Raw genomic sequence first — 512,142 nt, forward strand, 5'->3', positions numbered from 1 at the left:
TACATTCAGACTAAAAGACAGACTAATCTGTCTATGAGTAGGAAGTCCTAAAAGAAGGCAATCAGTTTCAGAAACAGCAGAACTTGACAATATCTATTGTTTGCGGGGGGGGGGGGGGGGGGGGGGAGGAGGAGGAGGAAGCACATTATTCATTATGACAGCAACTGAAAATGCAAAGGAAAGCTCTGGCAAAGAGGTTACCGTGAATGACACATTGCTTGTTAATAGCTCATTCTTAAAATATTGGATTGAATCCATGCTACTTGCCTTCAGAACCCAACAGCAGATACCCTCAAGAATTTTAAAAGTACTAAGACATTAAGAAAACATTAAGAAAATATCTTAATATTCACAAGCACTACATATGCTGGTTTTCATGTTTCTGTAGGCTGCAATAATGATGGCACTGCCTTTCATACTCTAAATTCTTGGAACACACTTGACAATAATTATGCCTTAACTTTTTTCCTCCTCATGGAAAATATAGAGATTTTCATGTTTTGAAAGTTTCATTTCATTTATGTACTTCACCTATTTTCAGATGCTAGAACAGTTAAACATCTGAAATAAAGATATAACAACACAGTTTATACATCTGTGAAATTAATAACAAACGTTGCTTTTCACACAAAGGGTGAGATTTTTGGAGAGTCATCACAGTCATTTTGTACCCCAAATAGAATAGTTGGGATCCATATAATTACATAGCCCTAAGATATAGTTCAGGTAGATCACTAGTTGATTTTTAGGTGCAAGTAAGTTTTATCATTTATGCCTCCAATTGGTAGAAGTTGTAAATGATGCTTATGATGAAAAATTATATCAAATGGGAGAGAGGTTGATCATTACAGATCTCATACAAGATATTTTAGGCTTTTTTCAAGGAGTTCATAAACTGAGGAAAGTGCTTTACAGTCCAAAATGTTCTTCCAATATTTTATCCTTTAGTATAGACGTGTTGCATAGTACATTTTAATTATTCAGAAGGTTAAAGTTAGTATTGCCAAGACATGCAGACTAACTGTGTCTTCAAGATAAATCAGAAGAATGAAATGAAATGAAATGAAATGAAATGAAATGAAATGAAATGAAATGTAAAATAGATCTCAATCCTGATTTAGAGATGGCAGTATGAAAAAGAAAAAGACATGGGCACGTTATACTCAATGAATCTTTATGGCAAACGCAACACGATATATGGAGCCAATAATTTATTTAAAACTTAATAAAGATATTAACAGTCTAATTAAAATACAACCAACTGATTATTGTAACTGCAGTAATATTAACACATAGTCCAAATCATACTGAAAAGACTCACCAGTGATGTCAATCAATTATATACAAGAAAATACAAGGTTAACGGTGTTAAAATCCATCAAGCAGAGAGGTGGGGTGAGTATGGGGGTAACAGAGTTGCAACAGGTCATCATCATCCTGAGCTTTTTTTCTACCAGGACTTTCAGCTTAGGTTTGTGTGGGAAGTCCCTTCTGCCTCGATACTGGCATTCATTTGGGACTATTTTTACATGTTTTCTTATCAACCTGCTTCTTCCCCTTGTTGTCAAATGAAGCATGAAAGCTGCACCGTTAACTTCCTCAGCTTAATTGCTGTAAAAGGCTATCGTTCCTCAGAGAATGAAAGAATCCCCAGGTCTGTCAGACTTTTACTGTAAAGGTTATTCACAGTACCTGAACTAAAACAAGTTAGGCAATAGTCATTACAGCACCAGAGAATTATTAAAATCAGCTCAGGCCAAGGCAATATAAAACTTACGGCTTTTTACTGGTAATGGCAATGGTCATAATTGCAGAGCTACAGGTATGGAAAATATTCAATAATGGTCAAGTGGAGCAACATGCACTTGAAGATTATGTATTTACAGATTTTTGACTGCTCAGTCATTACAGCTTGAAAAGAGAAAATGAACTGAACAGAGCCTAAAATTCAATGAAAAATGGAAGGATCTGAAAAAAGAGTAAAACTGTGAGGTCAAAGATGTAGATAAAAATATATTACAGCATTTTAAAACACTTTTTAGGTGGAAGCAGATGAAGCACTGTCAATAAAGAAATTAATAAAAAGCTACTCAAAATGGATAACATTACCAAAAATTTCCATGAACTGAACGTCAAGTTTTAATGCCTTAAGTGTATTGTAATGGAACAAGAACTTTCTTTTTTCTCTTGAGTATGTGGGTCACTGTAGACTTCGATAGATGTGGGATTTGCTTTCATAATGGTCAATTCCAAGTTCCTAATCCAAGAGATTTATCTTCTTGTGTGTTTAAATCATGCCCAGCCATAAACAAACAAACAAACAAACAAACAAAAGTCAGGTTTCAGGGTTACAGCTAGCTTCACCACTAGATGGCCGTGTTGTTTATTAGAGCATATCCTCTTCGACATCTGCTGTGAAAACAGCTTCTTGAGAAATAAATGTCTTACTCAGCAATAATGTATCTCTGTGTTCATGACTAAATGGAAATAATGCACGTCTAGAAAAAAAAAAAAAAAAATAAAGGACTTGCTATGATAAAGCAGGAGTTTCTATACAATATTAGACTAGATACAAAAATGGAAGCTAGGGTGCTGTTGAATGTATTTCATATTTAGTATGTTCAATAAAAAAGCGAGTTATGCTAGAAATTCACATACTGATCACATGCAGCCTTGTATGCAAAGTGTTCAAAAAAAGTGTGTTCAAAAAAAATTCTACATGCACATCTAAATAAATTGCATTTCTGCTTTTGTGCTTGGGTACCTCAGCTTTGATATTGATGAAAAGCTTTTTATGTTTCAATCATGACAGTGCAATCTAGATCCAGAAAACAGCAGTTCCCTCATGCAGCTTTCCTGGAAAGCTCAATCCATTAGAATTCTCCATTAAAGGTTTGTACACGAAATACATGGATAGTACAATGACAGCAGAAACAGTATGAAGAGGAACAGCATACAATTTATGTATGGTGCTTAGAAACCCAGCAGCTGGGGCAGCAGGGGCCCTTTGGACATATTTGAACAGAGGATGGGAACTAAACCTGTCTGTCCCACTTAACAGGTGATTGCCTCCTTGGTGAGAGGGAAGCATATCCACTGTAAGACTCTTTTTCATTTGGTGCCACTTTCAAAGCAGAATGTAATGTCTCTCTCTGGGCCTGTAACAGAAGTGTCCAGGCATAATTATAATTTAGTCTCTGCGCTCCCCAGGGTAGCTGGCAATTGGTCCCAGACAGCAAGCTCCAGCTTTGAAGTTACATATATAAGATCAGTGTTTTAGATTCATGGAAGAAATTGTATGAAGCATAATTAAAGGAGTAAATGTCCATGCAACTTTTTTTTTTTTTTTTTTTTTTTTTTTTCAGCAATAGATGAGCTTTTAGACATCACTGATTAATAGAAGATATTTTAATCCTCATGAAAATACATACAGAATCCTGCTTTCTCAGATGTGGATGAGCAAAATAAGAAAATGGGGATGGGGATATTCCAAATTCTGCAAAAGCTGAGAGCAGATGTCTCTATGGAAGCAAGCTACGTTTGGCAGAGTCTGTGCAGGCAGAACTCCTGTTTCATGACAAATTCTGCAGATACAGGGTCAGCCCCCTGTACAAGTGTCAGTTTTCATTTCCAGTTAGGTAATACCTCCTGCGTGGGGAGTTGAAGGGGGCAAATAAATAAAAAATATAGCAGGAGCCACCAGAGAGATCCTGCTGATGGGATCCTGACACCTTACCTATGGGTAGTCTCTTGCCTAAGACAAAAGTGCTGCCAAATTCAGACACAATTTGGCATCCTGTGCTGAGTGAGCCTGTGGACACCAAAGTCCTTGTAGGGTTCCAGGATAAAGGTGCTTTCTTCAAAATATCACACTATGTTTCTGCTCAGCATAAAAACATGACCCTACGGCACACAGTATTGGGATTAGAGATTATTGTGGAGGAAAAACTTTATCTTTCATATGTTATGAAACAAAGAAATGCTAACAGTGAGCATGTTGCTACTATTGTGACTGATTAGATTAAGCTGATTAGAGACATTTTTGTTCTAGTCATATCAATTTTTTTAACTGGAGTCTAAAAGTATGAATATATCAAACTGAGGAAGCCCTATTTTTCCTACCTGCAGGCCTTGTTTACATATTTTTCCAGAGATAAGAGGCAAGCCACAATAATTTGTGCAGTGGAGGAGCAATTCTCAACAACTCTAGCACTTGGTAATCATCTGCACAAGTGTGGAAACTGTGTGGCTGCTATTGCAATGGATTAGTACAGAGATCTTTCAGCTTTTTTCATATTGTTACTTGTTTATATTCCTTAACAAAATGAAAACAAAAAGTGAGCTAGTTTCCTGGTACATGGCCATTTCTCCCCATACTTCTTTTTCATTTGGTGTTTTAAACCCGATGGATCTTAAGGGGTCAGGATTTGCTTGAACTGCCTTTAGACAAACCCCAAACCCTGCAATCCTGCAAGGACTGGCTAAGAATAACTGTGATTCCAAAACAGTTCCCTCCCTGTACGTAGGTATCCCACAGACAAGAAAACATTTGCTTAGATGGTGCTTGTACTAGCAATGTCTGGCTATATTAGCTAGACATTGTACACATTTTATTTGGAAAAAAAGTTTACATGTGACTGCATCTTGGATTAGTGAAACACAAGAGATATCAGTGCTTAAACCACTTGTGGTTTCTCACAAAACTTTCATCTGTGTGTTGTCAGTTCCACAGGCTGTCTTATATGCTAGATGTACGAAACATACAAGTCCTGAGTACAAAATTTGGATACATAAAACCTGTACTTATCTAATTCCAGAACTTGGGCCCCTAAATTATCCTATGCACATCAGTTTGCTGCAATACATCTTCCAGAAGACAAAGTGTCTCATTCAAGGCACGTCAAGATCTCACTATATTTTAACTACGCAATTTGGGGATTTCTTTCAGACCTAAACATCAGCAGTGAATAGGGTCCTATTGTGCAGTGCCCTCAACCTGGCTTGCCACCATCCTAATGTAAGTAACCGAAAGTTTTTCAGTCCAGTGCACAGATCAATTGAAAAAATACGTGTCCACAACATCCAGTGCACACATATCTAAAAGTACCTCCTTACAATCCAAGAAACTGCCACCTAATTCGTTTCTGTTGGGAGAGACAACATGAGGAAAGCCATCCAGCCTGATGGCTTCTACAAATCTTCTTCCTTCACATCAACTCTCCCTTGCTGTGTCTCTCTTTTGCTGTGTCAGAGGAATGAGGATTTCAGCTGGGGGCTGTGAATGCCACTTCTTCCCCAGATTTAGTATTGCAACAGTTAGTTCTGTTTCAGTCCAGCCCTCTAGCACCTTTGCTTCTTTACAGAAACATTCAAACTATATTAAGCACATCTAAATACTGAAATGACAGTTAAGTCTGGTAACAAATTTTACCCTTCAGCAAGACGGAACATATATTTGCCCAATTCAATTTATTTGGAGAGAACTCTCCATATTAAAAGAATGAACAACCTCTAGTCATACCTACTTTTGATGAAACCATTGTGTTTCTTCTTTGTAATGGCTCTGTAATGTGTGGCTTTGCTCCACTCAGTTATGTTTTCTCATTTTCACTTTCAAGCTTTCAATTAAAAGTCTGTCTTGGATTGCACGAAGTTGAGAAACAGAAAAAGTAAACTAAGTCTCCAGCTCTCTTCTGTGATTCAAATGCCCAGGCTTCTTTACAGGTACAGCACTATATACCAACACTCTTCTGACAGTGTGCTCTTCCGAACAGCAATAAGGAAAGGAAAATGTTATGAGGATTCTGTTCATCCCAAACGCAGCCAATAGAATATTAGTTTGCACTTCTTTTATATCCACTGATATATCTTTTAAAAAGCCAGAGGAAAACAAACCATATTCTGCAATGTACTTATCCATGATATACTTTGCTGCAAGTATTTTATATATGATTCCAAAGCCATTCTTCCACCCTTAGACCATCACCACTTTATTGTGTCTTGTGCATAATTACTTATGTCCATAAACAGAGTGCTTGCTGGCAGGAGGAACAGGGACACGCAATCATTTCTTCTATTGGTATATAGCCAACAACATAAAAGTAGCAGCATTTCTGTTACAAAACAATAGGCTATAAATGCTAAAAACAGTATTAATTATAAAAGTGATAAATAAAAACATAATGATAATAAAAAAGTAAAGCAAATGTAAGGATTTTTAGATTCTTTGAGAAAATTTCCTCAGCCCAAACAGCAGTGCCCTAACACTAACTGGAATTCTGTCAGACCCCATGCTTTGAAGGGCTGTGTACAAAGTCTGGTTTGCAATCTGGAACCAACATTTGCTTTCACCACTTAACTGAGTCCAAAAACACTGTAGTTTCCAGTGCTGAAATCAAGTTAGTATTCCACCTGCTTGCTCCTAGCCACAGTCAAGATGTTCACAAACAAGAGCAACATCCATTACTCTATCTCAGTGTAATTCTCAGCATCCCCAGCATGTGAAATAGAAGGAAGCAAACAAGGGATGAAAGTATTGTAGCACTGCTACACAGGTCTTGACTGATGTGCCAATGCCTCTCTTTCACATCTTTCCTCCTCAGTGCTCACTGCAAGTACTGCTGAAAGAGGGCATGAAGGACTAGCACTACAAGATACCCATTCTTATTCAAAGTAAATAAAAACATGCAAAAAAAAATAAAAATGGAGCATGATACCTCATTTTAGTGAACTTAAGGAAAGATGCTTTCTTTGGGTGAAACAAAGAGATTGAAAAATGTCTCTTCAATAGAAGACTGAAGTTAGTCAAAGTAAATACAGTTTAACAAGGCAAGAAGAGTAAAAGCTGTACATTGTGGAAGTACTATTAAGAAAGTAAGGGTTTCACAGTTTAACATCATTTGAGAGAAAATGACTAATCGTTTCAGCCATATGTACTCTGGGCATAAGATACAACTGGAATGGTCATGCTGATCTGGTGGGAAATATGTTCACTGCTACCACAGCAGTGCTGGATTTTGTCTCTAAGTTTACAGGTGAAAAGAGGGCGAGACAGCAGGAATGCCAACCCAGCAACCCACTTAACTGGAAATACAAAGGAGCCAGAAGCCACCAAATAGTGGAGGAGAACATATGAAGGTCTAACAGTCCAGACTGAACAGATTAAACAGTGTAGTTCTGCTTTCAAAGAAGTATCAGAAGAAAACTATTTGGAAAGAGCATCTAAGTACAGTGTGCAAGCATATCCTGTTAGCTAATATTTGCATAATTACAGAGAAAATGATTATTTATTTAAAATGTTTATTTTAAGACACCTCAAAACTAAATCTGTACTAATTTGGAGACTTAGTTCCTCTTCTTTCCTTATTTATGCAATAATTTCTCCTTATGCAATCCCCAACATAAATATAAAGTTGCTTCTACTTCTTCACTGTTTATGGCTGCATCATTAACAATAGTTTGGCATAGGTCTACTGAAGCAATAATAATAACGATGATTATTCTTTTTGTTCTCTATAATTACATTTGCAGCTTGTATTACCTCTCAAAGGGAGTGTTCACATTAATAATTTGCATTGCACACCTTGCACAAGAAGCTAGGGAAAAATCTTTTTTTTTTTTTTTTTTTTTTTTTTTAAAAAAAAGGTGACATTTCATAGAAATAAAAGAATATCTTTAATTATAACACAATGAAAACTGTGAAAAATTTTATGCATAATTTGTTTGCCATTAACATATGTTTATACATGTATTTATAACATAATAGTTGTAGGCTAAGCTGCAAATTTGTTCTAAGAGAAGATAAAAAAAAGCTTGCATAAGGAAAATGGAGCAAGGCATGAATAAAGGAAAACAGAGAGCCAGCTGGGGGAAGGGAGTCTTCTTGTTGAAGACTCCAAGGATTTGCTGGGAGATTTGCTGGGAATTGTGGTTCCTTTTTTTTTTTTTTTTTTTCCTTCAAAAGGAAAAAGCACTGAAAAATATAATCAGGCAAAAACATTATTTTGCTATAGGTTTAATACACATTTAATTAAAAGCAAAGCATATACCTAAGTTTTAATTACAAGAGAAAAATATTTTAAAAGTATAACAAAATAAAAGAACTATGATCCAGCCTTGTGAAAAGATAAAGGACACACTATCTCATGAAGATTAAAAATAAGAACATTAACATTATGACTAATAGCAAGAAACTATTTTTTCATCTAGTAAATTAAAATAAGAATTTTAATATTCATAAGCTAGAAGAAGTGATTTTTCATGCATTACTTCTAAATAGAAAAAGGCAATTTCAGTATCATTCAGTCCTTTACCTGTAACTGAATTTGTCATACTTTGTGAAGTATAGCTTACCGAAGATGGTTTTAAAATCTTTTTTAAGGTAGTGGCATATCAAACATGGCTTTTAACCCATTAAGAGGTGACAGATAGGATAGATTCAAGTGAAATATAAAGAATAATAACCAGTGTATAAAAATATATAAAATTTATGCCAATAGATTTTTCTTCTGAGCACATAGCCATGTTAGTAGTTAGCTAAACATTTATTTCCACATTACTATAAAAAAGTGTTGATTTTAATTACCTCTATCAAGAAATGTAAACATCTCCTCCTTGCAAGTGTAAAACACTAAGTTTTACTTTTTATTTTACAGAACCATCATACTCTTTTCCTTCTCCAATATAAGGATGACACAGCTCACCAAATTATCAAACTGTCTTTTTGCCTTTACTGTGGTATACTTAATATGGTGCTCACTATGAAAGGACTCCTAATATCAACATAATTAAGATTTTTCTTTACATTACTTCCAAATTTCATTATTTTTGTGATCCCATTAAATTCACTTTTTTTTTTTTTTTTTTTTTTTTTTTTTTTCTCCACTCTAGTATGATACCAGATATATAATCTGTTGAATCTGGGGAGCTGTGACCGAGGACACATTTAGGTGACAGCATTCACATTTGGACATATGTTGCCTTAAAGTGTTAGAGACCTTGTCTACAATGCTGTCCTCAAGTATCTTCTTCCCATGCTATAGTTACTTCTCAAATATTTAGAAAGGAGCATTTACCTACATGTATTTCATCTTGTGCAAGTTCTATTATCAGCCTGGGATCTCCTGGAAGCCAAGAAACATACTGCAGATTTCAAAATGACAATACCCTTGTTTGAAAATGAGATGTTCAGAGCTAAGGATTACAAACGACAAAACACATCACTCTCTCAGGCTTGCTTAGGCCATAGAATCACAGAATCGCCTAGGTTGGAAGAGACCTTCAAGATTACCTAGTCCAACCTCTGACCTAACACTAACAAGTCCTTCACTAAACCATATCACTAAGCATCTTTTAAAAACCTCCAGGGATGGTGACTCCACCACTTCCCTGGGCAGCCCATTCCAATGCCTAACAACCCTTTCGGTAAAGAAGTTTCTCCTAACATCCAACCTAAAACTCCCCTGGCACAACTTAAGCCCGTTCCCCCTCATCCTATCACCAGGCACATGGGAGAACAGACCAACCCCCACCTAGCTACAGCCTCCTTTAAGGTACCTATAAAGAGCAATAAGGTCTCCCCTGAGCCTCCTCTTGTCCAGGCTGAACAAACCCAGCTCCCTCAGCCGCTCCTTGTAGGACTTGTTCTCCAGACCCCTCACCAGCTTCGACGCCCTTCTCTGGACTCTCTTGGGCACCTTCATGTTTTTCTTGTAGCAAGGGGCCCAAAACTGAACACAGTACTCGAGGTGCGGCCTCACCAGAGCCGAGTACAGGAGGACAATATTTCATTTCAACCTTAATGCTAGGGTTTTGCATTTACAAATCTGCGTTTAAGTACCTGCCGTGCAAGTTCTGCCAGAAACTTAAACAACTGAAATAAATTGACTAGTGTTATTTCTGTCCCCAAGTCAGAATCACAGAATTATGTGATAATTCTGGTTGCAAGCTTTTAACAGGACTTTTAGATCCTCAGTCCAACACGCTGCTCAAAGCCAGTTCAGCTAGATGATAGACAAGGATGCTCCAGGTGTAATCCAGCAGGGTCTTGAAAACCTCCAAGGAGAGAGACTGCACAGCCTCTCCAGGCAGCCCACTTCAATGCTTGGCTATTGTGAAAAACCTTGTCCTTATATCCAGTCTGAAACTCTTGTTGCAGTTTTTTTGGCTGTGTCTTGTCTTGTTAACATGAACCACCGTGAAGAATCAGCTCTGTCTTTTTGGTAGCCTCCTTGTAGGTACTGGCAAGTATTAGGTCTCCCTGAAGCTGTCTCCTCTCCAGGCTGAAAAAGCCCCTCAGCTCCTCCTTGTAGGGCTGTGAGTAAAAAATAGAAACTGGGGTCCCAGGTCTTCCCCTCAGAACAGTGATCTCAGTCTGGACATCTCTATTCAAGAAAGCTGAACTTCAACTGGAGCAGGTGCGAAGATGGCCCTGGTGATCAAGTATTTGCCTAGCTTCACCAAAAAATGATGAGAAGTTGTGATAATTGTTTACACATGCGGTCTGGAAAAATATTATCAAAGTAGCAGTAGTATTATTGAAGACAAAGAATAATATCACAACAAATGGCATTGTCATGAATAAATGTATGTTTCACTGATTTAACAGAACTGGTAAGGTTACAAGGATTTTACATGTATAAATAAATCAAAACATCTGGAAAGTAATTTTGTGACAACAGTTCTATAAGGTCTAATATTTTGTCATTCGTATTCCTTTAAACTATAGATTTTAAAGGAAACAAAACTATTGCTTGTATACTGGCCCCCATTTTAAGCATTTTTCTTTTTACTACTGTGAGCAAGGAAGGTTATTTATTTATTAAATATTCTCTTCATCCATAATCCTCTTTATACTGGGCTTACCTCCACTGAAGCACTGAAATTGGCCCCAACCTGCCATAACCAGGGTACCATCAGGTTACTTTGCTGCTAGATGACACATGCTGCTTGAATACTTAGGGCTGACTGAGAGTCACAAGTGCCTTAGGCTTAGGTATTGCTGCTAAGTAGCTTTCAGAGTGTATTCTGGGCTCATTGTTTGGAGTCCTCTGTGTCAATGGAAAACATTGGGTAGCTCAGAGCTGAGAGAGGCAGAGGATGAAAAAGACGATCTAGAGGCAGCTAATGGAATTGATGCAGGGTGTAGGACCCTGCTATGACTCCAGGTTGTTACTGCTCAGCTCGACCAGATCTCCTGCTGTTTCATATCTGAGTTCAGAAAGCTGAAAATTGCCATCTATAGTCTTTGGAGACAAAAGATGTGGCCTTTCTTTTCTCTGCAGGAAGATGAAGGACAAGCAGGAGAAGGTTTCCTTCTTTTTGTACCCTAATCCAGCAGGATTAGGAGCACCTGTCTAAAATACAACCTCTTAGACAGGAGCACCTGTCTAAGATACAACCTATTTCAAACACACACATTTACACAATAAAATTCAACCAGGCAAAACTGGAATCTATTGACCTATAAAATATTCTACAAAGCTTTTGCACCTGCATTGGTTTTCCCTAAAGTTGCTTGAGTGAATGATTAGAAGAATAAGGAGAATAAGTGAAAATGGTAGTTAATGCAATTTTAAATTCTTAAAATATTCATTAGAAAGGTTACCATAGCAACTAACTGACTCATTTTTCCAGAAGATCTTGAAACGCATTACAGGTGTTCTCTTCAAAATACCATAAAAGGGGAAAGATATATGTACGGATGATTGGTAATTTTTTTCCCAGAATCGAGACCTACCAATGTATTTACCAAATATCCTGCAAACAACCCTGCTACTGTTCTTTTACCAGGTAAAAACAAATGTCCTAAATTAAGCTGACAATAATCTTTCAGTTTAAATCAAACTGAGTATTTTGAGGTAACTAAACAAAATAGTTTAATAAGTATATTATTACATTAATACAAACTTTATAATTTGTAACACCACTATTCTGCAATCTATATTTAGGAATATTTAATTCCTCACTGAAATTCTGATACTACAGCAGTGTAACAAAACAGTTGTTCAGTAACACAAAGGAATCCCATATTCAATCTCGGAAGATTCTGTTATTTCAAAGAAACTGAAACTGTCCATGAAGATTGCTATTTAAAATCTAAATAATACAATGACAGGCTTAAATATTCAGATACCCTTCAACCTGTATTCAATAGACAGACTTACTTAATGATATGGTGTGAGCAAGAGGCTCAATAAAAAACTCAGACTGACACTTTTAATGTAATTGATATAATTGACAACAATATGTAGAGTTCTTTGATACTTATTTCCTCATTTTTGCCACTGAATTTCTTAAAGACATACTTATACAAGATATGTTTTGTACATATTTGAAAAGACATTTTAATGTTGGACTTATGAACTTTACCTTACCAAAAGCAACTCCTTCACTGCAATCCCTGCTGAAGGGCACTGTCTCGTCCTCACATGCACTTCTCTCAAATTCATTTGCATTCAGGAACATAGAGGAAACTTTCGGCAGCTGTAAGAGAACTTAGCTTCCTCCATTACATTTATTTTATCTTCCACTTCTTTTCTCTAATCTATTTCTGTAATGAAATTTTAAACCTTAAATATTTATAACAGCTTGTGAAATAAATTGTGTGTGTTTACCACAAATTAACCAAAGGCATTCATTGCCTCTGCTTAAAGAGACAATCAGAAAAGACAGGATTTTAAACCACCTACTGGTACATCTAGGTTTGTATTAAGGGAAATTTGAAACACTGAGGACAGTGTTTCACATCTCATTTATTACATGAATCATGTAATAAATGGACACCGAAAATCTTTCAATTCCATAACAATGGGAAAGAAACAAACTGTGGTCTTTGAGCTAGGACTAGACCTAAAGTGATTTGGACAAATTCTATACAATACAAACAACTGTAATATTATTGACAATCAAATCTGTCAGGTACACGAGTACAGATTTTGGTCTTCTTTTCCATAAACAGGTAATATTTTGTTTATATTTTAAAGCTTTTCCAATTGCCATATGCTGCTGATACAAAAGAATAAAGACACTACCAAAACTGACAGCTAGCTTGGATTTTAATAAAGATTGTATGGGGTCATGCAACACATCTTTCATTGTCAAAGAAAGAGAAGAGAAGTCTCCAAGGCCTTCCAGTACCTAAAGGGGGCCCACAGGAAAGATGGAGAGGGACTCTTCATCAGGGAGCATAGCGATAGGAAAAAGGGCAATGTTGTTAAACTGAAAAAGGGTGGATTTAGATTAGACATTAGGAAGAAACTCTTTACTCAAAGTGCAGTGGGGCTCTGGAACAAAGAAGCTGTGGATGCTCCATCCCTGGAGGTGTTCAAGACCAGGATGGATGGGCAACCTGGTCTAGTGGAAGGTGTTGGCGGGGGTGTTGGAACTAGATTGTCTTTAAGGTCCCTTCCAACCAAAACCGCTCTACGGTCCTATGAACAGGATCTCATAATTGTCATAAGATATAATTCTTATATTTTACTGTTAATGCTTATGCAAGGAGAAGGCAAAGTACATTCCACCTATGCCGAGCACATTGGACAGTGAGCTGTTCAGCTGTTTAGTGCCATGCTTCTTGGTTTAGGCTTTTAAATTTACACAGCTTCTAGACTAGAGGTCTTTGGGTCCAGAAGCCTGGCAACGGAATAAACATGTCTATACTCTAATTACTCTGTACCTAAGTGATTAGTAGATAAGCTTTTCTCTGTAGCAGCCAAAGGAAATTTTCCACATAGTTAAACTCTTTTAAAAAGTTTTCTTTCCACACTGGATATAATTTATTTTATACACGTTTTATAGATATAAAAGGCAGATTAAATTCCTTCTACCCTGCTTTCAGATAAAATCTATGTTACATACCGCTTCATGTGGAGCATTCACCAAAGTCAGGTCAGTTTAAAATTTATGGGGTTTATTCTCCTTTTGTCAAGCATTTTCTACATACAGAACATTCACGTGGTGTAAGTTACAGAAGAAAAATGCATGAAACAGACTACTGCAAATAAGTGAGTAACAGACTGATTACATGATTCTTGTTTGTTCACAATGGAAAAAACTTGTTAAAAAGGAAAACAGATTCAGTAACTAGAGATGTAAGCAGACTCTTAATTTAGTTAAATCTACCTACCAGGGGGCTTGCTCAAGCTAAAGAGAGATCTACTGTATCACACAGGGCAGGATGCTAAATGCACACAAGATTACAATGCTAGAAAATTCCAGATTTCTAAATAATTTTACACAATCTAGATTGGAGTAAAATTTTGTTTTACAAAAGGTGTTGTTTGTTGTATTGATTGCCTTCAGTAAAAGGAGGTCAGTTTAAGAGTTTATAAGCATTCCTTAGCAAAAACGTAATAAAAATAAACATACTCCCAAACTTTTAAGTCATCGCTCTAAGTCTGGATCATTGTTTACTGCTGGCTTTCTTATCCTACTAACTACTGTTATTCTTCTGAGAATCTCATTTGTCCCATTTAGATGTTTGCTCATCATTAAAATTAGAATTCCAAGTTATGAAACTATAAAAAAATACAAAGTTTTTGTTTTTTATTCTTTTTTTTTTTTTTCACTAATCCAATTGGATGCATGAAATTGAAGGTCTGTTGAGTTAACCAAATAGTTTAACAAATATGGTTCAATGGTACAATGCATAAGCAAAAGTATTACCTATAGGTTGTTGAGTTCAGTTCTCTGAGTTTCCAGCTTCCTAAATGTGTGTTTGTTTTTGTTTTTAATACCTTATTTTTTTTTGTTGTTGGTAAAGGTGAAGCTTCATGATGCCATGTTTTCAAAATGTGGATTACCCTGAAGAGTTAAGTGCAATGTTTCTCTGTAGCAGAACTCAAACTCCTCACTGATGAATCCCTGTGATAGCTGAAAAAATTAATACCTATTAAAAAAAAAATAGAAAGCCTCTGCAAGCAGCTTTCTCAACTAAGAATCACCATAAAAATAAACTCCACAAACAGCAGCAATCAGAAAACTGTGCACTGCAAATATAACTTCTCCTTTTTTCTTTTTTTTCTCTTTGTATGTTCCAAAGCTTGAGACTAGAAATTTGATACTAAAGGTTTCTCTCCAATGACAAGCAATCCTGTAGACACAATGGGAATAAATTATACAATTTCTATGCTTTACCTTTCTTGTGAGACTTTCGCTTCAAGGCACGAAAAGATAAAACAGTGGACTGGACAAAACAGGACATAATATTTCTGTTTAACGAATCAAAGGTTGTACAACAGCTCTTATTTTGTGTCTGAAGCAAACCAAACCAAAATTTGAATCATATTTACATATGATTCTTCCATTTACAAATTCAAAGTATCACGTTAAATTCCCTGAATCTTTATGTTTTTTACTACTTTCTTTAAGATAATGCACAATGTTTATCATCAATTTCAATATTCAGCAATTCCACTCAACCAATACAATCTTGGCTGATAGTCTATAAGGAGTACCATTATCATATAGCTGTTGTTTTAGTAACTTTTATGTGGAAATTGTCTCAAATTGTGTTTAAGTCAAAGAAATAACATGTATAGAAGGACCTAACAATTTCAAATGAAATGTCTAGGTTTAAAGAATGGTATAATTTAAGTGCTGTAAAACTATTAATTCAGTAAATATCCAACACACATCCTTATGCTTCTCCAACCCAAATTACTGTGTTGCCTCTCTCAACTTCAGTGATTTCGCAATTTAACTTATTGAGGCGTCCATCCAGGATAAACAGAGATTCCTTGGAAGGGGTCAGGAGATACTGACCAAAAAGGCCACTGTCTTTTATAAGACGGTTCTTACTGTTCCAAGGCCATTCACCTGCCTTTACAGGCTCCTTAAGACTCTTTACCATCTTAACCTTGCCAGAGGAGAGCTCCACGAAGAGAACATCAGTTTGTGTACTGGAGCTACAATAGACATTGTATTGATGAGCTTCAGTGAATGATGGCTGAAAAGCTACATCAGATATGTGCAAATTTGTATGAATGTCAAATGCATCCTGTATTTCTCCTCTCATTGTTATGTACTGGAACCTCATAAGACCCTTTGTGTCATCAATGCTGACAAGGTAGTGTCCATCTGGAGAGACATGTGGTGTGCCTGTTACATCGCCGTTATATCCAATCACAGAATCAGTAACGCTATCCACTATAAGCTGTGGTAGGACAGCCCCAGTAGTGTCAGGCTTACAATGGATAAAAATAAATCCTCCAAGATGTGTATAAGCCAGTGACTGAGGAATGCAATTATAATCCTTTAAACTAATTGTCTTGATGTATGACATAGTTTCAAGATCAATTTTCTGGAGCACAGCCTCATCCTTATGCAGAATAAATCCAAACCTGGAAGGAGAAGCACAAAATCAAAGTCAGAGTTATTGTATGCATTATGTACAAATGTGGGAAGCCAATGTAACAAAGTGAATGAGTTAATATGTGCAGCACTGTACTAATATGCATGTATATCTCAGCTTCAGATATTTCAGATATTAAGCATTTTATAAATTTTATTCGTCAGTGTTCTCATGATTTTAATTTAGAGTGCATCAAATGAAATGTCTAAAAATATTTATCTGATTAGTTGGAAAAGTGTTTGTTTTCTCCAAGTGACATAGGATAAAAGATAAACATTACTTTGAGCATATCTATCCAGTTAAAACTTTCACTATGAAGAAAAAGACTAAATATCACTAGATAGTACGTCTCACATTTTTTAATTCACTCCATACAGTTCTTCAGCTTTCTTGAGAATATCAGCTTAATCCAGTTCTCATTGTTATTCAGATAATTATCCAAATCTTTCTCATTTTAATTCAGCAGAAATGAATATCATAAAAGGATTTAGGTTTATGCCTCCCAACTATCCAAGCCCCACCATTTCTTACATTTTAAATGACCCTTTATGCATTTCCATACATCAGGGAATTTTCACTGAACATTAATAATATGGTTAAGACTTAAAATTCCATAGTTTAATGTTTATAACATTTTAAATATACATTATATGACTATTCTATAACGTTAACATGTAAATTTTGACTGCACAATCAATCGTTTATATGCCTAAACCACTGCTCTAAATATTATGAAGTTATGTCAAAGTAAATTAGTTTCACTAATAATCTAAGAGCATTCACAACACTTATCCAAAACAGCTGTTTTCCTTTGACACATTTCTTAACATAACACTTTACTCAATCTTTGATCCTACAAATGAAGCTTTCTTGCTGCTGTGTACTGATATATAATCTAAAAATACCTTTCAGATTCTATTCACATGAAGCACTATGAGAGCCACAGTTTTTCAACAATTGAGTTGTTGAAAATAGCACAAAATTTCACACTATACCTTGCAACCTCAATATATTCAGTTATCTGTGAACCACCAAAGAAACAGGCAGAAAGGTTTCAGGACATTGTTCAGTCAGTTCTTCAGATGTAAGATAGGGTGAATTATATTTGTACTTCCTACTGAACTAGTAGAATTTTCAAGAACACTTTTAATTTTAGCCCCACTTTCAGAAATCCTTGCATTCTACTTCAGTATGATAGGATCATAGAACTGTAGAATCATTTTTTTTTCCTGCATGAGTACTGATGGAGGGCTAGACGCTGCCATTAATATTACCTTCATTATTAATATTAAATGTGGGAAAAACAAACAAACAAAAACAACAACAAAAACCACACACATATCTAAATTACTAAATCAAGCACTGAAACATCAGAACATGTAAAAGCAACAAAAACAGAATGTCATGTTAGCATTATTATACACAATATAAACTCAGCCAACATTTGTGACCTGTCCAGTTTATGTTGTCAGTCTTTAGCCCTATTTCTAATACAATTAGATTCATGTCGTTTCACACAGAACTCTATTTCCTCATCTCTGCCCTGCTCCAGTGTTACTGCTTTGGAATCTACTGGCCACATCTGAGAAGGAGAGGTTGTAACGTGCGGAGTTTTCATGGAATGATGACTGGTGGCTAAATAGAGGATAACGATACTCCTGAAGAGGGAAGCATGAGGTAAAGTCACCAGGAATTCATCTTTGCCTTAGATTTAGCACATAGTGTTACATGCCAAGGTGGCAGGTCAGAAATCATAGAAAATGAATGTGGAGGAAAACTGGACTACTGGCGTGGAAGAAGATGGCTGGCATATGCAAGAGAGGTTAAGGCATTTGAACAGGAAGAAACTGAACATGTGGGAAAATCTCAGATTATTGTAGAATGGTGTAACACAGGACAAAAAAAAAAGACAGGTTACTTGCTATCATTTAGTGATGTCATTTACACAAATTTAAAATTGAATAGGATGGTAATTAACACTTCTCACTTTTCCTTATTTTAATGAGTTAAAGGTATCTGAAGGCAAAGGAAAATATGTAATCTGAGGTCAGTGCAATGGCACATGCTGAATACATTAAATGCTCTATTTTCAGCTACTCCAGTATTATTTCATTTATTTAAATATGAGTACTTTGCACGGTGCAGGCTTCTTGCTTTAATTACACTTGAACTCAATTTCAATAGTGAACAAAATGAACATTTTTTTCATTTGAGATTGGTTAAGTCGATTTGGGGTTTGAAAACATTATTTTTCTCTTCTTGTATACCAATAAAAACAATAGGGAAAAAAAATGAAATTTTATTTAAAGGGAAAGCTTTCACAAAACTGCTGTCAATTATGTCCAGAATTTATATCTGAGTGATGCTTTCAGGTGTACATCAATATATACAAAAGCGGTTATGTGATTTTGAAAGTCCCATCACAAACCTCTATGATTAAGTATATAATTACTTTTCAAAGTTTGTCCTACTGTTTTCAGAGACTGCATAAAACAGAACGAAAAAATGTTTTCTGTAAAGAAATCATTCATTTCACCTTAAAACATATTTGGCATATCTTGTTGTCTATGTGTGCCCAGCACATTTTATTCTACCTTCATTGTAACTAAGAAAAATTACTCAACATTCCACTGTATGTTTTCATCTGCATTCAAATTTCAAAATTAGAAATCAGAATTTGTCAGAAATCACAACTAATTTTAAAGTAATGATTTTTAACTATTTTTCTACCAAAAAAAATAATAATTTGAAAATCTAAATAAATGTATTTCAAGCTTGAGAAACCCTTGAACAACTGTTTTAATGTATCACATATTATCCGGACAAACAAAAACAAATCTTTACACAGCTTGCGAATCAATTTATTTTACAGATTATCCTAAACCAATGAAAATGATCCTTTCTTTCTGAAGTAAAATACAAATTCAAAACAGTACAAATTACCTAAACCATAAATTCTTTCTTTTTGATTAAGATCACAATTAAAATGAATGATTTAAATCACTTTGATTCAAATAATTCTTCCCTGCCTATGAATGCTCTATTAAACAGTGCTAATGTTCAATTTATGTGATACTTTGCATTCAAAATGTCACTAATTTCAAGATGAATACATAAATTACTAATCTATGCCTCTCAAACATTATTCCCTATGTAATATGTTTCTGAACCACAGGTACACTCAACTTATGATAATTTTGGTTGCATAAAACCTTTGATTATCAAAACAGTGAACATATATATACCCTAAAGTTAAATACAAGGTCTCACATAACTTCCCTACCATTGCATCAGCTGAAGGTGTGGAAAGACTTACATTCAACAACCAGTTTTACTAATGGGAGAGCCTGCTGCCACTATCCATAATCCCTCCAGTTTCTCATAACCTGGTGGCATCCTTTGACAGAGGGATCCCCTAAATTCTACCACTGAGTAGTTTGATTAAACACTCCCTAAGAAATGCCATCAAAATAAATGTAGTTATCCTGGAATCATGCAATCTGTCTGTTGATTAACCTGGGTGGTTTGAACTAAATAGTTTTGGAGCCAGAGCAGAACAAAATTTTCCACTGGTATCAGTATGTTAAGAAGAGGATGTTTGTCTACATCCCTAGATGCATATGTCTCCATATCTTCAGGGTTAATCATATGCTTATTCCAAAGCAAATCAACATATGCATTTTAAAACATAAAACAACTGAAAACACAATTTCTAAATTTCTATTATCTAAACCACAACTTTCCAAAGCATTCTAGTTTTTTATGCAACTTCACATGTACCACTTAGATCCCAGTCCAAAACCAACATGTAAAAAGCTTTCAGTATCTTAGATACATTAGTCTTAGAATTCAAAAAGCTGTTTCAGGTTAGGTAACAGAATTCACAGGTAAATACTTGAAAATCAAAGAAATCGACTTCAGGATTGCAAAAGCCTTATCCTGATACTGTATTTGTTGTTCCTAGGAGCACAATTTATTATTCTTACTGCCGCTGCTTGCTCTGAAGCTATTAAGGTACTTGATTTTGCAATCTCCTGCTGCTCCAGCAGCTAATGATATAACTACTGATAATCAGCTATAACTGAATACCCATTTACAATGCATCTTTTCAAAGTGTGCAAGAGGCAGCTTAAAGAGGCAGCTTTCTTTACACTGATTCCTCAGTTTCATGCTCTTAAATATTTTCAACTTTGTAGCCTTAACATTGTTTACCACTATCCATGCTCTTCACTGTGTCCTGCTGATTTCTGAAATTTGAAAACACAGCTCTGATGGAAATTCCTTCCTTTTTCTTTTATGTAGCAATTTCTCTAACACAGGAAAAATATACTTTATTATAACGTTATCATGTTGAAGACTTTTTGCTTTATTTTTTTTTTTTCTAGTTCAAACTTAAACAACTTACAACTTTGGGCACTGATATAATGTGGAAAACTCTAGCCTACAAGGTAATGTTTTTAGAAGTGAGTAGAGTAGAAGCTCAGCTTTGCTAGCAGAATAATAATGCAGTGAACTTAAGTAGGAGTGTTACTGATTTCAAAGCACTTCACAAGTATCACAGCAAATGAAGTAAGGAGCTGAATGACTTTCCTAAAGCAATATAATGATCAACTGGCAAAGTGAGATTTAAAATACAGGTTATTTCAAGTCCAACACACTTTTTTTTTTTTTTTTTTTAACTGATCATGCTACAGGCTACCCACACTACTGCTGCTGAGGTCCCAGAAGATACATATAGGAGTAAATTAAGGCATCAGCAAACTGCAAGCTGATTAGCTTGATACTGGATCTGGAATAGATACTGATACTGGAATGGATGGCAGACAAGCAGGTCAATGTGAGATCTGAGTCTAAGGAGTCAAAAAGAACCAAACCTCCTCCTACAGTCCTTGGATACAGGGAGAGGTTAGAATAATGCTTAAGTCTCATATCTGTATTACACATTGGGAAGACCAAAGCCAGAAAGCTTCATGTTGCTTTATTTCTGATATTAAAAAAAAAATAAAAAAAATAATAAAAAAAAGGAATATTTAAAAAAATGGGATAAAACATCTAAAATTATTTGAAGGATATTTTTAAGCAAGAGACTGAGAGAATTCAACATATTTAGCTGAAGAAAGATATAATTTAGATGTCACTTTTTAAAACTTTACATATACCTTAATGGAGAGAACATACCGTTTAGTAATGCTACCTTTAATCACACAAAGAAAGTATAATAATGATTACAGAGTGACACTAGACAAAATTAGAAGCATACGTTTTTCTAACAATGAGCATGACAACATATTGCAAAAATCTACTATAGAGGTGATGAATTTTCTTTGGTGGGAATCTCCAGATAAAGGCTATTCTTTATGGGAGACTTGACCAAGCCCAAGTAGATGTAGATTTAGAAATACCCGATTCACTATCTACATTTCTCAATTATTATTTGAAATATGTAAAATCTATGGTATGCACAGAAATCATAGAATCATAGAATATCCTGAGTTGGAAGGGACCCATAAGGATCATCAAGTCCAACTCCTAAAAAGTCAGAAAAGATGTTCTCATGGTCTTTTCAAGCTTATGAATATAAGAAACATTAATTCTTTGTTCATACACCAGTACAGTAGATTTTAACCTCATACAACTCAGGCATCTGATGCTGAGATTTTAAGAAGCAGCTAAGCATTTTGAATCTTATGAAATTAATTTTTATTTGACATAATATCTTATCTCACAGACCAAAAACAATTAAGAAAAAAAAGTCCCCATTGACTCTACAACACATTGATTTCTAAATTCAGGAAGTTTGTTACATGTTTGGGTAATATAACTATACAACCATAACGGACATAATTTCACTTAGGAAGAAAGATGTTCTAAGGCTGGGATGGTCATTCCTTTCAAATTTATTGATCTAAACATAGAATATATTGGTGGATAGCTTGTAGGGACAGTCGTTGATCATAGAGTCCTGCTTCAAAAAGTTGCCTGCTTGCATACAGCAACGATCAGTTGCAAATAAATTTTCACTGTCCAATAAACTAATTGCTGCTTTCTAACAACCAGGTGAATCCATTCTTCCCTTCTGTCTAGCATAAAGAACCTCTTGGCATGCCAATGTCAAGATTGTTAACTGTACTTTTGTTGTCAACTTGTACTTTGTCTTTCTGATGAGGAGGTAAGAGTAACTAGAAGAACACATTATTTTCCAAAATTGTCAGGAAGCAATACTGCAAGTCACCAAGGTTAAAGGAAGCTTTGGAGTACACAGGTTAGCTCTGATCCAAAAAAAGGCCACATGGAGTAAAAGACTGTAATTTACCAGAGCTATAAACAATGAATTATCAGCGTAATATATTAAAATCTCATCTTTCAATAGTGTCTATAGTCCCAATGCAGTGGGAACATTTCAGAAAACTGATATTAGTAAGAGAATTTTACTGGAGATCTCAGTAAAACAGTCAGGAAGTAATAGGCTGAGCTTTCATTATGCTGTGTTTTTTGTTTATTTTTTTCCACCTCCATTTAAAGTAAAGCAAGACTATTAAATCTGGGTAAAGAAGTTTGCACTAATACCTTACATTTCATTCTGTTCTGTGGATACCTGAATTCAACCCACAAAGCTACCGTAATCTAACAACTTTTCAAAAGCACTTAGTTTACTAGAAGGATTAAAAAAATACAGCCACTCATAGTCAAACAATGAAATTGTGCTTGTCGCCTGTGTGCTGTTAGCCTGTTTTTTATGATTAGGTAGTTGGAGAACAAGTGATACTTCAGAGTAACTTCACATTTCCCAAATGATTTATAGAGAGATGGTTGTGTATTTAATGCAAAATTTCCTCTCATATAGATTGATATGCAGAAGCTTCCCACTGTTCATTAAACTCTGATCAATATTTATGAGAATCTCAATCCTCATGTCTTTTCTATGCAGTGAAATGATGCACAGTATCTGGCAGCATATAAAGGTGTTTGTCAGAGTGCATACTGAGAACTCATGCAACTCAAGCCTGAAGTATATGAGACCAAATTTTCAGATTTTGAATCATTTTACAGTTAATGCAAGTGGGAATCTGTAGCCTGTGGGCATGCCACTCCAATTGGAGTATATACTAGAACTATGAAATCTGAAATGTTCTTTCTTCATTTACTCCATATGCATGAATATGAGATTTTAATACCAGATTTTAAAGAATTAACCACCTCGAAGATTTTCCACAAAAAAAAAATAATTGTCACAACTATGAACCCACATTGTGCTGTGTTTTAGATTTGTGACCGAAAGAGCATTGACAGAACACTGATGTTGTTACTAAACAATGCTGACAGAGAATCAAGGCCTTCTCTGTTTCTTGTTTTGTCCCGCCCCAGCAAGTAGGTTTGGGTGTGGGACACAGCCAGGACAGCTAACTCCAATTGACCGAAGAGATGTTCTACCACAGAATATTATGTTCAGCAATAAAATTCTTTCCAGAGTAGCCAATGCTTGGAAAACTGGCTACGCACTGGTCTGCTTGTGGTGAGTGGTAGTTTTTGCATCTCCCCCCCAGCTCCTTCACTTATTAAACTGTCTTTATGTTGACCTATGAGTTTTCTTACTTTTGCCTTTCCAATTCTCTCTCCCCCATCCCAGTGGGGGAAAGTGAGCTGGGTGGTGGGTTCAGCTGACAGCCAGGGTCAACCCACTACAAGAAGTCATTAGTTTTCTGTGAAAACCATTGAGTTTTACAGTACCTAGATGAAGAGTGTAGGATAACCCGACCGAAAGCCCCAGGACAAACGGACACAACGACCAGCGTTCTGTGCCGTAAGCCAATTTATTGCTGCGTGACAGTATCTTATATACTGTCAAAGCGTCCCACCCAGGAACCCAGGACCCCACCCACTGTGCTCGCAGGCACCCCCAAACCCCTCCCTTCGTGCGCGCAGGCACAACCCAGAATAATCCCACAAAGAGAAATTGAGACAGATAAATTATATTACTTCTGTAAACTAACTTAAAAGAAGCAGCGAGAATATCCTAAAAGGTATAAACTCTGAATCATATTTTTCAGCAGTGAAGTCTGTATGGATGAATACCTCTTTTTCCTAATTTTAATAGGGAAAAGCAAACAAACACACTCACATATTTACGAGAAGAATAATTACAATAATTGTAAAAACTAAAGTTAACATGCTATAAATGATTACTTCTAGAGTCTCATAACCTACACTCAAGACCATAATTTATTAAAGCACTGTTTTCTCCTTTCTGCTTAGATATGCTTCTAATTTTTATTTTTCTGTTTGCTGTAAATGAGAAACTTCAGTGTTATGCAATGTAACATACCAGAAAAATTGCTTTCAGATAAACTTCATGTGATAATTGTCATGATATGTATTTTTTCTTAAACAGTAGTGACATCTGTATTTACTAGAAAAATAGAAAAATGCACAGTGTAATACAAATGGGTTTACTTGTTTTAATGCTATAGCTAGAACAGAAACAAGTCTTGCTGCTCAGTTGCTAGAATGTATTTTTAAAATGGGATTTAGTATCCAGATTTATGGAACTATAAACCTGTATGTAATGAAAAAACAGTAAGCAGTAAACCTATGACTGATATACAAACATCCAACAATCCAGTTCATCAGCTGTCATGAAAATGTTTATGTTTAATCCTAAGCGGGGGGCAGCACATCTATACCTTCATCTAGAATGGCAGTGACAGATCTGAGGCCACACAAAACTAGATTTTGGATGATTCTGATAAGAATTTCAAGTAATAATACACCTTAAAATTAAAAAAAAAAAAAAAAAAGTGTACTTTAGACTATGCACATGTGCAAAAGGATTATACTGCCACAACGGCCCATGTCATTTAAGTATTATATTTTTTATAATCTGGTCTTTTCATCAGTTTATTAAAAACTGATATATGAACAAGGAAATCAAAAGTGACAAAACCAATTCATGGCTTAACCCTAAGTGTCTCTTTCACATATATCAATCCACTTAGGTTTACATCCTTACTGCTTTGAATTAAAAAATAAAAAATAATAAAAAACAAACATATTTCTGCAATTGCAACAAAGCACAGCTGCTTCCTTCCTCTAAAATCACATCAGCAGTCAGTAAGTAGTTTGAAAAATTGTCACTATGATCGTTCAGTCTCACATTACCTCCACCCTACAAAAAAAAACCAAAAACAACAACAACAACAAAAAAAAAACAGGTGGGATTGCTTTCTGATAAATACTTACATTTAAATATATAACCATGTGTATCCACACACAGGTTAAGTCTTCAAGTTGCTATTTTTGCCAGCAGTCCAAACAGACAACAGGGTCTAGAGAATCTGTTAAGTTGACCAGCACAAGAGCCCTTAAGGGCATGAACAAAATTGCCTTTTAGATTCCTCTACCTGTACAGACTACACCTCCATTAACTGTAGCAGAAGTTTGATAGCTTGTATAGATGCACAGATGCAATGGATTTTCACACCTAAAGCTACCTGCCTACCTTCTGAGCCTCATGCTCACCATAGGTGTTCTATCCAAAAGAAAACATTATATCCCAAAATAGACTTATCAGAAATTTGCAGATTCAGAAAACTGAGTTTAATTTACTAACATTACACCAGGATGAAAGTAAAAGAAAACTTTTAGAGTTTGAAAACTTTGAAATGTGATTTTCTGTTTCTCCTAGTTATTATAACACATTCAGGTACCACATAGTTGTAGAGGTTATTAAAGCTGTTCTTTTTGGTCATAAATTAAAAGTCTTGCTCACAGGAGCAGCTAGTACTATCCAGTCTGTACTGGATACAGACTAAGATGTTGTATGTCTCCATTCAAAAAAAGAGTTAAAAGCAATGAGGATATCCTCTCTTTGGATTTTCAGGAATCTCTTCATTGCTCTAAAAGGGTAGTTCTAATAGGAAACCATGAATACACTTCACTTCCAAAAAAGTGTATTTTTCCAACTATAATGATCAACTTTGAATTTGCGCAAGTCAAGAGACTTGAGACAACAACAACAAAAACACACCCATCAAAATAACAAACCACCCACTCCAAAGTTTGCCTTTTAATTTTATCTTTTCAGGATTTTGCAGAGCTCTAAGAATTGCATGCAACATTTCTCAATGAATACTCCAAAGGTAACTTTGCTTATCACTATATCTGAGTAAACTAAATGTTCATATCACTATTAAATGATTAGACAGTCTGTTTGCACTGACACTACTGTCCACTGCAAAATGTCAACATGAAATTACATCATATAACTTCTAACATCTCTCATTTAGACGTTGCATTTACAAATCATAACAAATATTTTTCAAATGGGACGTGACCCAAATAATACTATATCTACTGATTTTAAAATTTTATGAAATTTCCTGTTTTAAAAAGATACATTTTAAAAGCATATCTGTTTGTGCAGACAAGAACTATGAAAACTTTGCAAGGGTACATCAGGAATTTAGTATCCAGCTTAGGCACTGTCTTTCTGCAATTGGATTGACAATTAAGCATTGTCCGTCTACAATTCTACATACAAGAACCATATTTCATAACAACACAGTTGCTTCCATTAATACCATTATTTTTACATAATACCAAGATTTGTAAAAAGCATAATTTCCCAGTGTTAAGATTTGAGTAAGTCATGTTACACAGTTTTTCTCATTCTATAGCATTCTATATAGAATTTTATAGCATTCCTGTGTGGATAACCCAGGAAAAATATTAGCCTACTCAGGCAGTAGAACTTGAATTATAATTAATTAAAAACAGGCCTAATCTGTTTTACCTTTATTCATTGTATGTATAAGACTGAGAGTTTTGTGCAAGGATACTGGGCAAAGCATACTAAAGTGAATGTCAAAACAGAAAGAATTCTGTAAAGAATTCAAACCCAAGGCAGACTTTAGGGCAGCCTTGTTTAAACACACTTTACTCTCATTTGCTGCAACTGAACATCTTCATCTCATCCTATAATAATACTTGATCTCCAGTAGTTACTCAGAATGAAGGATAATACTGAGATCTGCAGCTACAGAATCAGTGAAGATGCAATATTGTTTTAATGGGAAGTTCTAATTGAGTAAAGTGTAAATTAATAATGCACCAGATATTCCATATAATGTATCAAAATCACGTGAATTCTGATAATGCATGTGAATCAGCATTAATGTTGATATTGAAATCACGTGAATTCTGAATGGCATGAAATTGCAACATTCAGGCTGGGTGTTAGGAAAAGGTTCTTATCTGAGAGAGTGGCCAGGCACTGGAACAGGCTCCCCAAGGCAGTGGTCACAGCACTGAGCCTGCTTGAGTTCAAAAAGAGTGTGGACAGCACTATCACACATACGGTCTGATTTTGGGTGGTCCTGTGTGGAGCCAGGAGTTGGACTCCATGGTCCAAGGACTTGATTATCCTTGTGGGTCCCTTCCAACTTGGGACAGTTTATAAGAATGCATCTTTAAAACAGTTTTTGCAAGGTACCATTTTTTCCACCATTCAGACAGAGCAAACTAATTTAAAAACAGCAGCCAAGCAAAAAGCTAGGATGGAGCTGCCAACAAGCAGTATATTCACAACTTTGCTACCTTTACGTTGTTATTTTCTTCCTTTAGACAAGACATACACATTACTTATGAATGCAACTGCATTTACTATGAAGCAGAAAATATGTAAACACGAGTTAACAAGTCATAACAACACAAGAAAAGCCTAAGAAATAGTTTGCTAGAAATGAGGATTAATTTGTTTTAAAATTATTTTTATAAATACTTTAACATGAAAGTGTATTTGTGATGGAAAGATGGAGTAGAAAATGATGACGATGTAAACACTGATGTCCCACTTTCCTTTTAGTTTCTGGCCCTACATTCACAGATTACTCCACTCAAGACAATAGGCTTTTTGTAAAGAGATCTAAGATCAAACACTTTGGGAAAATGATGTTCTCAAAACAGAAACCAAATAAAAGAAAAAGAACTAGATGAGCTACAATCAAAACTATTTGTACACAAAGCAAAGAAAAGCAGTATTGTCTGACACAACAGAAGTTTTCAAGGAAACAATAATAAACATTACCTACTTTATCCCACATTCATCTTTAAAACTACTCAGTATTCTATATTTTAGAGACCTTTATTCAGAATGTATGCTAAAAATCAACATGGGAAGATACAGTTTTATTGCTACAAAGCTTGATCAAATCTGCTGATCAAGTTTTCTGGAACTCCAAGTAAATACTATTAACTTCCCATGAACAGCCTGTTAGAGCATCAGGATGGTCCCTGACTCTATAAATATATTCTAACCTGGCTACATGGGAAAATATTAGTATTTAAACAAAACTAAAAAAAAAAAAAAATTCCCGATGAATTGAAATTATCCATTGTAGTTCTGAAGAAGGATTCTATCAGCAAGGAAAAGAAAAAGAAATTGGCCAAAGAACTGTTTCTTAGTGGTACACCTCAATTGCTTTCAGTGGTCTTTTGAGCTTTTGTCATTAACACCACAACACACACACACACACACACACAAAATAAAAAAAAATGCACTCTTCCTTGTAACTGTGGATTTTCTAAGAACTTGACAAACAGCACTGTAACCATTATTTCTTGTATTAAAATCATTCTTAACTTTATATCCATACATGGATGATTCTCAGGAAGACTGTTTTCATTGATTTCTTTTATTTCATAAAGGCCTTGCAGTCATACCATTGAAATATCACAGAGTTAATTTTCCTCACTTTTAAATTACTCTTTTAAATAAAGTTCAAAATACGTTTTTTATTGTCATTTCCTATTACAACTGCTGTAGCATATTGCACAAATAAAATATTTATCTCTAGATAAAAAACACGTTTTTCATTTTTGAAGGGTTTCTGATTTCAAAAACTGTCAGCATTGCAAGGGCATACCAGTCTTCCCCTCAGGACCTACAAAATGATTGTTCCTGGAACAGTTCATTTCTGGCAGGTTGCTGAGAAAAGACCTTTCTTTAATTTCTGCAGTTCAGAAAAGGTTGCTTGATGATAACAAAAGGCTAAGTGGATTTTGCCCATTGGCTTTTGCTCATCAGCACAAAAGTTGTTTTACTTTTGGGTACTACAACAGTCTTTGACCTTTGAAGTTTGTTTCCCTGATTTTGTTTCTGTTCTTTATGACACTAAGAATTCTTGCTTCATATTTCTGTTTTGCAGCAGAAAAGGCTCTCCCACATATTTGTGTATAAGTGTTAAGCACAAAGCCATCTTCCTATCACTCTAAATAAAGTATTTAAAGACTACACCTTGAAAAGATATAAATAATATTTGCACCAGTAACACGTGACTATTATAACACACCTCTGAAATCTTAACATAGCAGTGCTAAGAAATAGGAATGGAGAAAATAACTCAAGAATAAGAAAATTAAAAAATGCAGAACAGAAGGTTGCCCTGTTGGAAAATGAGTAATTTCAACATATAACAACATCATTGCTACCATTTCTGTTAAATGAATGAAAAGATCAGTTCTGATGAAGAATGGAATTTGATGGCAGGTCTTTACTTCCTCTCCTTTCCTCTCTCCCTATTTCAGCGTAAGATTGTACCTGCAGAGTATTTAAATTATATCTCACTAGAGATCTATTGGAGGGAAATGGAGCGTATACTGAAGAATATCTTCAAATGACCTATGGTAAAGAACAGCTGGGAAGATTTTGCCATAGCTGGCCCAATGGTGGATTCTTCAGAAACTTTTTTTTTTTTTTTTTTTGTCTTGTAGGAAGAGCTTTCTTGTTATAACATGGTGTTCAGTGTTTTTCAATCATATTCAGTATACATTTGCACAGGATTGGGATAAGCCCTGATATTTCAGGGTACTAATGATGCCAGAGTCTATGTATTGTCTGAGGCTTCCCTCATAAAACAATCACATCAGAAGTATATGAAACAGACTTTTTCATTATTGCAAATTGTTGTCCAATGATTAAAGTATTCAAAAGAAAATCATTCAAGACATTTTATTACAAAGGAAAACATTTTAGTTTCTACATTTTTAGAATCCAGGAATACATGCAACTATGCATTTTATCATAAAAAAAGTAATTCTCAGCAAAAAATAGTCTTTCTACATTGGCAGTACACATGGTTTTCTTTCTTGTACATTTTAGGAAAGGAGAGCAAGCAATTTAACAACAACAAAAAATCACTTCATTTTTGGAAAAAAAATGAAAGCCAAGTAAGGTCTCTTCCAACCTAGAAAATTCTGTGATTCTGTGATTCTGTAAAGGGTTAGCTATACTGAACAAAATACATTCCTAAAGATAGCCCTGAATGTCAGTACAAGGAAGGATAGAATTGAGATTTGGCCAGAAAATACGGTAACAGCAAGGTGGGCAGATGTCATATGGAATGCACAGCCAAATTTGTATATGCCAAAAGAAATAGACAGTACTAGTAGAAAATGAATAATGAGATAGAGATAAGGACTGCAAAGGTGATAAATTATCTGTGTCAGAACAGTCCCAAAAGGTCTTTTCTTCATTTTAAGAAGGAAGCTCCCATAATGTGATATCTGGGGATATATGAACATTGAAAAGAACAAACACTAAATTGTATCACAACTACTTTTTCTCTACTAATGACTCAAATTAAGAAAATATTAACAAAAAAAAAAAAAAAAAAAGAAAATATTAAGAAAATATTAGACTGAACCGAAAACTCTTTGATTCATATAACTACACAAGAATCTCTGCTTTACTAAACATTAGAGAGGTTTCTATCATAACCTCAAATAGAAAAGATTAAATGTTGTTATTCTAAATGCTCAAAAATAGAAATATAGAAATAAAAATTTGTAAATAAATTTCACTATCCCAAAGTCACAAATGAAAAATGCATAATATAAAATAGGGTTGCTGTGAAGAAAATTCACTCCATCAGAGGCATACCCAGCAAAACATTTTAAATCACTGTGCTCTGGAAGTTTATCAGCAAACATAAAAAATTGGTTAATTACATAATTTTAAGATTGCCTCTTAAAGCTAATAAATGAATCTTTATAATTTGATTTACTTGGAAAACTAATGAGTAATTAAAGATTTACTAAGATAACTTCTAATCACTAGATACTAGAAACTCTGTTAATCCCATACTTGCAGGTTTCGTTTCTTTTTGTAATTGAATAAATTTTTATGTGTTTCATTGTGTAATATCTTTTCACATACTGACACGTGTTGCATTTTAAAAGCAAATATGTAAAAGGACATAGGTACTACAGTTATTTATTTGTAATAATAGTTTGTTTGGCTACTTCAGAGGGAGAGATTATATTATCCCAGAATTAATTTTTTTCCTGCAATGATGTCTGCACATGCAAGAGGAAAAAAATAAACTATAGCTTGGAAAACATTTACAGTTTAGCAAAACTCCTCTTAGATTTAGTATAAGCCAGTAGACTTAAGCCAGGTTGTGGCTATTTCCTGAACTAAATGGGAAATGCAAGTAGAACAAGTAGAATGTTCCTGCTATTGCCAATGGTAGTAGCTGAACAAGTTTCATTTGAACTGAATCTCTTAATCTGTTAGTTCTTCATATTCACTTTAGAATAAAGATGCTGTAAAAATCACCATTCACAGCAGAAGAATAATTTTTGCTGTCTCCCCTCCTTCTTCCCCATAAGTTCCTATGAGTTTCTTTTTCATAAATAACACACTTATGGACCAAAAGGGACCTCCTTTGCAGGGGGAAATACACAGAGAGGGGAAAGAATCACTACAGGTTCTCCATTTAGTACTACTCTCACAAAGACATGGTTTACAGAGATGTGAGATGGCAGTGTGAGCCCCTAACCCAGACAGACCTCCATTGTGTGCTGTGCTGCCATGGAGCACTAAAAGATTCCACAATCATGAGAAATTGCAGTTGCTATATCTTTAGTGATTGCCCTAGTACTATGGAGCTTCTTTCTCCAAAGCCTCAACCTTTCAAGTTATTTCCCCCGTAGAAGTACATATATTTATAGCTTAAAGACTAAGAACTGTGTGCAAACTTGGTAGTCCCCTAACAGGGCTTGTTAATTTAATCTGTAAAATATTAAATCATCTCTTAAATAGCTAAATCACATGGGCTACATTAAATATTCAACCTCACAAATTAATTCCACCTCTTTTGTCTATAGTTGGCTCAGCATTTATCTTTTTTTGTTTGTTTGACATGCAAATCATTTGAAAAGGACATTTTTTCTGATTACGTAGGATTTCTGAAATAAAATATTTTCTGTGTGCTTATTTTCATACAAATACTGAAAATGCTCTGACATTCCAACTACTTCACACCACTGTATGGGCTTAAACTCTGGAATGAAGTGTGGAATTCTGAATCCAAACTTCTGAAATTACTGAATCAGCACCCTACGTGGATTTCATTTATGAAGGTTCACAAGGATTCATTGGCAGCACATTCCAATTACCTCTTTTAAAAATGCTTAGTTTTTGGAATGTGTTGTGCAAATGGATAAGCATAATCTCAGAAAGACTGCTTCCCCCGTTATCCTACACAACAGAGAAATAAGAGAGATAAAGATTCAAACTGAGAACATTATAACTTTACTCAGATCCTGAGCCATCTCACCAATGAGTTGATCATTCATTCCTCTACTTGTTAAGTCAGGTAACTATATAACATCTAAAATACTTGCTAATAGATTAAAACATCTAAAAAGTTAGAGTGACTCCATTACAGCGAGTTCATTTAATATTGCTTTTGAAACATTTTTCAGCAGCTTAGTGATAGACCTTAATTTATTCCAATTATCTTTTGTTCACTTCGATTTATGAACAGTGGAGCTGAAATAATCAGCTCTTTTACTCCTTAGGCTTCTAAGAATATATTTTCATGAGTATTATACAAGTCATCTTTTTGCAGCTATCCCACATACTAATTGCAAATATCTATTTTTATGATAAGAATTGGGTGTTAGCAGGCAATTAAGGACATGATCATTGGTTGCAATGAACTGCTTTGGCACAGAGCAGTTCAGTGATTAAAATTTTCTTCTCATTAAATGTATAATGCCAACTATTGAAAATACATATACTCGATTTTTAAAAGGCCCATCTACAAATGGAATAAGCTTTGTATATATTTTCTCGAGAAATAATTTTTTTTTTGGGGGGGGGGGGGGGGGGGAAGACTTGGTATCTGTATAGTTTATAACCACTTAACAGATTCCACACTGTCCACCCGTAAATGGTTAGCAGTTGCAAAAGGATTACATGATTCAGAATTTTAGTTTTACAGGTGGCAAATGCACCTGGCTGCAAAAAGCCTTCCTTTTTTTTCTGGAAAGGTCTGGTGTTGTTTGGAACTGACTTCTAACAAAGAGCAAATAGGTCTCTAATCAGCTAATTCAGCCAGTGGGTTTATTTCCTGTCTTTCTGTCTTTCAGTATTCACACTCATAAAATGCTCCCCTGGCTAGAATAAGCACCAAATGGCAATAAATTAAAGCTTTATATTCATTGCATCACATTCTACAGAAACACATGCTGCTGTTGAGGCTTTTTATTGTTGACTGTTGACAATTTAGATTTAACAGACAAGTTTTTTTCTTTATCACTACTACTTTGATGTATTTCTCTGATGCAATTAATTCAAAAACTTTCCTGACACATTTCTCATGTGGTTCATTTTCATTTAAGCAACAACAAAAAAACAATTAAGTATTTGAAGGCCAGACTTTTTGTGAAAGGCAAATTCTTTAACAACTGAGTGACTTCACAAAAATAGCTCTTTAAAAAAACGTAAAATAAAAATATGGTTTCTCTATGTAGTCTTTTTTTTTTTTTTTTTTTTTTTTTTTTTAATAGAATCAGAAGCTCAAAATTAGGTAGTATTTTAGAAAACTAACATAAGAAAGCAACTACGTGACCTATTTAGACAGAATTCCAATTTCAAATAGACTGAGTTTGACAAAATGAGTTCTTCACTGTCTTTGGACTGGGCCTATTTTTCCTGGTTCCCCTTCTTGTATGATGTCTTTCATATTTTTCTTTTCCTATTTACATGAAAATTAATGTATTTAAGTATCAGTGCTGTTCTATTGATCCTTTTATAGCAAAAATCTGCATGAATAATTATATTACTATCTGATAGAATATGTATCTTGTAAATAAATGTGCTTGCCTATACTGTATAGAATTATTTTACATTCCATTAAACAAAGCAAGCATTTTTACTAATTCAATACAATTTTTAGTGATGCATTGTGTAACATTTTCAAAATGGTTAAGTCATGCCAATATTTATTGAAATGTTAACTGATTAATTTCCCCCCCATCACCTGACATCAGCAGTCAGGTCTTGGACTTTTAAAGACTTGCACACATGAATGTAACTTTAATTCATTTCATATGCCATCAAATGTGTGTGTGGAACAGGATGTTCAACAGGATGTGGAACAGGTGTGCAACAGGATCCCTTAGAATTGTTCGAGGAGAGAACTGAATCAGTCACTGTAGATCACTAACTGCTGTCTTCTGTCAGTGCAGTCGTTGAAAATGGATAAGGGAGCTATGCAGATAGGAATCACCAGCTGTTAATTCCCTTAAAGATAAAGCTGAACAAAGTTGCCCTCCCTAGGGCAATAATTTAGTAATAAACATCAAAATCAATTAGTCAGAAGGGTAGCACCTCTAATGCTGGTAGTTTATGTAGTGTAGCTTCTAGAGTAGCTTCTGTTCTCTCAAAGAATTCATGCTCCAAATGTAGCAGAATTATTTAATGGTTTTCTATGGCTGAGCTTAGGAACACATTGTGCATTTATCTACTTGTTTAAAGCAACGTGGCAGTAATGGTACTTAGAGTTAATTTCTATTCATACATATTAATTTACACATTCCTTTTAAAGTGCATATGGCTGATTGATAATTTATTTATTAAAAGTTTTGTAGAAAACTAAAATTTTTCTTTTTCTTTTTTTTTGATATAGACTAGATTCTTCACAGGCACATATTGTAGAGTAAATTCTGGAACCAATTGTAAAATCAACCTAAATTTGATGTTTTCACTTTTTTAAAAGACTAAATCTTTTTATGAGACTAAAATCTTTTTGGATGGAGATGCATATTTATATATATGATTTGAGATTTTAGCTAAACATGAGTGATGCCTTCTCATAACTGAAGGAAAGTTAGAATCATCCTAATTAGAGCATTTCTATAGATACTTGAACTTAGAAGGGCACAATAAGCAAGGAAGTTAATTATTTGCTGAGGTCATTTACACTGAAATATATCTGTGTCACTTTGCTAATAACCTAACAGTTCTAAGCATACAAAGTACTAATAACTACTAACATAAGATTCAGATGTACAAATCCTAGAAGGCAGAATTTTTCTACCCTACAGGTAGAAATGTTACAGAAAACACTAAAAGAAAATGAAATTTCACATTCCTACTAATGCATTTGGAGGAAGAAAAATAGAAGTAGATTTTCATTTAAGAGGCGTTGGTGAAATTCGGAAAATATTTCTGCTCTACATCTGTATTAAACTTTGCCCTCTTTTCCTCACACTCTCTTTCCTTGTCCCATGTGTCTCTAAAATCCAACTTGTTACTTCCTTACAGTTTTCCATACTTGGTATATTTCTATCGCAGCCAAAAGTTGTCTATTCCGTGGACACACAAATAATCCTACATTCATTGAGAGAAATAACTAAGGTCCCAAGAACTTACTGTATTTTACAGTATGGATTATAGTGCAAACCATTTTTAACATGTAAGAATTTCATCTACTCAGCACCCATGATATCAGAAAAACTTTATGCATGCATCTAAATAGAGTTTACACAGCTTGCTTGTTTTGCACAACTTTACATTCTAAATAGTTTAATAGTTTACACGTAGCTTGCTTTAAAAACAGATAGCCTGATTAAAAAAAAAAAAAAAAAAAAAAAAAAAAGAACAGAATTAGCAAGAGACTCTAGTTCAGAAAGACTTAAGTTATGTTTTATCATAATTCCTTTTAAAACTCCGTAAGTGGCTTTTCTGGTCTGTTTATCAAGAGAAAAACTTTAATGCAAAATATATATAATACAACGTGGCAAATACTATATATAAAACAGCTGCTCTGGTGTAGAAGAAACTAGGGAGTATCATTTTCAAATTAAGATTTATGCTCCTAATTTAGGGAATTATCTCAATGTTACAGCTATCAATTCCTCAAGAACACCCCAGGTGATATTACATCTCAAATTTAGTATCTAGAGTAATGAAATTTTTGAACGTTTGATGAGAAAAGGAAAAAAAAAAAAAAACAACAACACATTTTAATAAAGGTTTGTTCTGATAAATTCAACAGCCTTTATTCAACAAAACTCACATGAAGTTTGTATATGAAAAAGAGTCTTTCCAAGCTATACTAAAAAGGCATGGTCTCACATTTTCAAGATTATTTTTAATTTGTTTTATTTGGAGAAAATATTATAGTTCATTTGAAAGTTAATTATAACTGAGTTAAAACTTACCTTATATGGGTAATGATGAGGGTTGTAGCAGGAATGAAAAAGTCATCTACTCTGTCAAACTGCTTTCCTACTGGCTGAGTATGGATTGTGTGATGAGAAACACTCCCACTGGCTTGTGTTATCACCTACATAAAGTAACATTATTACAAACTATGGAAATACTCCTTCAAAATTTAATCTAAGTACATTCATACAATATTGCCTCTGTATTCCATCTACTGTGTTAATCTTCAGCTAGAAATGACAACACAAACGACAGTGAATCAGCATTTCAAATTCCAGAGAATTTTACATACCTAACATACCTGATCTTCATATTTCCTTTCTCTCCCCATTTTTTTTCTCTAATGGAGTCCATATTTATTCATATATATTATTAAAGTCTCCAGCAGTTAGTGAAAACTAGTATTTTTATTTACCTATTCTCACACTTGACCCTAGATAGGGATTATGTTTCTTAAGCACTGCAGTCTAAGTGAAAATATAAGATGTTATTAATTGATTCACAGGAAGCTATGCTTATACATACTCCCAAGTCTTGTCAATCATGAGGCAATTCGATATAGCACATATATATTTCAGAAGAGCAAGTGGGTTTCAGTTTATATATTTCTTAAATTGTTGAACCAATTCGCCTTGAATTTTCCTCAAATCCTGAACAGTCTCTGCAGTAAATCTTTATAGACAAGTAAAAGACAATTTTATATTAATAGCCAGTGTGATAATCATTTACATGCTCTTAAGACTGGATTAAAAAGCAAAATAATTGATTATGGATAGTGTAAAGGAAATGGAGAGTGAAGATGATCACTGGCTTTAAAATAGGATATGTGTGACTCAATTATCAGTCATTTTCTTAGGAGGAGTGACAGCAAAACTGTCACAAATTATCTTGCATATTCACAGTTACTAAGAGTCTAGAGGTGCTAAAAAGGTGTTTTTAAATGTTAATCATTTTTTACTATTTAAGCCCTACATTTGAATTTCTCTTACTCCTTATGCATTTAAAAACAAATAAGGTCTCCATTGACTTCTAGAAAAAGGAAAATAAGTTGAAATAATTTTGAAATTATGACACAGACTATCTCCATATTCTCATAGGATTACTTTAAATTAGGAGAAGAAAGTAGTGAAAAAGCAGCAAATGCAATTACAGTTTCTTGAAATGTTTCTTTAGTGGCTGTCCCTAGGCTTGCCACTGCTCAGAGGACATGTGAAAAACAAAAACTGTTATTATACATCTGAAGAAAAAAAAAATGGAACTGTCTTACCTTATTTTACTTACTCTTACATTTTACACTTATTTTAGTGAAATATGAATATGCCTAAAATCAGACGTATCCTCTAATTAGGGGCAAAAACATCATAAGCAGCAAGTTTGCTCTCAAAAGACTGGCAAAACATGCTACTGTTTTTACCTGTATTCCATAGACTTCTATCAAGTTGATATAGTCAGTTCTGAGTAAAGGTATTGAAAAAAAAATATATATATATTAAAGCAAAGTCAGTTATCTTATATCTTACTACCTCTGCTGGGTCATCATAATAATGTTTAAAGGGAAATATACAAATGTCTCAATTACATAAAGATTCAGCCTATCTAGATTTCATAGCATATAATCAGTCTGATCAATATACCCACCTGCAAAGTTGGTGAATTCTTTTCCATGTCTCCCCAGCTCAGAACCCAGACTTGATCATGTGATTTATCATAGTGTAGTTTCACTGGGACAGGATCTGTACTCACTGCCTGCAGCAAAATAAGAGAAGAAATTCTTACCTTCTGTCACATTTTAAAAAGAAAAATAATAAATATGACTGAATTAAAATGATGGCTGGACATACATTTCCTGATGTTTTAGGATCATATTTAAAAATCATGTTGTCAGTTTTTGAAATGGTCCTCTGATTAATTCAAAGTTACTGAATCACTGATTTTTATCCATTATGTGTTCTAATATTTGACATCAAGACTGCATCATATTGAGGCTATTAAGAAGCTGAAAATAAACATTTTAAATCAAGTAAAAATGTACTTACCTTCCTTCCCAACTATCCCTCTCTTCATACATACCAGTTAAAAGCTACACAAATTACTGGAAAATGGCTAAAAAGGGAAATTATTCTCAAACTACATAGTGAATCAACACATGTTCCTGCACAGTCCTGCATAAAACCAACACAATGTTACTGCAGACAACTCTGCTAAAGTGTATACTGTTGAAGTTGGTAAGCCTGTTAACATATAAATGTTTCCCAGATATGATTTCTACTTTTTGTAGATGTGATCAGAACCAAGGTGTTTTCCCTACCACCTTGAGTTTTGCCTCCAGAGACTAAAAACGTTATAGGCTACACTTTCTTTTTTTAGGAGAAAGACTGAATAATCAAAAGGGAGGACAGACTATTTGATTAACAGACATTCTGTACGAGGTAACAGTTGTGGGGATTACTTTTCTATATTCATCGTTAAAGCAGAAAAAATAAGTGGAAAATGTTTTTAAGTCTCACTACTACCGAACAATAAAGCACAGCTTGTTTATCAGTTTGTCAGGGAGTGTACCAGCTGGCTAATTAAGTGAACCTAATTTAAAGTAATGATGTAGATCCTCAAGATAACGCGCTAATGGCTGGCTGAGATTGCTGATGATACTTAACCGTACTCCTGAGGTGTTGGAAGTCACAACTTCATGTAAAAAAAAATCATTTTTTTCTTTTAGAAAATGGAAAACTAAGTCAGGTTGCTGCTCACTAGATGATTTAAAAACAGAAAAGTCCCCCTTGGAAAAGGTCATTCAAGTTTCATAACATTTCCTACTGCAAATAGAAGACAATTAGTCTAAAATAATACTTTGGTGGCTGTTGTATAGTTATTTTGTTCAGACGTACCAAAATTCAAGTTGGATTCCTCAAATTAAAGGGCTGGCTCGTGCATGTTCTGCTCAATGAGCACCAGTTGTATTTTGGATTTGGGCCATGGCACTGCCTGGAGGAGAAGGAATTACCTGTGGAGTCATGCAAGGATAATGCAACTCCCAAGAAAGGACGAGACAGCAAAGAGAAGCTCAGAGTCTTGGAGATGTGCTTTCACAGCTGTTTCTAGCTATTCCAGGCTCAAATGCCACCAGCACAGTGTACTAAATGACAGTCGACTGAAAGATGACTTGAAGTCGTCCTACTTAACTTTATGTTGCTAAGCTGTTCCAAACAATTACAGGTGACAGCACTTGTTTTCAAGAACTTAAAAATGAAAGTAAATATTTTTCTTAACTTTAAAAGCTATGATTTAGATGTACCTGACTAAATCAGAAAACCTATGAATACCTCCTTAAAGATACACCACCCACGTCCCTAGATTGGAAACATATATTGAAATTTAAAATGGCTATTCTAGTATCTTTTTAGAAAAAAAAATCATCCTACAACCTAGTTATTTACATTATCTAGATGTATACATGTACACTTCTATATACATTTTCTTCATTAACTTTTATAGCATAAATTAATGAATATAACGTGCATGATAGTACTTCAAACAAAAGACCATAATAAAGAAAACCACGTCAATATGTTTCCTAAAAAAAGGCTGTTCAAAGGCTATTATTACAGTAATGAAAAAGCGATGCTATTCCATTTTTCAAGACTTTTTTTTTTTTTTTAAGGTGAATTGTATGTTGTTGTTGTTGTTTGGCCCTTGATTAGCATGAAGGCTTGTGTAGTATTTGGTTTAACTTAATATGCCTTTTGAGGAGCACTGAAATAAGGCACAAAGCCTAGACCATTACAGATACTTGAATATTTAATCTAACTCCATATGAGAACTGGAGAATCCCTCTATTCTAATCTTTGTTGCGGAGGGGTATACTTTTAGTTGGTGGCTAATTTATTGAATTTTACTCTATAGTTAACGTGTAAGGTTAAGTATCTCTAGGCATACCATTATAATACAATAAAACAATTAATAAAACAATTACAAATCTCTTTTAAAGCAAATCTGAAATCTGATCAAACTATTCCATAAATACTAAGTTCAAAACAGCTTCCAACTTTTTTTGTTTTTTAACATATCTCAGTAAGCTCTAAAGGCATAATATTGTCTCTCTTGTCATTGAAGTCTAAATGTTAATAAATGCAATTGAATTGAAATATCATTCATCAGTTTGACAAATTAAGATGACAAATTAATGCCAGTTGGAGACCAGGGAAATCATTGCTAGAAATTCCAGTTCTTCAAATAAGAGGATTGCAGTGAGAATTTTTTTTCAATGTCTCTTCCTGAAGAAGTACATCAAATTGGTTGTAAAAAGTCTTATTCTCAGAAAACCAATTCTGATATGCAAAGGGTAAACTTAACTATATAATAACAATAATAATAATAACGATAAAATAAAAAGAAGAAAGGGAACAAAAATATTAATAACTTTTTATGTTTAACTTTTTTTTTTTTAAAGCATTTTATCCATCCCCATCCTCATTTGGAATGGCTAAGGTTTTCAGTGCAGCTATGTCTACTGAGTCAATTGATATACAAGGTAGTAAATATAGATGTTTAAAGAATATAAAGTGATATGGATTAAAATGTTTTTGTCAAGGTAATTTTATTTAAAAATTACAGTTTTACTATTTATTCTTTTAAAATTCTATACTAATATACATTATATATGTATTCTAATATATATATAATCTCTATATTAAAGATTTTCATTCATTTATTGGCCAGAGAAGGCAAAAAAGCTGAAGAAAATCTCTATTTAAGTATTTTTTATTTAAAATAAATTAGAGTTCTAATACAAATCCATGTTATATTTAACTAAAAAAACACACTGGTGATAGATGTGATGATACTATAAGTAACTCTGTAGATGTTATGTATAGTTTGTAATCATTTGTATGATTAAAATTTGAAGCAGAACATTCAATGTGGTATCAAAACCTCTATATCAGAAAACCTCTCATACAGGTTTTCTTTCTTCAAAGAATCAGAGCAGAATTGTTAACAATTTAACTAGCTTCAGAGCTTTTGCCCAGGAAATAATTTTATTTCAGAAAAAGCATAGCCCTGCTTTTAAAGCAAATTTCAAGAAGATTTTGTATGATCTGTAATGTACTCAAATAAAAACCAAACCAACCAACCAAAGCCGAAACAAAACAACAAAAAAAACCACAAGCCCCAAAAGAATGTTGACACTCCTGTGTTGAAAGCCTTTCTTTACCACTGAAAGCCAAATAAAACTTATCTTTCTGTTCAAGTGACACCTGCCTGAAAAACTAAAGACTATACTATGAAATATAATCTAATATAAAGAAAAAAAAAGTGTAGTACGGTAGGAACACTAGGCAGAAACCAAATAAGAAAAATAATTACATTTTGCCTTTTTGATATGCCTTGTAAACATAAATATTTTAAGACTTTAAATAATAATCAGAAAGTAATTTAAAATATGATGGATTTATAGCTATGATTTGCTAAATGCATTCTCATATGCCTTTGACAATTCAACAGAATAAAACCTGGCCTTGTGTCCCCCATTTAACCTCACAGTACATTGACACCACTTATAATGCATTGATGCCAGTGGAAATGGGAGAAAGGAAAAAAAAAAAAATAGGAGAGAGACAGTAAGAGAAAAGCCACAAGTAGATTGGTTATAGTATTTTATTTCTATAATGGCAACCAAACTTCAATTTTTACTCCATCCCAATGAAGCTACTGACCATGTGAATGATATTGTGACTCTCAGGCTCTCTTGAAGCAATTGTACTGCTCCAAACTCTAGTATGTATCTTAGCATTGCCTTTACTACAAGGTCTTTTACAAACCATATGAGTTAATTAATCTCTGTACCATAGCATCATTTTCTCTCTTTTAGCCAATGAATTATTTTGATTAAGCAGAGTATCTCCAATCTATTGGAGTATCTCCAGAGTATCTCAGAGGCTGAGAAACAGACAGTACTACCTACATGGCAGACAGGAATAGAGAAGTTCCAGATCACAGCCTCCGATCTCGGCTAAGCATGGTCTTGTGTCTTCCACAATTACAGAAATTTCTCTATCTGAAAGTTTACTGAGTAACAGCCCTCCACATTCTGTAGCCAACCTAACCCCCTGACCTTTCCTGTCAAAACAGTTAAATTCCATTATGATAAAATACTATTCTATACCTTCAATTTAAAGTGAAAAGTACTTCAATTCAGAAATTTTCCAAAGAACTACATTTCCCCAACTACTTAATATTTGTAAGAGGTATTTTTTCATATTGATTCTGTCCCTGCCAACTGACTATTCACAGGAACAATAATTAAACAAACTGTTGTTAAATGTAAATGAGCTTTTTTCCAGATACTGTTTACTCTCAAACTAATGGCATCTTTTTTTTTCCAAAATATAATGAAAAAAACTTAGACATCAAATTAGACATCAAGTCAAAAATCAGAAATACCTGTACAACTTTCTGAGACTGTACATCAACAATAAGTACTCTGTTGAGTGTGGGCTGAGTCACGTAAATGAACTTGTCTTTTACATTAACAGCAGTTGCCCATACACACCGCTGAACAGGATCTCCATCAGCTTTGGGACAAACTTCATCCTAGATTTCAAAAGAAACTGAGAAAGTGTAAGAATCAGAACAGCTAATGCAATAGATAAAGGCAAATTAGAAAAATATCAATATTTTTTCTTCCCCCTTTTTAACTGTAAAATACAAATCTCAGAAAATTTAGTGAAGGAAAAAGGACAAGTTGACATCAGGACATATATTGAGGCTAGCCAAAATGCATGTTGTAAACAGTGCTACTCACAAGCACTCTAAGTGTAAAACATACTTCAATACATTCAGGCAGCATTAGCATTTCTGTCCTCAAAGGAACGATGTGTGTTTTCTACACATGTCCTGAGAAAGAATCCCATTTGAAACAATAATACATGTAGAAATAAAGTAAGCAAGAAACCTTTTTAAAAATAACAAATAAATAATGCACACAAATTAGATGCACAATATCTCATTGCTGTACTGAACTTGCAACTCCCCCTTCTGCATCATCACAGTAAAACTGCAAAGAAATGCTGTTATAGACAGGGCTTACATCTGAGGACACAGCAGTAAGGCAGGTACAAGATGCAGAAATATAAAATTGGAAAGATGACTGTGTAGCTGGAGGCCAAGAGAAGAGGAGGAGATGTGGTGCATGTTGCCACGGGACAAAGCAACAATTTGTTTTGACAAGCAAAGAGGCATTTGCTTTTCTGGTCATGTGGAGTACTGATCCACTGCATCAGAAGTATGCTCATGCTGTAAGACATTCCAGAGACCTATCACGCTAGTCTTAAACGCCATATAAATCAATTGCTTCAAATTATCATTCCTTACCCCTCTGTCCTTCCATCCCTACAAAAGGATTAAATTAAAACAAAAACAAAATTCCTGTTGACTTCAGTGAAATCATACTCCATATTCCATAATTACTAACTCTCCTAGTTTATGTTCACTATTTATATTTTGCAAATGTATTACTGTTCATCATATATATAGGTATTTATATCTCTGTTTCTATTTATTCTAAGTAAAGTTTTGTTTTTATCAAAATTAAAAAAAAATATTTGGACAAATACAATACCGTATGTAGAAATTCTCTTAATGAAATAGTATGATTTATTCCTATAACAGATATCAACTTTACGTAAAAACAAAAAGCTGAAAAATATTCTGCATGGAGAGGTACAACATGTGTCAAGGGTTTATTTTGTTGTTTTCCTGACCTATTCCTCTTTTCCCTCTTTATTTTTCTTCTCATTGCAAGTGACAATTTCAACAAAATAAAATTATTATTTTTTTTAGCATTTATTCCTCCTAATTTAAAATGCTCTGTGTCACGCATCATAACTGGTCACTGTGAAAATAATTATGTCAGCAGGTGATGACTTCAGTGTAGAATGAACAGAAAGAATTGAAGAGATCTTTAAAAATAATTCTGTTTTTAAGCCTTAGACTCCTTTTAAATGAAGGGGAAAAATAATGTGACAGAACAATACATCATAGAATCACAGACCATCCTGAGTTGGAAGGGACCCACAAGGATCATAGAATTGTTTGGGTTGGAAGGGACCTTAAAGATCATCTCATTCCAACCCCATTGCCTAGGGCGGTGACACTTTCCACTGGATCATGCTGCTCAAAGACCCATTCAACCTGGCTTTAAACACTTCTGGGGATGAGGCATATACAACTTCTCTGGATCATGGAGTCCAGCTCCTGGTTCCACACAGAACCACCAAAAAAACAGACTATGTGTCTGAGAGTATTTTCCAAACACTTCTTGAACTTCAACAGGCTTGCTGCTGTGACCATTTCCCTGGGGAGCCTGTCCCAGTCCCCAGCCACCCTCTTAGTGAAGAACCTTTTCCTCACACCCAGCATGACCTTCCCCTGTCCTGGCTCCACACCATTCCCTCAGGTCCTGTCACTGTCCCCAAAGAGCAGAGCTCAGTGCCTGCCCCTCTGCTACCCTCGTGAGGGAGCTGCAGGCCACCATGAGGCCTCGCCTCAGCCTGCTCTGCTCTGGGCTGAACAAACCAATGGACTTCAGCTGCTCTTCAGACATTCTCCCTCCCATCTAGAAACTGGTCTTCTCAGCCCTCCTTTGGATGCTCTCAGACAGCTTCACGTCCTTCTTATACTGTGGTGCTCAAAACTGCATAGAGTGCTCGAGGTGAAGCTGCACCAGTGCAGAGAAGAGAGGGACAATCACTTCACTCGACTGGCTAGCAATGCTGTGCTTGATGCATCCCAGGGTACGGCTGGCCCTTTTGGCTGCCAGGGCACACTGCTGACTCATATTCAATGTGCCATCAACCAAAACCTCAGATCCCTTTCTATGGGGCTCCTCTCCATCTCATCCCCAAGTCTGCACATGTATATCCACAATTGTCCCTTTCCAGATGCAGAATCCATCAGAGCCTGGTATAACCACACTTACTATAACCCTTTGAGCTCGACCCATCTGCCAAGTGTTCACCCATTGTACTATATATTTGTCTAGCTGTATGGTGGACATTTTGTCCAGAAAGATACTGTGAGAAATGTTATTGAAAGCTTTGCTAAAATCCAAAACGATTACATCAGCTGGCTTCCTTTGGTCAACTAGGTGGACATTTCCCTTGTGAAAAGGGACTTTTCCCTATAGTGGCTGTGACCAATGACTGCATATCCAGTACTAATCAATGTTTTCAAGAAGTAGATGATGCATTTCAATGCCAACTTTTCTGTTTCATCAACATTCTTTGCCTGCTGTGACTCTGTACATTTGAGAAAATACACTCAATCTTTATATGTCAAATAAGAAATAAATCAATTTTGAGCTCTAACGGAAGGCGTTTCTTTACAGAAGATCAATAGCCCCTGTTTGTTCCTATGTGGTTCTAAAACCTCAACAAAGCGAAGGTCTTTCAGAAATCACATTGATAAGGAAAAGTTACTAAACTCAGGTTCCATGGGATGGCACATAATCAGGACCTTCAGCAGAACTTAGACATATAAAGAGTAAGATATATCTTGCACTGCTAAAAAAGCCATGCACTCTCTAGAGAGGTTTAAAATCTGTTTTTAAAGAACAATAAGCATAGTGACAAAGAAAACTTTTTTTCTTAAACTTGGCTAAAAGCTTTTCATTATATAAAGTGAAGTGTCAACATAAACAAGTGTGTTTCTAATATTATGTGCAATCATCAGATCTACTGTCATTCACCCTCTGTGCAACTGTCACTTCAACTGGAAGATTGTTCACTGATCTCAAATTGTGCTTTATATTTATTCTAAATACGCCTTGTCTTAGTTCCATGCTTTATCTAAACAGATAACTACTTTTAGATTGTTCCTTTTGTGTCCTCACAAACATTCCTGTTGTGTCCTCAGCAAACAATTACTTCAAATAATGTATCCTTAAATGCTTATATCTTTAAATGTTTATCCTGTGTCCTCTCCAGTCATCTCTCTTAGAAACTCACCTTAGTTTTCTTCATTTTTTGATGCTGTTGTTCTACAAAGGCACATTCAACATACCATGTAAAAATAGCACCAACTCCCACTGAAGGAATTCAGGTTCCTCGCACATGGCATCATATAGATTAGTGTAAATGATTAATCATACCTCCCACTGTGGAGGTATACCAGGACAGAGCTATTTTCCTGAATCTGAGTTTAAAACACTGATTGAAATGTATTTCCAAATATTCTCTCAATGTAAAAGTTTACATACCTAAATAACATATATGTATATATGTATGTAGATGTATGCATACACATATTTTATTTAAATTAGAAACTACAGGGCATGATTCTTAACACATAGATAATTCATAAAACTCAATCCTTCTTTTCCACTTCAGTACAGCAAGAAGAAAGCACCATACTGTCTTAGATCAAAAGTAAAAAATAGAGAAAGATAAATTTACACATACAAATTCAATTTACTCATTTTAGAATATTGCTTTTATTATAAATTCCTATAACACAATGGCAACTCTCACTCTGCTCCAAAATTAAAAAAAAAAAAAAAAAAAAGTGTTTCTCTGAAGCAACAGTAAAAAATATGCACCCAAATTCTCATATCCAAAATAGACTTTTTCCTCAGCAGCAGTGGGTTTATGCAGATGTTTCCCTTCTTATTCACGTTAATCTAGAAGCTCCAGAAATAACTTCAATCAATGGTACCAAAATCTTACTTTTGAAAAGTTAGCAGTTATCTGATTAGACAGTTCAGATTTCTTTGACGTTAGAAGCAATAATTCTAAGTCTCTATATTAATTTCCCCAGAGGTTGGGTAATTGGTTAAAATAATTTCTCCTTGAAATATAAGAATAAAACCACCATTTTCTTCTTCTAATTAAAATATGAGCAATTTACTTTTTCCTAATTCATTCTCTAAAAAAGCTAACATCTGATAGAACATTTACTTATTTCATTGCTTTTTTCCCAGACTTTTAATCAAAAAGTGTCTCACCCTACATCATGTCAGCAAACGGAGGAAAATAAATCCTCACAGATTTTTTTTTAAACTAGACTGGGGCAAAATTCTCAGGAGAAAACACATGTTTACAGATTTCTGTGTGCAAACTCCTTGTTTATAAATCTAGACTTAATGCAAGAGTCCTATGTGTTTTAACAAGAATTTGAGTAAATCTCTTTAAGCAGTATAATGAAAACTCCACCTATGCTTTAATTAGCTAATAGTAAGATAACATTTACAGGAGTGTATCTGTCCAGGTTTGAATTTATACATCACCTATTCCATCTTACAACAGAAAGTTGTAAATGATGAACATACTTGTTATTCAACAGTGAAAATCACTGTGGACCTTTTTCATTTTTTTTCCTCAACAATTATGCATTTACTACACTTCCTGTGTCACAAGAGTGTAAATATGTAAACAAAAGAAATTTCTGTGGACTAATTACTGTGTCTCAAGTTTACATCCAGTGGAAACTTTGCTCTGGCACATAGTAACATTTTGAATATTATTATGAAATTAAGCATTCTGTTCCAACCTTTAGCACATATTCAACTTCAAATATTAGAAGTCTCAGTTTATTCAAACACGTATCTATTTTATTCTGAAATATGGCCATGATGTGTTAGTTCTTGTAATAAAAAGGGAATCAGAATTATGTTGAACCCTGAATGATTTTTCTATCAATCTCAACATTTTTAAATTGCCTTCCCCCACCCTTCCCCAATTATTTTAACTGGAGGGTAAAATAAATACACTGTTGCATAAGAATTAGAATTCAAGGGCTTTGGATAATATTAATTTGCAGAATATAAATAGAGGTTCCATATTAGTATGTAATATGCCCCAAACACTTCAGAATGAGAATACATTTAACTGCTGAGAAGCTGTACTTGGAGCATGGATAAGGATCTATTTGACAACAGTTTAAACAGAATTGTCAATATTAGCCCAATAAAAGTCACCTTTCATTTGGTACTTACTTAGAATATTCCAGTAATTTAAATGATTCTGAGAAGGAGTGGAGGAAGCTCTTTATAACTTCCTGTGAACCAAGATGATCCAGTAAAGCGCTAAATCTTTTCCTTCACTTTAAACACAATAAAAGTCTAATTGATTCCCATGTTAGGCACACACTAAAGTGCTTCACTGTATTGACACTCAGTTGCATAAGAGGCAATTAAATATTTAGATAAGAGTTCTCAAGTATATCGTTATTGAGAAATTGTATTTACCTTAGGAAAATTAGCATAGCTAAATAAGCATGTGTAAATACCGCACCACTCATTCAAAACACAATGCAATGCCATGTAGAAACACCAGAGTTCATTCTTTTACAAAAGCTCAGATAAAGGTAATTCTATTTTGCTGACAAGTAAACAGGAAAGCCAGAAAGGAACATTGCAGTATCATGTGTATTTCACTTCTAGTACCTAAACTGCACTGCAAAATTTAGAAATGTTTCTACACTTTAACAAATATTTGACAGTGATACAGGTCTACTGGAGTTTTACTAATCGTTTGAGCAGCTAATTGAGAAAAATGTAAAGAAATTGAAGAGTTTAAAGCAAGCACGAAATGATTTCCTATAGGTATACATCTATATTAAGAGCTAAGTGACACAGATTCTCTTAGCAATAGCCACCATAGATTTGAAAGGCTATATAAAGCAACTTAAAAATATGCAATATAGCAACATCTCTGATTAGCAGTTATATGACAGTTGAAGAGAATTAATAGCAAACAATTTACAACACCAGCTCTTACCATTAAACAGTCACATACTGAGCTAGGTAAAAATTTGACCATGGGATAGAACTGAGCCATTTTGTTATCATTATTTAGAGAAAATGATTTTTCCAAAGAGGAAGATAAGACATTCTGCAAAGGAGGCAACAGTTATCTAAAGCTCCATGAGTTTTTTGGTTTGGTTTTCAGTTATGTACTATTATATGTATTACTGTTAGTATTAACAGTATATGCAAGAAATTCTTTTAAGTTCACATTTCATCTTTTTCTCTTTTTCTTGCAAGAACAAAGATTTATTAACTTCTATTATAAGTGAAGGAAGAAGTTTTTGGTGTTCAGAAGAATATGTAGAAATATTGTTGAATTTAATGGGCAAAATGACATGCATGCATGAGTACAAAGCTTAATTTCTGGCTATATATTTTATGACAAACCAGAGATACCCGAAGAAGCACAAGTCTACACCTACTTAAAAATGAAAGCTGTCAAGTAGTCTGCTTTCCTGGTTTCTTTTTTAGGGATGGTTGGGGGGGGTTAATTATTATGCTAATTTATGTTTGAAGGCAACAAGAAGGAATTAAGTCTGACTTATCCATCCTGATTATTACCACATTTCAATAAAAATACATTTAAAATCTAGCCTGCACTTTAGACCGATAAAATTTTAACAGACTTCTTAAATAATCAGGTTTTGAATTAAACAGCCATAAAAAAGCTCTTTGGCTTATTTTTGGCTGTGTCAACCTAATTTCACTTAAGCTGCACAAATCAAGGTATGATTAGCTGTTCAAAGCATAATTATTCACACTAAAATAAATCTTGCTGTTGAGTACAGCAGCCTTTGACATCAATAATGTAAATTGAAGAGGCAAATTCCAATGAGACAGTTCTGCTGTTACTTTGTGCTGTTCTGCTGTGCTTTAGGTATTAGGGAAAAAACAAACTGTACAGCTCATGGGTTATTACACATGGGTTCTCATTTCAAGGTCACTCATTCAAATCCAAATAATGAAAAAAAAACAACTATTATTTTTAAAAGCTAATAGATCATATAAAACAAGTCAATGTAGTGACTAGTACCAAGTGTTCCTGTGAGAACATGCATCATGTCAGCTAGCGGTTTGATTAACAGTAAAGGAAAAACAATGACAATAAAAGAACAAATGGAAGTGGAGAATGCACTACTGTTTTTTTGTAGCGATATACATAAAAGCTACTTCATAAATGCACAGGATTTGGTGAAAGCAACTATAAATCCATTGACAATAATGTTACTGAAACTATTCATACGAACTGTAAATTGGAGTCAAAGCATTGATCATCTCTACTAACTTAGTGGAGCTCTAAGGTTGTTTATCAGGATAAGGATTTGCCTCATGACAACTGACAGTTTAATACAGACAAACAAAATACATGATAGAATGATATAAACAAACATCCAGTGGAGAAAAAGAAACTATTAAAATAATTAATTCAGATATTATATTTAATACAGTGTTAATCCTTGAGTAATAGAGATGCAAAAAAAAAAATTGAGTAATAGAGATTAAAAAAAAAAAAAAGGAAAAAATAAAGAGAAGATACAGAGCTGTTAAAAGAAAGGAATGGGAGAAAAGAGAAGGAGAGAAAGAAAAAAGGGAAAGACAAAGAAGGGTAAGAAAAGCAACGGAGATAAATTAAATCTCAAACTAAGACTGAAAGCTTGAATTTGATCAAAGACAAGACAACAAATTTTGAGTACACTATCATAAGTTATACATTAACTGAGAAGGCATATCTGAATTTATCAAGCAGATAACGCTAAAATAGCATTTCTTAATTAAAACTATAATTGAGAAAATACTACATGTAAAAACAAAACAAAACAAACTTGCCTGAAAACCGAGGAGTTTTTCACTAGGCTTAATATGTCTCTGAAATTCACATTCCACTGGTTGTATTACTTTGATTCCATCTTCATAAAAAACATAAAACATGTTCCCAATTCCCAGACCTTAGGGAAAAAAAAACACACACACACACATTGAAAAATACAAAATTAAATAATCACAAGAAAGAAAATCCTCATATTGAAGTAAAACCCTCATCATATTACTCGTATAAGATCAGTTTGTTAATGTGTATTATGCTAATACAACCAATCCTATGGGATCTTCTGTTGTAAAACTAAAACAAAGCTCTTATTCAGAATTTCACAGTTTTCTCCACTGGTAAGACGTTGTCTTTATGAATATAGATCTAGAAATATAATCTATAGTTTGACAGCTGCAGTAATGAAAGTCTTCTAATGAAATAATTTAAATTGAAATAAAATGAATATATATTCTTCATGTATTCTTATTTTTCTATTCCTAAGGGATGGAAGAGTTAAAATAATTTCTGTATCACACTGAAAGAGAAGTTCAAAGCCTTTGTTATAAATCCTTGCTCTATTTGACAGTTCTTTTAGTCCAAAAAGGAAATACTTTCTCTTGAATTTTATTGGAAAGCCAGAGCTAGAGAGAAATTCAGTCCAAATTTGAAATGACACAAGTATTCATAGAACTATTCAATCCTATGGCACTGTTGCTGAATGAGAGGCATGATGTAATGTTTTGTGGAGAAGGTGGGAACCAGATCATGCTTATGAATAAGAACATCCTTCCAAGTTTACCATGCACTACTTAAGACAATTGTTGATTTGCTATGATGAATGACTTTGCAGAATTTTATGAAGAGGAAAATCACCTTACTTATAAAATTATTATAATAAACTCTAACAACTAAACTGTGGGCTACAATGATAAAAAAGTAGATGTCCCCTGTGTACCTAAGCTTCCACTTGACATAAAAACATTTGGCATATGATCACAGAAATAAAACCCAGGAAAAATAAATTTGAGCCTGAAACTCTGCTTATTCTAAATTCCAAAGGAAAACCTATGCTAATAGAAAAGGGAAACATCTTAATGTCAAATAAAATAATGTGAATGTTAGGGGGGAAAAAAGTGTGGGTTTGTGCACATATGTACCTATGTACGTAGGTGTTTATATGTATGTAAATACATACAAATTCACAGTCTAAATAAGGTCATTTAGAAGACTGTAAGATGCACAGGGCTGCAAGGCCATGCCCAAAAACAGCAAGCTCAATTATCTTTGAGAAATCTTCTAGAATCATTCCCACTTCTGGTCAAGTTGTCCTAAAAAGAAGGAAAGAACAGTCTCCATGCAGGGCTTTCCTAACTTTCTATAACATATATCTATTAATAGCATATCAAGGGCATAAGGAATATTTTACAATATGTTCAGACTAGCTAATGGGATACCTGTGTATGCCTTTGCAGGTAAAGCACATACCCTATATAAGATAAGATGCCAAGTTCTTTCTTTAGAAAGTGCCTGACATTGTGTCCTGTAAGAACTGCTGGAACTTGTAGACAAGTCTGAAGTTAAGCTGCCCCTTCTAGTGAACATCACAGATAGCTGAGCAACTGACTTACTGTATCTTGGTGAAAAATAAATATGTATATCTGGTTGGGACGAAACAAGGTCTTCCCTTCTCCCTGGACCCACCGCCCTAAAGTGTATTATAGTTATTATCAGAATAAGTAATACCAGAATGTGAGGAAGTAAATCAGCCAATAGTCTGAAGTGATACAGTCATTTAATAAATTGACTCCTAAAATGTCCCCCTTAGTTGACAATATCCCAAAGCAGGCTTGCTAATTTACAGATAATATTTGTGCACAGCAGCACAACCCAAAGTTTTATGGCTGTATCCAGATAGTAACGTTCACTAAAATGTTCTTCAAAGTCAGTGAAAGAGACTCAGTAAGAAATGCCCTTTCTCCTGAGTCAGAGCAGCCAGTTCACATAAGGAACTTTACCTGTGGATCCAGTGACATAATCCCCATGCTTATGACCCCAAATCTCTTCCTTTGAGCATTCATCTACAAATATCTATATAAATATCTAATCACTTAGGCAAGCCTGTTATTTACAAATACAGGAGCTGTTCCTCTCAGGACATCTCATGTAATTTTGCAAGCCCTCTCTCCTCTCCCTGCCTCCCCCAACATAACATAGTACTGGCAGTTTCTCTGCCAGAAGCAACAACAACAATTTTAAATATATTTGCTGCATTTAGACAAATGTGATTCTATGTTTAAAACCGGCTAACACCTTTTTTGAAAAAAGAAATGATGGTTTGGGTTTGCTCCCGAATGTACAGAGATATATTTATGCTTGTGTATGCATTATGTCATTGTATTACATTCTAAGGTACGTTCAAAATCTTTTCTTACACACTCTTTTCCAGTTTTGTTCAAGATAAAACACAAGGGAACACTTTGATGGACACTTTCCCAATAAGCAGAGAGCCTACCATACATTTGAAAACTTTGAGCTAAGCATCTGTTTGTTTATCAGTTTAACTTTTAACAGTGAAATTGTATGAAACTCTGAACACATCATTTACACTCTGCAAGGCCAACAGAGCAATCAAGTGATTGCTTATACCAGCTGAGAATGATAAAATATGAATATATATATAAATGTACATGTAAAACCAACAGCCTAGTTCATATTTGTAAACATACTGATAAATGCTAAAGTCTAGTATGTAATTAGGCAAATGAAAACAAATTTTTGAATTCTTAAATTAATTTAAAATATTCATTTAAGAAACACATAGAAATATAATTTGCAGCATGAATTCACAGCAAAACCTGAGCCGTGTATAGTATTATCAATACTTCAAAGAAAATACTTGAAACATTTCCTATTCCTGAAATACATAAATTCCTAAATTAAAACTTTAACTTAAGATCCAGATACTTAGAGCAAAGAGATGAGAGCTCACAACAACACTTAATTTCACTTAAATTATGTGATATTTTGATATTTCTCCATGGTGACACTTTTTCTGCAGTATGATTTACGAAAATATTATCTTGTATGTATATGAAAATTAATACCTATTTTCACTAGTAAAATATACTTTCCATGTTTTCTATGCTATTAACATCTGATACTGTCTGTATTTATATTTATTCTTCAATCTATCACAAAACTAATCACAAACCTCCATTCCCTACTCCAACATTCACAAACCCCTCCTGAGTATGTAAAGAAGAAAACGTTTTGTCTTGCTAAGAAGCAGGAAACTCAATTTTAACTAAACTGACAGAGATTATAATTTTCACAAGTAAGAATGATTCAGACAAGATCAACAGCATATAAGCTGATTGGTGGGAAGCTTTATCATGTCAGCAAACAAAGGCCTGCATTTTATGTCTGAGTTTCTTGTTCTGTTCCTTTGAGTAACTGTCTAAAATTTTTGATCAGTTTATTTTCTCCTCCTTCTCCAAATGGAAAAACAGTTCATAAAGGCACCCACATTGAAAGGATTATTTTCCACTACGTTTTTTCTTTAAACCAAATCCGTCAAATATTTCAAGGGAGGAAGATAATTACTGTAACTGTAGACTATGAGAAAATAATGAAACAACCTAGGAACAAAAGATGAGCATTTCATTATAATATAGAAAAATATGAAGAAAACATTTATATTAGTACCTTGCTCTCGCCACAATATATTTGCAACTGCAGCATGTAAGAGAGAAAGAATAGAAAAAATAAATTAACAAGAAAAAAACAGCACAAACAATAGAACAATTTTGAAATAATTAAGACGATTTAACCTCTGATTCATTAAAATATATGTACAGGTAATTCAATGGAAATAGTGAATTAACAATAAGATTAAACAAAGTTTTCCATGTCATGTGATAAAGTTGTGATTTACCAACATAGCTATTGGGGTTAGAGTAAACCCCACCACAACCAAGCTACCCCACCCACCCAAGTTATCTCCATTAGCCTTTAATCAATAGCACATTTCATAAACATATATTTATATGTGTTATTATGTATATCAATATGTATATTAATTAGAGGTGATATAATTTTCATCATTTTCTTTAAGTACAACAGAACTTTGAAGAGATTTATTTCAAAACATAGTTATGAGAGGAACATGAAAAAGAAAAACGCATACAAGATAACTGTTCTGTATTGCTGTAATACAGCTATGCCACTGAAGATGACATGATAATGTGTGACATTATCTTTGGAAGACCACAATGGAAACTATAAGATGGTGTGGCAACTATGAGTGTTTCTTTTTTTTTCTTTGGTTGTTGTTGTTTGTTTGTTTCTGTGAAAAATTAAGATGTATTTGACCACCTTGTATATAACATTTGGATTTTAGACCTTTGAGATCAATGAAAACTAATTATGCCAATTTACTACTCATACTCTTTCTGCCTGGAAAGAATAAAAAGGATTAAAGCATAACTGTGCAAATTTAAAATATTTAGAGTTCAGCACGTCGTAAATTGTTTGAAATGCCACCACTGAAAAAAAGTGTTCTGTAATATAGTAATCTTAAAAGACAGAGAAAAATTTAAAGGAAAAAATAGAGCGCAGAACATGGTAAATAATGGTAAATAATAAATGTTATTTATTATTTAAATAAAAATAATGGTCACATGGTAAATAATGAAATTGTGGTATTTGTTGAAACAGTGTTGCAAAAGCTAAAAACATTAATGAACATTGAAAGAAAAACTTTGGAAGAAGTAATGGAAGAGACATTATTAAAAACAATGTTGGGTGCTCAAGCTTGAGAGTACAAGCAGGAAGAACCATTATTCCTGAAAAGACCCAAACACTATGATTTTGCCAAGCATCTGCTGGGCACTGCTGCAGAGAGGACTGTAGCCTAGATGGGCTTTTTGCCTTGTGCAAGCATTTGTGCAGCATTTCTCTTGTTCTTGTGCTCTGCCAGAAGAGATAGATCATCAAATATATAGAGAGGCCCTTGGAGAAAGCATCAGTCTACTTTCTGACAAGCTCATGATTCAGAGCTTTGGGTAACAGCCATTAGGCTTTTCTTCTTTTTTTTTTTTTTTTTTCTCTCTTCTACTACTTTTTTAATCGTCTGCTGATTTTATTTCATTAATTCTCTCAACAGAGCTACCTCGCTATATTACCTTAGACACAGTGTCACTCAATTATCCCTTAATATAATGAGGGTGGTGATTGCTTTTTAACTTCAGTGCTTTGAAGTGTACAAATGAGAGATCCCTATATAAGTAAAAAGCATCAATGAAGTGATAGAGTGATGGAATAAAAATTTTCACTTTCCCACCACAGAACAGAAGAACATCTTATTCAGATATGCTCAGTCTGTGTTCTATTTATTATCTTGAAAACAGCTTAGTCCTCACCTAATAGTGCTATGGGCATACTATTTTCAAATGTCATCCTTGCCTTTAATATTTCAACCACTACGATCCAATAAATTGCCAAAATCCAAGATTAATGCAGTGTGCCATCTTGTCACTTACCCAGGCTGAGTAGTACACCTTTATATCAGGAGGCAGAATTTCGGTTGAATTGCTAAAATCAAAAAGTAATCAACGTATTTTAAATGTATTTCTCAATCACCTGCTTTTATATTTCCTCTTCTCATTCCAGGCTGTTACTTTCAGAAGAGAACAGCTTTGAATGAAGTCTTGACTACACTGCTAAGTATGCATCCTCTAGATATCCAACTGTGTTGAAACTTCATGGTGACTGAATTGCTAACAAACTAGTATGGATCTCAAATTTATACCCTGTGCTAACAGCACAAAACATTAGTATCCTTCCCACCAACTACATATGGCACCTTCTTTGTGACACCATGCATGCATATGCTTTAATATATATAGAAGCTGACAGCTTCAAGGAGGGAATACTAAGGTGCTAACATTCATTCTCCTTTGCCCAAGTGTTAAATCTGACAGTTTGACATAAGGGAAGAGGAAAGAAACACAGAGGAAAGAGTTGAGAAAGGAATGAGAAAGCTCTACTTGCAAGTTTTACCATTGCTGTATGAACTGAGCACATATTATTCCCTTGATTTAACCCAAGTGTTTATAGAATTAGGGAATCATCACACAATAGTTGAGATTGTAAGGGACACAGAGAGTCCCTCTTATCCAGTGTCAACTACAGCAGATTGATGAAGAAAACATGCAGTTAGGTTTTTAGTATCTCCAAGGATGGCGACACCACAACCTCTCTGGGGTTGTGGAGTCAGTGTGCCAGTATTTCATCACCCTTAATAAATAAACATTTTTTTCTTATGTTTAAATGGAATTCTCTGTCTTTCAGTTTGTGCACAGTGCCTCTTGTCCTTCCAATAGATACCACAGAGAGGAGACTGGTTCCCCAGTAAAGAAGAGACTCCCCCTATCGGGAATTTATACACATGGATAAGATCACCCATGATCTTTCTCTTCTCCAGGAGAAACAATTTCAGTTCTCTCGATCTCTCCCCATGCTTCTCTTGCACTGGGGCACCCAGACATGGACCCAGAACTCTAGATGTGTCCTTTTTCTCTGTATGCCAGCGTTTCTTTTTTTCTCTATATTCAGATGACAGTTATGTTTTGTCTATACAATCTTATATAGTCTTCTTCTGGGGGAAAAAAAAAAAAAAAAAAAGTAAATTAATTTCCCCAAGGAAACCTGGAAGGTTTTCTTTAAAATTAGTTTTCTCTTCACATTTTGAGGAAAGAACCATGTAATTTATTGCACTTGAAGTCCTGTAAATTTAGCCATAAACTACTTTTTATCAGTCTGTTGTTTTTTTTGTTTTTTTTTTCTAGAGGTGACATAGGAAAGAAAATAAAAAGTAATTACAACTATTCAACGGTGTGGAACTACATAGCATCAAATTAAATGATTTAAGATGTTAAGTGCAGAACACATTAATTTGTGTTAACGTAGAATGATATATATGGTTCTGAGCTATATTATAAAAAAGAAACAACAATTAAAGGGGATAAAAAAAGTGCTTAGCCTCACACTTACTCATTTTAAAATTAACAGATCAGCTGGAAGAAAAATGAGATGTTATTTAAGAGTGCAATATAAAATTATAAATGACTACCATCACCTCATTTAATACAGGTCAAGAAACCTCACATAGTTTTTAATCAGTCCTCTAACTTATATTCAAGAAAGATCTCCAGTCTTTAGACAAAGGACTTGGACCAGGTAGATCTGTAGTTGGAAGGTATGTTAAGGAATATATTGTTTAGCATTTGTTTAGTTTAAACCAAAATTAGCACCTTCAGTCACATCCTATACTCAATGATATTTACATGTATGTCCCCAAATTTAAAAATACATAGTTGTTGACAGATCTCAGTAAATTTTTTTCATTTTAAGATGGAGGACCAGTATCTCCATCTGTGCCCTATGTCCCTCATCTATTAAAATAAATCTATTCAAACAACATACAGTTATTAAATAGTATGGGATGTGTTTGCAACCTTGCAAGTTAGTGACCTTGAACTAGCTGCTCTGTTGGCCTTAAGTGTTTGTGAAGCTCATGTGTTAGGATGAGCAGCAGCTGTAAAGCAGTATGCTGTAGTGCCCAGCAATGCACGTTGGTGGGTGTTATGACAGAGATAACTTTTCAGCTTGTCAGGTGAAAATATTTACTTTTGTTTGTTATGCAAGATGAAAGCCAACATAGTATGAGAGAGGAAAGGTTCTTTGCAGTGTGCTCTGGGAAATCCATCTGGGATCCATCTGATGCTACATGAATGCTGGGTGCCCTGCATTTATAGGGATGTAAAATTTACTTAATCTACATATATTCCTCTTTTTATTCTTATTTTATTCTTTATTCTTATTTACCTTATTGAAGTAACTATTTTATTCCACTATTCATTTACAGGCCTTTCATGAAGACATCTGGAAAGAATGCTGCAACATATCTTTCTCCCCCCACCTTGTGCAGAACAGGGGAAAATCCATGTTTTAGTGAGAAAAAAAATAAAAATCAAAAATTTTAAAGCATACTTCTCCATAAAAAAAAAAAAAAAAAAAAAAAAAAAAAAGACTTCATGGTCCTTACATAGCTATTCTATGCTTTTATGCTCAGTCCTAGCCTTTGATTATGAGTAGCTAACATAAAATCTGAAAGCCTATGCTTCATCCTTGTTATTCATTTTCTCAGTTGGCTAAATAGTAATAGATTGTGCATTTCTCAGTAAACTTTGTCCTTAGTACTTCATGAAATTCTTCAGCAGAATTTAACAGCAGTACAGATTCTTACCCAATTTGGATAGAAACAATGACTAGAAAATCCCCCCCATTTCTTTTACTAAATGAAGTAGGGATAAGTCAGAAGCTTTGTCAGAAACTTTTGACATTCAGCTGTTATATATTATATGTAATTTCAGAATGGATAACCATATAAGGCAAAACATTTCTTCACTCATACACCTGAGTCAATTTTGATACACATACTTATAAAAAGACTAACTATTCAAATCTTTCAGTAAAGCAATTTATGTGAATTGGTATTGCTGGAATAAATCTGTTGCTTGTCTTCATTTTTAGCTTATTGTTCTCTAATTTATTTTCTATAAACCTTTATATAGAATCATGCTGAATTCCTTTCCTGTAGCATATTAACTCAATACAGACCACATTGGTAGGAAGAAAAAATGGCTCATGAACTCAAATTCTGCCCTGTACTTGAAAGTTTGAAATAAAGTCTTTGTCTATGATGCTGTCAACAAGTATAAACTTGTTTAGCACTGCCATAAAATAAAATGCCAGCATAAATTATCTCTGAGGAAATTAGGTGAATAGGTATCATTCAGTATAATATGTGACAGGAAGATTCTATTAAAGTTGCATAAAGCCTTTCAGAGAAAATTTAAGCCATAAATCACAGTCAAAAGGCTTTTAGTCTCATTCTCGAGTCAGTAGAGATGCCTGGTGGCTTATGATGGCCATAAACCTGTCAAGACAGTAGCATTCAGATCACATAATCTCTTACTAGGTGTTAGGACTATAACATTACGTATAAAAAGGTACTGTGATAGAAATAGATCTATTTAATGACATGGAAAAGACGTATTATTTTATAAATGTAGCCCCTAGACTCACAAGGCAGGTGATTTTTATACTGTTGTGTGTCGAGGTGAAAGAATTTGCAGTTGCTTTGCGATATATGATGATGTCATAGGGGGCAAACCGAGTAACCAAGAGGAAAACCTCATAAATATTAAAACATCATCAAGTAATATCAAATTACTGAAAATACCTTACATTACTTGACATCTTTCTATCATGACAGCTGTCTCAAGCTGCACGTGTTTGTCTCAGTAAAATATATAGTAAAGCTTAAGGAGACATTAACCAGTGGCAAGCTAAATTGTGTTTTGGAAAATAAGATTTTGGAAAACATCAAGAAAATTAAAACATTGCAACAAACAAAATAAGACAACAACACACAAAAATTGTTTAAAAAATAATTAATCTTTAAAGGGAACAGAACAATTTCATTATCAATGACTCCAGTTTGATAGGATTATGGTAAGACGAAATGGAGAAGAAACCTAAGCCAAACTGATGTATCTGTCCAAGTCTAGGAGAAATTAAAAAACAAACAAACAAAAAACCACAAAACAAAAAAAAAAACCAACAACAGTATTTTTACAATTATTTTACTTCAAAGTATTTTGCAGGGATTGAATATCATAATTTTAAGTACTTGAGTCACCCTTGGAAATATTCCCTTGTCTTGGACTATCAATATTTTTTCTTTTATTTCTGTACTGCCAAATTTTCTTCTTTAGATCTCTAGATTAAATTTATATACTCTATTCCACTAATTCCATTAATTATCCCCATGCTAGTATATTTTTTTCCCTCCTATCTCTTTCCAAGCTCAAAAAATTGTATGTTTATACCTGTTAGCTTTGCATTATATTCCCTACTCAGCTAACATATTCTATTGTTCCTAACACCACCTGAATATAGCTTTAAAAAAAAAAAAAAAAAAAAAAAAGCTGTCAAAATAAAAGACTTTCTTAAAGTGCATCTGCATATACTGCAAGCTAGAAAATGAAAAGCCACCTTTATCAGTTAACGCATAGATGCTGCAGTATTGGAATAAAGATCTAATTTACAAAAGGAGAGAAATAGTCATCCTTAAGAAAAGGAAGTCACCTTAGTTACATTTAACATCCTATTTTTATTCTATCAGTTGTTCCAGCAGCTTGATATTGCTTTACATCAATGCAGCAGCAAAGATGCTGGATAATTATTACAAATGGCTGCCAAAGCTAGACAAAAAGCATCCTGATTCCAAAGCTACTCAGGGTTTAAGCTGTACTGATATGAAGCAGATTTTTTTCAATGTTCTCGAAAATATTATTCTATAAATGTTTTCATCTTGTATTTTCAGGATGATAATTGGAAACAGAAGGCTGATTAAATATTTTTTACCTTACAAAGCAACAAAAGAGGGTAAATTATGTATACTCAAGACAAATACTTAAAATAACCAGGTTCAAATGAAGAACATCAAAATACCACTTAAAATCATCTTCAGGAGGTGTTTGGCCTACTGCTATTAATATTGAACAAATTTTGAAATATATTAGAAAGTTCAAGCAGAGTACTAATATGTCTGTATATTAGTACTATATGCCTGCATATATGCCTCTTCTGCATATGCCTGCATTGCCTCTTGCAATCTCTCTGAAACTTAACGACTCAGGTAGATGAAGCCTAATTAGAGCAGGATATGTGTTCCAGACAAAAGAATAGACAATGCTCACACAGAATTCAATTAAGTCAGAAATTAAAGGATGAGAATATATTTATAGACTAGCTAGTGCGTTCTAATGGAAACCAGATATTGTCAAAGAAACGTTATTATTATTCTTTGATGCAATTATAAGTATGGTAACTAAAAATTAATACAGATATAAACCAGAATTTTGCTAAACATCTGATTTGTTACCACACAATTTTATGATTAAGTATTAGAGTTATACAATGGTAGCAATGTACATATCAATTTAATTTAAAATTGCCAAACTGATTGATCAAAAAAGTAATTTTTAGTGTCAAATTATTAATTACTATTGAAGAATAAAGTGCTGCAATAGGCAGTGAGTCTCATCTTAACAATTTTCATCAATGACTTGTTAAGAAATATAAAGTAATTTTCCAATAAGTCTATGATTTGTTTGTTATGATAAATAATGGAGTTCCACAAAGTAGACTGGATTACTCTGTAAAGTACATTTCTAAAGTAAATTATATTTTAAAATAGACAAATAAAAATTTAGACATCCAGGGAAAAGCAATGAAGACTACTTAAGGGACAGAGAGAGGTGGGAAGAAGCAGGATTTGTAAAGGAGACCTGTTGGATAATAGTGCTTATGGTAAGTAAGCATATGAACATTTCTGCTGCTGATTTGAATGGAAAAATATGAGAAGAGTGACTGCATGTAGAACAAAAAATTTAGGAAGTACGTATCTCTTTATCTAGAGCATTAAAGAAAAATATAATACATTTGCTTCTGCAAACAGCTTTTCCCATTTTTTTTTTTTTTAAAGAAAACCTTACCCAAACAAATTACAATCTACAGGCCAAAAAAGACCTTCCAAGTCCTATGGTAATTGTCTTATCATGAGAAACTTCTCATGAGAGAGAAATTAATCAATATTTAGTAACTGTACATTCACAGGGCAAGAATACTTAAATTGTCATTAATTTATGAGAAAAAAAATGAAATTCAAAGGAGGAAACTGAAGGATTTGTATCTTTAACTCAGGTACAAATGCATTTCTGGGAGGATACAGTTCAGGCAAACAAAGGATTAGACCTGTATTCAGGCATAGCAGGTTGCAATTTAATGTCTTGTGAAATGGAGAAAACAGATTAGAGCCACATAAAATGGCTCCGTCACACATAAATCTATGAATCCGTGAAAATAACTATTCTGAATAATCGAACTGCATCGGAATGAAACTAAAAACAGATTTTAAACTGCTATTTATATAACAAATGTGATTACAGTAGAGACTCTTTCCAACACTGCTGAATTCTCTCAGGTGTTTTTAGAGGATCTTTACAGTAGGGGAGATTCTGTTGTCTTCAGTGGGATTTAGACCAGGCTGTTAATCTCAGAATGTTTTTACCATTCACTTCAGGGGTCATCCAGCTATCTCCCAGACCAACTACTTCATTCTCAGTGGATTTTACTGCAAACTTGAGGGAAAACAGAATTCAGAGCACAAAAAAAGAGGTTTCAGTCTCTAGAGAATTAAAACACAGTTCACGCAGTTTAGATGCCTCTCTTGTAGAAATGGGATGTACAGCCCTATTTACCTTTATATTGCATGCCTCTGTTGACTACAAAAGTCATGATACATTGAAATAAACATTCTGAAAAGCCATGTAAGGAGCTAATAAAGACAACACCAGAATACAGAGATAATTAGTATTTTTTAAATATAAATCTAAGAGGCTAATTAACAGAGAAGAGATGAATATGTAGTCCAAGAGATTTTGCAGAAATGTTAAACAATGATAATAAATAGTTTCTAATTACAGCAAAGCAGTTTCATGAAACAGTTACTTTCAGCTTAAAGCCGAGTTTTCACAGGCTAAAGTATCTTCTCCAACAGAGATAACAAAATCCTAAAAATTCTCAGGCAAGGGGCCTGCTGGGAAGTAGAAGAGAGAGCTAAGACCATATCATAAAGTATACAGACACCAGGATGAAAATTAACAAGAGAACTGAGCTTGTTTAGCCTGGAAAGTAGAAGGCTTTGCATCACCTAATTAGCAACCATCCAGCACCTGCAAAGGTTCTCATGAATACAGAGCCAGGCTTTTCACAATTGGCTCTGCATTAACTGGTATCATTGGAAAAAGCAGGCTATCTTTCAATCACACAGGCCCTTCTTCAGGTGTGATATAGAAGTAACAGACTGCAAGGCCTGAAGAGTAACTACTGAGAGTTCAATTAGTTACATGGCATTTACAAATTTAGACCAGATAAATTAACTTCTTTCTGCCAGAAGTGGCCAGAATGACACAAGAACAACTAGATACATTTTATTTAAATTATCTCACAATACATACTGTTGCTACCTACAACCTTTTTGACTAATACTCTAATATGCTGTCTTCCTTAAAAAGACAAGTTAAATAAAAATGTTCTACTTACTAGAACAATAGCTAGTTCAGAATCTTCTCAAGTATCTCTCTCATTTGTTTTAATTGGTCCTAGAATTAGGGTTATTCTCCACACAGATTTAAAAGGAGAAGCAGGATAAGATATGTACTGTTGCTGCATGATCACAGATATTTAATGATAACAAAGCAGTAAAGTAACTAGAGGCTCTTGGATGCAACCTCCCATCTAATATAGGATTATTAAGTAGCATGTAAGGTATCATTTTGCACTTGTACTCCTATCCCTTTTTCCTCCCATCCAGTACCTTTCAGTGTTAAGTGTTCTCATTAATCCTTCCTCTTTCACCTGCTGCTGCCTGGGTCATCCCTTTCTTCCTCACATTATTGGCCTCTGCTTCTAACAATCTTCTCTTCTGTTGTCCCTCTCCCAGGACCCTTGCACTTCTTCAATTTTAGCCAGTCTTATTCCTCCTTTCCTACATGTCCTTGGATGCTACATGGAGGACCACTACAGGAGCCACAAATAGCCAAGAAGAAAATTATCCTCACTTTCACATCCACAATAGCTCATGGAGCAAAGAAAACGCAGTTACACTGAAAATACGTTCTGCTCTGGTAGTCCCACAGCCTGAGTCTACCAAGTGCATATGGCATCTTCAGAAAGATAACAAACTCCAAGAAGCATCCACCCACTATTTAAATCACAGACTGCTTGAAGGGATGTTTTTACTGTGACAGACTCTGGAAAAATCATTACTTTAATTGCAGTATATTTTAGTGACAATTTCTCTGCATGAAACACCAGTATCAAGTCCCAGATTATGATGTAAAAGGTTTCAGTAAAACGACTCTAGAGTTTTTACCATGAGTAAAACTTGTTTTCTTCCTAACACCCATTTTGGGAGTGATTATAGTATATTAGCAGAAGCATTATAAATTCAAAGACACAGCAAAACTTTTTATTGAGACAGAAAGCAAAAGTGTAATGTTTTGACCTAAATGGTCAACATAAAAAGAATTAAACTGGATCTGATATTGTTTGAAACAGATGTTTATATAGGTAAAGCCTATATAAACAAACTAAAAAAAAATACATTACAATTTCATAAATCTAGCAAAAAGCAGGCACATATTTAGACGCATGTTAAGTATAATAAATTTTAGTTATAAAATGAGCTGATAATGTTGAAATTAAAGAAAATAATACAATTCCTCTCACCTAAGACAATGCAAAAATGAAAACATATTTTCAGAAGTTTTATTTTTAATGCACATTGCAAAATGCTGAACTGCTAAGAAAAGGACAAACTATTGCTGAGACTGTCATCCATTATTAACATTTTTACCAATGCATGAAAGAGCAATGGTTCAGCATTCAGTGTTGGCATCTTTGGACCATATCTGAATGAAAAAGCACTTTGACAGTATTTTCCATTCACTTCCATCTCAAATTATCATCTTGATGATAAATCATTATCATTAAAGTATACTGACTTGGGAACTAGAACTCAAATTTCTATGCTAAAGCTCAGAAGCCTGAAAATAAACACTACCCTGGCTCCCTTCTTATGCATTACATATTTTTTATTTTTGCTATTATCATCACTATTCCACAATTCATACAGGTTTGTCCTTCACTTTGTTTCTTTAGTGCTTGTAATACAGACACATGCATTAGACGTGTATGCAACCAATGCTGTGAACTCTGAAATACTAGCAATCTGATAATATTTTTAGGCACACAGATGAAGAAAATAATTTATTATTTAACAGTTTATTTATCCATAATGGCACTGGTTTTAATTCAGGCAGAGTTACTGGAAAATATAAGATTTTCTTTTAGGCGTTGTTTACACTAGTAAGATTTATTCAACCCAAAAGGAATGATCTAGTCGTGTCCTTTCTGCTGTATATATTAGATTTTTCTCAAAAAACACTGCTGAGTTTTTCATATAAAAATTTTGGGATATGTTACAAATAAGATTCCATGGATAACTACCAAGACTTTGGCTTATTATGCAAGATAGCATTAATAACCCAAAGCATTCATGTGCATGTAGACAGTGGTTTGGGGAAGTGCAAATGTGAACATTTCCTTTTACTATTAATTGGAAAATAAAATACACACTACTAAAAAAAATGGAACCAGTCTCTGTGTTCATAATGTTGCTTATTTATTTTATAATTATAATTATAATGTTGTTATAATTATATTTTATAAATAATTTTATTTTATAATGTTGCTTTATTTTATAAGTTATCATCACGTTCAATGCAACGTAATTAAAGTTCCACTGTAAAAGTTCTCACTGCCTTCCCAAAACCAATCAAGTCAATGTTCTGAAATGCTTTTATTTTGCTATGAGTTTTACCTTGTGTGAAATTTAAAAAGTAGATAACCTCAGTTTAACTGACAAGCTAGTGAGAATCTGTTCTGCTTTTGTTCCAAAGCAATATTCTATTGTAAGATTTCCAGAAGGGAAGCTTCTGTATTTCAATAAGGGAAAACAAAACCAAAACAAACAAAAAACAAATAGGAATCAAAAAACACCACCAACAACAAAAACAAACAAGCAAAACCACAACTTGATTATAAAAATAAATGTCTGCTTTATTCCCTTAAAGAAGGATAAATGTAAATTTATAAAAATATATCAGTTTATATCAGATAATATAAAATCACATTTACATCAGAGAATACCTTTAGAATGCAACTTCTGACCTCAACAGCAGGCATTGAATTGTAGTAGAAGAAAATAGCCTTGGGTTTAAAATGTGTGGGTGGGGGAAAAAAAGCCCCAAATCCTATCCAGGTGGTTATACCTATACCATTCTCTTTCTTAATAATCCCTAATTTGATCCATGAAGCAGTGTTTTGAGATAAATATAAAAACAAGCAGAGAAGAGTTAATAATAAAACTGAAATTAAAGTACACGGGCTTTCTAATGCTAAGTTATCCTCCCTTCAAAGCAACATTTTTCAAAAGAAGTACAGATTTAAAAAAAAAAAAAAAAAGAAAAAAAAAGAGCAAGTACATTAAGTGTCTATCCAAATTTAAACCTGTGAAGGCAGTTTATTCATTTAATTGTTATGATATCCATAGCAATTGCTCTTTTTCACTAGTATGTACCTTTATTTTCTTGCATGTACAGAAATGGGTTTTTGAGACAGAGTAAACAAATCACACTACCAGAATAAACATCTCCTGTAAATATGTGTTTCACCTCTATTTGAATTATATCACGATGCATCTCTGGACTATGTTCATTTTTATACATCCACTGATACTGAGGAAGCTATGTTCAGATGTGACGAAACACAATGATAAAATGCCTCCCTTCAACATATGACACAGAACTTCCATAGTGAAAGATTTTTGTAGGAAGGAAGGAGACCATGTCTTTTGGATGAATTTTCATATGAATAATTTGAGTTACATTTGCTCTTCCTTCATTTACGTCTTTCATGACACCAAAGGCTATCATAACAGCTCCCAACTTACTGCTAGTAGAATGTGAAGCATTTATTGCCAGCAGTGTTCATTGCATGGTACGTGACTTAACAATCACGTAAAGTTGGCTGATGTAAAATTATTGCATCATATTACAATTCCTGAAAGCATTATTACTGCAGATCATGTCTTTAGAGAACACAATAGTTTAGACTACTACAATATTTGGAAACTGGACAGTTGGATATAAATGATTTGTTGTTAAGGCCAAACAAGTTTAACCAAACATTAAAAAAAAACGCTACTTGTCAAGGTTTTGTAATTTGGCAACAGTCTCAATTCTTTTCACAGACTGGAAAAGGCAAATGAAGGTGACTGAGCTGCTTCATATCACCAGATTACTAGAAATATAACATGATCAAACAACTTATTTGAGCTGCCTTCTCAAAACTGTCTGAGCAGTCATTTTTGTGACACACAAAAAAAACATGTTAAGAATTTTGAACTGACAGTTATAATTAGTGTTACTGAAAGCAGCTAAATAAAGATATTAACACTTGGGCTATAAAAGTTTTCCCACATGGAGGATTTCCTTGAAACATTTAAAGCTTAATAAACCCATATGTAACTGAATTCAGCATCTTATGAGAGGAAGTGTCAGACTTGCAGTGCTATTAATTCTGCCTCCAGTATTTTCTGTTGAGTACTCATTACTGTTAAATAAGCTTCTAGATAAATGTGAGTGCCTTAAGTTAATGCAATCAGACTTACTAGTAAAATAACTATCATTTTACTATGTATTACCAGTGAATATGTAAGTAACTCATTTAAAACCAAAGCCAAAACAAAAGCAGGTAAACTCAGGAATGGATTTTATGAGCAGAGGAAAGGGGATGGGAAAGAAGTATTAAGACAAAGGTAAACCAGGTTTATAAGCCCTGCTACCTTTTCACGAAGGATAAAGACAGACACTTTAGGGTGGTAGAAGAGATTTATTTGACACAGTGAACTCCCAACTTAGTGAGCAAATGTTGTCACTGTTTCTACACATTGCTCCAGAGCCATTGTTATCAGTGCATAAGACAGCATGGGCCAACTAGAACTGATCCGGACCTGACTGAGCACTCCTAGCAGTTGAGATCAAGTCCTGTGATGATGGGATGTCATGACAGCCAAGTCTGACTCTTGATACATATCAAGAACATGCAGGAAGAAAGACTAGAAAAGTTTGGGTTTTTTGGTGTCTCCCCCCCTGCTTCCAGGAACCACATATCAGGTTTATTGTTTATTTTTTTGTTGTTGTTTGTTTGTTTGTTTGTTTTGTTTGTTTTTGTTTTTTGTTTTTAAGTATCTGGTTCCCCTTCCCTTCATATGCAACTAAGGTTGCATGGGGAAACCATCCAAATTACAACAGCAATGTAAAAAATATGTCAATTCACAGAATGATTTGAAGATTTCATTTCACTTCTAAATAAACTTTTAGATTACTCACTCTGTCTTCAGCGACTTTTAAATATCATTATTTAAACATTTTTTAAAATAATTTATTTACACATACTCATTTTATTCAACGTTTCATAATTTTTAATAGCAATTTCACATTTAAGTAAGAGTTACATGTATTTTTTAATAGTTCTTATAATACTTACGGGTCTTTCGAGCTGAATCTTCTACAAAAAGAGAAGAAATGTCTTCATCCACCCCTGCTTCGTTCTTTGCAATACAGGTATATGCTCCTGTATCTTCATAGCGCACATTGCTAATATGAACCTCACTGCCATTTGCTGAAAGAAGAGGAAAAATTCAACATACAGACATGCTACAGTGCTTTCAGATTAAACACTCAGAAGGCTTTCTCTGCTCATACTAATTAAACTGTTTTCACTCCTTACTTCATAACTTGGAGACAAGCCAAACTAATCAAAAGGTATTCAAGTGGCTAGTGTACTGCATACACTCATTCATCTGACAGAAATCTGCAACGCCTCCACAGATTTTTCAGTTTGGAGCCAAGTATCTGTCTGAGATTTTATATAGGTTTAAATAACTATGGTCCTCTTTTTTTATATGAGGCAAATATTGTGTGTTTGTTATGTTGAATTTAGTCACTTGACACTCTATTACACAAGATAACCAAGCTTTCCATGGAACATAATGGGGTAAATTTTCAACATAAATAATAATATTAATAGAACTAATTGTTTCTAGCAACCAGAGGAACCTGGTTTTGCCTTCTTGTTAAGTGCAGTGTAACTACAAAAAAAAACACATGCACACTGGAGTTTTATACCTACATCACTGTAGAAGTCTATGGAAACTACCCTCTGTAACAGTTTCAGGAATATTTTCACACAAATCTCTGGCAAAGTAAACACAGATGCGTTTTATATGTGAAAAATAAGCATTTGCACACAAATGAGGAGTTGTATGTCAGCTTGAGTAGGAATGTCAACAAACAGTCCAGGCAAAGGTCTTTTTAAATAATGTGATATGAATAACGATTCAATGCATTTTAAGTGTGGAATACTTTTTCTGCTGTAGGATCTATATTTTAAAAACAGTTTTCAATGTATTTTAAAATATGGACCAGGAGGAACACTGGGTCATGGTATAACATTCTCTCTAGGCCATCTTTTGCCTGAAGCTAACATGCAGCTAGTTTAACTCTAGGATTAAAAAAATCAGAAAATGCAATGGGATTTTAAAAAAATTATTTCATAAATGCAATCAAGAAAATAGAATTAGATGGTTTTTGATTTGAGAAGAAACGATGTTATTTATTTATCATAAATACATGATACAGAGGCAAGGAGAGGAAAAAAAAGGGGAGAGGGGAAAACTTTCCACTCAAATCTCTACAAGAGAAATCAATAGAATGCTGCTATGAAAGAGAAATTCACCAGAAAGAGTCCACCATTGTCTATGCATATTAGGAAGTCTGTCTGTAAAACAATTGTTCACATACATCCCAGAGAGAGGGCCTTGAAAGTACAGAGAACTCCATCACTTATAGAGAAGGTAAAACTCTCTTTACAGAAGCAGTTGCCGTCTACCTGTCCTACTGTATCTCACACTGCAGCCTATCATATCCTAATACATGTCCTATTTTTGCAGATGAATGAAATAAGATTTTGAAGAGAAAACTGACCGCACGAGATTTTTTTTTCCTATGGCTGATCAAATATCACCAGAAGGAGTACATAAGAATGTCATGTTGGCTGGGCAGGTTCACTGAAGTCTTCAAGCCCTGAAGATTCATAGAAGATTCACAGACTTGCCTTTAATGTTGTTTAAAAGTTAGGTTTCCTTTTAGCTGTGTTGGTTTGGTTTTGGTGTTTTATTTATTTATTTATTTATTTTGGTGTTTGTTTGTTTGTTTGTTTTGGTTGTAGTGTCTTTGTGTTCCCCTTGAGGTCTGCTGGGAACCCTCATATAAAAGCACAATCATTTCATATATTTCTCCTCCTGTCCTTTCCACCTAAATTACCATTTCCTGGTAATTCTGCCAGTTAGTACAACTGTTATTTCAATAAAGATAAAGCAGAGAAAAAAAAACATTTCTTCAGGAGTAACTGCAAGACATCATCTAAAATGTTTTAGCTGACTTCAACCCTTGTTTGAAACTATGTAAGGACAGCTAGTACAGAAAAGATGCAGTGATAGAGCATTTGGAACATGTAGAAAAAAATATATACCCCTTTACCTTGAAGGGTTAGCTGTTTAGATAACTTCGGAGTGATATCAATTCCATTCTTCAGCCAGCCAAGTTGTGGGTTAGGAATACCTTCAGCATGGCACCGAAGGCTAGCTGTCACACCTGGCTCCCTTGCCTGACTCTCTGGATAGACCCGGATGACTGGTGGAACTGAAGGCAGAAAACAGTTATGATTTAGTAGAGAAGAGTATTACCTTCATTTAAAAAAAATGATTATAAACAACTCTAAAGAGTCTTGCAGATGACAGTGCAATACACAGATGTGGTATTAGTCACATATTCAGTGACACTCAATGCTGAACTCTGTCACAGTAAATTCTGAAGCAAAAAGAACGTTCTGTGAGTAAAACCTCTTTTCACTGCCTGTGAAGTCAAAGAAAAGCATAAATTCTAATTCAATAGATTTAGAATTGACTATTTTTTTCCCTTAAATTACTTAAAAATATACTAATAATGTACAATCAGCAAGTTATGATGTGACATACAGAGATAATTGTCTTATTTCACAAAACTTTTAACACTTCCAACACTACATTTCCCCCCTAAAACACCTACCAGTGACCTGTGTTACCTGTATAACACATGTAATCACATTTATGATACTTACTACCTTTTTTTTATACTTAATTATAACATTTTGAAGTCATGTAAAAATTCAAAGTCATGTATTATAGGTATTGACATGGGAAATTTCTTACGTTTTCTGGGAAACTTCTGTCTCAATAAAATGTATGGCTGCATTAGATACGTGCTACAGAACTACAGGAACTTCTGTATCTGATTTAAAGCTTTCTATATTTCTTTTTACTTTAATTAATACAATAGTCCTAGAATTAAATATTGCTTATTTGAAAGCCACAAAAACAAAAGCAAGTCATTTTATTGTGTTATATGGGTTACTTGATATTGCGTTTCTTATCAGGTAGATCAACCGAATGATAATTATAATTCATATAGACAAGTATACGTAGCCAAGTTAAAAAGAAATAAGTTTATATTGTATGCGCTTTATACATGTAACTAGATAACTGAATTTTACCAGAGTATCTCACATATCTGGATCTGAGGCTAATTTTATTTAAGTCCTGGTACTAAAGCATCTGATTTGAATGGTTTCTTTTCGAACTCTAGAAGTTCATAGCTTAGACTAGTCTTCTGAGTTTGTTAGCAAAATGTAAGAACTGTTGACGTCATTTTTACAAGGTTTGCTGCTTACCAACTAAAAATCTGCTGCACACTACATCATTATTGACATATGACATCAAAGTGGACATATTCCTATTGGTAATCAATGATTTAATAATCTCACTGCATAGAATTTTTAAATGAGTAATTGTTGATCATCTATTTAATTACACATAGAGAAAAGTATTTTGAAGTTGTTTCTATACAAACAAAAACGAAAAAACAAAAACAGAAAGCAACAACCTGTAATGAAGGTTAAAGAAGTATGTTTCCTATTACCCAATGTTTTGTTTAATGTAGCTTTAAAAATGTGGAATACTTTGCTGTGTCACAAAACACAGCTGGATAGAGGATGAATTATCAGTTGATAATGAAAGAAGGTAACAAGATCAAAAATTAACTGTGTCTATTTTGGCAAGAGATTAAATATTTTCAAATGCTATCCAACTGTTTACAAGAAATATCCCAGCATGCCGTCCTATTACAGCATAGGAATGCCTCAGATTTCTACGCTGCAAGAAATACACAAATGTACTGCATCTCAATTAAGATGTGAAAATCAGTAGGTTGCAGGGATATTTTAATCCCAATTAGAGATGAGGGTCTTTTCAAATAACATATATAGAAAATTATACATAACCCCAATATGCCACCTACAAAAACGTAGTAAAACAATGTGGAAAAAGATTAAAAATGTGAAAATCGTGGCTGCTAATTGTCTAGACTACCGGCTGAGAGCATGGGCGTATCAAAAACAAGGATATAAGGTTGCCATTTTCTTCTTCCAGTCTCTGGAAGGGAATGCGCACAATATTTTTACCATACAAGCATTTTTATCTCAAGCCTGACATTGTCGTGCCTCTTCTCCCTCCACCTCTTCCCAGTTTTCTCCTCTCTCTGGCAGGATCTGTGTGGCCTGTATTTCTGGAGTAGGTCCTGTTCCCTTTAGCGGTGTTCTCCCAGACACCTTTATATTTAATTTCTTGCCATATTCAGAGTAGAATGGCTTGGTTTGGAAAGGATCTTAATGACCATCTAGTTCCAACTCTCTGCCATGGGCAGAGATGTCACCCACAACAGCAGGTTGCCCAGGGCCCCATCCAACCTGATCTCGAACACTTACAAGAATGGGGCACCCACAGCTTCTCTGGGCAACCAGTGCCAGTGCCTCACCACCCTCTGAGCGAAGAATTCCTCCTAACATCTAATCTAAATCTCCCTTCCTTTAGTTTAAAAAACATTCCCCCTTGTACTCTCATTATTTGCCCAAGTAAAAGGAAACTCTCCATCTGTTTTATAAGCCCCCTGTAAGTATTGAAAGGTCTCCCTTTCACGGAGAGGAGCCTTCTCTTCTCCAGGCTGAACAGCCTCATCTCTCTCAGTCGTTCTTCATAGGAGAAGTACTCCAGTGCTCTCATCATCTTCGTGGCCCTCTACGGAGGGATACTTTCCCTCTATTTCCTGCCATTTCCTAGTTTCCCCAGCAATTCTGGTCTGATAGATTATCTACATGACTAAAATTTTTTTCAATATTTGCTTTGCATTTAAATGTTTGTTTTCAAATTACCCTAGAGCCTACCTGTAATATGCCCCTAGGAATTGTGGAACTGATGCATGCAGGCAATTGAAATATTAGTGTAGTGTGGGCTCAGTCAGAAAAATTAATTTGGCATGACAAGCTAGATACAAACTCTTTGGGCTCATTTCAGTCACTTTTTTTTAGGTAACAGCATAAATATTCACATAAAGCAATTTTTAAGTACATAAACAATGTAATCATTACTGCTGACTTTCAAAGAGGTATATTCTAATGTCTTAAAAAGAAGCCTACTTTGTAAGGGAGAAGTCATTACACAGATTAAAAAGGGGTGTGGGGAACGGGACAGGACATGGAATGATTGTCTTTACCAGAATCATACATAATACGTAATTGGATGAATCCTACATTCAGTTCAACAAGCCACATGAGATTGCTGACTCCAAATATGATGAATATATAACTACTCGATACTTCTTACAATTGTTACGAAAACCCCTGAAGACTATTTCAGCCAGGTCTAAAAAATTATGAGAGAAAATAGACTGTTCAATCTGTCTGGAATCCAGAGAGAATGTATCTGTTTCAGAAAGAAACATAATATGTATAGTGAATTATGTTCTTCTACTGCTCTCTTTGTTTTGATTGAACTGAGATATTTTCTTTGGAAAAACAAAGATAGCAAGGAATTCCTCAGACGCTATAAATCACCGATTTATATCTGGTTGAGGGTCTGGACTCTTTTCTTTACCTTAATATACTGAAAGTTTTCATTTTTTTCAGTAGGCCTTTTACTTGTGAAAATTGTTGTTATCTCTCTGCAAAGAAGTTGCCTTGTGTAAAAGCTCAGGGAGCAGGATACCATCATTAGTACATAAATAGAAAGGAAAATGACACATTTGCGTTACATATATGTATATTCTTAGAATAGTTTTGAAGGCAGTCTTCCTTTTTGTTTATAATAAGGCTAATGATATTTTGTTTGCTTGCATAGAAACCTTGTCAAAAGTAAAATTCCTCAAATTATTCTTCGAAAAATTTAGGCTATGGCATGCATATACTTGTAAAATAGAAGAAGTGAGTTATAAAAAAAATTACTGAAAATAAGTCTAAAACTGTAATTGTAATCAATCTCCACTTACAAAACATCTCTGCTTACAAACAGCATATAACTTGATAAGCTTTGAATTAAAAAGAAAACTCAAGCTTTCTGGGTATTTCAGCTTTTTCAATATAATTTTTCAAGACTTTTGTATGTCAGGTTCATGTAATCCTCAGAAAAGTAGTAACAAGAAATACTAATAATTTTTAATAATGTTCCTTTAACACTTTTAGAGAGAGATGGCTTCCTACCCAACAGTACAGCAACTCACATTACAAGACTTTCTGAGTTTGTTACAATGTTCTGTTTCAGCTAGTTAATTTGGAAAAACTATTCTATAAATTTTGAAAAGTTGCTGTGGAAAAAAAAAAAAAGAAGGCTAACAAATTAGCAGCAGGGAAATGATACAAATGTTTCTGAAGTACAGATGACTCACCTCTGCATTTATGTTGTCCTATTTGTACCAGATTCTTTTTAAGTAAAGGATTTTAATGACAAATTATGGACTTGATGTTTCACATATATTACAAGAGACAGTATTAGATATACATTTTTAGCTTCTATGATGTTAAGACCAATGCATATTGCTGTCATTACCTGAAAACAGACTTCCTAATTCATAGGTTTTTGAATATATGATGTCAACAGCACAAAGGCAATACCTGATGGCATGAATTTCAGTATCACAGGTATATGGAGGGGGGAAAAAAAATATCAAACTATCAGGCTCAGACACTCATTATTGTGACCATTTGATTACAAAAATACTGTGAGAAAATATGGCTTTTGGTGGAGCTGAAGACTCAGCAGTTCCATGAATTAATGAGACCAAACATTTTAGTTTTCAGAAAGGGCATCCTGAAGACCTTCTATGTTGAATGACTTTTCCAGTATTCAATCAAGAAACACTTGGCTGCTTCTCTTAAATATATCAGCAGCGTCAGCCACTTAGATGATATCTTATAGATGAATGCCATAGTGATACACCTTACGGAACTTACATTCTGCATATAGAATTATAAAGCATATCATGAGTTTAAAGCAGGGGCTTCAATACTACGTATGTGTTTTGGACATAAGAATGTCTGTTATGAGTTGGTCTCAGTATTTAGTCCTCAACGTATAATAGTAAAAATTAGTTTTTGTAGGTAGAAAATACAATTGAGGTTAATCTTATTAGAGCTTGCCCCAGATAAAGTTTTAATAAAATAGATCAAAATTATAGTCACAAAAAGTCACAAATAAAACTTTGATTTTTTATAAATATTATGTAAATATTAATAATTAGCATTATTTAATGAAACAATTACTCTTGGACCATTATGGCGCTCTCTCTCTATTTTTTTTAAATGTTTACAGGAAAAATGCTCAAATACCAATGTATAATATTGCTTACTACATTTACTTACCATATTACTTAAATAAGATTAGACTGAATTTTTTCACCACAAAACACATCTTTTACAGGGCTGATTATCTATATTGTTTAAAGACTCCAAAGCAAGTTCATTATTCCTTAGGGATGTACAAGGCAATTCAAAACTTGTAGATTACACAAATGAAAATCTTAAATTTAATTTAAAAGAAAAGTAAATTAAAATTATATTTATATAAATATTTGCAAACTACGCGTATAGTATAAAAAATACAAATTTGTACAAATAGACTCAAGAACTTTAAAAATAATTACATTGTTTTCTTTGAACCCTCACATTAGATCTTTGAGATCAGAGCCTCATTATCCCATTAACCTTTGTCTGACTCTCCTGTTAATACAAGTATCATTATATTAATTAGTCATTATCACAGCTACAAGTATTGACCATCACGCCTGTGCTTAGGAAGATTACTACTCAGAAGTACAGATTTAAAGTATATAAGATCTGTTCACTTCACCAGAGCTTTAAATCTCAGTGTTTTTTTTAACTCCGTTTATCCACAGCAAACAATACTATTGATCTAAGGGATTGGTTCCTTCCTGTGCTCCGCCAGAAATCTGCAACCAAAATGGTATGGAAAAGTACCACAGCTATCTGACCAGAGCAAATGTGGATGATTTTCTTAGACATTTTTAAAAAAAATTTTTTTAATGAATGATATCAACAACAGCAATTGCATTTAGAACATAAAGGTGGTCTCCAAATGAAAAATACAATCTTCTGACAGACACTTAGGCACCAGAAAAGCATAGTTGTCCTCCTTCACCTCTCCCAAATTATGTTCCATAACATTATACTTTTACAGAAAAAAATTAACTTAAGTGGAGTTATGCCTCTATGGGGCATACATCACTCTACTGAACTGAGCCAAAAAGCTAAATGTGAAAAACACTTTAACTTTAAAATATAATTTTATAAATAAATTAGGTTATAGCATGACACATTAAACAGCAGAGGAGGAAGTTGGTCAAGGACCTCTTGTGATGACAAGTTCATTAATAATTCTGCTACGTTTGTAGGGATTAAAACACAAGTTAGCTGCACGTTAATCTTCCCAGGACTAGTCAAGCCAGCATTTGCTACCTTTCTTTTCAAGTGACAGAAAACAATTTCTGCAGGTAAATTTAAAGGAGGAAAATATGATGATGTCATGTATTATCTGAGGGAGGACAGTCCATTTACAAAATGTTGAAAGAAATAAACTGAAAAAAAAATAAGATGGATAAACAGATACTCTAAGCTGATTTCCTTGAGAAACACAATGGCAGAGATGACATTAAGAAAACAGCAAACAAGCACTAAACATCAAAGTCATTTAAAGTGCGAAGGATATTAACAAGCAGAAAGTGTGGGGGGAAAAAGAACTGTTAAGAGTGAACCATATAAAAAGCAAGTAAAATCTAAGCAACTGCATTTGGTGTGATTATCAATGAATAATGTGAACACGAGGTAAAAATCCAGCATGTTTTGAAAATAGATGTCGGGAAAAGTAAGATAAGGGTTAATGCAAGTGTCTAACAAATACCGAAACAAAGAATGATAACAACAGCAGTGGATAATGTCCAGTTTCAGGAGAGAGTAAAAGAGTCTGTTAATGCAAACTAAACATGCAGGAGAAGACTGAATTCAAGCATGATTCTAGACAGGACTGAGTATCAACATGAGATGACATATAGGTAGTTTGGTGTGTAAAGGTGGATTTAAGAGTCAAAGATAAATATAAAGGCTAAAACAATAGGAAAACACAAGGTCACTCAAAAAAAAAAAAAAAAAAAAAAAAGACATCAAACCTCACTGAGGATAAAGTACAGTGGGACCCTTGGTGAGTGTCTCATCAATGGAGGTTAAAAGTATTTGGGAAAAAAAAAAAAAAAAAGAGAAAAAAAGAGAGAGATGTAGGAAAAAGAGCCAAATGATGATGATGCTGTCTTCAGGGCACCAGAAACAACAGCAGTTGAGTTTTGTCCAAGACCGAGCATTGGCATAGGTTGCCCTGAGAGACTGTAGAGTCTCTCTCCTCAACGATCATCAAAATACATGCAGATATCATCCTGGGCAACCTACTTAGGGGTGGCTATTTAGGGAGCAGGGCACCAGATAACCTCTGTAGGTCACTCAAAAATTCTGTGATTTTGTGATACATAGGTCACGAAAGCGGTCCATAGAACTTGGATCAAGATAAATTTAGATGTCCAGAGTTAAAATTCACACTTAGATATCAAAATTAACAATGTGAATGTAGAACCATAAAATAAATTTCAGGGTAGTGCATTTTTAAAATTATTTTACTAAATGCAACATTCTTAACATTCTCATTTTTCCCTACTTTATGCGTATAAATATAAAATACATTATTCTGCAGGCAACACATACATAGGTGAACAGCTCACTGTGCAGAGGAAATCGTCTGCACTATCTTACTCTTTTTAATTAACATTACTCATATAGAAGCACTAAATGAAAATGATTATATTTTATTATTTTGCATAGGAGAACAGTAAAGAAATATAATTGTATCTCATTTTCTGTTAAACTGTAATACTTTATTAAAAAGATAAAACAGCAACAACAGATCTGCTTAACAAAAACCAAATCCTAATCTCTTATGACTTGGTAATTGCAACATTTCTCCTTACCATTCACTTGAAGAATATGAGTTTGAAAGAGCTTATCATAGCCATCAGCATAGCAGGTGTAATTTCCCATATGAGTTGTGGTCACTTTAGTAATATACAAGGAGCCATCATCTCCAAAATCCTAACAGGAAAGATCAGAAACAAGGTTATCATGATTACATCTGTATCTCTATAATAATTATGCTCTTCATCTTGTTAACAAAGCTGTGATGCAAATATCACAAATACTCAATCAGAACAACCGACAGTAATCTGAAACGCAGACTATTTTTTGTGAATGACAGAGGTGCTTGATCTTGCTGCATGTATTGGATCTGTAAAAGAAAATACACTTCTATTTTATCTATTAGCTAAACTCTGAAGTCCTAAGAATGTTTATATAGCTATGATAGCTATTTGCAAAAGTAAAGCTATTTTGGACTGGGTCAGATCAGATAGAAAACCTAAACCACTGCACAATTTAACAAGGTAAATGATATCCTGTAAAAGCATCGTCATTCTTTGAAACTAGCAGATACACAGAAAATAAAATTTAAAAAAAAAAAAATTTCGTTTGAGTTAACATTTTTAACTTCATCCTCTTAAATATCTTTAAATGACATATAATTTCCACAAGATCAGAATGCAAAATTTAACTACCATTTCAATTCCTGGTTCAATCCTCAGTACAAGATCAATTAAAAAAGACTGTTGTCTTCTTTATTACTGTTCAAGATAACAGTGTAGTACAATCTAGCATCTGTAGTGTTGATATTAAGTACCAATTACATATTATAGACGAGTTTCTATGTCAATTATTATAAAAAAAAGTATGGAATAATTGTTTATTTGTAATAAGGCTATTGACAATTGGTCTAGAAACACTTTTCAAAACTGAAACTCTTCACAGTATTCTTTGAAAATTTAGGCCATGACATATATACACTTCTAAAACAGAAGTGAGCTATTAAAAGTATTTAAGTTTATCTAGATTTCTGAAGTCCAGTCTCACTAGTAAAGAGATAACTACCATAGCTCTTTTTGTAAGTAAATGGATGTCTGTGCTATGATTTCTCTCTTCTTATTTTCTTATTTGTAGAAAAAAAAAAAAAAAAAAAAAAAAAAAGGAAAAAAAAAAAGAACTCTGCCATCTCTGTGGCTATTTTAGTCAGAGACATCAGTTTTCAACAGGATTTCCCCTATGATATTGTCATTTCATTACTCAAAACATTTGGGGTTTCTGGGTGAGTTTTGTTTTTCAATTACAAAACAATGTCCCTGGCTTATTATTAGACTGAGTTCAATATTTGTTTTGTTAATTAAATCAAACAATTCAATACACCGGAAATATGAAACTATAAGTAGTGTTTGGAACGTGACAAAGAACTGTAGACAGAGCTCTTTGAGACAGAATGGTGATGTATAATTAGTGTTTTATAGAATAACTCACAAGCTAGAGTCACTGAAAAAACTTGTATCGATACAGACAAACATGATTGAACTTAAGTCTTCAAATATTAACAGCAACAGAGAAGAAAAGATTCTTTTAACTTTGGTAAAAATGTTTGATGACACTAAAAACATTGCTACAAGTCCTGTTGTTTTCTTTTTGTTGTTGTTGTTGTGTTTTGTTTTAAATTTTTCACTGTTCAAGTGAAAATGGCATGGTACTTCTAAAATTAAATTGAGAAACTCTAATTATTGTTGTCCAAAAAGAAAGAAAAAAAAATATTGAGTAATTACTTTAACAATGATTCCACTGCAGCTCTGTTCTGTAGAGAGCTTGACATTTAAGAATCATGATGTGTCATGAATAACAAGAAAAGGAATACAGAAGGAAAATATTCATTTGACAATGAATCTTTGCTTAGTTGTCTTACTGTTAATAAGAACAGAAATCCAATGGTGATTTTTCTTCATAAAGTAATTATTATTTTCTTTAGGTTTATAAAATGCTTTGATATACTAATTCTTGTACACTATGTCTGTGATCATTTACCTGCTGTTCTTTATTATCAGCTCTAGAAAGACCTTTGTCAGCTTTCTCCCCGCAGAAGAATGTATAGCAAAAAAGACTGCTTGAACTTGTGTACCATCATAGGAACTAGAGGCTTTGTTTGCCTTTTTTTTTTTTACACCAATTTATTATCAACATATTGTTCTCTTAAACAACTTCTTTTTGCTTTAAATCATTATCTGTATTCCAAAACCTGATTTTCCTCTCATCTATGGATCACGTCTCCCAAACAAGTCCTCTGTCCCTAAATGAAAAATACCACGTTTAATTTTTTTTTCACTCAGCGCATGCAAACAGTTCCCTGCTCAAATCTCACTTGCAAAATATAACTGAAAATTCAGTTCAGAGATTAAGAAGTTCAGAAAAATTGGAAAAGCAGTCTGGATTTGGGTAGTCTGAAGCCATCGTATCTGGAGTTGACAAGATTTCTTGTTTTTAAATCAGAAAACGTGACTATTCTGTAAAAGAGGACATAACTCCCTTGCAAAACAACTATTGCTAGTGCTTAGCAGTCCCAACTTAAGTCAGGTTCTCATGAACCCCAAAATAGGAAATATTATATGGTTTTGTGTTTCTTTAATGTGTTGTTTTGTTGTTTGGTTAGTTTTGATTTTTTGTTCGTTTTTAAACCTTGTAAATTTTTCAGGCCTAGATGATAACTTTCTCACCAGTATATCAGCCTCAACTTTTTACACAGAGGTGCAAACATATAAAATATAAAACTAAATATAAAACTAAACAGACTGCATTTAAGAGATCTATGAAGTGGTTAAGAACCTTGTTTGGAAATTTCACCTCTGTAAGCTCAGTTTCTGGCAGGTGATGAATTCTATGTACGGTTCCTGGAATACCAGCATGCACCTCAACACTGGTACATAGGAAAAAGGCCATTTTCAGGCACCAAAGTTTAGATGCACTTACGTACTTTCACAGTATTTATTTTGTGGCCCATTGATCAGAAATAGTAATACAATCGTATTAAGATGAAATATAATATGATCTTAAGACCATATGGCATTAAGATATTCAGCTTCTAAAGAACTTCCTAATATTAACCTGAATTCCAAAACTCCACACTTTGGAAGGAGAAAAAAAAAAGTGAAAAAGATAACATGAACAATAATTAAAAAAAAGAAACACAGGAATGAGGACATGAGACATGGAGATGTACATTCTCAATTATAATATTCTCAGGTGAGTTTATTAGGTCTTTAATAAATGTAATTAGCAAGCACCAAAAAAAAAAAAAAAAAAAGAATTAATAGCCCTTTTGAGCCCATGATAACTTTCTTTTTCTGTCTGACAAAACTACAACAAAGAAGTTATATTGGTTATCTTTGTACTGATTGTTAGTAATATAGTCACTACAACACTGCTACACTATATATACACTATATAATGACAAGATTATATACTATTATATACACTATATAATGACAAGCTAATTTGGATGGGAATTTTCCCCTTTTTCTAAAGAAAAATCTTGATTTTCTTATATGAAAAGAAAGAAACTTCTACCTCTGAGCTGATCGGGGAAAGAATTTCACCCTAGGAATAAAAATTTTGCTTTGGTCTGCTATGGAAAAGATGTGCCAACAGTTGCTGCCATCTAGGTATGTTCTCAAGACATTTTTTGGCTTGTAAACACAACTAGTACACATTATCCCATTCTGTACACATGTCCACACTTTCTACATTTGATTTCAGTTTACTCATGAAAGTCCCAATAATAAAAAGTCACTTGTTTGCTAATTACCTATTTGTTTTCCAGTAGTTATCTTCAACTTATTTATTCTGTGTGTCCTTGGGGAAAAAGAAAGCTTTTGAGGGTTAACTGGAAACATTTTGTAAAATAATTATTGATGTATTAGCTTGCCAGATAAATTCCACTCACACTTTTCCTGTTGATGTCAATTTTACTCCTACTTTCCAAGTAATCAATTTCTTTGTTCATGTTGGCAGAGCAATGTGAGTCTGTGGTCAGCTATCACATGCCAAAAAAAAAATCTACACAAAAATCTCAGAATAATTGTATATGGCACCAACACAAGGTTTTTTAAGCCTTTCCTTCTCCCTTTAGAAGGAAGCAAAACCTGAGTTTCCTAAGAAGAAATTTCACATACCTTCACTCAGTCTCATATTTTACAGATACAATAAGGACAAATCAAAAATCTAATGAAAATCAACTTATTGGAGAATCAGCTCAACAGAAAACGGCATATCCAGTCAAATTTTCAAGAAAGATCACAGTATTATATAGTATATAGTTGTAATATACAGTAGAAAGCTTCAGATATCCTCACTAGTATCATTCTACTGTCAATACAGAAAAAGGGGATCATCCAGTGAGCAGTTCATAATGTCTTAGTAAATCTCTCATTCAGATTTTGAGAAAGTCTTTGTGCATATCCTAAGACTGTCTTACAAATGTTCAGAGATAACCTTTCATTATCTCTTCCTAAAATAAGACTTCATGATACATGGGAAGTGGCCATTAGTTAAATTCAACAGGATTTGTTCATATTCAGCAAACCTGAGAAAAGATTCACATTTCTCTTACTCTAAATGAAGAGAACACTGTACCTACTTACATAAATAGAGACGTATGATTTTTTGTTATTTTTTTGGATGCTGTATGGACTGAAGTTTCATTTCATGATGAGATAGTAACAGCTAATAGATGGTAGCATACATTACTCTGTGGACAATCTGCAGCAGCTTTGTGCTATGTTGATTGATAAAAATGTTTTTGCTATCATGAAAGCTAGTAAGTTTAAAAGTTCACTTAGAATCTGAAGACAAACCACACTGAAAAGTGCCATAAAACCCCACACACTTGGGTCACTGATGAGAATCACAGCTTCTTTTATACATAGTTACATGAAGAGAATTTGGATATTCTACACAGGAGGTATGCACTAGACATAAGCACAGTTTTGCCAAAGTACAGGAGCACTAGCAGCTAACTAAAAAACTTCACTAACCTTTTACTTCCTGAAAAATTCTGTAACTTATGTTATCTCGCTGTGAAGGTGACTGCTAATTTATTTAGACATTCAAGATCTCCAACTGATTAGATAGTTTACTTCAAACAGAAATTTCAGCATACTAGTCATTTTTTCTATAGGTTTATGTTACCCACAGATATCTTCGGGATGACTCATGTACCATTTAACCTTTACTCCTTTTTAAACAATCAGATTTAAATGTTTCTCACATATTTCTCAATTTAACTTCATAACCAGTGACATTAATTTGTAATTACACAATTATCACAGTATATTATAATTTCCAAAAACCATTCTATTTTTTTAATCAGCTTTAACTGTAGATGTATTTATTAAACTTGAAGCAAGACCTGCAAAAAGAAACTAACTTTGCACTATGCAGTATACTTTTATCAAATCACATTACAAAGCAATATCTAATTGGTATGAAGATATGCTACAAAACATATATTACAAAGCAATATCTAATTGCTAATTCAGCAGAAGTACTGACAGTTTGCACTTTAAGATGACTCAATTTAGGGTCAGATTTGTGGAATGAGCCTGGCAAGGGTATCTCATTTGTACACTATCTTTCTAACACTTGCAGAAAAAGAAGAGTATAAATAAAACACTGAATACCTCCTAAATTTTCTTGATTCTGAAAATATTAGCTCCTCATAATTACACTGTTCAACTAAATTTTATTTTAATTACTTAGTTTATAAGCATCAGTAATAGAGCTTACATTTTATTCCACAGAAGTAAATTCCTCAGGATTTTTTTTATTTTTTTTACAACCCCAAGAGTATCTACAAACAATACAAAAATAATCCAGTAAGATTTCACAATACCAGAATTTTCATACAGTTTTGATGCAGTCCTTCCCATGTATACACTAACTATCCAAGAACAAGTGAGACAGACGGTCATAGATTTATTTTATTTTATTTTATTTTATTTTTTATTTTAAGTTTTATAGAGTCTGCAAAAGCTCTGTGGTATAAATGTTCTTTTGTTACAAACTACGCTCTGTACATGTGATTAAACAACCAACAGTTAAAAAAAAAAAAAACACCTTGTCAACACACAAAACTTTCAAATATCTTGCAAAGAAAACTACTTTAAAAAGGATAACGGGATTCTCTACCTGTCTCTATGTATTACTTGAAGAAGAGATAGAGAGGGTAGGAAAAAAAGAATAAAATACACCCAGTACCTTCTAATTTGATTTTCAAAATCTGAACAATTTACTTCAGATTATTTTTAGCGTACAAAGGAAAAAATGCATACTATAACTTGAACAGTTTATTTAAGTTGAACTCTCATTTTTTTTATTCAGCAGTAATGCACAATCTCCAGACAACAGTAGAGAGAAAATAAGACCAGTCACACACATTCCTTGGATTATTAGTAAAAGGCTATTTGTGTCAGTTCATTATCAAGTATGTTATATAAGAAACTAGTACATAGATGCTTAGAAAGATTGTGGATGCACTTCCTATACAAAAGATTTTTAAAAGTACATACCTAAATACACACAATGAAGGGAATGACATCTGTCCACTGGAGTTCTTTGATCACGTACAAAATCAAAATAATGAAAGCTTGCATGTTAGCAGAGCAGATTCATTTAAAAAGAGTCTAGCCCAGCATGACAGACACTAAACTCACAAAAAAAAAAAAAAAAATTCTTGCACAGAACCTTTAAGCAAACAGCAAATTCCACTCAATCTGAACTAAGCACTTAGTATGAGCTAGAGTACATGCAAAGGTTGAATTACACTAAAAAAAAAACATTGAAACCTGCAACAATTTTAATACCTATATTAGTCATCTACGAGCAACATCACAGACATAGCCTTTGCTCAAACCACTAATACCATGCTCCATACTCATCAGTCTAATCATTTATCACAAGAAAACTTTACTAGGCAAGATGAATTTATTTATGAAAAAAAGACTATTTATTCTGAAAGAAAAGACTGTTCAGTATCATTGGTAACAACTTCAAGACTTTCACAGTAACCACCGAACCTAGTTGTGTAGGAAAAATTAATCCTCCCCCACCCCTCACCCCCAGCAAAAATTCAGCATTTCACCTATATAGATGTGAACTAGAAATTGAAATGCAAAATCAAGCAAAACTATAGGTTCCTCTAAAACTACCAACAGGCAGACATTGTCAAAATTCATAATAAATTTAGTAAAACTTCTAGTTTATTTTACCTGTCCTCCAACAGAATAATGAAAACACTTTAGCCATGGACACAAAGGTTACTTATATCCCATTAGAAAATCTTCTGAATGCAAGCTTTTGAAAAAGGAGCTCTAGATTATTAAGATAGCTATATAAATATGACATAAAATGACAAGGAAAGGAAAACGACACAAGAATGTGGTAACATTTACATATGGTCTTTGGGTGGTAAAGTAGAAATTGGTCTATGCTAGAGTAGGTCATCAATAAAATTTAGAAATTAATGGATATAACGTACTAGGATTATGGGTATATAGATCACTGAGCAGTTTAATTCATAGAAATGTTAAATGCCATCACTTGAAGAGTGAGGCAGAAATACCATCTTCTGTTGCAATCCTGTCAGAGCTCACAAATTAAGCAGGCTTGATCTGGATAAGTAATTTGGTTCATGTCACTTCTGCAAGTAGCAGTACTGGTGATTTTATAGGTGGGAGGCAATTTTCTTTTTGATTCAGTACTGAATCAATGACTTGGTACAGAGATCAAACACTTCCAGATGATTTTTTAATTATTTTTTTTGTAATAAATATTGCAGGTGACAGTTGAGCCAAATTCCCAATAGGTAATTACATCCTACCCGTCCTTCTTTCTTCTTTCTGGAATGCTTGGGAGGGACAGGCAAAGATGTTTCTTTTTTTGGTGTTTAAGCATCCATACCTCTCTTTTCAGCTAAACACACTCTTAGATATCAAAGCTCTTTTGTTACTGATGATGTGGCCCTCCTATTTAATGTACTATAGCAATGATTTGAAAGTCAGGGCTGTGAGCCATAGGAGGCCATTATTAACAAAGCATCTTTCTTATGCTTTTAAGAAAGATTGACCTTACCCGTTAGCTGTAGCCTAGTCCAGGTTGTTGCCTAGCTTCTAAGATTATTTTTTTTCCTAAAATAATAACCAGAAAAGCTTGATATCCTTTTTATATCCTTTATGGCTCTTTCACACAACTCTTATCAAATCTGTCAAAAGCATCAAGTCTAGTATAATAGCAAAAGTACTGCAAAACAAGGAAGGTGGAAATATAAATATATAGCTAGTAAAAAATAAGAGAAAATATATGCCATAGAAACAAATGAGCATACTTATATCTGTACATAAATAACAAACTGCAATTTTTCATATGCCTACCAGACATTTATAGCACAAGGTGAATTTGCCAGTTTCAGCAACACAAAGTGTAGATATAGCCTACATATATATAGATATACACACATATAAAGAAAAGAACAGAGGAAAAAAGCCAATTTGAACTGAAAAGAAAGGGTTGAGAGAGAAAGATGCTATGTCTGTAAGATACAAAAATTCTCAAGTCAGTTGATAACAATAGATCAAAATACTTTCTGATAATTTTAAAATACAGGGACAATGTGCAAGAGTGAAAGAGAAAGGTGGGTGTGATAGAAGTTCTGGTGTCTCTGAAAAAAAAGAAGTAATAGGAGAATAAAGAATATTTAGATTAATAATGCGGTATAAAAATCAAGATGCATTCAAAAGATTGTTAACTTAAAGGTAAACATCATCAATATAAATTAAATCTCTAACCCTTTACTTTTCTTAAAATATTTCCATGTTTCTACATTATCTGCTAATTTGTATTGACGATAGAAAACTTAAAAATAGAACAGGTAGGGCAGACAAAACTCTATTGCAAAATACCAAAAATAATTATGTAAATGAAGAAAATTGTTACTTATTTTCATTATATAACTTTTAGAAATTTCTAGATATATATATATATATATTTTTTTTTTTTTTTTTTACTTTTTTATTTTTATTTTAACCAGAAAGTAAGACTACTGGGGGAACAGTGACTTCGAAAATGTTCATGAAATGTTCATGCATGCTTAGACTTTGGTATAAATTATGCCAAAGATAGGTATTATAGGGCTAGTCTTTTCAAAATCTTTCCGCTGCTTCCGTAATACTTGTATAATGTTAATTATTCTTATATGATTAAAAATTATACAACAAAGTTCTGTACTATAATAGCTATATCACAAACAAAATTAGCAAGCATGGATAAACAAGACATTCAGAAATAGCTATTCTTTTCAGCTATTTTGCTTGCTAAGTGCACAAGCTGAAAAATTGAAACGGGTTTCGCAAGCGTGTTGCAAACTCATCGAGTTGGCTTATTAGGTGAACTGGGGAAGTGCTGGGGAAGATTTCTCCCAGGGTAAACAGAGGAATACAAGGTCTGTAACCTTCAGTAGCCAAAGGTTGTTCCTTCCTTTAGTACACACTGCATGTACTCCTATGGGTCACTGGAGAAGCACAGAATCATTGGGAGTTCAGCCTTCTCAGTCGTATATCATCAACTCCCTGGCACTACAATTCATCTCTTTACCACATTTCAGGAACAGCATACCTGACATCACAAAACTACCTTTTGGAGAATCAACTAATTTTGAACCTTCATTTCCACAATGCCTAGAGCTAATTATAATGCATATATCTGCATTTAATTTTTTGTGTTTATTGAAGTTTTATCTTCAGTGACACAGGAGGCAGAAGATTAACACATAAAATATTGTGGCAATGAGTTTAGTATATATCATAGTAAGCTAAATAATAAGCTAAGCTAAACATACAATAATAATTTCAAAACTAATAATAAATGTTTATTGTTTTAGAAGCAGATGATATTAAGTGTGACACTTCTTAATTTAAGAATATTACCTTCCTGCTTAAAATACCTATAAAAGTGTCCTTGGTGTATTCTAGAATCGCTAGTAAAACTAGGCAGAATCGGCAGCAATGTACATGCAGATATGACTACAGAGAAAAAAGGTTAATAATGTTTTGAGCACCTTTGGTGTTCACGTATTTCTGTTGACAGAGAAGACCTCTGTAACAGCAGTACAGAACTATCATTTCAGCTGTTCTTCTACAGATGTGTTCAATGAGCTCTGTCAAGAAATTGACTTGGAAGAACCAATCAATCTTTAAAATGCACAACATTCCTTTTATTTTGTTAACAGTTTCTGCCTGTAGCTGTCAGAAATGTGTAGTGATGCCTCCTGCCTGCCTGGTGTTATTTTCAAGGTTTCCTTCGGGGCAAGGGAGAATGGACGTACATGTTATGTTAACACCTTTCAGCATCACAAGACCTTTCATTTTTAACTTCTGAGCAACAAACAGGAAAATACTAACAAACTCATCTATTTTGGACACAAATAGTCAAAACAGCTCTAGAATGCAGAATTATAACTACCACAAGATAAGAATACCGGGCATCAGATCTGCAAGATGGAATGACTCTGCCCCACTCTCTAATAGGAAAAAGGACTAGATCATGATCTTGGTTACACTGCTGACAGAACAAGGAAAGTTTATGGTCCACAGATCCTGATTCTATTCATCTTGGAAATCAACACTTTCATTTCTAATGAAGATAAAATGAAGCAGTCTGATCTAGCAGAAGAGAAGAGAAAGCCCATGAGAAATTTTAATGCTTCTTCATAAAGAGAGAATCATCATCTGTCTCAAAGTTAAAATAGCTCCCACCATAAAAAGATGTATATGGAAAACCTTATCATAAAATTCTACAGTATTATAACTTTAATGAAGCTAGAGCTATAGAACTTGCTTGTCCAGATTATTTTAACAGGAATAGGTACCTTTTAACAGGAATTGGTACCTGTGAATGAAACCTCACTGTAACCTTTCACCTTACTTCATTAATCTAGAAGATTATAGATCAATACAGGTACCTGGTTTAAATGTATCTTTATGTTGTTATGAAAATATGATGCACATCCTGAAGTGGCATTCAGCATGCCAATAATGAAATAAAATAAATATTTCAATAGCTTCAATATTCAAAGAAAAAAAATGTCAAATCTTACGCATAATCAATGTTTCCTTTTGGTGTGATTTATCCCACTACTAAAGAATTAATTGTGACTCAAAGTCAGATTCCAAAAAAAAAGAAAAACTATGAACAGAAAAAAGAACAGGAAAACAGAAAAAAAGGTGGTCAAAACTACATATTTTTGGTATACTTAAAAATAATTAAAATAAAAGCATTAGAGATTTCATAAATCTGATCAGCATCTTTGACAATATTTTCACTTAACTTTTAAAATAAAGTAAAGCAAACAAAATTGGTATTTGACATTAAATGAAAGAGAAAAGGTAATAATACATCTTATTTCAGATGAAGAAAGTCTGCATAAGAAAAAGGACAATTCAATACTGACAAAAATAGAAATGTGCTGAATTTAATGAGTCACTGTTAATCAAATCCAACCACTTCATTAAAAAAATCAGTAAAAAAAAGGTATGAGAGGGATGTAATAGATGTGTTCAACTGGTGTCATAAAAATAATGTATAAGAGAAACCTGTAGCTAGGTTGTTAAATTGAATTTTATATATCTTAGTGGTAACACACAGAATACTGGTGCACCGGATAGAATATAAGATGCTGTAATTTCTGTACAGTAATTTGACTACTATTATTCACTAAGAAAATTAGAAAAAGTTAATGTTAAATAGAAACAAAAGGTTAAACGTTGAAGTTAAAAAGAAAAACACTGGTAGCTTTTAAACTACCGTACTATGACTGTTTAATTTGTTAATTGTTGGACTGTGCTACCTCTTCCAAAAATGAGGATATTAAGAGCATCATCTCTGAAGGGAAGGCTAAAAGGAAGGAGGCTCTGACATTCCTCTTAGTTCACAGCATCTCTGTACTCTCTCTTAGGCAGGGGTAAAGGGGTCAGAGAGAAGACTGTAAAATCAGAGGAACCATAACAAAGATTCTGGGCTATGAAAACCTCTTGGGGAATGAACCATACCATGCAGGGCTTGCTGCAGCAAGAAAAACAAACAAACAAACAAACAAAAAAAAAAAAAAAAGAGCACAGATATCAGGAAACTATGTTCAACATTTTTGACAGTCTGAAAATATTTTTGTCATCAGTTGCTGAGCAGACCTTTCTAGAATGGAAGGGAATGTACTATTACAGAGGACATTAGGTTTTACTGGCAATTACATTACATTTTGGTTAAAAACAATCAAGAAGAGGATGCAGATGAATATGATACCAAAAAAACCTCAAGTTGTAATGTTGTAATTTGTAGATTAGTTTTAATGAGATGAACAAATGAGAGAAAGACAATCTATATGTACCTTCAAAACCCCCAAATTTACGTATCAAGTACAAATATTGCAGGTTTCCAGTGAAGGTAGCCTAAAGAAAGAGATCATTAGTTTTCATCAAAAAGCAGAAGTTAATCTACACTCCTTTAAAAAGTTACTAATTTAAGTAAGTTAGTAGATGTTAAACTTTCCATATGGGCAAGTCATCTAAGTTGATCTTGTATAAACATAACAAAGGGCAGACATTTCGTAATGCTATTCCTGACAGGTATAGGGAAGCAGCTAAAAGCAAATCTAAAGGAAAAGGTCAAAAGAGAACAAAGTAAAATGAGATATAAAGTGTTTTAAAAGTAAGTCAACTTCCATGACAAGACTGAAATATACATTATGTTTAGGAAAGATTCTGCTATTTTTAATGTTTTCTATAAGTGAGAACTTTTTCTATAATGAATAATAGGCTAGCTAGAATATACTAGAAGAGGTAAGTGAAAGGACTTCAGAAACTTAAGATTCGGGATCACAGCAGGAAAAAAGCCCTTCTAAATGCATACTAAAATATCAGCAAAATGCCCTACTATATAATTTCTGTACTGAGTCATAGCACAAATAAATTACAATTTAAATTAAGCAAAATTTGCAGAGGCACAATTTTTCATGGCTTCATTCAGATGGATGCTAATTATCCCTGACTCCTATCAGTTTAAATAAGAAAGATCAGTAGCAAGACACATTACATCCACAAATAGTAACCATATGTACCATAAGAAGAATTGAGGAGCACTGATGACTCCTAAGATTACCTCTTGGATATTATCAATAGCATCATTAAAATCTAACCACACACTTGTGGTCAGATAGCATTCTCTAAGTTAATGTACAGTTGTTAAAAGTACTAATTAAATACAATTTTCATTATTGACCCTCAAAAGACAAACAGTATTTCTTAATTTATTTTTTTTAATCATCTCAGAGTATGTAATACAACTCAAATAATTAAGGCTTGCTCATGGTCACTTTCCTAGTTGACAGGCTTAGACATATATCTTGTGTACTGTCAGTAGGGAAGTAGACTCTTTCAACAAAATAGAAATTCAATAGTCACAGTTTGAGTTTTGACTTAGACTCTCTTGCTTATTGATGCATTTCCCCATTTGACAAACACTACAACTTTATATTGTTCTGAGTATATCACTCCCCGAAGCTGACAGTTTAAGCCATATTCAGAACAGTACAGTGTAAGATTTATGCACCTTAGGTATTATCATTTGCTACGATTTACAAAATCACATTGTCACTACTGCTTATTCTGATGGTTTCATATGTTAAATGATCTAGTTAATAATAATAATAATAATAATAAATAGATCAGTTAAAATGTTCTATGACAAGTTTTGCTGGACAAGAAGTATTTATCTGTTTTTCCAGGTCAATGCTTGTTCATTTTTTTCAGAAACTATATTCATGATTACATAAGATTATTAATGTTGAGATGCACATATGTGGTTCTTGTACAATTGAGTAAATTAAGAATTCTCAGAGTTAGATGAACATTTTAGCATATAATAGAGTCACAGGAAAGAATAGAATGTTTTAAGTCTGGAGACATCCAAAATTACACAATGGCTTAGGGCTTTTGAATGTTTAAAACTGACTGAATAAGTACAACACATTCTTTAGTGGTTAAAATGCAACATAAACTGGAACACACTATGTTCCCTCTACATTTGTGCCTTTGAAATTAGTATTTAAGTAATAAATTCATTTTCCACAGTGAAATAAAAAAGACAACTCTTTTCTGTCCATTTTTTTTCTCTCCTGAAGTTATTATTTTTATTACATTGCTTGAGTAGATGCTAAATGATGACTACATAACAACCTTGAAGCAAATGTGAAATTGTAAGAATTAAATAGAGAATATCTGACAAAGTTCAGAAAGGAATGACCAAAGAAATATAAAACAAACAAACAAAAAACAACAAACAAAATAAACCCACAAAGAAATGAGAGAAGATCTAGTGATAAATATAAGAGGATAGAATCAGTGCAAACAGGGAAACACAAATTTTGAAGAAAAAAGACTCTAGGAAGCAGTTAGACTCAATGCTTTTACGCCCAATGGTGTTTTTGTTGTGTTGTTTTGTTTTGTTTTCAGGCTCCATTAGCTCTTTATTCCACTGTTTGTTGCTTTATCTACACATTAGATGAATATCACCTACATTGAATGTAGGTGATACATTCAATGATACATGGATATCTAACTAGAACCTTTGAGTGCTATGTATTTTTATTGCTTCACCCATGGATATGTACAAGGGATCTGTCATTCCCTTTGAATTGTAACTAAGCTGTTAATACTAAGAAGTAAGCTATAATATAGTTTTGCTAAAAAACCTTCCCCTGTATTCAAATTTCTCTATGATTTTATTAAGCTAAAAAATAAATGATGAATACATTCACCTTCAGAATTATTCTCCTGTTGCTGGAAGCATTTACTCTGTACCATTCTTACTATACCCATACACAAAATGCAAACACAGAGCTCATCCCAACACAGAGAGAACTCTTAAATAACTCCTCTCTGTGCAGGTATGAATATATAGTTTCTTTCCAGAGGTGAGCAATACCTCAATGGTTTTAGCTTCCGCATCATCTTCTATCCTGCAAATTCTCTCAGGAGACACTCTGTAGACCTTTTTTGAATTATCTCTTTGCTTAGCCTGTTTGTTTGCTTTTTATGTTTATAGACTGTTAATCCAGTATACTGTCACATGGTCCTCATATTAAAAGTACATAAATCCAGTCAATTCTAGTAATTTTAATTTTCTCCCTTAGCTTTGGATTTCTGATCATCACTGCAAGTTGACTTCAAATTAGGCATGCTGTGAGTCTTCAAAAATTCCATACTGGAGTGTGTTCCAGCTGTTATAAGCACTGAAGAAACAAAATGGGCTGGCCCTAACAGCCAAGTTTCCACCCGAATGCTCACTCACTCCCCCTCTCAGCAGGGCAGGGGAGTGAAAATAGGAGCAATGAAAGAGCATGTGGGTCAAGACTGTTTACGTATTACCACTGTGGACTAAAACAGACTCAACCTGGGAAAATTTAGCTTAATTTATTGCCAATTAAAATAATAATAATAAAAAAAAAATTACTATTTTGGGCTGTGGGAAACATAAAGATGAACATTATTAAAACAACAGCTTTCCTCTCCCCTTTTCCAGCTTTATTCCCAAACCCTTTACCCATTCCAAGTGGCACAGGAGGTTGGGAGTGTTATGGTCAGTACACAGCATTTTGTCTTTGCTACTGGTGCACCCAATGCAGAAAACTTCTGTTTTTTGAATTTTCATACTCAAAATGTTTGTATCAAGCTTGGAAAACCACTAGCTCTTTTCATGTTGGCAAATACAGTCAAGTGAACCTTTCAGTTTGAAACTGAGTTGTTAGCTTCATTATCACCATTCATAATTTTCCTTTTTTTTCTACACGTCCAGATATGTGCTCCTGTTTCTATCTCTACAGCTCATGCCATATATTACATGTAGATGTGATTAGTAAGAACTGCAAATCATTACCATCGTGAATATTTACGGAAAGCTAACAAAAACCACAGAAAGGAGCTTGTGAGAATCGGTAGGGCACTTTTGAATGCCAATCATATTATTAATACCTAATTAACAAAAGCAACAAGAATATAAACCGAGAAATTTTCACAGCATGCTGGATTTATCCTAAACCTCTCAAATGACTTAAAGCTACCATTCAAGCGAGGTGACCTCTAAAACCATTGTAAGGAAGTTCAATTTACAAACAAATATGATTGATTGTAAACAGCAAGAAAAACAAAACGAAGGTGATGTGCATGTACAAATGTTATTTTGGAAACAAATCAAACCATTCATAAATAAATAAAACAAGTATTCAATTGTGGTGTTACTCCACACACGTAAGAGTTGCAGCGATCTCAGACATACTTGGGTCAGAGCAAGTACAACCCCATAGCTGTCCACATATATAATTTTGGTAATGTGAAATGGCGCAAGGAAATTAAACACACCTACAGGCAAACAAAATATAGCTGAATGATTGTTTTGAGAGTTCTGTCAGAAAAAAAATAATAATTATTTTTGTTTCATTTTGCATTTTTCTCCATAGTTAGAGGTCACAGCAAAGTTAAGGGGCAGATATTTGCCTTGCTAAAAAAAAGATTTCTAAGTTACTGACATTCACTAATGATTCCCTGAGAAGCACCTTTGCTGAATACTTGGAGGAACAATCAAAACAACCAATTTTGTAGTAAGAGCTGTATTATGGTAAAATACATTTTTTATTTAATTATCAGAATATAAAGTTATTATAACGATCTGTTTGTGTTAAATAAGTATGCATTTCCGAAAATGTTAATTTTATAGATTCTTTTTTCTCTTAGATGTTTGAAGGCCACATAATGCTGAATGTATAATACTGTCTGCATTTTGGGCTGTGATCGTCTTCATACAATTCTATTGCTATACTTATTCCTTTAAATGATTGGTCTGTGAAACGTTTTCCCTGTACTTTACACCAAGGGTTTGAATACAAAGTAAAATAAAAAACGAGTTTGGCAAGCATTTTATTTCCATTTATTTTGTTTTCTTTATCTACAGTTGTATGACTAAAAACATCACAGGTAAGGAACTTGTTAAATATCACATAGAATCACAGAATATCCTGACTTGGAAGGAACCCACAAGGATCACCAACTCCTGGCTCTGCATAGGACCACCCAAAAATCAGACCATGTGTCTGAGAACTTTGTGCCAACGCTTCCCGAACTCCAGCAGGCTTGGGGCCTGGACTGCTGCCCTGGGGAGCCTATCTTAGTGCCTGACCCTCTCAGTGAAGAGCCTTTTCCTCACACCCAGCTTGACCCTCCCCTGTGCCAGCTCGGGTCCTGTCACTGTCCCCATAGAGCAGAGCTCAGCGCCTGCCCCTCCGCTCCCCTCGTAAGGGAGCTGCAGGCTGCCATGAGGCCTCCCCTCAGCCTGCCCTGGGCTGAGCAAACCAAGGGTCTTGAGCTCCTCAGATGTCTTCTTCTCTAGACCCTTCACTGTCTTCTTAACCCTCTTAGACCGGTCACTAATAATTTTACATCCTTCTTATACTTAGGCACCCAAAACTGCACACAGTACTTGAGGTGAAGCCACATCAGCGCAGAGCAGAACAATTTCTTACTTTGACCAGCTAGCAATGCTGTGCTTGATGCACCCCAGGGTACAGCTGGCCCTCCTGGCTGCCAGGGCACACTGTTGACTCATATTCAACGTACTGTCAAACCCCACAGTCTGTATATACACCCAGTTACAGAATGGGGCACTCACTCTTGTTATACTTCATATAGTTAGTGATTTCTTAGCTCTAATACATCAAGATCTCTCTGCAAGGCCTCTCTACCCTCGATGGAGTCAACAGCTCTTCCTAATCTAGTGTCATCTGCAAATTAATTTACCATACTTTGAAGTCCTGCATCCAAGTCATTTATGAAAATATTAAAGAGCGCTGGCCCCAAAATGAAGCCTTTGTGAATCCCACTAGTAACTGGCCTGATGTAAGTCCATTTACTGATGTGAGCCCAACACATCAGCCAGTTGTTCACTTCTTGATCACTTCTCAATTCTTCATGAAAATATTTTACAGCAAACTGTTAAAGAGAGCTCTCTTTTACTTACATTGATATCTTCCAAATCCAAATTATTCAGAATGACATTATTCCTCTTCCAGATGATAGGAGGTCTCAGAGTTCCCTGGATGGCACAACTTAAGACAGCACTTTGTCCTACTGTTGCTGCAGTGATGCTTAGTTTTTGATCTTCTGGCAAACTCAGCTGAACTACCTCTGCAAAAGATATATTGTTTTCAAAGTTAATTTGTTTTTGGTTTCATAAGATTAATTAGTATGCAGCTTTTTTACACTGGTAATTTAAGGATTTAAATTGGAAACAAAGTAAAAAGAACTTCCGACAACCACAGGAAGTTCAGAGTTTTTCGAATAAAGGTCAGCATGACATTTCAATTAAATTGACTGACAAGCATCACCATATAAAAAGAGAAACATTTAACGTGAAAATGAATTTCAGAGGTAAGACTATCTAAAGTTAGACAACAGAAGTTACTTAACAGTAAGGCCAATGAAGCATAGTAGCTGTCATCTTCATTTGACTAACATGGCAATATTGCTGTAAGAGTCATTCATTTTCAGAAAAGAATATTATGGAACTCAGTGTAAGAAATATGCAAGACTGAGATGAAAATGGACAAAAAAGTGAATTCTGCTTTCAGAAAACAGAACTAAGGTATGACTCTTCTTCCTTGGTGTGCTTTTTTTTTTTTTTTTGGGGGGGGGGGAGGGGGAAGGGTTTATTTATATCAGTGAAAGCACAGTTTCCTGATTAATGTGATGTTAGTAATTTCTTCCATTTCAGTCTCAGAAGACTATACATTAAGTCATAGTTTAAACACATTACTTTATGTCATTTTTAAAACACAGCGTTAAAATATTTTCTACACTTCTCTGGTCAAAAATGATTTATTTTACAATATCTGGAGAAATACTGAGCCAGAATAATAAATATTTGTATAGTTGAATAAATCTTTCCTAAATACAGGAAGTAAACAAACAAATAATAATAAAAAAACCCTGCACTTTACAGCATCAATTTGAAACTGCTGTGTCTGCCAAGTGACAGCAGCAACAAACAGGATGGAACAGAGCACCGAGCAGAAGAGCACAACACTGAGTAATGGTTGGAGGCAAATGTGAACTAAATGCATTATTTCCTCTGAAGTCATCTAGATCCACAGATATTCACTACTTTTTGCATTTCCTATGCGACATGCAGTAGAAATTGGTAGTACCAATAAGCTATTTCACAAGTTTTGGTTTATTTATTTAGTATTGCTTAAATACCCTACTGGAAAATATCTGTAAATTAATAAATGTAAAGGATGCTCTTTTAAAAGAGTGTCACAGTGTCACAGGTTGTGTGTCATGGTTTATTTATTTTTCCTAAAATAGACAAATTACTAACACATTTAGAAGCAAAACCATAAAGCGTACGTGCAATCATGTTCTACATGTGTAAGGGAAAATTCAATCCATATCAGAAATCAGAACAATAATTATTTTTATATTTATAGATATTCTTTGAATCGTGATGAAATATTTTCTCTTGGTAAGTAACCAGCATTTCTAAAATTAACACCAGTGCAGCAAATTCAAACTCTTGTGAGAATGAAGACAATTTACTGTATGGTATTAGAAATACCAGGGGGTGGGGGGAGGGCGGGGAGGGAAGTGTCATCTCCATGAAATAAAATTTGAGCACTCAGTCTTTAAAAGAGAATCATTTTAAGGAAGTATTTGCCATACAATTTTAGAATAAATCTATTTGATGAAAAAGCAAGTAAGTAAACTACTATCAATAGAGAACTACACTCAATTCTTTCAACTTTACACTGTTTCGAAAGTAAATCTTCCACCGTTTATCACTGCCTCTGGTATTTCATATTGCATATGAAAAAAAAAAATGAAAACAAAATAACAGAAAAAATAAGAAGAAAAAAAGAAGTTTTATGAACACTCATGCTCAGTTCTATCCAAGAAAGACAAAAATATCTTATTTTTCTGGTTAACCAAAAGCTGATAACTACTCAACTTTTTAAATGACCTTTTAACAATTCAAGCATGTGTGATCCAGGCCTTGAAAATTTCTCCGGTAACCAGTACAGTACACAGGTCTTATGTTAATATAAGGATGCCTCACTTTTATGTTTCACAACTCACTTGGACACTTAGAGAAAAAAGAAAGAAAGGGGGATAAATATTAGTTTGATGATGCTGTATACTCTTCCTTCTTGTGTAATTGCCTAGATGCGAAGCTAAACAGCTAAGAGTTGTCCTTTCATTTGTGGTGTACTTGATTAAATATATAATAAAGTTTTACATTTCTAAGGAGTGTGTGTCTGTGACCAATGTATTTGGTCCAATATGTGAGACTTATATAGGAATTGAAGATCATCCACACAGGAACGTTTTTACTTCGTGCTAAATCACAAAAATAAATAAGTAAATAAATAAAATCAACCTTTCATTTTTTAAATGCACTACAAAAGGCGTCACGTACCTATTCTCTTTTAATTAGAAAATTACTTTCATATAAAAAAGATATTAATCTTTCCATTACAGCAAAGCAGCAACCTATAAGCAAGCTAAGATCCATTATTAGTTCCATTTAGACATAAAAGCAATACTTTGTAATTAACACAATTAAAAAGACAGTATAGTTTAATGCTTTTTCTTCATGCATCAGAGAACTATAGCTTCAGGAAAGAAAATTTTGTTGTTCCATAATTGAGCTCAATGATCAATTTTTGTGTGATTAAAAACATTAATATTCAATTTAGACAAAAAAAGACTTTATTTTTTCTTTTCCAGAAACTCTAGTGACACTGCCCACCAGACATACATAAATATGATTGACTCATTTTTTTCTTTGTAGCTGCATGCATTATCTGACACTGCTTATCAAACCACGTAAAAGGGAATGTACAAATTAGGTTGAATATAGTAATATTTACTGTAGTTTTTAAAATGTACTGCATTCACCAGAAACATTTCAGCTCCTATGTTATAGGAGATGGTTCTTCAGAGATTATCACCCAGACTTCTTAAAACATACCCAACTGAATGATTCAGAACTTCTGACAGAAATTCAGTGTGCAAAAATCTCAAAAGGTATGTTAATATTATGATACTCAGTTTATAAAGGAGTAATTATCTGAGTTTTCCAAAGCCAATACTTAATTTAGCATAGTCATTAAATAATTATCATAAAACTAGCTTATGCTATAGGCTACACTATGAAAAATGCTAACCTTCATATGATAAATTCAGCTACCTAAATTCTACAACATTTCCAAGTCTTTTTTTCAGTTAACTCTAGTATTACTATGGATGCCTGTGTACAGAAGGCCGGTACTTATTATAGAAATGCTTATCTTTTTCGATTTGAATGCAACTGTAGAAAAGGGAACATTTAACAAATGCAAAACTATGCAAAACTTAGCATTTGCTGCCTTAGTGAAGACAGTATTCTAAATATCAAAATAGAGCCATTACTGTACTATTTTGTTGACTTTTTTTTTTTTTTTTTTTTTTTAACTACCTTTTATATACCAGTATTAATAGCCTTGGATACATTGCAATAGTCTGGAAAATCATCCTCATCAAAAAATAAATAAATAAAATAAATTAAATTAAATTAAAAAAAAAAAAAAAAAAAAAAAAGAGAGAACACTAGTTTTGCTAGAGGAATTCCCTAAAAAGTATTTAAATAATTATCAATCTTCCATAAATATTTTTGTATTCCATTTATAACTTCTATCACATGCCTATATTGCAGTAAAACAACCTGAATGCATAATTTCTTAAAATTAAGCATGACTGTCCCACCTGGACAGTCAAACCACCTGCGTTACATATTTGTTAACAGCTATTAAAAAAAAAAACAACAAACAAACAAACAAAAAACACTAATAAATACACTGGGAGCACCAATGTCCCCCAAAATACCAAGCAACTGTTAAGTAAAAACTTTGTATATAATTACATGTATTTAAAATGATTTTTATAGTAACATTATTGGTAAAACTGAAGTAACACTTTTTATATATTCTAAAGACAAAATATATTTGCTCCTTAGTAAGGGAGAAATGGAGAAAGGAAATCCCAACCCCCCCAAAAAAAACCTAGGCCAACAGAACAGCACCTGAAGCAGAGTTCCTTGACAGGTAATTCACTGAAAATCACTGTCCTTGAACAGGCAGGGTGGAAGAGGCACACACCAGTGGAAGTATGGGGTAGAGATGTGGAAAGCTTTCTCAGGTACAGAAGGCAGCACCTCTTAGAGCCCAGGCTCATTTGCAAACAGAAAAGACAGGTCCTGGAACTAAATAATGCATTTGTCATCTCTTTTCTCCTCTCTGAAAGAAATATACCTGGTTCTGAAAGCAAGGTTGTTTGTTTGTTTGTTTTTGCCAGAGGCGGAAGGTACTGGGAGATATCACCTGCTAGGATAATTCCTAGCTTTCTGTCTACATGTATGTCGCCCTTGTAAATTAAATTAAAATATATCTGCTGCGACTAAACCTCAAATAATTAAATGAGAAAGCAGAGCAAATATTTAGAAAAATTGGAAATTGAATGAATTTAATGTAGTAATATCAAAACCAATTAAACAGCTACAAAAAAAAAAAAAAAAAAAAAAAAAGGATATTGTTGGTAATGGAACAGTAATATTAAATTTAAGTAAGTAGTAGGTTTTAGCTTATGCCTTGCTGTTATCAAATAGAAGTGTGAATGCTCTACTATGGTATGCCATATTAATGAATTTGCTAGCATCTCCTCCAAATACAGTATCAGTCTGATATACATCCTGAGTTCTTAACTAAAAAAAAATTATTGGATAAGTTCTAGATAAAATGGAGAAATGCAAACAAAAATGGAAGAAGCCCATTTAGGTAAAACCTAGAGGTATAATTAGGGTGTGAAAAACAGAGTAAGTTATAGACAGCTGTGTATAAAATCTGGTTGGAAGATAGAATGTATGGTTATTAAAGATGACAAAAATACTGAAAGCAGAGTAAATGCTAACTGCTGGGAGGACGTTCTAAAACATAAAACTGACTAGGTAAAAAAGAACTCTTACTGAAGGCTGAGAAATGGAGCAGCCATGAGATTTGTAATTTGCCTTTTAACCATCCTGCTGCCTCCCTTACCCTTCATTCTGCTAAATGGTACTGAGTCAAATTCTTCTGCTTACTCCCATTATGTATTTCATTATTAAAGCTGTCACTGTATGCGATTCAGTTTGAATTCATCCATCTCAAAAACCTATGACATAGAACTGTATTTTGGATGAAAAATGTGCAATATATTAACTAATTCATATATTTTCTTTAAAGATTTCGGTCAATACATCTGTAGAATGCATTTACTATTTTCACATTGACCTCATCTCGTTCCTCATAGTCACCCTGTGATTGACTGGTCCACACAACTTTCTCCTATTCTACTGTTTCTAATGAGAGCTGATGAACTCTCCTGAATTGCGAGAGATGAATTCTCAGCTGGAAATATAATTTCTTACTATTAAACAAGTATAAGGTCTTGTACCTTGTAAGATTACATTTCAACTCATTTTCACTGCATCAGGCTTCAGTGTTTTTCAATCCCTCTACTATAGCAACCCAACATTTTCTCTTTAATGTATTGTTCTCTTATTCACTGGTCACTGGAGAAACTTCACTAATAACTCCTTCTCCAAGTGATATTTTCCTATTCCATTGAACTTCACCTCCTTTTTAGCCAGTTCCTTATTCATTTCATGATTTCTCTACTGTATATGATATACATATCAAATATCATACATATGATATACATATCAAATGCTTTACTGAAAATGATCAGAGTATTTCATTTCTCATTGCTTCTTCAGTTATCTAGAATCTTTGTTATAGACCTACTTTTGTTTGTCCCTCAATTAGAAATAAATCAATTTCAAATAAGTTGATATTTTTTGTTATATAAGTATCTTTCTGATATCTTTCTAAAGTATCTTCAGAACTTACTGAAAAAAACGCAAAATAGTATCATATCTTTGAGAATTAGCAAAGAAACTGGTTAATTAAATCTCCTTTTTTTTTTTTTTTGAAATTGTTTTGTTCTGCAAATATCATTGAGATACATGTATCACTACTATATGTATCGTTACCTTTGTTTTAAGCTTAACATATTTAAATCTCTTATACATGTCCAATAGGGTTTTTTGTAAGATACAGACAGTGCATTCAAACAAATGAACAACAACAAAAAAAATCACCTTGCCCTAAATAGCTTACAACCTAAAATATATGAACATATACACAGTGATTGGGTACTCCTGCATACATTTATAAAGCTTTCAGCTCTGTATGCTAATACAGAGGAAATCACCATAGGAAAATTTTCAAAATTTAGTGACCGATACAAGTAAAAGCAACTAAACATAAATAATTCTGAAGAAGAAGATATTACAATATTGCAAAATGATGATCAACTACAATAGAGTAAGTGCTTCCATTTTCTTAATTTATCCAAGGTGTAGTAATTGAACTGTGAAAGATAGAAAAAGAGTTTTCAAAGCTAACATTTTACAAAAATATCCTAACAGCAGCAGGGATAAATCAGTAGTGGAACCTTACCATTAAGCATTATTTTTTCATGAGTCATACATTTTGGCCTGTCATTTTTTTGTGTGATTTAAGCTATACCTATATTTTTGTAAACCAACACATAAAACTGTATCATTGTATTTTTAAAATACAGAGGAAGTGTAGCAAGAGGAGAAAATAAAGAGTAGCTCTGTAGTGCTTTAATCCACCTTCCTGTTTCCTTACTCCTAAATACAATGGGCACATAACATGGGAATGGGAACATTGTGATGCTCTAAATAGAGTCTATTTATAAAAAATAAAAAAAATAAAAATCACCTTTTAAAACCAAGCAAAGAAGCCTTTTGTGCATGGACTACAGTAAGCTCTGAACTTAATGGATAGTGTACAAAATCTAGCTTTAAGAGTTCAGAATGCGTGCTTGTAGGGCATTAGTTTTTGCCTTTTGCTATTCTATAGCTAACTACAAAGTCCGTCTTTTGAAAAAGTAACCTGTAACTACATAGGATATGTACAAGTCAGTGCTTTTCAAAAGATATAAAACGTTCTCTTTTGGCTCAGTTTTGTAGAGCCTAAACACCTATAACATGCAGCAATTAACATCAATAAGTCCTAAAACCTCCTAGTCTAGACATACAACTTGTATTGGCTGATAAATTTTGAAAATAATTTGAACAAATGAAAAGTAAAGAGTAAAATAAAATGAGTATGAAATCTGAGACACAAAATGAACTGTTAGAAATTTTATGATCATTTTTTTTCATTCAACAACAACAAAAAAAATCTAAGTCTGTAGTTGATGAACAGCTGAATATAATCCATAAACAGAAAACTCCAAATGAAGGAAGAGTTTTCAATGAACATCTGAATGTGTTAAATCTCTCAGTTAACTGTGAAAAATATGAGAATGCTGCCATTTGGCTGTGGCAAGTCTTACGATGTCATTCCTCAGTGCCTTGTAGTATCTGAAATATAACTACAAAATGTGCCTTTCCCATTTTTGGCATTGATCTCTCAAAATGACATAACAAAAGCTTTTTTCATCAGTGTCATTTTTCTGTTTTTTAAAAGCAATTTTAAAATCAGCATGCATTACTATTAACATGTCTAATTTTGTCAGCTCAAAAATTAAATGATCAAGACGTTTTCCTGTTTTCATAAAGCACAAAATAGTCTTACCATGCTAGACCAAAGAAAGTATATTGAATTTCCCTTTGCAGTGTAATGAAACTGTTTTTGCGGTAAACATTTTTTTTAGGGCAAAACATAGCTCATCCAACATAAGAATTTTGATTGTACTTTTCAAATTAAGAAAAGTACATACATGAACTGATAGGCCAGAGTTAAGTCTGTCATAGAATCATAGAATGGCTTGGGTTGGAAGGGACCTTAAAGATCATCTAGTTCTAACCCCCCCCCCCAACCACACACCACCACCACAGGCAGGAATGCCACCCACTAAATCAGGTTGGCCAAGGCCCCATCCAAACTGGCCTTGAAAATCTCCAGGGATGGGGCATCCACAACTTCTCTGGACAACCTGTGCCAGTGCCTCACTACCCTTACAGTGAATAATTTCCTCCTAATGTCTAATCTAAATCTATCCTCTTTTAGTTTAAGACCATTCCCCCTTATCCTATTATTATTGACTCGAGTAAAGAGGTCTTCTCCATTTATTTTTTTTATAAGACTACTTCAAGTATTGGCATGCTGCAATGAGGTGTCCCCAGAACCTTTTCTTCTCCTTTCTTCAAAAAAGTAATTTTACTATTAAAAAAATATAATTTCCAATAAACTTCTTTGTCCATCCATTCAACACAAACAATGCAGCACAGAATCAGCATAGCACTGATGACCCTGAATTCGTGCAAGAGTTTATAGCACCAAACTCAAATTAATCGACAAGATAGAATCCAGCTGTTAATGAGATGTAGTTTTCCAATACATTCTAAACTTAGTAATTATATTTATATAATAATAATATTGTATTAATTACTGATGTGTCAAAAGAAATTTAGACAGATTTTTTTTTTTTTTTTTTTTTTTTTTTAAGGGCAGCAGTGAATATACACTATCCTATGCTAATTTTTCTATGGACAAACTAATTTCTTTCATAATGACAGGTTTGTTTTCCAAAGCAAATGAGACCAAATGAAGGGGAGCTTACAATCACATACAGACAGGTTCAAGACTGCAGATTTATTTTTTTCTTTGAATTTGTTGTAAACAAGTTATTCACATACTTAGTAGAATGTTTCAGCTTGAGAAGTAACAGGAGATAGTTCATGCGTAGCTGTTCTCTAGGTCTCATGCCAGCAAAGGCACGCAAAGGTCTTTTTAAAAAGCTAAGTTCTTTATTCATTAAATTAAATGCAAAATACCTTATCCCAGCTCTTTGGGGAAAAATAAATAAATAAACAAACACACACACACACACAAAAAAAAAAAAAAGTCAATATGATATTAATATGATATTATTAAATTCTCCTAAAAAATTCTCCTAAATCCACAGCCACCCATATAGGATTATGTGATAGTTCAAAGGCCTCTAGTATCATTGCTAAGTGCTTACAGCAACAAGAGAAGACAAAAAAAAAAAAAAAAAGGATGATAGCATAACAATTAATCATTTAATTTCCAAGTAGCATAGTCCCAATATAATATCCAATACCACAGTGGCTTTTTCATTTTAAGTTAAAGCCTATGCTTTGTTCTTTGTGTCATAAGCTTAAGCATGAAACATGATGGTTAGAACAGTCTTTGGAGGTATTGATTCCAGCAAAAAATACTGACCCTAGAGAAAGTGAGGTGGTGAAAATATTCACAGTAGTGGAAATATTCAGGATCTTGATAGTCAATCATTTTTAACTAATAAAGAACTTAATGGAAAAACTATTCAAAGTAATTTATTAATTTTATTTCAACACCATTAAAGGAATGGAAAGCAATCTGATCTTCTGGCAGGGTAGTATCAACCTGGCTAGGCTTTGCTTCATTTTTTATTTATTTATTTATTTTTAACATAAACAAACATGAAAAGCCACAGTCAGCTCCCCTATCAAAGGCCTGTGGTCCTTGGTATTTACGGGAGCTTTGAACGTTGAGGAAGAAATACAAATGTTTAAACTTCACACTTTTAATTAAATGATTTTTACTCATTACGTCCATTGAATCAAACTGCTCCTTGAGACCTTGTGTTCCTTCCAAGTCTGCAAAGCTTACACAGACTCAAGTTATAAACGAGTGCCACAAGGACTATAATGATTCACTTAAGTCTTCATAAAAATCAATAAAACATATACTCTCACTCGCTCTGCAGGGCACTAGAATCATTAAAAAGTAGTTCAGAAGCATCGTTCATGATATGAGGAGCCACTGATTATTTAAGACTCCCTTGTCATTGTATACAGAAATGTAGAAGTTTCTGTGTATCTGTGGGCTGCACCTCTCTAGAGGTGCATCATGCTAGGGTAAGAATTGCCAGATACGCAATGTTAGCAGCAGTGATGGACAACCCATCCATCACATACATTCATTGGGTTTCTCAGGTAACTACTCTATCACTGTTACCTCATATCAGTACCTGAAATAGACCATTGAAGAACCATTTTGTGAAGAGAAAATATTAGAAATAAGATAATTGAAAAGATATATCATTTAAATCTATGAAAAACTGCATGAAATATTTATATATATATATTATGTAGAGAATATATATATATATATTATGTAGAGGAAAAAAAAAAAATATATATATATATATATTATGTAGAGAGAGATTATGTTTTGCCAGGAATGTCAGGTAAACTGAAAATGTCCAGAAACAGTATCATTACTGTTCACTAAGAATATTTACAATAGTACAGATAAAGGGTTCATCCTACAGACTGGCTGGTTATGAGAGTCCCTGGAATCTACAAGATGCCATACAATCCTTATGAGAATTTTTTTTTCAGCCTAGAGGAAAACACAGGCCAGGAAAGCCAACTCATAAGTCCTTTGGCTTCAATGTCTTCTGCAGCAGGGGAAACCAGTAATCTAACCATAGCACTAACAGTCTGTTTGCCATAGGCTATTTATTAGGGATTACGATTTGAGCATCCTGATTGACAGACTTATTCTTCCCTGTTATGAAGAAGAACGGAATTCAAACTTCTATGAATTTCTATCTCCTGGAAGAGACAGTGAATGAACTGGTAAAAAATAAATCTCTCTCCCTTCTGCCTCTACTATCACCTCACCAGACTGAAACTGCCTCTCCAGCCTTAACATCTCCTTTCAGTATGTTCTGTAACTGATTTTCTGCATCATTCAATGAATCCTGAGGGAAATTTCTAAGTGTGATGGGTTAGAATTTGATTTGATGCATGTTACTGGAATTGCTGATCTGAAAGTAGTCAGATACGGTATCTCAGGTTTATGTATATATATAAACTTTCAACTTTTATAGTCTACATACTCAAAGTTACACAACAGTCTACTTCTATCCTATAAAGCTCTAGCAAATGTTAATTTTGAAGTTCGCTGGGAAGATAATCTCAGAGTAAATGAAGCAGTAATTTCCTAATAACCTACTGCCATTTCGAGACTTCAATACCATTTGGGTATATCAAAAGGTATAATTTAGGATATGATTAAAATATCATAGAATCATAGAATCATAGAATATCCTGAGTTGGAAGGGACCCTTAAGGATCATCAAGTCCAACTCTTGACACCGCACAGGTCTACCCAAAAGTTCAGACCATGTGCCTAAGTTCACAGTCCAATCTCTTCTTAAATTCAGACAGGCTCGGTGCAGTGACCACTTCCCTGGGGAGCCTGTTCCAGTGTGCAACCACCCTCTCTGTGAAGAACCCCCTCCTGATGTCAAGCCTAAATTTCCCCTGCCTCAGCTTAACCCCGTTCCCGCGGGTCCTGTCACTAGTGTTAATGGAGAAAAGGTCTCCTGCCTCTCGACACCCCCTTACGAGGAAGTTGTAGACTGTGATGAGGTCTCCCCTCAGCCTCCTCTTCTCCAGGCTGAACAGGCCCAGTGACCTCAGCCGTTCCTCGTACGTCTTCCCCTCCAGGCCTTTCACCATCTTCGTAGCCCTCCTCTGGACACTTTCCAACAGTTTCATGTCCTTTTTATACTGTGGTGCCCAGAACTGCACACAGTACTCGAGGTGAGGCCGCACCAGCGCAGAGTAGAGCGGGACAATCACCTCCCTTGACCTACTAGCAATGCCGTGCTTGATGCACCCCAGGACACGATTGGCCCTCCTGGCTGCCAGGGCACACTGCTGGCTCATATTCAACTTGCTGTCTACCACGACCCCCAGATCCCTCTCTTCTAGGCTGCTCTCCAGCGTCTCATCGCCCAGTCTGTACATGCAGCCAGGGTTTCCCCGTCCCAGGTGCAGGACCCGGCACTTGCTCTTATTGAACTTCATGCGGTTGGTGATCGCCCAGCTCTCCAACCTGTCCAGATCCCTCTGTAAGGCCTTTACGCCCTCATTTGAGTCCACAACTCCTCCAAGTTTGGTGTCATCAGCAAACTTGCTCAAAATACCCTCTATTCCTATATCCAGATCGTTTATAAAAATATTGAAAAGTACCGGCCCTAAAATGGAGCCTTGAGGGACCCCACTGGTGACCGCCTGCCAGCCTGACGCAGCCCCATTTACCATAACCCTTTGGGCCCTGCCCGTTAGCCAATTGCTCACCCATCGTATGATGTTTTTATTTAGCTGTATGGTGGACATTTTGTCCAGTAGGATCCTATGGGAAACCGTGTCAAAAGCCTTGCTGAAGTCCAAAAAAATCACATCAGCTGGTTTCCCTTGGTCCACCATACGGGTGATCTTATCATAAAAGGAAATCAGGTTAGTTAGGCAGGACCTACCCTTCACAAACCCATGCTGGCTGGGACCAATAACTGCTTTGTCCCCCAGGTGCGCCTCAATAAGTCCGAGAACCAACTTCTCCATGATTTTACCAGGCACTGACGTGAGACTGACAGGCCTGTAATTGCTAGGGTCTTCTTTCTGACCCTTCTTGAAAATTGGCACAACATTTGCCAGCTTCCAGTCTACCGGGACCTCTCCAAATTCCCAGGATCGTTGAAAAATAATTGAAAGAGGTACCGCGATGACGTCCGCCAGCTCTTTCAGCACCCGGGGATGAATCCCATCCGGACCCATGGACTTGTAGGGATCCAGGTGGAGTAGCAAATCCCGCACACGTTCAGGGTCAGTTGGGAGTTTGTCATCCCCACCGTCCCGGCCCTCCAGCTCAGGGCACCCTGGGTCCCGAAGCCCATCATCGGCATTGAAGACAGAGGCAAAGAAGGTGTTAAGCGTCTCTGCTTTGCCTACGTCATCGTCTGTGAGGAGACCTTCCCTATCAAGGAGCGGCCCTATGTATTCTTTAGTTCTCCTTTTTCCATTTACATATCTAAAAAAACCCTTTTTATTTTCGCTCACAGACACAGCCAGCTTCAACTCTAGCTGTGCTTTGGCCACTCGAACTTTCTCCCTACAAACACGAACAGCATCCCTGTATTCTTTCCATGATGCCTGGCCCTCCTTCCAGTAGCGAAACACTCTCTGTTTCCGCCTAATCTCCATTAGAACGTTCCTGGTCAGCCACGCCGGCCTCCTGCCCCGCCTGCCTGACTTGCGATATTTTGGAATTGCCTGATCTTGTGCTTCTAGGAGGCATCTCTTAAAGAGTGACCAGCACTGGTGGACATCGAGGCCTTCAAAAGCAGTTTCCCAGGGGACCTTGCTGACTAGTTCCCTGAGCAGCCTGAAGTCCGCTTTCCCCATATCTAGGGATGAGGTTTTGGTGGCACTTTTCCTTCTGTCACCATAAATTTTGAACTCAACCACTTCATGGTCGCTATGACCGAGGCGGCCACCAATCACCACATCTCCCACCAGACCCTCTCTGTTTTCTAGCAACAGGTCTAGGAGGGCACCTTTCCTAGTTGGCTCCGTTAGCACCTGCACCAAGAAGTTATCATCTAGGTGCTTCATGAACCTCCTGGACTTGCTCGTGTCAGCCGTGTGGCACTCCCAGTTAACGTCCGGCAAGTTGAAGTCGCCCATAAGGACAAGGGGAGTTAATCTCGAGGCCTCTCTTAGTTCTGTAAAGAATAATTTATCGGCGCTATCGTCCTGGCCAGGCGGTCTGTAATAGACTCCCACAACGACATCCCCTTTATTCGTTCGTCCCTTGATCCTTACCCAGAGGCTCTCAACTTTGCCATCGCCGACCTGAAGTTCCACACAGTCCAGCCCCTGCTTCACATACATCGCCACCCCACCACCTCGCCTACCCTGCCTGTACTCTATCTGTATATATATATATCTGTACTCTAAAAATATTTCCAAATGCAACAGAAACCATGACAGTCAAGAAAAATATGATCAACATTCTTACCTGGAGTGCCACATCACTGTCGAAGAAAACATGTGCTTCAGGGTGCATAGGTAATGAGTTATTCCAATCATACCTGTCATTATATGTGATATGACACCTACAGCTAAGACATCTTACTTGTCCCATTATTTGTATGGACATACATATTCACTATGCATCCATAACATTGCAATGATGAGGAAAGGTATCTGACAAAGGAAGATTTTCCAAAGAGCAAACCACGACACAGAAGAGAAAAAAAGCATATAAAAGATATTAACAGAACCAATCCGGAGGTAGAAATATTAATGCAACAATTCAGAACACAGATTGGAACAGTACATTTGCTTTCCCTAAATATATATATATATATTTATATATATATTATATTGTATGCAATGAAAATATTCCTAACATTAAAATTAAAAATAAAAAATATAAAACATTTAAGAGTGAATGAAAATTTCCTAGTTACTTTTACATTCACTTTAAAGGTGGGCTTTAACAATCAAGAAGGGAGAAAAAAATATATACAATATCATAGTACATCCTGTTTCTTTGTGGAAGGAAGATTGTTCACCTTTACAAAATATAATGCACAATTCCCAAAACATCTCTCTGATTTTCCTTAACATTTCAGTTTCCTTATCCACATTGTCAAGTCTCTGAACAGCTTCAGTTTGGTACTTCTATGCATCCTGCAACGTCAATGGATTTCATTAACTCTTTCATGACATGTTCCTGTTCACTGGAAATTATCTACAGCAGAAATATATATTTGAAAATACATTTTAAAGATTGTAGGTTCTGGAAATTCTGAGTACTGTAGGAATTGAACCTATGGAAGAAGGGTAAAGAAAGGATGCATTCACTTACTACAGTCATTGCAAATACATGCTTACTTCATCAGTCTTGTAAAAATAGGGAAGTGTACTTAAAGCCCCAAGCTGTGAATTCCGTGGATCTTTCATCAGGGGCATATATGCAATTGCACAGATACTACTTTCTTTAAAAGATGAACAATTGTAAGTATTAGGGCAGAAAATGTCCAAAGGTTTTTGTTTGTTTGTTTTTGCTGTTTGTTTGCTCTGTATTCTTTGCTTTGCATTGTTTTCCAAAACAAAAATATTGAAAATGTTGCATTTTCTCATTTGAGTTTTGGGTTAATTATCCATTTAGTAGTTTCTTCTCAGTTTTGGAACGTAGGCAGAAACAAATAGAAAAAATGGATCATTCTGCTCAATGCACCTCTGCTGCACCATAATCCATATTGGATTGCAACACCAATTCCAGAGACAAATGAGGAAACAATTCAATGGGACCAGATCAAGCTACAAACTCTCAGAGCAGGGCTGTGCTTGCAGCTGTGAGAAGACAAAGCAGAGCTTCTGAATAGACCAACCAACCACAGTGGAATTTATCAAGGTAGATAAAACTCTTAAAACCAGGATACTTTTCCCCGGGGAAATGCTTTGAAAAATGCCTATTATTTGATGCAATCTGTTCCACTCAAAAGACAAAAAGATTGCTTTTCAATAATACCTTCAAAACACATGTCTCTTCAGGAAAAAAGAACCTGTGAAGATGATACCTTGTAGAAAGCCAAAAAGGAGGCTGAAATCCAACAATCTCAGTGTTACCCTGCTGATCTAAAATCACTCCAAAATATATCCATTCAAATTACCTGCATATGCAAACTTACACAAGACCCTGACAGGAAACCTAATGAGGAATAAAATCAATAATGATTGATGATAAGTACAATTGTAACTATTTAGCACATCACCAGCACAAGGTCCACCCAATAACCAGAAATTAGGAATGATAAAAATTGAATGCTATTAAGTTCAGAATAATGTTTTCCATGAAAACAGTGGCACACACAAATCTTCATGAGTTATGTGAGACTCAAACAACAGAGACTGGTAATGTGTAAATTATAATTTTGTATGAAATATAAAAATGTATAAATATAAAATTATATATATATATATAATTTAAATCACATAACATCAACAAAGCTGTAGACCACACAGACAGACATAGGCAAGGTTAGACAAAGTGGTTTGTCTAACATCTTCACTGCTTACTTGGATGATGGGTCAAAATGTACCTTCAAAATACTTGCAGTTGACATCAAATTCAGAGAATCAAGAAGCATGCTCCTGCAAGACTGCACACTTCTTTATAAGCAGGAGGAATGGGCTGAAAAACCATGGCAATCAACAGAGGCAAGTAAGAAGTCTTACACTTGGGACAGAGTAAGCCCATGCTTACAGTCAGTACAGGGACTGACCAGACATGCTTTGCAGAAAAAGACTCAGGTAGACTTCAAGTTGAACACAAATAAAGAAATTTGGCAAATCCACGCCAGAACTAATCTGTATCATGTGCTGCTATTCTATGGTCCCAGCTATGAAGTCTGTGAAAAACCTGAATTACTAATAGCAGTGGTAAGGGTTGCTAAAGGCAAAGGCAAGTTAGTTCATGTAGACTAGCCAGATTTCTCAGAAGCTTTTAACAGTTACTCTCAAGTCTTCATGAAGTGTTTTGAAGAGACAGCTATGTTTTACAAACTCTGCCAGGGTGTCTTCATGTGCCACTGTGAGTCTAGGAAGCACTCATGTTAACATCATAGTACAGACATGATGCTGACATTAAACTGTCCAAAGTGTTCAAGAGGCTTAGGTTCCCAACATGATACTGTTCCTTCACTGGACAGCATTTTATTTGTTCAAAGTATAGCTTCAGTTTACAACAACTCAGAGTACTCAGAACCTGAGCAAATGGGAGTCCTAGTCTCAAAATTCATATCTTAAACGTGAGGAACATGTAGTCATGTCCAGTTAAATGATTCAGTTAAATTGAATGAACTATTAGTCTGATGCGCTATAGTAGTTAGAAACTTTGATGCAAAAGCAAAGACAATTGTGACAGTTAAAACCATGTTTGTTTACTCTTAGTTTTCTCTTTTTTTCTTACAGCAATTATCTATCTTATTCCCTGAGCAACTTTCATCATCAACAGTAGAAGCCTTAACAGGCAAAAGATAGTTTTATGCTATATTTCTGATTCATTCTCCATTCTCTCTATCAAATAGAGAGAATGAGGTAGCAGATGTTCCCAGGAGGATGCCTGGAGCGAGGAGGTCGACTCCGCGCCTCAGGACTGCCTCCACCAAAAAAGACAGGAGGGTTATTGTTGTTGGTGACTCGATTCTTAGGGGAACAGAGGGCCCTATTTGTCGGCCGGACCCTACCCGTAGGGAAGTCTGCTGTCTCCCTGGGGCCAGGGTCAGGGACGTTGCCAGGAAGCTTCCTAACCTGGTACGCCCCTCTGACTATTACCCCCTTTTGATAGTCCAGGCGGGCAGTGATAACATCAAAGAGAGAAGCCTCAAGGCTATCAAAAGGGACTTTAGGGGGCTGGGTCGGTTAGTGGATGGAGCGGGAGTGCAGGTGGTGTTTTCGTCCATCCCTATGGTGGCAGGGAGGAGTTCAGAGAGGACACGGAAAGCCCACCTGTTAAACACGTGGCTCCGGGGCTGGTGCCAACGCAGAAATCTTGGGTTTTTTGATCATGGGGCACTTTACTCAGCACCTGGCCTGATGGCCGCAGACGGGTCCCTATCTTTTAGGGGAAAAAGGATCCTGGGCCAGGAACTGGCAGGGCTCATTGAGAGGGCTTTAAACTAGGTAGGAAGGGGGATGGGGCTGAGGCTAGGATTGTTGGGGCTGTGCCAGGGGGAACAATGGCAAGGCCGGAGGATAAGGCAATGGCCCAGCTGAAGTGCATCTACACCAATGCACGCAGCATGGGTAACAAACAGGAGGAGCTGGAAGCCATCGTGCGGCAGGCAGGCTACGACTTGGTTGCCATCACGGAGACGTGGTGGGACCAGTCTCATGACTGGAGTGCTGCAATGCCTGGCTATAAGCTCTATAGAAGGGACAGGCAGCACAGAAGGGGTGGTGGTGTGGCTCTCTATATTAGAGAGTCTTTCGAGGCTGTAGAACTCGAGGTTGGGAATGACAAGGTCGAGTCCCTTTGGGTTAGGATTGGCAGGGACAACAAGGCTAGTGTCCTGGTCGGGGTCTGCTATAGACCGCCGAACCAGGATGAGGAGACGGATGAGGAATTCTACAGGCAGCTGACAGAGGTTGCAAAATCATCAGCTCTTGTACTCGTGGGGGACTTCAACTTCCCTGACATATCCTGGAAGCACAACACAGCCCTGAGAAAGCAGTCTAGGAGGTTTCTGGAGAGCGTGGAAGATAGCTTCCTGACACAGCTGGTTAGTGAGCCTACCAGGGGAGGTGCCCCGCTAGACCTTCTCTTCACAAACAGAGAAGGACTGGTGGAGGACGTGATCGTCGGGAGCTGTCTAGGGCAGAGTGACCACGCAATGGTGGAGTTCACTATTCTTGGCGAGGCCAGGAAGGGGACCAGTAAAACCGCTGTATTGGACTTTCGGAGGGCTGACTTTGAGCTGCTCAGGACATTGGTTGGTGGAGTCCCTTGGGAGGCGGTTCTGAAGGGCAGAGGGGTCCAGGAAGGCTGGGCGCTCTTCAAGAGGGAAGTCTTAATGGCGCAGGAACGGTCTGTTCCCACGTGCCCAAAGACGAGCTGGCGGGGAAGAAGACCGGCCTGGCTCAACAGAGAATTGTGGCTTGATCTTAGGAGGAAAAAGAGGGTTTATAAGCTTTGGAAAAGTGGGCAGGCCACTAAGGAGGACTTTAAAGAAGTAGCGAGGCTGTGCAGGGACAAAATTAGGAAGGCCAAAGCTCATCTGGAGCTCAATCTGGCTACTGCCGTTAAAGATAACAAAAAACGTTTCTATAAATACATCAACACAAAAAGGAGGACTAAGGAGAATCTCCATCCTTTACTGGATGCGGGGGGAAACTTAGTTACAAGAGATGAGGAAAAGGCGGAGGTGCTCAATGCCTTCTTTGCCTCAGTCTTTAGCGGCAATACCGGATGTTCTCTGGATACCCAGTACCCTGAGCTGGTGGAAGGGGATGGGGAGCAGGATGTGGCCCTCATTATCCATGAAGAACTGGTTGGTGACCTACTACGGCACTTAGATGTGCACAAGTCGATGGGGCCAGATGGGATCCACCCAAGGGTACTGAGGGAACTGGCAGAGGAGCTGGCCAAGCCACTGTCCATCATTTATCAACAGTCCTGGCTATCGGGGGAGGTCCCAATCGACTGGCGGCTAGCAAACGTGACGCCCATCTACAAGAAGGGCCGGAGGGCAGACCCAGGAAACTACAGGCCTGTCAGTTTGACCTCAGTGCCAGGAAAGCTCATGGAGCAGATCCTCCTGAGAGTCATCATGCAGCACTTGAAGGGGAAGCAGGCGATCAGGCCCAGTCAGCATGGCTTTATGAAAGGCAGGTCATGCCTGACGAACCTGATCTCCTTCTATGACAGAGTGACGCGCTGGGTGGATGAGGGAAAGGCTGTGGATGTGGTCTACCTTGACTTCAGCAAGGCTTTTGACACCGTCTCCCACAGCATTCTCCTCAAGAAACTGGCTGCTCTTGGCTTGGACTGGCGCACGCTTCGTTGGGTTAGAAACTGGCTGGATAGCCGGGCCCAAAGAGTCGTGGTGAATGGAGCCAAGTCCAGTTGGAGGCCAGTCACTAGTGGCGTCCCCCAGGGCTCGGTGCTGGGGCCGGTCCTCTTTAATATCTTCATCGATGATCTGGACGAGGGCATCGAGTGCACCCTCAGTAAGTTCGCAGATGACACCAAGTTAGGTGCGTGTGTCGATCTGCTTGAGGGTAGGAAAGCTCTGCAGGAGGATCTGGATAGGCTGGACCGATGGGCTGAGGTCAACTGCATGAAGTTTAACAAGGCCAAGTGCCGGATCCTGCACCTGGGGCGCAATAACCCCAAGCAGAGCTACAGGCTGGGAGAGGAATGGTTGGAAAGCTGCCAGGCAGAGAAGGACCTGGGAGTGATGGTGGACAGTCGGCTGAATATGAGCCAGCAGTGTGCTCAGGTGGCCAAGAAGGCCAACGGCATCCTGGCTTGTATTAGGAACAGCGTGACCAGCAGGGCTAGGGAGGTGATCGTCCCCCTGTACTCAGCTCTGGTGAGGCCGCACCTCGAGTACTGTGTTCAGTTTTGGGCCCCTCGCTACAAGAAGGACATCGAGGTGCTTGAGCGGGTGCAGAGAAGGGCGACGAAGCTGGTGAGGGGCCTGGAGAACAAGTCCTACGAGGAGCGGCTGAGGGAGCTGGGCTTGTTCAGCCTGGAGAAGAGGAGGCTCAGGGGCGACCTTATTGCTCTTTACAGATACCTTAAAGGAGGCTGTAGAGAGGTGGGGGTTGGCCTGTTCTCCCACGTGCCTGGTGACAGGACGAGGGGGAATGGGCTTAAGTTGAGCCAGGGGAGTTTTAGGTTAGATGTTAGGAAGAACTTCTTTACAGAAAGGGTTGTGAGGCATTGGAACAGGCTGCCCAGGGAAGTGGTGGAGTCACCATCCCTGGAAGTCTTCAAAAGACGCTTAGATGTAGAGCTTAGGGATATGGTTTAGTGGAGGGCTGTTAGCGTTAGGTTGGAGGTTGGACTCGATGACCTTGAGGTCTCTTCCAACCTAGAAAATTCTGTGATTCTGTGAAATAGAGCAGGAACACCAAGGAGTATCTGCAATCATACAATTAAACTTTTCTTCATAATACAGTAACAAAGGTCAAATGAAGTTGACACAAAGTATTTTAATATCTTAATTAAAGGACTGGAATTATAAATTATATTAAAAAGATGATGATGAAAACTGCACCATGCAGAACTACTGACAGTTTTTCTGGATTTAGATCTTTAGATAGAGTGTACAAACCCTAAATCAATCTAAGGAACCACAGACCTCAGAGCTACCATCTTTCTGCAGGTATCCAGTGCACTATTCCTGCACTGGAGCCCACGATTATTTGGTGGCAGCCAAGAGAAAAGAGCTTTAAATTTCATGTTATGAGGGAGTATTTGCTATTACAGACTCTTCTGCATCTTTTTGCTTAGCAAATTTCTTTCTCCTTCCATCCATCACTGCCTTAAACTGTCTTTATGTGTGCTTTGATTCTTCAGCTCCTCTTGCCATTAATGCTGTTATTTACCTACTTTTCAGTTACTGTGAATTAAATCAACTAAAATAAATAGCAGTCTCACCTGAATAACACATGATCTCAGGCAAATTTCTAATCGGAAGCTCAAAATGGATCCAGTGCTGACTATAAAGCTATCCACAATGCCTTGCTTAGTTAGAAGCAGCAGCCTTTCTGCTGCAGATTGCTGTGCATTAGACCATGCAAGCTACATGTTGCACTGTCCAGATCTCTACTTTTGTCAGAAATAGTTTAAAGCTAGGTTATTTTTTATCAACCTTGTATCCCACAGCACAAATATACAGAATTTCTGCTAATACACTGTTCAAGAGGCAATGAATTTTTCTAACAGCTCCTTATTTCTATAGGATCTATTAAATCATTGGGAAGCAAAGGACATAGTTCCTCAAGTATTATGTTTTCTTTCCAGTACTCTGCAAAAACTTGGTTTGAATACACAAATTCTGTCATTATAGAAGTTCAGCTGAAGCGTTTGCTATGTTCACACTATATAACCTTTTAAATCCTGACCGCACTATAGGTAATTGATTGGAAAGCAGTCTAGATCACATCAGCACATAAAACCATAAGCACCTACAAGAAATTCTTCATTATCATTTGAACATCCACAGGTTAATATAATACCTCATGGTGCCTTTTAATATGAGCCATTACCCAGGACCAAAACTGAAATTGTCTATCAGCAGTCTACACATGAAAACAAAATGGTCTTGGTTCTCAGTGAAAATGTATGAGCAAACTTTTTGGTCAATATTGTGTATTCCAAAGCATCTTAGAGTAAATATGATCATAGAGAATCGTTTTTTCAGATTAACAGTTGAAAACTTAACTTGAACCTCAAAACATTCATAAATCCAGACAACCTGCCTGTAATGCAGTCTTGATAAAGGACAGATAAAAAATCATAACACTGTATTATTCAAGGACAGAGAGAAACAGATTTCACAATGAGCTACACTTGTAGAAGTATATTGAAAACTACATATCTTGCTCTAAATTAATAAGAACAGAATTTTGGTAAGAGTGGCCAGTAGGAATAATACATAAATTAAAGGGTATACAAGTTCATAATTGCTTATAACATTTTGTGCTTTCCTCTTAAAAACAGATTTCAAAGGAATTGAAGTTGTATGTTAAATATAGATGTCTTAATCTAGATAATATAGAAGTGTTAATTCATTAAAGTAGTGATAATTGGTTTTGACCTTATTTATTGCAGAATATGGTGGTGAATTTGTCTAACCAAAGAAGGCAATTTACACAAAAATCAATTCCAGCATGCTTGTTGTGTTTGCACATGACTAGTTCAAGCAAAAACATTTTATTTAAATGCTAAGAGTTAGCATAAATATTTTCAAGTAATTTTACTAGTATAGATCCAACTTTAATGCTCCTTATGTTCACTGCAAACACAGATGCTGAACATCAATACTGCATACTTGCAATTACCTCTAATGAAACATTTAAAATGCAACAGTTCAATCTACCAAGTATTTCTGGAACTAATCAATAATGAAATGGGAATTTTCAAGAGAGGAGTTGACAACCTTGGTAACTCACGGTTTTATGCATGAAGATTTCTGTTTATAAATATAATAATTTGCCAATTTTATTTACTGTGTAGTTCCATTTTACTCTGAAATTTCAAAGCTTATTTCCAAAGTGGTGATAGAATTTCAAAGTATTCAAGATCTCTGGACTTATCCAGAGTTTTGTAATAGCTCAACTTTGCAAACAATTGTCTCTTTTTCCAGTTCTGTCAGGAGAATGACAGGACAATACCCTAAGATAGTAATTCAGGGTCAAATTACCTGAAATACAAAGGGGAGTTAAAAATTCTGAAGCTTAACAGTACTACTATATTTCCTCTGCAAGTAGAGGAGGGCCATGTAGCTGTTATTCAACAGTTCCCTGAAATCTGGGAAGTAGAGTTATGAGGCTACTCCTCACAGAAACCTATAATGTGGAAAAAGCACAGATGGAGGTAGTATGAAACAGATTCTGGAAAATCTATCAATTGACTGATGTGATTTATGTGTAAAGGGAAAATAAAAGAAACCAGAACTCAAGGTAGGCTATATTACCTGATTGTACAGAGGCCACTAATTTTTGTTATTACCTGAGTACAGTTTTAATCCTGTTAAGAGTAATCATCCATGCAAAGGACACAATGTTGTGTTGAATACAGTGGCACATTCTGAGAAAAAGAGGGACTCTGTATTTCTGCCTTGGCTTTGAGTATCTTCTATGTTTCCTCAAAATAAACAATATGCTATGCATATAAGATCAGCACAAAGCTTGAAGAACAATCTAAAGACAAACTGGATTCAGATAGGGTTCTTAGCTCTTCAGTCTTGCATACCACTCTACCTCCTTCTGATCTACCATTTCACAATGTGCATCAGATCTTGTAATGGGCTGAGAAGTTAATCTTCTTTTATTTCTCCATTGAAGAATTCTGTTTGTAGATCTTTCGTGAAGAAAAATCATCTACGGAATTCCACCTGGATCTCCACTGGAAATCATGTTGAACATGATTCAGGAGAAGGGGTAATAAACTAAGTGAAAGATTTCTAAGATAATGTTTTTGGAGAACATATAATCAGATAGTTTGGTATGAAACAAAAATTTGCATAAACACCTTACTTATGATACCAGCATGCCAAATTCAATATATCCAATTCAGTATTCAAAGTACTGAATGCAGGGAAAAAAAAAGACCAACCTTGTTTACACAGAGATTGGCTCTAAACTAGTTATTATCGCTTAGGTAAGAGACCTTGAGAATTTAATTGGTAGTTCTATGAAAACACCTACTCAATTCTGACAATATGACAATAAAAGGAATTATTATGCAAAGATTGGTACCCAAACAGAAAAATATTACTATGCCCCCTGTACAAATCTATGCTGACTCTCTTTGCTTTTAGTTGTTTCCTCAGGTGGATAAAGGGGATGGGGTGTGGAAGGGGAGTGTAATTAAAAATTGCAGTAAAACGTGAAACAAACAAAGAAAAAACACAGAGAAACTAGAATGATTAAAGGTGTGGGAAGCCTTCCATACAAGCAGCTATTAAATGTCTGAAATTTTTCAGAATGGAAAAGAGATGACTAAAAATATGTCAGGAGCTTCAAAAAATCAGTGTCTTAGAGACTGAGAATACAAAACAATTGAAGAAGTTCTTGTCACAGAAGAACTAAACAAACTTAACAGAAAGTGTGCACAACAAGCAAACAAACAAACAAAAAAACATACTTACTCTAGCTAGAAGTGATTAAACTGTGAAAATCTCTGAAACACAATGTTGTAGATGCTAATTTCACATGGTTCCAAAATGCAATCAAATTTATGAATGAGGCATCCACCAAGAGATATTAATCAGTCTCCAAAACAAAAATCAGTAGAGATGAGAAAGTATATTAGAAGAATCTTACATGATTTTTCTTTGTTATCTTCCCTAAACAGACTAAGAGATACCGGATTAGATGGATCTTTGTTGTAACTCAGAAGTTGTTGTTATGGGTATGTTGTTACTTATGGATATTAACTCAGCACTTCATAAGCACAAACAAAACATTAATCTTTGTTTAGCATCAAATATTCCTTAAATAGAGTGTTCAGCAAGTTTTAAAACACTTTAACTATTCTCTTCAACAAATACATGTCTAGGTTGAGAAGAATTATTATTGTAAAGCAAAACAAATTTTTAGAAATGACACTTTCTCCAATCATTTATTCATGGAAGAGTGGCAACCAGATGAATTATTTGGATCCCTTCCATCTTATGCAATCATTTTCCCAATTCTTACGTTAAATAACTACATAAAGAAGTGCCCTCCCTCCCAGTAGGCTTACACTGTTTTGCATCTTTTTATTACATCGCATATAATACTGCGATATGTATACCTCTGCTTGTAGCTTCACAGCCTTTGAACGGTGCCTTTTTTTTCCACTTTGGCCAAAATTTCAATTCACATATAAATCACTCGCTAACCAAATCCTAAACATAGGATTTGATCATCTAAAAGAATGATCTGTTTAGAAAACTGCTTTTAGAATCTACTGACTTAACTGACAGTAAACTGGGGATACAATACAGCCACAGGCATATCTCGTTAGTCTGTTTCCTTACTTGCTTTGGTAAAAAACAAGTTTACCTTTCTTCTCCCCAGCCCCTCCCCCACCCCTTTTTTATCCCAAGTGTCTCAAATACGTTTGGATAATTGCACACACATTTTAAGCCTGTATATGAAACATAACAGCCATACAACTAAGTAAGGACTCGAGCAATCACAGGCAGCAGAGTTAATGGGATATACAATTTCATCAAATATACACAGCCTTCATGTACCTAAATGCTCCTACTGAATTTTGCTTGCATGTACCTCTATAATGAATATATAAATAATCATTATATGAAATTATGAGATGTTTGTTTCTGAGCAGTTTCAAAGCCAGAAACATTGAGGAGCAAGAAACATCACATGTTAGAATACAATTATCTGACGCTATAAAACCAGCTTAGACAGACTTGATGATTCTTCCCCCACCACACTCTGCCATACCATGGCCTATATTAATATGGAGTTACACAGTTTAAATTCTGGGGTGTCACGTTCCTTAACTTCATACAGACCAAAACACTATTTGCCAGATCTCTTTTACCCAAACACCTTGTAAATGTACTAAAATAACTGACATTAGCTAACGTGTACTAGCAACAGTTCAAATTAGATTACTAAGACTCTTAAAAATTGGAAAAATTAGATAGTAAACTTTAAATATTTATTGAAACATTTATTCTAAGATACTAATCTAAATCACTTTTTAAATTTCAAATATAAAATATTGCCAATATACATAATGAGAATTAATTGTATCCACATTTTATTTGAAGTTTTCTATAACATATTTAAATTCAAATATCCCATTCACTGTTTATTTCAGCTGGCCACAAAGTGTGTCTTACTGCGTCGAAGAGTGTCTTACTGCAGCAGTAAACTGCATAACAACGTATGACAATACACTATGGAAGCATAACTTTAAAGAGAAAAAAAAAAAACAATACTCTAAAGCTATGGAAGAATACTATAGTAAAACTTCAAATTGTGCTATTATGTTTCAGAAATGAAGTTAGTAATGACATTTCCGGAAACATGAACACTTTTTCAGAACCTAATTCTGTATGAAAAATGGAATGAACTCAGATAGTTTCTTCTCCAATATATGTATCTTTGCAATGGAGATATCTTTTTCAGCTATGTTGTCCTTTTTGTATGTAATGGATATTTGAGGGCATTCAATCAAAAAAAAAAAAACTTTCTCAATATACTGTAATGCACTTTTCTATAACACTAACTTCAACAGCCAAGCTCACAAGCTTTGCAAAACTGGATATTTCTTTTTATTAACCCCATTTACAGGATTTCCAATGTACTTTCATACAATCTAGGTGCAAAAATATGCATTCAGATTCCTTTTTATTGCGTAAATGTCAGATATGCTTAAGAAATCCAAATATCCCAGGGATTACTAAAACACTTTTACAATCATCTTCTGACTGTAATAACGTCTTTATTTACCCATATGTGTGAATAGAACCAAAGAAAATCAGCAGAGTAGATAAGTTATAAAAAACAAACAATGAAACAAAAACCTTAAGAGTCTCTTCTCAGGAAAGTTGTTCCTTTGGACTTCATAATAGCCCAGGAAGTAAAAAGCGAGAACATCTACCAAATTTGGAGACAAAGTTACTTCATAATAATTTCCTAAAGTGAGCACTAGTGCTCGCTACTTAAGAACAACCAGCAAACTCAGCCTTGCATGAAGCATAAAACGACACAACACAAAGAATCTCAAAAAGTCCTCCAAAGAAATAAATCGATGAATTTTTGTTTAAATATATATTTATTATTGATCAACTATTTACAGCCAGCTACTCTAGGTTGAAACTGGTGACAAATTTTAAATATGAAATCTAGATAAGTAGATAATTTCCTGAGTGCAAAGAAAACAAGAAATGCTAAAGAGGCTTTCTTAATAAATAATGTTTTATGAGCCTATTAATATTCATAATAGTTCCAGAAGTGTAATTTTGCTTTGAAGTAGATACTTAATGTTCTTGCTAGTGATAATCTAGTGATCGCCTCCTTTAATAAAGTGATTACCCCTTGTGGGTAAAACCCTGGAAGCATTTTCTCTCCTCCATCTCCCGGCCCCTGTTTTGGAGAAAAAAATGCTTCCTTTAATAAATATTAATAAAGGTGACTATGATTATAAAGTATTATTTTAAACGTGTCTTGTAATGTTTCTTACAATATCTAAAGGTGTTTGTGGATATTGGATCAGTCAGATCCTAACAGGGACAAGATCCCTTACAGGGATACTGCCTTGCAAAGATGAAAATATTCTCTCTGAATTAGAAACATAAAGACAATAGCTACAGCAATACTGAAACTCAACACAAACAGCTATTTACAGCTAGATTTACAAAAGTACATATCATTTATTTAGTATTGTGATGTCATGAATAACTGTATTAGTATTCTGTTTCTATGCAACTCAGTTCATAAAATAACAGCTTATTCACACTACAATGGGACTAATTCATTTTAATACATCTTACCTGTTTCTTACGTCACCTAGGTCAGTACAAACATTCTGCAGCCTGAGAGAAACACTAGTACGGCTACAGAAAATGATGAATACCACACTTTATTTAAACTTCATGAGAAACATGTACAGTATCTGATTTGGCAGTACACTGATAAAATCTTTCATTTTTTTTCCTTATCCAGAAAAAAGCAGAAATCAGGCAAAATTTTAAAAGAATAAAAATTTTTAGCTGCGCTATACTATTAATTGTTATCAAATGTTTAGAATGCATATTATAAAGAAGGTACATTAAAAAACATTTGTCTATTTCCTACTTTGATACAGAATTTAAGGGGCAAAAATGTACCAACAACTCAGTAATTCCCAGAGGACTTCTACATTGTCAAATAGCAACATTTAAGGGAAAATATAATAATAAATATAAAGAAACAAACAAATAAACACCCTTCAGCAGTTGTGAAGAGAATTGTAGAAACTATGACGGGCAAAACAAGACCCTTGCGATAAATAAATTTCTAATATCAACTTTATCATAAATGTTTCTGCTTATAAAGTCCTGTGGATTGATAGTACCATATAAAACTATTATAGTTTACAGAGATACAGTATCTGTAAAACATGACAGTTTTGGTAAGGCTGCATCAAACGAATGTGCAACACAGGCTGTGTTTTGTGTATATGTTGGAAGAAACTTAGAGAGAGAAGTAACACTGCACCATAGTATATGACTTTGAGGCAAATCACAAGGCGTACTTGAGATGGGGGCTCTGAAGAGATCCCCACAGCTAGGTCCACCATCAGCAGTGGTTCAAAGCACCCATTCTCAAGGCACCTCAAACCTTTCAATAAGGCTTCTCGAGCTCTGGATCTTAACACATATAAGCAGAGTAGGCGCATATGAAAGTGACTTAGAAATATAAATTGATTAGAAATAAGAATCTTGCACACTTACAAAGAATCATTTGGGGTGATGAAATGTGTTTTTAAATGGAATTACAGCTCTTCATTTCCATAAAAACTTTGATTAAAGAATTCAAAAAAAAAAAAAAAAAAAAAAGGAAACAGGTCTGTTCCACTCAGAGTGAGCTTTTTCTTTTCTTTCTTTCTTTTTTTTTTTTTTTTTTTTTTTTAAGCTCCCTCCCCCTGCAACAGTTTTACTGAGGAAGCTCATCGCACATCAAAATGAATTGATTATAACTTAGTGGCACGTGAAAAGTTTCATGCACACAGTACTTCACACCTTGAAACAGCATTTAATGCCATAAAAATGTACTTGTTTGAAATTATCATCTTTAATTCTGCCCACTCAATACAAGAGGTGGTATTCTTTTCCAGCTGACAATCTCTAGACTGAAAACACATATAGAACAGCTAGGAATTTAAAAGATAGATTATGTTGAGCAGAAAAATACTGCTGCTAAGTCCAATATCTTCTACTCAGTATGACGCTAACTGGTATTTTCAGAGGTTAGTGCTGAAATATCATACTCTCTGGAACAATCTGATACACACTACTTGTTGCTGAGCAGGAATTAATGATAGCAGGAGACAGAATAATACCTCTTCCTTCCTCAGAAGCTCTTTATTCCACTATTTGTTAACGTGCTTTACTATTGAGGACTCATCATAGTTGCAAAGTTCTGTCTCAAGTTTCATATTACATACAATATTTGGGACCTCATACTGAAATCATTCGAAGTATAAATCCAATAGGCATTTTTTGAATCAGGATCTGTGGGCTTGAGGATAACTTACAGAAGCCAATGGGAAGACTCATTTATTTCAATGAATAACTCAGTATAGATTTTATATTTAGATTTGGGGGGGGGGGGGGGGGTTAATTGTGGTCTATTTTTCTTTGGAAAGAGATATGCATTTCAAAAAAGGATTTTAGAATGTTTGTCTGTAATAACTGCAGTTGACAAATTGAACTAGAAGTGAAAGCAGTGGTGTCTTAGAGGCATTTTGCAGGAGAATCTGTCTGATAACAACTAAGCATTAACTAATCATAACAAGCCCTTTCTTTGTGGTGACTCTTTGCTCCATGCCTTTCCACATGACTGAAGATGCAACATAGCCCTAGATTTGACAATCATATTGGGCACTGGTCTCACATTTTCTCCTAAAAGCTAGGATGAGATAATAAATTAGGTCATATTTTGTTTCAGGTAATTTCCTTTATTTTATTTATTTTATATATATATATACATATATATATATATATATATATATTTTTTACATCCAGTGGTTATGTTCACACTCAAGTAAGTCCTCGGTATTTATTTTCATGGCCCCTTTTTAAGCATAAGATAACATCAAAATAGTTCTAAATTAACAATAGAAAAATATTCTGAAGAACAGTTTTCTTCAATTTATGCAGGACGTGAATTGTTCGAGCATTTAGTTCTATTATTTACCATAAACTTGTTATTTGTATTTGTTGTATTCAATCAGTCCTATTCATAAGTATCTAAATTACCACCATTCTTGCTATTGTGAACACAAAGAGAAGTGCCTACATATATATCTGCATCTACTGAGTGATCAAGCAGAATAATTTTTTACTATTTACTTGCTTCTGGTATTCCTCAAGATTTTGCAAGCCACCACGAGGGCCACCCAAAGTACCTACTTTGAAATTTCATTTTAGAAGGTACTTTATTTCTAAAAACAAAATATATAGAAATATATTATATTTCTATATATTTTTTAATATATAAAAGAAAAATATATAAGATGATTTATTTTAGAAAAGAGTACTAGAAGACAAACAGAGACTGTATTTACAGCAAACACAGTATTACCTTGATACCATAGAACATATTACATAAAGTAAGAAAATCCTTGAAAAACTAAGGATGTGCATTGGTTGAGATGGTAAATTTACAGAAGAAAAAGCTTTCAAGAATCTGTATTCCATACTTCTACCTTTTGTTTGGCTCTATCATCTTATGCTTTCAGCCACCCTTTATGACAAAGTTAAATACACTCTTCCCTGTCTAAAAACACATTCTCTTACAGAAAATCCTTTAGCTTAGGGCTGGCTGGGGAAGGAAAACAAACAAGCAAATCAAAACACTAAGATGGAGCCAGATCACTGTTGGGATAGATTTTTATATGATGTGGCTAGGGCAGTGGAGGACTGACCCATATGTTCAGACCAATTTCTTCAGTCCCATGTTTATACAGCCTAGCTAGGTCTAAACTTTCCATTTTACCTTAGAAAAAAAAAATCCTTTCTACAGGTACTATTGATCTACTGGAACTGTTATCACATCTGTTAGGCAGATATCTAGTAGATATCTGCCATAGCACCAAAAACAAACTCATGATATATGTGAAAACAGCCAAAACCACAAAAGCCATATCACAGTCTTGCTAGTACGTTAAACACTACACAAGCCAGTAAGTGTATTCATATTCTCATAGCATTTTACAAACTGGGACTTGGTGCAAACCCCCAAAGCAAGCCTTCTTCTTTGTTGTTACTGCCTTAGCATCTGACCTTTCAAAGGAAAAAAGGGAATTTTCATTCCACTGCTTACAACTTTTTGCATCAGGTAGCCCTGTTGATTTTGAACTCATTTTGTTAGATAAAATGTGATGGTCAAAAGTAATTCACAGAATATATGCTAGTATGTATACGTATGCATAAATATACACTTATGTTAATGTGTTAATGATTACATATACAGTTGATGATTAATCTTTGCCCTTAAGGTGGCTTATTTTCTACCAGAACAGGAAAAAAATAAAATAAAAGTAGTTTCTGTTGTCTGTGGGGAACTCTTACTAAAGCAGTACAATTTACAATCACGTTTGATTCTCATTTTACAGTCTTTAGATGACAGTCATAATCCTTTTTAAGTGAGACAATTTAAAAAAAAATCCTACCTGCAAATGCTTATGAGACAGCACTGATAATTAATCCCACTGATAGGCATTCATATTTAAATGAAGTGTTATTGCCTAATCCTTTAAAAAAGAAACAACTTCAAGGGAGCCGGTTGTTCACAGCATTGTGACAATAGCTTTTAATCCTACCCGTGTTCAAAATCCTATCCAAGTGTTTTAAATGTCACTTAAAATCACAGCTAGAAACACACATGGTGTGCTTGATTATTACTATCCCCTTTTCAGGCTCAAGCTGATGACTCAAACATCCCTATCCCTCTCAACCCTCTTCCAGCTTTCTGGATTTCTTGAAATATTCTTTTGTGTATCCTACTCCTGTACTTGGTAGGGGAGGTCAATTAACACTTACATTTAGAAAATAAGAGCTGTTTAATCTTCACCCCATTAAAATATATATCTTAAGAGTATAAGTTGATGCCTATGATATGTTTTATGTTTTAGCTGCTTTAGGTACAGACAGGCTCCCAAAGCATCCTTGGGAAATTACCACAAACTGTGGGGCTGTGACCAATACCATGCCTCCTCCTTTATGACCTAGTATTTCTATGCTCATTTAACTCTGTCTTAACAAGCAAGACATTAGAACTCCTTCCTTTCTCTTCTCTTTCTTTCACTCCCTTTTCATGCTTACAAGCAACTCATTAAAGTTATATATAAAGAAGGGGGAAAACAACAACAACAAAAAACAACCGAATTCCGCACAGCAGTTTTGATCTGTATCCATTTCACCAGTATTACACTTTTTTTTTTTTTTTCCTTCAGCGTAAACAAATCTCAATAACTTGTTGTCCAGCATAGACAACCTTTAGTGAGGATGATAAGAGTTAACAGTTTTCAGACCCACAACACTACTGCTAATATTTAAAGAGGCATTATCCACTGGGAGTATCAGGTATTGCACTGAAATTAGGATCTAAATGTAGATTTAAAAGGTGAAGACAGAAGAATTAAAAACTAGAGAGAAATATGCTATCAGCTCAAGGGACAGGACTGTGTAAGAGGTCAAAAAATTAACAATTCAAGCATTTTCTATTTAGGATATCAGATTTCTTTTACTCAACTAAAAAATAAAACCATATTATTTTCAAAAATTATCCCCTTCTAATACTATTGCTCAATTCTAATCAAGATATAGTCATGAGAAGTACTTAAAAAATCCTTCATATTTGGATTATTTAGATTGCTTTTTCTACATGTTTGAAAGTGTCAGAGCTGGTCAAAAATCATCATTCCCATACTGTACAAAATTATCACTTCATAATTATAATACCTGAAATCATAATTTTGGGCTATGATGTTAAAATATTTAAATACCAAAAGAAAATTCTGGATAAAAACAAAACAAAACAAAACAAAACAAAAACAGTTTTTGTTGAAATAAATCTTTTCAACATTCCTAAGTTGTTTTATTAAAGAAAATGGACATGTTTAATTCTTAAGTTTGATTTTTAATTGAGGAGGTGCTTTCATGGTGGAAGATGTGATGCGAGTGCTTCTTACCTATCCTTCCTTACATGGATCTATTTCCCGCCGATAGTAATTCTCTGTATTCTGATAGAGGCTTGCCATTGCTAGTGACAGATAACAGCAACCACACCTATGGACTGGAGCTGTCACGGTCACTTTGTGTTTGGCTTGGCTTGTGTGGAGTGCTTGGGTTCAGCTTGACCAGATAGCTATCATTTAATTTGTTTTAATTTTGTTTCACTTTGTATGCTTTTACAGCAATATGTAATTTTTGTTAATACTTTTGACGTAGATTGGAAGGACTAAAATCAAACTCTCTCAAGACCAAATGCAGTAACTAGAGCTAATTTTTTAGCTTTACTGAAAGAGTATTTGTTGTGCCATAATTACAGATACTAATGGTATTCCACATTCCTTTGGCTATTGGGCACACAATGAACTGGAAACTTTTTGAGGTTTAATTTTCAAACCATGTTATGAATACATGGACAATCTGTTAAAAGGCTTTATATAGAGAAATGAATGTTGGACTACAAATCATCTTAATTCTCTCTTCTACGCACTATCACATTGACCCATACTCCAGTGGCTTCGTTAAGGTGTCCATATGTACTGTATTAATTTGTCTCAGTCAAAGTGGCAAAGAACAAGCACCCGGCAAAACTACACCACAAATCTGTACCTCTCTGGGAGTCCTGCGAAGACTGAGAGCACCGAATTGAAGTAGTGCATTTGTTGCTGGGTTCATCAGAAATAGTTTTATCATCAGTTATAAAGAAAGGGTACAGGGATGTGTTCTACCTTTTTCAGTGCTATAGCAATGTTCTGACTGCACTAGTTTTCACTTGTGCACAACACAGATTTTTCAATGCATGTTGGCGTTGAGAAAGATTATCTACGAATTCTCCATTACCAAAATACCTCAGAAATCAGGACACTAATGGATCTCTTATTGATTTCTGCTAAGGAGTTCTCTACAGTATCATGACTGCTAAATTATACCCATTGTTTAAGTACAGCCTCTTGATGTATCAAAATCTAAAAATAAAAAAATACCATTTTAGAAAGATAAAGCAAGAAATAGAAAAAACTGAAAGAAGAATAGGCTAATCTTTGTACTTACGAAAAGCTCTATAGAATTCTTCCAGACCTAGGTGCTTGTCACTATTATAATCATCGTATTTCAGCAAATCGAACAGAGAGCAGTCAGACAGATCCTTGCCAAGCTCATCCCGTTTTATTACCTGACAAGAAAATTATAACCATGAAATTACATTTGAGCTTTTAGAGTTCTCTGGTATAATTAATTGTTTCTAATAATCATTTAATAGATCATTTTAAGGTTGCTGTGGGGCAATGAACTGCAACTGTGTAAAGTCAGGAATGTCCAGATACTTTGTAATTATTTATTGCTGTTTTAAAAGTTAATACCTTTAGGACAGACTCGCTGAGATTAACCAAAAGTTTTTAGAATGCGTAGAGAACATATATAATGTGGCTAGACAGAAACACTATAAAGACGCTCTGAATGATAAAGATGATTTTACTTGAGACGTATATGAATGCTGATTAAGGAACGTTCAAATATCCATGAGAGAATAATTTCCCAAGTACACACGGCACAATGTCTTTTTCTTCTGAGTAATTCCTAACCACAAAAAACAATTAAGACATTTTCAAAATTAACTAAAATAAACTCTGATTACCCTACTAATTGTATCAGATTCTTAGAGGCTTTTGAGAAGCCTATTATCTTCTCAAGGACCTGTTATAGAAGTAGTTGACCTGAAAAGACCCCTGTTTCTCTATGGGGGCACATCCACTTTGTAAACAGATCATAATTAACAGCTACTAGAGTTTAACTCAAATGAACTTCACCCAGAGAAATGTTCTTTAAGCGATGCACCAATTAGATTTTAAGTCTGCATGTGCTGTAGATGTCTACCTGGGCTATATCCAAAGAATTCTGAAGATTTATTTATTATCTTAAATATTTAGAATTTTAATTTTACATGGTGTATGTATAAAAAAACATTTTCACATAACTGAAAGAACCAAACCTAATGCAGCTCCTCCTAATGGCTGCACAGTTTCAAGTTTCATACCAGACATGGAAAAATGAAAGTGAATATGGTTCATTCATTTATAAAATAATTACTCCTCCAGCCCTCTATATGTCTCCCCCCCAAAACCTGCAAAACCATTATATTTGTATTATTATATGATAGCTTCTGAAAAGCAAGGAATACAGAGGCTTTTATGTTTCAGTTGCTCTGCAAAGGATTCAGCAGGAATAGAAAGGAATAGATTCAGTTATTATTCATGTAAATAGAAAATTTCTAAACATGAAAGAGAACAAAAGGACAATCACAGTGAAAAAAGGACACAAACATTAATTTAAAAGCATTATAAAATACAATAACCTTGCTAACACATTAGAAAGCATGAAAACCATTCTTACAGATAAGAAAAATTGCCATGAAAACACCTTTAGTTATTATTAATGAAAGATGCATGCTATGCTACCTGAACATTGGCACTAGCTACTTTTCTCATCCTTTAACAGCCTGTTTATTAGGTTTACATCAAACTGAATTAAAAAATAAATGAAATTGTGTAGATCTTACAGCTGCTACATAAAGGACAAAATGGGAAAAATTAATAACTAAGTCCATTGTTACTTTTTTTTCCCAAACAAGCAGTACTAAAGATACAGCAGTGTGTGTTGAGAACTTCACTGTGAAAAATCTTTGAGCTTTCAAGCTACAGAATGTGCTTAAAATCACAGCTGGTTCATGAAAACAAAACATTTCTGGTGAGAAGCACCGTGTCTTTACTTTTTTTTTCCTCCTATAAAAGCTAGTCTGAAGTTGTTAAAAACAAGTATTCCCATTAGATTCAGTTGGGATTAAACCTTACACCTAAGGTGGGATAATAAAACGTGTTGTTGCAGCCCACCAACACTTACCTTTAACACTGTACTGTATTGTGGTTTAATTGAATATTAGGTTCTGTCCTTTGAGCTAAAAACTGTATCGTGATACTTTTCATTTAATAATTGTTCAATTTTATTTTAAAAATAACATTTATATTTTTAAAATAACAGTAACAGTATAAAATAATTATTAATAACAAAAATTCCTTAAAAGATTAGCCAGAATATTTGAGATATTTCCAATAATTATACTATAGATGGCTATGTTTTTTTTCTGGCATTTAAGTCTCATCTCTAGCAAGACCATCATTTTGATTACAGATATGAGATTGGTTTATATACAATTATGTTTACATTAGCAATACACTTCGGGGATTTTTTTGGAAATTTCACTCAGTTTTGATCAATATATAGATCCCCTCCAATATATCCATAAGGACATATTTTAAAAGGTGAAGAAGTGATTTCATATCATGATTGGTCTTATTTAACTGTCATTTGCTGCTAAGAGCGTAGTTCTAATTCTTGCCTTATAGGAATTCTCCTGTGGCAGATCCAGCCATTTCCTGGCTCCACAGGTGATCAGGATGATCAGATCAACTAACTCTCTGATTAAAACCAAAATGCATCTTGACGAGTTTTGGTTGATTGGTTGTTTTTTTTTTCTCCTTCTATCACAAGAGATATATTACAGAGCATTACATTACATTAACATGTTGGGATTTGGATTTCGAAAAGAGAAATTGGAATTACTCATTTCAGTCTGAAACTGTAGTTTGATAAGATTGACTGTCATTTGAAATTGCAACCTACATGAGACATTAGCAGAGCAAAGCTTACTACTTACTGAGGTATTAGCAAACAAAAAACGTGTTTAGGAACTTAGGTTAGCGCCAAGTATTTTAAAATCAGCAGAACCAAACTGCCTGCTCTCAGGAGTCCCTAACTCACCATCTTTTTCTTGTTGACATTACCTTTTAATAAATGTTCACTTATCAGTAAGATTCCATAAGGTGGGACATAAAATGACAGCACAAAAAAAAAAAAAAAATCAAACAGGGCAAGAAAAATTATCAGTAGCAGTTCAAGAAATAAACAGTAGAATTCATAAGTGAAGACTGAATATTTTTTATATTTCTAAATGCTGTCCCAACATAGTTTTTTTAACACCACATTCTAAGAAATACAGCAAAATTTTTCATTTCAAAACATTTTCATTTTGTTTCACTTATGTTAGGGATTTAATTTACAAAGGTACCTTGCTAAACATAAAAGCTTCTTGAATGTAATTTTAATTTCACACTCTATATCATTACAAGAAGAAAATAATAATATTGTGCAATACCAATAATGCACATATTGAATAAATAAAAATGTCAGTAATTGCAAAACCTGAATAATAGGTGTCACTAAGGAATCATTTATGCTGAAAGAATCCAGTGGGATTTTGAAGATCCAAAAATTCATCCCAATTCTTTTTGATAATTTAAAAATAAATAAATAAAGACAGATGGTATATACTGGTGAGGTGAATAATAATGAAGAGAAGGACAGTGCAGCATATGGAATGAAATGGATCACATGGTTAGATGTTTTCAGGGAAAGGATCTATGATTTCACAGAGCCAAATGTAAGGTCATTCTTCTAAAAACAAGAACCTAGACATAGACTTAATGAGCATAAATGTACCCTGGAAAGCAGATGAATGATTTTTATCTGAAAATGAGTGGGATTTGCTGTGGATAAGGCAGTCTCATAAATTCGAGGATCATTCTGTAGCCTAAGCCAGCAGTATGATCTTTGGAAATGTAGCAAGGTAACTGGAGGTAGAAAGGCAATTTTTGCATTTGTGTGTTCCAGTTGTGGGAACAGTGCTAAAACGCAACAGTCAGTTTTCTCTTGCACAGATTAAATTTACTGTAAAGAAGCTAGAATGGAACTTTTCAAGTTAGAAATGATCCAAAAAAGTAACTCAAAGCTTGATGAAGTCATCAAGGGAGCTGAGAAAAATCAATCTTTATGGTATTGTTTTGTTTTGTTTTTAAAGGGACACTAATGATTGACTGTAGTGTTAAATCTATAGATACTTTTTGAGGAAAGCAGATGAAAAAAAGAATAACATATCTCAAAATAATAATCATCATAATCTGGGCAATTAACCTTAAATCATGGGACCCTTGATGTTTTCGAATCAAGGCTTCACACTTTTCTGTGCACATTTTTTTACTTCAGACAAAATCGAGTTATTTTCTCAATTAAAAGTATAGGATCAATTGAATGAAATTTCATGTCTATGATAAACAAGTTAGATTAGATGACATAACAGTGTTCCTTTAGTTTTAGATTAAATTAACCTTCATCTTTAGAAGAAGGAAAAGTAAAATTTGAGTGAAGTGATTCTTGAGCCAACTCTTTAAACCTTGTCTGTCTACAAATTGGTTAAATTAGATAGTAAAATGATTAGTTACAGAGGGAGTATAGAAACTGGAAAAAAAAAAAAAAAAAAAAAAAAGGCGAGTCATACTAGAAACAAACTCTTACTATGAAGGTTAAAGCCTGATTAAGATGTTCTGCACAATTTTATGATCGTGCCATACAAGTTGTGCTATACATGGGATTATTTGATTTCAGACTTCAGAGACAAAAATTCATACAAGAGTACGCTCGCAAGCATTTATGCTAGAACATTTTACTTTGCATTTCCATAAAGATAATGGAGTATTTATTTCAATAATAAGAACAGGTAAAAGGTAAAGCAAAACAAAGCAAAATTGTTGCTCTGCTTATGGCTAATTGTGAGACCATTTGTTTTGTAAAAATTGTTATTTTTGTTATTATTTTCCCCCCTCAGATCTCACCACCACAGGGAGCACAGTTTAGGAATTTTAATCTTTGAATGAAAAGATAGAGCATTCAGGCCAGGTCAAATAAAAAATCTGATCTCAAACAACAAATCACCAGTTTGTTAGCAAATATAATAACTGACACTTGTTGAAGCAAATCTGAGAAAAGAAGGAAATTAAAGGCTTAACAACCGGAAGAAAGTAATTAAAATGTTATCTTACCATTACATTTAATAGCAATTAATGCTGTACTAACTAAACCAATTACATCTATAATTCCTTCAGATTACATTTTTTAAACTGATATATTGTAAACAAGTTGTTTATAGATACAGCTCTACTCAGACTATGTGTTCTGCTGAGGTATGACATAGTCTAGATGTTTACAGATAAGTACACCTATCCACACATAACCATAAATACAAGAGTATTTCATTTCCTATTCAAGTATGTTTTTTTGTTTTTTTTGTTTTTTTTTTTAAAAACATTTAACATTAAAAGTCTTGAATCGATGCTTTATGTAAAGATCCTACATACACAAACACCAGCCTTGTGTATTTACCTGCAAACAGACGGATATGTGATATATGTGATAATAGTGATTTAAAGGTTCATCACACTTTATAAGAAATCTTTCATATAACCTGTTCTTGAAGCATAGAAGACTAATACATGAAAATGGCATATTTTATCTCACAGTAATAATATAACCATAACCTCCACTTATCATTCCATGAAACAGCGGTGAACTTTGTAGTTTCCTAAGTGTTTCATTTGGTTGTTTATTATCATCATCATTATTTGGTTTGATCTCAATAACTGTAATCAAATGCCACTAAGAAAACATCAAGGTAAAACGCAGAAGTGAGGATAAATTTTTATTAAAAAAAAATGTAACATCTTTCATTCACAGTATGTTAACCTGGTCAATAAGATAAATGTATTTAAAATTACAGATATTAGTTTGTAAGTAAGGATGCTAATATCTTTCATTGGTGGCATACAGAAAAGGTTTACTGTTCTAAAATGGCAACTCTACCATATGGGAATAATTGCATTCACCACTAGAAGAATATATTTTGTTCCCATGTCTCCTCATATCACTTCTGGTGTTTTTTCTTTTCTGCATAGGCAACAAAAATATATAGCAATCAGGCAGTCTATAGTAACAGAAAAATTGAAGCTCAATTTATAACTCTGTATTACAACACAGTTTGTTTTTGCCTGAGTTGAGAGAATATAAATGAGTTGCTTAACAACTGAATATTCATAGGTAACCATGATTCTCCTATAAAGAATCAATTACCTTACTTTACCTTACTTTATTTTAGATTTATATTCTTTCAAAGAGCTTAAAAAAAAAAAAAAAAAAAAAAAAAAAAAACGACAACAACAAAAATAAATTGAAAAATCTTTCATGGAACCACCTCGATTTACTAGAAATCTTGTAGATATGACTAGAAAATGTTTACTTAACCTGCCTGGTTAACCTGCATTATCCCATAGTTTCTCTATCTTCATTGCAGACTACCTTGTTTAACCTTTACACTGTGTAGTGATGTAATAATTATTCTTGAAATACAATTTGGATTTAGACTATACAGCCATAGAAAAAAAAAATCTATCCAGATGGCAAAATTGTTCAAATGAAAGAAAATAAGTAATGGCCTGCCAATTATTAATTTTTTAGATTTATTTATTTTACTTTATTTTTTTATTTTATTTTATTTTTATTTTTTTTTACTTTTTCAGTATTTGAAGTTGCTTTCTTTTTTAAAAAAGTAACAATTTTGCTTTTCCTGAAGAGTAGAATTTGTTTCCCTTGCTTCAACATGCAAAGACAAAAACTTTATTATGATTTCTGATCCAAAATGCATCAATACATTTGTAGCATTGGTGTCATAATTTCCAATCTCCAGCTGATTACTTTCCATTTTATATGAGGTAGCATGTCTAGATGGACACGTATAACATAATTCCATCAAAGAATTTGCAGTCACTGCACAGGAAAACAGAGGAGATTTAATATTAACAATATTCATTAACAAGTGAAGTTTTAGTTCAATATTAATTTAGAACATAAATTAACCGTAGGACCCCTTTTTTTCTTTAATATAGTATTTGTCATGGTCTCAAAATTATTAGAGTGCAGAAAGGCAGTATTATTTATGATAGACCTGCACACTGCAAAATTTTGGCTGAGGACAACCAATGAAAATTCTTCTACTCCTAATAACATTTTTGAGAGTAAAGCAATGACTCCTATTTTTTCCTCAGGAAGTACCAAGACCTTTCAAACATTTTACCCCCTACACTGGAAAAAGAGACAGATACGTGGTAAAATGTAGTCATCTTCTCAGGAAAGTTAATGGGTCCAGCATTCTCTCAGTGCCTGGGACCACTATCATTTTATAAATCGCTAACTTCTGGACTGAGTCTTCTTTTTCCTTTCCTCCTCCCTATAGCAAGTCCAATGTTTAGAAATACTTCACATATATTAAGGCCAGAAGAGAGCAAGAATATAATCCCACTTGACACTAGGAAAAAAAAGTAATGCTTTATCAAACTTTCATTCAATAAGAACAAAAAGCATTTGGTTGGCTGAACCAGAGCAAAATAAACATGTCAAGTTTTCAACAATCACTAATAATGCCCTGAAAAACAGCACATTTAATTTGAAGATATTACACCAAATTCTTTTCATCTGCTTTCTTGTTTTGAGTCTTTGGACAGAACTGAGTCACATGTTTAGTTTGTTATCCAAAACTGTGTAGGCTAAAAACCCCATCAGAGAAAGGCTAAAATTTACGAATACTGAGATTACAGAGGAGCTGGGGCTTAACTGCAAAGCTGAACACTATTATGGATATCAAAGGTGATTCAGTGTTTCCTTTTATCATACGAGTGGGAGACAAAGGTTTGCAGTTGAAACTTCTGCTATCAAGAAGGCTTCAAGAGAAATGTGTTCATTTAATTTTCATTTTGTTCAAAATGACTGAAGAATGATTTCTGAGGGCAACAGGTTAGCTCTTTGTGTCTCATCAAAACATACAATAACAAACCATACAGCATGAACAATGAATTTATTTTACATTATTCTTTGAATTGAATAATTTGATGTTCTGCTATGAATTTTAGCAAAAAGAACAAAGTTCCATGACTGGGGTTTAAGGCCGTTTGACCAGTTTCCATGCTGGTGAAAAATCATTACTATACAGATGCCATTATAAATTAATTTTATAGAAGTACATGGAGAATGTATGCATAACTTGGTTGAAAACACCACAATGGAAGATTTTTGTTTTTTAACTAAGGTTGGCATAAAGAAAGAAATAAGAGGCAAAGTTTATGTAGAGAATCATAATTTCTTTTTCTTTATATATACACCTATAAATCATGCAAAAAAAGTTTTTGATACTGACCTTCAGTAGTAGTACTTTAGTCCTGTTCCTCTACTGGAAACATTACGGTTCACTAATACTTAGATAATGGATTTTTAGTGGTAAAAGTATCCAGCTATTTTCCAGTAGTTACAGTAGCCATATGGGGACTATGGCAAAGAAGCCAAACTACTTTCAAGTGGTACAATAGAGGATGATCTAAAATTCAGTTTCTTTATATTACCAAACAATACACCAATTACTGTAACTTTCTATTTCAAGAGTTAATGGTACATACCTATATGTATTAAATGTAATTTGTACATCTATATCTGTGATTACTATGTATCTATGTATGCTATATATTTATGTAGTATAAGAAGTATCATTTGTAAAATATATAAAGGCACCAATTTCTCTTAAAAGCAGAAGTTCTGAAAGATTTTTTCTATGGCTGCCTAGTATTTGATACATTAATATGGCTAGATTTTTCAAAAATGGATTTCTACACTACAAAATACATTCACTATAACAACACTTAATAGTTAGCTCTTTTGGATTGACTATAACTAGTGCTGCTATGATTTCTGGAACAACAATTATTGGTGTAAATCTTTAGTTAGTTAATAAAGCTTGCTGTTTAGAGACACCATGAACTCTATTCAAAACTGATACTGTATTTCTTCAGCGCTAATTTTTTTTACTACTTGCATAAAGCAGTAATACCCATTTAGCATTACAGAAATACTTTAAAACAACTTTTTTCTTTTTTTTACTGCTAAAATACATCTATACAGTTGAATTTTATGATAGCATACAGTAGACAATAAAACATTTCACGGCCAAAGCAAGCTACAGTGTTTGTATCCCCATGTATATTTTAAAGCACTGTATTCGTTTCTCAATGACTACCACAGAATTCCTGAATAATTCACTTTTTTCCAAAATTCTTGAATTAAGTTTTCCACTTCAAAGATTCTTACATATTTTCTAAAGTGAAAGCATACTGAGACATAATATTCCACGTATAAGTTTGGACAAAAGCAAACAAATATCTACCACGACTAATGGAAACAAAATCTAAATCTTACCTGAGATAATTCATTTGTGTCCACAAGTCCATTGCTGTCTGAATCAAAATAATTAAACATTTGATCTACAAGAATCTTCTTTAAAGCCATTTTCTCATCAACGTGTTTATCTTCTGATTGAGCAACGTATCTCCGACTTTGTAGATCCAATAACATATTTTTGACTTTAGTGTATTCAGTAGGTTTGCATTTATCACCTGAAAAGGAAACACACAACACAAGGTTGTTTTGAATTTGATTTCTTAGAAAGAGCTTAAATGAAAAAAAAATAAATTAAAAAAAAAAAGAAGAAGAAGAGAGTATTAACTTCTTGTAACACCAACAGGGTTGCTTTATGAGGCAAATATTTTATTTGTTCTGTAGTGGTTTGGTCCATAAAATTTCTTTATCTGATCTTCAGATTAAGGCCAAAAATGACTGCAGTTCTAGACACTGTTTATTTTTCTGTGTAGGGCAATTAAGGAAAGTCATAAAGAAGGGAGTATCTAAAGATTTTGTAAAATGTTACCTTTGTTAATGCATTTTATGTAAACATTCCTAATACCTCAAAAACTGAAAATATTATAAGAAATCATACATTTCAAATAATGTATTTCCTAACAACATTTGGCTTCAGAAAGTAGAAATTACACTTGAGTGCTCATAAACTAGATTTATCTTTTCATGTACTGGACATATCAAATTTATATGAACAGAGAATTTGGGATCGCTGGGGAAGAGAAAGGATGTCTATGATAAGATCTAGTTTAGTCTCTTCATTATCAAGTCTTTTTATAAAGTGAAAATTGTTACAACAAATATACTTCATACACTGATTACAGTCAGTAATTACAGTTGCTATTTATTCTAAACCATAACACAACAACTATTTCTGGTATTCTCTTACATCAGATGCTGTATATTTTAAATTGAACATAGATACTGTTTTAGAAATTTTTGTTTTTATTGAGATAACCTTAATACTTCAAAAGGGTTATTAATAAGATCAGATATGTAAATGCAGACCAGCAAAATACGGTTGCCATGTATTTATTGCAGACATTTAGTTGGCTACTACTTGTTATTTCCGAATAGAGAATCCAATGCCACAGTGATATGCTGTGCTGATTAGCAAAGAAAGCTATGTTCCAATTATTTCAGATGATAATGAAAATACAAGTATAAATCAGGAATAAATTTTTACCTCAAACAAATTGTCTACAGAACTGTTTTGTTATATTTTGTTACATTTATGACACCAAAGTTTATTATTTTGGTGTATTTAATGGCATATGCATTATTATGGTGACGGCATCACTACATACCCCCATCACCTTTTCATAAAGTAGACAAAGTTCTTAAATGTTCCTTGCTACCTTACAGTGAGACTCAGATCTAGAAGAGGATGACTCCTATGATTGAAGTTAAATTGCACAGGCAAAATATTCTTAAGAATCCCAACTTCTCTAGGAGATATATGTATATATATATATATATATTTGTTTTCTAAATGTCACTGTCTGATATATAGCTATCTGACAAACCATGCTGTATTAACAGCAAGAAACAAACCCAAGCTGTATTTAACTGACAGCCTAAGCTACACATAGTATTCACAGATTTGTCCTTACCTACCAGAGGCATACAGATTGAGTACATGCAATTTATACGACTACCTTCTATATATCTGCTTTTCAGGGGTCTAGCATAAGAATACTCATTACAGAAATAGAATTATTTCTTAGCTAGTCTCAATCTGTACTGAGCAAACATTGCCATCTGAATGGATGCAGGCTCCAGGGGGTGAGGAGTGAAAAGTACAAAATTTCAGCAGACTTTAGTTTGTTGGTGTTGAACTCCAAAAGACTGAACCAAGAAAGCACGTATCATCTTTGCATTTCCTAGACTGTTGTTTCCTCCAGGAGACAGAGTCTCCAGTGCAACAGAAATCTAACACTACACATAAGATGCTCCCAATTTTATCTATATTCTTGAGAAAAATGTGAACACAAGCTACGTATTAGGTAATACACTGCTCAGAACTAATTACCACATCCAGATTTTATCCCCTGTAAATTATTTTTGATCAAGTGGTTCTCACTATGTGATTCTAAAACTGCAAAGAGGTATTTTTACATTACAAATATGAAACATACATACGTAAAGCTACTTCCTAGTAATATCAATTAAATCCTAGATTTGTTACAATACCTCTGATGAGCCATGAAAGGTCTGAGTTGGAAAAGGAAATGGAAAATCAACTTGAAAAAAAAAGTCATGATCCTTCCCTCCACCTTTTGAGGCATAGAACAATGCCTCTCATTTTAATGATTGATTGAATTGAATATAAACTCACACCTATGAAGACAGTCAAGATAATATCATATACTTTTTAATGTAGAACATTTGCGTGGATAGCACAGATTCCCACATGAAAAGTGCAAAGAAGCACAAATTTAGAGATAAAAATAAAAATTATAAAGCTTGTGATCATGAAAAGCGTTGTAATAGTCACTTTTCGTACTTTTTACTCAGAGCTTAGTGGTTGTGGAAAAAGTCTGGAAGTTCAATCACAGTCCGCTAAAGACATTTTTATGCACTTTAAACATTCTTTTAGATTTAAAGTTTAATGAATAAATAAACTAATTTATTCTCTCACAGTACCTCTTCAGAGAGAAAATCATTTGTTACGTGTATCCTATATTGAGATAACTTCTTGTTTTACTTTTCCTATTCCCATGATTTCCTTTGGAAATATTTTTAACCTAAAAAAGTATCTCTAAGTTATCAATATGGTGTATTAATAATGAACAGAAAAGATTAATGTCTCTTTAAAATTAATGAAAAATTAGTGAAAGATACTAATATTTAATTATCAAAGTAGCTGCTTTATAGATACTGAAACATTAATCATGACAGCAGCCCATTGAAAACCAGCTGTGAGCAAGGTGAATACAGTTCACAAAGAAATTTCATGTCTCTGCAACCCATCTTCAGCAGTGATTATTTTAAATTCAACAATGGTGGTAAAGGCAATGCTCTTTATGAAGTTGTTTGTACCATGGCTGCAAGATAATAGCTGTAATTTGCTCTCACTGTGTACTTGCTCACTCTTCAGACCAACCTGACTCTGAATTACAGTGCTGGCCCTGACAAGCTCATTGGCTTCTGGTGTGCTTGCACTTGCTGGAGTCTAATTCTTCCAGTGCTTCAGAGTAACTTGTTTGAAAAATAATCCTTGTGATGAAAATACCACTAACAGCCTTCTGAAAAAACACTTAAATTTGTTTTGTTTTGTTTTGAATATATATATTTGTCATCACTTATGTTTTAAAACATACTATTTTGTTCCTCTACATAGGTTAGTCTGACCCACATATAAAAAAGGAAAAAAAAAAAAAAAAAAAAACACAAAAAAAAACCTTTGTCAACAGTAGCTCCATACTCCCTGCAACCACACCGTGACACAGTTGTCTGTAATAGGGAAGCTGTATCTCCTGACCCCTTTACCTGAAAAGGATGAAACCCTGTTAGTCAACAAGGCACACAGTTATTTTAACAAATTATCCTCTTAACTCATTGTCATGGCTTCCTTGGATATTACAGTAAAAGGCAACACAACGTAGATGCTTACATTATAAGAATGAGGCTCTGTTGATGTTTGCAGAAAGAGCAACCCTGGGCTGAAATAGCGGCATAGGGAAGAACTTGGAGAGCTGCATTTATTTGTGTTCTAACTTTATCAGCATTACTCAAGAAATAGTTGTCTGAATGGCAGGCAAATGGTAACTTGGGAATGACTACCCTGAAAATGAGGAAAAGTAATTTATGCTTAAAGTAATGGAGAAAGACAATGGAACTCTGCTATAAATTTTATTACTCCCCATGCTACAAGAGCCAAAGATGGCATTTATCAAAACCAGAAAGCATGATTTGGCAGTTATCAGGATAGAAAATGAACTTCACAACAACAGACTTTTGGATTGTTGGCACATTTTCAAATTTATCACAATGATTATACTGTTACATCTAGACCAACAAAATGCAGCACAGTTTCAGTTCTGATTATAGTTTCAAAAGAAAATTCTCAATTCATATTCCTAAAGTATTTTTCCCATAAATGAGTTAGACTACATCTGCCAATATTAACTTTCAAATTAATTGCATTATAGCATCTTGGCAAATCCCTGTTATTTACGTAATAACTTCTGAAAGCTTGAAGAATATGAAAATGTTTAACATGAAAAAGACTGACTAAATCATATATAATGATATCCATATATGAAAAAGTAATCTATTCATTGTGCATAACTTAATAATTTAATTCAGTTTTCTGATACTTTTTATCCTTCTTCAATTCTGAATTACATTTCTCATATAAATAAATGGCTAATTTCTAAAAGTAATGGAAAACAATCATGGGAAAATTATGTTTTCTTGTTCAATTTTTGTTTCATGCACGTAAAAGATTAATTCTCCTACACAGAAAGTTTTTGCAAAGAAAACTTCTCTGCTGTAATTTATTTTACAAGTTTTCTATCATCTCCCATGAAATCCTAGAAGGTGTGCAGAAACCCAGATGTGACAGAAAACACACACACACTAGAATCAGAGCACCATTCTGCTGGCCCATACCTTGTAATTTCTGAAACAGTGCTACTCCTAGGATTTACTTAATTCAAATTATAGAAGAGAAAAAAAGTGGAAACACTTGACTGTTTCCTTCCATTTAGTACAGCAGTTTTGCAGCTGTATCCCTGTTAAACAGCTGAAAGTTAGAGAGTGACTGCTATTGCCATCCTAGACAGTTTTAACAATGTTATTTGTTCATAACAGAGAGGGGAAAAAAATAATTAAAGAAAAAATGAGGCCTTAATTTGCAAGAGAAAAAGGTATATATCAAAACTAATTAGCTATTTGTAAAAAATTAAGAATAATGATGGTGTAGTATTGCTAAGGCCTGTAGAAGAACATTAAGATTCAATCAGGATAATAGTTAAGCAACATTGCTTAAACCCAGGTTCAAATCTCAGGGTTTTGTGTTCCATAGTTTGGGGGAAAGTACTGGTGTACAAAGAGATGGAAAAAAAAAATCATATCATTTTAAAAACGTAATGCAGACCATCTGATTTCTGTTCTCAGTTCTTTCACCACCTTCACAGGTAATGAAAGCATTTTAACATCTCTTTGCCTTAACATGTCTAAAGTAAAAATAACTCTTACTTCAGAGAGGTATCAAGAGTCATTAATATTCACAGAATGTCTTTATGTGCACAAAAAGAAAGTTATCAGCTACACAATTGGATTCTTATGTATTTTATGATTTTGAGCTGTCGTATCTATCTAGCAAAATGGTTCTCAAAGCCATTTTTCCTTGAAAAATAAAATAACATCAGCTCTTCCTGAAGCAGCAACTAGTGGACATAGTTTTCCATATTCCAGAACTGACATGAGGATTTTTTTTAATTGAACAGATATGCAACAAGCCTACTGTTAATTTTCTGCATGCATTTTGAACAAATTCAGAATAATTTAATTAGCCAAAATGCTTCACTGCAAAATTACAAATGGTATTCCCTGAAGTAAAAAGGAGAAACTAATCCAAAACAACATATTATATACACACACAAACTAATCAGATAAATACATTCACACTCATGTGCGCACATACACCCCCATACACAGAAGTCACTAAAGATAAGGCCTGATCTTAATTGCATTTCAAATATAACACAGGAGACAACTTGAAGTTCTTTATCCTTTCAGCTGTTTTCAAGATCCAGTCACAACAGATAAAGTACGAAAGTTGTAAAGTTACTTGTAGCCCTAACAAATGAAGGCATGTTTCAAACAGCCAAAATCACTTAGGCTTATCTGAAAGTCAAACTTCAGATGCCCAGGTGCCAGTTTCACAGTATCTTATTTTCCAATACCAAATTCTTATTTTTCAAAACTAGAGTTCAACAGTTTTGACCCTTTATTCTCCACTCCTCATGAAGCTCTAGAATTGCCCTTGAGGAGAAGTGATCTCATTTGTACATAGACCTGTGATCCAGGGTTCAGAGATTAAGATAGGATAAGGAGGGCTGTACACTCAGAAAAAGTATTTTTCAATACAAAATGCCTGGATAAATTGGGATTAACACATCGATGCTTTTCCCTGCTACTTCTTTATATTAAAAAACTGGTGAGAATTTTCTGCCATTGGTGGGAAGGAAAAAAAAAAAAAAAAGAGAGAGAGTACAGCAAATTGATCACTTTATGTTCTATTTTGCAGCGTCCATACTTTTCAATGGCTGATGCATAATTGGCTAAATTTAAATTCTGGATTATTGTCGGAAAGCCAGATATTTGAGCTTTAAGGACTTCTACAGTTCTTCTGTGTAAAGAGGTTTAAGTAGCTGTAAGAATTGGTAAGAACTTTTAATCCAGTGTTGCATATTTACATGAAATATGCGTATAAAAACATCTCCCACACAAAATCCCTACTATCCACTGACAGGTACACACAGGAATTGTTCAATTTATATCTGTTGGTATCCTTAGGCAAACACTTTTAAGTGATTACCATAGCTGGTATGCAAAATAAAATTGAAGCTAGTTTTTCAAAGCCTTAGCTCTACTATGTAAATAAAGAAAAATGTTTTTCTTCCCTCAAATATTACTGGTGAAAATGTTCTTAACCATACCGATCTTTCAAAATTAGAAATCATATATGACAGGAATCAATATTCCTTTACCTGCACAAACTTTGTGTCCAGTCTTATCTGTAGACAAATATAAACAGCTTTTCAGTGCTTAAACAATGAATAGTTTAGATAAATTATTCCAATTTTCCTTAAAGATACAACACTTCAGTTAAACACCATTAGAAGCTACATTACATTTGCATAAACAAAATCAAAGAACAGGTATTTCAAAGATTTATTTATTTATTTTACAGGGCTAGCTAGAGCTAATGTTATATGGTGTGAAGTAACCAGTAGATGAAGAAAAGAACTTTGCCGGCAGTAGATGCTTTAAATAAATTAAGCATTTAGAGGAATAGTGGTGGTGAACTCCTATGTATTAACGCTGCAAGGTTATCTCCACAGATGTCTTTGTAGAAAAGAAAAAAATATATATAACATTTCACTTTCGAGATGAGATTTAAAGGTTAAACAAACTTGACAGTAATCAAAGCATCATTTGCCCAGCTGAGAAAACACTGAATATGCTGGTTACTTGGACTGCAGGTTAACATCACAACCACCACAAGCAGTGGTGGTTGTGATGTTAACTGATAAATGCAAAGCCTCTTCTACAGGACTGATCATCCCTTCAAATAAAAAAAACCAAACCCACACAGAATTCAACCGGTGATATCACTTCTCAAAATTTCTTAAGATTCTGATGCTTATATTTGGGCACTCTACTATAAAGATAAAATAGGAACATTTAACAAACGTGTCTAAATTTCTAATCACATTATTTCAGATGTTATTCAATTTTACTCAACATGTGGTGAAGAGATTACTTATTCCAGATTTGTGTGCGGTTTGGAGGGTTGTTTGTGGTTTTTGTTTGTTTGTTTTAATTCCTTCTATGTGGCTTTCAGCTCTTTTTTTTTTCCTTTGTTCCATACATTGCAAAAGCAATGTTAATTTCACAAGTAAAATTTCAGATGCAATAAGAAGCTAATATGGGCTTCCTTGTGCTTCCCAGGTTATTAAAGAAAACCTAAGAGGAAAAAGAAAAAGGCAGTGTGATGCAAAGGCAGACATTGCTAAAAATGAAGGTTGAGACAGGAGTTTAATGCAGCGTTTGCTTTTCCCCTCTAGTGGAGTTAACCCAACCACTACTGTTGGTCCTACAGGGGTTGGACAAATTTTATTTTGCAATGTTTAGAGTGATACTATGAGATCTATTAAACAGCATAGGCATACACTGAAAAGAAAAATAATTTTAAAAAGAGTCAAAACATATTCCAAATCCAGAAGAGAAATACATATAGGATGCAAGCTTAGTCATAAATCTATATATAGAGTTCTGCTTTTGCTTCTCAGACAGCATGTGCCAGAGGGTTCTCTTAAAAAAAAAAAAAAAAAGAAAAAAAAGGTAGTGAAAGAGATGAAATTATTTGAAGTCAAAATCTCCCTTTTCCTAAAGATTTCTGAAAAATGTGGAGTATTTATGAAGGTGAGAGTGAGGTGAGACTGGGCTAAGTCTAACTAAAAAATCACTACAGCTGAAAGGGACAGTTCTGTGGCTCGATTTCTATTTCTTCCTCTCCATTGCACATTCCCACAACTTCCATTGTTTCGATTTTACCACAGCTTAGCTTTTGGTGCTAAGATTCCACAAAAGCTTCCCCAGTCAGACTTTTGCTATATGAAAAGAGAAATAATTTTATATATATATATATGTGGAACTAAAATTTTATTGTTGTTCCAATTAATATTTTTAATAGGACTGGCCCAACTTACTTAGGTAATTCAGAAAAGCCTCAAAAACACAGATAACATTATTTTTAAAATTACTTTTTAAAATTTTCTAGTATCTTTTTGAAATGTCTGTCTTATGCTTACCTTTCCATTTTTTCTCTGGGTACTAAGGCTTCAATCTTTTCCAAGAGTGAGGTGTGGAGAAGGCCTTGAGAACACCCTTAGGAGGAATACTGAGTGAGAGGTACTTTCTCCTCAGTCTTGGTATCAGCTTGGAGGGGGACAGTGGGGGTGGAATTTTATATGGTGTTTGGGGTATTTTATATTTCTGTATGTTTCACTGTCTGAACCTGCCTATTCTTTCTCATAATGAGGTTAAGTTTGAAAATGAAGAAATACTTCTCCAGCTTCTGTTGAAAGAAAAGGCTATTGCTTGTCAAGCAAAGAAAGATCGTCTGTACATGCCATTGAGAGAGCGTAAGAAGGTAAACGGGGTAGGCAATAGCAATAGGTAGGCAATTAGAAAACTAGGCAATTTTTCAAACAAGTAAAATCATCTCAGGCTAAGGCAAGATCAGGCAAGTCCTGAGACCCTGCATTATCAAGTCAATACAAAGGGTGTGTGTTTTTTTTTAAACCAGAAAAAATATAAAGCACATCTACAGGGTTACTTATCTTTGAGATATGGTTACAATACAAGAGAAATAAGGTCAGTAAGTCTATATGATGCAACTTGATTTTAGCTGGCCTAAGAAGACAAATACTGTTTCCCAGGTTGAGCATTGTAGTTCTGTATCTGTTCTCCATTTTCTCTGTTCTTTCTGCAGAAACACAAGCAAATAGCCTAGTTTGGCAATAAAAGAAGGAAAACAAGATTCATAAACTGAAACTCAAATAAGGAAGCAAGGAATTCGCCTTTGAATCCACACCAGAATGTAACCTAACCATACTGCTTTGGCACCAGCATAAGCCTGTGATCAAGCTAATAACTTTTATCAGCTTCACATGTCACTTCCGGGTTGACTGTCTCTACCATATTTAGCATAGGCTTGAAAATGTGCTGTTAGTTTTCAAAATTTTACGGGTAGTCATTATGGTTGGAAAGACAACCTTGTCAAAAAAAGATATTAATGAAATCAGAAACCTTGCAGACAACTGAGAGCTGTGTGCAACAGTATTTACTTTAATACTACCTGGTCAACTACCATATTTTAAATTTCTATGTAATTCACTAATCTACTAGTAAAGAAAGACAGATAAGTGATGTAGGAAAAGACAGTAGTGCACTATGAAGATCTATACCAGTATTTCCCATGGCTACACATGAAGGGCATATGCTATTGTCAACATGTCTGCTATTATTTTATAATGACTTGCCTCATATTATGACTCACCTTGCAGTATTATGACATGATGGATGAGGCAAAGGTAAACTACTGTGACAAACAGTCATTGGTAATACCTGCCGTGGAGGTTTTACATTAAAAACTCGGTATTCTTTTAATGACCATTTGGCATCATACATACATCATTGCATCTGAACTTTTGCTCATACTAATCCTTGAATTTAGACTTCTATAGCTGCAAGAGAAAAGCTTAGCCTATATAAGCTCAGTTTAGGTTCCTTTTATAAATGTATTTTGTCTCTTGCAAAGTTGTGGGATGACATTCAAGTGTATTTTGACCAGTAATCCCTAAACAAAATTTGGATTATGGTATCCTTTCACAGTCACATAAAAGGCTACCTAGAGGGAGTAGATCATTAAATTTTATTCTAGCTTCATCACAAAGAAATAGAAGTTTTAGACATATTTCTCTATACAACTACAAAAAGCCTGCTGACCTGGTATTGTTTCAAAGATGTTACTGTCTGTCTTGATGTACAGCCTTCTATCTTTATTTCTCATCTGTGGTTTGATGTAGAAAGACTTTATTAAAGAAAAGGTTAGGCTCCTCAGCGTTTCACCAACTGCAATTAAATTCATGTGTTTGTTTTCTTATAACTGAAAATTTCCTGTCCATAAACAGTACCTCCAGCAGAAAACGTCCTTATTCACATACTTACATATTTAAAAAGTAGTTTTATTTCTATTTGATTTCCTAGTTGTCGTGGTTCCTCTCGAGTGGGCAGCCGAGCTCCACCACAGCCGCTCTCTCACTCCCCCTCCTCAAAGAGGAACGGGGAGAAAATATGTGAAAAGGGCTCAAGGATTGAGATAAGGACGAGAAAATCATGCAATAATTATTGTAACGGGCAAAACAGACTCAGCATAAGGAGATAGTAAGATTTATTGCCTATTACTAACAAGCGAGAGAAGTGAGAAAACAAAGAAAAAAAAAAGCAAACCAAAAGCACCTTCCCCCCCCATCCACCCTCTTCCACCTCCTCCCCCCGAGCGGCGCAGGGGAACGGGGAATGGGGGTTATGGTCAGTCTACAGAACTTCTTCTCTGCCGCTCCTTCTCGGTCACTCTCGTCCCCTGTGCTGTGGGGTCCCACCCACGGGATGCAGTCCTTGATGAACTGATCCAGCGTGAGCTTCCCACAGGCAGCAGCTCTTCCAGAACTGCTCCAGATATGGGTCCGTATCACGGGGTCCATCCCTCAGGAGAAAACTGCTCCAACCTGGCTCCCCTACGGGCAGCAGCTCCTGCCAGGTCACCTGCTCCTGCGTGGGCTCCTCTCCACGGGCTACAGGTCCGGCCCGGAATCTGCTCCAGCAGGGGTCTTCCACAGGCGGCAGCCTCCATCGGTGCAGGGCCACCTGCTCCACCGTGGTCTCCTCCACGGGCTGCAGCATGGAACCCTGCTCCACCGTGGTACTCCATGGGCTGCAGGGGGTACCTGCTTCACCATGGTCCTCACCACAGGCCGCAGGGGACTTCTGCTCCGGCACCTGGAGCACCTCTCCCCCTCCCTCTACACTGACCTTGACATGTGCAAGGCTGTTCTCTCACTCCCTTGACTCTCCCGGCTGCTGTGTGGTGCAGCGTTTTTTCCCTGTCTTAAATATGCTCTCACAGAGGCGCAAAACAACATCGCTTATTGGCTCGGATCTGGAAAACAATGGGGCCCTTCCCAAACATGGGGCAGCTTCTAGATCTTTCTCACAGAAACCACCCCTATGGCTCCCTGCTACCAAAACCTTGCCACGTAAACCCACTACACTAGTGCTCCTATATACTCTTCCCAACATACTTTACAAAATATGCAGGAGATTAACACTAAGTGATGGCGCTGGCTTCTGTCAAAGCGGGGTGCATTTATTCAAACTGTGCTTTGTCAAAATTTAAACAAGAAATTAAAGCTATTTTGCCCACTCTTAGGGAAAAAAATGTACAATTATACAAAACTCACTTTACAGGTTAAAAAAAAAAAAAGGCAAGTCAATCTGGAATTTAATTGATTTTTTTATATTGAATACTAAGGCCAAAGCCCAAACTTTAAGTTTTCAGCTTTCTACGTTTCTAACTTACTACATACTACATTTCTAACATTTTTAGCTAAGAACAATTTTAAAAGTCTGGCAAGAATTACACATAAATGGATTTTTGAAAAAAAAAAAAAAAAAAAAAAGTAACAAGCTTAAAATAAAACAAAATGGTAGAGAATTTCTACTACAAGAGAAGAAATATCTTTATGTACATACATGTAACCCGTATAGAATATTTTATATATACACACACAAAACACTAACTAGATGCATTCATACAACAACTGAAAATGTGTTCAATTTTTCAGTTGATATCGTTTAAAAAAGTAAAATTAGTTAATGATTAGATATCTTCCTTACCTTTTCTACAAGTAAACTAGATATCTTCTATCTCTCTCTTTAGATATTACAGAACTTTAATTCTTTCATTTATAAGAACATGTCAGAACTGAAATTTCACATGCAATGGAATTTCAAATTATCACCTAAACAAATGACCTTGTGACAACTTCAGTTATGTCACTCTATAAGCAGTGACAGCCACATCACTAGGTAGAAGGGCATTCATCACTTTCAGCAACTGTATTAAAGAAAGATGCTGGTAAGAAACACCTCCATCACAAATCTGATTATATATTTGTTCAAAAAAACAAAACAAAACAAACAAAAAACAAACAAACAAACAAACAAAAAAACACACACACACAAATTCTGCACCCTCCAATGGTAAGAAAATTATCTTTATTTTAAAGAGATCTAAACCAAAGCAAGGTAACAGGAATCCAACAAAGTTTTTAGTATTTTAAGATTTTTTTTTTCTGCTTTCATGTCATCACTGTCCTTGATTAAAATAGAATGAAGGGGGTTGATTAACTGCCCTGACTCTAATTTCAATTTGTTATCACAGAATCACAGAACTGTAGGGGTTAGAAGGGACCTCGAAAGATCATTGGGTCCAACCCCCCTGCCAAAGCAGGTTCCTCAGAGCAGGCTGCCTAGGTAGGCATCCAGACAGGCCTTGAATATCTCCAGAGAAGGAGACTCCAGAACCTCCCTAGGCAGCCTGTTCCAATGCTCCGTCACCCTCACTGTGAAGAAGTTCTTTCGCATGTCAGTGCGGAACTTCCTGTGCTCTAACTTGCAGCCATTGCCCCTTGTCCTATCCCCACAAACCACTGAGAAGAGGTTGGCTACATCCTTCTGTCCCCCACCCCTCAGATATTTCACACAGAATCACAGAATTTCTAGGTTGGAAGAGACCTCAAGATCATCGAGTCCAACCTCTGACCTAACGCTAACAGTCCCCACTAAACCATATCCCTAAGCTCTACATCTAAACGTCTTTTAAAGACTTCCAGGGATGGTGACTCTACCACTTCCCTGGGCAGCCTGTTCCAATGTCAAACAACCCTTTCAGTAAAGAAGTTCTTCCTAACATCTAACCTAAAACTCCCCTGGCTCAACTTAAGCCCATTCCCCCTCGTCCTGTCACCAGGCATGTGGGAGAACAGGCCAACCCCCACCTCGCTACAGCCTCCTTTAAGGTATCTGTAAAGAGCAATAAGGTCACCCCTGAGCTTCCTCTTCTCCAGGCTGAACAAGCCCAGCTCCCTCAGCCGCTCCTCATAGGACTTGTTCTCCAGGCCCCTCATCAGCTTCGTCGCCCTTCTCTGCACCCGCTCAAGCACCTCCATGTCCTTCTTGTAGCAAGGGGCCCAAAACTGAACACAGTACTCGAGGTGCAGCCTCACCAGAGCTGAGTACAGGGGGACGATCACCTCCCTAGCCCTGCTGGTCACACTGTTTCTGATACAAGCCAGGATGCTGTTGGCCTTCTTGGCCACCTGAGCACACTGCTGGCTCATATTCAGCCGACTATCCACCATCACTCCCAGGTCCTTCTCTGCCTGGCAGCTCTCCAACCACTCATCTCCCAGCCTGTAGCTCTGCTTGGGGTTATTGCGCCCCAGGTGCAGGACCTGGCACTTGGCCTTGTTGAACTTCATGCAGTTGACCTCAGCCCATCGGTGCAGCCTATCCAGATCCTCCTGCAGAGCTTCCCTACCCTCGAGCAGATCGACACATGCGCATAGCTTGGTGTCATCTGCAAACTTACTGAGGGAAAGTATATTTATATACACTGAGGAGATCCCCTCTCAGTCTTCTCTTCTCCAGGCTGAACAGACCCAGGTCTCTCAGCTTTTCTTCATAGGGAAGATGCACCAGGCCCCGTATCATCTTTGTTGCCCTCCGCTGGACTCTTTCCAGGAGATCCCTGTCTTTCTTGTACCGGGGAGCCCAGAACTGGACACAGTACTCCAGGTGAGGCCTGACCAGTGCAGAGTAGAGGGGGAGGATCACCTCCCTTGACCTGCTGGCCACGCTCCTTTTAATGCACGCCAGGATCCCATTAGCCCTCTTGGCCACAAGGGCACAGTGCTGGCTCATGGTCAACCTGTCGTCCACTAGGACCCCCAGGTCCTTCTCCTCAGAGCTCCCCTCCAGCAGGTGGTCCCCCAGCCTGTACTGATACTCTGGGTTGTTCCTTCCCAGGTGCAGGACTCTACACTTGCTCTTATTAAATCTCATTTGGTTTCTTCCTGCCCATTTATCCAGCTGGTCCAGGTCTCGCTGAATGGCAGCACAGCCTTCTGGCATGTCAGCCACTCCTCCCAGCTTTGTGTCATCAGCGTACTTGCTGAGGGCAGACACTAATCCCTCATCAAGATCGTCGATGAAGATGTTGAACAAGACCGGACCAGCACTGACCCCTGGGGAACACCGCTAGTCCCAGGCCTCCAGCCAGACTCTGCTCCTTCGATCACCACCCTCTGAGCTCGGCCAGTCAGCCAGTTCTCAACCCACCTTGCCATCAACTCATCTATCCCACACTTTCTCAGCTTTGCTAGCAGGATGTCATGGGAGACAGTATCAAAAGCCTTGCTAAAGTCAAGGTAGATAACATCCACTGCTCTCCCCACATCTACCCAGCTGGTGATGCCATCAAAGAAGGCAACGAGGTTGGTCGAGTACGACTTCCCCTTGGTGAATCCATGCCTCCTACTCCTCATAACCTTCTTCTCTTCCAATTGCTTGGAGACGGCATCCAGAAAAAGCTGCTCCAATAACCTTTTTGCTTTCTCTGTGCATCTGTTAGATAGTTTTGTTGCTCATCTAATGTATTTCTCTTCCCACCCCAAAGCAGACTGTCCTATCTATAACTCAAGACAGTTGCCAGACATACAAGCAGTAGCATGTGTGTCAATCATTACTATTAAGATGTCAAAATAAAGGTATATGCAGGTCATCTTTTACATCTGAATGAAAGAACACAGTTAAATATGTAATTTCAGTATTACCTTAATTTTTGCTGATGGATTCTGACATTTAACTGTGAGTATATACACCAAATAGAACTAACATTCAAAGTAAGCATGGAATGAATTCACAATTTGGGTAGTTTTAATGATTCTTCAATCAGATTTATTTCCTGGAACAGTACATCTTTTTACAGCAAAACTCTCTTTGACCTTAGGTAATGTTTTTGAGATAAAAATAGATTTAAAAAATACAATCAAGCTGTACTACTACCAAATGACTGTTTATGTCTTGAAAGACCATTTATGATCTTATGGACCATATTCTTATCATGTGGATAAAAATAACATAAAACAATTATTCTCACGATTTTTAGGTATTAAAAACATATTCCTGTTCTGTCTTATTTCATGTCAGTAAGAAGCAGAAAGTTTTAACCAATTTTTGATTATCTTCCAAACTAAATAAAATGATTCTTTGTTAACAGAAAAATTTACTTTTGTTTGTATTGCCCAGTTAGTGGCTTTTCATAGAGTCATTTTCGAGATCACTTCACAGTAACTGAAGTCATCTGGACTATTTAACTGAGAACAGTGACTAAAAACAAATACAAATCTAGAAAAAGGCTATGCCATGAGTGAAGGAAGATAAATATTCTGATTAGAGACAAATTAAATTAAAAGTTTGAATGCACTGTTCAATTTGGGAGGCTTGTTTCCTCTACTCCTGGCTTTTAGTTAAGTGATTTCAGGGTATGCAATGCTCCATTTTGGTCACAGGAAATTTTTTTACCTTAGTCACCTTAGCTGTCAGTCTAGTCCTCCCTGTAAGCATGATCTACAGTCTCTTTAGGTATACTAATCTCAAACCACAGTAAAGTGGTTTTTTATGTCTTCAGATCGTCCCTGCCCATTTGTGAAGATTCTGCACAGTCCTGAATTCATACAGGCTCAGAAGGTGTGTGGAGGAAGAGCAATGTTCTCCCTGATGAAAGTTTTACCATCTCAGAGTGAAAATGCCAAGAAAACGTACAGCAACAGCAGGAAAGTAATGTGTAGCAAGAGACCCAGACAACATAGGAACTCAAAGCACAAATATATTGTGAGAACACACTTTTTTGTTTGATTTTCCAGACTGGTAAACCACACCAAAAGTAACAGCTAAGTTCATCTGTAAATAATATATCAGATAAATATTTGTTCAAACTATTTCATATTTTTGAGAAGTGTTGCTTCTCAAGTTATGAAAAGGAAAATAAGAACTGGAGAAGAATGGTTAAGATCACTATATTCACAGCAGCATAACAATTTTGGATTATATTTTATATTGTCGTTTAAAAAAAAAAAGCAGAAATACAGTTGGAACACTATAGTAATATATTAGCAGTTGCATGGACATAATTTTAGTTCTACATAATTAAAAATAATTACTTTCAGTTTATTTCCCACCACTTTTTTATTCCTTATTTGTGGTACTAAATACCAATCAATTCCAAGTTTAGTAACTCCACCAGGAAGTTTTTAACAAATTGCTCTTTGTATGATTGCTTGAAATAGCAGGCACAAACTTGATTTTGCTAGTCTCCCTTCCATTTTTGGTTTTATACTAAACAATACTGTGATAAAAAAAATCAATATTTTGATAAAGAAATTTCCTTTCCACACACAGGACAGAAATACAGAGCTACAGTTGTGCCTGAGGACTCTGATATTACTCAGTGGGTTTGGTTAGCCTCTGTTCTTTTTGTAAACTCGTTCTAATCCAAATATTAAAGTATAAGGAATTTGCAGAAAACTTATATACTACAAAACAAACCATATAGTTTGCATGCACTGAAAAACTGTAACAAGATCTGTTGTGATTCAGTATGACAGAACTGTCCAAAGCACCAAAAGAGTTTTAATGGTGGTTAATTTCCTTGCTAATTACATACCCAAAGTATAGTTTCAAAAAAACATATCTGGAAATAAAAACGATTATTATTAGTCTTGGAAGCTTGTAGTTTCCATAGGCTTATGGAATTCATTTTAAAGACTGAAGATCTCAGACGACCTATTAAATTAGAAAGAAATTTGCACTGTGACATGTACCCCACTGTGTGAAAGGAAGACATGCTTATTTTTCAAGTTTGAGAGAGTTTAACCTAAATTTGCCTCTAGACTGAGAAACAAAGAGAAGAAAAGACTCTAGACTTTTCTCAGATTATTTTCAGGTTCTGCAATTTCTGTAGCTTTCTACCGTTCATGGGTAATCAGACCATACTCTGTCAGACTCAGATATTAAATTTGCAACAGGAGGTTCTGCAAGATTCATATAGTAGAAACAGGGAATATTATTATTGTTGCTGATATTCCTGCCCTGAGAAAAGAGTGGGATTAAAGTACTGTATACATTTTCTAGGAAAGACTAAATTTGTTCATGAGTCTGTTCCAGTCTTAGCCTGTGCATCTGAGCAAGCTGGATTTCCTGCTTCTTCTCAAAATTAAGTAATAAACTACAAAGAGTCACTCAGAAAATAATCTTGAGAATGACTCATTTCTATCCTCCGTAGCCAATAAAGGCTTTGAGAGGGGAAAGGACACAAAAATTGTCTTTTAAAAAGAATAAAATAACTCAGAATTTATATTCAGATAGAGATGTCAAAAGTTATTGGTACTGTTGTTCTATTTCTTTTTCCAGAGTTATGAGCTTGGACAGTTTCTAAACAATGCTGTGTTTGGTTTTTTGTTTGTTTGGTGGTGGTAGTTTTTTGTGTGTGTGTGTGTTTTTTTTGTTTGTTTGTTTGTTTGGTTTTTTTGTTGTTGTTGTTTTGTTTTGCTTTTGTTTTAAAGAAAACAGGAATATAAAAACTCCTACTTAAGCACTTTGATGTATTGGCAGGAAATAAAATGAGCAGCATTTGGATACAGATTTTCACCTTTATGACTTAATAAGCTAATTTCACCTTGTAAGTCCACCAACTGTTATTGCTTCTGTTAGAAGCTACAGTCAAAATTCTTTCTCTACTACTCATAATATATTTTCTTAAAGTTTCGAAAAGTTATTTAGCGTTAAAACAATTAATTACCAGTCACAAGAATTCTCTGAGATGCAAAGTCCACATGTACATTTATGGGCTGCTATAATAACTTAAGTGGCCGTTGTAATAAATGGACCAAACTATCAATGTGTAAATTGGAACATGGTTCCTGTGCCTATACTGCATGCAATGTTATCACTGGACTGGACCAAATAGGAAAAGAATGGCAAGAGAGTACATATGTGGACAACAGTTCATTAAAAACTCATTTTTTTGTAATTTTTTTTTTTTTGTAAATTATTTCTTTAAATCTCTAAAGAACCACCACCACCACAATTCAAAACTTTAGTTGTTCCAAGTAATGCAATGACCACTCAAAACTACTTCAACTCCTTCCTTTGAGTAAGGATCTTCATTAAAGCTGTCAACCATCACTAATTCAGCAAGGATGTCCTGCTGGGTGAAAGTAAACAAAAACAGCAAGAAGCTGTGATACAAATCTCAAAGAAAGGGATGTCCTAGTTATATTTGTAGGTCAGATAAAATGCGTTATAAACCTTCAAAAAAGTTATAAACCTTCTTTTCTGACTTGTAAGATGTTTTATTGCAATCTGCTATTCCTCTCAAGTCCACTGAGACAAATGGCCAAGAACTCTAGGACTGTATGGTATCTAACGCTCTATACACGCCAGCTTCAGAGAGTTGCAAGTCCTCTTAAAGTGCCAATAATGTGAAACGATGTATTACTGAAGGTGGGAATTTCACAGAATCACACAGAATTTCTAGGTTGGAAGAGACCTCAAGATCATCGAGTCCAACCTCTGACCTAACGCTAACAGTCCCCACTAAACCATTTCCCTAAGCTCTACATCTAAACGTCTTTTGAAGACTTCCAGGGATGGTGACTCCACCACTTCCCTGGGCAGCCTGTTCCAATGCCTCACAACGCTTTCGGTAAAGAAGTTCTTCATAACATCTAACCTAAAACTCCCCTGGCTCAACTTAAGCCCATTCCCCCTCGTCCTGTCACCAGGCACGTGGGAGAACAGGCCAACCCCCACCTCGCTACAGCCTCCCTTGAGGTACCTATAAAGAGCAATAAGGTCGCCCCTGAGCCTCCTCTTCTCCAGGCTGAACAAGCCCAGCTCCCTCAGCCGCTCCTCGTAGGACTTGTTCTCCAGGCCCCTCATCAGCTTCGTCGCCCTTCTCTGCACCCGCTCAAGCACCTCCATGTCCTTCTTGTAGCAAGGGGCCCAAAACTGAACACAGTACTCGAGGTGCGGCCTCACCAGAGCTGAGTACAGGGGGACGATCACCTCCCTAGCCCTGCTGGTCACACTGTTTCTGATACAAGCCAGGATGCCGTTGGCCTTCTTGGCCACCTGAGCACACTGCTGGCTCATATTCAGCCGACTATCCACCATCACTCCCAGGTCCTTCTCTGCCTGGCAGCTCTCCAACCATTCCTCTCCCAGCCTGTAATTTCTTACTAAGTACTTATTATACTAAATGTCTTATTACCTAGGCCAAATACCATGCTTTAATTTATTCCCAAGAGACACAGATGTGAAGGGTCTCCATCCCAAAGGCCCTTTCAACTTTAAGAATAGCCTAAATCACAAGGGTGAAGATTTAAAGAGGTCACTCATGTCAAAGTACTTATTTGTCTAGGCAGACATTCAATTCTTCAATTAACTTCTCAGCTTAAAAGTATAGTGTCTGCAGAACTTTTTTTAATTATCTTGAAGAACGCCTTAAATTCATTCGTCACCAGACAGAAAGGTACCTCCTAACTCTAACCTACTCCAGGTAATTGAGAAATGATCTCATGAAGGAGAGGACACTGCCTCAATGGCCTTAATTCTAATGTTAAGTAAATTATCATATGCCAGAGAGAAGAGAATTACAGTCTGTTTTCAGCGTCTGTACTCCCCATGATAAAGCTCATCCTTCCTGAGTCTGAGCCCAGTCTTCAGAGGTATCCCTAAGGCATTTTGGCAAACTCAATCTTGGATATTGAACAGGTGCCAGAGGGCACCAAGAACTTGAAGAAAAGGAACTGGACAAGAAACTCTATTTCAGAAAAAGCTTTAAATGTGAAAGACTTGACACAACAGACTACTTACAAAAGGATCAGCTTTCAAAATTACATGCCTGCAGAAGGTGACAATCATGGCATGGTTCCTGACATTGCTGCTGCCAAAGGAATCTAACCCATTTGCAGACCAACCCATTGTGGTCCACAAGTGGGAGCTTTTGGTTATAAACCATGACCCAGAGTTCCTTTCAGGCTCTGAGAGCAGACATTTTAATTATAAACAGAAATCAATCTATATCCTGACTGGGCATGATCTTCTAGGTTCGCAATTTCTGACAGTTGTAAAGAAATCATGAGAAAGATTACAAAGAAAAAAAAAAAAACCTCGACAGAATCAAACTACAAATCCATATGTACCAGGTGCATAATGGCCAAGCAATTCTGGAGCTGTGGATGGGAAAACATAGTGAAGGATATGGACTGTTCTCAAAAATATGTATACACTGCAACTCATGCTGAGCAAAACATTATCTTCTTGCAAAAGGTCTAATATCTAATACAGGAGGCTATGCTCTTCTCTGGACCTTAACTACCATTATGTATCTCAGCAAAATTGTTGAAGAGTGCTCACATTCTTCTCAGCAAAGAAGTTTGCAATTTAGCATTCATAAGTGGATGTATGTTTAGGCAGTTCTTTGATTCTTTCTTTATGTTTTATCATCAACACACTGCCATGGTGTTACCTTATGGAATAGTTTGTAGTTGACCCTTCAAAGCCATCTTTCACCACAATATACTGATGATGATTCCCCTCTTACTCCCAGCCAAAATTAGTTCTCTAAGTGGAATTTCGCCAGACACAGTGCAGCTATTTCTAGGTATGTATTAGAGATACTGTCAGATACCAAGACAAATATTTTGCCAGAACATAAATATTTGGTCATCAAAATGAACTGACTATTTAAGCAGCAGCTTTCAAAATAGATATAATTTATTACTGTCATTTTCCCATGTGACACTAAAATCAGGTCTAATTTATTTATATTATTTATTCAATGCTAAAAAGAAGTCATCCTCTGCAAATTTGAATTTTGCCTTTTCTGAAGAACTTACATGCTAAGGGCAAATTCACAGAATGACTGCACACCTCTTCCCCTTGCTTTATTCAATCTCTCTACCACTAAGAGACTGTCAAGATTTCCTTGACAGTTTCTGACTTGTTATAGAAGTCATTTTACTCACCACAGTAGAATTAATCACTTCAAAAGCAAAAAAGACCTTGCACTCTTATGTTAGCACTGAATTGCTATACTATCATAATATTTTGTTCCTCAATTATTCAATGAATTAACATGCAAAGATCCTCTCACCAGAATACACTAAACATTTCCACAAATGACTGCAGTTGTTCTAGATCACCATCTACCCTCACCCCCCAGCTAAAGAGAGGAGTTATAAAAGCTTTGATGTGCTTTCCCTGTGGACATAATACTTCTATCAAACAGATGGGTGGATTTCCTCAATCTTTCTAATAAGAATTAATGGAAATTAAAAAAGGATTTATTGACTGATGGCAGATGGTTGAAGGATTTTGCAGAGGTGTGATTCGCGTAAATTACAACAGAAGCAAATTCAACCTCTTGCTGTGGACAAAAGGTTAGTTCTGCATTAAATTAGGAGCATTCTGCTCAGTTAAATGTTAAAAGGAAGTAAATACTTTCATTTTTACTTTGTCAGATGCAACCACGCTAACACTTCAACCATCCCTTGATCATCACACATACTGCAAATCTAATTTGTGTTCTTAGAAAGAAGCAAGTTGAAACACTCATGATAAAATGCATTATGCTCAGACTTAAATAGCAGCTGCCTGTGTATGTACTTTAAATTGCCTCCTGCAATGGTCTACCCTACAGGTTCCATTGTTTTGGAACTTAGCTTCATAAGCTAAGTAAAGGTGAATAAAGCTAGAAGGAAACACAGTTGAGCTTTCTGTTTCAGTGCTACTCCATCTCCCACAGATATGAAGTCATGTTAGGACACGCTATACTTGTTTTGTTGTTATTTACAAATCAAGAAAAAATGACTTCTTACCAGCAAAGACTGAAGAGTCATCACCTCCCTTTTTCTTAGATGCCTTCTGATACCAGTTTATTAACATAAGTCTCTGCCAAAGGTGCATATTGCTACTCCTGAACCTTCAGCACAACTGCACAGATATGGAAGACCACCAAACAAACTGCCTGTTGGCTAATGCTGTCTGTACAAATTGCAGGGTATTGCCATAAACAATTCACCCAGCCTAGTAAGCACGTGGTGCTATAAGTCCTATACTGTGTGCACTGCCAAAAGTTTTTCAATACAGCTTTCACCTGGTCAAACATAATATAGGGGATTCTTTGTAGTCACGTCGTGCTCCCAAGAAATACCAAAACACAGGTATCTGAATGACCTTTTATAGAAGACAAATACTATTTTAGCAAAGGATGTTCAGCCCAATATTTCAGCTGAGTGCTACTTATTCCAGAAGATGCATGTTTGTGAACGCAGGACAAAGAAAATATGAGATGTAAATTTTATACAGGCAAATAGAAAACTAGAGTCCTGGGTTGAAAAACACTATGAGTAAAATTATAAAACAGTCTTTATGTTCTCATAATGTTTTATTACAAAATTTGATTTTTTTCTTTGATAAAAATTATACATGCAAAGAAAAGATTATATCTGCAAAGACAAAGATTATTTATGCCCCAAAATACCCAATTTAAACAACCTCCGTTAATTAAATGCCCTAATAATTATTTTCCTAATCCACAAAGGCTTTGGTAATCTGATGTAATATTAACTTACAGACTCTGAAGTGTCAGATATTATACACTAAAAACAATAATTTGCTTACAGATCCCATTAAGTGTACATGTTACTTGAGAAAGAAAACAAAACAACACCTTCTGTTTCTTGCTATATTTAAAGAAACCAATGAGAATTAATCTCCATTCCAAGTCAACCATTTTAAAATGCCTTTTTGTCAAGATGGCACCAAATACCTGTATTTCATTAGAAATTAATGTTATGATTTTGGTTGGGACAGAGTTCATTGTCTTCATAGAGGCTCACACAATGCTGTTTTGGACTTTTGAAGAAAATAGCAGTGATAACACACCAATGTTCAGATGTTGCTTCAGCAACAGCCGTTGCCAAGCCCTGCTGGTCAGCAGTGGCTGGCACCTGCCTGCCAGTGGGAAGCAGCCAGTGGGCCCAGTCGGGCTTTGCTTCACACAGCTTCTGCCTTCCCCACCTTGCCCCAGCCCCTGAGCTCTCACACTGTTACCTCTCCCTTTCTCTCCCCATCCCACCTGGGCAGGGTGGGCAAGTGACTTGGGCCTGCTGAGCTGTCTGCCAGGGCTCCACCACAACAATTATCTTTTAAATTTGTCTGTTTTTATGATCCATTTCATTTTAAAAAGAACCCAGGAAAAAGTTTAATTGAAGCTGGGGCACTGGTTTACTTTTTAGATCAATTTTGTTATTTTTGTCTCCAGAACAGTATCCTATTTACCTGTGCAAACTATATGAAATACATTTCCTCACTAATACTACATGAACACTTGAAATGTACTAGAGGGAATTTGAGTTTTACCTAGATAATAATAATATTAACTGTGATTTCAACATGTTAATGATTTCCAAGTTCTAGACCTCAGATGAAACTTCCCTTAATCAGCTTTACTCAGGGCCAATTGCAAAATTAATCTTAAAACAATCTCTAAGAATTGTTACCTCATCATACCACTTATTTCCAGAAAATTAACAAGAAAATTCAGAAGCAAAGCTGTGCCCCAAATCATCCCCTTATACTTCAAATTATTAATGTAATTATATAAAATAAATAAATAAATAAAAATACATGCATTACCAATCATACCCAAACTCATTCAAAAATTCAAGAAACAGTAGCTGGATTTTGTTATTTGCTGGCAGAAGACAACATCCCAATGAATGCTGTGTAATTTGAAGAGTTCATTCATCCCTAATTTCTGGGGCAATGTGTGCTCAAAATTTTTTTCTTTAGCAAAGCAGTACAGATACTTTAAGAAACTGAATGGCAATACACACAGGTAAGTTGAAGGATCTGGCCAATCATACATCCATTAAAAACAACATTTAGCCAGTTTAGTCAATAATGATATCACTGCTCTGCTGCAAATAGTAACATTAGTGGGTGGAGTCAATGACTCAGTCACTAAAAACAAGAACACTTTTGAAGTTATCCATCAAAATTAAACTGAGTTGAAAATTACGGCAATTTATTCCTCCAAACGACAGTTTTACTTCGTGTGTTTAGTCTACAGAGCCATCAGAAATGCAGCAACTTCAATGCAATTAAACTGACAGAAAATGCAACCTTACTATCATTTAATGCCTGAGGGTATTTAAACACTAGCATACACAATGAAGTTTCAGCTTTGGCAGAGACCACAAACAAGCTTAAAACTTAAAACAAATGAAGAATCAGCTTACAGAATTATTTTCAGCTCTTAATGGGCCCATGCATAAGACTGCAGTATTAAAAGCTGATCTGCAGAACGTGTTTGTGAAAACTGTAGCTGGAAAATTTAAACTTGTGGTTCTTACTAACATGGTGGGAAGATACATGTTACTTACCACAAGTCTAATTGAATTTATACACATTTAAATACTAAAGTTTAATAAAAATTTAGACTACTATTTTTCAGTTACAGCTTAAAAACAAGTCTATACTATTTAGTTTCTTTACGATGGGCTTCAATGTTTTAAAAATGAAGCAAATTGGAAGTAAAGCCATTGAAATATTTAATGCTTAATTGAACTTAATGAACTTTAAATGAGATTTTGAACAAGTGCATGCAGGATGAAAACCTCATTTTTGCTCATTGCTAAAAATACATTCTGACAGAGCATTCATCTTGAATAGATCTAACTTATCTTTTGAAGACTGTTAGGATTCTAATTAATTTTTACTCTAATAATTGAAATAGATCTTTCTTAGTTACTAGATTTATAGTATATGTAGTTAAGTATGTTAAATTGTCAAGTCTAAACAAGACAAAACACAGCATTTAGCTTTCTTAGGTAGCATTTTTGTTGATTAGGAGACCCAAAAGATATAAGTACAAGCCAATCATGCTTAATTTATACACAAACAGCTTGGAAGAAATGTATGATTTACAGCTGAAACAAGTCCCCATATTAATTATTTGGAGCAGATTAGTTTATGAACAAGCCACTGATCATGTTGTTTGGAAAAAAAAGATTCACAGAACAATGAAACAAGGGACCAAAAGTAATTTAAAGTATTAATCAGGAAAGTATAATATGAGAGGGTTTTTTGCTTGTTTTTTGAAACTATTCAGCCAAAGCATATATATGATACTGGTTTAAAAATAAAGTATAGTTTAGCTAAAGGTATTTATAATTAAAATCAATAAATTTTCAGAATGTTTACTGCAAACTACTGTTTTCATTGAAGCTCAGATAGGTAGGTAGTCAGTATGTAGTCATATTTTTATTTCGTGAAAGAAAAGCAACACTGTGGGTAAAAAAAAAAAAAGGTTATCTTGCTCTGAATCCTCAGCAAAAGTATTCGATAAGTATTCCTACACACACAGCAATATCCTTTAAACTTTCTTCAGCACTTTTTGACCTCTTCAAAATGTTTACTCCCCTCCCCATTCTCATCTCTCTACTATTTTTATTCTTCCCATTTTATTGAACATCATGTGTTGCCCAGGAATTTGTGTTGCAAAAAGGAGAAAAAAGTCAAAGTTCTTCCAGTTTTTACTAAACTTATGAGAAATCTATGTATTTGATATTCATCAATATAAAGTCAAAGTCTTGGCTTGAAATTCAGGACAAGAGTAGATGGATTAGTTCAAAAATTCACATGGATGGAAAAATTACACTATGTTCTGGTATTTCCACTGCTGAAGGAGAATTGCATGCTGTTAGGAAGAAAACAGTACCTTGGTCCTTTTTGGCTGCATCTCTGACCTAGGCATTGGTGGTTATGGTGTCTTTTTTTTTTTTTTTTTTTCCTTGTACTGACATCAACTTTACTATGAGATTTCTGACTGTTTGCTGTCCTATTCCCACCTCTCTTTCAAATAACTAAATATAGGTCTAGGTGGGTCTTTGGAAAGTCACCCTTAATGATGTTCTACATAAAGATCTACATTTCAGCATTCCAGAAATGCCAGAAGTATCATGAACAGATTGCTTACAGTTTTCACCATATTAATTAGTTCTAAAATATTAAAGAAAAATGATATAGTCATTTTCAGAGATTAAAGCTATTCGGTATCAGATTCTCTAAAAAAAAAACAAAATCATTGATTAAATTAATTATTAGAATGAAAGTTACAGTTAATTTTTTCCCCTTTGGATACTACAAACAGGCTAAATGCTTTAATGTTCTTCTGCTTTACTTGGTAATGGGAAACTACATTAACGTATAGAAGATAACTTACCTAGTGTTTCCTGCATTCAGGTGAACATAGCCTAGAACACTGATAAAACTCTTCCTTTCTAGTCCAAATTTTAATGAGACAAGATACCTCCTTCTCAAGCTTTTTACAGAAGTGATACAATTCTACTTCAAGCATCACAGTAATCTTTGCAGTTGAGGAAAATGTAATCTAAATTTACCATTTTTAAATTCTGTTGTTTAAAAATTTGATGAAGCCAATGTTCATTCCAAAAAAAATAAAATCATCTGATGACTACAGAAACTGTTGGGTTTAATTTATCTATATTCCTGGATAAATAAAAATATTAAAAGAAAAACATCTCTTGATTCAAACCAGTGTGTCCATGCTATAATTTCGTTTTGAGAAGTGACTACCTGCCAGTTCCAGAAGAGGACAGAAGAAAATACATCTGTTTGCCCTCTTATCTCCCAGCCTACACTAATTTTCAGACATTTGCGTACCACTACTGCCTCCCCCTCCCTCCTACCCCATCTATTCTGCTAAAGATCTTTCTAGGCATAGGTTACATAGAAGCATTCTCTTATCTTTGATCGTCTTTATTGCCCAGTAAAAAAACTGAAATATAATTCTAGAGTTAAGCCTCTGGAACTAGGAAGAAGAAATGTAGAAGACTTAGTTAACAACACTCTATCAATCTGCAAGGATGGACACCAGACAAAGACATCAAAATGCAGCTTGATTAAAACGCAGTTAGAAGACAAGAACAGGGTATTCCTAGAGACAACTGTCTTGTAATAGAGAATTCAGAAACCTCCCAGAAGAGTCTCATAAGACAAAATTTAGTGTCAGAGAACACAGAACAATACAGAAAACTACTAGGGCAAATACCACAAGTTTGGACGATACCTGGTATATTGGAAAAGATCAAATTAAAAAAAAAAAAAAAAAAAAGCAGCAATCTATTAAAGCACTTTGCCTGAGTTAAAAGGCTTGAACGTAGTATTCTCAGCATGGACAAAAAGGGTAGGAAAAGATTTATTGACAAAGAGAAAATTACAAGTAATCAAGTGGAATGTCAGCAAGCCACCAGTCAGTGAATACCAATCTATAGCCTGTACGTTAAACTCACAAGTGAAAGCCAGTATTTTTGCAAAAACCAAGAGGTACACCACAAATGGGCAGCTGTGTAAGATCCAAAAAGCACTGAAGAGAAAGATGATTGCTACTGAAAAACGTGTGTGAATGTCATTATGGCATTATGGTATTGTAGTAGAAGACACATTTAGCTAGCAGTCATTTTGGTAACTTGATTGCATGTCTGATCGCAGAATGTTTATTACCAAAAAAGTCTCAACATTCCTAGCTCTCAAAGACTACTTTCAGCTATAAGTATCCCACTTAATACTTCTGCCAAAAGGGAGAAGAAATCATTTTCCTCTGTACTTAGGACTGTAAAAGTACAAAACAGTACTAGTGAATCACAGATTGTCACCAGCTGAAATTTTATTCAAGAAAGAGCAAAAGTATGTTTGCAGTGTTAGAAACTAATGTCACTGTAGGTGTGTAGAGGGATTAAAAAAAATACAAGGCAATAAATAAATAAATAAATAAATAAATAAATAAGTTGGGTTTTGGTACTACCATTTCTTTCTGAAAATTGTATCAACTACTCTAGCAAGCTGAATGTTGCAAAGATACACGAAACACCTTTGCAGAAAGAGAAAAACATTTACTTTCAGGTCCAAAAAAATACTTTTGTCTGATTTTTCACTAGGTCCAGATGGACTGTGCCATCATGAAGACTCAGCAAAACTTATGGATTAATTACTCCCTGTCAGTAACAGTACTGGCAAGTCTGAAATCCACGTATCCTATTGACATATGGATGAGATGAAAAATCTTATTCAGTTTAGTTAGATTTTTAGCAAATAGTCTATATTTGTATTGCATTACCTCCAAAGGTCTTAGCATGAAATCTAACAACTGGAATTCTCCACTGGATCAGCAATAGGAACAAGGACACAAACTCTGTAACTTTCTTTTACTTATAATACAGAAAAGTGAAATACAATACTGCTAAAATAAACTAGCACATGAAAAAGATACGTTTAAGCTTTAGACAAAAGAACAAATAAATACACCATAGAAACTACTCTGCTATGTGAATGGCTTGTGATTTATACTATGAAGCCTCTCTTTAACAATGCTGACTCTCTTAGTGTCCTGCTGTCCTACACTTTCCTCTTATAGCAGCAAACTGAATGGCTTTGGGCTGACAAGCTGTGCTCTGGGCTGTGAAGCACCCAGCAGTGTCGCTGTGCCAGAGGAATGCCGTTCTTATGGAAGGTCACAGCCATGGAGTGAAAGGGATGCCAAAGTCTCTCAACGCTTGGATTAATCCTATGAATGGCTTTGGTGGCTAGACTGAGACCTTGAATTTCAACTGATATCCAAGCTGTGAGCTGGTATACCGAGCACACTACAGCAAGGGAGGTGCTGCAGTGCTGACTGTCATCATTAACCAGGCTGCTGAGTTCTAAACATATTGAAGCATTTCTCAGAGTTGAAACTTCTATACCTATATGCAGTTATCTGTAATTGAACTTGAGTCATTCATGGATCATCAACTTTGGGGCTACATATCTTACAAAATGTGTTATCTTTCAGGAAACTTCAGATGGATTTTTTTCTCCCCTTTTTAATTTTAAGCAGACATTACTATATGGTTAGTAGTATCACTGAGGATTCCATAGGTGTCCTGAGGTCCTCATAACTCAAGGACAGGGAGTATTCAGTGATCAGAAATATTAAAAAAACACACACACATATATATATAAATGCACACATATATATGTATATAAATACAAAATCTCCCTTGGAGCTCTGACCTTTGCTTCAGTACTAGGTTCAGTTTGCTGCTTGCCCTCCAGAAGCCAAGATCTTTTAGCCACTGAGATTGCAGTTGTAAAAGACATATGGATCCAACTATAATCAGGTTATTGACATCATTCAGGGTACAAAAGTGGAAGAAGTTGCATTATCAGAACATTTAGAACATTCAAGCTGAGTATTTGTTAGTTAAAGAAGCAAAGTAATTCACCTAACTATAAATAATTAAGAAGAGAGACTTTTAATGAGCTGGAGCAATATTTTTTCTATTATTCTATGTGCATATTAGGTACATCTGTTCATGGCAGCAAGGGAAAACATTCCTTGGGAATAAAGTGTCAGAAATTCAAATGAAAAATATCTAATAAAGAACAAATAAAACTAATTTACCCATCCACCCACATTTAAGACAGTAAGTAACAACTTTAAAAACAGTATTACAAAAAAATAAAAAATAAAAAAAAAAAAGAGCTAATACAATACAGTTAGAAGCTCCCAGCAGTAAATGTCTCACGCATGCAAAAGCGGTAAGCTACTGTAATAGCAGGAGGACCTAACAGCAGGGCTGTTACAATAAGAACCACCTTGTTATTATATAGTTAACATCTGTGTTTCCTAAATGGCAAAGTAAATGAACATAATGGTTATTGCCTTGTATTCACATTTTGCCACCTGCACATGCATGGCAATACACTAATCAAACCAGAAAGCCAAAATTCCCCATTTCTATCTTTCTACCTTCCTTTGCACATCGATGTGAAATGTGTTTATATGCAGCTAAACAAACCACTATGAAGTTTTACAGATAAACCAGCAATAACCAGTCAACGTTATTAGTTGAAAGGTAAGGACATAACCAGCAATGCACCTTTATATCCTGGTGAGGTGGAATAAAAATGTTGGACTAGGTCCTACTTGCTTGTATACATTTAGTAGTTTTACAGCTGTGATTATGTAGTATTATTGGAGACCTCAAGTTAAGCAATTATAGAAAGCTTACACGTCTGGGACTTTAAGACTATAGGTCTACAGTGTACAGACTACAAGTCTTTCAAGTATTATAATTTTGTTCTCAAAATTCTCAAGTAAGTTCCAGGGCCACCACTGGCAATCTGCGTACCTATCAGCATTTCAAAGCCAGCTAAAAATATACGTATATTTTTCACAGGTAGCTAAGGCTTCTTTATGAAAGACTGTATACCTTTCTCTTGCAGGGAGAGAACTAGGGGCTGTTGTTCCCCCAGAAAATGGAATCTAAGACTAGGATTTCAGATAGACAAGGGAAATCCATAGTCCTCTTTCTAAAACTGGACGCTACATGTGGTTGAGATTGCACCTTGGAGTACCATAAACCTTGTGTCCATTCTCAAAAGAACAGTTCCTTTTTAATGCATGATATCACTTTATAAGTAGTATCAGGCCGTGCATGAAACAATTCAAAGCTCTGTTGCAGCCATGCTCCTAAAGAATGATGGAGTTCTGATGGTTCAAGTCAACGTTCAATTGTTAGAGCAAACCAAAAATTTACTTGGACAAATAAGCCATTTTTTCAAACTACTTAGAGAAGCTGAAGTATACAGGAAGAGCACTGTTTTCAATACTGATATTGATAAGTGTTCTTGTGTCTTCAATCAATAATTAGCAAGACAGTTTTAAAAAGGAAAAGAAAAAAATATCAAAGTTGTGGGTTAACTCATTAATACATCTGGCATGTTGGTTTTTTTTGTTTGTTTGTTTTAAATGAGTTTTAACTTTCTAAACTTTCTAAATATTACAAATAGTCTTTAAATCACAAAGTCGCAGAAGCCCCAGATGGAGCAGCCATTTCACTTTGCTGAATTCATGAGGTAAGAGTTGTGAGCATTTTATTACTTTAGGAGGGAGGATCCAGGAGCGTTCAGCTCCAGGGAAATTGAAGTTTGGTTGTTCCTCATAATTGATGTTGGGACTTCCACAAATCTAAGACAGACAGAATCCAAAGGTCATTAAGTATTTGTTCTATATTTTAATCCCACAAATGCTGACACCATGCATTCACACATCCACATATATGGAAGTGAAATAGCCATATATTAACTGTCTGTTACCTTCCAAGAACACACTAAAACAAAGTTTGGCTAGAATAAAATGATTACCCAAATTGGTGTTACATGCAGTAGAAATATCAAGAACCCACATATCTTGCACATCTCTGTATTTCCAGTGAAGAATCATTTTATCCACATTAGAAAATACTTAATAGGCGTTCCTGTCCTGACTGTGGGCAGGACTCACTGGGCATATAGTAATGCATATGTAATTGTTATCCTTTCAATGCTTCAGATTAATTTATATTAAAATTGAGATCAACAAAATAGAGGAAACATTACAGCTAGAGGTAAGCCCAGCTGGAAATGCGTTCAGAGGAGCGTTTCAGGAGAGGTGACGTAAGAGATGAATATGTGTTCCCAGAACATGCAAGCAAGGAAACATTAGAAGCAGATTTTTTTTTTTCATATATTTCTTTCTAAACATGTATTTAGCATCATTCTGTAATTTACAGTTTTTAGTTAGGCTAATTACACGTGCATATGATACCATATTAAAAGAAAAATACTTTATAGATATAAGTTCCCTAAGTTTCCCCTACATGGGTTTTATTTCCTTGTAAATTCTTATGAAGACTGAGAATAGAATGAAGGACAGAATGAAGGCAGGGGGCAACTAGGAGAAATGTGCCTTTCTCTGGAACACTGTACTATCTCACTCACTGAAAGGTATCCACCACAAACACCCCTGTAATATTTTTGTCCTTTAAAAGTCACCTGACATTGCAATAGTCTTGCCTAGGAAGCAAAAATATCATTTCTAAAGGAGATTTATAATCAAGTTACTGTGCCTGATATCCAGTAGACCTGAGCTGAATTAAGTTTCCTAGAGCATCACTAACTTGTGGCAGGCAAATAACACCAGATAAAAGTTGGGTTTAGCACTCCAGTGTTGTAAGCAGAAATATTCGAAACTGAAGACGACTTTGAAGTTCAAATGGGATGAGTTCCTAGACTCAAGTTGCATGTCCACTGTACTACTTTCTTTCATTTACATGAATAATTGAATCCTATACTTCCAAGAGATATTTCCATAAAATTTGAAAGACATTTTAGCGTTAAATGTAATTGTAACAGGGATCTGTGAGTGTATCCAAGATAAATAACTAATTTATCTCCATATTCATTGTTATTGAAGACTTTGTGTGCATCCACAACCAGGCACACCATAGTTCCTATAAGGAACTTCCTTTGAAGGAATATAGAACAATTGATTTAAAATTCTATATACTTATGTTTTAGTTTCTGCATATATATAAAGTGTTCTCTTTAAAATTCTTCAAGTGATGTAATACCACCAGCATTAACACTGAGACAAAACAAAATAGAAATGTATTCCCCTTAAAATCTCAGAAGCAAACAGGGCCTCAAAAACTAAATTTTAAATTTGTTATTCCTGATGTTGTCTCTGCGCTAGCATAGTGGTTCACTAAACACAGTTGGCATACAAAAGCCCTACTGCAGTCAATGTCCCTGTGCATTAGCAGGTGTGCTATAAGAACATCATTTTGAATTTCATCAGCTCTGATCATTAACTTCTCATGCGTTGAAAGGATATTTCAGACTGACTGTAGTGCCAAGACATATTCTAAAGGCTTACGAAAAAGTACTCAAGCAAGAACCAACAACAGATTTTGTTTACAATGAAGGACTGAAGAAAAAAAATCATTAACACACTACAGTGTTTTGAAAGACAGATGTCAGAACACTAGACTTAAATTCAGCCATATAACTAAAAACATATAGTACATGTAGGAAAAAGGGACACTTTGAAAACATGAATATAATTTATTTTGCTGGTACAGATACACACATGCCTTTTTAAAAATTCTAGCACATTTGCATCACTAAAAGCATGAAGAATTTGTCTAATATTTGGAGATCAGTGATAACTTATTAAGGAAAATAGTACCTGTTTCTATAACGTCTTTAAATGATTTTTTTCTATATATTTTTTTTTCCTTTATATCAATTTATACTAAGCCCATCACAAAACCATCAGATTATCTTTCAGGATGTACATTAAGCAATGGGAATTACGTGACATGCATCTTTTTGTGCACACATCCTTGTCAGAAGGTGCATAAAGTGGAATGACAAACTTCATTAGCATTTTTCTTTTAAGGCAAGTATGTCTGCTACAGTACATACATATATCTCCTGTTAGAAAAAGCAACGTTCAAGTAAAGTGCTGAGTACTAGAGCAGAAATATAGTGATGTTTCCCTAGCTCCTGACAGAGTCCAATTTACAGTCTTGAACAGGCCTCCAAATAAAGCTGCTTCCTGCACAGATAAGACTTCCACATTGTTCTTTTTAAATTACTTTTTGCTTGGAGAAGAACTGTTAATCATGCTCTCCATGTGAGATCATCAGGCAGTCCATTATAGATTAGAGATATAGAATATACTGAAGTCAAACCTTGGATGTGGACTTCAGCACAGACTCCAGTTTCACACTCAGAATCATAATCCAGAACATGACATCTGAACCTCAAACCAGCACATACCAGAAGTTAATTGCTGGAGCAGCTGGGGCAATCTGGATGATGGCATATTCTTTGACTCCAAGTCCTCAGATAGGAACATCCCAGAAGCAGTTTGCATCACACCATTCAGAGCAGCATAACTAGACAGTTTAATCCACCAAAGCTTATAAAAGAAAAATCATCCCTTTTCATCTTCCAATGATATTCAGACTGAGCCAGTTTAAGCAAAGGCATAGAATAAAGTTGAATGTCAAAATGGCACATGCACATTTTGAGAAGTAATTCCTACCATTCCAGCTACTGGTTGTACATAGAGGTTGAAAAAAATTACAAACTATGGACTGAATTTGTCTTGTAACATACTGCTTCCCTCCGCTGATGAATGTTGTTAGGCTTTAGATTTCCGATAGGCTGTTAAAGGGATAAAACTAGATGGCTTCAGTGGATTTAGATGGACAAAGATACTTTTGCAGTCCTTTTGCATCAGGTTAATAGTTATTAACAACTCTTAATGATAAATTCTGACACGGTTTATAGATCTTTTAAGACAAATTAAGGAATTTCTTGCTTGCAATAGGCACTTAAGCCTGATACTAAGTTAGCTTCAGTGGAGACCAAGCAAAAAAGTTCTCTCATTCATCATAGAGTCTTGATAGAGATGGTTTCTTTCAGCTTGTCTTCAAATAATCAGATATCAGAACTACTGGATCACAAATCACATTAGAAGGCCACCCATGTGGCCTGTGGTTGCGCTCATCACACACACACATTCTGCTGTGCCTGTACTCTCTCAGTCTCAGAGCTGGGATGTACCAACAACTGCCCGTTGGGTCAAGCAGGGCAAGAGAGGCTGAGGTGCTGTATTGCAAGGTCTTCTCTTCGACATTCATCACCCCACATTTGACACGGCCAGCAGTGCACCTCCTGCTGGGCAGCTTCAGCACACAGCGCCATGAAATGGGGCAAGTGGCTGTCCTGTGCAGCACCTGCACACCTTGGTGGTGCCCTGTCTCAAAGCAGCCGTGCAAACAGGCTCACACCCAACAGCAGCTTGATGTTACTGCTCCTCCTTACTCCTGGGACATCATCACGTATGGCATCTCACAGCAGGAGACAGGGCACTCCTCCAGGCTAAAATTTTGATCCAGCCAATGGTACAAGAAGAGCTTTTGGTACAGTTTGTGTATTTCTGTGACATCCCACATTTATTTCAGAGAGAAAAGCCATAGCATCTTCAGCAGCAAGCTTCAAGCAGTACTAAAACTGCATACTTAAGATTTACTTCATGCAGTGTCTCTAAATAAAGTAATCTGCTCAAATTTAATTTAATGGTATTTCTTCTGGTTCACGGGATCTTCTTTAAAGAAGTGTTATTCCGGAGTTTGCCAAAGCCGTGCATTAAATGCAGGAAAATAAATTATGAGGCTATGAGACAATAAGTAGCACTGAGGCAAAGTTCTATACATTTCTAGAGAACACATAGTTTTCCACTGAAAGTGACTCCCTTATATCTGTTATCAAATCCAGCAAGAACCAGGCAGTTATCATAACACATAGCAGAGGGTTTTTTTAGTGCTAATTCACGAAAAGAGGGATCCTTACCAAATATTTTAAAAACAGGCCTCAATACTGAACTAATACGAGTGGGTAACAGCATTAGTGAAGCACTCATATAATGAGGATGAAGAAGATGACAACTTTTACTATACAACCATATTCATTAAAAAAATGGAAAACTGAACGACCTCAATAAGGACATATTTCCCACAAATGCACAAGCGCTTATATAATAGAGAAAAATATCAACTTCAAAACTGGAAAAGAGAATTCCTATTTGCCCTCAAATATGTTTGTGATTAAACCACGTTAAAAGCTCAGGATAAACAATTTATGATTTTGAAATTTTTTGCACCCTTACTTTTGCAGTTTCTGCAGAACTGCCAGTACTGGTGCTTTTAGAATGCCCCAAATAAAAGTTATATCATTAGGGTTATTGCAATATCACATAATAAAGTGATAACTGGAGAAAAAATAAACAAACCCCCCTACCCATTCAGAGGAGTACATCTAGAAATAATGCTTTGAGCTCCAATTTGATGCAGCAAAAGCATTTTCGTATCAAGCATGATTTTTATTGTAATAATAGGTTATAAGCTGTCAGCAGAAGATAAGATAATTCGCAATAATAGAAGAATTAGAGAAGGCAATGTACTAAGCCACTGCCTACAGTGTTATGGTCCCTAAGAGATGAAAGAATGGATTTATTTTTTTTCCCCCCACGAGTGTCTCACAGGCTAAGAAAAGCTCAAATGCAATGCAAGTTCCTTTTGATTTTTTTTAGAAATCACATTTACACAAGGTAAATGAATACTGCTAAGCTTAATAATTTTCCTCACTGGGAACACATTTTTTCACAGCTCCAGCCTTGGGGAAAAGTCTTTATGTAACACCTTTCATTAGTGGATTTTATAGCACTTCACAGAGGAAGTGTGTATCATTTCTCTCAATTTTCAGTGAGGGAGAACCATACAGAAACACAATATGGATATCAAATGAGAGTCTCTACGTTTGAACCACTGAGAAATTTCCAAGCAAGGTTCTCATGCTGAAGACTAACTAACTTTGTCTTGACATACATGGAAACCGATGGAAGAGTTCCTACCTTCTTCTGTGGCTTCTGCGATTATGGCTTCCCAGAAACTGTCTTCAGTTGTACCCCAGCATTGTGGTAATATTCAGCAATGTGGTAGCAAAGCCAGAAATAAAGGCCAGGTCTTGAAATGCCAACCTCTCCTAGCAAGTCTGCTAAGACCCAGCGTGTTGATTTCTAGCCACAAATTTGGCCAGCATCATCTATGACAACACAAAGTAAATTTTCCATGGTTCCATTTCTTAATCTCAAACCTCAGTTCACAGCATTTTAAGACTAATTATATATAAGTATGTATAGAAAAGCAAATCACTAAGATCAAAATCATACTGTAAGCAATGCCAAACATCCAGGTAAAGTTGGTAAAATCTTGGCTGAGGACTTCGTATCTTTCCATTTGATACTCAGATGTGACCTAAATCTAATCATAGGTATTTACTGAAAGTTAAGCTCATGCATCTATTTTTGAATAATTTGACCATGAAGTACACTGCAGAGTATATGAAAGCATCAATATGAGGAGAAAAGTAAAAATGAAAAGCTTAGATTTGCATAAATATTTTTTATGCCTCATTTCTCTAGTGCAAATGGACTTGATTTTCACTAATGAAAACCCTATTTGATTTATAAAGTGTTAGTATTCACATTTCAATTCTGAAATGTGATTAGTAATTATGCTCAAAGACAGATAATGTATTTGCATCATTCAGGCTTTCATAAGGTCTAGAAACACTTACAGAGCTACTGAAAAATAGGTTTAGAATGTGCTACAAGTAACCAACAAGAGAGCAACCCAGAAGAGCAGTATGTTAAGTAAGAAGTTTGCTAACTCTTAATATTGCCTTATTATATCAGTTCTCTCCACCAGGTTTCAGAAAGAAATCACTTAGAATAAACTTCATGAATCTTCAGGAAGACATTTTGGAATATATGAGAACCTCAAATTCGCTCCAGTTCCTCCACTATTCAGAGACTGTAAAATCACTCTCAAATCCAGCCTTAAACAGGGGCAAATCAAGGTTCTGGGTCTCACTTTTACAGCACCCTAGCTATACAAAAGTACTTTGCATTGTTTCCCTTCCCCCTCCCCCCCTAAAAAAAAAAATAATAATAAAAAAAAAACTCACAAGGGGGGGGAGGCATTTGGAAGGGATTCCCCCCCATAAGTAATGTAATAATGAAGTGACTACAGCACTGCAGTACAAGGAAGGGCTAAAAAAAGTTTCATGAGCTACTTATGTCAATCTAAATCAAAGACATTGCCAAAAAGAGATAATCCCATTCCACCCACCCAGTCAGTGTGCTTCCTCCGCACTTGTCAGTGCTACATTTCACAAGCCCTGCAGACAAATCAGAAAACTAATCTATATTTAAAAGTTTAAATTGTTGACTCTCAAATGAAAATATATTTTCCACAAGGTTTCCATCAGCGTTTGCCTGACTTGGCTAGAATTTGCCACAGGTACCTGAAACTATACTCACACAGATGCTCATCAGCAGCGATCATTTATTAAAAGCACTCTCCCAGCTACCTCAAAGTTACGTTACTTCTTTAAGCCAAAGGACACAGACAAAAGCTCCTTCTAGGTTTGATCCTGTTCAACATACAGCTCCTCAGTACTAGACCCAGCTGACAGGTCAGGTCACCCAGCCTGTTGTCCCATCCCTCCCCATCTGCCTTCCTACCTACCCCCTAACCCCCAGCAAGGAGGGTGGTTGCGCTGCCTCAGGCCTTGCCTCCCTTCACATAGCCCTCTGCTGTACGCCTGTCTGTTCTGCTGCCAGTGGTTTTGTTTCAGGCATAAGAAGAGCCAAGAGGAGGAGGTAACGGTGGAAACAAGCAGCATTCAGATCAGTGAGGAACTGGCATGCCCAGGGCTGCTCTTCTAATCACAAAGACTTTACCACCACTGGAAGAGAAGACGGAAAAAACAAACAAACCACCAAACAAGGGCAAACAAACAAACAGACCACATCACCTAACACCAAGGACCAGACAGAAAAAACAGTAACAACCAAAGAGATAAATAATCTACTTCGCCTCTTTCAGCTCTGTTTAACCTTTATTTACCAATTTTCCATTCTCCATTCTCCAGAAGTCTTAAACTCTGGTTTCAGGAGACAGCACGTTGATTTATGCATACTTATCACACGGCTGTCAAATCTGAATTTCTTCTGCCTGTTCTTAAGCTTCTGCCTGTTTGGAGTGATGTTTGTTAGGGGCTTTGCTCCATGGCTCCAAAGACTGAGCACATCTGATATGGGAACTGAATAGAATTGAACAAGCACAGTAAATTTTCCACGCACTGATTTTTCAGAATAGACACACAGATATGATTATTAATTTTCATAACATCAATTTTGCAGTGGAGACTTGCATACTTCTGGGTACTGCTCCCATAAGAGAAAATTTGTATAGCTCCACTGATTTGAGTGGAGCTGCATTGTTTACATTGGTAAAGGATGTGATCCACTCTAATTTAAGACTCAAATACAATGAAATTTAATGTAGCTTAGGAAGGATCTATTCTAGAAACAGCTTGTAAGCATCAGATAATTACTCTCTTCAGATAGTTACAAGGGTGGATTAATTTTACATCTTGCTCATTTCCACTTAGTATATGATGCAAATGAATCAATGCTACAAAAGAAAAAATTGCAGGAAAATTTATCAAAATGGGTAAACATGTTTACAGTCCTTTGCTGCACATGCATTTAATCTCATTCTTTCTTAATTACTGAAATTCTTGAGCAGTAATGAAGAAAGCTTCTGAAAGAATCCCTTGCTACTAAATACAAAATTACAAGAAGCAGTAAAAAGGCTAGCTCTTCTGTAGGGACTCTTTCTAAAGGTCTGTGGTGATCTCAGAAGGGTCTCTCTCCCTGTTTTTTCATCAGTCATATAAATAGACCTATTTCTAAAAGACATTTCAGAGTGTCATGACTTTGAACGGTCAGATAAGCAATTTGTAAGACACATCCACTGTGAGAGGAGATGCAAATTGAAATGCCTGTAGTTTGTAGAACCCCAGATTACAGCTTTATTATATAAAATCTGTACTATGAAATAGCCGTCTTGCTGGTTAGGAGGAGACAATGGTAGAAACACTTGGTATTTTTCAGTTTTCATGTTTCTGCAAACATTTCTAAGTTTTGGTCATAAACTTTTTGTATTTGGAATACACAAAGGGAGATCAGTCAGCTCTTTTGACGGGAACAAAGCAGTTCTTTATGGCTCAAAGCTCTTCCCCCCATGAAGGATTCCCCACGCAATCCTAAAAGAAGATGTAAAGTAATGGGAGAGCTTTAGATGACAGTCATTGTCCTTTCTACCAATCCTATTAACTAAGTGCAGCACTTTGAAAATGGAAATTGGCATATAAGAGCTAAATATTATTGCCATCACTTTGTTGCCAAGGGAAAACTGCTATTAAAGTCATTCTTTGTACAATTATTAATTTAATATTTTCCATTAAATGCCCTGTTTTATATTATTATTATTCTGAGCCAAAATTTAACCATTTGGGCAGTGCAATGTTTTCAAAGTCATTTTCCTGCTTTTAGAAACTGAACAACCACCACTAGAAGTTTTAAATAGTATATACAAAAACTACTGTTTTCACATTTACAGTTTTCCTAGTTTCTAGGGTGCTTATTTTCAATAAACACAAAGTGTCTCCACTCACTCGAAACTAGACTGGGAATGGAGGATTTCTTCCGTGACTACAGAGATACATTTTACAAATCTTCCAGTAATTCCTCCAGCTTGACCTGACATATAAATCCACACACACACAAAAATCTTCACATCTTCAACAAATTTTTTATCAAGTCTGGTGGTTAAATCATAAGAAGATTCAACAAGCATGCCTCACATCCACTGTAGACCACAAAGTGAACCTCAAACTGCATTTGCTAGAACTCAAATCTCTATGGAAAGAGACTAGGAAAGCAAGCATCAATTCTACTGCAGCTGTCCTCTCAGTATTATGCCTGGCCAAGAAGAAGCAAAGGAGAAGATATCCTAACAGGTATACAAAAGGATAAGGAACTACTAATGGAAAAATAAGGACGGTGAAAGCAGAGAGGTAAGCTACAGAATAAAGGAATAATTGCACTCAGATGGGAAGGGCCTAAACTGAGTGACTGAGGATAGGTCAGAAGGAGCTCAAAATTAGAGCCTATAATCAAACACAGCCCTTGAGTTCCTGTTTCTTCTGTAGACATTCTAGGAAACAACTACCAAGCTTGTGGGCAAGTATGTACATCTTAAGCAAGAGCCTGTCAGGAGTTATATTCCACTGTTGCTGCCTGATGCTCTATTTAAGCACATGGGAGAAATGCCTTTTCTGCACCTGAGAACTCCAGCCCAGCTAGCGGGGAGCAATGTGGTACCACATCAAATTGTTCTGACTTATCTATTAAAAGCAATTAAAATTTTAAGAGTATTAAAGAAAAATAAAAATTATAAAGGACTCCACTAAGTTTAGAAAAGTCTAGGTTAATGTTATTTAGTTCCAACAGTCTGACTTCATTAAACATACTTCTTCAGATATAGCATTAATTAAAGGGACAAATATCAATTTGTGTCATTAAGTGCACAGCACAGACAGTGCTCAGAAAAAAGTGTCTGGGCTCACCAAAGAAAAAGTCATCATCTCTGCCTCAGTAAAAAATACACTAAACAGTTTCGTACGTTCGGATAAAAATCAAAACATTGTGTTTGGAAGGCATTTTATATGGTATGTTCCTTTCCTGAGCCAACTTTTCATTTTAGTGCTGCTTACATTTCCACCTAGGCTCATGAAAGGCTAAAGATAAGTGCTAAGAGAGCACGTGAAAGGTAAGAACAGAGCTTATTACTCTCACCAGAGCCAGAAAGTGTCCAAGTAGAAATTCATATGGTATATTATTTATAATTACCATGACTTACTGTCCATACCTAAAGGTCTTGTCTTGAAAAGTTTTGTTCACATATGTACCTTCAACAGTGAAAAATTAAACAATATGTTGAATACAGGGCTACTTTGGGCCCTGAAAACTATATTCTACTTCCTGTACGAGAGGACTGGATTGAAAGGGAGAATTTTCATTTTTTCTTTATGGAACTAATGGAAGGATATGCTTGTTCATTTTATAGAATTAGGCCTCTAAAATATGTAGGGTCATTTGTGTCTAAACCAGACTATTAGCCTGCATGCAAGTAAGCGACATCAAAAGTTAATTTAAAAATAAAAAAAATACCAATCCACAGGGAAGAAGAAAGTCATTCAGTTTTGCCATGTGATTTCTGATTGAATTTCATAGTTATTCAGAAGAGCACAGGGAAAAGGAAAACAAAACCACCTAATGAATTAAAACTGTTCCTATTTTCATGAGTGATTGAATACAGTCACAAAATTAATTCACACTTATTTGAATTCATAATAATCTACTTTCAATGAAGTTTTAAGACACAGTGTGTACTGCACAGTGAAATGTCCCTTCTTGGGTGATATACAGTTCTTTAGTAGGCCTAGCACTCAACATCCTCAGCAATGACCTGGCAGATTCAATAAATAATATGCTGAAGAAATAAATAAATTATACCAGTTGAAATATAAAGCAATACCAATGAAACAAATATTTTCAAAACATAATCTGAAAATAATTAAATTGGATTGGATTAGACTGAGAAAAAGAATTGGAAGAGTTGTTGAATAAAAAGAAATCTTCAGAGCAACATAAAAATCAGGTGAGTTAAGAGAAAAAGTAAGATATTTTATTACTTAGGTGTGAATTGGTAGCAAGAAAGCCGTTGCAGTGGTAGGCTGGATATATCAAAAGCTACATATGACAGTGTTTGGGTACTTAGTATACTGCATTTCCACAGCTGCCTCTGGAACAGCGTGTTCAGTTCTGGGCATATTACCAGAAAATTATTGCCAAATTAGAACAGACTTGAAGAACAGCAAAGGAATTAAATTCCTGAGGGAGTTTTATATGATAAGATTTAGGTGAAATAAACACAAATTGCTCTCTTCAGCGAGAACCAAAAAGAGGAAAAGAACAGAAACAATCCAACTATCTTGATAAGGTTAAACAATATGGCTGCAGAGGAGTTAACTGGCATGGGAAACAAATAAAAGTAATGATATTAAAACCAAGGAATTGAATATTTTGCCAGATAAATACTTCAAGAATAAAACCAAAGTAGTCATTGCAATTTTCTCTGTGTGAAACTGGTAAAATCTGCTCTGGCAAATTTATAACTAGAACAGTCCAGAACTTTGCAGACTATAAACCAGGCAGAGACAGACAGGGTAGCAACAACATTAGGATATTACCTACGATGGCAAAGACTTCATACCTTAGAAAAGGAAAACAGGACAAAAACAAGAGCCAAGAGAGCCCAAGTATGCCAAAAGCTCCTAAAGAAAGACACCATTTCTCAAGCACATCACTTCAGCTATCAAGATATCTGCTGATTAAAACACAACTAGTAGTTTTCATCTGTAGCATCCAGTCCTATAAAATATGTTTTACAACACTATATGTGTATTTGGAGGCTATTCAGACCAGAAATGCTGCCATCAGTTATGGCATATCATTTATTGCAGTGTAAATGAAAACTGAACCAGGTAAGATATACCAAATCAAAATCAAAGCCTAACTTTCTTACAAACTGAGTCTATCTTACTCTGCAAATAGTTAGCTTATCTGAATTCAAATGAACAGATATAAAAGACTTGCATCACAGAGAGCTCTCAAAGCTTGCCACACACACACAAATCTGTATGGCAGGATAAAATAAGCAAAAATTCATTCTAATATACTCGCACTTCAAAGACATTTCAGGCATGAAAGATGGAAATTTTAGAAAGGTTAATTTCCACTGTCAGGTATGCTTGACTAAAGTCAGATTATAATAAGAAATTGTTTTAATTATGGCAAGCCAGCTAACAGTATCCCTAAAGTTTTTGCCTATAACAGAATCACTCAAAATTCTTTAACTCTGGCTATTATAACCATCACATTCATATCTAAGTGCCTTTTGGGAACAAGTTGTGCCCTTGGTTATATAGTTTCAAATCAGTATTAAACTCTCTAAATTAACTTGGATTCTGTTTACAAAAGCCTTCAGACTCACAAAGCAATCAGAGAAAAGAATGTGGCTTCAATAACTAAAGCAGCAGGGAATATTTCTCACAACTCAGAGAAATTTTTTTTCACAGGAAAAAAAAAAAAAAAAAACAAAAAAAAACCTTGAAACAGTATTTAGACAAATTATTCCTTCTCAAATATCACATCCCCAGGAAGATTCTTTAGCTACAAGACTAAAAGATATTATAAAAAAATAAAAGTTACCGTTTAATCTCTCCCATTGAAATTCCTTCTGTTGCTGGAGCAAGTACTAAGAGGCTTGATCCTTCCACACTACTGCTCTAACAGACTAGATATTCCCCACCTGTTAGCTGGCACAATGACTTTTTAAGACTCTTTTCAACCAGAAGTCAGGCCTCAGAACTTAATTATAAACATTGTCATCATCACGTGCAATTCTTGAGTTGAAGCTTCCACCCCAAATCAGGCAGAAGGGACACTTGGTTCTTGTTTGCCACATCACTGTGGTGAGTGCAAGAGGGACACCAACACCTCCATTTCAATGAGTTTTACAAGTGGTTCAACAGAGCTCGAGTATGACTTGAAAACTGAGTTGCACAGGTGAAATACACAGAGTAGAACCCCTCAATTCTGACTTCATCTTTGAGAGATTCCAGGCAACCTGACTCAGGACGCACTTCAGCAGTCGCCTACTTTGGCAGTAACAACTTCTTGGGTCTTTATCTAAACATCTCTGTTTCCAATGAGAATTATTGTGGGTTTGTCTGAACAAACCTTTCCACTGTTTTCCTGAAGGTAGTCTAACAAGAAGACTATGTAATTTAACATAAAAGACTATGTAATTTAGCTTGTGCGTTTATTTTCTGAGTGCCATGCCTTATCAACTTGAACACCCCTTCCCATTTTGTTTAAATGAATCTTCCCAATATCTGTTCTTTTTTCTACCACAGTAAGTTCCATGTTATAGAAGTTCCCAGTGTTGCTCTAGTAACAAGTTGCTCTAGTTTTCTAATGAAAGACAACTAGGACATTTACTTGATAACTACCAATATGGTGTCTGAGTCTTATAGATTTTGATATGCTAAAGCGAATTAATAGATTTAATCTTGCATCATTAATAAAAAAATAAAGTAGAATAACAACAGCAGGATAAGCAAAATAAGCAAAAAGCTACATTCTGAGAGAACAATTTCCCAGAGTATCTTACAATTTCTAAGGCAAGATTTAAGTTTTTATACACTGAGTGCTTCAGCCAATTAATATATATTGACCAAAATTCTACACAAAAATTAACTGAAATAAATTCAAAACCAAAATAAGTTAACCAAAGAGCAACTCTTCTGTACATTTTACAAGGCCACTGTACCCAAGTATCAAATACTTCTATGCAAACACCAATTAAAAAGTCAGTAAATAATATATTTCTATATAATAGCATAACCTCTTGTCACCAAAACCACAGCACTGTCCAGAACCCCCCTAATAATTTGAAATGCCTTTCTTCTAACAAGCACATAGAAGTTAAGTTACTATAACTTCAATCTAATTCCTTCAAACTGGCTATGTAAGTAAGGCCATAGCATACACAAAATACTTTTCATAAAGTGATGCCAATGAACATTGAAACAAGTTATGTGATGCCTAACATCGTATTGCTTTTGCCTCCCTGAGTCCTTTTTTTTCCTCTCTATGATGAAATTTACTGGCCATAACATAGCAAATGAGAAAATGCCAAGTGACTTCAGCTGAGTTAACTTTTTGTGACTCCTGCTGCGGACAAGACGACAGAAAATAGAACCTGTTGAAGCCCACGCCAGTGACAGGCCCAAATGTATGTTTGGGAGACAGACAAATACATGCTGGGGAAGAGAACTCCAGAATGTTAGTCATTAACATTTACGTAACTGACAACATCAAACCTATTCTCAACTGTCTAAATCATTAAAAATCTAGATTCTTTGAATACAGATTTTACTCGCTGCACTGCTTTATCCTGATGAAATCCATATGCGCATGTTTGACAGAGAAAAGTAATGTGAAATACAAAATCATCTTACAGTGAGTTATTGCTTCTTCAGTCAAAGCAATAAAAAGTCTGAAAACTAATTCCCTACAAGTAATCCTAACCTACAAAGATTTCCAACATAAACATCTTCATCTTACAGATCTTAGGGTACAGAACTGTGGTGGTTTCACTCCGATGGGCAGCTAAACTCCACCACAACTCTCTCCCCCTCCCCAACAGGACAAGGAGAGAAAATATAACGGAAAAGGGCTCAAGGGTTGTGCTAACAACAGGGACTTCACCAATTACTGTCATGGGCAAAAGAAACTCAACACAGGGAGACTAATAAATATAATTTATTGCCTGTTACTAACAGACTAGAACAGCAAGGAACCTAAAGCAAACTAGTAACACCTTCACACCACCCAGCCTCTTCCACCTTCTTCCCCCGAGCAGTGCAGGGGAACGGGGAATGGGGGCTGCAGTCAGTCCCTAACTTTTCATCTCTGCCACTCTTTCACAGCCACTCTCTGCCCCTGCTCCACGTAGGGTCCCTCCCACAGGATGCCATCCTTCCTGAACTGAGACTGTGGGGGCTGCCTGCGTTCTCTTCAAGAACTGCTCCCACATGGCTCCATACCACAGGGTCCATCCCCCAGGAGCAAAATGCTCTAGCACGGGTCCCCCACAGGTGGCAGCTCCTCCCAGACCCCCTGCTCCTGCGTGGACTCCTCTCCACAAGCTGCAGCTCCAGCCTGGGGCCTGCTGCTGCAGGGGCTCCCCATGGACCGCAGCCTCCTCCAGGCCACACCACGGGCTGCAGTGTGGAGATCTGCTCCATGTGGGACCCATGGGCTGCAGGGGGACAGCCTGCTCCACCAGGGGCCTCTCCACAGGCTGCAGGGGAACTGCTGCTGTGTGCCTGGAGCACCTCCTGCCCTCCTGCTGCACTGACCTTGTTCAGGGGGGGCTGCAGGGCTGCTTCTCACTCCTTTCTCCCAGCACAGCAGGTTTTTTTCCCTTTCTTGAACCTGCTCTCCCAGAAGCCCAGCCAGCATCGCTCACTGGCTCGGCTCTGCATAGCAGTGGGTCCATTTTGGAGCTGGCTGGAACTGGCTCTGATCTGACGTGGGGCAGCTGCTGGACTCTGCTCACAAAGGCCACCCCTGTCTCTTCCCTTCTACTAAACCTTTGCCACATAAATCCAGTATATGAATATTTGAAATATTATTAGAAAATGTATGTATGAATGCAATTCTTTAGATCTGGAATGTAGACCAGGCTGACATTATTTAGTTGTTTCCTAACAGAATTTAAGCAGTTACTTTCACAGGACAGATACATACTATATTGCATACAGAGCAGCATTAGATTGTTTTCCCAAACACAGTAATATCATGAAGGAAAAAAACTATGATATCTTAAAAAGACTATATTAGTAAGTGACATCAATTGGATCACTCTCTGGTCAGTGGTAGCATATACACTTACTCTTTTGTAAACAGATTTTCACGGGATACCTATGCAAAACCTGTAGATGAAAAATACACAACTGAGGATGTGAGTATGCCAGAATTATTGTCACTAATTCTGTGTCTAATTGAGACATTATATTCAGAGAAACACTGCAATTTTTAGGTTATATCCTATATGATCTCTTCAATTCTGTTCTGTAAGTGTTTTTTCTGTGTGCAAAGTAGATTCCTTTCAGAGGAAACTAAACTAGCAAGCCCCTTTCAGGTGTGCCCAACGGTTGAAAGGGTCACTACTTTCTTGACAAAATCTGGATGCACCTCCATGAGATCCTGATTTATCAACCACTTATGTGCACGATCACAAGACCATGAACTCTCCAGAATTGCTGGGAGATCCGCAAGTGATTCTCATGATCTATAGAAGTCCATAGTTACGTATACTTTCCCATTTACTACACTGATTTTCTTTTTTTCCTCACAGAGTGTTCTGTACAACTGATAGCACCCAAGCCTGGGTCATTCCTCTCTGGCATGGTCTAGAGCAGATTCACAGGAAATACTAACTGAATACTGAAATATCTGTCCCTGCAGCACAGAAAAGGTTTATATACCACGCTTCAGAACACGTGAAGTAAACTTTCACTCCCTGTCCAGTGGAGTCAATCCCCTCTTTTGATCTGAAAGAGTTGCAGCTGCAGTTCAAGCGAAACAAGGATTTTTACTGAAGCCAGGGGAGTTAGTAGTCAAGGCCACCAAAGAACATAAGGGAAAAAGCAGAAAATATTGAAGGCCTGGGAATGCACAACCAGAGTAACCATGCTCATCCAAAAGGGATTGCAGGGTGAGGGGTGATCAAGTGACCACAGATTTTGCTGAAAACAAGTGTTTCTCCTTGTGAAGGAGACAAAGCAACGCTGACAAAAGCTGTGCGACATTCTTCCTTCTTCATCATTGCAATAAAGACATTGAAGAAGGCACAGGTGCTTAAGCATGGCCTTAAAATAAAGCATGAGCAGAAAAAAAAAAAAAAAAAAAAAGACAAGGCCAGTGTAAGGGTCTAATTTTCTCAGTTATTGTTTACTTGTTGCCAACTGTAGTAAACAGCCCTCCCAATGAAGTTTATGTTAGAGGTCCTTCAGGCAACTGCTTCATTCAGAAGGGTGAATTCTTCACAAGGTGATTTTTTTTTTCTCTTCTATTTAAATTCCAGGAATAACCTAACCATAGGGCAGATATTTGCCCAAGCATCTCTGGACTTCAGCACATTCGGTTAAGATAAAAACTTAACAGATTTTGTCAAATTGAAAGAAACCTCCATTGCGCACGCGTTACTGCAGATTAACTAATAGGCTAAGCCAGAACATACAAAAAGCAAAGTTAACCTCTCACAACTAGGTACACAAAGTTAAAAATCTTTCTCTCTATAGCACAGAAATGATAGACAAAGCACTTAAAACAGTAAGCCAGGCTGTATCATTAAGCAGAAATGTGCAATTAAAGCTTTCTATGCAATGATAATCCTACTACCTTCTACAAACACATTTAAAAATAATTTTTCATGACATCATCACAAAACATACACATATTCACTTTTTAAGGGTCTTCAGTTTCATTAAGTTTGCCATGATGATTAAGTATATTCTGTATGGAAAAGTCATCAGCATAATGCTCTTCATGTCATAAACTGCTAAGCAAGCAAAATCCAAGCATATGATCATTGTTTCAAATAGTGCTTTACATTCAAATTTATAAAACCAAACTTCAGCCAATTCATTATGGATATTTGGGATTATAAACAATTTAAAAATAATGACAATCATTAAGTCAAACTCAAAAAGCTAGTACAGCTTAACCTTGCATAACGTACATGGAAAGAGAAATAGATGTTGGCAAAAGAACACTTTGCATATCTTATACTTATTAGTCGAATATTTGTCATAAATTTATCCCACTTCATAGTCTATTTCCTGAAAAATAAATCTACCAGTGTTTTTCTATGTATAAAATCTTAACTCTTATAATGAAGGTCAGATGAGTATTTTTTATTTTTATGTTTGGACAGCATTTTTCCCATATAAAAATTATTTAACAAAATATTTAAGTCTTAATGTGATAACAGCTACTTCCATTTGTCTAAAAGACAGCTGAAAGAATAAAACCCATTACATTCCATTTTCAAAGTCCATTTTGCCATTCAATACCGAATTCAAACCATCAGTGCACAGAAACAGACTATGCTTTCAGAAATTCTTGACATTAAACACAGCAGGAACTCAATGGTATTTTATGTGCAAGTGATTCTTTCAATAAATTAATTAGGTAAATTACAAACTGCAGCTAAAAGATTGTGGCAGTGTACCAGAAATGACTGGTTCCTCAGAGCTTTCATGTAGCTTTCCTGCAAATGTTTTTCCTCTTTGATCTCATATTCAGTAATCTTCCTTGTCTCGTCACATACAGAATAAACCATTCTCTTAAATATACGTAATAGTCCTCAGCCTTCTGTCCTTTACCACTCACATGACCAGTAAAATTTCCTCTTCTAAATCTGAAGTCTGATACAGTAATTACAAAGTATATACACACTTTGAAGTCTGAGGAACCTATTTTAATAACTATATTTATACATCACCCATGAAAGTATATGTTCAAAATTAGAGATATTTCATTTGACAGACTTCTGTAGTCTCATCTGAGATTCTGCCTTACACGTAATCACATATACTTCAGAAATTTCTAATGATTTCAAAGAAATGCCTGAGCTTTTTTTTGCCTTTTTGTTTTTTTCCCTGTATCTCAAGTTCAGCTATGATCAAAGCATTCAATGCTCAGATCCAAATTTAGCAATAATTTAAAATAGTATTTAATGTTCTGTTACAGTTCAATGCAAGAGAAAGATCTGAATTATTTTTCATTTTGGAAGACCAAAATAAACTTCTCTGGGACACCATTAATAATGTCTTCTGACCTCTACTACATACTAGGCGCATCTAGTTAAGAAATGTGAAACTGATATAAAGATCTCTGGAAGCCTTTTCTCTCTTCTCTCCTCTGATCCTAAAATTAAGTCTAAGATGATAATTCCAACAAACAAATAACATAATATGACTTTTAAAGTGTTTTTTTCTTTTATCAAAGACAGAAACAGAGAAGCTATGCTCCCCCCAAAAAAAAATCTGTACAACTTTTGGTAATGAAATCTGCTATCCTAAGGCTAGACTTGTAGCTTGGTAGATAAGGAACGTAGCAGGAAGTCCCTCTTACTACTTTGCATCACATACCTTCAGTGCCACAGACCATACAAGGAGAAATGCACGGTGTGGAAACTGTTATCCTCCTCTTTGTGTCAGGGGGACAAAAAGGACATAACGCAAAGCCTGGACTCAACTGTACTAACAGACGTTGAGCTGTAGTACTTAAAGATACAACACAGTTCATTTCCTTTGTAGAACAGCACAGCTCCTGGCAGAAGAGTCCTATGAAGCAAATAAACTCCTTGCTTTCTGCTCCAGGGGCAACACACCTTTTGATAAAGTGTTAATACATAAAATAATCCTAAGTGTATCCTTATAGAGACAAATTAAACTGTTCTTATTCTATCTGGGACAGCATAGTTGATTCTTGCTGTCTTACATGTCAAATTTTGTGTGTCACATATAAAGCAAGGGGAAACAAACATGGTTAAGCTACACCACAAATATAACAGCAGTTAGGGACCTCAATTCTGAAAATAGATCTGACCATCTTACTATCTTGTGGATTTTTATAAGGCCTTATTATGAAAATAGCTTTATAAAGCTATGCTAAAAGCAGAAAATTGCAATAGTGTAATATCACAGAATCACAGAATCACAGAATTTTCTAGGTTGGAAGAGACCTCAAGGTCATCGAGTCCAACCTCCAACCTAACGCTAACAGCCCTCCACTAAACCATATCCCTAAGCTCTACATCTAAGCGTCTTTTGAAGACTTCCAGGGATGGTGACTCCACCACTTCCCTGGGCAGCCTGTTCCAGTGCCTCACAACGCTTTCAGTGAAGAAGTTCTTCCTAACATCTAACCTAAAACTCCCCTGGCTCAACTTAAGCCCATTCCCCCTCGTCCTGTCACCAGGCACGTGGGAAAACAGGCCAACCCCCACCTCGCTACAGCCTCCTTTAAGGTATCTGTAGAGAGCAATAAGGTCACCCCTGAGCTTCCTCTTCTCCAGGCTGAACAAGCCCAGCTCCCTCAGCCGCTCCTCGTAGGACTTGTTCTCCAGGCCCCTCACCAGCTTCGTCGCCCTTCTCTGCACCCTCTCAAGCACCTCGATGTCCTTCTTGTAGCAAGGGGCCCAAAACTGAACACAGTACTCGAGGTGCGGCCTCACCAGAGCTGAGTACAGGGGGACGATCACCTCCCTAGCCCTGCTGGTCACGCTGTTCCTGAAGCCAGGATGCCGTTGGCCTTCTTGGCCACCTGAGCACACTGCTGGCTCATATTCAGCCGACTATCCACCATCACTCCCAGGTCCTTCTCTTCTAGGCAGCTCTCCAACCATTCCTCTCCCAGCCTGTAGCTCTGCTTGAGGTTATTGCGCCCCAGGTGCAGGACCCTGCACTTGGCCTTGTTGAACTTCATGCAGTTGACCTCAGCCCATCGGTGCAGCCTATCCAGATCCTCCTGCAGAGCTTTCCTACCCTCAAGCAGATCGACACACGCACCTAACTTGGTGTCATCTGTGAACTTACTGAGGGTGCACTCGATGCCCTCGTCCAGATCATCGATGAAGATATTAAAGAGGACCGGCCCCAGCACCGAGCCCTGGGGGACGCCACTAGTGACTGGCCTCCAACTGGACTTGGCTCCATTCACCACGACTCTTTGGGCCTGGCTATCCAGCCAGTTTCTAACCCAACGAAGCGTGCGCCAGTCCAAGCCAAGAGCAGCCAGTTTCTTGAGGAGAATGCTGTGGGAGACGGTGTCAAAAGCCTTGCTGAAGTCAAGGTAGACCACATCCACAGCCTTTCCCTCATCCACCCAGCGCGTCACTTTGTCATAGAAGGAGATCAGGTTCGTCAGGCATGACCTGCCTTTCATAAAGCCATGCTGACTGGGCCTGATCGCCTGCTTGCCCTGCAAGTGCTGCATGATGACTCTCAGGAGGATCTGCTCCATGAGCTTTCCTGGCACTGAGGTCAAACTGACAGGCCTGTAGTTTCCCGGGTCTGCCCTCCGGCCCTTCTTGTAGATGGGCGTCACGTTTGCTAGCCGCCAGTCGATTGGGACCTCCCCCGATAGCCAGGACTGTTGATAAATGATGGACAGTGGCTTGGCCAGCTCCTCTGCCAGTTCTCTCAGTACCCTTGGGTGGATCCCATCCGGCCCCATCGACTTGTGCACATCTAAGTGCCGTAGCAGGTCACCAACCAGTTCTTCATGGATAATGAGGGCCACATCCTGCTCCCCATCCCCTTCCACCAGCTCAGGGTACTGAGTATCCAGAGAACAACCTGTATTGCCGCTAAAGACTGAGGCAAAGAAGGCATTGAGCACCTCCGCCTTTTCCTCATCTCTTGTAACTAAGTTTCCCCCCGCATCCAGTAAAGGATGGAGATTCTCCTTAGTCCTCCTTTTTGTGTTGATGTATTTATAGAAACGTTTTTTGTTATCTTTAACGGCAGTAGCCAGATTGAGCTCCAGATGAGCTTTGGCCTTCCTAATTTTGTCCCTGCACAGCCTCGCTACTTCTTTAAAGTCCTCCTTAGTGGCCTGCCCACTTTTCCAAAGATTATAAACCCTCTTTTTCCTCCTAAGATCAAGCCACAATTCTCTGTTGAGCCAGGCCGGTCTTCTTCCCCGCCAGCTCGTCTTTGGGCACGTGGGTACAGACCGTTCCTGCGCCATTAAGACTTCCCTCTTGAAGAGCGCCCAGCCTTCCTGGACCCCTCTGCCCTTCAGAACCACCTCCCAAGGGACTCCACCAACTAGTGTCCTGAGCAGCTCAAAGTCAGCCCTCCGAAAGTCCAATGCAGTGGTTTTACTGGTCCCCTTCCTGGCCTCGCCAAGAATAATGAACTCCACCATTGCGTGGTCACTCTGCCCAAGACAGCTCCCGACGATCACGTCCTCCACCAGTCCTTCTCAAAGCAAATCAGTTAACATATATCCCACAATTTGTTTACATGTGTATTTTTAAGAAAAATATATTTAAGAATAACAAACATTGGAAATGGCAAAAGTATATGATTTGTACAGAAATATGTCAATAGGAAGAAGTTTTTGTTTAGGCTAAATTTAGTCTTTGGAAAAGACCAATTTTTAAAACCACCAAAAATATAATGCAGCTCATTAATTGCTTAAGGGATTTGAATACTTTATATATATATATAATTATTATTTATTTTTTTTTAATCTCAGCTTGACAATAGTTTCATAGTCACAACTAAAATTGCAAAAATGTCTCTAAAGTTATTACAGGTACACACATGAAACTTTTGCCTTGTTTTATCACTAGAAATTCAAGGAACACCCTGGACATCTCCATGACAACTGCTTCCTTAACTAATCAGTCAAATTAGCATTCCTCCTTCTTGTTGAAAGACAACATGAAGTATTTAGAGCTCAGAAATTGATTTTTTATTCTCTTAAATATGGAATCACTGTGTATAGTAATCATGCTGTATTTGTCTAAGACTTCAAAATCCCTTTCATTACTCAAGGCTTGGATGATATTTGTGTTTACAGAATTAACCGTATTGCAGACCACAATCAGTAAATCTGAAAGTATGTTCTGTTTGATTTCTTATTTCCCTTTTTTTTTTTTTTTTTTTTTTTCTCCATGTTTTAATCTTATGCATTTTTCCCTCATATTGGCTTACAGAGATACTTTATTTTGAAAATGCACAGATTAGAACTGCCTGAGTCATGGGCAATTAGCTCATTCATTCCTCCTGATAGAGCTCTGATCACACTTCTTAAGGAATTTTTCCCTCATCCATCATTGATATCTGTTCTAAGACCATTTTCAGTCTTTCTTTCCCCCTGCTGGACACTGTTCTCCATATAGCTAGAAAAGGTATAACCCTTTCTTTATTAACATGTAAGTCTAAAGTACAATGCCCTGCTGAGTGCCTCAAGTTCTTCCTAATTCAGGTTTTCTAATGACTGCCAACTTAGTCCAGACTTTTTTTTTTAAATGAAAAGTGACTTACTACTCTAAAATCGTAAGTGTTCTGCTAGCTCCACGTTAGAATTCTCTTTCTTGCACAGCAAAACTCATTTGTCATGTATACTTGTTAAAACTACTTCAGATACTGAATTTAATTCATTTGTATGTATTTGAGCATGGCATTCATAAATTTCACTCTGGAAAATTACATGTAAGCAAAATCAGAGACACTGCTGGTCTCGTGTTCATTTTACAGAGTTGTTTGGTAGCTGGTATGTTAGACCTCATATAGCCTAACAACTACAAGTAGGTTATCCTCAGCAGAGCTGCTTGACTTCCTTGTGTATAAACAAAGCACAGATCCACACAGTGACAGAACATGAGCAGACCTGCTAAGTGACACGCATGCATCTGACAGCTGTTCTGCCTGTCACGGCAAAAAGAAAGGGAGAGAGGAAGAGAAAACACACCAGTACACTCCCCACCATGCACAAGCCTCCTCCTTCTGAAATTTTTCCTACAGTTGGCTACACCACATGCCTCCTCTACTCACCGCTACCAATATTTCTATGCAGTTACTATTCTTTCTACTTGAAATACCCACTCCTGATGACTACAACTTGGATTCTGTTCTTTTTTACTTATTTATTTATTTTTTTTGCTAATGCAGAAAAGAATCATCGATGATGTTATTTCAGGCAGACCTTTCAAAATAGTTCATATTTTCTAGCAGAAGTAATGAACAGTCTGAAGAACTGTAATGCCCTCCTACAAAATGTATCAGTTACTACACACTGGCAAATGCAAGCAGTTTCGTTTCCAGGATGGAGTAGCAGGTTTCTGCAGAGCTTACCTCATCTGACATTTGGTACATGAGGTCCAGCTCTGTCCAAGAGATTACCCACTACCATCAGTAACAGCAGCCAACAAGTGGTCAATAAATGTAACGTTCCCCTTTGAGTCAGCTAACATGCCAATAAACCCACAGGGACACACTGCTGTCAGTTCTGCATCAGAGATGCACGTTGGCTAAAGAGCATGAATGGGAAATTTGCACTGGTGCTGCCTGTTCATAGTTGGAAGATTTTAATTATAGTAATTTCTAATAAGATTCCTTTAGTCAACAATAACTATGAATTTACAAAACATTTCCATCATTTTAAAATAATTATGTGTAAATGAACTGACTAAATATTTGATACACCGTATAATGTCAACAGCTGGCCAAAATTTGGCAGCTATGTGTTTTGTCAACTGACAGAAACAATAGCAACTGACAATAACAATAGTCTTTTCCAGTTAGATTGAGACTTAACATTGCAAATTGCAACTCCCTCATTACATTCACATCAAAGAAGCCAAACAACATTAAGTGTTTCACTAACTGACGATATAAATCACTAAAAGTCATTTATACTGGTCAATATGAACACTACGCTAAGTTGTTCAAGTAGCTACTGAAGTCAGCTGAATGATAGCCACTGACTTGGCTTTCATTCAGCCTTGAATCAGAAATACCAGAGACCTGCCCTTATTGTTAGAAATGTTGTATGCATATCCACAGTATAGCTGTTGATAATCTTTATGTTACTTTAATTAAACTCCTGAAAACTTCGTCATTTTAGCACACATAATAATATACCAAGAATGTTTTTTTCATTTGCTTTGATATAAACTCACTTACAGTTGAAACATTTTTGCATTTGCAAGCACAGTCAAAAATATTGCACACTCCCGAACTATAAGTCAGCAAAAGGTTTATACATATGTAAACATATTTTAGAAATTATCACATAAAAAGCACCTCTGAAGGATTGTTTAAAAGGCACTGCTTTAAAACTGTGAATTGAGGGGATAATTCTCTATTTGTTAGGCTGGACAAATTGCTCTGGCGTGGTTCGACTGTCATAATGGCATAGGATGTCTTTTGAGCTGATACTGGATGTCAGTGGAGAAAATTGAAAATAGTTCAATTGATAGGTTTCTACCTTTAAGAGGTTTCTTTTCTATTAAGAAAGAAAATGGTGCTATTGTCTGTAAATGGAGTTAAAATACTATTAAATGTCTGTACTTTGAAATACATCCCAAAGCAATTTGATGTTTCTTCCTGTATCTTATTAGCAGTCAAGAAAATTCAAATCTCCAAAACATTTTAAAACGCTGCCCTGAGCAGACCAGTTTTTACTGTAAGCAGAAATGATCATCAACATCTTTTTTTTCCATAGGCAAGTCTCAACTGGTCATTTAGTGTTCATGCTGAAGAAAACATTCCCTGCAGAGATTCAAAACAGAGAGATGGAAACTCAATCTCAGCAACAGAAGGAGAAACTGTCAAGGTTACTTTAAATAAATCCCTCCTTTGGATATAAGAAAGTGCATAACAAACAGGTATCTAGTAAAAGGAAGTGGTATAATATGGCAGCTTCTGGACACTGAGCATGAAAGAGTGGAGGGTAAAAAAGGGCAGAAGGAATGAAACAATTTTCATTATTTCCTTTAGGAACTTGTGAGATTTGTTTTTCCCATCTTTTTTTAAGCAACCACATATAACCTGTAGATTTTTATTTTTAATAAATACATAAATATAGAACTAGTTTCATTTATGAATGTGTATGTATACAAGCAATATACATACAAATAATACAAATAAATATGGGCTAATTTGTTTTACAAACTATGAATTTTCTTCATCAGGTAGGTGCATACAGTGATACAAAGAAATGAGGTAGGCAACCTGGGCTTCAGCAAGTAGTGCCTTACAAACAGCAATTCAAAACAAGAAAACTCACAATTTACACAACAAAATGAGTCCACTGTTGAAATCTCAGTGCATTACAATTCCTTCTACAACCATAGGGGCTCTGATGGAGATGAGAGAAAAATATGCAGGCTGAACCTTAGTTAAAACCTTGACCAAGGTGACTTCAAGGAAGACCAAGCAGATCCTGAATACTAATGACAGAATACAGAGGCTACAGCAATTTGTCTCAGCTGTCACACTTGCCATGTAAAAGAGGGAAATAACTCACTGATGCAGTTTTCAAAATGCAAACAAAGCAGAACAATAAAATTCCCAGATTCAGTGAAGTATCTCTGCAGGATATTATTCCACAAAACATAAAGGTAGTTCCACACAATGGAACTGTATCCTCTTCAGGACAGAAAACAGATCCCTTAAGCAATTCAACGAGAAAAAAATTTCAATCTAGGACAATCTCTCAAGGAGGAAAGACAACCCACAAGACGTGTCAGTAGACTTGATTTTTTTCTAGATTGAAACCTATGAAGTCTGTCAAAAGGAAATGGCATTCCTCAGCAAATCACAATCCCTGTCCTGTTTCATCACAAACTAATGTTAGTTCTATCTGATCCTTAAATGACCCTTATGCTCTAGTGAACATTAGTATTCCTCAATTACCAACAAGAACATGAATTCAAAGGACAGAACACAATTCGCTCCCCTGGCAATTGTAACAGAGGCTACATTTCAGACACCTGAGGCGATAAATATTTTCCTTCCAAGAGTACCAATTAAAGAGTATTTAAACTGTGCATACACTAAAAATTCAATGTTAAGAATGTGTTAATTTGAACATCAATACACACTGATTTGCTGAAACAAACAGACAAAACTGTGTACAGAATCCCCTCTGCATTCAGGAATACTTTTGAGACCCCAGCTCATTCTGAAATGGTTAATAACCTATCAAAGTCAGTTGGGTGAAGTACATTTCATCAAGTTAAGGGAACCTTCCTCCACACCTTAAGCTAGGAAAGCTGTAAGTGAGAAATGAAGAAAATTGCTGTTAGATAATTTTACAGCCTGTACTGCCCACAGATCACTTCATTTTATTTTTTTTCTACAGCTCTGATTAGAAGAGAAACTATTGCTCAAAGCCACCCATGGGTCTACCACTGCTCCTGTGAAAAGGTACTGGGAAAAAATAAAATAATCAAGGAGCAGCTGCCGATTTTAAGCCCTCAGAGATCATCGTTAGGTAGCTCACTTTTCATATATCAAAATTAAAGAAGCAATAATAAGTGATAATGATTGCAGACTACGAATACCTGCGTTATTGCAAAGCCTCTGATTTTAGAATACTTTTTAACCTCGTAATCTGGTATTGAGAGAAATCATCTTTAAACCAGCATCACCAGCTCACGATACTTTCTGGCATGACTGAATACTGCTGATCTCACAAGTGTGATGGAGACTTGGGAGAACAAGGGCAGAAGGCAGGCAGCCAATTCACAGTCTGGAGCAGCTGAGTTTTTTATGCCAAGGAAAACAGCAAAATGCCCAATGTATCAGCTGTATCAGATTTGTCTTGACAGGAATTCCAGCCTGATAGGTTTTGGGGTTTTGTTTTTGGTTGCTCTTTTTTTTTTTTTTTTTTTTTTTTTAAATACAAGTGATTCATCTTCCCTATTAGAAGTATTACAGAAGATAGTGTTAATTAGCAAAAACTGGGCCCTGGGACCACATAGGCCAGTACCCAGTTAAGCTCTTTACAGCAACCCAAGCACCTGCAATGGAGAGCTTCCGAGGTGTTCCCCATTTACCTCCCATTACCTCCCCTACTGAATCAAAGAAACAGGACAAATACTATGGCCGAACAGTAAATTATTTGAAGTTAAGAAATGTTTGAGTTAAAGCTGAAGGCATAACACGCATGCAAATCTGATGAGAAAACTGCATGCATTTAATACTCATTAACAAATAAGCATCTAGAACACTCGATATTTCCAGTTTAACAGATGAAGAAGTAAGCTTAAAACCAAAACATCGTCACTCACTGACATTATTTCACAAACTGAGTATTCAAGATAAGATGTCTAAAGTAACCAAGCACTTATTGCTCCATTCACTTCAACCCAAGGTGCAAATATACTGAATTTTTGAAAAAGTATTCATTCTGTATCTCTAATAAGGTACTGACTTTAAGACACAGGTAAAAGAAAAAAAAAAAAAAAAAAACAAAGCTGAAAGAAAATGTGTAAAAACAACATCATTCTTCAAAGAAGCAGAATTAAGGGTTGCATAGCAAGCCTTAAACAATAGGACAAAAAATAAATAGAATAAAAGAATTAATGCAAATCATTTGGAATACATGAAAAAAAAAATCCCACATTACATTCCCAATAACCAGGCAATGCGGTAGTGTACTGCAAAGCAAAAAGTAAAATAGCATGCTAAAATTAGTAGACAAAAGACCAGCTATTCCTTCTATTCTCTTTCAACCTAAACTCATGAACTTAATTATATGTATATATATGTATATTATTAATAACTCGCTTTTTAATTGCTCAGAAACATGGCTTCGCTATATCTCCTGCTTAATAATAGTCTGTGGTTAGTGGTGAAAAGATGGATTTTTAGCTCTAAATATGTAACTCTTATTTGGAGCTTTTTGTGAACAAACTTTTTTTCCTTTTTTTATGGACCTATAAAGGAAGAAATTTAAGTTCCTGTCATTTCTGGAGAGTTATTGGGCTTTACTACTCATGCGGTATGGATTGATCACCCCAGCTTTGTAGTATTGCATTTATTCAGCTCTATACAAAGACAAGCTCTATTATCGTTGGTTTTTTGTTTGCTTGATTGTATTTGGCAAATATTTTTTTTTTTTAATATATAATACTGTTTCTAAATTGTTATTTTCAAAGTGATAATGGATTAATTTTGAGAGTGAACTATCCTGTAAATTATTTACATAAGTTTGCATAAAATTGCATTCAACTTTTTGTGAACTGCTAGTCCAATTAGCAAATAAAACTAAGGTATTTAACTTTTACTAATAGTACTATAGAACACAGACTCATAGAACAGCCCAGGTTGGAAGGGAATGCAGAAAAGCACCTGGTCCAAAATTTAATGGTAAAGGGAGCCCAAATAGGATTATGTAGCTCCCTGTCCAGTCACATCTTGGCACTCCAATAACACATCGTACTCTGCTGTAATACACCACATCCCTTGGGTGATTATGTATGCTCACTTTCTCTCTCACACAAAATGCAGAGAATTAAGATCCTTTATTCTGTGATTTCTCCTCTGGCTTTTAGAAATAACAATATCCCACTCAGCCTTCTGCACTGAAAGTACAAGTCTTTAAATAATGCATTACAAAAGATCATTTAAATACCACAAATATTGAACCATTTGTCAGGTGAACACTGAATAAATTTTCTTTGCAATCAAATTATCATTTCAGAGCCCCATTCTCTGTCAAAATAAGAGTAAAACACCATCTGAAGTTTAACAAAAACAAGTGCAAAATTAGAAATTTATCTGTGTCACCATTCACTTTGCAGTTCATTTTTTAAAATTTATTTTCAGTTAAAGGTCCAGAATGATTGGTTAAGCATTTACTTACAACTCACAAAAATATTCTTTTAATAGACGTAGTTTGAAAATTTAGCCATGAGGCGTCCCAAAGTATCAATCCTTTGACTGCCTGTACAAGACCATTCAGGGAAAAAAAGCTGTTCAGGGAAACAACTTTTTTTAGTCCACATCAACAGATCTTTGTCTTCCAGAAATTAGTATACCAAAAGGGCACCTTGAGCTGGCCCCATCCACAGATCTTTCACAGTATGAAATAGGAAGGTGCATACCTCAAAACCCATGACACTTGAAAATGTCCACACTGCCACCACAACTATTTGTGAATACAGGAAAAGAAAATGAAGCAATGATCTATATTTTTCATCTTTTTAACCACTATTTTGGAGGGAAGGTGGGCAGTTTTTTGATTGACATTAAAGTTAGACACATAAATAAAAATTACATATGTATGTACATATGGGTGTTAAGGAGAAGATAGCAAGACAACAGCAAGATAACAATGGTTACACATGCTGTGCTCATTTACCTCTGAATTACAAAAATAAGTACAGGTTTTAAGCTGTTATCACTATGTGTTTCAGTTGAGCAGAACAAAACATAGACTATGAAGTTCTCTCTACTTCTCCTGGGCTTCCACCACAACTGCTGTTAACTCAAAACTTAGCCTAGTAATGTCTTTCTTTCCTTGGTCTACGAAGACTTTCTGCTGCCTAGGAACAGGACAGTACACTATCATAAGCCAATACAGAACAAAATATTAATGGAAATGCATTTTTTAATTATTATTTTTCCAGCATTACTTGCTAGTCTAATATAAACAGTACTACGTAAAGCTAAGAAAAGAATCACCGAGATATGAAGTAATGAGTTCCTTTTTTTTTTCAAGTGCATATTCTCTACAAACACTAAACAAAGCAAGTCTTTTTACTTTTCAAAGCAGCAGAATTTCCTGAATAATTAAAACGGAAGTATTCGAAGTATTTAAAAATATGTTAACAATTGAAAGTATTTAATAATACTTTTAAAAGGCCATTGCAAAATAAATAAATAAATAAATAAAATTAAACTGTGAAATTTCTAAAGCCTACAAAGTAGGAAAATTGAGCCAGATAGCCAGAAAGCAGGAAAGGGAGAAATCAGGGCAAGATTCCTGCATGGTAGGGGGATGAAGATCCCCAAGTATACTGGCAGGAAGCCCCCCAGCTCAGTACATAGGTGCTCTATGCCTTATGACCATTGTTGCTGGCTCTCTGCTATTCCTTGTTAATGAGCTACCTAAAAGTAACTTTCCTACACACACACACGAAAAAAAAAATAAAATAAAAAAAAAATTGAAGACAAACCCAAGACCTCTGGAAAAGGTTCAGGGATCTTAATGTCACAGGAATGGCTACATATTAGCCAGCTTTATTAAAAGCCTACAGTAAAGTTTGTTTTTTTTTTTTTTTTTTTTTTTTTTTTAACCATTTAGAACAGGCATTTTGCCATATTTCTTCTCACCTTTAAAGCTAACACTCAAGCCAGGAGACCTGGAAAACTGCTTGAAATTATGTATCCCATTACTGTTGTTCTTTACTGTTCTTCTACACTCTCCATTTGAATACTACAATTACCAAGAAAGACACATGGGTAACTCAAGTCTTTGAGTTAATGATCTACAAATCACACTTCACAGCATCAACTTGATCCTAAATTGCAAATTGTAGAAGAAAGAGCATCACATTCTTTGCACAAAGAGCATGGCTTCAGTAGAACTACATTTTCCAATTTACTCTCTCATTCTATTTTGCTTTAAAGGTTCGTTCCTTTCAGACTTAAAACCCAGTATTTTGTCCTTTGGACTCCCTTTCATATCTTTCATGCTTGCAATATATTGCTTATTCTTGAACCTGAAGTCAGTGGCAATCTTTTCATTAGCTTCAGCAGTAAGGCCTGCATCAGGCCTGGAATTCATGGCAATGACAGTCTCAGAGGAAACTCTGTATGGACTGGAAGGGTTTTCCCTCCACCCCCCAGAGCACTCAGGGTGTTTTTTTTTTGTTTATTTGTTTTACATAAAGAGATGAAACGCATGATTTCAAATTTCTTAAAAATATATATATATTTAATTTAAAAATACTGTAATGATTAAAGAAAACATTAGCATTTTTCCGTATTTATAGCATGTCATGTATTCTCATGTATCTAGTATATACTGATTTCCTTTGTCCAGCATAAAGGACTTCAAAATTAGACCATTTTTCCCACCCTACAATGTTTATTACAGAAGTATGTTTTTTCTAGCTACCATAGCTAAAAGATCTGCTTTAAAACTTCATCATACAGTAAAAAAAGATGGATATATTCCCAGTGTGGCCATTCACCATCTGCTAAAGCAAATACACTTAAAGATGCTTCTACAATTGTGATAAAATGACAACAAATCTAAGAGAACACAGAGCTCATATTCTAAAATGATGATTGTACAACTATAGTTTGCATCATTAGGGACCAATAAACATCTTTATGTTCCATTCGAATGGCAAGGACCTTTTTCAAAGGGAAGCTGAAATGGGAAAATAACAAAGAAATGGTCCATTCAGCAGTTGTCTTAAATTTACAAACACTAACGAAACAACTTCTTGACCGTAATTAGTATTTAACACTGAAAAGGTATTTTCTCACTTGCAGATTTTGTTTCCTTTTTTTTTTTTTTTTTTCTTCCCCCGCCACCCCCCCCAATATATAAGACTTATTCTTTTACTCAACTTCAAGATTGATTTTCTTTCATTCTCCAGGGGACATTAATCATATGAGTACAAGTAAATTCTGTATTTTTGACAATAGTTAAGATTCCCTACGGATTTAGAAGATTGTTATTCTTTTAACTGAAGTAAAAGTGATTACTTGGAAACACTAAATTGATAACTTCCTCACACAAGCAAAATTTCCTGACACAAAAAGGCTGAATAAAAATTAAAACTTGCTAGTAAATAATAAGTAGAACTTTTTTAATTCTACACACCTAACATTATTAACCAGATATCAAATCTGCCTTAAAATACTGCTACTAGCAAAACTTCAATACACTTCACTTTTACCTGGAGCTTTAGTAGTAACCCTGTCAAGAATACAGCCAAGAACCCTACTGGTTTAAGGCCAACATCAGCAGTTTTCTCTGGCAAAAACACTTTCTTCTAGAGATTCAGCAGTCTCGGTCTGTAAATGGTGAAAAGAAGAAAAAGAAAATATATCCACCATCTGCTCCAGCCCTGAGGGAGACAAACTTTCCTAGCAGTATATAGTTCAGAATTTAACTGCACCCAAGGCCAACACAAGCACAAAACAAAAATACAAAAATATTGAACATCATTCATAGCAAGTGGATGTTTTGTATAATTTTACTTTAGCTTATTTCTTGGGGCTACATTTTAACCTATTTTTGTTGTAACAGGTTTTCCTTTACTTATGTTGTTTGCTTTCAACAATTTTGAAATATATCAATGTAATTCCATATAAACAGAAAACTAAAGGATCTAATTAGATTTCATTGCCCGATTTATCAAATTTAATTTATTCTATGCCTGAGTATTAGAAGTGCATTTGCTAAGTCCACTGACACTGAAAACATTTTCTAATCTCATAACTTTAAACAATTTAGTTTCTCTGTGAAAAGTAAAAACATTCAAAGATATTGTAAATATTAATATTTTTATATCTGTAGCAAATCTTTGTGATTTCGATCTAAAAACTGGCAAGTCCTAACAGTATTGAGAATACATATGCTACAATGTTCATTAAAACTGTGCTGCCTTGGCTATTCTATTTCCCAATCTGGGACAAATATTAGCACATATTTAGCAGAGTATACAGCCCAAGTCTTCTTCTATTATAACCAGTTTAAAGCTAATTATTTTCTGGTTGTTTCTCACATTCATGCAAGCATGAATGGTGGTGGAGGGAAGTCATCATCATCACCTTGTGCCACAGTACGTTCTCAACATCAAATGAGGAGGAGCAAAGGGAAAATTGTAAGTTATCACTAGGCTGTGATCCAGCAAGAATTTGAGACTCTCTTACATTTCATTAGTTGTATTCTGCTCTTTCCTGTAGATTCCAAAAAGTATTAAAAAAAATCTACAACTCGTGTACAAACTGATGGAACGATGCCTGAATTAAGAATTGCCAATTGTGTTGATTGCTACTTTGAACCATATCCCATTTTTCAGGTTCCACTATGACACTATGCTTTCTTTTAATAGAAAAACATTAATTTCATAGCTTTTTGTTTACTATGATCCACAAATACTTCCATAATACTATGATAAAGGAGAAAGAAACGGCAAACCACAAGCAGCAGCTTTTATCTGGTAGGTTTTATCCACTGTAGATTTACTTCTCCCACCAGTTTTAAGCTGCTGGATTCAGAAATTTATGTTTATGATCATTTTTGCGTACCCAATTGTTTCCAGAATTAATGGAGAAAATCTGTTGCTTTTTTTCAGTTGGTATACCATATATTAGCCACCTTGAATTATATTATGCCACTGCCTTGTATATGTATCCAATTGCTAATGATTTTTAAAGGCCAGCAATACATTCCATCAATTTTTCAAGACCTAATGACAATCCTGATATGATTTTAATTAAAACTTTAAGAAGTGTTCATTACACAGACCAGTTTGATTTAACATTGTGCTTTGGTTTTGTATGAAAAAAAATGTATCTCACTTAAATGCCCACCTGAAGACTAGGATTCCTCTGTTTATAATAAAATTATGACTGAAGGTTGAATTGCTTGCTTTATTGTGTAACGATCTTCATTATACCGTAGTCCCCCTAATAATAACCTAATCAGGTAAGAACAATTACAGAGAATTATAGCTGGCAGCAAGAAGTTTTAAGTTTGGAGAACACGCAGTCACTCCCTTGACAGTACTGGAAACCAGTGGCTGAAACAGATCACGGTGCACCATTGTCTGACCCTCCAAAACCATGTAGAACATGTCCAAGTGAGGGTGTTTTTCAGATATGCCCATTCACAGAATCACAGGATGGCTGAGGCAGGCAGGACCTCAGGGTCTACCTGGTCCAACCTCTGCTCAAGCAGGGCCACCCAGAGCAGGCTGCCCAGACCCACATCCAGGCAGCTTCTGAAGATCTCCAATGGGGAGACTCTGGGACCTTCGTAGGCAGCCTGTGCCAATGTTCAGACACACACACACAGTAAAGAGGGGTCTTGTGATGTTCAGATGTAACTCCTCATCTTCCAGTTTGTACCTATTGCCTCTTGTCCTGCCACTGGACACCAATGGGGATAGTCTGGCTCCATCCTCTTTATACCCTCCCTTCAGGTATTTATAACCATTGGTAAGATCTTCCCTAAACCTTCTGTAGGGTGAACAGCCCCAGATCTCTCAGCCTCCTGTCATACGAGAGATGCTCCAATCCTTTAAATACCTTTGTGACCATTTGCTGGGCATACTCCATTAAGTCCATGCTTTGTACTGGGAATCCCAGACCTGGACCCAGCACTCCAGACGCGGTCTCACCAGTGCTGGGCAGAAGGGAAGGAGCACCTCTCTCCATCACCTGATGGCAAGGCTCTGCCTAACGCAGCCCAGAATACCACTATACCACTAGCTTTTTTTTTTTTTTTTCCAGCAAGGGAATGTTGTTGGCTCATGCCTTTACACTCTCCTATCAGTCCTAAAGAGTCCCTCCCCCTTCAATGTCCCCTGTGTGGAAGGAATGACAAAACAGATAGTTGCACACGTTCTGCCCCATAAAGGACACTTAGCTATTGCTGCAGTAGTAAGCCAAACGCAAATTGAAATGCAAACTTGAGCTTTGCACGGTATTTGGTACTGCAAAAGACAAGACCATGAATGAAGCACTTCATTGCATTAAAAGGCTAAAAATAACCCAATTTAGAGAAAGTATGAACAATATATGCACTTCTAATGAGAGAGATTTCAAGGTTCTATCTTTTTCTACTAAATATCCACGTACACTAATCTGGGAGAACTACTGCACTATATTTGATATGTATGTAGGAGTTGTAATCATTTGTAAAACTGCTCATGCGAACACAGCATTTCCATTTCAAGCCAAAAATCACTCAAACTACTTTTTTTCTTTCCCAAGCTCCCTCCTCCATTTACTTGCGGGGGGGGGAAAAAAAAAAAAAATGTAGTTTCAGTGAAATTCCTCGTGCTCCTACAGTCTAAGTAAATCATCATAAATAGGTTGCTACAGACACTAAGAAAATAGACAATCTGAATCCTTTAAAATATTGCTAGTCTGATTCAGTGGAGGCTTCACAATGCAGCTTTCAACATAGGTTTCTTTGAACAGGTTCAACTGATTCTAGTTCATTCCTAGAATCAGAAAAAAAAATAAAAATTAAAGCATTCTTCAACCAATTAAAATGTCTTATGTACAAACACACGTTTCTTTAGGTATTAACAAACAGCAGCAACATCCTACAAGCAATTTCAAACTTCATTAATTTTTGTTTGTTTGTTTGTTTGTTTTTTACAGGGATTAAGTAGAGAACAGTTATTCCTTATCTCTATATGAATGCAGAATGTATAAGCAGTTAGAGTTTATTAGCACATTTATTCTAGTAGTGAAGGAATGAAAACACATGGATTGAGGCTGTTCCAGCTGCTGAAAATAAGAGATGCCTTCGCAGTATGTCCTTGGCCAGTCAAAAAATTATAAAGTGTTTGAGGCTAGTCATTGTCCCATCCTACACTGTATTTAATCAAAACGGAAGGAAAAAAGAGAGTAGAGTTTGGGGTTCAGCTGTAAAGTGGTAGAGTATTGCCAACAATGAACACAGGATGTGCTGAATGTTTAGTTTTTAAATTAAGCATGTACTCAAGTATCTTCCACCCTATTTCACTCTGCAGATCCAGTAGCAGATATTCTTCTATATGTAGGCCTTGCCTTTCTGCTAGTTTAAACAACTTCAGAAATTTAAGACAATTTGGAGCAATTTAAGAGAAGTTTGTGACAAATCTTGAACAGATGCTTGTGGAAAAACAATGACAATCTTCCAAATTTCATGACAATTGAACTGAGGAAATAAAGCAAGTGGGAATAGTAGGCTAGAGGAGCAGTGCTAAAATTTAGATTTTTTTTTTCATAGAACAATAAAAAAGAAGCAGTTTTCCATTGGCTACAACATTCAACAGGAAATACTGAAATAAACTAATTATTTACCTGTCATTAACAAAACAGTGATTTTTTTTCTTTACACTCTGTGAATGATTTGTTACTACTGTGAATAGTTAAGAGCAAATGCAATTCCCTGCATGAAAACATACTTCAGAACTTCATTAAATTTGTTACATCCAGTTAAACTGTAACATTGTTGCACTAATGTAAACGTAGATTATGGGCTGAATTACTAAATACAAATCAAAGACTTGCTGTGCTCTGTCAAGCTTTACAGTTTAAGATCAAGCCTTTCTTCATCCCCTATCCTTCTGACAGAGTTCTGAAATATTTTTCTTTTTTTATATTTTCTTTTTTTTTTTTTTTTCATAATCCAGTTTATGCAGAATATACTTTTGGAGCGATAGCTGAAGCTTAACAGTTTATCAGCAGCAAACTTAAGGCTGTATGCTATTTTCAGGAATTCAGGCTTTCAGAAAGATTTTAATAATGATGTTTTGAGAACTTAATTAGAGAAGCCAGCTGACAGCCACAGAGCAAAAGAAACACCTTTGAAAGAATTTCTCTTGCAATGAAAATACTGCAACAGAATCTTATTAACATATCTTAAATCTCTTTTGAAAGTGATTACAGATTACCATTAAGTGTGGATAGTCAAGGTTAGTATTAAAGATTAAATATTTCCTAAAGTGAGACCGATAAAATGACAGAGATTAATGTTTGCTTTTGGAGTACATAAACATCAAATTAGACAACACAGGCATCAGTGCTTCTAAATGAACATGTCAGTATTTTAGGAACCAGTATTCTTAGGACCACACTTTCCTAGCACACAGATCACAAGAAAGTTATCTTTGGACAAATACTGTTGCAACCACTGGGAAGGCTAGATTGGTGTTCTAGATCTCTTCTGCAAGCTATTGCTGGGATCTAGTTCACTTCAACTCACTTCCACTGAATCACAGCATAGTTAAATGGTTTTCCCCTCCCCTAATCACGAGATCAGAAAATTCACAAAATAAACCCACATGCTTTTCCCTAGTAGCTGCAAAGTCTGATTATGAAATCCTATGCTGCTTTTACCCACGAGACCTGCTGTGTAAACTTGTAAAAAGTTAGTTTTGAACGTGCTTGTGTTTTCTTCATTTTTGTTCTTTTATTAGAATAGAAGGCAAATTTTCCTCATACCTACCATCAGCATGCCCTGATGATTTTGTAAGCCTCATTCATATCCCCCATAAGCCATTTTATACTTTCAGTCATACTTATTGTGATCCAGTTTGAACAAATCCAAAAGGGGTAGGGGCATAATCTGCTCTTATCCTCATTGCTCTGCACAACTCAGTAACAGCAGCAGACTTTCTTACCAAAGTTTCTATTGTAACAGTCCTCAGAAACCTAGACATTTTAGTAGTGGGACAAAGAAATCTTAAGCTTACAGACAGCTGAACTGATTATAAATCCCACCAAATGAAAAGTGAGACCAAATTAAAAAAAAAAAAAAAAAAAAAGGAAAATAAAGCATTAATATGAGAAAAAAAGATATAGAAGTTACTTTAAAGTTTATGTATGAAATAACTTCTATTCTAGCAATATTCTATAAAAGTCATAGTACAGAGGCGTATGTGTTACATTCCTGAGAACTCCTATTAAATTGCAATTTGCCAAAATGACTGAGTGTATTGCTGTGTATAGAAATATATAGAAATACACTTCATATGAAAATCTCTTAGAAGCTCAGGGTGCAAAGAAAATACAAAATTAACTATGTCATGAGGAATTTTTAGTCTCCTGTTTAGATTTACTGGCCTGAATTTAGGAAAATCAAATCACTGAAGTTAACACAAAAAGCAGACATAACTGAAACCTATTGGACTTCCCATGCAGGCCATTCAGCCCCTGGTAGTTTATACAAAAGTTCAACAAAACTTTTTAGAGGCTTGGAGCTGCAGCTGTCCCTCTTGGGGACACACTTGCAGGAAGAAAAGTAATGGCTCCAGCCTTCTAAGTTAGGCACAAAACCATTATTTCATGCTGAGACTTCATGGAGCAGTGGCAGAGGCACCAAGTAAAGCAGTTCTGGTCCATTTGAATTGCTACCCACTGGGGCTTGTTAAAGCTATGCTTGGTGATGGCCAGGAAGGGGTTCTTTAACAGTATGAAGTGCAGTGTGAGCCAGATGGTCTAACTTCTTTTTTCCCAACAAAACATTAAACTGCTCTGAAACACAAAGTGTATGGCTCAAGAACAGCCAAGTCATTGGAAGCAGAGCATGTGGAAACCACCCAGCTGTAGAACTGTAGTCAGCAAGCCAACAAAGGCAGTGCCAAATTAGGATGGTAGCAGCATATCAGACTTCCCAGCTCACACTGTCAAATACCAGATTTGCCTTGGCTCATCATTCAAGTTTCTTTTTCTTCCAAGAAGTTCTAGATCTCTTCTGCAGGCTATTGCTTTATTATATGGCTTTATTAAGTCCAACCATCAACCAGACACTAGTAAGTCCACTGCTAAACCATGTCCCTAAGTACCACATCCACACATCTCTTAAATACCTCCAGGGAAGGTGACTCCACCACTTCCCTGGGAAGCCTGTTCCTATGCTTAACCACCCTTTCCATGAAGAAACTCTTATCCAATGTAAACCTCCTCTGGCGCAACTTGAGGCTGCTTCTTCATGTCCTATCACTTGTCACCTCAGAAAAGAAAAACAACCTTCTTGCTGCAGCCTCCTTTCAGGTTGCTGTAGAGAAATGAGGTCTCTCCTCAACCCACTTTCCTCCAGTGTAAACAAACCTAGTACTGTAAATCATTCAGTAATAAAACTTTGTTTCAGTATTCATAGATTTTAACTGTTGTTATGATTTTAATCAGGTAGACAGAACATTTGCTTGTGAAATATTATTTTCCAATCACAGAATACTACAATGTTTAATAATAAGCTTACTACTTTAATATGTAATATTTCTCATCTTTTCTGATCTTGAGCTCAATGCCCAGTCTAAAACTTACATCCTGAAGAAATATTTTCCTTGCAAGAAAATCAGCCCAGTATGAGGATTTGAAACCCAAAATGTGAGCTAAACGTTGAAGGCAAATATAAGTTTTAGACTAGATGAAATTTAAAAAATAAAAATCAAGTTATTAAGTGCATGTTTGCATGATCTGAAGTCACCTGATTAGCAATAGCATACAAAGCGTAATCTGTAATCATGAAGTTGTGCAAACAAATATATGTGGAGTCACTGCTGTCAGAGACCACTGACACCATATAATGGCACGTTGTGTACTTACTGAACCTATTCACCTTCCTGCACCACCAATTCAGAGTGGCTCATTCTTTTTAAATAATTCTGTGAAAGAATGCTCAGGTATGTTTGTTTTCTGAATATAAAATCTTTTTTGAAACATTCTCGTCTCATAAGCAAGACATTGAGATGAAATCATTTGCGCTAGAGTATGCTAGCTAAACTATAAGTCATGTGTCAGTGCCCTTCTGACAACACCAGTGGCAATGGGGTTCACGTTTTCTATCTAGGAATTTCACTGTTGAGGGTATTTTCTATTGGCTCTTTAATGCTTTTGACCTGGTAACTGGCAGTACTTTGGCCTTACTGAAGACAGCCTACTAGTCACTAACTCAAAAATGTCTTGAAAGGATCCTTGTGAACACAGTTTGGAATCTTCTTTTACAGTACAGGTGACTCCAGGTACTAATACTGCGAGATTCGAGTACATAGAAGATACCTCAAGTGTAAGCCCGAAGTCACCACGCAAAACTCAGCCCTCAAGAAGTTAAACAAGATAGCATTAAAGAAAATTAAGGCTGAAGGAAATAATACCTACCATTTTGAAAAAGAAGTAACTTGAGTCACACTTTAAATTGATTTGAACTGAGTGATGGAGAACACATGCAGTAGTTATAAATGGCAACAATGCTGCCATTACCATGCTGTACTACAGCAACAAATGAGCTGAAGTTACTAAAACAAAACTTGACATTGATAAGGTCTGTATATACCAAACAAAATGAAGGAAAAAACTTGCCCCAGCCATGTCTGCTTAACACCACTGAAGGCACCATAAAATAAGAAAAAGGAGATAAAATGAAATATTTTATACTAACTGTAAGCATTTCGATACAGCATCCAAATTACAATACTTTTAGCATCTTTATAAGTAATAGTTTTCAGAAGATAATTCTAAGGAAGTCAGCTGGGTGCCCTAGTCCTTTTCCGAGGACTGTCACTGATTAAAAGGAGAAACCCACTTTTTTAATCCACTGTCTAAATTAGCTGCCTGAAGTTGAACATCATTCAGATACTCCATTTTCCACTACAGTACACATGAAACTAATGTGGTGAATTTAAAATGTTAAGATCAGCTAACAAAACTTTAGGCAGCACTTTGATGATGTTTCTAGCTAAGGCACTGCCTCAATTTCTATATCAGTAAATAAATCTTGCCACATTTTCCCCCTCAGAAAAAGCAGCACTAATTTTTCACAAACATGCTCTGAATTTATTTGTACTGTGTATCACCTACTGAAGAATTGAAATTAGCCACATAAATTTAAACACTTGTGTTCATTACTGTCATTTATTCTCTCAGTATTGTATCATCTAAAACTGTTGTTGTTTGTTGTTTTTTTTTTTTTTTTAATCTACTTAGGAAAACATAATTCTCAGTTAAAAAAAAAAGTTTGTGATTTTTGAGACACGAGGCAGAAACATCCATATTTTATTATTGCACAAATCATTCCCTACAAGCGACATATGCTATGATCCTAAAATTAAATTTTAATTTTCTGCTACCTCAGGACATAAGCTATTCAAAGTCTATATACATTGTGACAATGCATCAACTTTCTACAGTGTCCACATTAAGTTTTTTTTTATTATTATTATTCTGTTCTACTACAAAACCCTTTGTTATAACAAAAAGGTATTAAGATGTATGCATAACCTGGAATGCTTGGATTTAGTAAAGAGTTACATTTCATTTAAATGCCAACTCCTTAACAACAATTGTAGTGTAAAAAAAGATAATTTTTGAAATTTTTTAAACTGATTCCATTTGAACAACATTATACCAGAATAAATCATTGAAAATTCTGATTAAAATTTAGATGGAATATAACAATGTAAGTGAATCTAAGAAAGATTAATTTCATTTAAGTGAAATAATTTCTTTCTGTGGTGAAAGTAGCTAATGCTCATGCAAATTTTTGTTCTACTGAGTAGTTCAGGTTTTCTGTTACTGAGAATGCAACTATATCCTCCGCTTATAAAAAACATTAACAAAATAGGCCAGCCTTTAAAAAGAATATAAATTAATTCAACCCCTAGGTAGAGTCATTAAAAATTGCATTATTCAAAACTGTTCTTTTCCAAAAGCCATCTGTCTGTTTTAACCAGTAACAGCACACTACAAATCTGCCCAAAAACTTAAACATACATAATCAAGGTACGTGTTGGCACAGTTCCAGGAAACCACAAGGTGTGCTCAAAATACATAAAAACAGAGCAAGTTGCAATTCAGTATGATAAGCTGTTTCATACAAAGGTACATCTCTCAACATTCAGGCTGGCATCTCTCAGAATTCAATAGATGGAAAGGCAGCTTAACTTGCACGCTTTGGCAAATACACAACTAAACTTGATTGTCCAAATTCAAAGTGAGCAAGACCCGTTTAGCCATGAATTAGCTGCCAGTCTACCTATTCATCAACTTCAACACCAAATACAGGTCCTCCAGCCTTACCAAACCCCTCTGAATCTTAAATTTTGTTTTTGCTGCAAGAGAGATTAATGTGCTTTGGGATTTGGGACTGTAAGTACGTTAAGAAGAATGTGGTCAACTGCCACATCTGTAAGAAACTGCTATGGATTGATCCCAACAAGAAATCTGGTTTATTCAGATTAAAAAGGGTGTTCATAGATAGCACTAAGTATAAATACAAAGGAAAAAAAATCCCTAAGATGTCTCTGGAGTAACATACTTATGGTATTACCTTCCTGAGTCATTTAACTGTTGTACATTCAATGCAGCCTCTATAATACTTTAAATGAACTGCTTGAAAACACGTAACCAATAGCAGTGTTTTGTACAGCCACACTTACCTTTAAAAAAGCAATCTTCATTGTGGACAATGGTGACCTTTTGCTTTTTCAGGCAGGCAGCGCGATGCACTTCACAATGATTTTCGTAGAACTCTCCGTCAGAGCCACACACCGGCTTGTAATGCAGCTTGCAGCGCTCCATGCAGACGCACTCAGCCTGGCCACTCTCCCCGTTCACAACGCAGTGTCTACCCAGACCGCAGTACTTGTTTTCACACGATCCCAAGTGCCCATCTTGACCCATGTACCCTGAAAAAGCGAATTGTAATAGAAGATCTATCAAATCACATGCAAAGAATCTGACAAAATCAAATACATATTTTGCCCACAGGCTTTCTTTTTAAGTGCTGTAAGGCTCTTATTAATATTTACAAGTCCTCACAGTAAGAATTGTTTTATGGACCTTACAGGTCAGAAAAATGCAATGCAAAAAAAAAAAATAACTCTTCAATCCGTACAATAAATTGTATTGTGTCATAACAGTGCTGTTTTATTAAGCTGCCTCAGTTTTACCAACAGAGTGTTTTCTGAATCTTTTAAGAAAGTACTTACTAAGCAAAGTTCTTGTTCAAAAGCCAGAATAATTATTAGTGGAATTCAGCATATACTCTTCGGTACATTTACATATGAGTGTAAGACAGAAAGCAACAAAAACAAACAAACAAACAAAACAACAACAACAACAAAACACAGAAGCAGGGGGAAGACATAAATAAATAAACACCACACACAGACACACACACAGGTAAAAAAAAACATGCATAGATGCACAGATGTGAGTGGAAGCGAAATAAGACAAGTCATTATTATTAACGAAAAGTCTAGCAAAACCTCTCCTCTAGCTACAGAGGATTCCTAATAGCGCAAGATTTACTTAAATAAAAAAGTCATATGAATGCAGGTAATTTAACAGTACTGGAGGGCCAGTGACAATGCATCACTGCAATGTAAGAAGAAATAACAATATCAGCAAAGCAAAGAGACAGTGCTTTTTAAGTGCACTGTGACCATCAAGTCTGTCAGCAGTAATTTTCCATTCTGGTACTACTTTTTTTCAAGAAGCTGGTATCACTGATACAGTGACCATACAAAACTGCATTTTGGATTTGTGAAGTTAGCACTTCCAGAATGAATTAGAAAATTATTCATTTTCTCGTAATTAATGGCCTGCTTTAGGTCATTGGCAAATACAAAAAAATGTAACTAATATTTCAAAGCTACATAGAATCTGTATATTTTAATTGCATGCAAGATCCAGTAAGGTATTTGTCTTATATAATGGAAGTGGGAACTTTTTTTTTTTTTTTACAACCATACTTTTAGTCATTGTCATGTGTTCAATTAACCGTAATTAAAAGCGTCATCTAATAACAAGAAGGGCAGGTACAATGAAAAAATAAAATGAAATTCTCACTTGCAGTTACTAATGCCTCGATCATGCAGGAAGCCTGAGACCATAATTTTATCATCAAATAAGTATAAAATACTAAAATATCACCAAATGTGGGACTAGACACAGCCCTTCACAGTTACCTCATTTTATTCTCTTGCTGTACACTCCAAATCAACAACTCCTAAAATCAATCCACAAATACCATATACTCCTTGTAATCTCACTCCTTGTGATTCCTTCCCTATTCTCATAGCCGAGTTGAAAAGTACTTGGCTGCCCCATAGAAAAAAATATGAACAAACAAATGGCAATGCATAATTTAGTAGTTTTAGATTTATTTTCTTTAGTGAAGAGCTAATGAGCTAAATGAGTAAATACTCCAGCTTGGCACACATTCTCCTAACCACTGAGAATCTATGTTCTTCACTTCAGTGGCAGAAGTCAATTCTCACCACTTTTTCTGCTTAAGCATATGAGATTATTAGAACCAAGACAAAAGTGCATTGGTTCTTTCATTTCTTGTACAGCAAAGATCCCCCTTTTTTTTCCACAGACCAATACAGTACAAAAAGCATGCAGCCATGAAAGTTGGCTTTGATATGACAAATCCTTTTGCTATATTGTTTTACAACAATCTGAGCACAACGCTGAGAAGACTTTATACTCACTCACCTCAGACATACTTTATCTAACTATATTATAGCCATTTTCATACACACGTATGAAACAGTTTAGGCCAGGCTGGTATTGGTGAGCGTAACTTTGAAAAGCACCAAACAGACTTGAAATGTGCAAACTTAATCAAAAATTTTAAATTTCCAATCAATTTTTGAAAATATTACTCCTTGTACCAACACGTCATAAATATAAAGAGGCAACAGAGATTAATTAATAAAAACTATTTTAAATCCAATTTCTTTCTCCTACTGCTAACATCAAATAAAGATTTACGATATCCAAGCATACTTCACAGTACTGATCATGTACACACACCGCAGAATTATAGGACTTTGGAGTGATAGAACTGCTGCAGTTTGAGGCTGAAGCCCATAAATCGTTATTGTTTCTGCTTTCTGAAGTGGAAGATAAAGTTCTCAAACTGACAACTGCTCTAAATTATTGAGGTGTGTGGTACAACGTACAGAGCTGTATATTGTTGTGAAAGTAAAAACTGATTTGAGACTTCACTTGGGACTTTGTTTTAGTACTATAATTGAATATGATGTCTGAATGAAAAACAGCTACTTTCAAATGAGGGAAAATGATTTTCGTAATATAAATTGATAGTGATATTGGTATATGTTTAGCATATACCAATCATATCAATAAATAAGCAAGTTTTCTGCCCTAATGAAAAGTTCTATAAATGTCTCCGTTAACTACCATACACCATTAACTAATCCAAAACAACTCATGTATTTACATGTACATGTATCATTGCATACACAACTCCTATCGAAGTCAATTGTAAAATTCCAACTGACATCGACACAGGTAGTGTTCATTCTCCAGACATAGTTTTTACCTTCAGTTCAGTTATTACTGAATGTTAACAAGTGCTGTTCTGTGTTATTTTTTATTTATGAACTTGCACACCTTCCAACCCATTCACAGGACAGAGACGTCACAAAAACACCGGGTTTTTCTGAAGGCTGTTCTTCCATCCAAGCATTTAGATTTAGACAGTAAACTAGTCCAAGATGAATTTAGGTTCTTATATTTGGACATACAATTTAGTGCAGAAGATAAGCATCCCAGCATATTCAATATTAAGAGAGACAGAGAACAAGTAAATCAAGAGGACAAGTGATCTGCCCATGAATGCTAATCTTTTTTCAGCAATTTAATTGGAATTGCTTATGTGACAATAGAGGAGTCCACATTTGACAAATAGCACAACGTGATTATAGGAAAGTATGTACCAATACAGCAAAGTTAGCATACTCTGCATTTTCACCTGACAGAGTGTAATATCTATGCATTCACAGAGCGTCTACAGTACTATGGAAAACAAAATGTCCCTTGTTCAATTTGCAAATACTTACTCTGCAAGTCAGGAAGCATTTAAATTATCATAGCCATAAGTTTAAAAAGCCACGTTTGAAGAAATATCATTAAAAATATATTACACCTAAGGCAGCCAAAGCAGTCACAATGTTTTTGTTTTTGTTTGATTAAACTCTAGACAAACATAAAAGAAAAGAACAAATAAAAGGAAAATGATTTTTATTTTAAGAATTGGAGAAAGCAAAATGTTTTTGACTTCTCTTTTAAGGCAAGTCATCATAAATAAAGCTTCAAGCTGTCACTTAGCATTCCTCATACATATTTCCAACTGAAGGAACAGAACCAAGAACTGATCAAGTTTCAGACCACATTTGCCTTATTCATATCTGGGAATTAAGTAAGTGTTTTAGTATGTAAAACCCTGGCAAGAATATCCACTTTTCTTCTGATGAATCAGTTTAGAGAAGCATCATACTTGGAGACTTCAGAAATTCATGAGCATGTGAATCACCCCGTTCTCTAGTTGGCCTGAGGTTGGAAGGCACAAAGGGATTTTGTATCTTGAGTCCTCGATGCCAAACACAGACTCTCCTCTCAACAATAGTTTGTATTCATGGCTTCTATCATAACTTACAGCATTCTCTACATGACATTTAAAACAAAGTGGCAGCTAGTTTGGGAGACAATAAGTCAATTCCTTGAATATGAATAACTGACACTGATTTCTGGGGTCAACAGTCCATCTGTCCCCCCACCTTTTTATTTAAGAGGATTTTGTCAATAACCATACCAACTCTACAGCTTTATTTTTCATCATATCACCTATGAAAGGCCTATGGAACATCAGGATTACAGTCTTGGTAAGTACTCAGAAATAGCCTAAAGTTTCACTCGAAACAGGAATATACTGGAAGAGATGAGGTGGGGAATGAAGGGGGGAAGGCTGGAGGTAGAGCAGCAGTAGGGAGACTGATCGCCGCCTACTATTAACACTAATAGGGCAATAACACTGAACATGACCTCAGCATGAACTGTATCTGCTCATATATTTTTTAAATATCTAGACTTTTATGAAAAATAATAAAAAAAATGAAGTACTTCAGCAGCAGTTCTTAGACAAATTTTAATATTTCTAGCAAGAACAGCTTGTAAGTGTACTGACTGAACAAGACACTAAATTTGCATTACTCATTATCCAACACTCCTGGAATACAAACTTCTTCAGTAATTTTGTGTTTTTGATTTTGATCGGGAACATTTTGTGTAGGAACAAAATTTAAAGAAAAAAAGAGGGAATCTCAGAGTAAATGAAGATTGTCAATAATTTGTAAGTAATGATACTTACATATAATGTAAGTATAAAGCCTGTGGTAATAAAATTCCCCTATATAGCTAACTAATAAAATAAAGAGAGATTGGGGCAATTACCAAAGTATTCTCTAAACATGGTATTAAAGTGCCATAACACAGCACTTTTATTCTTTATCACCCTACCCAAGTCAGACCTAACACTCAGAGAAAAAAAAAAAAAAAAAAAAAAAAACACCAAAGAAAACACACACACAGTTCTCTGATTTTACGAGGAAAGAAAGGAAAAAAAATGTTTTAACAGGCAATACAATTTAGCAGTCAGCTGTTAAAGCTGTCTGCATTCCAAACTCTGACTATCTTAGTCAAGCTTTTGGACACACTACTAGCAATTTGCATCTTATACATTTTTCTGAAGATACAGAACCTCCAGAACACGGTCACCTCAAGGTGGATGTGGAGAGAAATATCACTTGTGGTCATGTTCATAGATTTGCATGCAAATTAATCTTAAACTAACGCACGTCTTCTACAAAATATGCACAAACACATAAGCATTTCTTCCAAATCCTTAAAGTAACAAAAATATAGGTTTATGTTCCACACTTACTCACTTTTTATCTTGCAACAGACTTATTCTTAACAATTACAGGGCAGCTTCAATGTAAATAATCTTTCATATTATGAACTACTTAACAAAATAAGGCTCATAAAAGTAGAAGCAAAGATATCCCCTGAAGCTCCAAAAAATCACCCTCGATAACAAAGATTTTACAGATTATGAGACTGAGCCTGAAAAATAATCCATCCTTTTTAATCAAAGAAAGATTAAATTTAGAGATCTCTCTTGCATTTCTACTTATAAGGAATTACTCGTCTCTTCACATTTGATTTTTTTTTAATTGTCTAGAGGCTTAAGTTTAAGCATGGGAAGAAAAATAAAAACTCAATTAGTTGTCCAATACATTCTGAAGTTCTTTGTCTTTCTGTAGCAGAAGAGACAGAAGAAGGTCACATGAAGAAGGGGAAACCATAGCAAGAAACTGTTGAGAAAAATTACTTAAACACTACCTTTTTCCTGACTGCAGGAGAGTAAAGTTGAGAATAAAAAACCCAGGGTACAATAGCCCATAGTGCAAAGCTCATTCCTCTTAACAGAAACAAAGAACCACTTATTTGTATAATTAAATTTTGTAGAAGAGAAAGGAGTAAGATTTGTCATGTCACGAGTATGATGAGGGAAAAAAATTCTCATAGAAGACAGTATAATCATAAAATTACACTTATCTTTCACCACGAGGACAGTGGTTATAGTAGCAATTCAAACACAGTCAGAGGGAGAGTTTGAATACAATAATTACAAATAAAACAGAGAAATGCCTCTTGAAACTGTCTCCCATTCATAATGGTGAAAGACTGTCCACAAGAGGCTTTGTGGACAAAATCATATTAAGATCTTTTCAGTAAGGAGTTCAACAACACACAAATATAAATGGGACTTAGATTCATACTGTTAAGGCATAACCTTGTAAAGTTATGGTAATGAGACAGCAGCTAAAAGAACTTTTAAAGATTACCAATATATACATACAAGAGTATGCTACCTCACTCTAATTAACCACAGCAAAATGCCTGCAAGTATACAGTTATGAAAAGTAATGGATAAAACATGAGGAACAGTTTTAAAACACAAAGTAGAATTTAAAACACAGAGTTCAAGACAACAGTTACAGAGATAAACAACAGTTTACTTAAAGTTTTACTTAAATATTTTCTACTAAGTGGTTTAGGATACCAAAATATTTGTGCAGCAGGGCTCTCAAAAAATACAAAACAAAACAAACAAACAAACAAAAATCTATCCTATTTTGACACCAGAAAGAGCTTCTCGTAACAGATATCCCAAGCAATTCCTTCTTGGGCATTCCTTTCAATAACTTCTACTTTGAATACCAATATCAAGCCTTTCACACAGAGCAGAAGTAAGCAAAGAAACTTAAAATCTCTATTTTTAAATGACTATATACATTCACAGAAGTAAGTCTGATTTTGTTGCAAAATTTTCCCATAGCTTCCCTTGTTGTTTTTGGTTTTTTTTTTTTTTTTTTTTTTTTTTTTTTTTTTTTTTTGTGTTGTTTCCCCTCCTCTTCTTTCCTCACTGTGTTTTCTACAACTACCCTACTGGGCAACAGGGAAAACAACAGCCTGCAGCTCTCTCTGACTTACACAATGTACTGGTCAGACAAGTAACTGCTACAGAGAGCAGCACTTTACCTGTGGTGGCAAAGGAGCCTCGCCAGCCTTAGCTATTACTGAAAGCAATGGATCTCTTCACAGTTTATCAGAGAGAGAGAAGGACAAAAAAAAAAAAAAAAAAAAAAAGGCTTATATGGTGGTAGCACCAGTGCTTTAAAGATAGAGAGGGGAAGGAATGATAAAATACATTTTAAAAAGCAAGCAGCACAGCCCTGAAGGGTCACGGCAAGCCCCTTGCCCTCAGCTGCAGCCACTTTTGAGTTCTCACTTCTCGAAGTCCTGCTCCCACCTGTAGGAGCAACAGTAAACCGCACACTTAGCTGGCCAATAGCTTTCTGGGCCATGGGTTTCCCTCTTCAGCAACTAAGCTAGAGAGTACTTTATGCAACAATTCACTTTGCCTGTGCCTACAATCAATTTTTGGCTGAGTCCAGTCCTGTGTTCCATTTGTCCCTGTGTATCCCCCCATCCCACCACCCAAAGACCACCCCTTTTAAGACTGGAAGTACTGTGGGGACGTGCACCTTCTTGCTCTCTGACTGAAATATTCTGGTATGCTCAACATTTACTGGTTGGGACTGACTGAACAGATAGAGACAAAGCCTCCATGGCTGCACGTGGATTTTTTTCTTTGAAAGTCATGCCAAATTCTTAGGATAACGATTGCCTTGAGTATTCAAATAAAGTGACCTTCTTATTCTCCTACAAAGACAAATGAGGACCAAACCGGGAGAAAACCCCACACTTATAAATATGTGTATAAATGAATAAATATAGAAAACAACAGTGAGTATAAGGAGAAACAAACAAACAAACAACAACAACAAAAACTATAAGATCAAGAAGATTTCTAAGTGTTGCGTACCCTGGTATTAACCTGAAATACTTAACCTCCCTAAAAATATTTAACTGTTGGTCAGAAACAGTCAGCTTGGCAACTTTGCCCATCTGAAACCTCGTCACTTACCATCACTTTGCAACTCTCTTGAGCAAACTTTACAGGATTTAGCATTCCCAGAAAGCAGAAAAAATAAAACTATACTTCCCCAGCTTGAACCAAAGAGAAGACGGCACAAAACACCATGTGAAAATAAATAATAATAAATAAATAAATAAATAAAAACATAGAATGGCCTGGGTGGATAAGGACCTTAAAGATCACCCAGTTTCAACCCACCTGCTCAGCGCAGGGTTGCCAACCACTAGAGCATGCTGCCCAGAGCCTCATCCAGCCTGGCCAAAAAGAAAAAAAAGTGAAAACGCAACTCCAACCAACACAAAAACATAAAACAGCTTCCATCTACATGGTAGATGGGAACATTTCCCACCTTTCTGAGGCTCAGTCTCCACCTGCTCCTCCCTATCCCTGTCAGCTGCTGCCGTATGTGGCCACCTCCTGGCCCTGGTACCAAGCAGCCTGCAGCCACGCAGCCCTCTGGCTCCTGCCCCTCACCACCAGCAGCTGCAGGCACCATCCCCAGCCTTTTCTCCAGAGCAGTGCCCAGTTCCCATTTCTCCCTGAACCAAAGCCTGTTTTGCCAACTGAGGGCTGCATGGCCATGCTCCAGCCTTGTGCCCAGGGCCCAGACAGCAGGGTCTTTATGTGCAACCTCAGAGCACAGGGGTATGTGGGTTCCCTCAGGTGAAATTATGGTCCTGGATGTTCACTTGCTTGAGGGAACCCAGTATGAAAGTGTTGCGAAAGGAGACAAACTCCTTGCAACATAATAAGCCTCGTAAAAATCCCCTTCCCTGATCATCCTCCTTATAATTGACCAGTGACCGCCATGTTACAGAGCCCTTGGCTCTGCCAGCCGCACAGAAGCAGGAAATGGGGGCATCGCAGCTACCGCAGGTGACCTGAGAAGGTCACCGCACGAACAAGCCTTCACACATTTCGACAGCTATTTGAAATACGGCCTGTTGAGAATCACAAAGGCTTAGCTTAGTCCAGACAAAACAGTCTAAGTCATGATCACTTGTTATAAAAAAAATATATATATTATTAATAATAATAATAATAAAATCAGCTTTAGGAGAAATTATCAAAATAAACAAAACTCTCAGTTAAATTATTGACTGGAATTTCCCTTTTACTGAGGGCTTAGTTAAAAAATGGAAAAGCTATTAAGATTTGGGTTCAAAAGCTAAAGTTAAAACTATTGTACCACACAGCAACATTAACTCTTCCTTTATGGTAACTTTTCACATGAAGAGTAGATTTGACGATTTTCAGTTGAGTATGTACTCAAACGACTACTGTTTCCCCCATAGGCTTTCCCTATGATTAAATATGCTTATATATCAAATAACATTATAAACAGAAAATTTAACTTATCCTCTGATTAGGTAGCTAGCACCAAAGAGACCCTTCAACTATCCACAGCACAAACTAGTATACCATACTGCAGATATTACACAATTCCTATGTATGACATTAATGCTTTTTTTTTTTTTTTTTTTTTAAACTATAAAACCTTCCCTTCAGTACAGAGCTTGATAACTTTCTGCTACCTTCCTCAGGGATCTCTACTAGAAAAGGCAGCATAGAGATTGAGCTGTATTGAAACCATATGGTTCAAGAGCAGGATCATTGCTGTTCAGGGAAACCTAAAATGGAAATGTCAAACATTTTCAGTTTGTGATTAAAACCATTTCCTCCTAGTAAACTTGGTATTTAGAATATAGAAGAATATGAGAATAATTTTTGTATACAGAATTTCTAATTCTTTTTTCTGACAAAAGTAATGAGACTAATATAGTCTCTTTTTTTCCTGTGTGAAACATAAACATTAATTTAACAGTGTAACGGTTATTAAAGGTGTACTATGATTCTACAAGCCCTTCGGAAAAAGAAACAAAAAAAAACAGCAAAACATTGCATACTTGTATCTCAGTTTGTAGACTGTGTCCATCCATCTTTGCATTAGACAGAGTAGGCAAGATCTTTTTTAAAATTTCATCTGCATCAGTATCAACTATCAGTATCAGAAGTATAGAGTTCTATTTCAAAATGTCTGCAGATTTCTGCAGAAGACTAACATCTATCACTGAAAAGTAGATATGAGCTTGAAGCTGTTACACTGAAAATTATTATTCATTTATGGAACTGCTCATCATTTAAGAAACACTTGGAAATTATTCCTGATAGCATTATGCAAGATTTGAAAATCCCAACAAAGACAATCAGGGCAGTAGATAATCAGTATTTTCCATTAATCTTTAGTAGTTACTTTCAGGATATTGCAAAACAACATCTGTCTGTGAATTACTGTATTGGTTTCTTTTACTGTAAAAATAAATAAATAAATAAATAAATAAATAAATAAAATTTCTCACATACCGTATAAGGGTAAATGCAAAGGACACATTAAATTTTGGCTGCTAGGATGTATTTCTAGTCATTAAGTATTTCTAGCAACAGATTAGGACAAAATACATCAGGAAAAAATATTGCTGTGCATTGTTCAGCAAAGGACGCTGTTTCTTTGTTGCCCTCTTCCTGACAGGAGCAAGAACAAATAACTTCAGAGTTACACAGAAGACTGGATCTACTGTTTAATTTTATCTCATGAAGACATAACTCAGCTAACAAACTTTGACACCAATGACCCACGTACCACTGGACTTCAGAAAACCGAGGAAAACCTACAAAATGCAAATATCTTTCCAAATGGCATACAGTATCTGAAAATGAAGTTTTGGAAACAACAAAAATGAGTCTCAAAAAGAATGTCTTTACTAAGAATAGACATATACATGGTGAAGCAATACCATTTGTCTCTGGAGTTTATTAAACGAAAATCATCATATCAAGTAAGCTTGAACATTCTGTCAAGTAAGCTTGACAATTCTGCTTTTTTAAGTAACTTAGGAAGTTATGCATATCAAAATGAAGTTTGTGTACTCCCCTTTTTTTCTGAGCAGGGTTGATCCTATCTCCTCTACATATTCATATATAATCAGCAAAATTTACCAAAATAAATAAATAAATAAATAAATAAATAAATAACTGTACTAAAGTGGAATAGTAAAATGCTTTCCCAGCTCTCTAGATGGAGAGACTATTGCTCCATGAAAACAAAAAATATATGAAGAAGTATTAAAAATAATACTGACATAACTATATGAAAATATTCCTTTTTAAAGAAATTATAAAAGCAATATCCCACATAAACACTCTACTTAAAACTATTTCTGTATCTATATATGCATCTTTACACTACTTAATATTTAAAATTACCTGCTAAATAAAAGAGAGCTGTCCATTCAAATCGGACAGTGCACAGAAGAAAAAAGCAATTTCTTCCACTAACAAAATATAATGCAACAGTGGGATGACTTATTTAAGCAATGTGACTAATACATATTTTCTAATTACACACTTAAAGTAATGATATAGTTATACCATAATTCCTAAATATAAAATAAAATTAATTATTAAAAAAATAATAATAATCTGGTTTTACTGCTAAACCATTGTAAGACAGTTTAACTTTTTTAAGTCTGGTGTTCATTGCAGAAATAGTTCGTTACAGAACCATGTTTTACTCTTTTAGGTCTTCTAGTAATATGTCAAAGCAAGTTAAACTAAAAATACAGAGAGTTCCTTTCTCCTACATCGTGGAATATCAAAACTTACAAGAAAATGCATATACCTCTTTATGAACGAGAAAGCATTTAGCTTTCAATAGAAATAAAAGTTCCAGTTAGATATTCCAACTGTCATTCTTCTTGTAACAGTTGATATAACTTCCAACTAGTGACAAATTGAACATATTCCGGAAATAGAAAAATTACTTTTTTTATATAATAATATTAAAAATTGACAAAACCTTCTAGCATTGCTACACATGAATTATTTTAGGGCTACAGTAATAGAATCATTAAGCATTTCAGAAATACAAGCTACAGAATTAATTGTAGAAAACCATAAAGAGCAGACTATCATTTTAAGTTACTATTCAAGGAAGTACTGGCTACAGGAACATCAATAGTGATTCATAACTGCTGCACTTCCACTTCGGTTGCTGCATTTCATCCCACTGTAAAATGGAGAAAGGTTAACCCGTAAATTATGGTAAACTCAGACATTGAATCACTGTCAATTCTTTCAATCTTTTAGCTAGTAAAGTGCTGAAAGTTTTCTAATATAATGAAAATCCAGTTATATTCTTTTTACATGTAATTTCCAAAAGGAAAGCTAATTCTGATACACATTAATAAAGTTAAATAATACGTTATACATAATGCTTTCTTTAGTGATTTCAAGAAATTTATGAAATGCGACACACAGACATAAATACGCTTTTTATAAATGGAGAAATAAACACTGTTGAGGGAAAAAGCATTTAGGGCAACAAGAACCAAGGATACTAGATTTATTTTGTATTACACTGAATTGAAAATTATTACAGGTCAACATACCTTGTTTATGCTTGACATCTCTAAATTGATATAAGCATCTCAGTGCAAATACTTTTTAAGTTGCAATGTCTTTGTAACTAAATTCTTACAATTGTTTTCCTCACAGCGTTTAGTTCATTGACTAAAATTATAATGCAGAATATATTTTACAGAATATATTTTCTCTGTGCTTAAGGGCCACCAGCTGATCTTTCAATTTACAACAGTTTGAAAACTGGCAAAGAAATCTGAGAGCTGTGCAACTTGACTAATTAGTTTAAAATTACTTGAATGACCCAGCTAACTTACTGAAGTTTTCCAAAAGCCAATATATATAATATTAGGTAGCTTAATCCATAAACTGCCACAGTTATTTCTGATGAATTGGGATATGCCAGTGTACTTCCAATCATGTTGGTTAGTGAAATTTGCCTTTAAATGTGCGCTTAAATACATCCTTTTTTTTTTTTTTTTTTGTACAGAATTTAATCCACATCATTTCTTCAATGCCCAAACAAAGGTAAACAGCAGTTTCATTAGTATTACTACATATGGATTCAGAAAGGATTTTCACAGAATTCTCTTAGCATTACAACATCTAGAAAACAGCAAAATGATCCATCATTTATGTGTAAAGCTCTCTGAATCTCATATGCAGTATTCACAAATAATAATTGGAAAACTTATCATCTAGGAAAAAAAATATTTCCTTTACATTTATTCTAAATTTTCTACCTGAATTTGATAATTGGTGTAAAGAATATTCACAAATGTATTGCTTAATTTTTTCAACATAACTGTATCAGAGTGAAGTGCTTTTGTCTAAGTATATATGTTATGCAAGCATTTATCTCAAGTTTCATCTTCCTCCCTCTTCCTCACCCCAGAAGAATCATGTTTTTACATCATGTCCCTCCCTTCTTGAGGGAACGTATCTGGAGAACAACTGTCTTAACCATAAGAGTCCATTCACAGGAACATCACAGATTAACTCTGCAAATAAAAATTATCGAAGTTCTCTTGATGCTACACCTCAATCAAGTCAAGCTGATTTTCAGAGACACATGGGGGGAAAACTCTCCCATAATTTATTACCTGTACACTACAGTAAAAACATCCACTGAATATTTTCAAGACGGTGATACCGGCTGAAACTGCAAAGTGCTTGCCTTGTGGCTTGACTCACTCATAATTGACAAGCATCAGTTTACTACTCCGAAGTACAAAAATTTCTTTCTATAGTACCTGCAGAACTCTTTTAATATCATTGATGCACAGGTACTGTGCAGATAAAGTCTGACAGACATATTTAGATAACCTAAAATGTTAGCTATATTCTAGATATTTTTTAAAAAAAAATCTCTGAAGTTGTGTACGGTAGTATAAAGAACACGTAACCATAAATACAGTTCTCCATAATAATACAATGGATAACACATATAACATAGAAACGTTTAAAAAAAAATCGATCAAATCCACTTTGTAAGAGAAGCATTGGGAAATTAAAATATGAATAAAATCAATTTATTCTTTTAGAAGCTAGATTTGGGGTATAATCTCATGATTTTTATTTGTTGAAGTTGTCAGTACTGTAATACTCATTTGATGGGTATGTAAAATGCAGAAATCTTTGATCAAATAATGAATCTGACTTTGACTTCCCTGCATTTTCAACTGCTGTTAGCAAGCTACTGTGAAGTGACTAATTTTCTCCCTTTGATACTGGCCAGAAGTTTATTTTGGAGTCAACAACATCACAGCAAAAATTCTGACACATTTCCCCAGTACATCCTATTTTCACGAGCTCATATTTTGCCCTGAAAACAAGAATTGGAAAGCTTTCTTCTTTGAGAAATAAATTATTCTAATGCTCCACACAATACAACCTAAAGTAGCACTGCTACAGAAGTAATTCAAATCTTGCTGCTATTCCAGCCTTTGCAGTGATTCTGTCCCAACATCTAAACTCAAAGAACATGCTCATATTCTATATAAACTGCAAAACAGTACTCAGACAAGGGCTATAGCACTTATCACATTTGCACAGAGACCTTCAACTGAACTGATGAATGCCAGGGTGATGGGACCACTCGTAACTATGGAGTATCTTAATCTCCATCAGGAGTCTGACGTCCTTCCTAACTCAAGGAACAGCACTGAGGAGGCAGTTTTCATTACCTAATGTATTAACATTAAATAATTAACGACTTCTTTGTCTATAATGACTTTGTTCTGGTTTGCTTTTTTACTTCTCCTTGAAGATAATCTCTTACCATCATCTAGAAAGAGATTGTTTAGTTTGCTCTGGACAATTCCACATACTGTGAGCACTGCTATGAGTCTGTGATCTAAAGCATTATCCTAAACAACCCCCGACAACTGTAGGAGTTTGCCTGGTATGAGATTAGGTCATGTTCGTGTTTTGTGTTTCTGTAGCAACCAGGTACAAATGAAACCTCCCCAGAGACAGAAGCTGCATTTTCTGTCTTTGTTTGCCTCTTCTTTTCCAGTTTTTCTGTGCTGATCTTGTTTTGATCTTGAAACTGAATCAGACATTCGATAACATCAACAGCTTGAGACCTCGTAAAATTAATATTCTCTCTTTCCTGCATTCACTCTCTCGTTAAAAATCATTAAACAAAACCAAACTAAAAGAAGTGTAAAAACAACTTCTGGAGAAAAAAAGAAATCTTCCAGTAAGTTTTTCCCAGGTAAAAACATTTGATATTATTTGAAAATGAGTCATGCTAATTTTTAAAGTCTTAAATTTCTACATGTTTTCCTGATGAAAAGATGAACATATTCATGTTGTTTTTTGTTAGCAAGCTAACCATTAATGAGCAGACACAAAGACTATTGCTTTCAACTGTTTAATGATATAATATTAAACAGGACTACTGTTAACAGATACAGTGGCACTCTCAACACAGTCTGGCTTTCTATTTGTTGCATGCATAAGCTCAACACATGTGCCTGTTTACAGAAAAAAAAAAAAAAAAAGTTATGTCTTTGTGCTTAGGCTTTTATAGAACAATTGCAAATAAAAGAAAATTGCATTTATATTGTTATGCAGAATATTCAAAGTGCATGCAAAGAACAAAGCCATGAGATCAGAATATTCAAAATAATTGAGCAAAGTGTTAAGTGCACCATCTGAAGTTGTGTTGATACCATCTGATTCCTGCAGCTAACACAGAAATTATACCAAGTGCTAATGACTAAACTTGGCAGGCTTTCAGGGTCTGAGTTTTGTTCGGTTTGGTTGTCCTTAGTTGTTGGGTTTTGTTTGTTTTGAGTTTTTTGTTGTTTGTTTGTTTTTTCATGCAAATGGACTATTCCTCTTATTCATTTATAATTTGCTTAACTTTGGGGTTGTAAAAATGAGAAATCATGCTGTGTGCATGATTATGAACCTATAAGTTTATGTTTATAAAAGTCAAGGATATGTCATCTTACAGTACAGAACAGATAATTGAGGAGCTACCCTCTTACATTATTGGATATACGCTGATACGAAAGCAGAGTTAGCTATGTTCCTGACTGAATTTATGCATGGTGAACAGCAGATTTATATAAATGTAACACTCAGAGAGATCTAAGTTCCTGTGGAAGTAGAAAAGAACAAATCAACTGACAAAAGAAGTTTTTAGTGGATAGACTGATTTTTTCTAGCCCTAATCTTATTGGTTATTATTGTTTTCTAATAAAATAGAAAAACCTATAATGAATTTTCTTAATGCTTTTGACTGAAAAGTATTGTGCAATTTCATAACAATATCTAACAGACTTTAAGATAAAACACCCTGCAAAAAAAGAACAGATAAAAAAATATGACCGTTTCCCCAAATTTTCGATTTGGTCCCTAGAATTTGATGATCAACACATCTTCCTATTTCACAACAGCACATTTCACATCAGCACCTCTTCCTATTTCTCACTTCTGAACTCAGTCTAAAGATCACCCTGATTACCTTATATTTATGTTCATTCTGATTTTGGGGAGGGAATAAGAACCTTCCCTTTAATTCAGGCTTCTTGCATGGTAGCTATCAGCTTGAAAAAAAGTCAGTGTAATGCTTTAAAAATTGATTTGACATGACTAAACTTGAGTTTGATGGAAGATATAAAGACACCGGAACATCTTAAGCATGTAATTTTGACTCCTAAATTCACATCTAAGGAAATACACAGAAATCAGCTTAGGAAAACATCTGATTAATACTGTTTATTTAGTCTAGTCAACTCATTTAGAAAAAAGGCATGTCTGTCTTATGATGCACCGATAATGTACACATTCACCATGACTTGCTTTCAATACCAGTTTAGTTGAGATGTTTTCTCAAGAATATGTAAGAATATGCTCCTATTCATACGAAGCACCATTCTAATGTACACTAAAATAAAGAAAGAAGAAAATTGAGGCCTAGACCATCCATATTTTAGCCTATTGTAATGTGAAATTTGTATGTCGGAGTTCCAGCTATTGAACTCTGCAAAACACTCGGTGATCATGAGGAAAATAACTTGGCTTCAGAATACTGTAAGAAAATGAGGGAATTAAATAATAAGGCAACCGCAAAACAAAATAAAACACAGAAGTCTACAGGCTTTATCCTCATCAGTACCAAGAGAGGAAATTCAATTTTGTAATGTAAAGTAATGCATGGATGCATGGTTTTTTATTGCTTCTTCACAAGAGCCATATTTTGCATGGTTATGTTTCTTATCTGTCCTAACTTCCCTAATATTTTTGAAGGGAATCCAATTTTGCATTAATTCAGTCAGGTGTAAATTCTGCACCTTGAATAGCCTGAGTTTCTACTTCAGGTAGAAAAAAATAATCTTAAGAGACTTGGAGATGGGAGTAGAAATTGGTTCTTGAGATTATGAAATTTTGTGAGCAAGATGAATTCCTTCAACTACAGAACTTAAAAAAAATAAAAAAATAGTGACAATGAGTGGAATGTGAGGAAAGACTATCATTTCTACATTCACCCTAGATTAAGAGGAACATTAGAAGATAAGCAGCTATCCAAAGAAACTCTTTGCTTATTTTTCCATTGGTTTCAAACCATTCTGAAACAATCTAATTGAAAATGTAGCTTTCCTGAACAACCAATGCAAAAAAAAAAAAAAGAGAGAGAGAGAGAAGCTAAATATTAAAGACATGTGACAAAATGAGAAGAAAACAGAAAGTCTATAATCCCTAAACTGAAGTGGAAAAGAATAGAGTACCCACAGCCCAAAGGCTGGGATGATTAAGTGTTAAATAAAACTATGAAATGAAATCTACTCTAAAGTAAAATCCATTCTTAAAAATACATTATTGCAAGTATGCATAAAATAATGCATAATTCATCTTATATAGCATCTCACAAAAACAATTGAAATAGCATTAAAAATGTTGATTTTATTTATGCTGCTGACAGTCTTTCAAACATGTACATCTGCACAATTTGAGTCTAAACCATTGTATTTTATGAATAAGTCTGATAACACCTGTTTATCACTAGGCAAATAATCCTGTAAGCAGACAGTAGTATAAATATCCAACTGTTTTATAAACAGTTAATTCCAAGCTATTATACAACTGAATGGTTGTATGTAATACTGGCATATACTAATGTTTTAAGTGCAAAAAATATAGCAATGTATGTAATTCTAAAGAAGGGAAAACAATAAATGAAAATAAAATGTGAGGTAAAAGAAGCTGTTAATGACAACTACTTCTCAAGGATTGTATTTCACATAGCTTCTGTGTAAAAAGGAAGAGCAAAGGACAACTATGCTCTTCCCTACATTTTAAAGAAAGAGAGGTATTTTCCCAAAACTCTTTGATTGCTTTTCCTAATATGACTATCATTTCTGATATAACTAAAATGAAAGAACAGCAGGGTGAAAAAAATGGTTTTGTGCTTGCTGTTTTGGGGTTCATCCCCCACCTTCCCAAGAAAGCAGTTATGACTGCTTAGTCGATCATAACTTCCTTAACACACAAAGCTTTGGTATGCAGTTCAGTTATTTTCTTTGCATCTCTGGTACTGTAATAATGAAATGTTTTGTATTTCCACTATGAAATCTTTCATATTGCCACTATGCAAGAAATGCATATACACCATATACCTAAGATTTATACACCTAGGAGAAATAGAATATATATCACAACTTCAAAAATTAAATAGTGTTGATTTATATAAAGTGGAATTTACGAAGTGGGATGCTTAGAACTGTTTAAAAGAAGACGAGCTTTATTTACTATTCAACACACTTCAGCGTCACAGAAGAGTTTAAAATGCACATAGTAGTAAGCATTTTGATGCAAGGGACACTGCGCGAATAGCAATCACTTTGAATGAAGCTGAGTGGAAAATGCTGTTCCTAACAGATTTGGTTGCATGTTTTTTAGCTACATAGTTTTTTTATTAGAAAATATAAATTTGCTGGGGAAAAAGAATTCTCCATGGAAGATCAGTTAAAAAGACTGACCAGGTAAAGTGGTCCAGACATTAACAGACAATAGTCTGATCTTTGCTAAGGGTACAGGATACTAAACCAACTCAGAATTGAAATACTTGAAGACAATAAGGTTTATTGATGGTAAAAAAGCCCCTCAGACCTGAAAAAAATTCAAGTATATTCTGAGAAGTCTCAATTCACTGTCACCGTGGAATTTTGATCTATTTCTGAAACTAAAGAGTACAAGAAACTTCAGTCCAAAGTTAATCCAAGCTTGAGAATACTTCCAGTTTTCCCCATACTGAGACATTTTTCTCCATATATCTTTGAAATAGTACTGCCTCTTCTATACTACAAAGAAATTCCTATTCCCTTCACAGCTTGCTTTCCATTAATATTATTTGTAATAAAGATACTCAGTAGTATAAAGATTTTTTATAGAGGGCACACTTCGGGCTATGTTTTAACTACCTGAAAAAGCTGGCAACAAGATGACAGTACAGGAGTCCTCTAATCTGTTCAGAGTCCTCATCTCTTCCAACATCTTGCAGTGAAATGAATATTCTTTTTAGCGTCATTTCAGAGAAGGCGTCATCTTTTTAGCATCATTTCAGAAATTCAAAAACTTCATCCTGTACTAACACACATGCATATCTCTCATCTCATCCATCATTTGCAACACTTTAGAACAAAATTTTGCCTTATATAGCTCTGAAGCTCTGAACCTAACTCTTCACATGTCCTGAATGCTTCCCACTATTCCTTATAAATTAAGCTGAAAAGCACGCCAAAAAAACTCAAGCACCCCAAGATAATTTTCACACACATTTGCTGAATCTTAGTAAAGTTAACATGAAATAATCTTAATAACTTAGTTTGCCTACAGAATATTGTACCACTGTAGCTGTTCTTATACAGCAATGCTGCCATAAACAACATATTAAAACCACAGTAACACAGATACTTTATAAATAATGAAGTTCTATTACAATAGCACCGTATTCAACCTGACACTGGATGATTTTGTATAAAATTTAAGATAGCTGAGCTTCATTTAATACAAAACAGTCAGGAGGAGGATTTAAGCCATGTTACTACTTAGTTCTTTACACACCAGGCACTCAGGTCGTTACAGTAAAACAAAACAGTTCACAATAATCTGTGCCTCAGTAGCAAACTGTCTGTGTAGGTCTTTCATTTCTCCATTGAAGATGTAGAAGCCAGAGAAGGGAGCCTGGCATGCTGTAGATTAGTCTGTTGGCTAATGAATAATTTGAAGCAGCTAATCAAAGCCAACTTGATTGAGCCCTAAGATAACTGGACAGAAATTAACATGAAATTCCACATATCTGCTTGTGTAAGGATTAAGATTAGATGTTTCAGAGAATTTTCTTTTAAATCCTGAATGCTACCCTACACCACATCTGAGCTGTACTCCTCCCTTCACAGAAAAAAAAGTGAAGTTTAGGATCCTGTTCCTCTTTTCTCTTTTATGAACTTCCACTACTTACTTATTGAGAAAATGACAATCATTAGGTGATGTTCAGTAATTTAAAAAAAAAGTATATAGATTGCTCCGTGAGTAACCAATGAGATGATAGCTCCCAGATTTTTGTCTTTTATCTCCCAGCTTTGCCTTTCCCCTTTACTTTCCTTGCCCCCAAATATTCTCCTCTTTGACAGTAAACCCATGTGTCCCATAACATACCACCAGAAAACAGGCAGAGCACATGGTCACTGGACCAAACGTATAATAAAGATGACATGCCAGCATGCACATGGTGACTGTCCTTTCCTCTCTGTGAGATACTGATTATGTACTCCATTTTTTCCAGTTGCTGATTAGGTATTTCTGAGACTCCTATTGCTCTCTTTCAAAGTTGACTCAATCTGATCAATAGACATAAAACATTACTATTAGAGAACTGTCAAAAAAAGAGTGACTGCATAAGCTTCATTTTCTAAAGAAATCAGACTATAAAAAGAAGACCATGAAAAGTGTAAGGAATCCTCAAGCATCTAATCAGCAGCTAATGATGTGCTGACTAGGAAGCAATATTTTACTTTTGGACAGAGCTAACTATCATGAAAAAAAAAAAAAAAAGAAAAGAAAAAAAAAAGCTATGTGATAAAATAACCACCAGGAGCTCTACTAGAGAGATAAATGATTTCACACAATTTTAAATGCTAAAATTGATTCAGCAGTTACATTTCTTATGCTAGGTCTATAAGACCTCTCATAGGTAAACACATTCCTAATGCCCGCAAATAGTTTCACTGTGCTCATCAAGGGCAGTCATCTTGTGAATGCAAGATGAGTTCACTGTCACTTGATTTTTTTATGCATATTTCATTGCTAGGTATAATCACTAGTGCATAATTTTGCTTATACTTTCCTTTCAAGATTTATCACCTGGAGCATCTTTCAGCTAGCCCTAAATTCCATATCGAAAACCAATTTCTTACATCTTCTAAAAATGTGTAAAATTTTTTTAGCTATGACTCATTAAAAGAGTGGGAAGTTCACTGCTGCAATCCTAAAAACACATGCAATCCTCTTAAAATTGACTTTTCTCTGTAACTTGTACTTGAATCATAGGTGGCTTCTGTGGGCAATGTTTGTCATGTATGTTAATAGGGAGAAATGTGCAACCATTCTCCACTTTTTTTTTTTTTTCAGTAGGCATGAAGTAATATTTAAATTTTATCTGCAATAGAAATAATGCTTCATATGCCTGATGCTCCTTAAAATTAATGCAGCTTAAGTATGATTGCTGATCACTTGAAAATACACAAAATACATCTTATTTTTCAGAAGGAGATGGTGGAAAGAGGCCCGAGTGGCCTCTTTTCTGAGCAATGCAGCATAAGAACATGAATGGTTCATGTTCCAAACACTCACATCAAACTTTTGAAACCTGGCATTGCAGGTAGGCTGAATTTATCTTTCAGTATTTAAGGTTGATCTGTTGATCTTTTTTGTTTGTTTGTTTGTTTGTTAAAGTATCACTTGTGAAATCAGTTGAAAGCTGAAAGCTGTACTAAAAGTCTGAAAGCTCCTCCATCTGATCCATAGTTTTCTCAATACGGCAACATAAAATCCTCCCAATCTTTGTAATTTCTCCTCAGGGTTAGAATCTTTATTTTTTCTCTTTGATTCCATCATGGCCAGGCTTAGGAGTGTATCTCTGCTCTAATCACAGAAGGATGGCCATCCTACTTATTTATAGACCACAGAAGCAAATCTAGAGTTATCAGGGTAGGTGATGGCACATAGGAAGGTTACAGCTACAATACTGTTTCAGAGAGGTGAAAGGAGTTCTTCCATGTTTCATTTGACTTTTTTTCATATTCTTTGTTGTAAGGCCATAGATTTTGGTACCACCTGGGTTTTTCAGACTGCTGCCTACAGATGTGGAATGCATAAGAGTGCATTGTATACTTTGGACATTATCAACACTACAATAATGGTGTTACTGAGGAGTATGGGCAGTATTCCTAATAACCATGCATTCTTGCTGCATGGTACCTTGTACCTATTACCGAGAAAGGCTCAGTGGATTTCAGAAATCAAAATGTTCCTGTCTTAGGACAGGAAAGCATGAACTTTCTGATGAAAAATGCATTAACTAGGAATACTGAACTCACTCTAAATATTGAAGACTCACCTACAGAAATCCCAGTACATATTAGGCAAGCTAAAGTTTTCAAGCTTTTTGGATTTTTCCAGCAACCTAACTTTTTCGTGCAGTGAAGAGGTAGCATAAAAATGCAATTTGATTGCTTCTGTGGCTTTATCTCATTTAATTTTAAACATATGTACTTTTCATGATACAATTTACTTGCATTTTCATCATGTTCCACTCAGGAAAAAAATGAAAGAGAAACTTTCTTGAAAATAAAACCAGCATATATATTCAAAGAATAAACCTATCACAATTTTTTTTTATTATTTTTTTTTTTTTTATGGACAGTACAGATGGATGAAGGATGGAAGTGAAAGAGATGGATAGCATAGCAAATATAGCATAAAATTCCTATTAACTACAAAATGTGGTACAGAAAATATATTTCCTATTGTGGTGGATAATGTGAGCAGCTCCCAGAAAAAATTAGTACCACATTAGTATTATACAAGCAAACACTGAAAAGTAAAAGTACTTTTACTTGCATAATATCTAATCCAACTTAGAAATGATAAAAAGTGAGATGTAGAAATAAAAGGGAAACCATTTTCAGTTCACAGTTTTGCACTGGTTTTCATGCTACTTAAAATTCTTATACCTATAGATGTGTTTTGGCAAGCATGTTGTCTAGGGTATGATACAGTGGGTTTGAGGTCTGGTGGCTTCTGTTGCATTTCTGCTATTGTCTCTAGATATAGTTATTTCAAACTTTTTTAGTGTATATGGTGTTGTTTTATTAGTGTTGTTTTTGTTGCTGTTGTTTTTTGTTTGTTTTTTAACTGTCTAGGAATACAGTCAAAGTATACACATAATGTTGACCATAATGAATCCTGCAGGAGCATATGCTCCATTGTACTAATATCCTCCATATTCACAACTCCAACATATGCTACAAGCATCTTTTGGGAAATAAGTATTTTTTAATTCTTGTAGCTGTCTCCCTAAGCCAAGAACATAATGACAAATTGTTAGGGATGCAGCAACATTCTACAGATCCTGAGAACGAACACATTTAAAATGTAAGACGTTCCTTATTATTTGATTCTTAGCATTGCTATGTGTATATATCACGGCTGTTGCTAAGAGCAGTCTTTTAATCTTCTCCTCAATCTTCCCTCCCTTACATGTGTTTTGTGTTGCAGTTACCAATGGTGTCTTTTTGTGCATTTGGTATACAAATGCACTTTATACACAGGAGTAAAACCCAAAAGAGAGTCTGATATCAACTGGTTTTGCCCAGTTATTAATAGGGAAGGTCTTAGGGAACATCATAAACTGAACTGTGATCTGTGTGAATTCTATTAACTTCCAGGTAGAATTCCATTTTAAACTTAGATTGTTTTATGGAAACAAAAATAGCCTCTGTGATAGAGTGCCACAAAGCAGCAGAACAAAACAATGAAAGTACATTCCTGCAAGTGAAAAGAAAAATAAACAAATAAGAGATTCAGTTATTCAATTCAAGTTGAAGATTGTCATGTTAAGCAATCTTAATATGAATACAATCATCTTCCTGCATATTGATATGTCTAGATTTTCTTTTGTGAATTCTCTTGAAGATTACACACTTGATTCAGTGAAAACATACCTTAAGAATGTAGTCTTGATTACCTGAGATTTTTAATGTCTGTTGTCCATCCTCATAAATTACCAACAATTATCTCAATTGGAAATTAAAATCAGCGATTCCTAAGTAAACTTAAAATAGTATCACCCGATGATTTAAACTTTCTCCATTCAGTCATCTTAAAATGTAATATGAATGTTCAACATTGGCACAGTCATTTTCTTTTGATATTTCAATATCCATTAATGTAATTAGCCATTTCAACCACTTCCAAATGAATCAAGTAAGAGGGATTTTTTATGAAACTGAAGATGTGTTCTCCCACATCAAATTTAGATACATTTTATTATTATTATTATTATTATTTGTTTTTGGTATTTGTTTTACTTTTGAATGATAAACATATGACAACATCAAATCTAGAATCTCTGTGGGTTCACTTGTGACACTGATTTTTTTTGTGATTCATTTCTACATTGTATACTATTTTCCTTGCCCAACCATTGTCCAGTTCATCTTGATAGCGTTTCCTCCAATTAGGAAATATTGAAGAGTCACTAGCCTGTAGACTTGCCCTAGATAAACAACAGAAAATCCCTGAGGAGATTAGTGGTTTGCAAATATTTTAATGGTTTCCTCAGAGAGAAAAGCCTGCACTATTTTAATGCAAGGAAGGATTACAAACAATCTCATACTGGCACTAGCTCTTCAGTTCAAAATTCTGTTCCCAATAAGCAAAACATCTATTATGCACACAAGACTATGACTTGTGATCCTAAGTGTTTAAAACCCTCCAGGATGGTCTTTTGTATTCCAGGGCAAGTAGGTACCATGAGAAAGGCTGACAGAAAAAATATGGAAGAAATTAACTCTTAGATTAAAACTCTTCAGGACATTATAGAAAGACAAGCAAAGCCTGTGCAGCTATATTATTTTGCTCAGATAAATGTGATTTCTCCATGAATAAAGCATCCAATCAGGGATAATGTGCTCTACAATAGGTAGCATTGCTTAGTGGAAAAAATAAAGACTGAGGCTGTAACTTTAGTAAAAGTCGGCAAGTATTATTGACTAGCTACCCAGGAGTACTGTGTGGTCTAGCACTATCTTCCACTTTTTAGACTACTGGACTAATATCTGTGGTTGAACAGCACATACATGCAGGGATCTTCAAAAGAAATATAGGTGGAACCCTATAGCCAGAGATTATAGCCAGAGTACCTACATCAGCCAAATGAGAATTCAGTAGCATACTGGACCAGAAGTTTCAGCAAATGAATTATGGAGTTTGTAAATTACAGAGTTCTTATAGAGGGATAGAGGTCAGGACATTCAGAAACAGTGGTTGTTCTGATGCATAAAATATTTTGCTTTGGTTTTTCATTTTTGTTGTTGTTTTTTGTTGTTTGTTTGTTTGAAGACTACAGGATGACAACCACTAAAACATGAAATATCTGCAGCTACCTAGAATCATAGAATCACAGAATCATTAAGGTTGGAAAAGACCCTCAAGATCATCTGGTAGAACCCGTCGCCCACTAAACCATGTCCAACCCTTCCTTGAACACCACCAGGGATGACGACGCCACCACTTCCCTAGGCAACCCGTTCCAATGCCTGAATACTCTTTCTGAAAAGAAATGTCTCCTCATTTCCAACCTAAGCATCCCCTGTCACTACTTCAGGTCATTCCCTCTAGTCCTACAACTAGTTATCTGTGAGAAAAGGCCAACCCCCAGCTCTCCACACCTTGTTTCAGGTAGAGCCTCCTCTGCCTCATGACCTTTTTACCATAATCTTCAAAGTAACTTGTTGACTTATTGACAAATAATAGTCACATAAAGTTGAATCAAAAGAAACAAAATACCTGCTAACTTATAGGGTAAAATTCTCTCTCACTTACCGTCTTGCCCATCTTTGTGGGCTATAGTATGGTGTAATTTCAACAGCAAAATTGGTAGGACCTGAGGACCTGACTCAGATTCAGGTCATCATATCCTGGAGGAGCATTATTAACCTTTACATGGCAAAAAGTGAACATAATCTCTATTTCAGAAAATGACTCTTAAGCCACATTTAGAAGGAAAAAAAAAAAGAAAATTAAGTGTTCAGGGTAACAAGTTGTTCTGAGCAAACTAATAAAAAATGAACATTAAAGGTTCGTACCTGTTTTCTGAATCTTGCCTTCAAATGTTGCAGCTGCATCACACTGTGCTAACAGACTTAAAGCAGTTTCTTATTCAACATACTTTATCTTACAGATTCTGTACTGGTAAAAGCTCCGTTTCTTTGAGACAAGATTAACAAATGAACTAATTTAACCCAATTAAAAAGATAAACATGCACACACACACAAAAAGCATGCTTTATAACACTGTTTGGATGGTTCTTGCATCGAAGGTTAGAGTTGCCATCTTTCTGACATCTGCCATCAAACAAATTTTGTAGGTTCTAGTTTATGTATTTCTTGCCAGAATATATAACTAGGTCACTACAAACATATCTTCATCTAATATTTAATCAGAACCATAAAAATCAACCTTTTTGCAGCCCATTTCTACTTTGATATGAACTCAAATTTAGATTTTGTCTGTGAATGGTTTAGCATTTCACAGGTTTTCCTCTATCTCACTGACATGTTATCCTTTCAGATAAAACAGATCATTCTATCAGTTGGTCTCCCACTGTTGTTTCAAAACTGGCTGTTATCTTTGTTCATCCTGCCATAAAAGACTGTAATTCAAACACTCATGTAATGAAACAAGATGAATAGTTTTTTCAGCTCCCCAAAAATAGTTGTAAAGACTACTTACCCTCATACTGCAATTTTCAGTATATTGCAAGTCAAGTTTTATTTTAGGAAAAATAAATAAATCTGTAGTGCATATTATACTTTTCTACTGTTATGTACCATAATGTGTATGTACACATGCATATTTCAAGCTCCTGGACAATAAAGCTTTAGGGTTCACAGAGCTCTTCTATAAACCACTGAAAAATGATGCTACACAAGGCAGAAAAATATGTCTATACCAGATTATTTGCTCAGCACTGTTACAAGGTTAAAAAATTGAGCATTACAGAAAAAGAATTCATTGAGCACAACTGAGAAGTTTATTTTTTTCATCAAAACTAAAACTTGTCTTGAAAGAATCTGTGGAAAATCACTTCAAAATGATATTTCATCAAGTACTTATATATATAATATTAAAGATTGCATTCAATTAATGACAATGAGAAATATATGGCAGTATCTTCAATGTATTTTTTTTCTCTATGTAGATCTTCACTTCTGCTTTTGAAATACAAAGCATAGAAAGTTACTTTCCTATTCTGCATAGGATTTACATACAGAGAATATAAACATTTGAAAACTCCTCTAAGGAATGCAAACCTGTAACCTCAGCCTCTTCTATTAAAAATCATAATATTGTTTGGACTGAAAAATAAAAGTGTTTCTAGGTCATCTAGTAGCTTTTTGCTTTGTAGTATTGTATTAAAAACATTAGATAGTACACAACTGCTTTTCCAGCAATCTCAACAGGAACACACAAGTTCACTAGTCATTTAGCATGCCAATAGTAATTTTTTTTTTTTATCTTCTGATTTCATTTCAAAAGTTTCCCATTTCTTTAATGGTAGAATGAAGTAGTTATCTGCCTCCAAAAAATAACTGAAAATACCAAATAATAATTTAAAAAAAAAAAAAAAAAAAAAAAAAAACAACATTAAAAAATAGCTTAACTTCATCATTTTTCCAAATATTCATATTGTTAATATCAACATTTTTTGAAATTAATAAAATTGTGAGGCAAAACAGTTTTCTAGCTTTATTTTCTGTTATTCAAAAGTAAATGGTTACTTGGATATGCTAGATTTTATTAATTTATTTTTACGAGGGGGAAGGGGAAGGGGAAGGGGAAGGGGAAGGGGAAGGGGAAGGGGAAGGGGAAGGGGAAGGGGAAGGGGAAGGGGAAGGGGAAAGTCTTCAGTGCATTATACTAATTTTATTTTATGTTAATTTTTCCTTGGATTTTAGTTTAGCAAAGTTACTACTTTTTATAGAGGAAAAATATGTCAAAAAGATAGAAGTGTTACAGTTTTTAGCTCATAGGTTCAACCTAATTTTTTGTATGTCATTTGGACTAAACTTTAAACCATTTTGATAATAAGCTTTATTTTGATATATATATTTTTTAAATATTAAATGCAAACAACAGAAGTACCTACTTATCTTTGCTGCACCGTATATCTTAATACCTAAGCTGTTCAGTATAACACACAGAAAAGTTTAGTCAAAATTCCAACACATCTTGAAATTCACAGCTAAAGCATACATAGCAAATGCATTATCTTAAATATAATTACTATAAAAGAGAAAGCCTAGCATTTGACATCCCCTTAAGACATTTCAGTGTAAATTTTCATGTCAAGCACATGGCAACATGTGTGAACTGGAATCAAAGGTAACACTAATTTTGTAGACATTAATAATTACTGAAAAAGCAGGAAATATTATACTACCTGTTAACTGCAGCTCTCTCATTAAAATTCAAACAGCTAATATAGTTTTAGTACCAAGCAACAAGCTAGTACATACTTTGAAGAACTCCCAGTGACTACTCAGACTGTCATTTGGACTATAATCAAAGACTGTTACTCTACTGAGGGCCAGTATAATATACTTATTTATGTTGCAAATAGATATTTGAAAAATTAAAGTATATTATACTATATTATTTCTGTCATCAGAGAGCAGATAATGCATGTTCTGCTAACCTTTATGGCTGTAGTGATGAGGGGAAAAAACAGATAAAATCCAAATGCAGGGTACTTTTTCTGTTATCTGAATAATGTAAAAACCACAAACTAGTTATCAATTTTTCAGATAGCATAAAATGGAATGGTTTATTTTTTCATTATCTGAATTTCATTATTTAGTAGAAAGAAATGACTACTCCATTATTTATCATTTTTTGCTTATTTATTTAGTATATGGCTAGCCAAACATTTTGGCCCAACAGCCAAAAAGTCAATTTGACATTCTGCAAGGGCCAACACTCTTTAGAACTTGAGAATAACATGATGTTGAACTATAAAAGGTGAACAAAAAAGGAGCAAGGCATTCCCTATTATCTTTCACTCAGGTAAACAAAACAAAACAAAAACTCACAGAAACAAGAAAGGTGAAACTATGGAATATCTAGCAGTGAGAAAACAATGATGACAAGAAATATGCCCTCACTAAGGCATCTCTGTGCACCTTGAAAAGCTGAGTGGAAGATTTCTACACTTGTAAAATATTTATGATTTTTCCATTCTGAAATTGGCTTCAGTTTCTGTTTTACACATGACATGAACAAGTTTCAGAAATCCATACATAAGCGTTGGCACTGAAATGAATACAAAATCTATCTCAAGCACTTGTTCACAGACTAGGTTGGCAGGTGCCTGCCTATTAGTCATTTCACCAAAGGCAAGATGTGGCTCAAAGAAATTCCCATAATGTGACATGGGTTTCTGTTTCCAATTCTGAAAGTCCAACCCAATCTCCCAGAGCTCTGGGGGGCAAAAGTACAACCTATAATTGAGGGCACACAGATACACCATATACAGGTCATTTTACAGGTCATTTTCAGTAGCTGGCTGGATTATGTATATGCTTCATAATGTGACAACACTGGATATTAACATAACCGTTGTTTCTCCACTGCCTCATAATGTGAGCACTCCCTCAAATTAGAAGACATAGATCCTATAGGCAGTTTTAATGTTACCTTTGCAGTTTCTGCTGTTATATTTCTTGACTGATTAACCGCTACTGTCTGTTGTTTATTTAGCCAATAAAAACATATTTATCCCTTACAATTTCCTGCCACTGACTTCTAGAAAAGTTTTCCCCTGTATTTGTTTAGTGGAAAATCTTCCAACATTTCTCAAATTACCACCATCACCATCCCAAGTTACAAAAAAGTTGACTCCACTGGCTTCCATTTATTCATGACCTGATTCACACATCCACTGTAAACGTTACAAGATCTCAAACACCCTGGGTCAAACAGCATAGAAAAAATTAAGTTACAAATCACAATATTGGTTCATTGTCCAGACTCTTCTCTCTTATTTTGAGAGCATGGGACGTGGAAGCAGCCAGATCTCTTTCTCAGTATCTCAACCTTTCTCTGGTTGCTCTGATCTCCAGCTCCTTCTACACATCATCTTGGATGACAGAGGCAAGCTCAAACTGGCCTGTCGAAATGTTTAGCAGACAGGTATTCATTTCAAAAACAACTTGAAAATGTTGTTTCCTCACTTTGCTAGAAGATGACAGGATACCGTTAACCCCTGGTTTTGTGCTAATTAAAACCCAACTTTCCTATCTCAGCTTAATCGACAACTTCAGAACACTTTTATGCAAAGTCACCCTACTTGCTAGTGGCTTCATAAGGTTATATGGCCGTCTGTGTCACTGGCATTTGGAAAGCAAGAGCAAGTCTGTGAAATGAAAGTCTGAACACAGCTGCAAATTTTTAAGTGACTCATCTCTATCCATTATTTTCCAAAGCATAAGGGAGCAATTTGGTAAATGAATTGCTCTAATACTTTCATGGATCTTTGATTTATTTTTTTTTTCCGTTTTTTAAAAGCTTTCAGAATTATGTGGTCTGACTTAAGTCCCTGTCTGCAGCCAAAATCCTTCACACCTTCAAAATCCCACTAGTCAGTCAGGCTCAACATTTATGTGCAAGACTCTGCCCAAACTGAAAACATTTTGACTCTATGACCTGCAAAACACAATTACAGAACATTAAAAATTGCTTATTGCTCAAAGTAGGCTGCTTTTTTATTATTATTATTACGTTGATTAGATAACTGTTAGACCACTTAAAAATCAACAATCTGTCACACCACTATCTTTATTAAGATAAAGTGTGCATTAAGTGCATTAAAAGGAGTGTGGCCAGCAGATCAAGGGAGCTGATCCTCCCCCTCTACTCTGCACTGGTCAGGCCTCACCTGGAGTACTGTATCCAGTTCTGAGCTCCCCGGTAGAAAAAAGACAGGAATCTCCTGGAAAGAGTTCAGCAGAAGCCCACAAAGATTATATGGGGCCTGGAGCATCTTCCCTATGAGGAAAGGCTGAGAGACTTCTGTCTGTTCAGCCTGAACAAAAGAAGACTGAGAAGGGATCTCATCAATGTGTATAAATACCTGAGGTATGGGAGACAGAGTGATTTGGCCAACCTCTTTTCAGTGGTTTGAGGGGACGGGACAAGGACTGATGGTCACAAGATAGAGCACAGGAAGTTCCGCACCAACATGCGAAAGAACTTCTTCACGGTGAGCGTGACGGAGCACTGGAACAGGCTGCCCAGGGAGGTTGTGAAGTCTCCTTCTCTAGAGATATTTAAGGCCTGTCTGGACGCCTACCTGGGCAGCCTGCTCTAAGGAACCTGCTTTGGCAGGGGGATTGGACCCAATGATCTTTCGAGGTCCATTCCAACCCCTTAAATTCTGTGATTCTGTGATCTGCAAGCAAACTAATATTTCTCAATAACCAGTGTGATTCAAGAGTTCTTAATAAAGCAATAAACAAACCATGCCATGCACTAAAATAATAGCTGCTATGTGTACACTTAACATTCTATGAATGTGTTTTTCCATATTTTCCTTCAACTTGTCCTTCTAGTGCCCTAGCTGAAATTAAAGAACATCAAATTCTAAGCCTGTTTAACTTAGAATAGCAAAGAATTAAACCTAATAATGAAATAACTCCATACAGTGTTGTCTTTGAATCATTAGAGGATTTGCAGATAGTATCTTGTGAATGCAAACAAGATAATCATACAAGCACAGATACCATATAGCCCTTTTTCCAAACACTAGCGGGCATGCATATTCAACAAAATGCAAATATTGACTTTTCTGATAGCAACTAGATCAGATTGCTAAGGTGTCTGATGGGACCCTGTAATCCCAGCGTGAGAAACAGTACTGACCTTCACGCTCTGTATGGTTAGTGTGTAGCTCACTTGCATTTATGATTCCCCTAACCTCTAAGCATTATCTCCAATTGGAAGAATAAAGTAGACGTGTGGAAAAGGGCAGTCTGAGTCAGTACAAAAAGCTTGAAAGAAAGTAAACAGGCTTCATGTCTCATAATATCTCTCTAGAGATGCATGGAAAGGAAGAAATGCCATTTGCAATTGACTGCTTATAAAGGTAAGTGAGCACATAAAAGGAGTCTTTTTTTCTTAATAAGCAAGAAAAGAGTGTTGTAAGAGGTCACACACCTGCATGTTCAGCAATCAATATGTCTAGCGTGTATGTTTGAATATACAGGCACATTAGAAATGTTAATGTTTTAAAGAGCATTGATCCAGACTGAGTGTACACAGCCATGTGGATAGTCACTTTCTGAGTGACACACTTGACCCAAACTAAAAAAAATAAATTAACAAACCAAGCTTTAAATGAGAAACGTCCATACTACCAGATACTTTAGCTAATATGTTTTAATCTTGAACTAACTTACATTTCCAAATCTTTCCTAATCCAACACTTGAAATTGAAGCAGAAATAAAGAAATGAAGGAAAAGCCTCAAGATTTTCTGCTATTTTTAATACGCTTGCAGTAAATGACATAATATGTTCAAAAGCACAGTAATGGTACCAGTCCTTATTGTGAACAAGTGGGAGTCTAAATTCATTCTTCATGCTAATTCCCTGCTAAATTTGAAAACAAACAAACAAAACAAAACAAACAAACAAAAAAAAACAGCAAAGCAAAAAACCTAAAACCCAAACCACCATCTATTTATGGTTTAGTTCTGACATTCTGTGTGTTTATGTCACTGAACATATACACACATACTTCTATAAATTTGTTCATACCTATTTATAAAGAAACATACTGAACAGCCCTAGAAAGACTGTTTAAGGAACATAAATACATTCTCTTTACATTTTATGACACTGTGTGACTTCTGCAAATCTAATTTCACTAATCATTCTTACAACTCTGCATGCTGCTTTTATTTTGAGACATCAATGACAATTATAAATAGTAACAAGATTTTTCACTGTTTCTGAGGGAAGAAGGTCAGGTTACTGCTAATTAGATCAGAGTGCAAGCTGCATAAATGATCCTTTGGGCATAGAAATTATAACAGAATATTATTTTATTTTTTTTGTTGTTGTTTTTTTCCCATTTGAAGTGCATTTTTAGTGTGCAATTATCCTTAAAGCTACAAAAACACAGCTTTCACATTTTATGAGGAAGAATCAATGTGTGCTAATTGGAACCTCGGTGCCATACAAATGGGATTTTTGTATGTCTTCCTATTTGCTAAAATTCTTTATTCGTCCCTTCCTCCTGAGAGCCTTCATTCAATCAGTTCTATGTAGGATTTTATAAAGCTAAGGAAAATGTTTGCCTGAATATTCTGAGATTTATTTATTTTAGAACCATAATAAAACTTCTTCATAAATTTCTATTCAAGCAATGCCATCACTGATTTTTATGTTTTTTAAAGAGAATAAAAACATCAAGATTTGACTGATTATTTCTAGTGGGCCAGTATTCACAATTGTATCTGTGTTCTTTGTTTATAATTTGAATTGAAAGTAATTTGAACATTATTACTGCAAGCTTCTGCATTGAGACTCTGCCAGTATGGTGATCTAAGCCTATACTTAAACTAAGTCTAGACAGGAAGCAAACTGCTACAAAAATAAAAGATTTTAGCCAGTGGACAGCATGCATAACTAGATTCTATATGCTACAAAGTCCATCAAGCATGAAGAAAAGAAAGCCTTCTTGTACTATTTTTGAAGACAGAAAACATTGCTTATAGCATAGTATTTAGATGTGTAATAATTTCTGCCAAATTTTTTAGATTATTTAACCAAGGACCAACTAGCACTTTGTCAGTCATGGGTTTGCTTTTTAACTCATCCCCATGCAAGACAATTCTATGAGGTATACGGACAAAAATCTGTCCTAGGCTGGCAATACTGATAAAGTTTTTGATCAATAACTGATGCCTAAACTGCCAAATAACTCCACTTGTAGCTCTGCAGGTCAAAAGTGACAATTGGTTGCCATTCACATAATACATGGCTCTTCTTTCAGTATTTGAGGAAAATAAAATTTGGTAAGGCTTGTTCTTGATTTCCTCTTATCCTATAAAGTCCATTCCTCCTTGGACTCTAAAACTGAAGACCGTGTGTCCTATGGCTACAGCAAAAGCTAGAAGTGATTTCACTTGATCTTTTAGAGATACCTGATCTCTAAAAGCTTTGGAGGTTCAAAGGCATAGCCTACATTTGGGGTAGGTTGTGTTTTGAAGCCCTACACATAAATAAAGCCCTAAACAAAATAGCCAAAATAGCCTGTTCTCTCCTGAGAATACAGCTTTCTGTATAATCATCAAAAATATGAATGGCTGGTATGAAAAAAAAAATCGAAAATTTGCTTGTACAAAAGAGAGCAGAGGTGGGAAAGAAACGTGTAACTTTGTCATACATTCTCTTAGGCAAAACAAGATAAGTTTTCACATACAAAACACTGATCACTGCAGTAGCCCTTCTCTGCATCTATTCCATATTAAATTTAGCCTGAAACATGAACGTTCAGACATGGATACAGCAAGTTAGCTGACGTTTAAATACTGTCATATAAAATACATTCTATTACTCTCCTATCTCTTAAAGTTACTCTAGTTCCTTGAAATTTGTCTCATCTCATATTCAGTATAAACCTGAAAATCATTCAATTATTTCAGCAATATATACAGATCTATAACTTAGTACCTCCACTAGCTACTTCTTGTCAAAGCATTGTTTTCCTTCAAACTATGCTGTGATTTTTTTTTTTAAATGTGGATTTAAAACAACAACAAATGCTTTTTTTTTTTTTTTTTTTTTGGCAATATCTAACTCATGTTTACATTTTAACAAACTTTTTAAAAGATATTTTCAAAAATGCCCAGAATTCTGATGATTAGGATACAAAGACAGATAGAAAGGAGAAAAGGATAGTTTGATTTATTAAATATGTATGCAACTGCATAATCAGAGGTGCTCCATCTTCTTCTACTAATTGATTACATAGCTACAATGTAAACACAATTTTTAGTTTGACAAGAGAGAATTAAATGTTAAGGTATAAACTACTTATCCAGTGTCTTAATTAAATTAAACTTTAAATAGTTTAACTGCTTCTAGTTTTAATCTGTGGAATATCTACGGCTAGCCAACACCTACATGGTCCAAAAAGTACATCTTCACAAGATAAAATTGCCTCATTTAAAGCCCATTAATGTCCCTTTGTACTGAAATTATTTTCTTAGGAAGTTGTGTATAAATGGTAACCAGTTCCAGTGCAGATTTTCTGTGGAAAAAAAATTGCTGGCTACCTCACAACATGCCTTAGTTTAAAATAAATAAATAAATACATAAATATCACAGTAGAGCTTTTTTAAGCTCTGAATATGGACTATATCTGTAATATTAAGAGTAATGTTAATTTGTGTAATACCCATGGGTTTTTGCTTATTTCTATAGCAGTGTAGTAGATCATTAGCTATCTGCCTATCTGATACTTTACTGTCTGTACAGTAGATGCCCATACAACTAACATTTTTCCTAAAGATACCAATGTTCTTCACAGTGGGAATAATTACAGAAAACATTTTTTCATATTTCTGCTATGGGGACAATACAGCAGGATACTGTTGTTGTTCATCTGGGAAGAAAATACAATTTCTTTTAATAAGATTCTTACAAGTAGTTCTGAATTGAGAGAAAAGGAAAGGGGAAAAAAGCAAAGGACAAAGTTACAGTAAGTCTTATAACTCTAGATTTGGAGAGGTTTATTTTTAACATTTAGAACTGTTTCGTTTACAGCTGGTGTATCTATGGAATTACCTGTTCAGGTACTTGAGGAACTATTTAAAATGTAAGGATTAAAAATTAAAATGAATTTATTAAAGAAACTTATTTTTACCTTTGTAAATTGGAAAGTAGAAAGGCAATTGGTTTGGATCTTTCCAGAAAATGGTCTAATAATTACCCACATGTAAACCACTAGCTAAAATAGATGCATTCATTCCTTGCAAAGTCTCCTTAGAAACACTAGACTTTCAAGCATAATCAAAACAGGCAGCTGAGTCCACCCTTTATGATAATGTGCCATGCAGCTTTATTAATCTGACCTTTGAAAACAAATGAGAAATTTAATACTGCCCCAACATAATTGTTATTGGCAGGCATTTTACCTGTTTTTAATTTGCACATCACTTTAATATCTGCTTCCAGTTATGATGTAAACATTAACAGGATCTGACTCTGTTAATCGTGTTCTAGTGTCTGAAGCAGTGGCAAAAGAGTGTGCTTGAGGTAAACTGGAACATGACCTTAATGGATAATGAAATGCATTAACCCTTGCTATGCAAAGAGTAAAATAAAACATGAATTATGCAATTGTTTCAACTGGCATCTGAGTAATATACAGTGCTGCAATTATGGGAAAGACCTGAAGAGGGGGGAGGAAACCACACTCCACACTCCATTCACCACACTCCAGTTTCAGGGTTACATGAGTCCTGATTGTTCTTTAAATTGACTGCAAGAGATAGGCGATATAAAATATATATATATATATATATATATATATATATATGTTCCCAATATAATCGATAGCATTCTAAAGAATTCATGATGAAAACAAAAAGTAATTCTGGTTTTTTAAGATGTTATGAGTAAGGAAATTTCTCCTGTTTAACATAAATCTATTGTTTGTTTGTTTGTTTTCCTGCAAAACTATTCTTAAAAGAGAAGTTTCATGGTCTGTAAACAGCACAGAAAAGCAATCTGCAAGTTATGTTGATAGCTATTAAACTTGTGTTATAAGTATACAATAAAAAAGTGGCATGTTACTTGAATTAAAAAGAGAAGCAAACAGCTATTTACAGGTGTGTACACAATGTAGAACAATGTCAATTAAAAACATTTCCGTAGTAACAGTATGTTACTTTTGAATATTATGTTCTCCTCTTGGACTTGACTTTTTCTGTAAGGACAACCATTCCTCTCTTTTAAACATTCCAGTACGAACAGTCTAATAGGACTATTGTCAATATTGTTTTCTAAGTCTACATCTAAAAATGCATGCTTATAGCCTTTTAAGATGCAGGTGGATTTTTTAAAAGGATCTCTCTGTTTATCTTTCTCAGTAATATAAATATAATAGACTCCTTTCTCCTCAGTAACAAGGTATCATAGCACACTATTTTAGATAAACTCCTAAGACTACTCTCAGATGTTCTGATAAAGCACGGGTTACATAAAAGGAATAATAACAAACAATAAAGTTGCTTTCCCCAAAATTATAACATTGATTCTTTCACTATTACATTATATTAAATACTATATTAATAGTAATTTAGTAATAGTAATGTTAATTATGTTAAAATAGTTATATATATACACTATATACAATAGTAATATTACTATGTTAAAATAATATTACTATGTTAAATATTAATATTAATATTAATTAGTAATAATAATATTACTATGTTAAAATAGTAATATTAATACTAAATACTGTACCTGAACACATCAAAGCCAGGAGAGCTCTCAGCTTCATGGGCATCAGTCCCTTTTACATTCTTAAGACTTTTTGCTGTTAGTGTAATCAAACGAGTATTCACTACATATGAGCAACTTGACATGCATCCCCTGCAAACACTGCACTAATGTTTTATTATGAATAGTACAGAGTCCAAGAATACTTTATCATTGCACTGCATTCTCTCTGAATTTAGTACAGGTCTTCAGCGCTCAAGAGCTACTTCAAAATCCTTCAGAAGCCAATTGTGGTTTGTATACCTCTTTCAAGGAAAAAGAGGAAAAGTAAAGATACTATTTCTTGAAAATAAATATACTTTAGACCATTTCTTCCTTAAAGGTAAATACAGACTAGGATTAAGCACATAAAAGAATCTTAATAAATTGCAAAGCTTTTAGCAGAAATTTTAAGTTTACAAATTCAGTATCAATAATAATTAAAGGATAGACTAATATAAAGAAAATAATGTTTTGTTGTTCATTTTCTCTCCTTGGCCTACCAGAAACAGCACAAGAAACTCTCAAAAACATTTTCAATAGTGTTAAAATTAATCAGTAGCTACTTTTACATGGAAGCATCTAAACAAAATTTACATGAAAAAAAAAAAAAAAATCAGTGTTCATCAAACTGTACCTCTATGTTTGATCAACTTCTCTAAAACTAGTAGATCCTTGATAGGAATGAATCTATGTTCCATTGAGTATTCAAGACTTTTTTCTTTCCTGGTGTTCAGTCTTTTTCCTGCTCTATCTGTTAAAATGAATTGTTTGTGCACTATAGAAACTTCATGAATACTGATAAGCATGTTTTCTCTAGTCATATGGTGAATGTCTACTCTGAAATAGATTAAAAAAATTAACATAATGTATCTTAAATTTCAGAAGGGCATGGAAGAATTAAAGAAAAAAAAAAAAAAAGGAAAAAAAAAGACAAGAATATTGCATTACCTCAAAACTGGAATTCAGCTTCATCAATTAATCATTTAACATAAATAGGAAAACCTAAAGAAGTTGGATAATAAAGCACAGACCTTGCTCTTAATGTATACTTTCAAAATTTGAGTAATTACGGTGTTTTCAAAGATACTATTTGGATTTATACTGACTCAGATGAGAAGACAGTAAAAGTTGAAAAGTAGAAGAAAATCAGCACTTTATGAAGTTTTATGATTGCATAATTTTGCTTAAACTAATGGAATTCTATTGTCAAAACATATTGAACTGACACTTGACCATTTTACTTCCTCAAAATGAGCTTCAGGACTATTAAAAAAATAGTAAGATTAATTGTTGCATTAAAATTATTTTCACAGGTAGAATTTTGTTTCCTTTCTTTGTGTGACTGACCCAACTGACCTGGTTCAGACCATTATAAAGAGTGCTATTAGAGAGATTAATCACATGAAAGCCATTCCATATTAAAGAAATATATATATATGTAGGAGAGGAATGGATAATTTTCTGAAAGGAAAATGGAGCTGCCTTTCTTATGGCAATTCTTAAGAGTCAACAGAGATTTGTGTTTGAGCTGATTAGGCACTGGAGGAGAATGGAATAGGATAAACGGGACAGTATTGGCTATACTGAGTTTAAAGAATCCTCAGACCACCTCTTAAAAGTTTATTCATTCAGGTAAGTTGGAACACAACGATAAAATATTAGAAAAAATATTTAGCAGCTGCATGCCAATAGAAAGAACAGTCTTGGACATATATTTACTGACTTGCCTTACACATACTCTCTAAAATACTATAAATTTTTATGATACATTTTAGTCTACCAGAGAAGGATTGCTCCAGTGTAACAAATGAAAACATGAATCAATTCAGTCCAGGAGGACTGCAGTTCAGATTCTCACCATACTCACATAACAAAAGGCTGTTGAAATATGAATTTAGAATAGTGTGATCAAGCAGACATAACGAGTCACTGGATACATTAGAGAAAGTAATGAAGTGAATTTTTTGCCGTAGTTAATTGGTTTAACATGACATAAGATGCTGATGCCATATATTCTCATCAGAACATACATAGCTCTCTTCGGTATCAAAAGCAATACCAGACAGCCATATTGCAGGATAGACATAACAGTTTGCTCACCCGCTGGCATTTGAAAGCATCTTGAGATAATTTGTCACTTTTTAAAGCTATTGATTTAATTAAGGTCTTACTGATTTTGTCCCTTAAATTCTTTCAGTTTTGAACAGTATTAAGCTTTTTCTCACTCCATCTTATCTAAATTTTATCTGGGTGTAGAAAAGACTATTATACTCATCTGGAAACCCACAAGCATGCGTGTTACCTTTTTAAGGAGCAAAAGGCAAGTAAGATGGGCAAGTGATGCTCATATGGTCTTTATTTTTGGTAGCTTAAGATAATAAAAGGAACAGATGTTTGTTAATGATATCAGAAAAGCCTGGCAATATGTTCATAATAATAATTAAATTTTTGAAATCAATCTGTGAGTCAACAACTTTACATTCCTACTACTAAGGTTAGCATAAAGTTAGAAGGATTCAATACAACTAGAAACCTTGGTTGCAATTAAAATGTGGTCAATGTTCTCCTGTTTAGTTTGGGATTTTAATGGTGTTCAAAACTCAGATCAATAGTAGCTTGCAAAAATGTGAACAGTATTCTGTGCAGTCAGACTCTAAAGAGTCACTAAAATAAACTACAGCCATACAAGTAAATATCATACAAATTATTTACTTCCATATAACATAGAATATTAGAATGGTTTGGGTAGGATGGGACCTTAAAGGATTATCTATTTTCAATCCCTGTACCATGATCATTTGGAAATGTTATGAAAAGTGTTTGTTTTCCAGATCTTTGCTGAAAAAATTTATATATACCTTTCAGTAAGTTCTAAAAAAAAAAGTTGCTAAAATAAATACGCAAAGTTAGACAAGTTGGGTGAAGTATTGTTATCACTGTTCAATATCAGAAAAATTATGGCCTTATTCTCACTCTCAGCCTCTCAAAACTGCTTTCTGTTGTTTTTGTTTGTTTGTTTGCTTTTGGGGGGGTGTTATTAATGTATGCTAAATAAGAAAGCATGATTTAAGTGGTGAAGATGTGAATGTGTAAATAGGTTATACAGACCAAATTCTTTTTATATTCTTTTTATATCTACAGCTCGTGTGTTAAGTATGTAAACACATTTTAAGATTACACTTTTGTTTTATTGTATCTATATGCTTTAAAATAGTATATTTTATATTCATATTAAATGCATGGTTGGAGAAACTTTTTTTAATGTTTTAGCACCAACCTTTTTCACACTATTGTTATTTTTAAATATGTACCTAATTAAACAGAAGGCCTGTGTTACAAAACTTAATTTGTATTTTGATATTTGATAACCATTTTCATACAGAAAAACACTCAAAAGTGTAAGAAATTTTGGCATCATATAGTGAAATTGTAAAATAGTAGCACTGTATTATTTTATGTAAAAGTGGTGTTTCTTCTTTTCTTAAAAAGTGTACAGAAATTTCTATTATACATTAAATGAAACAAGCAAAAGAATATCACAGATCAGAGAGAGATGGGATTAGTGTCAGAACAGGGCATGTTTGAGTACTGGCTTCTATTTTGGTGTGATTGACTTAGTGGTTGACAGCAGAAGTAACAGATGGGAAAAACAAGTGGGTCAGAAAAATGTCAGGACAAAATCCACACACTGCAAAACAATAACAGCATAATGAGTAAAATATAAACAGGAATCAGATTTATTTTATAGCAATAGATGAAGTAAAATGAAAAATTATTAGGTATTTATAACACGTGAAAAGCTACGGAATGGTGCCAGTTACTAATATCTTAATTCTGCTGCAATGTTCTTATCTTATAAAAATACAATCCTAAAGAAGTACTAAATAAAAATTAAATAATGAAACACTAATATCAATGGAAGTTATGAGACACTCAGGAGCCTCCAGGGTTTCATTTGGCTGGCCTGTTTAACATGAACTTGTAATTGTCCTCTGAATCAAGATAATGACATCGGGCTTGAAAGTTTCAAACAATTTAAGGATCTGCAGAAAACATTTTGTGCCTTTATCATATATGGTAGCTGCAAAATGCAGAGTGTAAGTAATACAGTTGCAACTCTGTCCTGAGAATCAGGGGAAAATTTACCTGCCTCACAAGAACAAGTGCAGAACACAACGCAACATATTCAGGTACTGCACAGGTAGTACAGTAGTAAAGGAAAGACAGTGGTCATTGACAATACAGGAACATTTATGAAAAAATATTATTTTAGCCGAATTTCATCCAAACAAACCAGTATTTTAAGCAGGAAAAAAAAATAAAAAATCTTATATACCATAATTGACAAGTAAAATAAGAATACTTTTTTGAAAAATTGCAAATGACATGGAAAAAAAAAAAAAAAAAACAACACATAAGAAATTTAAAGAATGTAAAAAAGAGAAGGCCAAAAAAGGAAAAATAAATAAATAAAAAATATACCTTAAACATAAATGTATGTGTGGAACAGTGGAATATTTTTTCCAAAACCACTGAAATCTTCTAAGTTGAATTGTCAGCTTGGGTATGCACAACATGCAGGAAGTTCAGTAGATTAAAAATTTCCTCAAAAGATGTTACAGATATAATCACAACAAATTTTGTGCATCTGAGTACCAACTTCACTGCCTGTTTAGAAATAATGGATATCTCCCTTTAAGTAGTTCAATGATTTGCTTTGGCTGTAGTTTCCTGCAATATTTTATAAGCCTTTGAAAACTGTTTATTTGGTTAGTTAACTAAACTAACAGCTAATGCATATGGTGAACACTCCTAACCAGCTCACTAGCTTGTTTCTGCTTTTAATTGTTCTTCACTACATAATGACCACACACCTAGCTACAGCGGGGGGGGGAGAAAGGATCTGTATGGGTGACACAACTTTGAAAGCATACATGCCCATAACAAATGTCTGATTTCAGTATCTTTGTAAGTAAAGACTTAAAATTTTACTACCTCTCTAAAATTAAGTATTCAAAAATCTCTCATTTCTGTATCGTCCTTCCTATTAGGTAAATTATATCATCATGAACAATGCAATTATACTGACACAACTCCACACAACCAACAGATTTAGCTTGCCTTTAGATGCCGGTGTATAGCCTTAGTTTGAGGGAGAGCAAGGAAATTGAGATTAATGAGTACTGTGGCTAATAAATAAGTGAATTAAGAACAGCTAACACAGGCGATAAGATTAAACATTGCTTCCTTAGGTAATACAAAAAGATGTAGGTTTGTCACTTAACTCCATCCTCTATAAGTAACCATTAAATGGTATTCTTTCCTCTTCTACCTTCCATCGCTTTTCTTTTCAAAGCACCTACAATAGCCCGCATCTACAGTATTAAGACAACTATCTCTGCCTGTAATGGCAATTTCACCTTTCATTGCTTGCTTAACAAACTTTAAATAAAAAGATTTGGGTGTTCTCTCTCATAAAAGTTTTACACTAGAAAAAAAAGCATGAAATACACTAATTGTGTTTTGAAACTATTTTATTGATACAAGGCTGTTTCTATAACCTGGATATTCTATTTCATATAGTTTTTAACCAGCGGCACAGAATAAGTTATAGTCAAAGTATAAACAATTGTATGCAACAAACATAGATGACAGTACTTTTGCAAGGTATCCTGCTAAGGACATTATTAATTTATGAGTAAATTGTAATCAGATCCAATTACAAATTTTTCTGCATAGCAAGATAAAGTGATTTATTGATGTTTCATTAAAGTATAATAATATTCTGTAGTCTAGTTCACAAACTTAGTGAGAAGATGCAATTCACCCCATACAGAGTCCAGCAGTCAGTCTTGCTCATCTCAAGCAAAGATTTCAAAAAAAAATAGCTTAGATATGTACATTTTATCCTCCTTTCCTGGATATATTTTTGTCATTTCAAATACCAAATACTCAGCAAAAAATCTGTCCGTCTGTCCAGATAAATAAATACATTTTGACCAACAATGAATGTTAGATTTATGATAAATACAAAAATCAACACATTTTGAAAATAATTAGTACTTACCTTTACTTCTTGAGCCCTCCTGATTCTTTTCCTGCTGCAATTAAAAGTAGAAATATGTATTATTTTCAGTATTACTTATCACATAAATCATAGAGACACAGATTCAAAAGAAGCTTAGTCTAGTTCCTCCTCCTTCCTGTTCTGAGATGAAGTCAGTTATGCTGCATAAAGTTTCCTATACCACCTGTTTTTAAAGTCCCCTAGAATTTTTCACAATGATTAAGCACCAGAACATGACCCAGAAGAGGTCATGCGATCTCTGCCAGCTTGTATCTATCTTGGGAGATGTTAAAAATTCAACTGACCAAAACTCTCTACAACGTGATGTTACTTTGAAATTAGATTGGCTTTAATCAACCGGACTAGGTAACCATCAAGGTGACCACCAGCCTAAAGTACGAGACTTCCATGAGACAAGGAGGGAGGACCGATGATCTTGAGGTCTCTTCCAACCTAGAAATTCTGTGATTCTGTGATTCTGTGTGACCAGAACCTTGCAATCCCTGGATCAGAGCTTAACTCTCTTCAAAATTAGGAAGTTTCATCCCAGATGAAACAGACGGAATCTCCTCAACTACAAATAAATTTATCTCCCCCTCTTCCACCTCTTCTCCTATTTTTCCCTGCTTGCTTGCAACCCCATGAACATAGAATATATTTAATCTTTAAAGCAAACCAAAGTAATCATCCCTTGGTTCAGTTGTCTTCCAAGTCTTCTCTTCCCATTTTTTAACGTTTTAAAATGTGTTGTCTAAAGGATTCCAATATTCTAATTTAGACCTTTCTAAAACCAAGGACTTTTTAAATTACATCATCTCTGTAACTGCATCGGCAACATATAACATATACTGACATAATTCAAAATAATTTTTCCCTTCCAAAAAGAGTATGCCATATCTGATTCATAGTCAGCAAGTTTTTCACTATGATCCCCTAAGATCTTCACTACATAACCTACCAATTGTTTCCTACAGCACTGGATGCTCCTACCTGGATGATGCTGTTTTTAATCTTAAAGATATCAACACTACCTCTCAGGCTGACCCACTTGTCTCTAGTTCAGATAAGAATATTTGGCTTACTTCAGTTAATTCTAGCTCTGTTTCCTTACCCTGCAAATGTTTGAATCCCTCCCCTACGAGTGTAAGAAAATAGATTTACCCATCAACCTTAAACATGTTACCAGGATTTTAGTCTCAAAGATGGTGAATATTTATAGAATAAATATGTTAATAAATAATTATTAACATGGCTTTAACCATGCTGAATGTGTTAACTTATTTCCACCGTGCTTTGTTAGCAAAATTGCATCAAAAATACTTAAAAGACATTTGTTTCAAAGTTATTAGCACAAAATAAAAGTTTTAAATGGCTGAAATTTATCATTTTACAATTTTAAATCAAAAATGAGATCTAGGTAAGATTTTGTTCAAAACACACAAGCATGTCCAGCCTCACACTTCCTACAAAAATAGTCTGATATTTTTTCCAAAACATCTAAGCTTTTGTAATTTAATTGCACAACAATTCTTGCAATTCTTGCAATTGCACAACAAGGTTCTGAATAATGAAGCCCCAGTGTTTCTGAAGGAATTTATTTTTTATATGAGCACATATTTATTACACCGTATTTTCCAGTTATATTACTTTTTTCACAACACTTTTTTTACTTAAATATGGAATTAAATTCCACTTGAAAATTAATGGTATATTTAAATAGAAACTTTAAGTTTATACTTATTAAAAGCTCTACTTTTCCCACCTCTAACAGTATGACCATGTCTTGCTGAAGAACTGAAGTTCCTTTCTTAGTATTATTAGTAAAAACTCATCCGTAAGAAACAAAGAAGTAAAATACACATTGAGAAAAACAAGAAACTTTCAAAGACTCAGTAATTTCATTTCCTAAAAGACTCGCTCTGAATACTCTGAAACTACAACCCAAGTTGACAGCTCTTTTGTTCATTTGTTTTGATTTTATTTCAATATTTGACACACATCCTGTTGGTTTCCTGGCAACCAGCAAAGACTTTTTCCTCATTCAACTGGTAACTGCTATCATATCACGTGCTCCTAATCTAATTTAGGAGTATTTTATGTTATGACCGACAAGTTATTTCTTCAGAAATGCTGAAGTTTGTATACCTATTTCATATTTTCCAGTTAACATGAGAAATTTTCTTTAGTAGTGCACCTGCATGTAACTGCACATACTCACTGAACACACTCAAGTCACCTGCACGTGAGAACACAGGTGATGGAAGTGGTTACCTGCATTATAGGAGGAGGTAACATGGCTATAATGAGAAAGTACTGACATTAAATGGTTGCTGAACACTGACAAGAGTCAAGTCTGACAGCCTGGAAACTGTAGGCCTGGGAACTCAGCCTTTGGCCTAGCGACTCAGCTGAGGAACCAGGGCCATCCTTGAAGTGCCGCTGGAACAGAGAACCAGAGGCATCCTGTACGTACCATTGATAAAGACAAAACAAGAAACAAAGGGATATATCACCTGAGACAGTAAAAAGTACGCTGGGAAAGAAGAAGCTGGCCTGAAAAAGTGGTATCAACAGAAGAAGTTTTTGTTTACAAAAATGAATATATTGACCATTATCATCTATTGGCTGTCTTAGGATAAAGACCAACATTAACAGCATTTATACCTGAAGCGATGATGTCCTACGCCCTCTTACATCTCAGTGATACAAAAGTCTCCCTCTCTGAGAAATTTCCTGTTTTGCATGTACTCCTTTCTCTCTATTGTGTTGTGTGTGTGTTTTTTTTTTTTAATTATTATTATTATTTTATTTTTTTCCTTCTCTCCTCCTTAAACAGGCTGAAGCTTTGCTGGAACATTGGGTTAACTCGCTGATGCTTCAGTGTCAACTCTGCAGTGCTCCACACCCCATGAGGCAAATCAACTTTGAAATTAGACTCTGTCCCTTACTTTGGCTCCTTTCAGGGCCCATTTCTAGGGGTGGTCGGTCTCCTCTGAGATTGGTTTTAGACACTGTGAGGTTGGTCTCTATGAGATCAGATTTCACAGCTAGACTCCTGTGACGTTGGAATGGGCTAGACCTCCCTTCTGGGATCAGTCTCATACATTTGGTACCATTGGCTTTATGAATATGTATATATGCATATAATATGTATAATATAGATAAGTATAACCTATCATATGCATATTTGCTGTTATAGCATCAATAAGTTTGCAATCTGTAAGTATATTCAATGCCATATTATTTTGATAGGTTTGTTGAACCTACAATACTAATCTATATTTGCTGCTCTATTACTTATTTTTACTACATCTAATTGCCTTCCTACTATTTCTAATCACTGCTACTACTAATTAATGCTATTCCCTCAATATCTATGTCAGATATATTTGCTTCCAGTAATGGCTTGTTAATCTGTACACATGCTTGCCTTATTAATCATAGTATGCTTGCTGGTGCTGATTTGTGGTGATCTGCTGTAAATCAAAATCTTTAGAAATAAAACTTTTGTATCTTTTGTGTATTATGAAATCCTATGACCTCACTGTTGCTATATGTATATATCCATAGGCCAGGTAACTCCCCCACCTTCAGATCATGACAAGAGTAAACCAAACTTGTTGCAAACCATGATATTCAGTGTAAAAATACACTGAGCTAGTTGTCTCCAATAACATGAAAAAAAAAAAACCTATGTGAACTTACTCAATGCAGCAAGCTGTCCCCAAAAATTTCGAACTTCTCTTTTGCACAATAGTTGGTCAAGGAGATGTTATCCATTTTGTGTACTGAAAAGTATCATTCAAATATTTTCTGTTTTAGAAATTCATGTCAGAAAAATGGCATTGGGAACAGGCTAAGTGCAAAACACTTTTACAAGTCTATTTCTATTATAGTATATATTTATTTTAAATATTTGAACAGAAAAAGGAGACATACTTTTCCTATTGCTGCAATTTATGTGGTATCTTTAGCACTCTATAAACTACTAATAACAAAATGAGTGTACTGACTACAATCCAGGCCTAACTGCATTGTTTTATTTAATCAATAGCTCCAAAGATTTGTTGTTATGGTGCACATATCAACTTCTTTGAGTCTTCAGTATGCCAAAATTGTACAGATAAATCCAAGGAAAGATGTGAATACCTATAACAACGTAAATGTTTTTTCTGGACTACGTACTCACTTTTCTGAATTGGCAAACCTTAGCCTTTTAATATTTTTTTTCCCCATTTACCAAGCATATTTACCTTTGTCCAACTAATATTAAAAAAACAAACAAACAAAAAAAAAAACCACTAATTCTGTGCACTCACATAGCTGTTTAAACTCTGTTAAGGAGATTCAAAATTGATGAAAAGAATAAAGCTGTAATCAATAATACAAAAGTATTTTCTAGTTCACAGGGACATAGAAATGTGTAGCCACAATTAAACTTCACAATGAGGCCATAATATGCATATGACTAAAATGTTTTAAGTGTTTTTTCTCTTGTAAAATAACATGGCTAACGATGCAATTTTTGCAACCCAATCTTGCAAATCTAAGTCAAGGGTTGTTTACTTTTTCTTCTGTTTTTTTCAAAGTAACAAAGTGTGCCAAAATCTGTATGTATCTGAAAAGTACATTTCCAAAATTCTCCATGACTACATGAAACATATTGCTTAGATTTAAAAAATAAATAAATGAACACAAATGTATTTCTGTCTTTATTAATGATAAAATGTGATGTACTAGATTTTAAAACATGTTCACATATTTGCCTAATGTTTCCTGAACACAGGAAATCCTGAATCCTGTAATGGTATTCCCTGAAAAATATTATATGATTACAGGCTAAATTTCAAAGTAAATCTAAAGTCCTGATTCCTATGTCATTCAGGTTTAGTATTGCTTAACTCCTTTGACTTTTCTTTTTAAATTATAGTCAGCATTTGGTTTAAAAGATCTATCCAATACTTTCTTTTACTGGAAGTACTCTGTTTCACAAAGGAGAATGTTTTCCTTTTCATTTTCCCTCTCTTCAGAGGTCAGAGAGTGAAACTTAGACTTTGCTCTAACAAGCCAGTTTAACTCAGAGGAATCTTATTCCTGTTAAGCAGGCTAGGCAAGTTGGAGCCAAGTTATGTTAGCATTCAGCTATTGCAATTTATAGGCTCAGTGGACACTGTTTAGCCTCACAAAGCTCACTAGTCTTGTTTCCATTTTTCCCATTCTTCTAGTTTGCAACTAAAAAGAATGAGATTTTTCTTTTCCTGATAAAGCTGCAAAACCCATTATGTCTGGTGCTGAGACTACAATAAGTAGATTCTGAAGACTTAATCTAAGCACTGATTATTAAATCAGAGTAGATTCACAGGAAAGTGAACTTTAAAATCTTGGTTTCAAAGAGAAACACTAAAAAGGATGAAAAAGACCTTTCTGGAGGAAAGAGTGTAACAAGTTGTGCAAAGCTAGGAGGGGAAAGAAAACATTTTTGGATGAAATTTTAGAATTAAAAAAGATTTTTTTTAAATGAAATATCTTAAGATTTCTTATATAAAAAACAAATATAAAGGAAACAAGGCATTAGCTGCAAATGTCTTTCATTTTCTTTGAAGTCCTAATTTTCTTAATATCATTATTTTCTTTTATTTCAGCTGAAGATTTTGGAGCAGCTTTGCATGGTGTCGTTTTCTCGAAAGACACACATTTTAAGTGTAAGCTACCATTCAATCTACAAAGAAAACCTTTGCTAGCATATCACAGAACAGCCTTGGTGCAATATGCCTTCTGCCAGCAAGACCCTTGGTAGCAGCAAAGCTCATCCAGATGGAAAGAGAAGTCTGTAAGCCTGAAGTTATTTCAAGGTTAACCAGTGATTAGAGTGGGTAGAGCATCTCTGAATTGTGAAATTAACCCTCTGGCTAGGAAAAGCCTGTTACAGTAAGAGCCTTTTCAACTGAAAACAGAGTGAAAAAATATAGAAGAAAAACTTATATTGAAGGTGCATAAAATACAGTTCTCTTTCTTATTAAAAGATACAAGTATATGGATTAATTTATGTAGAAAACCATTAAGAAGCAATGACTTATTTAATAAAATAAATGTTATAAGCACCTATAACTTAGGAAAATAAAGTTCAAATGCTCAGGGGAGCAGGAATTCTTCCTGGCTGAACGGAAAAACATGAGAGAAGTAAGCAAACAATTGGTTATAACAAAACAAATTTTCACTTACATTTGGCCTATACATTAGTGACTACATTATCTACTGCTACAAATCACCTGTAAGCACCAGTAATCATCCAAGGATTTTTTATTTGCTTCAATGTACCGAAATAGTTTTCAACCTAGAAGTCTCAAACAAAATGAATCAAATTCCATGCCTTTGCATCATTTTGTGTTTCATCATATTGTAGCAGTCTAATGAAATGTATCAATGCAGAACATATTAGAACTGTAAAGAAGCCTCAGTTTGTTGGTGTGTCCAACAAACTGAGCTCAATGAAAACTTTTCAAAGCACAGTGGATGAAAGCAGAAAAAATGTCAAATTTTCTGCTGTGTTTGTGAACTAAAAAAGATCACGGATGGCTGGCCCCACAAATTGCTATTCTGGCAAATTATAATTTATAAGCTATTTGCAATATATATCAAGCTAGACTAAAAAAAATAAACAAAAATATCTCCTTTTCAAGTGTTATTTTCTCTTTGTCTCAAAACACAAAATAGCATCAATTTATCTTCAGACATCCTGACATTTTGACAATGTTACTGTTCAGAAATGACATTCTATAAATAATTTTGTAATAATATTGTTTGATTTCAGATAAAGGGTTTTGTATTAGCAAGAAAGGAAGTAGAACAGGATAGTCAAAGGGACTCTCAACAAGCAATTCAAGAGAAGGTACACAGATGCTTCTAAAAAAGACCAGAGCTGATCTGTACAGGTAGATAACATTCTAGAACTAACAAAATAGACCAGACCATTGTAGAAACAGTTTTGTAGCCCCATTTAAGTATGCATTATGTTCATTTTGTTTGTTTTTCCCTTTCTGAAAGGAAAAGAGTAGGTATTTACAAACCATAGATGTTGCACGCAGACAGACACCGAATTCCAGTTAATTCTGTGTTCTTACAAATCGAAGTACATACATGTACTTGTATTGCATCTAGAGCCTCACTCATTTGCCAGCCTGAGTTGTCTGCCTAGAGTGGGCTAGAAGTCTTATTTCTCTTTTGCAAAACTTAGGAGAAGTCCTCTTTTCTCAATTTGCTGTATTTAAAAATTAACTGCTGAATTAATGGAATTCTTACGATAAGCAAAGTGCTAATTAGTCTGAAGCATATACTACATCGTCCTAGTAATGCGACAAAAATTAAAATAATTTAATAAACATAAACCACTAATTACAGAAACTGATGAAAAGGGGAATGCAAACTTATTTGCTTGATTAACATTTTATAATGAAAATTTATCATTAGTCACATTACAAAATGTACTTAAAATGCAGAAAAATGATAATTAATGATCATTCTGCAGTTGGGGATACTTTGCTAATATATATTAACTTTAAAGAAAAAAGCATTAAAGGAACAATTACTGTTACATATAATATTTCAGTGAGAGATATTACCAAGATAATACATTTTACTGTGCTGTTAAAACATGTACAAGCCAAGATAGTAGAACACCTACATATTAGCTTATATGAATACAATGGGTTATGAAATTCAAATTACAATGCACAGAAACTGTTTATTTATGGATGAAATAATAGCTTCTGGTCACAGGAAGCAGAGAGCATGTGCGCACAAAGCACAATTTGGTAAAGTATTCTCAGAACCAGTTTGATCAACGACATGCTGAGCATTTCACAGAATCACAGAATCACAGAATTTCTAGGTTGGAAGAGACCTCAAGATCACCTAGTCCAACCTCTGACCTAACGCTAACAGTCCCCACTAAACCATATCCCTAAGCTCTACATCTAAACGTCTTTTAAAGACTTCCAGGGGTGGTGACTCCACCACTTCCCTGGGCAGCCTGTTCCAATGTCAAACAACCCTTTCAGTAAAGAAGTTCTTCCTAACATCTAACCTAAAACTCCCCTGGCTCAACTTAAGCCCATTCCCCCTCGTCCTGTCACCAGGCACGTGGGAGAATAGACCAACCCCCACCTCGCTACAGCCTCCTTTAAGGTATCTGTAAAGAGCAATAAGGTCGCCCCTGAGCCTCCTCTTCTCCAGGCTGAACAAGCCCAGCTCCCTCAGCCGCTCCTCGTAGGACTTGTTCTCCTGGCCCCTCACCAGCTTCGTCGCCCTTCTCTGCACCCGCTCAAGCACCTCGATGTCCTTCTTGTAGCGAGGGGCCCAAAACTGAACACAGTACTCGAGATGCGGCCTCACCAGAGCTGAGTACAGGGGGACAATCACTTCCCTAGCCCTGCTGGTCACACTGTTCCTGATACAAGCCAGGATGCCATTGGCCTTCTTGGCCACCTGAGCACACTGCTGGCTCATATTCAGCCGACTATCCACCATCACTCCCAGGTCCTTCTCTGCCTGGCAGCTCTCCAACCACTCATTTCCCAGCCTGTAGCTCTGCTTGGGGTTATTGCGCCCCAGGTGCAGGACCCAGCACTTGTCCTTGTTGAACTTCATGCAGTTGACCTCAGCCCATCGGTGCAGCCTATCCAGATCCTCCTGCAGAGCTTTCCTACCCTCGAGCAGATCAACACACGCTCATAGCTTGGTGTCATCTGCAAACTTACTGAGGTGCACTCAATGCCCTCGTCCAGATCATTGATGAAGATATTAAAGAGGACCAGCCCCAGCACTGAGCCCTGGGGGATGCCACTAGTGACTGGCCTCCAACTGGACTTGACTCCATTTACCATGACTCTTTGGGCCCGGCTACCCAGCCAGTTTCTAACCCATTTGTCTTTCAAAAAAAAAATCACAAGATCAGACTTTATCACATACTCTCAGCAACTGCAGTACAATTGCAATTTGATTTCAAAACACATGCAAAGTAGCAACAACATTTGCATTTGTAAAGCTCTTCTGTCAAGTAGCAATAAACAAGGCCTTGCTTCAATCTAGTACAGTAAGAATGAGCAAAACGTGACCCATTTTGCTACTGCTCTTGTCAGAACATGACTTATCACAGAAAGTGTGGTAGTTTAATGTTTGGATTGTTGTGCTGGTATTCTGCATGCACAGCTCAATCCTGTTAGACATTGCTACCGTTTATGGAAGTAAATTCTGGGAAAATATTATGTTGTAGATTGTTCTTGGATCAGTAAACACATCACATGATTGTACAATTGCATGAAGGACACAAGATACAGAGAGAGTTGACTAGGTGGAAATAAGGAAAAAGAGCTCTTGAAGTTTACACAGTTAGTGACATGCCCAGGATTAGTTATCACTGAATATCAAGAGTCTTACAGTAACTCTTAGAGGCCTATGGAGAACATTTGGTGAAGTCTTGAGTCATGAACCCCTAATAAAAGGGACACAACAGTATTTGAGTAGCCTAGATACTGAAGTGATGAAGTGCAAGATTTGTTTCATTTAAAAAAAAAAAAAAAAAAAAAAAAAAAAAAAAAAAAAACACAGATCAGGGTTGGGCAAATCTGTGAAATCTGATTTGTTTCTTGATTGGCAGATTTCGATCCCTGATTAATATGAAGAATAGGTCTACAACACAGCAGTCCCAGGAAGAAGCTGTTCTTTGCATGCAGCAAATTTCAACCCTTTAAAACAAAGGGGTAGCAGAGAAGAAATAAAGGCGTGCAAAAGTTCCAAATAATCTTGTCCCTGCTTATATGTTTGTAAAGGAAACTCTCGCAAGATCATGCTTCAGCAAAGCATACGCTTCATTCTGTCCACAGAAGCCCTGCACAAAGGCTGATCCACAGTTTTTCTATTTAGGCATGTCTGACTGTACATTAAAGCAAAGCTCCTAGATGTCTTGGTAATGCATATACTAGCCTTGGATCCTTGAAGACAGAGTAAACAAAACCTTGGTCCTTGAGATGGAACAATTGCTTCAGGCTGAAGTCACAGTCTTAAGCTTAATGTTCTTCAGCAACATTCATTAGCAACTGAATTGAAATACATGTAACTTCATGTTTATGTCACAGTAACATTGTATAAACCAAAAAGATTTGTGGAAAACTAATTACATTCTACGTAATACTTTAAAAAAAAAAAAAAAAAAAAAAAGCAGAGAAACATAGAAGCATTTTAAAAGCAAAGATTCTTCAGGTGAGCTTACATACGAAAGACCGATGATGACATTTCCTAAAATTGCTGCCTGGTATAGAAAGACCTGCATGCAGCAGGCTGCAAAGAGCTCCCAAGAGCTAGGAGTTAGAGTTAGGCCTATACACCCCAATGACTACTGTAGTTGAAAAGATAAAGTAAAAATCAAAACTACTTCTCATCTTTAAATTCAAGACTCTCATTTAACTAAATCATTACTTTTTAGTTGGATTCTGAAGTGCTTTTTTATTATCGTTTTACTTCTGATAAAAGATCTTGTCCAAGAGTCATCTTAAGGATACTGTGGGCCCAATAAAACAGTAGGCAATGGCCAAATAGTCTTTCTTCCACTTTACTGATGCAGAAAATGGCCTGTTTTCAAAAGTGTCTGTTATTTTAATTGGGAAAAAAAATAAAATCTAAAAAGAATCTTCATGTTGATATAATGGATCAATTCTTCCATGGGCTGTTCCCCTTCTATACTCACACTGCTTTCATTAGAAGAGTTGTCCAAAACCAACCGGCCACAGCTCTGAGCCAAATAGGAAAAAAGTTCAAATGAACATGTATACAAGCTTGCTCTGGGTAAATTTTTTAGCCAGCTCATTTTTACAGAAATACAATGTAACTGTAATTTCTGGTTCTAGTATTATGACTTTATACCTCATTTTTTGATGGCAGACCAAATCCAAATTAAATTCATAGGCAGTTTCATGGAACATGGGAGAAAAAGAAAAAAAAACTTCTACTAATTTTAGATGTAGTGTTTTTCTTTTTATACTGCTTTAATCACTAAAATACTTAATGCATGGTTGAAGTAGTGAAGAGGCATATCGCATTGAAACTTACTGAATACTATTACAACCAAAATGGCTTCAGTACAGAGGAATATATAAACCAATTTGTCTCATCAAATGCAGGCTACGACTTTCATGTAAGTAGGAAGTGCTATGCATGCTACATAAATGATGGTTGTATAACAGTAGATTACTGTTTTTGTGCTTATTTTTGCATTAAACTTTAAATGCTCCAATAATCAATGTACAATTATGCTGAATTCAATTATACAGATTCTGTGTAATTGTACAATTATGCAGAATTCTGTGATTCTGTAATCAATGTACAGTTATGCTGGCCATACATGGCAACGTAAGACTTTCTTTCAACCCACCAAGAAGGAAATGAGATAATGCAGGAGAAGTTGATAAGGTGCCATAGATGAATATTACAGAATCGCAGAAGAGTTGAGATTTAAAGGGACCACTAGAGGAGGGTCCAACTTTCCTGCTCAGTCACAGACACCTACAGCAGGTTGCTCAGGACCATGTCCTGGCAGACAAAAGATGGCTTTTGAAGATCTCCAAGGGCAGAGACTTCACAACCTCTCCATGCAACCCATTCCCGTGCTCCATCATTCACACAGAAAATAAGTGTTTTCTGGCATATGAACAGAACCTCTTGTGGTCCAGTTTGTTTCCATTGCCTCATGTCTTATCACTGGGCAATGCTTCTGATATAAAAGAGGACTCAGTCCTCTTTGCACCTTCCCTTGAGGCATTTATAGGCAGCAATAAGATCTCACCTGAGCCTCCACTTCTCCAGATTGAACAGTTCCAGTTATTTCAGCCTCTCCTCATAGAAGAGGTGCTGCATTCCCTTACCTTTGTGACCCTATATATATTTATATCATAGAACATGAGAAGAAAAAAGAAGTTCTACTATATATATATATATATATATATATATATATATATACACACAAACACACTTTCTTTATGTAAGCTAATAATATTCAGTATATATATTTTGTTTCAGTATTATCTGAGGACACTCCAGATTTGAGTAGACAAAAAGAAGGAAGAGAGATCTCCAAGAATCAGTGTTTTAGTATACTGAATTATCACCAGAAACTCTAAGGGACAGGATGGGTATTCCATTATCTTCCCCCATATTCTGAGCTCTTAAAACTCCAGGTACTACCATAATTACTGAAAAGTATTATATTTCCTTACAATATAGTGTTATTTTTCTCCAAAAATAAAAATAAAAATCTGCAGATGGGCTTTAGCTGCACAATTCCCACTGACATTAATGGGAGTAATTTGCCTAAAACCCCTATTCATTTTTTAAAATTTCAGAGATGGTTTTTAAGTGTAATTTTCTGAAGTGTAATTTTCTAAAAAACACATAATGTGTTGTTGCATTTTATTATTCAGTCTGTCTGAGGTTCATTCTGATCTTATCTTTCCTCTTCTCAGAATTTTCTCTAGATAAAAGAAAATCTGCAGGAAGAATGACAATTAGAGAGTATAGACATGTCAGCATCAACATCAATTACCTTCTTGCAATCCAGGAATGCAAGTAATATTTAGTCTGTGTGAGGATATAATTATGGGTAAAACTGGACTACATCTACTAGTATTGATTAAAACCAATGTGCTGAGGATTTTCTAGAAATAATAATATGTTGTTTCTACCATTCATCTTAGAAGGACAGATAAGGTAGCGTTACAAAGGAAAAAAGAAGTTCATGATACGAATATTAATCAGCTGCATCTGCCCTTTTGTAAAGTATTCAACTATATATTTTAGGAACACATTCATTCTACCAGAGATTTGATGAAAGGTTGTTAAAAATGGGTACTTTATTACCCATGTAAGAAACTAGAACATAGAATTTTTTCTTTTTATTATTGAATCTTATTATTGAAAATTCAAGATTAGCTCAGTATATGATTGTTGCATTTCAACTATTTTTTTAAAAATGAAATATAAAGTAGAGCTATATATGCTACAATAATAGCAACAATTCATTACTCTCCCCCTACCATGAAGTAGGCAATGTATTGTAAAGCTATAGTTATGTTCTCTCAGAGTCAGTGTTGATAGGAAGTAACTTTGAAAAAAAATATATATATACACACGCATATGCAGAGAGCTGCAATAACTATTCAGAAAACATCTTAAATTCTAATCTAGCTGATGTGTATTTTTAATTATATTTCCTTTTTTATTAAAAAAGTAATAAATCTTCCCTGTGCCCAACTTATTACTGATACTAGTAGACACAGCTAAAATAGTTTTGTTTTTTTTTTTTTAATAATAGACTACAAGTAAACTGTTTTACAAAGATTTCCTTGTATCAATTCAAAATTTCTGTCAGTTTCTCAGTCTGTTCATTATGCTCAATTTTAGTGACTTCTTAATAGCAGATGTTGTATTTCTAAGTTTTGCACACAAAATCTGCCAAGCTGCCAGTTCCATGGTTGAACTTGTAATCCTTCCTGGTAACTTCCATATTGGCTACTAGCTTCTTTCCTAGTTTCTGAGAGGTTGCATTTAGTTAATCTAAATAGAGGAGACTCATTAACTCTAAATAGGTATATTATCAAAATTATTACATGGAGATATGATGTACTCATGGAGAAATGAGTACCAAACAAAAGACTTCCATTGTATCCTATCTACTAAAGTATATATCACGAAGCAGTACTTGGAGAGAGGACAGATGCATTCGAGCAATAAATCTGTTCTTTGGTTTGTTATTAACAATGAACCATCAAGAGAAATGATTTGAAAATATTAAGGCATGGAATGTGTTTGAAGACTTGGTAATTTTTATTTCTTTATTTTTTAATGGCATGACTTATTCACGTTTCAGTTATAGCATGAAGGAAATTATATAGAGATAAATGGGAGAACTGCACAAGGAAAACTAAACTAGTTAATGCAGTGGTTTCTCAGACCTTTAAAATAAATCTAAAAAAATCAATTGCAATGGGATTGGTCTTTCACAAGTTTTAGGTACAGTTTGCTGTACTACAGTAATTAAAGTAATACACTTCAAAGTTCTTGTTTATTCAGTAGAATTTTATCATGTAAAAAGCAATGGTGAAAATCAAATGATTTAATATGTAAATAATGTTAGATAAACCAACAAAATTGAATATATTCTGTTAAAATAATGCAGTATTAGTTATGTATTACTTGCATTGATGTATGAGTACAACATCTAGAAAAGAATAATAGAAATTAATAGCATTTCCATGAACTACTCTAGAGAATGGAAGATTGTGCTGATGCCTCAGAAAAGTGGTAGGCCTTATTTCTCCTTCAAAATTACACTTTAATTTATAGGTTGTTCATTAGAGGTTACAAACCCATAATTATAGGTTATGCATTAAACTGATAATTTTGTTTTGGTTTGCTTTCATGGGAAGAGGTGAAGTATAAGGAATAAGCTTGTTAAATTTTTATCATTTTAAATTAGCTTTTTTTTTTTTTTTTTTACTATGTCCTTAGAAGGAAAGTTCAAGTGCAAAAAAAGTTTTTTGATAGAATTAACAATGAACATTAAACAGATGTGAGTGATATCATGTGATGGTTAAAGAAATAGTTAATGCTGCTATACTTAATTTGGAAAATATGAACAGTCTGTACTGATATTTAACAAGCTACATTAAATGCAAACTTCGAAATACTGAAGAGCTAAAGAGACAGTTCAAGTGAAACAATTATCACTTGCTCATTTCCTGGGTCACTTTCAACAAGGTCAAATAGAAACCTTCTTTAATTATTAAAGTTTGTAAGATCTTTGTTTTAAATGTTGTATTTAAGGCTTTAACCTTCCATGTTCTTAAAAGTATCTAAGCATAGCCACATCAATGCATAACAATCGAAGTAGGCATAATTAAGACATCTTTTAATTAAGGTCTCCATTTTCTTTGTGTGTCAGGCCTGAATAGAGCTACAAAAAACATTCAAATTTTTAATGGGCATGTTAACATTTGTCCTCGTTATTTGAAAGCCAAATAAAACCACTGTGGAATTTGTTAGTTTTTAATGAAAATCAAATCTGAAACTGAAAAATATCAAATTCTCCTATTTTTTGGTTGAAAGAAATTGAGCATAGTGATGGATGTAGTACTCACCCGATAACACTTATCATGGAAGAAGTTTTGAGAAACAAATAGAATGCCCTGAGCTTGGACTACTTAACTGATCCCAACAGTAAATAAAAAAAGGAAAAAGAAAAAGAAAAAAAAAAAAAAGGTAAAAATAACACGTTATGCATATAGTAATCTAGACAGAATTGGAAACATCCCAGTGTAAGCACGGCCTACTTGAGCAACAGTAATCTGCAGGGTAAGAGGACAGAAGCTTATAAGATATTTTTTAATTACAGAATCACAGAATTTCTAGGTTGGAAGAGACCTCAAGATCACCTAGTCCAACCTCTGACCTAACGCTAACAGTCCCCACTAAACCATATCCCTTAGCTCTACATCTAAACGTCTTTTAAAGACTTCCAGGGGTGGTGACTCCACCACTTCCCTGGGCAGCCTGTTCCAGTGTCCAACAACTCTTTTGGTAAAGAAGTTCTTCCTAACATCTAACCTAAAACTCCCCTGGCTCAACTTAAGCCCATTCCCCCTCGTCCTGTCACCAGGCACGTGGGAGAACAAACCAACCCCCACCTCGCTACAGCCTCCTTTAAGGTATCTGTAAAGAGCAATAAGGTCGCCCCTGAGCCTCCTCTTCTCCAGGCTGAACAAGCCCAGCTCCCTCAGCCGCTCCTCGTAGGACTTGTTCTCCTGGCCCCTCACCAGCTTCGTCGCCCTTCTCTGCACCCGCTCAAGCACCTCGATGTCCTTCTTGTAGCGAGGGGCCCAAAACTGAACACAGTACTTGAGATGCGGCCTCACCAGAGCTGAGTACAGGGGGACGATCACCTCCCTAGCCCTGCTGGTCACACTGTTCCTGATACAAGCCAGGATGCCGTTGGCCTTCTTGGCCACCTGAGCACACTGCTGGCTCATATTCAGCTGACTATCCACCAATACTCCCAGGTCCTTCTCTGCCAGGCAGCTTTCCAACAACTCATCTCCCAGCCTGTAGCTCTGCTTGGGGTTATTGCGCCCCAGGTGCAGGACCCGGCACTTGGCCTTGTTAAACTTCATGCAGTTGACCTCAGCCCATCGGTGCAGCCTATCCAGATCCTCCTGCAGAGCTTTCCTACCCTCGAGCAGATCGACACACACACCTAACTTGGTGTCATCTGCAAACTTACTGAGGGTGCACTCAATGCCCTCGTCCAGATCATCGATGAAGATATTAAAGAGGACCGGCCCCAGCACCGAGCCCTGGGGGATGCCACTAGTGACTGGCCTCCAACTGGACTTGGCTCCATTCACCACGACTCTTTGGGCCCGGCTATCCAGCCAGTTTCTAACCCAACGAAGCGTGCGCCAGTCCAAGCCAAGAGCAGCCAGTTTCTTGAGGAGAATGCTGTGGGAAACGGTGTCAAAAGCCTTGCTGAAGTCAAGGTAGACCACATCCACAGCCTTTCCCTCATCCACCCAGCGCGTCACTTTGTCATAGAAGCAGATCAGGTTCGTCAAGCAGGACCTGCCTTTCATAAACCCATGCTGACTGGGCCTGATCGCCTGCTTGCCCTGCAAGTGCTGCGTGATGACTCTCAGGAGGATCTGCTCCATGAGCTTCCCTGGCACTGAGGTCAAACTGACAGGCCTGTAGTTTCCCGGGTCTGCCCTCCGGCCCTTCTTGTAGATGGGCGTCACGTTTGCTAGCCGCCAGTCAACTGGGACCTCCCCCAATAGCCAGGACTGCTGATAAATGATGGACAGTGGCTTGGCCAGCTCCTCTGCCAGTTCTCTCAGTACCCTTGGGTGGATCCCATCCGGCCCCATCGACTTGTGCACATCTAAGTGCCGTAGCAGGTCACTAACCAGTTCTTCATGGATAGTGAGGGCCACATCCTGCTCCCCATCCCCTTCCACCAGCTCAGGGTACTGAGTATCCAGAGAACAACCTGTATTGCCGCTAAAGACTGAGGCAAAGAAGGCATTGAGCACCTCCGCCTTTTCCTCATCTCTTGTAACTAAGTTTCCCCCCGCATCCAGTAAAGGATGGAGATTCTCCTTAGTCCTCCTTTTTGTGTTGATGTATTTATAGAAACGTTTTTTGTTATCTTTAACGGCAGTAGCCAGATTGAGCTCCAGATGAGCTTTGGCCTTCCTAATTTTGTCCCTGCACAGCCTCGCTGCATCCTTATAGTCCTCCCTAGTGGCCTGCCCACTTTTCCAAAGATTATAAACCCTCTTTTTCCTCCTAAGATCAAGCCACAATTCTCTGTTGAGCCAGGCTGGTCTTCGTCCCCGCCAGCTCGTCTTTGGGCACGTGGGGACAGACCGTTCCTGCGCCATTAAGACTTCCCTCTTGAAGAGCGCCCAGCCTTCCTGGACCCCTCTGCCCTTCAGAACCGCCTCCCAAGGGACTCCACCAACTAGTGTCCTGAGCAGCTCAAAGTCAGCCCTCCGAAAGTCCAATACAGCGGTTTTACTGGTCCCCTTTCTGGCCTCGCCAAGAATAGTGAACTCCACCATTTCGTGGTCACTCTGGCCATGACAGCTCCCGACAATCACATCCTCCACCAGTCCTTCTCTGTTTGTGAAGAGAAGGTCTAGCGGGGCACCACCCCTGGTAGGTTCACTAACCAGCTGCGTCAGGAAGCTATCTTCCACGCTCTCCAGAAACCTCCTAGACTGCTTTCTTGGGCTGTGTTGTGCTTCCAGGATATATCTGGGAAGTTGAAGTCCCCCACAAGAACAAGCACTGACGATTTCACAACTTTTGTCAGCTGCCTGTAGAACTCCTCATCAGTCTCCTCATCCTGGTTTGGCGGTCTATAGCAGACCCCGACCAGGACACTAGCCTTGTTGTCCCTGCCGATCCTAACCCAAAGGGACTCGACCTTGTCATTCCCAGCCTCAAGTTCTACAACATCGAAAGACTCTCTAATATAGAGAGCCACACCACCACCCCTTCTGTGCTGCCTGTCCCTTCTGAAGAGAAATTGATACTTTGGTTTGTGAAAAAAAATGGAGCTAAGTCACAGACTGAGTTTTGCAGATACAAAAATCCCAAGGGAAAAACTGTTGAAGAAAACTGAATCAAATAAACCTAATATATCTAGACATATACTTGTTTCTTCCTGTGGTTCCTTTGCAAAGCCTTCAAATGAAAAATTTAAAGCCAATCTGGAAAATAAATAATGAAGAATTATCTTACATATTGTAATAAGAAATACTTTTACTGCAAGATAATACAAGACATATTTCATGTAAAGTGCAGATAGATTGCTTAACTTGAATTTCTTGGTAGCATGAGATCAGAACAACTCATACAGAAAAAAAAAAGTTATAATTTCATCAGCTACGGGTTTTATCCAAAATATAGCAGATTTGTGCTCAAGCTGCACATATATTGTCAGTAATTTTTTTACAGTTCAAGACCACTATGACGGTTAAACTGATCAGAGTTTGATCTGAATATATAATTAGGGGAAAATGGTTTTCTGTGGGGATTTATTATTGCATCTCTAATGTGAAATGACTTGTAAAAAAATACAAATTTGTGAACCATATTTTTAGCAAGGATAGCATGTAAAATAATGATAATGGTATAAGGTTATAAGATAATGGTTAATGATATAAGAATTAATGTTAAATAGTATGCATCCATAAATAAGTTGGCTTTTTATATTCATCTTTGCAAGCAAATGACTAAAAATTGCAAAGTTTCATATACCATTTTGACATGACAAGAAACTGATCATGCAGTGTAATGTATATCTACCTTGAATTTTTCGGAATACTGGATGCTACTAGAAAAAGGCACAAAAAAGGAAAGTCTCTAGAGTCTGAAACTAGATACATTTGATGGAAAAAGAAAGATCTTCACAAGAAAGTAAAATATGCTCTTAAAGAATGCATCGCTGTATTTTGTTATGTCACTGATTAATCTTCTGAGCATACAGGCCCTCTCCTCTGTCTCCATTCTTACAATAAAATACTCTCGAGCCAGAACCCTGAAAATCACTCTTTCATGAGATCTTATTAAACCTTTCTATTTCACAGAAATTATTCTTTCCTCAATTCCACTTTTGTTCTCTGCATTGATTCAGTAGTCCTGAATCAATATCACTACATGAAGAAGCTATTTTCTGGTACTCTGGAATTCTCCACCTCATCATTACTTACACTTGGCCTAATACAGCCATAGTCTTGTTTACCACTTGATCACAAGTGATTTCTGCCACCTATGGAGGCAGAGTAAGAGAAAATTAGGGTGGAACTGGATTCATTATCCCTAATAGTGTCAGACACTTGCAACAAACATGCTCTAACTTTAATTATGAAGTGGAATCTTATAACTGTGAAGTTATTATTCAGATCAGGTTCTTATGCTGTTAATAATAGAGCAGAAATTCTAATAATAGAGTTTAAGGGAAACTCTATTATAAACCCAAAGTGTTTTCAAAGACAACCAGAGAAGTATTGCAGAGTTTCTAACAATCTGATTGTCATTTCTCTGTATTGCTTCACAACACATCTCACATTAAATGATACAGAGTCCTACTGCTAGTAGGACTTAACAACAACAAAAAATGCAAGATGCAACATGATAAAAGATTTCTGTAGAATATTAAAAATATTACAATCGTTACAGAAATTTGGATTAGGGCAAAAGGACAACTAATATTCTAAATGAATCAAAGACAAAAGAAACATTTAAGAAATAGTCATGAAGTTTCAAGAGCTGAGATAATATTTGTATTTGCTAAAAATGCAAGAAAAAGACTCACAACAAAATCCAAGCATTTTCAGTTTCCAAATTAAGTTAAAATAGTTACTGTCTGGAGTAAATGATTATCTCAAGGCTTTTGTTTATTTTGTTTTCAAAGGATGAAACACATCCATAAATGAAAATAAACTTTAAAAAATATTTTTTTCAAAAAATAATGAAGACAATTTAACCTGTGAAGAAAAAAGTGCTAAAGCCAGTGAGACACATTCCTAGTATTGAAATTTGATATTTTTTTTCTGAACTTATTTTTCTGTCACATGAGGTAAAAGAATGAAAGTCTTAGGGATGTTTAAGGACATAGATATTGAAAAGATAGGCAGATGTATAGCCAACTTAGATGTACTTAGTCTGGAGCCAGTTTAAAAGGTGTTATTTTACATGATTCTTAAGAACAGGTGATTCTTAATTTAGAATATATCACCTTAGATGCATAGTATACTACTGTTTAAAAAAATGTTTAAAATGTGTAATTCCTCTCATTTAAAAACAGAATTTACCTAGCTAATTAGAATCAGAGAAGTGAAAACGAACCATAAACTAAGTGGACAATTACTTAATTTAAAAAATAAGTCAGTGTTTTACATCCCATTTTGTCAGCAAACCACTAAAGCTGATTGCACTTGTCACTGCTATATGCCATGTTCATTTAATATTTTTATATTGTTTTTGCATATTATTTTTCACATTATAACCACTGTATCCTGCGGGGCATGACTTTCACTTTAATGAACTATGATGAAAAAGGTTAATAAAGATAACAGCTTACACGTATCATCATCTTCTAGGTTATGAAATTAGTTATTAAATCCTTGGGAAAAATGACTGAGAAGAAGAAGTGGAAAAGAATAAAATAAAGTTTGGCTGACAGAAAAAATGTTAAGAGGTTGAATTATATATATTGCAGTCTTGAGGACCTGAAGAATCAGAGTCAGCAAGGAAGGTGTCGAAAAGAGCTGGACTTCATAAATCTCTGTAGGTATATCCACGTCAAGTATCTGGCCTCTTGGATCTTAGAAATACAAGCAGCAAAAAGTTGAACAGGAGGCAAGCATCTCAAATTTTACATACAAAAAATCTTGTGTTTTGTTTTGCTGTGGTGGAAATTTGTGATTTGACATTGTAATATAATATGAAAAATCTATAATCAACAAGAATCTGAAATTGTAGCTGTTGACAGCATGATAAAGATAGTGTATAACACTGTTGTCTATTTAGTGGCTAATCAGAAATCCTTTTCCTAGATAACAATGTGTCCAAGTTGAATACTGTAATGTAAAGGGTAATTACATCACCCCCATGTACCATTACTTTATATTTCATTCTTCGCTTCCAAGTTGACACATTAAATTAAAAAGGCGATGTTAATTAAAAGCTAGATGATACATGTGTATCTCATCATCCCTTAAAATAATTGGGTGAGATTAATCATTTCCACAGTGGTGATTTTCAGTATCAGGAACACAAAAGAGAAGTACAGCAAGAGTACAACGGTAAAAACCTTTTCTCCCTTGACCTAACCCCATAGACTTCTTGACTAAAAGTTTACAGCTAGATATTGCTATTGAGTTAGCAATGGAAGGAATCATCAGCTAGAAAAAAAGAATTTCACACTTGCATTAATTCTAGGCTTTGACATCCCTTTCTTCCCCCACAGGGATAGACTATTTAGAAGAAGGAATGTAGAAAACATTTTAGAGAGATTTTATAGGCAATCTTCCTATGACTTTTTAAAAACATATTTTGAGTATGTAGTGAGAGGTAGAAAATCAACTTATTAATATACCATGATTGTAATGAGATTTTTTTTCTTAAATAGTCATGCCTTCTAAATGCTAGTGCCCACAGGAAAAAGTAGATTAGAATGCAAGATATATTAAATCCTGAGAAAAGCAAAATTAAAAACAAACAAACAAACAAAAAGTTCCTTAAGACTTCTAACTGTGGTTACATAAATAATTGGGGAGTGGGGGGAGCAAGTCCTGTTACTTAGATTAAATCCTGGAATTTGCATAGGATGTAGATAGTACATTCAGGGAACCTAAGGAGAAAGAGAATTCTTGTATTACGTTAGAACTGGGAGCCACATTGACATGCTCAAGAGCTCTGCTCTCAGTCTTCAGAATTCACTGCTGCATCTTACTGCAAAGGATTTCCCCACTACTCCTCCCCCGCTCTAGGACAGAGGATTTTAAAGGATCAAGTTTTATGACTTCTCAGAGCCTGCAGGCAAACAGCATTTCCAGATAAGCACTGTGAACTATAAACCTCCAGTTGTCTGGGGACTAGACCACACAAGAAAAGCTCAGATTATTTTTGAATCCTCAAGTACTACTTTCTGCCTGTATCTTTCTTCACCTGCCTGTATTTTACAGGTGCTTCACTGTAACACAGAATACACTATTAATTGAGGGAGAGTATTTTCTAATCTTTGGGCAAAAAAACTGTGTGGAAAATGTATTCTATGCTTTGTGCTTATACACTTAAATTTGTCTTTAATAAACCAGGGGAGCATGTTTATGACATTACATGTTTTCTCTTATTTTGTTTCATTTCAGACAAAGTCATTATTTCCCAAAGACCTCCACACTGGACCTGATTCTGTTCTTACTCAGGCCTCCATTAATGAGAATCAGAGTTGAACTGGCTAACATAACAGCAAACAGTGACTGTCAGACAGGAGGGAGACAGAAAGGGGAAGAGGCAAGTTTTTTCACAGGAAGATTAAAAAAAAAAAATTAATCCAGAGAAATAACACAGAAAACACTGATTGCTGTGCATCTGATTCTGATCCCATTAACACTTCAGCAAAACAAAGTCAACGCTGGAAATAGTTTTAATTAATACAGGAAGCTCAGTTGTTAAAAGGTGCCCATAGAAGGGGTAAAAACAAAGCATGTCTCTTTCCACCTGCTCAGCTGGAAAAAAAGCTCTCTTCTGATGGAAACTCCTTCCCTACCACATACACAGGCTGAATTCCAAATATCTTCATTTCTTTCCTCACCTCATTACACCCTGATACACCTGAGCTTTGCTCCTCCTTCCCCTGCCCACCCTCCCGAGCCAGTGGTTGCACTTTAATAGGTGTTATAACCCTGGCTGTTCTGAATATAGTGGTCTTAATTCCACAAAATCAGAATCAGACCTGAGTAAAAGGTATTCAGGTGATTATGACTATATTAGCAATCTTCACTGATTGTCTCTTGAGACTGAAAATAAAGAATTCCCCACCTGTAATGATATCATATACAATGAGGCACTGTTATTAACATTACATATTCTTCTCCTTCCCCAATAACCTACCTTTCTTCACCTGGCTTGCAGAGGAGAGATGTGTGTGCATGTGTTAGATATGCAGACTTGGCATGCTCTGCAATATACATATGAACGTACAGAATATATCTCATATTTCTTGGTCTCTGGAAATGGATCAGAAGCTGGCAGTAAACGTTCTGTTGGCTGCCTTCTTCCTGTTTGTACCTGAAAATCTCACCGCATACATTTTTTTCACTGAAGATATTGCATAAACATTACTTTCTCTGTCAGAGCCATGCAAATCAGAGGAATAAAATTCATTAGGATGCTAGAAATACTTCTAACGATTTCAGGTGGGAATCTAAGTATTAACAAATTGCTTACAATACCCTCAGCAGCAACACAAGCAGACTCCCAAATGGAAAGTCCCTTACAAACTTTTTCAGTGTTTTGACTAATACAGAACCGAGGATTAACTGGCACAACAAGAAATGCACATGTAATTGAGACATAGCCTAATATTTTTCAGTGTCACTACATAAGGGTAAGCCACAGCAGTTTGAAGATGCCTAGAAATAAAATTTTCAAGAGTGTTTTGTAATAGTCTTTCTCCATTCCAGTTCAAGCAAACGACAATAGATTATACTATAGAAGAAGAGGCAGAACTGAACTGATGTCTAGTTCTTCAGAAAAATAAAATGTATAATCTACTTCCAGCCTGAACAGTCCAGCTGCTCTTGAGCCCCAGTTTGACTTCCAAGAATGAGACTTCTGGTGGTCACCTTGTCCAACTCACCCTTTCCATATGCATAAAGTATTTCCCTAGTTCCAAAGTCTTTTCCTTATGCATTCAGACCATAATTCATTTAGACTAAATGCCTACTTGTAATTTCCATGCATGAGGAGACAAATTTGTTCATAATCCCTTTTAAAACAACAACAAAAAAAAACCTTTATGATTTGGATGCCTACTATCAACATGAACACGATTATTTTTTTTCAAGATAATACCCAAATATTAACTTGACAGATAAACAACAAGATTGTTTTTCCCTGCAGTCTGACATTTGGAGTTGCTGTGGTTGGAATACTATCCAAGTCAAATAAATTCCCCTTTACAAGAGCAAGAGTGATTACTCATCTTTTTTAATCTGCACACTCTTAAACTTGTATACATACTGCTTCATCAAAGCAAATATGACTCTGCTGATATTCATTATCATCTTCAATTTGTAATAAGTATTCTGCTTGCATAACAATCTAGCATTTGAAACCCTTTAAACTAGGTAGGAAGGGGGATGGGGCTGAAGCTAGGATTGTTGGGGCTGTGCCGGGGGGAACGATGGCAAGGCCGGAGGATAAGGCAATGGCCCAGCTGAAGTGCATCTACACCAATGCACGCAGCATGGGTAACAAACAGGAGGAGCTGGAAGCCATCGTGCAGCAGGCAGGCTACCACTTGGTCGCCATCACGGAGACGTGGTGGGACCAGTCTCATGACTGGAGTACTGCAATGCCTGGCTATAAGCTCTTTAGAAGGGACAGGCAGCACAGAAGGGGTGGTGGTGTGGCTCTCTATATTAGAGAGTCTTTCGAGGTTGTAGAACTCAAGGCTGGGAATGACAAGGTCGAGTCCCTTTGGGTTAGGATCGGCAGGGACAACAAGGCTAGTGTCCTGGTCGGGGTCTGCTATAGACCGCCAAACCAGGATGAGGAGACTGATGAGGAGTTCTACAGGCAGCTGACAAAAGTTGTGAAATCGTCAGTGCTTGTTCTTGTGGGGGACTTCAACTTCCCAGATATATCCTGGAAGCACAACACAGCCCAAGAAAGCAGTCTAGGAGGTTTCTGGAGAGCGTGGAAGATAGCTTCCTGACGCAGCTGGTTAGTGAACCTACCAGGGGTGGTGCCCCGCTAGACCTTCTCTTCACAAACAGAGAAGGACTGGTGGAGGATGTGATTGTCGGGAGCTGTCATGGCCAGAGTGACCACGAAATGGTGGAGTTCACTATTCTTGGCGAGGCCAGAAAGGGGACCAGTAAAACCGCTGTATTGGACTTTCGGAGGGCTGACTTTGAGCTGCTCAGGACACTAGTTGGTGGAGTCCCTTGGGAGGCGGTTCTGAAGGGCAGAGGGGTCCAGGAAGGCTGGGCGCTCTTCAAGAGGGAAGTCTTAATGGCGCAGGAACGGTCTGTCCCCACGTGCCCAAAGACGAGCTGGCGGGGACGAAGACCAGCCTGGCTCAACAGAGAATTGTGGCTTGATCTTAGGAGGAAAAAGAGGGTTTATAAGCTTTGGAAAAGTGGGCAGGCCACTAGGGAGGACTATAAGGATGTAGCGAGGCTGTGCAGGGACGAAATTAGGAAGGCCAAAGCTCATCTGGAGCTCAATCTGGCTACTGCCGTTAAAGATAACAAAAAACGTTTCTATAAATACATCAACACAAAAAGGAGGACTAAGAAGAATCTCCATCCTTTACTGGATGCGGGGGGAAACTTAGTTACAAGAGATGAGGAAAAGGCGGAGGTGCTCAATGCCTTCTTTGCCTCAGTCTTTAGCGGCAATACCAGTTGTTCTCTGGATACTCAGTACCCTGAGCTGGTGGAAGGGGATGGGGAGCAGGATGTGGCCCTCACTATCCATGAAGAACTGGTTAGTGACCTGCTACGGCACTTAGATGTGCACAAGTCGATGGGGCCGGATGGGATCCACCCAAGGGTACTGAGAGAACTGGCAGAGGAGCTGGCCAAGCCACTGTCCATCATTTATCAGCAGTCCTGGCTATTGGGGGAGGTCCCAGTTGACTGGCGGCTAGCAAACGTGACGCCCATCTACAAGAAGGGCCGGAGGGCAGACCCGGGAAACTACAGGCCTGTCAGTTTGACCTCAGTGCCAGGGAAGCTCATGGAGCAGATCCTCCTGAGAGTCATCACGCAGCACTTGCAGGGCAAGCAGGCGATCAGGCCCAGTCAGCATGGGTTTATGAAAGGCAGGTCCTGCTTGACGAACCTGATCTGCTTCTATGACAAAGTGACGCGCTGGGTGGATGAGGGAAAGGCTGTGGATGTGGTCTACCTTGACTTCAGCAAGGCTTTTGACACCGTTTCCCACAGCATTCTCCTCAAGAAACTGGCTGCTCTTGGCTTGGACTGGCGCACGCTTCGTTGGGTTAGAAACTGGCTGGATAGCCGGGCCCAAAGAGTCGTGGTGAATGGAGCCAAGTCCAGTTGGAGGCCAGTCACTAGTGGCATCCCCCAGGGCTCGGTGCTGGGGCCGGTCCTCTTTAATATCTTCATCGATGATCTGGACGAGGGCATTGAGTGCACCTCAGTAAGTTTGCAGATGACACCAAGTTAGGTGTGTGTGTCGATCTGCTCGAGGGTAGGAAAGCTCTGCAGGAGGATCTGGATAGGCTGCACCGATGGGCTGAGGTCAACTGCATGAAGTTCAACAAGGCCAAGTGCCGGGTCCTGCACCTGGGGCGCAATAACCTCAAGCAGAGCTACAGGCTGGGAGAGGAATGGCTGGAGAGCTGCCTGGCAGAGAAGGACCTGGGAGTGATGGTGGATAGTCGGCTGAATATGAGCCAGCAGTGTGCTCAGGTGGCCAAGAAGGCCAACGGCATCCTGGCTTGTATCAGGAACAGTGTGACCAGCAGGGCTAGGGAGGTGATCGTCCCCCTGTACTCAGCTCTGGTGAGGCCGCACCTCGAGTACTGTGTTCAGTTTTGGGCCCCTCGCTACAAGAAGGACATCGAGGTGCTTGAGCGGGTGCAGAGAAGGGCAACGAAGCTGGTGAGGGGCCAGGAGAACAAGTCCTACGAGGAGCGGCTGAGGGAGCTGGGCTTGTTCAGCCTGGAGAAGAGGAGGCTCAGGGGCGACCTTATTGCTCTTTACAGATACCTTAAAGGAGCCTGTAGCGAGGTGGGGGTTGGTTTGTTCTCCCACGTGCCTGGTGACAGGACGAGGGGGAATGGGCTTAAGTTGAGCCAGGGGAGTTTTAGGTTAGATGTTAGGAAGAACTTCTTCACTGAAAGGGTTGTGAGGCACTGGAACAAGCTGCCCAGGGAAGTGGTGGAGTCACCATCACTGGAAGCCTTCAAAAGACATTTAGATGTAGAGCTTAGGGATATGGTTTAGTGGGGACTGTTAGTGTTAGGTCAGAGGTTGGACTCGATGATCTTGAGGTCTCTTCCAACCTAGAAATTCTGTGATTCTGTGAAATATTAAATGCTTGTTTGAAACAGAAAGTCTCCCTTACAATATTATCTACATAGTTGGAATGTGTGTCTGTGCTAGAAGTTGTTTTTAAAATTGACTTTAGAAAAGTTCTGCATTCCTCATTGTTGTATACTAAAATGCATCCCTAAGACCAAAAGTAGAACTGTACTAAACATTTTTTTAATCTAGACATATTGCCTCAGAATAAATAAATAAATGCCCATATTTTCTTTGCTTTTTAGAATACACTTTTGTGTCAAGTTTATTACTTTTTCCTCTTATTTTATATTCACCTCTATCAATTCTTTTCCTCTAAAGTTTAAATTCTTTTAAAAACACAAAATCTACTTACAGAATGTCGTTTACTTTTTCTGCATGTATGCTTATTTTCCATTTTGTATGTGTTTTTGAAATATGCATCATAAGTAACATAAAATTAGAAAGAGGAAATATAGACATATACATAAATGAATGGTATGTGTTCACATACGTATATGTGAATGTGTGTGTTATCTACCCCATAATTAAATTTGCAATTCTTATTACAGCCTATTTCACATATCAAATGAGAGTTATATCAGATGATTAGAAGTATTATTAAGGAACACCAATATACTATTAGCTCCACATATAATATTGATTTCACAGACTAACTGAGAAATGATGTTCACCATACCTCATCCACTGCCCTTGATTCTTTTCACAATATTCATGGGGGGGGAAGGGGGAGTATAGATAATTTCTCTCTCCCACAGCTCGTTCCATAGATAAACTACTACTTTCTCATTTTTTCTAGATTTCAAAGTATTTTTCTTGTAGTTTTACTTTGTTTAAAACTGATAGAGGTAAATTGATAAGACAAAGTTTCTGAATTTGCAAAATACTCAGTGTAAACACCTGTGTGCCTATATGGTTAAGCACATAACACATCAGGCTCCAGTTAAGGGGCTGTTGTATTCTGACGGAACAGCATTCCCCTAGAGGACACAAAGTTTTATAATAAAGTATAAACTTTTGCATTTTATTTTCCATCTGTTAGAAGCTTTCTACATGTTACGTACAGAGTAGGCAATAATGGGCTAATAGGCAAATATTTTCATCTTGTTTGAGCAGAACTCTGAACGGCTTCAGTTATGAGTTCCTCCTCCTTACACGCTGAAATAGTGTCACATGATCCAAGATATTGGATTTTTTTTTGCAAACCTAGGTCCAAGAGGAAATATCTTGGTATTTTATAAAATATATTCAGAAATTAAACTAGCCAGGATCTTGAAACAGTAATAGAAACTAACATTTATAGCTTCTAGCAATAATTTGAACTTTCTAGTTGAAACACCCAGATTCAGAAGAAGGGGGAAAAGTTTTTTTTTGTTTTTTTTTTTGGTTTTTTTTTAATGATCTTTGTTGTCCTGCTCACAGGCCTTAGAGTTCCACAGATGTTGGTCCCATGCCAAGTAGAAACTGAAAAGTTCACCAGATCTATGCTAGCTTCAAGCAGCCCATGGAGATTTGACAGCCCTTTTCCTGTCCTGTTACTGTACAAAACTACTACAGTAGTTTCCCTTTTAGCTGCTAGAAGAAGACCAGGATCTTTTAGATGAGAACTGTTCTGGGAGTCCTTGATTCATGACAGAAATGTGGCAGGTGGGCAAAATTTGAATGGCATGCAATGCTTGTAGCTGGGAAACCATTGCAGGAAACACTGGTATTACGCCACAGTTCAAATTCAGTACTGTGAACATTTACCTCATGGAGACAAGTTTTTGTTGATGAGATAACCTCACCTCCATGCTTCTTTGATAGGCAGTTCACTTGGTGCTGCTTGGTCTGAAATCCAGTGGGTACTGGGACAAGTCATTGCCTTAAGAAGATGCAGACAGTCTCTTTAGGAGACAACTTTTCCTTTCTCTATGACAGCATTTGTTGATGTACATACTCTCTAGTTTGTTGAACTAGAATAGAGCTAATCTCACTATCTTTGAACGGCTTCTGGGCTTCCAAATCCAAACAGCTCCTGTTCACTTGTCAAAGCAGGTCTATATTTCTGCAGAATATTACTGAAAAAGTTAATTTCTAAACACCGCTCCAATAAATCTAAACAAGACAAGGCTGGCATATAATTTAACTGTTAACCATGAAGCCCGAGTCAGAAGTGCTAGAGAATAATCAGTACCTTATGGCGTAGTCTTACTAGGGGCTGATAAGGCCTAAAGTTGTATCCTTCCTTGGCTGGCCACCCATCTGCTCCCAACAAAATGCATCCAAGAAGTAAAACAGCTGACCACCACATAAACATCTTTACAGGTCTGTTCCTGTCAAAATAAAATGTAAAAGTTCAGTGACAAACTGAAATGTTATTTTGGTACAAGTCATTTTCTTACAAGTATGGGTATACGAGACATCAATTGAGACAAACAACAATGAAAAAGCCTCAGAAAAGGCGAGGCATAATAGAAAAGCAACAGTAAAAAACTCAAAAATTTTTCCCAAATGAAGCAATAAAGATGATCATCAATGACATGGTCATCAGCTTCTTCCTGTAAATACAGGCTTCTCTGGTGCACCATTTTCATCCTGACAGATATTAGTATAAAACACGTATCATATATCTATTATCTTATTATCTGAAGTCTAAACTGTAAGCAAAGCTCTGTATTTTCTGTCAAATATTCTGAATGGATTTTTAAATCGCATTTCTGAAACTATATCTATTCTATATTGTGTCAGCAGAATATTCCCAGCCTATTAAGCAAACTACCCAAATTCTTGTCCCAGAATTGACTGTGATCAAGTGCAAAATTCAAGGTAGAACATTTGAAAAACTTTTCTTTGATTGGTTTTGATTTGGGGTTGTTCTTGTTTCAGAAATCCACAAATCATGGTGTGGATCTGAGCAGGAAAAGCGCTGCCGTGATAAACGCACCAGTGCTCTATAACTCATCAGAAGCAAACCCAAAAAAAAAAAAAAAAAAAAGAAAAGAAAAGAAAATGAGATTTTAAACAACCATGAGGTCACAGGACACTTTAGACAACTGCATAAAATACATTTGTATTAGTGCTAATGCCATTTAGTGATTTGTGTTTGTCTTTGGTAGAACTTGTTACAAATGCTGGTGTTGATACAGTTTCATATGCACGTCTGGCTTCATACCTGTCTACCACTACATTAGCAGTAGCAAGAAAAATATTGTCATCCTCAAGGGGACTTAGCAATAATTCTTAACAGATATTTCACAATAATGCAACATAGTGTCTTCAGCTGTGAGTACAGATGGGGTTCAACAGTTACTGTTATTTGCATAAACAGCGGCACCTTGTTGAAATCTGTACAAGAACACTAAAAGTCACACAATTCCAAGAAACCTATGCAACTTTATTATGATGCGTTGAAAACAGAAATAAATACTGTTTACATCCATTTTTTCTTCTTATGTAAAGCTTAAAATTGCTGACTGCTTCAACGTATTTCACCTTCATAAATCACCTGAAATGTTAAAAAGAGAAGAGAAAAAGGGCCATCGTTTTTATTTTACAGAAAGATGCCATCTTTAATGGTTGATACAACCTCGTTCTCCGGACAGAGAAATTAGCAGAAGGATACTTGCTTCTTTACAATCTATTAAACCAGACAGTTACCTGAAGCATTTCAAACTTAGTACTTCAAAGGAAGATTTTAAGAGTAAATACCAATAGTTATCCGGTCACTTGCATAGCATATGATAACTATACAATTATGTGTAGTTATTTATTTTGACTATTTCATCTGCTTGACGTCCATAAGTTTGTCACCCTAACAAACCAGGTTGAGCTAATTGAGAAGTTCTAGTATATTTGTAAACCAGGCTATCAAAACTATTTTCTGCTCTTCTGAACACAAAATTTATTTTTTTTGAGATAAAATAGGACTGGTTTGCAGAGCTAGTCCTACGTTACCCAGCTACAGTGATACCTTTATGGTGTGAACTGCTGGGACTAAAACTGAGATATTATGTACTGGTATTAGGAAGGGGAATGGACAACAGTCTAAAAGAATGCACAGAGCTATTGCTGAAATTAAAGGCCCTGAGAAACATATTCTGACATGTATGAGAAAATCCTTGCAGGAGACGCTGAAAGTATTATTGAGAATTTGTGTCAGAGTTCCTTCTGAGTAAAGACAAAAGCATTATAGCTCTGCAAAGGTAAGATGAGAACCGCGGAAGACTTACAACAATCATAGTCACACATTTTATAGTTACATATGGCTAGAGAGTTTCCTTTAGATGGTTCTCACTGAACCTACAAATACACATTTCACAAGTGGTTTCCATACTTATTAGAGCTAGACAATACTTATTGATATTCAGCATCTGTATTAAAGCTATCATCTTAAACAGACAACAGAGAAAACTGATCTTCATCACTTTGAGATACATGCAAGTCATTCTGTTTATTCTGTATTGTTTAGTCCTGTAATACAGGATAAAGATGAACAACTTCTACGTATACTGACTTATATGACTGTTTATTATTTTTTCCCTTTGTACCTCACCTTTAATGCACTTATCATGCCAATGCAGAAATATGTACAGTTAATGTAGAAATAAGTACAAAAAGTCAGAAGAGTGTGGTGAGAACCCAGTGTGTGTACAGAACAGTAAAGACCTGCCTTTCTATTTCCTTTTGTATAGGAAGTCAGCAGAGCATAAAATGTGAACAAATTGGGGATCACTTATTATCCTGTATCATTTACAGCCATGCTCCTGGCAGTCCTCTTATACAAATTGTGATTTTGACTTCTATCATTCCTCATATAGCACAGCCCTCACAGCCACCTGAAGGCAGAGGCTGCGTAGTATTAATTCCCACAGAGATATCACTGGTATTAAATGGACTCTAACCTTACCTCTAGTCACAGTCTCACTAATGGGATCCTGCACGAGTCTGCTATCTTCTTTGGGGGCTAGTCAACCAAACTTCATTAAACCAGTATCAGTTTCTGCCTCATTCAAGCTGACTTTACCAGCCCACCTAGCTGTAATTCACTCCTAACTCAACCTTAGGCTTAAGATTAATATACAATACTATCTTGATACCACCTACCTTTTATTTCACCAAAAACAAATCTCATTCTGGGACTCCCTATTAATAAAATATAAGATTCCTCCTTAGTTATAATTGCCTTTCTTGTTCTAAAGGTTCCTATTTAAGTCACGTTTCCAACTCTTCTAATGTAGAGGTATCTCTCATAGATCTCTTGCAGGGTAAGCCAAGTAGTGAATGATTTGAAACAGACAACGTGCTCTAATGGAGACAGATAATTTGTATAAATAAGTCAAAGCTTGGTCTTTTATAGCTGCTCAGCATCTCTATATTAAAGTGATGGTAAGAAGTGGACACGGTAGAAAAGTTTTGTTTCTTCTGGGGTTTCCTTCATTCCTCGACCAAAACAAACCTGCTAATCAATCAGTTATTCCATAGTTATTACAACAAATCTAACTCACTGACTTGAAACACTGGAAGAGATTATTTCCGAACTCCAAGAACTCATGTGTGTTGTGGAATGGCATTTTCCTTCACTGTCTGTGTTAGTTCTCAGCATCACTGCTACTCTGGAACAGTAAGTCCATTACAGTTAAAAAAAAAAAAAAAAAAAAAAAAAAAATCCTGAACCTTGACTTTTAATCTTGAAGAAAGCACCCCTTTATTTGTGTTTACTGAAGTCTTGAAAAAAGGTTATTGTTAACTTTGGAGGCCAGAATCAGATTAGTTTAGCAGCTATGCATGCTAACACTAGCTATGCACAGTTGAACCTTTGTCCCTTTTGTGCACTCTTGGTATCTCTTTCTGTGAAATGAAAATTAGGTTGGAGAACAGTCATTTCACAGAAGATGGTGAGGGCAGCTACATTCCACCACTCCCATCTAAACTGCATGCATTTAAGCCTCATGTGATGTAAAAGAATAGAGGCCTTATAGTTTTGAAAATTGTTTGACCCTGAAAGGCTTCTCCTTTGTACTTGTCCAAAAATTAAAAAAAAAAAAAAAAAAAGAAAAAAGAAAAAAAAAGAAAATTATTACATGCTCAGTCTGTGACTTCATTGCCTGTTACTTGGATGAACACTTAAAATGTAAATTAAAGAAGCCACCTTTTAAGATGGACTAAAATCCCAGCAGTATGTAGGGTGTCTGCAGTTCTTACTTGTTTTTTTTTTTTTTTCAGAAATAAAACCCCATTTTTTTCAAAGTATCATAATTTTTCTATTGAACTTGCAAAACATAAGCGCTTACTTCTTCCTTAAATTATACTAGCAAAAACACAGATCTCCTTAAAATAGTTATTCTTATTTCAACAAAAAATAAAATAAGATATGCCCTTTAACACTTCCATTTTCAGGTGTTGAATTAAATATGTGAAATTAGCATGTTTTAAAAGCTTTATGAACAGAAGAAAGACAATGTCACCTCTACATACTCATACCCAAAATAACTGAATCCTTATTTCCACTTGGGACTGCCACATAAATGGTAAGTATAGAATTTTTATACATTCCTTTTTAATGTTTATACTATTAAACAATCATAGAAATATCCCTGCAAAATGGTATTTTGTTTTAAAAGGATGCTTATTTCATGCCCTCTTGGGGCTAAGTGACATATTTATGAACCCAAATTTGCATTTCTGATCTAGATCTTGTTTACTCACTGATTATAACGTGACGTTTCACTGTTTGGATAACTTCTGTATTTTAACTTCCTGAATTACATATTTGCATAGTAGTTATCTTTGAGGTTTTTTTATTATTATATAACTACTTTTATTTTCAAGTAAGAGCTTCTGTGTGTTTCAAATAATGGTGGATATCTGCCTTAAGCTATCAGATATCTTTCAACATATCACAGCAACTGAGTATATAAATTAACACACTTACTTAGCATGCTTTTATTAAGTGCACAGGATATTATACAAAATATCTTTGAAAAGTACTGGAGGTAAATGGGCTTAAGCAATTTCAGTGTCAAACATGATTGATATATCGAATATTGTAATCAACACCACGCAAAACTTTGTCTCATAGGAAACTGCTGAAAACCAAAGATTCTAAGCATTAGCAATATGGATTTTAAGAAAAATTTTAGAAGATCAGAGTTTAACAAAAATAGCTCTTGTAGACCTCTTGAGTACAAGCAACTTTTGGTCTTTTGTATTTTTCTCCTATCACTGTTTGGGAGAGGGAAAAAAAAAGTTCTACTTTCATTTCCCAGACAGTACATGTATTTCTGAAAACTTTGGAATTGGTGGGGAGGGAGGGGCACCACAGACTGCAGTTTAGGATCTGAATTAAGCTACTGCACAACCAGAGAAAACAGAGAGGCCAGCTTTGAAAGAAACATTCTAGAAAATAAATGTAAATTCATTATATGTTATGATTTCATAAGAAACCTATAGAAAATAGATTTTTCTTCTAGAGTTTCTCACAGCACTGAGGCATCACCCAAAAAGCAGTGTAGTGAATTTGCTAGGGCTGTGCAATTAGTGATATCAGATGCATGATACTACCTCACGTAACACACAAATATACACTCCATGCATTACAGTACAACTCATGCATTTGAAAGGATTTAAAGATAAGACAAGATAACCACTTACATGTTGATTAATGCTGTTATGAAGTCTGCCGTTTTCTAGAGATTCCAATATTGAGTATCATCTGATATCTTTTGGTCTTCTGAAAACATTTAAGTATTAAGCTTTTTCTAAGGCCTTGCATAAATAAGATGTAGTTCCACCCCATACTTTCACCACTCTATTGTTTAAAAGTTCTTTATTCTGTATGTTTATTTTATTTTTCAACTACTTTACCAGGAGTTGTCATCAAGCAGCTATTAATCAAAATGTACCTTATATTTTCAAAAAACTTGCTCTAATACTTCCCTTGCACTAAACATTGATGTGAAACTGTAAAGAGAGGCAAATGTTTTTTTATAACTATTTGTTAATGAATTGGTAACCAATGGTAGATAATTAAATTAAATTGCAAGTACAGAAACAGGGAGAGAAGGGACTTGTTAGAATATTCCCCTGAGTGTGTTTACTGCCTAAGCTAGAAATTGCAACTAGCAATTTTGTTTAATATTCACTCGTGGACTTTAGCTTCTTAAGTCTGCTTCTTTTTATAAATTTGTATGTATATTTATTTTCATATGATTATGTAGGTGTGAAGAGTGTTGCTTCTTTATAGTCACATAACCATGTCTGGAAGTCTGATGAGTTAATTTACTTACTACATCTTCAAACAGAGACCAATTTGTGCCTCTGGGTTTTCCAGTTTGTCTTTCTGTACACTCCTGTTTGTATTACACATTTCTACGGAATGTAATCAGAGTCTAATACTGTATTGAAGACAGGAATGCTCCATACATTTATATAATATTACATTTTCTTTTGTCTTTAAATACTCCTTTCCTAATAATTCTCATACTTTTGTATATTTTTGAATGTAGAAATTAATAATATAAAATATAATATTTTCATAATTTATAATTCTATTTACATAATAAACCATATCTATTTAAAACATAATATAAGCTATCCATAAAGCATATAGAGAAATTTAAAATAGTATATCTTTTACTATATGTAAATAATTTGTTTGCCACTAAATACCAACCTGAAATTCTCAGACAGCTATTAACAGTTGCCATTACCTGCTATACCCTGTAAATGCAAATAGACAATTTACAGCTATTCATTGCATGTAAATAATTAGTGTGTTTTCTTTTTCTCAGGTGCATTATTTCTCTAATTAACCATGAGTTTCACCTTCCATTTCATCATTAAACTGATCAGCATCATGGGATCCTTTTGTGCTGTTCTCCATCAGCCTGAGATTTGTCTCAAAATTTGAGGAGGGATAAATTGAAGGGTGTGGAACAGATAATAGTTATTCCTTATTTCTAACTGTACAGAAAGCTCTTTAGTTTCAATTTTAGATTTACTCTTCTGAATCTCAGAAGGCTCTGTCATTTTACTTTTTAGCCCATTTCCAGAGCATTCATGAATCTGATGCACACTGCAGTTTTCTTGCTATTAACTTCTCTCCATTTCAGTTACTTCTGAAAATTTTTGATAAATTATTATCCACAAGAGGATTCTTTTATCCTATGACAAGTTTGCTTCTTAAAACCCTTGCGTAAGGAGCACTTCTGGAATAGCTGTACCTTCTGAAGTGACAGATGGATGGCAGCCACCTTACAGCGTTGCACTTGCCTCATTTAGATAAGGGAATCAAGACCTTATTATGGTCAGTCCTCTAGCAAAGTAACCCATTATGCTCCGTGTGATCTGTACTTTGTCTTGTTGTTTTATCATTGTGCTTCCATAGAATTTACAAAACAATTGTTATATTGAGAACCTCTTTATAACAATATTTACTCATGTTTTCAGTTTGCAACCATTCATATAAAAATACATGGTTGTGATTTAGCTATCTTATGAGGGTTTGTTCTTTAAGACAACTCTCATGTCATCTGTCATCTTCTGGGAAACCAGAATTGCAAAGAAGAAAAAGTTAATCACAGCTTTTTAGTGAAACTTATGAATCATAGATATGAAATATTTTATTAAAGAAAACTCTTTTTTGTAAAACAACTGCACACACTCTTGATTAAAAATGTGGTAAGTGAATACATTTGCCACGAAGCAATCACACACAATTTAGTCTGTGCAGTAAAGCAACTGGTCCTAATCTTCTAGCCTTGATACTTTCCAGCTGTCTCAGAAGTGGTTTATGCCACAACATAGTTAAATAGTTAAATCATTATCATGCTGCAAGTTAGTTAAATCACTATTTTACTTACTAAAAAGGACACCATACCAAAAAATTATATATTAACTCTTTGCTTAGCTTAGGATATTGATTTCACAGAATTAAACTGCTGCTTTTATTTCCAATTCCGATAAACTGATGGTGAATCATCCTCAATATTTCTATTGCACTCAAACCATCAAATAGTATTAATAAAATGGATGGAATTCAAACACATATCTAAACTCTGAGGCAGATGGCCATATAAACTGAATATCCAACCTCTTTGAACTTTAGACATTTCATTACTAGCAATTTCAATGTACATTCTCCTGTAAGCCTTATATTAAAATCAATTAAAGTATTACAATAAGTAAAAAGGAAAATGGCTTTGAAAATATTTCTGTTTTACTCAGATCATAAGCCACTAGCTTTGTGGACTGGGGAAAATACAGCTTATCTATTTTTATTTCAGTGAAAGGGTGTGTAAAATAGAAGTGTACCAATTCACTATTTTTTCATTGATGTAAAAATAAATAAACACAAAACAAAACCAACCAACCAAACAAAAAGGAAAGAAAACTACAGGAAAAGTTCACCAAATTGCCACAGTTATCACTGCTAATGAGCTGTCTCAGTTAAAGACAATTCCTTTCAATTCTTTGGATAAAGCAACATGAATGCGTCTCCCTTTTCTCTTCTGCTAATGATTTTCACCCTTCTACTTTTCAATGTTTTGCGGAAAACAAACAAAATCCCAGTTCTGACACCTTTCTTACAAATATTGAATCATGATTAATGTATCTTAGAATAATGTATTTCAGAGTTTACTGTGCTATCTAAATCTTTCCACTACTTAATTGGTAATGTTAAATTTTGTTCTTTGCTTGATTCTTTATTTGGAATTGATGTACTGGAAGAGATACTGATACGGTGAGAATTTAGGAAGTATGTACTGAGCACTATTTTACATCTCCCTATGCTGTAAGCTTTGCAAACATACACCGAAAAAAATCGTACCATATAATAATGTATATACTATACAGTACGATGTGATAATGTATACGTAACAGCATATAAAACGTGTAATTAACAAGAACTGACTTAAATGAGAGTTTATATGATGAGTAAAAATATATGCCTAAATATGAGAATGCCCTACTTAAAAATATGTGTATACTTAAAATTAAGAAATTTTCCCCTTTCAAAGAACTTGTTTCCAAAATTCCTCACCTATTATGCTGTTGTTCTGTGTTACTAAAAGGTGACTAGCTGGGATATTCAACATTCACAACGGAGACAAAAATACAGCCATTGCATCCAAATAAACTGATTTAATCAACTTAATAAATCTACAAAGTGTAATAAATGAAATTTTAAATACTGGAGTGCGTTCATACTACCTTTAAGAGAGAGGACACATTATAAATTAACCTGCCTTGATTTAAAAGGTCGTTTTTAACATATCAAGGAATAGTACTGTATACCCTCAGGATACATCAGTCTTTGTAATTCACATACTATAAATATGAAGGGGGACAAAAAAGAAAGGCTATAATCTATAGTCTATAATATGCCTATTTTCTATAGATAAGGAAAAGAGGGTAAGTTTTATCATCATATTCAGTGTTATTAATAGGTTTTTAATATAGATAGAGTAATAAACATAAACCATGTTTCATTGCCTGTGACTTTGAACAGTTCATTGTACATACTGATGGATACACATCCCTGTCAGGAAGAACACGCAGCTACCCTTCTTAAGCTATTTTCACCTACTATTATGGTTTCATGGCAGAGATGCATCTGCAAACAAAGTAATTTTTATATAAATGATATACATATATATTGATATATATGCATATGTGTATATATGTATATACCCTACACATATACATATACACACATATGTATATACACATACATATACATATATACGTATATGATATATATTATAGGTATAGACTACTGTAGTATTATATTTATATACTACACATATATATAAATAATAGGGATCACGCTTAGAACAAGTAGCAGCAGTTTTAGGTAAAAGCATTTCTTCATTAGACAGAGTCCCTTTACTGACCCCACAGACTAGTGCCCCCACATCTTCACCCACAGCCTTCTTTCTCAAAAACTTCACAACAAGCAAGGCATCTGAGCATGCCACACTGTCACACCAACCCAGGGTTCTTAGAAAGCAGTCACAGCACCAGACTCCCTCTGTGAACACATAATGAACACATAATCTGTACCTAGCAAAGTCTGTCCTCCAGGACGCTTTGTGGGAAGCAGATCAGTGGCAGAGCAGCAGCTGCCACCCCTGGGCCTTACTGCCAGCTCTCACCAGAGCACTCCTTGATCTGGCACTCACCGCTTCTCCTTCAGAAGCAGCAGCCACGCTCTGAATCAGGCTCTGAAGCTGTGAACTGACCTCAACTACCAGCAGCAGGCCTGGGACTCGCAGCAGCAAAAGGCAGCGCTGCCACAGCAGCCAACAGCTCATGCATCTGTGTACCAATCTGTTCTGTCTCTCAGCTGCTACTTCAGGCAGCCACGGTCACTGACTGTGCAGGCACACCCTCTTCATCCTCCACCCACAGAAAAAAACTGGCACAGTCCTTGTGGAGCTGCCAGAAGGCTGCTGACAGCTCATGTGCGGGAACACGCAAGAGGACAACATTTTTGTTGTTAAATCTCATGGAAAGCATTCAACATGCTAGACGAATCTTGCCTTCTGCTGACTCCTGTCGATCTCTTTGTTACTTTTCCCAATTTAAATTGTAAAACTATCTTGCCGCGCAAGTGGAAGGTGGAGTGCAGACCCTCTCACTCCTGGTCTTGTACTGTCACACTTGGTAGATACATGAAACCTGTCAGGGGGCTCTGAGATGTATCCCCTCAGGGCACTCTGTGGTGAGCAGCCAGCACAAGGGCAAGGCTTTCCATGCCTTTGGCTGTTGCTGCCTCTCTGCCTTCATGCTGTTTTCACTGCCAGATGCTGGAGGGTGAGGGCAGAAGCTCAGGCACTGAGCATCCGTGGGAGGATGAGAGTGGGAGGCAACTGCCCAGGGCTGACACCCTTTCTGGAAGAACTTGGAATGGAATCAAAAAGTTTATAGGCAGCTGTTGTGAAACCAGAAACAAGTAAACTTGTTAACTTGTGTGCCTGGTGCATTTCTGAATGGTCCAAAACACCTGGAAAGCGGATGCAGCAAGGATACATCTCTTTGGAGCAGTCCTCAGGAGCAATGGAACAGCAACATAGACTTGGGTAAGTGGGCTAGTAAAACACTGAAACAGGACATTACACATAGCAGTATACAGCAACATGAACACTGAGAATGAAAGAAGCAGCTTCAATTTATTAGATGAAATCTTTGCTGCTAATTTCATGCTCTGGTTTAATATTATAATTTTAAGTATATTTATTTATTTATTTATTGAAAGGCTGACACCAGATTTCGTAGTGTCAGTGACCCATGTTTAAATGAATTACAATGAAATGAGAAATGGCAAATTTAAACCTTTCTCATTGTGTTCTTAACACAACCTCACAGCTGCAGTCTCACAATTTATTTATTACAAAAAGCAGAACAAAATGAAGGAACTATGTTTCACATATCTCAGAGGAGCTTTTTCTAATAGAACTGAGTTGTGCCTGGTGATCTAATTCTTCTTCTAACTCTTTAGGACCAATCTCAGGAAACTGGTACATTTACCACCATGCATATAAGTGCTCATTTGTGGAAGTTATACTGTCAGCAAGGCAGTCTCTTTTTTCCCTCATTAAGAACGCTTATTACTCCTGGTTATTCACTATCCTAGAGGACTAATGTTTATCATCATGGCAGGCTCTGAACCAATGGGAATTCAACTGCTTTATGTTATTATGAAATCAGAAATATAAAATCTGCCAGCTACAAACTCAGATAAATATTTTGGTGCTGTCAACATTTTACAAAACTTTGCCATAAGCTCCCTGCCTCTTAAACACAGACAAGCAAGTAACACAACAAGAGTGTGTTAGGTTAAAAACAAATTGTGTTCAGTAAATGCTTCTCTCCTTTTTTTTTTTTTTTTTTTTTTTTATCTGATACTTAATTGTTTAAAAGCCATTAGTGTTTAGAAACTCTACATTCACATAAACTTTTATAAAGTTTATGTTACTTCAATTTACATTAGAACATGAAACAGGAATCTTGCATCTTTCAGCAGAAAATCCTTTCTGGGAATGGCTGAACTTGGGTCAAGACTTGTTTTATCACAACAAGAATATGGGCAGAGGATGTTTACTCTCACCACAGCATGAATGCACCCTTGGGTGATGGAGAGGAGTATACACAGCAGCACAAACACTGATAGGGAATACTAAGTCATCAAATTGCAGAGAGAAAAGATACACGTGGATTTTAGTATCACTGGATCTAACCACAGTTCGATCAGTCACCAGCAAGACAGACAATTGTTGCAGCTATTTAAATAAACAATGATTTTTTTTGTAGCTGAGGTCAGTATGTCCTTATCAAGATTGAACCAAAAATACATTTGCCCTCTAATGCCCAGTCCCAGTGCCCGCATTATTGTAATTAAGTCAACTACACATGAAATCCTGACCTAATTGAAAATTACTCTAAAACCTGCATTTATTACATTGGGTCCAAAATTTTACCTTGTTTATAGGACTTAGTTATGATGAAGGTTCACAAGGATGGAAACAGAACTCTAAAATAACTCCATTAACTGAACCGTATGAAATTCCACATTGCTCCTGACTGTCTTTAAATGAAGTCTGAATCTATTCATACAGATCAAGAGAAGTAAACAAATAGTTAATACTGTTCTGTACTTTACCAGCTAAAATAGTTGTAGGTATTTTTTCCTTTTTAATTTATCTGCTGTGGAGTTTTTTTGCTTCTCTTCTTTCCTGTTTCATAGTGACTCGTCTCTCTTTCTATTCTACTGCCACAAAGGTCAACTTTTTTCATGAGCCTGAATTCAGCATAGTCAGAAAGAAGTACAGAAAATTGCAGTTCTGTCAGTCAAGAGCTTTCTTAGACCTATCAATTGAGGAAGTGTCCAGAACCTGTCAGCTTAGCTGCATTCTTTGGGGATACTACGGGAACAAGTTTGAAGATATGCCTTTGACCTCAATTTGAAATGAATCTCTGATATCTACTAGACTTGCTGTTTCACTTGGACATGAAAGTCCACGTGAATAAAATAAGAACCTTCTCTCCTTATGTGCAGTGAATAGACTCAGTAGAGTACGAAGCGAACACACACAGTTCTGAGGTTTTAAAGAAAAAAAGTCACCCTGGACTGTCATACTTAAAACTTTTTTTTTCCCACAGAGCTTTGTCATTTATGTTCCCCTTCTTATAGCAAATTTATTGCATCATTGTAGTTTATATTAATATTTCATAGAACCGTAGCCTTCTTCAAATTTCACAGAGCTATTCCCAATAAAATAATGCATTTCTCTTACTCTATTCTCTGAATCACATTCATAAGGATCAGAATCTTCATTTCCTACCGTGTTTCAACTGCCTTACGCTATTTTAAAGGGCTTAATGAGTATGATTTTATAGTGTTCTAATACACCTACTAGTCAAAACCCTTCCAAATGGATGCTGGAAATCTGACAGCAAGTAAAACATAAAACAATGTCTTTATGAGCTTGTAGCTAAAATGGATTATAAGTAAGATTTTTTATAGTTCATCAACTAAAAAAAAAAAAATAATTGTCATTTCTAAGAAGAACGGAATGGGCACATTACAAAACAAAAGTTAAGGAGCAGCTGGTACGTGGTGATGAAACAGTCAGTATGTGAAAGGAATTAATTTGGTCTCTCCCCTACCATCACCATCTTATTAACATAAATATATTAAGATGAAATTGTGTTCATTCATTGAACTAAATAAACAAACACAACAAGAAGAAACAGAACACAATTATTTTATAAATTTACGTATATATTTATCTATTTGCTTTCGAAAGGCAGAAAAAAGGTACGTATCTTCAGTTTTATTTATACAGTAGGGATGCAGGAAAACTCACTGGAAAATTGCCTGGAACAAAGTCTTGATGCCATATGATGCCAGAAAACACTAAGATTTAATTATTTTATTTTTACCACACACACACAAAAAAATAATCAGGAAATTCAAGATCGTATGACCCAGGTATAATCATCAGCAGACACTCCACATCCAGTGTGAACCGCATATAAGCAGGAGGATGTCTTCTCACATAAGTTGATCCCTCTGAAACTACAACCTCATGTAATCACTCTACCTCCCTGCTCCCTTTGTGCTCCCTTCTTCATCCCACCCTGCCACTGTTCCCAATTTCTGAGTCAACCACATAGACTCTAAAGCTGTCTAGGACACCCAACAATTTCTAAAGCAGATCCAGGAGACACTGCTGAACACTGCAGCACATTCCCACTGATCAGCCACAAATGCTTATCACATAATTGGTGACAAATGTCAAAGTAGTTCAGCTTACTCAAACTCCACACAGACCCTTTATTGATGAATCAGTTACTGTCTGCATGAATGCATCCTCAGTGCTGACTCAGGTAAGCATCCCTACACAGTCAGAATTGAAAGAGCTTCTCTTGTGTCTGTCTGTATCCTGAACGTTTTGGAATGACTACACTGCAGTAATTTGAAACTTTTCTTGTTAACCAGAAGGTAGGTTTTCCAAAAACCATCACAAAATAACCAAAACAGAGGATTAAAAAAAAAAAAAAAAAAAAAAAAAAAGTATTTATGAAAGTCATTTTAGTCATCTTGCAGGAGACTACATATGCAGAAAAAATGGTCCCAACTCATTGAGTAACACCCAATGCAATCAGAGAACTCTTTAGAGAACATTTAGATTCTTCCAGATCTTATGTCACTACTAAGCAGTGAAAAGAGCCTCAATGAAAGCTATTCAGATGAAATAAAGCCCCCTTTTTGTCTTTAATTAATCATTCTCTTGTTAATCAGCCTTACATAATCATTCTCACAGACTGAAAATCTCTCATTCTGGCCCAAGGTGGAAAAGGATTACCCTGCTTAGGTCGAAGGGGAAAAATACATCTTTCTTTTCTCATCTTCATCATCTTAAGCATATAATTGCATAAATAAAGCATTCTGTATAGATTCATAGAAACACTTCGGTTGGAAAAGACCATTAAGATCAAGTCCCACCATCGACCTAACACTACAAGTTCACTACTAAACCACATCCCTTAGTGCCATGTCCACACATCTGTTGGATACCTACAGGGATGGCAACTCCCTGGGCAGCCTGTCCAAAGCCTAACTATTCTTTCCATGAAGGAATTATTCCTGATATCTAATCTAAACATCCCCTGACGCAATTTGAGGATGTTTCCTTCATCACTAGACACCTGAGAAAAGAGACTGACATCTTCCTCACTGCAGCCTCCTTTCAGGTAGCTGTAGAGAACACAGAGGCCTACCATCAGCCCCTCCACCTTCTCCAGGCTAGACAGGCCCAATTCCCTCAGCTGCTCCTCAGACATCTTGCTCTCCAGTCCCTTACCAGTTTTGTTGTTCTTCGGTGCCCACACGTGAGCAACTCAATATTCTTGTGGTAGTGAGGGCCCCCAAACTGAGCTGAGGGCTGGAGGTACAACCTTACTAGTACAGAGGAACAGTACTATATGATGACTGTACTAATATTGCCAAGTACAGAGGGACAATCACTTCCCTCATCCTGCTGGCCACGCTATTTCTGGTACAAGCCAGGATGCCACTGGCCTTCTTGGCCACCCGCGCACACTGTTGGCTCATGTTCAGCTGACTACCAACCAGCACCCCCAGGTCCTTTTCTGCCAGGCAGCTTTCCAGCCACTCATCCCAAAACCCATGACACCCTATGGGGTTGTCGTGCCCCAAGTACAGGACCTGGCAACGAGCCTCATTGGACGTCATGCGACTGGATGCAGCCCATCAGTCCATGCTGTGCAGATCCCTCAAGCAAATAAACATTCCCACCGAACGTGGTGCCATCTGCAAACTTACTAAGAGCATACTCAATCCCTTCATCAATACAATCATAAAGGTATTAAACAAAACTAACCCCAATACTGAGCCCTGGGAAACATGGCTTGTGACCATCTGCCATCCAGATTTAACTCTGTTCACAATGACCTTTTGAGACTTGCCATCCAACCAGTTTTTTACCCAGCACAACATATGCCCATCCACAAGCCATGAGCAGATAGTTTCTCCAGAAGGCGGCTGCGGAACACAATATTAAATACCTTGCCAAAGTTCAAGTAAACAATATACACAGCCATTCCTTCATCCACTACACAGGTCCTCTCATCATACCACGAGATCAGGCTAGTCAGGCAGGACCTGCCTTTCATACAAACCCATGCTGAATGGGTCTGATCATCTGGTTGTCCTGTACATGCCATGAGATGGCACTCATGATAATCCACTCATGACCCTCCCTGGCATTAAGGACAGACTGATAGGCCTGTATCTTCCTTCATGTCCTTCTTGTAGATGGGCATTACATTTGCCAGTCTCCAGTCAACTGGGACCTCCTCAGTTAGCTAGTACTGCTGGTAAATTATTGAAGGCATCTTGGCAAGCACTTCCCCCAGCTCCTTCTGCACCTTTGTGTGGATCCCAACCAAATCCATAGATTTGTAGGTGTTCAAGTAGTGTACTAAGTTAGGTCACTAACCTTTTCCCCTTGGATTATAAAGGCTTTGTTCTGCTCCCTGCCTCCGTCTTCCAGTTCAGCGGAGTGTGCACCCTGAGAAGAATTAGTCTTACTAATAAAGACTGAGGCAAAGAAGGCATTAAGTACCTCGGCCTTTTCCTCATCCCTTGTCACTATATTTCCCCTTTCATCCAAAAAAGGATAGAGATTCTCCTTAGTCCTCCTTCTCTTGTTTATGTACTTATGAAAACATTTTTATTGTATTTTACTGTAGCATCCAAGTTAAGCTGTAGCCAGCCTTTAGTCCTTCTAATTTCCTCCCTGCATAACCTCACAGCATCTTTGTATCCCTCCTGAGTGGCCTGCCCCTTCTTCCAAAGGTCATAAACTTTTTTTTTTCTTTTTTTCCTCCTGAATTCCAGTAGATCTCTTCTATGCCAGGTATGTTCAATGGAGAGAAGGAATAATACTTCCTGTCCTCCGGAGCAAGATAGCACACAGATCACATTAAAGCACAGCTGATGGCAAACCCAGGTCAAGCCTTCTATCTTTAACTTCTCCAGAAATAAGACCTGGAACCAACTTACCCTATGACAACAGAAAGCCCCAGAGGAGAGTGTTAAAGAAGGAAAAAAGGCAGTGAACCCAGGGGACCACACTGAAGAATGTGGTTTGCTGTTCCTGTTGCTGGCATGGGGCAGGAGATGAGGGGATATGGAGTGGTGCTAAGGGAGCACTGGGGACATTCCTCATAGCAGGAGCATAGCAGCTCATATTCCCTAATTTCTCCCTTAATAAATGACTTCCAACACTCAGTTCTGGCACTGCAGTCGGTCTGCAATTTGCAGGCTGAATGCTTGGAAACAAAACAGGAGGAGAGCCATCGCTGCTCTCCCCTAATAGCTGGTTGCTTTGGGTAGCCTCCTAAGCTTAGAGCCAGCTCCAAGTGACAAACTAAGCTACCACATAAAAAGGTGCCACAACATACTGCTGCCTAGTCATTGCCCTTGGCACTATGACACCCTCTCAGTTGCCCTTGGTTCTGAGTGCATGATATGATAGCATTCAATGCATGTTAGAAAAAGAGAATACTCTCATTAAAACACTCTAAAATTGTCTCTTATTTCCAAACTTACTTCACTTCTTTGACCACCACCCATGAAAGAAAGCTTAGATTTAGGTCTACATTTCACTCTAGTTTTGGTTTTGCCTACTCTAAAAGCCCAAGAGAGATGCAAATCTAGAAAGTGGATATCTAAAAATTATTTCAGAAATACCATTTTGTAGAAAGCTAGTCAAAACCCTTCTCAGCCTTCCCCCTCTCCCCCCCCCCCCCCTTAATGGGATATCAGAAACATGCCCGGGAGGATAAATGTAGCTATAACAGTGTTTGCTGTCCAGCAGTCTTTTTCTAGAATAACATTCCCATAAGACTATCATCATCCAGTTGAATTTATGCCATAGGGACAAATTATCCCACCAGAAGTCCTGACAGGAAAACTTAAAATTATGTCCTTGGAGGAAAAAAATAAATCAGGAATTAAAAAAAAAATAAATAAAGTAGTTACATGCAGCTCAGTATCTGAAGTCAGAGGACTGTTCCATTCTGTTCTATTTTTATCTTGGATAATTATTTCTATAACCTACTATATGTCCACAGTAACCCACTAGTTTAAATCAGTTTTCCAGAATTTTGAAGAAAGCTGATTTTTTTTTTTTTAATTTTTTTTTAAACTTTGGTTGCAGTTCAGTGCTAACTTTAAGCTGATCTTAGGCTATGATTGAATTGAAACTCCCATTCAATTTCCAATTGGAAACCATTTGAGGGGTAGGACAGTGAAGGAAAAGATTCATTTTTTGTCCTGATCAGCTCCCTATTCTAACTCACCACTTACTCATATGAACACCATTGTTCAATAGAAGGAAAGATCAAGCAGTACTATATATACACATTTATATACACCATGTGGTATTATACTATTTGCATAGTTTTGTATATGACACCAATTTTCTCAATATCTTCACACAGCAAAGGAAAAGTTTCTTCATTTCCACTAGACAAAGATCGCTTTTACATCATTCCACTGATTCCATTTAGTGACTGTCTGCAAAATGATGGATAAATATGGACTAATACTTTTACCTTTCGTTTTTTCTGATAGATATCAGAGTCCAATAAGGACTTATCTATTTAGCTACACTGTAAAAATATATAACTTATTCTCTGATTCACTGCTTTTCTTGCCCTATTATGTCAAAGTGAGCACAGTACACTTTAAATCACTATACCCAAAATGTAACTGAAATGTTGTTTAAACAAGTATAATATATGGGCATCTGCCTCATACTGTTGTGACTAGAAACTCAACCTTACAACATGAGCAAGAAAAAAGACTTTTCTTCTTTTGGGACAGTCTGAATCATCTTGACAGAAGTAATATATTTCCATCCTGCAAATGACTTCTGCAAAGTTTTATTTTTACTATGCGACATTAGCTTATCTTGAAGTTGTAAATATCCCTTCTAAAGCAACATTCTAGGTGCTGTTTTTTGTTATTATGATTATTTTGTTACATAACAAAAGGATATTGATGTTGGTCATAACAGCACTCGGTGAGCATACAGTAATATATTACCCTTCCTTTGTAATACAGATTTTTACCATTAATATTCTTCTGTTGTTAGAGTTGCCCACTGACTCTGATTTTATAATAGTTCCTACAGATGGCCAGAAATAACATGTGTGCAAGGATAAAGAGGAAGCAAACTTCAAAACAATGACACAGTCTTCATTACAGAAGTGTTCTTTTAGTAATTAAGTGTGGAGTTGCACATATGGTGTCTGATTTATCCCCATACTCTCATTGATGTAAACCTGCTATAATAATAATATAAATGTAACCACACCATTTTTCCAGTCAGGGAACACATCTATTTTTATTTCTTTTATTTTTCCCACAAGTAATTACACTTTCATTTTTCCATTTGAAACTGGGAGAAGGAAAAGTAGCCACAGTGTCAAAAGTTTAGATATTGTGGACTACATTTGTGACTTTAAAGAAAATAGATAACTTTTTATTATATATATCTTATTTATGGGGGGCTGGAGAGGGAGGCACTGTTGTGAAGTCATTAGTTATGTTCTTCTTTTTTAAGGATTATTTTATGCTTTTTTTTTTTTTTTTTTTTTTTTTTTTTCCTTTCTCAGCATATGCTATGATATCTAGCAGATATCTAATCAGATATGCCAAAGGCTTGTGTCTTCTGCCTAGCTACTTCACACTAAAATTGAATTCCTGCTGAAGAGAAAAATGGCAGTCTGTTATCATGGATTGAGAGGAAAAAAAAATCCATAAAATAATGGTTTCCAAGAATTATTTCCTTGAAATTCTGAATGTTCTATTAATTTTTATGTACGATGCTTTGATTTTTGTCTTCCCTATCCACTACACTCTTTAAGCGTAGTTCTGCCAAATTCTGACCCTTTATTTGTGAGCAGCTATGTAGCTTCCTCTGGGTATACTTTCATAATAGCACAAGTCAAAAGGGGTAGCAGAATTCTTACTGTCCAGCTCCTGGAATGCACAGCCTTTTCTTTTCCGGTCATAATTTCTTGATAACCTTGAGAAATTAGGCAAACTCAAAAACGTATTGAATAACAAATTTGTGCGTAACACTTCTCAAAAGGTACTTCATTTGAAAAAACGTTAGCATTTTTTCACAGTGATAATACCAGCTTTTTTTTCTTTCTGGATTTCTAAAGTAGAATAAATTCTGCACAAAATTTAATATGGGCAAACCCTTCTCTAGACTGTATCTCACCCACTAATGCTTATTAACAAATCTCAGATTGAATATATTTGCCTAGATGCATCATTTTCAAATTTTGAAACTTCAGATCTAAAGCCTCACTTTTATCACTCATCGTTGTAAATTAAATTAACCTCCATTTCATATTGCATATTGATTCAGCTTTTGCATTGTGTTGACTGCACTTCTGTATTCCTTTGTATCTCAGTTTTACTTAGTCAAAGGAGTTTTATTAGCTTGAAGTTTTACAGTTGACATTTTTGTATTCCATAAAAGACTGCAAGATGAACATGTTTGAAACTTCAAAATAACTAAAAATACAACCCTTAATGCAATAAATAAATATTTCGTCAATTCAGAAAAAGGGCATTTGTTCAATAAATGACTAGCAATATGGGGGAGAAAAAAAAAATGATGTAAAAGATAACAGAAAAACAGAAGGGCATAATTACTGCTGGACATAAATGGCAGAAATAAAATTACATGTTACATCCATCCCACACAAATACTTCTGATGCAGTTAGCACAGGGTTGTGATAGAACTGATCCCACAGACACTAGTCAAAAGCACTGAAAATTGCATAGTGATAAGCCAACAGACTCACAAACCTGGTTTACATGCACAACAAAATAAGCTGAGGAGCTACTTGTCCCTAAGTACTCACTGACAGGAATGATAGCCATAACTGCTCACAGGAAACAGCGTTCCTTCTTGCCATCCCTAAATACCCACGGTTAGTAAATCGACAGACCTCAACAGTCACTGCAAAAATCCAGTTCCAGCAAGAAATGGTTAACCAATGCTAAAGAACCAAAAAAATTACCAAGTCTTTTCCTTACTTAAAAACACCAAACTTGATGTTAAAGGGATATTAATGGATGTAAAATGATGTGCCACAGCATCCTCTGCTGCAGGATGAGTTAGAAAATTGGTACTGAAAATCAAAATGATAATCTGCAGCTCTAGAATCTCAGATGTATGGAAAGTTTAAAGTGACTCTTCATTCTGAACCTTATTTAAAAAGCTATCAATGATTTTTGAATTACTTTATATATACAATGTTGTAGCTCTTTTTGAAATAACCCCATTTAATATTTAAATAACTGATTTTTAGAATTCAGAATTTCTATGCATGGATGCAATCTACTGTTCACACTCTATTAGAAAAAGAACAAATAGACAAGACTCCCTGCCTACGTTTTAACCACTAAGAGCTTAATGATCGAAATTTTAAGGTTTCTTTCAACCTTTATGCACATGGTAACTCCAGGAACAAGTACACATATCAAAACTACAAGACTAATCCACTGCATTTGGACCTTTTTGTCTCTTACAGACAGAACAGACAAAGAATGATAAAACTGAAATTGTTAGGTATTTTACTTCTCACAGTTCATGAAGGAGTCAGGTACAGTACACGAATTAATAAAAACATTCTAAAGCATTACAGACATAAAATTATAACCCAAACTTTAACGTACATCTTTTTGTTAATATGAGAGCTGTTATACCTCAGAAATCGTGAGGGGACAGTTGTTACTTTCCCTATTCATTTCTAAGGCTTTGAAAATATGAACCAAATCTTCAGTTTAGCTTTATTCACTTTTTATGTTAAAACGTACATAGTGTATGCAAACACAAGCATGGAAACTCTTGGAGTTTACTTATGCATGGAAGAAATTACTCAGAGCCTACAGCAGTAGATGAATATGAGTATCACACTGAAAAGGTATAAAGAACACAAATATATTAAAACATTAGATTTTTGTTTCATAGGGGGCATCAATTTTAAGATATGACGCTGGAAGCACTCTTCAAATGAAAACCCCTAAGTGCAGCAACACCACCCCCACTGAATGGAACAAAACATGCAAGTGTAGATTGTTCCAAATATTTTTGTGACAATTCTCTAAGCACAAAAGAAGAGAACTGGTCTATTATTAGACAGTAGAATAAAATGTAATTATAGCTAAGCAACACAGTTTCAATTTGCTTGAAAAACAGTTTCCAGTTTGAAGAATACTTTGCATAATACAGAAGTTAAATATCAGGAGTGATATTGTTGGTTTTTTGTGTTGTTGTTGTTTTTTTTTTTTTCTTTTAATGTCCCAACAAAAGAACTAAATCTGCGCATGCATCAATGTACAGAAGACTTTTTCCTGTTTATCAAAAACAGCCTAGAACAAAAATAAGACATAAATGTCATTTTATTTTTTAAATACTACTATAATACTAGCTATATTTAGGCTTCTGAATTACCTAAGAATTGAAAGGGACTATACACAGAAGACAAAGATATAGTAGGTATGTTGAAGAACCAAAACTTTGCAAATTAATGTTTTATCTTTCTGATGTAGTAGCTGAGGTTTACTGGTTCGTGGCATAGGCAATAAGTACAAAATATGATCAGTTTTCAAAATACCATGATCTGGCAGTGTGTGTCTCGTGGTTTATTCTGAAACAGAATAATCTCTATTAAAAGACTTGACAATACAGGAGAACAATGTGACAAACTGTGCTTCTATTTGAAAATCATCACTCAGGAATGAAAACATGTATTTTTCATTGAAGGTTGGGTTATGGCTAACCTTTGCCGCTGCAAGGAGAGAGAGAATCTATGCAACTTAATTCCATTTTCAAGGACATGCCAAAAGTACTGTCTGGAAGAGCCTTTCTTCCTTCTCTGTGGACCTTCCACTGTTAATACAGATGATGAATGGTAGTCATCCCACCACTGCCAAAGATGCTTTGCCTGCCCGCTGGCAGGGGGGTTGGAACCAACTGCTCTTTAAAGTCCCTTCCAACCCAAACCATCCTATGATTCTATGGTATCATCTTGAACCATGAAGAATAAATTAAGGACTCACTGTTAAAATAAGCTATTTCATTTTAATATCAGTTTCCGCGCTCCCTGCAATCCCGTGTAGGGCTAACTAAGCACATGTTTGGAAATATTGTCTTTCTGACCACTTTCAGAACCTTCACCAGAACTGAGGAATATCTGAACAACACAGAGAAAATCTGCCTTTACCAGAGATACTTGATCTCAAATTCTACAAGTTCAATAATATTTCATTAAAATAAAATAAAAATAAAAAAGTGAATAGTCACCTAGATGTTGTACACACATAATATCATGAGGGTTTCTGCTTTCTGTTGACTTAAGACTCAAACCAGGCCCTTAGAAGGGAAAATTTAGTCTCTGATAGAAAAGGTGGTGCAGAAATGACAAAAAAATCACTAAAATGACCCAGAGCCTAGAATCTGAGACAGCAGATACTAGTCTTTTCTGTTAAGCAGTCCTCAACATCTCGAGTTAGATCACATTTAGAGTATGTAGAGTACTGTGTGTTATTTTGGGCTCCCATGCATGAAAGTAATTTATAAGCTGGAGAGAGACCAGAAGACAACGTGCATAAACTGAAGCACAGGAGGGTAAGACCAGATATAAGGAGTAATTTTTTTTTTTTTACATTTGTTTTGCCTACTTTTTTTAAAGTTTATTGATATTTTTCCTAAAGATATCTATAGGTATCACGGCATTTTCATGCATACAGTGCTTACGTTGCTCCTTACAGAACTTGGTTCTTGTTATCACTGTAAGCACATGACTACCACCAAATGCAGTACTCAAACTATACAATTATTTATTTAATTATAATTTGGTGGTACGATTTTCAGTCACTAATGGAAACAAAATTGTATTTTTTTTTTAATCGCTTTTGTATGAGTGACGATTTCCATTACATTGCATCTGATTCATGTTATGAACTGTTTTTAAACTTATTAATAACTTCTTCATAAAGAAACTAAAAATTATTTCAGAAAGCTTTTAATATGCTGATTTGAAAACGATAGTGGCTTTTAACACAAGAACACCCATTCAGTGGTAAAAATATTTCAGAATTACAATAAGCCTAACTTTAAGTAAAACGAGGAAAAAAGGCTGGCTGTGTCAAAAGAAGAAAAAAGTATTTTAAATATCCTCCATCATCTTCCAACTAACATTTTCAAGTACTTTATTATACAAAAAAGTCTTTCTGAAGCCTGCTCTGAAAAGCACTGCTGGACTCTAATCTCAATTAATTCAAATGCAAATAAACTGTGAACTTCAACCTACTTCAAGCAATCAATGCAAGTATTGCCAACTCTCCCCTCATTTAACTCTTTAGAACTTATTATTTTCTTGAGATTTTTGCACAATTCAGCAAAGCAGCCAAATAACTGACCACTGATTTCACTTGGGGAATGTATAAAGTGTAATTAAATAGACTAACTAATTTCATTTCTAGAGTAGTAGGGGTAAATTCCCACATAAATGTTGTTATCAAATCAAGCTGAAAACGAGTAACAACTACGTATTTTCAAGTAGTTCCTATACCCACTTGTAAAGGAAGCATGTCTGGCTGGACCACAACAGTTTGGCTTATTTGAACTCAATTCATTACATCTCAGCCAATATACTCAGCCAGAACAACCAGGGTTACCAATGACAAAGGGGAAACAGGTGACGATGGCAAATGGGGAGCATTTTCACAGTTCTGCCACAATAACTGTACAAAAATTTCTTTATCTGCACTGGCCTGTCCTAACTGTTCTGGTAAAACATGTGCTAATAAATATAAGTACTGGAAAGGAACAAAACCTGCTTATTAAAAAACAAGATTTTGTAACTAGAGCTTACTCTACTAACCACAAACCCAAAGAATTTGTAAAATAGCACAAAAAAGAATTAGGATGTGGGTTCATTTCCTCTGAAGGTAGAACTTTATTCCCGGCTTATTTTATTTTTTTATCTTAATGAGGGTAGTTTCATACAGCACTGTTTTCAAAGGTGCTGGGCAACCATAACTGTCACTCAACCCACAGCCCTCTCGATATCTTTTTATTATACAGTTTAAATGTACTCTTCTTATACTAATATAAGAACATTCTTTGTCTTTTCTGTCTATCAAGAGGCAGGAAAAGCACACTTTATTAAATATGCATAATATCTTATGAAAAACAAGCTCCCAGACTTTTGATTTGTTGACAGCTATTCCCTATGCATCCAAAAAAAAAAAAAAAAACTTGCTAATCTTACTTTGCTTTAAAATTATAGCACATTATAGGCCAAGCTACACTGAATAATTAACACTCAGAAAAACAGAACAAAGTAAAGAGTGGTATTTGATTCATTACTCCCCCTTGAACCTGTGATTCACTCCTGAAATGTTTAATGTCCTGGATTATCCCATAATATTTGCCAGTCTGAAGAAAAATATTCAGAATTAGTAACTTAAGTTTCCTCTGACCTTAGAAATTTCTATGCCAAATTCAGGCCTGTTAAAAAGCAGAACTATTCGTATCAGAGCTCCACCTTCTCATTTAGCTTTGAAGCTAACACTAGCCAAGTATAACCTTGCTTTCGTTAGAACTTTACATTCTCCAAAAGTCAAAGAAAAGTGATGCAAAAGTTATTTTCTGAATTTTTATACAAAAAGCTTAGAGCTGCATAAATTTCTTCCAAGGAAAAAGGTGTCATATAAATTTAGAGAAATAATGTACATGATTGTAAAATTTAATTTCTCAGGGTTGAATAGTCTTGCTTCTTTAAACAAATATCGAGTATTATTGAGTAAACTCACATGAAAATAAATCCAAATGACAAACTGACGTAATATGATAAATCTAGAACACATCTAGAACTGAAGAACATAACATTTGTAAGGGTTGTTTTTTACTGAGTACCATTTACTGTCGAAGCCAATTGCTAGCCCAGCAAATACCCAGGTGACTCACTACCAAACAGAAGCTCAGAACTCCTAAAAGGCTGTGAGCATGGTGCTGTCATCAGTAACGGTAAGCAGGTGCCAGCACATGCACGCGTGGGTCTGCAGGTCAGTGTAAGCAAGGTCTACAAAGCACCACTTCAGCAGTGGGTTTCCCCGAATACCAATTTTATGACAACAGCCCTCCTGAGTTTGCAGGAGTTTTGCAGACATCTATTTAGTCAAGCCATTAGCACCCACTTTTCTTCAACTTTTGAATATTATTGTTAAAGATCCTGGAACTCCACACTTCCTTCCAAGTACATAAATACGCTTGAACATGATTACTACTGAAAACAGTCATAAAATGTCTGAACACTTTCTCTAATAACAACAGATGACCAAAATAGTTATGGACCACAGTGTACAAATTCCACTTGATGTACATGTATATTTAGAAAACCATTTTGTTGAAGTATAGTGGTGCCATTTTATTTCCTTGAGAGCCTACCTATCATTTCAAAACTCCATTTTTTAAACATGATTTATAAAATAAAGCAACCAAATGGAAACTGAGACAAAGCATTATGTGGAAAATACAATCAGATATAAGATATAAATTAAAGTGCCGAATTAATGTTTTAGCTTCAAAGGTTATCATCTGATTGATGCTGGTAAAATGACTGATCTCAGCAAGACCAATGACTTTTACTCATATAACGATGGTTGCAGTCCCTTTGCAGTTAACAGGACTATGTATATGAATAGAGACTACTCAAGAGAACAAGGATTTGCAGATTCAGGCCCTGTATGTTTACAGATGAACATCAAAAGTTTGGCAATACTTCTTCAGATTTTTTCAAAGTTAATAAAATGCTTTCACCAACTGGTTCTAAATTAACCTTTACAAAACATTTCAAATGTCTACTTTAGAAAGCAAACAACTTGAATCTTTTTACTTTGCAAAGTACCATTATTTATATTTATATCACAACATTTCAAAGCAAGTTTGTGTCAGCGACAGATGATAAGACCTGTCTTAGTTAATGGGTAGACTGTTAGTGAGGATTTATAACCAGTGCATGTTTGGTGTAATAAACTATCTTGCCCTACCTTTTGGAAAGAGGAAGATGAGGGCTGCTTTATAACTGGAGAGGGGGGAGGAGGGTGTAGTAGGGAAATATATCATATGTATTTCCTAATTCTACTTAAATTTAATGAAAATCTTTGCAACCTAAACTACCTTCTCAATTTTCTTGCTTTCAACTTTACTCCTCAGTATTTCTGTGCTGCTGCCAAATGGTTTCCTTAAGTTCTGACTGATAAAAATATCCAGTAAAAACACGCTACCTTAACATTCAGTAAATGATAGTAGAGTAAAAATTTCTATAACAACGTGAAACAATCTTTGATCAGCTTCTTACCACCAACAGAAGTTACTTCACACTTCAGTTACTACACCTGCTAGTTCTTGGACAAGACAACTATGCAAAGAAACAAATATTTTAGGTCATTGTTCTAAAGAAAATTTACCAGAGCCTCAAGAGTATAAAGTAATACATAGTGCCACAAAATCCAGGTTGAGGACCTCATTTGCTTTCCTGTTCTGTGCAGTCATTTTGGTAGCACTCGCAGCACAAGCAGCAGCAGCCCATTCCTCTTGGAATCAGCCTTCACCTCAAAGAGGAGCCCCTGTGTGGTGCTGCTATGCCCTGTGTGTGCAGAAATCCCTGCCTGGTGTTGCTCTGTGTGTGCACAAGTCCCTGCGTGCACAGAAGTCTGACAGCTCACAGAAGGGGCAGAAATCCCTTCCATGAAATCTGAGTGCCCTGCTAAGCTTGTGAAAGGTTAAATACTGCTGGAATAGCAAGACATTTCATGTGCCCACACTTTCCAGTTCCATTCAATTACCACAAGCAGCAGTCCTATAATGCAACATAATACTGCGTTATTAAATCAGAGTTTCACATTTACACCTGGTGCAGTCTGGAGGAAGGCCTGCCATTCCTTGGTCCTTACCAGAGGAAACAACCCACAACTTTCACAGGCACACACGCCACACTGCACACACTGACCTTGGAGACAGGGATAGGGCTGATCCCTTTCAGCAGGAGGCTATTTCACAAGTGCCCGGCGTTACAGCCTTAAATTGTTAATCACGTACCGAGGTAAAACCGCCCTTCTGTGTTACACACTCACCAGCACGCACACAAGCACAGAGCAGCATGAGGCTGTGTTTTTAAATCCTCTTTAATTCCTACTTTGCTCTCTAGTTCCCAGAATGACCTTACATATCCCTTCTTCCTCTAGACAGAATCAATTAGAGCTTTTCTCATCCCCCAAAACTAGTGTTTATACAGAGCAGCTTCTGTAATGCCTTTTGACATCCTTAAAGCAGCAAAGATTTTTTAAATAAAATATTTTCAAACATTTGAACATTACCCTGAAAGCAAGTTTTCGCGGAAAAATAAGCCTCCAACTTCTCCTAGGCGCACCTTTTGTTCACGGCACCTTTTTCCTTGCCCAAAACTGCACGCCTCTTTCCCAAGCGTCGCCTCTACACTGACCCAAGCGCCCAACTTTGCTGTGCCAGTGATTGCCAGCTCCTCGCCCCGCTGCCACCCCGCTACCACTCGAGAAGGAGGAAGGGAACCGCTTACCTTAGCTCGGAGTCACTAAGTCCCCGAGGAAAAAAAAAAAAAAAAAAAAAAAAAAAAATCGAAATACAAATATAAAAGAAGGAAAAAAAGAACAGCCGAGCCGCTGGGTGCCCGCGGAAGACCCGCGAGCGCCCCAGCACCTCCCCGGCCGGGAGCAAAGTGGTGGCGAGCGGGGGCCCGGAGGCGAGTTGCCGGCGCGGAGCCCGAGCCCGCCGGCGCGGGGCGCCCGCCCTTCAGCACCCGCCGCGCCGCGGACAGCACCGGCCGCGCTCGCCGCCCAGACGGACGGACGGACGGACCGACCGACAGACGCGCCGCTCAGCTAAGCTCGGCCCGGCCCGCCCCCGGCCCGCCCCCCAAGGCGCCCGCCCGCCCCCTTTTGTTGCAGGGGGCGCGGGGCTCGGCTCGCAGCTCCGCGCCCGCCGCTCGCCCCCGCGCAAAGATGCGGGGGGACGGGGGAAACACACGGAGCCGCCCGGCCTCAAGCGGGGGTCTCTGCCTGTGTTACGGCGGGGTGGGGGCGGTAAGGTGCTGATATGCCGTGGTAGAGGGACCGGCTGAGCGCTCAGGGATGCCTGAGGTGATGGAGCGGCCGGCCGAGCGCGCAGGGATGCCGGAGGCTCCGTGCGAGAAATCCCTGCAGCCCCTAGCAAGTTGGCTGCCGGAGTTTTGAGGCTGAGCTCCCCCCCGGCAGCCCCTGCTGAAAGCACGGACCTGCCCCCGCGAGTCAGCGCCAGCTGTGGAACGCGAGGGAAAAGCACCCGGAGATGGGACTGGGGATCCCATCCGTGTATATCCTATCTCCATCTCCTTCGTCTGTACTGTGGAGAACAGGCACCTAGGGACGAACAAACCACCACCACCATCCCCCAACACGGAGAAAATACCCTCAAAATTATAAATAATTATACGTCAGGCAAAACAGCAATAGTTTGAAGTCTCCCTCAGCCCTTTTTTTATTGTGAGATAACCAGTTAGTTATCTGATTTATTACTTTCAAATTAATTTATCATCCATTCCAACACTTCTAAAGAGTAGCTACTTAATCTTCAATGTGAAGTCATTATGAAAATTAAGTATCTACCCTTTGAGGCATTACAGGTTACCTGCTTCTGGCCTTTTGGGAAAACGTGTTACAGATTAAAGTATTAAACTGCCTTTAAATCATCCATGACTAGGGTAAGACAGACAGAGGTCAGCTGTTCTGATCTACGCTGGCATGCTAGGTTAATTATACGTGCATCTGTATGTGGAATAAACCGGCGGTGACAAACACAACCAGGTAAGTCGCACACTTAAAGAACTGAACTAGTTAACACAAGAAATAACAAAATGGGATGCTTGGGATTGTGTTTGCTTATCACTATTTCGTAAGGGAGTTCTTATTGGACTGCTAATTAGGTCATGGTACTTCAAGAAGAAACATGATTAACTTTACACTTTTACACACAAAATGTACAATATAAAGCCAAATCAGCCAGAGTTTTCACTGATACTACCTTCTGTAATTGCCAGTTATCAAGCCGGCTTGGCCGGCAACCAGCTAACATTTCTGAACCACTACAGTTTGATTTCTTCCCTCTTTCCACTCTCTAGCCCTGTCAGGTTGCTTGCAAGGTATAAAACAGAATAAAATTTCACTAGTTAATAACAATTTTGGGGGCACAAAGCTGATGTTGAGTTCATTTTGCTTCCTACTAGCACAGCTGCACCAGAAGCTCTCCTGAGACAGCAGTAAACTCGGAAATGACTGGTTCCAAAGTGAATAGAAATTGAAATCTCAAAAGGGCAAACAGGGACCTTGCACATTCACTCTTCCTTGCCCTTATGAAAGTGCCTGAAACGAACCATCAACAAGTATCAAAATGTTCTATGTAACCCAACTAGCACGGTACTCAAAGTATATCAGTCTGACAAGTTGGCCTTGCAAATTGTTAGACGTAAAGAACCCCAAAGATAGCATAAGGAAGACTCTAGGAAGAATTCTGAAAATCTCAAAATTTTGTGAGGCTTAGGCTCTTAAATATGAGTATAAATAATTATACAAGAGTATAACACATAAAGGTACTTGGATGTTCTTACTTTTTTGAATCTGTTTGTCTCATGCTCATCTTTCTTCTTTGGAAGCTCACTTGCACAGCTAGTTTATGAACCTTATATTTAATTGATGTATTTGTACAGAAGGCATTTTCTACTCTTTCCTCTACTTCAGCTCTGCGTATAAAGCTATCACAGACAGCTGATAGAAAATAAATCTTTTTCATTCTTACCCTACAGCTTTCTACCTTCTACTCAATTAATATTCTTTGTGAGCTCCATTTTGTGTGGTTTGCTCTATTTCTCTGCAAATACATACATTTGAATGAACTTTAACATTTCTTTTTTCATTACTTTGTGACCCAGACATCACATTATTCCTGTTTTCAGTTGAAACGTTTTAGTTCACAGAGTGTTACAATGAAGTATTACTTCACTTGCTGCAATGCAGACCAAAGTACTACTTCAATGGAGAAGATGTTCTGTGTTTAGCAATTAATTGTTAGCCTGGAGAGACTGTTGATGTTTGGCATGATTTCCATAACATCAGTTTAGATAATTTAGGACAATATTTTACCAGATCCCATGTAGCATGCACATGGAGAACATGGAGAACACAGTTCTCACCATTTCATATACCTGAGTCCCATTGGCACAGCATTTAGTTATGTTTGGCTTTCATTTTCCTACTCTAATTTTTCTATTTGAAGCATTTGTCATTCTTACTCTGGCAGCTGAGAAGGCATACGGTAAGTACTAAGGTTTCTTTGTAAAGGTGGGAGACGAAGAGGAACTTCAAAGTTGTTTTATTCTTGTTAAGACTATCATTGTTAATAATAAAGATTCTCTATCTTGTATTTATGAGGCACTGTTTAATACAGGATCCAGTACAGCAGGAAACTGTATGCAAGACAAAGAGAAGATCAAAGTCTCAATATATTAAGGGGAAGTCAATGCAAATAACATAATGAAAGTTGTTTAGCGAGCTGTTCAGCATTTGTCCAAAACATTTGCTCTCGTAATTTACAGCCTGTTACCCACTCAGTTTAGAGCAATAGTAATTTTCTTGATCTAAATAGTTTGGATCTGCTTTTCTACCACAAGTAGCCATTCCTCCAGAATTATTTACCTTATAAACAGCTTTGGATGAGAAATGAATGCAGAGAGTAAATACATTATTTCAGAAGTGGTATTTTTCTTCTCCAAGCTTTTCTAGTGGTATCACTTCTAAAGCTACTTAAAATTATTTCTCTGTGTTTGGGCTCTTGTATTATCAACCAATAAAGAAAAAAAAGATTTTTTCAGGGACTTCCGTATGGCTTGGTACCACTCACGACCTGTAAGTACAACAACAGTTTATTTTCTTATAGAGTATTCGTTGTCAGTAGGTTCATGTTTAAACATTCAGAGTGAACAGAGTTCACATGAACAGCATTATCAAATTACCAGAGAATTCAGGATATTAAAACCTGATACTACCAAGTACCATTTGTTGTCACAGCTAAGGTGACAGACTTGAACACAAGACTGAAAAAATAAGTTGAATTTATATTTGTATATAAATATATAGAAAGACTATAGAATATATGTTTGTATTCTTTGAATCAAGAATACACAAAACTTCAGACATACTTCTAATTGACTTAATGTCCAAAATCATTTTTAAATTAAAATTTAAGCAATAACTTTTATTTCAAAGTATAAAAAAGTACAAAGTAGTGCCCTCTGCAGGGTTTCATTTCTACTTTAAAAAAAAAAAAATCCGCTTTTTATTTTTTATTTTTTTAACTGGAAGGAGACAGCTGCCCCTTTAGTGCAGCTGTTGCTAGTGAAGATCATTGATTAGCTTGAAGTAAATGACAGCAAGAGAACTCTCAGCCTGCCCTGACATGAGATGCCATGAATTATCCTCCAATCTTGCTCTCTTACACATAGCACAAAGTTTGGAAACAAATATCTTTCCTTTCCCTCATCTTCTGCTGGTCTAATACACTCAATGTCTGCTTAATGTTTTAATGAATTTGAAAGATGATAATATACCCACTAGAAACTCTGTGCTGATCAAAAAACACAATAAAGTGTACTGAGATCTGGACTGGTGCTTTTATAACAGCAGAGCATCATAAGCACCAGAATGACAGACAATGGCAAATGGTATAGAAGAAAATTAACTTGCTTGTGGTTTGGAGAGAGGTTGTGCCAACCATCTGGCACAGGAGATCTTCCAAATTGCACAAGAATTATCAAGGCACATTAAGGTTTCCCCATGTTTCCCCAAAGTCAGTTCTCTCTAAGTGACTAAATGCTTTAAATAAAAGGAATATGCAATATCTAGTGTTCACCCAAAATGAATCTATCTTTGAAATGCATCAAAATAATAATTCACAAGGCAATGGATGTAAAGTTGTTACTGGGGGGAGGAAGCCTAGATTCTGATGTTAGATATGTAGATTTCTCCATTATTTCTAATTAGGTAAATGCTATAGGCTCATTTCAATGTGTGGCAACTTTGCAATGATAATGATTCTGACAAGATGCCGTTGTTCCCATTCTCGTCTTGTGAATATAAAGTAACAACTGATTAAACAGTAACGAGGTAATACACTACAGAATTCATTCCCACATTGGAAATTACTATTTCAAAATAAATGAGAAATCAGGATACATTTAATTTCGTATCATTCAGCTTTTTTCAACTTCATTTGGGATCAAATAATTCCATTATTCTATATCACTGAAATCTGAAAACATAATACCATTTGATAGCAGATAACAGATTCTATTACACACACAAAGCTGAAGATACTTGGTTTCAGTACTTAGTGGTGATGTTTATAAGAGATCTCTTAGGGCATCTATTGGACAATCTTAGTATTGCACTCTACAGACGAGCTTGCAGAAAGGATAGGGAAGGAGTTGGTTCTTTTTCTGTTAACAGATTTAACCAAGAATATTAATTCTAACATTTTTCTTTTCTGAACAGTCCTCAATAGATTGACCAAAGCTTTTAAAGTGAACATAACTTTAAAGTGAACAGTGAAACATATTTTAGCACTGATTCTGATAACTTCACAGCTGGAAGTATTCACTGATGGAAATGACAGAGCTAATACTCTACACTTCATAATTCGCCAGCTCGTTCAATCTTGAATATTTATATACGTACTGCAAATACCATGCTGTTTTTATCTAAAAAACTGAAAATTTATTTTATGTGAAAAAGTTCACTAAAAAACAGGAATCCATCACATAAGAATTAGGGTTTATCAAGAATGATGAATTTTTTTCAATTAGACTTATTTTTCGATCAAGTTGGTTTTCTCACCTATTTAGATTCTTTTTATTTTGAATTTTTACTTATGGAACTCTACAGTAATAATCCTGACATCTCTACACAGTTGCCATGATTTATGTCTGTCTGCTAACTTGGAACATTCTCTGTTATGCAACTCATTTCCTCAAAGTCCCATGTAGAGATTCTGGAGACATATGCTAGTTCTAGCTAGTTTTCAGTAGAATTAAAAAAAAAAAAAAAAAAAAAAAAAAAAGTTTGACTTTCTTCACATAAATGATAGCTTTTGAAATTTTGTCAATGAATTAGGAAGCATCCTACACCAGCCTCATCTGCATTAAGCTGGATTTATTTTTTTAAAAAAGAAAAACATAACAAAAACATAGCAAAAAGATACGTAACTAGAGTCTGACAACTAGTTAGTATCCACTGTTACTATACTTTAGTTAACTAGGTAACTTTTCTCCCTTGAGCAGCAATGGATTTGTTGGCTCAACAACATATAAAAATATTCAATTGCAACAATCTGAAACCTAAAATATCATCCATTTGTTTGTGTTGTGTATTAGTGTAGGAATGAATCTTCACAGAAATTTTGAGGCCATGTAGACTTCCATAGTAGCATTCAAACATAAGGCATACTCAAATATAGTCTGTCACCTTTCATCGTCCACCCATTACAGAAGTAGAAAACCATGTCTCCTGCAATTTGAAAGCTCCTTGATCTGTCCTAATTCCACGTCATGGAGTTGGAACATGACGACTTGCTTTCATCTGGGTTTTGCTAGGAAGTAAGCCAACCAGAACAGAGATTGCAGGTCTGGAACACAGGTCTAAATGAATATACACAGATACATACCCCTAAGTCAATCTAACCATAAGCCTTATCACATATCTGATTCTATCCCAAGCTGTACTAAGAATGTAATGGAACCTACTCTTGCAATGAATGCACTTACTGACTTTGAAGCAAGCTGGTCTATGAACAGTAGTATCAGTATGAGGTAAGAGACACTTTGTACAGTTCTAGAGTCCAAGAATAGAATAATGTAAGCTTCATAGGCACATCTTACCTTGCCTCTCTTTGAGAGTCATCAGCCTGTCACAGAAGAGCACACGGAATATTAATTGAAGCAAATATTTTGACTGAAATATTTTGACTGATTGCGAGTTTGATACAGCAGAAGATTACATTTCTTTAGCAGATAAATTTCAAAGGTTAAAAATGATATTGCAACTGCTAGATACAGTGAAGAGTATGGTACGCTTTTCAGTCGGAAGGCAACGTTATCATCGTTTGCATCATTTAGTCCACAGTCCTACTGTCAGAATCCTCCTTTGTTATGGTGTTCTCTGGGAAGACAATCTGAGTCAATAATAAAATGAAAGAAAAGCTAACAAGTTCAAGGAACATAGAAATTTCATCGTTTGCATCCCAGTCTCTCTTTTTGCCCTTGTCACTGGTTTTTAACCACTTTGCTACTGCTGCTGTACAGAGGAATGGGATAATGCAAGAGTGCTAAGTGTGCCAGTCTCATATCAGCAAATCCTAATGCAAACAGGATATCTTTGTACTTCTTCCCAATGATGTAGTTCATGGGAATAAAACTTAAACTGTAGGCTTTTATTTTGCATTAGTTCTGTTACATTTCTACTCCTTTTTCATACATCAGTATATAAACTCTGGCACCTCTTTCCTGCCACCAGCCTAATATGGTGGTAAGTAGTATGAGAGAAGGGAAAGGGTTATTTGAAACTCTCCAGTTCTTGCACATCTCAGTGAACCCATTTCCAGATTCAGCTAATTCTCCTCCAAAACTTAGCTAATTTTAAATGACAGATTTTTAATTACATATGATATACTATCCAATTAAATGTAGAATCTATTTTCACCAGTACAGTATTATTTGAGATTTGTCAAAAATATCAAATTTTCTCCAAATGCTTTCCTCAAAAAGGGGAGAGAGAAAAAAAAAAAAAAAAAAAAAGAGGGAGACAAAGAAGAAGATGACAAGTATTACAGCTTGTTAAATATTCAGTTAAAAGATTTTTTTTTTTTTTTCCCTGTGTCCTGCAGAATATTGTGGAACTCATATAGCTTTTATTAGAGTCAGAAACAGTCAGAGTAGGTTCCTGTTCCTCATTCATTGTGAATTTATGGAAGTTGTTTAAAATGGATTACCCATTCTTATGTGAATATAATAAAATTTGAAAGAAAAAATGCCAGGAAAAAAAAATCTTATTATATTCTCAAAAGCATCTATAAATCAATAGTTCAAACTCACTATGCATGATATTTATGTATTTATACTCGTCATAGGTTTGATTACCTTAGTAGCATTCATGAATACAGGAGACATGACTCTTGTATGCTTTCACAAGGAAAGAAAACATAATGCCCTCTTTTTGTTTAAATGATGAAAAGAATACCAAGAGGCTAAGTTGTTCAATCAGTCAAAAAGGAAATCTGGGGCAAAGCTGGGAACAGAAGTTTGCCATTTCTTATTCACTCCTAATCACATGATAATCCTTCCCATCAATCAACATGTGAATTTAAAGGTAGTGATTACATATCATCAGTAGTGATGATCTAATATGTGAGCACGAAGACGTACAACTGAACTTCAGAGAGATGAGAAAAAAATACAGCTGCACTTTTAAAATAAATGGTATTGTTTGCTTGATATACTCTAATAACATTGGATTCAGTAAAACTATTTATATATTCACTGTAAAATATGCCTGCTGTGCTCACTTGCTCAGTGTGTGCTACAGAATTTACATGCACAGAATTCTCTCACTAAAAAAGTCCAAAGATACATGCAGTACTGTCATACTGTCAACATTTTGGAATAGGATCAAAATACATGCAACACTTCCACATTTGTTTTTCTGCTAAACCATGCACTTGTTTTCGGTCAGGAAGTCAATATCATTCCAAAGTTTCAGAATTAACACAGTCCATGCCATATGTTATAAAACATATTAGGTACTACTTGTGTACTACTAGGTATTTAAGATATAAACTGACATTCATATAAAATTATTTTATAATGTTTTAATAAAAGCCTAATTTGCTAACTAAATCACAAGGTTAGAAACGTAGGTGCAATATGTATACTTAATTTGCACTTTTCTGAGAACTTACACAATTCTAGCACAATTTCTGTTCATACAGATCACATTTGGTTTTCCTAGCACCTCCCTATTCAGTGAGTATGGAAGGTTAATACCTACAGTATTTTACTTCTGAAAACTACCTTCTATAGTTCCAGGTCTATTTATGAACCACCTAAATTCTACAAAGATAAAAACTGCTTCTGAAAATAATCAGAAATGCCCATTAGTTTATAGACACCTGCTCTGAGACATACTGTCTGTCCTTCAAGGTACTTAGCATTTCCACTCTTCCACATATTAAAATCATGTTTCCCATCAATTCTCACTCCAGTTTGAAGCAATTTTGAGTTTTCACTACGTCTAAAGTCCAGCCTCAGCTGTTTTCTATTGGGCATCTGAACAATAACGCACATGTAATTGCTAATGATCTTTAAGTTTGCAGGGACTTACTAAGCACTGCAGAGGCAGAACAGTATTTTCAAGGCAGTGACCAAATTGATAAACACAGAAACCCTCTCCTTCCACCATCTGTAATCACGCTGTCCTGTTCACTACATAAATTCAGATTTTTGCAACTAACACATTTCCTATAGAAATTATTTTTACTTGCAATGTAATCCTTGATCATATTAAGATCTTAGCTCTTCACGTGTACAGAAGGAAGTAGGGTAAGATAACGTCTCTGTATGCTTATATTTATAGCTGCTATATTTATATATAATTAAGATTAACTAAGCTTTAACTATTAGCCTAGGATCCATCATACAATTAAAACAAAAACAGAAAACAGTCTCATGCCAAAAAAATAGCCTTCCTTTCAATAAAATACAGCAGATGGATACAGGGAAGATACTACAATGAAACAATATTGCTTCACATGATAAGCAGAGTTAATTAATTAGACCAGCAATGAGTTATCTCCAAACTTTTTATAGACAACACCACAACAACAGAATCAACATTTTTTTTTCTTTTAAAGGGTAATTTGAGATAACTTTGAAAAATATTTTTAGAGGAATCACTATTGTGAAAAACATTATTGAAGTACCTTAAAATGTTAGTTTCAAAAAATAGCAAGCAAGCTAGAGTCTGACTGAAAGCAAAATAGGAAACAATCACATGAATGGTAGATGTCTTACAAGTAAAAGCAAACAGTAAAAAATAAAAGCAAAGCTGCAATAGAAGTGGAGGATGACATTGAAAAAAAGGCTGCAGGAACGATATATTTAGAAGAGAGTTGTTGTCTTTTGTTGAAGAAGCATGATGCTATAGAAAGATGAAGCTATACTGTACATAAAATAGCATTTAAGTAATTAAAAGTTTGGATGAAACTTCATTTTAGTGATAGGAAAGGCTGCACCTTAAACTTTGTGCAGAAAAAACCCGCAAAACTTGGTCTGATGCAAGACAATGGAACTAAATATGGAAGCAATGAGAACATTAAATGTACAGTTTACATTGGAGGGAAAAAAGAAAAAAAAAAAAGTAGCAGAGGGGTTCAAGAGCTTTGTTAAGCAGTGATTGTGTCTTCCACAATCTTGAGGGATGATTGAAGAGAAAAAAATCTGAAGTTGCAGTTTAGACAGAGCAGTGTGGAGGAGGTAAATTGAACCAATTTTGAATTGGCAGTATTAGAAACAGTATTAGATGACAAGAGGATGAAGGACCGAAATGCAGGATTCAGAGGCTTATCTTCAAGAAAGCTATTCCCTAAAAGGAAGCCCAGTGGAACAGCCAAACATGTTAAATGGCATGTTAGGATTACAGCCAAAAAGATTCTCAGACATTTGAGTCCAGGAAATAGAAATACCATGAAAGGAGCAAAAGAAAAAGTTGAAGAATATGATATAGCAGATGAGAAGCAGGGAGAGATACAGATGCTGAACAGAATGATGTTGCTGGAACAAGTTGCTGGCTAGAGAGGGAGAACAGGTAGGACAGTTAAGAACCTGTGGTAAAGGAAAGTTGTGGTAAGGTCACCATGTTTTTTACCTGTCTTTTCTGGAAAGTACAGAAGGAAGATTTTGTTAGACTAGATAGCAAACTGTAAATGAAAACTACTACTGTGGATTGTAGGACTAAGAAAACTCAGTTCAGCATTTGCCTATTTTAAAATAGCAGCAATTTTACAAGTCACATGCTAGAATGTCTACAGTTTATATTAGCATATTTATATTAGAATAAACCAGTGCAAATTGGTAATCTTCATAATCATCTTTTAAAAATTGCCCACAGATGAAATTCCCACATAAGAACGAGTAATGAATATGTTTGAGAACAAATATTTGGCAAATACCAGAACGGCATAATTAATGAGTTATTCATGTAATATATTTGTTCAGCTTTATTAGACACTGCTACAACAATAAAAGAAGGAAAAAATCCACAGAACGGTACTTGTTCAAATGCACTCCAGAACTATTCAGTACTTCAAGGCCTTACCAAACATAACAGAGCTTATGGTGGTATCAGCAAGAGTATTACTGGATAACAGATAACTACTCAAAGCCCTTCAAAATAAAATCATGTAACACTCAAACTTCTGCTAGGTGCCAAAAAATACAAAGGCCAATTAAGAAAATTGTTTAGGCCAACCACAAAACCACAGCAAAATGACGTTCTCTTTTCACATGGGACCATATTGTCATCTAAGCCTCTGTGGCTGTAACATAAAATCAGTAAGTGGGAATTTTTTTTTTTTTTTTTATCTATCCCAGCTGTGGTTGCTAACCCCATCCATGCAAGGTGGAGATGCTTCAGTGTCTTGTTTAATACTAGCTCAGGTACAGGTGTCAGTCTAGTCATAAAAACCAAGGAAAGATATGATACAGCCTATCACTAGTGCAGTTTTATTTAGCATAAGCATCTTTGAAATGCAGTTCTAAAATAAAATACAGTATTAAACTCGGCTAAGGGCTTTTGTCTAAATTGTTTGCAAATTCAGTGACACAATTACAGTCGGTAGTCTCCACTGACTACATTTAAACAAAAATATGCAAAAGCAAAATCAAATTCATTGTGCTATGAATACATCCCATCAGCAAGTTAAGAAAAAGCAGATTTAAGCAAGTAGTGCAGAAAAGGTCCATATTAACATGAAAATAATACATGTATAACTTCTATCTGTTTTCCAACATTAAAGCTGCATTATAGCAAGCACTTTTATTCACTGTCCATGAATCCACTTAACAAAGTATGCAACCAGTACAGTGGTTTGACTGTGCATGAAACATACGTTTCATACATTTGACTATGTATGAAACAATACGGTCGTTGCAAATTGAATCCTCCGGAAAGGGACAGCGTGTTATCATATAAACAGAGTAGCCAAATCATTTAGATCATTTAGACCTATTAGAGTGCATTGATCTTATTTCTGTCCAAATCTGCAAGGTATTTGTCAAATGCACTTTCATCTAAGATTAACCCTTTATGCCAGGATGTAGAGGTGCCTTTTCAAATCTATAAGCAATGAGTTTTCAGTAAACCTCACCTCAAGGCATGGTTAACCTGCTCAAAATTCTATCCCAGCCTTCAAGTCTTGCTTTCCAATCCCTCATCTGTTACCCATTTGAAACAATTAATTGATTGCAATTAAATCCAATATAAGGGCACAATACAGCTTGCCCTTACACACCGTATAGTTATACACTCAACAGTTATTCTTAACATACCAATAATCAGTCTGAAGAGAGTATACTGTCTGCAGGTCAACTAATACAGACATGTTTTTGTGTAGTATTAGGAAAACCATCATAAGACATTCTTCAGTTTATATTGATTCTTTTCATGTGCTGTCTTTGAAAGAATTAAGTCAAATTCCTACTAATCCAAGCTGTGATTGATTCTTCCAACTGATTCCATCTTACAGCTTTTGTTCCATTGTTTGTTTTGAAACTCAGGTTATGAGCATTTCTTGACAGCAGTATTTGTTAGCAAGCTAAACATTGTTCCATGCTTACCTACAAAATGTTTATTTACTAAGCTTCTTATACAAGTACCTAATTTAAAAATGAAATAGTAGAATAAAAGAACTCAATTTAGTAATGAAACAGTTACAAAAGATGAAGAAAACACCTGCATTATTTTGAATGCTCATCTATTTTCCTCACTGTGTTTGTTATATGTTTAAAACCTGATTTACTTATTTATTTAGGCAACATGCAAGCCAAGAAGAGAAATGAATCTAAAATGATAACTTGCTATAAAGTAGTTCTCAAGGCAGCCTTAAAATTACTTGTGTTCTGCAATACCTCTCATAGTTGCAGAGTATTTTAAAGGACATCCTGGAGAATCACAACAAAGTAACTTCAAAGGCAGCTTTAAACTGCAACACTGAATATGGGAGGGGTAACGTAGGAACTGGTGAAAATAAGCAACAAATAGAGGAGTTTAAAACCATACATATTGCTTTCTTGTTTTCCCCTGGTCTATCTACCAAAGCAGCAGACCTGTGTTAACTCAGCTTACTGAGTTTTAGGTAAGAGAGTTTCTTATATTTGTTATCTCAAAGTGATACTTCAAGAATTCTTGCAGGACAGGCAAATCCAACTGACTATTTAAGGTTGGTCTAGGAGGAATTTCACAGAATTTCACAGAATTTTCTAGGTTGGAAGAGACCTCAAGGTCATCGAGTCCAACCTCCAACCTAACGCTAACAGCCCTCCACTAAACCATATCCCTAAGCTGTACATCTAAGCGTCTTTTGAAGACTTCCAGGGATGGTGACTCCACCACTTCCCTGGGCAGCCTGTTCCAATGCCTCACAACCCTTTCTGTAAAGAAGTTCTTCCTAACATCTAACCTAAAACTCCCCTGGCTCAACTTAAGCCCATTCCCCCTCGTCCTGTCACCAGGCACGTGGGAGAACAGGCCAACCCCCACCTCTCTACAGCCTCCTTTAAGGTATCTGTAAAGAGCGATAAGGTCACCCCTGAGCCTCCTCTTCTCCAGGCTGAACAAGCCCAGCTCCCTCAGCCGCTCCTCGTAGGACTTGTTCTCCAGGCCCCTCACCAGCTTCGTCGCCCTTCTCTGCACCCGCTCAAGCACCTCGATGTCCTTCGAATATCATGAGAAAGATCACCAGGGACACGAGCAAAATTTGAAGTCATACACATGGCTTGTACACACAGATACACAAGTAGTAAATCACAGGTAATCTCTCTACTATGACTCATGATGAGGTCTGTCCCTACTGAGGAAATCACTTCAGTGAAATTTGAATTTCTCACAGAGTATGTTCCAAAAACAGGACTTAAAGGTGTATTTTCCTAATTAGTATCAAACCCATTAAATTATGCATAATCTGATTTTTCCACTTAGATAAGCAATATCATAATTCTTTCCAATGCTCTCAGTATTTCCTTCCCTCTAGTAATGTGGTTAGAGAAGCATGGAGCTTCGCAAGTTTTCTAGACTGTTAATTGAAACTTTTTTGAAGTTATTTTTTTTACCACTACAGCAACCAGGCCAGTTTTGAAAGAGCCAAAATATTTCTGTCAAAGTACCTTTCACTTTAGAGAGCATTGTTTTACTAGCACCAAAGTGTTAATTTTGACAATTAGAAAGTTTTTATACACTAGTAAAAGCTTTTCTAGTAATTTCTTAAATATTTCACATAAGTCTTAGAAATATTGGTTTAAAGCCACTACATTTATTTTAGCAGTTATTTTGTTCTTATGTCAGCTTCTTAAATATAATTGAATCAAAACGATCTTTTTTAATAGATGTTATACTTTGAAATCCCCAAATAGATGACTTTGCACAGGAAATCAGCATTTTGTTCCAATTTGAAAACAAATAAATTAAAATAATGTCATCATCAACAGTAATAACAATGAGCTTCTCATAGAAACAGGGATTCCAAATTCAGGTCATCCCACCATTATCTTCCAGCTAACTTGATGCCTCAGCTTTTGCAGTTGGATTATCTACTAGTTTACCTCAGAACTCTAGTAAGAAAATTCACGTGGTTCTTTTGAGCAAATAATAATAATAATCTATGTAAGTATGACTAATACTTTGTCTCTAAATGTTTTATGCTGTTTCACTGCCTGCAAATATTAACTTGCTTCCCAGTTTTGCTCTCTTTAAGTAATCAAGAAGGCATCATAATTCAATCCACATTATACATGCAGTTTGTCATATTCAGTTTTATACCAGTAGGAAGAATAAATTGGAATCTGTAAAAAGACTTAGCTCTGTGGTTCATGTGTAATTGCTATTATTTGCTTGCATATTTCCACAGTATTAGCCAGTGAAGTGAGAGATGACAAACTTAAAACTATTCAAACTTCAAAAAATCTTGAAAACTTCAACTGATATTGTTCCATACATTGTTTATATTCTGTTGCATAATATGTTAAGCTTACAGTAGGTAGTAAAATCGTCATGCACAAGACAACTTCAGATAAAATCTTGGGTCTTGTGACTTTGATGTCACTGGAATCTATGCTGCTGATTTCTCATAAGACATTAATCAGGTAAAAATGTTGCTTAAAACCCACACTAGAACATCCTCCTGTTAGTGCTTGTTTTGTTTTGTTTCTTCCACATGCACCCATTAGAGCCAAAGTGACTATTAGCCACTATCTGTTTGGTTACTATACTTACTACCATGATTTCTATTTTCAAAGTCATGTAGAAAAACATGAATTAGTAATTCACTTACAGAGAATTATAGATACTAAATCACTTACAGATACCACTTAAAGATATTTTGGTTCTGGGAAATATCACACAAATTGTTCAAACATCACAGCTACTGTGAAATGGATAAGGTTAATTAGTAGAGCTGGCCTAGAAAATCAGAGAAAGACAGTCTTAAGTATAGCTATTAGAGCAGCTGCCTAGGATAAGGGAAAGCAAAGTCCTCTCTGTAAGTCAGGTTTCCGCTAGACAAAAGAGATGCCTGTTAGTAGGAGGGTTTGATCCCTGCCATTTCATTTCATGAGAAAGATATTCTTATCTCATACTAAGTGTTAACAATTATTTTCACAAAATAAAATTCCATCTCTGATTTTGGCTGTTGTGCTTCTAAAGAAAGGAGAACAAGCCCATGGACCAAGAAATGTAATTGTTTTCCCAAAGTCACCCAGGAATTTGGTGACAATTAGGAGGAGAATCCAGATGCACTAACTTACATACTAAGAAGGCCATTCTTGGAATGGTAGCTACGTCTTAGTGGAAAATACTCTGAGCCATTATTAACTACCTTTGTGTTAATAAAAATGTTCCTAACTTGGAACTGATATTTACTCTGCAGTTGGCTTATATTTTAGTAAAATACATCCAGCTACTGACTTTTAAAAAATTGCGGTCAATACTACAGCAGGAACAGCTTGTTACCATTCTGTACCAACACACAGAGAGAAACTCTTGATTTTATTCCATGAAGATCTGATTAAGGCTATTCTTCCAGTTCCTGTAATATACTACACAGACACTACTGCAAGGCTCTGTGCAAAAGTTAAATTTGCTAATCACATTACCACTGCACTTTATATGATTGCATGTCTGCACACTAATCAACATTTGGTCTCTCACATACTACAGCAGTGTATGTGGTCTTACACTACTGTACTTGCCTCAAGATGTTTGGTCTGCTCCAATCTACACATACTTCTGCATCAACCAAATACCTCCAATTATGAAACATCAATATCTTATATTCCTGATATAATCTGATATAGTCCTCCAAATCCCCTAGGACGAACAATTACTAGTGATCTTAAGTGTAGGGCAAAGGTTTTAATTTAGCTTATAGTGGAGGATGTTCTTGTGTTGTTGCTTCTAAGGGATTCTAAAGCAAGGAGACAAATGTTTTGATTTGTAGGAATCCAACTCTCAGCATCTCAATTTGTATTTTAGCATTATGTTAATGAAAACAACAGGTAGCTTCCAGAAACCTCAGAATCTTACTGAAGGTTTAGATACCTAATTTTAAGCATCAAGACTTAAAGAATAATCATCCCCGTTCTACTTGAGCTCTTCCAGTAGTGTTTGTTTTGATTAGAGAAATGTAAAATAATTAGAAAATTCTCAATATGAATGTTTTGCTATATTTTGGAACACCTTATCATACTCTATTTTGTCTTGCTTCATATAGCTCAAAATTTCATGCTGGCATTTGCAGCTGTGCTTTTTATTTCAAAATTGAGTTTTCTGTTATCTTCTGTGCATTTTTTTTTTTTTATCAAACATGAAACAGCGAAGAAAGTATTTGGTGTGCTGTAATACATCTCGCATATGCAGTGCCCTGCATAGTAAATGTAAAAGCGTAACCTGTGGTATTAAAAAAAAACAACTTGTAGAGCAATCTGTAGAACACTGAATATTCACTCTACATTGTTTTCCTCCCTTCCTCACATGTTTACATGACTCAGAATGTGAGCAGCGTGCATAAAAGCATCTTATGTAGGACGCCACTGAACAATTCAGATTAGAAATTTTGGAAGAGAAAGTACTCTCCTGAGAGATGTGGGCATTTCAAATTTAATCCCCCTATCCCAACCCAATCCTTTTAATTCCAGATGAAAAACTGAAGTTCTTTCCTTTTTAGAACTCGACATGTACTTCAAGCGAATCATCTAATCACATATTCTTTCCTTACATGATTAATTCTTCTGATTTTGTGAGCTGTGGCTAACTGAAAAATTAAGGAAGTTTTCAATCTATTCATCTCCCAACGTTAAAGCAGTGCTATAAAATACAGTATTGACTATGATTGTCTCTTGCTAACAATCATTAAATAATTTTAATTAACTCACAAATATTGAAAGTAATGCATTTTCAGAATACTTAAGAGCAATCACTGGTACACTTCCCTTAGGTGTGTAGTCTTTATTCTACTAACTAGCCTTTTTTATATATATATATATATATATATGATTTCAATATAAATCTCAAAGTTATATCTGCCCTGCTTTCACCTCCTCAGTTCACAAGTTCTTGAACCCTTTTAAAAAGGATCTAATATCAGCGTCCGTTTGAGTTTTGTCAAGTAATGAACATCTTATTCCTCTCCAGAAGCTTTAAGGCTGTTATCAAGACAGCATCCCCCTGTCCAGCTATACAAGTTGTCGTCCCTTAGGGTTTCATCAGGATCCCGGAGGTTTCCTCCACTTTCTCTTCTAGGAAACAAGTTTATGGGAACACTCCTTGAAATACATATTCAGAAGGATGGTGAACATTCTTATAGGAACATTAGCAAGTGGAATATTTAAGGCAGAATTCCTGATTTCTTGAAAACAATTACAATATATCCAGTAAGGCCAATAAACCACACTGAAGAAATCGTGTCTAAATATATATTTACAATAATTCAGATAAAGTCAATATTACTAAAGTTAATTACAAATAAATAAATAACAGAATAATCCCTAAGATCCCTAAGGAGGTTTAAAAAATAAAAAATGAACATCACAAAAACACGTTTTACAGTCAGTGTCAAAAATTGTAGGAGAGAAATATAAGGCAGCACTCAAACTGACGTGCCAGTTGTTACTTTTGGTAGTGATGGTTTAGCACACAGTTCTATTTCACCAATTATGCAACTCCTACAGAGATGTCCACATAGTTACAGAAACATATGATAACAGTTCTACACTCTACCCCACTCATATTCTTCAACAACAGATGATTTCTAAAGTATGTCTAGCAGATATCAAAGAACCACCAAATACTTAGGTGCCAAATATATTGGTATTCATTTTAGATGGGGAAAAACCAGCAACCCCTTCCCCCCACTCCTCCCCAAAAAACAAACAAACAAAAAACTTTTGAAAACATATGAACACCACATTCTGTTCCGTGGTGAGCAAGTTCATGCCACAGCAAGCAGAGGAATTACATGTCATCAGTGCATCACATGCACCAGTTCTAACTATTCCAAGCTGTGTACCTCTTGTTTGCTCATCCACTGTTTTCTAGTTAAGCTACCTGAGGTATTGTCAATATGATCTAAGCTCTGTTTGTTTCCTCATTAGTATATTGCCCTGAGACCGTATTAAAGGAAAACAGACTCTTTTCATCCTCACATTAGTCCCTGTAGTAACAACACTGACAAAGCAAAGGCCTCAGAAAGGCAGCAGAAGTCTATCTCAAAGAAGCAGGGTATTAAGGAGGTCAATACACCTGGTTATATGAGTAGCCTATCAATACTTCCTAAGATGATAATGCAATTTACTGAATTTACCTATCTCGATTATGTAAGAAACAGTTGCTTTACAACCCAAACAGGGGAGAAAGATGGAAGTTTGTCTTTCAGCTGTGGGCAGCCCTAGACTTTGATTATCAATTCTTCTTTATGAAATATGAACTTTTACTGGTGTCAAGCTGATTTAAGAGTAATACTTTTTTGTATCTTTCTCATTTCTAGTACAGCTACCTGGGGAACTAATTTGAGAAAGAAGACGAACAGTTTAATTTTGCATGAGAACACTTTTAATCTGTAGATTACATAACTTGCTCTAAATTTGCTAATGTTTAAACGACCTTAAGCAAATTATTTTTAGAGATAATACATGCAAGCTTTCATCAGATAACATGAAGATCAGGTTTGCAGTCTCCCAGCTTCAACCAACACCATTCATTTTCCTGATCCTGTTCAGAGCATTTAATTTCTCATGCCAGGGAAATCACTAAATCAAAAAAGCTGTGTAAAAGTTGTTTATTTGTTTTTTTTCCTCCAAATCCATGCCTAGCATAGCACCTTGACAACTGTAGGTTTATTTTTTTGTTTGTTTGCTTTTACTGTTTTTCTTACTCATGGAAATGCTTAATCATGTTTTAGTCTGATAAACTAATAGATGTAGAATTACCATACTGTGGACATTTCAATTGTATGCATTGTAGTTTGTTGTAGGTATTGTACAAACACCATACATTTTTTACTAAATTTACCTTAATCTTAAACTTTCAGATGGATCCATAATTTCTTATTCTATGAGAATACTTACCAGTAGCTGTTTCAAGTGCCTCTGTAAACCTTCCCTCTTTTTTAAGCTCTTCTTACCAAAACAGTTACACGCCTCTTATTCTTATCCCATATTTTTAAACTCCCTTCAATCTTATTAAATCCTGCGCAAGGGAGAATAATGGTCAGATGATTCAGGGGTTCGCATCTGTACAGCAAAAGCTTTGGTAGCATCAGTGAGGATTTTTATCTAAAATCCTCTTATCTAGGCAAGATTATTGTGCAGTCTATCTGGGAGACTATGAATTCATAATTCTCTCAAATTCAGAGGACATAAATCCCATATATTCAAGAGAACAGGATTTCACCCATTCTGTGCCTTGCTTTGCCCTTCTTATGACGCAAAGGCATTTTAATTTAAAAGACATAGTTTAGAATTCTTTTAATGGATTTTTTCCCCCTAATCTTGCCCTGCATCTATAAAGAAGTAAGATAAATAACACGAGATTCTATGTGTTTGTACCAAAAGGGTTTGTTCTGGCAGTTTTCTGTCAATCTTTTGTCTGTTACTTCTGAAACATACACTCGATATTCCTTGAATACGTATGCTGAGGTTGCTCTTTCGTTTTCCTTCATTTTGTTGATGGCTTTTGACCACAAAACAACATTGATGCTACAGGAGGCACAGAGTTTTCAAATCTATGTTATTCATCAGACTAAAATGTACCACTCCCTAGCATCATGTTTCCATTTTCCATCACGACTTTTAGATCCCCAAAGACCATCTTTGTTTCTCTTTGCTTTGCTTCCATATTACTTGTGCTCATAAATGATGATAAAAACTATGATTAGGTTAGCATTTTTCAGCCTTCAGGCAGTTTTGAATAATGAGAACTGTGCTATTTGGATACCTGAAAACATGCACTGTTTCTTTCATCTGATCTTATATATTACTTATGAGCTAGAAAAGGAAAAACTAAACATTGTTTTACTACCTCCCCTGCCACACAGTTAAAATGTAGACACCGTAAGCTTGAAATAAATTACATCATAGAGGTTTTAAATTGATGACACTCACATGATCCACATTATTCTCCATGGAGAATGAAGTTTTGGGACACAGGGCTCAGCAGAAGACTTTCCTCACCTCCCCGTGCTTTCCCTTGTAAAACCACAACTGCTTGCAAGCTGCAGTCTCTTCCCCCAGACTCTTCACCTCAAAATCATAGCATTTCTTAAGAGTATCTTTATACACTGTGCCATAAGTATTGACAGCATTAGGAAAAAGCTTTGAAGGTTATGGACCATCATATGACTTCTGCCAAAAGAATAGTCCTTGCAAAGTCTTTCTGTATCAGCACTGTAAGCAACTTCTGCTTTAGTTCTAACATATCCAAATTTCCAGTCTGAATCTGGACCCCCTTTAACCTTCTTTTCTGAGCTATGGATTGTTGTTCAAGTAGGCACATGCATGCTAAAGAAACTAAACTATGATACAAGGGGGAAAAAAAAACATTACAGAGAAAATTAGAAAAAGCAGTAAGCCATGTTTAAACTGGGGAAATAAATTCGTAAGTGGAGCTCCTACCTAAAGAGAAAGATGGGTATAAGGGTAATTGTATATCACGAACAGAGGAAATAGTATGACTTCTAAAATGTAAAAATGACATAAAAAGAAATTTAACAGTAGAGTACAGCACCAGTAATAAACTCAGTTTATTCCTACATTTAATAAACATGAGTTTATTCAACAAACCAAAAAGCACTGTATAAAGCTACAGTATACAGGAGCTACTTACTAAAGACACATTAAAACTGAAGGAGGATTTAAAAGCAACAGGTTGAAACTGAAAATATGATGTTGACATATTCCACACCTATATCCATTAACTCCACTTATGTCTTATGTCTAGTCTGTAAAATCAGATTATAAACATTTTGCTTATATTTTTTCCTCCACAAATTGGGAGCTGCTACAGTAATCTCTTACACCAATCTGAAAAAATAAGGTTTATTTAGTTTCATAACCTGCACTAATCTCTCCATGACTGATACATTTGAGGTATTGTTTTGAACCAAAAATTTGATGACTGGATTGAGTCAAGCCTGAGTTAGCTAATTTTATGCATATGTATCTAGATCAGCAATGTGTATACCAATGTTACTTTCACATCCAGTACTGCAGCATAAACAGGATGGTACCTCTAATTAATAGCAACACTAGCTTTAATAGCACTGTTGACATTATAGCTCAAAGTTTTCTCTGTGGTAGAGAAATACCCATAGCTCTTAGCTTTCCACCTCACACACACACACAACCACAACTGTGACGAAGGCTCTCACAGTAGCTATCCTTGTATGTTTAGTATTTCTTCATGAGAGCAAGAAAATACTATATTCCATTCAATATAGATTATTACAAAATGAGAGAGAAAAAGAAAAGGCAAGCTGGTTAGCATAGCCAGCTACATCTCTATATTTTTATCACTGATTTTCCAACACCTACATTTTTTAATCAATACTTGAGCTATGGAGTCCTGCAAGACTCTTAGCATTCAATTAAGATAAACAAACCCAAAATAAAAAGACAGCCCGCCATGGTTCAGTGCAGTTCTCGTTTTCAAGCTTCTGTATGTAATAAAGATTATACATTATCATCGTTAAAACAGTTGAAAGCGTTTCTAGGGACCTCAAAAGCTTCTGCTGAAAATAAAAGTCCCTGAGCATACTCCTGATTCATTATTGTTGCCGTTTTAAAGACTATTGCCAAAACCATTATATGAATTATTGAAAATAAATAAATAAAAATTTAGAATTAAAAAACCTCTCTACAAAAGCAGCATGGAGATCAGAAAACTTTTTGCACTGTTTCTTACTATTGTTTTATACAAGGGTGTATGTATAGTGTGTGTATGCGTATGTGTATTTGTATATATACATACATCTTCTTACACTGGTCTGTATCAAGATTAACAAAATCTCAATTAAATGTAATTTTTTTCATGTTAGAATGCTGTAATACTCATTTGTTATTCTTATTTCTTTCTTGATGACAAATTTAGTATTGTTGTTCAGATCCTATTAATCATTCTTCAAAAGAACTGTCATTGTATTTGGAGACAAACATTAGTATATAATGCAAGATGAATTCTAATTTCGACATTTATAGAAGCTAGTTTATTGACTGTTCTATAAATCCCTGTTGAATTAGATGTTCTTCTGACCCTTTTTAACCTCCAGGGGTAGAGATGACACTACAATGTACTCTTTGCCTAAATTGATGGTATTTAACTTGAGTACATCAGAGATACAAATGATATTTACTGGAAATTAAACAGCTGTGTGACACACTGCACTCATGAAAGCCATCCCACAGTAGTACTTGCAATCTGGCTACTGTGCTTGTGCTGTGCAAGGCAACCCCGAACTTTTGACTTCTGCCATCAGGGCTAGTGGGGGCTGTGGGTGCCCACAGGGCTGCCTGTGTGCACACAGATGAGGCAGAATAACCTAGAAACTGCCACGGGACATCCACTCAGGCACTGGCTGCCTCTCCCTGTAGCTATCTGTAGAGAAGCCTTGGCCACGGTGTACGTAATCCATAATTGAGGTTGCCATCCCATCACCTCCCAGTCACCTTTCATAACATCCTGAGCACTTCACTTTACTTCTGTACTTACTCTTTGTCTCCTATTTTTCTTCACAACTCCATGCACAATAATAAACTGCACCAGTTACAGGCTTGACAAAAGCACTGGCTATTATGGCACACTCTGACCTAACAAAATGCAAGACTTAAGTCTCTCAAAGCACTTCAACTTTGTATCATCTCCAATTTCACTACTGGATTTAGTTTTTGTTTGTCTAAGAAAAAAAGGTATTTTATACTTTTCCATGCTCTTCACAGTTTTTGTCAAGAGAATAAAATGAATTTGAATCAGTGCCTAAAGCCTCAATCTTGGTCCTTTTAAGATTACCCAGTGTTTTTCCTTTTACTTGAAGAGCATTTTACTAAACAATATGTAAATGATATAGAAGCCAATCAAGGATAAAGCCTGTTTATTTATTCCATTGGAAACTAAAAAGAAACACAAACCAAAAACTTACATGTGCTTTTCTTATTTGTAATAAAAAGTCAAGTTTTTGGCTTAGTAACATTTCTCATTTGTGTACTGCTCTGATTTTAGCATATGGGTGAGAGCGTTAAAGGATTTGAACTTAAGAGTAAGCCCAAGAACAGAAAAGAGACAGAGAAAATGGGAACTAGTGTGAAACAGAAAACCCTACCACCTCTTCTATCTCCCTTATCCCTTGATTGTCCAACCGAGTATTTGCTATTGTAATATATATTTATTTATTTTTTAATTGCTTTAATAATGTATTTCTCAATCAAACCAACTGCTTTCTTCCAAGGAACAGCACAACATGATAACGCAGTTTATTAAAGCCAATGCCTACTTAGAATCCTATCATCCAGGATAGCTCCCTGGTTTCATCTCCATGTCCTTTCCCCTTTTAACACCTTCACTTACTCATGCCATCCTATACCTTAAGGGCGTATTATTAAAAACAAGCAAAGATAATCGCACACTCAATGAGAAGGGTGTCTTTTTGGCTCATTTAAAAGAGGCCAAAAATAAATTACCCTAACACACACTAGTAAAAAATAAATAAATAAATAAAAAATCACGGGTCAATGCCACACTAACTACTTCAGATGTTGTTCTTCCTTTGACTTAATTTGAAGAGTATAACACTTTATAAACTCAAAGTATGACTCTGCCTCAATGCAAAATAAACATCCATAGACTTATGTACATAAAAAGGTGATAGTGGAGAGTGTATCCTTGGCTATAGAGACTACTTGCATCATGTTCTTCTGTGTACAGATGCCCTAAATTGTGTGTATGTGTGTGCATATATGCATGAACATGCATATGTATTTTATTCTGCCTAGTGGAAAACATGTTTATTCTGCACTCTGAATTAGTATGAAGGTTAAGCATTGCAAAAGATATATGCCATAACTTTCCAGTCAAAATATTCAATGGTATAGCTTTCATAAAGAAATAAGCAGTTGTATTTTAAACCTCCAACCAAACAAAAACCACCTAACAAAGCCACCTAAAGGAAAAGACAGAAAATTACCTAAGGAAAGTAATCAATGGCAATTATTCATAATAAAACTTTTTTTTTTTTTTTTATAAATAAGATTCATAACAGATTAGTATAGAAAATATCATTAGATTATATTGGTTTTAAACTCAGAGGCATTTCTGTTGCAGAATAATTCATTTTGAAATAAATTGGACTAATTTTCCCTTTGTAAATCTGGCATTGCTTACCTCGCTACCTACTTTGTGCACATGCCTGATGGTTTCTAATCAAATATAGCAAACCACATCAATTGTGTTTTGCTTTTGAAAGTGATGGATGACTTTGCCCTGTTCAGAGAACATGAAGATCTACGCTGTTTCCTTGAAGGAAACTTAAATGCAAGGCCATGTTGCCTTTATTTTTCATTTAGTATATAACCCCTAGTCAGTGACAAATTTCCCGTCTTTTCCTTCTCACACCAATTTGATTGCTCAGCAAGCTTCTATATAATTTCCTAAAGTACTCAATTTCCAGCTTTGAATCTCTAAAGTTTCCTTTATTATCATCTGAAAATGCAAAAGCTATCCTCGGCTTTCTTTACTACATGGATAATACTCATATTTTGCATAAAATTGTAACTAGTATAAGTAAATGAAGGTTTTGTAAAGCCAGACTGTGAAGTATAAGACTAGAGGTGAAACACGAATTAAAAGGCTGTCACAAACAAATTAAATATTTATGTTGCTTTATTAAAAGAAAACAGCTGTGCAAAAAAAAACTAATGATTTCTTGCTCCTTTTAGTTGATTGAATACATACTTACAATATACTTTCAAATATTGTATTTGTCTACTTAGTATCTAATCAATCAAGCTATATTAATTCTTTCCCCCATCCTCCCCTGTTTCCAAAGATCTGTCATACGCAATACAGTATTCGTATTCAAGCCAATTGAAACTGATTTTGAAAGAAAATTTCATGAGGTCCATATCAAGTGCCTAATTAAAATATCAGTGTCACACCCCCTGCTTACTCTCCATCTCTGTTTGTAGATTAAAGCCAAATTAAACCCTAAATGCCATCTTCCAAAACTAGGTATGTAAAAATAAGCTTCCACGCTTTTTTTTTTAGAAAGTCTATTTCACAAATAGGCATTTAAGTTTAGCTTACTTTTTGAGGAATTGATAATCAGGAAGAACTGCAGAGATCTGCTTGAATGCTCTGCTGTCACAAGGCCAATCTAAAGGGCAATACTAGCAGAAAATTAAAAGCGAGTACAAAAAAATGCTTTGGTGCCAAGACAAAATACAAGCAAAAATACTGTGGACATTTTTAGGAAGAGATGAGAGGAATTTGGAGTTATGTATATGGAATGAAAATGTATATATGAGAAAGATAGAAAGAGATGCAATAGTACCAGCACATGACATTCTTGTACGATAAGCTCCTGGAAGAAAAAGGGAAGCTACAGCTCCTGCATGGAGATGAAGCGTAGTTTTAAGGTCACACACAAAAGGTAGCAGCAGCATATACAGACTAATACAGAAGACTGAATTATCACTTGTTTTCAAGAAAGATGAATTCAGACTACAACTGAAGTAAATAAATGAAACCTAGGTTGGGGAATAGTAGGGCTAGAGGGCTAAAGGAAATAGTTTGGCTTTCTTAACTTAGCCAAAAAACAGACCAAGAGGGAAGATAACTCATGTTTATAAAAAAAAGTCTTCTGAAAAACAAAGCAAACAAAATCCTGTTCCCATGTAAATGGAAGGATAATACTGTCATAACAAGAAAGGTACACCCCAGCTGTTAATTCAGGCCAAAAAAAAAAAAAAAAAAAAAAAGGAAAAGCCGAGAAGTCCTTCCAACCCCGTCTACTTTAAAATATTAGTTGATTACCCTGTGAAAGCCATTTAATAATGGCTTAAATCCCTATGAAGCGATTGGCTTAATTTATTCTTGTATCCCTATTTCTTTTTTAAGTCAGTTCAATAAAATCAAATAATATGCACTTTTAAGAATCTTTGTTTTCTCTTGTAATATTTATTTGAAAACAATGAAATATAATGTTTAATACCAAATTTGCTTCATGAGATGAAAATCTTAAGTCAGTAAACACTTCAGCTTTAGAGAGGTGCTGAAAAACACTGGTATAAGCATCATAACATACAGGAAGGAGAAAGTCACAGGTTTTATGACATGGATAGAGAAATTCTGCAGTACTGAAGTGAATTTTATAACCCACTTAATATCAACTATTTTTTCCCTTTTCTTTTTTACTTATCTATTTCTACCATTGAAAAGCAGCATCAGAATAGTAACATTTAACAGCTAGATAGACTGAATTCAAGCAGCTCACCCTTCTTTGCTGTAAGGGACAGGAAGTCTTGAGGAACTCCTCACAACTACCATACCCTATCAGACCTGTGTGAGGAGAGGCTGAGACCTCTGGGTCTGATACAAGAAGCTCAGAGGGATATGTGTTTGCTGTCTCTACCTACCAACAGGGACCTAAAGAGAAGATATATCTGGTCTCTTTCAGAAGCACTCAGTAAAAGAGATGCAACAAGCAGAAATTGCAGCCAGGGAACCTTCAACTAGTTGTAAGAAAAAAGAAAAAAAAATAAATCTTCACAATGAGAGTCATCAAACAGGTTGTCCAGTAAGTTTGGAGACTATCTTTGGGGATATCAAAACTTGTCTAGAGAAGGACCTTAGCAATCTGATCTAACTTTAAGCAGAAGGCTGGATGTGGTGACCTCCCAGGTTTCCTTCCACCCAGGAAGGCTTTATAATTCTAAAAATGATCCATATTTCTGCAGCTCTTACTTGGGCTAGCAGAAACAGCTGCAACTCTTCACAGAAATTATACCACACCTAGTTAAAGCTTTTATCTTTTTGATTATATTTAAAGGTCACATCATGAACATCAACAATTTATAACATATTAACTACATGAAGAGCACTGCTAAAAAGAGTAAGACAATTTTGCTCATAAACTCCAAAGAAGTGTGGACAAGCTAATCTATATCTATGGGATAGCTTTACAGAGGCTTAAAAATCTAAATGTGTTGCAAACACAAAAGCCAACATGTTGGATGCTCAGTTTAACGATACTTCTTCATACTAGACCTCACCTCTTGAACAGCTACAGTTGATTGACAGTATTTCAACTAAAAAAAAAAAATTTCTTTTCATTAATTAAAAAAGAACAAGAAAACAAATTGCACCTAGATGAAACCTTGCTGACAAAAATATTGTCTAAAATTCATAAAGTATGCTGTAATATTGAAAAATGTAATCAACTTACCTGCAGTTTGACATTATGCAAATACATAGGTGAAGGGTATTTTCCCCAAACACTAGCTATTGCTGCCAACAGAAAAATGATGGGAAAGAATTTTATGTTTTTACAGTAAAGAGGACCTTCTTGACATAACTGAGTGGAAGTCTAATAATTTATTCTAACTAGAAACACGCATACTTCAGTTCGTGTCAATATTTGCATTGACTACAAATAATGTTTTCTTTCTTCATACAATTAAAGTAAAATTCAAATATGTAGTCAAAATACATATTTGCCCAGTAGCAGTATCGTTCAGATTTGTCCTTTCAGAAAACAGATGAACTAACTATATGTGTAGCCTTATAGTCCTGTAAATATATTATTGCCATTACTAGTAGTAGGCCTTTGTATTGGGTTTGGAAGATCTCAGGGCTATCAGATTTGCTTTGCCTGTCTTGACCCACCTGGAGCTTTCTTGTCACTTGGTTTAGCTAGAATAATAATTTGTCAGTGACCAGGTAGGTACACTGACACCTTTAGGTTGGATGTTAGGAAGAACTTCTTTACCAAAAGGGTTGTTAGACATTGGAACAGGCTGCCAAGGGAAGTGGTGGAGTCACCATCACTGGAAGTCTTTAAAAGACGTTTAGATGTAGAGCTTAGGGATATGGTTTAGTGGGGACTGTTAGCATTAGGTCAGAGGTTGGACTCGATGATCTTGAGGTCTCTTCCAACCTAGAAATTCTGTGATTCTGTATTCTTAACTTGCTTTGCATAGACATATCTTTGTGTGGTGCACACACAACTACCATATAGAAGGTAACACAGGCCTCTAGAAGGAGCAGCACAAGACAAAACATAGAGGAGTACCTGGGGGTGGCAAAAGATGGGGCACAAGCTGGGTGGGGCTGCAAACTCACCAGTAGTCAGTTGAAGAACCAAAAACCTGGCTCTGGACAAACTGGTCTTGGGAGTAACAGAAAAGAAACAAGTATCTAACATTATGTAAAATGCACCTTTTTATTTGTCTGTTTTGTTTTATTTTCAGACCAATGAAGAAGCAACCAGTTGCAAAGCTGTCCTAGCAAACATATAAAAACACCTCGATCAAGCTTCTTCAGGCAAAGAGATGCTGACAACTTGCCACATTTCCCCCTCCCTTCTTCCTCCATGCCCCAGCAGCAGTGAAAGATGAAGAACACCAGGAAATTGAATAAATATCAGGGGGTGGACATTTAACATTTATTTACTATACTATTTATTACTAATAACTTTATTATGTGTGATTTTTTCTATAATAATATTCTCCATTATCGCTTCTCTTTCTGTAATAATTCAGTCTGAACTACCAATAAGAGTTGATTAGGCTGTTAAGATTTCAAGTAACAAGATAATAAATTCTGATTTTGTTTAAAAGGCATGTTTCCATTTTGCCTATAACAAGAGTTTGAGCATAATATTTACTTTAGATTTGTTGAGTATTGTGGCAATAAAATGATCATGGACAATAGATGAATTATGCATAGAACATTATTTAACTAATATTTAGATGAATAATTAAACAATTAGAGGCAGTAAGCAGTCTATATTCAATTTAAACAAAAAAACTGCATATTTTGAAATGCATATTTTATCTCTTCCATTCCAGGAGAACACGGCTACGGCATACACAGTTTTCATTGTTTTTCTTGTTTCACAATACCCTAGCAGATAATTTTATTGTAAGAAAATTAGCCTTTTTTTTTTTTTTTTGCCTGCTTTCATATAAATGCTTAACAAAAAAAGGATCATTAAAGGGTCTGATTTCCAGAACAGTAACTTTGCAGCCATCCATATCTATAATAATTATCTGAAAACACAAATATACTCTATGGATCTTGGAGTATACATGTATATTTCTCAGTTGATCTTTGAATCAAAAACACGAAGTATGTTTTTCTCCTCAGAGAATATTTGATGAGCACCCTCATGGGGTTGGTCACTAAATATAAACCAAGAAAACAAAAGATAAGATCCAGAAATATGTTCTCTTTGTATAGTATGCATGCAAGAAGTAAAGAACTCTTTTCCTGACTGCCTTTGATTGCTGTGCCTGATGACTGCACATTATAGCGATTCTCCACATGGCATTTTCATAAAGCCATCTACAGCACAGAAAGCAGGAGTCACGGTCAGTTGACCATCTCAAATACCTCAGCTCAACTCCTCTCATTACAGCGTGTTGCATACTTAACTGAATTTAGCTACGCACTAATTAACACAGAACAAAATATATAGACATTTGACAGGCAGCACTACAGTTTTTGTCTGTAAAATTAACAGCACAGCTTCAGCATGCCTAGAGTTTTGGATGATTTCATTTTGTCTTTGATAGGCAGAGACCCGTGATTTCTGTTGAACAAACTGCAGTGGGGATCACACTATATTTCTGGGCTGTGCTTTTACAGCATCTCCAGAGGGGATTGGATAAAGACTATTTTAGTGTGCACTGAGCTCATTAAAGTATTTCTTCCCTAAAGTGCTGTTCTCAATCTAGTTTCCAGAACAGATGAGCATGGGCAGAAGGAAGCCTTTTGTTCCCATACCAGAACTTTTAAAGTATCAGAAGACTTCTAAATCACCCTTGAACACTAACTATTCAGTAACTGTGTGCCTGTGTGATTGGGAAGGAGAGGGGGACATCTGTGGAGATCCTGATTCACAGCAGGTATTGTGTACATGTCAGAGATTCTGATATTAGGAAAACTGTTATTTTGATTAGACTTTTGCTGAACATGACATCTTGTAAATCCTTGCTTTAAAAATACTGTACTTGTGTTATTACTATTTCTGTATGAAATATATGAAGATACTGAGAAACTAATACAGCTAACAGATGCCAAATCAAGATAGTAAATGACTTCCTTGTTGTTAGATACCAACTCCTAAAGTTCAGTGACAGCTCAAGTAGCATTTACCAACATTTGCACTATGCTTATTGAGAATGCCACCTGCAAATTAATCTAATATATAAAAACAAGAGCCAGGCCCTATAAAAACGTTAATATGTTAACACCCAAATACAGCAATGAATATACTTGATGCACTGCCTGGTTTAAAAGAATACTTCAATCCCATGGTGTTCAAGAGGGCTCAAGTGCATGCTTTCATATATCCTATCTGATAGGTGCAGAGCTCCTAGCTACAAGCGCTTAGTGACTGTCTAGTCATAAGCTCAGATAGCACAGAAATGTTTTCAGACACTAGTAATTTCAGATGTATAACCTAGACATGTTCAACTGCCCTAGTTTGATTTTACATGTACACTGAAAGCCACTAATACTTCAGACACATCTACACAGAGACATTACCTGAGATAAGCAGATAAATCAGGCAGCAGGAAGAGTCAGATTGAAGCTCTGCACAGACTGTTTCCAAGATGATAAATTGTTCTGTACCCAATAATTATTAGTGAAGCTGACGTATACAGAGTGGACCCAAGTGGCTTCACCACACAGAACTGCATACAAGCAGGTTAAATAGCTGCAAACTGAATATTATTTATATAGTAAAAATAAAAATAAATAAATAAAAACAACAACAAAAAAAAAAAAAAAAAAAAAAAAAAAAACAACAAAAAAAAACCCTTAGCCTTAATATGCTTCGCATGAGATGGCATTAACCATAGCAGTGACTAAAAGTAAACAAGAAACCTTTAGTGTTAAAAATAAGGTATCTACTAATTAAATATGATAAGCATTATGTATTTTATAGCTGAACTTTCACGTCTGTGCTTGATGGCACTTTTATAGCATAATGAAAATAATGATGATTTTGCTTGGCACTGGCAAATATCACTGTTGATATTTTCTCTTTGGAAAACAAAACAAGAACAAAAACAACAAAAACAACCAGCCTCCAGGAGATTACAGTTTATATTTACTTTGTATGTAGAATTATTTTATGCAAAAACGAGGGATGTTAAGCAGCTATCAAATACGTAGAAAATGCATCTTGTTTCTGATCATTCTTTTTACACATCCTAATCACATTCCTTCTGCTGGATTCAGTGAAAACAATATTAAGCTGAAATATGCCTTGAAATTTGAAATTACACCAGAAAAATAATTCATGAAATATTAATGCACAGTTTTGCACATCATTCAAAGATCAGAGTGCAAACTCCTACACTCTTGTAATTGTATACCTACAGCATTTGGCTTTATTTTTCAGTTCTTTCACCTTCCTAATAAGAAAGGTGACATGCCCTGCTAAGCAAGACACAAACATATTCAAATGCTTGATATAAGATAATGATGTGGCTCAGTCAAATCATCACAATAAATAAGACACATGTATTCCTGCACAGCTGAAAAAATGTTTTCAGCTTATTTTCACTTTCTCTCTGTCCAAAGAAAATGCCTCAACTAAGGGCTATGAGGCTCTGCCATCCAAAACAGCAACAACAATTGTCTTAGAAAAAAAAAAAAGAAAAAAAAAAGAAAGGTAAGTTGTATAATGCCGGGAATTTTAGGCTATTATAGTTAATAGTAATAATGCAGCAGAAAAATCTTGTTCACTCAATTGAGAAACTGAAGAAAATGCCCCACATGTTCATATCTCCTGTATTTCCCTGTATGGATGGATTATTCTGCTACTAATAACCAGAGCTTTAGAAGCTCCTCTGCAGACAAACAAGAGATCTGAAGGCCATGGCTCAGAAATATTGTTGAAAATACAGCTTTACTCTTGACTCTAACTCCTCTCTCAGAGCCAGATAAGGATGAGACCACTTGTTCCTGATGACAGCAGACACTGCAGGAGGTGGCCCTGAGACCTGCTGCAGAAGGTATGCAGGTGCTCAGGAGGGAGGGAGGCACAGCAAACATGACAGAGACAAGCCAGAATTTGCATCAAACAGAACAGTAGTGTCTAATAATATATCATCAATCAGTCTCCTAACAACATAAAAAGCATTACCATCTTGGATGTAGTGGCAGTACTTGCTGCATATCTTGGTCTCCTTTCCCCAGCCTCTGCTAGTTAGACCCTATATTGTCCTTCTGCTTTGTTTGAGTATCTCCAAGGCTGGAGATTCCAGCTTCTCTTCATGGTTCAACCAACTTCTGCATAATGCTGTAAAGCTTGCTTTAGACCAGAGAGCAACTGAACATTATGTAAGGACTCCAACAACATAAGAGATATGTATATTACCCAATAACTTACAGTAGACTTACATTTGCCCTTGTTTGGAAATTGCTCCTCAAAGTCCTTCTTCTACAACTACTTGCAATACTTTAGCTTAGCAGATTTTTACACAAGTTCCATGAAACAGTAGCTCAGGAAAATCCATCTCAAGGGACACTTTCTGCAATGAAACCTCAGGCTAGGTTGGAGAAGGGGAGGGAAATTATTTTACTGAAACAGCAAGAACATCAACTAGGCATTTGATGACAAATATCAGTCTCTATGAAATGCTTCCTAAAGTCAACAGTATTTGAATTCCTTAAATATGCGTCACTTCCATCTGGAACAACTCTCCTTTCTCAGCTGCAAACATTAAAAAAAAATTTTATATATATATATAAAGTTATCCAGCGACAGCATACCCTCCCTTTCCTCCTTACTCCCATCGCTGTTACTCCTCCAGTGCTCATCGCTCAATGCTTCCTTTTTAGGCCCGACAATTAATTTTACAGAAAATTGCCCAGCCATTGCCCTCTGACTGGAACAAGGACAAATGAGCTTCACAGAATGTCAACACCACCACATCTCTCCGAAGTACTGGGAAAAACATTATGCAAAAAGGAAGGACAATTTCCTGTTATTTTTGTACTCTGTAGGTAATACTCCCATTGCCTTAATACCTGTTAAGGTACCAAAAGATATCGAAGTGTTTCTGATACTCTCTTCTATGGGAATTTTTAGCATAGAAGTAGGACTCACTTGCAAAAAGAACATATTGTGCTTAAAAATAAAAAGGAAAACTATTCAAAAGGCTCAGATATTTTTTGAAATACCCTTGAGAACAATTTATATTTCAATCCTGGCATTCTCCTTGTAAATTAGAAGCAAATTCTGTAATCTTTCAGTAAATAAAACAATGTTTTTCAGCAAAACTACATCTACATTTTTCTGTGAAAGGAAGGCTTTTTACTTTCAAATTGCCGTTGAAATTGCATTCTCTTGTGTATCACTCAGCTGCCTTCTTTTCACAAATATCCAAATAGGGTCTGTATTTGTAATGATTGTGTCCTGTGTCTCACTTTACTGGTAGCCTGATTATTCTGTCTAGAACCATAAATCATTTTCATGCCCTTTAAACATCCAGTTTGTGCCACCATTTAAAGTTAAAACATAAAATCTAATAATAATTACAGACAAATAAAACTACTAAATTTTATTGCCTTTTTGAAAGCCACTTTGTATACTACTTAGATGTTAATTAATTTTTCCTCTGTTTGCTGGAATACAGTGTTTATATAGTGTCATCATTGAACGTACTAATCAATTATCATTCATTTTCCCTATATCTGGTCCGAGCTATAAATATACTTTACTTACAGGCTGAAAACTGAAAATTAGTTAAATTAAGAGATGACCAGAAAGACCTCAGGCCAGTAACCTAGTTTGGCCAAAGTGAAGCAACACCATTGACACTAGTGAAATTATTGAGATGTAGACTGCTGTAGGACAGCTCATCCTGCATCAGAAGATTGCTCCAGCTACTCTCTTCAAAGCTTGGGGTGAAATTTTGATCCTATGAATCTTGAGCAGCTCCCATCAAACTAAGAAAGCTAGAGGGCTACACAGCACATGTAAGAGTGAAATTAGAGCTAGGTATTAGTCACAGCCCTCTCAAAAGCAGTAATAGGAATGAATGTCAAATAGCCATGCAAAACTGAGTCTTTGGAAATACCAAAGAGCAGTGAGAGCAGTGTGCAAATATATATACTTCAGCATCTTCATATGTTTGCGGCTAGCAAACGTGACGCCCATCTACAAGAAGGGCCGGAGGGCAGACCCAGGAAACTACAGGCCTGTCAGTTTGACCTCAGTGCCAGGAAAGCTCATGGAGCAGATCCTCCTGAGAGTCATCATGCAGCACTTGAAGGGGAAGCAGGCGAGCAGGCCCAGTCAGCATGGCTTTATGAAAGGCAGGTCATGCCTGACGAACCTGATCTCCTTCTATGACAGAGTGACGCGCTGGGTGGATGAGGGAAAGGCTGTGGATGTGGTCTACCTTGACTTCAGCAAGGCTTTTGACACCGTCTCCCACAGCATTCTCCTCAAGAAACTGGCTGCTCTTGGCTTGGACTGGCGCACGCTTCGTTGGGTTAGAAACTGGCTGGATAGCCGGGCCCAAAGAGTCGTGGTGAATGGAGCCAAGTCCAGTTGGAGGCCAGTCACTAGTGGCGTCCCCCAGGGCTCGGTGCTGGGGCCGGTCCTCTTTAATATCTTCATCGATGATCTGGACGAGGGCATCGAGTGCACCCTCAGTAAGTTCGCAGATGACACCAAGTTAGGTGCATGTGTCGATCTGCTTGAGGGTAGGAAAGCTCTGCAGGAGGATCTGGATAGGCTGGACCGATGGGCTGAGGTCAACTGCATGAAGTTTAACAAGGCCAAGTGCCGGGTCCTGCACCTGGGGCGCAATAACCCCAAGCAGAGCTACAGGCTGGGAGAGGAATGGTTGGAGAGCTGCCAGGCAGAGAAGGACCTGGGAGTGATGGTGGACAGTCGGCTGAATATGAGCCAGCAGTGTGCTCAGGTGGCCAAGAAGGCCAACGGCATCCTGGCTTGTATTAGGAACAGCGTGACCAGCAGGGCTAGGGAGGTGATCGTCCCCCTGTACTCAGCTCTGGTGAGGCCGCACCTCGAGTACTGTGTTCAGTTTTGGGCCCCTCGCTACAAGAAGGACATGGAGGTGCTTGAGCGGGTCCAGAGAAGTGCGACGAAGCTGGTGAGGGGCCTGGAGAACAAGTCCTACGAGGAGCGGCTGAGGGAGCTGGGCTTGTTCAGCCTGGAGAAGAGGAGGCTCAGGGGTGACCTTATCGCTCTTTTTAGGTACCTCAAGGGAGGCTGTAGCGAGGTGGGGGTTGGCCTGTTCTCCCACGTGCCTGGTGACAGGACGAGGGGGAATGGGCTTAAGTTGAGCCAGGGGAGTTTTAGGTTAGATGTTAGGAAGAACTTCTTTACAGAAAGGGTTGTGAGGCATTGGAACAGGCTGCCCAGGGAAGTGGTGGAGTCACCATCCCTGGAAGTCTTCAAAAGACGTTTAGATGTAGAGCTTAGGGATATGGTTTAGTGGAGGGCTGTTAGCGTTAGGTTGGAGGTTGGACTCGATGACCTTGAGGTCTCTTCCAACCTAGAAAATTCTGTGATTCTGTGATTCTGTGATTCATATCAGTATTTAACTTTCCCAGTAAGATTTAATTGATAGTAAGGACTGCAGAATTAAACTCAGATTTTTCTTCATTTTCAGTTAGAAATATCAATAGTTAAGCAAAGGTCTTTATGAACTAGATAATGAAAAAATCCATCTTAGCCCTTTAAATACGAATAAGAATCCAGCAAGTTTATAACTGTACTAAAATACACCACTCAATTTTTTCAAACGTACTAAGCAAGAGAAATCAATGTTTGCTCCTGCTGTCTGCCAAATCAGGTTATTTGTTTGGGTTTCACAACCATATGGATTTAAAAATCCCCCACCACATATGAATACATAACTGAGGGACTGACTCAATTTCTGATAAAAACAAACGAAAAGGCCTCCATCTACTTAGCTTACTAGCCCTTAACAAAATTTAAAAGACTGCAGAAACAATAACGTTATACACAATATATTTTCCAGCAAACATTCCTAATTACCAATGCAAAGCAGACTGTTAGCTCATGATACTCAGCAAACACAAGCACGACTGTCACCAATGTCTGCATCCAAAGGTCCCTTTTGCTCCTGCATTCATTGGGCTACCTTTACTCCCAGAAATGAAGTTCGCCCAGCACCGCCTTGCAGGGCTGCTCTCCCCTCCAACCAGCCACACACAGGAGCATGCTATGTGCTCTGTCCTCAAGCAGCATCCCAGGAGCCGAACCTGCTGCTCTTCCACCCACCTCTCCCCCAGCCTCCCCATCCCTGCCTGGGGACGCACTGAGGAGCCACCCAGACTTCCAACAGGGACATGGCTGCTCTTTAACACTAAGGGTCAATGCACAGGCATTATTTATGACTTCCAAGTAACTCAGCAATGAACATAGAATATATAAAAAGAGCTGCTGTGTAGCAACTTTGCTATTACAGCTTTACGGTTTCTTGCATGACCTTCTTATCCCAGCAATATTTGTAATATATGCTCAGATCTTCAAACACAATCAGCAGTTCCTTTACTGTGTAAGTTTAACAGTACTTTGTGAAAGCCCTGAGAATAAATGCTATCAAATACGTAGAAAATGCATCTTGCTGAAGTGTTTTTGTGTTAGGAAGAGATATGAATCTGGTAAGCAGATGGAAAAAAAAATAAATTGTTGTTATTATGCCTGTCTGTAGTTAAGATATTGTTGCTAAATCTAATTATCTCCATTTATATCTATCTCTTAGCAATGTCAGTTTGTTCAAGAGAGAAGAACAAAGAGAAATGAAGCACATACGCTGAAAGAAACGCAGAAAATCTGTTCTGTCTTCTGCATTTCAAACAGTAAGAAGATCACAGCAATAAATATAAAGAATGTTTACAAAATCCAAGTACGTAGCACACTATGACTGTAAATAGTTAACATATACCACCTGCGTTAGTAAAACAGATTTTGATAGAAGCAGGTTTGTTTTCATGTTTAGATGTAGAGTTTAGGGATATGGTTTAGTGGGGACTGTTAGCGTTAGATCAGAAGTTGGACTCGATGATCTTGAGGTCTCTTCCAACCTAGAAATTCTGTGATTCTGTGAATTATTTGTTGTATTTTATATTTGCTTTCCTCTCTACTCTCCAGTTCTATGGGATTACCAGCATTACTTCACAAATCTGAAATTAATTTACAAATTAAAGAAGGGAACAGACTATTAAGAAGCATAACTATTCATAGACAGTTTCAGCAGAGGTTCAAACTTAGCTGGAGTAAAAGACAAGAAAAGCTAGAAACATGGTGTATGCCCATTATATTTTCGTGAACATAAACCAGGACTTCTTAAAACTATTGTCATGTAAGCTCCTCCAAGCTACATTTATTTCAGGTTTACTAACATATTTATCAGGTTCCAGTGTTGCAGATTGAATGACTTCTCTAAATGACAGTGAGAAATGATCTCTAATCTCTCTAAATTAGTAACAATGCTAATAGGTTAAGTATATTTATGTTAAGTACTTCACTACAATACTGTTACTTCTCTGTCATGTCACTTCAGTGTGCCATTCCAGTCTCTGGAGAAGTTATCGAGAGTTAAGATGTCATACGACTAACATTTTTGCTGCATACAGTTACTGCAGGGAAAAAAAAAAATTTTTTTGTACTGCATACAAAAAAGTGCTTTGCAGTATTTTTTGGGGGACGTCACACAATATGGACATTAGAGTCCTGTTCTTAGGCAAAACAAACAAACATCAGCAGCACGACAGCTAGGGCATACAAGCTCATCGAAATGTCACTCACTCAGTACCACAGCAGTACCATAGAAGAGTCAAAAGTCCAGGAACAAACAGCACAGGACAGAGTTTTGAAGTGCTATTTATCTATATATGTCTGGATTTATGTGGCTTTAAATTCAGATTTTATTGCTAAGGCAATGATGACCTTGGCAAATCTTGGAAAATCTGGTGTTCAAATATCACTTTTTTTTATCTGTTAAAAGGAATGTAAGAACATTGCTTTACATAGCAATTGTATAAATGTACGATGCAACTATTTGTATTCTATTTCACTAAACAATATTTTAATGATTTATTTGGACTATTCTTGCTTACGTCGTTCCACAATTTAGAATTTTGTGTAGCTCCAAAAGACCAGGAAGATGGAGGAGAGAGGAAGGGAGAGAAGGGAGGGGAGAGAAAGATAGAAAAAATACATTATTCATAATGTATAATATATATATATATAACTAAATATATAAAATATATAACTAAAAGAATGAATTATATATATATAATATATATAACTAATATATATATTTAGTCATATATATATTATATATGACTAAATATATATATATATAACTAAATATATAACTAAAAGAATGAATTAAAAATAGAACATAAATCACTAATTTAATTTCATATAAGAATATGTGCACAGCTAGTTCTCTGAACACTGTATGTCAGTATATGAATATCCACTGTGTTCAGATCAACAACTGAAGTTTTATAGACTGCTAGGCTGACAGAGGTCAAGTAGACCTCAGCATGTGAGGAGATTCTACGGTTCTGGCTGCAACACATCCCGGAAAAAATTAAAATATGACCGAAGAATGAATCAATAACCTACTCGGCAAGCCAGCCCATGACTCAGCCACTTGTAATAAAGCAATGTGCACAGAAGCAAAAGAAAATTAAACGCAGATCCTTACTTCACTAATTCCCAGCCAAGCTGCACTGGCAGCCTTCCTCCTCATAAAGCATGGAGCACCACTTTTTCATGCTCCACTGAACATGCATGAGTTTATTTTATTTTTATTTTTATTTTTTTAAAGAAAAAAGTGTAAAACAATAAAAGCAAAATAGAAAAAAAAAATGCAAGGTCTTTAATAAATGTTATTTTGTCATTTTGGGTTTACAACAACAACTTTGATTTAGAATCAAATCCACTACACATATAACCCAAAGAAATGAGTCATTAAACTTAGGGAGCTAGAAGACTCCCTAAAATGGGACAAGGAGCTCCTTATGAATCTGTTTTAAAGTTCTGGCACTGAGCTTCTTCTCAGCCACTCAACTCAACTACACTATTATAAGAAGTGTAGAAATATACAGCATGAGTCATGTGATTTATATGCTGTTGTAAAAATTATAAATAAACAAGGTAGTTTGGCTAATGAAGAATCTTTTGGAAGTAACACAAGTTCAAAAGCTCTTTAAAAAGTAATAAAGCACTGCTGTAAATACAACTACTTCTTCCTTTACTTAATTTGGGTTTTGAAAAATAATTACATCTTAAAATGCTCATGTAGTTAGAACATACAAGAACCTACCAATTTTAGTTTTATCAAGATACTCGTAATTCAAGCTGATAATTCATCTTGAGCTATGTGTTAGCAGAGCCAAGTATGGTGCTTACAAAAATGCCTGTATATATTTTTCTCTGTTTATGTAAGCACCTTGTAAGAATGCTGTAAAAATAGAATAGCATGACAGGAATTGTCTGTTAGATTCAACCGTTTGGTATAAAGTGAAGAAAGTGGCACTGATCAGCCTAAACAATAAGAATAGAAAGAGTACTTTTAAGATACTCTTGAAAGTTATTCACAATAAAGAATGAGAGAATTTATCAGGTGACACATAAGCTTATTCTTGCTAGTCTTTAGACTGTATAGCGTTTTGACATTTCAACTGGAGATGGTCAGTATTTAAAAATTATGCCTCCACTGCAATAAATCTTACAACATTTTGTTTTAATTTGAGTTACATATTAGGGTTAAAACCAACTTACTTATGAAGAGTACATGAAAGTTTAATTAAAGACCACTAAATTATTCATATTTAATGAAATTGCTAGGAATTCTGCAGAAAAGTTCAACAACATATATCATATTATTACACTGATGAACTTGTTCTTTCTAGTTAATGAATAAAAGTTCATAAGGATTCATATAAACTTCTTAAAGGTCGATGTATCTTCAGATGTATTACAAAAAGCACACTTAAATATGTTCGCAAGTCTTAAAATATATATGTGTGAACTTCAAAAAATATTCATGAAAGCAACCTAATGAACAAATTTTTCACTTTTTGGTGGGAAACTGGACAGATGTGGAACAATAATTAAGACTATTTTCAGAAATGGGCTTGGAAAAAATGTAATATGTAAGAAGATATTAACATCAGGAGGTACAAATGAACTAGAAAGAACTATTAAAGAGGAAGGTAATTAATCATGGAAATTTAAATTATCCCATAACTGAATAGGAAAAAACAAACACACGTTTTCTATTCATATATTTCTGAATAGGAATGATACAACCTCTTGGCCTACATCATTACAAATACTCTAAATAAAATGCAAACAGTGGATATACTTCATCTTTCCAACAATTCCTACTAGATACATTGATTGTCTTCCTAAATATGATTGAAATAGAAAGCAAACATTAGTAGCAGTTCAAATGAGGTTAGCGTTTGTTTCTGTGATGGACCTGCATTAGCAGGATTTATCCTATGTTATAAATAAATCTAAACTATGGGAAGAAAGGAAACAATTATGCAAACAGTGTTACACACATAGCGCATTTGAACCCACAATAACTTTTGGCTGTGGTTTTCACTGTGAAGTATTATTTGCCTGTAAGATTACTCCTTCATGGGTTTTATTCCTCCAGAATCTCTCTGGTATATGGCCAGAATTGCAGTTAAAATAAATTAAAAAAAAAAAAAAAAAAAAAAAAAAAAAACGCTCCATCCTCTCATTAGTTTGTTGCTTAACAAGCAAAGAAGGCATGGACAAAAATCATAAGCAAAGAAAACTACTGGGATGAGACTGTACTTTGCTCATATTTTTCCCCACATATAATTTGTGTAATCACAACCTATTGAGATACTGAATGACCACACACATGCAAGCAAGACCTTCTTTTTTTTTTTCCTGTCTCATGTGAAGACCTTTCCCAAAAATAAGTGTCAGTATCATTTAAGCACCAAAAAAAAAATAAAATCAGAAATACTTTTGATACCCATAAATATATATTTTACATCCCACTACTTATTGAAGCACATATCTTGTGCTGAACTCATGGTTAAACCCATATCACTAACATCAACACATGGCTACTCCCCCACATACTGTCTTCCAAAAGACCTACTTTGCCTTAGTGTAAAAGTTCAGGAAGAGATAAGGTCTTTGTAAAGTTTTCCATTAACCTCAAGGTGCTGGAGGACAGCGAGCATTTTCCTGAAGCACCACACCACATTCAGAGCTTGCACGCTTTCCCGGACAAAAGCTGCCTGCCACTGTTGAAGACAAAGTATCTGCCTCAGGGAAAGTTTTGTTCAGATGCTGTATGGTCACTCTCATCTAACAATACACATTGTTCCTCCTCAAACACAAAACACAGATGGGCACAACAAAAAACTCATACATCAACTAGCCAGACACTGCTTTAGATAAAAAAGCTGTTGACAAACTGTACCCATAAACAATCTTTTTGTCAGAGGAATAGGGCCGGATCTGCCAGCCCCACAGAGGCAAGGCCACCACAGGTCCCCACACCCAGGGCGGACCAAGAGCGAGACTAAGCACGTGTTCCCAGTATGCACACAAGCACACAGTACTTTTATACAACACGAATATACACATATGGCCACACAGAGCACCTGCACAAACACCGACAATTTAATAATGGGATAGGATAGACTGCACTGATCAGGCACAGGCATGGCCTGACAAGCATGCCAACCAGCAAATAAGTTACATGTAACTGGTCCTTTTCACCCCCCTTTTCCCTTCCATTTTCCCCATAACTGTTCCTCCCCAAATCACCTCAGTCCACCCCCTTCCCTGCCTCTGGTTCCTCCCCTAAATATACCATAGTGATCCCTGTGCGATCCCCTACATCCCACAGGCCCCATACGCCTTGGCACAAACCTGCCACTGGCTCATTGTGATGGGTTTCACATCAGGGAGCTGGGGCTGTCCTGGGAGGGTCCCAGGCACGACATCCCCTCCTCTGAGCATTTGGGTTCCTGTCCCTCAGCATGCCCCTGTGCTCCTATGGCTGTGTGGCGATGGGCCTTTGGCAGGCCAAAGGTCCCTGGGATGGGCCTGGGCACGGTCATATTTTGGCTCCCTAGCCTGCCAGCATCTCTCTCTGCTCCTTTGTTGGGCTGCAGATGGGCTTTTGTCACTCTCACCTAATAGTCTGCATCTATTTTCCTTAATTAAATTCCAAAAAGAAACAAACAAATTTGCACACCTACTCTAAGTTCTCAGCACTGACTAGAAAAATTATGATGCAGAATCAATTCCTTAAAGATGTTAAGCACAAGCCATGTGTTGAAACCATCTATGAGAAGGCAAGGTAGATATCTCCTCCTCCTGCCCAGCTGATGGGCAGAATAAATCCATGTGGCTTGCCTGCAGCACCTTAGCAAGCCTTACTAATTGCCTTATTAGGTTTCTGCATGTAAACCAACACTTTTTGTCCATTGAGACATTTTTTTTTCCACTTCTAAATGCACAAAGTTCACCAATATAAGTTTCATTTGCAAGAGTGGGGGAGTAAAACGAAGGGTTCTTTTTCCTGACCTTTTTTGACCAGTCAGCTTAATATTTTATTTAACCTATCCACCTTCAGCCATGAAAGATCTTTTCCAACAAGTCAGTGGAAGTGTAACTTCTTACCTGAACGTCTTCTTCAAAAGTATTGATAAAATATGCAACAGTACGCTGCATTTTATCATGTTTTACAAACATGTACGCTGCATGTTCAAGTCTCAGCAAGCAGGGATGCTCAGTTCTGTTCTGACAACTCTCATCAAAATGTTTTGTAACTCAATACAAATAAATAAAACCAGTAATTTTTATGTAAAACGTTAGTCTGAACCTGAGTTGATACAAATATCATTTGATATTTGTAGTTTCAGAAGAAATGGTAACATGGCATAAGAATGAGAGGCTCTCAAGCCTATCCCTCACTTGCGATGTCAGGAAAGTTAAATCCCTTCTCTATTTTAAAAACATCACAACTGAGTGTGTCTGCCCTTCCCATGCCACAGTGTGTGGTTTGCAGCTGCTGACTGTCATGATTACTGCAGATAGGGAAAGAGGAGAAATACAGAGGGAAAGAGGAAAATTGTAGTGCATGGTTGCATAGATCATCTTTAAATGAAAATGAATTAGTCATGATTTCCTCTAAATGCCAGCACTTCTGAATTTCTGACACTACTTTTCCACAATCTGCTTTGTTTCAAAGCCAAAATAACTGTCATTACAGGGAATGAGATGTGCATAAATAAAAATACTGTTGCCAGGAGCATGGGACTTTGAAAACACTCATCAAATATGTGGCTGTTTAAGAGAGCTATTGTATGTGACTCCTTGGGATACTAGACCAGCTTGATACCTCTGATTGCCTAGTCTGATGTGAACATTTCTTAAGCCAACATTTATTTGGACTAAAGTGAAAGAAAATATTTTTTGAAAGCCTCATATTTGGGTAGAAACAAATTCAGACTTAACAGGGTCTGAATGAAGAAAAACTGAGAAGCATGATGAGCATCGGCTTTTAGGCAGGACGTACAGGAAAAAAAACATGTTACCATCAGGCCACAACAAAACTGTAAGTTGGAGGACACATGAATCTACAACCATGAAAACGGAGAAGGATATTCCACTTTAAAATACTCATGTGCAATATGAGCATACATATATTAATTCTGAGCACTGTAATGTCTAGAAAGCTTATATTTTACTGTTTCTATTTCTTGCTGGAATCTGATAAGCATTCAGATACATAAGAGAAAGAATAAGCGTTTGTACATGTCCTCACGATTCCTTCAAAACTATCTTAATAAGCTACAGTCAACATATTTTTTTGTCTCTCAAACTGTAGGTAGTGGAAATTCTGTGTATAATAGTATAATTACATTTTCCTAAGGTATCTGTTACAATTTTGTGCTCTGAAATTCAGTTTAAAATTTAGTCTAAACTTATGCCATTTTAATAGATAATGTCTCTTTTGAGAAAAGAGAAAAAAAAAAAAAAAAAAGAAAAAAAACACCACTACAAAACAGCTACAGTTTATATGAAAAATCAATTCTGTAAATACAGAGGCACTTCACTAAGTTATCAAATAAGACATTATAAGAAACAGGGAAAGTTTTAAAACCTAGCACTTAAAAGCCAGACAATTTTCATATTCAAGGATGATTAATAGAAAAAAAATAATATTATTAGCAATGAAAACAATATTAAAAAATAATAACCAGTGCTTACACATTACCTCAGAATTATAAAACTTCTTTCAACAACAAAACTATCTTTTAAGTTTTTCTTTCTTTTTTTTTTTTTTTTTAATGCTCAGGTTATATGCTTTTAATTTTCCTGCATGTTTCCTTCAGCAATAAAGCCTTTAAGTCTTTTTCATCTAGTTATAGAAAGCAGACAGTTAATTCAATGGTTATATTAGCTTTTTTGAACTGTGCAGCTAAAACACTGAAAGCTTTTTATAGATGAAAAAAATTAATGCTTAAAGATTATTTTTAAAGTTGCAAACAAATCTATAATATTTACCTGTTCTCAAAAAACAGCAAAAGCCTGTTTTGCACTCACAAATTGTACAGCTGCCAGCAAGCTGAAAAACACGTTTAAAATCTTGTTGATTCTTTGGGAAGACACTGGGGAGAGGAAAAAAGTGTATGTTGTGCAATGGGAGAAGGAGCTGCTATCTTAATTGGACGAAGGCCATGGGGAAGAGCCGCAGGTGCCTGTAGAAGTAATTAGCAAATTTCAAACCCATCAGGGACTGCTCTGACACCTGTGCTAACCCTCTGCCCACATCATCTCTAGAAGAGAGGATAGTCTCCTTCCATCCATCCTATGTGTGGCATATACATCTCAGGTACCAGCACAAGGCAGAGAAGCTCTGAATGTTATTTATTCATATTTCTCCCTAGAGACCACCAGAAAGGAGTACTGGCTAATTCAAACTCCTTCAGATATTCAGATGCAGAAAGGAAATCAAAAGTACAAATACAACTGAATAAAATTGCCATACTTCGTTGTACCAAGCATGATGCTTTTCCCAGATGTTTTTAGGGAGTAAAACCACTTAGTTATTTGTGTTGCAAAACAACGTTGATTATATGCTAGTATTGTTACCATAACAAATAGACATGCATAACAAGTAGTTCTGAAAGCACTGTATTTATCTATCTGTACATCTCCTGACAGCTTCTCAGTAGAGTCAGCTACTCAATGACACTGGGACAAGGAGCATACGTATGAATAGGCTGAACTAATAAAACGTTAATGTTACATTATCAGGAAATTGCAGCTTGACCACTGTAGAAAATAAAATGTGATTGTAACGGGATACCACTAGTACAAGCACAAAGTGATAACAGAGGCCAGGAAGGTACAAACAGAAATCCAGAAGGGTCAGTCAGTTGTTGCTGAAGGGATGCAGCCTTGGGAGGCAGGGAAAACTGACTTTTCACACAACAGAGAGAACAGAAAAAAGGGCAGCTATCTCTTATAGATGAAAGATCCCATAGATAGCTCAGACAGCATGGAATTTGCAGACCACTAAAGAAGGAGCAAGTAAACAGACTGTGATAGAAAAAAATATATATATATTTTTATATATATATATATATATATATATAAAATGTCAGCTGCACCCGAGTGAGGTGGAAGAACCATTATACATCTCTAGCCCAGAACTCCCTGTAGCCACCTTCCCGCTTAACTAAACAGACTAACAATCAATTACTGCCTGAGTAGGTAAAGCATTTATCTACTCATGAGCATTTTTTTAGCCCACAGAAACTGCCCGGGATTTTCTCATTCATACCCCATCCTAGAGACTTGGTTGCAATATTTGTCCTTCCTGCAGCATAGAACCACATCAAACTGCAAGACAGATAAGCCAAAATTTATAAAGCTGCACTTCACTACCACTTTTTCAACTTCTCTAAGCACCCACCCATTTTCAGGGATGTTATGTTCAACTACAGCTAATCTGTAGAGAGATACAGCTGCTTCTGTGCTCAGGACAAGTACCACTTTTTTGGTTACCATTATAGAATCATCCACATAAAGTCACTTATTCGTTGCAAGAGAGCTCACATTATCCTTCCACTGCACACATGGACTTCTTCTATTTTTGCATTATCTTATACGCATTTTTCTCCATTGTGTTTTTCTTGCAGTACTGATTTTTTTGTCTATCTAACTCTGTTAAAGTATCTACCATAGCTTTCCTAATTGTATTTTAAGAGAAAGCTGCTTTCAGAATGGCTCTGTTTAGTTTGGGAAGTGATTCTCCAATGGCACATCTCACAGTAGCAAATACTGAACAGCTGGAAACTACCTAATTAGAAAAGGAAAGAAAAAGGAAAGAGGATGTTTGAGATGAATAATAATCACATCCATCACACTCAGATTTTTTCTTATTTATGTAGCAAACACCTGTGTCTCATTGGCACTGAAAATGATTGTAGGATGAGACACGAGGCTGGCCTTATATCATATTTCTCCTTCTGTGATCTTTAAATAGCTTTTGCACGTTGCTTTAATTATATAGGTAGATTTGTTTACTGAAGCATTCATGTTAAAACTCATTTCATGGAAAGGGGCAAATTACATTTTTAATTATGTTTCTTTGGGAAGGCTACATAGTTAAGATGATTTGCTATCTTCTGCTCTCCGCAGACCTTCTACAAAAGATAATCTTGGTAACTCAATGCTAAACACAGTTGCACAAAGTTTCATATAGTAAATACACATGCATTTTTAGAGGGATAGCAGTGTATCAGGGTTTTCAAAGAGGCCTGCTTACCTACATCTTTGGGTCACAAAATGTTTATAAATAGGGCCCCAGAGGACACTAAAATTTATATTGAAAGGTTCCTATTAACTTTGAAGATATGAAGTCAGGTAGTACTATGCACATGCATAACATGAAAGAAGTAGAAAAACAGAAATACTACATTCCTTGGTGTTTTATGTGGGTTTGTTAGCATCTGAAATTCACTTTTTAAAATATTTTAATATTAGCTCTTCGTCCCGATGATTGCAGAATAAAGAATTGCCATCTGAGTCTATGTAAATAGCTCAGATCTAAACCACAAGATCAGAAAATCCACAATAAATTTCTAAAAAATCATTTTTTATTTTAAAAAACAAGCAAAATTTTAAGCAAATCTCATTGCATTCTTATCACAGAAGTCTTTTGATTGGATTTTCCAATGTTACAACTCCATTAAAAATGGCTGGGAGCAGTTATAATCTCGAAATTACCTAACTCAGTTTTCTGTCATTCTGAATTCAGGTATCACCTTCCTCAAATAACAAAATCGAGATCATTTCCAAATTAAAAAGTAATCATATACATTCATTGCTAATAACTGTTTCAAATAAGCTAGTTAGCTAGGAGCCAACTATTCTCATAATAGATTTAAAGCATGAGCTACCCAAAAGCAGCTAAACGAAGTAGACACCACATTGGAAATTGAACTGTAGCAAATAAACAGAGAAAGGAGATGAGATACAGTTTGGTACAACAAAAGGTTCTTTTTCAGGCTTAGTTGCTAGTTTGAATGATCAGATATGTCACACATTTTAAATCTCCACTTATCTCCTGATATGGTGATAATCCGGGGGCATGAGGAAGGGTGTTCACTTTATTATGTACACTGTAATGTTTTGTAAGTAAAACTCAAAATAAGTGAGTTCAATACTTGACCCTTTATCAGAAATCTAGTACATGGAACTTTTCACAGGTACCTCTCTGTAAATTTTAATTAAAATTTTCTGCCATATTCATATTCCATGCTACAGTGACTAGTATTATTTCTTAATGTCAGCAAAAAAAAAAAAAAAATATATATATATATATATATCAGTTTAGGGGATTTTTTTCTGCCTTTTTTTTTTTCTTCCAGATTTTTGTGTCCTCAAACTGTTCTGTAGAATTTTGTTCTGCTTTTACCAGAAACTCATGCAATTCAATTGACATAATGCTGTTTCCTCTGCACTTCAAGTTTTTGACTAAATCCACAAGGATATAATCAGGTAACTACTAATTCCCTTGCAGTGCTCCCTTGATTTCCTACGACAGCTACCATTCAAATTTCATTTTTACTTTTGCTAGGTGAACATGCTTCTCCTCATCAAAATCCACAATTTCTTGTAGCAACTTCATTCTACATCCCTTACTAGTCAAGGCAAATGTTTTATGTTGTTTAGGATGTACAGCATAAATACTATGGCTTGGAGAACTTAGTTGTTTAAAATGAGCGTATTTCTCAAATCTGAATTGTACATCTTTTTAATCATTTCTACTCTAAACAAGATTAAAAATAAAATTTACTCTAGCAAAAAGTGAAGTGAAAAAGCTGGAGTAATGTATCAATACATCTGCCAATTATTACCAAGCACTGATTTCAATAAAGCAAACCAGTAAGTATGTCAGAAATGATTATAAAATGTTTGTGTTGCACATGACTTTGTGGGACTCCTGACTTCTTAACTTTCTTGGGAGTGAAAAAAAATAAAAATAAAAAACAGTAAACTCAGTCTAACATTACTCTGCTGCTCCTTAAAGGTCAAATAAGAAAATAATTTTAAAGAAATGTTGATGCTGACCACAGTAGTTGTAGGCTTCACTTCCAGCTTAATTATACTCTGAAAAATACTGCTCAGCTTCACATTGGAAGAAACACAGCTGCCACTGTTTTAATTCGACACAGTAGGCAGGTGTATTTTTCCCTCCTACAAAAGCCTGCAATCACATCTCCCTGCTACTTGACTTTTTTTTTTTTTTTTTTTTTTTTTAGCCAACTTGTTGCTCACCTACTGTTTATGAACTCCAAGCTGGTAGCTGTTGAAAGGCCACCTGCAATAAATGCATCTTTCATAGTTTCACATTAAGTATTACACAAAATATTCAATAAAACTTTTTGCCCTTGAATCTTGAAGGTGATAACTGAAAGACGGGTGCCAGATTTCATTGGTGTTGTGCCAGCATACATCAACAGTTAAATCCAAGTTAGGGTTCAGGCTGCTAACAACCTTTAGATAAACCCCAAATTGAATTCACAAACACCTTTTCAGCATTTGTCTTCCAATCTGGAGGCACTTCGCAAAATGGTTTCTTACTCAGCTCAGAAAAGTGCTAGGTGTGTAATATTTGTTTCTTTGCATAACTACAGCCTTTGGAGTTTGAGCAGTCAGGAAAAATTGTCAACTCTGTAGGATACAGAATGTAGGCACAGTAACCAAATCCTCATAGGAGTCCCAATACTTAAAATGCAAAAAGCCATAATCAACAGCTCATATGGGAAATCAGATGGGACTGGCTTCCAGCTTTCTGCTTAAGACCAAAGAAATACTCATTACTGGGACACAGTATCTTTTCCCCTACTTCTAGGGCTAGATAAAAAAAAAACAAACACCTGGAACTCCAGATTGCTCTGACAGTCAAAACCTTGGGTTTGAATTCCACAACATTAAGCTCATCACAAATGTTACACCATACAGTAAGTTTTGATGATAGTTCTTGAGAGTTTACACTACAAATTGTCAGTATGTAAATGACTTATAGAAGTAGTAGCAGGAAATACTGGAGTAAAACAAGATAACTGCAATACAAGCCCACAAGTTCAAAGGAATAGATAACCAACTTGAATAGGGACCTTCAAGATGGATTTACTTAGATACCAAAGAGAATTTTCAGAATTCTCAGAACCATCTGAAATATGTGATTTCTATTGAATTCACTGGGAGTTCAGCACTTGACCATCTGAGTCTAAGCTTCCAGTGTAAAATTAATAATAGTATAAGTGAATTTCTTTACAGATTTTATTACAAGATGTCAGAGATTGTTATACTCATCTGACCATAAGAAACTCTTCTACAATACATAAAATGGAAAATAACAACATGGCTTTTATTGACATTTCAGCATCTTCCAAGAAGTGCAAAAAAAAATCCACCTTTGTGGAAGGTGGATTTTTCAAAGAACAATAGACACAAGAACTGTGTAATGTGAAATTGTTCCATTTATCTGAATTCCCCCAGTTTGATGTCCAGGATGAAAGAATATTGGAGTGATTTTTTTTTTTTCCAGAAGTACAATGCAATCCTCATCTCTCTTCAATAAGAGAGATGGATTATGAGGGGAGGAAGGGAAAAGGAAAAACCATCAGATTTCAGATGACTAATTAGCAAGTACATCTTCAGGTTTGCATCTTTATGACAACTAATTATGTTAATAAGCCACATAGTGACTGACTCCTTTTTTAAGAAGTCAGCAAAGTTAGAATTCACTCCACAGCTACCATTTAAGCAGACAGCTGTTGAGGGATACATTTTCAAAGCTGCGTGTAGGAGTTACAACAAAGGTAAGGCTGGCCATGACAGCAGCTTTCACAACTGTTGATGCTGTAGCTCTTTTTATTCAATATTAATAAATGCAGCATGCAATTATTTTACCATCTGTCTCCTGTAGAACCGTTTATTTCTGTCCTTCAAGTACACCAATATATTAACTAATTTCCTCAAATATAATAACCAATAAATTACTGTAATGAGGTTTTGTATACAGCATAAGGAAATAAGGGAATTATTAACATTACTTCTTATCTTTCTTCTAGTATGAATAATTGCCAAGACAAATTACTTAGCTGTAGAATACCATCATATCTTTCAACACATAGCAACAACTTTAAAAAATAAATTACTATCAGCCTAAAGTCTGCAATTCAAGCTCAAATGGTTCAAATTTCCTTTCCAGTTTTATGATTCACTGTTAATGTTTCTACAAGAAGGTTAGTATATATTAGCCATTCTATTGGCATTAGCTAAGAATTATTTTAAGAAGAAAAGATTTAGTTCTGTGGGAACAGGCTTATGCAACCACTACCAAATGTGTCTGAAACTTTTAATTTCTGTTTTGCAGTTTCTTAATATTTTGCTGAAGTTGTCTTTAAGAAAGAAAACTGTTAACATGAGGAAATACATGTAACCAACATAAAGGGCCCTTCCTGCTGTGTTTGGTACATAAATGGGCCAAGGATACTTGGTAAATGATGATGAAATAGAAAAAAGGGTGAAATATTAAGTGAGAAAAAGGAAAACGTGCCCATACTGTTGCACCACCATGATAATATAAATATAAATATAAATATTACAATAAATAAAATGCAAGCTGTTGGGAAAAATTTATTTTTTTTATTAAGCACTTCTTTCTATCATCTGCATGTTTTTTCATTGCAGGCATATCAGCTTAGTTGGGTTAATATCCTATAAACTTTGATGTATTCATGAATGTATGTTATAATTAAGCGGTAGGATTTCACTTCCATTTCTCAGAAAATTCATGTGAGCAACTCATTATCATCCTGGCTTGAAAATCGTGAGCTTGCTTTAAAATATTCAAGAAACTAGATTTTGATAATTTTAAGCCATTTCAGGTGAAGGATAAAGATCAAATATATACCTCATCAATACAAGTAGCCTTCAAGTGCCACGTCATTTTACTAAAGAGCAGCTTCTTCTTCAGTTACTATTTTGTGAAGTCTTTTGACTTTTGAAGGTTTTGAGCAGCTTCACTTTGTAATACTGTTGGTGAACTAAGCAGTTACTGACTGTCATGACCTCAATATCCCCTTCTCAATGCAGAAAACACAACAGATTAACATCTTCTTGCTTCTAAGTTTCAATAAGTGAGTAAATAAAATGTGTCCCGTGTAATTTAACCATTCAAAATACCCTTTTTATATTAAACTAGAATTCTTCAATATTTTATTGTTTCTCCATGTAGGAATCATTTTCCTCTTACATTTTAAAAATGTATTGTTGGTTAGAGAAAAGTTTCAAATCGAGAGCACTAATGAACAACACCTATTTATTTCAAGATTGAAATATTCAGTTGTAGTACTGCAGAACAGAAGGGTCTCCTCCCTCTGCTTTGTTCTTCACCCTTCAGTTTCAAGAAGCTGTCTGGATTCATATATATCACTAGTGACAAAAGCTAGGATGCAACAGTAGAAATTAACATTAATAGGAAATACACAGGTCTTTTTTAAGAGCTCTCTTCTCTACCTGCATTCAAATATGAAAGTTGCAGTTTGAAGTAAAAATATTTACATGCAGTCATCCAGCTTACATGAGGGCTGTAAGAATTGCAGATAGGTCCCAAGGAAAGAAGAAAACTGCTCCTTGTTTGTTTGCTGTGCAAATATACCCATATATGAGAGAGAATTTACTAAAAGAAAACTTGGTTTTCTACAGGAAGTGCACACCTACCAGTAGTACAGAGGACAGCAAATCTGAAACATTCAGGGAAATCCATCGGTAAGCTACAAAGAAGAATCCTAATACTGGGTTTTCTCTGAGTAGGAAACCTAGATTTCAACAAATGATAGAGCCCTTACAGAAATCAACTTCTGTGTAAAAATGATTCTCTCTAAAACATCCTCTCTAGAAGTCAATAAAGATGTGGAAAAATACATAAAGTTGAGGGAAACAAAAAAAAATAAATAGCCATTTCAGGGGTTAGGTGATACCATGTCAAAGCACCTGCAGAAACAGAAATACTTGACTACGTTTATTATGTTGTACGAAGCCACCACGGAGATGGATCTGAAAGAAGCTAGATTATCAAGAGTTCAAGTGACTTGCTGCATAGCATGACTTCAGCATGACTTCCCCAGGCATCTTATTACCTTTGCCCTTCCTAATGGCAGCCTCCACATCAGAGTTCCAAGCTGAGGAAGCAGGGGAAGGAAGGCAAGGGGCTGTAGCTAAGAAAGCTGCATAATTCAGGTACGGTATCTGTGATCAACAGGAAGAGTAATGCAGGAAATAATGCAGATGTGATGACTGTTAGCAGGAAAAGTAGGTTGATGAGGTACACCACAGAGATCTGAAGAAAGGAAAAAGGAAAGAAAATAACCACCTGTGAAAATCTGATCCCACCGATACACCTGCAGTTTACATTGAGGACATCAGTGGAAACTTGTATTGCAGAGATCTAAGTGCAGTTGGCTTTGCCTGATAGGAACCTGTTTCTTCTTATTATTCCAACCTGTTGCTAGTACACATTTAACTGAAAGTATGCTGTAATGGATTAGACATTTTTTCTTCCAAATAACCCATCAAAAATTCTCCAGACATCACTGTTGTTGTGCCCACAAATAAGGGAGGCTCTCAGCTTGCAGTAAAGAGGCACAGGACTCATTAACAAGCAACAGCCATCAGCAAACAAGACAATTATCTGAGTGAATGCTCCTGTTCTGCTCTCATGATGGCTTAAATTAACCTGTTTATCATCTGATGGAAATAGAGAGGAAAAAAATACTTCAGCTCTCAGGTGGAAGGCAGAGTTTCAGCTGTGACTGAATACTGTCTAACTTCAGGATCCTTTCACCATACAATTCCTGGGAAACAGAAGCTAATGTCATTACTTCCAGCTGGCATCTTTTCAGGACAGAGAAACATGAGACAGGCTTCGGTTTCCTAAGTGTCTTCTGTAGTTTGACTTGTCATTTCATCCATTCAAGAACACTGTGTTGACTCGCTCTAACACAAGGCATCCAAAAAATTCTCAGACTCTGCTTTCAAAATGCATTTTACATTTCAAAAATGTACTTTTAGAGTACATCTTACTGTGAATTTGAAGTGAATTGCAGTTCAAGCTCTGACTTAATATAAGGAGTACATATATACACTGAGACAAAAAGGTACTAGGGAACCTGAGGTAGCATGCAGGTTTTCAGGAGACGAAAAACATCTTGAATTCACTTAATTTAATTACCATTTTTCCTTCTGTCTCTTCAATGAACACATACAGTGAACTTTCTGTCAATAAAGTACATTAAAAGTTTAAAGATAAGAAGAAAAAACACCAATCATGACTGAAGTCTCAAGGCAGCGGCAGAAAGGTCTTCCATGTTTTCAGAGTTTGAGCACATTAGAATTTTTAATTTCCACTGCTGCTCCCAAAGCTCTTTGCTAATAGAAGTTACTAACTTTGATATAGGTGGTCAAGTAACAGGGCTGACTGTTACTTGACTCATTCACAGCTACATCCCATATACTAGCTTTTTATAAAAGTGCTCTCTTCAGGTGTATAAAGTTTTGGTACTTTACCAGAAATTCAGCTTTTTCTGTTCATTTGAGCTCCCAGGGTTGAGATAGCTTCTTACACTTCTACAGTTCAGAGCTTGTTTGAACTAGAGGTATTCCTTCAGAATAAAAGAACCATGTACTTGGACCCACAGCAGATATGAGAACAATAAACTTCCCCATCCTGTGCATACTCGTCCTACTCTGTAATAACATGATTAAAAAAGATTGCTGCTTGCTGAGTTGTTTGGTCAGAGATTAATGCTGTAATGCTCCTCAACTGGTGCAGCATTTTATACAAACAGCACTGTTTTCAGAAGATGTCTGAAGCTGTGTGCACCCAGGAAGCAGCTGATAGAAAATATCAGTATCTTGATGATTTGGTTTTTAATCATCAGTCAACAAGAGATTTAATGGTATTTTCTGTCAACTTGTCTTCTTTGTAACAAAGCATAGCTGTGATATTAGAGGTGAAGGCTTTTAAGCAAAATAAAAAGCACCACATTCAAACATTAAGTAAATCTTATTCTCCTTTGCTCCGTGTGGTTTGATATAGGCAGTCTACATCATACTTTAAGTCACAGGGGAAGACGTTTCCTGTGTTACCTAATTTGATATTCCTCTTTCTACTTAGAAAACCCTCTATCAACTCTTGTATGTGATAGTCCTAATTTCATAACTAAAATTACATTTGGGATATATACATCACTCATACAGACAGTAATTTTAACAGTGTAAAGCCAAAGTGCTGGATCATGTTTGCAGTGATACAGTCTTTAAAAAGCAGTGTGCCCTAATCCTTTACCTGTTTCCTACACAAGGGCCAAAGATAATAAAATACATTTGCTGCACAAAATATTTGAGTTGTGAAGACAAAATGTATCTAATTTTCCTTTGCAGTATGAGAACAATCCAGCATCCTTGTTAAATTTCAGTAAAGAAATAAGTGTTATCCCCCCCATATCATCAGATTAATCACAGCAAATTATTTTCCCTACTATTATTTTAGTACTAAAGGACCTATGAAAGTCCTATAATGTAGTACCTCTTCTATAATCATACACCTAGAAGAAGCCTATTTAATATAAAAACTTTTATGACTAAAGCTTTCCTGCTATTCTGAGGGTATCCCATGATGTCCCCAGACTATTTTTTTCCAAACACTTTGCTCATCAGTCATAATGCCCCCGAATTCCACAAACAAAATATACAGATAAGAATTATATATATATATTTTAATAAATAGTTGTAAGCCATGAGGGAAAATACATAATCATATGTAATCAGAGATTTATATATCCAAGTATTATAAAAGAATTATCCATTATAGCTTTTTGAGCTTAGCAACTTTGAATTAAAAAGATACAACATATAAACTGAATCATAATCACAGAACCTAACTAATGCCATCTGGTGAACTCATCTGAATTTGTTGTCTATAGTAAAAGGTGAAAGTGAAAGGTATAGTGCAAGGTATCAACATAATTATTTTTTTTTTAAATCAGTAAATTTAACTCCTGCTCAGATGCAACAACAATAAAAATAGTGGTAGTAATGCAGTTAATTTCAGCACATACAATGACCATATGGGTTTTGAATAAATTTAACATCATTCTAAATTCTTGTTCACCTTTTCTTGCATTTCTAACTGAACTAAAGAAATGAAAATAGTGTTTCTTTCCAGCTGACCACAGAAATTGGAATAAATGCAGACATTTAGAAACATAAAACTGAGATCAACTCTATATCTCTTAGGAAGATGCAGTAGATTGATTTGATTCCCATCATCAGCCAAAGCTCTGATCTTCAACTTAATCCCATGTGGGACAATGAAGCTTGCCCTGTGGTGAACCTGGCAAGACAGAAATAGCAAGTGACCTTCTAATATCTTTTATTGCCCATGGAATTCCCCCTCAATCAAGAACATCTATAAACTATCATGAAGTTTATGTTGCCAGAAGGAGAAACAAAAAAAGTAAGCAAGTAAAGCCAGTAAGATACCAAGCCCAAATAGTGAATGCACTAGAGAGGAAACCTTTTCTACTTCTGAGGAAAAAGCTTTTCATCAAGACCCAAGAAAGCTTCAGTCTTGTAGTTTTAAATCTAACCAAAATTTACTTTAAGGAATTTTATATATATATATATATATATATATATATATATATATATATATATATTAATCCTTTGAATAATCTTCTCAAATAACGAATTCTGAAGTGAAATTTAATAAAATATGAAATAAAAGATCTGCATAAGCAAGGGTGGATGTGCTATACAGACTGCAAATTTGTACGAGTCACAGAAGTAAAAGCAGCACAATCCTGGAAGATACAACCCTGGTGCACTGAGGGCTGAGGCAACCCTGGCTAAACATACCTTGCACAGCTAACGAAATTAGCTGGCAAACAAGAATTAGGCAAATGTAGCTCAGATGGCAACAGAATATATTGGGAGAAAAGGGGTTCGGATCAGGTGGAGCAGGGAATAGAGGAATGTGTTTATGTTCTTGAAGGTTACCCAGCCATAAATGAATTTGTATTGCATTTGAGGAATTGCAGGTAACAGAGAGATCATATGCTGTGAAAGTGACTTGGAAGAAGAAATACTGTATTGCCTAGTTAACCCAGTTGAAATTGTAATCTACTTCTGCCTGTCTGAAAACTGACACCCAACTTCTCAAAAAATCTCACTGCTAGCAAACATCTCCATGGTAGCAGGAAACATACCACGACTCCGTATCTGTGCTTGTTTTTCTAGGATAATTTAAGATTTTTTCACTTACTTTCAGTGGTAGGAAGCTTTGCAATCTGCTTTTCATTTGGCACCTCTGAAAGTCTCCCATGGAAAGAAAAAAAAAAAAAATACATTGAGGATTCTTTCAACTCAAATGTTGCTGGGAGGATTTATGTCTGTGAAATACAAAGAAGAGTTATTTTGCCTTGACAAGATTTGTCTGTCAGGAGGCATGGCATACCCAGAGTTTTTGTTAACCTTCCAGTGCTTAATATGTGTAGCCAGTCATACATAACTGCACGTGAAGGAGAAAGGGAAGGAACACTTTATACGTTTTCATTTCATTGGTGATGAACATCTTCTCAGAGGAAGAAAATCTGGGCAGACTTTCAATAACAAGACATCTAGACACATGTCCCTGTGGATCCTAAGGTACTGTGATCTCTACTGAAGAGATCTGCTTGATACCAGTAAGCAGAAATACCTGCCATACAAACACCCAATAACCTATCCTGCTATCCCCGAGCAGAACAACCTGTACTTTTCAACTACTGGTACTCATAATCAGAAACTAATTCTTAGAATAAGCAAACACATTTTTCCATCCTTGGCAACCAAGTGTTTCAGGCAGAACAAATTTTAAAAGATTGCTGATAGCCCCTCTCCCTAGAGAACTTGAGTGAAATCCTTGTGTTTCTCACTGACCTTCCAAAACGAGGGAGCATCTAATGTAAGAAGTAAACTTGTGAACTGGCAAAGATCAAGGCTACTGTTTTGCTATGGAAAAAAAAAATCTTCAAATGAAAAATCTGTTGAGCATACTCTAGAATTAAATAAGAGACACATGTAGGAGAATCATAGAATCACAGAATGGTTGGGACTGGAAGGGACATTAAAGACCACCCAACCCCCCCTGCCATGGGCAGGGACACCTCCCACCAGACCAGGTTGCCCAAGGTCCCAATCTAACACAGCCTTGAACACCTCCAGGGATGGGGCATCCACAGCTTCTCTGGGCAACCTGTGCCAGTGCCTCACCACCCTCTGAGTAATGAATTTCTTCCTAACATCTAATCTAGATCTACTGTGTTTTAGTTTAAAATCATTATCCTTTGACTGATCGCTGCACTCACTGACAGAGTACCTCCCCAAGAAATTAGCGTCACAATATAAATGCTGTGAGATACAATATAAAAAGCATTATTAACACACATCTGTAGAGTCCAGGGAGTGATTCTAGGCAGCATCTCTAAATTCCCTGCATATTAATATTTCTGACTCCTCTATCTGTAACTGACAAAACATATTAATACTTGGTTGGTCTTGGGAATAAAACACGTATTTAAGTTCAGGGACTAGCAACATAGCTCCCCATTGTTTTCTGGAGAAAAAAAAAGAAAAAAAAAAAACTCATGACATTAGTCAAGACATGGTCACTGTCAAGGTACACGTGAGACTAACAGTTTTGCTACTAGACCTAGATTCCAGAAGGGTATTCTACCAAGAAAAAGGTGCCTTGTAAAAATCCATAGGAAACTTTGGTATAAGAATTCATTTGAAAATACTTTATACTTTAATAAGTGTATCTATTGGCTCCAACATTATCATCACATTCTTCGCAAGAGTCCCTCCCACAGAAAGGTTCTTACTACCTATACACTCAGGTTCTTTCTAGTTAAAAACAGGCATATAATTATGATTGAATTATCACAGCATTGTATTATACATAGGAACATAAAAAACATAATTAGATTATATTACATACTGTCATTCAATTCACGTATTTATGAGCACAGATCTTTCCAACCGGAAACACTATTTCTACTTAAATAGACTGTTGAAAAAAATTGCTAGCATAAGAATTTTTTGGTTCTCTGTACTCAATTTCACGATTAACTCATTTAATAAGCATCACTGACTCCCTCAGAACCCAACAGAAGCTACACTTCTTAGTGATCCAGGCAGTGTCACTGAGGCTTAATTTTCAGTAACAGCTGGGCTCAAATCAAACATTCCTTCCTCAGTCTGTGTCCCATTACCTCAGAGTCTGGCTTGCCTTGATCTGATACAGTAGCAGCATCTTTTATTTCCTTTTCTGAAAAAGAAAGAACTGCATACCTCATGACCAATCTATCAGAACAGGCAAATTGCTTCAACAAGATCTTGCTCCTATAAGGCAACTGCCAGAAAAGTGGTACCTTAGCCTCCAATAGCATTTAATTGACGGTTACCAAGACAGTTAAAAGCAGTAGTAAAGTACTTGAATTAGAAAAGGTATTAAACCAGCTCATACAAGTATTAGTCTACAAATGTTTGCAGATGATTAAAAATATTCCAAATACATGAAATACCCTTGCCTGTGATTATGTGCCTTTGGTTGATGCATTGTAATGTAAAGAAATAAAAATATGTAATACTTGCTATATGATATTTCTACACAATTAGACGTAAAGCTCAGGCGAAGACTAAATTGTCTTTCTTGAATAATGAATTAGAAGAATGGGGTCATTACCAATGAGTTGACAAAAATAATAAGCACAAGAACATGCTCAGAAGTCTTCAGGAACACAAACCTAGTTACCAGCATGCTCTGATAGTTTTCTACAAAGTTAAAATCAGCTTTTTTTTCCTTCTCCACCACCATCTATATCATCATGACAGGGAGAACAGGAGATTCTCTGTAAAGAATCAATCTTAACAGAGGAAAATTAAATTTGAACTGGCCTTCAGTGACAGTAGGCAAGCAACTCCCTTTTTTCTGCACTTCATTTTTCTCATCTATAAAACTGGAGAATTTTATTGCATTCATTGGTAAAGGATTTTGAGATTAATAAATAACAAAATTGAGATATACTAATGAAATAGCAATTTAGAAAGGAAAGCAGGGAAGAAAGGAAAGGGAAGAAGAAAAAGGAATGAAGGGAAAAAGCTTGTCAATATAGGTATACACCTATCTGGATCAAGTGGTTAGTGATTTTGAAGAGACTGTAGCAAGTCAATTCTGCTTGTGATATTGCTTGTTTTTTTTTTTTTTCAGGCAAATCCAAGAAAGCTCAGAAATATCAGTAGCCAGGGTAAGAGGAGCTGTCTAAAAACCCTTAATCATCAAATCCTCTTGGTTCTGGAAGAGACGTTAGTTGAAGAAGATACTTACTGATTGGAGGAAAAAAATATGTTACTAGAACTAGGAAGAAAAGAATAAGACAAATACTTTTCTAGGTAGAAGTCTATGGGGGCCTGCAATAAGAAATTTCCTACTGATTACCCAGCACAATTTTGACAGTGGTGAGGCAGTCAGACATGAAGGAGAATATTGTCGCATGCAAAGACACAGCAGATGCTAAAATACAGACAGTGGAGCTAAGGTGTTTGCTTGGCACCGCAGGAGAGAATAGACAAAACAAAGAGTGCACACCAGAATGACAAACATCTTAAACTAAAGATGTCTGTGGCAAAGAGAGAAAAACATGCCCTAGCAAGAGAGTCACATCTGTAATTTATGTAGATACTTATTTGATAGGACATATATTGAAGCTGGCTTTCTCTTCTACTCCCGGAGCAGCAACAAAAAAGAAATACAGAAAAGGACTGTCATATTCTAAGTGCTATCCAGCTGCTCCACACTCCTTTCCTACCCCATCTGCCAACAGAATTTTACACATTCTTTTCTGTCCCTTTAGATTTTCTTTTTTTTAATTTACACTTTGAAATGTGAAAGACCCGAGAGAATAAGAACAAGCTTTGTTTAAATATTCAATGTCATAAACAAAGTTTATAATTTCTTCTGTAACAAATGCCCTAATTTAAATGTGTCACCTGTATTCACTGGATCTATCGCATTAGGATATACCCAAATATTCATTTATAGTAGTAGAACAGCTCAACATTTGTTAGCTATCTATAATTACACACTTATGGATTAGATAGCCGAAGGATAGTGACAAAGTGACACTTCAAGATTTTATCAGAGAAGAATAAATACAAGCCAAGTGTTTTCCCATCCATCCCAATCTCTTCTCATCCTACTTGTGTCAGACAAACCTTAAGCCAAGCTATAAATACAGTTCATTACACTTTTTTTGATGCATGGCTAAGCCAGGTCCTGCTGTTTTCATGTTCAAGTAACATGCACAAGCATGTGGCCATATTAATAACTCTCATTTAACTTGGGAATGTCACTGAAAGTTTATTCCTCCATACTGTTTTTCTGCTTCAGAGTGATGTAAAAGGTTCAAATTCCAAATGGATACATAATCCAGGCAACTCCCAAAAGTACTCAGATAACAATGCTGCACTGTCACATTCTTTACTTACACATAGAGGAGCACTTCCACCCACCCCACATCCAAATCTTACAGCACATTTCACAATGGTCTTTTGGACAAAAGAGCAGAAAATCTAAAAGCAACATATACTCCTACTGTAGTAAGAATAGCTCAACCTGCTGCAAGATAACCTTTTTTTTTTTTTTTTTTCTCCCCCAAATAGCTACATTTAGATATTTTACTTATTGTCAGCAATCCCCAGTTAGAAAAGGACACACTTATGGCAGCAGAACAGCATTTCTGCATAGCTTGTGCCTATTTAGGAAAATATCACTACATTTCTGTATTAGGATTATGCTTATACTTATATGACACATCAGATTACCGTTGTCTTTTTGATATATCTACATATTAAACAGAATATCCAAAATCTTAGCAAGATTTTTTGACATATCACAAAATCCATCTGTGGCACTCACTTCCCAAAAGCTCAGGTAAAGCAGTGTGATTGACACAGCATGAGAAATTAATCTAGTGAAGTTCTCAAAAAAAAAATAAAAAAAATCGGTTATTACAATATTGCTGGTGACTGCACATTCTGTTCCCACTGCGGGTGAAGAGAATACTGTTATTTCTGCCTCAAGTAGCTTTACATGGCTTTTAAAAAGCTTTTAGACACAGTAGCTACATTTATGTTGGAATACTTTTCAAGTGTGTTCTGCAGTTGCTGAAGAAGAAAGTCAATGATCAACAAGACACACCACTTGCATACCTTTATAGCACGTGTAAATGGCAACTTGCATGAATTTTCCTGAGCAACAACAGCACGGCCATTTGGATAATCCATATTGTGGATTCCAACAGTTAATTATTTGAGGAAATGTAAGGGTTATGAAAGGCTGCTGGAAACGTATTTTACATAGCAAAAATAACAATAATAAAGAAAGCTTTGTAATATTCATGGTTTTCTGTATGACATCACTAATTTTCCAGTTGTTTCTGTTAAATCCTATTGTTTCCTGCTTGGTATTTACCCATTATGTATGCTCACGTTTCTGTACAAACTAACAATACTAGTTGTCAACAGGTACTGAAATGATAGTTGCTAATTCCACAGAAATGACTTGGACTGGTTTTAGAGCACAAGTAATTAACACCTGCACATGGTATGGCCATAGTACTAAAAGTGATACTGATAACAAGACTGATACATATGTGTTTCATAACACAAGATATGAGACAAAGCCCAAGGACTGAGGTAGTTCACATTCAGTTGGTATCAGACCCTCAGCTGCAGCTTGCAACCTTCAGTCTTTACAGTTTAAGCAAAGCTGTGAAGTCAAGCTTCACATTTTAAGAACATTCTTGCTGTGGAACAAACTTTAGTTCATCTTACCCAAGAGACAGTGAGTTGTTAACAAGTTCTAACTCTGGTGCATGCCTCCAAGCATACCATCACAAACGCTGTACCATATTTGCTGATGGTGACAGTGATGACTCTCACCTCAAACTGGAATTCCATTTTCTCTTGGTCCCGAAGACCAAGTCAGAGCCTATAATTTTTAGTGTAAAAGTCTATCTCTACAAACACTGACAATCTGTGAAACAACAATAATCACGATAATTGCAAATATGAAGATACCACTATTTAAAAATAGGTATCAGATGGGGATCTCTTCTTAAAGAGAAGAGAGAAACTAACATACTACCAAAAAGATAAAAGAAAAAATAATAGTACCTTTTATATATATATATATATATATATATATATATATATATATATATACACAAAGAGCAAAGAAATACAGAGATAGAAATAAGTTAATTGTAATGGTTGTGGTCTTATGACAATTAGGACTTGACTTTCACTGGTTTTCTCCCTTAATCTGCTTTTTGTAGCTCAGTAATAACTATTACCTCAAACAAGTTTAGGCAAGACTCATCAGCAAGTAAGGAAATGACTTCAAATAATGGAGTTATCACAGACAAGAGCAATAGTTTTAAAATACAAGTGGAAAGGAATTTTACTGTTTGTGAAACAAAAATCAAATTTAAAAAATAAAATTAAAAATGATTTTATTCTAAAATATGAGATATTAATTTTTCCATTGTGGAGAAAACTGATTTCCTACTGTATTTATCGTATGCACCTAATAAAATTAAGGCAAACTTTATATTACAAAACAGTAATTTTGCCATCAGTGTCACATTCTTTCAGTGACTGCAGAATAACCATGTAAACTTCAAGACAAAAACATTTGTTTTTGAGAAGCAGAAACATTTGTTTTAAAGCATGATCTTGAGCCTTTTGGAGGCCTACTGGAAGCCTTTCTATTATTCATATGTCTCCAGAAGCAGATTGTACAAAACTACAGAACTGCAATAGTGTTCCAAGTCACTATTAAATGAATATGCTTATTTTCTCTGATTTATGATACAGTCACATACTGTAGCTTAAAAAGTCCTGGTTCACGTTCTTTTCCTCCCTTCACTGTTCATCCATCAGCAACTACGCAAATGCAGAAACGTCTAGGTCCTGTCAAGATGTGATCACTGTGATTCTTTGTGGTTTTCCACAAAGATTTAAGCTGTGCTTGCAATAGATGTCTTTTCATGATGTAAAGTTAGTATGTCTCTTGTGTGCTAGGCTTTTTATAGAGACTTACTATCACCCTTCCCTCTATGAAATGGGGCTGTCTGCGTCAAAATCACACAAGTTCTATTGCTCTAAATTTCATCCTGTGCCTGGTGAAGGCTCATCAGGCCACATTATAATCACACCCATTTTTGCTTCTTTGCAAATAGAACACAGTTTTTCAAAATATGTCAGGTATTATGGCATTGTAATTTGCAACATTCACTAGATAATCATTCTCTCTATTTCTCTGAGTGTGTGTTATAATCCATTATGCTACTTCTATATTTCCTCTTGCCTTTCAGTTATATGTCCTCACACAATAGAAATTTTTTAATGTGCTGCCTTTCCACGAGGTATAATTTTCACCAGGCAGAAAGACCTGAAAATGTCTTACATGCCAGTCTGCAAAATTTCCTATTGTGGGTAAAAAGCATTTTACAGCTGGACAACTATTATGCAGCACCATGTAAAATATGAAATGACATTCTGTAGAACTCAACTTACTTAAATTTACCAACATCAGTGTTGAATTTACACATGTAAACCACTTATTGGATTAGTTGCACATCTTACATGCCGATGTAACATACCAGCATTTACGAGCTTAATTTAAGATTTATTTTTTGTCTTTCATCCTATTGAACTTCAGTATTGTTCTCTACTTCCATACATTTGAGGTTTGGCATGTTTCACAGCAAACATTTATTGAAGTTAATGGACCTTTCCTCCCTGTTTTTTTCCCATTTTAGGCTTCATTTGACTCAAGCAATGATGTTTAAATTATATGTACATTTAGGTTATAACCTTGTATTTTCAATAATTCAGGTATTTCTTATGATTTTGGAGGAAAGCTTAACAATGTAGGTCCCAATGTGTATACAAATTTCAAGTGCTAACCAGAGGAAGTTGATTTATTCATTTTTGCTAAGCAACTGGAGCAGGCGATGCTTGAATTATGATCTATACAGATAGCATTACTGCTCATTTATTCAGCAAGATTCTGAATAATTCCTCTCTGTAACTCCAGCCATTATGGTAATAGGCCAGTACCTTTCTGCAGCTCTGCCTCTCCTTCCTCTGATCTTTTCAGAAAACATCTCTCTTTTCTTTCCTTATGTCTCTTAAATAATAAATAGTAGATGTCAACTGAGAAATAAACTCCATAAGGCATGATAAATAAAGTTAAGAGAAAAGTTTGGTTTTGTTCTTGAGTTTTGTTGTTAAGTAAAAGAAGCCTGTCTGATTATTAATGGCTTCTGTGATCACAAAGTTAGCGATTCTTTTCTTATTAAAACAAATAACTTCAGTTCTCAGCCTTTATGGTTCTAGCAAAACATTTTTCTAACAGTAAGGGAAGAGCACACAGTGCAAAACATCCATCAACAGCACCATTCATGGTCATATAATCAGCTTTCCAGCACTATAAAAGAGAAACAGCAATTGTCCTTCTGCATCAATAGGAACATACTGGGACACATTTTAGGGCAAAAGAGAGTCTTTCATACCCATCACCTGATGATCTGAAGTGCTGATGTTTCCAAGAAGTCCTGCAGGTTGAATAAGCAAAGAAATGCTAACTTGCAAAGTCTTGCGTTGACTCACTATTAAAAAAAAAAAAGTAGTAAAAAAAAAAATCAATTCTGAGTAAAAGCGCAAGCTGGCTATTATTAAAGTGCAGAAATGAGATATTCTATATGAAAAATGTTTGCATTTATGCAAACACTTGCAACATGATCATGATGGAATAACAGAAATAAAGAAACCTAGGGAAGGAAGAAACCAGGCATGTACACACTGTTGTTCAGATTTTTCAATTCAGATGTCTTTCAAGGAAGTAATTAAAAGGCAGTTAAGATTGTGATGTTTCATATAGTGAGCTATCCAAAACTACAGGAATATTATATTAAAAATAAAAAGGTATTTGGAGAACATAGTTTGGCCCTTTCTTTGCTTTTCATGCTGAAATACTGACATGAGAACTCCCACCACCTGTACAGAGCTGGGCTTGAAAAATGAAATAGATGCATGCCAGCATATTTATTGGCATAAATAATTTTCAGTAATGTGAATTGTGAACAGTGTTCACATCAAGTTATCTAAAGCTTGGACAGTGGTTTTGTTTCTATAACAAGTGCTGTTTTCTCATGGGTCAATAATCTTGACAAACTAGTTAGCTGCTTTCTTACAAAGCAATAAACAAATAATACTTCCTCAGCCAATTCTAAAAAACTGCACTTACAAAAGAGATAATTTTTGGCATGTTTATTGAAAACTTGTCCTCTTCCAAGCTGACTTCACTATTTTGAAGCCAGAATAATTAACTTCTTATAGTACCTACAGGAAAAATACTGGGAGCAAAATCATCTCAGTGGGACATCTGGTCCTCTTTAATAGCTTTCATAATTTAAAGAAGTGACTATGAATATAGCACCTAACGCTTCCCAAACCTCAACTATACATTTGAATTTACATTTCATTGGCTAATAGGATTATTTTTTTTTAGCCATTGAGATTTTAGTTGTACCCACACAGCTCCCATTGATCTGTCCTGCAAGTTTAAGAGAGTTGTTATGGCTGAAAAAATACGAGACTTTAAAAACATGCAAAAATCTTTGTATTTTGGTAGGATAAGACTACATATAGGCAATGCTAGCACAGAAAACCAAGAGAAGATCTGCAAATCTGAACAGCTGGGCTGAGAACTCACTGTCCACACTGTATGAACTGTGTAAGTTACTTCAATAACTCCTCTCCAGTTCAATGGAGCAAATGCCTGTTGGTGGCTGATGTGCATTGAGAATACTCCAGGGACAGCACCTCTTCTGTCTGAGAGGAATCCTGATCAAGTGTTCAGAAAGCTCTCCACAACATGAATCAAAACATAGCAAGCAAAGACAATTGGTCTATTCTCTCAAAAAGCACACTGTTTTCCAAACTAAAATACTAACAGAGTTACAAACTAAAATTTTTAACTCTGAAACTTTCCCAGACATGTGAGACTTTTTCATAGGAGAGAACTGAATGATGAACCCCATCTGATTACAAGCAGATTTAGTCAGGGATGATGATTATGATAATGAGTTTTGGAAGTGTAAAGCTACTGGGAGCACTACCCCAGAGGAACCGTACTTTCAACATATAATCAGAAAACAAAATGGTTTTATTCATAGTAGGAGATAGCAAGTCTTGAAAGTCATAGATATGTAGTCCTCTTATCAGATAGATATTAATTAGCTGACTCTCACAGTTTTAAATCTCCACAGATAACAATTTATAGTTATAGATAATTTCAACACTTAAACAAGTCTCACTTTTTCCCAGAGAGAAAATTCCCTCTGTCTCAAATGCATTAACTGGAAAGTTTTATCCAAGATTCCAGTTTTTACATCTGGTAGAAAACAACAGTCTTGTCAATCTGTCACATGGAAATATCTAGTGTAGAGCACTTTTTGTCACCTTGGTTACAAGACAACTTCTCTTCATTCTTGACTGCATAGGTAACTTGAAGCAGCCACTGAATATACTCAAGTGAGTTACATTTTGCTGTCAGTAATTTTGACAAGACTTTCACCTTGAATTCACCAAGTCTTAAATACACAATGTAATAGTCTACTAAGATGAAGAACTTTGATAAACTTTTCAGTTAAGGAAAATAAGTTTAAGAGATTGAAGAGTAAATGACATCCATTGAGTTGCATGTTAATACCTGTTTATTAGCAGGAACGGAAGCAACCCTGATGGAGGGTTTCAGAGCTCAGGGACATCATGAGGATGTGCACACGTAAGATTAATTGTCACTAACAGAGGGAATTGTATAGTCTCTTTTACATCTATGAGCAGACCAGAAGTCTCACAGGTGGCAGCATTATCTATAGTTCTTGGGAAAACTGTCCATTATCAAGAGAGCTTTAAATACACTAATTACCAAGAACAGCTAGTAAAAAACTTCCAACATGCTAGAGGATGACACTAGCATAAAATGTTCATTAGTTGCACATGTTGCAGTTATACAGATTTTGCTAGGTTTTAATAAGAATTGTTTGCAACCTTTAGAGTCTGGGATGAACAAAGGGGATGGAGGGAAGAAAAAGAGCATGGAATAGTTGGCCTACTTTCAAAGCAGATGTTGTTTACGACCCAAAGAATGCTTTAAGCTTCAGAGGTAAAATTCTGTCCACTGCAAAATTAATGGAATTTGTTGCTGCTTTGATGATGATATCACTAAAATACTTTTTTTCCTAACTATCCTTGGAACTCAAAACTATTAAGTAGTGCTTTTTCAGCAAAAATGTGTGTACTTTACTGCTTTATTAGACATTTTACAGAACAGAATTTATAAAGCGTAGCTCATGTTACACGTGAAGTGTGTTTCCATGAAGCTGCATGCTTTTCTCAGTGTCAAATATTCCAGTTTGAATCTGCAAAGCAGAATCTATTGCACTGAGCTGCACAAATGATACTTGAACAAAGCATGTCCATAAATTTCTATTCCAACGACTTTGTAGATTTCTGAAATGTCCCAGAAAATTACTAGCATTGTCCTTTTTAATGCTGAAGTACAAAATGGTAGCTACATGACATTCATGTCCTCACTAATGTACACAACGTAGAATGCATTTTAAAGAAGGGCATAAGAAGGATTGATATGGTTGAATGATCTTTACTCAGAAATGGCTCTAAAATCGATTTTGAAATTTAAAAAAAATGGTTACAGTTTTTCTATTTCCAATTTTACATAGCAGTTGGTGGATATTATTGCTTCTAAACTATATACATGAACCCAAAATGTGCTTTCCATATTGTTCTTAACAAGAGAACAGTAACATAGCTGACTAAATTCAGCCTGTTTAAAAGTTAGTATCACCATCTAGTGGCAGCTTGAAGGATTTTAGAAAAAACCTTCAGTGTTTTGTTCAGTGTTAAGAACTACCCGTTCAGGTGTTTTCTGTAGGCATTAATTAGGACATAAATTAACTAATTTAAGCACATCAGTTAAATATTTGCCTAGCATATTAATGTAAAATCTAACTGTTATTAACGCAAGTGATATCTTCACAGGATTTTTTTGAAAAATTAAAAGTGATCTTTGATCCTGACAGTTTGCTGCCCTTTTCTTACAGACTCTTTCAATAACTTTGGAAACTAGACAGACACACCTACAATAAGTAATCTAGATTAAGAATTAACATTCTTAGGTTTTAATTCCTGTATGTTTCTAAATAAATGAGTTAAGTGCACACAATTATTATTGTATTCTATCTACAATTTACGTCATCTTTGGAGTCTCACAGAGGATGTCGTATAACACTGGTTACACTACATAAACAGATCTCAAGACAAAATACCTCTAACTCTAGTTAAGCAACAAAACCTGTTCAGTAGTATTATCCCAATCTCATGCATGCCACCTCTCTAACACATTTATTTTCTTCTCTTCTTCATCATTTCCTTATTTAAAATATATTGATATAGGCAGAAGAAAAGCTTTTATTACATGGTAAACTGTGGCAATCACAAATGCTAATAAACAAACACATGGCTTTTTAGTAAACATTATTTCTCAAAATTACTGTATAATAGTAAATCACTGGTCTTCACCAAATACTTGTAATTCATAGTATGGGGATAGCGGTATATGTTGCTCTGACATCCTACTTTTCCTTTTCAATTACAATAAATGAACACACAGATTGACTTGACTTAACCACTCATTTTCTTTGACAGCACAAGAAACCAGGTTTTTACTGCCCCAGTAAGAACATAGGAGTTGTCATACCAATCACACTAGCAAACCATTAGAGTACATAATGTAAAATCCCAAATATGACCCATCTACATCTCTCTGGAAATTCTAGTTCTCATGTAGTCTCACATACTCTCTTTTCTGTAGCTCATTCATGACATTTTTCACTCTTTTTATGTTTTATTGATGCCAAACAAGAGAAGAATCCTCTATATTGCTGAGGAAACCTGGTTCAGCTTCCCCTCTCGCCAAAAAGCCTCTAACTCCATTCCTTGGAACTACGTCTTACTCCACATAATTCTTCCTTTGCATGAATGCCTTTTTTTCCCCTCCAGACTCTGCCTTCACCTTTTCCTGTTTTACCCTGTACACAAAAGAACATGCCCACAGACTTTGTCTCCAGCAGGTACTATGCACCATAGATTACTGCTCCCCTTGACAAACTATTAAACCCTCCCTTACCTCAGTATGTAACATTTTTTATACTTTAAAAACAATGACATCCTATCATTAGGAAACTTGAATTCAAAGAATTGCTACAAATGCTGTAGACTGGAAAAATTATCCCAATAGACCTGCAAATTTTATTATAGAGACCCCCAGCACATAAAAGCTGCAGCTTACACCTTTGGGCCAGACTGTGTTGGACAAGCCAGAAATATAGGAGGCCCATCACATTTTATACATGCCATACCCAGCTGGAAGAGCCAGCAGAAGAAGAGCACTACTGACTCTGAGTTCTTGAGTATAGTTTATCAGAATTGCAAAAGTCAGTCAGGCACACACAGAGAAATAATCTTTTGTTCAGGGAGAGAACACAGCAAGGAGCTGTAAGAAGCTGCACTACTTCTCCATTTTCTTGGAAGGATGTTATATCCAGGTGACAAAGTTTGAGCCTTTTGGCATCTACAGTTAAGTCCGCTAAACACAAAGGCAATCGTAAATTGCTGGACAAAGTTATTCAGCAATTACAATACTTTTACAAGACTTTGATCCATGAAAACATGTCAGCTGGCAAAGCTGTAAGGGTTTCTGTATTTCTTTGAATTGTTTTGGAAAGCCAGGAAATATGCAAAACACACAAAGTATATGTACTCATTTGTACTAAGAAAAAAACAAACACCCTTTCAAGCAAATAGGTGTTTGCAGATGACTAACATATATTCTTCAAAGAATATATTGAAACACATAATGGATGGAAAAACAATAAGGACATTATGCATCACACTGATACGGGTCCTTGTGCATTGCCAAAAATACTGATAAAGTGCAAAACCTTGCTAGCAACCATAGATTAGAAAAAAGGTGAGTAACTAGGCAGCACAATTGGCTGTTATTGACCAGCAATAGATGCTATTTGACTAACTTCACAGTCTGTCATTACAATAAGCCTTCTCTTTTGTAAACACTCCAATTAGAGCAGCAGTATGACAGAGATGCTTATGTGTCTCATAAGCATTAACTTCACTCTTTGTCTGCAATTTTAAAATGATTTAAGTTTAACTATTCATCAAATGAATTTCTGCAGACTGTGCCAGGAACTCAAAGTACAGAATGATCTCAGGCTCATATTCTTTTTCTAGAAGCTGCTGGTTTGGGAGAAGGTACATTTGCAGCCATGTTTCCTTCACCTGCTCTATGCATTGTCAGATAAATACATTTGTCTGCTGTTCACTTTAAGTTTATCTGAGAAAGAAATTTTCTGCATGACCTGCATGACTTCAGAGAGAGCACAGTGATTGAAGGAATGCTCTGCGAGCTGGTGGTTTGGCAAGTGAAGGGTGTAAGGTGGGAGAAGAGGTCATGTATTTTTGAGAGCTATTTAGAGAAGGCTGAGGCAAGTAACCTTGCTGAATATGAGGTAAAGTACAGGACCTTGGCTGGTGATGAGGGGAGTGGCATGTAAGAGTTTTGCCACATTTGAAGGGATTGTATAATTCTTGTTCTTTTCTCCATTTCTAATTATTTTTCTTAGTAGGAACAGGCTAACAAAGGATAAGGGTAACTCTGGATAAATAAATAATAAAGGATAATAAAGGATAAACATTAAGTCTTGTCAGGGCTCACTGATTAAACACAATTTTAACATATTACTTCAGCCCACATATCAACTGTGCAGTTTGTTTAGATACTTTGTACAATGTACCATGTTTTAATCATTTACCCTTTCCTGAGAACATGATAGCAAAACACTGTTTCAAAAGCAGGAATGTTTGTATGATTGAAGAACTGTAAGATGGCTTGTTTTAGAAACAGACTCCCATCTCTCACACTTCCAGTCAGTTCTAGAAAAGTGAAGCAAAATTCCTTTCCTTACTTACTAGACACAGACAAGGTGCCACAAGGTATATTGATGATAAAAGTTGTTTTTTAAATAAATCTGTTACCATGTCAGACCATCATGAGGCAGTTCAGTGGTTATAGCTGAGGGGATAGTTTCCTCTTCTGTAATTCAAAGTTAGTTTCCCTTGTTGCCAATAAACAGAGCTTGTGTTGCTTTTATGGTACATTACTTCTACACTATGTGAGGTGGGTAAGCAACAACCAAGATATTGCCCTCACCTGATACTTGATTTTTTTGGCACTTTCTCATTTCCGTTTCAAAAACTGGAATTTCCTTTTCACTTAGGAGACAGGAAGGGAGTTACATGTGGCATAGTTAAATGACTGAGTAACAGCTGTTAAAACCAGAGAGACCGCTGTGACTGTCCAGTCTCACCTTCTACACATAACAGGCCACGAAACCCCTGCTTGTAGCACACTGCAGTATTGATCTGTTCTGTAAGAGTGGTCTCCAAAGTGATGTTAAGCCTCACGTGAAGAAACTGGCAATATCCTATGCTTCACTCAAGCTTCTCTTCTCATATAAATATGGCATGTCTTTCTTATTACTTACAACTGAAGAAGGCAGAATCCATGGCCAGCTACTTAATACACCTAGGCCTAGCTAATGTAAATATTTTATATATATATATATATGTATGACATATATACATCTCCAATTAACAGATCTGGTACCTCATCAACCTGACGGGAAAGCAGGATGAATCTGTTGGTGCTGTCTGTGAGCGCTGAGTGTTTCTGCGTTGTATGCTGCATACTGGTGTCGGTATGCGCGCCTGTCGGGGATACGTGCACAGCATTGCAACCTGTTGCACTCAGTGGCATCCAACTGCAACAGCCTTCCTCCACTGCACAGCTGGGTTTGGCAGCCCTAGAAACATAAATATTTATACAAATCTATAAATTATGTGTGCACACGTACTTCTTTCAATCTTTTTGAAATCATTCTAGTATTTTAGTTCAAAATTTGGCTTACCTATCAGAAGACTAAATAATCAGTAGCATAGCAGGCTCACAAATTGCTACCTATCCAGAGATATGATAAATTCACTATTCAGAATAACCTTCCCTGACACAACTATGAAGGAAGTCTTTTCAGGCAATATAATATGATCCATGCCTGGATTCTAAGTTTATTGGACACCACTCAGAGAAAGATTTTTCTAGCTTAACTACTCCCCTGTTAATAGAAATATTTTATATCTTACTTGAAAAGAAGTTATCGTCATTATGACAAAAATATTCACATTTTTCATTTCAAAACTTTACACATAAAGCTTCTCATGCATCTTCTTTTTATTTATGTACATGCGTCTCCTGACTTTTATGTCTTGGCTTTGTGTTTTATAACTTTCATGGGTATTTCTCAGTCATTGGACAGCTTATTCTTCTATAAATTTGACAAATGTCTGTGCACCCAAGAAAAATCAGATGTGTCATTTCTTTAACAGCTACTACTTAAACATTCTCTGACAGACTTCTCTCACTCAATTTCCAACAGTTCTGTTTCTGTTTGGATTATTTCCTTCCCATAAGTACATTGTAACATCAGTTTTTACTTTAAATCAACCTTCAAAATGGTATTGAAAGTGTACTACATTCAGTACTATCGCCTCCCCTCCCTAATAATTCATCATCATTTTATTTTATTTTTTGACATTTTGACATCTTAAATACACTTTCCACTAATGGACACTCATATATCAAAGGTCTCCGTCAAAAGACTCTAAAAGTGAGAGTAAGTATGAAACAGTCCCTCTGAATTCATCCCCATCTAGACAGGGATGAAAGTTTGCTACCAGGAGTGGAAGTCCCTGAAGATCTTCTTGCTCCAAACTGGAATAAGAAGTGGGACCAAAGGCTGCTGTCACCTTCTGGGACTTCCCAAGGGTTAGTAGCACAGCTATGGAGAATTTCTCCATTTCTTTCATCCCCTAATCCAGCCTACCCAAGGGAGTGCTAGTACTCTTCTTTCTGTGCCTGTTGAAGACTTGAGACATGCCTAATGATTCAGAGGGGAAGGCAAGCATAGCCATACTCACTTGGTATCACCTAACCCATGGCAATAATAACATAAGGCTAGTTGCATACACAAAGTCCCCTCTTTCCTGTATGAGGCTGGCCAAAAAACATACCATAGTACAGTATCAACAAAAGCAGTATCTGTTCCTGAATTGTTAAAACTGGCAAGTAGCAGTTTGGGACCCAGCAGACACTTCTTACACACACGAGTCAGCAGATCTCCACAACACTTTAAGCACCAAAAGTGACTTATTAGGAAAGGGACAGTAGAATTTATATATAACATAGTAGATATACAAGAAGTGGTAAGAAGAGGCATTATTATTTAAATAGTTGGATCTGTACCTTGCACACAGAGGAGAAACTGATAAATTTAAAAGACTAAGCTGACACACAGAAAGGAGAACAGACCTAAAAGTTTGTGAGCTAGCACGGCAATCCATAAATATTTTAATTGTGCACCAGTTTAAGAATTAGTACATTTACTAGACATTGCTGAACAAAGAAATGTTTCATTTATTCAGTACCTTATTAGAACTACGTGAGCTTTTGACACATTGCATGCATTAACCTTTATGCTAAAAGACTGAGTTAAGTTTTACATGAGAGTAATCTTGTTATAACAAGGTTTGACTAAATTTAACACTTAGCTCATCTTTCAGTGATTAAAGGTTTTTAACCCCTTTTCTGAAAGGATATTTTTAACCAATGGCTTTTGATATCTCTTTTCAAATAGGTGGTGAAAAACATTTAGAAAAAGATGGATCCAAAAGCATACCACTACAAGACTAGACTATCCTGTGCATTTGAGCTCTCATAGTACGCGATAATTAACCTTCATTAAAACAGAAAATTCCAGGGAGTACTTTTACAATGCCAAAACCAACCAACCAAACAAACAAAAAAAAACCACAGAACTAGTAGCATCACTGGAGCTGACAAATGTGGGTTTTTTTGGTTTGGTTGTTTTTGTGGGCAATTTTAACTTGAGTAGAAAAAGAAATAATCAGAATTTCAATTCCTGCATTATTTACTGTAAATGAAGAACCTGAAAGTACCTACTAGATACACAAAGCTTCACATGAAAGCTACTATCATTCATTTTTACAGTCAATAAATCTTGCCTGGACAACAGTGAGCATCACAGGATTAAAAAAATGCTGAATGGGACACATTTATGCTACTATTACTGTAAAAGTTATGAGACTGAAAGAAGTTTGTAGTGAAGAGGTACAAATACAGAGATAGAAGTAACCTATGATGCTACTGTACTTACAGATTTGTTTTGTTTTAGTCAGGGTTAAGACAACAACTTCAAATTCTCAGTGTGCGTGCTAGAGGCAGCATTTTATCTGAGTGAAACCAATCAGACGTAATAAATGGTGGAAGAAGTGACACAGCTTAGAGCAATCATCTTTGGTGTTGTAAGTCTCTGTAACAGTCTTGTATAAACCATCTCTTAACTTCAAAAACTAAGCAGAAAGCAGAGGAAATTCAGAAAATATGAAGCAGAAATTTGAAGTGAAGAAATTTAAAATACGGCAAAGAAAGGAAGGATAAACATTTTGTCATTTCTGTTGGTTATGAAAGCTGAAGAAGTAGATAGATACATGTTATGCACACCAAAGAGAACAGAATGGAAAGCCCATGGTAGAAATATCTTAAGAAAGAAAGATCTTAAACATGTTGTTGTGGAAGGGGGGGATATGATAAGGAGGGGAAGAAGTCCACATTCACTGAGTATTTATTTTATAAAACTGAGAAGTGTGAATTATATAAATAAGAATTATTCTGAATTACATATACCTATTTTTCCTTTCTAGCGTCTTAAGGATCTTGTTCCCCTAAATGTTCTATCAGAAGCAGGTAGTTTTTAGAACAGTATTTTCTATGCCAAGAAACTCAGAGCAGCTTTAGATTGAAATATATATCAATGATGCTTGTATGTTAAAAGCATTAACATTAAAGTATTAACTTAATACTTAAATGCAAGGTAAAGCTTAGTGGAGGCCTACATACAAGTGAATCACTCGGTATTCATTGCTTTAAAAAGTTCCTTAAAACTTTTTTACTAACAGTAAGTCTGAAAGAACAAAAAAAAGGGCACTGAATGATGATTCTACTACATGCCACAAGGTAGCAGCAAAGCATAGAAGGAAAGATTAAAAAATAGCCTCTAAAGGCCATAGGGGAGAGGAAAGGAGGGAAGAAATAAACAGAAGTTTAACAATTTTGATAAATTCCCCGTGGTCTAATTACATCCACATACAAATGTAAGGAGTGCTAACTTGCTTTAAATTACATATCAGGCAGAAAAAAAGGCTGAAGTTATGCCCGCATGCAATATTAATTTGACAATGAGCTGCAGTTCTCTTTTTTGTTGCCAAATCCTTGGTTTTCTCAATTCATTGTGTTCAGCAGCCTAGCTAAGATATCATCACCACTGTGAAAAATCATGCACTGGTGATTGGGGCTGACCAAATTAAGCATGCTTATTGCTGCATTTTTTTGGTCGATTTCCCTCTCCCTCCCTGCAGTTCACAGAGCTGGAAAAGTAATCACATTCCATTTTAAGAGTTTATAATCTACAGATCATATTTCACTACTTCCAGTATTTCAAAGTGTATTTACAATTGCATTCACACAGATTTTCAGTTATCTGTTGCTTGTATCAGCTATTTGGGATAACTGAAATAAGATGAATCTTGCAGACTTGTTCCAAATGAGTACTGTTTTGCCCCCAGTTTATTACATTTACTTACAATAATGACAACCCCTGATGGCTGAACATTTCACGTTTAAATTGCACGTTTAGCCACCAGATGGCAGATACTCCTCATCAGAATGACAGCCAATATCAAAATTCAAAAATATTAAATGAATTTCTAATGTTTGTTACTGCTGCAGTTTTTGGTAGGCATATTATTCTGTCTACATAAAATAATATCCTGTCTGCTTGGACAGGATGGAATATTTTCTTATTCTTTTCAAATGAAACTTCTTAGTACTTTTGTTACTGCTTTTAATAACTTCAGTCAAAATACCATATATGTGTGTCATAACATTGACTCATTAACACAGAAGTAGACAGGAGCAATAAGTGACAAGATTTCCTTGATTAAAACAAGAAGAAGTGCTAGTATCTGCATTAAAAAAAAAAATAAGAAATAGATACTAGTAGTGCTCAAAGTCTAACTACTCCATGTTCATGGGTATATTTATTGTTTTTATAGTATAATTGCTCAGTAAATCACAATTTCTAATTTCTGATGATGTGTGTGTCATCTAGCTAGAAGTACAAATGGTAGCTCCTTTCCTGAGGTGATTACTCACTCATTTAACTATTTTGTTAAAAACGGGAATTGGGTGAAAATTGTGAAGTTATAGATCTGTAAAGATACATAAATGTGCTATTGCTATTATACAAGAGTATAGCCATACAGAAGTTTGAGAAGCAATATATGCTACAGTCACAAAACTTGCCTCAGGCAAGCAGGTACTCATAGACGCGTGAATCTTCTCTCAGAAACTTCTGCAGACGTATCAGGGATACAACAAGCAAGACCTGCCGTACAAACTTCTGACAATGAGCTGTTATTTTCTTCACTGCCTTCAGTTTTCCAAGTGCTTTCACATATAACTGGCATCAAAGCTACTATTATGTGACAGCACAGTTGGCAAACAGAAGCTTCCCGGTCAAGGAGACAAAAAAATCTTAGCTTCCAGAACAAAACCAATATTGACAAACAAATCACAACAGAGTATAGACAAAGACACAAACAGGTATTTTCCTTCTCATCCTGTTGTTGTACACTCTGCAACATCTGTCTTTTGGGTAACTCTTCTCCAAGACTTATTCTCTCCTCAGCACTACAACATTAAAGCAATGATCAGCCAGTATGAGAGAAAAACTGATTAAGCATCCAATACATGTTGAAGATACAAGGGGCAGGTTTCTCACTATTCTTTTTCACTCGTTTCCCACCATTTGCCAAGTGAAATGCTACACAAATCCACAGCGCAGTGAAATAATCAAGATGCAACATGAACTATCTTCCAGTTCCACTATTTCTACAAATTTAAGAAAGGTTTATTTTTCTGTTTCTTTCTTGAATATTCAGAGAAAAAGAAATATGACCTTTATTCAACCATGATTGATGTAGCAACATAATCAGAACTAGTTCAGCATTTGAGTTCTCATATAAGCATAAAAGAAAGTGGAAATCTTCTATCAACATGTATTCACAAAATATGAATACAATATGTACTGGGATTGTGTCGACGTATTTACACTGCAGTGATTTCTTGATGATGTGGCCAACTTTTTTTACACTTAAACCATAAGGGAATAAAGACTTCTACTGTAAGTCTTGCTACAGCAGTTTGAACTGTTTTTTGGCTGCAGTGTGTTAGGAACATTTTCACTGCAACTATTCTCTATTTATTATTCATGGTTACGGATGGCTGAGAGGTTTTTGAGTAATATATTATTGAAGAATTTAACACCGGCATTTGCTGAATTATTTACTTTGAACTTTTTTGGTAAGATTAGTCTTACAAATACAGACAACGATTTAGATTAAGTAGAAAGGAATGGCTGAAATAACTAGTGGGGGGACAAATATAGAAAATTAGTTGTCCTTTAGATAATCAAATTATACTCATCTCTTGAGGTTCACAAAGGACTGAAACCACACTGCTCATTGAAGAGGTGATACTGCACTACTCTTTCAACTACCCAATTCAGCAACACCTAACTTCCCAAATTTCTTAGGATTACAGAGCAAAAGGTTACCTTTACCCAAAGCATGAATCAGTAATGAGCAGTATTTATTTAGATCTAGCATGTTTGATCACATAGAAATTTATAACAGGAAGTTCACATTGGAAGACATTTCACAACCAATGGTTCTTCATACAGAAAGCTGGGAAACAGTTTTACCTTTTGTTGAAGCAAGTAATTTCTAAATAGAGATATCCTAAGTTCTATCAAAGTGATGCTTGTTTCCAGATGACACCATTTAAAATAAATTGAGGAGTGTTTGTTTTTTTTTCTCCTCTTTAAACTTTTTCCTCTTTAAACTCTAAGCAGAGTTTAGAAGGTAGCCCTCACACGAACTGAAAACTGTAATTCAGCCTTGTCACTGAGTGACTCCAACACAGCCCAGTGAGCAGACTTTTTGTCCTTCACAGCACAAGCTGGATCCTGGGGATAGGGGCACCACGACGACAACCTAAAATGAAAAGTAGGCAATTGACAGGCTTGTTAAAGCTGATTTCTAGAATAGAGCATTTCCAGTTGTCCTGGTTTCAGTTAGAACAGAATTAATTTTCTTCCTAGTAGCTGGTGGAATGCTGTGTTTTGGCTTAGGATGAGAAGAGTGCTGATAACACCCCGATGTTTTAATTGTTGCAGAGCAGTGCTTATACCAAGCCAAGGACATCTCAGCTTCTTGCTCTGTCCTGCCAACGGGCAGGCTGGGGGTGCAGCAAGAGCTGGGAGGGGACAGACCCAGGACAGGTGACCCAAACTAGCCAAAGGGATATTCCATACCATCTGATGTCATGCTAAACAATATATAGGGGTGGCTAGCCGGGGGGAGGGGGCCGGACTGCTCGGGGTTAGGCTGGGCATCGGTCAGCGGGTGGTGAGCAATTGCATTGTGCATCACTTGTTTGTACATATTATTATTATTTTCCTATTATCACCATTGTAACATTATTGTTATTATTGTTATTATTATTTTGTTATTATTTTCCTGTCTTATTAAACTGTCTTTATCTCAACTCACGGGCTTCACTTTCCATTTCTCTCCCCCGTCCCAGAGAGGGAGGGGGGAGGGTGAGCGAACGGCTGCGTGGTATTTAGCTAGACACACTAGAGTTGAACCCACCTTCTCCACATGGCCTGCAAACAACTCTGTTCTACAGGAAAAGACACAGAAGGTGCAACCTAACCAATAACCTCCCCAGTACTCAACACTGTTAGGCTTTCATTGCACCTCCACTGAATGCCTTATTTCAGACCGTGCTGCAAATAATAGTCATTCAGGTTTGTTTTGTACTGGAGTTTCTGTTGTTCATAAACACTATTTTTTGCTCTGAAATCAGCAGGATTTTGGTACTGATTTTGCCCACCAGCAGGGACCCAGCTGTCTGGGTATTGGTAACTAAAGTCTACAAGATCTTTTGTAAAGATTTAAGAACCGTTAAGGCTCCTTTCATGCTCTCCCAGACTTGACCTCTGAAACAAAGTCTTATTATTTATGACAATAACTGAAAAAAATTATTTAAATCAGTAAGTTCTTGGAGGTATGACCAATGTGAAAAACAACTTTAATATTTATAATGAAAAGCTTCAGTAGGGACCAAGATGAGTTTTGCTAGATAGACTCACAGCTTCAGGGAATTCATTAGGAAGAATCCCAAACAACTACACTCCAAGAAGACAATAAAGAAGCAAAGTTATGTTAAAAAGTATATCTCAGCTTGACTTGAAGGACTGTCTGTCTTTATTTCTAGGAATATAAGAAAACAGGTTTTATTGCTTTGGATTAACCATGTTTAGGTTGTTCTCCCTGTTGTAGCTGGAAAGTTGGGGGAATGGGGAGTGTTTCACAGAATCATCTAGGTTGGAAGAGACCTCCAATATCACCGAGTCCAACCTCTGACCTAGCACCAACAAGCCCTCCACTAAACCATATTGCTAAGTTCAACATCTAAACGTCTTTTAAAGATCTCCAGGGATGGTGACTCCACCACTTCCCTGGGCAGCCCGTTCCAACGCCTCACAACCCCCTCAGTAAAGACGTTCTTCCTAACATCCAACCTAAGCCTCCCCTAGCACAACTTTAGCCCATTCCCCCTCGTCCTGTCACTAGGCACATGGGAGAATAGACCAACCCCCACCTCATTACAACCTTCTTTAAGATACTTACAGAGAGCGATAAGGTCGCCCCTGAGCCTCCTTTTCTCCAGGCTGAACAAGCCCAGCTCCCTCAGCCGCTCCTCGTAGAACTTGTTCTCCAGGCCCCTCACCAGCTTTTATGCCCTTCTCTGGACTCGCTCGAGCACCTCCATGTCCTTCTTGTAGCGAGGGGCCCAAAACTGAACACAGTACTCAAGGTGCGGCTTCACCAGAGCCGAGTACAGGGGGACAATCACTTCCCTAGACCTGCTGGCCACACTGCTTCTTATGCAAGCCAGGATGCTGTTGGCCTTCTTGGCCACCTGGGCACACTGCTGGCTCATATTCAGCCAACTATCAACCAATACTCCCAGGTCCTTCTCTGCCTGGCAGCTTTCCAACCATTCCTCTCCCAGCCTGTAGTGCTGCTTGGGGATATTGGGCCCCAGGTGCAGGACCCGGCACTTGGCCTCGTTGAACTTCATACAGTCAACCTTAGCCCATCGGTGCAGCCTATCCAGATCCTCCTGCAGAGCCTTCCTACCCTCAAGCAGATCGACACACGCACCTAACTTGGTGTCATCTGCAAACTTACTGAGGGTGCTCTCAGTCCCCTCATCCAGATCATCGGTAAAGATATTAAAGAGAACTGGCCCCAGTACCGAGCCCTGGGGGACTCCACTAGTGACTGGCCTCCAAATGGATTCAACTCCAGTTAAACTGGATTGCAACAGCAGGCGTGCTTCTAGCCACACGTGACTTTTTCCAGAGAGAAAGTCAAAGAACATGGCAAACCGCAGCCTGCGGCACCCTGAGGGTCAAGGGCAGAACAAACCCCAGGCTGGCACAGCCAGGAACATCCCTGCAGAGAGCTGCAATGTCCCTGACAGCATATTTTTTCAGGGGGACCCCGGGCCAGGTGGGACAGCCTCGGATGTGCCTCCCGCTGTGGCCTGCAGTCTCCCTCGCCTCCAGATCGGTCACCATTCTCTGCAACATGCCATGCCCTTTAGTACACTTTCCCCGTCTTTTTCTTGGGGAAGAAATGTCTGACTTCCCTAATACATGTTTGGTATTTGTGAGTAGGGAAAGAAGGAGAAAATACAGGGCGCTCTGTGTACAAATGCATTCTCTTCCTTACGGGGAGGCAGCGGGCCATCCAGGCAGTTTCCCCATCCCCAGTACAACTGCCTGCTTTATTCTAACCTGGCTCTCGGCAAGAACACAGGCTGAAGTTCCCAACAGCCTGATGTGCTCCTGCAGCAACATGGAAGCTGCTCCGCAAGCTCCATGCATTCACTTACAGTCAAACAAAACCAAATGCCACTTTATCCTTATAAGCAACCAACAAAGGTCACTGATGTCTGTCACTGGGGTTGGGACCCCGCTGCATGAGCAACTGCACTGGCTTCAGCAGAGCCCCCCTGCATGATGTCAGGCAGAATTCTGACCCAAAATTGGACTGATTTCAGTCATACCAAGATTGATCTTAACCATGTCCTTCAGAGTTTCCTTCAGGAGTATCTTTGCTGTTAAGGGAAGTGTCCCTGCAAATGACATATAAAATTGACACCACTTCAGCTGCTTTCATTTTTAGTAGAGTTTTGGGATTTCTTAGCTTTTCCTTAACTTTACTCTTTAGCTGAAATAAAGTTCATTTCAATGAACTCATTTCACCTTTGCTGAGCAGCTGCTCTTACAATTGCTGCTACAGCTGCTTGATTCCCCTCCCCAGAACCACAACCTGTGGCTTTGGGTTTTCAATGTTTATTTTTCACTTAGTTCTTCCTTCGTGCTTCCATGGTGGGCAGAACAGACGTGTCACCCTGCGCAGAGATGGGGGCAGCCTCTCCCCCCCCAGCCACACACACAGGCAGTGACAGGAGTGAACCAGGGCATGCTCCTGGCCTCTCCCCCTCAGCAGGGAGCTCAGAGCCCTGCAGGGCAAGCAGCACAGCCCCAGCCGGACCCCAGCATGCTCCCATAGCCTGCTGGCATGGCCCCGCAGCCCTGCCCAAACACCAGGGCAACTTTTCCACCACCCAGCTCAGGCCTGGGCTCCGCATCACCTGCTGCCCCCCTGGTAATACCCTACCCATGTCACAGCAGCCAGGGGGTGCCTCATGTCACAAAGGGGCAGGGACGGCCCTGGCCCCAGAACACTGGCCTCAGCGGCAGTTGAGCAGCCCTGCCATGGCTGCCCGTGCTGACGGGGAGGCTGCTCAGCTGCCTGCGCCTGCAGCTCCAGCCTCAGCTCTGGACACAAACTCAACCAGAGGAACTCAGCTCCTCTCTCCTCAGGCCCTCACCTCAAACAGCTCTCAGCGCCCTACAGGACACTGACCAAACTAAACCACCACACACTCCCAGCCACTCCTTTCCAGCACTGTGCCAAATAATTGTACACACCCTACAGGACAGGTAAGATGACCCCAACACACACCCACCATGGTCCACAGCAAGCAGCCAGGTGACACGATCAGGCCAGGACAGCAGTGACGACTCCACCAGGATGATGGGACACGGACGGATGTGGTGAGACCTTGAGACACTCGGGCATGGAGGCAGGGTCAGCCAGTAGTCACAGGGGGATGTTGCTCTGTTTGTTCCTTCTTTTCTGAAAGCCAGACACACACAGCAATGGGACCACTTCATGGCACAGTCCTGTCAGCTCGTCCCTTGATAAGTCAGCTGGAAGGAAGAACTTCCAGTGCTCTACAGGACAGGTAAGATCACCGAACCCTCACGGTCCACAGCAAGCAGGAAGGTGACATTGCCGGGCCAGGACGGGATTGACCGTTCCATCAGGACGACGGGACACAGACAGCTTCGGTGAGTCACTAGAGACTCTTGGGCAGAGAGACAGGGTCTGCCTGTGGTCACAGGGGGATGCTGCTCCTTTAGGTGCTACTTCTCTTTCAGCTAGAAACACACAGCAATGGGACCAGTCCATGGCACACTCCTGGCCTCATTGCCATCGACCACACATCTGGAAGGAAGAGCTGCCAGGCTCTACAAGACAGGTAAGATCGCCCCAACCCACACCCACCATGCTCCACAGCAAGCAGGATGGTGACACAATTGGGCAAGGACAGCAGTGACAGTTCCATCAGGACAACGGGACATGGATGGACGTGGTGAGCCACTGGAGACTCTTGGGCAGAGAGGCAGGGGTTGCCCATGGTAACAGGGATGCTGCTCTGTTTGGTGCTTCTTTTCTTTCACCCAGGAACACACAACTATGGGACCAGTCCACATCACACTCCTGTCCACTCACCCCTTGAGAACTCAGCTGGAAGGAAGAACTTCCAACACTCTACATTACAAGTAAGATCGCCCCAACCCACAACCACCACAGTCTCACAGCAAGCAGCCAGGTGACACGATTGGGCCAGTACAGGAGTGACAGCTCCATCAGGACAACAGGACACAGAGAGCCTCGGTGAGATGTTAGAGACTCTTGGGCAGAGAGGCAGGGTCTGCTACTCCTTTGGGTGCTTCTTCTCTTTCAGCCAGAAACACACAGCAATGGGACCAGACCACAGCACAGTCCTGGCCTCATTGCCATCGACCACTCAGCTGGAAAGAAGAGCTGCCAACACTCTACAGGACAAGTAAGATCACCCCAACCCACACCCACCATGGTTTCACAGCAAGCAGCCAGGTAACACACTCAGGCCAGGACAGCAATGACCACTTCATCAGGACAACAGGACACAGATGGACAAACATGGTAAGATGCTAGAGACTCTTGGGCAGAGAGGCAGGGGTTGCCCATAGTAATAGGGATGCTGCTCTGTTTGGTGCTTCTTTTCTTTCACCCAGGAACACACAACTATGGGACCAGTCCACATCAAACTCCTGTCCACTCACCCCTTGAGAACTCATCTGGAAGGAAGAGCTTCCAATGCTCTACAGGACAGGTAAGATCACCCCAACCCTCACCCACCATGGTCCACAGCAAGCAGGAAGGTGACATGGCCGGGCCAGGATGGGATTGACCGCTCCATCAGGATGACGGGACATGGACAACCTTGGTGAGTCACTAGATACTCTTGGGCAGAGAGACAGGGTCTGCCTGTGGTCACAGGGGGATGCTGCTCCTTTAGGTGCTGCTTCTCTTTCAGCCAGAAACACACAGCAATGGGACCAGTCCATGGCATATTCCTGGCCTCATTACCTTCAACCACTCAGCTGGAAGGAAGAGTTGCCATTGCTCTACAGGACAGGTAAGACCACCCCAACCCACACCCACCACAGTCTCACAGTGAGCAGCCAGGAGACATGATCAGGCCAGGATGGCAGTGACCACTGCATCAGGACAGCTGGACACGGATGGACATGGTGAGACCTCATGACCCTCGGGCACAGAAGCAGAGGCTCCCCATGGTCACAGGGGAATGCTGCTCTCTTTGTTCCTTCTCTTATGAAAGCCAGATACACACCGCAATGGGACCAGGCCACCGCACACTCCTGGCAACTCTCCCCTTGAGAACTCAGGTGGAAGGAAGAACTGCCAACGCTGTACAGGACAGATAAGCTATCCTCAACCCATTCCCCACCACATGGCACAGCATGCCAGAAGATGAGATGGTTGGGCTGTGATGGGCATCTCCTGGCCGTCAGGGGGACGTGAGATGGACGGCCTTGGAGTGAGGCTGGGAGAGCCTCATGCAGGGATGCAGGGGCTGGCCCTGGCAACAGTCTGGGGCTGCTCTTTTTGATCATTTTCCTTTCTCTGTCCAGCAGAAACCCCTGAGCACACCAAGGTCTGCCACTCTCCATTCCTTCCTCTGCCTAATCCCTCTGCGGCCACTGACCTGAAGGCTGGTGCAGCTTTCTACAACCACAGCCACCAGAGGAGCAGGAAGCACATAAGGACTCCATCTTCACTCGGCTATGGTCCTACAAGCACACCAACGGGCCCTGCGGCTATGGACAAAGAGCTTGGCACACCTCCGCACCACCCCACCCCACGTCTCTGTCAAACCTTGCTCAAATAAATGTTCTGATTCACAACCTCATCAACTGCTTTCTCCTGCCCTTCTTGGGGAAACTTTGGGGGTCTTTGCCTTTTGCAGAAGGAGCAAGTGCACCAGCCTTTGCTTCTTCAGATGCTGGCATCAAGAGAATTTCAAAGCAGGTTAAGTGTGCTAATCTAAGACCAGATTCTGCAGGCATTTCAGATAAGCGTTTAAATAAAAAACGCTTATGCGACTCTGGAGGAGAGTAGTCTACTGTGTTCTTAATTTATTCCTGCAGATGGAATACAGCATTACAGTTCAGTTGCTGAATCTGAACACATTTTGCCATTAGTTCTTCTGATGCACCAGCTTCATCTACAGTTACATGAGGTCAAACACATTTAACACTAATTTACTCCATCATGACTTTTGTTGTTGTTATTCATTAAATACAGGCATAAGTCATCACCTTTTTTTTTTTTTTTTTTTTTAAATATAGTAGAGATTAACACCTCTTTCAAATTAAGTCTGAAAGAGGCAGCTCTGATCACTGCCGCTGCTACTGACAAGTCAAAAAGGCAAACTCCCACTTCTGGCAAGACAGAGGAAAAAGACCAGAAATCCTAGAACAGGAAATTACTCATGCAAGCAGGAGTAATCAGAAGCTGGTAAAGACAGTATCACATCTTAACAGCAGGACCAGAGACAGCCATTGAAACCCCAGCTATTTGAGCATCAGAGAAAGTCTGCATAAACAACTAGAGTCACTTGCAAAGAACTAGTAATAACATAGTGTCATCCTCTCTGGGATGGGGGAGAGAAATGGCAAAGTGATGCCTGTGAGTTGAGATAAAGACAGTTTATTAGGACAGGAAAATAATAACAACAACAATAATAATAACAATAATGATGATAATAGTACTACTAATAATAGACATTTAAAAGGAAATACATTTTGGAAAGGATAATATATCTTTCTGGACCTTTTGAAGGTTTTGAAGTTTCCTGGGAAATTTTTGTTGTAAAATTCAGCATGCATAAGCCAGGATACAAAGTGGTCCTCCCTCCTTGCACAGCCTGAGATAGAATAAATTGAGTGACAGAATCTCCAAGTGCATTAAGGAGTTCTCCATAATGTCAGTTAAATTCTACAGACCAAACCCTACTTAATCACAAGGATCTCATCTTCATTGACAGATTTTATAAAGAAACACAAGTATGGTATCACTGAATATTGTATTCAGATAGTTCATTTGGCTTCTACTTAATATTGCATAAGTAGAGTGATTTTGAAGGTAACTAGTTAACAGATCTCATCACACGTGAAATTCAGGAACTGGAACACTTACTGGAATAGTAAATTGATCTGCCAGCAAGTGTTTGACTCCCCAGTATATTTTACAAAACTGTCAAAAAAAAGCAATGTGCATCACTAAAGAAATTATGCAGAGGAGGTTGTGGAAACTAGTTAAGAAAATGCAGCTAAATTACCATCCATTGCATCTCCCTCTCCAAAGATGTGATTACCATGACACACTATTTTTAGTGATACAGTTTATGACACTTCCTGGTCAAACAACAGAAAGTTTGTTTGTAGCTTCTCCCCCTCCCCTTTTTTTTTTTTTTTTTTTTTAAAAAAAAAAAAGGTATTCTTGCACCATCTTAATTCACATAATGACAACAGGTGATTAGAAAGGCATATCTAATGTTAAAGACTAGGACAGAAGGAAAAGTTGATATTCATTCAGTAAGTTTCTTGGGACTCAATTTTATTTACCAACAGGAAGGTCATTTGAAATCTGAAATAATCATAGAGATTATTTACTAACAGCTATATTCCTGTCATTCAGCTGTTGAAAATTAGAAGGTAGTTGCCAGTTCTCATTCATTCTGTTCCATTTCCTTTTATGAAATACTGAATTCCAAACAAAGTACTAGCTTTTGAACTGACACAAAGAAAGGTGAGTAGATGAAGTCATGTCTCTAACAATAAGAAAATAAAAATAAATTGAGAAAATCCTCATTCCAAGCACACTGGGCTTGGACAGAAGAATACCCAAATGTTACAGAAAGTCAGCAAATTTGAAAGTATTGTAGCACCTTAGAAACATGTGGAACAGTGCATGTGTGCTGTTCTTGGTGACCACCCAAATTGTCCCATGTCAACAGCTTTTGAATTGGTTGTTTGTTTTTACTTGGAATACACCAAAATAGAAGTGTCTGAATAAAAACGTATCTGACAGTATTTTCTTGGTGTTTATAACTTATTCTGTAGCTTTCAAAGCTACAGATTTGAAGCTATATTTTTGAACTGCTATTTTAGAAACTATAAATTAGAAAACACTCAACATCCAGCTCTTTACTTGAATATTCCTGAATAATATGACCCCAAAGATTAAAGTTACTATGCATAAGCATGTAAATTTTACAAAAATAATTCCTGTTGTCTTATTCAGTATCTGAATAGTTTTAAAAGAAGATCATTTATTAGGTTTCTGTCATTTTCTGTAACAAAACTATGGGATGGGAGCTGTATTTGTATTTGATCAGAACCACTGATCTGTTGGTTTTGTTTGTTTTTTCTTCTTAATGTATTAAGTTTTTTTTTATTATTATTATTATTTATTATTTTTTTATTTCTTTACAGAGCAGCCAGCAGATGGTAGCAATTTTCAGCTATTACAGCTTGACCTGACCTAGCCTTGCTCAAATAAAATGTATGATATTCTGAAGGATATCATACTGAGTCTTTCCATTCAACTAGATGTTACTCACAATATCAGTCCCCCTCAGTGCTGAGCCTGATCCTTATGTATAACTATCCAGAAAATGAGTTGCTTTAGTAGAAATTACACTTTATCTCTGTTTTCTTACCACTATATTATTGCTAAAACATATACTGAGAACATACCAGTGAACTGCTAGGCTTAAATTTGCAAAAAGATACCTGATATTTTGTAGCAGATTAGAAAATGACAACAGACAATTTTAAAAGCCATAAATCAGCTTAGATTAACCTCCAGATCTCAGTGGTTTTTTTTGTTTTTGTTTTGTTTGTTTGTTTTAATAAAAATGGCTCAGAATTTTAAAGGGCACTCAGCACCAAATATATCCATTAAAAAGGCTGAGAAGTGCTGAAGAACTTGAAAAGCAAGCCACATATATTTAAGCACTAGTTTCAAAACTTAAGTCAAAGCATCCAACTTTTAAAACTTTGCTTAGGCTTCTTAACATATGTGGTTAAATGAAGTGCCATTTTTTGAAAGGTGAAAAAAAAAAAAAAAAAGCCCATTTCACTCCCAGATACATCCCTCCATAACATTTAAAATGTGCAGTAGAAGGTACCTGAATACAGCATTATTACATGGCCCAGCAATCCCCTTCACTTCTAAACACAAGCACATAACAGCAACAGCTTTTGAATACACTGGCAAAGTAAATCCTTTCCGAAACAGAAGGCAGGTTTATTAAGAGGCATGCAGATAAATGTAGTCCTGCGTATCTCTCCAGGACAGCCAGACTGCTACAGGTTGTTTTATAGCAGCTGCATCCAAGTGGAAAAGAGCATCTGCATGAGGTGCATCCCACTGAACTCAAGTCATCCATACTATCCATTCATGCAAAGAAAAACCTATAAACATCAGATCATTTTTAATTCAACAATAATACCAAAGGCTGCTTTGCCTCATCCTCACCGTCTGTCATACCAGGCTACATATATTTTTTCCACAATGGCATATTCTCATCCTGCCAAATAAAAAATGCTTTTTGTTCCCCTCATAGGAACTGTATTCTGCCTCAAAACATGGGAAGTTTTAACAGCTTAACGTTCATATATTCAAGGGATTTTCAGACAACAACTGCACAGATGAACTTCAGCTTTGAACACCAGTTCCTGTATTAGTTCTGTCACTCTACACAAAGCAAAGGTGTCCTGCATCATCTCCCTTTTTTTTTCCCAGAGCATTGTCTGGTTTCTTTGCATTTGGTGCTATCAAAAGAGCTGAAAATTTATTCTAATGCACAAATTGCAAGAGTTTTATTTACATGACACATTATAAAACATCTGAGTATCTTTCATGAATGTCTAAACAAGTTAAATTTTGGATGCAGAAGAAATCTGACAAAATCCTTGAAGAGACTTGATTGTATGCATTATGTTGCCATTTTCTTTTCTCCTTTCAAGATTTAAAAAGGAAACACTACCGAAAGTGTTTTAAGTTTTGTCACAATGGGAACATTCAAGTAGTTAAGGAATGGCTTTGATAAAACACAACGTGACTTTCATTTTATCAGGAAGCAACTACAGAGAATTGAAGAAAATAAAATGGTTAAAATACAAACATAGCAACAACAAAAAAACGCTACTGGGGGGGACCCACGGGTTTTTGCAATTAATTGCACTGTCTCGCAGAGCACATGTCCCTCAGCAATTTCACACCAACCATGAGCCAACAGTTTTCATATAACACTGATACAGCACATGTAAAATCAAGAGAGAGACCAAGACTTCTTTTCCATTTCCCTGTACTTTTCTACTCTCAATTTGTCTGATGTGATACCTCCAAAACAGGCTGTCAGTTCTTCAAAACACCATGTTATCTCTCCTATCCTCAAGGATCATCAGGCTCTGATTTGCACAGGTTTTCTGCCTACTGCAGGTATGTCTAACTAGCATAAGAGCTGGGGAAGCTGGAGGGAACCTGCTGTACCTGAGTACTGGACAGCTAAACAACTTCCTATTATTTACTTGGTCACAAACACATACTGAAGTATTAAATGAACTCAACCCATAAACCTGAAGTCAGGTCCATTCAGAATCCCCCTTCCTGGGGGAAGTACTCAAAGAGTATTCGTTCAAACCTACAGAAACAGGGGTATCTCCTGGTCTCTCACCAGACAGTTAGCATGTTGAGACTTCTTCTGAAGTGAAAATATGGCTACAGGACATTCCTATCACACCCTGTTGTTTCAGATAACTGTTAATATTCTACTTCCATTTTTTCCTCTTTTTATGTTATCAACACAGCTGCTGGAAACATCATTTTAAAACTTATAGAAGTTTCAATATTCTTGTCACAGGTGAAAAAATTGTCAGTATACCATCTATAAAAACCTACTCATTTATGGTGCTTCTATATTTATTGCTCTGTGGCGATGCACACAAAAAATTAGCCATGCATAGAATATTGACTTTAAAACTGACTGAAATACTATTCCTTAGAAGAGGTTGGTTAGAGGTTTTAACAAAATGATTTTTAATTTAGAAAAGTGGATTTTTTACGACCTGAAATTTCGTCAGTGAGGAGGTACACCTCTCATGAGAAAAAGCCAGAAATTATTAAAGCTGCTCTCTCAGCGTGCAACATACCATATGCAATATACTCTGCTATTAGTTACATCGGGATGGTTTGCTTGCCTTTGTTTTCCCCTTTAAATTAAAAAGAAAACAAAATATTTGACTTCTATTGATATGGACTGAAAAAAAACAAAGAAGTAAATATCTCAGACATGTCTGCAGCCTTCTGTTTGAGCTGCAGTGCTGCAATACTGCTGGGCTCCCACAGCACAGGCAGCTATTCACAGGTCTTCCTTAAAAATAAGGACGTTCTTCCACAGTAGCAAGTTACATATTTCATCATTTCCACATATAAAACCATTGAAAAGACAGAAAACAGACATGCTGCTTTCAGATATATACAATTAAAATAAAAAAAAAAAGAAAAAAAAACATGATTTTGAATGTACATGTAAGGATTTATAAAAGGGTCAATATGCAAACAATTCCTCATGATTTCTGGTATTGTTTGATTCAACTTCATGGTCTGATCCTCCAGCGCAGATCTGCTTTATCAATTTAATGTTCCTGTCTCGTTTTGTCACAGTTCTGCTGTAGTGTAGGCTTGTGTTAGAGCCTACTGCTGAGCTGAGCTGGGTGAATAATGGATTTTTCATTGTGCTGGCTGAACCAAAAAATAATCTCAGATCAAATAGAATACTCCATTTTGTGATTTTGCTTGTTTGATTGATTATTGTTGGTTTTTATTGCTGATGTTTTCCTTTATTAAGTTTCTGAATAATTTTTAAATTATCAAAACATGAATACTTTGACTTAGAATAAATTACAACACTTTTTTCCCCCTAAAACACTAAACAGTTTAGTTAGGTATTAATATTAACAAGTACTGTGGTTTTATTTCTGAAAAAGCTTTTCTTCATGACATTTGATCAAGCTCTGGGCACAGACAAAACCCAAAAAACTATTTGGCTTCCACTAATACCAGTTGCTGTAAGGTACATTTTTTGGACAAAATCTCTATACTAAATTTACTTCTGTTTCCTTTTCTTATCAAAACAACGGCAAGTAAGTTGTACACATTTAGCTTTCCAATTTGTTTTGCATGCATGCATGCATTTTGCATGCATGGTAATATTTAAAACATTTTTCTCCTTCAGAACCCCCTTCTTGCAGCAGGTGGTATAAGACAGCAGAACATTCTCTACACAAAATGAAGCAGACAAAATCAACTAAGATAAAATATTGTTCTCTATAACTTCTGGGAACAATTGAGAAAGAGCTGTTACCCAAACATAGACACTTCATACTAATGACACTGAGAATAACTGCATGTGTTATTTCACATATTGACTGAATCACAAACTAGCACTTTAAGCAGGGAGATTAGAAGATTGGATGCAATTTTCACTTTATCACCCCCTTTATTTTTCCAGATTCTAAACACTCAAAAGCTGGGAAAAGTGGAAGCAAGTGATATCAGGACTAAAAATAGGTATTGTTGTCAAACAGTTCATTTATTTTTCCTCCTGTATTCACATACAAAGCTTCCTTCATTTTTTTTTTAAATGCCTCACTGAAATTAAGCTTTTAAAAATCCAACATTTACCAAATTTTTCACAAAAAAAAAAAAAAAAAAAAAGATCAGTGGCTTTGCTTATCTTGGGAAGAATCCATTCAAATCCCTGCTAAGGGATCAGAAGGAAGAAGCAACATTAACCCTGCAGTTTCCCAGCCACATTGGGCACTATTTATAACCCCTGTTAAGGAAAGTCCTTTCGAGTTTTCAGAATCAGTCTATAAACACACATGCTATATATACACAGAGCATTTTACTGAGTAAAAGCACTCTGCTAAGTAATGACATTGCAGAAACTGCCGTATCTCAACATTTATAGTTTGTCTGGGTGAAGTGAATTTAAACAAGAATCACTGACTACTAAATCAAGTTTCTACACTTTTCAAAAGAAAGGTCACCAATTGCTTTAAGAACTGGATGTTGACACCCAGCAATTTTCAGCAAAACATGCTAGCTCTAAACATCTGAAAAATATAGCCTTGATTTTTCAAAGCTCATCTGTTGGCAACAGAAGCCTATAATCCACACATGCTGCATCCCAAGGTGTTAAAGATGCCTCTAAAAATGGAGGGGAATTTGCATTCTGGGATATTGCTTTGTGCTCACTCCCCTTTCCCACATTCCCAAGAACTGAGAATTGCGTAGGGGAGAGATGATGTGTCTGTGATCGGACCACAATTCCTCCCAGAACCTCTCAAGCTGCTCTCATGCAGATCACCCATCAGGCTGGTAACTGTCGAACAACACTCAATCAGTTTCAGAGCAATGACCAGTAATTTCTGCAGCTTGACTGGCTGTGAACTCTGCAGAAAATGAGCGTGTGTTTTTGTTACAATGAAGCCTATGCAGGATGCTGTACACATCCGCTGAAAAAGGCTGACAGTTATATCGAAAGGCAAGAAGCAGATAAAGAGTCAGAAAAAATGTATAAAGCAAACCTCCTTTTGGAGCAAGAAGATCAGTTTAGGCCTTATATCTTTGTGGGGATAAACAAATAAAAATGCACATATACCCCTACCACTGTGTTTTCTCACAGCTGTTGCTACTCTCACGATTTGGCAAGATCATGAGATCTGTAAGTGATACTATAACATTTACATTTTCATGACCTCAGACTTCACCATCATTCACTAAAAGTCCTTCATTCACAGCAACACTCCTGAGATCAATTGGTATTTTATCTCGCTGTTGCAAATAATCTGTCCTATTACCCTCCAGGTCAAAGCTTAAATACAAATTCTGCTGCAGTAACATAATTCAAAACCTCAGTATGGATAACCTTTTGTTCTCGGCAGAGAAGGGTCGGTTAGGGAACATTTAAACAAATGGGATATTTACAATCCCATGGGCCCTGGACAAAAAACTGTGAAAGGTTTCTTGTTTAATGCAGAAGGAGTTACTGTTACATTTATCTGTCAAACCATGAAATCTTACAGATTCAGAGAGGCAAAGCTAGTGAAAGAGGAGGGGAGAAGTCTATGTTCTAGCTTTTGCTGGAGAGTTTACACAATTAGTTTTCAACAGCTTGACCAAAAAATTACACTACCCAATATTTTGCATATTAATCAGCACAGAAAAATCCTTTGGGCTCTGAAGGTTATGCTCGTTGCAACTTGGCAAAGAAGTTACCACGCATTCATTATGCTGCTACAGACCCACTTCCCACTAATTCTAGTGCTAGTGCCTCATTCATGGGCAAAACGATGAATTTAAACCTGATCTATTAGACCAAGAGCATTGGTTCGAAGGAAACTCTCAGGAGCTGAATGCTGATGCTTTCTGCAACTCTTGGCAGGGGTTCCTCTCTAGAAATTTCCCTAAAGAAATAGATTTCCCTGAGGATGACAGGAACACTGGGTGCATGAAGCTTTTGGAGCCAGCTTCCACCGCAGCATGACATGGGAGGTCACCTGTGCCTTCACCCGGACCTGTGGGATTTAAGCAATCTCCAGAGACTGAGAAGACATTCTTAGATTATGTGTTGACAGGGACAACAACACAACTAAGAAGTTCTATGGACTTAGTCCATCGTGTTTATTGTCTGCATCAGAGGATGACTGTTATTGCTGTACCATTTTGGTATATTTAATATTTGACCTTATTTGGAGACAATCCTGCAACCATTAGATTTAATCATCAGAACACAGCCCATTTAGTATAACTCCGTATCAGCCCAAGAGCAGTCATGTTTGGTAGTTAGTCTCCCTGGTTAAGGCTTATAAATTTTTGTATGCTCATGTAATAGCGTACTCCAGTCCTATAAAACAGATTTCATTTGCTGTGTTCAATCAACCCACCCAGCTTTTTCTTGCATGTTATTTTACTGGTTTGCTTTATAGTTTGACTTTTACATTCAATAGATCAAATGAAATTAAACATTGTTTAATTTCATGATTTTTTGTTGTTGTTGGTGGTGTTTTTTCATCTTAAAATCCTAAGGTTTTGTGTTTTGTTTTTCTTTTTTTTTTTTTTTGTTTTCCTACTGTTAAGACATATACCTAGAAATAGCACTTCAAGTAAAAAAAAAAAAAAAAGTGACCTTAATGAAATTGAAGTATAGCAGCAACACGACAGATTTTAACATTTAGAATTATATCAATTAGTTATTTTCCTCCAAATTAAAATTAAGTTGTTTCAACATTACTATTAACAGGAGAAGTACATGCAATATAAGGACTGATGTTCTTGGTTTTAAGATGTGCTTATGGACTGCAAAAAATTGCTCCGAAGATACGGCACCCTTTCTCTGCTTCATATAATGATACACAAGCAGCATATAGATTTGTTTTTCTCCCCCAAAAAAGGAAAGGATGTTGACATGCAAAAATACACATCCTAAATATAACATTGCATATTTATGTCTTACTAAATTAAAGAACCAGAACATTCAAGAAATAAAAATCCACACATGTACACTCAGAACACTATATTAAATTCACTGATGTCATCAACAGATGTTTCTGCTGCTTATCCCTATGAGTTTGTTCACCAAGTACTCAAGAATCCTTCAAGCAGAAATTCCAAACAAGAAACGTTACCAAAGAAACCAAAAATCAGGCCTCCACCACCACCCCCTTCCTCCCCCATATTCAGATAGCTGGTCTTGGTAAAACAAGTACATGGTAAAACAAGTACAGAAAAGGGGTAAGAGGTTCTCAGCTCAGATTTGACTAGATGTAGGAGCACCGTTCACAAAGTAATAAAATTGAATTTTCAAGATGTGCCTGTTTCTTTGGGATGAAGAAAGAAATAACTGGATAAAAATAATAAACATCCCCAAACAAATAATAGAAGCCTGTACCTGTCTATTATCAATAAAAATGAAGCCTAAGCAATCAGACTTTAGGCTCTTACTGGAGAACTCTGCATCCAAGTCCAAACTGGATTACTTAGGGGAGAAGTTCGGGCTCAAGAGAGTGCTTATATTTGGCGTTGGACTCACAAATGCCATCAGCACTTGCATGTCTCAGGCAAGCTGCAGTCCATCCTCTAAACCATACAGCAGCACACCCACAGTCCTAGGAACCTACCTGTACACATCTCTGTGCTTACCCCTGCACTGACCTGCGCTTTGTCACCCTGCAACATCTACGCAGTGAGATGTGAAGTATCTGCCCAATTCCTAAGGGACTTTTCTTGTATTATGCCTGATGCAGAGAGAAGGCAGTCGAGCCTTCTTTCTTCCAGCAAAGCCAGTTCAGCAGTCAGTTTGTATAGGAGTTTTGTGGAAATGCCACTCAAACAGCAACACTCAGCTGAGATAGACCTTAACAAACCGTAAGAATAAAACAAGCCGAAGACTTGCTCTACAATTATGTATTATGGAAATTACGGCATTTACCCCGCTCCACAAGACCATAAGGCACACTTGCCTTAAAGTGCTCCCATGACATCTTTAGACTACAGGTCATGCTACAGTCTATTTACACAGAAGTCCATAAACTACAAAGTATGGTATTAAGCAAGACAGGAGGAGAGCCCCACACTCCCAATTTCAAGATACACAATGAGGGGTGGTGAACTAGATCAGGCCATTCAGGACATAAGACTAGACTTTATGGAAACAACTAGTCATAGGTCAGCAGGAATCAGACAAATTAAAATGCAAAGTTGAGAACAAAATGCAGAACATCCCCATGCTGCTCTGCTGTGACAAAACTGCAGGTGCAATGACAAAGAAATAAAAAATAAAATACAAGGGTGATGAGAGCCACAAAACTGTTTTTTATTTAAAGGCAGTCCGAATACAGTAGGACACACTGTAAGAGACTTTATGGATGTAACTTCAGTATAAGTCTACAAATCAGAAGCAGTTAACAGAAAGCAATCACTCATTTTTATCTTCAAATAAAAGAAGCAGATAGCACTGAAACTAAGAAGCAACAGGCTCAAAGCAAGCTCTGTCTCCTCATATAATGTGCAATCAATCCATAAATTCCATGCCATAGGATGCTGTGAAAGCTAATATTTTGTATGAATTCAAGAAGTCAGTGCACAATTTCAGGGCAGAAACAGCTGTGTAACACAATACAAAGATCCTATTTCCAGCTAATGAAGCCTTGAGCCACAAATTGTTGAAGGTTGCGAGAATGCACTAGAAAAGCATTCCTTGGTGTCTGGGTGACTGCACATTTAGCCTTCCCTGCACGCTTCCTGAAGGCCACAGGCCAGGCTAAGTGAACTCTTGGGCAGATCCCCAGCTTTTTTTTTTTTTTTTTTTTTCCTCCAAACCGCAGCCATCCCTAGAGGTCTGAGAAAAGTCATTGCTGCAAGATCAGACCCCACAATAAGACCTCACCAGCAATACCCTTATGTAAGTCCCACATCCTTAAGTCACAAGTACAAGTAAGAATACCAATACAGAAATGGTCTGTAGGGTATGAGGGTCACATGCTGAAGTTTACTAAACAGGAAATTAATCTTAAATTTTGCAGGAGGGCTTAGATACCTTACAATAATTCCTGCAATTATCTACACATTCTAATTAGTGATTCAGAAACACATCTTAAAGCAATGCTCATTAATTCTTTGGGAAGGAAGAAATGTAGTTTAAACTCAGTTTCTGCTTCATTAAGATGTGGTGATAACACAGGTTACTTTGTCTATTAACTACAAAAAAAAAAAAGTGTTTCCTTAACTCCAAAAATCACTAAATTCTATGGAAGTTAACATTTGACTATAGCTGGATAGGCAAAGAGCAGAATTGAAAGGGACAGCAACAATGTCAAATCCTTTCAAGAAAACAGCAAAAGTAGACAACCAAACAACAAATAAATTTAAAAAGAGACTTTTAAGCAATACAAAGTTAACCATTTTTGCTATATTTGGATCTCTTAATCTATACTTTTTTTGGTCTTTCAACATCATTCCAAGTTGAAAGGTGCTACTGATGATAAAACACTCTACAAACACCTTTCAAATTCTGGTAAAATGCATTTGTTATGCAACTATTTAAAATGCAGGTGTAGCTCCTAGAGGAAAAAAAAGGTGCCGCCTTTAATAAAGAGAATCATACACTGTGTGTTGGCAGTAATTAAAGAAGGTGGAATTTTGTTGTCTATGCTGGGGAGTTCAAAGACCTCATACTGAATCTTTTCACAGCATAGGAACACTTTCTTGAAATTGTATTTGGTTTTGTTAGCAGCACGCTGGCTTGAAACGGTGGGGAAAAGAACCTCTGTTTGCACTGAAAAACAGTGTTTCAAAAAATATTTTTTAAAATATGTTAAGGGAACAAAAATAACACAAAGAAAGAAACTAGTACATGTACTCCCAGTACCCTCTATGAGCTATGCATAATAATGAAGTAAAAAGACTGCACTGCTACCAGGTAGTTCCCTTTCATAGTAAAAGCTATAGGAGCAGACTGGGGAAATAGAACACCATGAAAAAAAAACACAAAACAAACAAGTCTTTGCATGGTGGCAGAAGGGTAGGTGTTCTTGCCTCTCAGTCTGGTACATTCCAGTATTGACAACAATAATTACTCAGAGACATTAAGTCATCTGTGCTAACTTCTGTTCCCTTAAACATTCCTTCATGTAAATTTGGTGACACACTTCTACCCAAACTGTGTATTCCATCCTATTTAAAAAAAAAAAAAAAAAAAAAGGATTCTTCTTCTAGCAGGAAAAAAAAAAAAAAAAAAAAAAAAGAACGGGTAGCATTGAAAACATTTTTAAAAATCCTTGTCTTAATCTGAAAATTTCTTGAAGTTCAAACTTCTTCATAAACCAACACACATTTTTTGGCAATTTCTGAAAATGTTTTAAGTTATATATTTAGGTGGAAAATACGTTTTTGAAATATATGTGGCTTTTTTCTTATCTCAAGAGATCAAGAGTTTTGTTCTGAAACGAAAACCAGTCAGCAGGGTCTCACCCCTTCCCACCTCTGATTCTAGGGAAAATGGACAAGAAACTGCTGCAACTACATGTATAGATTTTATTTTTTTTTAGTAACTTATGCTAGAACTTAGCCTGAACGATCTGTGTTCTCTTTTGGTTACACTGCTTATGTACACAGCTTATTATACACAGCATAATAGGGAAGGAAAAGCCAACTGCCTTCACGCATCTCTCTGCAGACCTATTCCTCCCTCCCCTCACCCCCCCCCAGAAATCTTCACAAAACCTACAAAACACATAATTGAAAATGACGGTTTCCAAACAAATAAGCCCTTGTAAAAGAACAAAACTTAAAGTGATGCAGATTGCATTTCTTGGATTCTTTTTTCCTTCCATTATCAGTAACTCAGTGTCAAGGAGAAGCTTCTGTTTAGACACAGAATATTGCACTATTTTAGTAAAGCAACAGCAAAAAAAAACAGGAAAAAAACAACACCTGTCTTCGTGTGTATGAATAGCAATACTCTGGTCTTTGTTATGTGAATAGAAGGAGGAGATAGTAGAATCAAATTTTCTCTGTAACTTAAAATACAGTATTTTTTTTCTTTCCGATTTTCTGTGTCTGCAGATACAGTTAGGTAATGCCCCATCCTTTTCAAGGCTGTTGTAATGTTTTCAAGATGAAGCAATAAGGTTTTATATCTAGATTCTTGAGAATCAAGTAGGAATGTTAAGTGCCCTTAGCTACTGATAATAGCTCCAAAATTCAAATGAACCATGCAAACTCCAGAAGGAACTTACAGCAATAGAATTGTGAAGCTACAAGTCAAGATATCACCTCCATTACAGAAATCTAATGTAGCCTTGAGAAGATTAACTCATTAACTAAATGGCAGGCTAGTTGGGGAGGTAGGAAGGGAAAAGATCTTTTTGGCAGTTTTCTTCTCACATACCTTTACAGATACTTTTCTGTTCTTTCCCACCCTTGTTTTCTCATACTCTCATACTCTGGTTAACCCTTAACACACCCATCACCCTGTGTCTGTCAAGGTGGATACAGCCAAGCATCAGGCTTCTCCCTTACACCACAGGGCTACTTCTGCGGGTAAACATGGATGCTCCTTATCACCCAAGCAGAAGGGTATGCAAGACCTGCAGAGGTGAAGGCAGGAGTGCCAATGGCTGTCTCTTTGCCTTCCCCCCTTCGCACAACTAGACAAGGTGTGTGTGTGTGCTGAAATCTGATTGCTTTCTTATTAACTGACCACAGCTAAAACCTGAAATAAGTTTTACACTGAGCGCTGACTCAAAGTGTCTTTACTAACAGCTTGAAGTTTCTATCTTTATCTATCCATGTTGTGCTCAAAGTAATATGATTTTCCATAATTCTGTTGAAAACTGCTCTCTACAAAGACATGTAACTCCACTAGCTTCTCCTGTTGGTTTAAACAGCCCCAGGAACCATGTCAGAAGACTTCTGACTTGCATCAGAAAGGTGATTTTTTTTTTCTTTCCTGTTTTTTTTTGTTAAGAACAGAAGAAAAAATGTTAACGCTAGCAATTGCCAATTCCTCTACTGTCAATATGAAACATCGCTAATATTACTCTGAAAATGGGGAAAAATCCTGATCAAAACACCCAAAAATTTGGACTGTATGCTTCTCATAGATGTGAAACAATCAGCTTTGAAACAAACATTTTGAAGTTTTTAGGGATAGTCTAGTATTGGGGTGGGAGGGGAATTCCATAGCTAACACATCACTGTCTGTTTATCACACAAGCAACAGGGTTCCCATTACAAAAGGAAATACTTCCTCTTTTTATCCAAGTCCAGAATAATATGTGAAGTTCTCATTTTGCCCAACCTTTTACAATTTACTGTGAGACTCCCATTCTGTGGTTGCACAGGCATGGTTACACAGCTCCAGTTTCTTCTCCATTTAATAAAACAGAAACAAAAGAGGTCACAAATAACTCACAAAGTGAGTGCCACCTGTCTGGAGTAAAACTTCTACCCAAATCCAGCTGTTCTAAGCGGATCAGAAAGAGCATTTGTGCTCAGCTTTCTTAGGACATGGACACATGAGCACTGACTTTTGGGAGTGCTGAGCCAGTATGGCACTGTTGCAGCACTGGAAACTAACGTTACAGAGTTCACTTGAGAAAGCCTAGTGCAGATCTGCCATTCTGAAATAGAAGTTCAAAATAGAGTTTGATTTTTTATTCCTCTTAATTCAGCTTCACAACATAGATTAGTTAATGTATTTCTCAAATTCAGCCCAGACTAGAAAAGTCAGTCATCTCGTCATTTAGTATTAACTGATGAAGTAATTTGCTACAAAAATACCTGAAAATCAGACAAAAAAAATGATCTTACTTCAGTTATAGCACACAACACTGCTACACCACCATCTTATGTCAATCATTTTCTCAGTCCCCATACTACAGGAAAGTTTTACTGCAGCATATGCAGTTTAATAATAATCACTGTCAGGAAGTCCTAGAAGTTAAAAGGATGGGAAGGGAAATTCTGTGCTACCATTGAAGGTATAATGTTCACACTCAGGTCACCTCTCTAAGTAGTGTTAGTCCTCTACGAGAGATTCAGTTGTTTGTTGTTTTTTTTTTTTTTCCTCCCCAAAATGAGAGTGATTCTTAATGTTGGACCATAAGATGTGACAGATAATGCTCAATTATTGTCCTGAACTAGAGAAATATCACCAAGTTCAGAGCTTTCTTAGAGAAAAAAAGCCAAAAAGATACTTGAGAAGGAATGAGAAGGAATAAAATTTAAAAAAGAAAAAGTCCACCTACAACTATCAGCATACACTTCAGCACACATTTTTATTCCAGAACAGAGTACAGCAGAAAACATAAGTATTATTTCTTTTTTTGTACAGGTTTCCTCAAACAGAGAAAAGCATCCTGGTTTTCAGTATACCAGAAACTGAAAGCATTTTAAAGCCTGGATTGTCACTGAAAACTCTAACCATCCTGAGCAGGCCCAGATCACATAGCCAAGACTTTATTCCTTTTCTTCTTTTTCAATATCCCTGCTATATATCAGACATAGTTCTTTGTACCATGAAAATCTCATCTTTCCAAAGTAGTTTCCTTTGTCGTTGTTATTTAACTAAGAACAAAATATATGTGGTGACTGACCTTTGTGCTGTGCAATCTCTCTAGTCATGTAGCCCTCAGACAAGTGAAATAACTGTTTCCTTATTTATAGCCTCCAATATCAGTCAATTTTGGTGCATTACATTCCTCATACATCTTTTTCCCCCTGAACATAACATGGGTTTGTCTAAAGCTTCACTTGCAGCTGAGCTGCAAATATTCTATTTAAGGGTACTAATCAGATCCTTATTTGTTGCAATAGAATATGCATTTAATTTACTGTACAAGCCATGTGGGAAAAAAAAAAAAAAAAAAGGATCCCGTTTTTAAAAGTTTCCTGCTATCTTTTCCAAGCAGGACCATGCTTTTTTAGACAGAAGATTAATGTAGAAGTAGAGTGAATTTGTTCCACTATCACCACTTCAGCCTACTAAAAGGTCTCCTGGTTCAATTGCATAACTGGCTAGAAAACACGAGTGCAAGTTTAGATATACTGATGAAAGGTATATTTAGACATGTCATTCATTCATGTCATTATGTGCAAAGCATTTTTTTTCTTCTGAAGTATATTCAGTAAGACGTCTTCTCAGAGGTACCAGAAAATGAGAAAGAGAATGAAGCATTGTTAGAAGGATTTTCATCAGCAGCAACAGACTGGATTTTGACCTAGCTTCTTAAGATGCATTATATTATCAGAGGAAAAAGACCAAACCAGAAGAAACCCTTACCTCTATCTCTAGCCATGCTAGTTCTATTCTTCCACAAGAATCTGCATCTTTGATCATCTTTCTAGGATGAGAGGATAAACTCATGGCTGTGAAGCACAAGAGAGCAACACCCTACCCCAGGCAAGAGCTGTTGCCAGAGACATGGGACCCTGCTGCTCAGAGGTCTGATTCATGGAAGTTTTAACTTACCTGGTTTTTGGTTGCTGGTCAAACATCCCTGTGGAGTCAGCCAAGAGTTTAATTAATGTAGTTCATTACATGAAGGAAGACAACTTGATACAGGCCCTTGCAAGAAGGCTGAGATTAATGTCCTCCAAGCAGTGAGCAATTAAGACTATTTAGATTGATTGTTATTGATCAGTGTAACAAGTAAACATGTTGATTTAAAATGTGCTAGACAAAGCTTGATAAAAAGTAGTTGAATGTTTTCAGGAATAAAAATGAGATTATCCAATTTTGAAGCTAATTTCTTTTGCTGGTGTTCTGGGCAAGTAAGTTGTATTACATGAGAGAAATTAAAATTGAGAAAATAATAATTAGATATCATTAAGATCTCATTATCTTAGCAAGGCATTTTGAATTGAAACAGCAACAACAAAGTGTTTTCAGAATGGTGTAGCAAATGCTAGGGGTAAAACTTCTGTTAAAAACACTTTAAGAACTATTTAGAAAGTATCACCAACACAATACAAAATGATATCAAACAGCTAAAGTGAATAGTTTCAGTAATAGTAGTACTTTTCACTTGTTCTATTGGACTTCGCATGAAAGCTTTTCATGGTATTTTACAAGCTCCTATTTCATTTTTGAAGTGGTTCTTACCAAGTTGGTTGCCAGTTAGCACTGCAATGAGTAAAAAACAATTGCTAAAGAAGACAAAGACGATCTTTTACTCCAACAATGCCAGCATTCAAAGGACTAGCTAGGCCTCACTGCTAGTGAGCTAAAATGGAGCAAGGCCTCAAGTACTCTTAATGCCATAATTTTCTTCAAAGAACAATTTTCCTCTTAGACTTGGAGCATTCAATTAATTTTCTCTTTCCTGAAACTGTAAAAACCCTACACATTCCAGAATTAATCAAGGCCCTATATAGAGACAGGGCTGACACTTTCTCTCAGGTGTCTGTCCTGACACATACTTAAACCCTTGTTTTAGGCCTAAATTCTAGTCTAACAATTCAAATTCTTTTCGGTTTAAACAAAATAACAATTTGTAGCAAGCCACGTTTTTTATTACAAGTTGCATTCTTACCCCCCAGTGAAGCTGGCACTCACCACAAGCCAGTTTGCAGTCCCACCCCATGATCAGCCTTTGGGGAAAGCCTTGAACTTCCATCAGTAAAAGACTCACCATCACTCCCATAAACAGGGCAGCTCACCCTCTGGAATTACGCTCTTACTTATTCTGGATTTGGCTCTTACTCATCTGCTGGATTCTAACCTCCTGCAAGGCTGACCACATTAAAAATATCAGCATATATACACTCTGGTGCCATTTTCTTAAGAATGTGGTTCCCCATGCATGCAGACAGGCCAGTCAGTTTTCTGCAGGATGAGATAGTTGAGCACACTGCCAAGCAGCACAGCGACAGCTATCCCTAACCTTTCTTTGTGAGGTTTCTTCTCCCTTTTCTCCTAACAGGTGTTTCTCAGACTCCTCATGAAAATAAAGATGCAATACTTAACATTGATTTTTTATTATTTATTTGTTTAAAGTTTTGACAGTCTCTTCCCAGGACCACTCAACATTTGTTAGAAAGCCACAAAGCAGCTACTGCATGCCAGGGGGCATAATTGTGGCAGCTATAAGGACTTCATGGAAAGCTGTACAGGAAAGGGAAGCCCTAATGCAGTGTGTGGCAGCTTGTGACATGGACAAGCATGTTCTGTAATCTGTCTCTGCAAAACAAGTCCTGGATGCACAAGCAAAATTATACATTTTGAGTTGACCTCAAACTATAATTTTTTCTTTGCATGAAGTTATTATACCACTGTTTATTGTCCTAAGAGAGAGAAGAAATTCGCTAGCAGGCAGCACGTTATTTCATTTCCACTTCTGTGCTGTTACTTACATAATTGAATTGATAGCACTTCAGTAAAGTCCATCAAAATACGCATATGTTGCATTAACATATCAGTCAGATACACTGGTATCACTAGACAAAAGCATCATGTTCCTTATCTACATTCTGTTCCTCACTCATCCATAATTAATTTATTCTCACTAGTAATTAAATGGGACATACACATATTGTCTTGTACATTGTAATTAGATATAATTCAATTTGATTTTTGCTTCCCCACAAAACTGTAGCTCGATGCACAATTATTGAGAAGTATCATTTTGAGAAATCTAACACTCCTGTAGAAAGTTAACCTTCCTTTGGATTCATCTCATTCTTTGTATATACAGGGCAGTTTTCACCTATTTCAAACTAGAATTGGGAGAAGAGATGCTAAGGACTTTACTTTTTAGCTAAAGCAAAGCAAATACACACACACAAAAAAAGCAAACCAAAAAAAAAGTATCTTATTTTCATCGTTCTTGTTACAGGAAAAAAAAAATATATATATATATATATATATATATACACACACGATTTACCTGTAGACTAGAAACTGGCAGAAATTTTTTGATGTTATTTTCTTTGTCAGATACTGATTTAGTAGGGGAAAAAAGAATGCCAACACATAATTGCTTCAATAAAACTCTCAAAATATTTTTCATAGTTTTTTCCCAGGAAAACCATTCTTGCCAAGATCTGGGAAGAAATTTCTTGAAGAGCTCCACATTGGAAAATTAGTTTCATCACATTTCAGGTGAGGATATTAATTACATGGAGAGTAGTAATGCTTCAAATTGAATTCTTCAAACGTTACTATTAGAACAGACAAAAAGTGAATCTATTCCAAAACGGTTGTAGTGACGATCAGCATGATCATGTTGATGTGGGAGACGTGATCACATTGTTGATCCACCCAAATAGAACATCTCTTGATGGAAAGACTAAGAAAAATCAGTCAAAGAATACCAACAATTTGGTATTAAGGACAGTTGTCAGAGATTTGAAAAGCTGATTAACAGTCTTGGCATGACTACGAGAGATGAGATTTTAAATAATTTCTCCATTATCTGAGTTCTCACAGTAGTTAGTTACCATCTGACATAAAATTGCTCCTAAAAAAAAGCTTCACAAATATTTGCTTGTCCTAAGACAGAATGAAAGCCAAGCAAAAATGAATGTCAAAAACCTGCAACTGTCTTTGCTGGAGAGGAATTAACCTTTAACACATTTTCTGGTACTATTTAAATAGAAAATTGTCATTCTCAATAACTATAGCAAAAATAGATGAATTATGAATTAGGTTAGGTTTTGTTTCATGTGTTAAGAATAAGTTCCACGTGAAATTAGGAAGTCCTATATGAAATTATCATAAAGAAGAGTGCAAGAGACTAAGATTTCACTAGCAATGCACTTTACATTCAACTAGCATAAGACTGATATCCTTATGAATTGGCTTAGTGTAATATCTTAAACATATTAAAAATATTCTGTACTTTGTATAATACTATCATGGACAATATGATTTTCAGATATTAAAATATTTGCACTGGACATTCATTACAGAAAGACAATTTTGAAAAGAAATCCTCGTCAGGCCATATGCATATGCAAAGTATCTGCCACTTCGATTTAAAACAGCTAGTGTTCCCAAAAGAAATCTTGCAATGTTTTTAGAGAGATTTTTTTTAAAGAAGATGGACTTTTTTCCTTATAAGTTTCAATTTTAGATAAAGCAGCTGGCAAACACATGCAAGGTTGATTTTCAACGTTCAACTCCTAAATCAATACTTCAAAATCTAAGAACGTAGCCATAATTCTCAAGGCATGCAAATCAAGAGGTTATTAGAATCTTCAGTTGCTGGGACTTTCAAAAATCATGGTTCTCCATATTAGAATGCAGTAGCATGTGTTCAGGTACTCAAAAAAAATGAACCTAGCATTTATCAGAGTGCCATGAACATCCTTCCCACATTTCAGGAATTGAGCTACCCATGATTCAGTTGACAAAGAGTGAGAAAGATTTAGCTTTCACAATAATTAGAAAAAAATATCACGCAGTAGGAATGTCACGAGTTCCTTTCATATCCTTAAGAAGTATTTAAAAATCAAATCTGGCTTAATGTTTACATCTAACTTCATTTGCATCTGTTACACAATAAGAAAAGGACATTGAGAAATTATTTTTCCATCTATCAAGCACCATTCACTAGACTCAATAGTGTTAAAAATTAAAGATGCTGGATGATCTTCCTGGGTTTCCATAGTTACATCTTTTTTTTTTTTTTTTTTTGACCATTAACAATCATTATACCTATATGTGTTTATATTAAAGAATGAAGTTCAGCTGATAACATGTTTTCCTGATATAGGCAATAGTGGTCACACACTCGCAGTTTTTCACAAGAACTTTGAAAATAACCATTGCTTGGGAACAAATCTCTTCTCACATTCAACCCCCACATCTTCCTGTGTTGTTGTAGGTTACAGTGCAGGGTCAGAAAAAGAGCAGGCAGGAATCCTGCATGTTTTACCAATCTATATGACATCCCTCATTCCTGCTGATTCTTCCTAGAACCACTCCTCATTTGAGGCCTACGGTGGTTTTATGAACCGGAAATTCCTGCACATAACTCTGCTATCCACTCTACAGAGGTATCTTCCTTTCATTGCCCTACATGCAAAGGTTTTACCCCCTTGTCGTGCCTGATCCACAAGCACACTGCCCTCTGGTTGGTATGTGATGAATCAGCAACTTGAGCAAAAAGCTTTCTGAGCTTTCTTTTTGTGCCAATTGGGTTTTTGTTTTTGCCTTTAATTCTGAAAAATATATTAAAAAAAAAAAAAAAAAAAAAAAAGCAGCAATGTAAGAGTAGAAGTTACAAATACAAATCATTACTGTACTTTGAAATTATGAAGGAGAAAAAATTCAGGTTCCAAAGAGAATGGAGAAGAGGAATAATCCAGAAAACAAACCAAACACATGGCAGAAAGGGGAAGCTGAGGCCTGGAAAGCGTGCATGGTCATGCAATCCCAGGAACATCTGGTGCTTTGTTTGGCATCTTACAAAGCTTGCATGTAATCGCTAAGCTTTTTGCTGGTGCTAGAAACAGGGAACCACTAGGCTCCACTTGTGTGGAAATAGTTTAAATATGGTATCAGAGTACTTCAGAACACTGTAAATGCTAGAACCTGTTTAAAATGAGGAAAGCTTAAGGTATTGTAAACAACTCTAGCTGGATGCCCAGTTCAGCTGTCTTTGTAGCACTGAATAACAGAATCAGTTTATGCCTCTGTATTCCTTCAGTAGCTTGTACCCTTAGCTACCATTCTCAATGCTGTGAATCCTATACCACTAGGATGCATTTTACTGCACTTTATGTGCTGAAGTTTTATTACAGATGCAGCAGGGGATACGAAGCAAGATACAAAATTATGACAGATACTGGATGAAAAATAGAGCACTATTTTTGTAAACTTGGAAAAAATGCTGTAGAGAGATAATTTAGATGCAAGAGATAGGACTTCAGTTGTCTTTTTTCAGAATATGATGTGACAGCAGAGACAGAAAACTAAATTCAGAGATAGTGTTCCATTCCACTGGAACCTGTACTAATTAACTAACTTACCATGAATTATTCACCATAAATTAGGTGAACACTGTGGAGGGTCCTAAAAACTCCGCATATATCACGCATGGATGCTTTACTGTGCCATTTCCTACCCTTAGAAAAGGTAATAGGCCACCATATTAGCATGAACTTCTGACACAGTAACTTCTGTTATTTTAGTTGCAGCTGCTTGCAAGCACTGCAATGCAGACACCCTGACTGAATTTTGCAACAGAGATTGTTATTCTAATTGGATGCTCGTATATTTTATAAGATTCCTTTCTGGTTTCCATGCATCACATTCCCAAACATAGCCATATTAGAGAATGAGGCTGAAAGGGATTACATGACCTCTAACTACTTGGTCCACTAACAGGGTGACAACAGCTACAAATCTAAGCCACTTCTTAATGTTCTTTAACAGAAACATTTATGTACATCAAGTCATAGTAAAAGATTCTGCCTCTCCACAAGCCGATCAACATGGATGGTAATTACACAAAAGCTTAAAAGATTATTACTGAATATTATTATGCTTCTTATCTTATTAAAACTCACAAGTTAATCTGGTGGGCAACAATGTCCTGTGAACAGAGTAGGAAAATTATCGCTGAAAAAGCACGGCAGTTTCTTTTGTGAACCAGCCTGCTGTTAGCCCAACCGTTCTGTTGTTAGCAAAGCTTCAGGAACACCCTCCTGTGCTGGCACACAATCTGTTCAATTCAATCAACAGCCCTCCACACAGTTCCTGTTTGTCAGCCTCAGTACCAGAGGAAACTGATTTTGTGCTCCATTTGAAAAATAGATTATGGCCCAATTACATGCTGATAATTTGGATGAAGCTTCCATTTCACATCTAGGGAAAAAAAAAAAGAAAAAGAAAAAAAAAAACAATTCTTTGAAACCTTGGTCAATAAAATTCTAGGTAAATGCTAAACATAGGAAAGCATACTGTGACAGAAAAATGAAACAATATTTGAAAATAGATAGCAACAAAAGAATTGCTGACAGCTGTTTGTGCTACTTTTAATTTAAGCATTGTACTTAGCTGCACATTCACGTAGTTGCTAAATGAAAAGTTTGCTGTGATTATGTGCATTATATCTATACACACCTCAAAGATTATCATGTTCAAAAGAACATGAGATATAATACTGTCTATGAATTGCTAATTAAGTTCAGTAATTCCACATTCCAGTTTTATCCTGTAAAGGAAACAATATTTATTCATAAGGATATAACTCAGAATTAACCCCCCTCCAATTTCATAAATAAATAAAGACACAACAAATAGAAACTACAGCCATGCTACCCCCATGGGCTCCTTCATTTATCATAGAAATTAAACCATAGGGAAGCATTTCTTTATGATTATTGCTGATATACCACTGCACTAATGTATGAGCCAAGAAGCCATTTAGCCACGTCAGCATACAGTATTAGCAGTAAGAGCCTGTTTTGTGCTGGACTTCTGTAGTACCAGTACAGTGCCACATTACTGACTTTTGAACAGGAAAGGGATCGTGTCCTAGTGGAAAACCAGCATACACCGTACCTCTCTGTGCACCTGAGAAGAAAAACATCCCCTATTTATATCCTTTATTTAGGTAATAATATGTCAAACAGTCCTTCACTGATGTCTTCAACATAGAATAGCTCTGATAATAGCTGAAATCCAAGGACATTTTTTCCTCGTACACCTAGGCAATTACAAAAGCTTATAGCGTTCTTATCCTTGCAGCGAGTATACTATGCTGTGAACCAGTAACTGCTAAACATCAAGTCTTAAAGAATATATAGTCTAGCATACTAGCTAGGAACATAATAGCAACATGAGGCAGCAGCGGACAAGAAGGCACGACAATCAAGGTAACGATTTATGTCTCAGCTATTTGGAGTCAAAACCCATAAAGCATCTGGTGCTTCAAGTAGTCTGTAGTGGAAATGGGAAGCCGCCATTCAAAAAAACTCTCACTATTTTGTTCCACAGCACTCAGAGCTGATCTCCCTTTCTTTGAAGAGTTCCAGCTCTAGGTACATCCAGGTTGTTTCTGCCTAAACAAACAAGTATTGATTGTGCTGTACATTAAAAGTCACTCAAAGCTGAGACATTGCAAAGAACAGTGTACTCATTGTCCCTAGCACGAGCTAGAGTGTAGAATCCTTTCTTAGCATGACATTATTTCTTTTTCACTAAATGTGATTCCTTGGGAACTTTTGTCAGCCTATTATTGAGTAAATCTTTCTAATCAAGGATTCACCAATGAGCTCACACAAACAGTTTTGGAATATTTCTTTCTTCTAGGATGCAAAGAATGTATTTTGTAATTAAATTAGCACACAGGCTCCCTATGGCAAGCAGAAAGAATGACATTTTACCTACACCTTTGCAGCAAAAAAACAAGGATTGGCGTGACTTCATCAACAAAGGTCTATGACAGACTTAATAACGTGGAGTGGAGAGGTGCAAGATAAACAGTGCTACAGCTATGGGTGCTTTTTGTCCATAGCTACATTGCTTTTGTTGACAACAAACAGCAGGAAGCAGAAGAAGGAAAGAAATGTTAGAAAGCAATAGTAAGTATTTTACTTTTTACTTTTTGAATTAAGGTATGAATTGTTACTTTTTAGCCAGAATGTTTGTCAGCATTCAGGTCTCCATCGACTCTACATTTAATGAAGACACAACACCCAAACACATCAATTTTCTTTCCTGTCGGGGTTAAAAACAACTGAAAACATGTGTTCATCTTCAACTAGCAGAACTATGCAGATGAAAATATTAGAACAGAAAGGATATAAAGTGAACTTTTTCAGATTTTCAAAATATTAACACTACTCTTACTGATATTTTCATTAGATCAGTCAGCATGCCTCCAAAGAAATAACAAACATTGTCAAAATGATGTTATCATGTCTTATGTAGTTATTATATTCCCTTACAAAAAGAGGAGAGCTATACTTAGATGCTGTTGAAATGTCAATTAGTTCTAATTATATGATGTTTGGATGATTAAAATTCAATTCATCCACATGTTCTTCGAATATTCCATCTATAGCTTTTACCAGCATCTTTATGGCTTCTTAAGGTAAAATTAAATGTATTTTACAGAAGTTGCCTGTAAGGACTAGAAACACAAAGTTAGCAATTTTACCACAACTGCTTTTTATACAGTGTTCACTGTTGAATGCCCTTCTACACACAGCAAAAACATCCTGTAATCCAGTTGTTTCTTTTCTTGGCTAAGACAATGATTTGAAATGTTTTCAAGCTTTAAAGTCACTATTTCAAAAGCTGAATTGTCTAACCTTGTCATGTAATTTTGTGAAAGAAACATGAACCTCCTGTTGAGTTATACTAAATGAAAATGCCAACTGAAAAGTCACTGAAAGAAAAAAATCTCTTTTTACTGAAGTTAATAGGCTGTAGAGGCTTCAACATAAAAATAAAATAGAAAAAAGAAAGAAGAAAAACCACAGTATTCTTGAAATACTGCAGAAGGCAATCTACACGGACATGAAAGCCAAGATGAGAAAGGTGTTTTTTATTGTTTTGTTGTTGTTTTGTGTTAGTTTTTATTATTTTTAATTTGCATATCTATTATGTTAAAGTTTCCAGAAGCTCCCTAACTGAAACAGTGTCCAATTGTGTTACCTGGAAAGACATGGCAGCTTTTAAAAATTAAACTGTCACCCATGTCTCCATTCAGTTTCTCCCTGCATGATTGAATGGCTATATTCTAACCTCACTGTTTGGGGAAAAAGAAAAATCTGTTTGTAACAGCTGCTATATTTCATTTCAATATTTAGCCAAGCTTTTTTTTTTTTTTTCAGGACACAAGGGGTATTTTTAGAAGTTATTTTACATAAAAATGGATGCTGTATATCTTATGAATTGGTCCAAGCTCTATTTTGATAAATTACAGAAGAAAAAAAAAAGATTTTACATGCATATTTAGGAAAAATAATTTAAAATTCAAATAGTGAAAAATCAGCAACTTCTATCCAATTTTCACTTCATAAATTAAGGGTTCTGATGTTTACGGGGTAGGGTGGGGATTCCCTATATTGAGTAAAATATGACCTTCAGTAACATGAACAAGGGATACCATTCACCTTCGTACTGAAGCCATCACAACTTCAAGACTCACACCAGGACTACGTGAATGGGCAGTCGCAGCACAGGTTTAGTAGGTGCAAAAAAAGTGACTGCACAATGGAAAGCACTGAAGCAGAACAGAGAAGATGAAGCAAAATGTCAGCCTTCCAACACCCTGCTCTTTGGCAGAACTCCAAGCAATGTGCATTGTTCCCACTACTTGACATCACCAGGCCACCCTAGCTGTCCTTGATGTGTTCATGAAAATGAGTACGACAGTGGGATGTGATTGGAAGTTCTAACTCCTACTCTGCCTTACGGCATTATCAGCCAGAATGAGAGATGCAGTGCCGGTGTTCCTTCTTCCACCCTCAGCTGTAGTGTGAGGAATCCTTCTGTACATTTATTATACTGTAAACAGATGAACTTATGGATGGATACAAATCTCTTGAAATAGATTCAAAGAGACAGCAGATTCATTTCTTGCCTGGCACTAGGAAGAACAGCAAGTTACTATATTGTTTCTTTTCTGACCTCAGGAAGATAAAAATGCCTGTTACCATAACTACACCAACTCAAAGGGGAAAAAAAAGTTCTTTGTCTCCTTTACTTATGATGCAAACAAAGCAGAAACTGTTTTTTTCTGAAGATGCTTAACACAGCAGGACAGGATCAAAATGTGAAGGTCCATGGCTGGCTGGTGAAAATTTCAGAATGGCTCCAACAAATACTCAAAAGCATAAGTGGAAGTGACGCCATGCTTTTTAGATAAACCACTGTTTTATAATACCTGCCACCTATTATATGAAAGGGTAGCTAATACTTACGCCCAAAACATCCTTTCCATGCTTTTGGCACCAACTATTTGGCACTGAAAACAGAAGAGAGGAAACCTGCCAGAGTAGAACTTGTGTGAAGTGCTCACTGGGTCTTTAATAAAAAAAAAAAAAAGAATAAATACAAATTTTAAAAAGGGCACTGCTTTCCTTAAGGGTCACCAAAAGTACATTTGGAAAAAAAAAAAAAAAAAAAAATGCATCAAGAGACTGGAAAGTAAAGACACATCAGAAAGATTAAGGAAGTAAGGATGCTTTTCAAACTGCATCAAGCCATTCAATAAATTTCAAGGGCCTGAACAATCGTTCACATGTATCCAAACTACACATACTAGAAGTCCTAGCTCTTGATTATAAATAAGTCTTTCACACTGCTTTAATGTCTAGTAGCCATTGCTTCAAGCAAAGTAGAACATAACAGTCTTCTTGACAATGTGAAATGTAGTATAAGGAGAAAAAAATTTTTTTTTTTTTTTTAAATTGCAGTCCTCTTTAGAGTAAACATTAGTTGTCTCATCAGCTGCTATTATGAGGAAGAATGTACTCCAAGTGCACAGATGTGCATCATGGAAACAAATTGGGCCTAAAACACTTTTTTCCTCTTTTCATAGAAAGAACTAAAAGAAACAAGACTGAATTATGCACTGATTTTAATAATGAACAATATTGGATGACATTTTTCATTTGACAGTGAAATTTCTTCCCAACTGTTATTTTAGCCTGTGATTTTTAGAGAGCATTAACCCACTGGTAACTCCTATAACTCCTAACTGAAATTCTCAGAAGTATATTCTGTTAATAACTTGATTTGCTCTTTGTTTTCACCTGAACTCTATGGGAGAAAAGGAAATGCAATAGACGGTCTTAAAAGATTACATATTTTGTCAGCTAGATACCACAGACCAAAAGAGATGTCTTTTTAAGTTGATCATTCTCTTCCAAGCAAGCTCAGGATTCTCCTTTTATTCTAAGATAATAGCCACCCGTCTTTTGTGCAGATAGGAAACAAATATTTATATGAAGTATTGCAAATGTTTAAGATTTATCCAAATCATAACCTTGGAGAATTAAACAATTTCAGAAGCAAAATCAGCTCCCAGTGAGACTTTCTGCTGCATTTCCCTAATGGGAAGGGCTCTGTGAGATAAGGCAGGTGGCAAAAGACACAATGGGGTTTTTGGAAGTAGACCAGGAACACAGGAACACCACTCCTCCCAGAACCTCAAAGGCTGTCTATCCTTGCCAGCAAGATGACCAGTCCAAAATGATAACTCCTCATTAGAAGTCACAACTGTGCATAGGGTATCACTCTGTTTTGCTATGATTTCCTTTTTTTCTTCCAGGAAAAAGGATTTTGACCAATCGTTCATCCCTTTCTCATGTGCCAATTATAGCTGATCACTCAGTGTAACAGCCACTTTCAGGGTAACAGAAATCCAAACGCTTTAGTTCATATTTGGGAAAAAAAAAAAAAAAAAAAAAAAAAAAGACCACAAGCTTGCCACTTCTTCTAGTCTACCTGGATTCTTTTCATCTCTAGGCCCCAAACTGATTTTATTCATGTCAAAGCAGATGGCATTTATCAGGAACAGCAAAGCTCACAAATGCCGTACTCTCTGTATGAAATCTGCATAAGAGGTTTACCTATGAATGATGTTTGAAGGGGGGATCAAATTGATCAAGAGCCTGATGCAAATCAGAGCATAACGGCAAAGCAACAGTGTGGGGGAGAAACAACCTTACTCGAGTATTCAACAGTAATAAAAACAAATATTCCTTCCAGTACTCCTATCCTTCTTAGCTGTGTTGAATGCAGTTCACTGGATAGTTTCATTAGTAAATCAGGTGTACCTGTGTAATTCAACAGGATTTGTGACTTGCACCATCCTTTAAAAACTCCAAGAACAGAGCTACTAACATTAAAGGAAGACACCACATTTATTTATTTATTTAAAGAAAAAAACACCCTTAACTATAAGACTCAGGTTATCTTTATCTTTTTTTTTGTATCAGATTTTTGATTAGTAATTGAAGATTAGCAGTTCAGTATAGAAACATATCCTGTTCTATTACACATTTTAAAATTTGCGTGGTTTTGCTTTTTATGTTTGATTATTTGGCAGTCATTTTCTTGGTTGTCCTGTTTTAAGCTAGGATAGAATTAATTTTCTCCTAGTAGCTGGTATGGTGCTGTGTTTTCTATTTAGAATTAGAATAATGCTGATAATGGTGTTTGAGCTGTTGCAGAGCAGCCCTGGCCCAGAGGCTGCCCTGCCAGCAAGGGGCTGGGGCTGCCCCAGGAGCTGGAGGGGACCCAGCTAGGACAGCTGGCCCAGGCTGCCCAAAGGGATGTCCCACACTGCCCAGCCTCACAAACAGCCATGACATGGGGAGAGCAGGTCAGGGTGCAGCAGGCAGGTGCTGCTTGAGGATGGGATAGGCATCAGTCAGCAGGTAACGAGCAATTGCATTGTGCATCACTTGCTTTCTGTATTTTTTATCATTATTTTCCCTTCCTTTTCTGTCCTATTGAACTGTCTTTTTCTCAATCCACAAGTTTTTATCTTTCTTTTTGCTTTTGATTCTCTCTGCAATCCCACTGCAGGGGCAGAGAAGGAGCAAATGGCTGTGTGGTGCTTAGCTGCACAACACATTGGTACAAAGCACTGCTCTATGCTCTGAGTTAGGATGTCATTACAACATGAAGCAGACCACCACCATTTCACACTCTTCCCATTGCAGTTCCTGTTATTGTAATGTTATTATCATAAAAATGCGGGGAAGAAATCCTGTGAAGATATTTGGGATATCCTTGCTAACCAGTACGATGCAACTGCTGTTTTAGCAATATTTTAATATATTTTTTTTAAATCATTGTCCTTTTACAAGTAAAACACAAATTAAACAAATTACTGTTGACAAAAGCATTTTTCTCAGCAACACTAGAGATTACTTCTCTGAACAACATGCTTACAAAATATAGCTTCTCTACAGAACCTTCTGTCTAGCCAGAAGAGGTTTTCTTCCAAAAACGCACAACTACATCATTTCTGCTTATGGCCCCACTGAGAGCTTTGGGACCTTAGAGCAGTCATTGTATTATGAATACTTGTAATGAAAACTCACTGCTCTAGAATATGTTCATGTCCCAGTGATGACCCCACACATTCTTTTTATTCATTTGGTGGCAGTATCTGCAAAGCACATTCAAGATTTTTCTGCCATGTGAAAAAGCTATCCTTAACTCAGGCTTCATCTTTCATACTACAAAAAGCACTGTTACTCTGCTTCATTACAATTTGTTTCATGCCGCTAAATTTCCCCCCAAAAAAAGATAGTAACACTAAGGCCCAATAGTATTAACCACAATTGTTTTGGCTTCTGATAGATTGCTTAGAAAATGTTATGTAGCAAAACCTTAGTTGAACACTCTTATACCTCCTTTAAATATTTTTTCCCTACTAAATTTGTAAGATTTGAATCAGTTCTTGAGAGGCTGCAACTTCCAATATTCATGCTCCTGTGCTTTTTACAAATCCAGCATCAAACTACAGCTTGTCTTTCATTTCCCTAGGGGGTCCCCTTCCCACCTCAGGTCTCCCCATCTGCCAAAGGCAATTGCAGCCCCAGGCAAGGTGGCAATATGTGCAGATGACAGCAAACTGTCTCAGGAGCTTTCTCTTCAGTGCTTCAGGTAGGTCAAACTGTCCTAGCATCTCCCTTTCTGTACAATCCAAAAAAAATATTGTGAACCGTATTCTCCTGTAATAAATTGGCATATCTGGTGATTCTTCCTTACTGAGAGTGGTGCTTAATAATAAGTTTTACAGTTTTTCAGAGTATTTTTTTCCAATTTTTTCTGCAAACCATGTTCACAGTAAACAGGGAAAGAAACAATACTTCGTTGAAATATATTCTTCACCTCTCAAGATGCACGTACACACAAGAATAATAAGCATAGCTAGGTAAATGTCCATGTATATATATATTAGTTCCTTTTTTTAAAACTAGAAAAATGTTATCTGTAAAATAATTTATGCATGGCTATAATGAAAGCAGGATTTGACAACCATTTGAAATAATTTAAACTAGATCTTGTCTGTACTGAAATTATTTAAGCTCACAAAATTGAAAATTGATCCCAGCTTTTTGCAAGTCTCACTGAGAAGTGTTAAATCAATGGAGCTCATCATTGGAGTTCTTCCTGATTCCTTAGTAGTTAATGACAAATCTATAAATTCATCTATAATATAATAGGTTATATTGGGAATTTTATCATAAGTTTTTGAAATTTTGAAGAAACAAGAACTGGAAAGGTCAAAATATAGCATTTTTACAAATAAGCACACAAATCTTTAACCATTCACCCTGACAAGAAAAATAAAGCCTAAATTCTGAATCTGAAACATACTGTTAGAGCTACTGTCAAGCTATAACATTAACCATTTTTCACAAGAGGTTGCTTTTTAAATAAAAGATTAGTTCGGCACTGCAATTCAACAACAGTGTTTTAAGGCCAGCATATTTTATAATATCTTGTTATTCTACTGTAGAAGAAAAGACTGAGAACTGAAATTTGTGACACTGTCAGAACTTAAGTAGAGTAATTCCAAATCCACTTGTTGCCACACAAATATCAGGACAAATTATATAAAAAAAGTTTAACAAGAAAATAAACAGCTGTAAACAACAGATATGCTGGTGAAATACCCTTACTTCCACAATAAATCTGGCACTTGAAAACAACTCTGTTCTCATGGAAATCATCATCATAACATATTCTAAAAGTATTGTACGATACTCACTGAACATTAAGCTCCATTTTAATTTTCACCTAAAGGCCAATTTTCTTTTAGTCAAGGACATGTTCACTGTTATTTGGACTTTAGATTTCAGAAGCTGGAGGTCTGGACAGTTCAAAATGGACTTAGAATAAATATTAATGTTAAAAGGTTTGGACATGCATCTCCCTCAAGCATTACATTCTTCCAAAACATGGTCCTTTCACCAACTAGGCAATCTATCCAGCCATTTTCATTGTGCATGTCAATGACAAGACAAATGCTGCAGTCTTCTCTAGGTCCCTAGGAAAAATAAGTACATTTTTCTGGCACCTCTGAGACTAACTTTTCCTCATGTGCTCTCAGTGAAAGATAAGCTGTTGCATGAAAAATTAAGATTTACCAAATTGGAACACAAAATACTTGTGGATGCTTGATAGGCTGTAGCAACATATCTGTGGTTCAAATCCATTGTGAATAACTAAATAGTTGCTGCTAAGAGAGATTTATTTATTTATATCCCGTTTACAGCTGCTATGGAAAGAGGCACTACTTAATGAAAAATCCACAGGATATCTCTATATTTAATTACTGTTTTCTAAACCTTCTGTGAGTGCACTTATGCAAATAACACTCCTTATACAACCTAATGTCTCAAACTCAGTAAAATATACAGGCATGCGTTTAACTGTTGAAATCACTAAACTGAGCTAGCATCTAGAGGTGGGTAAGCTCTCACTGACAGAACATAATTTAAAGAACTCTGAAAGATCATTTCTCTTAGTTATTACACTTCTCTGGTTTTGTTGCTTGCTTTTGTTGGAGATGGAAAGGACACTGGATATTATCTTCAGAAAAAGTTTAAGGGCAGTCTGTCCTTACAAAGAGGTTTCTTCCTTTAGATCTATTTGGTTTTCCAAAATTGCAATATCCTATCTCAAAAGTTGATTATATTAGTTTGGTTTAGCAACTGCAGCATTACCACTATTTAATTTTCAAAGATAACTTTTTTTCTGTAAAAAAGAGTCATGTTATAGGCTCTATTTTAATTTAGTTTGCACTACCAAGCAGAGTGACTCAGGGTGGCCACTGCACACCTACCCCAATCACACACAGCAGGAGCTGGTACAGAGATGTTGCTGGAACCCAGGGTGGTGATCCAGGCCTTTCCTCTGCCTATCTTACTCTCCATCTCTTTTCTTCACCAGATTTTACGGGCCATTTAGTCCTTTACAAGATAATAACATCAAATAGCTCCTGTTATAAACAACAAGGTTTAATCTGTTTCTGCCAGATAGCTTCTGCTGTCAGTAAAACATTTCAATTGATCATTTGGTCTTGCATCACCATAATTTAGCCCAAGTGTACTTCAAATTGGCAATTTGCAAGTGGTTCATCGAGGACAGCACTCTCTGGGCCCCCACATTTTTAAATTGGTGTCATGGACAGGATACCCTTGGTGGTGTTGAAGGGACTGGTGGGACCAGGTGACTCCTGACCCCTCATCTGAGAAGCACCATATTCCAGTGAGGAATAATAGGCTGAAGGCTAAAAAGGGATCTGTTCCCTGTATTTGTAGGTTTTCACAGGGATCAGCTACCTGAAGTTGTAGGTTTTTTACTATGGTCTCCCTGGGAGATTCGGTCATAGATATTTCACTCCTCTCCTGGAGAGGCTTGAGGCCTGTAGTGCCAGGCCTTCTCACCCCAGCATGGCTTAGGCCAGGAATTACTGGCCTGACCCACAGGCTCACAGAACTGCAATCTTAGCTAAAGAGTTACCTCCAAAACTGTAAAGGTTAAACACTATCCTCTCCCTCTACGGGATAAAGAAGGGATCTCCCCCATGATTTCAGATCTAAAGGGGAAAGGAATAGTTCTCCCAACAATTCCTGTAATTCTCCCGTTTGACCTGTACCCAAGAGGGACAGCAGGTGGCGACTAACAGTTGATTATTGGCACCTGAATGCTAACACAGGTCCCTTAACCACTGCCGTGCCAAACACAGCAAAGCTGACTACAACCATCCAGGAACAAGCCACAATTCTGGCAAGCACTGATATCGAGGATACGTTCTTTATGTTTCCCTTGTGAGAGGTGGACAAAAGTCTTTGCTTTTACCTGGGAAGGTATACAGTACTCATCCACTCATCTCCCTCAGGGATATTCATTGCCTATTATGCCTGAGCACAAGAGCTTGCCCAAATTACCCCCAGGGAAGAAGTCAAAATATATTAGTATATTGATGGTGTGCTGAATGGCGGCCCCAGTGTCTCTGTGATGAGGTAGACTCAAAAGGATACAGTTGTCCATTTCAAACGTTTGGGAGGCCAGATTCTAATAGAAAGATACTACTGCCCTCCTCTAAAGGCAACATTTCTGGGTAGCTGGTGAAGGGGAAGAAGTACGCATTCCCCCTGAAACCCTTGAACAGGGGGAAGTGCCTGGGAACAAGAGAAAACTTCAGCGTGCTAAACCATACAGCTGGAGAATAGTGTGTTACCATACACGGTGCCACAGCTACAATCAAGAAAGAGCAGGAAAAGATGAAGAACACATCAGAACAGAATGAAGACCTCCTCAAGGCCATGCAGCCTAAGGACTGGTTTGAGGGACTCAGTCCTGAATTCTCTCTTTTCATATCTATTGGGCTCACTGGGTGAGGGAGATGACTTGTAAATATTGGATTTATATTATTGTGCAGGATTTCATTCACTCCCTCTCTTCTCCCTCTTCACCACGTTATGGGCCATTCAGCCCTCTGCAAAATAATAATGTCCAAATATCTCCTGTTATAAACAAGATTTACTCAGTTTCTGCCATCAATAAAACTTTTCAATTGATCACTTGATGTTGCATCACCTTAGCTTAGCCCAAGAATGCTTTGAATGTCAGCAGCCTCCAGAGCAGGCCATCTAGGACAGCCCTCTCTGGGCCCCCACAGTATTTTAAAATAAAAATTTTTAAAAAATTACCAAGTAATTTTTCATGGAATGATTGCAGTCAAGTTGCAATGAAAAAATACACCAAAATTAAGACTATTGATAGAGTAAAAGTAAGCTTCTGTTTTGCAATGTAAAACCAGAGCCTCATCAATTAAATAATAAAGTTTCAGGTTAGGCTTTACCTGGTATATATCAGAGCCTTTCAAATCCTCTTTCTCTTAGTTCATTTCCAGAGAAAGGAGGGAATAAATATTTCCTATCTATACATGTTCCTGTATATCTTAGTTAATTTCTGTGATCTACATCTGCTACACTCATGCCTTCAGAAACTCATCACCTTTGCGAGATCTCTAAACATTTAGTGTTTGAGTTTAGTAATGTGACAGAATGGTCAGGCTTCAGTTGGTTTCTGAAAGAGAAAGGTACCTTCTTCTAAAGTAATCCACACCTCCCCAACAGATTAGAAGAAATTACACTCAGACCCTGATTTTATTCTGTTGTAGAAGAGAATTTACATAATAGAGTGGATGCCTTTGTTAATCTTTGTTGTTGTGCCTATCTAGATTCTATGACCAAGACAACAATGAAAAGATGTCTTTTGAATGAAACTACAAAAACCCTCCCTGCTCCCTCCCACCCCAAGCACTTACGAAAAAAAATAAGGATTAGCTTAACTAAATCCCTGTTACTCTCATAGAATTACAATATAATTCAGTCTCATTCACTATCATTACCAAGGCAAGGAGAAGGAGTATTTGGAGAACTGGAATTTATTAAGATGTAGAGCTTCTAAGATTAGCAACAAACTAAGGAAATCTACAGGTGCTCAGAAGTGCTGAAGAGAAGTGCTTAAAGCGTGCAAGTTCCGGATGGTCTCATCTTCACAAATTAGCCATCAGTCTTTACTACAAGCTGTATAAAGTTATTTGCTTGGTACAATCACTATTGAGTTAAACTCTGCAACTTAGAAATAAAAATAAGTCATCGCTCCCAGCACACATAGATCAACACACACTTGATATATACTCATTCATATTACGTTTTGTGAAGAGGCTGTTTTGAACCAACAGAATAGTTGGCTATTAAGATTCAAAATCAGATGTCAGACTGAAACTTTCTTTAACAAAGTTGTATTTATCTTTTTGCTCTGCTTTGAGCAGGGGCTTGCACCAAGTGACCTCTGGAGGTTTCTTCCAACTTAAACTAATCTGTGATTTAAATAATGTCCTTTATTTCTTGCTTAAATTGGCCTGAGAATGATTGAAGAATTTCTTTTAAGATCAGCTTTTGCATTCAATTATGCTACCTTTAAAGTTTTACACATTAAAAAAAGGTTAAACAAACTTCAGTAGCCCATTAAAGATGATTCTAAGGTTTTAAATTAACATGACCTATAGAATATTTCATTTAATCATTAATGTTTTGGCAAACCATACCTAAACACTTCGAAATACAACAATAAAGTTCACGTGAGAAATAAGAGACATACTGAGATCACTATTAGAGGCAGTAATTCACATTCTGGTGTAATATAAGTTATATGAAATCTTTACAGACTTCTAGATGCTTGGACAACAGCAGGAAGTATGCTTTCCTTCTGATATTTGTGTGACACACCCTAATTGACATGAAGTGATAAATAACCACATTTTTATATGTAAATCCTCATATATTAGATCCGCAAAACATCTGAACACCAAGTTCAGAATCTTCAAGATGAAGCTCATTGGTGTATAACACAGAAGTACTCTTCAGAACTCCTCATAACAAAAGTAACACCGAAGTAACAATCACATCTAGCCTCCTTTATTTATTAAAAATAAAAGCAAGGTTACATATTTTCATGCAATTTGATGAAAAATCAAAGTCCAAAAAATAAAACCCCTGACAAGCAAAACTGAAGTGTGTGAAGTATTCATTATATGAGGTTTTGTTTGCTAGAATTTTATATTTTTCTTTATTAAAGATTTTTACCTCTTTTCAAGATGATACAAGAAATGCTGAAACATATTGCACTAGCTGTGAAAAATTCCTCCTCAGAAACAACATTCATAGGACCACAACTGAGGTTGTAAGTTCCTGCAAATAACTCTAGCCCAAAATATGCTTTAAAAACAGCTTTAAGTAGCACATTACAGCATATCTTCTTGTAAGGATATTAGCAGTACTGAAGATTCACTCACTTTAGTGCATAAAGCTTGCTCTCTAACTGCAGATCTATACCAACTATTAGTAGTTTCACTAACACCATTGATAATACTCAGTTTGGGCCATTGCTTTACAGAAAGAGAAATAATCTTAAACACTTACTACAGCTGTGTGTGCTGATCACTACAGCTTCAAAGAAAGGAAATGAGTCCCACTAAAACTGAATACAGGGCAGGTCATATGTAAGTGAAGGCATGAGGTCCCAAGTATCCTGTCAGAATCCAGTTTCATGTGGGAGACTACAAAATTACTGTGATTGAACCACCCTTCTTTCCCACTCCTAAGCCACAATTCTGAAGTATTTTTCAGTGCACGAGCTTCATATTCCCCTCCACCAAAAGTCTCCATGTTACATACATAAACACAGATATTTTAGTTTTCCATTTTGAAGAGTTTTGTGCATATTAGGGAAAAAAAAGCATAGGAAAATATACACATTTTATGAACTCTGTTCCCAAAAAATATCTTAAAATACTTGCAAAAAAGCATATTCTCGTGGGTCATTTGAGCTACTATGCTCTTGCATACATAGTAAGAATATTCTCAACGTAAGTAACTTGTTTGCTAAGTGAACTTCAAGATACAAATTGAGGTAATACACTTGAATGTTTCAAGCACTAAGTTTGCTCAAGCCAGAAGCTGCTCTGTGCAGATTTTTCACCTGTTTGTGCATTGCACATGTCTCTTGAGTAGAGTAATTAACAGATCACAGTTTTATTTCTTCTAAGCAAACTGGTCACTTACCAGAGAAAACAAGAGCATAAAAGTGCCAGCATCACAAGTACTACATCTAACAACACAAAATTTGCCATACCCCTAATGTTAGGTTAGGCCTTCGTGGTGTCTATGCCCAGCAACTCCCTCTTCCTCCTTGGGCAGCTTGGTGCAGAAGGTGCTGCTGAGCTGCACACCTAGCAAATGGGATAGCACATCTGGGCTTCCCAGTTCCCCTATGTCAGCTGCATATCTGGTCACTGGAGCAGCCCATGAGGTGCTCCCATCACCCCCAACTCAGACCTCTCAAAACAGCAAGAAAAGAGAGCTTACCTGTTTAACACTGACATCAATCCATCTGCTTCTGATTCCGGTGAATGCCTTCTAGCAAAACATCTCTTCCAAACACAGCCTTATTCCATGTATTTGTCCATCAGAAGACATTCTCTGCAGCCCAGCTGAAGTTATCCATATGTTCATCCACAAGTCATTAAGATTGTGAAACTATTTTTGCCTTCTGTTGTGCAGTCCCACTATAGAGCACTTACAGCAGCATTCCCCCCTCAGCCCCATCATTAAAAAACCCCTTGCGTAGGGGCTCTCCTTTATATATAATTACTTCAAGCACCTGGGGCAAGGCTGTTATAATTACTGTCAGTTGTGTAAGCAGGAGAGCTTAGTATGGCTGCTGGAAGAAGAGTTAGCTCTTAAGTGTAAAAGCCTGGTGGCTATTTGCCCCTTCAAGAGAGCTAATAGAAGAGTTAATGGCCTGATGGAAGGAACTGCAAGTGAGTCTATCAGTGATGCAAGTAGCTAACAATTTAATATGAACACCAGGAATCCCCTCAGAATGGTTCTATGGGTTTTTATGCCATTCTCATTGTCTTGGTGAAGTCCTTGTGTTACCGTCATGGAGGTGTTCTTCCTCCTCCTCATCTTCCTCCTTCTGAGAGACATCCACCACGCTGTGGCCTTGGGGCCTCCCTGGTGCTGCAGGATCTCCTGAGACACGTTGCATTTGAAGCAGTGTTGTTTTCCTGCTTTTCTTCTATGGATGTCTCTAGCACCACACTGAGACTGGGCTGTCTCAGTGTGGTGCTAGAGTACATTTTGTATTGTAATGGGTGCCAAAAGTCAGGAAATGCAGTTCTGAACATGCCAGTGTAACTGAAAAATATGTCTGGAAACAGTACCATCAGAAGCAAACTGGGAAATGGATTGCTCTCATTCTAGAAGAGAGGGCAACCTCTGAACAGATTGGGTGGGAACAGGTGTAATTTTAACAGTAGTATACCTACAAATACCTACAAGTTTGTGTATTAGGCACTAGGGGAAAAAATGCACATTCTAAGCTCAGAGACACTATATGGATTTTTGTTTGGGAAAATGAATGGAATCTGCCATGTCAGCAGTGTGGCATGACTGATCTTCATACGGTGCCTCTGGCAAAGCACTCAAAGACTATTTTGGTTTAGAGCTAGATTACAGTGTTTTATGCATGAGTATAATGGTGCAATTTAATTCTTTTTCTCTTTAATTCCAGGCAAACTTGATTTTATGACTGCACAGTTTTTGTCTTCTACATTGGAAGAGAGATCCTTAAGGAGGAGATGATTATATATAAGCCATTACAAGAAGAAAACTGGAGGGAAAAAACTTGTCTGAAAAAAAAAAAAAAAGAAGAAGAAAAGAAAGAAACTGATGAACTGATGACCACATTGTCCAAAAATGACCCCATATCTGAAGAAGTGATCCTCAATGATCATATTTTACAAAAATGTTCCTTCATGAATAAAGTATGAATAAAAGAATTGTAACTGTTTGTATCATTAAAGGCTAATTCCAGCTTCAACATGTTAAGAGATTTAGAGCCCTATATTACACAGAGAATAGAACGTGATTTTTATTATAATAACTTAATACTGTCCACAGCTTGGATAATGAGTATGGTAATTTGACAGCACTCCTAAAGGAAAGAACCAGCACACACAAAGTAAAAAAAAGCTGAAAGATATTACAAAACATGATCATTATTCTAACTTCACCATGAATCCATAGCTGAGGAAAATAACATTCAACCAATAAAAAGTGTTTACTTGTAATAATGAAAAGATAGTCCTGAAAATTTTAAGGCAGTTATCATAGACTTATTCTGGTGACAGCTACAAATCTGTGCTAGTATTCCACTGAATGGCTAATTCTATTTTATTAACAGAAAAGTGTAGCATTCTGCTGAACATTTTCCTAAGCCAATAGGAAAGCATAGCATTTCCATGCTTTGGATGATCAGAATAGTGTTGAACATGTAATTGTTATCGATAAGCCCATGTTGAAAAGTCATCCATGACTGAAGTACTTACCAAGACCCATTTCTCTCATTTAGCAGCTATTTTATGTCTTCTATTTGCACAACTGCTCTTGCATTTGTCTGCTATTTTCCCCTACAATGCTGATTTAAATTAAAAAAAAAAAAAAAAAGTGGTATCTAAGGGGCTGAAAGGAAGAAAAGCTGATGTGCCAAAAAATGGGAGTAGCTCACAGACAAGGCAAGCAGAAATAGAAAAAATATATGACTAGGTTTAAAAGAGAACTTTATAATTGAAAGGAAGCTAGAAAAAGGGCCAGGGAATGTTTACAAATAGGAAGAACTTAAAGGAACAGATGAAATAGAGTGGTTGAACAATCCTTGTGGCTTGTATAGGCTTGTATAGGATTTGCTATCACTTTAAGACTTTCAGATGAAAATTTAATTTCATTACAATAAAATTCAATTTTTCAGATTAGAAGGCTAATAAACTTCAATGAGTGTTCTTTTAACTATTTGTGCCTGAATGCATATGTAATATGTATAAAAAAAAAAAAAGATTAATTTTGGTATAATTGAAAAATAAAGCCATACTATTCAAAATGACCTTTTTTTTTCAGTTTTTATCTACCTGTAAGATAAATAATAATAATAATAATAATAATAATAATAATAATAATAATAATAATAATAATAATAATAATAACAACTTAATATAGATTGTTTTTCTTCAAGTACAGTGAAATTACTCATTCTCCCAATTAAAATGGCCTGTCTGGGGAGAATTGCAACCTGTAGCTACAGCTGTGCAAGTATCTCTTGATCATCTTTCCTGATATATCACTGATGTATTGAATACCAAATTAAGTGAGATTCTATAATGAAAACAAAGTTTATGTTCACATCCACCTTAAATCTTTTATTCCATAATAGGCACAACATTTTAGAAGATCCCTTAGCATAAGTGCTCTGCACAGGCAGTATCTTCTTCAGACTTTTCCAAATAAAACAGTTATTTGTTTAAAGCAACTAAATATTTAAGGTTTGCAAGAATTTCTATTAGCATTAACCTTCTGTTAGGAAAACAACAACAACACATCTAATTAACTTTATAATCTAATTTACTTTACTTTTAGCCTTTGTGTTTTCTACTTTTGGACTGTGTTTTCAGTACATAAAAGTTGGAAGTATTAAGGAAGGCTATATCTTGACGCAGTAACTGTTAGTTTATCCTTTTCCTTTTAATTGAACAATTCTCAAATAATTCTTTAGAATCACAGAATACGCTGATTTGGAAGGGACCCACAAAGATCCTCGTGTCCAAGTATATAGTGCTAACCAAAATAAAAGTTTTTAAATGGTTTCAGTATTTCTACTCTCTAATCTCCTGTGCTCTTAGTATGACTCAAAATGTGGATATTATTAAGTCATTTGACTTCACCCAAATCATTCACTAGATGACACTCTCGTATCATATTAGGTTCTCTTGGCATGCAAGACATCTGATTGGCTCCCTAAAATGAGAACACATTTTAGTGAAAATAATTAAAGACAGTGCTTTATTTTGTTATGAAGTGGCATGTAGAAAACAGTTCTTATGTTTACGCTAATAGTAAACTAAAATTAAATTTATTCAGTACAGCAATTACTGGTAGAAAGCTGCCTTATGTCTGACATAAGAGTCAGTAGCCGTACATTCTCCTTAATCTCAGCTATCATGTTCAACACAATAAAAAAGAACAAGAGTTTTACTCATTTTTTTCCTAATAAGTTATTGCAAGTCTTGTCCATTGCAGATATTCCAGATACAGTAATAGATTCTGTAAGAGGGAGTTATTATTTTTGTATATGTCCTGAAGTAAAAAGCAAAGAACAAATTACAAAATGCAAGTAACTGCTTTCAACTAAAGATAATTCTTGCACCTAATTTAATTGGGAAACTGAAATAATGAATCCCATTGCTTCTCTTTTTCAGGGTTTACCTGCGAGGTTATGATTCAAAGGATTTCTCCAGTTATTTATGACAGCTTCTTCTGTACTAACGGAGATAATCTTGAGTTAAGAACCATCCAGGTTTATTTCTGTTGTTAGAACATTTCCAGGTTTATTTCCCCAGCCACTTTGCCAGTCCCCCTCCAGGTTAGGAGACTTGACTCCACCTGATGTGATGGCTGCAGGACAAATTCAGCATGCTTTGTTTCCTCAGATGAAGAAGGTCTATGAAAACAGGAACACTGTTCATTGCACCACACTAGAAGTAAAAGTTGTGATAATACACAGAGTGGGCCTCTAAATCTGGCATGTCTATAACCAGAAAAAAAAAAAAAAAAAAAAAAAAAAAAACACTTCACTTAAGTAATCTACTGTCCCAGAGATGACCCAAGAGCACTGTGAAGATGAGATCACTCTTTCTCAGCACAGGACACTAGCAGTTATGGATGACTGTAGCAACATCATCACATCTGTATAGTCCCCCCTAACCTTGGAATTTAGGAGCTAAGTATATTTTACTCTTTTTGAGAAATCTGTTGCAGAATTCCACTTCTGCAGAAGCAGAACAGTTTATACCCTTGTTTCCTTTGTATAATGTTTGGATTTGTAAGAATTACATGGGCATATCTTTTTGGTAAGTATTTTGTATATTATGAATACTTGTAAGTATTCATTCTTTGTAAGAATTATGTGCAATACCATTTTATTCTCAGAATGAATTAATTATTTCAAAAAAGTAATTTAAGTTTATGCTTCATGAAGATTTAAGTTTTGTTTTGCACTGGGAAAGGTTTTTAAGCCAGTTTGCCAAAACAGTCATATTTTAGAGATAAAATGTGTTTTAGAGTATACATCCAGTTTTCAAACAGAAAAAGATATACTTGGAGTATACTTGAAAGTTGCATCTACACTGTGGCTTTTGTTATCACAGTTTTGTCAGTCAAAAGAAAAATTTATATACATATTTTTAGTTATCTAGTAGCAGTTATTATGACTAGCACACTCTAGTGTTTCATATATTTAGATGAAGTAAAACAAAAATCCTCATTGCTTATGTAATACTACTGTAAATCTACATTATGGATTATGGTTTGTGCTTTTTTTGAGAATTATATAGATGACATAGATGGTTGCAAAGGACATGTGGGTCTGTTGTCCAAATTCAAAGAGGTGCATGGGTATTTGAGTGCTTAGGAAGTGGCAGCTGCTAGAAGGAACCTGACGGGCATTCATGCCTGAAGAGCTGAAAAGGTCATGACAGATTAGAAATTTTTTAGCAGCTGAGTTTACACCAGAAGATGAATGCTATGAACTTCATTATGTACTGACAGATTTTAAGAGTTTAAATTTAAATTCCTGGTGGGCCTTCCTTAGAGGCAGTGAATCACAATTTTTTAAATAATTTTCAATCAATTTTAGACCAAAGCCAGATTTTTAAAATAGTTTCCTGTGGACTGCAAATAACGTGTTTTGTTTTTTACTTAGTTTTGATGTCATCATTGTACTACTAAATGTGACCCACAAAGTTGGAAAGCACAGTTTACACATAATATTTTCAATATTTTCTACTGAATCTATTTCTATTGAATACAGTTTCAAAGAAGCCACTTTTTAACTTTAAGACCAGATCTGCAAAGGGATTTTATGACTTAAATTTATCTATGTCCAGGATAATAACCCTCCAAAACCTTGCTCATAATTTTTCATCTTTTGACAAATACCAAAGAGTTTCAGACCTAATCTGATACCTAGTTTTAATTGGGTTCATCAGAAGTGGCAGCTACTATTGCCCAGTACTAATATGCTCAGAGCACACCCAGGTCACTAACAATAATGAGACACAGAACACAGAAAGATATTTATGAAAGTCATTTTATGAATTCTAATAAAGGAGTACATTTTGAATTTAAGATGGCATTGACCAAAAACAAATGAAAAAATGTATTCACTAAGTTAGACATTTCAAATACTTACGTTTTCTATAGCATTCTTTACTTGTTTTTTTACTTTCATCATCATATTGATCTCTTAGTTAAAACTTTCATAAGAAATAACATGAAGATAAATATCCCATCTTATTTTTTGTAAGTTTTTATATTTTTATATAAAAATATTATTTTCAATATATTTTATAAGTAAAGCCAGGCATGAAAAGAACCAAAATGTGTCTTATTAAGATCATAAATAAATGTCCAAGTTGTTTGCTTGAGTAGCTAGAAAATAATGGCAGTTTTTGGAAAGTGTGATGAATCATGATATTTTCAGTTGTTGAAACCCTCCAATCCATTTTTCACCTCATGAAAGTTGTTCCTCTTGGCTTTCATTGCTGGTGGACAATTATATACCACAAGTTATAAGCAGAGGTCATCTGTGGTCATCTTCTACAGAAAGGTATCCAATGCCTTGTGTGGGAAAACTGAACACATTAAACAGCAGAAGGCGAGACACTGAAGGATAAATGATTCAAAGCATCATTAATTCCTCCAGCTCCATTAGGTCAATTAGGTCATATGAATATGTGCCAAGCAATGGGCTTTTTTTTTTTTTCCTGACCCTGTACAGCTGTCAGTCAACTGTCTTACTCTGAGCTAGTTAATTATACATGTCAGTGATGTGTGATTTTAAAGACAGCTCTCAGGTTGACAGTGCAAGCAGATGTCTCTAATAATGATTCAGAAACCAGTAAAAATGTTGCTGATAACTAGGCATTAGAAATAACCTGCTCTAAATCTGCTATTAAAATAGAAGTCTATAGTAGCAAACTGTGAGGAAGAAATGCTGATATATATATATATATATAGGAGGGGAAAAATAGGAATAGCTTGAACTATTAAAAAGAAGCAGAGAATATGTGTTAGAACAGATATCTTTAGACTCCATTGTCAGCAGCAAGTGTCAATTGTGTGAGACAACATCTCCACTGACAGTTATCCCCTTGAATTTTAGTTTTCTGTGTTAAATTACTCTGCTCTATAAAGTATTGATTGCTTAAGAAATATAGTGACTTCGTAATTCCCTAATTACACTGATCCCACCCTGGTGAACACTTAAACAGCAGGAGAGCGCGCAGCCAAACACACACAAATAATCATAAACGCTTTCATGATGAAAACATACATCACTAATTTGTTACATCTACAAATGTGAAATATCATCTATTTTAATGATGCCTGTAGTCAAGGCTTTGAAATTTAGATGCTACGTGGTGATAAATATCAGCAAATACTTAGCATTAAATTCACTACTGGGTCATTCCTGGGAATGCAGACACAACGTATATAAATGGGTCTTCTCTCCTTAGATATGTTACATCTTGCTTCTTTGGGTCTGTTTTCTTGGAGTAATTTATTTCTACTAGGTTTTGCCTGATCTTTTTCAGCATGCAAGATTTGGCATGTTGAGATGCTTCTTTTCTTTGAAATCAAGTATTGGTTGGGAATAAATTAGATAGTTTTATTGTAACACCAGCTGGCCCCCCAAATATCAGTTAGTATGTGTTTTAGAAACTCACAGATAATCAAATGATTTGAAAGTACCCTTCTGTCTCCTTTCAAGCATTAGTATTGCTAAGTCTGGGTTGTTTAGTGTTTTCTTTGCCAGACTTACTTTTCACTGGGGAGATTGACCACTGAAATAATGTGATTTCATCTGAAACCGTGTACTGCAAGATGCTGAGAGATGGGGTTTGGAATGAATATTTCCTAATGCATGTAGGCCAAGCAGTTTTCTGTTCAGTCTTGCCTTTGGAATGGAGGAGCTAAGTAGGAGTTTATTATCTTATTTTAAGATAACCTCACTTAATTTCTGGTGTGACAAACATAAAAGATGAAGCAATCTTAGATTTAGAAAGCTAATTACACTGGGTTGTAATGGACAGATTGGGAAGAATCAGTATGTAGGAGCAAGACGGTCATCTCATGTTCTTTCATATTGCTTAGTACAACAGGGACCTGATATGCATAGAGACCTGGCAACCCTTCTTTTTAAAACTGAATGCAAGCTTCATATTTATACAGATACTCCAGAAGACAAGAGCCATATAGCAATGTGGCAACACAGTTCAGAATTCCCAGAGAGTCATATCTAAACAGAGTCATATCTATCTAGAATTGATCCAGAGAGTCATATCTAACCAGAACACTATCAGGCAAAGCATTATTCCTACCATACCTCCTTCAGACAAACCTCATTTGATTTATTGACAATAACTTTTATAAAAAATGATGTCTTGGTATTAAAATACCAAATCAAATCTTTCTTTATTTGCTGACAACGTGTTTTTAAGTACCAACATCTACAGCAGGCTGAATTAGCTGAAATGCTATGTAGCCACAATTTTAGAAAAATAATTTAGAATCTGCAGAATGCCTCAGTCTGAATAGAGTTTTTGCTATCTTTCATCAATTGTACTATTAATTACTATTTCAATGTCTGAGAATGATCAACAGGGAAATAATCCAGGCAGTGGATGTTACTTTTCATTGTTGTTTAGTGTCTTTATGTTACAACATTAAGTTTCAGTTTAGCATATTTTTTTCCTTTTTCTTTTTCCCCCTGTTGTACCAAGGAAGGTATACAGCACAATCTGCAAATATTTCTAGACTTTGCAATTTAAATAAGCTAGGAATAGGGGAAATAGGAAATGAAAATTTTATTAACATACGTAGACCTGCTACCTCTTCTAAAGAGGGTGAAATGGTGTGGGAAGAAAGACAAGAAAACTGAAAACTTTCACATAAGTGGCTCCCTGAGAGACTCTTCAGACAGTCAAGTATCAAAATAATAATAATAATAAGCAATTATTATGCAAAACAAGCTTGTGTACATCCGAAAAAAAAAAAAAAAAAAAGTTGAATGATAACCAAGTAGAACAGAATCCATAATGTTCTAATTCTACAAGAGCATTGCATGGATAGCTCTGTATGCATTCAGAACCACATTTATTTCACTTTTCTCTGCTTAGTCAGCTGGGGAACGCCCATATAGTGCATTTCTAGAGTGGTTTATTCTGAGCAATTCTGCCAACCTTGAAGTCAGCCACACCTTACAACTAGCATTAAAAAAAAAAAAAAAAAAAATCACACTGTGAATTCTTAGAGATACTAAAAAGTTGACAAAGCTGTTGATTACCTTATGTGCAAGTTCTGCTCTTTTCCCCTCATGTTTTATCTTGAATATATGTACTTTTCTCCTGAATACATGTACTTTTCTCCCACTGCCTTCACCCAGCTCAAGAGGAGCAGGAAGCAGCAGGACACTACATACCAAGATACAGCTTACTGACCTTGCAGACAGGAGATCACAGCACTAGGGATCTGCAGTCCTCTCCCACTTGCATTTCTCTTCACAGCTTCCCAGAGGAATTTTGCAGAATCCAGACCCAGGGGTATGAAGTGTTGCAGAGTTTGGACTTATCACAATGTGCACCCAGTGGCTGGGTTTGAATCACTACTACTTGAACAAATAAACAAAACCCAAAACACAACACAAGAACAACAAAACAAGTAGGAAAGCATTTTCTACCTAAAATTCTTAATGGAAACTGCACAGTAATCAGTGATCAGAGATATTTTTCTTTACTGTGTTTGTGTAAGGTTTAATGAAAAAGAGAAAAGGTAAACTTTGTACTATAAGAAACTGCAAATATCAAGCACCAGCGCTCTAGAGAGCTCAGATTAATTAAGCTGCTTTATGATTTATTTTTTCTTTTTTCCTGGAAGGGGGAAAGCTGTCTAGAGGACAACTACCTGCTGAAATATGTTTTTATTTTCTCTAACATTATGTCTCACCAAGTAAAGTTCTGTGATGTTTTTCTTCCCAAAAGATTAGGAAAGGAACAACCTGGAAAAAACAATTAAAAAGTTATAGTTTTTTTCCTTTTTTGTGTTGTTCTTGAAATGTCAATTGAGACCTCTCCATTTTTGTCTGAGATGCCAGCAGGTGTCTGATCACACCACAGTCACTCCCAAGATGATGTGAAACAATCACATCAGCTGGTGACTAGGGCACATATTGTTAAATTTATGTAGTCATAGGGTAACTTTAGCATTGAATTGAAGGTGAAACTTTTCAAAATCACAATCCTATCAATTGCTGAAAGGTTAGCATTTCATCACCAATGTTGTCAAAAAGCTCCCAGTAGTTTTTTGCAGTCTGAGCATTATATAAATTATAAACCGAAAAGAAAAAATCACTAAACGTAAGTTAAATCACATCAGTACCTAGGAAATATTAACAATTCACCTCACATCCTAGCACTACCTCTTAGTTCATGACTTGATGACCTTAATTTTGAAAACTCAGTGAAACAGATGGAGCCTGCAGCATGCCCTGAAAGCCAAGAGGAACAGGTCAGATTTCTTACAGACAGGGAAGGTGCACCTGGTGAGCAGCATCCTGGGCTGAAGCTCCCAACAAAAGTTTGTCCCTTCTGTGCAAATGAGATGAGTGGAACACCTTACTCCAGCCCCATCTTTCAGCAGACAATACTTGAGGAGTTGTCTCATTGGATTAAAAATGTATGAATTGCAGAAATGTCTAACAGACTTTTTTTTCAGCCACTTTAATGACAGATATGTTCCTTTTGCTGGTGACTAAAAAAAAGTATTATATTATTTTTGCATACTTTGATTAATTTATTTTTTTTAAGAAGAGTTTTCATACACAAAGTAAGAATCAAAAAACGAATTATAGAATGAGGAAAAATATAAAATGAGACACCTGATATTGTTGAACGCCTGGGCATATTAGTTCTGAAATCATACAATCTTACAATTACCAAATTCTTAGCTTGCTTGTTCTTTATCATAGTACCTGTAAAATGCCCACAGTAAAGGATATGCATTAGCTTTCAGTTTAGCAGAATATTTACTGTTATTTGTGGAAAGTCATAGAAGTGAGAGTAACAAAACATAACATTTTGTAGAACTGATTCTTCCAAGGGTAATTTAGTCTTCAGACTATTTATATAGAAATATTAATAAAATCTTAAAGATCATCATTTAATCAGTTTTCCAAATGGCCACTTTTCTTTGCATCTCTTTTGCAACAAATGAGTTCTCTAGGATTGTCCTTTACCTTTTCCTCCTTTTATTTATGAGCTAAAAACTATAGAGATTATTTGTCAGCAAACCATGGAGAACAACTCAAATGGCATTATTATCTTTAATTTTCCAAAAGACATTTAAATGATATGTAACCCATACCAAAATCACCAGCTGATCAATATGAGTGATTTCTCATCACTCATGAAAAATAGCATCTCTTTCTACTATCTTCATTCTCAGATAATCAGTAAGATAAAGAAAGCCATTTAAAGTTCTGTTTGACTGAAATACAGACATTCTAGCAAGTGACATAGATTACCACAACCACAAGGAAAATCTTTTCTGAAAGTGAAGCTCAATAGAGTAATGCTGATCCAAGAAATCATAGAATCATGTCAATAGGCTCTACTGCTATTTTTAACTTTTCAGAAATACAAAGAGATAAGTTTCAGGATGAAGAATTTTGATTGACACAAGCCTGTTGATTACAGAATACTATTTTTACTCAGAAGAAACTGTAGTTAATTGGTAAATACAGAATGTGATGCTTGTTTGGCTGGAATATCTAGACTCAGTCCCAGCACTGATTTAGTGCCCAATATTTCAATAAGTCATTTGCAAGGTTAAATTGTAATTATGTAACCATGGTAACATTGTTAATGTAGGATTTATGTAAATATAAAAGATCGGTCTGTAAAGCCAATAAGAATTGGGCACCTAATGTACTAATTAGTGTGATTAGGAAACATTTGAAAAATTTACATGCAAATTAAGATAAAAGGTTTATTTAAGGGAATGAACGTTTCGATCTTTTTTTGGCCAGGAAATGGTTCATCAGACCTTCTCTTTCTGCAGTGTGAACTTGTGAGTTCTAAATAGATGAAAACACAACTAGTTAAATCACAAGTGCTTAATTAGCCCAATTTAAATCTAAAACTTATCTGGCCTATTGGGTGTTTTGTAACCTGGTTGGGGGGAGGGGGGGGAGTAGGAATAAATATGGGAAAGAGAAAAACGGCAATTATTTTTTTCCCTGAAACATCTTACAGATAATGGGCCTTACATGCCTTACGTGAAGAACAACGCTTGGCCCTGCAGAGAATGCACTTAGCCAATATTGCATTGGTTTGGTTTGGAGTTCCAGGGGGAACTAAGCAGGTAAACAAGGAAAAACAAAACAAAACAAAAAAAAAAAGAAAAACACACACACACCAAAAATTGTGATTTTTATTTATTTACCTATTTTGGGGGTACACAGAAGCAGCAAGCTTAGATGTTCCTAATGAAAAGATTCCAGATTTAACATACTAGTGTAAGACATTTACTTACTTACTAGTTTGTAGTCTGACTAAAAATATCAGTTAAGAGTTCATTGGAATGAGGTTTATATTTTCATATTGAAAAAAAGTTTGCTGTAATTAGAACAAACGTACATTTGTGATATGGAACAGTTTTAATAATTTCTAGTACTCTCAGTCCAGGATAGATTTAACCTAAGGTGGAGAGAAAGAAATAAACAAACAGAAAAACAAACTAACAAAAACAGCTTGTATCAAAGCAGTTCCATTACTTGCCTGGTATGATATGTACAGAACTACTTTATTGGAATCAAAAATATTGAATACAATCATACATTTAATTGTTTCACAAAGAACAGCAACTAAACATTTTAAGTTTAGGTATAAGATTTAGTTATAAGATTTTTGGGTGGCCCTGTGTGGAGACAGGAGCTGGACTCTATGATCCTTATGGGTCCCTTCCAACTCAGGATTTTCTATGATTCTAAGAAATAGAAAAGCTTCATTATGAATTACTGCAATTATAACTCTAGCGTTGTTACTACTACCATAAGAACTACTGATTAGTGAAAAATATCTTGGCAACTAAAAGTGAATATTTTAGACTGTTTTGGTAGCTATCTTAAACATACAAAACCAGTATGTTTAAGTTTAACAGACATAAAGATATATTGAAAAAGCCATAAAAATATGGAACATAACATTGTTTTTCAGAAGCGCACAAAACTATGCTTTCTGAAGCTACACAGATCATGTCTGAATATCTGCTCCACTTCAGAGAATGTGGGCAAACAAGACTTTTTAGGCCCTGTTCCTGTCACCACTTAAGAGTCAGGGAAAAAAAAAAAAAAAAAAAAAAAAAAAAAAAAAAAAAACCAGATTCTGTCTTTTAAATAGAAAGACCATGATTAAGCAACAAGAAAGCCTGAAAATGACAAAAGGAATAATTCACCCAAATACATCATCAGAATTTGAGTCATGTGTATTCAACAGCTGTATGTCTGCTGTTCTCAAATAGGCCTTCACAACTTAGACCTGACTGGATATAATGCAGATGAGAAATATAACTATATTTATATAGTTATAAACTAGGCAAAGGACTTTGCAAAACATTTAGTAAATGGCCTAGTATATCTCTTATGTGTAATGGTGTGGAACAGCCAGCCTGAATGGAAGCATATAGTTGCCAACCACTTCCAAAATAAGTATGCTAAAATCTCTTTAGGTTCTTCTGTATTCTCTCACTCCATCATTGTATGCACTTGCCAATCAATTCTCAAAGATATTTAAGTATGTATTAAGCATTAAATCATTTTTTTTTTAAATATACTACAGAAACATTACAAATTTAAGAAGCTGCAAACGCAACTCAAGATGAAAGATTCTGATATAACTAAATGAACTGAATATGATTTCATTTTTTTTTTTTTAATTTCTGTGTGGATTTGGAAGCCATTCCTTCCACAGTTTCCGAATTTTGGTCTTCTTTCACTATGGTCAGTTTTACAGTTTCTCTGTTCATACAAAACACAGAACAGAGTAAAATATGTCACTCTAAACAACCTCCTAAATTATTTTATTTGGTGTGTGATATATATAAAAAGTTCACTCTTCAAGTATACATAGAGCAGATGTAATATATAGAATAGAAACAAAATGCAGAAAATATTGACTGATTTTGGACTGAAACATGTGTTGACTGAACCGCCCAGGGAGTACAGTCTTGTAAAACTAGGCCCACGATTAATATTAAAAAAATGTTCTTATAAAAAATATATTTGGCTACAGCCAAATGTCTGGCATGGATTTTCAATGCTGAAAGGACTACAAAGGAAGAAGTTTGTCTCTTAAAACCCACTTGTTAATTCACAGAGAATAAAAAGGTAGAACTACATTCTGCAGTGCTCCAAGCAACCACTTGAGAAACGTTCCAAGAGCTTTTAACACTTCGCTCCTTAAATGGTAAAAAGTTCTTTCTGCTTTGTGGAAAAGAAATTTCAGAAAACTACAATGCACATGAACTAACAAACATGAAAACAGGTGGCTCAGTGTTTATGGATGTCCTAAAATCTGCTTTTCAAATGTGGTGTAGAATACATGATTTAGTATAAAATAAGGTCTGATACTCTGTTAAGAGTGTTGAAAATATATATGATGGATGGTTCTGAGTAACTCTTCTTTGGCTATGATCACAGGGTTTCCAAGTATCATAAGGTTCAATTTACCATTAAATCCTACCTGGATTTAATGTAACCTGTATGTTTGTTTTTTTTTTTTCTAGTGTTAACTTTAAGCTGGATTGTTTCCCTGAGTCATTTCAACACACAACTGCACTAAAGCTTGTGCTAATAAAGGAAAGCATTGGTACAGAAGTGGGACTAAGCTAGTAACCACTTCTTTTAGCTGTGGTTTCAAACTTAGGCTGCCTTAGATGTTTTCTCAAAGCCCAGCCAAACTAACTCCCTCCTTTCTGAAGGCAGAACAAACAAACCACAAAAAAAAAAAAAAAAAAAAAAAAAAAAAAAAAAAAAAAAAAAAAAAAAAAAAAAAATCTGTTTTCTTGAGCAACAGTTCCATTATATCCAGAATTAAGACAGAACAGAAGCTGCACCTGGACACTCTTTCATAGTTTGCTGTACAGGTTTCTGGTCAACACAGCAAGCAAGAGGACAGACAGCAGGCAGTATGGAAGCAGTAGGCATCACCACCCTCATGGGAAACAGCAAGGGTCCTCCAAGAACACACTGCTGAGTATGTAAATGCATTGGAAGTGCTAAGATAAATTTGGAGTAACCTGTTTGAAATGTAAATTAGCTTCAGCTTTTTGATCAGGCTCTGCTGTAGTCTGAAAGTAAGGGTAGCTGCATGGTTATTTTAAAAGGAAAGGAAAAATATCTTGCTGTGCTTTATTACAGTTAAACATGAATATGTGCTTGATGTGTCTATAGCTTTCAAGAATATTTTTTAGTTGAGACAGCAAGTGAAGTGTTGAAGTTAGATCATAGGTGTCTGGAATTTAGTAAACATTATTTGGGATAGGGTGACAATAGATCTTCAAAGTTAGTAATTTCTAATAAATTAGATCTTTTGATTTATAAAAAGAAAAAAAAAAAAAAAAAAAGGAATGAATGGAGTGTACCATAACTAATATCAAACCGTAGATCATAGTTTAAGATAGTTTAAGAGTACTAGCCAGCAACCAGTATTGTCAACTCTGAAAAATGCAGCATAAACTCCCTGAGATAGGAAAAGATAAACATACCACCAGAATGACATTATTTATAAGTCCTGTCGTAGAAGTGTTGACTAAACAGAAATCTTGCAAATATTACTTGCAAGCTACTGTATAAATCCTTGAAATTTTCTCCAACCTTATCATATGGATTACAATGCAAATTCCACATATAACATGATTTAGGATATTCCTCATATGTGAAAACACTGGAGAATCCTAAGGGATTCAGTCTCCAATATCTTTGGCTATTAAACAAGAAAAGTATTTCAGAGTAGCAATTATAACACGTCAAAGAGAGTCAGTAATTTTATCGTTCTATTTTAGTGTTTAGCTATCTGAAAAACTGAATGTTCAGAGTGACATTTCTGCTAGAAGAGAAAGCTTGTGGTAAAAGAAAAAAAAAAAAAAAAAAAAAGAAAAGAAAAGAAAAAAACACCACTGAGTATCAGTGTAACAAAATGCAAACACCAGTGACACAGAAATACTACTGAATTGTGATGACACAAAGCAGGAAGAACTCTATCTTTTCTGTGCCATGCTGTCTTACCATGTAGCAGGTGGAGAATGAGCTACTTTGTCCAAAAAAAGCCAGCCAAATGGTGATTTGCATGATTACACAGAATTTGTCTCATTAAAGCTTCAGTGCCCAGATTATCAAGTCTCCTTTCCCTCCTTTGCATATTTGGCAGAGAATACATATGTGACTTGCATCATTAAAAGTCTAAAGAATCCAATTGTGAGCAGTTGATGGAGAATAATTTGAGACAAGCACTGTGTGAAAATATACCTTATCTCCTGGTTTTAAAACAGTGAAGCTCTCAAGTTCAGACGGCAGAGGTAGAGACTGACAAAAGGACATCCCAAAAGATTTGAGGTTGACAGAACTGATGAAGGAAGGTTACTCAGTAAAAGCCAATACCAGACTTGTTCTGTTGTGTAACTGTCTTGCACACTCTGAATAATACAATTTTACCTATATTAACCGATATACTACATTGGCATACATTGAGTTTTTAGTAAAAGTTGTATGTTGACCTATTCTCTTTAGATTGGCTATTTATATCATTAACAATTTATAATAAACTGATCTAGGGAAGAAAAAGAGGACTAAGACCTATATACATCTTCCAAAATAAAGAAAAATAAATATAGCACAAGTTGTTAAAGCAAAACAGTATAAAATGTGTATCTAAACACAATAGCATAAAATATATAAAATTGTATTTTCTCCCCTTACCCTAGCAAATCTGCTTGTGTTTTTTATTATTATTGTTTGTGGGTTTTTTTTTTTTTTTTTTTTTTTTCACAAATAGTCCAAATACTTGTTAATAAAATATACCTGATCAAAGCTACCTGTATATACTATTACATTTTCTAGACATGACAGTATAAAAATAACTGTAGGCTTCTTAAAGTTGATCATGGACACTGTGCAAATGCAAAAAAAAAAAAAAAAAAAAATCTTAAGCAGTAAGATTAAGCTGCAATATTAGCATTACCAATACTAAGTATTATTACCTGAGTAAAGAATTATCCTCCATGTTTATCTGCTTTTCATCTAAAATTGATATTTTTATTTTTTAAAAACTATGAAGGACATCTTTCTAGGATAACACACAATTAAAAGCTGGTCAAGCATTTAAGACACTTACTTTTGCATATGTATTGAAATTTTGTCTGTTATCATTTTCCCAGCTACTTTATTAAACTTTTTTATACCTTACAGATCTGACCTTTTGTACGTCTTGCATCAGTACATCATGGCTCTGACATCACATGAAAATCCCTTTTCATAGTAAGTTAGCCACAGGAGAAATGCAATTGGGAACTGTGTCCTTTCCATCTCCATTTAAATAGATATAATTCTGCTAAGGGATTTCATAATGAAGATCTGAAGCCAGGACATAATTGAAGAGAAGAAAGGAAGAGCACCTCTCTCATTATCAGCAAGCTACTGATATAACAATAATATCATTGTATTTTAAAGACTTCCTAAATTTCCACAGAGGGGAGCTTTGAAAATTCAGTTTCTTTAACTCCCTACCTTTTGTTCTGAAAATATACTGACTTCATGTCTATCTGCTCTGTAAATCCTTGACAAGTGTCTCATCCTTTCCCTATACACAACTGCCTTCCTTCCCATTACCCAGCTCTCCTCACGTCTTCTGCCTTTTCCTTCCCATATTCCTAACATAAGCTCACAGCCAAAGGTAGGATGGGTTGTTAGATTATAAAATATACATAACAGAAATAAATATAGATATATAATGAAGCCATATGGTACTGCAGGGTATACCCTCTTAGAAACAATTATGTCAAACTTCACTCTCTCTGTTCCTGGTGTGAAACACGTTTTGCTTGAACTTCTCTCCTTAAAATTAACAGAAATGGCTCCAAGCATTAGGTGTGTGTAAGTAACAACAAAGAATGATAACCTGTTGTGCACATTTCTCTGCAGGGGAGAAGATACAAGAACACAGAACTTGAGACATGTTTCAGTCACTTCTTTGAGTGAACACCATAGATGGTGCTCAGATAATGAAGTGCTAAACTGTAATTTATAAAAATTTTAAGTAGAAAGCATTAAAAGGTCTCTTCTTCTTTTGATTACTACCTGGGATGAAGCTTCCCCCACTCCTAGTTATTTTATCTACAAATGCATTTTTGTGAATAATATTCATTATTTTGTGAATAACACTTATTTTATGAATAACAGGTGAGAAAAATTAAATTAAGTCATTTTGCACAATGTAATAGGAATCTTGAAAAGATATGTCATAATGGCTGCTTATGAATAAATCTAAAATACAGAACTACCATGACCTACTTCTGCTTTTTCATGATTTCTACTTACTTTTTATCCAAGCTGTCAAATATCAGAATCATTCTCAATTGTAGATCACTACACTGATTTCAAATATGGTACTTCAGATGAATACACAGTTAGTTACTGGTTGAAACTGGCAGCTTGACAGTTTAAGAAACTAAGGGCAGAAGAGTCATATTTTCTTGCATTAATCAACTATTGAATATAAAGCTTTTAACAATGTCTAAATATCTCAGGATTCTCTGTTTTGCAGATTGACTTACTAACAGACTTACTTGCAGATAAACTTGCTAACAGTTAACTTGGCTGTGGTCAGTAACACGAGTTTAAGCTTTTATAAACTATAACACTCTGTTTTCAAGAGTGCAGCCAAGAATAGTAATTCAGTGCTTTGGCTCCGAGATGATTCCACGTACATAAGCACAACTTTAAATCAAGAACTACATGCCATGCTTTTGCCAGCACTAATCTTGGGCCTCACCTTTCTTTCTTGATTTGAGGATGCAAAATACTAACTTTAATTAAAATAATAATAATTCAAATGCAATAGTTTCCTAAGTAGAAGAAAGCTATCTCTGAGAAGATCAAACAGCAAATGAGATGCAAAAATAAATTTATAACACATGCATTCCATTTTACTACACTTTCAGTATCATATTGATAGACTTAGCTTCAGAAATTTTGCATATGACTTAAATAGTAAAGTTATTGTTTAGCTCCATTAAAGAATGTTTAATGTGGTATTATGGTTCATTGCTTGTAAAAGGGAAACATTCCTTCAGTAATGAAAACTTTTAAAGCAGTAATTCAATAGAAACCATCAAATTATGCTAAGCTACTGCAATAATAGGTCATTCAAAACCCAGTAAGTTGTGAAATATTTACAAGTATTAAAAATAAAAGATGCATGAATCAAAATTAAGGGAGAGTGCATTTATTTAATAAAAAATCAGTTTCTTCACATAATCTGTGAAGGTCTATCAACTTTCATAATGAAAACAAAAGCCTTATTCCAAGTACTCACCACCATGTATTGTTACATTCTGAAATTTCTCTTTTGTTTGAATCTGGATTTGGAATATGGAATATGAAGTAAGACATGAAAAATTTTGAATCACATTAGACACAATGCTAATTAAAATAGCAAGACTGGTTTCCCTGTTAGTGATCTCCATGTCTAGTTTTCATAATCTATAAGAACAATCAATTGCTTTACACAGGAAATAAGAAATAAAGTGCTTGCCAAGAGTTTTATTCACAGTCAAGTTAACCTAATATCCCTACCAAAAGTATGTCCCACTCCTTGTATCAAATTCTCATTCTAACCTCTTTCTAATTCTCTTCTGATACCTTCACTCCCTTGAGTGCTGATCTGGGAGCATATATCGTAAATATATTTGAGACTGGGTTACTGCACATCTCCCAGAGTGCCAGTACAAGGGAGCTAACTCTGAGATAAGTTCAAATTTAACCAAATTGGCACTTCATTGTTTTCTGGAATCAGTCCAGGTGTTTTGTACAAAGAATATATTCCTGTTATAAACCTTTTCAGCATAACACTTACAAATATTTGCTTAAGAAAAAGGGAGAACAAGACTGGAAGACAGCACAATAGACCATGCAAGATTCCTCACACTTAACAGATTTCTCCATATACAGTAGTCCTTAGACAGTCCTCTCTTTCTAAACTATTGAGTGAATTGCTTCCAGCTTCTCATAACAGAGTCGAAATATCTTTAACTTCTTTCTCTTATCATCTGTAGAGAATAGAAAATGATTATTTTCTTAATTAAGAACAGTATTTCCTAAAAAGCTTTCTAATCACAGATGGAAGGACAACTGTTTGGTAAGGACATGTTCCAGAAACTGGTAAAACCCCTATTTTTGGAACTCTTAGCGAATGGATAAGATGTGAAAACTTTTGAACAAATGATTACTTCCTCGAAGCACAAATCACCCTATTAATTACTGCATGAGCTGTATGTAAGAATTTTCCCTTTTTTATTTTAAATATTAATTTATTGATGGATCCCCAAATGTAAGTTTTCTTATTAGACTCAAATAATTATGCATTATCAAAGCTAAAACATTTGACTGGAGGATTTTTTCATATATTCCTAGTGTACTGTGCGTGCATTGCTTGAAAATTAATCAAACAATGCATTTTTCCATTTTGACTCAACAAAAAGAACTATTAGAAACACTTGGACAGTTTCATGATCTGAGGTTATGTAGGCATAGAGGAAAACAGACTTTTTTTTTCTCTGAAAGAGAGCCTATTATATACTTGGCAATACACAAGTCTTTGTCCTGCAACAATAGACAGACAGCTAAAAGGGTGCAACTTTCTGCTGTAAGGGAAATGAAGATGTTTTATTTCCTTAGAAGTTATGTGAAGATTGTTTTTCTGAGGCACTCTTATTGAATGCTGGTTCACTTTTGGTACTTGAAGAATAGAAAGCTTCTTCATGAGGTACAGTCTGGAATATTAGTATCTTTCCTTATCTGTACAAAATCTTCACTCGTTACAGAAAATGCAAAATCACTTCTTTTCAGGTATAGTGATTTTACCTGGACCAGCAGCTAAGCACCCCTATAGCCATTCACTCACCCACTCACTTCACCCCAGTAGGACAGAAGAAAAGGAAGAACAGAAGTGAGAAAACTCACGAGTTAACGTTAAAGATATATTAATAGGTGAAGGAAACAACAACAACAAAGCACTACCAAAACAAACAAACAAGCAAAACAATGGGAATTAATCACTCCTTACCTCCTGCACGTATACCTGCAGACCAGCCAGTCTCTGAACACTCATCTTGGAAGTAAAATTTATTGCCACATTCTTCCTCTATGCCATTTTTCTTTGCTGAACATAATATTATATGGTATGCAATATCCCTTTGGCCAATTCTGGACAGCTGTCAAAACCGTGTCCTGTCCCAAGGCGTGATCAGCAAGATTCATTCACCGTTTTATAGTCCCCAGACCTCTAATCATTCACTTTACTGATACAAAAACAAGGGGAAGAAGGGGCAGAACACCCTCATCCCCAGCCTACTTGCTGGGGGTGGAGGGGGCTGAGAGGCATAGTAGGTTAAAAAAAAAAAAAAAAAAAAAAAAAAGCCTTGATGCTGTGGAAGCACTGTTCAGCAATAGCTAAAACTTGGTGTGTTATCAGCACTGCTTTAGCCACAAACCACTGCATTAGCAACCATAGAGGTTGCATTTAAAAAAATATATATCTATACCCCCAGGCAGACCCATTATATCAGCAGTTTAAGTGGACTTTTATTATCTTATTCACCAGCATATTATTATACGCTCCTGTTCTATAGAGAAGATGTAAGACAAATGACTGAAAAAAAAAATGTTAATAAAACAAAATGCTTCAGCTCAAGCATTGTTCATCATCATTATGTAGGGTGGTGGTGACAACATCATCATCACAACATAAGCCATTAATTTTGTGTTTGTTACTTCATTCCAGGTTCTTCAGTTTTCAAGCTGTGATCTTGATGTACCATGTAAGTATGCAATCCTTACCTTAGGCAAAAAGAGAATCCATTTTTTTAATCAGTTCCATCATAAGTGTCTAAAACCTTCCTTCTATATTTCCTTCTGCAATACCACAACTTACCAACTGCATACTCTGGGTAAGTTTCATAAGCACTTGAGTCTTCCTGAATCCTGCTGAACCTGCACCAAAATTTCTACAGACCTTGGAAAAGACCTTTCTCCACATGCCACCAAAACAAGTGGACTTACCACTATATGCTTCTGCTCATATTGAACTTCTGTTAAATGATTCTGTTTGTGCTCTGTGTTGTGCCTGACTGATTCATCCTTCTGCTTTATTTCAGAAAGAAAATGAAGTAAGAGATGTCTTTTAAAATAAAGAAGGGATCATCATGCTATCAAACTAAACAAATAACTGCTCTTTTAAATATTATGTGGGTGGTTATGATTCTCTGAAATTCCACCCAACTATGTGAATTTCTAACTTAAGTTCCTTGAAAATTAGTCAATTTTCTGTGAAGTAAACATTTCTGCTAAGAATGTCTTAACCATGGACATCTCTGATAACACTAACATGTATAAAAATAAATGAAAAAATACTTTTAAGAAAGCCTTCGTGAAAAATCTCTATAAGGAAAATAACTTCCTGCATATTTTCTTCCAGGTTTGTGTAACAAGAGTGTATATCAATCAGTATGCAGAGCGGATTTATTTTCTCTTTAAAGAAATGGATGATAGGGTACAGTAATTTGTCTTCTAATCTCAAGACTTCTATCTCAGAAACTTCTACGTGAATGATTTTCTGTTGGAAGATTAAATAAATTAGATAATATCAAAGGTATTTGTCATGATAATTTTCAGAGTTTAGCAAAGTGAATTCTATTTATTCTGTAAATATTATGCACACCAGATTCCAGACTTAGCCCGTACCCCGAAGCATGTGTGGTGAAAACAGGAGTTAAGCCTATTGCATGCACACTAAGACACAAAAAAAAAAAAAGACCAACATGTGTCCTGGAAAAAATATCTTGTCTGAGATAGCTAAACGATTACTTTATTTCCTAAGAGCATCTTCTGGAAGTCATTTCACAATGTTCTTTCCTCACCCACCAACAAAAAAAGTGGGAGACATCAGCAACTGAAAACTGTAAGAGCAAATAGTAAACAATGAACTAGCAGACAAGCATTGCAGAACGAGGCAAAACTTTGACCCAGTCCAGTAACGAAAGATGTCTTAAAACCATAAATGGTAGTAAACTAAGGTAATAGTGTATAAATAGTGTTAAATATAAAAGATGCACACAAAGTGGTCAATATGGCACACAAAGTGGTCAATATGGACTTCTAGCTGTGTAAGTAAATGAAAGCTTTTGTTAATTACTGGAAAGAAACCAAACTACGGAAGGAGAGTACGACTGCAGGCTGGTTACACTTTATAGCACCCACAGTTTTACTGTCAGGAATGTATTTCCTCTGCTTTTAATGCACTACTTAAATTTCATATATTCATATATTTCAGGTATTTTCACAGTAACATATTACATCGTATACCAAATAAATAGTATTATTACTTCGTTTCCCACCACTTTTCACCAGTTTACTGTAGAGTGTTGCTCTTGTCCATTAAAATAAAATATGTCTGGATACCTCCTTGACATTAATAAGGTTGAATATTTCTCAAGCTTCAGATGATATACCTTATTTTCTTGTCTCAGGTGTTATTCCACACAGTGGCCTAATGTGAATAAAAACACCACAATCTAAGACCTCCTACATACTCCAAAACATTTTTAGGTACTATCTACTAGTCACTTTCTGTCTACATCCACAAATATTGTTTTCTGTGCCCACAGAAAGTGACATAATATTTAAAGTAAGTCATTAGTAGCACAGACTGGCCACACATTCTACCTCTACAGAAAGATAATCCTCAATAAAATTATTTGGTGAATCACAGGACTGCGGTCGTTTTACCCTGCTGGGCAGCTGAACTCCACCACAACCACTCTCTCTATCCTCCTCCTCAAAGGAAAAGAGGAAGGAAGAAAAAAAAAAAAAAAAAAAAAAAAAGCTGCCCAAAACCACACCCATGTGATGATGCATTTGATGCATTAAAAAATAACCATTACAAAGTCCTATCAGATGACTTAAGAACCCACCTTTTAAAAAGAACTCTGAGGTGTACAAAGTCCATACTCCCTCTAGAGACATAAAAGCTTGAATTCTCTGGAGAAATTCAGATAAACAACATCTTAAATATTCACCAGAATAGGAAATTGAAAAACTTCAAGCCCCCTTGCTCACGTGAGTATCCTAATAGGTACGTTCTTGTTTTTGATAATTCTTGGACTGACTTATTCTGTGCAGAAGGAAATAGGTTTTCATGAAGGACAGAAAAATTCCCGCCCCTACCCCATAATGTTATGTAACTTCACATTGGAGGTCTTTCATGTAAATGGGAGATAGGGAGGTTCAAAATACAGATGAAGAAGAAAAGTAAGCCTGCATGTCTCAAGAGTGGCATAAGTAATAACATAACATTGCAGGGAACTATTATACATATATATATTCTGGCAACAGGTCCATCATGTATCATTTTCTTGTCTATTTTCCTGTTCTAACCTATTATAAGACTTTACATTTCAGATATATTTCCTGTTACAGGGCTTCACATTTATGCTGTATTTTATGAAAATAACAGCATCAAAACACTCTTGAATTTAGAAGTTACAGAGGCCTAGATGAAACAAATTCTTGGAGGACCAGAATTATTTTGCCCTCCCATCTTTCATACAGTCCAAATAAAACACATTTTCCCCTGATTTAGTCTTTACCTCTTTGTAAAACATATTCACATATTCTCAGTAGTATTATAACTTCTGTAATGTAACCCAAGGCAGACAGAAATCTGCATTTTAACAGCAAAAAATAAAAAATTAAAAAACAATTTAAACAATTTAACAAAAAAGCAATCAACAAACTCTCTTCGATTTAGTACTTCAGGCCTACCTTGCAAAAAAGTATGCAGCCATGCAATTTGTTCTGTTTACCAATTTCTATTCAGAACAGCACCATCACCTGTGAAAACCTTGAGACTGTCAAATACATATAAATCAGATTGAATCTTCTTTTTTTTTTTTTTTTTTCCCCCCCAAAGTGAATACACTCTGTGTGTCACTAACAGCTGTGTATCATCAACCACATCAGAAATTTGTAACTATTCCCTCATATAAAGTAAAAATCACAGAGGTACTTTACATCATCTGTGTATCTGTAATTGTCAGCTATGTCATCTCAGGTTTTGAATAAAGACTCAGCTATAATTAAATGACTTTCTAGGCTGAATTCAGAATTTTAGTCAATATTGCTTAAGTTTAAGCAATAGCCCTTAAATTCAATGTAACATTTGCTACCGTTCCTTCACTGAAACACTTAACAAAGGTGCTCAGTCTCTTTCAACATCTATTACCATGAAAAGCCAATGTAGGTGGTAGCCTATATTATCACATTGCAGCTAATTGCCTTTCTGTATGTAGTTTTCCTCCTAGCTGTTTAGCATGCAATTATTATTATTAAAACATTGCATTCTGGTAACACCAGATGCTCAAATTGAAATCATGGTCCCTTTTGTTAAGAGACTGTGCTGTCTCTTAAACTATTCTTAAATAATTCTTAAACTAATTTCTGTCCTCAAGAAGTTGGAGTCTAAACACACAAAACAGACAAACAAGCTCATATGAATGGAAAACTATTCTCCCATGGAAGAGAAGGATAATACAAGTGTGTTTATTAATAAGCACAATGCTGACCTTAATTCTGATCTTACTAATGAGAATATTTTAACAGCAGCTAATGAGAATTTTGCAACTGACTTCAAAGAGGTTTTTAACTTCTGAATCCAGATCTTGTAGAAATCTCACGTGTTCAATGATTGTATTTCAAATGCAGGCTGCAATTGACCTGAAGCATCATTTCATGGATTTTGTAGAATAAATTCCCCATAGGTGGCTATAATCCCATATTGATATCTTGTTTTCTTCTTCCATTCTTATTTTATTCTGTAGTATGGCTTGAGAAGAAATATAACACTGAATGAAATACAATACTTTAAAAGTCATCCCTACAAGTAAAACTGTTTTCTGATTCTGTCATCATTGACACACAAAACACCATACACAATGATCATTACTTATATATATATATATACACACACTCGTGATACTCTGATATATTCAGTATCTGTAAGTAAAGAACTTTATGAGACTGATATCAGTTGATGGCTCATCCTTGCACAGAAGCTAAGTAAGAAAAAAAAAAACAGGATCTTAAAAGCAACTAAAAAAAAAAACGCTCTAGGTAACTGACAGTTATCACTATTCCTTTCCCATAAACCTGGCTAAAGCAATTGAAAATTGACACACTCCTATATTCTAATAATTATTGTCATCTAAATTACATTTTATCCAGTAATAAGAAAATTAACTTTTTTTTTTTCAGTCCACTCACTTAAAGATGTAGGTCAACCCCAGTTAGCATCTAGAAAAATCAACTGTTAAAAAGTATATGCTTTTAAACAAAGTGAGTCTTCTACATGACAGGTCTTGGGAAAAAAAAAAAAAAAAAAAAAAAAAAAAAAAGTTCTTAATAGTAGATATGTTTTATATCCAAAACAAAGAAAGAAAGAAAAAATATGCTCCGTTGTGCATCATCATTGTGTAGAGATAATGAATTGCCCTTTGTCAGATCCACTCAGTTATGTTCATTTGTAGCAGTAAGAATTAATCCAAAGACAGTTTGCCAAATAGAATTCAATGACTGATATGAGAAATAAAGCAACTATCAAATGAGACATTATTATTTGGTGAACTGCAGAAGGCATCTTTTTAAAAAAGGTGCTTTTTGTAAATCAGAACTATTGTTTATTTGTCAGTCTACTGACTAAAGCTAAAAACACTTTAGGTGATTAATCATGCTGAAAGTACAATTCCTTGAATTCCTGTCAGGCTTTTTCTTCTAATTCATCAGGCATTTCTTTGCTTTCAGTTTTGGTGTGTACTTATGCTCATGCTAGTCTTACTGAAGTGCTAAGTGCCTTACTGAACAGAGCCATGTTTATCATGATTTATTGATATGGCATCTTTAGTAGAAGGGACAAGGAATTTATACAACAGAAATGCATGCAAAGGCAATTAAACATGCTTTGAAGTGTGTCATCATATTTTATACCCTAAAGGGCTATTGGAAAAAGATGGAAATCAACTTCACAAAACAATATAAAATAGCTTTTATTTGGCATTAGCAAGCTGCCAGAACTGTTTTCTGTAGGACCATTTTAATCTTCTTTGTCTTTTAGTGTCAAACATGTGATGACACCTAGATTTTATTTAAATTGGTGTCAACAGTATTTCTTTGTATTTATGATAAACTGTTGTCGACGGGAGGAAGACACAGACGCTCAATATGAGGGAACAGTGAACTTCAACTTTAATGGATAGCTCAGTCGCCTTTTATCTAGTTCGAACATAATCAACTCATACATATTGCAAAAACTAAGCTCAGGATTGGCTAACATTTCCCGCTCTTTTCAGGTAGTTCCTCCTTCTTTTAGCCACCGTCCCGCCTTAGGGACTTTCCCAATCGCTCAAGGGCATCGTGTCCTTGATCCTGATTGGCTCTCAGCCAGCTGCGTACGTGCCAGACTCATGTGAGTTGAGTACGGTACTTCACTAGCCCATTGCCTCCTAACTGCCCAACATCAACATGTCCTATTTCACTTAACCATTCCTCCACAATAAACCAGTTGAAAAAGAATAGTTTAGCTTTCTCAGATGTTACTACAGAAGACCATCAACACATATTATGTTAACAAGTTAAAATGCTTTATTTTGTTGATTTTATCTCGCTTCATGCACTCCTTTAGTCTCCGTTAAAATGTCAAACTGCTTCACTCTTCATCCGCAATACAGAATCATTTACTTCCTGCTCATGAGGACAGTTTATCCTTGATAGTGATTAAATTAACCAATAACCCCCCATCAGTGAAGCATCATACCTGTTAGAGTCATGAACAGCAAATAGTGAACAGCTCTCCAAGGGATTTTCCTTGTGCCAGATTTTCATTGTGGAGCTATTTCAAAACAAATTTAATGTTATGGCCTGATGTTCAGTGGTAAAGCTATTACCAGTACCCTCATTTACATGCTTTGCACAACTATACTAAATTAATGTGACTATGGTGGCATGAAATGTATTAACTTCTAAACCACTTTTTACCATTCTGTTGGAATCTTTAATTTAGCCCCCTTGCAAAGAGCAAGCTGTGCCAAAAAGTTACAGAAGCATAACAATATAGTAGTATAACTATCCAGAAAACCTGTTCCTTATTCATTAGTTCTCAAATATTCTCAAATGTTTCAGTTTCACATATTTACAAGCTTCAAGACCTATTAGTTATCTATTATTTTAAGTATGAAAACTTAGTAATGGATAAAATCTTGTATGTGCAATAGTAGGTAGGTTTACTTTCTAACACTGTCAATATACACAGGCTTAGCAATATTAGAAAACCACAGCTACAGAAAAACATATTAAGAGTTCCTTATCATACACCAAAAAAACTGCCCAAAAATGCAAAATGAGGGAGAAAAGTTGAACCTCAAACCCAGAAACACATTAAGAACAACAGCAATTCTAAAACTGTTTAAAGTAGACAGCCTTAAAAGGATGTGAAAAACAAGTTCAACCTCAGTACACTTACATTGCCATACCAGATTTCAATACGCTGCCTGAAGTTTGTGGATTTGCAAATCCAAAGACAAAAACAAAACAAAACACACATTGGTCTAGCTTGTCACACTCCATATCACAGGCCATTATATCTCCATCATGTATTCCTATGTTCAACTGCAGTAATTGCTGTTTAATTAAGTGTAAATTTTGAGAAAACAATTTGATTTGGCTTTGGTAAAACATTTACTGCAAGAAGGGAGACAGTAAACCCACCACTACCTCTACCTGCAGCCTGAAGGAGTGTTGAGCGTCCTACCTTGCAATACACAAGTACTTTAAAGGTGGTGAATTTAGCACTCTGATAGTAATTTATTCTGGCACTTAATTATCATCATTGTTAAAAAGCTGTCCCAAATTTCAAATGTGAATTACTGTGGTTCAGTCACTAGACATTAATTATATCTCTCTCTGCTGGATTTAAGTGCTTTTTATCCACCACTATAAACTCATATGTTGTAATCAAGTGATATCTCAATTTTATTTTAGATAAAGTAAACTGATTGAGCACAGCTTCTCATAGCAAGGCACTTTCTAATCTTAGGAATATATCAATGGTTCTCTTCATCTGCTCCAGTTTTTCAGCACTTTCAAAAATATGGATTTTGTAGAGCAATATCTCAATGTCATATACAAAGATCTACAACTTCAATTTCTTCTGTTTTGTTTCAAAAAATAAAAAGTCCATTAGTCCTTTTGAATTGAACCACATTGAATTGTAGGGAAGAATTTGCAACAAGCTCTTTTCTGAAAACAAAATATTCAGAGTGAGGATAACTGGAAAAAAACCTTTGTCAATTCAGCAAGGTGATAACTAATTACAGATATCTCAAGAGGCAGGCAATCAGCAGAATAAGCCAATAAACTGTCATTAAACATCATGCAGCATCAATTCTTGATTGAAAACCATATGTTTACAGAGTATATTTTTCACCAATAATTCAAAAATGTGTTGCAAAAGAAATGCTTTAAGTAATTTCCAATGTTAGAGCACAGTTCGCACTAGCGTCACATAATTTTTGGCATCCAATTTAGTTTGGGAAGCACACCCGTCCTTTTTAGCTACTCATAGAATTTATGTTAGACTATCAGAACAATACCTGTTATGTGTAGGGCTCATACGCAAGAGCCACATAGAGAGATGCAGAAATGTAACTGATTTGGAGAAATTACCTTAAATGGTGCCTAGACTGATTCCATTTGGAATCTCTATGGTTAAGATCTGCAGAAGAGCAAGGATTAAGACACAAATTCCCAATGAGACATATATATAGATCATGATATTCATAAACATTGTCTTATTTGACAGAAAGTAAAATACATGGATGTCCAGGCATACATATAGGCATACATAAGGCATACATAAATATGTATACATAATATACATAAATATGTATGCCTTATAGGGTTCCTTTAAAAGAGTTGCTGGTAAAACAGGCTTTCTAGGGATCGCCATAATCTGGAAGATTACCCAATTATAATTATTATCGGGAAGCAATTTATCAGTCAAGCCCACTTATTCTCCTTTACTGCTAACAGCTCCCACCTGACTCACCTTTAGGCACAGCTGCGTAAACCTTACTGTTTAACCTTACTGTTTAAGTTTCAGAGTGGACCTTCTCCTCCAGTCAGCTTGTTTGTGCATCCGTGGGCACATGCTGGGAACTCCATGTTACACACCTGAAATATGTATTAATATTAAACAGTATTGTACTATGTTGCCTTCTTGAGCAACTAAAATAAAACATACAAAAATAAATAAATGGCTGCAACGTAACAACATCAAGTAACAAGTTCTGGATGGTCAGTTTAAAGGTCAAGCTCCACCAGACACTCACAAAAGCTCCCCTGAGGTATGAACATGTTTAGAGGTTTTAAAAACTCCTGTAGGGTGTGACAATGACCACTAACTAATAGTTATTTGTGCATTAAGTAAAAAAAAAATTATTTTTTTTTAGACTAGCAATAGTCTATTGGGATTCGTTAAACCAAAAATGCCAGATATGCATTCCTCAGGCAGTATCATTCAATAGCACAAAATAAACTGAGCTGTATTATTAAAAATGTAAACAACAGTTCTAAAGAAGCTAACATTTAAAATGTATTACCTGATTTCTAATTCATCTGTTTCCAGACAAATATAAAATTTCCCAAACCTTTGATTTAGTTTTCAGATATTACTACACCAAAGATTTTTTTTTTTGTTTTGTTTTTTTTTTTTTTTACTAACATCTACCTTTTATATTAAAGATTTCTCCTTGGTATAGTATTAAATGCATTCTCCAAATGAATCTTTAAAGCTTTTGACAACTTAAGGAACTTTAAAAATAAGCGTTAGAAAATATTAATATTTCCCATTCCCTTTCATATGTTTGCAATATGAAATTTTGCAAACTCTCATGCTCACAGCAAATAAGTTAACCATACAAAAAATTCTACATAAGTGATCTAACATTATTCAAACTCCAAAACACTTCTAGCCCTCTAAAGCAGTTCTCTGCTCCCTCTCCTATTTATACTCATCACATTCCCTCTTACCTTTTGTTCATGAAGGAAAACAGTTCAAGTTTATCCAATCTCATTTTATAAGATAAATTATCTTTTGCCATGATTATCTCAGTAGCCTTATCTGCACCTCTTCCAGTTTTAATTCCTCTTCACTGATGAATTATAAGAATTATGACTGAAAGAATTTAATATCTTTTAATATCTCTAAAATACTTCTGTACTTTACTTAAATAAGTGTTTGGATGTTGTACTGAGTACTTCTGATTTCCTACCCAAGATATAGTATATAAAAGCTTTTTCTTTGATTCCTCTTTATATATTTTTATATCTATTTATCTATTTAAACTGAATATTGTGAAGTTTCAAGTGTCAGGATGTTGTTACTGTACCTTATCAATCACAAAATCATGGATCTGGAAAGGACATCAACTAACTGCCCACCATAGGGCAGGATCTATTCATACCAACCCCTGAAAAGCACAGGCAATATTTTTATTTAACCGATTTTTTTTCACAAATGACAAGGATTGAACAAATTTGCTGGGAAATCTTACCTTTTTGGGTTTTGTTGTTCATATTTATTTTGGCAATTCATTACTCACTTTAGCACCATATATTAAGCCTACTGAGAACTAATTCTCCCTTTCATTGTCTCAGTAGCTTTCTATACATCTGTTATAATGCCCCTATCTCTCCCTGCATTTATTTCGCCTGTCAATACCCAAAATGAAAATGCCAGGAGCTCAACTATTGCAAATGCATGGTTAGAGCTGGCTAGAGTCACTTCAGCACCCATGTGAACCCAGCACAGATGAGTGTTACAAAGCATTCAGCAACATTAAAATATCTGTCCATGCATATTACACCTACAACAACCTTTCCTTGACTTTTCCCTGAAATAGACTGACAGAGATTTCTTTTCAGAAACAGATATATTGTATCATTTGCCTGTACCTCATAAAATCAGGTTATAACTTAAAGCTGTTCTCTGAAACCTGTGTAAACAGAAATGTCCCAACCAAGAAAAAGGAAAGAAAAACAAACAAACAAAAACCCTTCAGAGACAGCTTGAAGGCTAGCTAGTTCTGGTGATTTTGTTTGATTGTTTTGAAAATTTCCATTGTTGGATCAAACTTCAGAGATGATTCAGAAGCTATACAGCATATGAGACCAATTTTGACTAGTCCTTTCCTTTTGATCCTTCCCTTGCCAAGACAGACTACTGATACTGTCAGTATTAGTTTTGAAGTGTTAATCTTTGTTCAAGAATAATGTTTTCCTTCAGCTCTGATTTGGCTAGCACTTAGGAGGGCAAATCAAGCACATAGTTAGGATTTGTAACTGAACAATCAGAGATCTTACAAGGTTTTCTACATTTGCAATTTGAAGAAATTCATATTTACATAGCTTACATATTAGCTGTGGCTTTTTTGCATGTTCTTTTGAAAATTTAACTTGAGATATTTCACTGCATTAATCTAAAAAATGTGAAATAATTATCTTTTCCAGAGCATATAACAATGTTTGTTAGAGTTATTAAATATCTTGCAAATACATACCAAGCTGTCTTCTCAAGTGGCCTGGCTCAAATAAGCCTTGTGAATCAAAACAGCATTTAATCTCAAATTAAACTTGCTAGAAGATGAACAATAATACATTGAATACAAGGTCATACATAAAATGTTTCATTTTTCATTTGCCACTCATTATGACATTTTAAAACAACTTTCAAGTATTCCAAAAATACTGTAGGACCAATGTTTTCACTTGATTAATTTTTGTCATCACACTTACATTACTACAGCTGTGTAGCAGAAGGCATCTGCATAATGTTCCTGTAAGAACTAAGGATGTGAGATAGAAGGTTTGCAAGCATAGAATCAACACTGATATTAATAGTTCTTGCAAATTGAATTATTACATAATTGAACATAATGTGTTAGGTCACATTTCAAAATACCTTGATTTTGTAAATAATTGGTAAATAAGTTTTAGTTCTGCATAAATATGAATGCACTAGTTCAGGAATCTCTGAATTTACATGTAACTGTTTAAAACAAAACTAATGTGTATATATACATATGTGTACATCTAGCCTAAGTCTTATTTGTAATATAAATATTAAGTAAAAAAGAAGCAATATAGCGACACTAACAAGTATCTTCCAAGGCATTTTCTTTGGCTTAGACACATGTAAGTGTGAAAGTTGTACCATATTAAGAAGGGATAATTTACCATCACTCAACAAGGTGTGTGCTTAGCTACAGACACAGTCAGAATGTTAATTTCTGCATGGTGAAAAGTTGTCTGGATTTTCTGATCTGAAAAGCTGAGTGACACTGCTTCACTTGTGTGGGGTGAGAACAATGTTATGAAGCCAAAAAAAAATAAAAACAATCTATGATAGGTTATATAATATTATTAATATTTCTCACAGATATTATTCTTCTACTCCTCGCATGCAGCAGAGTGTACACACTTGCACAGTGCACATAGAAAAGGGGTGAACAGAGACATAATGATGAATAATACAGAATCCTTTAGCCTCACAAGCAAAGTTGAGGTTAGACAAAAACGTTAGAGATAAAAATTAGGTTAAGCAAGGAGTCAATCACCAAAACAAGATTTCTTGAAAGCAGATTCCTTGCCATAAGTCTTAAAACTGGGACTGGACAGCCTACTAAAAGATAATTTTGAGTTTCATTGCCTTTATGGTTTGAACCTTTTACTGGAAATCAAGATTTTGATATCCGAAATCAGAAATGATTATAGTGATAACTTGTGACCTAAAATTCAACAAGCCTGTGGCATGCCTCTAAAAGAGCAGTAACGGTAGCAGTAAGTCTAGCTACAAAAGCTTATTTTCCAAGAGGAAGGGGCTGTGCAAAAAACAAACAAACAAACAAACAAAAAGCACAGAATATATATGAGAGCATATATTCATCTACACACAGGCACATATATATGCATATCCACATGCAAAGAAAATTATACAACAGAGGATGCATGGATATGTTTTCTTCATGAATTATTGTTACAGCCTGAAAGAGAAAAAAAATATATTTTAGAAGTCACCATCGTAAAGTAAGGAAGAAGACAAGGAGCCTATGGAAAATATTGAAGATCAATATAAAGTTCATGAATTAAAAAGGTAAATCTGTGTTAATTTGCTTTCAAATTTCTTTACTTCAAAAGCACACTTACATTTTTATGGGGCTTTGATACTGAATATCTCACAGCCCATCATGAATTCTGAATTTAAATATATTTTGTAAAGGCATTTCAGATAGAATTTGTCAATGGGTAAAACTTGCTTCTGACACATTTTTTGTAATACTTATTTGCTGACTTTTGAAAAGTACTAGTTGTACTGGGTCTGGCTGGAATGTTAACTTTCCCGGCAGCAGCCCATACAGTGCCGTACTCTGTACTTGTAGCTGGAACAGCAGTGGTATCACACCAGTGTTGTGTCTACTGCTGAGCAGCAGTGGCACAGCATTGGGCCTTTCTCTAACCCTCCTAGGGGGTGGGCAAAAAGTGAGGAGAGAAACATCACTAGGGCAGCTGACCTAAACCAACCAAAGGGATATTCCAGACCATGTGATGTCACACTCAGCAATAAAAGGTGGAAACAGGAAGAAGAGGGGAGGGGTGGGCTCTCGTTGAGAAGACGTCGGTCCTCCTCTCGAACACCGGCTACGTGCGTTGAGGCCTTGCTTCAAGGACGTGGTCAATCATCGCTCATTTGTGGGAAGTAGAGAGTAATTTCTTTCCTCTGCACTTCTATATAGCTTTCATTTATTTTGTTTGTTTGTTTTCCTCCCTTTTTCCCCTTTTCCCTTTTACTTCCCCTTAGTTAAATTGTTTAGTTCATGGTAGTCTTTATTTAATTATTATAATTATTTCCCTTTAATTAAATTATCCTTATCTCAACCCATGAGTTGTTCTTTGCTTTACTTCTCCCCCTCCTCATCTAAAGGAGGGGGAGTGAGAGAGCGGTTGTGGGGTTTAGCTGCCCAGCACGGTAAAACCACCACATTTTTTGTAATACTTATTTGCTGACTTTTGAAAAGTACTAGTTTAACAGAGAACTTTTTGTTTCTGAAATGTATACAAATGAAGATATATGCGACCTTATTCTAGAACAGCTAAATGCTCTTCTGTTTTTTTTTTCTCCTTTTACCCTTTTTAAATGCAAATAACCGCTCAGCTACACCAGTGCCATTAAGCACACATTTTTGGTTTGGGTACAAAAGCTATTGACTTACTGATTTATTATCACTAGCTGAGTCTTGTATATCTTATATATAGTCTACATGTATCAACACAGAAATAGGAATAAATGATTAATGATTGGAATTCCTCTTTGCATGGCAGATAGGACCATCTTTATTCAAGCACATTTGTTTTTTTATCAAAGGTGACTGAGCTTTGGGTGTTGAGTTGGGCCCAGTAATCCCAAGTGACACAGAGACAGAAACAAGGGTGGATTTTCACAATGTGGATAATTGAGGACGACCAGGCTCTTGAGCACTTATGATGCAATTGCCATCTGTCAAACGGTCCTGAAATCAAGGAAATTCTGATAGCCACTGATGTAATCAAGAGTCAGAGACCAAAAATGGAAAACAATGAGAAAAAAATATTGCTAGTCACACAAGAGCAACAGCAACAAACCCAGATAAACTCCTCTGAACTCATTAAGGATAACTATATGTTTCTGTAATGATCCAAAATGAGATAGCACACAACAGGGAGGCTCACTTTCACCTTGATCTCCATAAGAGCTTTTCTATAATAAATGAGTACAACAAACTGTAGTAAATCATCCCCCAAGCGGCTTTGCTCCAGGTACACACTCAGCAAGGAAATAAAAGATCTTTCAACTAATTTCATTTTTAAAACCTGACTGCTGTTCAGTTAAGTTTTGGTTATTGCCATTTTAATTCATGCAAGTTCTTTGAAGGTTTTATTTCTCTTTTTGATGCACACTTCAGCTATTTCTCAAAAAAGCTCTCTGGGAGCTCATGTCATGTTAACTGCAAATTAAAAGAAGTGAATTGGCAGTGCCAAAGCAGACCAATTTTATTAAATTATTTTTTAAACACTGGGGAAACTTTAAAACAAGGGAAACAGACTAAAAACTACGTAAAATCTTAATCCTTAAAGTGGTTGTCATTAAAATTGCCACAATAAATTTCCAGTGTTCCTTGATTTATTAACTATGTGCATTCCTTTTTCCTGTGTGGTCTATAACATTTATGGGACCAAGCATCCTTTGAAACTGTACCTGTTACTCTAAATACGTTAATGGTATTTTCTTTATTTTCTACTTTAGGATTTGTTAGTGTTCATCACTGTTGTATTACAGTGATGGATACTTATAATCAAGCAAGACAGTGAAACCTTATGAAGTGATTCATCTTACCTAAGTCACTCATCTTACCTAGCACGTATTTTGTGTCTAAGCTTACTATCCTGAACATATCCAGGACATCCCAGTCAATTAAGATGCCTAATCTGCATGAAAGTCCTGTGATGATTCACATTCATAACTTAGTCATCTAAATTCTGCATATCTTATCCATAACGCCTTGCTTCATTCTGCTTAGCTCATCAGTTGAGCAAGCAGCTAGTCAGTAAAAGCCATTTCAAAACCAACACCATTAAAAAGCAATGAGACCTGCTGACCTCTATAAAGGCCAGAAATCCTTGCACATTTCTCTGCCTCTTGAAGTTATCAAAGCAGTAATGGTGTATGAGAGATTTGCACTGCTGGGGAAGTCACATCATTGTATTCTGCTGGTTTGAGCTGTACAAGCAGACCTGGAGGGAAGGAAAAAAAAAAAAAGAGGCATTGGAAAACATAAGATTTTCTCACCCTACTTCCAGCTTCCCCAGCCCACAGACAAGAGAAACAGAACAAAACAGTTTCACATGCTTTCTCTGTGTCTGTCTTTAAATTAAGTCAACACTGGAGAATGTTACCATTCTCCATACTGCATTTCTGTGAGCACTCACCTCAGATTCCTGACTCTGTGATAGGTCTTCACTGGTAGTCACTACTGCAAAGCTTCAGAGACACTAAGAAAATCATTGGATGTTCTCAATGTGGGGAGTTTGACTAAACTCTCTAAACCCTGTTTCCCACCTGGGCCTACTATAAGATGCAACTCATCAGGCCACTCTATAATCTTTGGTCAACTGGGAGAAGTGTGCAAATACTGAAGGAAAGCAAATGTCATTCATATCTTCAAGAAGGGCAAGAAGAAGGATCCAGGAAACTACAGGCTAGTCAGACTCACCTTGATCTCTGGGAAGGAGGGACTGACCAGAGGTTCATGCTGCCATACAGACGGGTCCTCAATAGGCTGGAGAAGTGAATTGACGACAAGGATCTCATGAAGTTCAATATGCAGAATTGCAAAGTCATGCACCTGTGGAGGAACAACCCCAGGTACCAGCACGAGGTGGGTGCCACACAGCTAGAAAGCAGCTCTGCAGAAAAGGACCTAGGAATCATGGTGTACACCTAGTTGAACATGAGTCAGCAATGTGCCTTCAACGCTAAGAAGGCTAACAGTATTCTTGGCTGCATTAAGCAAGTTATCACCAGCACGCCAGTCAGGAGAGCTGATCCTTCCCCTCTACTCAGCATTGGTGAGGCCATGCCTGGACTTCTGTGTCCAGTTCTGGGCTCCCCCACTAACAGAGAGTCGTGGACATACTGGAAGGCATCCAACACAGGGCCATCAAAATGATCTTCTGTGAGGAGGGGCTGAGAGGATTGGGACAGTTCAGACTGGAGAAGGGGATGCTCAGAAGGGATATTATCAGTATGTATAAATACGTGAAGAGAGAGTACAAAGAAGGTAGAGCCAGACCCTTTTCAGTGGTGCCCAGTGACAGAACAAGAGACAATGGGCACAAACTTAAACACAAGATGTTCCACCTAAACGTCAGGCAGCATTTCTGTACTGCGCAGGTAGGTGACAGAACACTGGCACAGGCTGCCCAGAGAGGCTGTGGCATCTCCCTCCTTGGAGATACTCAAAAGCCTCCTGGATGTGGTCCTGGGCAACCCCTGCTTGAGCTGGGGTTGGACCAGATGGACCCAGAGGTCCCAGCTAACCATTCTGTGATTCCGTGAAGAAAAGCGATCCTTTCGCAGAAAGTTACATTTCATGAAGTACAAGGGAGACTTACAGGAGACTCATTAAGCTTCAGGCACCAATGGGTATATAAAAAAGGTGTCAGAAGTTTTCAACCTCTCTGGCAGAGTTTACCAGCAAACTGTAGAGTTTATCAGCATGCACTTCCTGCTAATTGAGTTTTGTTAACCTTTTCTCCTGCAACAACCATTTCTTCCAGGAGTCAAGACAGCCCCTCAGGAATTGTGCCTGCCCTCATCTTTTTCTAACTCCATGCATCCCTGTTTGCTCCAGTGCCTCAGCCCCATTCAATTTCTTGTACACCATATAAAGGTATGCCACAAACACACATATTGTCATCCCAGCAGTGAAAACAAGCTGTAATCCATGCATTTAGGTCAGCAGGAAAAAGACAGAGGAATGGAGACAGCATACATTCACATAAAACACTGCAAGAAATGTTTTTGAGGAAAAAGCAATGATCCCTTACTGCTCCCAAAGTGGTGATCATGTCTGAAACTCCTGAGATCTCAAATCTCCTTTACAGCAAAACACAGCTTTCAGCCACTGCTGTGTGAAGGGCATCCATTACTGCTACTGAGTTTGGGACCATGATGTGTTTAAATGTGGAGCCTGACTGCAAAGTACCTGATGAAGTACAATACCTGGCACTGTTAAGATGCAAAACTTGGGGAGTTTTCATTCAAAGGGCTCAGATCCAATAAAAGGATTGCAACCCTGCCCTTCTGACATATGTGTGATTCCCATTAAGATAAACGTGATGTTGTTACTGTTTTCTTTTGTTTTAAATTTAAGGAAAGTTATAAGCGTGGTTACGAGAAGAATGTTTGTACTATGCAAGTTCTGTTTCCAATAATAATTTTGAATTTAGTGGCCAATTTTCTTCAAATTTTAAAAGCTATTTAACACTTCACAAATTTTGCTGCTATTAAGAGACCTCTTCCCTTAAAGAAATAATAGCAATCTTGGCACTCGTTTTCCTTTCATTTACTTTGGAACAAATTTATAGTAAATCAAATTATACTATTATCAAATTATAATAATTAAGTTACACTGTATAAGCCAGCAAGCTGATTATTTATAAAAGTTTTACGTTTCTTTCTGGGACAGATTTTTTTTCCCTGATTTACATTCCTGCAGCTTTCATCTAAAGAAGAACTTATATTCTACAAAAATATCGAAGTTCCAAGTATCAAATTTTTTCTTTGTTCCTCTTTTCATTGTAAGAACACTTTGGCATGGCCTTTTTTGTCTTTGCTTTCAAACTTAACAACTGTAACTGTTTTATAAATGAACCCTTTTGACTGTTGGAGATTAGTATTTTTTTAACATATTAACATCCTTAGTTCATGCCAGCAGCTAGTGGCTGGTAATGAGGAAATAAAGTAAAGCTCTTAAAAGAGAGAGAAGTGGCATCTTTCCTCATAAGACAGACAAAGAAACCTGCAAATACGATGACATATACCTAAAATGGTCACATTTAAAATGCTGCTCCACTTGCAACATGAATTTTGAAGTAATTCAAAGTACTATTTTCAGTGCTACAAAATCTTCTGGTCTAATTGATCCAACTAGTGATAATCACTACCCAGCTGATTCCTTCAGACTCCCTTTTAAGGGTACCAGCACATCAGCACACTGCACTACGCTGCAGTTACTAAGGCAACCAGTGTGTGAAGCAAGCAGAAACTGTGTTTGTTCACCTTATACATTCTGCTTCCAAAGCAACCCTATAAAATGATGCATCTAAAAACCTAAATTTTTACACACAAACAACATATAAAAGACCTTTCTTTATCTTTTTCTTTTTTCCTCTCTTTTTTTTTAAATTATTTGTGGAATAAGGGAATGTGGGTTCATAACAACCATGAGAGAAGCATGACACAAAGTAAAGAGTAAGCATTCCTGGCAAGTTATCAGCATGCCCAAGTCTACAGTAGACAAAGTTAGTCCTTCAACCTACCAGCTATTCACAGGGGGTTGCAACAACACAGGTTTTCGTCCTGTGTATAAAGTTTCTGCCATACCCACCAGCTGATGCCTGCCTGAACTCCCACATAACTATAAGGTTACTCCACAGTGCATGACCTAGGAGGGTTTACCCAAACCACAGGCTTCAATGTGCCCTGTCCTACATGATTTTAAGTTTGGAAGAAAACGAAAACCCATCCCCTTCCTCATGCTTACTTTTCTTCAAGAAAGCAGGTCAAGTAATTTTTATTAAAATATTTCAGTTTAGCATATGCTATACTGTTCAAAAGATAAACGCTTCTGATATAACAAAAAAAAAGATGAAGGTTTTGCAAGGCTTGAGGGGGTTACAGGATGGAATTAGAAGAGATCTGCCTGGCACAAAACCTATCTATGTCATCCAGCAACATTTGCAAAGTGTTCTGCCCTGATCTCTAATTCACTTTGACATTAGAAACATAAAATCTCCTCCTCTCTTACTGCTTTCACCAAGTGCAAAACCAATTAGACCTCAGTGGAGGAATCCAGCCTCCAAGGTTAGCGCGGGTGAATGTTCTGATGAATTAGCTGAAATATTAATGTAGCAGAAATAATCACGTTACACACTGAGGGCTGAGACACTAATTGTGTCTTGCACCTTTATGTGCATCAAATGGTATTTAAAAGGATGCAGAGCAGCATCTCCTTTGGAGAAAATAGGCTATCCGTCCCAGTTTGAGTCGAACTGCCAACAGAGCTCTTCTTTGGAAGGATTCCTTCTGCAGTTGATGCTAGCAGCTTTGTTTAGAGCTACTCAGAAATTTTCTCATGAAATAAACTCCATCAAAAGTGCTAGTTTGTTGAGCTTCAAATTATTTGTTTGATCAGCTGTGTTTGTTCCTCTGTGTCCAACTCAGAAGACTTAAAGATCTATTTTAAACACCAAGGAGAGGATTTGCACATCTACTTCCAAACTGTTCATCCAAACCTCCTTTTATGGTCATCAGAGACACTGGCCTTTATAGAAAATGATTTACTCACACAGTTTTAGCCCTTCAGGGAGAGTGGAGTTATGTCCTACACTTCCCTGATTTTCTCCTCTGATAGTAATGGAAACATGGACAACTGGTTCATGTGCAGGCATCTAAGTTTCATCAGACTATTTGTGCCCTTAAAGACTGATCAACTGTCTCTTCTCAGTATATTTCTGTCCTCAGAATCCTCAGACAAGGATTAGTGTGGTCATTGTGAAATTCCTGTATGAGTTATAGGAAACTTCTGTAATTGAGCAACAGACTTAAGAGAAACCTTGCAGGAAAAGACAAACATATGAAGTGTTTCTGTCAGCCTATCAGTGTAGCAGAGAGACTGCAAAAGTGGCTGTCAGAGAGCTATATTTACTATCTGAAACCTTAGCTGGCAGCAAGCTGCAATTCTGAGTTGCATGGCAAGATGGAAGAACCTCATGATGCTGTTAACTCACTAACTGTACACAGCCTCACTTTTTTTGTTTCACCTCACTTTTTCCCTTGCAAAGTCAACCTGATCCAGCCTTGAGAACAAGGATCCAAGTAATTCAGGCTACCCAGAATCAGAAATTAATTTAACATAAAAGAAAGAGAAGAATCACATATTTCCAGACAGAAATTAGGGAACCTGTGCACATACAATGTCAAGGGAGAAACAGTTCGATTAGATTTTAACAGCTTTCTAATTTTATCATTCATTTTATACATGTATGCTACAGTTGAAAACAACACCTTGTGATACAAGCAATACAAATTCCTTTAAAAAACAGACATTGATATAACATTTGATAATTTAAACAGTTTACATGCATGGGTTGTTTTTGACCCTGTCTTCCTCAAATAAGAATAATACTAACCTACAACTACTCTGATGTTCATCTATTTGAATTAATTGAAGGTTGAAAAGAACAGGTAACTGCAACAAAACTTAAACTGATGTCTTATAAAAGGTAACTTACAGAAAAAAAAATATTTAAAGTTTTAAAGACATGATCTTGTGATATGCTCTTTCTACAATTATACTTTTGTAATAAGTTCTGCATTTTCTCAATGGTCATAATTTTTCCAAGTCTTAACCTGGTAAAAAGAAATGCAGTTAATTTGATAACAGTTTTGTTAGGAAACTGTTGGGACTATAGTTCAGGCAGGTCAAAAGAAAAAAGATGGAACCCAGTATTTCCCATCTAAGTAAAAAGATGAGGGAGTGACTGGATGCAGATAATTCTCTAAGCCTTTACATGCATGTTGATTTCATATGCCTACAAATAATAAAATAAAACATCTTTATCACTGCAACACTGTTGGGAAACGTGTCTGAGACTCCTGGGATTTCTACAACTTCTCCAGCACACTTCAGTTCATACACAGTCTACTGTTCATGATTTTGCCCAACAGCAGAATCGTCTGTACATAAATATTATTTTCATGGTTGTGGTTCTTAAGGAGCAATTCTTTTGTGTATACATAGACTTTTCTTTTGTGTATACATAGACTTGAATAATTCTCCCAGAGTAGTTCTTATATAAGGTGATACAGGGAACAACAGATTTCTTTTTTCCCATCAACCCATTTCTGGTAGGCTGTATGTGAGATACATTTTGAGATCTTTGTTTTTGATCAAACTTTCTAATCGGAGGTTCTTCTGTCTTGCTGACACTCAATCAAACAATCCACTTACTAGTGAAGTCCTGTTATATTATAGTGAAAAATTGATTTTGCTTTTTATTCCTATCTTTTGAAAATGTGACTTGACAAAGTATGCTAATACATTGTGCCCATTCTTTTCTTGGCAGCAAATCATCTCAAAATGACATATATTATTAATTAGCATGTGTTTTAATATTTCCTAAGCTTGGAGATGTAACTCAGTGTAGAAACTGAAGTCTAACACCTAGCAACACTCTCTCACCATCTGTACCTTGCTGACTTGTAAGACATTCACTGAGAACAGGTTTTTATTCTCTGCCACATAAGAGGTTTGCATGCCCTGTGCTTTCAGGGCCTCTTCTCACATAAATTCTGGTCTGATCAATCAGATACCACTGGAAAAAGTTTGCACAGATTGCACCTTACCATTCCAGGCTTTTTGAAAGTGAGTTAGGATGAGAGTAGGTGAACCTGTACATATTCCAAGACACAAAGTTTAAGATATAAATGCATTTTTCTTATCATTAGATTGTAGGCTGACCTACAGTCTTGATGAACACAGCCACAAGAAATCAAGAGAGTTGTATATTAGCACTTAGGACACTGATAAATTATGGCCTTACCTAATTGAACACTGCTGGATCATCAGATTTCTGTCACGTACTAATGAAAACAAAGAAGATTAATGAGATCACCACTGAACTAATGGTATTTGATTCTATATGGCTAGCTGTGGAACAGCTGTCCCAGCACTACAGAAGGTTAATAAAGAGCAGAATAGTCCCAAGCATGGTTACATTAACGGTGACAAGCTCAGAAGGGCAGAAAGATATCAGAAAGCCTTCTCGTTCCTTGTCTCAAGTTTAATTCTGATTTGGCAAGGTTTCTAGTCCACAATAATTTCTATACATCTGAATTTTCACATATGGAGGTTCAAGCATCCAAAATCAAAGAGTATTTTATAGCTTTATAGAACATTTTTTCCTGTATGAATTAGGATGAAAGCATTCAGAGCTCCAAAATTTCTGCTGGTGTTGCACTATAGCATTACCTTACAACTGCAAATGACAAAACCAAAAATGTGTATACTGCAACTGCACTTCAGTTTTACTGGTGTGTCTAATTTGTTGCTAGTAATAGTAAAGTATATATACTAGGATGACACTGCTTCTTCCTGTGCCAGTGGTTCCATTTGAGGCACATAGCTCAGATGACCCTGAGTTACTTTCCAGATCCTTAGCTTGCATAAACTGGAGAAAATACCACATCTGATCTAGCATGAGAGTACAACAATGGTAGCCATAACAAGGCAAAAGAAACCAGTGAAAACAGTGTAAGCAGTGATACCTTGGGAGATTATTATCCTTCCAAGTAGTTTGCAAACATAGTAGAGAATTATTTTCCATGGGATACATATGTTGGAGTTTAATTTGTGTTTTAGTGCCAGTATTATAATTGTTATTACAGAGTACACACAAACTTGGAGGATATTGAATGATTATCTCCTTAAAATGTAAACAAATATATGCCTAATCTGCATCCACAGCCCTTTCAGTTGTTATAAATACCCTACTGAGAGCAGAAGTTCATTTAAGCAAATATAGCTGGCTATCTGCAGTTACTGTTATTCCAAAGCTTTCATTGTGGAAACCCAGTTCTAAAATTTACACCCATTTGTGCCAAAAACACAGCCGTTATATACAATAAGAATAGATTTGATTTTGAATGTTCTCAGGGAATCTTGAGTAAACAAAACATTGAATATTACTTAATAAAGCCAAACTCAGCCAGCGCTTAAAGCTTTGTGTCAGACTGACTACTTGCTACACTTAGACACAAAGCTCCAAGAAATGCCTTTGATTCAGAGAGTCATTCTTCACAGCCCCTTTCTTGTTTCTAGGGTGATATACTTCCACAGGTACAAAATAATTTCCCTTTTACCGTTTAGTTCTCTACTGAAGTGCATTGTTTATGTGGATCTATCCTCTTTTCCTGTTTTCTCTAAAACATTTTACGTGATGTCTGAGGACTGCAAGATTAAGAAGTTATTGCAGGAGTGCTTTAGGAAGGATTGTTCCTTTGTGTGGTGGTTCCCATTACAGGGTACTCATCAGTCAGATCCAGGCACTGGAAGAACCAGATTTACTTTACAGCTTGGTCCAACCAGTTACTGAGTAACACTGCTGCATTGTGCAGGGAGCAGTAGCATGGCTGAATGAGATGAATACCTGAAAATAAATTTAAGGAAATGGCAATGTTTTGATAGCTTAGAAAAATGAACAAGTTGCTCCATATCACCTCAAGTAGGTATCCAGTGGCAGTAGTTGAAGAACTACATGGTGGTTTTGATTGTGAATTCTGTGCAAACCATATGGTTTGCTGCTAATCTTTCTGCATCTTTTCAAATTGAAGTTCTACCTACTCTTCTTGGAAAAAATACTCAGCACACATACATACAATCTTGTGCACCTCTATATAATAAAAGAAAAATATAGTAAAGTCATCAGTATTCACACATTATTTTCTCTCAGATTTTCTTTGCCTGCATCCATGAAAATAACCATACTTATTTGCTCTTTAATTCGTAGCTTTGCAGAGTGAGTCTGATGACTCACTGCTCCTACACAGTAAATTCAATGTTATTTGTCTGATCTACCACACTTGCACACATCAGCTGTCTAATATAGAAAGCGTAGATTAGAAATGCATCAGTCTAACTCTTTGCCTGCATCAAAAACTGCTCTGCTCTCATCAAGTAGCCATTTGTCCAGCAGCTCAATCTTCTCTCGTTCAAGAGCTCAGGAAATCCTAGGTAAATAGCTGAAGTTTTCCTAGACAGAATTTCTGACAGAAACAGAAAGGAAGCATAAATGATGATCATGGGTTGAGACAGAAGCCACACAAAATTCAGGAGTCACATTTTACTATATAGTTCTCTTTAAAGGTGACTCACAGTCGTGATTCCAGAAAAAAAAAAAAAAAAAAAAAAATCCAGAAAATGTTCTAGAGCCTATACAAAGAGATGCTTGTGACAAAACCATGTAAAAAAATGTCTTCCCTCTTGAATAATGCAGGAAACACTAATTGCTAGTAAATTTGAAAGAAAAAAAAAAAAAAAAGTATCTGGAAGTAAGTATTCTTAGAAATTTATCTTTGTCACATATCCAAGAAAAACACAATAATGAAACAATAATGAAACAAGATCCTTTAGCTCTTCCAAACTATAGAAAAATTTTAACATATATTGTCTCTCCATAAGCATAGCATCTCATCAAACATCAGCTTTTTCATGAAGGATCTCATCTGACCAGTGTTAGACAAAAAGGTCTAATATTTTCTTTAGCTACCTGGACAATTGTAAATTTAACTCTTAAATATATCTTGTTGTAACTTAAATAAATAAATAAATAAATAAAATGAAACCTTAAAAACAGTCTTTCATACACAAGATTATCAGCTGAATTAAAGGCATTTTGGGTAAGAATATACCTACACAGTGTGCAGAAATTACTTAGTCCAGACCTACTACATAGGTTTCCAGAGAAAAGACTGTTGTAAAATGGACAAAAAAAGAGACTAAAGATAAACCCAATGAAAAGGACACAATAAAAAAGAGGCCTCATTGTTATAAATGGCTCAGGATTCAAATTAGGATTAAATAAAAAAATAGGATTTATTGAAAGAATATAAAGGAATAGAGGTAAGCAAACAGCACTGGGTGCACCGGGAGCCTCCGCTCCACCAGGACGCACACCAGTTACATCAAGCAGCTGATTTTTATGCTCCTAGACTAATACATATTCATTACTACTTCTAAAAAAAATAGATTATTAAAATTAGCTTCCGGGGTGCAGTCCCTCCTACTGGAGCATGCGCAGTCTCCTCTGGGGTCTCTTCTGGGGGTCTCTAGGGGTCTTTCATGCTGAACGCTCGTAGTCTTCCTCTCCACCTTTGTACTTACTGGGCACCATACCAAGTTTACGGAACATCTTCTTCAAGTCTTGTCTCCCAGCTGCCCTTCAGCTTCTTTCTCCTTCCTCTTTATCTCTCGGCCCCCCCTAACCAGATACCAAAGATCCACATAGTATCCCATAACAGTCACCAGTTGTTATCAGTTGTTCTGAAACTCCCAGACACACGAGTAATTAAAACATTCTTCCCCAGCCATTCACAGACACATCTATAGCAGTGTTAGAAATAGAAGTCCGGAATAACAAAAGCCAACAGGTTCATAAATTTAAGAAGTGATAAATTGACTAGAATGAGGGGGAGACTGGGACACACTGCATCTGTGGTTCAAGAATTAAATTGCCAGTGCAGGGCCCAGAGGCAGACAGGATTCAAACAGAATTGTTCTTTATGGACACGAATTGTTAAAACATTCCTCACACTCATCATTCAAAACCAAAACTAGACAAACAACATGGTTCTGGGGTTTGGCAGTGTTCTGAAGGAAAAAATAAAAGGAAAAAACAGAACTAATATGGATGGTTTGGCCCTTTAGAAGCATATTAAAAAAAATCAAGATAACTAAGCTGACATTTAGTCTCAAAACAATATTTTAATGGTGACATGAATTCACTAAATGTTTTGTTGGACACAAAACTTTCATTTGACACAATTTGTGCTTTTGAATAAAATAAAAAAAATGCTTGACCTCCATGAAACGGTCTGTAACGTGTTGAAGACAATGTAAGATTTATTGTCAGTAATGTAGTGAGACATCATCCTCCTTGAATTCATAGGAACTGTAGGTCACAGACATAACTGACTTATTGACTTCATCATTGTCATTTTGCTATAAAACAAAAACAAAGTGATGAGCCTAGAGTATGTCCCAGAAGACACTTCAGGGCTGGCAGTCAAGCCTCCTCATTAATCTGGAAACAAAAAATAGTTTTGAGATTTTGAATCAAACCAGAAAAAAAAAAAAAGTACTGATAAAATACATTCTAACTTGAAGAAGAGGTTCAGTTTGGCAGCATATCATTGTAGAATAACTAAAATATTCACAAATAATGGAGAATGCTTTCAGAAGAAAACATTGCCAAGAAGCAATCTGTTACTTGACATGCACAATTATCTGGGAAATAAATTGCAAGAAAAAAAAATAAAGATAAGAATAATTACAAATATTTTTGTAATACAATATCCCTAGGAGAAAAAATGATAGATAGATAGATGATAGCAAAGAGAAAATAACTCAGAAAACAAAAAATATGAAAACTGTGAATATCCTGGTCTTAGCCAGCAAGTGCTCTTTTGGTTCAGTTTCTTACAGTCGTGACTATACTTTAATTTCAAAGGTTAGAAAAAACTGTTCTTTACAACACATGTCACTGAATATTTTGCTGTCACTACCGCACACCTTAACAACACATTTGTGAGCTTTTGCTCCCTTGTCACAGTTACGATCTGAAATGCCATGAAATACATTTTCTCCCTTGGTGCTACACCATACACTATTACAACTTTTCAAGTATAGATGGGTAAAACACATATAACAATGAACAAGAGGTAACAATGAACAAGAGGTTTGCAATTTGGGTTTGGAAGGGACCTTAAAGATCATCTAATTCCAATCCCCTTGCCTTGGGTAGGGACACCTCCCACTAGACCAGGTTGGCAGGGTCCCATTCAACTGGACAAACTGAACACCTCCAGAGATGTGGCATCCACAGCTTCTTTGGGCAACTTGTTTCAGTGCCTTGCCACCCTCTGAGTGAAGAATTTCCTCCTAACATCTAATCTAAATCTCTCCTCTTTTTGTTTCAAGTCACTAGTCCTTGTCCTATCACTGCAATCCCTGACAAAGAGTCCCTCCACAGCTTTTCTGTAAACCCCTTTTAAGCAATGGAAAACCACTATAAGGTTTCCCCAAAGCCTTCCCTTCTCTGGGCTGAACAACCCCAAATCCTTCAGCCTGCCTTTGTAGGAGAGGCACTCCAGCCCTCAGATTGTTGTGTGTCTTTTTCCTTCATGCCAATGTTCCCTCACTACTGCTGAAACAAGAGGCAGTGCCTCTACAGCAATTTATTCTAAGAACCACACCTTTCAAAAGAAACTGAACCAACACTAAATTCCATACGCATGTGCCATACAGCTCATCAGAAGTACATCACTCTCTAGCTCTTCTCTGAACAATTACTTTATCTTACAGTGTCTATATGGAGTTTTAAAATTTACATGATCAACTTTTCAAAATAACATTGAAAAAATCCAACTAACCTGAGAGGAATTAAAGCAATGTCTTCTCAGATTTGTCTCTAAGTCCATGGGATCTACAAGTAGAAAAAATAAGAAACACTTTTAACAATAAAGTAAGCACAATCAACTTTTTTTTTTTTCTGATTCAGTTCTTTCAGCACAATCAGTTGACTTTCATGAAAAAATACAAAACAAAAAGCAGATCAAAACAAACAGCTTTGTATAAACTATTTCAGCTATTTCTTTCGCAAGATTAGAGGGGATAGAGATTCTTATGTTGTATCTATTTTAAGTACATATGAGTTGCATAGAAACCAAACATCCATATATCCATATCTTTATACGTTCCATGTATGTGAGCAACTCCTGCTCACATTCTGCAGTTTTCATCTGGCTGTCAAATGGTTAACTGTTTTGCTTAATTGTAACACATGTTCACAAGCCAGTTTGATTAAGATCAGCTGATACACATTTGCTTTCCTATGTGCTTTTAAATACTTTTTGGAATATTCAAGCAAGTGAGTGAAAGTGAAGGAAATGGGGAAGAAAAAAAATGTGCTGGTAAACCTTGTGCAATTCCCACAGCTAATCAGAGTAAATTAGCAAAATTGCCAACACACTCTTGTCAAACTATATGTGAAGAGACAGGAGTATTAATGACAAACAGCAGCAGCTTCTCCAGAAAAATTGCACATAAACACTATTGCTAATCCCATCTCTAAGAAAAATAAGCCACGATGTCATTTGTGCTGTAAACAACAGTGGGCTTGTTTAACAGTCGTATGTTTGCAGTGCTATTCAGAGTCTCTGCAATGACTTTTTGTATGGCACCTTACACAATATTGACTGTCATTGTTGATCCTTAAGCATGCCGGGAATCAATATGGTTAGTAATAGTAATTATAATAAATGAGCATTATGAGTAATATTTTACTGCCAACAGAATCAACAATCACGATTTGTGTCTCTGCTAATTATATTTCCACTCTGGCTGGTAGATAACCAGGACTGCAACCTATGTTTAATGAACCAAACCAATTTATAGTCTTTTATTCTGTACAGAACACAAAGGAGAGATTATGGTGGGAGCATCCTTTGACACACATTTTCGTGCTAGATTCCAGCAAGAGGAAAGATGCCAGTGTTTTGAATGAGCCTGAGAATGCTTGGAAGTGCTTCAGGCAAGAATGCTCAAAGGAAAGCAGCTCTGTCAGGAACGTCCTGCAAATACAGTTTTGAAAAAGACTGTCAAAAACAGCACACATACGATCACAAAGAAATACATTCCTAAGGCTTCACTTGCCCTGTGTGCATCTGTGGTGGTTTCACACAGCTGGGCAGCTGAACTCCACCACAAACCTCTCATTCCCCCTCCTCAAAGGGAAAGGGGGAGAAAATATGATGTAAAGGGCTCAAGGGCTGAGATAAGGACAGGGAGATCACACAACAATTATCGTCATGGTCAAAACAGACTCAGTGTATGGAGATTAATGTAATTTATTAACTATTACTAACAAGCTAGAGCAGTGACAAACAAAAAACAAACTAAAAACACCTTCCCCCCACCCACCCTCTTTCACCTCCTTCTCCCAAGCAGCGCAGGAGAATAGGGCTTTGGTCAGTCCCTGAGGCTTCATCTCTGCCCTGCTCCACTAGGGGCTCCTCCACGGGCTGCAGCATGGAGATCTGCTCCATGTGGGACCAATGGGCCACAGGGGGACAGCCTGCTCCAACAGGGGCCCCTCTATGGGCCGCAGGGGAACTACTGCTGCCTGCCTGAAGCACCTCCTGCCCTCCTGCTGCACTGACCTGGGGGCCTGCAGGGCTGGTTCTCAGCCCTCTCTCCCAGCTGCTGTTGTACAGCAGTTGTTTTCACTTCCTTAACTCTGCTCTCCCAGAGGCCCAACCAGTGTTGCTCACTGTCTCGGGCCGGCTGGAGCTAGCTCTGATCTGATAGGGGCAGCTGCCTCACAGAGTCCACCCCTGCAGCCCCCCTGCTACTAAAACCATGTAAACCCAATATATCATCAACTGTCACTTGATGGCAGTTAATCACCCAAAAGAGCTACTGGAAAACATACAGGAGTAGAAACTAGGGATATGAAATTGAAAAAAAAATCAATGTTTAGTTTCCAATTTTTAGGGACAGTTGTGTGCTGTGTGCATATCTATATCAAGCTATGTATTTGGTCTCATCTTTCCATCTACAGATTATGAAAATAACCTTGTATGTTTGCCTGTGTTCAAATGTGATACATATGCATGTTCCTTGGGAGTTAATAATGCTCAAAGGTTCAGGTATAAATGAAATTCCTTGGAAAAGTAGTTAGGTTCACCTGCTCTCCTACGCTTCAGTCAGAACAAGTTCTTTTAACTTAAACATTAGTTCAGCTCAACAGCAAGTTGAACAGGAAGTTCAGTTCAATCGCTAAGCACAATAATCTTGCCTACTGAATAATACTTGGGCAGCTCAAAGATGCTAGAACACGTCAGTGACGGCTTCCTAATGCTTCTACCCTTCCCATCTCACTGCTGCACAACCAGAGCACAATGGCAGGGAGCATAGTTCAGTAAGAAACAAACCTTGCAAGTCAGTGAAGCAAATGTGTTGAGCAAAGCTGCTGCTCAAGATGAACATGTCTGGATGGTGATCTGGTCAAAGACTATTTATGTGAAGCCTATCATCCTTTTCTTATCAGGTTTATTAAGGTTTATTTTTCCTAAGGAGTCATAAGGAGTGATAATATATAGAAACATATATAATATATAAAAAAGAGCAGAAAGCACAGGATACCTACCTGGGCAACCTGCTCAAAGGAACCTGCTTTGGCAGGGGGTTGGACCTGATGATCTCTCGAGGTCCCTTCCAACCCCTACAATTCTGTGATTGTGTGTGTGTGTGAGCAAATCACAAAAGAATTCTATGAGGATGCCTCAGCAATATTTCCAAAATGCAAAAGAAGACTAGAATTACAGAATGAGTTTTTTCAACCTTTTTTTTTTTTTTTGCATAAATAACAAGACATAACTGTAAAAAAGCACAAAAAAATTTTTTTTGCCTGCTTCTATGTTAACAGAATGCTTTGTTTCTCTTTTTAGTGAAAAGCTAAAGCTTTTTTTAGCTTCTTGAAAAGTAAATTCCACCTCCTATTAAACCCCTTATAAGAAAGTATATATCATAAAGTGGGAAACAAAAACAAGAAAAAAACCTTCATTTCTTTTTAAGGATCCTGGAAAAAAAATAGCAGCAAGGGAACAACAACAACAAAAAGGCAGACAATACTTTGCATATTCCTTAAGAGAATGCATGTTCGTAAACTAAACATATGTAAACATACGTATACCAACTCACAAAGGAAGAAGCCACTGAGACAGTGGCAGCAACTAATTTATTTTTCATTCAGCAAACCCTGATAGATATGTACTTTCTTCCTTCCAAAGAAATGATGAAAATAAAGGAGTAGAAACACTGAAGTGAGAATCCAGCAGTGCTTTCTGGTTCCATTTTTCAATTTTGAGACTTTTTCACGGAACATCCATGTACTAGCTACCTAACACCTCTCAGCGGAGAAGAAAAAAGAACAAAAAGGATAAATCTTTAAGGCTAGATGTTGTCACTGGCAACTCAATCTGGACTTGATGCAGTGATGGAAAATGCCATAAGTCATGTAATTAGCTTGTCCTTAGTAAACACTTTGCTTCATTGTCTTTCAGTTTCTCAAGGTTAACAATACCTTGAAATAATATATTTACCCACTCTGAAAGTAGGATTAAAAATGCATCTGTTGAAGAGTGCTTGGGAGAAAACAGTGACAAGCTCTGTGTGCCATTTCACAGCTTCTTCCTCCTTTCAGTTCACCTTGAAACTCATCTGCTGAAAAATAGTTCTCTTAACTCTCCTTTTAGAAATGATAAAAAGGCAGTACCCATCCTGAAAGGATACTAAAAAACATCGGAACACAAAAACTTTGTTGTGTTCCCTTTGATGCAGCAGTTTCTCTGAGATCTCTGTGCTTGTTCAATCCCTAACATAAGCATTATGCGGTATTCAGTGATATACATCCCAGTATAATAAGTCTCTGCAAATGCACTGTGTATCTGCATCTGTTATATGTAAAGCCAGATATAGGCAAATATTTCAATTTAACCTTTTTGTTTTTCCATTAGCATAAGAACAAATAAATTGATTAATTATTCAAATTACCCCATAACACCTAAAAGTAAAGTTTTAATCTATTCACATTAGGTTCCGGAATGTTTTCCTCCTTTACAGTTACAGAGAGTATTTGTTTTATAATGAATTCTCTTAGGTACATACAAACGTAAGAAAAACGTGGTTCAACAAAGATAAAATCAACCTCCTACCACCTATACATTGAGATGATTATTGAAAGAATGTAAAGCATCACTGAGCTACTCATAGGGATCCAAGTAACAATAACAATAATGTGCTTTTCTGAGTCCCTCTATTGTTACTCAGCCCACAATACCTTTGCCAAGAGAAGTCATCTGTATCACTTTGCATGTACACCACACGTTGTCTTTCAATTGATTCAAATATAATAGCAGATGGTCATAAATTGCATTCTCTAAATCACTCTCTTTAAATGACTGGCTTCTGATTTCTATAGCTTTTGAACAGTGTCCCTTCAACAGCCTAGTAACCGAAGTAGAAGCCATGTGAAATTTTAAAAGCTGAAGGTCCCTACCCCATAGAAGCCTTGGCCACCGGCGCAAGTACTGTGAGATACAAGAAATTGGTAACATTTTTGTGAAGCAGCTACTATGAACATGAGGAGCACATCTGATTTAAAATGGCATGAAAGAAAATAGAAAAAATGAATGAAAGGATTCAGAAATATTTGTTCTGAGCATGGAAAATATGCTTTAAAATAACTTTAAATAGTAGTGTCTCCCCTAAAGCTGAATATCCAAAAATTGGTCAAATTGTATTCAGCAGCTGCATGTGAGAGCTGATAAGAAACAGCAGAGACAGAAAGGCACCTGCAAGCTGCTTCCCTCTCTTGTTCAGGGATGGAACTGGTTCAAACAGAGTTTATTGAAGCTTGGTGGGACAGATTACAACATGAGCTGAAGGAAATACAAGGAAAATCACTTACTGCTTTAAGCCAGGTATCCTGCTCTATAATTCTTCAATTTTTTACTCCATCCCCAAAATAGAGAACATCATTGCTTTGATAAATCATTGTTAAGCAGAAGTATACATAGGGGTATTTATTTATTCTTTTTTTTTTTTTTTTTTTTTTTTTTAATTGCATCTGTGAGAGACATATATTTGGCTTATGAAGTTTATTTGTGGGTCAATACTGCATGTTATAACATGAAAAAATGCTTTCACACAAAGGTTAAGGAAAAATGCTAGGATGTTCTTAATTTCCTCCAGAAAGAGAAATAGAAATTGGGGATGCAGACAGCAGGAAAACTGTAGTTTCACTGCAGTTTCACTGTAGTTTTCTCAAACAGGATGGGACAACTGCTACTCTGTGCTGGAGACTACTTCTTGCCCCCAGCTCTGTGAAAATCAGTCAATTTTCAGCAGCTGCAGAGCACCGGCTTGATCACCACGCCTGTTTCATAGAGCCCCAAGGAGCTGAGCCCAGCTGCCAGGGCTGCTCAGCAGCAGAGTTTCTGCTGCTTCCAGTGCCCTCAGCACCACCCCTAAGACACAAGCATATCCAAAAAGCAGAATTCCCAAATTTCTAAGCTTCTAGCTCTGCAAGAGAAAACCACAGGCAACACACCACAGATAGCTTGGCCTGAACCAGCTGAGCTGCCTGGTGAAAACTGCCACCAAGAAATTCTATTTTGTTATTGATGCTGAATGGGGATAGGGATGCATTGCTTATTTACTGCTCAGCAGACACCTCCTTTCCCCTTTCCAACCCTCTGCTCTGCCTTGCATGCAGACGGCACATTCCCAGTCTTTCTTGAAACTTTCTCAGACTCATTGCCCAAACAGCTTTTCAAGTACATGCTATAATGTAGGAACATAAGGAAGTCTACAGAGAAATTTGCATATGCAGATTGTTCCAGGAATCACAACTCAGAGCAACAGAAGAAATAAACTTCTATACGGTAGGAAAAAGTATCATTTTTGTACATAATTAAGTAATTCTCTAAAATAAAGCTATTTCCCATAGTTAAAAAATAATAACAAGGAAAACTTATTGGCTAATTGTCTTCTATCAGGGAACCAGTAAGGGTACAGACAAGATGAAAATACAGAGGATGTCCAGGTATGCACAACTGCAATTTTCCCTGTATTTGAGTGTATTGTTTTGCTGTCAAGTAGTTCACAAGAAACACACTTTCTTTTCCTCTTTTTTTTTTTTTTCCCATCTCTAGTTGTATAATACTATGTTGTTCAAAAATAATGACTGTGGAAGATGATCATGGTCAGAGACCCTCAAGCAGCCCTAAAAAAAAAGAAAATGGTGATGAGCAAAAAAAAAAAAAAAAATCAGTTCCTTTTTGATGAAAATATCAGACCTAGAAAAAAAGTTAACAGACTTTGCACAGTTATAGCTCAGTAATAATGAAATCATTATTAACTTGGTTGACTCTAGACACTGGGAGAAGATATAAATGTACCTCAGAGGAACCATACAGTAAAAAAGATACGTAATGATACTGTCTGTATAAGGAAATGTATAAACCAATGTACAGAAATATGTCCCAGGGACATGGAATAGGAACCTTAGAAAAGAAATAGAAGGAATAATGAAACATTACTATCTGCATTGAGGGAAGGGAAGGGAAGGGAAGGGAAGGGAAGGGAAGGGAAGGGAAGGGAAGGGAAGGGAAGGGAAGGGAAGGGAAGGGAAGGGAAGGGAAGGGAAGGGAAGGGAAGGGAAGGGAAGGGAAGGGAAGGGAAGGGAAGGGAAGGGAAGGGAAGGGAAGGGCACATTTTGGGTAGCAGCTGGCCACTGTAACAGTGGTTATATCAGCAGAAGCGCTCGCACTGGAGCTGCGATCTCAGTCCCTCAGAGGTGCCTAGGAACAGGCAGCAGCAGGATAGTTTTAAAGCAGAGACTTTACAGAGGTGCCTGGAAAGATCTGTCTGAACAGCTACAGCAGGCTAAAGCAGCTGAGACTGGGGACATAACGTTCCCAGAACAAAAAGATATAGTGACAACAGTCATCCTAGTATTTCAGGAGACATGCTCAGCCCATGCAGCAAAGCTACCCACTTGAAGGGCTCTTGTGCAGTTCTCCGAGAGAAGAAGAAAAAAAGAAAAAAAAAAGTGAAAGGGTGAAAGCACTAAACAAGAAAAACAAAAATCCTCAAAAGACAGCAGACAGATTGTCCTCAGAATTGAATACCTTTATAAACAAAACAAAACAAAACTATTTTGTCAAACCAAAGATAATTCTGTAAACCATGTCAGCCTTAGTGAACCAGCATTTACACATTTGTTCGTATCCACTACTAAAGTTTTGACTTGCAGAAAAAACAAACAAACAAACAAACAAACAAACAAACAAACACTTATGCTTATGTGCTTAACCTTACCCTGTAAGGAAAAGCAGCTGTTGAAGGGTATTTTTACAGCTTCAAACAAAACAAAACAAAAAAGGCAAAAGTTCAGACAATACCTACCACTTGTAAACAGTGCAAGAGAGGATAAGGCAGGTGACCTTAAAAATTTCTGCCCCAGTATTAATGCAGGCACACTTCTTCACATGTACAATCTGTGCTTGCCCCCAAAGCCCCAGTGCCACAGCCATCCTGACTCAGAGCCATAGATACGTAGGTACATAGAGCAAGTGCATCTCCAAATTCTTCGGCCTTTAAGTAAGTTTAGCTTTAGTTGAAGTGCTGCCAGGAGGAACTGGGTCAGCAGCACGGGAGCACGCTGTCATATTGCAAACATACGTCTAATTCCTGTCCTCTGCGTCTCTCGAGACTCCAGCCACATCACAGAGCACCACACAGAATTTAATCGCTTTCTGCTCTAGTAATTTTGGCTGTTTGGGAATAGAGATTGATTTTGCTCATTTTGGACTGCAAAGATCCAGTGTGAGCCTGCTGTCAGACAGTATGAGGTGGCATCAAGTGCAAAGGAATTTGATGTATTGTAGCAGCTGCTGAGAGCCACAGTGCTGGCAGCATCGGGAGCAATAGCATGAGCACAGTGCTCAGGTACATGAGCTGCCTTCTCCTCTGCATAACCAAAATATTCTTGATAGGTCCCTCTGCCTGTTGCAATGAGCATTTTAGCTTTTAGTGCCTTATGTTGGAACTGCTGATGGCTTGATTAGAATGGTTTTAGTGTCTGCACCTACCATATCTTTGGTACTTGCAGAGACAGACAAAAAGAGAAATACTTGGTCTGGCAGTTCCAGCTTGTTTGTAAGACAGATGGGACAGAAAGACAACAAATGCACCATTGCATCAAGAAGACATCAGTAGAACAGTTCACATTTTTCTCCTATGACAATAAGAGGGAAAAAAAAAAGTCATAATCCAATTGTTGTGAATTTCAATTAAGTACCAGTGAAAATTCTAGATGGGGCATGGTAAACATTATAATTTTACCTTCCTTTTGTTAAGGTTTGTCTTTGCACCATCTGCTATAAAGCATTTGGTTAATGTTTTATATTAGTGACCTTTTGGGAAACCACAGTTCTGAGATTTTGGGACATTGAGATAGCCACTAAACAAGACCATCATTCTCACCTTCTCAATGGTGGTAAATTTGACAAATTAAGAAGTTGTTTCCCCTTCACAATTAAGAGAGAATAGGCTAATTCTTACTTCATATCCTTGTAAATCTGGAGGAATTCAGTTAACTCCATTTCTGAGAGCTCTGCTTGGGCCTGAAATTTTTCTATATAAAACAGTTAGAAAAAAGGAACAATTATGTATACTGAGAGAGATGTAAAAAAAATATTAAATAAATAACTGTGAACTCTGTTTGAAGAGCCTCTATAAAATGCTTAGTATAGTATACTTTATCTGAATATTGATGAGCTAAATTAAATAAACATGAAATTATCACTAGTTTGCTTTTAAAATCTGCTCATCAAATTATATTGTTTATTTAAGAAATCCAAAGCTACTGTATTAAATTTAGCAGCTTGTAAGTAAGAAAAAGCTTGCTTAGCTAGCTAGTTCTTTTATAGTATTGATTAATGGTATATATTTTAAATTTACTGTTTACATGGAAATGTTGCTATTTATATTTTGAAATTCTCCAGATACTATTTCAATGGCTATGTTTGGATGACACATACATATGATTGTTCTAAGATATGAGATCAAACTGAATTATAAAGAGAAATGGAGACTATATCCTTGTAACTGGGAAATAAAAGAATCTACCAGAAGTATAAAAATACAGTTTTAAAGCACATCAATGATCATACACGAGTGGCTTAGATAATTTAGAATTCCATGGTTGTGTTCTTGAAGAAATAATTGTATAGATTTTCCATTGACATTAAATGAGAAATCTTCATCCTTATCCAATACGTACATCAGCCAGGTCTTTCAGAAGATTTTGGTACCAAAAAATCACAGAGCATTTCTCACAAAGCATGAATGTTTTGACCTCTGGAGAGAAAACTTCAGCCCATTCATTCATTTAAGGTGATAGTTAAGCAGAAGTACTCTTGTACATAAGATGAGTATTAAAAATATATTAGAGAAATTCATGCTGGTATTGGTGGTTTTCAAAGGAAATTATCATATGTGGCTATTTTACTAATAATTAGAATATGAATATTTAAACTTCAAAATGTTTAAATTATGACTGCAGAAGTCTGATATCTCCCACTGATAACTTCTATCAACAGGATTTATCAGGAATTACAGGTTGGTCCTATGTGCAGCATTTGAGGAAAACCTCTTTTTAGTACTGTTCCCATTTTGAAATATTTCACATCTGTCTGGTGTTGGCAAGACTGGAATGATGCTTAAAATACATCTTCTTATTTTTATTTGCAGAATGAATATATAAGCTTGGTACCAGAGAGATGCGTAAACTTCTCTGATATTATTTCAGAACAAGGAGCTTAATAAACAAGGTTTCACACAAAATAATCAACACCAGAAAGAGAAGAAAACTTTGAAAAGATTATTTCAGACTGTGAACTTGCTGGCCACACTCCTGCATAAAGCAAGAATGACTTAGACAGATATCAGGGTTAGCAGAATTCTCCAAATTCTTAAATTTCCCAAAAGCAATATGCTGCTGCATGCCCTCTGTAAATGAAAGTGGTTGTTCTGAAAGTTGAATCATGGCAGCCAACAACTACTAGAACAAAGCTAAGCAGGCAGGACAAGGATGCGGATAAAGTCTAAACTTTTGCTTTCAACTTAGCAAGGTCGTTTTTTTAGTACCGAAGAGACAAAATATTTATGTCAGATTCTCTTCTTATACTACATTTGGAAGGTTTCAAATCTGCTAACTTCAGCCGCTCTGATTTACATCAGGATAAGGGGCAGGAGAATTCTCCTTTACTATCACAACACACATCTGCTGCTTCTACCTCCATCTTGTCTTCAAGGCTAGTTAGGTAGGTGCATTAGCTTTCCTTCTGACATGGCTGATTTTCACAGAATCACAGAATTTCTAGGTTGGAAGAGACCTCAAGATCATCGAGTCCAACCTCTGACCTAATGCTAGCAGTCCCCACTAAACCATATCCCTAAGCTCATTATGCCAAGGACGTAGCACATCCCCCATCCACCTGGACCCATGCCCATCCCATTCTCTTAAACTGACCTGTGCTCCCCTGTTCTCCAGTTGCAGAAACACACCTTGCTTTCTTTGTACTTTTCTTATTAGAAGGCTTAATGGCTTTTATATATCATCCCTGAGACAAGCCTTTCTTTAATTATTTGTTCCCAGATGGTAGCTTAGAGTAAGGAACTATGTTGATTCCCTATAAAAATTGCATTAGCAAAATAAATCAGGGAGAATTTATTTAGATAAGAGTCAATGGGTATAACCTCACATTGGATTAACAGATAATGCTACATCTGTGTGCTATTAAATGTGTGCCAAAAATGTTCTGATTTGAGTATTATACAAATATTGCATTAATATCTCATGCAACTATTTCCAAACAATACCAGTTGGGGGGAAATGTGATAAACAAAGTCTAAATACTATTCTATTTAGCAATTACATATAGTATGTCCTCAGAGTATGCAGAGGCAGTTTGAGAATGTGGAAATTTAATTCAGAAAGTTGTATTGTATTTGGAATGCAGATTATCATATCGATTAGTAAATGGAAGACATCTAATCTGGATGGAACCATTAATTGAGAAAGCAAAAGCCAGAACCTAGATTCAGACAAAGCTGTCTCTTCCTTACTGTGTCCTCTATAAATAAAAACTCTAATTATTAGCATTTAGGAATCGGTGATGTCTGATACACAGCATTCCATGTGTTATAAACCTAATTAAAAATGAATGGTCCCTTAACACATTAACACTTAGCCTTTAAATGCTTTCAAGAGGCATTTTTTCCTCTTAGTGCTTTGAGAGGCAATCAAGAGCTTATTTTTTCCGTTAATTACAATCTTTTCATCCTTTCCAGGAACATGTAATTGGCAAAATGTTTACATCCTGTTGCAGCAATGAGACAGATTATTTTCCATATGCTTAGGTGTTTTGACCTTAAATATGATGACAAGGTCTCCAAGGAAACACTGAGTTCAAATCTATACTGCAAGTAAAATTATATTTGAGTGTATTTTTTGATAGTCACAAAATCTAATTTGCTTTATCACCAATCATTGCTCTTTCAAGACTTTAGAGTTACTGTGACCAGTGACCTCAGTCAAAACCTAGTTGGGTAATTGCCTGGCTTTGTAGCCCTTGTTGGATGGATAGGCTTCATTTCTTGTTATATATTGTGTTTAGTTTCTCTGCTGAAGCTTACGCTGTCAGAGGGCACTTCACCCCTAAAGTAAGCATATTTCAACGTACTTCTGATTGCAAACTAAGGTCCTTTGGGAATCCCACGCACAGGGAAGCTTTACATGAATGTCATACTATTTTCATTATTTTCTGCAGTATAAGAAAAGGAAATATTTATTTTAACATGGAATACTAAATACTAGTCTTTTATACTCAATAGGACGCGTGTTATCCTTTAATATTCTTCTATGATTAATAAAAGGTACAGAATAAAAACAAGCAATACTTCCTAGGATATCTAGTATTTGATGTTCAGACCTACCAAGTGGTAATGCTTACACCTGGTAACAGAAGTAATTACATTTACAAAGCAGACTCATACATTAGTCTGGACTGATGAAAGCGGTCATTTATATTTCATAATTACATAACTGATGATGAAGCTACCAGCTTGTCAAGTAATAATGATTACTTATGACTCAACAATCAAAAAAGATTTGCAATGTGTGCTTTATTTACTCCAGTCATCAGCTTAAAGTTTAAGTTATGGCGCCTTTTAGCCTTTATGTCTCCTAAGAAATCTGTGCTGCTGAACAAATTATATCTACAAGACAAGCCATTAGCTATTCCAACACCATTGTTACAACACATTTGTTAAAGAGCATCTGACCCAAGGAGCAATGACTGGATTTGAGGGCAAGTGGATAAAAAGCCTAGGTGACCTCTGAGCTGCATGTGATGCTACTTTGGCCCTAAGAGGCAGCTGTTCGTGTGATGGGATATGTGATAGGAAGGGAGATCATGGTTAAGCCTCATGAAGCGAGCCACATCGCAACTCTGAATGGTCTTTATAAGGAAGTTGCAGTATTTATGAGCTGTATGCCCAGGAATTTGACATAAAAGTAGATAGAAGAGGTTTAAGAGAACAATGCATGAATGGACAAGAGAGAGGGACTGTAGAAGACAAAACAGGAACCTGGTTGAGTCTTATTTTGAGGAGCTCATTCTAGAGAAGAGCTAGCAGGAATACCCCAAAGCTGAGCAGGGCCAAAACAATCACTTTGCAGAGCACTCAGGATCCAGTGCTTGTGTTCGCTCTCAAACAGAATTATTGGGAGTTTAATAGGATGCTGAAAATATTAGAGTACATGCTGTATTCTGGAAGTAGAAAAGCACTCTCAGATGAGATCGAGATGGATATTAACACTTTCCAATTTTCCAAGTTTTTACTGAGTCATTACCATGTCCTTGTTCCTTCTCTTTCTCATCATCATCTGCCTAGGGTTTCCAAACCCCAAACTGTTCTTAAACATACACTATTCAATGAATGCTGTAGTCTTCCTGCTATTGCTCATTAACAAATGACTTCTCAGAAATAACCCCTTAGGCTAGTCAACAGAGTATAAGTTCTTCCATGAACAACCTTTCTGATAGCCAAGTATTAGGTAGGAATGTAGGGAGATGTGGTAATTTTAGAGAGCCACTGGGGAGGAAAAAAAAAAATATATTAAAAAAGACGATGAAAGCCCCTTACAGAAAAAAAAAGTTTACACAACATAAGAATATCACTGGAAAGCAAAGATGTTGTTAATATGGGAATATCCCTCTAGTGATATAGCTAGGATGTTTATTTGAACAGTTTGTCTCCTATGAATTTACTGTGAAGCTCCCTTTCCTTTATGGCTATATTACATCACTACCAATACTGGTGGAGGTGCTACATTCTAGAGAAATGTTCAAGCTGAGATGCCATATGAGAACTATATTATCAAATAAGAGAAAACATTGACTAAGAAATCCAGTTGTACAGCTAGCTGCATTTGCTGAGCTTAACTAGAGAGAAATCTTGAGCCTGATTTGCTTGTAGAGTATGTTGCCCTGTTGGCAACTGCTGGCTAGGGAATAGACAGATCCGCTGCACTTTGTAAGTACTATTTTCCAGCTGGAAACAAAAAAAGCTTTTTTCCTTCAGGGAGTTCTCATAGGAAGCATTCCTCTGAGACTCTTTTCAAAAGTAAAGTGATTTATGCATGATTTATTACTCTGAAGACTTTTAAACGAAATATTATCTTTTTATAGTTTGGGCATTTTTATATTTATTTTTTTTTTTAGCTTGAAAGTATTTCTTTAGCAGAGAAAGAGCTTCATGCCTCTTTTTTCGTGGCTTCAACACTGCTGACAACACTATAACAAACATCTGTAGCTACTACAAGCCACTTTTCAAACAGGAGTAGAGGCAACACAGAGTGATGACACCTCTTAGATGTCATATGCATAGAGTGACACATGCAGAGCAGGTTCATAGATAGAAGCTGATTTCTACCTCAGTCACTAAAACAGTCGCTATGCTCCATTAGGTAGTTAAATTATATCAACCCTGAGAAGGCTGCCTCTTGGTTGTCTGCAAAATAATTTGCACGCAACATCAGTATATTTTGTTAACCAAATGCTAAATACTATAAATCATTGTCTACATTAGAAATATCACAGGAAAAAATGTCTACAATACCTTGTTAAATATCTCAAAGAAAAGTCTTGCATTTCTTCAAATTTAACATCAGCTAAAAATCACCTGTTTGGTTAAACAAAAATGATTGCCTCCAATATCTCCAATCCAGCAAATTGAAAAAAAAAAAATCTTGGCAAAAAAATGCAATTGGAAAAGAAATAAAAATAATTACATTGGAACAGCTTCACCCTAACAATGTGATATTTAGTCATCTTCAGTCCACTAGAGCTATACCTAATATATACATATATTATAAATATGTACATATATATTTAATATTTTATATATAAATATATAATATATATAATTATATATATTATAAAATTATATATAATTATATATAATATTATTTGTATATATAAATATATACCTGTAAATATATTTCATCTATTATCAATTACCTCACTCACATACATAGCTACTTAAAGTAACTGTCTTTAACCACTGTCCAGACTTAGTCCATCAAGCCATTTTGACAAATTAAAATAAAGGATAATATTGGAATAGCTGCACTTCTTCAATAAAAAAAAAAAAAAAAAGAGAGAGATTAAAGAGAGATTTAAGTTACAGTAAAAAAAACAGCATGTTCTTTGTAATATTATGAGCTAATAAATTATCATCAATAACAAACAAGATTTTCCAGATTACAACCACAAAGTTCTCTAATTCTGTCAAGGACTGACAAAATTTCAATGTGTTTTTTTTTTGTTGTTGTTTTTTGTTTGTTTGTTTGTTTTGTTTTGTTTTGTTTTCCTAAAAACCACATGTGCAAATCACATGTCCAGTTCCCATCCTTTTTAGTTGATGGGGTGTCTTTAAGTAATTAGTGATATTAGTCCCAAGCAGAAATGTTTTCAGGTGTGTATGATTTCTGCTGTGACAAGTTTTGCTTTAAATTGTTTGTGTTTGTAGCACAAAGTATCACCAGCAAAACCAAAGGCTAAAAAACAGAAAACAACTTCATAAGAAAATAATTTAAATACATCTCTCTCATAAAGTCTTCACAAACACGAACAGTTTGATTACTCTCTCATTCGCTATTGCTGTAAAGAACCACCAGAAAAATACATGTACATGGACTTCACACAAGACAGCCTGCCTTGAAGTCACCCTCTACTCCCAGCTCGCCTTCCCTTGCAAAGCAGGCTGTGCCTGCAGCTCCCTGACACACGAAGAAGTGGCTACTCAAGGCTACAAACAGCTGGAGGAATTATTTTAGAAACTGCTTATTAAAATGCAGGATCCCTCCCCTCCCCAGCACATGCTTCTCTCTCTATTCTTTGCTCTGTGCTCTAGTTCCAGCTGGACTATGAAGCTGTTATTGACTCAAACGTACCTTAAAAAGCCAAATACAGAGAGTAATGCTTGTCTTTCATGATGGCGCAGTATAGCACAAGAACTTCAAGTACAGCTGTTACGCAGCCACACTGACCTTCTGTTACACAATGAAATACAAGCTTTGCACAATTCTAACAGGAAAAAAAAAAAAAAAAACAGTGACCTCTTAGCTGGAAATCACAAAATATTAAGAAAAAAATTGCTAAGAGATTAAGTGATGGGAATATAAATCAAACCCTTCTTGAGATACTGCCCATGCTCCAGAATAGTATTCTGCAACAAGGAGAGGTTATTCTGTAATTTATGTAAGATCCAGCAAATACATTTGGTTGTGTGGAGATAGAAAAAAATACTGTGACCAGTTTACAGAATATACACACATATATGCGTGTGTCAGACAACAAAATCTTGCATACAAAAAGTGTCACTTCAAATAAAGTTTCAAATCTACCTGTGAAAGCTATAATGCTATTTTCTACTATAGTCACTTAATAATGTTTTAATAATTTAACACCTAAAGTTTTCAAGCAGCAATCAGACACCATTGTATCTTAGCAAATAAAGGTGGCTCACTAAGGAAAAATAACAAAATAAGTAAAATGTCGGGAAAAAGCAAAGGAAAGCCAAAATTATGAAGGAAACAGCTGTAATGATGGACATGAGACTAGAACATGGACTGATTTTTTCTTGTCACCACATAGCCTGCATTATTATGTAATGTGATCCATTGACCCTACTGAGCTGGGTTCCAGGAAACTGGTCCGGTGTAAGTACCGCAGATTAATTCTGCGTATGTTTCACCCATAAACTTCTAACTGGAAAAGTGGTCTCTAAAATCACTTTAAACATGTTAAATGCAGAAACAAAAGATCCTTCCATACTTCATACCCTTTAGCAGATATTGCTCTTAATAAGTACTTTTGGTTTTAAATCAGACAGCAAGTGTTGGACTGCTTTGGAAAGCATTAGCAATCCTTAACATATAATCCTTTATTTCTATACATCACTGCTTACATGGGTGGCTGAGAAGTGTACCCCTCCTTTTGAACTGGAGGAAAGATTCTCATTAAACTATCAGTTTTATGAAGACCAGAGGCACCTGCCGGCAGCTCGAGTTGGGAACCCTGAGCCAGGCTCCACCTGGAATTCTTGGGGAATCAAGCAGAAGACCAAGCTTCAATATGCTTCATTTCTAACATCAGCCATAGGACCAGAATCAGATGCCATTAAATCTTTGTTCACCCAGATGTTTTTTTCTCACATGTGGACATATATCTGCTAGGGTAAATTCAACTTACATAACCACTGTCATTATTCATAGTAGAGTATGTGCATGCATATGTACTATTCCTAACTTTTATTATGAAGAATGAATGGCTGGTAACTACTGTATTATTTATCAGTTAACTTTTTTTTAAATCTTAACAATACCTTTTAGTTTTCCAGCAGTACGTGAGATGGTCATTTCACTGAAACCTACAGAGTATCAAGCTGTGACATACATGTATTCTCAACATACAAGACATGTTTACCTTTGGATATGCCTCAAGTATTTGGCATTGTTGAAATAATTGCTGAATGTTTTTGCCAGTGTCAATATGTGTCTATTACTTTTGGAAGGCATTTGTATTTGCTTGAGCTCCTTCAGCTGGCCCAGAGGATAAAATAGGGCTTGGGTTCAACTTACAGGTTCAGCATGGCAAAGACAGGGAAGAAGAAAGAACAAGCATATAGAAACTTCTTTCATTTACCTCTTACATGTATTTGTTGTCTATGCGCTACACACACAACCCTCTCAGCACCATTCCTATGCAAACAAGCGAGATATAATTTTATCACTACTCCCTGGTATATGTATGTGCTGATTAAAGTCCATATATACAGATATTCTGTTTTTAATCACAGCAAAGTGTTAATAGATCAGTTGACTGTAAAAATCCTATTTGATTAGTTGAGCTATGTAGACTTTCCCCTGCATGTAGCTATATGGAAGCCCTCAGACACCTTAGAACAGCCTGCCTGCCAAACGAGACGCTGGGATGCTGCACAAGCTAGGAACGCCCTTTGGTCCTTCATCAGAGACGCAAGTTCCCAGCTCTCGTGAAATAAGCCCAGGCTGCAGCTTGTCTTCTCACTCTGAAGAGCCACTTTTGCATTTTAATACCTCTCTCCTCCTCTGCTCTGCAACAAACAGGCCATATTTAGCAACTAACTTCCTCCGTAAACAGGATGACTGCAGTATCAGCCCCACAGCACAACGTGATGAGCCTGCATAGTCTTCTTTCTATAAAATCTAAATGAGGAAGTATAAGGAAGAAACATTGGTGGGAAAAGGCTTTTAATTAGCTGAATCTTTAACATAAGTAATTTGTGCAATGACAGTATATTCTCTGATTGCACCTGGTAAGCTCTGCTGAGAAAAGCACCTGCATAGCCACATCCCCAGCCTGGCACAAGGTCTCGAGGAAATCTGCTAATCACTACTACCATCCTTTGTTATAGCTCCAGCACACACTTTTGCTCTCATGAACTTAAGCTTCCTGGTGTCAGCATCTTGAATATAAGCAAAAACTGCCATAGTGTCTCAGAGCTCAGAAGGAGATACTGAGCGCCTGGAAAGCACAGCTGGAAAGCTGATGTACTCAGGAGCCCCAGACACTAAGGTGACTGCTTCCCTGGATCAGCTGCTCCACTTCTTTTTTTAACTGAGAGTGCAGAGATGGCAAAATCCTACACAATTCAGTTCAAAAATGCTTCTGCGATAATATATTGCATTAGGAATTAATTATAATCATAAAAGAACTTAATGACCTGGGAAATTTTAATTTATTTTTGAGACCTATATGAGAACAAATATACAAAAAATTGAGATTGAGATTTACTGTTTTATAATGTGTTCATGCACTTACTTAGAAGTTTAATAGCCTAAATAATTACCAGTCACAGAATCTCATTCTCATTAATGGCATAACATTATGAGTTATGATTGTTATATATATATATATATATGCATACACATACATAATTTATAGAAATTTAAATTATATACTCATGGGTTACCATGAATTTTTTGAAGTAACTAATATTCTTTGATTCTAGTTCAAAAGACTTTCATGCTAAAAAAAAAAAAAAATGCTCACTTAGATTAAACTGTTTGGTTATTATTTTTTTAACTACAGTTGTAGAAATATATAAGAATTTTTACATCAAAACATTAAAAATGAAATTGCAAGCGCTAGGTATTTTAATTAAGAGTAGTTACATATTTTTGTTCAGATACATAGTGTTTTTTTAGAATGCTGAACTATCCCATTTGTGGCATAAATCATACAATGAGATACTGCCAAGAGTTCAGCTTGTAAACATGACCCTTTCACAGTCAGAAAAATATAGTGTACCTCTGATTCTACCATCTCAAGCAAACAAAGTCTTTCTGAACTCAAAGCAGGTGATAAACTTTGGTCGAGTTGCAGAGATTTAAAACAAAAGCCTCAAATGCTTTTCCTTCATTTAAGGCGTGTTAATGTAGAGCACTCACGGCTCTGCCTGGAGGGGAGTCGATATGGGTATTGCACATGGTTTAGCTTCAAAGGTTTTTTCTTATTCAGCTATAAATATGAAAAAGAAATGAGTGTAAATGATTGCTGTTGTGTCTTTTTTCTGAACTTTTTTCTTTTTTTAGAAAAAAAAGTTTTTGTTTTTGTAAGTCTTTTTGCCACATATTTTCTTGTTCAACGCTATTATGGTAATCTAGCAACCATGAAAACATAGCAATCAAATATTTGCTTAGTTAACTTCTGTCAGGCTATTTATGATGGCAGACGTAAGATAAATTGGTGTGCTATTATGATGATCTATCTTTTCATGTGATTAATGAACTTTGGTATCAATATCTAATTGAGCAGCTATTACTTCTTGCCTGTGAGTAGCTGAAATAAGTAATATCTGTTTGATATTTAAAGTTATAAAATTCCTTTTTTTTGCATCACAAGGGTGATAAATTGCAGTTAGAAAGCCTGTTAGAAAATAGACTTGCCTGTGTTTCAGGAGACCTTGCATGATAAAGATATAGCAAATCATAAATTTGTTATTTTAAGAAAAATATTTGTGCTTCATGCCTCCTTAAAGAGAAAGTTACGATTCCCTAACCAATAAAAAAGTCTTCTGCTCAATAGTGATAAATAGCCACAGATGTGAATGGTTGTTTTTGCATTTAGTGCACTCATCTGGAAAAGAACTACTCATTGCAAAATACAGTCCACTTTCTAAAATGAATAAAGGACAAAGAATCCCCAAACCAACCAGCAGCCAGCTCCTCCAGAGAGCTGGAGAAAAGAGCTCTTTCCAGCTGGAGAAAAGCAGACCTGAGGAAAAATTCAAAGTGAAATTTTAAAATCTGGCCCTAGATATTCACAGGTCTGACCTCATCAGACTAATAACTGAAATATCCAGCCTAGTGCTAAGTTCTTTTTTTTCCCCTTTTATTTTCCTAATAATGGCTACTGCCAAGTAAGTGCTGATTTAGTTTCAGGAGTGGCTATTTAAAAGATATATTGTAATAAAAGGGAAAAGAGAAATCTACAAGCCAGGACTTTTAACCTCTTACTGAAATTGTTATGAAAACTAGGCAGGGAGAAAAAAAAAAAAGAGTATTGACAAAACCTATAAAACAGGAACATTTTTGACTGTGAAAGTTTATAGTTCCTATATCACAATGTTATCAACCAATAATCAATCGTTTTGTTAGACTACACCTGCTAAAATGTCTGGAAATTGTTACAGCAGTAGAGCATTTAATTTTGAACTGAATGATTCAAGTAAAAGTAGAATTTAATGATGCAGAGACCTCATCTGTTTCCTCATACTTTAAATGTGAAGCTATTCAACTGTGCCAACACTTCTAATTCCTTTAAGTAACATTTATTCTTCTCTGAGCATTGAAAGGACTAGGAATAAAATTGTGGAATACTAAGTAATGATGATATTAAAGAATGCATTTCTGAGATATTAAATCTGTACAAACATTAGTTCTGCATGTGATATTTGAAC

General features: G+C 36.0%; 1 protein-coding gene and 4 long non-coding RNA genes across 10 annotated transcripts in view; 2 read left to right on the forward strand and 3 right to left on the reverse strand.

The window, feature by feature from the left end:
* Positions 1-13,888: 13,888 nt before the first annotated feature.
* FSTL5 (follistatin like 5) lies at positions 13,889-442,412 on the reverse strand. 5 transcript variants are annotated; one of them, XM_084517702.1, is made up of 17 exons: positions 390,287-390,426; positions 383,038-383,126; positions 288,638-288,776; positions 259,070-259,103; positions 215,289-215,537; positions 141,133-141,329; positions 132,007-132,127; positions 97,802-97,968; positions 79,744-79,864; positions 71,833-71,994; positions 69,779-69,913; positions 55,178-55,204; positions 51,493-51,611; positions 43,305-43,454; positions 38,505-38,612; positions 36,863-36,987; positions 13,889-16,340 (listed from the first exon to the last, which is right to left on the reverse strand). In XM_084517702.1, exons 3-17 carry the CDS (start codon positions 288,758-288,760, stop codon positions 15,638-15,640), a joined length of 2,541 nt encoding a protein of 846 aa, XP_084373828.1. In that variant the 5' UTR covers positions 288,761-288,776; positions 383,038-383,126; positions 390,287-390,426; the 3' UTR covers positions 13,889-15,637. The 5 variants fall into 5 exon arrangements, with proteins under 5 accessions (XP_084373828.1, XP_084373827.1, XP_084373826.1 ...); XM_084517701.1 differs by having other exon boundaries at positions 383,031-383,126; XM_084517700.1 differs by lacking the exons at positions 288,638-288,776; positions 383,038-383,126 and adding an exon at positions 442,165-442,412 and having other exon boundaries at positions 390,287-390,482.
* Positions 442,413-442,439: 27 nt separating this feature from the next.
* Positions 442,440-443,871, forward strand: LOC311436011. Its single transcript, XR_014692536.1, has 2 exons — positions 442,440-442,619; positions 443,375-443,871. It is a non-coding gene; the product is annotated as an uncharacterized lncRNA (long non-coding RNA).
* On the reverse strand, positions 442,636-444,403 carry LOC311436012. Its single transcript, XR_014692537.1, has 2 exons — positions 444,192-444,403; positions 442,636-443,492 (listed from the first exon to the last, which is right to left on the reverse strand). It is a non-coding gene; the product is annotated as an uncharacterized lncRNA (long non-coding RNA).
* A 32,196-nt stretch (positions 444,404-476,599) lies between these two features.
* Positions 476,600-481,925, forward strand: LOC311435586. The gene is made up of 2 exons (XR_014692227.1): positions 476,600-479,817; positions 480,719-481,925. It is a non-coding gene; the product is annotated as an uncharacterized lncRNA (long non-coding RNA).
* Positions 481,926-489,823: 7,898 nt separating this feature from the next.
* The window catches only part of LOC311435501, a 31,308-nt gene continuing 8,989 nt past the window's right edge, over positions 489,824-512,142 (reverse strand). For both annotated transcript variants that reach the window (XR_014692177.1, XR_014692178.1), the window contains 2 exons: positions 491,373-491,425; positions 489,824-490,024 (listed from right to left, as the gene is read on the reverse strand). This is a non-coding gene — a long non-coding RNA (uncharacterized lncRNA). The remainder of the gene's footprint in view (positions 490,025-491,372; positions 491,426-512,142) is intronic.

Source organism: Aythya ferina (assembly GCF_964211825.1).
Source record: "Aythya ferina genome assembly, chromosome: 4".
In the NCBI taxonomy this organism is placed as follows: domain Eukaryota; kingdom Metazoa; phylum Chordata; class Aves; order Anseriformes; family Anatidae; genus Aythya; species Aythya ferina.

Excerpts from the sequence above, each read along its gene's own strand:
- FSTL5 (XM_084517699.1), bottom strand. The coding sequence starts at position 390,411 with ATGCTGTGCACGTATCCCCGACAGGCGCGCATACCGACACCAGTATGC. Across the intron at positions 79,865-97,801 it reads TGGATTTGGAAGATATCAAT|GATTTTGGAGATGATGGCTC; the intron begins GTAAGTAAAAGA and ends CTTTCCTGTTAG. Across the intron at positions 43,455-51,492 it reads AAAAACTCCTCGGTTTTCAG|GATGAAGTTTGTCCCAAAGC; the intron begins GCAAGTTTGTTT and ends TTTGAAATCTAG.